Source organism: Sceloporus occidentalis, unplaced genomic scaffold, assembly GCF_023333645.1.
Source record: "Sceloporus occidentalis isolate IW3139 unplaced genomic scaffold, rSceOcc1.0.p SCAF_1, whole genome shotgun sequence".
Classification (NCBI taxonomy): Eukaryota; Metazoa; Chordata; class Lepidosauria; order Squamata; family Phrynosomatidae; genus Sceloporus; species Sceloporus occidentalis.
Window position 1 is genome coordinate 65902715 of NW_028316981.1, and position 576716 is coordinate 66479430.

Consider the following 576716-nt stretch of genomic DNA (forward strand, 5'->3'; position numbering starts at 1 on the left):
CACAGGGTTTTCCTAGGGCAGTCGTACGGTTGGTAAATTTCTTCAGAGAGGGTTTGCCATTGCCATCCACTGAGGCCAAGAGAGTGACTTGCCCATGATTACCCAGTGGATTTTCATGGCTGAGTTGAGATTTGAACCAATGTCCTAGTCCAACACTCCAACTACTACACTACAGTGGCTCATAAAATGGATCTAGATGGTGTTTGAATTAAAGGCACTAGATCTTGGAAGCAAAGCATGGTCAGATTTGGCTAGTACTTGGATGGGAGACCATCAACAAATACCAGGTGCTACAGGTAATGCAGTTAGTTCTCCGTATCCATGGGTTCTGCATCCATAAATTCAACCATCCGTGGCTTGAAAATATTTTTGAAAGGAATGTTCCAAAAAGCAAACCTTGATTTTGCCATTTTGTATATGCGGCACAATCTTACGTGTCCACTGTATGCAAAGAGATTTAAGCATCCATGGATTCTGGTATGCATGGGAAGTCCTGAAACCAAACTGCAGCAGATACCAAGGGTCCACTGTATTTCAGAGGAAGGAACTGCCAAAACCACGTCTGAGTATTCCTTGCTGAAGGAAATTTAAGGTTACCATAAGTTGGCAGGCGCTTTGAAAGCAAACAGACATCATCTACAGATTTAGACCCCCTTAACCTAAACAAATCCATATGAAGAGACTTTTCTTACTTCTATGGCTGAAGTTTATGTTGGTGGATTTTACACATCTTGGTATTTTAACATTTTGATACTAGAATGTGTTGTCTTATTGCTTTGGTTGTGGGTTGTTATTACTATTATTTTTGCTTTTTTAATTACTGTTTTGAATTTGGTTTGATTGCATCTCAGCCTCAGAGGATGGCAATGGCAAACCTAAAGAAACTTGCCAAGGGTTGCCTTAGGGTTGCCAGAAACAACTTGAAGGCACACAACAACAGCAACAACACTGCAAAAGCAACTGGGCAGTATATAAATATAGGAAATAAATAAATAATACTGCTTTTCACCATGCTCCTTTAAGAATGTTTACAGTACGGTAACTTAACACGCTTAGACATTGCATTATGTTATTTAATTTAATATAGATTGTCTTGGGAATCCTTTTAGATCAAAACATGTTGTGGAGAGCAAGCACAGAAATAAATACAATTACTTCAGGCAACTCAGTAAAATTCAGTTTGTCTGCTAAGGTTTCAGTGTGATTAAGTTTATTTCTTTTGCCTCAGCTATTGAGCCCTTAAGGCAGCCTTAAATTTGGGACTGGGAAGAGCAGAAAAGCATGCTAGCCAGGAAATAATGCAGTTTGACATGGCTTTAATGGCCCTGGCTCAGTGCTAGGGAATTTGGGGATCTGTAGTTTTGTGAGATATTTAGCCTTCTCTATCAGAGAGCTGTGGGGCAGCATCAAACTACAGATCCCAGGTTCCCAAAAGGATGGAGTCGTGGCAGTTAAAGTGGGGTCAAATGGCATTATTTCTGCAGTGCAGATCCTTTCTCCGGCAACACTTCCACAGTGCAGAAATAATGCAGTTTACTGTTTGACTCCACTTTAACTGCCAGGACGCCATCCTTTTGGGAACCCGGGATTTGTAGTTTGGCGAGGTATTCAGCCTTGTGTATCAGAGAATCCTGGTGCCTCAACAGATGACAGATCCCAGGATTCTGCAAGATGGAGGCTGTATTTGCCTCCTGGGCCTCGTCCTGCTTTCCTTTCGCAAGCAAAAAATGTTTCTATTTAAAATATAGCCAGGCTTTTGCTATCTAAGGTCATGACCGGATGGCGTTTATATGGAGTGTGTGTTTTAAGGTTTATTTTGTATGCATGTAATTTTATACCACTTTTCCTTAGATGCTTTTACTTGTTTTAAAACTTATTGTAACCGATATTTAAAACATGTTTTTGCTTTTCCTGAGCTGCCTTGGGTCCCTTCCTGGGAGAAAGGTGGCACAGAAATGAAGTAAACAAATAAAACAATCCATGTTGACATCGTTTTTAACTGCCTTGGCTCAGCGCCAGAGAATCCTGGGAACTGTAGTTTATTGTGGCCCCAGGGCTCTCTGACAGAGAAGAACAAATGTCTCACAAAGCGACACTTCCCAGAATTCCATAGCCCCGAGTCGTTAAAATGTCATCGTTATTACGTGGATGGTGTAATAGTGCTGCTATTCCACTTTGACTGCCTCCTGTTGCATTCTGGGGCTTGTAGTTCAGTGAGGCCTAGGAGCTCCCTGGCTGAGAATTCTAAAGGCCCCTCCCTTAAACTGCAAATCCCAGAATGCAACAGGAGGAGGCAGCCAGAGCAGTTAATAGAACAGCAACGCTTTAAGACGCTCAGGTGACAAACAGCTTTAATTCCTCAATGTGGCTGCAAGGCCTCAGGAGGTCCTCCACCAGAGAGGGCGCCGTGACGCGGAGGGCGCCCTTCGTTGTTGGTGGTGGTTCCTTCTTGGTTCTCTTCCGGCGCTTCCTCCACTCCTGGCGCGGAAGGCGAGGTGGGCGTGGCTTCCGCCCGGGCGTCTCCCTTTGAGCCTCATGCCTCCTCCTGTGCCCAGCTCGGCTGTGTCCTTCCGCAGGATCCTCGCCCACTTCCCCCAGGAGCTCAGCCTCGCCTTTGCTTATGGCTCCGGAGTCTTCCAGCAGGCGGGGGCCTCCTCCGCGGAAAAAGGGGTCAGTGGAAGGGGAGGGGAGGGAGAAGGAAGGAAGGAGGACAGGCTAGCTACGAGATTCCCGCACTACTCTCTTATAGTGCTGCAATTCCACCTTACTGCTCTGGCTGCCTCCTGTTGCATTCTGGGAGTTGCAGTTCAAGGAGGGGCCTTTACAATTCTCAGCCAGAGAGCACTGAACTACAAGCCCCAGAATGCAACAGGAGGCAGCCAGCGCAGTTAAGGTGGAATAGCAGCACTAGAAGAGGGCAGTGTGGTAATGTATCAGGAAGCCACCCGGGGCCAGTGGTCCCAAACTGTGCCCTTTAGAGAGACTTCAGCTCCCAGAAGCTCAGCCATGTCTTGAGCCGTCTCTCCCAAAGAGTGCTGCTGGTGCCTCGCAAAACAACTAGGCAGCCAAAGTAGATGTAAGATGTTCCATCCCCACAGACAATCCTGCCACATTCTTTATCGATTTAAGGTCCAAAACACACGGCAGAAATAATCCAGTTTGAGACCGCTTTAACTGTCCTGGCTCAGTGCTAGGGAATCCTGGTTACTGTAGTTTAATATGGCATCAGAGCTCTCTGTCAGAGAAGGCTAAATGTCTCCCAAAACTACATTTCCCAGAATTCCCTCTCATTGAGCCGGTGCAGTTAAAGTGGTCTCAAACTGGATTATTTCTGCAGTGTGTTTTGGACCTAAGTTTCTGGACCATCTTCAAGGACAGAGAACATTGCAGGAATCCATATTGCAAGTGCACCAATTACAGGATTCTATAAGACAGAGCCATGGCAGCTAAAGTGGTATCAAACTGCGTTACATATGCAGTGCAGATGCACTCTTGATCTTCTTGACTATGACATTCATTCATTCTTTCCATGTATTATGCATATTGTTAATGTTAGCATTACTCAGGCGTGATGTTTTATGGTTAACTGAAGGCAGATGTTGTAGTATTGTGTGCTGACCCATTGCAATTGCAGCAGTGGGAATGGATATCAATTAGGCATGTCATTCTCAGTGCCCCATGGAATTGGGGGTTTAAATCCAGTTGTTACTTTTAATGAAACCAGATCCATTGAAGCAGTAAGATATGTACAAGTGCTAACCTATTAAATTTCCCCTAATTCAGTCTTCTCCTCATCTTCTGGAACTCACAATTGGATCTGCTGATGGGGAGCAAAATGTGAGCCAACTTAAAAACTATGAGCTTTATAGGGAGTAGGAGTCATATTTTGGCCATATGTTAGTCATAATGAATGTATGTATTTTGCATTGGTTCCACTTGTAACCTAAGGATGCATCTACACTCTAGAAATAATGCAGTTTTATACCACTTTAAGTACCGTAGCTCCATCCTACAGAATCCTGAGATTAGTAGTTTTACTAGGTCTTTAGCTTCTGCCAAAGACTTGTGGTGCCTCACAAAACTACAAATCCCAGGATTCTGTTGGATGGAGACATGGCAGTTAAAGTGGTGTCAAACCATTATTTCTGTGGTTTGGATGCACCCATATTGTGACTACCTAATGTTGGATCCAGCGCCCTGTAAATGAAATGGTTAAACCTCCTTTATAAATTTTTGTTTACACAGATACATGGGTTGTATACATATGCACGCGCATATACTGTACATTAAAGTTATTTGCTTTCAGGTTTATTTGTGTTTTTGTTTTTTGTCTTGTAACATCTGGTGTTTCACATTACATATTTGCAGATAAAGTTATAAAGCTATAACTGCATCCACTCTCTTTTGTATTGTAGAACAACATGCTGGATTTTGTGTTTGCAGCTGATGATTCTGTAACATGGCATATGATGAACCTGTCGAAGAATCGGAAGCATTATTCCTTTCTAAAATATTTTGGGCCAAAGCCAATCACTAACATCCAGAATTATGGGGCAGGGATTTACTACAATACACTAGTGCCTTGTAATGGCAGGGTAAGTAATATAAACCATGTAGGTGAACATGATTGTGTCGAAAGGAGACAATGCCAAATATCAACTGAAAGCTATTTTTATTCTTTTGAGCTTTTGAGTTTTACATCTCTGGTGCTAAAATAGCTTTAGGTGGCAATAAATCCTATGGGAAAAGCCATTTATCTAAATATCAGCCATTTATATTGATGTTAGGTATTTTGAATACAAAATGTGCATTTATTACTTTTCTTTGTCAAAAAGCAGGTCACAAATTCGACATGAATAAAATATTTTGCATTGTGCTATGGCTTTCAAAACCCAGGCACTGACTCCTTTTTCTTTATTAAACATTTGTCATTGGCAGCTAGATTTTTTTTTAGTGTTTTTAAGTATTTCTGGTCTGCTGTGAATGGAAAGAGAAGTGGAAACAAGATTTGTAGTAGGAGAGCTTTCTCTCACATCTTGTAATGTCCACGGAAGGAAGTTAAGAGAAATCGCAAATGACTTTGGCTTCTACTTGTTGTTGGTGTGTGCCTTCAAGTTGTTTCTAGCTTATGGCAACCCTATCACAGTATTTTCTCTGCAAAGTTTGTTCAGAGGAGGTTTGGCATTACCATCCTCTGAGGCTGAGAGAGTGTGATTTGCCCAAGGTCACCCAGTGGGTTTCATGGCCAAGCAAGGAATCAAACCCTGGTTTCCAGAGTCATAGTCCAACCCTCAAACCACTGCTCCACACTGGCTGTCTTGTCTTCTGCTACAAAGCTAAATAAAGGGGAAGCCAAGGTTTAGCTTGCTGTGTAGTTCTGCGTTCCTTGGAGGATTGTCTAGCAGAAGCAATATAAGTGGGACCAAACAAGCACATTGGCTGAACTGCCCCTGTTTTCTTCAGGTTGCACATGCATGTATTGTCTTGGAGTAATTTGTGTTGAGGGCCAGCATAGTGTAGCAGCTTGACTGTTGGGCTACGACTTTGGAAACCAGGGTTCAAATCCCCACTCAAGCATAAAAACCCACTGGGTGACCTTGGGGAAGCCACAATCTCTTTGTCTCAGAAAAATGAAATGACAACCCCTCTCTGAAGAAACTTGCCAAAAAAAACCCCAAACCCTATGATAGGTTTACCTTAGGGTCACCATAAGTAAAAAATGACCTGGAAGCACACAACAACAGCAGTTTATGCTACCTTTGGAATTTTTAACCAAGATGCATGAAGACTGGTAATTAAAATACATGGCTCCTTGCCTAGCAGCCTTCTCCCTGCCTACAAAGAGTAATGCTGAATGATAAGTGGGTATAAGTTAGAAAAGTGTGTTATTTTTAATTTTATAATGTTACCTTGTTCTGTTTCTTCTGGAACAATTCTGGGTGGATGAAGGCCCTATTTAAACAGGCGCTATGAGGCGCCTGCGTCAGTGCAAGGGGCGGCGCTTTCAAACGCCCCTCGCCCGTGACGAGGGCATCAAAGTGGCGGTGCCCTTTACATATGGGCACCACCATTTTGACGTCACGGACGCCTAGCGTCAGCATGTCTCGATGCCTTTATGACACCGCAAGTGCGCCATTGGCGCCTTGCGATGTCACAATGGCACCGGAAAAGGAAGCCGCTTTTTGCAGCTTCTTTTTGCTGCGCGAGGGAGCTGCCCGGTTTGTCCGCTGCAGCTCCCTCGCACAGCAAACTAGGGCGGTGGCAGACCATCCTTTTGGGCGGTCTGTATCCTGCCAAAGAGAGTGATCCTTGCTGAGATTTTCCAGTCTCAGGTTGAAGAACTGTCAGAGTTGCAGCCCCTTAATCTCTGTGGGATCTGCTATCCCAGGAGAACATTGTCTGAAACCCCTGAAGTTTTTGTTTGGTCCAAGAATTCTTTGCAAGAGTTAGTATTTTAAGGGTCGAAATACTTTTTGAAGAACTGCTGAGCGACTTACTAGGAGCCCACAAGAAAGATACTAGTTCCTAATGAAAAGGGGCTTCACATTCTGCCTTCTTGGGATCAAGACCCAAAAAAACATTTCAGACATTTCCTTTTCTCATGTTTAGAAAACTGTTATTCCAAAAGAATGGTCAGCTAGGTTGGCACTGAAGCCTCTTTTTCTTTCCATCTTTGATTTTGCCAAATGAAAGTTTGTTTTTAACTGGCAGTTCAGCTCTTGTTTTTCCATGTTTCAGGTTATCAAATATGGTGTCATTAGCACGGATGTCCTAATTGAAGATTTGCTTCACTGGAAGACTCTCTATGTAGCTGGGCGCCTACAAAAGCCGGTATTTGTTCAGCTTCTTTGTTTAAAATGACAAAAATAAACAGTAACAGCATCAATAATAAAAAAAACCTTTAAAAACACAGGTTGGGGGAGAATAAAATGGAGTTGGGTAGTACTCTTGCTGTGTATGACCTTAGTGAAATTGATCATTTGCATTCTGTAGAATTTTGAAATATTAGGAATGCATTCCACCTGAGACAACCAAACAACAGATTGTAGTGAGTGTGTATACGTGTTTAAAGCTCAATTAGATTGCACTGGAGCAGAGGGCTGCAAATTCTCCTATCCTGGTGACTAATTCCCCCTGAAGGTGCTGCTTGCTGTAAATAGCACCTTTGGGAACAAAGGGCAGTGTGAGGTGGAGAAGTGATTTCCCGAATTCCCATGCTAGATCAGGAATGTAGCCTGGGCTGAGTTTGCATTAACCTTTACCTCCCTATGTCCAAGCATGTTTCTTGAAAATAGCATCAATGCCAGATTGGGAAAGGCTGCAATGGACCCTAGAGTACAGATCCTATTGCATGCTGCTTTTGTGAAATAAATTGTAGATCTGTCATATAAATGCCCTGTCTTAATTTTCTATATTGATATTCATGATTTTAACATTATTACTGTATGTTTTAACTATGCTTTTGGATTTAATTCGTTTTAATGTGTATTTTTAATATGTGAATTGTGGCACTGTTTTTACTGACTGTCTTTACTGACACTTGTACACCGCTTTGATCTTGGGAAAAGCGGTTAATAAATAAACAGTTTATTATTTATTATTATTATATTGGTGGCCTTCCCTTCCTTCAAGGAGCTTGTTGTATTTTATGTGGGATTAGGCTGTAAGAAAATAATTTCCAAAAAGTATTCAGTGGGTTGTATGACTGCAGTTGATTCCTATTCTAAGCCTCTTTTCCACTTCCAATTCTGGGAATTCTTGGCTGCTTTTAACAAAACAAAATTGCCATCCATGTTTGTAGAGAAGTTTGCACAGTGGCATGTGAAGCATTCTGATTAACCACTAGAGGGAAGCAGAGCTGAGCCAAATGGAGAAGGGAGAAAATAGGTATTTATTGTACAGTAAAAAGGAACCATATGATGATAGCATTAGTATGATGTGGAGGGAGAAGTTTTGATAGTCCTAAAGTAGTAAATTTCAGGCAACTTGGCCTTATGCTTGTCTTTAAATTTATTTTGCATAACATTCTATTGAAACCATTAGTAGGAGCTGGTTACTTGCAACAGAAAGCAGGTGATAACATTTCAAATATGTCTCTAGAACAGAAGTAACTGCCATGATTTAAGGGGGCTCCATTAGTAACCCATGGGAACTTAGGGGGCTGCCAGCTTGCTACTGTCCACCTTCATAAATGAAAACAAACAAATAAAAAAGCTTCATTTATATACCGCTTCATACCATGTAAGCACTGTCTAAGTGGTTTATAACTGTAAGCTAATTTACCCCCAACGATCTGGGTACTCATTTTAGCGACCTCGGAAGGATGCAAGCCTGAGTCAAGCTTGAGCCCTTTTGCTGGGATTGAACTCGCAATGGTTTTGAGTGAGTGGCTGCAGTACAGGCATTTAACCACTGTGCCACCAGTTTCCTCCTCTTAGCCCCAAGGGGATTTGGTGTTGAACCCCTGGCCTGTTTGGGTCCAAGAGAGGCCTATGACCAAAGCACATTGTACCCCACATCTGCAAGTGGTGGTAGTGGGGCATTTTTAATTAAGTAACAACAAAAAAAGCAAACATTTTTTTAAATGCTTGAGGCATGCTCCTGGGACCCTTACAGCCTTTTGAAATGCCCACAGCATCCATGTTTAGCCTTCAGGCTGCACTTCACCTTCATTTACAACAGTCAAAAGAGAGATTATACAGTGTCTTACCAGTAAAATGTATAGAAGAATTTTTTTTCTTTCCTTCAGTCTTGGAAAAAACAGGAGCTTATTCTTTAGTTAGCTTTTGGGACATTTACAAAGAGCAGATGAGCATTCATGTTGCCTGTTATCTGGGAGTTAGATATAACCAAAGTCTAAATATTGTTTCAAATCCATAGTCATCCACTCGGTTCAATTCTCACAGGACTCTACCACCTCAGATTGATGGTGAGGGTGTTACTGGCTTAATTCCCTTGTCAAAAATTTCAGACTTCGACATGCAGGGAGATTTTGATGCAACCTCTGGTTTGGGGTTTTTTTTAAATCAAGCTTTAAGTATATATTATTGCTAATTTTAACTGTGTACATTTTTTTAAACTTTATTAGAGTTTAAGACTCCCTTATGCAAAATCCTTAGGACCAGAAGTATTTTGGATTTCAGATTTTCCTAGATTTTGGAATATTTGCATATAATTATTGAAATATCTTGGAGATGGGACTTAAGTCTAAACACAAAATTTGTTTATGTTTCATATATACCTTATACACATAGCAATTGAAAGCAATTTTATATAATTTATAAATAATTTTGAACACAATACAAAATTTATGTACATTGAACCGTCAAGAAACAAAGGTGTTACTATCTCATCCACCCATCGAAAATGTTTTGGATTTTTGAATAGTTCAGATTTGGAATACCTGATAAAGGGGACTCAACCTGTAGTATATTTTTAGCTAACCTGTTACTTTGAATTTTATAACTTGCATAAGATTCCTTGCTAGGAGGAAGACAAGATATTGATTGATTGATTGATTGATTGAAATTTTATTTATATACCGCCGTTCCTATGATCACGGCGGTTTACAAAACAAAATGAAAATACGATACATTACAGATTACAGATATAATACCATACAGATCACAGATTAAAAATCAAAATTAACAGCAAAAATCCCTCATATAAAACCATACACTACTATACATCATTAAAATCCGTCATTAAGACCAGTCGAGATAATAAATCAGTCTAAAAAATACAATACATAGTATACAGGAGCAAAACAGTCAGGACATGTGGGGGAAGGCTTGACGAAATAAATGAGTCTTAAGGTTTTTCTTAAATGACTCCAGGGAGGGGGCTAAGCAGAGCTCCTCAGGGAGAGCGTTCCAAAACTGCGGGGCCACAACAGAAAAAGCCCTTTGCGCAGTCATTGCGTATCTTGTCTTGAGAACACTCAGAAATTTTTTCCCACCTGACCTGAGAGTGCGGGGCGGATTGTATGGGGAGAGGCGGTCCTCCAAGTACTCTGGGCCCAAGCCATTTAGGGCTTTATAGGTAACAACCAACACCTTGTATTGTGCCCGGAAGCGAATTGGCAGCCAGTGCAGATCTTCCAATATAGGTGTTATGTGGCTGGCCCTGGAGCTACCAGTGACCAGCCTGGCGGCCATATTTTGAACCAACTGCAGCTTCCGAGTTTGGTACAAGGGTTGCCCCATGTAGAGCGCATTACAGAAATCGAGTCGAGAGGTTACCAGTGCGTGTACCACTGTTTCAAGGTCCCCCCGGTCCAGGTAGGGACGCAATTGGCGTATCAGCCAAAGCTGATAACAGGTGCTTCTAACTGTCACATCCACCTGAGGAGTCAGGTGAAGCAAGGAGTCAAGAAGCATCCCCAAACTGCGAACTGAGTCCTTCACGGGGAGCGTGACCCCGTTCAGGACAGGTGAACAAACCTCCTTCCCAGGACCAGGAGAACCTATCACAAGTACTTCCGTTTTCTCTGGATTCAGGCTGAGTCTATTTTCCCTCATCCAGCCCATTACTGACTCCAGACAGGCATTGAGCGGAGAGATGCCATCCCTAGTCACTGCATCAGTCGGAGACACAGAGAAAACGATTTGGGTGTCATCAGCGTACTGATAACACCGTGCCCCGTGTCTCTGGATGATCTCTCCCAGCGGCTTCATGTAAATGTTAAATAGCATAGGGGACAGAATCGCTCCCTGAGGGACCCCAGATGTAAGGGCCCTCTTATCGGAGCGACAGTCCCCCAGCTCCACCATCTGGAATCTACCCGAGAGGTAGGACCGGAACCACTGCAAAGCAGTGCCCCCAATACCCAACTCTCCCAGGCGATCCAGAAGGATACCATGGTCGATGGTATCGAAGGCCGCAGAGATGTCCAAGAGCTCTAACAGGGACACGCTACCCCTGTCCATGCCCAGACGGAGATCATCGTCTAAGGCGACCATGGCAGTCTCAACCCCATAGCCCGCTCGGAAGCCGGTTTGAAATGGGTCCAGATAATCCGTATCTTCCAAGACCCTCTGTAGCTGGGAGGCAACCGCTCTCTCGATCACCTTCCCTAAAAATGGCAGCAGTGATACAGGCCGATAATTGTTTCAAATTAGGGGGTCAAGGGAGGGCTTCTTTAGTAAAGGTTTTACGATGGCCGTTTTGAGATCAGATGGAAAAAGGCCCTCCCTGAAGGATGAATTGACAATATGACGCAACATTTCTGTTGTCGCCTTTCCCCCTTGAACTGCCAGCCATGAAGGACAGGGATCGAGAGAGCAGGTCGTCTTCCTAACGCTACTGAGGATCCTATCCACATCCTCGGTACTAACAGACTCAAACTAATCCAGTACAACTGCGTCCACGGAAGCTCTGGACGCCTCTACTCTCGATTCTGAACCAATAACAGCGTCAAGATCAGCTCTTAGCCGAGAGATTTTATCTGCGAAGAAGTTGTTAAACTCGTCACAGCAGGCTTTAGATGGTTCCAGTAGTGGGTTCAGGGGAGGAGCCAGTTGAGTAAGTTCTCTCACAACCCTGAACAGCTCTGCCGGACACGACTCTGCGGACGCAATTCGTGCAGCATAGAACAAATTCTTAGCTGCACCAATTGCCACTCCGTAAGCCTTCAAAAGAGACTCTAGGAGTGTCTTGTCGGATAAGTGTTGGTGTTTCCGCCATTTGCGCTCTAGTCGTTGCGCAGCCCACTTCCTTGCCCTGAGATCTTCCGTATACCAGGGCTTTTTATTGGAAGCAGGCCGGAAAGGACACTTGGGAGCGATACTGTGTATAGCCCTGGAGAGATCAATATCCCAGGTGTTAGTCAGGGCATCAACAGAATCGCCGTCAGCTCCAACCAGATAGCCCTCTAAGGCTTCCTGGAACCTATTGGGTTCTATCAACCTTCGAGGGTAGACCATTCTAATAGGTCTGCCACCCCCGGGGGGGATCTGGACAGTAGCCTTGATACTAGCCTCAACCAGGAAATGATCCGTCCATGACAGGGGAGAGATATTGGTTACCTCTGCCCATGGAGACTCCGTGTCCATACAGAAGACAACATCGAGTGTATTACCAGTGGAATGCGTGGGCCCTGTGACCAATTGGGACAGGCCCATGGCAGTCATGGTAGCCATGAACTCCCGAGCTGCACCAGTTGGAACGATACTGGAGGGGATGTTGAGGTCCCCCAGGACAAGAAGCCTAGGGGACTCCAACACCAGCTCCGAGACCAGCTGTGTCAGCTCGGCCAGGGAGTCTGTTAGCACACGGGGTGGCCTGTAGACCAACAGCATCCCTAAACTGTCCCTGGCCTTTAGGGTCAGGTATAAACACTCGATATGGTCTGTCTGGCGGACATGGTTCCTGGTCAAGGAAAGGGTGTTCTTATAGATCAAGGCAACTCCCCCCCCCCCCCGCCCACTTGCCCTGATCTGGTCCTTCACTGAGTACCTGGCAGAGAGGCCCTGTGCCCACACCGCTTCACTCTCAGGCCCAAGCCAGCTCTCAGTAATGCAAGCCAGGTCGCAGTTCTTATCCTCCACAAGATCATATATTATGTGGGACTTGTTCTTAACTGACCTGGCATTGCACAGGAGCAGAGACATATAATATAATATGATATAATGTGAATGAATGAATAGCTAAATAAACCTACCCACCTGCGTACCTGATGAGCTAGATTATGGTTCCTACCACCCTAGGCTTGTATAACTCCCTCCCACCCCAGCTGGCATGGCCATTGGAATGATGCGAATGGCAGTCCAACACATCAGAAAAACTCCATGAGTGGTGCTTCCATATGGTTTTGTCCTACTGTGCATTTTGAAGTGTTGTGATCACCAAGATGGTTGTACCACATTAGACATTTTTGTTGTTGTTGTTTTTAATTGCCTTCCAGTCGGTCTCAAACTATGGTGACTCTATGACTGAGAGACTTCCAAGTCACCCTATCCTCAACCACCTTGCATAGCTCTTGTAGATTCATGACTGTGGTTTCTCTGATAGTCTATCCATTTGGAATGTGGTCTTCCTCTTTTCCTATTGGCCTTCATTTTACCAAGCATTATAGTCTTTTCTATGAATCCTTTCTTCTCATGATATGACCAAAATACGACATCAGTTTAGTCATCTTTGCTTCCAGGAAGAGTTTGGGCCTGATCTGCTCTGGAACCTGTCCATTTGTGTTTTTAACAACCCATGGTATTCTCAGAACTCTTCTCCAGCACCACTTCTCAAATGAGTTGAATTTTTTCCTATCAGCTTTCTTCACTGTCCAGCTTTCACAACCATACATAAAAATGGGAAATATGATGGCATGCACAATCCTAACTTTGGTATTTACACTTCAGGATCTTTTCTAGTTCCTTCATAGGTGCCCTTCTAAGTCCTAATCTTCTTCTGATTTCTTGACTACAGTCTCTGCTCTGATTGATGATTGAACCCATGTATGGAAAATCTGGAACTATTTTGATGTCTTCCCTGCTCAGCCTTGCTTAGCCATGGAAACCCACTGGAAGACCTTAGGCATACACTCTCAGCCTCAAAGGGGGAGACAAAGGCAAGCCCCCCCTTGAAAAAGAATCTTTCCAAGAAAGCCATTTCATAGGTTTGCCTTAGGGTCACCATATGTCAGAAACAACTTGAAGGTACACAACAACAAAATTGTAACTTATCTTCAGCACAAGAAGCTACTTGTCAGGACATAAATTTGCACAGCTAAAACTGGTGTGCCAGCTGTTTTCATTCCTTGCGAAGTCAGATCTAGCTACAATAACATATGTCTTGAATACATGTCATGTTTGCATTGCACTGCGCCCACGCCTTACGCTGAAATACACATTGGTAAATGGGGCGGCGCACCCCATACAGGGTAATGGCACGTGCGCCGCCGCACCACCGCATGCACAAGCCCCATTGCTTTAAATGGGGCTTGAGCATACGCAGAATTTTCCTTAAGCGGCCGGGTCCGGAATGGATCCCCCGTGTAAGGGAAGGGCCGACTATACTGTAATGGACTCTATGTGAGGCTGCCTTTGGAAACTGTTCAGAAACTTTAACAAGTTTAAACTGCTGTAGCCAGGCTACTGCCTGGTGCTGATTATACTGAGCATATAAACCCCTTGCTTGCATCGATTCACTGGCTGCCAATCAATTTCTGTGCAAACTTCAAAGTGCTGGCTAAGACCTTTAATAATAACAATAATAATAATAATAATAATAATAATAATAATAATAATAATAATAAAGATTTATTTCTATTCCTCCTTTTATCGATAGGGAATCAAGGCAGATTACAACAGGTATTAACACATCAAACCGTTAAAATTACAATTATGATTAAAAAGAAATGGCATATCCTGACCCAACCCCCAATCATAAAACCCCAAAATAAAAACCAATTAAAAAGAGAATAAACAATACAAGTGTTAAAAAGGAAAAAAAATCCTGCTAAAGGTTGGGTAAAATAGAAAATGAGATCCAGATTCTGTTTCGGTTTGGGGAGAGAAAGTGTGTTTTTCACTGGGGAAGGAAGCGGAGACTGCAAATAGCAAGTACCTCCGTTTTACCTGGATTCAGCTTGAGTCCCATATGCCTAATATGGCTTGGGTTCATACTATCTGAAAGACCTGATCTCCTTCTGTGAGCCTGCTTGACTATGGAGGGAGGCTTTCTCTCAGACCCACCACCATAGTGAGGACATAGGAGAGAGCCTTCTTAGTGGCAACTCCTTGTGGAACTCTCTTTCACCAGGCATTTGGTTGCTCCCCTCCCTGTTGTCTTTCTTCAGCAGACAGGGACGTTTATTTAGGTTTCAAACTTGTTACACTGAATTGAGTTTTTGATGGGGGGAGGTGTTGTGTTTGTTTTTTATTATGTTTTAAATGTATTTTTAAAAAATTAACTTGTGTTTTATTATTATTATTATTATTATTATTATTATTATGCTTTACAGTGTGCCCACGTTATACGCAGCTTTGAGCAGGGTGCAAGGAGTGGTGCACGCGCACCACTGTGCCACCACATGCACGAGCCCCATTCACTTGAATGGGGCTTGAGCATGTACAGTATTTGGCTTATGCGGGGGGAGGAAGGTTCCGGAACGGATCCCCCATGTAAGCCAAGGGCGCACTGTATTTATATAGCACTGTAGACTTGCACAGTGCTATACATACAAACAATAAAACAGATAAGAGTAAACTGCCCATGGCGTACAACAGAAGAGTGGTTTAATTGTTTTTAACGTATGAATTAATACTGGCATAGTGGTTTGAGGGTTGGACTGTGACTGGAGACCAGGGTTCGATTCCCAGCTTGGCCATGAAACCCACTGGGTGACCTTGGGCAAGTCACATGTTCTCAGCCTCAGGGCAGGCAATGGCAAACCTCCTCTGAGCATATCTTGCCAAGAAAACCCCATGATAGGGTCACCATAAGTTGTAAATGACTTGAAGGCACACAACAACAAATTAATATTTTTATTTGTACAGTGAGCCTTTAGTATCCACTGGGCTTTGGTTCCAGGACCCCTGTGGGTACAACAATATATGAATGTTCAAGTCCCATTGTGTACAGTGGCATAGTAAAAAGGCATTCCTTATATAAAATGGCAAAATCAATCTTTGCTTTTTGGATTTTTAAAAAATATTTTCAAGCTGTGAATGTTTTAATCCATGGATACAGAATCTGTAGATATGGACCATTGCACTATATTTTAAATGGTTGTGAGTTGCCTTCAACCCTGTTTCCAGAGAAAAAGGCAAGATATTAAAAAAAATATAAAGTAAAATAAAATAGAAATAAGCCTTACAGCTTCTAGATATTTACACTGAATTATCGCTACTGTGTTGTTATTTTGGTTTTAACAGATTTGTTTCATTTGCTTGCCTTTCTTTTTATGAAACTTCTTTTATCACTGTGTTGTATTTTTAACAACTTCAGTTTGTGGACTGCCAGAAGAGCTGTAGCTATGGGAGATTTTTAAAAATCTAATAAACAGATCTCTATAAGACTAGTTCACAACCCTGCACATTTGGGAGTCTGTGGACTAGACATGTAAATAAAAAGGCAATATAAGTTTAAACATACTGAATGTCAGCTGCATGTGTATTCCCTTGTTTAGGGTTTTTTATGATGCCATTTCAGTGTTCTGTGCATTTTGGTTGCAGAATCAAACTCTTTAAATACGATATATACTTAAAAGGAAAAGAAAATGTGAATGTTTGTACACAGTGTATATTATTTTCATGTCTTTTCTATTCTATTTTTTAAAAATGGTGACTGAGATCCTGCATTGTTGAAGCATATCATAATTATATGTGACAAGGCTAGCTCCCACAAGCCTACCTTTTCAGACTGGCAGTGCACCAACCGAAGGGTTTCTAAGGCACTGCAGATCAATGCACTGGGAAATGACATCTCCAGTGTTCTCCCAAGCTGTATCTGCATTGCAGATGTAATGCAGTTTGGCACTGCTCTAACTGCCATGGCTCAATACTATGGAATTCTGGGATTTTTAGTTTTGTGAGATACTTAGTTTTCTCTGTGAGAGTGCTCTGGTGCTACCACAAGGTTCAAATCTCAGGATTCTATAGTTAAACGGCATTACTTTTGCTGTGCAGATGCAGCCCCAGTTGAGGGTGTGCCAACTGTAGCAAATTATGAGAAAGTGAATTATGCTACAAAGTTACATCTTGATTTTCAGCTGCATCCCTGGACGCAATTTTTCTTGGTATTCCTAGGCAAATTACTGTCTCTCTACCTTAGTTTCCCCTTTTTAATATGGGGCTAATAGGGCGGTTTTGTTGTAAAGCAGGTACTGAGAATGGCACTGTTTGTATAAATTCTTTCCTCCACACCAACCAGTGTTTGAGGAATGCAGCCTGATGGAATTTATGCCATCTATGTAACTGAAGGGGTGAGAGAGTCGGCATATAAAATAAATATGGATGTTACAGGAGTGAGATGAGAAACCATTGTACTCTTAAAAGCCTGTGCTTTAGGAAACTAAGGTGGGCTTATACTGGTCAGAATATTCCAGGCTGCTCCCAGAATATTCTGATCCCAAAGCTGCCCCAAATTCCCTCCGTTACCTGTGCACTCTGGAGTGATACTAGGCAGCTGTCTACATAATGCTGCCTGGAGCCACTGGTTCAAGTCACTCCCTCTGAGGCTGAAAACAAGGTGCTCAGCACCAGTTGCATGACTGGATGCCTTGTTGTGACATGACATATGCCAGCGACCATGGTGCCAGGCAATACAGCAAGATGCCATGTAAACAGTGGCACTCTGGAGTGCTCTAGATCTTGATAGGGTTTTAAAGTTCACTTTACGGCAAGAATAGCCCAGATTCTGTGCAGAACTGGCCTTTCCATGTGAAGACAGTCTGCCCTTGAATTGGAGCTTTGGCCCTGCATCATCTGGACAGGTTGTAGTGCAGGCCATGAGAAGCCAGTTTTAATGGCCTGTGTAGACGTGCCCTAAGAGTGTAGACCTATGTATGGGTAGTTGGGAGTAAGTGCCATGGAACTCAGTGGAAAGTACTTCATAGCAAACAACTGAGGATAGATATGCATGGGCTGTTTTCATAGTCTCATGTAATGGGACTTTATTTAATTTATTCTCTCAGTCTGTCCCCAGGATAATGGAATTTATAGGCCTATGTACATGGAGCCCATATAATGAGCACATTATAATTGAAGAAAGTCTGCTTGTTTTGACTTTCCCATATAAAATGGTAGCATAAATTGAGTCAGATTGTTGAATCACAGAGCTGCAGTTCTATCCACTTACCCACAGAAGAAATTGGAGACATAGCTCAGAGTGCTCAAACGATGGATGTGTGTATTCACAAGGCCTTCTTCAGAGCTATACAATCTTAAAATGAAGCACATGAATGCATAATATTGCTGTACATAACATTATGTAAAATCATACTGCCAGTTGAGTGAGTACTTTGCGATGGGTCTCCATTTTCTTCTGTGGGTTTTATTGAAAGATCCTCAGTTTTTGCTTCTCTTCCCTTCACTTAACTGTAGTAGATACACTACTGTGGATAGAGCTTTCAGAGCATGTAAACACAGTTGTTCTCAGTAGAGGTGAACTAGCTGTCACTCAGTTATTCAACTGGCTGTGTAATTTGGCCGTTAGAAACAGACGGTCTAAGCAGCTGTCTTCCCCTGTGTTCCTCTATTGTCTTCTCAGCTGCCATTTTCAGTTCCAGAAGATCATATTGATTCCCCTCCCACTGCCCACTTCCTTGCAGGGCAATGGGGAGGGGGTGCTTGTTTGCAAAATTAGGCTTTTAAAAACATGTAGGAGAGCAAATTGAAAACATATGTTCAAATAGCCTCTCCCAGGACCAGTTTACCTTTAACTATTCAGATGGTTCAGATTTTGTGACGCTAACGAAAACCATACTTCAAATGCAAGGGGGGAGATAATGGAAGAATAATGATATTGTATGCCCCACAGATTCGTTTTGGGTCTCCAGGGCTGTTTTCAGAAATACATGTATATCTTAAATTGTAAAGTTCTGGATACAATCATCCCTTTGTCATGGACTTGCTTGCACCCAAGTACCTTCCACATGTTTGTAAAATGGAAAGCTTACTAATAGTACTACTTTTTTCATTTACATCTAGCTCCAGCTGTCTCCTTTGCTCTAAATTCATCTTGAGGATTTTTTTAAAGACAGAAAATGACAATTAGGTTAGAGGCTGTGCTTATTCTTGCAGTATTCTGGGCCAAATCTGGAAAGTGGGGAAAGAGTGTAGTTGCACAAAACCCTCTGTGCTATTGCTTATTCTGTAGATGAACCTACCAGTGGCTCAGATCAAATTACACTGAGAACACTTGTATTCTTATATGCACTTGTATTAATTTTATCCAAGCAAAATGAGATGTTTTCAACTAGACACCCCTCCTTATATGCACACACATTCCCATTCGTATCTACAGTGAAGATTAAGGATGGAAATCAAGTGACCCTTCCTGATGCTACCAGGTTGCAATTCCCAGTATTCTTCACTATTGACTTTGCTGACTAGAGCTGCTGGGAGTTGCAATCCAACAATATCTGGAGTGGCACAGAATTCCCATTCCTAATAAAAGTAGAAGCTTTTCCCTCTGCATGGGCATTTGTTTCACTTCCATTAAGTAGGATCAGGCAGCCAAAAAGATGTATGCCATTTGTCTGAGACCTTGGAAGATCCACTGCTAGTCTATAATAGGATAGATAAACAAATAGTTTGCTCATTTAATAAATGCTAAATTCAGAACATAAAACTTTCACAAGATTATATATATATATATATATATATATATATATATATATATATATCTCCCCACTAATCCAATGTCTCTTAAAAACACCCCAACTGATCTGAACAGATGGATGCAGGGGTTTCTTTAGATCAGGGTTAGTTAGGCAACTTTGGGTAGTTTTCTGCCTCACAGTAAAATGAACTACAAAATATTGGGGGATGGGACTGAAGTAGCCAGAGTCTGGCTTTTGGTTTTTAAAATGGATAGGGTTTTTGGTGTTTTTTTTTTGAAGTTTTGAGGTTCATCAGGTCCCATCAGTGTGGGGTGCGCCTTCACCTCTTTTAAAAGGGAATTGCTGCTCCTAGAGACTTTGGAGGTGCATCCGCACTGTAGTTTGCCAGATTTAAAAACACCATTTTAAGTGCTGTAGCTCAAGCCTGTGGAATTCTGAGATTTGTAGTTTTACAATATTTTAGCCCTCTCTCTTAAAGAGTGCTGGTGCCTCACAAAACTATAAATTCCAGGATTCTTTAGGATGGAGCCATGGCAGTTAAAGTGGTGTCAAACTGCATTAGTTCTACACTGTAGGTGCACCTTAGGAGAAGAAGTTCCCCCTTTTGGGTGCCAGAAAAACAATATTCTAGGGAATCTGGATGAACTGAGGCCAAACAGGTTTCAGGGCTACATTCTGCCCACCCCTCCTTTAGATAGTCCACACTAAACCCATTTAGAACTTTAAAGAATAAGATCAACATTTTAAATTGGACCTGAACACAAATAGGCAGCCAGTTTCAGTGGTGCAAAATAGATGTAAGATATTCCATTCTCACAAACAATACTGCTACATTTTTTACCAGCTTAAGTTTCTGGACTGTCTTCAAGAACAGAGAACATTGTAATAATCCATCTTGCAAGTACATCCTCCTAGGTCCCACTGTAAAGCCAGTGTTTTCCTTGTCTTATAAAAGGGGTCTGTGCATATGTGGCAGCTGGGTAATGTTTATTTCTCAACCATTCAATAATCAAATTCTGTCATTTTATATGAAACAGATGTGTTGATTACAGATTTTGTTTTACTGTCACTTCTGCTTCTTTGTAGGATCCCAAAAGAGGCTGCCTATAAACAAGTAAACTATCAATATCACTCAACAGTATCTAAACAAATACACTAGGTCAATGTATATTTTCAATAGTCAGTTGATTTCAGGTGTCTTTCCCCTCATTAATCTATTTTATTTCTTTTTTATAAAGATGGAACTTTGCTTTGTTTAAAATGGATCATGAGGAAGTTAAAGTGTTCCTAGATAATTCTGCCACTTGGTAATTCTTGATGACATTGTTCTGTAATATGTATTTAATTGTTTTTATTCTTATACTTGATTGCTGGCTGCCTCTGACTATTTCCAGGTCAAAATCCTTACACAGAATGAGAATGTGAAGTTGCAGTTTGCCCTGGCTAACAATTTGAAGAGTGCCATCACAGCTGCTTTTCTTATGCTGCCTGAAAGTTTTTCTGAAGAGGATCTTTATATGCAGATTGCTGGACTCTCATATAGTGGTTAGTATGACTTTTTGTCATAACCTTATTAAGAAACTAGAAAAGGACAGTCAGTTCAGATGAAAGATGTGTTAGTAACCTCAGCTATAGCTTGTTTAAGCATCTTGCTTTGGGCATGTGGAATTTCTTGTCAAATGTTTCCTTAATCATATCTGACAATAGTTGTTAGATTGTTTCTCTGCAAATGGAAAAACGAACAGAATAAACTAATTTAGTTCTATACCAGGCTTTCCCTCACTACCTACACTTTCTTCTACATGAAGCTACTTGTACTTTCTCAGTCACTGCCCCATGTTCTTCTTTTTTTCTGAAGCTTGATGGCCTGGGTTGGCAGACTTGCTGTGGTTGGGAAATTCATTTCACTCTCTCACAAGTTTTTAGATAGTTGTTGAGGTAGGTCTGTTTTCAGTGGACCTGTCCACATTTCTGGTTATTCTTTTGACCTGCACTGCCTATCTTTCATTTGCTAACAAACTACATCACTGCAAATCAGAATTGTGCCATCACAGAAAAAACAACAAAAACAAAATTATTTTCAGAAAGAAGGCGTTCTCCAGTGTGGAGCTCTATTATCTTCTACCATTGACAGCTGCACTAGCTGCAAATGAATTGGGGGTGCACATGTTCAGTGTAACTGTCCCCCAACCCATTAAAGTCCTACACCAGCTCTGGAAAGTTACTAACTTTGGTCACTGCTGCTTGTTTGTAATATTTTGGTTTGTATTTTTCATTACATCAAATTATATTTGAGGCTACCTTGCTCAATCACTTAGCTAAAAGACAGAGCACCATGTTTTTATAAATGAATATATTATTAAAATGCAGTGAAGAACATCCCAATACTACAATGGTTAGACAAAAAGCAGACCCCAGCACTGGGGTGTCTGAAACAAATGGGAGTCTGAAACAAATTAATGTCAATATTTAGTCCAAAACTCAGTAGAGGGGGAAAAGACAAAGGAGGGCAAATGTATACAATGTAGAGATATACATTGCAACTTATGCTATATTTCTTGGATTTCCAATGTCAGTTGAACTAATAGATTTTTGTTTATTGTATTAACATTTTATCTCTGGAGGGAAAACTGTAGACTTTAATAGTTCATTATGGTGGAGGTTTGTTAACTCAGCAGTCTCAGAATTGCAGAGAAACCATGTTGGCACAGCATGGTTTGGAGCTAAGTGAGTATATTATGCTGCTTTGTGGTAAGGGAAATCCTTTGACAAACTACCTCTGACCTTCCCTAGGGTAGGTTTCTGCCAGACAAGACTGAATAATAGCCCAGGTGTTTTTGTTTCAGGAAAAAGCAAGAAACAACTCAAATGTTTTGCCTTTGTATCATTGTACCTGACTGAGAAACAACACAGCATAGATTTTTATTACAACCCTAGATCTTAGGAAAATAGCATGTCTTTGTTATAGGTTGCCTCAGAATTTTTATTTCATGTTAGCAAAGACTCTCCTGCTGTGGAGAGCTTCATGTGGTCATTATTCTGAGTGGTGCTTCTTAAGTTGTGTTCTTTCCCTAAAACAAGTTCCAACTGTGTTTATTGGACTTGGCCCCAGTTTCGTCATAAAATCACCCAATAATCAGTGTTACATGTGTGAGTAGACTCAGTTCCACTTTCCTTACACACACACACACACACGATATATTTGTGTATTTTCTTCTTTTGCTAGACACAGGAGATAACTGACAAAAAGAAGAAAGCTTTGTTTTCTTGAAAATAAAGTACACACAACATTATATCACTTTTTGTAAAATAAGCCCAGAGTTAAAACTTCATTAAGAAAATCAAAGAAAGTGTAAATGATAACCTCCTTTGTTTTCCTTTTCTTTGCCCATGGATTAATAATCTGGCATTTTGGCAATTAATAAACTCATTTTATCTTTTAAAAAACAGCAGAGAAACGGTTCTAAATATTACAAGTGCTGCCCCTTAATTCTTTCTAATACAGGTACACCTCAGTTAACAAATTAGATGTGTTCCTGAGAATTAATTCTTTAACAGAAAATTTGGTTCCAGAGGCAGCTATAACATGGGGAAAATAGGGTTAGGTTCTTGCAGTACAAAAACGAAAAGCAGTTTAACAGCTAGCATTTCAGCTAGTATTTTATTCTAAACTACTAATATGTACATGTGAAATGAAACAACCAGGTCAGGTAAACCTTGCATAAGTAAAGAAAAACACATTGAACCTTCTGGAGGTCACTTGAATGCTTCTTCCAAAGTACAGTCAGTGGTGATGTCTGCTGTCACCAGCTTGCACATTTCTTATGATTTCCATGTTGTTGGCCAAACATAGAGATCTATTCTTTTTTAACATTTTAGGGGGAACTGGTGAGGCAGGCTTATCACTTCCCATTTTTGCTTGTTCATACATGCTCAGCAAAGGATTCTGGATACCCTGCCTATTATATTATATTATATTATATTATATTATATTATATTATATTATAGACAAGCTGCTGTATACCTTGCATGTTATAGGCAAGCTCCTATAGCTGCAGTGGGATTGACTATAGTAGAATTTCATTGTTTCCTAGCTGAAACTTTATTGTTTAATGCAGATGCACCCTGGCACCAAAACCCTGTTTTTCTCCAGCCTTCCTTCATCCTCCTAATGCAGATGCTGCTAAAACTTCCAGGTAAACAGAGGATGAGGAGGACAAGTGGGCTGGGTGAATTTAAAAAGACTTTATAAAAAGGAGCTTCTTTGTCTGATGCATTGTTAACTGAAGTATGTCTGCAATTAGACCTTCTGAAATATTCAAACCTCACCTTACATTTTCCCCCCCATCTCTAACTAGGACACAATAGTGGTGTTACTAACACTTCCATTTCAACTGTTTGATGGCTAGAGATGAGCTTTATAGATAATAGAAGTGAAATGCATTCGCTTTGGGTGTACTGGTCTCATTTCTTGCTTTGCTTGTGAGCCAACTTACAAAAAAACAGCTCTTAGAGGGGCCGGTTCATATGACTAGTGCTCCTTATCCTGGAACAGAGCAGTGCGTGTGTAACATTTGTACCTCCACCTTACACAGACCCTGTGATATGATACTCCACAAAGAGACACTGGGAGTCCCAATTTATGAGTATGGAGGGCAGGTTGTACAAATGGGGTTTCTGGTTGCACACCCCTTCCTCTTGTGCAAATGGAGTGTCTGGTTGCACACCCCTATCCTTTCTAAATACATATTTTGGATTGCTGTTACCATCAGCTCCACCCAGCATGGCCATTGTTAGACAATGTTTTTCAAAAAATGTGGTGGGCACCAGCTTGGGGAAGGTTGCTTGTAGTTCTGGGGTGGTGTCTGCTTGCCTCTTCTCCACAAGCCAGTACCTATCACTTTAGTAAGTGTGGGTACAAGCCAAGAGTCAAAGCACATGTATATTGAGCCTGGGATTAGGGATGCCTATTAGGGGTAAAGTCACTTGTTAAGTGGTAATTTGTACCACCAGTGACAATCACTATTGAAAAATCAGAAAAAAGATGCTTTTAAGCGATCCTAGTCCTCTTGAAAATGGAGGAGATGTGAGCATGCATACTTCTCAGGACTGTCTCCACTATTACGTCTTGCACATGATCACATTTTTATCCTAGAGAGAAATCTGAGGCTCTACAGATATTGGACTGGAGGTCTCATAAGCCCCATTCAGGTTTGCAAGTTGCTGGGGGCGATGGATGTTGTACAGCATCATCCAACATCGTCAATTTGAGAAGTTCACCACTTGAAAGGATGGCATATATATGGGTGTTCCCTAAACCTCTTTTCTTTTCAATCACAACAATCCTATAGAATATGTTATCCTAATGTGAGTATCAAGGTGACACTGTAAGTTTTGTGGCTTAGGTTTCCCCAGTCCCTGTTTGCCATTCTGTGTATTGTGTCACACAGAGTTAGCCCCATCCTCTCTTCTCCATGGTCCATCAGTTTGATTTCTGCTTAAAATTAATGAAATGGGTCTGGTGCAGATACAGCATTGGCAGGGCTAGGAACATGGGAGAGTCATGTGGACTTTTCTGCTGCTTCACATTTGCTTTTCCTTTTGAAGGCATACATTCCTTCCAGTTGCATGGATCCACTATTGCTAGTTAGTTCCAACCCTCAATTTCCAACCATAGTTAGGTATCAACTAAGTCCTCATGCAAATTGTGGGCCTTCCTGTTGATTGTATGTGTCTTAATAATTTGCTTTTGTTTAGGTGACTTCAGAATGATAATTGGAGAAGATAAAGCAAAGGTTATGAACATAGTAAAGCCAAACATGTTACATTTTCAGAAGCTGTATGGTAACATATTGGAAGATTGTCCTCAAGTGGTGTACAAGCATCAGATGGGCAGGCTAGAGGTAAGTAGCTAATTTCTGTAAGCTGTAATGATTCTGTCTGTGTTCTTAAGTAGTAAATATGACATGAGTATACTTGCATTATCCAGTGATGTTACTTACTTGTTTATTTGAATTATATCTCAGTTTTCTGCCAGAACTAGAATGGACTTTCAAAGACATAGGCGTGTTAGTCTGGATCATTATGCAAAGAGATCTTGTAGGACCTTTCATACTGAGAGAACTCAGAAAGTCTCAAAGGTGCTACAAGATCCGTTTATATATAGAATTGAAGTTGGCTCACAACAAGATTAAAAATTGGTTCTGATCTAAATACACAATAGTTTATAGTGTTAAAACAAGGGGAGTTAATGGGCTAAAAGATGATAAATAAATTAAACAACCTGTAATATTAAGCAATGTTGAATTAACCAAACTGCAGTGCTATTCTGTTAAAAATCTCTTCAAGAGGAGTTGTTGAAAGCCTGTTTGAACTATCAGGTCTTTGATTGCCAGTGGAAGGAGCACAGGAAGTGGGCCAGTCTAGCCTCCCTTGGAAGAGTCTTACGATCTTTGAAGGAGATCCCACCAGCTTCCCAGGCTTGCCTGGGAAGGACACAGAAGAAAGCCTACTTGGTGGTTGCTTCTGTCTAGTCTATGGAACTCGCTCCTGAAGGAGGCTCAGTTGGGGCCCCCCCTCTGCTCTCTTTTATAGCATGCAAAGACTTTCTTTAATAGGCCTTAAGCTTTCATCTGGTTAGAGTAGAAGGATGTGTTATGGGTGTGTTGTTTTTTAATATGTAATACAGGTGGCCCTCCATATCCACAGATTCTTTATCCACAGATTCAGCCATTCACAGCTTGAAATTATATTTTTTATACACACACACACACAAAGTCGCCCCTCCATTTTTGGGGGGGATCCGTTCTGGACCCTTCCCCCCAATGAAAATAGAAATGTGCCTATGCTCAAGCCCCATTGGCTTGAATGGTGGTGTGTGCTCCATTTTGTTCCCCTCCATTTGCCGCCCCCAAACGGGTAAGGGATGCAGACTTTAAGTCCACAAAATTGGAGGGGCGACTGTATATTTAAAAAGCCAAATCAAACCTTGATTTTGTAATTTTATGCTGTTTTACTACACCGTTGTATAATGTTTTTAGAACTTTTGTAGCACATATTGTATTGGCTGTTTTGTTTTAGCTATATATTATAAGCCATTTTGAGTTCCATTTTTGGAGTAAGGTGGGATATAAATCAAATAAATGCAGGAAAGCAGTTATTGTTTGAACTTTCACAGATAATTTTTTAAACATATCTGGAAACAAACACAACCTGGTTAATTTCTAAGAACTGCAATTTATTGCTTATTTCTCCTCGACTATAGAACTTAACAGGTTCTTCATATATATCAGTCATGTATTACCTATAAACTGGATAACTGAAGTGGTAACATGCACCTCTACTACTAATATATCTGGCCACTGTAGCCATGATGTCACCTCCTTTTCATCTATACTTGGAGTGTTTTGCTAAAATGTTGCAAACATCTGGAGAGCCACACTTTGCCCATATGGAAGCCAAATGGAAACAGATTGTTAGATAATCCACTGTAATCTAATGCTGGCCATTTGCAACAGGAATGGGGATCTTACTATCTGTTATAGAAAGACAAATCTATGTATTAAAATAGCGCCTTATCCAAAATTGGAGCTAATTGTGGTGAAGCCTCTCAGCTTCAAGTCCAGCCCTCAACAGCAAAGAAAACTTTTTTAAAAAACAGTTTATTTTCCCCGAACCTCTTCAAGACTCCTATAAAACCAGTTTTGGGAACCTTACTTTTTGTCCAATATAGTGGGCCCTTAGTATCCATGGGGGACTGGTTTCAGGACCCATGTAGATACCAAAATCTGTGGATATTCTAGTCCCTTTAAATACAATGGCATAATGAAATGATGTCCCTTATATAAAGTGGCAAAAACAAGGTTGGTTGAGTATTTTCAAGTATTATCCATGGATAAAAAAGTGGATTCAGAGGGCCAACTGTACTTGCACACCACAAATGACGAGGTAGATTTGAAAGCCATAAACTGTCCTGAGTTCTCAACTGCCTAGTTAGATCATTCTAGCTATGAATTTAACTCTTTTCACTCAGGATTCCACTTCTTTCCAGTAATCCTCTGCCACCAAAACTCAAAATGTTTACTCCTTTACTGTTCTGACAATGCCTGGAGAGTTTGGCCAAATAATCAGGAATAGTTGAACAAACAATATTCATTTATGAAATAACTTATGAAGAGTAGACAAGTTCACTTAAAGCATAGGTTAATTATCCTTTCCTGTTCCTTTCACCTTAAATTTCAGTAAATCTCACATAAATAATATGGAGGGCGTCATTGTGCTACATGTTGCACACGTGTTGTGTTTGTGCAGAGTGGTAGTAGTGGGGAGATGCTTTCTGATCATGTCACGGAGCTGTTGTATTCCTTTCAGAAATGCAATGAAATGTATTCAGTACAGCAAGCCAAGTTACATGTGGATAATATATTTTACCATAGAGAGTTTGGCAGTCTGATTTTGTAATATCTTGGGTTAGTGCAGATTTCTCTGTTTCATGCATGCTCATTCACACACTCTATATGCAAACCCTGGAGTGCTAACTTGACTATGAAGTCGAAGGCTTTCATGACCAGCATCCATAGTTTTTTGTGGGTTTTTTGGGCTATGTGGCCAAGAAACTCTGCTAGAACATGGCCACATAGCATAGTTTTTTGTGGGTTTTTCAGGCTAACTTGAGTGTTATTAATGTCAGCCTTCTCTCTTTTATCAAATATGAAACCAGAAGGACCTGATGAATATATATTCCAGTTTCAGAGACATCCTCCCTTTGCACACTGGTTCTGCTGTGTGTAAATAGAAGGGTGCTAGTCCACTTACATTTTGTTTGAGGGCAATCCAGGGGAAGTAGTTGGCCATTCTCAGAACAGAAGGCTGAATTAGATAAAAACTTTATATAGGCCTATCCAGCATAGCTCTCCTTTGTGTTCCCTACCACACCTCTAGCTGCTTTTCTTTGCAAATATACAGTCAGCCCTCTGTATCCTTGGAATTTTTATCCATGGATTCAACCATCCACAGCTTGAAAATATTCAAACATTCTATACATTCCAAAAACAAATTTTGATTTTGCTATTTTATATAAGGGATACCATTTTACTATGCCATTGTATTTAATGGGACTTGAGTATCCACAGATGTTGGTATCCACGGGGGGTCCAGGAACCAAACCCAGTGGATACCATGGGCCCACTGTCTTTCCTTCACTGGGAATAACAGTCAGGGAGCCATTTTCACAAGTACCGTAAGTGCTTGATTTGGAAAAAGTTAAATGTTCCTCTGTCCTCCTAATTTACATCTGAAACTGATGGTAGCTTCCTGATTATATACATTTGCACAAGATATCTAGACTCTTAATTGTCTTGATGGGGTCTCTTTAATGCCTACAATTGAGTTCATTGCTGAAGTAGAATTTGAACTGGTGTCTTCAGTTATTCTTTTGCCCTGTGTTATGCAACAGGTCTGCTGATGGTTGGAGGGACACACCAGCAGGGTTGATAGAAGTGAAATGACGTTTCTGGTGGGTGGAGTTTGCTTTTAGTTGATATTTTGGTTATGTCGGGCACAGTGGGGCCAAATCAGCATTTGGAGATTGAAATCACACTCCCAGAGGCTATTATTGGCCAAAAACAGTGCATGGGGGCAGCAGTGGTGGCCCAGGATGGACAAGGCACCTCTTAAGGCATGCCAATTTTAAAGTTTGAGTTATGCATAATACTTGTGATATTTGAATGAATATAAAATACTGGATGAATCTGAAATATTTTCATGTATGCTCAGAAAAAGCGTAGCAAGTAGTAGGGAGAATCATAGCCAAGTGGCAGAGTATTTGCACCCAGGTGAAACTCCTGGCATCAGGAATCAAAAGGCTCAATCAACAGGTGATGTGAAAAACTCCTCTGTGATACCCCGGAGAGCTGCTGCAACCAGTGTAGTACTGAAAAATAAACATTCAAATAGTCTGGCAATAAATCTTCCCTTTTCTGCTACATATGTAGGTATGTTTTGGTGTTGGCCTCTTTTATGCAGGGGGGTGCCTAGGAAAAAAAGTTCAGCAGTTCAATTACGAAGTTTGACTATTGATATTTAAAATCTTATATTGTTTCCAAAAGATGAGAGACCTTATCTGTTCATTCTTCTGTGTCTTTAGATAGATAAGAGTCCAGAAGGTCAATTTGCACAGCTAATGGCTCTCCCAAGGACACTGCAGCAGCAAATAACTTCTCTCATGGATCCTCCAGGGAAGAACAGAGATGTTGAAGAAATTTTATTGCAAGTCGCCCATGACCCTGATTGTGGATTAGTGGTACATCAGGGTAAGCTTACTGGGGAATAATAATACCAGAGTGGGTGTTGAAGAATCAATCTTGGGATGACTTCAGCATTTAAAAATGCCCATTTTCTTGTTGCTTTAAATGTAAAGATGGAAAAGACTCAGCATTCTTACATGAGCCATTCCCTCAAACAGCTGGCAATGCAGTCTTGACATTTTTAATGGAGCCTTGATATCTGTGGAGACTAATTCTCTTTTTAAAGAACAAATTTGGAGTAGGTGTGTCTCTGGGTTGGGCATGCCTGATGGGATTTTTCACTCCCACCCTCTCTAGCTGAGTTGCTCCCTATTCCTTATCTCAAGCTACTTGCTTTTGCAGGCAAATTGCCCTGGGTGTGCAGAACTAGTTGTACAGTTCTTTGACTCATAGTCAGTAATTGGTGCCTGCTAAACAAAATGCTGGTCCTCAGGGCAGAACCTGAGAGCTAATTATTCCTCATGGATGATGTACTATATTTGCAATCTTAGATCTATATATTTGAATATCTAATTGACTCACAAACATGCTGAATGACTTTGAAAAATTCTACTGCTTCAGTTTCCATTTCCCATGTGTGGAACATAGAAACCACCTTGATAGGGTTGATAGGTGAAGAGGTTTTTATTCCAGAAGGCTTTGGGAAATGGATTGTTTTAAAGGAAGAGACCTTTCCCTATGGTGCTGTACTACTTGTACTGTTTGCTTTTAAATCAATGTTTTCAGTGACATCTTTTTATTGGTATATCTTTTCAACTTTCAAGCTGCCTTGAGTACCAGTTTTGGAGAAAAGGCAGGATATAAATAAAACTAGATAGGCTGAGATGTCACCCTCTCAGCTTCAGAGGAAGGCAAAGTAGTAGGCAAAATCAAAAACCCTTTGAACAAATCTTGCCAAAAAAAAAAAAAAAAACCACCTGTGATAAGTTTGCCTTAGGGTCACAGAAGGACAGACACGACTTGAAGGTATACAACAACAACAATAACAGCGTTTAAGATGCAGAAGCTATGGTAAAGAGTGTCAAATACTCCAGGAACACGCTGTTAAAAAATATGGTTACTTGAAAACATGGCCCCAGTCCAATTGCAGTTTAGTCTTTTTATGTCCTTTTGATTTAACATGAGGAAAGTGAATACATTTATGTATTCATTTATTTATTGAATTTATATCCTGCCTTTCTTCCAAAAATGGGATTCAAGGCAGTTTACAGTAATCTAGCAAAGATGATGCTAAAACATCAATTTGCAAGAGTTAAAAAAGAATTAAGCATCAGTATGATTACAAACATTTTAATTTGAAATCCTTGAATCCCCAAGCTAAAGTTCTTAATTTTGGCTGGGGTGCATCCAGAGACGGGAAATGTTAGTCCTAAAGCCAAGATGTTAGTGTTCATCTTTATTTGAAAATTTAAATTTTTGATTGTACATATTTTAGTAAATCTTTTTAAATTAATTTATTACATTAATTGATAGTAGCATGTTCACATTGGTTTTCTTTTTAATTTTAAAACTTGATTCAACTTATTAAAAATGGACTCCACTACCCCAAATTACTATTCATAAGTAAGAAATCAAAGTAAGATAAAATAGTAATCAGTTTTCAGAGTTTTTGTGGGGTTTTTGGGCTATGTGGCCATGTTCTAGAAGAGTTTTCTTCCTGACGTTTCACCAGCATCTGTGGCTGGCATCTTCAGAGAATGAAAGCCTTCAACTCCACAGTATTCAGAGTGTTAACATAACTGAACTTTAAATAAAATAATTACTTCCAAAATTATTGTTAAAAAATATAATGAATTATGGAAAAACAAATTATTTTAACAATGAGCTTCCAGCTTTGTCTTCATATAGTGTTGTGTATGTGAACTTCATAAAAATCAGTTTTTGAAATGTAAAAAGCTAGCAAAATTGATAAATGTTAATGAAGTGAGAAATTATCCAAAAGCCACTGGGTGAAGTCATGTGAAGGTTTACAGCAACAGTGAGTACAGTGGACCCTTGTTATATGCTGGGCTTTGGTTCCAAGATCCCCCATTTACTGTATAACATAATCCGTGGATGCTCAAGTCACATTAAATATAATGAGATAGCAAAATGGTGTCCCTTATAAAAAATGGAAAATCAAGGTTTGATATTTGAAATTTAAACATTTTTGAACATTTTCAAACCGTGGATGCTTGAATCTGTGTATAAAAAATCAGTGTATAAGAAGGTCCGATTGTATTATGTGACTTTCAAGATACAGTGGGCTGGGGTTTGGTTCCAGGATTCCCTGTGGATAGCAAAATCCATGGATGCTCAAATCGCATTAAATGCAGTGGCATAGTAAAATGGTGTCCCTTATATAAAATGGCAAAATCAATATCCAAGCTGTGGATAGTTCAGTGGTTAAGGAATCCATGGATAAAGAGAGCCAACTGCACTATTGGACTGTACATTCCTGCAGGCTTAGCCAGCAGAGCCAATTGTAAGGAACGCTGTGAACTGCAATCCAGCAAGATCAGGAGGGCCTCATGGTTTCCATCTCTGATTTAGAATAAAGTATCTTCAGTTGATGACATCCAGATTTCTTTCTCTTTCACTGAACATGTACTGCAGAAATAATGCAGCTTGACACTACTTTAACCACCATTGCTCCATGTTATGGAATCCTGGCAATTCTAGCTTGTTTTGGCAGCAGCGAAGGCTAAATATGTCACAAAACTATCAGCCCCAGAATTCTATAGCATTGAGCACGGCAGTTAAAGTGGTGTCAAAGTGCATTAATTTTGCAGTATGGGTTCAGCCATAGTCAGTGGAGTTCTGTGGGACTGTGCAGGTGCTGATTTAGAAGTGATAATGGGTTGGATGAAATCCAGGAACCTGAATCCTGATGAATCAGGGACTTCGCGACTAGTTAGTCTTGGGGGCCAACCTATTCTGGGCAGAATTGCTCTCCCTATGAAAGAACAAGTATTCAGTCAAGAGGTGCTTATTGCTCCACAGTTCTCTCTGGAGGTCCAAGTGACCTTAGTGTTATAGAAAACCTTGTATCAGCCTTGGGTAGTCATCCTGCCCTAGACAGAATCAGCTTGCAGGGTGACCAAACATCATCCTTTTCCAGGATATGTCCTACATTTCAGCCATCTGTCCAGGAGGAATCCAAAATATCCTCCATTTTGAACATGACTACGAAGCACGGATTTATATTTATATTAGTGTTTTAAGGTTTTATTTTGTAATGTCTGACATTTTTCTTAAATGTCCTATAATTTGTGGTGCCTCATCTTCCTTTGCGCTTAAGCCATCTGGTCACCCTGCCTACAGTGAACTATTCTCTGGTAGCTTCCTGGCTGGACTTCTGCAGTGCTTGTATTCATGGGGCTGCCCTTGAAGATGATTATGAGCTTCAGTTTGTAGAGAATTTGGTTGCTGGAGCACTGACCACTTACCTAGATGAGGCCATATTGCACCAAATCTTTTTTTTAAAATCTATTTGCCTCTAAGGCAGTTGGAGGTGCCTTGAAAACACTATAAATAGCTCATAAACCAAATACTGTACTGTGAAAGAGCACCACAACTTGTATAGCGTTACCAGTCTAGTAAGATCATTGGATGAGGTTCTTCAACTGCAGTCAATAATGTTACGTTATGTTTACATGGGAGGGGGTGGTTTTTATTTGCTGGTGCTCCAGCACTGACATCCACTTCTTTAGAGAAGTTCAACTTAGTACTAGTTTTGCAGTTTCCCCTTTGGCTCCATGTCAAGGCATTTTTATTTGCCTTAGGCATTTTAAATTGGTTTTATGATTGCCTCTGTCTGAGTTGTAGCAATATGTTACGTCTCAGTTTTGATGTTTATCTGAAGCATGATGTAGAAAGTTGTGAATTTTTTTATTGTATGTTTTTATTATTACATCCCACCCTAGTACCCATCAAGCTGAAGGGCGGTGTAGAAATTCTTAAATAAATAATTATAAAATAGGACTAAGAACTGCATTAGAATGAGTAGAGAGCAGTTTTGACTGCAGCTTCTTCTTGAGGGTCCACTCAGTATCATCATCATCATCTCTTACCTGCTTCTCCTCGTGGATCAAGGTGGGAATAACAACAATGTTCAACATCAATTAAAACACAGTAATAAAAAAAAACCCTCATGTTTGTCTCTGTATATTGAGATGGCCTTCAGAACTATTTTTAATGTTATCTCCGTGTTGCATATATTAAAAGTGGTTGGAATGAGGCTTTCAGTCTAGTTGACGAAAGCAAACTAGTGTTTATTTTAGAATAACTGCCAAGGTATGCTGCCATGCTGAGTTTATTGTGTTACTGGAGGGGGGGAAAGTTTAACTTTTAACCCTTTGAAAAAAAAGTACCATGCATAACATCTGTTTTTGTTTGTCCTTTCTCTCTTTTTCTTTCTCGTCAGGCATTTCAGGAATTGTGAGAGCGTCCAGTCTAATTCAGACTGCTAAAACCGCCTTAACAGCTGGTAAGAGCATGTGGTGCTGTGTTTTCCTGGTTAGGCTTACAATCAAGGAAGGCAAATTAATCAAAATTAATAATAATGATCTTATATAACCAAGGGCTGCAGACAGCATGAAAATCAACAAGGGGGCCTGTTGATTCAAGCACTTTAATAACTGGCACCCTTGTTAGGTTTGGAAAGTATGGAAAGCAGTCTGACAGCTGGTGCCTGCAAAGCCCTCTGCAAGGGATTCTTGTCTGCCATTGAGAGAATCCATTCTAATCACACTGAAAAACTTTTTATCTTTCGCCCCTGGTAACAAAGCTGTGCTGTCCTCTTCAACTGCTCAGATTTTTCTGCCGTTGAGCTGGTGGCTGCCTGGGTTTGCAACTCACTCATCTGGGCACTGCTGAGTTAAACTGTATTTCCAACAAGTATTTAAACAAGCATTCAGGGATACTATTAACAGCTCATGGCCATAGTTTTAATTAGTTTAGAAGCTTGTTTTGCCCTATTAAAAAGTTGCTCTTTCACACATTCCTCCAGAAGGAAAAGTATTACAAGTGCAAAATTGCCATTTACACTTTATGGTGGCAGGTGTGTTTTCCACATCGACAGTGGTGCAATTTAGCTCTCCAGTCAGTTGGAGCAAGATGATGGGTATGAATGCAGGTGTCAGTGTAGCACACAGTCTTGCCATCATAAACTGTGAGTCAGCCATTATTTAACTAATTGGCCAGAACTACATTTGAATATCTTTGTCAAACTTCTATGTAAAGTACGATGTTCTGAATTCAACCATTGGTCCTTGCTGTAATATTGTCTCCTCTGAACATCAGTGGCTCTGTGGAATCACAGGAAGATTTTCCAGCTCTACCTGGGGATGATGAAGATTGAACAGGGACTCGCAGTGTGCAGATCATATATATGGCCACTAAGCTATAGTCCTTCCTCAGCTATGAGCCTTCGCACATAATGTGAAGGCAATAAATACAGTGGGCCCTTGTTATCAGCAGAGGTTTGGTTCTAGGATCACCACCCCACGGATACCAAAAATCTGTGGTTGCTGAAGACCCATTATATACAATGGTGTAGTAAAATGGTGTCTTTTAACAGAAAATGGCAAAATCTAGGTCTGCTTTTTGGAATTTTTAAAAATATATATTTTCAAGCCGTGAACGGTTGAATTTGTGGATGCAGAATTCATGGAGACGGAAAGCCGATTGTATTATCAAAAGAAATGGGGGCTGTTTGAAGAAGAATCCTTTATTTTCCTGAGCTTATATATATTCTCATCTGTAGATTTTGATATAGTGTACTGCTTTCTTTTCCCTCTTGTGCACATGAGCCAGTGCTACATATTCATAAATGACTTAGGAACCTCATCTGAAGAAGTTAATTTAGCTGCTATACCTGACTTTTATGTAAAATAATCATAGAATCATAGAAGCGGAAGAGACCACGGGGCCATCCAGTCTAACCCCCTGCCATGCAGGAACTCACAAAGCATACCTGACAGATGGCCATCCAGTTTCTGTTTAAAGACTTCCAAAGACGGAGTCTCCATCACTCTCCGAGGAAGTGTGCTCCACTGTCGAACAGCCCTTACTGTCAGGAATTTCCTCCTAATGTTTAGGTGGAATCTCTTTTCCTGGAGCTTGCATCCATTGTTTTGTATCCTGTTCTCTGGAGCAGCAAAAAGCCAATAACAACGAACAAAAATAAGATGAAAGCTTTCTTTATTCCCTTGTTTCCCTTGGTTTTATGGTTTATGAAACTTTGGTTGGAAATTGCTGAAAATTTTCATCTTAGTATCATAAAGTTGGAAGGGTCTGCAAGGATCATCTAACCCATTCCTATACCATGCAGGAATATACAACTGAAGCCTTCCTGAAAGGTGCACATCCTTTTAAAGACCTGCAAAGAAACAGGGCCCACCATCTTCCAAGGCAACATATATGGTACAACAACAACAGTAGTAATAATTTTTAAATAATCTTAATATTTAGGTAGAATCACTTTTCTAATAATTTGAATCCATTGGTTCTATGCTCTGGAGCAGCAGAAAATGAGCTTTTTCCATCTTCTACATGGCATTTCTTCAGATATTTAAACATAGCTATCATGTTACCTCTCAGTCTTCTCCTCCAAAAGAAACATATTCAGTTCCCTGAGCCATTACTCACAAAGCTTGATTTCCAGACCCCTGATCATTTTGGTTGTCCTCTTTGCCAGCATCCTTTTTGAACTGTGATGTCTAGAATTGGACATAATATTTCAGGTGAGCAGAATAGAATGGCACTATTACTTCCAATGAGCTGGACACTGTACTCCTGATGATGCAACCCAGAGTTGCACTGGCTTTTGTGGCTGTTGCATCACACATCATCTGTGAGAGATTCAAGTTGAATTGGCACCTAATGTATGTGGTGCTAGAGACTAGAGTTGAAAATCTTACTTTCTTGACCTGGCTGAGGGATTCTGGGAATTGTAATCTTTAAGAAGTAACATTTTTAACTTCTTCTAGAGGCTAGTTCCTAACTCCTACAGTGTGATGCATTAGCCACCTGTTGTAAAATTATTTAATTGGTAGGAATCCCTGCATGTCTTGGGCTGTTAACACTAATTTATTACTTAGATAAGTTTGTGGGCTCCCTGCACGAAGAGCATTGATAGCAGCAGTGCGGGAGATGTCTTAGAAATATAAACACAATTAGGTTTGCTTGCTGCGTGGGTGTTTCTCATATATTCAGCTGCATACTACGATACTGGTTTAACTACTCAACCATCCTTCTCTTATTACAACTGTAATTCTCGTAATGAATCTTTGAACTAGCACAGGCTTGCATGAGTATTATTTATCGTGCTGTGTTATCCACCCATCTCCTACGCCCTTTTTCCTCTTTCCCATGCACACTTTATTCAAATTTTAATGGCAGGCTTGAGGCAGTATCTTAAAGCCAGACATTGCATTAACAACTTGCCTTTCATCTTTCCCTCCCCCACCCAGTAGTCATTCTGAATAGATTCAACTTCTAGAACCTGTATATATTGTGAACATTAAAGGTTGCTCAACTAGCAATGTTAACAGTTACTTGTTTCAATATAATGCCTGTATTTTATAAACATTTCAGTTACCACATGTTGAATCACAGGAAAAATAGCCCTTGTTAAGTTCAAGAATGCTGTTGACCATTTGCTAGACAGTTAGATTCTGGATGGTAATCACTGTGTACTGATCGCAAACAGTATTTGACAAAAAAAAAAAAAAATACAACAAAGATCTTCAGCCTTCTGACAGGAATTCCCTTCATCTTTCTCTGCCAATGTGGTTTTAAACTAGTGTGAATCCTGTACTTTTGTTTACTGTCAGATGCCCTATTTAGCTTTTCAAGAAAAAAGGCCTGTATGTTTTCTCAAACTTATGGCAAAACTTCTGGTCTGGTTTCTATTAGAAATGGCACCATCCGTTGATTTATTTTTCCTCTTGGCCTTACGGTCTTTTGGAACTTAAGGCTTTGAAAAGTTTTATATTTAGCTGCTTGTAAGAACTGTCCTCCCCTTCTCTCTCTCTCTCTCTTTTTCATTTGGCAATGTTATGCAAAATGAAACCATTCTTTATTATATTTGCAGTAATGACCTAGTCAGGTGTAGCTTTCTGCCAAAATAGGGATTCCTATTCAGTTCTAAATGTTAACTCTTCTAGCTATCTCTGGATATGTTTTTAAAGCTGGGTGGGGGGGGGGGGGGGAGTCCAGATATTCTGAAATTTTATTTGCAGAAATAGGGTGTCTCCCAAGTACAGGGGTCATGTTAGTCATTTATGGGAACAGGGTTTAGTAGCTCTCTTCTCTTGAATATAATTCTTCTTCTTTGCTCTCTGGTAGCTTTGATCTCTTTGTAGCTGTTCTCTTTTGTCACTTACTAGAAGTCCATGCAGGTTCAAAAGAGAGGGAAAGACTTCAGAATTGCCCATGTAGAGATATTAAGATTAATAGGAACCAGCGGCTGCTTAGAGTTCTAACATCTCCATTTTTATTTTTAAAACTGAATCTGCCTTATCAGCACCATGAGATGTTGATTAGCACTGGTAGCTCTTTGCTTTGGGATGTTCTCATTGCCTCAGACTAAGAAATCATACAAACCAAGAGAAAGAAGGGAACCTGAGAGAGACAATTCAGTGCAACATGTTATTGAGATAATTACTTAAATATTTGTGAATTAAATCTGCATGTTTCATTGTTGCTTGTTTCCATGCTCAGTAAAATTTCTGAAAGTGTTCATATAAATGGTCTTCATGGACAGAGAAGCAGGGTGATGTCCTATTGTCATCAGCAACACCACCACAATAGTTTTGATCCATTCTTAGTAATAAAGACCTTACTAGTAAAAACATTAAGAACACAGGAATACAATGTTCTCTGTTATTATAAACTATTGGTTGTTGTGTGCATTACAGTCTTAATTTGATTATTGATACTTTGAAGAAATCATCAACAGAATTATGGCATCTGTGGATATGATACACACACTGTGCCATTGTATTTAATGGGATTTGATCATGCATGGATTATGGTACTGACGGATGGTCCTGGAACCAAAACCCAGTGGATACCAAGGGCCCACTGTATTACTGTAGTTATTTTTTTAGCCTTTTAATTATAAAATTTGTAGTTGATGGAGAGCAGTGATCAGGAATGTTCAGTGGGAGAAAATCATTTAATCCTGCTTTTCCATTATAGTAGCTTTTTAAAAAGCATAGACTAAAATGAGTCGTGGGAGGGACTTTAAAAGCAAGATAATAATAACATTAGTAAAGTATGGCTTTAAATAGCAGATAAATTTGAAGGTCGAAAAACAAAGCTGCAAGCTAAAAATATTAAAAATGTGCAAAGAAATAAATTTGTAGGCCTCTGGCTACTTAAAGTAAAAGGCTCTGGTAATTTTTGTATAGTAGGGTATTCCATGCCAGTGCCACCAGAATAAATGGTGGCCACATAAACACACACATGTGCTTCTGCTCCAACTTATCATCTCTGACAACTGTTGCAGACTGACATGGCTCAGTAGAAGCAGTAAAGGACTAAGTTGTGGCCTGTTAAAATCCTCCATCCTTATTGTTCTGATCTCTCTATTACTTTTTTAAAAATCTTCTAGGGATGAAAAAGTCGGTGACTTACAGCATGAAAAAACTTTACAAAATGACAAAAGGATGGCTGAGGAAGACATGATGACTGTAGGTTTAAGCAACTGATATTCTTGTGGATAAATGCTATCCCAGTTCTACATGTTGCATCATCATGCCTTGGAAAATTTAAGACTATGCAGAAACATGTTTGTGCTATTTATATACAGATAGTCTTGAAGAGAAGATAAACAGAGATCTTCATTTTCTGTTTCCTTGAAGAATATCTGGAGGATTTTCCCCCAAAGCCTGTTAGAACAGTTTGTTTTCTACCTTTACAGAATCAACTGGTTTTAAGTGTGAGCTGTGTAACTGTTGTCATTTTTCACTCCTTCAGAATGTCCTCCCTTGCATGTTGTGACATTTTTTAGTTCTCTCTGGTATTATTGCTCTGTCAGCTTTTCTGCAGGGGTAATTCTTTGTTCTTTCATCTTTGACTACACCAAACGCTCTCAATGGTCTACTCACACAGCTTTAAGAAACACAGAAATTGCTGGATTGAATTCCTGTCCTTGTAGCCCTCTGCTGTGCAGAGTGGTGTGTCAAGTACCGTTGGAAAAAGGTCAGCCTTTTTTTAAAAGGCATAGTTGACAGCAACATGATTCACAGCCAAATATTGATGAGTGGGTCATATTTCAAAACAAGGTCAGGTTATAGTTGAGCTTCTGTGTCTGATAATGTGTGTATAGGGGTGTGTGGATACATAATTTAAGCCTTCTTGTGTACTGCCACTTCAGAGGGCTTTTAATGTCAGCCTCTGGTTAAAATAAGGGGACAATTTTCTTGTTAGAAGTTGCTTTCATTCCTCACCAACCTAAATTTATGAATGTCAGTTATTGACACTCGAAGACATCAAAGCTGATGTGGCTAATTCTCTGATTAATGACACATAGCCATCAGTATTACACTATATTATTAGAGGGGGATTCAAATAATGGCATTAGTCCTAATATCTGTTGACTTCAATGAGGAATCTTGTATTTGTTTCCCTTGGGTTGTTTATTTTTTTTGTTTTTCCCACTACATGTTCTTCTCCATGAGAAAAGTGTTTTGTTAAGATTTTTTTTTAATTTGCAAGATGTTTACCACAGAGAAATGGGCAAAGGCATTAAGATGTATGTGGGGGTTTCTGCTGGTGACAGCTGAATGCAAAGAGAACATGGCAAGACTGAACCCGAAAAATAAGAAGGTGGTTCTCTTACAAGTTAAACCATGATAAATAGTTGTAGATTCTTTTTTAATTAAAAAGCTTAGAAGAGCTTTGCTTCACAAGTCATTTTAATTTGGTTACAGTACAGTAAAACCTCTAACTTATGGGCTTAAGGGAAATCACTACCCAGCATATATGTGGATTGGAGGTCCAATTGGTACATGTACTTGACAACTGGTAATAGCATTACTTCTAGGAATAATATAAATTTAAATGGATTTAGTAATGTTAAAAATGTAATCATTAAGAGAACAACATTTCATAAAGATAATAAAATTGTTTTGTTCATGCTGTGGAAGTTGCCATGTCGAAATGAAGGGAAACTTGAATTATTTCTGTATTCTTTCCGTGATCAGCACTAGAAGAAACTACCGTGTGTTTTTAGCTGAGAATGATGGGAAGTGTAGTTAAATACTTCTGGAAAGGAAAATGAGGAAAAGCAGGACTAACCAAACCTGCAGGCAGAGGTTCGTAACAGAGGAAGTGAGCTTCTTGAAATCTACTGTTTACACTTTGAACATGAACATTTCTAAGAAGCAATTTGCTGGCCATCTCACAGTGTGAATAGATACTGTAGGCTAAAAACTGCTGTGCTCTTTTCTGAATGGTAGATGTGGACTCCAGAATGTTGTTACCTCTTGCAAAATCCTAAATATTAGAGCTTTCTGGCTCACTTTACCAAACAATCACAGTCTGACTTAGATATGTGCCAACTGATCTTAATAAAATAGAATTTACTATGTTATGGCACCAGTCCGCAAACCTTAGCACATACCCAAGTTTAGAGTGGGGTGGCAGGAGTAATTTTCTCATATGCAGTTTCTGATAAGATATTTGCATTTATCATTGCTCTGCTTGAAGAAGGGGGTATAGCTCAGTAGCAAAGCCCATGTAGACAGGTTCAACCTCCAGTATCTCCCAGAAAGGCTTTGAAAAGCCTATCTTTGAAAACTTGCACAAATACTGGTAGAGAAGAGCAGAACAGAGGATGGTGCCTACAGGAGTTGTAGAAAGCACTTTAGGAAGAAAGCACTTTAGGGAGGTTGAATTACAATTTCAGAAGATACTGGAATATTTAGAACTGATGAGTTTGTCTGTCCCCATCATAGGTTATCTACTGGGGATACCTAAACTATTTTACTGTTGGACCTGAATCAGGAGTCAAGCAGAAGTGTGTGGGTCAGGGGGATAGTCTCATCCAAACCTTTCTGAAAGTGAGCTGCCACCACCCATTCAAGTACCTTGCTAGTTATCACATGCTGACAGATCTTGTGACCAAATGCATCTGAGGAAGTAGACTTAAGTCTATGAAAGCTTATGCTGCCAACGTCTTTAGTTAGTCTCAAAGGTGCTACAAGATCTCTCTACATACAGATCATGTGACTGTTGTGAGTCCAAGAGACATCTCAAGATGTGGCAGTGCTTAACTGTAGAAAGTATATGGAAACCAGTCAAGAGGCAACCCTACAGAATAAAGCTTTTTGAGCCTTATTGCTTCAGGCAAAGGATGCATATGGACTGTAGAAATAATGCATTTTGATGCCACTTAGTGCTGTAGCTCCATCCTATGGAATCTTAGGATTTGTAGTTTTACAAGGTCTTTAGCATTCTCTGCCAAAGGGTGTTGGCACCTCACAAAACAACAACTCCCAGGATTCTGTATCCATGACAGTTAAAGTGGTGTCAAACTGAATTATTTCTACAGTGTAGATTCACCCTAAGAGAAATGTGGTTGGTAAGGTATGTGAACTGAAATCCAAATGAAGAAGAAATATTGATTTTTTTAATATATATTGGTGAATGACATTCTTGTTTTGGAAGTTTCTTTTGAGAGCCTATATTTCCACCTCTCCAGATGGGTACCTGCCCTCCTTTCTTTGTTGGTGAATACTTCTTGTCTATGAACATATATCTCTGCATTTTATAACTGTATTTTGAATAATAAAATTGCTGTATTTTTTAAAGGGACAATTGTCTCCAAAGGAACTCTTCTTAAAACATCAGTATTTGTTAATAAAGTGGTGTGGTTCCTGCGTGGTAAACCAGTGTGCTTTCTTTCCCAATTCTTCCCGAATGTATTTATGGGAATATTCACACAACTATGAATATATGCAATTCAGAAGGGTGAATGCTCCACACAGGAACCTGGATTTTTTTTAACAGGTTTGGTCTTTCACACTGTGCCCCTACAAGCCACCCCCCTGCAATTTCATGGATTCCTGCATAGATTTAATATAAGATGTTTCAAAAGGTGGGTTGGGGAGAATGACGTGTTCTGTTAGCACTGACCTATCTTATGCTGCCGGTTGCAAAGAGTGTTATCTTCAGGGTTTTTTAAAAGCCCTTAAAATTCCTGTCTTCTCACTAAACTGAAATGTAGTCTTATGTGAATGTTGCCAATCTATTCTGTTACTGTACCAAACGCTTCTGAATACCATCCTGTTTTGCCATGCAACTTTGGGGAATAGGACAGAGGAGAATAAGCCAAGCTGATGAAGCATGGACTAAAGATACTATAAATTTGCTGGAGCTTCAAACAATACATATTCTCCCCATTGTGACCAGGAGGTAACATAAGTTGCTGTGCTGAAGGTGGTTCCCAATAATTTATAAATAGGTTTTTATTTTGGGAAATGCAAACACACACACACATGAAATCTTGTTTGTATATTTTTATACCCAAGCATACTCAGATTTCACATATCCTCTTTCATAAGCCAGGCAATGTGGGACCATGGGTGAGCATGTACACTTGAGGGTGACCAATCTCAATAAAGCTTACTCTGAAAAGTTTACTTTAGTTGCCACTTGGGAAGAGATCACGCTCATAAAAAATATGGGTCAAAGCATTGGAGGAAACATGATCAGGTCAGAGAAGGCTGGAGCTTGACCCCTACATCTTGATAAAGACTTTGGCTGCCTTCATGTTGAACCTGGTTGAGGAGCAAGGGTAAATGTAATATTCTGGAGGCCCCCCAAAAAGTTACACTGTTCCACAACTAATTAAACACTTTTATGTGCAGCAGATGTTATTTGTAGAAACAAAGAAATGGCACAGACTTTTTCGCATTGCAGGTGTTGCTTTTATGATCAGACTCTACCATAATTGTATTTCTCTAGTGTGGTTGATGTACCTGGTGCATCTGTGTGTTTGTGGTAAATGTGTTTGTGTAGACAAACAAAAAGCCCCAATCATTCCTTTACACTTAAGGAGGAAAAACATACCCTGATTAATGGGTTGGGGGCCAGTCTAACTTATTCCAACTGTTTATGGCTTGCACTGTAAATATTTCAAGGGTCAGGACTTCAGAAAGTTTCCCCTTTAGTCAGGACAATCTTGAAAGCCTTTTCTTTCAGTCCCCTGTAAATCATTCATGTCTTTGTGGTTTTTAAAAAGCAGGCCACCTTTCCTCTGGAGTCGAGCGTATTCAGGTTTTGGCGCTGAGCCATGGATTGAATCATGAGCTAAAGTTGTTCGTGTTGGAAGCTGCTTCTATTTTTCTTAATGGAAAATACACTTGTTAAAGTTGTGCCATCAAGACAAAAGGAAAACATCATGAGGAGGCAAATTTCCTTATAGACAAATGTATGACGACAAGAGAATATACTTAAGGATTTTGAGAGTATTTGTTTGGTTTGTTGAATGAAAGTTTATCAGACATGAAAACAAAGCATTTATACCAGAAACTCTTAAAGTAGATAAGTGAAGATTTAATCTAATGTCATGCGGTTATGGAATCTCACACCAAAACATCCCCTTCTGTATAGTCCTCTTTTTGTATTTGCTCCTTTGTTTGACCTCACTGCTGGGTTTATTCTCCTAGATTTAATTCTCAGATTCTTCCTTTCTCAGAGAGCACCCCTGGTTCTTCCTTATTGTGTGGCTGTAGTTGCCTGAACCTGCTGCTTAGGCTTTTGTTCTTTTCTCCCCTTCAGTTCTCAGTACTGCCAACGTGCCGGATACAGCTGAGTGGTGGTAGCAGCAGCAACAACTCAGAGAGTTACCTCCCATGATGACATTGCGGTATAAACTGGAGCATCTCAAACCTTTTCTCAGACTTTGTGTGAAGACCTCAAACCTAAATCTAAATTTTAGTCCCAACCTGAGAAAGTGTGACTTGCCCAAGGTTACCACTACACCATGCTGGCTCAAGACCAGGGTTCAAATCCATGCTCTGCCATGGACACCGACTGGGTGACCTTGGGTAGGTCACACGCTCTCAGCCTCAGAAAAGCCTTTTATAGCTTTGCCTTAGAGAGACCATAAATTGTAAATTACTTAAAGGAACACAGCAACAAACTTTAATTGAGACTAACTTCTGGATGTGAAGGCCACGGTGGTGTGGTTTATGTGTTGGATTAGGACACTAGAAGAGCAAGGTTTGAATACCTCACTCAGCCATGGAAACCCAGTTAAGTCACACTCTCTCAGTCTCAAAGCAAGGCAATGGCAGAGGAGAACATTTTCTGAAGAAATCTTAGCAAGAAAATCCTAGGATAGGCTTCCCATTACAAAGTCAGAATTGACTTGAACCACATAACAACACACACCAACATCTGAGTTTAGGCCTCTGCTTTCCAATGGGATATTATGCTAGCAAGCAGTATGGCACAGCTATACTAGGATGAATTCTATTTAATATTAGGAACACTGGTACAGAGTTGGTCAATTGCTTTGGAGAAGATGGAAACTTGAAAGATTTATTGATCTCCACCTGCTCAATTTCCCATCTTAATTTTCCTGCCTTGAAGCAATGTATGAGGCCTAATTGCATGGCATGTTGATCCAGGATGTTAGATACCTGACTCCTCAAGTATTGCGATGCTATATTTAGATTATCAGAAACTAAAACAGCCACAAGCTCCTATTTAAAACGTGTTGTCTATGTCAATATAGAGCTTCACTGCTTCATGACTCAGTCAGTTACTTTTGCAAGGCATGTCAGTTGGTACTGCAGTATAAAAGAAACTGTTTCAAAAGAGCATTGGTTAGTGGGCTCAGTTTTACTAGGAGTGGATGCTGACTTGTGTCTATTGTAATACAGCATTTCCATCACTTGTTCCTGAGGTCATGATGTCAATGAACCATCACTTAATGTTACTTCAAGTTTAAAACTACATCCGACAGGGACTTAAATGGATATTCAAGAATACAGTAATTTTTGCTGGGGTTATGGATGAAGGAGTCCTGTGAATGTGGGAAAACTGCAAATAAAAAAACTACTCTTTTTACCTAAGAGAAGACCTCTCTAGTAATCTCCAGGTCTTCCAGTGAAATTTTGTGGTCAACGTCTGCCAAAGGTTGACCACAGAAGCATTCTAGAGGACCTACAAATGCCTAGAGAAGTGCTTTCTCTAGGAGCTTCTAGGTTCTGCAGCACAATTCTATGATCAACATCCAGCAGAGTTGTGCTGAGGACCTAGAGATACCTAGAGAGAACATATTAATCAAAACCACAAATAATCAAACCTGCAAAAGTCAAAGCCACAAATTTGGAGGACCAGCTATACTAAGATTTACCATTCCTCCTAATGTCCCATCATACAGCCTATGCAAATACTCATGTGTCCTAATAAGGGGGGGGGGGGGCACACAAACTCTTACTGTGGAACAAGGGTAACTCACCAAATGTTTTTCTTCACATGTAGCTGCTGTCATATACCAAATAACCAGTTGATGACCACTCTTAAGGCTGTATGACTTAACTTTTTATTTTTAATTCTTCAGATTATATATATTATATAATTATATATAATTATAACATTTTATTAATTTTAATTCTTCAGATTATATATACTATACTGACTATAGGAATAAGATTCCATCTGATCTTGGAAGCTAAGCAAGGTCAGCCCTGGTTAGTATGTGGATGGGGGACTGCCAACAAACACCAGGAGTTGTTGACTATAATTCAGAGGAAGGAAGTGACAAAACCACCTCTTGACCATTCCTTGCCTAAGAAAACCCTATGAAATGTATAGGTTCACCATAAGTGGACAGGTGACTTGAAGGCACATACATAGATGCACACACTGGAAAACAAAATGGTGAATTTGACTGCATGTATAGCCTCCCTAAATACAGTACCCTAAAGGCACCAGATCCTATCTGATCTTGGAAGCTAAACAGGGTCAGTCCTGGTTAATTCTTGGATGAGAGACCACTGATAAATACCAAGTGTTGTGGGATATATTTCAGAGGAAAGAGCTGGCAAAACCTCTGAGTAGTTCTAACTTCAGAAAACCAGTGAAATTGATGGGTTGACATAAGTCGGTAGGAGACTGGAAGGCACACACACACAGGATTTGAATAATTATAATTTCACACACATTTTTCTAATGTGGCTGTGACTACTTAAGAAAAAAGATCTTTGTGGTATAGCAGAAAGCTAGTTGAAAATCAGCTGAATTTGCTGCAGCTGTGGAAGAAGTAAACTCCATGTGATCCTTCCACTTCTTATAGGTCTGATCCTCTTTCCCAAAAATAGGACATCTAGGTGGGTATGGAGATGTAAAGTTTTCTGTATAGTAGTGCTTGTACTTCCATGAGAACCACAGCTCGCCATTTCATTACTTGGTGTTGTTGGGCACCAAGTAGATGTTTACATCTTAGCAGAAGGTTTCTCTCAATAAGCCTTTAAGAATCTTGAAAAATTATTTGAGGAACTTCTTTTTATACTTATATACCTTTAATGTTGCTGTGTTGTATGGTTTTCTGTAAAGAAAATACAAACATATTGCAAATAACCATTGATGAAACATGCAGAAATATATTTTAGGGAAAGAATTTTTTTAAATTAAATGGTAGATGTGGCTGCCATTAGAGAAATCTATGTAGTGCTCACACTTAGGTCATGTTCCAAAACATTTGAGCATAATTTAGTCTAGTGTTGGATTGTGGCCAAAAAATATGACGCACAGTACTGGTTGCCTAATCTTGGGAAAGATCTGTATAGAATGAAAAGGTATATCAAAATAAAATGAAAAATAAAAAATTAACTTAGTAATCACAGGGAATGAGAGTTAGAGCTAAATAGGGTAAGGCTTTTTAGTTCAGGGGAAAAAAATACACCAGTCAGGAAGGGAGAAATGGTAGAGATTGATAACATTTTTAAAAGTGTAGATTCCCCCCCATCTACTGAAACAAGTCATGTTAGGATTCAAGATCATCCACTTTGCCAACGCACACAATTTAATGTTTCTACCACAAGATACGGTGACGGTCCCTTCAGTGGGTTTTGGAAAAGGATCTAGATGTTGACTCCACACAATTCCCATAGTTCACAATGATTAGGTGTTGCTATTGGGAGCTGGAATCTAGCAACTAGAGGACTAGAGAAATAAGACCTATCAGTAGCTTTGGGGGTGTTAGCAAACTATAGAATTCCCTTCCAAGAGAGACTAGGCTAGGGCCTTCCTTTATTAAAACTCCAGTGGCATTTTGCCACTTAGAATCATAGAATAATAGAGTTGGAAGAGACCGCAAGGGCCATCTTGTCCAACCCCTGCCATGCAGGAAATCCAAATCAAAGCATCCCCAACAAGTTATGCAGTAGAGAAGGTTTTTTTTAAATAGGTGGGTGATGTACTTTTTAATCACATTTTTAAAATTACAGTTGAATCATGACTCAGTAATTTGTTTATGTTTTAACACCATGGTATTTTGTGTTCATATCTGTACCTCTTTTTAATTTGTCTGGAGAGAAAAGCAAGGTTTAAGTCAAATAAACAAATATTAGCATTGGCACCTACCTGGATTTGTTTATTTGGAGGCCTTGGGCATCAAATATTGAGGACGTCAGGTTGCCTCCAGCATGCCCTTAACTTCTCAGTGCCTTCTGTTCAGACTGAGTTGCAGGGAAAATGCTGGATTCCCCTGATGGGTCTTTATGTTAACCTCCCATTATACTCACTGTTTTAATGTAGCTTTTGCCTAATCATTCCTGACACTGCATGCCCTGTTCAACTGCCTCAGTCATGTCGAGCTGACATTTTTAGCAACAAGGGATTCAGAAGCCATCAGTATATCAGTGTCCTCAGGGTTGTTACTCCCAATGTCCCTTAGGTATCCAGTCCCATCTGTTGACTGTCTGGCTTCTCTTTGTACAGAAAATGGAAAGAAAAGCCATTAACACCCAGATTCAGCTACCATTTGGAATACCTTTTAAACAAAGGGAGGTGGTGATGGTAGGTTAAGCCATTTCTGACAGAGGCTCTTAGATATGTCTGTCTAGACACTTAGGATATACTCATCATAGTACAATGAGAGCATCAGTTCAAGCTAGGTCAGATCTTTTGAAAACAGCACTTTCTTCATTAGCATAGTCTGAGTAATATGGTATGTTGAAAAGGGGAAAAAAGTTGACTATAGGAGCCCTGGATTTAAAACCTGCCCAACTATGAAGCTAGCTAGGCTCCACTCTTTCTATATAAGCAGAGACATTACATTTATATTCAACCTGAGCAAAAAAGAGGTCAGAGAACCTTACAGTTTTGGATTCCCTCCCTAATGCATTGCTTATGTCGAGTCGTTTGCTAGTTCGAATTGACAGTCTGTGCAAGATCAAAATGAATCTGACATAAGAAATCCTCAGCACATGTAACAGGGAGTGCACCTGCCCTTTTGCCAATTGCTTCAGAGTCAAGGCTTCTGCTGTTTAATGGGCCCTGTGACCTTCCTTTGCAAATGAGAGGGCTGGCACTCTTTGTGCTCCATGACTTCTATTGTATGCTAAATAAGCTGTTCAGAGGGACCATGTGGATAGAAGCAACTGCCACACCGATCTCACCTAACATAATGAAACAGCTGTTTCAGTAACCTGGTCTGATGCAATCTTGTCTGCACCTGCTTGCTGTGGAGATAAACATGATGAAGATTTAGAGTAAGGACAACCAAAAGGGGGAGAGAGAGCATGGCACAATGGTTTGAGCATTGGACTATGACTCTGGAGACCAGGGTAGAAAGCCCTATTTGGTCATGAAGCCCACTGGGGGTGACCTTGAGCAAGTCAACTCTCTCAGTTTCAGAGGAAGGCAAAGACAAACCTCTTCTAAACAAATCTTGCCAAGAAAACTGCATGCTAGATTCACCTTAAGAGTCAACCTAAGTTGGAAATGACTTGAAGGGACACAAAACAACAACCACAGCCAAAAGGGGCCTTCCAGATGGTGCTGGCCTGCAATTCACATGATCTCTCACCATTGGCTGCCTAGGGCTCCTGGGCTAAAATATTTGTGGGGCCACAACTGGCCCTTTGTCTTTTAGAATCTGAGAGGTCTATTTTGCCACACTTCTGCTGATTAGATACTTTCAGCAAGGCACTGATTCCCTATTGATTCCTTTTAATGCTAAGGAAACCCAGCTGAATTTTATCTAATTTGTATAGATCAGTCAAAAGGGGGGCAACAAGTTACAATTAACACTTAGATCTCCATGCATTTTTTGAATGTAAACTGTCTCAATGTTCATGGGTGGTATAATTTTGGCTATGTTTGTGCAAGGGTAGGAAACCAGAAATAGAAGGAATGATTCCCACAGCACTGTATTTGGGATGGAAAATGAGATAAATTCTTTATTTGGGTTTTAAGGATCAATGCGAAATATTTTACTTATTCCTGCTATTAAACAACGCAAGTAAGCAAATGAATAATGGAGAGCAAGAGTGAACTTTGCATGTAACAATCATTGTGCTGCATTTGGGAAATGCACATACTAAACGCAGCCTTTGTAGTCTGACTGATCTCCACGTCTTGCTACATCAAAGGCCCACTTTGTTATGGGATCTTGAGTTATAATAATTATGGCATGTCTGAACCATCCCTTCCCTTTCACAATGTTTCTCTTACACTGAAGTTTGAATGTCACATATTGCATTCTTAGTCAGCTTTTGAAGAGCGGATAAGTTAGGAGGGGTACTAAATATTTAAAAAAAACCAACATCTTGATGTTGTAAAAAAAAAAATAATAATAAATTGTGGGGTCTTTTTTCTTTAAATAATATGTTTATAATGTCCAGGAACCAAATAGTTACATTGGGCTAGGTCAATGGCATGTGCTCACCCAATAGGTTTTTTGAGTTTGACTTCTTTGAACAAAAATTCCCTATTGAATATCACCATCAGTATGTACAACCCCCCTTGGTTTCAAAAGTCTCTTTCATGTACCATATAGAGATAAGTTGTTTAATAAACACAAGTCTATATCATACTAAAAAGTATGTAAATAGCAGTGGATCTTGGTTTGTCTCTGCATTTCTACAGTTCTAAAGAAGTTGAGGTGGAACTCCAACTGGGACAAATTTTGAGAGATGTTGAATATTCTGAAACCAATAAAGCTAGAGAACATTGTCATTGGGCTAGATGAATAGCTGACCACTCTACTTGAAAATGCAAGTGTCTGTTTTGTCCCTAAATTCCCCACTTCTCAAATAAGAAAGCAATCATTTTGTGGTGTAACCAGAAGGCGGGGAAATAATAATTGTGACCAGTTAACTACAGTATATAGTAAACGTTTTGTGGCAATACCTAATATATTTATCTATTATGACAAAGTTTGGAGCATCATAGTGTCTGGAGTAAATTCAGTTTAACACAACTTGACATTGGCATTAATTAAGTCCCTATTTCCCCGAGAATTTTTGAAGAGTACTGTTAAACCTGCCCATATGGATAACACTGGCATGAATGTGGAGTGTTTCTGATGTAGTTTGACTTTTTGTTGTCATTTGAGTATGTCTAGATGACAGACTCTACGAAGTGGGAGCTTTACAGTTGAGCAAAGCTAAAATGTTTTCTCAAATTATTTGCATATGGAGTCAAGTGACTTGTTTTAGATTAAAGTTTCCTTGAAGTACATTTTAAAAGGCTGATGTCAATTGTAAACTGTGACCAATAACTTGATTAAGGCAAGATGTGGTTAAGTCACGCTGAATCAACTGTATTGTCACAAAGTGTAGAAATTCCAGGTGTACTAATGGTGAGGTGACCTTTACTGACATTAAGCTTACTAAGCTTTTGAGATAACTGTTGAAAGCTTTCAATGAGTGGTATACATTTTTCTTGATGCTGATGGTTATATCTGTCTGTCCAGGATTTTTTTTGGGGGGGGGGCAGGGGGAGATCTCTTTTTCAGAAATATTGTCCAGCATCAAAATATTACCAAGAAATCAGCTTGCATCATTAGTATACATGTAATAATATCAGAGGAAGACAGAAGCTTCTTAAAATGTGTTCAGTAGCTTGACACACAACTCAATCCAGCAGATTTCTTTTAATATTCAGCTCCTTCTATAGTGTTTTATTTTTGAAATTATTTACAAAGGATAAGATTCTATTCCCATTAAAAATAGTCCAGAATAGCTGATTGATTAGATCATGTATAGTTTTGTCACTGGGAGAAGATATGCTTCCTCCTGAACTCTAAAGAATATGTTGAATAGTGGAGCCCCATCCTTGCTAGTCTATTTACTACCATAAACAGTACTAGACAAATGCCTCACGGGTGGAAAATGAGCATTGTTTTCCCAATTTTCAAGAAAGGAGGCAGGCATGATCCACAAAATTATCAGCCAATCAGCTTGCTTGACATCACTTCAAAGCTATATGCTCAACATTTGCTTCACAAGTATAGCTTTGTTATTTATTTCAAACTATTTTACACACACACACACACACACACACACACACTCACACTCACACTCATGGCAGATAACAGTACTAAAATGCAAAATAAAATAAAACATCAGGAAAAAAACTATTCTAGAACATGGCCACATAGCCAAAAAACTCACAAAAAACTATAAAATAAATCAATTTAATCATGACACAAAAGGCAGTCAATGAAAAATACAAGATAGAGTCAGTACCCAAGCAGTTCAATTTCATTCAGCAACAGATGACCTTATGTCCCAAACCTGACTAAATAAAAATATATTTGCCTGCCAGCAAAGGACAACAGAGAAAGAATGAACCTAGCCTCCCTTTAAAATGGCATTCCAGAGTATCCAACTTCAGCCAAGTCTTTAGAATTGGTTAAAATCATAGGAAAACCATGGCTAGACCAAACCAAAGGCCCCAAATGACAAACCAGATACCTATCGGAAATCCACAGAGGATATAAATGCTGTCCTCCTACTTTGGTTTCTCAGAGGTAGGCATGCTGATGCATACTGCCTCTGATCCTGGAGCCAGTCAGTTCATGTAGCCATCCTGACTAGTATTCATTGTTGTTGTTGTTGTTGTTGTTGTTATTTGCTAATCTCCTGTTTAAAACTGTTTAGTTTGGTAGCCCTGGCTACATCTCATAGTTGTGGAATTTCACAGCTTCACTATATGCTGTTTTGTCTTGAATTTCCTACTATTCAGCTTTGTCAGATACCTATGGATTGTAGTGTTAACTTGCATTCTAGTGTTGTAAGCGGGGGGGGGGGGGGTTGTTGGTGTTCCTAGTACAGTTAATTCACACCATGTATACTTTTATACACCTCTAATCCCATTCCACATGCCTCACTAAAAGCCCCAAACCTCGTAACATTTCCTCACAGGGGAATTCTTTCATTTGCTTTGGCATTTTGATTGCTGCCTTCTCTACATTTTCTGCTTTACAATATATATTTTGAGGTGTGGTGACCAGAAAGGGACACAGTATTTTGTCCACATGTTTAAGACATTTAGCATGTATTGCTCAGGAATTCTGAGATGTGTAGTTTTGTGAGACATTTAGCCTTCTCTGTCAAAGAGCCCTGGTGCCACAACAAACAATTCCCAGGATTCCCTAGCACTGACCCAGGAAAGTTAAAGCAGTCACACACAGGGTTATTTCTGCAGTGTGTTTTGGATATCCAGGGCATAACTCTAACAAAGGGGATTTAGGGTCCAATCCACACTTCAGAATTAATCCAGTTTGAAACTACTTTAAATGTTTTGGCTCAGTGCTAGGGACTCCTGGGAATTTGTACTTTATTGTGACACCAGAGCTCTCTAACAGAGAAGGCTAAGTGTCTCAGAAAACTTTAGTTCACAGAATTTCCTAGCACTGAGCCAGGGCAGTTATTAAACTGGATTATTTCTGCAGTGTGGATTGGACCAAAGACTCTTTTTTTTAAAGGTTGTAATGACTAATGTTTCATAGGCCTGTTCCGCACGGGTGGAAAGTATGTGCACGGCACGTACTAAGATTGGAAAGGGGCGTCCTTTCCGGATGCCCCAACCCTAGTACACGCTGAGCGCGTACAGAAAGGTGGCGCCCGTTCTACATGGGCACTGCCATTTTGATGTAGTGGATGCTTAGCGTCTGCACATCCCAGCACCTTTATGATGCCGCAAGTGCGCCATTGGCATCTTGTGGCATCATAAGGGCGCCGCAAGAAGAAGCTGAATTTTGCAGCTCCTTTTTTGTTGCGTGGAGGAGTCATGCGGTTGGGCCGCTGGGGCTCCGCCGCGCAGCAAATGACGGCACCGGCAGACCGCCCTATTTGGGCGGTCTGTAAAGCACCCCAGTTTCTAATTACGGGGTACTTCTAAAGAGTATTAAAGGCATTTTTGGGGATATTCTAAGAGCAATTTTGGGAGCACACGCCACAAAGATTACTACAGACTGAATCTCCCTTACCTGAAATGCTTGGGACCAGAAGAGTTTTAGATTTTGGGTCTTTACTTTTGTGGATTTCAGAATACCTGTATTTTTTTTAACGTACATAATGAGACATCTTGGAGATGGGACTCGAGTCTAAAGACAAAATTCATATATGTTTCATATACACCTTATACACATAGACTTGATATTAACATCTTATACAATATTGTTTAATCATTTTGTGCATGAAACAAAGTTTGTGTACACTGAACAATCAGAACGCACAGGTTTAACTATCTCAGTAACCCATTTAAATTTTTTTGATTTTTGGATTATTTTGGAATTCAGAATTCCAGATTTAGGGAGACTCAACCTCTAGTTGCCAGTCTGCAAAATGACATGGAAAATAACCTTGACAACCAAAGGTGTTTATCTACCTTTTCTAGCTATATCGGTGTTTGTGTTTATTGAATCTATATCCATATTCATTATTTGTACTGAATTAGTATCACATTATTATTGTATCATATTATATAATAATAAAACTTATCAAAGGTGGTTATCTATAAATGACGAGTGGGGAGCCAGTATGGTGTAGTGGTTTGGGGTGTTAGATTAGGAGTCCTGAAGCCCAGTGTATGAATCCCAGCTCAGCTATGGAATCCCACTTTGGACAAGTCACACTCTCTCAGCCTGAGAGGAAGGCAGTGGCCAACCTCTGAATAAAGATTGCCAAGCAAACCCTATGAGGGGTTTGTTCTAAGCTGAATTTTACTTGAAGGCCTGGAGCCACAATAATAAATTTAGTCCTTTCAAAGCAGCATCTGTCAAAGTGATTAGGAAGGCAGCAATCCCTTGAGATGTCTTTGGTCTTTTAGGATGTGGGTGAGGAGTTGACTACAATCAGCAATAACTTTCCAAGCCAGTTAGAAAGTTAAGGAGAAAAGAAAGGCATACAAAGAGACTTGTCACTTGTTAATACCCTCAGGCTTTACTATTAATACTGATCAACACAGCAGGGATCACCGGCTGATAACATCTCTTTAATTTTATAAGCGTTGTTTACATTCCTTTCTTTATCCATGTCACTGAAAGTAGAATGACAGTACTTCCTGAATCTGTCCCTTGGGTCTTGAATTGCTGCTGCTGCTGTCTACCTTCAAGTCATTTCAGACTTATGGTGCCCCTATCCTGGGGCTTTCTTGGCAAGATTTGTTCAGAGGGCTTTTGTTTTTATTTTGCTTTTGCCTGCCTGAGGCTGAGAGAGTGTGACTAGCCCAAGGCCACCCAGTGGGTTTCCATGGCTGACCCTGATTCAAACCCTTATTCCCAGAGTCAACGCTCAAACCACTACACCATGCTGGCTCTGAATATATACACCAAGCTCAGACTTATTCCTGGTAGCATGAACAATAGATCCCTATGTGGCACTTTGAGTGTTGGACTACGGCTCTGGAGACCAGGGTTTGATTCCCCATTCAGCCATAAAACCCACTGGGTGACCTTGGGCAAGTCACACTCTCTCAGTCTCTTCAGGGGAAGGCAATGGCAAACGCCCTCTGAACAAATCTTGCCAAGAAAATCCCATGACATGGCCGCCATAAGTTGGAAAGGACTTGAAGCCATGCAACAACAACAACAACACTTCCTCCCCATCTCTTTCCTCCTCTTCCTTCTTCTCTTTTTCTTCCTTCCCTCCTCCTCCTCCTTAGTATTCCTCCTCCTCCCTTCTTTTTCTTCTTTCTATTCCACCTCCTCTTCCTCCCCCTCCTCCCTTCTTCTACTTCCTTCTCTTCCCCCCACTGCTCTTCCTTCCTTCTTCTTCCTTTACGTCCTCCTTCTCCCTTTTTCTTCTTCTCCCTCCTTCTTCTCTTCTTCTTCCTCCCACTTTCCTCTGCCACCTCTTCCTTCTATTTACTCCTCCTCCTCCACCTCTTCCCTTCTTCTCCTCCTCCTACTCTTCCTTTTTTCTTCCTCTGCCTCCTTCTTTATTTCTCTTCTTCATCTTCCTCCTTTTTCTTCTTCCTCCTTCTCCTCTTCCCTCCTCCTTCTTCCTCCTCCTCCTCCTCCTCTCTTCTTCTCCTTCCTCCTCTTCTTCTTCTACTCCTGTTCTTCTCTTCCTCCTCCCTTCTTCTTCTTCCTCCTTCTTCCTCCTCTTCCCTCCTTATTCTTCTCTTCTTCCTCTTCCCTCCTTCTTCCTCTTCCTCCTCCCTCTTTCTTTCTCTTCCTCTCCTTCCTCCTCGTCCTCTTCTTCTTCCCTACTTCTTCCTTCTCCTCTTCCCTCCTTCTTCCTCTTCCTTCTCCTTCCTCCTCCTCCTCTCCTTCTTCCTCTTCCTCCCTTCTCCTCCTCCTTCTTCCTCTTCTCCTTCCTCCTCTTCTTCTCCTTCCTCTTCTCCTTCCCTCCTCCTTCCTCTTCCCTCCTTTTTCCTCTTCCTCCCTTCTCCTCCTCCTTCTTCCTCCTCTTCTTCTTCCCTCCTCCTTTCTCCTCCTCTTCCCTCCTTCTTCCTCTTCCTCCCTTCTCCTCCTCCTCCTTCCTCTTCCTTTTTCTTCCTCCTCTTCCCTCCTTCTTCCTCTTCCTCCCTTCTCCTTCTCCTCCTCATTCCTCCACTTCTTCTTCACTCCTCCTTCCTCCTCCTCCCTCTTCCTTCTCCTTCCTCCTCCTCCTCTTCCCTCCTTCTTCCTCTTCCTCCCTTCTCCTTCTCCTCCTCCTTCCTCTACTTCTTCTTCACTCCTCCTTCCTCCTCCTACCTCTTCCTTCTCCTTCCTCCTCCTCCTCTTCCCTCCTTCTTCTCCTCCTCTTCTTCTTCCCTCCTCCTTTCTCCTCCTCTTCCCTCCTTCTTCCTCCCTTCTCCTCCTCCTTCTTCCTCTTCCTTCTTCTTCCTCCTCTTCCCTCCTTCTTCCTCTTCCTCCCTTCTCCTCCTCCTTCCTCCACTTCTTCACTCCTCCTCCCTCTTCCTTCCTCTTCCTCCTCCCTCCTCCTCCCTCTTTCTTCCTCTTCCTTCTCCTTCCTCCTCCTCCTCTTCCCTCCTTCTTCTCCTCCTCTTCTTCTTCCCTCCTCCTTTCTCCTCCTCTTCCCTCCTTCTTCCTCCCTTCTCCTCCTCCTTCTTCCTCTTCCTTCTTCTTCCTCCTCTTCCCTCCTTCTTCCTCTTCCTCCCTTCTCCTTCTCCTCCTCCTTCCTCCACTTCTTCTTCACTCCTCCTCCCTCTTCCTTCCTCTTCCTCCTCCCTCCTCCTCCCTCTTTCTTCCTCTTCCTTCTCCTTCCTCCTCCTCCTCCTCTTCCCTCCTTCTTCTCCTCCTCTTCCCTCCCTCCCTGCTGCCTACCTGCTGAGGGGCGTGACGTCAGGGCCTCATTATCTTAATCTAGGCTGACCTCATGGGCCAGGCAGCCAATGGGGCCGCGGGGCTCTCCCCACCTGCTAGGCAGAGAGGGAGCGAGGATTCCGTCGTCGTGCTTGGGATTCTTCCCTGGGCAGCCAGGCAGGCAAGGAGGGAGGGATCTCTCTCTGTGTGTGTGTGCTGCTGACTCTGCGAAGCCCTCTGCCTGCCTTTGCAGCCTGCCTGGCGGGCATTGTCCGGGGCTGGGGCCGGGGGACCAATCAGAGGGCAGGGGGCTCGGGGGGGGGCATCGCGAGCCCAGGAGCAGCAGCAGGAGGAAGGAGTTCGTAGGTGCAGCTGGTGCAGCTGCTGCCGGCCGGAGCACGCTGGTCTCCGCCTCCTTCCTTCCTTCCTTCCCTCCTGGCCACCAGGCTCTGCAGGCAGCAGGAGGAGGAGGAGGAGGAGGAAGGAAAGGGAGCCCCGACGCCTCCAGCACCCCGGAGTCCCTGCAACCTGGTGAGTGAGTCTTTGCAACGCTGCGGCTGGAGCACGTCCTCTTTTTCCAGGACGCGTCCTCCATTTTTAGCCTGAGGAGTTCCAGAACGCCCTCCATTTGGAGCATTCATAGCCCCTCTGTGTGAATGCTTTGAGCTATTAATTCGGCCCCACGCCCTCCATTTGGCGGCCAGGAGGAGGAGGACACCTGGGCGAAGGCTTCCGAGCGAGGGTTCCCGGGTTGCTCTTGCAGAAGTAATCTGCTCTGCAGAAATAATCCGGGTTGAGACCGCTTTAACCGCCCAGGCTCAGGGCTAGGGGATCCTGGGAATTGTAGTTCATTGTGGCCCCAGAGCTCTCTCTGACAGAGAAGGCTAAATGCCTCACAAAACTATAGTTCCCAGAATTCCCTAGCACTGAGCCAGGGCAGCTAAAGCGGTCTCAACCCGGATTATTTCTGCAGTGTGTTTAAGACACTAAAAGAACTCTTAACATGAATGAAGGGGCTGAAGGAAGGCGGGTCTCCTGAGGGAGGTTTGGTCGTTTGCTTTCCTGTTGCCATAACTGAGCTCTGCTTTAAAAGAGCAGCATGCCCATAGCCCTCCCTCAGTAGAAGAGGGCTTAGTAGTCACCAGTGGTCTCAGCATTGACATTATGGCTCTGGAGACCAGGGTTCGAATCCTGACTCAGCCATGGGACCCTACCTTGGCCGAGTCACACTCTCTCAGCCTCAGAGGACGGCCATGGCAAAAAAAACCTCTGCACAAATCTTGCCAAGAAAAGACGATTAGTTAGTTGTCGTGTTGTTGTTGTTGTTGTGTGCCTTCTTGGCCAGTTTCTTCAGAGGGAGGTTGCCATGGCCTTCCCCTGAGGCTGAGAGAGTGTGACTTGCCCATGGTCATCCCTATACTGGCACTCTTATGGTCGCCATAAGTTGGAAATTACTGAAAGGCACGCAACAACAACCACAACAGGTGCCAAACCCTATCAAAAGACCCCTACTCTACCCACCTCATTTTTGCCTCTGGCTGAAGAATATTCTCTTCACTCTTTATTGGTTTCATCTGTGTGCCACCTTTCTCCCAGGAGGGCTCCAAGGTGGCTCTAGCCTGGTATCCTTGGGCTCCAAGTATCTCCTCAGCCCTAAGCAACAGCATGCCTCCTTCCTCAGTGTACATGGAGTTTCATCACACAGGATGAATCCCGTGCAGAAACTAAATTTAAACTGAGAACAACCTGCATTTGCGGGTTGTTTTTCAGACAACGTTTGGGGTCAACCCAGACAGAAAGTGGGGAAAAACCCGCATTTGCAGAATGTTTATCAAACAGCGTTTCCATGAAAGAGAAAAAATGCAAATGGGATGAGATTGTAGGAACTGAGGAGGCAGTTCCTTGGCTGGATTTCTACATTATTCCTTCTTTCTCTTCCCTTGTGTGTAAAGTTCCCACTAACTTTTAGGCCTAGAGTTTGGAAGCAGAGGCACCCGATGGGCCACAGGAGAGAGGAGGACAAATTGGATTTGTTAAAAACTTTTCCCGACTGCTGGGTGTTTTACTATTCTATTTTCATTCCTCCAGTTGTTGCAGACCTTGGCGGTTATCTTTCGCATGTGCTTCTCCCTGTCTTCAGTGACTGGATTTGTACCTCCCTAGTGGCCCTTTTTGGATTCTTCCGGGCCTCTGCTGTGTTGGGAGCTGCTTGATTTTTGTAGCATTTAGCTGTTGTTGTTGGTTGCATGCACACTGCAGAAATACAGAACTGTATTTCTGGGGGACTGCCATTCCCAGAGTTTCATAGGATTGAGCCACGGCAATTAACGCAGTGTCATGCTGGATTATTTCTGCAGTCTGGATGCAACCAACGACAGCAGCTAAATGCTACAAATCAAGCAGCTCTGCTTAAAACTGTCATGGCTCAATGCTAGTGGATTCTGATATTTTGTAGTTTTGTGAGACATTTGGCCTTTCTGTCAGAGAGCTCTGCTGCCAAAGCAAACTACAGATAGCTGAATCCCATAACATGGATCCATGACAGTTAAAGTGGTGTCAAACTGGATTATTCCTGCAGTGTACATGCAGCCGTTGCCTCATTTTTAGGGGCATAAGGCTTCATGGTAACCAGAAGCATCCAATATTTTCAGTGTTTTTAAAATCTTCTTTTGAGTCCTCATGAAATATGTGGCAGCTCCTGGATTTATTTACTGTTTGTGGTTCTATGACAAATGGACTCTCAGTCCCACTGCGGTGGATGTTGACTGCATTGTTGAGGGACATACCTTTTGTGGACATTTCTAATGCAACTTGATTGCAGTTCTCAGTCTGATCAGTTTATGGTGAGATGCTGGGAGTTGCTCAAATGGAAAAAAGGACACCTGAATTTATAGTCAGACAGGGACAGCATCTGAAGAAGCAGTCACTGTGTTTTGCCATAATGGAATGTAAGGATGTAAAATTTGACAGAGTCGTGGCTTGGTTGATTGACTGAAAAAGGTGAAAAATAAAATGTCTCATGGCCTCTGTTCCAGAATTCCTACAATTCTTTCTCTTCCAGAGGTTTTCCAGTCTGACTGTTGGAGAACATGTTGCTTTTTGTGCTGTGTCTCATACTTCCGCCTTGTGTTTTCCCACATAAAGTGATCTCGGCAGTCTCCTCCAACAGGGTGAATTGGCAACACGATGGAATGCTGTGTCCTGAGGAAAGAAAACTAAACTAACCGGCCAGGTTTCGAAACTGAATCTGTGCAAGATTTGTTCAACACAGTTAACAGTTGCAGTTAGTTTATATGCACAACTAATGTTTGTAAGAGTGGAAGAACGCGAGAGCAATTTAATTCTACTGTTTGGATTAGGGATGCATACTGTTTGAATTAACATTTCTAAAAAATTAACCTGCTTTGGCTGAAGCATGAGACAAGACAAGGGGTTTCCACTATGAAGACTTTAAACTTTTTTAATGTGATATATTCATTTTTACTTGATGTGTGTATTTTGGTCCTCACACATCAATTTCATACTACTTATTTGTTGTTGCTGAAAGGCCCTGGAGCAAGCCATTTTTCACACTCAAACCTAGAATCATAGAGTTGGAAGAGACTTTAAGGGCTATCCAGTCCAATCCCCTGCTATGCATGAACTCACAATCAAAGCACTCCCAACAGGTGGCCATCCAGCCTCTGTTTAAAAACCTCCAAAGAAGGAGACCCCACTACTCTCCAAAGGAATGTGTTTCACTGTCAAACAACTCTTACTGTCAGGAAGTTCCTCCTCATGTTGAGGTGGAATCTCTCTTCCTGTAAATTTGCCTCCACTGCTCCATGTTCAGTCTCTGAAGCTTGCTTCAGTCTTGATATCCCTTCAAATATTGAAACATGGCTATCATGTCACCCCTTATCTTTCTCTTCTCCAGGCCAAATATATTCGAGTCCGTAGGTTGCTCCTTATAGGACATGGTTTCTACACCTTTCACCATTTTGGTTGCCCTCCTTTGGATATGCTCCAACTTGTCAACATCCTTTTTGAATTGTGGTGCCCACACAGTATTCCAGGTGAGACCTGACCAAAGCAGAATAGAGTGACACTATTACTTCCCTTGATATATTGATATGGCCCGTGAATAAATCGTGGTATATATATACTATATAATGATAGAACCTTTCTAACATATTCATTTATATTCAGATCATTTAAACAAAGCATGAATGAGTTAACCACATGGTTTGCTCCTGAGTACATGACTTTTCTCTCAGAAATAGTCACAGCAGACCTCTAATCTGGAGGGGGGATGTCTAGCAGATATAGTGGTGTCATGCTTGAATTGTTTGCCCTATACTCCTAGCCTATACCATTTGCGCAGGGGGGGGACTGCAGTTGAAATGAATGTGAATCCCTGCTACACACTCTGTGCAGACTGCAGGTGCAGCCCTACAGTCCAGAACAGGACTGTAACAGAATAGCTAAAGATGGGTATTCACCTGGATTTGGCTACCTGGTACTGGTTATTTGTCCTGCACTCAAGCGACAACATGTTGGATATTTTTGTGAGACGAAGTTTACTTATGTTTTTGAGATCCGCTTTCCATATTGTCCATTACCTAAACATTTCTTTTTGATTTGCTGAAGATATTGGAGACTTCTACAGTGATGTTGGCTCAGCTCACAGTATTTGAGGAAGTATTTGGAAGCTATCCTCCTCCCTCTTCTGTTGGTGTTATAGTTATTGTACATACTAGACTATAAGTCGACCTCATGTGTAAGTCGAGGGCAGGTTTTGAGGTCAAAATTCTGAATTTTGATATGGCTCATGAATAAATCGTGGGCAAAACTTAGGGACATATAACAAATTTTGACAGGCATAACTGTCTGTGATCACCCTAAAGGCTGTATGAATGAGGAGGGAAATACTGCAGATGGTGGCTGAATGATGTGTGGGGAAGGCGACTAGATATGAGCAGGCCTAATAAAATGTGCATATGCCAAAAAGGATGAAAAGGCAAAGCAAATGGTGACTGTGTTAGTAGTGATTATAGCCTTTAACATGATAACTTTGCCTGATTTTAACCCAGAAAAGCTGAAAAACATACACAGATGTCTTATTCATATCCTTCAAAGCCTGATTTCTCTCAGTGCTTCTTTGAGGGGAAGCATCAAAGAGCTACCTTCACCACCATTTTCCCACCCAGGCGTTCAGAAAGGTGAGAAGCGGCACCACGGTGCTGCTTTATGGTTCTCCCAGGATGGTCTAAGCTTTCACCTTTTGCTGCTCTACTCAGAGATGGGGATGGTTCCTTTGTGGATAAGAGTTTAAGTACAGTACTTACATTGACCCATAGATAAGTCGACCCAGGGTTTTGGGGTGAAAATTTTGACTAAAATTTTTAGACTTATACATGAGTATATACAGTATGTGCCTTCCAGTCAATTCCAACTGATAACCAGTCTATCGTGTTTTCTCTGCCAGATTTATTCAGAGGAAGTTTGACATTGCTGTCTTTTAAGGCCAGTGGGTTCCATTGTCTGAGCTGGGAGTTGAACCTTGGTCTTCTGTTATTTGCTAATTAATATCATTACATTTATATCCTGCCTTTCATCAATGGAATTCATGTTTCTCTTGGTAATTAATTCTTCATGGCAGACCTCTGAGGAATACTAGGAGTCTAAATGGATTTAGGATTATCTACTGAACTTCATGTCTGAGTGGGTGGTTGTGAAATTAAATTTCCTTAGTTCTGAGCTGCTGCTACACTGAAGATGTAGTTTGAAACCACTTTAACTGTCATGCTCTATCCAGTTATATCCTGGAATTTGTAGATTGCCATGACACCAGACCTCTCTGATAGTGAAGGCTAAATATCTCACAAACTACAAATCCCAGAATCTCATAGCACTGAGCCATGGCAATTAAAGTGGTGTCAAAATGGTAATTCTGTAGTGTAGATGCAGCTCTAGTCTGATACCTGAAATTGGATGTCCTTCAGATGTTGTTGGACTACAGCCCCCAGCATTCCTCATCAATTGATTTATGTTGCCCAACACTAATGGGATTTATAATCTAGTAACATCTGGCAGGTCAAGTGATTCCTGCTGTGTGCTATAAACATTACACTATGTGGCTCTCATAGAAAAGATATGCTTGCCATATCCTCTATGAGTAATCAGGCTTATTTGGGGAGCCAACTTAACCAGAGTAGTGGCAGTTTCATTGACTTTTGTTACACCTGTTTAAGTTAGGCGGGATACAGAAGGGCAAAAAGGGGTGTATTCATGACGTCATGAAGGTAGAGCCTTCAGACGGGCCTTACCTGAATGCCGCCATGAACACGCCCCCCGCACGCCCCAAGCGGGAAGAAGCGGCATTAAAAAGGTGCTGCTTTTCTCCGCTTCTTTTCCGTTTGATGCGCAGCTGCGCAGCTCCGTCTGTAAGCTGCTGCACGCCAGAATTGCTACGCCGCTAATTTAAGTTGCCCATTTAAAAGCTCCGTGTCTGCTGCGTCGCATAATGAGTCGAGGTCCTGGAACATGCGCAGTTTGCAGTCAGGCTTTAATTGCAGCGTCAGCTGCCATGCAGGTGTCGAAGCTGCAGCACAGCTGCAGCGCATTTTAAGACTCGTAACCCTAACCCTAACCCTAGAGCAACATGTACGCATGCGCTGCTTGGAAAGTTTGGACTTTAAAGTGAGCCCCTACACACATTCCTGTGCCATTTTCACCTAACAATAAAAACCACTAAAACTGTAAATATTTACATATATACAAGGGAGGTGATGGGGGATCGCAGGGGGACAGCGGTGGCAGCGGCGACAGCTGTGGCTGTGCATTGCAGATTCAGCAGGAGCGCGGGGACCAAAGGAGAGGAGGCATCCATGATGCTGGTGACACTGGCAAAGTGCAAGAGGACAAGGATGCCAACACCAGCTGATCACCAGCTGGCAGGAGACCACCATTGTTCTTGGGCAGAGCGGGGGGAAAAGTTTTAAAGGGGCTTGGACACTTTAAATGTGCACATAGGCTTTCTGCCGCCGCTGCTTAGCGCTGCAGCTGCACAGCTGCGCATCCGCCAGCCGGCAAAGGAAAAAAAAAAGGCCCGTTTTTGGCTGCCCGTGAGGAAGCTGCCTCTCTCTTTGCAGCGTCCTCCGAGGCGGCGGTTTGGAAACTGCGGGTCAGAAACGGCCCCAGGTGAGGCGTCTTCACTGCCCCCCATGTAGAAGCCCCATCTCCTGAGCCACGCCCCCGGGGTGGGCGGTCTGGAGGCTCCGTATTCAACAGAATACACCTCCAAGATGTCTTCCCCTGCCTGTTTGTATCCCGCCTTAGTAACATTTCATGTTTTGATCAAGGAATGCAGTTTCTTTGGGGCAAATATTTCAAATCAGATTATTCCCTTTCCACTTTATTTGGAATTTTAGGGTATTTTTCAAGCTGGTACAGCAAACAAATGGAGAGAGGATTTCATTTGAAATATCCCCCCCTCCCCAATTCATGTATATTGGAGGCACTTTTCTCAGATATTCCAAAAATGTGGAGGTAGAGTCAGGATAACAGAGAGCCCTCATCCTTGATCTCCAACTGTTGATTGGTTCTGCTCCACAGAGCAAGGATGCATGTGCAAGCTTTGGGTTCCAGTTCATGTGTACAGACCCTATGAACTTGCAGCTTGCACACAACTGTGTTTGACCCATGTAGCTAAACCAACATATGGAGGATGGAGGTGGGGTCATGCACAGACAAGCAGAAGTAGCCAAAGCAGTCTTTGTGATTTGTGTTGGAGCTGCTGTAGTCATGAATGAATCAGGCAGTCATTCACCTCTGGAGGCTCACAGGCTGCCAGAACTGAGCTCAGAATGTAAGCAGCAGAATTTGTAAAACCATGAATGTGAGGGAGCAGTGGATCTGCATAGATTATTCCAGGCAAGTAAAGCCAATGTAGCATAGTGATTAGAGTGCTGCTGGAGATCAAGCGTCCCCCCCTCCCCAAACTATAAAACTCGCAGCATGACCTTGGGCTAGCCACAGTCTTTTAGCAGACTTACTTTACAGGGTTATTGTAAGAGCAAAATGGGGAGGAGGGAAACCATGTGTGTTGCCTTGAGCTCCTTAGGTGAAAGGTAGGATGTAAATATAATAAATTAAAAAATAAGTGAAAATAGAACAGGAGAAAATGTTTGGCACTGGTATGCTTTGTTCCATGTTACATGCTTCTCTTGCTGTAGTTGTGTTATTAGTCTTTGTCTTTGTCAAAATATTTAGAGAGGGATTTTTCTGTTCCTGGCAGCCCTGGGAATGGATTTCAAATTCTTGGGCACCAGGATCAAAATTTTAGGCATTTGAAGCTTTAACATGGAACATGGCACTGAGTAACTTTACTAAGCACTGACTGTAATTTAAATATTCTTATTTGTGCACTCTGTAACAATAACAATTTGGCTTACTTTGCATGTAGTGCTCCTGGGATTTAGTTGCTTACAAAAAAGCAAATGTAAGGTTTCTTTGGTTTTTTAATCTGTTCACTGCAATGAAAACAATGATTAGATGGGCAGAGTAGGAACAATCATCTGAAGATTGAAGCCTCTCCTCTCCTTGGCTGTTTTAGACAAGGATTTTAAAAAGCAGTAGTGCTTCAGTTTGGGTACAAAGATATAGCAACTAATTTTCCTGCAAAACTATTCAGAAAGTTAGTGATAGCTAATGGGCCAGTGATTCATCTTCCACCCAGAAGGGATGTCAGAGAGTTCTCTTATCATAGTCATCCTTTTCTTCTTTCCTCTTCTTCTTTCTGGGCCAAATTGAGTTGACCATGCAGTCCAGTAGTCACTATCCTATTCTGGAACAGGTCTTTTTCTTAGGTGTTAAAAAATAGTGCTTCCCATTCTTACTAACAGAATGAGATTCGATTTCAGCTGTGTTTACTAAGTGCCCAGGGTTTATGCTACGCAGATAAAACACACAGCAAAAATACCCTTTCATGTAGATAATGACATTGCCAGTCGTGAGAAAGGAATTTAGCTTCACCTTTGGATTAGTTTCTCAGTACCTAAAATGTGAAAGGCAGAATCATAATATATTTGAAACATGTTTCTGCATTTGGTTTTCATGGTTTCATTTGTCCAAATGTTATGTACAGGTTTAAGCCTGACAAATGATGGCTGCATGGCTGAAATGTTACATTTCTCTTGTTATATTGTTAAAGTTGTTTCAGAAAGTAATAACATATTGCTCTTTTATTCAGGATCCTGCTAGGAATGGAGACTCCATTGGATGTTTTGTCAAGAGCAGCATCCTTAATACACGCTGATGATGAAAAACGTAAGTCTGACAATGAACATACATCTTAGTCCGGTGTCCTTGGTGCAGTATACATTGTTCATACTTCATGTTGACATTGGTTTTTACAGTTTCATGTGTATAAAATACATAAGTGAAAGTATGTGATAAAAAAGAATTTTATGTGGTTGAATAAAAATAATTGGTTTCTAAATTCACATTTTGTGTTTCCTTCTCAGTATGATACCTTTCAGCCTCTTGGTGCAGAAAGGATGTGAGATGAACAGTTGTGGAAATTCTGACAATGAAAGGGAAAAAATACTTAGTTATTAGAAGGAAAATTAGAAGGATGTACAATGGTAATAAAACTATGCAGAAGATTAGGTAGTCTTGTTTAAGACACTGCATCAGTCTTTGTTGTATATAAGGACTTGCTCTTCTTCTCTGTAATTGGTTAAGGTTAGTCTTATGTTAGACCCTTTTCTTTGCTGTTTATGCAAATTTTTATAGTTGTATGTCTTAAAGCAAGCATGTTTTTTGGTTCAGTTCACATTGGTAGGCAGTTAATTGATTAGAAAGATCTACAGTTGTATAATGTATTCTGTCTTGGAGTCTGTAGCCTATCTCACTACATATTTCCTGACATTTTGATGAGAAACAAAATGGGTGTAGGAAAGTATGGAGGTCACATTTAAACTAGAGCAAATCCCATTGAAATTGGCCTGAGTTGTTTGCTTTTAGCATGATGTGAGCACCATAGAGTTATCAGACAATAAAGATGGCAGTTTGCCAGTGGCATCTACTTTAATCAGCACTGAATAAATTTATGAATGTATATGGGGCAGATACTGATTTTTCCAGATCCTTTGGAATTGTTTTGTGGTTGGCGTTGTTTTACATTCTGCTATGCCTGTCTTTTGATTTTACATGAAGAATTTGTATATGTAATTAATTTCAGAAACATTGTGTAGCTACAGTGCTGGAGCTTCTTGTTGCTTTTCATTCATCTTTTTTTCTACCTAGGTAGGCTGAATTAAAGCATGCAGTATGTGTACAGAAAAGTATCGGTTTTTCTTTGGTTTGTGGAAAGATCCTAACTTATTAGTTTATCTGTAGATTTATGAGTCCATATGCATATTGTTCCCCATTCAGAGAAACAAAGATCTTTGTGTGTGTGTGCGTGTGTGTGTGTATTGGTATCTGTGTGTCTATTTACTTTCTAAAAAGCAATTAAGATTGCTCTGGAAATAGGGGAGGGATTTAATTATGAGTGTACTTGTGTGTGTATGTGTTTGTGTGCGTGCACTGATGCCCCATTTAAACCCTTACTGGCTCACTAGTGTTTATTCTGTTAATTAAATTTAGTGTTTCTTCAATTCCCTATTCTAATCCTTTGTACTGCCATAGCTGTATCTATAGTCTCAAGGGGAAGAAGCTGAAAGAAAAGGAGAGGCCCTCTTTGCCTGCTTTAGTGAAAAAATCACATCCAGACTTTCTATGCCATATGAAAGAAATGTAGAATTACTGTATAAAAGAAACACAGTCCCATCAGGGGAAAAAATAAAATAAAAATATAGAACTGTAACATCTGGCTGATAGTTTCTGAACAATTGCTGCAGCCTGCTGGGAGGGAGAACATAAACTATCTTAATATAGTGACTGCTTAGTTTTCTCAAGACCTTATACAGATGTATTAAGAAAGAAAAAAAGTAACTTATTTTTGTTGAGAGGGAAGAGTAATGTAGGAGAAAAAAATGACCTAACTTTCTGGATTCTACTTGCGCTTTTTGTTCCAAATCTAGACCACTTTTTAAAAATCTCTATACTAAAGTTCATACAAATTTAATATCTGGGTTGCTTTTCCCCCCCTCTACATAACAAAGTTCATACAAAATGAAAATTCATTTATTTGCCCAGTTGTCCATACTATATTCCCAAAACATTTAAATGGCTAATCGTCTAGAGCAAAATTATATCACACCAAATCAGATTTGGTTTTTAGGCATAATCATCCAATTTGAGGCATAAACAATAAGATGATGTTTGTATGCACAAAGTCTAAAACGTGTTTTCCCATTTGATGTGAATTATCCAAGAGAAATCATATGCCATTTCATTTTACACCCGTAACAGAAACATTAACAACCAGTCAAACAGCATAAATCAGGGAAGACTGAAAGGCATGCATTCTTATTCATGAATTGCAGTGTGAAAATGCCAGATCGTTGAATTGGGAAGAAACACTTGATATCTGAAAATGTAACTTTACAGTCAGTTGAACCTTTTATTAATATCTTTCAAAACAGATGTGAAAAATGTTTAGCCATCTCCCTTCCTTTATGGAGAATTGTACCCAGTGATTATGTTAATGAGCACCAAGCCACATTATGATTCCTTTTTTTAAAAAAAGGCTAGGCACCAAAACAGACAATTACTCCATTTTCCACTCTATTTAACAACTTGAAAATGTAACTGTCTCTGTAATATGTCTCACAGCCAAATAAGGCCATACTCTCAACATGCCAACTTACTCTTGGTTTCTGGTAAAAGGCTAACAGTTGAATAAGAGTCTGGGCTGTTCAGGAATTTCACTCAGTCTTCTGGGCAGTAGTTTTAACTTTCAGGCTTATTGTTAGCAATGAAAATTGTTGCAGTACATTAAACTTTCTTTTCTAGTGTAGTAATAAGCACCATAGCGGTATTCCATACAGGGTTAAGAGTACGTCATTTCATTGTACCATGTAGAATTATACTTTCAAAGACATAATCTCATACTGTCCATATCTTTGGGTGTGGGAGCAAGCCTTGGAGCATGTGGAGCGTGTACCCTTCTCCATTCTTCATAGAAGTTTTCATGTAAACCAGTATGGAGAACTGGTAAACTTCTGTGTGCATGAGCTCTAGATAAGTTATCCAGCTGCACGGTATCTGGTAGATTTTACTGCTGGAAGAAAAGGTAAATGGTTATTAACAGAAGGATACTGCAGACTTATTTGGCACTGAGAGCAGGACTGGTTTTATAACTGTAGAGGGTGTTCCTAGTTTGACTCTTCCTATTCTGGGTTCCTTTAAGGTTCTGTCTCAGCCCTACATGCTTTCTCTCTCCCCCCCCCCCCCTCTCTCTCCCTGTTGTTGTTGTTAGCCACTTTTGGGTCGATCCCATCTCATGACGACCCTGTGGATGAGACACCTTCAAGAATCACAATCCTCCATTGCCCTAGTCTTGTAAATTCATACCTGTGACCTCCTTAATAAGAGTCCATCCATCTAGCATGTGGTCTTTCTCTCTTTCTACTTTCCTCCACCATTTATTGTCTTTTCCAAAGAGTCATGCCTTCTCATGATGTGGCCAAAATATGACAGCCTCCACTTAATCAACTTGGCTTCCAGGGAAATTTTAGGTTTGATTTGTACTAGGACTAATTGCTTTGTCTTTTGAGCTGTCCACTCTATTATTAGCCCTCTTCTCCAGCACCACATCTCAAAATAATTGATTTTCTTCTTATCCCCTTTCTCCATTGTCCAGCTCTCACATTCATACATGGTAATAGGGAATACAGTGGCTTGTACATTTCTGACTTTCATGCTCAGTTGTATATCTTTACTCTTTAGGATCTCTTCTAGTTCTTTCATAGTTTCCCTCCCTGCTCCCAGTCAGGTGGAAACTTATTATGCCAGTTGTGAAGAAGGAGTGCTGGCTTCTTGTTTGTTTGTTTGATTCAATCTGAGCCCAGCTGAAAGTACTAAATAGGCACTAAACAGCTTGGTGCCTAAATACATAAACAACTGTCTTTCACTACACCATCTTGCCTTAACAAAGGAAACTTTTTGTGAACCTCTGAAGGAAGTTGTGCTCTATAATGATAGAGAAAACTTTCTCTGTATTGGTGCTCAGATGATGGACTACCCTCCTCAAGACACATTAATTTCTGCTGATAGTGCAGTCTTTTCAAATACAGGACCAGTTATTTTAATTTAAACATGCCTGTTAACCTGTTCTACTTTTTTAGATTGTCAGTGGTTATGCTGTGTTGATGTTTAATGTGTTGTTTTTTTAATTGGGAATAATTTGGTTTGTTGCTTTTAATTTTATGACTAATTGCTTATGCATTTTTACACCATCCTATTATCAGTAAGGATAACTTGCAGATGATAAATAAATGGCATTCCAACAGCAATAAAATAAAACCATGTGGTGCTCCATACACCTTCAGCTAAGCTTTTGATCTAGCCATTCTGGCTAATAGCCATTGATGGGTCTATCCTCCATGTATTATTTTAAAGCCACTGAGGCTGGCAGCCATATCTACAACTTGTGAATTCTAAAGTTTAACAGTGTTCTGTGAGAAGACGTACTTCCTTTTACCCACTTTCAATCTCATACCATCTAGCTTCAGAGAATGACCATGGTTTATAGCAGTGATGGCAAACCTTTTTGAGACCGAGTGCCCAAACTCAGTGGTAGTCCCGCACCAAGTGTTGTCCGGTGGTGGGGGGCGGGATGGGTGGGTGAACCACTGGGGGACAGGACATCTGCCCTCTGAGGGCAGGATGTCTGGGAGTGGGACCTCTGAGGAAGACCCAAGGCGCACTCTCTCAGTCTCGGGCTGGCAATAGCAAAGCTCGCTCTGATGAAACTTGCCAAGAAAACCTCATGATGGTTTCACTTTAGAGTCGCCAGGAACAACTTGAAGGCATGCACACACACACCGAAGGCACACTCGCTCAGTCTCAGGCTAGCAATATCAATTCCCCTCCCCCGACTGAACTTGCCAAGAAAACTCCATGATAATTTCACCTTAGGGTCTCCATAAGTTGGAAATGAATTGAAGGTACGACACACGCAAATCACACTATCTCAGCCTCAAGAGATGGCAAAGGCAACCCCCCCTCTTCTCCTTCCCACACTTTCCTATACCTTTACCTATCTCTGGGAGCCAGTTAAAAGCATGCCTGCTCCCCTCCTTTACCTGCTCTCTCATGCCTTTAAGTGGTTTCACGTGCCTGCTCTGTCTTTCCAAAGCCAGTTAAAGGCACGGGAGGGTGGGGGTAAGAGGAGGAACAGTTGCATGCCAGCTCTTCCGCTTCTTCCAACCTCCTGTTCATTTAACTGCTTCCCCAGAGACAATTGAAGGGGTGGGGGAAGAGGAAGAAGAGGCTGCATGCCCACAGGGAGAGCACTGTGTGCCGTACATTCACTACCATTGGTTTAAAGTATGATAAGACAGGGAGGAAAAGCTGCTACCTGTCCACATCATTCATAGTTTTCCTAAGCTGAACAGATCCAGATATTGTAATCTTCCTTTGTTGCTCCAATCCTTTCATCATTTTGTCTTAACCTTTCTATGCATTTTTCAGCTATATAGTATCACACCATTCCCCTCCCCCAGTTCCTTTTCTAATTATTTCTAACATGGAATTACCTTTTTTACAGCAGATGTACACTATGTTGACATTTTAATTGGGTTGACAGCTCATGGTCCCATCGATTTATATGTGACATTGAAAAAAATTGCCCTGATAATATCATTTTATAGTTGCTCACAACATTTGCCATTATACTGCCTGTTTTCCTAGTTGAGAGATTCTTGTGGAATTCTTTTCAATCATTTTTCTTCTTGATGAATCTGTCTACCTCACTATTCACCCCCAACTCCAGATCATTTATGACCAAGTTAAAAAGCACTGGTACCAGTATAGATCCCTTAGGGATCTCATTGTTTACATTTGTCTGTTGCCAGAACGGATATAGATTATGATTCTTTTTTTAAGGGGATTGCCCCACCTCTCAGATGTTCAGCGATCCAAATCAGTGTTAAGACACTAGTATATTTTTGTAGTGGAGTGTCTGAAGAGCCCTACATATATTATTTCAGTATTACCTTTACATTGGGCTGTTTGTATCCTGTGGGATTTGGCTCCAGGATACACAATGGATACCAAAATCCATGGATGCCCAAGTCCCATTATATATACAATGGTGTGGTAAAATGGTGTCCTTTATGTAAAATGGCAAAATCAAGGTTTCCTTTTTGGATGGATGGATATATATATATATATATATATATATATATATATATATATATATTCAAGCCATGAATGATTGAATTGGTATATGCAGAACCTATGGATATGGAGAGCTGGCTGTAGTTAGCTGGTAAATTATATAGGTAGAGATGCTATCCTTCTTGTTGTGAATGGGGCTGAAGATGTGCTTGACATTTGAAGTGGTAACTTATTATTGGTTTATAATCCATACTCCTTGCTGTGGAAGTTATACTCACCAAATTGAAAATGCTGTATCTGCTAGACTGTAGCTTAATTCACACTCTTCCTTCCCACTGACTCTGGTATTAACTGCTGTTCTATATCCAAAATTGGAGCATGTGTCTTCTTTCCACCACCTACAAATGTCTTTAAACTTGTGGAATTCTTTTCTTTAGCCTCCCACATTCAGTTTCCCAGTTAACTTCTTCCTCCTCCTCACTGTCATGATATCCATTCCCTGCATGCTCATGTGAACTTCTAAGTACCTGTGTAAATCCTGTTTTAGATTGTGTGCAATCAAGCTAGGAATTTGGCATTTCCCCTCCTCCCCTTTTAAAATACTTCTATGATGCAGCTATATATGTAGTATGGATAGAGCAGATTAAAGGTACAACTATTAAACTCAGTCTTTTAAATATTAAAATTAAAAATGATAAATCAGTCATACAGTAACACCTGGTAGTTGATGAAATAACACCATTTGTCTAGTTTATAGTGATGGGCTTTCTATTGCAACACTATGAAAACTGCAACACTAGTTATGATACCATCAATAAAAGAATTAAATTTGGCTTCCAGTGAATAACCACTCCTGCCATAAATTCATTTGAAATATATCCAGTAGCAGTAATTGTGCTGCAATGTGTGGATTAAATTTGATGTCTAATTTGATGTTTCTTAATTCTCTCTTTCTCGGAGAGACAGAGATCAGAAATTGGTGCAGCCCAAAGACAAGCATAACAAGTCCTAGTAGGGCTGCAGGATGATTAGATTATAACAGGGGTAGTCAACCTACGGCTCGCGGGCTGTATGCGGCCCGGCGAGGCCTTGGGACTGGCCCCAGCCTTTGGGGGGCAATTGTCTATAGAAGCCTCAGAAACATGCATTTATATTAACATTTTTATAAAAATCAGCAAATTTGTTCGCGTGTCCTCCCTTTTTTTTTTTTTAAAAAAGTGCCCTCCATTTGAAAATTTTGTCCTACATTTGTCCCGGTTTATTTATATATTTAATTATTTTTTTAAAAAAAAATATATTTAATTATTTATTTTTTGGCTTCGGCCCCCCAGTTGTCTGAGGGACAGCAACCCGGCCCCTGGCTCAAAAAGGTTGCCTACCCCTGGATTATAATGATATAACTTATTGTTGTCTCTCAGGTGAAATAAAACATGAGGTACAACATACACTTCAGCAGGAGATGAGTTTCTATACCCCAGAATAGAAATAGATTTTTGTAGGTTATACCTTTCTTTGTAATAGAAGAATAATTTGATTTAGCTATCAGTATTTTTCTTTATATCTTAGCAGCTCCATTTCTCTCTTAAAAGTTATACTAAATGGTTAACACTTCCTTAGGTCACACTGTCATCGTTAACAAATAAGGCTTCCTATTCATTTATTTACTCTTAGTTCATCATTGTTGGAACTTGGTTATTAAGCAAATTTACTTGGTACACATGCTTTGATAACAAGTAGTGTTTTCCTTACTGTGTTTTAAACTAGATGTTGTTAAATTAACTGCCATCATATCTGATGTAATCAGAATGAGTGTCACTTGTAAGAGGAGCTCAGACAAAGCACAATACAAACATGTTACTGCAGAGTTCAATATCGGTGACTGACCTGAAATAAAATTTACTTGTTTCTGTAAAAAACACCAAGATGATGTACATGATTAGGGAAAAATATAACTAGCAGCATCAGCATCACCAACAATGGCATTCTAGTGAGAATATTTGATTGTAGTACAGAGAACAGTCTTCTATGTCATGATACCCATGTATGGAATGATTTCCCCATTGAGATTAGATGGGTTCCTGTTGCTGGATATTCAGAGTAATAACCATCCACCTTCAACTAGAGACCTGTTTGTTTGCATTTTCCTGATTATTACACTGTTTACATTGTCAGTTATTTCTGCTTTAAAAAAATCCTCACCATATTAGCCAGAGCCCAGGTTAGTGATTGTGTTTGGATAGAAGGTTAAGTCATAGTTTAACTTCATGGGAGTGAGTCCAAGATTGTCCCTTGGATTGATCCTATTTTCAACTGTTTCTTCGGGTGTATCCAAAGGGAAAGAAACTAGAAGAATTTGCTTCTGTTTTCATATAACTGAGGTTACTCATTATGTTTGAATAGAGATGAATTTGGCTTATTCAGATGTTACTGTAGGTTGGGCAGGGTGCAAAGTGTGGCATATAGGCTGCATGCAGCTCAACAAGGTGGTTTTTGTGGCTCCCAATAAAAAATATTACTCCAAAATATAATCTCTAGGTGGTATGGCGAGAATGTCTACCACCACCACCACCACTGGACCCCACTGGGGTCAAAGTAAGATTTTACAGAAGTTTCCCTCCTGTAATTTCCCCTCACAATGCCCAAAAAGGCCCTCTAGGAGTCCAGGAAGGCCTACCATATCCCTAGAGGGCTTTGGGGGCATCTGGGGCAAAAAATATTTGTGGATGTGGGAGTGTTGTGGCCCTCCAAGGTCTCCTAGAGGGCTAATGTGGGATCTTCTCTCTCACTTTTCCAGCCTGGAAATACCTCAGTTAATGAATTTTCTGGTAGTGAAACATCTTTTTACAAAGACTTTTAAGCACATATGGCTCTAAGCGCATTCTTCCCAGTTGCACAGGCATGATCACTCTGAATTGAAAGTGAAAAGTCTCACAGTGGTGCTAGCGGAATAGTTCCTGCCCACCATAATTGAAGGTTCCTGCATAGCCACTCACCCACCAGTCCTCTTTTGGGTTCATTCACTGTGCTGCTAGACTATTCTAAAAGTAGCATTGTCATTGAGAGGATGCTAAAACTAGTAAAGGAGCATGTGCTGAAGAAACATAAACTTTCAATTGTGTAGTGGTCTGAGTGAAGGACTGGGATGCTGGAGATCGGGGTTTGATTCCCTCCTTGGCCATGGAAACCTCACTGGGTGACTTTGGGCAAGTTATACCCCCTCAGCCCCAGAAACCCCCATGATGTGGCCCCTTAGGGTTGCCATAAGTTGGAAATAACTTGGAGGCACACAACTACAACAAGCCAGGCTGCAGAGGTGTTACTGTAAGTAAACAATGCCCCTGAAGCATTGCTTACTCAGCATGCATTTATGTGAGCTCAGAGAAAACACAACTCTACTCTATCCTGGTGTGTCATAACTAGCTATAGCCGACAAGACAAACAGCAGCTACAGCAGGCAAGCTGCCTCCAGAATCCCTTACTGAAGGTGCAAGGAGAAGAGGGAAGAAGCAGTAAGCATGTCTTCAGCATGCCAAGAACATGTAGATCTGTAAATTTGACCACCAAAATGAAAATCATAGGAAGTGTGTAGAGTGGTGAAAGAAAAAATCATCTTTGCATACATCTTAGAAGAAAACTGCAGTTGGTCTATAGAAGGTTCAATATGTTTTTTGTTATTTATGCAAGACTTACTGGTTCTTTCATTTCACATGTGCATATTGTTAGTTTTCAATAAAAAAGCATATTTTTTTTGCTGATGTAGAAAACTGTCCCTGTTCTTTCCATGTTATTTCACATCTGGTACTAAATTTTCTGTTGGAGAAGTAATCCTAAGAATGTACCCATTTTCACAACTCAGCTTTTGAAGGTTCTCTGCATGTCTAAATATATTTTGTTAATTGAGGTGCACCTATAGTGGAAATATGAGATAATACTAAAAGGTGAAATGTTTTGTCTTTTGGATGAATTACATAGTATTTAAAGACAGGGCAGAAGTAACTACAGTACTCTTATGTTTGAAAAATGCACCAAATTAAGAAATAAGTCTGTGGTAGAGCAGAGAGCTTGTTTCACTCCATGCAAATTTCAAGTCTTCTGAAGATAAAAATGATGGAAGTTTCAGCAGAAGTTGTTAGTATGCTTTTAGAAATAATTTTAATTTTGATCAGATACTTAAGATGATAGAATGTTAACAGATATGCTTATAGTTTAAGTAAATCTTCTCTACAATAAATACCCTGTAATGGGTACATGTTGATGGTAAGGGTATATTTAGTTTTTAGTGTTGTTATAACTTGAACATAATACCCCATATCCATCCATCATCTGTCTGTTTGTCCATCCATCCATCCATCACTTTATTTGCATCCTGCCTTTCTCCCAGGTTGGGACTCAAGACAGCTGACAAAAGGACAGAGAACACAACAAAACACATTTAGTTCAAAAACATACAGTATGTGACAGGATATCAGTACTGTGTCTCTATGAAATGGTTCTATTTTAAGTGATAGATTTTCTGTTGTTGAGCACAAACTATGTCATCTTATTTATTTTTTCTCTATTCACATAGCAAAACCTAAGTTATACTTTGTGAGGTCTCTCTGTCAACATTGGAGATAATTGAAAATTATTTTAATACTGAATTAAAGCATTTTTGTACTTATTATTATTATTATTATTATACTTTATTTATATAGCGCTGTAGATTTACACAGCGCTGTATATACAAACAATAAAATCGGTAAAAATGAAACCTCCCAATGCCATACATTCTACAAAATACATATAAAACAATAGATAGAATTAGATAAAAATAAGCAGACAACAAATTAAAAATATCAAATCAAATATCAGATAATAATCGGATAAACAATCACACAATGTCTGGGAATGCTTCCCTGAACAATATAGTCTTCAACTCAGTTTTGAAACTGGTTAAAGAAGTGATGATCCATGTTCATGGGGGAAGGAGGTTTCAGGAGTGAGGGGCAGCAAGTGAAAAGGGACGAAACTGGGATGGGGCAGAAAAAATCCTGGGCTGGGACAGCAGACCTTGACTACCAGAATGGAGGGCCCGAATGGGAAAGTGAGGAGAAAGAAGGTCTGATAAATAAGGAGGGGCCAGCCCATGCAGGGCTTTAAAAGTCAACAACAGAAGCATATACTGAATACAGAAGGGGAAGGGAAGCCAGTGATAATGGAGGATGATAATGGAGGAGAAACATGGTCAAAGAGGCGAGCGGATGTAATAATGAATGCTGGACAGAAATCAATGGACGGAAGTGAGAGAGAGGAAGCCCTGCCAGAAGGAGGTTACAATAATTAATCACGAGACCACCAGGGCGTGGACCAGGGATGTTATCCTACCTAAATCGTCATATATCTATGGGATGTGGCCCTCCCTCCATCCACCATCTTGAGGAAGAGAAAGGCAAGCCAGCTCCAACAGGCCTCCAAGGTAGAGCAGATCTGCTGGACTTTTCCCCTTCCCTACTGCCATTCCCTTCTCCTTTTGTGTCTTGTCTTTTTAGATTGTAAGTCTGAGGGCAGGGAAATGTCTAATTAACAAATTGTAAGCCGCTCTGATAGCCTTGGCTGAAGAGTAAGGTAATAATAATAATAATAGTTGTTATTATTATTATTATTATTATTATTATTATTATTATTATTATCATCCCGGGTCAAAGCCTCCCTTAGCCAGCCAATTTTTGAAGTCGGAAGCTCCCTGACTTCCAAAAAGTGCTGGCTGATTGACGCTTCAACCCGGGATGCATCTGGGCAGCAGCATTCCTGCTAGATGGATGGCGATTTAGGCATGATAAAATCCAGGGGCAAGCCGGAAGAGGTAAGCCGGCTTATTTGTTAATGGGATAAGCTTCTTAGTGTGTTTTGGTGGGGCAGTCAGATAGCCCTATTTTGTTTTTAAAATCAGAGTTGGGGAACTCAAGCATTAAAAATAGCCCTTTTGTTTAAAATTTGAGGCATCCCATCTCAAATTTTGAGCCATGTAAATGATGCACAATGCTACAGTCTTAGGAGAAAATACAGGAAGTTTATAAATGGAAAAGGTTGTCATCTGGACCCTCTGTAAAATTCCATGCTTTGGCTGGGCTTGAACTTGCAGAACTATTGCAAATTGAAGGAGCCCTGAAATACAGGATGCTGTGGTGCAAAGGACTACTTAACATACACTGCTTCTCTGATTTTTCTGTGTGCCTTTTTTTTTTTTTTTTTTGGCTTTGTAGGAATGGTATATGTTTGATGTGCTATAGGGGTCGGGGTAAAGAGAGCCATAAGATCAGGTGCGGATGGACTTGCAGGGTATCTGTATCATCATAGAGAAAGGGATTAAGTATTTCCTTTTATAACTGAAAATAACCATAGATGATTCTCATGTTGATACACCTATTTGGATTTACAGTTAGATTTGTTTCAGCTGTGGAGTGGTGACAAATATATTAGAATAAAACGGGAAGAGAATCTTAGGATAAAATGGGAAGGGAAATAGAATCAGGTACAATCATAAATAAGAAACCTAAAAAACTATATATATTATATATGTCTAAGTCCTAAATCCAATTGCTTGTCTTATCTCACCATGTAGATCCATTGAATTTGTGAGGTCTACACAAGTGTTGCCATACCATTTAGCACTTAATTTAGTGACTCTACTGTAGTTGTAACCAGAAGTTACATTTACACCTAAATACTTGGCCAAGAGTTACTTTTAGTGACTCCAGATCTATTTCATTTAATGGGGCCTTTGCTTTTTTAAAAAAACTAATATTTTCTGTGGCAGAAGATAGGGAGTTTGTCTAGTAGTATGTGCTCTTTTGATAAGATCTGCCCTGGAGTCTTCAACAGCAAGTGTCATTTTCCACAGGCTTGAAAAACATCCTTCCTTTGAAACACAAATGAAACAAATTATAGTAAGCTGCCACAACAGGAGCAGCAGCAATAAATAAATAAATAAATAAATAAATAAATAAATAAATAAATAAATGCAATTAATCTTACATTACAAAAAATCAGCTCCAGAGTAGTGAAAACTTCTTTCTCTAGTTTTCTTTGGGTATATTTTTAAAATGTTTATATTGTTGATATTAAAAATATAACACAAGAAATGAATGGCATATGGAAGGAAGGAAGTATGGCTTATGGAAGATTTGAAGTATTATGTATGCTATGCTGGAAAATCTTGGAAAGGCAGAAATAAATACCTTAGATAGACAAATAGGACATGACTTGCAATCTGTTAGCTACAGTTATGGATTGCTTATACCTTAAATCTTTCCCCACTTTCCCCCCAAACATAATATTCTGCTTTTTAAATTGTGATAATTTAATTGTAGTTTTAGTATTGGGATGGGGGGTTGGGAAAGGACTAATTCTTGATTTTTACTGTATTTCCTATGCATTTTTATTGTTGTAACCCACCAGGATTCTTTGTGATTGAATGGGCTATACATTATTATTATTATTATTATTATTATTATTATTATTATTATTAATTTATACAGTCATGAAACAAGTATAGTTGAATATGGTAAGGGGTCATTTGTGTAATTCTGGTTTGGGTATAGTTGTTGCTGTTGTGTGTGTCCTTGTGGGCCATGTATGGCCTGCTGTTGTTGCTGTTGTTCTATACCTTCAATTCATTTCTGACTCATGGCAACCCTAAGGCATTGTGTTTTCTTGGCAAGATTTGTTCAGAGGAGGTTTACCATTGTCTTCCCCTGGGGCTGAGAGAGTGTGACTTGGCCAGTTGGTTTCATGGCCAAGTGGTGAATTAAGCCCTGATCCCCAGAGTTGCAGTCCAACACTAAAACCACTATGCCACACAGGCTCCCTTGTGTATAGTACTATGTTTCTCTGCATAGGAAATAATGGCTAGACTTCTAAGAAGCCTTTTATAAAACCTCTGCCCCCCCTCCCATTGCTGATTTGAACATAATCGTACAGTTGCAAGACTTGTTGAACCATTAATAGGTAGAAGGTACTTTAGTCAGAGCTTTACTTTAAGGTTAGTAATGGTAGGTATATATGTTCAGGTTCTTATGACTTTGCAAGGGAATTTCTTTCTATTAGTTGTGGGCTTGCATGCTGCACTGAGCAAAATATTCAGAGTGCCCGTGATGTTAACAACTGCTTTGCCTTTTTTGTGATGGGGGTCATAGGTGCATCTCCAGTCTTCAGCTATATATTTCATGGCTGCTTTTGGAATGTGCTTTTGATTTGTGAGGAGCTGCCTTGCTCTGTGAGGCGTGTTGCCACTTTTTTGAGCACACATGCTTTATTGGAGTTCACATGTCATAAGAGCAACAATAAAGTTAAATGTCAAATAAGTCTCCATAATTCCCCCTATTTGTTTGCACATTAGTCTGCATCTTACTCAAGTTGCAAGTAGAATGGAATTTCTCTGCAGTGTTCACCATTCTTCTTTGTTTTTCAGTGGGTTTATTTTAAAGGCTATACTAACCATTTTGCTTTTGAAGCGCAGAAAGGCAGGATCACACTGGAGTAAAATCCATTCTCTGAATTTGCTTATTTTGAAAGTAGGTAGCAGGGCCATGGGATATTGATCTCTGTGTTTTACAAATTGCATCTCGGCACTGTGCAGGGAGGTTTGAGAAGGGAATAAAGGGGGAAAGGTCATTTTATTTCTTCTCACCTTTTCTCTCACACACTACACTGCCTTTCTCAACCTTTTTATACTGGAGCAAACAATGTGAAATAATTTTTAGGTCTCAAGGAACCCCTACATAAAAATTCATCACTTAAGGAATCCCAACATTTCCTCCCTTTTTCATAGAATCATAGAATCATGCAATCGTAGAGTTGTAAGAGACCACAAGGGTCATCCAGTCCAACCCCCTGCCATGCAGGGAATCTCAATCAAAGCATCACCGACAGATGGCCATCTGGCCTCTGTTTAAAAACCTCCAGGGAAGGAGACTCCACCACACTCCGAGAGAGTGTGTTCCACTGTCGAACAGCCCTTACTGTCAGGAAGTTCCTCCTAATGTTGAGGTGGAATCTCTTTTCCTGTAGCTTGCATCCATTGTTCCGGGTCCTGTTCTCTGGAGCAGCAGGAAACAAGCTTGCTCCCTCCTCAATATGACATCCCTTCAAATATTTAAACAGGGCTATCATATCACCTCTTAACCTTCTCTTTTCCAGGCTAAACGTCCCCGGCTCCCTAAGTCGTTCCTCATGACATGGTTTCCAGACCCTTAACCATTTTAATAATAATAATAATAATAATAATAGAGTTTATTTATATCTTCCCGCCTCTCCCAATTGGATCGAGGCGGGATCACAGCAGAGTTTAAAAAATACAATTAAAACATTACAATATTATCACCACACGTTAAAACCACAGTTAAAAACATAAAATCAACAATCATGGGATCAGATGCTCCCATTCCATACAGAAACAGTCTGTAATTCATAGAAGGTCAGGTGGGTATGCACGTCGAAAAAGCTCTTTCTTAACCTCCTTCCTGAAAGTTTCTAGGGATGTAGCAAGGCAGATCTCCTCTGGGAGTCCATTCCATAGTGTGGGGGCAGCTATACTAAATTCTTTTTGGGAAGTAGAAAATACAGTATTTAGATGCTGGTATCTCCTTCCCATTTGTTCTAAGAGTGCGGTGCGGATTGTATAGGGAGATGCGTTCCTGTAAGTAACTCGGGCCCAAGCCATGTAGGGCTTTAAAGGTAATAACCAACACCTTGTATTGTGCCCGGAAGCTAATTGGAAGCCAGTGTAGATCTTTCAGAATAGGTGTTATGTGGTCAAATCTCGAGGATCCGGTGACCAACCTGGCTGCCGCATTTTGCACTAATTGGAGCTTCCGAACTTGATACAAGGGTAGCCCCATGTAGAGCGCATTGCAGAAATCAAGACGAGAGATTACCAGAGCATGTACTACAGTGTCAAGGTCCTTTTGGTCAAGGTAGGGTCGTAGTTGGCATATCAACTGAAGTTGATACCAAGCACTTCTGGCTGTCGCATCTACTTGAGATGACAAACATAGAGACGGATCCAGAAGTACTCCCAAACTGTTGCCTTCCTTTGGATACGCTCCAGTTTCTCAATGTCCTTTTTGAATTGTGGTGCCCAAAACTGGACACAGTATTCCAGGTGGGGCCTGACCAATGCAAAATACAGTGGCAATATTACTTCTCTTGATCTAGACACTATACTCAAAGATTATTGCCAATGGCTCTGATATTACATTTGCCAGTTCTTTTAATACCCTTGGATGTAGTTTCATCTGGTTCTGGAGACTTTAATTCATTTAGATTAACAAGGTATTCCTGTACTATCTCTTTACTTATCCTCTGCTGAATTTTCCCTGTTCTGTCCTCTGCTCTATTATCCTCAGGTTGAGCACCCTTTGCCTTTTCTGAGAACACTGAGGCAAAGAAAGTTTTGAGTAATTCTGCCTTTTCTCTGTCCTCTGTTAGCATTTTGCTAGCTTCTCCACATAGTGGCCCATTATCTTGGAACTCTTAGTGACCTCATGCAGAACCTTAGGGATCCAGGGAACCCAAGTTGGAAAAAACCCTTTAAACAAATAGCTTTTGCTAAGCACTAAAGAAGGGGGCTGGAACCAAAAAGACTTAGGATTTCTTCTGAACACCCCCACACTTCTCTGAACCCCAAATGGGGCTCCTTTTCCAGGATGGGCCCGCTGAACTGGAGTGTTCCTGTCATAGGCTTGAGAGGGTCTCCAGCTTTTGGTTGCAGGTTCCCAGCTGCGCCTTTTATAAACCCACATATGGTTTAAAGGTTCAGAAATGCACAGTTGCATTTTAAAGTGTTTCAACATTGTTTGAAATGTTACAGTTGTAAACCCACTTAGACACTGTTAGTTCAGTATGAAGCGGTACATAAATGAAGCTGTTTGTTTAAACAAACTTGACATGGGCTCAGCATTGCTGAAAGTCATTAAAAAGTGGTGCTTATATAACGACCACCACCCCTGGTGTAAAACAGCCAGCGTGGTGCAGTGGTTTGAACATTGGACTATGACTATAGATACCAAGGTTCAAATCCCTGCTTGGCCATGGAAACTCACTGGGTGATCTTAGGCAAGTCACATTCTCTCAGCCTCGGAGGGAGGCAAAGGTAACCCACCTTCTGAACAAATCTCACCAAGGTTTGCCTTATGATAACCATAAATTGGAAATCACTTGAAGGCCTACAGTGACTATAACAACCATTAGATGCATGCTCATGGGCCTGATTATTTATTTATTTTTATTTATTTTGTTAAATGTATGTTTTTTAGTCTGCTTTAAAATACATACGTGAAACTCTGGTTTTGTAGGATGGTATTGATCAAATGATATTTAGATATACCAGCAGAAGATTGAACTAAATATGTTAATCTGCCAGGATTACTTAACAATAGACCTTTCTTTGTCCTCTGCATATTATCATATTAACATGAGCTGCTCCTGTGACCTAAATGCAAATAGGCTGACATGTGTTGTGAACTATTTTACATGAAAGTATCACATCTGGCACTGAGGACATACCATCCCACTATTACACCCGCCAGATTTCAACCTTAAAGATTCACTTTGCTATTAGAGTTGGTTATTAATTACTGTGAATTCAGCAGCTACCATGCTGAGTAGAGATAAAGCTGCCTTCACCGTGTGTTTTGAAAGGATGGTGCTTGTACAGTGGAGCAGTGAAACCATTCGCTATCTTAGAAGAAATGGAAAGATTGTCAAACCATGCCTTATATCCAAAGGCAGAGCCATACACATATTGATCCCCTTAAAGAATAATCCAGAATGTATTCAGAACTGATAGACTTAATTGTACATCAAAGATCTGATCTTGTTCTACGGTAGTTTGGTTGTACTTAGCTACTGTTTTAGTTGATAGATTTTCAACATTAAGCCATTACAAGTGATTTCAGTAAGTTCAGTTCTTTTATCCTGGATCTCTGGTGCCTTTCATAGTAGTGTTTAAGATACCAGTTGGGGAGAACTTCAAAACTGTAAAGGTGGATTCCTAATGAAGTACAGTCAGCCCTCCTTATCCACAGAGTTTTTATCCACGGATTCAAGCATCCACAGCTTGAAAATATTTAAACAAGTATAAATTCCAAATAATAAACCTTGATTTTCCATTTTATATAAGGGACAACATTTTGCTATGCCATTATATTTACTGGGACTTGAGCATCCACAGATGCAGTGGATAACAAGGACTCACTGTAAGTGAAATTGCAGAACAAGTTGCCCACCAAGCCAGGAAAAAATTCACCAAGGATTTGATATGCCTCCTATTTTTATGCAAACCTGGGTGTGCAGAAACAGGATGGGAGCATAGCTGGACTGGATGAGGGCAAACAAGTTGAAACTTAATCCAAAAACGACAGAGATGCTCCTTGTCAGTCAGAAGGCAGATCAGGGACTAGGGATCCAGACTGTGTTAGATGGGGGTCACACTCCCCCTGAAGACACAGGTTTGCAGTTTGGGGGTACTCCTGGACTCAGCTTTGAACCTGGAGGCTCAGGTTTCTGCAGTCACCAGGAGGGCTTTTGCACATTTAAAACTTTTGTGCTAGCTGTGACCATCCCTTGAGACACCGGATCTGGCCTTGGTGATACATGCCTTGGTTACATTTGGACTACTGTAATGGACTCGACATGGGGTTGCCTTTGAAGAGTGTTCAGAAACCAGGCTGCTAACAGGGGCAGGTTATAGAGAGCACACAACACCCCTGTTGAAACAGCTCCACTGGCGGCCAGTTTGTTTCTGACCACAATTCAGAGTGCTGGTGATGACCTATAAAGCCCTATATGGCTCAGGTCCAGGCTATTTGGCAGACCATATCTGCCCGCCTGGCTCTGAGATCCTCAGGGGAGGCCTTCTCTCTGTCCCAGCACCATCACAAGCAGAGTTGATGGGGACATGAGAGGGCCTTTTCCATGGCTGCCCCTAGACTTTGGAACTCCCTGCCCAGGGAGATCAGAATGGCCCCTTCCTTGATAGCCTTCTGCCTACAGGTGAAGACCTTTCTCTTCAGACAGGTTTTCAAAACAGAAAGCTTTTAAAGACTGGGCTGGGATGCTATATTGTTTTATTATATTTTAAACATTTTTATCTTTTTGAAGTATTAAATATTTTAATATGTAATTTGTTTTAATTATGGTAGTAATTTGGTTCTATTTTAATGTACTATTTTTGTATATTTTTAATTGTATTGTTTTTTAATGTTATAAGCTGTCCTGGATCCCAGTCTTGGGAGGAGGGTGGGATAATTAATAATAATAATAATAATAATAATAATAATAATAATACCTGCTATCTTCTCAGTGTATGGCAGGTATCTGGCATTCAGGTGCAACTTTAAAAATCTATACAGATGTAACTAAGGTGTGCTAAATACTGTGCTGGTTTGAAAGTTACCCTTTATATCTAAAATCAACACCCAGAATCCATATATAAATTCTATTTTGCCCTCAGGGTTTTTGCACTCATGTTTTGCAGAGCTTCACCCTTCTACCAACCATGGTGCATGGCACATTGCTTATTAAAAGCAAGGGGATTTGTAATATGGCATTCAAATGCCCCTGGGCATACTGAATTCCATTGCCACATCTAACAAACCTCTTTGGCTTCTTGCCATACAATTTAAGAGATCTTATGTGGTGTTTAGGCAACGTACTGCCATTGCTAGGTGTTTGCTTCTAGATATCTTTGACTGTCATTTGTTCTCTTTCAAAAGAGAAAAAAAATGGGTATAAATGAGCAGAATAAGCAAGTTTAACTGTTTGATCTCAGAACATAAAGGATAGATGTACTATAGTTTTAAAAAGATTTAAACAAATTATGTTTTATTTGTATAGAAGCACTACTTGTGATTTTATATTTGCTAAGCAGACCAAAACTTGTTTGATTATAGTCCTGTTTGTTTTCTCAGTCTGATATAGTGTCCTTTGAAGTGTTCACAGTTTTCCCTCTGGATTCGCGGATTTAGCATTCATGGTTTTGTTCACAAATGTTAAGCCCACTGGTGTGCAGTCCCCCCCCCCTTGAGCTTTTTTCCATAGAGAAAAAATAGCTCATGAGGGAGGGAACAGCCAGAAAGAGTGCGCACCTCTCCTCCTCCTCATCCCACCCCTCCTGTCCCTTTAGCCAGCTCTGGGAAAGGATCGAGGGATGGGGGGATGAGGAGAAGCAGGTGTGTGCCTGCTTCTCCTTATCCCCTCGCCCTCCAGTCCCTTTAACTGACTCCCAGAGCTGATTAAAGGTAGGGGTGGGCAGGGGAAGAGCTGGCCAAGCTCCCTCTGGCCCCTCCCATGCCTTGGATAACTGTCCCAGGCATCGGAGGGGCATACTTTATTCACAAATTTTTCATATTTGCGGGGGCCCTGTTCCCCTAACTCCGCAAGTCCGTAGGGACAACTGTATTCATCAATGAAGGGAGTTTGTTTCAGAACTAAATCATAATGAATATTAGATTTTATAATGAATTCAAGCATGTGTTTTAATTCTAATGGATTTTTGCTACATTAATGATTTGTTCTAACAGGAAACATGTTTCAGTACTGAGAAAGTAAGTCCCACCTTCTTCCTAAAGATTACTTGTAGTTGTTTGACTGGTTCCTTTGTCCACTTGTTTGTGGCCACCTGTTGCCTCTTGTCATGCACTGAGGCTATGACATTTTTGGATTTTTAGAGCTGCAATGGATTTATTTTTTTAAAAAAATCAATTGCAGTTACATGTACATTATCTCAAGCAAAATGGGATACCTATATATTATCACAGTTTTACATTTTTGATACCATTCCCTAAACACAAACATGTCTTTTTGTGTGAGCAAGAGATCCTGTCTATTCTTCTTTGATAGTATATTAGTTATTTCAGATTTGTTGCACACCTTCAGTTGGTACTTTAGAAATAATGACAATAAAGAAAGTCTAACATCAATATCATAGTGATAGAATTCAAAGATAGAACTGTGTTAGTCTGGAAAATCAGTATGCAAAGGCATCTTGTAACTCCTTTGAAACTAACTGAAACAAAGAAGGTGGTATCATGAGCCTTTGTAGACTTGAGCCTGCTTCTTCAGATGCATCAGAGGAAGTAGGCTCGAGTCTACAAAAGCTCATGGTACCACCTTCTTTCTTTCAGTTAGTCTCAAAGGGGCTATAAGATTAATATGACTTTTAGTGTACACAGCTCCATCTACATTATAATGGAAATATACTTGTCCCTCCACACTTATGGCTTTGACTTTTGTGGATTTGATTGTTCATGGATTTTATTAATATGTTCTCTCTAGGAATATCTAAGTCCTCCAGCGCAACTCTGTGGTCAACTTTAACCAAAAGTTGCACTGAAGGACCTAGAGATTTCTAGAGAGAAAACTGTACTAGGCATTTGTAGCTCCTCCAGCACAATTCAGTAGTCAGTGTCTGGCAGATGTTGACCACAGAGTTGCACTGGAGGTTGTAGACATTCCTAGAGTGGTGTTCTCTCAGTTAAAAACATAGGATTTGGTATGTGTTTCATTTTTGTTATGTTCAGTTTTTCCACATTTACGGGGGGCCTGTGCCCCTAACCCCAGTGAATGTGGAGGGATGAGTGTATACAGCTTTGCTCCCCTAGTGTGTAGTCTTACTTAAAAATTGGTAAGTTGAAGAGACTTTATAACCTGGGAAGGCTAAGAAAATCCTAGTCACTTTGTTGCCCAAGTACCTTGAAATTGGTACTTGATCTTGGGAATTAGAAACCCTTTCCCAGACCTCCCAAGAAATGAATAGATGCCGGTCTCATTTTCCAGTTCATTGAACATTAATCTATTAAACTACAGTCAGTCTTGGAACATGTAGGCAGTAAAGCTTTGATTCTATCCAAAATAATTGTATTGAGCAACTGACCGCAAGGGAAGAATTTTATAAAAATCTGTGGAATCGCAAATATCTGCATGCTAGGAGCTTGACTTTGCTTTTAAGTTATAGTCTTGCAGAGCAAGGATATGGAAACAGGTGTTGCCATTCGGTTAACAAATCCTCTTGTCAATGAAATTCTTTGTTGCAAAGTATTTATACATATAGAACAGAATTTGAATCCCGCTTAACCATGGAAACTCCACTGCATGACCTTGGGCAAGTCACACTACCTCAGCCTCAGGAAACAAAAGGCAAAATTCCCTCCAAAAAAAGTCTTGTAAAGAAAACCTTGCAATAGGTTCACCTTAGGATTGCCATAGACTGGAAACAAAACACATACCAAATTTTCTGTTAAAGAATCCATACCGAGGAACTCATCTGAGATCAGGGCCAGGCCTTTGCCGTGTCATGGGGGCAAATTCTTGTGATGTCATAGGACAGTAGCCTCTTGTGTAAGATTTATTTATTTATTTATTTATTTATTTATTTATTTATTTATATATATAGACTTACAAATCTCTGTGTGTAATCGAGTGCAGTGGCATCATTAGGGGGTGTGGAGTGCACCAGGTGACACTTTAAGGGGGGTGACACTACTGATCCTCAAACACCTGTATTTTGGCAGAATCAGGCTGTGGCATTTATCTGTTTCCCTTTAAAAAGCTTTAAGAGATGGTGGGACTTGGGTGAAGCTCAGATTGTATTTAGGTTATGATATTGTAATTTGAAGGTATATTTTAAATTTTGCTAGTTGGTTATGTCACAACTATTATTATTACAGTTAGTCGTACACAGAAATTATGATTTATGAGTAACATTAGTGCAAAAAGCATTACTAAGGATTCTGTATGGTGTGAAATGGGGGGAGGTCAATGGGTGTGTGTGACATCATGAATTACTTCACCAGGTGACACCAACCCTACGGATGCCACTGGCTGAACCCTCTCACATTCCAGTGACACCATTGATGTAGAATATAGTGGGACTATATTACTTAACTATCTTACATCTTTGAGACTAAAGTATTTTTTGTCTTCTTGAAGTTGCAGCTGTATTGCAACTTTGTTGCACTGTAGTGTCATGAATTCAGAGACATAGCAATATTAGTATGGAATATCAGTATGCAAAGGGATTTTGTAACACTTTTGAGACTAAATGTGCAAAAGATATTGTAGCATAAGCTTTTGTAGACTAGGAGGTGAAACAGATGGGCCAAATAAAGCAGCGGGACATTTATAGCAGGTAGCAAGTACATTTCTATCCGTCTTACCAATGTACTAAGCGGTTTACAAATTATAAGCTAATTGCCCCCAACAAGCTGGGTACTCATTTTAGTGACTTACGGAAGAATGCCAGTCTGAGTTGACCCAGATCCCCAGGCTGGTATTGAACTCACAACTTGCAGTACAGGCATTTAACCATTGCACCACCAGGGCTCTCGTTTATATGACGCATGTTTCCAAAGCATGTGGAAGCTGAAATGAAGCCACGTTCTGGCGCTAAAAACCATAGCAAAAAGAATCTGGAGATACTCTGGCTTAGTCCGGAAAATGTGCATCTTTGCACCTGCATATAAATAGCAAAGCAAATAAGTGAAAGTGTGGCAACTCTAATGTATGCAATTACACCATACACAAACCAGACAATCCAGTAGGGGGGCATGGTGTGAAGGGGGGGTGAAAGAGGGAGGTATGGGAGGGCTCCATGATTGTGCTTTGCCAATGTATCACTCGCAAACCGATGCACTGATGCCCTGCATGGGCAGAGCATTGCACCTGCAACTGTGTGGCTGATCAAAGGGGTGGCCATGCAGTGGGATGACATCTGGGTGGATGTGGGAGGTACTTGGAGGTTGCAGGCAGTGTGTTTGTGCGACAATGGCAGATGGAATGGAGGGAGGGCCCTTCTTCTGCTTTGGCACTATTCATGGTGGAGCTGTGGCTGCCCCTTCCAATATCTTAGCCATTACTCCCATTTTTCTATGATTTGCAAACTTTGTATGGATTGCTTCTAATCCTAATCTAAATTACTGCTAAAAATGGTGAAGAATGTCAGATCTAGAACAATCATATTCTCTTACATGAGGCATGAGAGATGTGTGACCTTCTGGGTGTGGCTGGACTTTGTTGGGTTGGCTGGGGCAGATGAGAATTGGGATCCACTAACATCCAGAATGCTGCATATTTCTGGGTGCTACTTTACACAAACCTTCCACAGCCTTATGTTTGACATCAGAGGTCTTCCACTGTGCTCCCTTCATTGAGTGGGGCCTTTTATGTAGTTGTCTCCTCAGGGAGGTCGTCCCAGTTGTTCAACTTTGCAAGAACAGTTCAGAGTCAACCAAACTTTTGGTCTCTTGACTCATCTACTGATGTGGCTTTTTTTTTCTTTTGCACATTCCTAATATGTTAAGACCTGAATCCTATTGCTAGTACCAATTGCCGAAGACCTATTGGATTAGGGGATTTGTGTAAGTGTTGAGTCACTGCTCCACAAATTGATTCAGTGGGTTTACTTTGCTAACAAGATTCATGCCTTTATGTTTTATATGGAGTTTTATTAGTCATTTGATTATTTTATATAGAATAGTAGAATAGTATATTGTTGTGTATAGTCTTTATGTACAATGTTAATCAAATATACAGAATAATCTTTATGGATGGAAAAGGTTAATTTTTGAAAGGCTTTGGTAAAAACAGTCTACTTACAGTATATTACTGGTTGAACTTAATTAAAATACATCAAATAGGTTTAGAACCATCCTTGATTTATGTAAATATGACCTTCATATTTGTCATTTTGGTTTATTCCTTTATACTGTGAATCATTGTTTAAAAATCAACATGTCTAAATGAAAGTAGCCCCACACCTATATTTATTTAAGAAGAAATGCCCATATAATAAACGAGAAGCTACCAGCTAATGACCTAGTTAATAGCAGCCTTCTGACCGTTCATGTTTGCCTAACACTGAAACAAAGTTCTGCAAATAAGTTCACACATCAATGCCCTGTCCATCTTGGCATGGAAAGAAGATGTTCATTTCTGTCTTGTGTCCAAAAAGACAAGGCTTTTCAGGCATGCTAAAGTGTAGTTATCTTCACATTTAAGAAGGAGATCCCCATCTTTTCCAGAACTTGGAAAAGCTACTTTTTCGAATATCATTCTCAGAATTCCCTAGCCAGCAAAGTTAGTGACAATCCTGGCAGGGAGATTCTGATAGTAGTAGTCCAAAAGAGCAACTTTGGAAATGTCTGTCCTCTACTTTCCTCTTCAGTCTCAAAAACATATTGTTCTTGTTGAAGATCCATTACTAAAATCCTTGACTTTTAAAAGGGAAATTGCTTCAGTCTCAAGTAATGTTTTGTGCTCAGCACGGTGTGGTGGAAGGTTGGTTTGAACCTCCTCTTATATGAGGCCAAGAGAGATATGATTGGAAGCATACACATTTTCCTAATGTATCCCATTCACCATATTATTTTACTTTTAACACAGAAGGGAGCATGGATGTGAGGGATGCTGAATCTCTCCTGCCTATACCTAACTTCTGGTTCTGTTGCTCCAGGGACTTTTGACCTTCTCCTACTTACTTTTGGAGAGAGCAAAGAAGAAAAATGACTCGTCTGTTACTGCCTTCTGCAAAATACTTTCTAAATGCTGCACAAAATGTGAAATTCAGTATATAAAATCATAAACATTCATGACAATGTGCCTATACCAAAAGCTGAAACTGAATTTGATTGCTTGTTCTTTACCTGAAGATCCCAGTTCAGTTTAAACTGAGAACTGGGTTTGGATATCTTTAATTCTTAAATAGATCTTAGGTATCATACATCCAAGCTTGGGAGCCCTAAAATGGTTATTTTGCTAATCTGGCCCTGCAAATAAATGGGGTTATATGCTGCTTCAGTATATACAAATTTCTGGCCATGAGATTATGGGAGCTGTAATCCAATATACCTGAAAGTCACTAGATTGTAGGGGGTTGCCTTATAAAGTGCTGAAGCAGCATGTAGTTTTGTTATAGTACTAACAGAAGATCCCCAAGAATGATAACACATGCCTACAAAAATTGTGAATCATAAAAACTTTTAAAATACGTGTGCTGTCTTTATAGGAATTTGGCATACTAAATCCAAAAATGACCTCAGATTTGTTCCATCACGTAGTTTTTATAACTTGCTTTGGCATTTCTATGTTGCAATATGTGATTGAATGAAATGATCCTGCAAAGAATTGTCCTGCTATGGATAAGAAGGGGTTAAAGTCTTCTAATGGGTTTTCACAACACTTTAGTTTGCTGATATAATACATTAAAAACAGTATTGAAAAAAGCTTTTTCATTGTAGGCTGGTGTAATTGCTTATAAACTAGAAATGTGAATAAGGGATTGGGCTATCTTAGGTCATAGCATCTCTTTCAGATCGATATACCATATGGGTGGCTTGAAGTTTATTTTGGGATATAACGATATTCAAGGGCACTTTCATGTTTGGACTGCACCAGCAGGGATTTAGAGTGAAAAAACTGCAACCAGAAAAAGCTTTTGCTTTCTCTTGTTGCATCCTTTCTCTGTTCGTAACTACAGCCCCAAATCTAGTTGTTTTAACAAAAAAAGTGCTCTCTCCTCATGTTTATTTGTAATATGCAGTTTTCCTTTTAGATTGCTGGGCTTCATAACACTCTGGCTTGAATATTTTTGTTAGTCCCAGATTATGATAGACCCACTGAAGCAGACTATGGCAGACCCACTGGGTCTACTCTAGTTTGAGTTAATCTGTAGCAGGGCTTCCCAACCTTTTTGACTCGCAGACCCCTTATTTCTATGGCGGAGCCCCTAAGAGACCTGCCTTATGACTTACAACTTAATGGTTTTTAGGAGTATTCTTATTATTTATTTTCATTCAATTTTTATTTCTTTCATTTTCCTGGAGCAGCTACGGAGCATCTGTGAAGTGTGCGTGGAGCCCTAAGGGCTCCTCAGAGCACAGGTTGGGAATCCCTAATCTGTAATATTCTGGCCACTGTCTCCCTTCCACCTGGTGGTTCACTGAAAAGAAAAGGAGTGTTGGTGTTTGTGTGTATACATGTACCTTCAAGTTGCCTGTTGACTTATGGTGATCCCATGAATTTCATAGGGTTTTCTTAGACAAGGAATACTCAGAAGTGGTTTGTCAGTTCCTTCCTTTGATATGTATCTTACAGCTATTGGCATTTGTTGGTGGTCTCTCAACCAGGTACTAACCAAGGCTGACCCTGATTCGTTTCCAAGACTGGAAGGGATCTGGTGCCTTTGGGCTGCATACACACTACAGAAACAATCCAGTTTCACTTTGCTTTAACTGCCTTGGCTCAATGCTGTGGAATTCTGAGGAATGTTAGTATGTTGTGCCCCAGAGCGGAGCTCCACTCTGGGGCCACAACAGACTATAGTTCTCAGAATACAATAGCATTGAGTCAGGGCAGTTAAAGTAGTGTCAGACTGGATTATTTCTGCAGTGTGGAGGTAAAGGTAAAAATTTTCCCTTGATGTGAATGTCTAGTTGTAACCAACTGTAGGGTGCAGTGCTCATCTCCGTTACTAAGCCTAAGAGCCAGTATTATCCAAAGATGACAGTGCTCATGTTGCAGCATGACTGCGCTGAACGCTGTTACCTTCCCACCAAAGTGGTACCTATTTATCTACTTGCACTTTTACATGCTTTTGAACTCCTAGGTTGGCAGAAGCTGGGACTAAGTGATAGGAGCTCACCATCACATTGTGCTTGGGCCTCAAACTGCCAACCTTCTGACCTTATGATCATCAGGATTGGAGTGTGGATGTAACCTTAGAGTATTTAAAAGATATAATGACCATGAAATGTGATGTATACTATATGTTTGTACCTGTAGATACATATCAGCAGAATCTTATGTGCAATAATTACAGGGCAGCAACAGCAAAACAACTAGGTGATTTTTAAAAACTGCTTCACTGGTCTCGGTTCATGCTACAAAGGTTACAAGTATGAATCTTTGCAGTCTACCTACATTAGTGAAAGTAAACGTTTTAATTCCATCTTTATTCCAATGCAGTGGTATCACTGGGGCCATCCTTTTAAAAATAGTATATATTTAAAATACGTAAGGTGTCAAAGTGCCCGTAGAGGTGTTAGAAAAGTTTTTATTTGCCATATTTGTATTGAAATAGGAAAGGAAATATTTTTAAAAAGTAAGGTGTAGTATAATTTAAATATACCATATGCTCGTTATGTGGTGAATGAAATTTAGCATTTTCTTTTATAAACATGCTGCATTTTAAATAAAAAGGTGAGAAGTAAGATGTGTGAACACAATGGAGATTATCACACTACACTCTTAAAGCATTGCTATTCCACTTTAACTGTTCTGGCTGCCTCTTATTGCATTCAGGGATTTTCAGTTTAGGAAGGGGCATTTAGAATATTCAGCCAGAAAGCTCTTAGGCCTCACTGAACTACAAACCCAGAATGCAACAGGAAGCAGTCAGAGCAGTTAAAGTGAAATAATAATGCTTTAAAGAGTGTAGTGCCAGGGACGTAGCCAGGATTTTGGGAAGGGGTAGTGGTCCAGACTAAGTGCCACCATTATAATGGGTCTTGGGTGTAGCACACACCATTCATTGTATCTAATGGATGGGGAGGTGGGCCCCATGCCCCCCCCCCGCTACATCCCTGGTAGTGTGATCATCTCCAATCTCTCATTATAGAGAAGGTCTGTCTTCTTCAGAACAGAGAAAATGTCAATTCTACTCCATTACTCAAAAGTTCCTACTATGAGTTTATAATAGTCAGAGTCATGTGTTACACAAATGGCTTTTCTAACCATTTTTTCTTGTATTATAAAGTTTTCTTCACATGTCTTGTGCATGCTAATGAGATTTTGAAAATTTTGCAAATGGTGGACAGATATTTTGTTCATAATAGTTATAGTAGAACATAACAGACATTCAGAGGCTTTCAAAGCTATGAGTAGCAATTACACTTCCCATTTTCAGTTGCTTTAGTTGACATATGGACAGCAAAGAGGGAAGTATGATGTAAGAGCCTGTAATCTGAACTTTATCAATGAGCAAGTTGGCCTTATGGTAACTATTAGCATGGATGATACTGCATTACAAGTGCTGTAAAAGCATCAGGATCCATTAGAAACATCAGGAAAAAGACTGCAGCAGCTGAAGGGGGTGTCAGCATAGCCATTCAGGCAGCAAGAAAATTTGCTTTCCCCATAGTTTCTGTAATGCTTATTAATATATGAAAAACACAACTACTGACTCAGTTGTTTAAGAGTGCTGTTCTGGATGTCTGTTTAGAAGCAAATCTTTCACATGGGGATTTACTTTCAGGCATGGGACTGAGGTCATCTCTCAAACTGCATTTTTAACTGTATCTTGATTTAATTAGGATTCCTTTCCCCTAACCCTATCCTTCCTTCGTAAGACAAAAATACTTAATTGCTTGCAGGTAAAGACAGACAACTGAGAGAAGATATGAAAGGTATCTTCACCTTGGGTTCACAAGCTGGTGAAAGATGACATAATTATGGAGGGGGAAAAACAAATAAAACTGATCCCCAGAAACTGTTCTGACAGTTCTTATTGTAATTCTTTATCTGAAACTAAGCAGAGCCAGGGCACTTTTGTGTGTGAGGCTGGAGTGTATTGCAACATTATCATAAATACAGTATAAACTAATACTGGAGCACAAACAAAAAGAGAGAGTAAAATAATTAGAAATGCAGTGAAGAATGTGTTTGCTTAGTTCTGGAGAGAGCCCTTCCATGTAATGCATACTACAAACTGGTCAGATTGGTTTTCTTTCCAGCTCTACTTCTAGTTAGCCTCAGGAAGAATTCTGACTCAGCTTCCTTATGGGTGCTGTTGCTGCACTATAACCTCTGCCTGTCTTCACTGGAGTGCCTTAGGCTGCATAATCAAGAAATGCTGAAGTTTCATTGCCACATCGAGTGATATTTTTACCCCTCTGACTCCAGCAAGCTGCGCTTGAAATGTTTACTGTATATACTCATGTATAAGTATAGAGGTTTTAGTCAAAGGATTGACACCAAAATCTGAGTCAACTCAATGTAAGTACCGTACAGTACTTTAATGTTTATGAAAGCAGGAACCATCCCCTGGCGAAAGGCAAGAATGTAATCTGTCCTGGAAGCGCTGACTTACCTCCTCCAGCCAGCCTTTAGTATGAGCACAATCCTTCCCGCACTCTCAGGTCCTCTGGGAAGAATCTCTTGCAGTCTAAGAAAACCAGACTGGTAACAACTTCCCAGAGGACATTTTCTGTTGCTGCTCCAAAAGTCTAGAATGACCTGCCGGAGGAGATCCGCCTTATAACATCTTTGGAGGCCTTTAAGAAGGCAATTAAAACGGATCTCTTCCGGCAGGCATTCCCAAATTGACCTCCTCGGAATGTTCACTCTCCAGCTGGGAATTGTCGTTTTTAATGGTATTTTAAGGTGGGAGGTAGATAGGGAATTGGGTATTATATGTTTTGCTATGTTTTTATTTGTGGTTTGTTGTGTTTTATTTTTATTGTTCTTATGTTTGTTGTTACCCACCTCGATCCAATACAGGGAGAGGTGGGATACATATTATTATTATTATTATTATTATTATTATTATTAAGTTATGCCTCCTAGAATTCTGCAGGTTCTTTGCCATTTTTTCCTTTGCTTCATCCTTTACATCCTTTGTTACATACTCCTAAGTTTTACCCTCAACTTATCTATGGATTGTATCAAAATCCATAATTCTGGCCGCAGAAACTACCCTTGAGGTCAACTGATAGTTTAATATATATGGGTATGATATCTGTTTTCAGATTATTTTAAATCCTCCATGTTGCCAATGCTAATCTAACTTTGTCTTCAGTTGCCCGTAACTGAATATTGTAAATACCAGTGGTACTAGGGCACAACTATAGGGCAAAGGCAGGGTAATGTATGTTCTGAATAGGAGCAAGTTCCTATATGTAAAATATTAGAGAAGTGATACTTTTCAGGAACAGGGCAAGGGAGAATGACTTTGGAGGGAAAGAACATTCACCCACCCTTGTTTCCCTGTAGCATCACCTGTGATTGAATAGACAGGTATGTACTAGCATCTCTGTAATGCTAGTTCAGTTTCTTTTGGCTTTTCAGTGCACTGTAGTTCAACAGGTCAGACAGGTTCGTCATGAAGGGACTTGTGATTTAATAAACTGTTCTATACAGAGAAGGTGTGGTAAGGAGTGAGCCAGGAAATGGCTTCCTCAGGCAATTCTCATCAGTTATATATTTTTTTCTTAATTATATTTCTTCATTTTGCCCTCTGCAAAATAGGTGGTATTGCAGATGATATCAGTGTACTAGATTAATTGTAGCACCTTTTTTTCTCAAGTAGAGTCACAATCTTGGATAACAGGAGAGGACAACAGGTAATGTGCTTCCATGTGCTGGTTTTCTTATATGAAGCTCCAGAAGGCTGTGCTCTATGGGGTTTAGATGGTATATACAGAAGACACCACATTCTCGGTGGAAAATATCAGCAATGCTTCTTATACTTGCTCTTTTATAGTGTGTATAATTTCCATTAATAGGAAAATAGTATTCTGGAGACACTACTGAAGACAGCAGGGAATGTATTGCAGATAGTAACACTGTTGTCTGTAATGTTTCAGATACTTAAAATTATTGCCTTGCTGGACCAGAGCATTCTCTGTGGATTATCTCCTTCATCTGGCAATCAGAAGTGTACTGTCTCTGAAACAGAGGGTGCATCTGCACTGTAGAAATAGTGCAGTTTGACACCACTTTAGCTGCTGTGGGTCCATCCTGCGGAATCCTGGGCTTTGTAGTTTTGTGAGACATTACACTCTTTGGCAGAGAAGGCTAAAGACCTTGTAAAACTTCAAATCCCAGGATTCCATAGAGTGGAGCTACAGCGCTTAGTGATGCATTATTTCTACAATGGAGATGTACCCAGAGTCTCTACATAACTGTAACAGCTCACAGGTTTGTTTATACACCTTTAGTTTTTCACAAACATATAAAATTTCTGAGGTGATTCAGCAAATATTGAATAGGTTGCATTAGGGTACGTTTTTCTTTGTAGGCTCTGTGGAATCCCACACTTGGGTATGTATCTATGTGTGTATGATATCCAAGATGATGTACCATCTAATGCAACGTATTAAAAACAAATGCTTCCTTAAATAAAAATTTAAGTAATATATTTTCTCTGGATTAAGTTTTCAGTTTGTCTGCAAACACTGGTTTAGAATAGAGACAATTTTCTTGGAACTGGACAGAAAGGAGAGAGGGAGAGAGTTGGGTGCCATCAGCATACTGGTGACATCCAAACTCAAAGCTCCAGCTAACCTCTCCCTGTGGTTTCATGTCAATGTTAAATATCATGGAGGACAAAAGTGAGCATTGGAGGACCTTGCAGGCCATGGGAATCCCCTAACACCACCTTCTAAGTTAACTCCTCCAAGAGGGACCAGAACAGCTACACAACAGTGATCCTCAAGTCCCATTCCAGAAAGGTGGCTCAGAAGGATATTATGGTCAGTAGTATCAAAAGCCATTGAAAGGCCCGGCAGAACCAATAGGGACACATTTCCTCTATCCAGTTTCCTGCATAGGCCATCCACCAAGGCCTGAAGCCAGAGTGAAATGGGTTTAGACTAGAGAATGTTTCATCCAGGGATCCCTGGAGCTGGGAGGCTGGTGCACACTCCAAAACCTTGCCCCCAAAAGGATTATTGGAGACTGGGTGATAGTTTTTTGAATGCTTCTCGTACATAAGCTACAGCGATGTCTGGTCCTTTGCACCACTCTTTCACACTTCTTCTCTAGCATTAGCTTTAGGATCCTGGCAAACTGAGTACAAACATTAGGCAGATCTGTTTCTCTTGCAGAGCTGAACCTTTGCCATGATGTGACTTGGTTCAGGTGGTACTGTCAGGAAATAGATGAAAATAGCAATGAGTGCTTCTTATTGTAAGACCTTTTACATTTTTATTCAGATTTGGGGAGGCATTTGAGTTCAACTTTAGGCAGCAAAAACTTTTTGGGCAAGCACTGTTCCTTTGGCTTCAATTTCCAAACGGACACAGGAAAAACACATGATTTGCAGAGGAATTATTAACAATTGGCATTTGAGTTGTAAATGATCACTTGCAACTAGGATATATGTAATAAACCTCTCTGTATTTAGAACATGTTAGTGTCACTGTGTGACTTTATATTTTGATTTTGAAAACTGTAGAATAAGGGGATTATTGAATGAATTATGCCTGTACTTGCCAAAACAGGAATTACTTTTCTGTAGGGATGACTTTAATTTTTTTAGTATTATCCTAATCTTCTTAATCTAAACATTTATGAGCAAGTGTTTTTTTAAAGCTTGGAATGTGTTTAACAAAACCTGCAAGTATGAGTCACAAAGAATATATTAAAATTGCAAATAGAGTGGGCCCTTGGGATCAAATGTGGTTTGGTTCCAGCTCCCCCATGGATACCAAAATCTGTGGATACTCAAGTCCCATTAAACACAGTGGCATAGTAAAATCCCTTACCAGTATATAAAATGACAAATCAAGGTTTGTTTTTTGGAATTTGTATATTTTTCAAATATTTTCATGTTGTGGATACTTGAATCTGTCGATAAAGAATCTGTCGATACAGAGAGCTGACTGTAATGAGTGCAGTAGTCCTTTCTTTTCTACTTTTTAAAAACAAAAATTAACTTTAACAGTATATTTACATTTATCAAAAACTAGTGCAATTACTAGGAGTTAGCATGTCTCTATTATAAATGTTGTTGTGTCTGCTTGCTGCCCTTATGTTGATCCTGACTTATGGTGACCCCATGAATGAGACATCTCCAGGACACCCTAAACTTAATAGCTCTGCTCAGGTCTTAATAGCTCTGCTCAGGTCTTACATACTCAGTGCAGTGGCTTCCTTGAGTGCACTGAAGTTTATCTGCACTGTAGAAAGAATTCAGTTTGACACTACTTTAACTGCATGGCTCCATCCTACATAGTCCTGGGATTTGTAGTTTTGTGAGGCACCAGCACCCATTGGTAGAGATGGCTAAAGAGCCTCTAAAACTATAAACTCCAGGATTCCATAGGAATCCTTAAAGTACAGCTAAAGTGGTGTCAAATGGAATTATTTCCACAGCATATACACCCTGAGTCTATCTCCATCTGTAATATGATCATCCTCTTTTCCTACTGCTTTCTACTGTATTGTTGTTGTGTACCTTAAAGTTATTTCCTTCTTAAGGTGACCCTATCATGGGGCTTTGTTGGCAGGTTTTGTTCAGAGAAAGGTTGCTATTGCCTTCCTCTGAGGCTGAGAGCATGTGACTTGGATCAGTTTGAGTCTGTTAGTACCGAGGATGTGGACAGGATCCTCGGCAGCGTTAGGAAGACGACCTGCTCTCTCGATCCCTGTCCTTCATGGCTGGCAGTTCAAGGGGGAACGGCGTCAACAGAAATGTTGTGTCGCATTGTCAATTCATCATTCAGGGAGGGCCTTTTTCCATCTAATTTAAAGACGGCCATTGTAAAACCTTTATTAAAGAAGCCCTCCCTTGACCCCCTAATTCGAAACAATTATCGGCCTGTGTCACTGCTGCCATTTTTAGGGAAGGTGATTGAGAGGGCGGTTGCCTCCCAGCTACAGAGGGTCTTGGAGGATACGGATTATCTGGACCCATTTCAAACTGGCTTCCGGGGGGGCTATGGGGTTGAGACTGCCATGGTCACCTTAGTCGATTATCTCCGTCTGGGCATGGACAGGGGTAGCGTGTCCCTGTTAGTGCTCTTGGACATCTCTGCGGCCTTCGATACCATCGACCATGGTATCCTTCTGGAGCGCCTGGGGGAGTTGGGTATCGGGGGCACTGCTCTGCAGTGGTTCCATTCCTACCTCTCGGGTAGATTCCAGATGGTGGAGCTGGGGGACTGTCGCCCCGACAAGAGGGCCCTCACATCTGGGGTCCCTCAGGGAGCGATTCTGTCCCCTATGCTATTTAACATTTACATGAAGCCGCTGGGAGAGATCATCCGGAGACACGGGGCGCGGTGTTATCAGTATGCTGATGACACCCAAATAGTCTTCTCTGTGTCCCCGACTGATGCAGTGACTAGGGATGGCATCTCTCGGCTCAACGCCTGCTTGGAGTCAGTAATGGGCTGGATGAGGGAAAATAGACTCAGCCTGAATCCAGAGAAAACGGAAGTACTTGTGATAGGTTCCCCTAGTCCAGGGATGGAAATTTTTCCACCTGTCCTGAACGGGGTCACACTCCCTGTAAAGGACACTGTTTGCAGTCTGGAGGTGCTTCTGGACTCGTCGCTCCACCTAACTTCTCAGGTGGATGCGACAGTCAGAGTCGCCTGTTATCAGCTTCAGCTGATATGCCAGCTGCGACCCTACCTGGGCCGGAGGGACCTTGAAACAGTGGTACACGCACTGGTAACCTCTCGACTCGATTTCTGTAATGCGCTCTACATGGGGCAACCCTTGTACCAAACTCGGAAGCTTCAATTGGTTCAGAACATGGCGGCTAGATTGGTTACGGGTACCTCCAGAGCCAGTCATATAATACCGGTACTGGAGGACCTACACTGGCTGCCAATTCGCTTCCGGGCGCAATACAAGGTGTTGGTTTTGACCTATAAAGCCCTAAATGGCCTGGGCCCAGGGTACTTGGAGGACCGCCTCTCCCCATACAATCCGCCCCGCACTCTCCGGTCGGGTGGGAAACAGCTTTTGAGAGTCCCTGACACGAGATATGTGATGTCTGCACATAGGGCTTTTTCTGCTTCGGCCCCGCAGGCTTGGAACTCTCTCCCTGTCGAGCTCCGCTCAGCCCCCTCCCTGGAGTCTTTTAGGAAAAACCTAAAGACTCACTTTTTTCGCCTTGCTTTCCCCCATGTCCCTTAATTCCACTCTTCTCCTTTTATGCTGTTGTAATGTAATGTAATGGATGTCCTTGGTGTTATTGGTGTTATTGGTTTTAATGGTTTTAAAAGGTGATTGAATGATGGATATTTTTATTGTTTGTATTTTATTGCTTAATGTGGGGGGATTTCTTTTATTGGATTTGTTGTTGTCATATTTTAACTGATTGTAAACCGCTGTGATCAATGGAATAGTGGTATACAAATAAAGATTCATTCATTCATTCATTCATTGCCCAAGGTCATCCAGTGGGTTTCATGGCTGAACAGGGAATCAAACCCTGGTCTCCAGAGTCCTAGTCCAACACTGAAACCACTACACTACGTTGGCTCTCTCTTTCTAGTTTACAAAGCATTATTGCCTTTTCGTGTGAGTTATGTGTTCTCATGATATGGTCAAATATGATAGCCTCAATTTAGTCGTTTTGGCTTCTGGAAAAGTTCAGGCTTGATTTGTTCTAGTACCCATTTGTTTGATTTTTAAGCAGTTTACAGTACCCTCAGAACTGCTCTCCAGCACCAAATCTCAAATGAGCTGATTTTCTTTCCTTCACCGTCCAGGTAGAAATATGATGACATGGACAATCCTAACTTTAGTATTCAGTGAGGAATCTTTGCCCTATATGATCCTGTCTACTTCTTTCATAGCTGCCCTTCAAAGTCCTAGGTCTAAAACACACTGCAGAAATTATCCAGTTTGAGACCGCTTTAACTGCCTGAGCTCAATGCTACAAAATTCTGAGAACTGTAGTTTTGTGAGGTATTTAGGCATCTTTGTCAGAGAGCTCTGGTGCCACAATAGATTACAGTTCCCAAAATTTCCTATCACTGAGCCAGGGCAGTTAAAGCCGTCTCAAGCTGGATTATTTCTGCAGCATGTTTTGGCCCTTAGTCTTCTTTTGATTTCTTGACTGCAATGTTACATGAGCCATAAGTTCAGTAACAGTTCTTTATAGAAACTGATTTTTTTTAGATACAGGTCATAAATATAAGTGTAGACCAGAGACTCTGGCATCTTAGCTAGCAGCCTCCAACTCCCAATGTGATCCAAATTTCCTTTTTCCAGTTTCACAGATTGTGACATACTTTAGCATTGTTTTTATTTCAACATTTTTGATATTTTAAAAAGATAACAACAAAAATTCAGCATGTTGCGACACAGAGAAGGGGGAAAAGCATAGGTCACATCACAGAAGCAAAATTACCAAATTACAGGGTAGCCACATATGTAGACATAATGTGTGGCAGCACTTCCCATACTATCACAACATAAAATGCAGAGACTGTGATGATGACAATGTCACACTTTCCCCTTGCATGCTTTTACCATTTATTGTTACCTGATGTAGAAGCTAGTGAAATTTTGAAACCTGGCATGAAGTATATTTCACTGTTGGGTTGGTCCAGTAAATGTATTGCTACAGTATGGAGTTTGGGTTTTATATATCCCAGAAATATAATTATACCATAATCTTACTCCCATAATATCCTAAATGTGGGCTAGGGTGGGCTGGAATGAAGTAACAGTTGCTATTTTTTTAAAAAAAATATTAGAAACATAAAAAGCATATAGTCACCAAACCCTGATGAATGTGGCAGGAAAAATGAAAATAAACAAAAATCACTTTTGAGAGTTGTCAGTTTTTAATAATGAATGTGATTCACTAAGAAGGTTGAAAAAACATATGCAATGTTCACAGTTGCCTATAGGAGACAGTGTTGTACTAATAATGTATCTGAGGACATAAGTATTTAAAATTGGTGCAAAGGAAAACAAAAGGTTTTATGGTACAAGATTTCTCACAAACTAAATCCCACTTTACCAGTTACATGAGGTCTAATCCTCAGGTGACAGTCAGATGGTCATATATGAGTACAGTAAGGGGGGAGGTGATGGAAATAGTGAGTCCACAAGGGTATGGCATTCAAGAGGGAGTGCTAAATTTGGGACAAATCTAAAAAAACATAAAGACATAAATCCATCTACAAAAGCTTTTTTTACTATGCAGTGCTTACTTAATACTTATCATTGCAAAGAGCACTCTATTCTCAATCGAGTGTATTTCAATGCAACCCAAGTGTAAAGTATATCTAGAACTATCCAAATTGTGCTCTTCTCTCCATCCATAATCGGCCAATTTAAAATTGCATGTCAAACATCTGATAAAGAATTGTAGTTTTTAAGATGTCAGGAGGCTTTTTTGTGCTTTAGTCTTTTGTGTTTCATGCTTTGGTATATAGCATATTTATAGTCTTATAACTGACACAGTTGCACAAAGCAAAAACCAACATCTCAAAATGAAAAGTGCAGTAGTGGATGGCTAAAAAGTCTTATTAATAAGTGTAAAATATTATGGTATTGTCTTTTTTATATATAGAACAAATTCTACAGTACAACATACTTAACACTCATTGCAGTTCAGTGTGGTCTTTTTGCATACTGGTTATATTTTTTCATGGAAATATTTTATAAGAACAGTGGGAATTATTGTTTCAGGAATAACAGTTAAAGGAATTTTGTAAAAGACACCTTTTGTTGGAAATTGTAGCATATGCCCAATAAAATGTGTACAAGGAATTGTTATTTAAGAATTAGCAGATTAGGGAAATTCAAACCAAGGATGGGATGTTCTATGATCAGAAGAACCTATTACATCAGGGGTAGGCAACCTTTTTGAGCCGGGGGCCAGGTTGCGGTCCCTCAGACAACTGGGGGACCGAAGCCGGGGGTGGAGCTTCCACCCTCTGGGGGCGGAGCCGCATGCTGGGGGTGGGGCATCCACCTTCCAGGGGCGGAGCCACATAACAGGGGTGGAGCGTCCATCCCTGGGGCGGAGCCGCATCCTGGGGGTGGGGCTTCCACCCTCCAGGGCAGAGCCACATAACAGGGGTGGAGCTTCCATCCTCCAGGGGCGGAGCTTCCACAGAAGCCTCATCATCACCACCTCCACTGCTATAACTGTTACAGCAGACCTTTCAGCGATAAATGCACCAAAAATACACAGAAATGCACTTTGGAAAGTCACACTCCTCCTCCTCTTTCTCATTGAGAGGGGATTTTGCACATAGAACACCAAGGGCAAGTGAAAATAATAATAATAATAATAATAATAATAATAATAATAATAATCAGTTACAAGCATGGAAACTACTAAAATGCAATTCAAAATAAAAGGCAGGAAACATGCACTCTTTCAACCCAGAAAAGCCACAAGGTACTACTGAGAGGGTATTTTGCAAAGAACACCAGGGCAATTAAATAATAATATTAATATTAAAGTTACAGGCATGGAGATTACTAAAATGCAATTCAAAATAAAAGGCAGCAAGCAAAGAAAAGCCACAAAGTACTACTGGGAGGGCATTTTGCAAAGAACACCCACCTAACCCCCTCCCCCAATGAACCAAGCTGTGGCTGCAGCTGCTGCTCTGGCTCCGTTTCTCCCTGGCTTTGCCCTCCTTCTGCTGCCTCCTCCTCCTCCTTTCCCTGCTCTTGGGAGGAGGAGGGCGGAGGGCGAGGTGGAGCCTGCTGCAGGCCCACTGCAGCCCCTGGAACCCTGTTGGAGTGCTCTAGGGGCTGCAACGGGCCTGCTACATGGGCGCCGCCATTTTGTTTTTCAAAATGGCGGCGAAATCTCGTGTGACCTTTGCCATCCTGAGGTCTCGCGAGATTTCGGCCGCCATTTTGAAAAACAAAGTGGCGCCCTGAGCGGCAAAAAAACGGGGGAAATCGGCGGCAGGAGTGCTCGGGGGCCGCTGGGAAGGCCTTGGCGGGCCGGATGCAGCCCGCGGGCCGCAGGTTGCCTACCTCTGTATTACATGATCAAAATGAAAGAAAAAGACAATGGAAGCAATACACAGAAGAGCTATATAAAAGAGATGAAAAAATGAATGATACGTGGAATGAAGAACCATGCAAAGATGGATCCCAAATTTTTGAAAGCGAGATGGTAGTGGCACTAAGAGAAATTGGAAAGAATACAAGATCAGAAACAGACGATATCCCAACTGAACTGCTTCAACCCATGCAAACAGAATGTATTCCAGTGACAACTAAAACTAAAACATGCCAACAAATACGGAAAACAAAACAGTGGCCAACAGATGGCAATTGATCAATATGCATCCCCATTCACAAAAAAGGAGACACAAAAGATGGCAACAACTATAGGACAATGCAATATTCCATATTCCATGCAAGCAAAATTATGCTAAAAGTTCTGCACCATAGACTCCAATCATATACAAAGCGAGAAATCCCAAGGGTGCAAGTGGGTTTCAGGAAAGAAGATGCACTAGGGACCACATTGCAAACATATGATGGATAATGGTGTGCACCAAGGAATTATAGAAGAAAGTAAGCATATGCTTTATAGATTATAGCAAATCCTTTGACTGCATATAGACCATGAAAAGCTCTCAAATCTTAGACCATGAAAATCCTCTCAAAGAAATGGAACTGCCACTACATCTGACAGTTCTGTTGAGGAATCTTTACTTAGGACAAGAGGCTACCATAAGCACAAAACATGGAGAAACAAAATGGTTCCCACCTGGCAATGGGGTCAGGCAAGGCTGCATATTCTGCTCTGGTCAGGCCCCACCTGGAATACTGTGTCCAGTTCTGTGCACCACAATTTAAAAACGATGTTGAAAAACTGGAGCGTGTCTAAAGGAGGGCGACTAAAATTGTGAAGGGTCTGGAAACCATGCCCATGAGGAATGATTTAGGGAGATGGGGATGTTTAGCTTGAAGAAGAGAAAGTTAAAAGGTGATATGATAGCCCTGTTTAAATATTTGAAGTGATGTCATGTTGAGGAGGGAGCAAGCTTGTTTTCTGCTGCTCCAGAGACTAGGACCTGGAACAATGGATGGAAGCTACAGGAAAAGAGATTCCACCTCAACATTAGGAAGAACTTCCTCACAGTAAGGGCTGTTCGACAATGGAACACTCTTCCTCAATGGAGAGTGGTGAAGTCTCCTTCCTTGGAGGTCTTTAAGCAGAGGCTGGATGGCCATCTATCCTGAACATTAAAGTCAGAATTGTCCAAGCCATTATATTCCCCATCACCATGGAGGGATGTCAGACCTGGACAGTCAAGACAGTGGATAGGAGAAAATTCATTTGGGATGTGGTGTTGGAGAAGAGTGTTGAGGATACTATGGATAGCCAAAAAGACAAACAATTGTGTTCTAGAACAAATCAAGACTAAACTCTCTCTGGAAACCAAGGCCTCATATAGACAGGCCAAAATAAAGCTGCTTCGGGTCACATTGGAGGTATGCTGTTTAAATGATGCATATGTCCTAAGAGTCTGGAAGCCATGTCAAAGCCAACCAAATTGTGCGGCGCTGCTGCGTAGCAAGAAAGGAGTGCACGGAAGTGGCTCCTTTTTTGCGGCACAGTTGCGCCGTGCCAAAGCACCAACGACAGTGCAATGATGTGCCAGCGGCGCAGCCCCATTTGGATGCTGTGCCGCTGGCACGTCATCAGTGCGCATACCATCTGGATGGTGCTGCGCAGCTGCGGTGTGCCCATGACATGCTAGGGTTGCAGGGCATGTGCACGCCCTGTCCCCGAGCAACCCTAGCACGTCATGGGCGCACTGCAAAGGGCCTGCCTGTACCGGGCCCAAGATAACTAAATTAAGACAGTCTTTCTTTGGCCAACTTTTTTTTAGATTTGTCCCAAACTTAGCACTCCCTCTTGAATGCCATGCCCTTGTGGACTCACTATTTCCATCCCCCCCACCCTTACTGTACTCATATTTATATTTGACCATCTGATGGTCACCTGAGGATTAGATTCTTTAGAAAAGACAATAATGCTGGGGAAAGTAGAGGGCAATAGAGAGGAAGACTGCACACCAAATGGGTAGACCCAATCAGGGAGGTCTCATGTCATGGAATTGCAGAGTTGGAAGAGACCACAAGGGCCATCCAGTCCAACCCCCTGCCATGCAGGAACTCTCAATCAAAGCATCCCCGACAGATGGTCATCCAGCTTCTGTTTAAAGACCTCCAAGGAAGGAGACTCTACTACACTCCAAGGGAGTGTGTCCCACTGTTGAACAGCCCTTACTTGAGGTATTTATTTCAAAGTGGAAGAAAAACAAAGGATGTAAATGAGAAAAATGTGGGGACTGGGAATTAGATGGAAACTGTATACCTGGAAGTCCTGCTAGTTTTACTTTCTTAGGGAGATATAACTGTACACTTTCAGATGCCAAAAGATGTTGATGAAAAAGTAGGGCTAGAATAATTAGAATCACGGAGTTGGAAAGGCTATCTAATCCAATCTTCTGCCATGCAGGAATATACATTTAAAAAATCCTTTAAGAACTGGCCATGCAATTTGTATTTTAAAACCTCCATACATAGATTATCCACCACATTCTGAGATGGTCTATTCCACTGTCAAATGGCTCTTGCAATCAAAATGCTATTCCTTATATTTAGGTGGGAACATTCTAATTTGAATCCATTGGTTCTTGTCATGGTCTCTGGAGCAGCAGAAAACAATCTAGCTTCATTTTCTACATGACATCCATTCAGGTATTTAAATATAACTATTATGTTCTCTTCTCCAAAAACTAACATTGAAGATTTTAAGACTACATTTTGTTCTGGAGTTATGCATCTTTAGCAGGAATAAGATCACCATTCATTTTGCAATGGTGGAACAAGAAGATATGTAATGCAGTGAATATGATCTAATGCAAGTATAATTTAGTGAATTTACATTAGAGATGAGCTACTGATGCACATTACTTATGTAATTCTACACCTGTGATCCCACATCATTGTCATAATGATAAAAACAGAGCTGGTGGAGCAGAAGGAGTAGATTTTAATTCAGAGTCCATCCTACTCAGACTCTGCTCAGACAATGCTGTAATGTTGTGCTTGCAGAAAAGATGATGTAAGAACAACTTTGTGGTCAGTGGATAACTCCAAAGGACTATCCCCTATCTTCTCCCTCCCACTGTCTGTTACCACAGCCTCCTCTGAGCTTTGGATTTGATTAACTAAGAGGCTAACCATATAGGCCCAACAATGTTACACATACTACATACCAAAAGGGGGTTATGTATAGCCCCTTGATATCATGTAGCATGGAATATACAAATGTCTAAGTGGGAGCTTTGGTCAGAGTGCCTATTATGCAGAGGGAACACTTGGGGCTGTTTGAGCAAACAACAAAGGGAAGAAATGGTGATGAATAGAAGTTGTTTTCTCTCAGAAAGATCACAGAGGCTTTGCAGGACTCCTGGCACAAACCTGCAAAGGAAACTGTAGTTGCATGTCTGTAGATTGGGATGCAAGAAAAAGAGACCCCATACAGGTAATCATAGGGAGATGCCTCCTTCTGGATATTGACTCTTGAACAATCTTGTCCTTTTTTTCCAAAAATAGAGTTTCTCCTTTTCTGTATGAAAAAACTCCACTTGTTTAATACACCTCCATTGCCTGACAGGTTATTCTGCTGTCTCCAACACTAGGGAAATAAGCAGTGTGCGGTCTGGAGTCCCTGTTTTCCAAAGTGCCACCCATGGACTGGCCAAGGCTATGGGGGACCCCACTCCAGAAACCATTTTTTTTATTCCTTTTGATATGCTGCTACTGGACAAACAGAAGTTCGTCTTGTAGGAATAGAGCCCGGATATATGGAATAGAACAAAAAATCAACTCAGGTAAACTTCCAGTGCAAGCTTCTGCCTTGGATGAGTGAGTATAGTCTCTGCAATTACAGTAGTCTTCCCTGTGCACCTGGAGCCAAGCACATAGCACTGGTGGCAATAAACAGTGGGATGCCATTTTTTTCTCCCTCTTTCTTCCCTAAGATCTTGTGTTACTCAGTAATGCAAGACAGGAATTCAGCAACATCTAGCATGAAAATATACTATTTTAAATATTTTAATATTTTTGAGCATAAAAAACATTACCCTGGCAAGACAGGATTTTGACTGATAAGGGCATCTGCTAAATGTAGCTGGACATTATGATGGTAGGGTCTTCTTTACAATATCTGGCTGGGGCATATTATAATTTTTTGCTGTTGTTTGGATCTGCCAGTAGTTTTAAAGTTAGAACTTAGAGTGACTTATTAATTGATTATTTAATTTTACATTTATTACTGTGAGATGTTTAATTATTGCCATACATCTCCTGAGTCTACCTGATCTGGAATTCCAAAATCGAAAATATTCCAAAATTGTCCATATGGGTGGCTGAGACAGTGATACCTTTGCTTTCTGGTGGTTCAGTGCACACAAACTTTGTTTCATGCTCAGAATTATTTTAAAAAATTGTACAGTCAAACCCTCTGTTTATGTGGGCTTCGAATCCACGTCACTCGATTACACACTAGGGTCAGTCAGAGGGACATAAAATGGGGTGCCTGTGCCTGTGGCGTATTTCCATTTTTGCCAGGGGGTCTGGAACGGACCCCCCATGAAAACGGAAGGGCAACTGTATATACAATTACCTCCAGGCTATGTGTATACGGTGTATATGAAACCTAAATGAATTTTGTGTTTAGACTTGGGTCTTATCTCCAAAATATCTCATTATGTGTATGCACCAATTCCAAAATCAAAAAAATCCAAAATCCCAAACACTTCTGGTACCAAGCATTTTGGATAAGGGGGGCTCAACCTGTACAGTGGACCCTTGTTATATGCTGGGGTTTGGCCCCAAGATCCCCCGTGGATAACAAAACCCATGGATGCTCAAGTTCCATTAAATATAATGACATAGCAAAATGGTGTCCCTTATAAAAAATGGAAAATCAAGGTTTGATATTTGAAATTTATGCTTTTTCTGAACATTATCAAACCATGGATGCTTGAATCCGTGTATAAGAAATCCATGTATAAGAAGGGCCGACTGTATTTATTTTGCCTGTCATTTTTAAGCAGAAAGATCAGATATAAATATGTGAATAACCATGCTCATGTGTGAAGTTGGAAGCCATGGGTGTATTCCCACTCCCCCCCCCCCCCGGTTTACACTACAACTTTTAAAAGGTGAGAATGGCCATGTGGAAGCTATACTTAATTTTTTCAAGGGTACTCTTGCTCACTCTGCCTACACAGAGCACTCTGTTAGCCCACAGTGCTGTTTTCTAGAGAGTCCATTCTTCCTTGACATGGATTGCCTTCTTTCTCCATGCTTTCTCTTCTCATACAAACACCAAAACAGTGGATTGTCCATATGGTACTGGTGTGATCTACAAGGAGGCTTCAGTGTTTCTTTGGGGGAGGGGGGGGGGCTTTAGACCTATGTGTATTTTGTTCAGGCCTCTTATATAACAGAATATGAGTGAGTTGGTTGGTATGACTGAAATAGTACTCTTTCCTTCCTTCCAAGACTAGAACAAGGCATTTGGGTCCCTGGAGCATGTCCAAAAACAGCCACCACCCCCTTTGGTCATATGTGTATGATACATTTCCTTAGAGCACGATGGACAACTTTCCCCCAGGCCCCCCATGAGTTACATCCCCCAATACCTCTGTTTTCCTGTGCAGACCTTCTCAAAATGGTGACAGGAAGTGAAGGAACATCTCTTCTTGTACTTGTGTATGTGTGTGTCCGTGCCAGCATACAGTTCCAGCAGAACCATGGTGTCCCTAAATGTTGAGGGTTCAAAAGCATTTGCTTCAGTTGCAGTATTGATAAACTAAGCCTTGCTTTCTCATTCCAAAATGGCAAAATGCTGATCATTTCCTCTGATCTGTCAGGAATTTATCTGAGGACAGTCCTTGAGCTTGTGGATATGAATACCAGTTTATGCCCTTCAACCCGTGGGAAATAGAGCCATCTAAAAAAAAGAGGATGCTGTGGTTGCGTCTTGGTAGTGTGCTTGTAACTGGTATATAAGAGGGTGTGTGAGGTTGGTTTCCTGATACCACTGTGGGGTGTCTGCCGCTATTGTGCTTTGGTGACTTATCTCATGGGCTGTATGAGGGCATCTGGAGTGCTTGGTGCTGTGATTGGTGGCTCAGAGGTAGGAATGGCAGAAGGCTATAGGGATGGATAATGCTTTATTCGGTCTTGAATGACATTAGTACTGTATGATTTTTCTTTCTTCTTTGCTGGTGACTGGGGGTTTAGTGGGACTATATGATCAGTTGATCCTGGAAGTAAATAGGGGGTGGGGAGAGATGGAAATAGTAGGCGGCCATTGCCAAAGCCTGTCAAGGAAGAGCATGGGCATGTTCCGAAAGCTGAATTAAAATGTAGAAAGATGCTAAATACAGACAGTTTTTCATTTCAGAACTAAACATGAAATTAAGGAGAGTAAGCCATTCACTTTATAGAGATGTTAGCTTTAAACAGAAAAAATATAAAACCAGCCAACATATTAAAACTTGCATTTCAAAAGTGAGCTGTCACCAGATAATTAGCAAAAATAGTTTCTTTTTTAAAAAACAAAACATAGTTGTATGTATCAAAATGTAGGCAAGCCTGTTTGCATACATTTTTCTAGGGACTCATGAAGTGCACAATGTCAAATACTGTCAGAATTATTAAGTCAGTAAATAAGATAGACAAATGTAATTTCAAATGTTCATAATTTGGCTGGATCCATAGAAGGGATTAGATGGAGAAAGGATTCAATGAAGCATTTTGATACTATGATATAGTTGTAAACAAAAAGATGTATAGGAAATTGGATATAGGACCATACACTTTATTTGAAAAACATATTATGGTAAGTCATAATTTGGTGGTTTGGTGTTAATCTGGGAAGAAATAACAATAGTCTACAATGGTCTGTTTCAGTTTCATTGCTGTTTGGTATCTTAATGGTCTTGTATGCAAGGAATGCAGAATAGAGTGCATTACTAAGTGGCATTTCCACTTTAAAAAATCCAGTACTAAATCTCTATGTTGCCTTTTTGTTTTAAATGTGGAAAATATGAAGAGTAGTTTGGTAAGATTCTTGGTGTACCTTCTGGGAAGGAAGGAAAAAATCAAGGTGTATGTTCACTCTTCTAAATTTCTGCACAAATCCTTTGAAAGATTATAAATATTGGGACATTCTGTATTAAGACTTTGAAAACCTAGGATCAAAGAATCATAGTGGATCTTGGTTTGAACCTTTAAACACAACACTGCTTTCTATGAGTTCTTATGCAATAGCCTCTAAAAAGCTTCAAGGAGTGGAAGATGCCTGTTATTTTTTTAAAAAAGATTACTGAATTGTTTCTTAAAATTGATAGCCAAACAAAGCTTTAAACGTTAAAGGTTCTTGAAATGGGGATGTTCTCATTCTTCTTTTCAGCAATTTTAAAAAGAAAAATGCTGCTATCCTAACCTTTTTTAATCTCTTTCCCAAGCCTCCCTGGTGCTCAAACACTGCCATTGCTTATGCTATTCTCTTAACTCATTTTCTGAAAACCTCAGCTGAATAGCACATCCAGGACTATATGGTAGTGTACTGTAACTGAAACAAGGATGCCAGGTCCTCCCACTCAGTTAATGTCAAGCACCACAAATTGATATTCTTAGAGACCATATTTTGCAACTGGATAGGAAAAGAAACTGACCAAGAAAGTACACTGAACTATTCTATTTCCTAAACCACTTGGAAGGGGCCCACAAAATGTGAGACAGAGAGGCACTCCTCAGACAATTTCCCAGAATAGACCTCTGGTGATCTTTTTGGGTGGAGTCATGCAACGGCGATTATTTCTCCCCCATACTTTATGGAGAGTTTTTTTTAAAAAAAAACATTTTTGGGCCAAATTTAGTTAATTATGTAGTGGATTTGTTTAGAATAATGTGAGATCATAGTACTATTTCAGATAATTTGACAGTGGGACTAACAGAACGCATCTTAATAAAAGTTTGTTTCCCCTGTTTTGGCCCATTTCTTTTTTCAGCCTGTGAAGCCGCCTAGTTAAATAGATCTTTACTGCTTTTTCCAACTGAATGTCATATTAACATTTGTTTCCAGGCAGGCATGGAGGATATGTCGTCTTCCTGATGTGCAGTTCTTATCAGGCCTAGCCAGCATAGTCTATGGTATAGGCTAATGGAAGCTGAGGTCTAACAACAGATGTAGAGCCATATATTCCCCATCCCCATTTTAAGGGAATATGGTGTTTAATGATGTTCAGACTTGAAAGAAGAAGTCTACTTAAACTTCTTTTGGGTAGATGACATCATATTTGAACGTGTGTCAAGTGAAGGAATTAGAGAAATATGGCTAAATCTGATATTAATCTCACTTAGAGGCCCATTGAAATCAATGTGAGTAACAGTTCAGTTTAATGTGTCTCTTCTAGGCAGGACTAACACCATGTTTAGCCCAGAGAAAGGAGACAGAAACATGTTTTTGCTTTTATTCTCATTCTTTTTACATGGAAGAAAGGACTATTTAGTCAAGTAGACTTTTAGTATTTGTGCTTGAGAGTGTAGCATTTTGTAAAAACATACAAAGAATGGTTTTGGTTAAATGCAGTCAAGGTCACAAAACAGACTAATTGAAATAAATGGGATTTAAAATAGTCAGATTGGCTTCAGTGAGCCCACTCTAAAAAAATATGCAGGTATGAAAGAAGTATATAAAATTAGAGGAAAACATTTTCAAAACATTAAATCCCTAATTGCCAAGCTTCCCCTGTTAAGGCATTAATTTTGGTAAGGGAAGTTGGTTTTCAGGCATTGATCTACCAGACTGATTTTTATTGACTAAAGGTTCATATGATGACACTGATTATGGCTATTCCACCTCCAAGGATGATTCACATCCATCTGTATAAACAAGTAGGAAACATTAGGATCAAGGTTTGAAGTGTATCAAAACAAACCACATCCTGAAATAAGAGCAGAAGACACACACGCACACACACACACACACACACACACACACAGAGAGAGAGAGAGAGAATCTTTTACTTTCAAGACAGGGAAGGCTCAAATAGTCAGATCCCTAGATACTAAAATGCCCCCTCATAAGTTTTTTTTAAAAGCTTTCAAAAGTTCTGTATTTCAAATATACTAATTTATGGATTAAATCATAACACCTTAATAATTAATTCTCTTTAACTCAGGTGCAGTTGGTTGATAATGCTAGTTAATAGTTCAGCATAGTTTTGAGATAGAGTGTGAATAATTTGTTGGTATGTCAGGTAACACATTGTATTAATAAACTCGTGTGTGTGTGTGTGTGTGTGAGAGAGAGAGAGAGAGAGAGAGTTGTGTGCCCTTGAGTCATTTCCAGCTTACGGTGATTTTAAGATTTTCTTGCCAAGATTCAGAAGGGGGGGGGGGGTGCCATTGCCATCCTCTGAAGCTGAGAGAGTGTGACTTGCCCAAAGTCATCCAGTGCCTTTCAATGGCTGAGCTGGGAGTCAAACCCTGGTCTCCCAGAGTCCTAGTCCAACACTCAAACCACTACACCATGCTGGCTCTCAATATCTATCTGCCTGCCTATGTGTCTGTCTGTCTGTCTGTCTATCTAGCTATCTAGCTATCTCTCCCTCCCTTCCTTCCCGGATACACACACACACACGCGCGTGTGTGTGTGTGTGTGTGTGTGTGTGTGTATCTGAGGGGGAAAGGAACAAAAATCTAGTGATAATGCTTTCTTGCTTTAAAAAAAACACAAATGGCCTCAAATATTAATCCTTTAATATTAATTGTTAATGCTACTTTTGATTAACAATGTGTAATCATGATGAAGGCAGATTAATCTGCCCTTTCAAACAGTAAAAAAAACCCTAAAGTAAAATAGAGCAATGGGGGCGGGGTGGACTAAAAGAAAAAACCCCTTCCAGGAAAAAAAGGGAAGAAAGAAAAGTTATCTGACTCTGTGGCTAATGTTTTACCAAGGGCTGCTCCTTCCTACTCCCTTCTTTTTTCTGCCCCTTTCCCAGCTCTGCCTTGGGAGCTCTGCTTCCTGCAAGGGCAGAATCTGACATGGCCCCTTGGCTGCTTTCTTCAGCAACTCCTCCTCCTCCTGGGCCTTGCTTTCAAACACTCTGTGCATTTGGAGAGCCTGATCTTGTGCAGAAAATATCCCTGACATTTGAAGAGCTCCAGGGATTCAGGGAGCATGCTCAGTCCTCTCTCTCTGTCTGCTAGGAAGAGGAAGCTAGTTTACATAGGAGTCATACCAAGCATAGCCTGCATGTCAGTGCAGTTAACTTGCAGCAGGCTGTGAGCAGAAGAAGGAGCATGTCTTTGTCCTAGGAAGTTTTCAGTGCTCTTCCCCCTCCTCCTCACCAATCTGGAGGGAGACCTAGGAGCAGTTTCAACAGGATCTGGGGACACAATATACTTCAGACTCTCTGTCTCTAGTTCAAGAGGAAGGGGATTTCTTCCTCCCTCCCCCACTTTCCCCTCCAGATTCTCCCCTTTTTAAAAAATATACTTTGTTTTGCTTAGTCGGAGGCTGGGCCTTGAGCTTGTGGAAGTCGGAAAAGAGCCAGGAGCTACTCAAGCAGCCGCCTTTGCCTGCGTGCTTGTTTTGGTTTTGGAGGGGCGAAAAGCAAGCAAGCTGGTCTTCTTTGCTAGCCCACTAAATGCTATTTATGAAGATGGACCTGTTGAACTATCAGTACTTGGACAAGATGAACAACAACATTGGCATTCTTCGCCAATACGAAGGTAACTCAAATTCATAGTGCACTGTAATGTTACGCCTTTGTAAGTTCAAGTGGGCTGTCTCTCCTGTGTTCGACTTTTGACAGTATTTGGCTTATTTTGTTTCCTTTGTGTTACAGTTGGGATTTTGCAACAGTATTTGATCTTTTAGCTTGGAAAGGTTCCCCTCCCTCCTTGAAACATTGTGACATTCTGAGACAGGAGAAAGGGTGTATTTTGGTGTGGGAAGAGCTTACAAAGGTAACCTGGTTGTGTGAGAGGGAGTTTTGTTTAACACTTTTCTGCTGGGAGGTGTTATGTGGAAAATGCCCATTAGCTCCAACATGCTTCACTTTCTATGTTGTCGTGGAGGGCAGACAAATGGTGACAATGGCTGAATCATGGGGTGACGTGTGGTTGTTTTGTCTGAGGCTGGTGGCAGTTTTTAGGGCATCCATAAAGAGTTTTTACTACTTTGCTCCAGGGATTGAAGGGTGTCTGTGCTGCAGAATACAGAGTGGCCCTTTGTTTGACTTCTCATTTCCTGTACAGCTCTGAGAAAGCTCTGACACAGAGGGCTGCCTCCCCTTCTCTTCCCCTCCTCACTCCCACATCTCCTCCCTCCAGACTCTCTCTTTCTCCCCCTAGCAGAAAGGACTACACAGCTGCAAGAAAACACAACTTTATGGTCATCTTCTGGGTGGCTTCTCTCGCCTCTTCCTTCCCACCCCCATGTTTGTGCTTTGCTGACATAGAGCTGTTTGTTCCAACTATTCACATTTTGCAGGAGCATTTCCCCCACCCACCCCCTTCATTTATTTATCTATTTATTTATTTTACTAATCCTGGCAGTGAGATATGGTAGAACTTTTGCTGCTTTTTTAGCTGTTGGAGCTTTATGTACGTGCAGTTCAAAGAAGCTGTAATGGCTTGGCTTAAGAAAGAAAGGCACCCCTGAGCTAATTCTGCTTGGCAGTGCGGCTGTTTTTCTGTTGCCACACACACAAACATTGCACAAATCTCTCTCCTTACCCTCAATTTTTGGCTGGCATTTTTCCCCCATGATTGTCGAGACTCTGTTTTTCTGTGATGGTCAAGCAAACCTAAATGTAAATCTGCTGTGGTTAGAGAAAAGAACAAATAAATGAGGTGTTTCCATTTAGAAACATGTTAGGAGACTCGCAAGGCCTGTATTTTCAATGTAACCCGGAGGCTGTTGATTCTGTATTCCCAGCTAGTTAGTCTGAGGGGTGTCAGCCCCTTGTTTCTAAGGAGCAGATATTAGAAGGAATTGTTTATAAATCTGAAAGTGTGACAGAGAAGTAGAAAATGATATAAATCAATGTGACTGTGGCAGATATTACTCTGAATGTCTTCAGAGATTTTTCAACAGGTTTCCCTCCTTTTATCCCCCTTCAAATTTTGCTGCTTTTAGGTTTGCTAGTAGTAGACCGGTCCTTTTTAAAAAGTGTTTTTGTTGTACTGAACCTATAATATGCTGCCTTTTAGTATTTATTAGTTTTTAATGCTGCAGTTAAGCATGTATGAATTGAAAGACAGAATAGGAATCAGAAAGGCTTGCCCAAGGAGATTTGAAGCCTGGTCTTCAGGGTCCTAGTCCAACACACAAAGCACTTAGTATATAATCACTTACAATGCTCTTCAGTGCCTGTAATGGTGTTCTTATTGAAAGAGATTTATAAACTGTGTACAAGAATACAGAAACTTTTACAGAGGAATATAAACATTTACTCCTGACTTACTGTTAATATTTTTTCCAGAATTGGATCTGCTCTGATTCTTCCCAGGATGCTTCTTTTACCAGGTAGAATAATTGTAATTAGAAATCAGAGCAATGGAGAAATCTAGAAGAGCCAAACATAATTTTACATCAGATAATCTTTCTTGCAAGGAATATATTTATGCATTTATAAAGCATGAGAGCTTTCAAGAAGTGAACCTCCTCACATATCTGACTACTCTGTTCATTTGGGCATGACCTTAAATTTTAGGGTTGAGCTCTTAAGCAACTTTCCAAACAACCTTCATTTCTAAGCATTATTTCAGGCGTTGTTCATTTGAAGTAGGAATCCAGATCTCTTTTCCTTTACTGCAGTTAACATTTCCCAGCACTTTAATGTTGATATGAGAAAATGTGATTTCTCCCCATCCCATCACTTCTGATTGTATAATTGATTGCCATACAGGAATTATGTAGAGAGATCTTGTACCACCTTTGAGACTAACCGAAAGAAAGAAGTTGGTAGCATGAGCTTTCGTAAACTTCAGTCTACGTAGAGGAAATCGTTTTGTAGTTACAGGATAGTGGTTAATTGATGAATGATGACCAGTGAGAATACTCTTACTTCTTCCTATCCACATTATTTTATGCTTCCCTCTTCAAAATGGCATGTTGGATGAGTATTCCCCTATTTTACATTTCAGGTGCTGGATTGCTCAACCATTTATCTGGCTTGGTCTTCCCTTCAATTTTCATCCATCTGTGTGGGTGTGCCTATCCCTCATCTCCCCAGTACAGCTATGTAGATAGAGATGCGTTTTTAAGGCATTGCAGACAATTTGACCATCTTCTTACTGGACTAGTTCATGAACAGAATACCATAATATTCTTTGCATGGTACAACTGTTTTCCCATAGACTTCTGGTTGGCCACTGTGTGAATATTATGCTTGACTAAACAAGCCTTTGGTCCAAACCAGCATGACTCTTCTTATGTTATCAAAATGCAATTGAAGGGCATACACTTATCTTTCGGTAGTTCAGTATACATCAGTTTTCAATCCTGCCCCTTCTCGCATGTCACCTTTTGGCTTCCATGTGAGTTTAATGGAGTAGGGAGGAAAGTTGTAGCATGCAGTGATGGGGAGACTGACACTTCAAAGAGAAGTGTTAAGCAAGGCAGCTGTATCTGCCAATATCCTGATTTCCCCAGGATGCTTTTGGGCCTATGTTGGAACCCAGAAGCATTCTGGGGAAATCAAGGTGGCATTGGCTGAAGACACTTCTTTTTGGAATAAGTTTTAAAAGAATAATATTTCTACATAGAGGTCAATGTTGGTGGTAGTGTAAGCCTCAGTGTTTACTATGTCATACATGGTGTGTGTGGGGGGAGGTTGGGATGTATTATTGGGATTAATTCCCTATGTTGCTTGTTGTTGTGTGCCTTCAAGCCATTTTCAAGTTCTGGTGACCCTAAGGTGAACCAATCATGGGGTTTTCTGGGGCTGAGAGTGTGTGACTCACCAAGGTCACCCAGTGGGCAGGAATAAAACCCTGATCTTCACAGTCATATTCAAACACTCAAACCACTAAACCGCACTGGCACTCCAAGGTTGCTTATGAATATTAAATGTACACAGTTTAAAATTGCATAAATGCCTAAAACTGGACCACATCTCACTAAAGATGTTGGTTCAAGCAAAGATCCAGGAAAGAAACTTGCTACATGGCTTTGGGTAAATTTCTGTGCTTCTGCTTCAGTTCCTACCTGTAAAGTGAGATTAATATTCATAGAGTTTGTTGTGGGAACACAAGTCTAGTAAAGTTCTTCGGGTTCATCACAAGATTTCAGTAGGATTTCTGGCCTTAGTTGTGTGACTAATTCCCATTGATTTTTATCTGGATTGCACACAGACTGTAGAGTGTTGTTAATTATGCATGCAATCTATTTGAATGTCTCCTCATCAGCCATTTTCAAGTCAGTGAGAGCTATGCAAGAGGAGGTAGTGCTGAGGACATATTCATGCTGCATTGCACCTTAAAAAGTGCTACGGAAGTGAGTAATTTGATGGCTGCCTCACTTCACCTCTTTGCTCTCTGTTACAATGCTAGAACTCAGGATCAGCTGCTGAAGCAAAGAGGTGGGAAGTTCAGGACAGGACACATAAGAGGAAGCGCTTTTCACTGTGCATAGTTAAACTCTGGTATTTGCTGCTGCAAGATGTATTGATGGCTGCCAAATTAGAAAGCTCTAAAAGCCAATTGGACAAATAGATGGAGAGTTATGACTGTCAGTGAGTACCAGTCACAATGGATATTGTATACAAGAGGGAATATACATGTGCTAGGGTGCTGTTGCACTCACATCCTGCTTGTGTATTTCCTATGGTTATCCACTTGGCCAGAGTGTGAACAGTATGATGGACTAGTGGGCCTGGGGTCTGATCCAGCATAGTGTTTGTTATAGTCTTCCCCCAAGTGGTGAGAGGTTCCAGGGGCAGTTGCTACGTAGGCTTGGATTACCTTAAAAATGAGCACTGGAGATGCTCCAAGCCATTTTTGACTTATGACGACCCTAAGGTGACCCATTGTGGGGTTTCCTTGGCAAGATTTGTTCAGAGGGGGTTTGCCTTTGCCTTCCTCTGAGGCTGTGTGACTTGCCCAAGGTCACTCAGTGGGTTTCATTAGCTGAGCAGGGATTCAACCCCTGGTCTCCAGAGTCGTAGTTAAATTTCCACACCACCCTGCCTCTCTCGGTTTGGATGCTGATAGATAGGTAGGGTATAATTAATCTGTATTCTTCTACTAGAGTAGATCTCCTACTTCACAGGCAGAAGATCTCCCAGAGGAAGGATGTGGGAGGAGAGATATATACATCCAGAAGCACTTTCCCATTTACATCCAACTACAACTCAGTTAACAGAGTAGATGTGTTTCTGGGTATTACTTCTTTAACAAAAAATTTGATGCCAGAGGTAGAAATAACATGGAAAGAATAGGGATAGGTTCCTTCGCTACAAAATAGAACTGTTCAACAGATCGTTTTTCATCCCAGACTAACAATATGTACATGTGAAACGAAACAGGCAGGTCAGGTAAGCCTTGCAGAGGTAAGCAAAAGTGTTTAAAACTTTCTAGAAACCACTTCAAAGTTTCTTCCAAAATGCATCCAGGGGATTTTTTTTTTTTTTTGGGTCTTTCAACAGCCTCCATTTTTCTTATGAGTTCCACATAGATGACCAAATTTATAGATCATTTATTTATTTAGAGTATTTAAATTTTACTCTTCAGCCAAAAAGGCTCTCAGAGTGGTTTACAAATTGTTAATTTGACAGTTCCCTGTCCTCAGGCTTGCAATCTAAAAAAGACAGGACATAAAGAAGAGGGCATGACAGTGGGGGAGGAGATTAAGTTCAGCAGATACTGTCTCCTCTTTTGTTTCTCTGAGGCCAAGATGCCCCCCCTCCACCTCTGGGCCGACACACATATATTTGCTTTTTTTTAATATGCTGGCAATAGTTGGTGAGACAGACCTAACTGCTTTCTACACTTCTCTCTGTTTTCCTGTTCATGCATGCTCAGTAAGGGATAATGTTTACTTTGCTGGTTGTAGGCAGGCACATGCTGCTACAATAAGACCAACTAGAGCAGAATCACATACTTTCTTAGCTCAAATTTTACTTGACTGTATTGTTTATTATAGGAACACTGCTGCAATTTGACACCAGAAACTTGTGTGTCTCTAACCTTCCTCCACCATCTTCCCAGTACTGATGTTGCTATTAAAAAAAAAAAAATACTCAAGCTATACAGAGGACAGGGAGGAAAAGAAGCCCCAGGAAGGCATAAAATGACTTTGTAAAAAGAAGCATCTTTGTCAGAGACTTTGTTAAATAATAAATGCCTGTATATGAGTTCTTTGCTTTTGCTTCTTTGTCTTTGTTCTAAATTCTCCTTTCTCACACACCCTTTATCATTTTGCTGCCCTTACAAGTTGGAGGAGAATGGGGCCTGTCACCTTCTCTAAGAGTTGATGGGTTTTTCTTTTCAGATGTCTTCCAAGCATTCCTTCCCATTAAGAATAATCTGCCAGTTATTCTGGGTTATTAACATGCAATTGGCCTGACAAGAAGAAAGTTATTCAAGTACAGTAATAACACAATAAATCTGAAATTCCCTATATAAATATGAAGTTGTAATTCAATCTCCAATTAATCAGAAATAATAATTTTGATGGTATATTACTACCTTTGTGTTTTCACTTCCATCTCACCTGTTTGACTTGTTCTATTTGCTTCTAAAATAATTAGGGGGAAAATGGAATATGATGCATCATTTTGTATATGACTAAAAATGCAGATAATATTTTCCTTAAGGAGCTTTTAAAAAACAACTCATTTTCTTCCTTACGTATGGCTGTGATTTTTTTGTCTCCCCTTCTGAGGCATTTCACTCCAAATATTGTCTGCTTAGTCTTAAACTTGGTTCTTAACTCTGGAACTGAGGTGTGCATCACATTTCCGCAACACCACTGAAAAAATAATACTGATAACCTTGTGGTCTTGTTGATAGAAATAATGGAAGTTTCCTGTGGAGGAGAAATGTATTTTGCTTAACAGGAAGCACTGCCTCTGTGTCCTTAACAGGAAGCATTGTGATTTGAGCATGTTGTCATGTTTGTGTGAAAACAGAATTTGGAAATGGATCAGAAGGTTTATTCAAGCAAAGTGAAGTTATAAACAACAAAAAGGGAACAGAAAAATACTCTTTTTCTTCTACAAAAAATACAAAAGAAAAAGGAGAGAAACAAACGAACGGTAGTGTACGTAACATATAGCCACACCTTAGACATATACATTAACACAGAACTGTGTGTCCACCAAAAAGAAGAGATCAGATTTGTTGTCTGTAAAATGCATGTACATGCACATATAGAGATTCTCCAGCCACTGATTGACAGATGGTGAACATTTATTGCTCCAATCTTGGGTTCTTTCTGCTACACTAAAAGAATGACTTGCCTAAATACCCTAAAGGCCCCAGATCTTGTCAGATCTTGGAAGCTAAGCAGGATCAGCATTGGTTTGTACTTGGATGGGAGACCACCAACAAATACCAGGTGATTGGCTACATTTCAGGGAAGGAACCAGCAAAACCACCTCCTAAGTATTCCTTTTTTAAGAAAACCTTGTGAAATTAATGGGCTCCCCATAAGCCAGCCAATGACCTGATGGCACATACGCATGCAAAAAGAGATGCAAGGGTGCAAAAATATCCTGTAGGTACTGTGTCGTAACTGATCTTGGAAGCTAAGGGGTACTGGCAAAATAAAGTAGCTTCAAACCAACTTAAAGCCAAGCTATTTAGAAGATGTATGATGCAAAACTGAGTGGAAACTGACCCACACACCAGGGCTTAAAACTGGAGCAAAAAGAAGCTCTGCTATTCTGCCTCAATGCAGAAAATGCACATCATCACATGTGCATATAAATAACGCAAGTGTGGGAATGCAGGAAAGCAATAACATGAAAGTATGACAAACATGGCAAGTTGCCAATAATGCAGTGGATGTAATTACCACATACACAAACCGGACAGTCCAGGGGGCAAGAGGGGAAGGGGGGCACCCATGAATGGGCTTTGCTAGTGTGTCACTGGGTGCACCAATGCACCGAACAGGCAGTGTATTGCACATGAGACTGTGTGGTCAGTCACACAGTGTTTCCAATGGGATGCAGCTATGCAGGAGGAGGAGGTAATTGGGGGTTACAGGTGGTGTGTTTGTGCAGTGGTGCACATGCATGGTGGGGACGCAGAAAAAAATAACTGTGATGCAGCTTGATGTCATGGGTGTTTAGCTGCACCTCGGAACTGGCTGTGTGGACGGCAGGGCTTTCACCTGCTTTTGTAAAAATCAGTATCAGCTCAATTTTCCTGCTGCTCTGCTCACCCTCAAAGAAGGGTCTGGCCTGGTTAGCACTTGGAAGAGTGACTACAAAGCCATTACAAGGTGCTGTAAGCTATATTTTAGAGGAAAGCAGTGACAAACCATCTCTGCGTATTCTTTATTTTAAAAAAATTATGAAATTCATGGGGTTGTCATAAATCAGCAAGTGTACACACACACACTGGGATGTAGGATCTAACCACACTGAACATCAGGTAAATTCCAAGTCATTGATTTCAAAGCCAGAGGTAGCCTTGCTATCTTCATCCATTGTATCATGAACTTGAGGCCCAGTAAGGGGAAGGATGAAACAGGAAAAATTAGAATTGTCAATTTAGGATTAGATTTCTGCCAGAATTAGACTTTCCTTTCAAGAAAAGCTAGAGAAGAGGAAACTCTAGGCTGCAGATTCAAGTCAAGGAAATCTGCAAGACACAGTTTTGTTTTACTGCCTCAGTGTTATATTGACTGAAAGCCTTGGCTGAGATCTTACCCTGATAAAGTTGAGGAAGGGAATATTAGACAATCTGAGCTGCAATCTGAACGGACAGGATGGACTAAGAAAGAAAGGAAGATAAAGGAGGCTGGGAGAATTTTTTCCAAAGCACCAGGGGAGAAGGTGAGAGTTGAATAGATGGGATCACTTATTATTTAAAGTGTGTGTGTGTGTGTGTGTGTGTGTGTGTGTGTGTGTGTGTGTGTGTGTAAGGTGTGAAAAGATAGCTACTCATCTAAATACACTTGACATAAAATGGCGATTTAGTGCTGCACATAATGGTAAAAAACAAATACATCCATCTAATTCATTGGATTGACTGTACCTGCCAACTCTCCCAGGGCATTGTGGGGCTGCCTTACAGAAAGTGAAATTGATTCAACCACTTTTGGTTCAGAGAGCAGACATTTCTGACTTGGAACTGACTTAGATACTAGTTCATAGATATTTAATAGTCTACATTTTATAAGACAGCACAGTACTGTAGAAAGACAGTAGTAAACACTGTATGGAATTAACAAAAAGAAATCTGAGACATGTGAAGCCGAAGGCTTTCACAGCTGGCATCCACAGTTTTTGTGGGGTTTTCAGGCTATGTGGCTGTGTTCTGGAAGAGTTTATTCCTGATGTTTTCCCAACATCTGTGATTGGCATCTTCAGAGAATGCTGCATGGAAGTTAATGGGATATATATATATATATATATTGTGTGACGCTTGGTTGAGAGGAAGTGATTTACATGTTAATCTCTGTGTTGATCTGTTGTTGAATGACAAGGCCTCAGGCAACTGCTGATGAAATGTCAGAAATAAACTCTTCCAGAACATGGCCACATAGCCCAAAAAACCCACAAAAATCTGAGACATATTTGTATGTGTGTGTTGGGAGGGGGGGCGGGAACTGTAGTAATTACTTTCCAAATAATGTAGCATATTTTTTGCTCTTAATTTGATGTGGATGCCTCAAAATTGAAGGGAAAAAACCCCTCTGTTATTGTCATATTGGCTATTGTTTCTTAAATACTTGTTTGCTTAAACATTGGATGCTATTTTGGCATCAGAAAGCACACATAGAATAAGGGTATTCCATATAATAAGAAGGCTCCAAAGCAGCTTTTGGTGTGCCATTTCCTAGGTCTCATGATGAATGAGAAGTCCTGGGAGAAATGCTTCTTAGAATTGAACTCAAGATAGGTATAGTACCAGGAATTCCCTTTTAGTTTGACGAGGCTGCTACTTCTACATTACTGTCCCAATATGAAAGCACAAGGACTGTTTTTGTACAGTTATATTTTGTACTAGTATCTGTCAAGAATGACAAGTGTTAATACATGGACTCTGGTTTAGCTGGTGCATGCAAGGAGCTAATGTGTATTCTAGTGAGCAGGACTTCCATATTGAAGTAATTCTCTAAAGGCCCAAGCTCTGTTTGGGTATCTTCAGAACCTCTAAGAAAGGTTGAACTCTTTTATTTGGAGTACAGTTGGCAGCTTTTACCTACTGAGTACTTAAATGTTTTTCCAGATGTGCAGAGAGTTCTTGAGAAATTCAGTTTTCTCTGAAAGGGCCAGTTCTCACAGGACAAGGGCAATTTGAATCTCAAGGGAAGTTAATGTTCTGTTGCTAATAGAATTTTATTACCTGTCTATTATTGCCCTTTGACATCTGAGTGATGTCATAACCGCAAAGAAGGGCAAGGCACCTCAAAATGTACAACATTCAAGAAAAATGTAGAACATTACAAAATAAAAGCTAAAAACACTAATGTAAATTTATGCTTCTTAGTCATGGTCCAAATGGAGAACATTTTGAAATTCCTCCTGGACAGAAGGATATATAGGATATGTCCTGGAAAAGGAGGACACCTGGTCACCCTGCCAGGAAAGGAGGTGGCCTCTGCCTGCATTGACATCCCTCCAGACCATCGTAACTGACAATAAAAGTAACTTCTCAGACAAAATATAGGCCTGTGACTAACAGTTTACCTTTTCTTCTCTCAAGGGCAGCTATGAAAGAACTAGAAAAGATCCTAAAATGTAAAAATATACAACAGGGTGCAAAAGTTAGAATAAAAGTTAGGCCATTGTGTTCCCTATTACCATGTATGTGAGAGCTGGACAGTGAAGAAAGCGGATAGGTAGAAAATCAATGCATTTGAGATGTGGTGCTGGGGAAGAGTGCTGAGGGTCCATGGACAGCCAAAAAAGACAAATAAATGGCTTCTAGAGCAGATCAAGTCAGAAATCTCCCTGGAAGCCAGGAAGACTAAACTGAGGCTTTCATACTTTGAGCACATTGTGAGAAAGGATGACTTATTGGAGAAAACAATAATGACTAGGAAAGGTGGAGGGGAGTAGAAAGAGAAGGTCACATGCAACATGGACATGTTAAAGAGGTATGAATTTACAGGAACTAAGCAGAGCAATGGAGGACAGGGTGTCTTGGAGATATGTACAGGGTCACCATGGATCAACATCAACTTGAGAGCAGTTAACAATAGCAACAACAACAACAAATGGTTTTCAATATATTTGCCCAATGAAGAAACCAGTGAATTTTTGAAAGCTTGCATGATGCATTTTGTGCACTTTCATTGGCTAATAAAGATAATTCTTTTGTGGTTTTTAGATTTAGTTGTATTTCAGCACATAAGCTGTTGCTGGAAAGTGTGGCCCAGCAATGCTCAATTAAAGTTTTGCATGCAAACCAAATCTTCTGTATTAAGGCTGAAGACAATGTTGTTTAAATTACTGTAGTGTGATCTTGGTGGCTTCAACAAGGATTGATTAAGTCTATGTGTAATGTTCTGTTTTTTCTAGTTGGTATGTTTGCCTAGTGCTGATCCCTACATCTTTCTGAGCTCTTTTTGTAAACTGTACTTTAAACTAGGCTATGGTCTGACACAATACTACTAGCAGAAACAAAGACCTGGAACAATTACTGAATAAAGTCAAGGAGAGAAGTGCCATCGTTGGATCAATGCTGAACATTAAAAAGCAAAAAAATAATGATCATGGACGATCTACAAGAATTCATGCTAGAAAACTAGACAATTGAAATAAAGGTAAAGATAGTCCCTTGACACGAATGTCTAGTCGTTACTGACTGTAGGGGGCAGTGCTCATTTCAGTTTCTAAGTTGAACAGCCAGCATTGACCAAGGACTGCTCTGGTGGTCAAGTGGCCAGCATGACTGCACCGAATGTTGTTACCTTCCCACTGAGAAGTGGTACCTATCTATCTACTTGCATTTGCATATTTTTGAACTGCTAGGTTGGCAGAAGCTGGGACTAGTGACCCCATCATGCAACATTTGGGCCTCGAACTGCCAACCTTCTGATCTTCTGATCATCAGAATTGGCATCTTAATCACTAAGCCACCACATTCCCATATCTTGATTCAGATGTTGATCAGCAGTCAAGAAATCAGAAGAACACTAGAATCATAGAATCGTAGAGTTGGAAGAGACCACAAGGGCCATCCAGTCCAATCCCATGGCATGCAGGAAATCTCAATCAGAGCATACCCAACAGATGGCCATCCAGGCTCTGTTTAAAGACCTACAGGGAAGGAGACTCCACTACACTCCGAGGGAGTGTGTTCTACTGTCGAACAGCCCTTACTGTCAGGAAGTTCCTCCTAACGTTGAGGTGGAATCTCTTTTCCTGTAGCTTGCATCCATTGTTCCGGGTCCTATTCTCTGGAGCAGCTGAAAACAAGCTAGCTCCCTCCTTAATATGACATCCCTTCAAATATTTAAACAGAGCTATCATATCACCCCTTAAATTGTGGTGCCTGGACACAGTATTATTCCAGGTGGGGCCTGACTAAAGCAGAATAGAATGGCACTATTACTTCCCTTGATCTAGACACTATATTTTTATTGATGCAACCTAAAATTGCATTGGCCTTTTTCGTTGATGCATCACACTGTTGACTCATGTTCAATTTGTGGTCTACTTGGAGTCCTAGATCCCTTTCACATGTAGTTTCATTCAACCAGGTGTCCCCCATCCTATATCTGTGCATTTCATTTTTCCGCCCTAAGTGCAGTACCTTACATTTCTCCATGTTGAAATTCATTTTGTTAGCTTTGGCCCAGCTTTCTAATCTATTAAGGTCATTTTGAATTTTGATCCTATCCTCTGGGATATTTACTACTACTCCTAATTTGGTGTCATCTGCAAATTTGATAAGTATGCCCCCAATTTATGCCCCCAACTAGGACTAGGATTGTGAAGGGCAGCTATGAAAGAAGCAGACAGGGTCATAAAATGTAAAGACGGAACACTAAAATGGGGATAATCCAAGCCATTGCCTTCCCCATCACAATGTATGAATGTGAGCTGGACAGTGAAAAAAGCCAATAGAAAAAAAATCAATTTATTTGAGACGTGGCGCTGGAGAAGAGTGTTGAGGATACCGTGGGTGGCCAAGAAGACAAACAAATGGTTCCTATAACAGATCACACCTGAACTATTCTTGGAAGCCAGGAAGACTAAATTGAGGCTGTCATACGTTGGGCACATCATAAGGAAAAATTAATCATTAGAAAAAGCAGTGATGCTAGGAAAGGTGGAAAGCAGTGGAAAGAGAAGAAGACCACATGTCAGATGGTTAGACTTGATCAGGGATAACACAGGCATAGGCCTGCATAACCTGAGGAGAAAATTGAGGTCAGGGGGTCTGAATAGGTCTCATTCAAAGGATTGACATGAATTAAAGACAACTCAAGGGCAGTTAACAACAACAATAGTGTGAGAGTTATGTTCTTTGTATCTATGAAAAATAAAGGCTCAGAGGCCCTTTCACACTACACAGTTATAACACTATGATTTTATTTTAACTGTCATGGCCACATTCTGTGAAATCCTTGAGTTTATAATGTGGTGAGACACTGGAATTCTCTGGCTTAGAATTGTAAATAGCCCTCCCCTAAACTGCCGGTCCCAGGATTCCATAGGATAGATCATGGAAGTTGAAGTAGAATCAAAGTGCTGTAATTTTGTAGTGTGGAGGGGTTCATGGTAAATGTGACATATTCTGGGTAAATTGGATTGATGGCGTTTTCATCTGACTAGAAACTGCATTCTGTATATGTTCAATTTGAGTGTATGTATGTGTGTTTATATAAAGTCAGGCTATATCCCAGAAGTGTGCAGATACCTCTGTGGCGAAGGTGGATTTTATTTTCTTGTTCCTTCATCCAAATTTTTGTATTGCAGCATTCTTGTGAGTATAACTTGAGCAAGAAAGAAGAAATTTAATAAGTTGCAGAGAATTCCCTTTAGGCATGTATGAGACTCAGAATAGTCTTATTTCTACTACATCTTATATGGACAGTCTAGAAGACTGGATTTTATAACAAAGGAAATTGGATCCATATGTGAAGTCCAAGACCACTATTTTTTCTCCCATTTATGCATGACAGCTTACATTACTTAGATGCATATTACATAACTACTTCACTTACTTCCTGTAACAATGAAGCATGAGTTGGCTGCAACTAATGTTTGGCAGTGTGGTGGAAGGCAAACGGTTTTTGTCTCTGTCTTCGAAAGAAGGCTGGTGTACAGCGAGGCTGTATCAGAAGCAGAGCCATGGAACTGCTTTGCAAAGTTCAGTTGGGCATTAATAAGCAATTTGCTTAAAGGGTTGTGACTGGTTAACTTTCAAGTCTAATTTGTTAACAGTGCTTAGCATCTTTGTATGCAAATTAAAGAAGTTTGTGTGACATCTGATAAAGCTTCCTTACACCCCCACTAAGTGCAAACAATGTGTTTTATTATGCCTTGTGCAAAGCAACAGTGAGCTTAAATAAGTCTCCATTATGTGGCAACTGAAGGATGAATTCAAAAGCCATATTGCTTTATGTATATTGGCAAATGATCTGCTTTGCATGCCAGTGGCTGCTCTTTAATATTTTGTTAATGATCAATATAGATGGAACGTTTACTTCTGGCTTGCAAAAAACTGGGCTAAATGGCCAAGCAAATGATTTCCCAAGATTCAGAGAAGGTTACAAGTCTTCACAGATAATGCCAAGAAAGCACTTATGACAAGTTTTTGTGAAGAAAGGCATGTTTTGCTTTACATTTTGCTGAAACCTCCACCCTTGTTTTTTCTTGTTCTTAACATATTGTTGTGGAATTAAGGGATGTTCTGCTCATTTAATTTTACAACACCTGCCACCCTTTGCCTGTACATGCAGCCTGTATTGCTGAATATTAGCATAGAATGATTACATGACACAGAGACCCTTTGTTTTCTTTCCCCATTCACTGCAAGCCAATACATTTGAGAGATAATTGATAAGTTATTACATGGACCTTGTTGGATGTTTTGTTTAGAGAGAATCAAGATCGTGGTTACAGTCACGTACACACCAAGATCATGGTTGCAATCATGTTATACACCCAAGTTCAGTTGCCTGAATCCAGTTGTTACTCTCTAATGAAGTAGACCTACTGAATCAATTACAAACTAGTAAAGTCAACATTTGTGTAGGTTCCAATTATTCAGTGGCTCTGTCAGTTGACTCAGTAGGTCTGTCATTTGCCACAAAATACAACTTTATATTGACACTTCATTGATAGTTACATATCTAAGAAATAATAGAAATTGATCTTGAATTTAGTTGAAAGATAGCATTATTATTATTTATATGACAAGATTAATTGTACCTAGGCTATAAAGAATTTAATTACAAATTTATTAACAGCGGCAAGATAAATGATAGCAAAAAAGTGGAAAGATCAGGGAAATCTACAAATACAAGATTGGTATAAAGAGATATGGCAAATAGCAATTAATGATAAGTTAACTTGTGGAATTAATGTGAAGTCGAAGGCTTTCATGGCCGGCATTCATAGTTTTTTGTGGAATTAATGTGAACCACAGATGCTGGCGAAAGGTCAGGAAGAAACTCTTCTAGAACATGGCCACATAGCCCAAAAAAACCACAAAAATGTGGAATTAAAGTAAAAAAACGGAATAAAGAAGAGAAATGATTTTGAAGCAATATGGAAAATATTTGTACAAAAAGCTTTAGCAAAAGAAGGAGGTGTTTTACCCCCAGAAGAAGAGTTACAATTTTGGAGGGTAGAGTACTAAGAAGATACTAGGCTCTGGTGATGGGGAGCACTTGTGAGAAGAGGGGGAAATGAAAAAAAAGAGAGAGAAAAGAATTGAAAAATGAATTAGTGATATAATTAATGGTATTATACCTTTGTGTAATTATGAAAAGTATATGGTGAAAAGAAATATGAATTAAATTTAGATAAAGTACTAAAGAATGGGATATAATGTGATATATCATATATATGTGGAATATTATGTAAAAGTTTTCATATATTATTGTAAGTAGTTATACTACTAATAAAGATTAATTTAAAAATGAAAGTTACATGTCTGATTTAATTCAACTTCATTGGATTAATGTTGTTGTTAGCTGTTCCCAAGTCAATCTCAACTCATGACTATCCTGTGGATGAGACATCTCCAAGCCCCTCTATCCTCCAATGCTCTGCTTAAGTCCTTCAAATTCATGCCCACGACCTCCCTGAGTGAATCCAGCCATCTTCCACACCTTCCTAACATTATTATTTTTTCTAGTGATCCTTGCCTTCTCATTATGGGGTCAAAGTATGACATTCTCAATTTGGTCATCTTGGCTTCTAGGAGTATTTCAGACTTGATCTGTTCCAGGAACCATTTGTTTTGTCTTTTTGGCTGTCCATGGAATCCTCAGTACTCTTCTCCAGCACCACATCTCAAACGAGTTAATTTTCTTTCTGTCTGTGTTCTTTACTGTCCAGCTCTTGCATCTGCACATGCTGATGGGGAATTCAACAGCTTGGATGATAGTAACTTTAGTGCACAGTTGTATTGAACAGTGAACATGAGTCAACAATGTGATGCAGAGAATAAGATGGATTGGCTGATGTTTTCTTCAACTCTAGCAGGGGGACAGCACACAGCTCTCTGCGTCTACTTCAGGGATGGGCACAGTGTGGCTTGGGGGTTGCATGTAACACCCCCCCCCCCGCCGATCATTCTTGTGGCACTCAAAGCCCCACAGGAATAATAAAAAAAGCATTTTGTTGCCCAAAATTCCCTCTATAGGACATTGGGGGCATGTTTACCACATTTTGCTCTCCTGGGCCATTTTAGGCACACAAGAGGCCTTTTGAAAAATGAAATAAACCACATGTGGTGTAGTGGTTTGAGTCTGGAAACCAGGGTTTGACTCCCATCTTGGTCATGAAACCCCCAGGTGATCTTGGGGAAGTCAGATGGCCTGAAACTCAGGGGAGGGCAGTGGCAAACCTCCTCTGAACAAATAATGAGAAAAGCCCATAATAGGTTCACCTTAGAGTTGCTATAAGTCAGAAACAACTTGAAGATACACAACAACAAACAACAACTTCCTGTTTTGAAAAAAAATGTTTTTTTCAGGGCAAAAATGATGTGGTGAGGGAATCTAACATGCCCCCCCACTGCCCCTAGAGGGTGTTTGCAAATATTTGAGGTAAAAATGATGTTTTAATGGTGGAGTGCCCCTCCAAGATCTCTTGAAGGGGGTAATTTAACCCCCAAGCCCCCCATAGTTGCCCACCCTTGTCTTATACCTTGCTGCTGCTTGAGCATCTGCTGAGATGACTGCCTTGTGAATGGTAGAGTGATCCTGCCTGCTGGAAAACTACTTCATCCTTGTTTTAGTTGTTCTGGTAGTATGGTATAAATTGCACTTTTGTATGTTACACAATTGGTGATGCTAGATAGGAACAAGAGCAATGCCAAGCTGCCTCTTCTAACTCGTTGTAGTGCAGAATAGGACCGGGAACAATGGAACAAGCTACAGGGAAGGAGATCCCACTTCAACATTAGGAGGAACTTCCTGACAGTAAGAGCTGTTTGATAATGGAAGATGCTGCCTCAGAGAGTGGTGGAGTCTCCTTCTTTTGGAAGTTTTTAAACAAAGTCTAGATTACCATTTGTCAGGAGTACCTTGACTGAGTATTCCTGCATGGCAGGGGGTTGGACTGGATGGCCCTTGTGGTCTTTTCCAATTCTACAATACTGTGAGAAACATCCCTTCTAACTGATCCATAATTGTTGACTTGGTTCAAGGCTGTCCAAATGGCAGCCACAGATTTTTCATCATTCAGTGTTAAAATGACAATAAAAAAAGGGGGGAAATCACCTTATTTTTATTTTAATACCTGCTAGTGATGTTATTAGAAGATGAGTTTGTAGAATTACCTGCAGAATAAGTTGTGGGGTTTTTTTTAAAAAAGAAAAGAAATAATACTGTGTTTTAATTAGAACCTACCGTAAGTTTTCTTGGCAATAAAGAAGAGGCCAGCATGCCAAGAGGTTGTTTGATAATCCAACCTTTCATTCCATTCCTTACTTTGGAATTTAATTGTCTTTCCCCTATCCCCCTTCCCTTGAGGAATGAAGTCCATATGTGCTATCACTCTCTTTTAATGGATTGAGAAAACTGCTTAATGTTTTTTATGCTTTTGAAGAAGTATCTTGAGGAAGTTTGATTAAATTCCACTTCATTTTATTTTATTGGATTATAGCCATGCAGTGTGCTGAAAAAGAGTAAAATAGTTTATTGTATGTTACAAAACAAGTATCCCAGGGCAATTTTTGTCTCCATTTTTCTTTTCTTTTTTAAATAGATGCATGGAGGGTGTTTGTGTTTATGTTTGTATTTCTTTGTGTGTGTTAATAATTTGGACAGTCATGTGTTAGGGATTATGCAGTTTTTAAATTTATAGAAGTCTTCAACAATTAGAGGGAAAAGTAAAATTCTATATTCCTGTAATATATATAGCTTCAGATACTTATTATAGTTTTTAACAGAAAAATCACAGCAAACCCCATTCTATTCAAATACTCATGGTATTTGGCAACCCCTTTCCTAACTCTCACACAATAGTGCCTTGCCAGACTGAGCTTTTTATATTCTAAATGTAGTTCTTCTTTATGAATTCAGACATGTAGTAAACACAATATTGTTTTTTTGAGATGAAAAGGATGGAATGTAATAATCTCTTGCCCTTTCATAAAACATACCTAAAGCTAGAAATTTGTCAGGGATATATTTGAAAAATGGTAATTTCACCTCTGCTGGACTTGTAAGAATGCTAGTGTTGTATCTGCCCTGTAACACTTTATCAAATTCATATTGTAGTTAAGTATCATATGAGTCTCAGTCATTTAACTGCTTCAGAGGTAGACGATGAGTTGGGTTATTATTGGTAAGGTAGAAGCAGGAAACATGTAATGGGAAACACATCTAAAATTAGGACTTGTTATGTGTTTGTAAGTCAACTGCGACTTACGGCAATTCTGTTATAGTGTTTTCTTGGCAAGATACATTCAGAGGTTTGCCATTAGCTTCCTCTGAATATAGCCTACAGGATGAAGTAAATCCTGTTTGGTTGGGGTTTTGTTTTCATTTTGTTGAATTGTTTCAGAATGTTAGAACTGTTTTATGTTGGAGTGAGGGAGGAACTGGCAAAACCACCTCTGAGTATTCCATGTCTAAGAAACCCCTATGAGATTCATGGGGTTGTCATAAGTCGACAGCAGACTTGAAGGCACACACATATATACACATTGATACTACTGAGTTCTGAGATCTTCCAGTAAAAAGCACAATCGAAATATTTCAGTAAACAAATGGAATAAATCATCCTTCTAAGACTGCAATACATTTATCATGAAGACTACAGAAGCTGCTCTTCACAATTTAAATCTACAATGATTTTTCATGATAAATTAGTAGATAATGTGCAGGTTTGTAAGCAAAGCAGATTGGGAACAAGTGGGTTTCCAGCTCATGATTACGTCTTACTCCCGTGTTTCCTTTGTAGGGATGGAGAATTGGTCAGATGTTCTCCATATCTGTAATTTCAGTATATGTTTTATGGAGTAGCAGTCCACCTGCTATGGCAAGAAGAAAACATTGGCACATGGAGAAGAAATTAGGTTACTGTGACTTTACAGGCCTTCAAAAATTATTTCTCTTCTCTTGGCTTAGAAATTGAATTGTGTGTGTTTAATATCATGTAGGTGGAAGCAAATAATTTTCAGAAAAATTGTCCCCTTGAAAAGCAGACACTCTTCTGTAGAGAAAAGAATGATATAAACTGAATTTAAGTATCCTGGCTTCTTGGATTGGATACAGATATTTATAGCATGGAAGGAAGACTCTTCCTTGCATGCTAGATCTGGATAAATGATTTTAGATGTTCTGTGCTAACATCTGGTGTGCATTGCTTCTGTTCAGTCCCCCTCCCCCACCCCACCTCGCTTGCATGCTGTGGCATCTTAGAAAGCTATCACAGTCATTCTGTGGTTGGCTTAAGTTAAATCACATGGAGCCAGCTAGAAGAATGCTGACATACACAGTTTTCATGCTGAACACACTGAAACCACAGGCTGGAGTTAAAGAGAACTTCTCACTGTTTGAGTCTAGACACCAGGCTGCAACATGGGGGAGGGGGAACCATAATACAAATCTTTTACCACTGCAGAAATGATAATGCTTTGATTTGTATCATCTTTTTTTCTCCTTTTTGTCTAAAACTCCACATCGTTTAGAACTCGTGAAAGTGACTGCTAACTAGAGGCATTTTTCTCTGTTACATGAGCTTGGACCTAGTACAATCAAAGAGTTGGAAAAGACCTCAGAAATCCTCTAATTGTCCACTCCGTGCAATTTCTACAATACAGATTTCAGCTAAAGCAGCACTGCCCATCAAACCTCTGCTTAAATATCTACTGGCATGTTAAAATGATTTTAAATGATAACTTCCATAAAACCATTTCAATGCAAGTTGGTGGGTGCTGACTCAAGATGCATCAATACTACAGGATTAATGCGGTTTGACATTGATTTAACTGCCATGGCTCAATGCTGTGGAATAGTGGGTTTTGTAGTTTTGTGAGATATTTAGTCTTAAATTTTATATTTAATTATTATCCTATGTATTGTAATATAAATACTGTATTCTGCAGAGATGGAGCTTAATATGTGCGTTTTAAGTAATGATTGTGTTTAGGTAATGATTGTGTCGGGCCATGAGGAGAGGTGGGTAAGAAATATTATTATTATTGGCGGGATACAGACCGCCAATTTGGGGCAGGCTGCAGCTGCCCCTTTGCGCCACGTATTGGGGCCAGGACAGCCACAGCAGCAGCCCAAAGGCCCCAATACAGCGCTTTTCAGGACTAGGGAGGAGCGGCAAAATGCCGCTCCTTCCTGGTCCTGAAAAGGGATGTCCTTGGGGCTTCATGCCCCAGGACACCCCGGGAGCTGCAGCCAGGGGAGAAAGGGGCCACTCAGCCCCTTCCCCCTGGCACCATTCCTGTGGCAATCTAGTTGCTGCGGAAACAAGGTGCCCTCTGGGAAGGAGCTCCGTTTCGGCACTGCTAAAAGGGTGCCACAAGCGCCCTGTGGCGGCACCAGGACATGACAGCTGCGCTGCGCCATTTGGACGCGGTGCAGCCGTTACATCAAAATGACAGTCCCCATTGTGATGTCCTGGTGATGTACTAGGGTTAGGGAGCATCTAAAAAGGACGCTCCCGGGCAACCCTAGTACATCACCAGGACGTACTAAAAGGCCCATCTGTACAGGGCCATTATTATTATTATTCTCTGTCAGAGAGCTCTGGTTCCACAACAATCTAGAAATCCAAGGATTCCATGGGATGGAGCCATGGCGGTTAAAGCAGTATCACATTGCAATAGAATCATAGAGTTGGAAGAGACCACAAAGGCCATCCAGTCCAACCCCCTGCCATGCAAGAAATCTCAATCAAAGCATCCCCAACAGATGGCCATCCAGCCTCTGTTTAAAGATCTCTAAGGAAGGAGTCTCCACTATTCTCCGAGGGAGTTTGTTCCACTGTCGAACAGCCCTTACTATCAGGAAGTTCCTCCTAATGTTGAGGTGGAATCTCTTTTCCTGTACCTTGCATCCATTGCTCTGGGTCCTAGTCTCTGGAGCAGCAGAAAACAAACTAGCTCCCTCCTTAATATGACATCCCTTCAAGTATTTAAACAGGGCTATCATATCACCTCTTAACCTTCCCTTCTCCAGGTTAATCAGCCCCAGCTCCCTAAGTCGTTCCTCATAGGACATGCTTTCCAGACCCCTCACCATTTTAGTAGCCCTTCTTTGGACCTGCTTCCGTTTCTCAACATCCTTTTTAAATTGTGGTGCCCAGAATTGGACACAATATTCCAGGTGGGGCCTGACCAGAGCAGAATAGAGTGGCACTATTACTTCCCTTGATCTAGACACTGTACTTCTATTGATGCAGCTTAAAATTGCATTGGCCTTTTTAGCTACTGCATCGCACTGTTGACTCATGTTCAACTTGTGGTCTACTTTGATTCCTAGATCCCTTTCACATGTAGTCTTGTTCAGCCAGGTGTAACCCATCCTATATCTGTTCATTTCATTTTTCCACCCTAAGTGCAGTACCTTACATTTCTCCGTGTTTAAATTCATTTTGTTAGCTTTGGCCCAGCTTTCTAATCTATTATGGTAATTCTGAAGTGTGATCCTGTCCTCTGGGGTATTAGCTACTCGTCCTAATTTGGCTTCATCTGCAAATTTGATAAGTATACCCCCAATTCTGTCATCTAAGTCATTGATAAAGATATTGAACAGTACTGGCCCCAGGAGAGAGCCCTGTGGGACCCCACTGGTCACTTCTCTCCAGGATCAAAAAGGTGCCATTATTAATCACTCTTTGGGTTCAGCTGGTCAACCAGTTACAAATCCATGTAACAGTTACCTTATCTAGCCCACATTTTGCAAGCTTGTTTGCAAGAATGTCATGGGGAACCCTGTCAAAAGCCTTACTGAAGTCAAGATTTACTATATCCACAGCATTCCCTTCATCTAACAAGCTGATAATTTTATCAAAAAAAGAGATTAGATTTGTCTGGCATGACTTGTTTTTCTGAAACCCGTGTTGACTTTTTATGATTATGGCATTGCTTTCTAGATGTTCACAGACTCTCTGTTTAATGATCTGCTCTAGAATCTTTCCTGGTATAGATGTCAGAAAATGGATGATAATTGTTGAGATCCTCTTTTCCCCCTTTTTGAAGATGGGGACAACGTTTGCCCTCCTCCAGTCTGCTGGGACTTCTCCTGTTCTCCAGAGGTTTTCAAAGATTATTGCCAATGGCTACAATATTACATTTGCCAGTTCTTTTAATAGCCTTGGATGTAGTTCATCTGGTCCTGGAGATTTATATTCATTTAGATTAACCAGGTATCCCTGTACTATCTCTTTACTTATTCTGTGCTGAAGTTACCCTATTCTGTCCTCTGCTCCATTATCCTCAGATTGAGCACCCTTTTCCTTTTCTGAGAAGACTGAGGCAAAGAAGATGTTGAGTAATTCTGCCTTTTCTCTGTCCCTGTTAGCATTTTGCCATCTTCTCCACGCAGTGACCCTACCATTTCCTTCTTCTTCCTTTTGCTGCGGACATAATCCAAAAAAGCTCTTTTTATTCTTTTTAACCTCTCTAGCAAGCCTGAGTTTATTCTGCGCTTTAACTTTTCTGACTTTACCCCTGCACATGCATGCTATTTCTTTGAATTCCTTTTTTGTGATTTCCCCCCCTTTTCCATTTCTTATACATGTTCCGTTTAAAACGTAGCTCAGTTGAAAGTTCCTTAGTCATCCACCCTGGTTTCTTGAGACATCTCCCGTTTTTCTTTCTCACTGGAACTGTTTGAAATTGTGCCTTCAGTATCTCCCCCTTGAGAAACTCCCATCCGTCCTGAACTCCCTTCTCTTTTAGTATTCCTGACCATGGGATCGCCCCCAGTATTTCTCTATGTTTACTGAAGTCAGTTCTAAAGTCTAGGATGCGTGTCTGACTATGCCTGGCTTCTCCTGTCCATTGTATAACAAACTCCAGGAGTAAATGATCACTCCCACTTAAGTATCCCACCACTTGCACTCCATTAACTAGATCATCCCTGTTGGTTAGGATCAGATCTAAAATAGCTAATCCCCTTTTTAATTATGCAATGTGGCAACAGCCATAAAAACAGCTGAATGAGTACAACAAGCATTTTTTAAAAACACTTTTGAATGCTTCATGATATCTGGTTCAGTTCATGTTTTTTGTTTTTTCCTCACAATACTAGAAATTTCTGGGAGTTTTGTTTTGTTTTTTGCTTTTTATAATAGTCTGACAATTTTTCTAGTGCTTCATGAAAGGATCATAGCCTGGCACTCCTAATTTTACTTACATATTTTTCAGTATGAATGCGGCCACATTATAAGAATTTTTTTTTTAATTCAGCTGCACAAGCAAATAAGAGCAGAGGACAGATAGCTGTGCATTTATGAACCCTTTGCAGCTATTTTCCTATACATAAGTAGTGTAGAAAGATGGAGAGCATGTAGGTAAGCAACATCCCCTTGTGCCTGAGTACTTCTTAGGGCTTTGTATTCAACAGAAAGATCTGAAAAGCAGTCTGTGGTTGTATTTGGCTGAATGTGCTTACATAATTGCTTGTAAGTGTTGTAGAAGGGGGCAGGACTAACAGGTGTTTCCGTGTCTCCTACTGTTTACTCTACTCATGTGGTGTAGTGGTTTGAGCATTTACCTATTGAGAAGACTTTCTATTCTTTGTTAATGTCAAAATTTAACTAACACATTATAAATGCGACTGCCAGTGAAAATTGTTGGAAAATGTCAGTGGGTTTCGAATACAGTACCAATGCTATTAATTGGGACCAGAAGATACGTTGATATATCATTGTTGCTTTAAAAACGCACTGGCTCTCAGGTTGTACATTGGACTTTTTCATTAAATTATGTTAGTAGCTTAGAATTTTCTGTGGCGGGTTACAGACCGCCATCTTTCCAGCCATGTCAGCCATCTTGTGCTGTGTCAAGCTGTGTATGAACTAGTAACCTGTAAAAGATGTGGCCAGTTATTAAGATCCTTTCAACTGCATGCATTCCCCACACCATTTCTCCAGTTCTGGTTGGCAGAATTAGAGCAATTTCCCCTCCAGTTTTGCTCTGTACTTTACAATACTCTCTTTTTGATGCAATTGCATTCTATTCCTTAATAATTTAAATAGTATTCCCAGGAACTGCCTGGTGAATGAAGGATGTGAAAGTTATCATAATTCAGTGAGCAAGACATTCAGTAGAATTATAAGAATTTCACTTTAAAAATTACTGGATTCCAGGAACATTTGAAGACAAGACAGGTCACACTATAAGGAGCTCTCCCCAGGTATGACATCTCTGTAGTACTGCCAGCAGGGTTAAGTAACTGGCTGTCTCTCAGCCACTAAATTCCATGCATGAAAGTCCCTAAAATTCCAGGGTGATTTCTTAGCCATTCTTCTGAAGTGAATCACATTGGACACAGATTCAACAGCCTCTTGTCATTTTTGTAAAATGCCATGTTCTAATCCACTTTCTGTGCAGCATCACATATTAATTGCTATTTGCATGAACCATAAAATTTTGCCTTCTTTTTGCATGATTCTGTGAATAATTTTTTACTAGTTTTGCTTACTGTAGTACCTCCTTTTTCTCTCAGATCTGAAACTGATTTTTTCCAATCCTTTCATATTATTTATACTTTTACCCTAGTTTGTCAATGTAATGGTTACTAGAGTGTATAATCCTATTTTCCATGTGAGCAAGACATTTGAGAGGATCTGAGCAGACTGAGAGGATTTAAGAGGATCCCAGAAGATTGGAGAAGGGCAAATATTGTCCCCATCTTCAAAAAAAGGGGAGGGGGACCCAAACAATTACCACCCAGTCAGCCTGACATCAATACCAGGAAAGATTATAGAGCAAATAATTAAACAAAGTCTGTAAGCACTTAGAAAGGTATGTCATGATAATCCAAACAAACTGCTAGCTAGACTAATTGTATCTCTTTTTTATATTGTTATAAGCTTGGTAGATGAAGGGAATGTCATGGATGTAGCAAATCTTGATTTCAGTAAGGCCTTTGACAAGGTCGCCCATGATATTCTTGCAAAAAAACTAGTAAAATGTGGGCTAGACAGTGCAGCTGTTAGGTGGATTTATAATTGGTTGACCTCCTGAACCCAAAGGGTGCCCAGCAATGGTTTCTCTTCATTCTGGAGAGAGGTGATTAGTGGGGTGCCACAGGGTTCTGTCCTGATCCAAGTGCTATTCAACATCTTTATCAGTGACTTGGATGATGGAATTGGCAGATGACACCAAATTAAGAGGGGTTGCTTATACTCCAGAAGATAGGATCAGAATTCATAATAACTACAACAGATTAAAAAAAAATAACTGGGCCAAAACAAATAAAATGAATTTAAACAGGGAGAAATGTAAGGCAGGGGGAAAATGCAAGGCACAGATATGGGATGTGTGACACCTGGCTTGATGACAGTATATGCGAAAGGGATCTAGGAATCTTAGTCTCGAAAAGGGATCTAGAAATCTATTCTGTGTTGGTCAGACCTCACCTGGAATATTGTGCCCAATTCTGAGCACAACAATTCAAAAAGGGTGTTGACAAGTTGGAGTGTGTCCAGTGGAGGGCAACCAAAATGTTGAAAGCCACCCTATGAGACGTGATTTAGGGAGATGGGTATGTTAAGTCTGCAGAAGAGAAGATTAAGTGGTGAAATGAAAGACATTTTTAATTATTTGAAGGGATGTGATATGGAGGATGGAGCAAGCTTGTTTTCTTTTCCTTCAGAGACTAGGACATGATTCCTCTTAAACATTAGGAAGAACTTCCTGATACTAAGAGCTGTCTGACAGGGGAACAGACTCCTTTGAAGTGTGGCGGAGTCTCCTTTTTTGAAGGTTTTTAAGCAGAGGCTGGATGGTTATCTGTTGGAAGTGCTGTGATTGTGAGTTCCTGCATGGCAGGGCTTGGACTGGATGACCATTGTGATCTCTTCCATCTCTGTGATTCTGTGATTTCTGTCATCATCTCCTCTCAGATTCAGAAAAAGAACACAGAAAGGACAAACTACAACTTGGTATAAATTCAATCTCTGACTAAACAATCATAGTTGTTTGGGCTGCAACATGTTGTTCTCTCTCTCTCTCTCTCTCTCTCTCTCTCTCTCTCTCTCTCTCTCTCTGCTTTCAAGTCACCTGTTGACGTATTGTAACCCCATGCATTTTATAGGGTTTTCTTAGGCAAGGATACTCAGATGTGGTTTTTCCAGTTCCTTCCTCTGAAATGCAGCCTATAGATCATTGGGATCTCTTATCGAGTTATTAATGAAGGCTGATTCTGCTTAGTTTCTAAGTTCAAATAGGATCTGGTGCCTTTAGGGTATTTAGGCCCTCCTTAACAGTGCTCCCCCCCTACTTAACATGTTGCTCTCAGTATTGTTATGTTCCTTGAAGACATTGCCAACTTATACCAATGCTTAGAGGATTTTCCTGACAAGTTCTGTTCAGAGAGAAATTGAGGCTGAGAGTGCATGACTTGCTTAAGGTCATCTTGTGCATTTCATAACTGACTGCAGGTTGCAATGCCAGTCTCCCAGAGCCTGAGTTCAGCACGTAAATCACAACATCATACCAGCCTTACAGACCCAAAATCTAATTTGTTGTTATGTGCCTTCAAATTGAATCCAACTTTTGGTGACTCTATCATAGGGTTTTCTTGGCAAGATTTATTCAGAGGAGGTTTGCCTTTGCCTCCCTGTAAGGCTGGAAGAATTCACTGTCTGATTGTTGGATTCACTGCCTGAGCAGGATTCTAACCCTGGTCTCCCAGTGTCATAGTCTAGCATTTAAACCATTGCACCACACTAGCTCTGACAATTGATATTCCTTTTTTTTATTGCCGTATGTGCATGCATCCAATAATGCAAATATATGCTTTTTAAAAATAGGTTGCTCACTCTCATATCAATTTGCTATTCTTGTCCAGATTACTTGAGATGTACCATAGATGGCCCCTTTCTCTGGATTACAAAGTGAATGACCTGCTTTTGAACTCCCTTCCCTTCTATTTTTAAACATTAAATATTAAGAGAAGTTATTGATTATGAAATCCGGTTTGTAGTATTTCCATAACTTGGTTGTTCTTGGAAAGATGTGGGTTCGTATTTTCTTACTCTCAGGGAAATTACCATAATGGCACAGAAGAAATGTGAACTAGTTCTGGCTCTTCCTCAGAATGGAGTAGTCTGTTCTGATTAGTGTGCAGTCAGTTCATGGGTTTTTCAGAAATGTTAAGTGTCTGGATGGTGGTTGTGTTCTGTTTGGGCTATCTGTTTTGCTTTTTTCCTACTATGGATGTTGGTTGTAGGATCTTGGTTACTATTTTCTGTTCAAATTCTGTATATTATAGTATACAGATATAATCTGAAGATGCTAGTATATTATGTTTATGAGGGAATGTTGTGTGCCTTCAAGTCATTTCTGATTTATGGTGACCCTAAGGCAAGCCTCTCATGGGGTTTTCTTGGCAAGATTTATTCAGAGAAGGCTTCCCATTGAGACTGAGAGCATGTAACTTACTCAAGGTCACCAAGTGGATTGCATGGCCAAGCTGGGTATTGAACCCTGGTCTCTAGAGTTGTAGTCCAACACTCAAACCACTATGCCACGGTGGCTCTCAGTTCGTCCTCAAATTAAGTCTCATAGCCCCTGAATTCCTGCCTCTTCCTTTGTTCTCTCCTGCCTTGGTCATAAAACACCATGGGATATTTGATGTTGACTTTTTAACCTTTATGTTTTTGAAAGTTTAAGATAGAGAAGAAATCCCTCAGAAGACAATGAAGTTTCGTTTTTTGGTGTGTATGTGTGTGTTTGGTTACATGTAGATGGCAGACATAGGTAATAGCCTCTGCAGACTACACATGATGAGCTAGTTTGTAACAGATACAAAATATTTAAAGACCTACTAGTAAGACGATACTTTTCAGTTGTCCCAATGATCTCTGTTTCTCAACTGACATTAGTCTGCATGATATTTTAATTCAATCTTTTGGGGAAAAGAATGTTTAGACTCTTGTCAGAAACAAAATGTTGATAGTTAGATGGAAATAAATGCACAAACCTTCCAGTCTCTGGTAAACAAACAAACAAAAACCCCAATTAAAAAAACTCCATGAAGCCTTTGGGCTTTAGAGATAAACTAATGTATTACAATGTAGGTTTGTGTGAAGGAGATGCCAAATTTAAAGGAATGCATTTCTAAATTGTTTGCTAAGGGAATGTCTCATGGACATGGTGAAAATGTGTGCTTGCACAGGGTATGTTTTCAGAATGGGGAAGATGTGGAAGCCAACTGTGGTAGTTATGCTCTTGCTGTAGCATAAATAAGCATATATATTGTTGCTATAAGTAAAACTAAAGTTAATTTAATCAAAGTTTTATGCTTGTTGTAAAACTAGAATTCATAGTATCACAAAATGTGTCAAGACACCACACAAGCCTACTAAAATGCTGCTACATAAACACACATTCTAACTCCTTTTAATGTTGTAACCTTACTCTTGCACAAATTAACTTTTGAAGTGGAAGGACCATCATCAAGCTTTGATCATTTTCACTTAGTGACAGATACTCCTTTGATCAGCTTAGCTTTCCCTCTGTCTTCTGTTTCAAACAAGTCTTATTGCTGAATAACAGAGCAAAAGAAGACAAGGGTATATAATGATGCCAAGATTTGGAAAACAGTGATAATTTGATCTCCCTATCTAATGTATTGCTTCTTTAGGTGAATAACTTTGTGTGTTCACTTAATAATTGGGGGGGGGGGGGTTAAAAAGAAAAAATCCCAGGCGTTTTAGTTGTGATGTTGTTGGGATCAGTTTTGATAATAAAACGTAGAAGTGTTATATCATCTTGAGATTTCTAAATGAACCCATCTATGGCATCCTTCCCCATCACTGAGATTGCCAAATATTTTGGATGTGAGTTCACAGCATTCCTGACTGTTGGCCATGTTGGCTTAAATTGATGGTAGTTGAAGTGCATCCAATACAGCTGTTAGGCAGCAGGTAGAACAAAGCTGGTTTATGGGATGAACTAAAATGGTTTTTTTAATATATCCAGGTGATCTACATAGAACAAGTTTTCTTAGATTGGTTGAGATTTAGTCATTTTTTACTCTCTCCATTGAAGCATATGCACCCGAAATCAGCAAGGGAAATCCATGGACAGGTATAGACCTCATAGTCATAACTACTTAGAGGATATACAACTGGATTTTGATTCTCATTAGTGATACTCAGCTGGACCCCCCTGAACTGGCTGAACAAATACGTTGATGTGCCTCTCCATCCAGGTACTCTGTTGTCTGCTGTTAGTTCTCTATGACCTGGGGGGGGGGCAGTGTACCAATTTTCTTCATCCTTTGGAAATCCACACTTCTGTTTTTCTGTAGCACTTTGCATTTGTATGTGGATTCAACAGAAACATGCTTTTAAGGTAAAGTTACTCTGAACACCTTTTCATGAATTTTAGGTTTGAAATCTTCTTGAATATTTTATTCAAGAATTCCTGTAAATGTTACAGAGCTTTTTCCAGCCATTGTGATTATGGATATTGCTGCTAGTTATCTATGAAGTAGGCTGATGCATGTGGGGACACATGGGTAACAAAATAAAATAACATAAAAATATTAGAATGAAACCAGCCTTATAAAATAGAAATAAAATCCATTGTATTTGAACTTAATTTAAAATGCCCAGAGGAACTAAAATAAAAGGAGACCCAGTTTAAGCCAACACTTAGACAGACATCACTGTTGATCTCCTTTTCACGATTTTCTTAGCATAGAACCTTTCGCCACTGAAAATACTAGAGATTAGAATGCACACAAAGTCACAGCTGAAGTGATTAGATTTCTGGTTGGGCATGAAAGCGCAGAATAGAAATGACAGCGCAGTCTGTGTCTCGCCAAAGTGCCCAGCTAAAGTTAAGAATAGCACAGTTCACTAAAATTACACATACACTTTAATTTAGGTGCTATATTTATGTACCGTGACAGAAAATGAGACCTAGAATAGCATGGGAGTAGAAGCCTTGATTTGAAGTATGAAAAACATTTTGTTGTTACTGGAGATTAGCATATAGTGCGAAGAGGCTTTGTTGACTTCTTGTTTTTGACAGCAGTCTATTTGCCTTGCAAATTTTCCAGCATACTGTGTCCACACCATAATCCTGTTGACCACCTGTGGAGCATCCCATGGAATTTGTTTTGCATATTTTGTTGTTGCTAATTGCCATCAAGTCAGCTTCGACTTATGGCAACCCTATGAATAAGAGACTTCCAAGTCACTCTGTTATCAACAGAACTATTCATGTCTTCCAAACTCAGGGCCATGACTTCTTAGTAATGACTGCTATCTGATAGAACTCTCTACTTCAGGTTAACCTACTTCTTGAGTTGCTAGCATTTGAAACATCGTTATCCTAGCCACTCACAGCGGATTGGTTTTATTAGCAAGTGATGATAATGGCAGGGTACAGACCGCCCAAAAAGGGCGGTCTGCCACAAGGAAGCTGCAGTGGACAAACCGCCTGCAAAAAGCAGGTTCTTTTTGAGGTGCCCTTGTGATGCTGCAGTGTGACAATGGCGCACTTGTGATGTCACAAGGGGGGCACGATGTGCAGACGCTAAGCATCCGTTGCGTCAAAATGGTGGCGCCCATGTGTACAGGGCGCCACCATTTTGACGCCCTCGTCACGTGCTAGGGTTGAGGCGTGTATGCGTGGTGCGTCTTTGGCCAAGCCCTAGCACATGACGAGGGCAGCCTATAGACCCATCTGTCCAGGGCCAATGTTTAGTTTCCAGTTGCTAATTTCTGGAATTAACCCCTGATAAAAGGGCACAAATAGGCTAGTTTAGGGAGCCAGAGTGGTGTAGTGGTTTGAGCATTGGACTATAAATCTGGAGGCCAGGGTTCGAATCCTGGCTCAGCCATGTAAACCCACTGGGTGACCTTGGGCAAATCATACTCTCTCAGACTCAGAGGATGACAATGGCAAACTGTCTCCGAACAAGTCCTGTCATGAAAACCCTATAATAGGGCCTTAGAGTCTCCATAAATCAGAAATGATTTGAAGGCACACAACAGCAAACCTTTATGTTCAAGGACAGTCTTTGCACAATAACATGCGTACCTCATTCAAATATGGAGGTAGTGTTCTTGTTAAATGGTACTGACAGGTGCCCCCTGCAAAAAAAAAGAGAGAAATACAGCAATGATGTTCCTTCTTTGTGTTTTCCTCTACAATTAATATTCCATTTCCACCCTCTTGTCTGTTGTCCTTTCATTTTGATGCTTAGTAAGCATCTATAAACGACCCATTGTTTTTTCTTTCTGCAGTTCTCCATATGTTCTTTAAAACATTTCTCACAAAGCACCTGTTTGGATTATGCTGTTTCACAGTTCATTGGAATGTTTCATGACTTAATGCTTTTCCATCAAAAAAGATTTTACATATAGAAAATGGTCACAGCAGGGAACAGTGGAGGGAATTATTGTATAGAGGAGCATTAGATCATGTGTAAGGTCCACAGGTTTATCAGATCCATCTTTTTAACTAGGGAAACATTTATTTCATCTGAGTAAACTTAAAAATGTTTGAGACAGCCCTGTTTATTTTTCCTACTTCTGTTCCATTCATCTCTAAAATGATAGGAGTGTCTTGCTTTTCCAGTGAATTGTACTTGTGGGTGTAGAGAATGGTATTACCTTTTCCTGTCTTGTGGTAGTCTGTTGCTTGATGCATAATTTCTCCCACCCCCACCCCCTTTAGGCCAGTTCACTTCTAGTATCAAAGCCAGGTTGAAAGGAGAAGTCAGTCTTCGAACGATGACACAGAAGTAAGGCCTGATGGTTTAGTTCTTTGTACATGTGTACATTTAGTGGTAAAATGTAGACTCTCCATTCCCAGTTTTAAACATACAGTGTAGATACAGGCTATCTCAGCCACATGCTTTTTTAATATATATAATGTTTATTAAGTTTTTGAACAGAATATAAAAGTTTCCATATGTACATATACAGATTGGTTCATCGTTTACAAAAGATATATATATATATAATAGAGGAAAGAAAGAGAAAAAAAAGAAAAAGAAAAAGAGCCACATATCTCAGCCACATGTTGTCTACTTTCACCTTTCATTATGGCTGCAGTAAAAAATATCAAACTATTATTATTATTATTATTATTATTATTAAGCTTTATTTATAGAACGCTGTAAATTTACACATTTAAATGTAAATTTAAGCTATTGCTTTTGTTCTTGTTGTTGTTATTATCATAATCATCAATGTATTGTTGTATACTTCTGCAACAAATTCATAACCTAGAGTTACAGAGCTGTAATTTCTCTATATCCAGTAAGACTGTGTGGTCTTATTTTAGGTCTAAGTAACCCCCCCCCCCCCCCCCCCGCAGTGCAGCTTAACAGCTAGCAATCGCATCTGGAGACAGAGATCTGTTCAGCTCTGATTGGAGCACAAGTAAGATACTGTTTCAGCTGTGACAATTTTATTGCAGGACTCTTGCTGCAATTCCTTGTTGCAGTCTCACTCACTGGTGGGAGGGGGCTAGAAATGTCATCCTCTTTGAGCCCTGATCAGCAGCTGAAGAGACCTCCTGATGCCGCTGCTGGCTTTTAAAGTGGACTTGAGGATTAGGGCCTGGAGATAATACTTAGCTACACATATGTAATAGATGACTAAACTGAGGCTGTTGTACTTTGGTTACATCATGAGAAGACACAACGAACTGGAAAAGACAGTAATTCTAGGAATTGAGGGAGTTAGAAGGAGAGGAAAACCACATGCTAGATGGATGGACTCTGTTAAGGAGGTCATGGGTATGAACCTGCAGAAACTGGGAAGAGTAGTGGAGGATAGGCTGTCTTGGAAGTGCCTCATCCACAGGGTCGCCATGAGTTGAGACCAACTCGAGGGTGGTTAACAACAACAACAAATCAAGTAATAATAATAATAACAAATTATTATTTATTATTTAAAATTATTCACTCTTTGAATGCACTTAGAGAGAGGGCTCCGGATGATACGTACCAAAACACATTGTGCAACTGTTTCACTTTCCCCTCCTTATCCAATTTCCTGTGCCAAGAAAAAAAATGAGGAAAGTGGTGGGAAAGCATGGGAATGCTACAAGTAGAAGGATGACAGCTGGACCCCTGTAAAATTATGTGGGTGAGGCAGTGTGATTGCACAATGAAAGCCGTTTCTGGAAGCACCACTTAATTAAGAGATTAATTAAGGGATTAATTATGACAACACATAAAGGCATTTCAGCTATCTTTTTAGGCCAGGTGAAAATGTGACTATGAAATATATGCAATAGAAAGGAGGGGCAATGATGACTAGATTAATTGAGAAGAAAAATATCCACAGATAACTGGAGGTATTTTTTAGTGTGTGAAGCAGGGGGAAAGCCTTAAAATATTGTAGCTGTTAGCAGAATCGGTGTATTCATATTTGTAATATTTCAATGGGCCAGTCTGGCCAAATGGTGGGGTAGGCAGGTTCGTGAATGTAATGTTTGGACATTGGTTCTACCTGGGCTACAAGTAGTGGTTTTGTTCCATGAGCGTGTAGCTATATTGCTGTGCTGATGTTGTACTATAACAGCCTGCAGACAATACGTCACATTGTTATCTCTGGTTATCTTGTTTGTACTTCATCATGTTGCCTAACATTCCAGATCCTGGGCGGGGGAGGGAAGGTTTATGAATAGAGCTATAGCAGAGCTATTTGAGAGAGGGAGATATGCTGAGCTCCAGCCCAGCTGCTTGTTGAAACAAAGAGAAGTATTCTGAATAGTGCAATGAATATGCATCACTGGCCTATGTGTGTGATTTCTGTTGTAGGCCAGAGGCAGGCCTGTAGGCTAATCAAACTGCAAGATTGAGAAGATTTTTTTAAAAAAGAGCATTTTGTTTTATCTCTATGTTAATGTTGCCAATGGGATGATGTCAGTGTGAATATCATAGAAAGTGGTTAGGCAGGAGAAGACAAATGCAGAGGGAGGCAGTATTATATTTTGATAGACTGAGAGATGATTTTTTTCTTTGCTTTCTCTCCCTGTATTTTAGCAGAGAATAGATTAGTGTGTGTGTGTGTGTGTGTGTGTGTGTGTGTGTGTGAGAGAGAGAGAGAGAGAGAGCGAGAGAATGGATAAATATACTTGGCTACCAGGCTATTTTTTATATGCTGTATTCAAACAGTGCAGAGTAAACTTTGATTATAGGCATGGTGGTGGACAGGCTTGAACTGAGTGATAATTCAACATAAGCACATGCTGAAAGTTTGGGGAACAGTTCCATTCCTTTGCCGCTCAATTTAAACTATCCTTATTGGCTGTTGTTGTGCCGTTAAGTTCTTTCAACTTATGATCATCGTAAGGCAACCCTGTCATGGGTTCTTGGCAAGATTTATTCAGATGGGGGTTGCTATTGCTTCCCCCTGAGGCTGAGAGCATGTGACTTGCCCAAGGTCACCCAGTAGGTTTCATGATTGAGCAAGGAATCGAACCCTGGCTTCCAGAGTTGTAATCCAACACTCAAACCACTACACCAGCCATGCTGGCTCTCATCCTTGTAGACACCACAGAATCATTTAAATAGTCTTGCATGTAGCCTTAGTGTTTATTGCCTCTTATTTTGCCTGCCTGTGTTTTTCTTTCTGCTCTTTGGGGCTGGCTAACACATAAGTGTATTATGCAAATTGTTGTGGATTTTCACAGATTCACATCAATGCTTAACTGTCTTCACTTTCCTACACAAATTCATTTCTGTGTGCCCTCTCTCTGCTGAAAATGTGCAGCCATGTAATGTGGACTGACAGCCGTACGTTTGATAATGTGCATGAGTTTAAGGAGTCCCCCACTCACAATGCATACAAAAAGCCCAAATCTCTCTCATTTGTGTGTGGAAGGATAACATTCTAGTCAAATAGAATGAAGAGTATTTTAGACAAACCCTTAGTTGCTTCTCCCCTTTGCATCAATGATAAGTGATCATATACCTTTTTCATCTCTCTTAGCCCAGGTTTGGAGTCTTGGCACCTAGTGTAAAAAAGAGCTGCCTGCCTTGGGATCTTCTGTTTTTGTGTCTCAGGGTTATGATGAATGTAGGAAACTAACTTCAGCCTCTTTGCGTCACCTTCTGGGAGTGGCTTCTGATGTTATTGGAACAGGGTTGCTAGCTAAATAGGCAGTGCCTTCTTCCGTCAGCTCAAAGGGAAATTGACACAGATAGCAGCCACACTAGCTCAGAATCTCACTGGAATTCCTACTGCAGCCATGCAAATTTGATATCATTTAAAAAGTGCTGCGGTTTGAATGCACAGGTGATTGTGGAAATCTGATAAATATCCTCAGATGGTCTGGAATGCATGGCATCATGGCTCTGTAAATACAACACTGGATTTGCATTTTAGAATATATGTAGTAGTATTTGGCAAAACTAATTATTATAATGGAGATGATCACATGAGCACCTCTGCTCCTTATTACAATTGCATTAATGAAAACAAATACATATATACTGATTTGGGAGAAGTTCCTATCATATACTGCAGGAGCTATTTCTGGTGTGGACTTTGTTTCTCAGCATGCTCCTTAACACTGCTTCCCTCCACTATTGATTTACTAGCATGCCCTTTTGCTTTATTATTTTTATTTTTCTCCCTCTTTTAAAAACTATTTAGGCATCATGGCAACGTGACTTAGGTGGAGGTGGGAAAAGAAAACAAAAGAAAGTTTTTTTAAAAAAGAAAACGGGCTGGTTGAGAATAATGGGGGGCGGGGGGAGGGAAATTATCATACATATTATCATTTGTTGCTGTTGTTAACTGCTATGGGTGAGACATCTCCAAGCCCTTCTGTCTTCTACTGTTGAATTCAGCTCCTGCAAACTCATATTAGTGGTCTCTTTAATAAAACCCATCCATCTAGCATGTGGCCTTCCTCTCTTTCTACTTCCCTCCACCTTTCCTAAAATTATTGTCTTTTCCAGCGATTCATGCCTTGTCATGATGTGTCCAAAGTATGACAGTCTAAGTCTTGTCATCTTGGCTTCTATGGATATTTCTGGCTTGATCTGCTCTAGGACTTGTTTGTCCTTTTGTCCCATGGAATCCTCAGCATTCTTCTCCAGCACCACATCTCAAATGAGTTGGTTTTCCTCCTATCTTCTTTCTTGACTGTCCAGCTCTCACATCCATACATGGTAATAGGGAATACACAAGTTTAATGCTACAGCAGTGATATTCACATCAATTAATGAGGAAAGCCTGTGAATTGAAAATTGTATGATAGTCACAGACCAGGTAAAGCTCAATCACAGCATCGTGTGATAAAGTATGACCGTACATGCCTCTATTCCAGCTTTCTTCCACTTTTTAGGCTCATGTGGTAATTTGCACAGTGTCTGTAAGAATTTGACATTCTTTGTAATAGACCTAATAGTAATTTAGTTTACTGACATATAATATGAGGTGGCTTATGAAGTTCCATTCGGTGAGCATCCCCCCCCCCCCCCGGAGGGTAGTTTATTAAATACCAGCTAAGTTATATGATCATTGCTCTTACTGGATTTTCTTTTTGTAAATAACAAAAGATGACTTTGAGTAGAGAAGCAAAGTAGCAATAACATAGAATGGTATCAGTCAGTTACAAATGATTGATAAAAAGAATGTATAAAGTGAAGTTGCCACTCAAAGAATCTAAAATTGAAAGCATGGTCTCTTTTGCTGTTTCAGACTAAATGACTTGATGAAATTTGTAATGGTGAAATGAAAAGATTCATGTAGTGTAAATATTTGAATATTTATATGGTATCACTTCACATATAAAGGACATACAATGTCTAATTGGAAAGTGACATCTTTTTACTTCTGCCTCTAACTTTTAGATATCAAGTTATCTGAGTTTTTAAGCTGAGTTTCTTTTGGCATTATGCTCAGCTGCTAGGCCAATGTACTTGTGTATGAGTGTAATCCAAAATGGCTATTTTGTCTAACATGGTTCCAAATGGGAAATGTTAAAAAGGGTAAAAAATATAGTCACATATCCAGAAGAGAAGGCTTCAGGTCTAGACCTATGTCTCACTCATTCACCCACCACCAGACAAAGGAAGGAAGGTGGGAGAACAGCATCAAAATTAACCACAATCTTGTGTATTATGCCAGCAGGATGTCTAGATGGTTGACCAGAGTGACTGGCCTACTGTGGAGCAGACACTTTCTGCTTTTACTGTTCAGGTGGAAAGTTACAGTTTAGTTTTGGTGCCAGCACCTTGGAAAGAGGTCATTACTTGTGGTGTGTTTATAAGCCACAGCATGTTTGCTAGTTTATATATTGCCTACTAAATTGGCAAAATGTTTATTTTTACTAGTAAACATAGTGGAGATTAGTCTCTAGTGGTTCATTTTACAACAAAATGCTATTTGTTGCATATATTAAACAAGGGCTCTGTTTCATGACAGCTGAACATTAAATAGGATATGAAAATGTATGATCATATAAATATACTTCTTTTCTTGGGTACTTGGTGATGCTGCTGAATTTGTAATACAATTATATTCCTAAGAGACATCTTTTAGGCATCAGAGTTAGGGAGACTTCATGTTAAGTTCTCCCTTTGGCCCCTAAATCTCCTTTCTGTCATTCACCAAGTTCAGTCTTTGCATAACTTGCCTGCTGAGGCAGGTGTGAGGCCATGCCGGATTGGTGATCCTTTGGCCTTCCATATGTTTTGTCCTGCAGTTTCCATCATCCCCACCCAACATAGCTATTGGTAGCAGAGTGTGGGCATTACAGTCTGGAACATCTGGAGGGCTCACTACTAGGCTAAACACTTTGTCCTTCTTAGAAGATGTCAGAGACAAATGTCATAAATTATTTATTTATTTAGGCACCATCTCTCCTAGAGCAGTGTACAGTATGGGAATTAAAGCACTTATAAATCAAGTAACATAAAGCATAAAATAAAGCAATAAATAAATGGGCACAAGTCTAATTAACTCATGCTAGCAATTGTGGAGACCTAAAGCAGATAAAAATAAAAATAAAAACTTGTTAAACTGGAGAGGCAGCCATTTTTACACCTTGGAGAGGGATTTCTACAGATTGGCATGTTGCCACCAAAAAGCTATGCCCTGTGTTCCTGCCACCCCTTAAGCACTGAGACACAGAACAAAGCCACACAGATGACGATGTTGAGATTCTGATACCCTTATTTCAGACTATCTTCAGTTGAACCTGGTAATGAACTGGAAGGCAGTGCAGGTATCATACACCTGCAAGAATATGTGCCAGAAGGCAGTCTGGTAACAGCAATCTGTATGAGCTACATTTTTCAGATAGTCAAAAAGGGCAGCCCGTTGTGTGACATTTTGCTGTAGTCTAATCAGGAGGAGGCTAAGATTGTCTGTGTAGACCTTCTCTCTACAAAGTGGCAACAGTTTCTCCTGCATACAGCTGCCACGTGGATAAAGGGGGTAACGTTGGAACCAGCCACCAGCACCATCTTCTTGATTGATCAGCCAAATAGGATTGGATGGACTGTAATGCCATTCTGGCATGTCTGTGCCCAGCCAAATTTCCCCAAAGGATACCATGTTTGATAGTGTCAAAGGCAAGGCCCAGCAGAACCAATTAGGACACACTGTTCCCTACCTATTTTCAGTACGGTTGAAACTGTGTACAGGGGTTTATACATGCAGAGTGAATTGATGGGAAAGACCATATCATCACCACGACCATAGAATTGTTTATGTAAATGTTTTCATATAACTTCTTCCCTGGTTTTATTACAATTTCACTATTACTCTCTTACTTGTTTGTAATTAGTTCACAAGAAAAGATACCTACTGCTGATGTGAGCTCAAGCCTTCCCTTTTGTCTTGTTTGATTCACAGTCCATGACATTTTATGTTTGATGCATCTGTGCTGTAGTTTTCACTACAAGCTGCTTATCAGTTAAGGTGTAGAATATGCCCTTGTGATAACCAGCCTCCACTGATCTAGCAGCTATTTCCCTCTGACTAAGCCACAGGCCACAACAACCACCAGGGGGGAAAAAAAACACCAGAGTGGCTGGTAGCCCATTTTTGGTTTCCTGAAAGCTCCCCTTTTTGACAGAATGTAAAACTATACTTAAAGGCTCTCCTTTTAAAAATAATTAGCTGTAAAATCCTCTCCCCATTGCCCTACAGATCTCTCTTTAAATGCACTTACTACTGGGACCAGGTTTTCTCTGATCCCCCCAGGCATTTAGTAAACTGTTGTTTGGAGATAGTGCTGAACTTAGCCTGAACAATCAAGATATTCTAACCTCCCTAAGACATTTATTGTCAAACTGTGGCCTCTCCTCCATGGTATGCTCAGCATTTCACTTAAGAGTTTAAATTTATCTGCCAGTGAAATGCAATTCTAGCCAATTTGCATATGCAAGCACTCACAAACTACAAGGCTAGCACAAAGAAGGTTTATCACTGCTTTACATGACTGCTTCAGAGATAACAACAAACTTTGGCCTCATTGGAGAATGACCCTGCATGAGGCCTGTGTTCCCATGCTTTCTCCCCTACATGAAAGGAGACAGCTTCTGCTTTTGATCTGATCACAGTTCTCCATAGATCATAGTTACAAACTTGGAACTACAGTTTATTCTAACTTTATTTAGTTCAAAGAAACCGAAGGTTGGAATATGTGCAGGCTCATTTTTGCAACAGCAGCAACACTGAGATTTGTTATCACATCTGAGACAGTGTTTCCTGTCATCATCTTTCTTCACATGAAAAGCACAGAATACTGTTATTGGTTCTGCTTAAAAGGTTAATTGAAAAATATATTTCTGATGTTTAAATTTTCAATGGAAAATTTGGGAATTACAAGGTGGAATCCAGTTGGCATATTACATGACCATTATGTGAGTGTAGAGTAGTTTTACCTAGATTACACTGTGACCATGAAGCAAGGAAGGCAGATCCACTGTGGTGATCATTAAGAGAGAAAGATTGCTATTTCCAAGCAGCCTCTTCCCCCAGTACTGGCCTTCTGTGGAGGAAACCTCAGAGTTAAAAATGCTCTAGGAAGGCTAGTTAGCCAAGTTATCTGTACCATGCACAGGACTGGTGATTTTGCAACTCAGAGTCCTCAGAATACTGGTAGTTGCAGAGGATGTTCCTCACTGAGGTCTGCACTGAAGAAATAGACTGCTTAGAGCTGGCAGCTTTCTTGTCCCAACAATGACTATGGTGAATAAGATTGCCTGCTTGCCTACCTTTATAGCTGCTCTGCTATTTGGCCTTTTCACTCCTGCTTTTAGCTTTCTGTTGATGCCTGACATGGTCTCAGCCACTGTGTTTAAGCTGACGTTTAAAAAAGAATCTTGTCCTCCCCAAACAGATGTAATATCCATATTGGAACAATATTTGACTTTGCACACACACACACAGAGAGAGAGCAAAACAAAATTCTATGGAATTGGTCACTAAGGTGGGATGCCAAGTGCATGAAGTGTAACATTGGCTTGTTCCCTTTTTATTTAAAAAAATGGAATGCCTGCCAATGAAAGTGCTTGAAAGATGTGTTAGTTTGGTTTTTAAAGTGCACCTGAGGTGAGTCAGCTATACTTCTTCATCCCTTCTCTGTGTTTTTCCACAATGTTTTAGAAACTGAACAAGTATTTGATTTGTAAAAGCTATGCTTTAAGAACATAAATGTTTGATTTCTAACCAGATTTTTAAAAGTCTTACACAAGTCTGATAAGGCATTCATCCTACTGATTGATCAAATCACTGATTTAAAGAGGTACAGTACAAGGTTCAAAGGACACCCTGCGTAATGTTTTTATGTCTTTTCCCTTAAAAAAAACAACAATAACAAGCTAAGCCCACTATATCTCTGTTTTTTTCTTAGGTGAAGCGGCTCTAAGAGGAGAGCCCAGGATGCAATCCCTTCCAGTATCAGCTGCTGTGACCAACCATAGGACAGGGCCACCCCCTATGAGTCCTTGCAAGAGGAAGTTCAGCATGGACCAAGGAGATGATGACCTAGACTGTGAAAATGAACATGTCTCTAAAATGAGTCGTATGTTCAGTCCTCATCTGTAAGTGTTTTTCTTTTCATATTTGGTTGCTTTCAAATAATGTAATAAATGCCCTTGCCATTTATGAAACACAGTTTTTATTTAAATGCTATTGTTTTGTAAAATGGCAGCCTGGAATGTATCACAAGCACATAGTATCTGAGTGGTGAAATATGTTACAGAAGACATGGGTAGAGTTGCCACCAAAAATGGTGTCTCCATATTGAATTATGCCCTTTCCTCTCTCTAATGTTACACCATGGTACAGTGAGCCCTTGGTATCCAGTGTCAGGGACGTAGCCAAGAGGGGCTATCCATGGATAAAGAATCTGTGGATACGGAGGATCGACTGTGTGTGTTTCCTCATTGCTTAGGAATATGGGTCCCAGCAAATAGTTTTATGATGTTGCCGCATAGGGTGATGCAACAAATTATGGAGGTGGAGAAGAACAACCCAAGTGGGCAGTGCTGATTGAAGTGACAGCCCCATTACTTTCTTTAGCATGTATTCCATCTTTTGCTACATTTGAATTGAAATATTACACTGAATAGTGAAGTACTTTTCTAATGTACTGTTATGACCACGTTTAATTCTGTGTCTTCTAAGTTTATAAGCAAACAGCTTTAAACAGCTTGGTTTTACTCCTGACAAATTAAGGACCCTTGTTGCAGTACACAATTATTCCACTTTAATTGCTCTGGCTGTGTTCTGCGAAATCCTGGGGTTTGTAGTTTGGAGCAGAACTAGAGCTACCTGGCAGAGAACTCTAAATGCTCCTCTCTAAGCTGCAAATCCCAGGATTCCATAGAATTCAGTCATGGCAGTTAAAGTGGAAAAATAGAGTTATAATTCGGTAGTGTGAAAGAGCTTTGACAACTGTATGTACCTTTAGTTATGAATATCATATTTTTTTCTTCCCTTCAAGTGCTAGTTCTCCTTGTTCCTCCTGACAGGAAATGCTTATATGTGTTTAAAAATACCATTTCTATTTGCTTTAACTTGCCCCTCAGTCACCTCCTATGCTTTAGAACTCTCCTACTTTTGAGAGGAAAAAAGAGGCTTTGTATATATGTGTATGGAATGGTTGTTTTTTTAAAGGACCAGGCAATTTTAGAACAGCTGCTCAGTACAGGACACACCAACAGCTGGTCAAGCTACAGTTGCTAAACATGAGAAATGTGCTTCCATTTTTACATGCCAACAGGGTGTTTTACTGTGCAGGTACAATATGTGTTGCTGGAATACAGTTTCCATCCATTCTACTTCCTAGAAATGTTACTCTTGTTGGCATGAAGTAGAAGCTGAGAGAATTCCTTTCATTCCTGACTAGAGGAAGGGATTGGAGTATTTCAGTCAGAGCCAGCTTGATAAGTGTGTGCTTTCCCTTGCTGCCTCAGCTCAAGAAGCACTACACATTCCACACATTCCACCCAGCTTTGGATTGTTGTATTCAGTCATGAGATGTGGACTGAGGTATTTTATCCTCAAATAAATCACAGAAGTCTTAGTCAGAGGCTTGCAGACTACAGGCTTAGAATTCGTTGCTAATAAGAGCTGCAGTACCAGGGCAAGGCACACTCAGAAGCAGTGAAAGATAGTTTTGTTTTTGGGTTTGAGGAATTTTTTTTTTTTTTTTTTTTTTTTACACACAGTGACCCACCTAATGTATTTAAAACCATTGCTCAAAATGAGATTTGCAGTACTTGAGAGAGAGAAAAAGAAAATGTAAAGTTTTGCCTGCTTATATAGGAAAAGCTGTGGCATGTTTGCATTATTACATCATTTTGGAAGCAGGAGGGAATTCAAGATTTGCAATATATTGGAACTAAAATAGATGTGAGAATTCTGTAGTGTATTTCATTTAATGCAGGTAGTTGGAACTGGAAATGTTACAGCCATGAGGCATGTTCAGATTCAGTTCTCTGGAACTATAAAATAAGAGTATGTTTTCCAAAACTGACACTTTCATTTTAATGTAAATTTATAGATGGCTCTAAATATGTACAATCATCATGATGCCTCTCTGTGTATGTAATATGGGAAGTTGCAGATGTGGAGAGTTTTAAATGTTCCATTATTATCTGAAATTGTTTGTTGCCTTTCTGACATCTGATACAGAGCTCATATAAACCATAGGAAAGGTTTTCATTAGTGGATAAAAATTAAGAAAACACTAAGAATGTGAGAAACACAGTATCATACAAAATATAAATGCCACAGTGTTATGTTTGGCAGGGCCCAGATACAGTTTGGCCTACATTTAATGTTTAGATGCTCTTTGAACTACATACTTAAAGAATATGGAAAAGACGGCTAACTTGTTGGCAACACTGAATGGAATTACAAATAAGATGGAGAATTCAAATGTTGTTGAAGTCTACTAAAATAAGTCAGATGTAAAATGCCCTTGGCTACAAAGTGAAAAATAAATTAATAGTGCAAGTGTCTTTAATTGTTATTAGTTTATTATTTTACTAAATTTATATATCACTATTCTTTTTTAAAAAAATCACAGATCAGTGTACAACAAAAAGTAAAAGCAAATGCTGTGTTAATAATAAAGGCTAACCAAAACTCTATATATTCATTGTATCCAGCTGAGACTGCTAAAACAAAGTAAAGATTCTAAAATCTCAGCCAGCATCAAAAGAACCCAGGGGCCTTGGAAAAGAGATGTATCTCACGTAATTAATAAAACTGAGTGAAGTTTCTTAAGTAATCAGTGAAACTGAAGACATTTGATTCACCTCCAAAAGGACGAAAGTCTATACTCAAGATGTCACAGTCATGAAGATGCTTAGATCACCACTCCCAGGGCATCACTGACTCGTGGGATAACAAGTAGGGCCTCTTCAAATTATCTCAAAGCTTGGGTGGTACATATTTGAACAAGGGCTACAGCAAGTACATGGGGCCCAAACTATGTAAGGTCTTGCAGGTTCACACCACTATTTTGCAGTTACCTTAGAAGTGAGTTGCAGCCAGTTCAGATCACTAAGGATGGACAATATGGCATTGGCTTTGCACGCCACTTAGTAACTAAATGATTCTGCAGTGTGTTCAAGGACAGCACTTTACAGAGTACATGGCAGTAATCTTTGCAGCATAGACCATTGTGATCAAGCTCTCTTGGTGCAGGGAGAGCTCTAGCTGGCAAACAAGTTGTGATTGAAAGGCAGCACTCATAATCACTATGGCTACCTTGGCTTCCAAAGATGTGTTTGCATCCAGGATTATTATCTCAAATTGTTCATCTGCTCTTTCAATAGGAGTGCATCTTTTTTAAAAACAAGTCACCCTTTCACTTCCTGGATTGAGAGCTACCCACCAGATGCACCTCCTGTTTGTCAGGATTCAGAAGAAAGAGACTTTGCATTGTTTGCTACTCTTAAGAAGAAAGAACAAATATCTGCAATGGATAAAGAGTTTAGGTAGCAAAATGTTCACTTTAAGTCCAAAAATAATTGGGACTTTAAAAAAATGTGTTTTGATCCAGTTTAGTGGGGGGGGGGGGGGGACTATTTTATACATTTTCCCTGAATACACTTATCTCAATATGGAACAGAGGTAGTATGAAGGTGATATAAACTGTTTTGGCAATGAGAATGCCTAATAGAATATTTCTCTAAATGCATTTGTACATGAGCCATGTGTATAGAATTTGATCTCAATCTAGTTGGCCCAACCCAAAGTAGACTCATTGAATCAATCAAACTTAAGTGTTATTTTACCAATTTCCCATAATTTCATCTGTTCTAATCAGGAATGACCATGTGAGTTAGGTGGATGGAGAACAGGCTGACAATAGTCTGAAAATCATAGAACATGAAAATGGATGAATTTTCCAAAGCATTAATGATACTAAGCTAAAGAGAAATTGCATATTTAGTCATGAATGCCAGACTTTAGCATCTTTCTTTGCTTTCTATTAACAAATCATCAGATTTTTGAGATCCTGTTAACTTCATCCACTGTATGAAATCTCTCCACTCTCTGGAGGGGTTTACATACTTCTTGTTTCAGTAAAGGATGCTCATACAGACCTTGAGGAACAGAGGAGAGCCCATACCAGCTGTCATTTTGTTTCATATACTTGCAGACTTGCATCAGATTTATTTTGGAATGACTTCTGTTCTACCTTAAAAATGTCTGGGTGTTGCAGTGTAAGTGTAACACTAATGATGTGTTGTCCATTTAAACAGAGGTCTTACAAGTGACCTATGTTGTGTGGGTTTCTTGTTTGTCAGGCTGGAGGTATTTTCTCATTTTCACAGTTCAACTGAAAACAAAGGCCCCCTTATCCTTGCAGGGAGCTCTTAAGAGCTGACATCAGCCTTTTCCCAGCAGGCATCATTTCTGCCTTAAGAGTCCTTGCACAGAGCCCAGAAAGCTTGATAATTTCTCTTAGGTCATTTTCTTTGCCAAGAAACAAATAAAATGAGCAAATTCTACAAGTATCAAAGAGTTAAGGAAGTGGGTGGATGGGGGTAACTGCTCTGTTTACCTTTTAGCTTATCCTTAGAGCCTGTAAATAGAAAGCTTTATCCTGCCTTTACAAGATGAGCGAGATACATCCAACTTTTATGTGCCATTGTAAATTTATTTGGGGTATTGTGTGAATTTTGTGTGTGTATATGTTAAGGAACTTTTATTTAGTCAACCCCCCCCCCCCCCGCCCCAGCAAAATCACATATTCCTGTAATTCCATGCTAAGAGTCTTTTGGTCTATTTATTTATTAGAAACATTCTATTTCAAGTTTAAGACATTAAAATAAGCAAGTGCTAATGTATGCAGAACTATGAGGGAGAGGATTCAGGAGTTGGTCCAGCTTTCAGTGAATTCCCATGCTTACTCTCTTGTTGCATGACTCATAGGAGTTTTGTCATGATTTCTAGTTCTGTTCTGTTCTACACAAAATAATGCAGCTTTGCGGAGACACACTATCAAGTTACTGTTTAGAAAGGCACCATTGATAAAGATGTTAAATAGCACTGGGCCCAGGACAGAGCCCTGTGACACTACACTGGTCATTTCTCTCCAAGATGAAGAGGAGCCATTGCTGAGCACCATTGGAGTTCGGCTGGTCAACCTGTTGCACTGTCTAGCCCATATTTTACTAGCTTGTTTGCAAGAATAACTAGCTCATTTGAAATTGTTAACTATTGACACACTGTCATTAGGTATATTGTTGGGTTAGGAGATGGGCATCTTTAAATTTAATTCCTTGCAAAAATTAATGCATTCAAAATTAATATTATATTTTCAATAGTGTCTGTTTTATGATGGATTCCTCTTCACAAATTTTGAACTTTTTTTTGGGGGGGGGATCTATGTGGATTCCTCATAGTCAGCTGTTTTCTTAAAGAAGCTTCCTCCAAATGGAATAGTCTGCTTCATTGGGCCTGTTTGTTAATATGTACTAGTTTAGATGATTTCTCATTCATATGCCATAGTTATGTGCAGTGGTTGTTTTTCTTTGGGAAAAGATAAATTAATTTTGCTTTGGAGCAAAAATGAATTTCACAAGTGCTTTTAAAATGATTTGGCTACATTTTGAAAATTAACTTTTGGGCCACAAAGTGGATTCTACATGTCTTTTCAGAGGCTAAATTACATATAATGCAGCACTGGAAAGAAAATGGCTAGCATCCCATATTTTTCCTCTCAACCCTTTCAATTTTTGGATGTACACTATAGACATCAACTCCATAAGGACATATGCTTGGATTTTTCATAATATTTTCTAGATTTTTGGATATACCAGTAGATGGTTTCTCATTTATGTATTTTTAGTGATTGCATATTGGTTATTCACTTTAATCAACGTTTTAATGAGTTTTGCACAAAAACATGCTTTTTAAAATATATATATATTGAACTGTGTACAGCTGTTCAGCATTTGATTTCATTAGAATTTCAGATGTATTGTTTGTTGCTTTTAAAGTATGTTTCTGACACTGATAGTAAAGAAAAGCACTTGAAAATTCCTTTGGTGAACTTTTTTCATACCTAGAGTTCATCTTCTTGTAGGAGCAATTCAGATTCTGCAACCATGGATTAAAACTATCTATGGCTCAAAAATAGTCCTCCCCCTCACAAAAAATCCAAAAAGCAAACATTGATTTTGCTGTTTTATATAAGGGGCACCATTTTACTATGGGACTTAAGCATTCACGGATTTTGAAATCTATGGTAGGGGGGAAGGTCCTGGAAACAAATCCCAGCAGATACCAAGGACTCACTGTATTTCTAGTACATGGAATAGGCAACATACACCTTTTACTTTGTGGCTTTCCCAGTTTTTTCCATAAAATGATTTTGGGGAAAATGGGGTTGAAAAAGGATGCCTGCAACAGCTAGTATGTGTAAGTAGCCAAACATATAGCTCTATGCTTTTGGTTTTTTAACATGCTGGAGGTAGCTGGTGATGCAGGCTAATTCACTTGCCCCCTTTCTTTTTCTTCAATCCTGCTCAGTAAAGAGGCACCAACTGTGACTTTGCCTGTTGTAGGCAAGCAAAGACGACTAGCATAGGATCTTTTCCTTAGCCCCTTGTAATCAGTCCTTTGTGCGTCATCGGCTTGGGAACTATATAAATATATATTTAAAATAAATTGATAAAAGATTTGTTTCATTGGTTTTGCAACTACTTGCATCACTGATTGCAAGAGGAGTGTTTACCATCCCTCCTCAGTTTTGGGTAGATCCACCCCCCCCCCCCCAGCGCTGCCTTTGTGCTTGTAGTTTGATCTACTGGCACATGGTTTTATTTTTTTAGATGGTGGATCTACTCAAAATTGAGGAGGGATGGTAAACACCCTTCTGCCATTAGTCCCTCCCCTCTAGAATGATGCGATTCAGATCCATCGTTCCCACTTGTTGAACATGCTCCAGAATCAGTCCAAAAGAATCGCTAGAAAACTAGTGTCTGCAAAAACTGGGTTCTTTGTGTTTGCCTCGTTTTATCATTACAGAAATCAATGAAATTAGGATCAGAATCAGTTTCAAATGGGAATGACGGTCATATAAACCGATCAGCAATTCACTTTCAATTATAGTGGGAACGAGCCCTTTGGCTATATGGGGACTATAGTCCACTGATACAGTAAAGAACAGATGTTCCTCTTTTATAAATGTACCACTTTTATTAGATAGGAATATAATGAGGCTGCCAAAAACAATCTCGGGATAAAATGAAAGGTGAATAAAGACTACCGGCTTACCAGATGAAGATGTTTCATGGTATACTCAAATGTGAGCTAAAATTCTATAGTCCAGATGCCTGTGGTTGGGTTGGTTTTTCATTGTTTATTGGTGATGGTTCTTCCATTTCTAGATATTGACTGTCTGCATAATATAAACTGATGAAATTAATTCTTTCTGTGCATTTCCTGGTGTTTTTTTCTTCATAAATGTTGGTGATTATTCTGTCCTTTGTATTATCTTTTGCTGCATACCAATGCTGGTTTGCATTGGTTTGGAAATAAGTTATTTTCCAGATACGGCTTTGGGGAGAAAAGCAGACAGTTCTTTAACAGTATGTGAAATGGATGCCTGTAGAAAGGGGAAACAACTTAAAACATTTTCCTATTGTATACATTTTGGATTTTCCATGCTCTCTCTATGCAAAAAGTTTATTGTGTCATAATTTTAGTTCCTTTGTTATTGTTGCATATGTTGTGTGAATGTGTGCACAAGTCACTTTCCTGCTAGGTATAGGTAAGAGCTGAAAGATAGGATCATTTAAGGCAGCATGAGACCATCTTCAGGTACTGGAGTGTAGTATGGCTATGCCAACATTGGAAGTCCTATATTGGGGAGAGAGAAGAGTTCTGTGTGGCCTTAGAGAGCTTTGAGAGGAAGCATGTAAAGTCTGTGTGGGGTCAGGGAACTGACAGAAAGCCTGCTGTAAAGATTAAAGGAGTCTGGAATCCCTTTCCTATTCATCATCATTGGATTACTAATACATATGCCTGTGCAGCTTGGTGGAAAATACAGAGAGACCTTACCACTTGGTATGGTCCTTAAAATTAATTATTATTATTTTTTAAATGCATTGCAGAAAAAAATATGTATGTAGTAGCACAAGTGACCAAGCAACTCTGTGGAACAAAAGATCCTGTTAAATTGGATATTGGTAATCCATATTCAGTTTAAACTTGAAAAGACTTCTTCTCAAAAGACTTCTTCTCATCTACCCTCACTCCAATATTTTATTTCATGAACATGGTGTTATTTTAATGATGGCGGAACTTTCTTTATATACCTATTCTGATTCAGTCCTGCAGTATTGCAACTGCAAATTCACATGGTAGCTGAATTTGCTACTTGTTCATTATTCTTAATGATGCCTAATATCATGAGGAGACATATGAGCCAAGGCACCTCTACCTTTAGTAGTTGTGAAGAAGAGGGAATTTCAGCAGATGTTACTTGTATGACAGCTCTGTAGGTTACATGTTGTTTTAAAATGCCATAAAATCCAAACCCCACAGAAGAGTGAAACTTTATTGGCAAACCAAAATGCACAAAATATTTCATGCAAGCTTTCTAAGTGCCACTGGCTTCTTCATAAGGCCAAAGATATTTTAAAAAATCATACAGGGAAAGAAAAGTGTTGATGGTAGACTCGCAGGCCTGTATTTTGTATCAGATGATGTTTTTGTTGTTTTAAGATACATACATCTCTAAACAGACAGAAAGTGAGGTTGGATGCACAGAAAGGAATCATGATAAGTTATTGCCTGTCAGGGCATATTTGTTTCACATTTGTAAATGTCTTCAAAGGTCTGGAAGCAGTGGATTCAAATTCCAGGAAAGGAGAGTCCACCTAAACATTAGGATGGTAAGAGCTGTTTGACAGTGGCGCATACTGCCTAGGAGTGGGGTGGAGTCTTGAGAGTGCTTTGATTATGTCTTCCTGCATGACAGGGAGTTGGACTGGATGGCCCTTGTGGTCTCTTCCAGATCTTGCATTGAGAATAGCTCAAGGAAAATGTTGACTAGGGAGTGCAGCCCTGATGAATGTAACTAATTTCTTTTTGGGAATAAAATTCTAGGCTTTCAAAAAATGCTGTAGATCTTGAAATGGAGCAGGAAAACGTAAGAGAAATTATCAAGGGGTTAGAACAATTTCCCTGTGAGGTATGAGTTACGATGTTTAGTATTTACATTCAGAAAAAGGTTGAGTGAAGTGGCAAGGAGGCATGATATAGTTATGCATGATGTGTTAAAAGTAGATAGGAGTCTGTTTTCTAACTTCTCTTAATACTAGAACCTAGAAATGTCCACTGAAGTTGCAGGATGCAAGAGACAGGACAGATAAAAGGAACCACTTCTACAATAATGCATTGTCAAGCTGTGGATTGGAGAATAATCAGTGGTTGCTATCAGTGGTTATTAGCCTTATGAAGGTGGCTATGTACCAACTTCAGGGTCGAGGCAGTATGTCTTTCAGTACTAATTGCTAGAAAGTATGAAGGGGAGAACACATTTGGACTCATGTTCTCTTTATGGGCATCCCACCAGCATCTGCATTTCCACTGTGGGAACTGAAGTCTAGACTAGATTGATCTTTAGGCTGATCCAGCATGGTTTTTCTAGGTTATTATACAAAACATTCTTTCAAAGGCAAATGCTGTGTATCATGTGATATTATTATTAATGTGGGGACCTGTATTTTCAACCAAGAACCTTCTCTTGGGCGGTTAATGAGGTAATGTAAGGTCAAGAGAAGCAAGACAGAAAAAACATGTATTGCAACTTGGATGATACCAAATGCTACTTGGGAGACCCATGGTTGTCATGGAGGACATGTAGTCCTGAGTCACTCCTGAAAGAGCAGTCTCAGCATGGATGTTGAAGTCTCCCAGTATGGCAAATAGGAGGGATTCCAACACCACTTCCAAGACCAACTCATCCAGCTCAGGAAATTGCTTGAAGGCACACGACACCAAGCCACAGGGACCAGCCTTTGCCTTCATTCTGCATCTGAAGTGGCTCCCCACAAAGGGGCAATCCCCCCCATGCAGCGATCCCCATTTGGTGGCGGACCCACCACTGCAAGTATCTCTGAAGTGTGGTGGTGGCAACAGCAGTAGCTTGTTACAGATTTAAGCAAACTGAACTGCTTCTAGGTTAGTGAATGCATAAGATATGAATACGCTAATTCTGTTTATTTTACTAGAGTCTCTGCATGTTAACTGCACAGAGAAAGCCAAGCAATCCCTAAAATCAAATTCTACATTTTTCACTAGTGCAGCAAAAACTCTATGAAACAAAAGTTTTGAACTTGCTACTTTTTGTTCAATGATTTTCCCAGATGTTTCCTGCAGTTTGACAGATGTACCATTTACTAGAAAGTAGCACTCTTGAGAGTTGGAATGTTATGGACACAGTTGCTATAGACAATGACTGTAAAATCAGGATTTGGAATAAAATCTTATGTTTACTTTTAGTTGAATACAATTTTTCCCCAGCTAAAAATGATGTATTTGCAAATATCTTTCATTTTCTCTTACATTGCAATCCGCTACAATTCTCCTTCCTCTCAAACTGGCATTAATTCTGTCTAAAGCTGCCAAGTTTTATCACTCACTCAGGAGCAGATTTTTGTAGTGCTAAAAGGTTGCACAAGTTGTTTTGGCTCTTTCCTTGAACCTTTAAGCCAATTAAGGTACTTGGGTCCAATATTGACAATGATTAAACTTTTGATTATGGCTACCTCTTTATCATCCCATCCAAAATAAGAAGATTAAAAGCCACCAGATGTACTAAAACGTTAAAGGGCAGGGAAGGTGAAATAGTTATGATAATCAGGTGATGGGGAGGATCAATACATTGAAAACATATTTTTATCAGTTGAAGTATATGATTTAATACCACATTATTAAAAAATTAGTTAAATTTATATATTTAAGGAGTTTTTTTATTTTTCTTTGTGACTTGTTATGTGCTTTCAAGTCAGCTAACTTCACCTTATGGCAACCCTATCCTAGGGTCTTTCTGGGGAGATTTATTCAGAGGATGCTTACTATTAGGTAATTCTGAGGCGGAGAGAGTGACTTTTTCAGGGGTTACCATGGCTGGGCAGGGTCTCCTGGAGTTGTATCCCAGCACTCTAGCCACTACATCACGCTGGCTTTCACTTTGTGGTGATGTGGTTATGTGCCTTCAAGTCATTTCTGACCTATGGCAACTCTGAGGGGACCCTATCATGGGGTTTTCTTAGCAAGATTTGTTCAAATGAGGTTTGCCATTGCTTTCCCCTGAGGATGAGAGCATGTGACTTGCCCAAGGCCACCCAGTGAATTTCATGGCCAAGTGGAGAATTGAACCCTGGTCTCCAGAGTCATCATCCAACACTCAAACTACTACACCACACTGGCATAGTGAATAGACCCCACTATTTATTTGTCTGTTCCCATTGCAACCCCATTCCTTATTTTCAATCCCAATATTGGGATTTTCCAATATTTTTCTGGATACAGCCCCTTGTAGATCTTGAAAAACTGCCCTGGACACTGGAAGTGTGTGGGGGAACGATTTGCTTAATGTCATCTATCATTTTGAGTGTGGATTTTCTAGGAGTTACACAATATGGAGTGGAAGCAAAAGGCACTCTGCATGCACCCCAGAATGTATCTAGACCCTTTGTATCTCAGTCAAAATTACTAATGTAGTAGGATTTTTTAACTGATTGAATAAAGAAAGAATTTATACCCTAAAGGCCCCAGATTCCATCTGATCTTGGAAGCTAAGCAGGGGCAACCCTGGGTAGTACTTGAATGGGAGACTGCCAACAAATACCAGGTGCTGTGGGCTACATTTTAGAGGAAGGAACTGGCAAATCCACCTCTGGGTATTCCTTGCCTAAGAAAACCCTACAAAAGTTTGTGGGGTTGCCAACAGGCAATTTGGAGGTACATATACCCACATATCTTTTTTTACATAGTATATTTTAAAAAACAATTAAGATGAATATGCCTCAGTGGGAGCCAGCATAGTATAGTACCTTGAGCATTGGACAAAGACTCTGGAGACCAGGGTTTGGATCCCCACTTGGCCATGGAAACCCATTGGGTGACCTTAGGCAAGCCACAATCTCTCAGCCTGAGAGGACGGCAATGGAAAACTCTTTCTGAATAAATCTTGCCAAGAAAACCCTGTGATAGGTTCCCCTTAGAGTTGCCTTAAGTGTGAAATGACTTGAAAGCACATAACAACAGAGCATCAACAGAAAGGGGGTAGATGTTTCCACAAATGCCACTAACACTGAGTCACCCGTCAGTCAGATTAAAAAGCCCTTGTATATGCTATTGGTCTGGATGACAACACTTAAACACTTTAAATATATGTGTGTGTGTCAGATATAATAAATTAAGTAATGTATATTGTTTCCATACCACCAACAGGTGCCCTATATCTTTCTGTTTTATTTACTTAATGTTTTAAACCTAATATGTAAAGTAGAGTGGTGTATTGGTGTGAAACATGTTGCCTGTGTCTAAGCAAGGGGTGAGAATTGTGTGGTCCTTCATGCACAGTTGGAGCACACTCCAGCATTCCTCACCATTGGCTATGCTGGCTGGGTATGCTGGAACATGCGGTCCAACATTTGGAGGGCAGCACTCTGTATGCATACATACATATTCCATTGATGCTACTGACAACACTGATACCAGCAGCATTGTTAACTTGTTTGCAAAAGGAATATATACAGAAAACCTGCAAGTTCAGCTGTCATAACTGCCCTGTTTTGGAGATGGGAACTGACTGAGACAAAATGATTCGTACCTTAACCAAGATTTGAACCAAAGCCTGAACAGAGGTTTGAATGCTTATGTCAAAGGTCTGTACACTCTGGAGCTGGATTAGGGGGAGGGTGCACCAGTCAATTTTGTTCCTCCAGAGCTGTAGAGAGCTGCAACCATGCCATTATGGCAACGATTGAGGTAACATTACATCGTTTCTAATAGCATTTTGAGGTTTTATGTTTTTTCCATGTTTTGAGGGGACTACTTCTTGAAACAGCATATTGTACTGATTTAAAATCTATTCAAGGATTGTTTGGGGCCAAAAAAGAGGGGACTGGCCAAATTTGGACGGTGGTACTGCATGTTTGGGAGGGGTCAGCGGGATCACTTGTGGATCATATGGAACATGCAAACTGCATAATGGGCTCTCCTTACTCTCTTAGCTACTGTGCTCCACTAACCTTGGGCCACATGGTTTAACACCCAAAGGCTGGAATCCTTTTGGTTAGTCCCAGCTAGAGTCAACCCATTGACTGAGTTGTTGAATAGTGAGCCAGCACATAAACCAGTCCCACTGATTCAGTGGCTTCACTCTAGCTGGAAATAACAGTAGGATTTCTGCCAAGGTGTGTTTGACGATACAGGTTTTTTAAGTAATGGTTCTGCTGGAGGAGGAGTGAATGGTTGTTGTGTAGGGACTTATATTCAGCCCAGTCTTCTCCATAAATTTGTATTGACAATATTTGGGAGGTCTATTCATTTTGTGAAAAGGAAGAAACTATTAATTGCTCTGCAAGACAGGAGTCCATTAGGGTTTTAAGATCATCTGGAGAGGCCCTCCTCTCTGTCCCCCCACCATCTCAGGCTCATTGGTGGGAACAAAGGAGAGGGCCTTTACAGGAGCTACCCCAGACTTTGGAACTCCCTCCCCAGAAAGGCCAGGATGGTCCCTTCTGGTAGCAAGGTAAAACATTTTTGTACCTCCAGGCCTTTACAGATGGTTGGTGTTGGGCTCTTAATGCTGCGTGGTGCTGGTTTTGAAGTTTTAAAGGGTCTGTATATAGTTTTATTTATTTTTTTAAAAGTGTTTTAGTATTTTAATTGTTTTAATATATATTGTTTTAAGACATTTTTAACTTTTATTTTTTCTGTGAATTACAGTATGTGTTTTAATACTGTACTTGTTTAATTCTATTTTAATGCTCACTTTTTAATGTTTTATTTTGTGTCCCAATTTTGGAAAAAAAGGTGGATGATGATGATAATGATAATGATAATGGCAACAGTAACAGCAGCAGCAGCAACAAGGACAACAGATAGCCCTTGGGATGTCTTCTAACTTTATGGTTCTGTGCTTCTATTCTGTGCCAATACATGTAAAGCGGTAAAATGCATGGTTTAAAAATTCTTATTTGCGTCTGGATTTCTTAAAAATGGACATGGAGGTTGAGATGGATTTCTTACTTGAAATATTACTTTTCCCCCTCAACTCATGCATGCTGTTTCATTCCATTATTTCTCTTCCAGGGAGCTAACTGCATTTTTCAGTTTCCTCTCCCTTGTGAAGACAGATGTGGCAGTCAAGCTAGTACTTGCACTTAGAAATCCTAATACAAGAAATGTAAAATTAGACCCTTGATCTGCACACCCAATTTAATCTAGTATCTCTGTGTTAGAGTTCTTGCCATATAGATTTACATATTGAATGCTGAATGGGCCTGTCTTTAAACCAAAGGGATGACGTGGTTGCTTGGGCTGTTAAAACTGACTGGCAATGAAGGTGAGCACTTTACAAAGCAAAATCAAATGCTTGGCAGGGCAAGCTAAAAAACCAGCCACGTGGGCATCCTGGGCAGAGTGCCAGCTTACTGCTTGCTTTTGTCTCTGTGCAGAATGATGATTATATACACACTTACACACACACCCAGTTATGTGGATTACTGATGCAACGGCTAAGTAGGACACATACCCTTACCTCTAGCTTTTGGAAGGTACCTCTGAGCATCCTTTGGGTCCCCCTGGTTTTATTGTCTCTTTCTCTCTTTGATCTCTTAGCCACAAAGCTAATCCATGGGGAGATGCAAAGCTCATTTTCCCCCTCTCCTTTAAAGAATTTTAAAAAGCACCAAAATTTAAGAGAGACCCACTCTAGGAAAAAAACCCATGAAAACCTCTGGAAGGATGAGAAAGCGATTTCCACAAAAATGATGTTTCAGCGAGTACAGAAGAAATATGCATCCTGTTCTTCTTGTATAGCCCAGCTTTGGGGCTAGAGGGACTCTTATTTTGATGCCGCCTCTGCCTGCTGATCTTTTTGTGCAGGAGAGTGCTTGCCAAGTTTGTGAGGCCCAAGGCTTCCTTGTGGGAGGACGCAGGGTTGTCTTCATGCTCTTTGGCAATGATTAAAGTGAGGTTAGTACAAAAAAAATATATATGGTGTTGGGGAGGGGAGAGCGAGCGCTTTCATTTGATTCCCTGATCATTGCTTTTTCAAACCAGAGCCTTGCTTTCTGAATCCAGATGGCAGTGCCATATTTTCAGCTGTGATTCATTTAAACTTTTTCAAAATGCTGCTGAACAGAGAAGTGCAAGAGTGGATCAGTAGCTCTGCTGGAAAAGCAACAGGGGTTTTTCTTCACAAGTATGCATCAGTTGTATGTCGCAGACACCTTTTGGTGACACCAGCTGTAACTGTGGCTAAGCAGTGAACCTCATACTTTCAGGTTTAAGGAGCACAGAGGTGGCTATCCTGCTAAATGGAAAAAGACAAGACTCGGGCAGCAAAAAATGTTGCTCCTGCTGTGGACACATGACAGCCTCCAGTGTGTAAATTGTGTGTATTTAAAGCTAGAACAAAGTGCCAATTTTATTTCTTGCTATTTGTTAAATTTGTGTGCCCTGCCTTTCTACCCTCCCTGACCATGGATAATAACTGTGGACTGCAAATAAATAACAGATGCAATTAAAACATTGTAACAGATTATGATTAAAATTATCCCTTAAAAAAAAAAAAGAAAAGAAATAGGGAGGCCCCTTCAACAAATGGTGTAAGTCTCTTACCATTTGCAGATTGCCTCACCTGTTGTTGTTGTTGTTGTTCTGTGCCTTCAAGTCATTTCTGAGTTATGGCAACCCTAAGGCTATCATGGGGTTTTCTTGGCAAGATTTGGCAACTGGAGGTTGAGATCATGTGACTTGCCCAAGGTCACTCAGTGGGTTTCATGGCCAAGGAGGGAATCGAACCCTGGTCTCCAGAGTCATAATCCAACACTCAAACCATTATGCCACACTGGCTTTCTTTGCCTCACCTGCAGAGGAGATAATGTCTGTGATGCTTTAAGTGTGGTTGGAAATGTTTCCCATAGTTGTGAATACAGTTAGTGGGCATCCAGTGAACGAAGCTGCCCTGTGTAATGTCCCCTCCCTTCTCAAGCTACACTTCAAACATTGATGCTTGGTTTCTTGTTCAGGGGTGTGTGTGTTTAACTCGGTAAGAAACACTTCGTAGGATGTGGTGTTCAACGAAATAGCCATGTTAGTCTCTTGTACCATAAAAAGGAGGAAAGGAGGGGGAGTAGAAAAGGAATGTGGCAGTACTTTTAAGACTAAGTGGGTTTAATTTTAGCATGAGTTTTTGTGCATGAATTTAGGTTATTTGAAGGACTGTATCTCTATTTACGAGCCCATTAGAGTACTAAGATAATCAAGAGAGGTCCTTCTTGGTGGCTGCTCCCAGGCTCTGGAATTCCATCTCTTAAGCCCCATCCCTGCTCTCCATTCAGCAGCAGATAAAAACATTTTTGTGCCATCAGACTTTATCAGAATGACAAGGGTTAGGCTATTAATTGCTGACCAGTTCAGATATCAAATTTTGTACAGTGGAACCTCAGTATGGGGGGGGGGGGGGTGGATACCAAAATCCACGGATACTCAACTCCCATTGTCCACAGTGACAGTGCATGCATTCACCAGTGCATAGCGAAGTTCCATTGCCCCTAATGGCAGCATGGCTGTATGCGCACGCTGTCACTGGGGATGACAGGGGCTTGCCATCTGCGGTTGCTGAAATCTGTAGATGGCAAGTCTGGAGGTATCGAGGTTTCACTGTATATAATTTTTTGATATGTACTTGTTTTAACTTTTAAAAAATATTTAATTGTTTTCTAAACTATATATCTACATTTTTAATGCTTTTGTATTGTTCCAGATTTGTTGTTAGCTACCTTGAGTCTCTATATTGGGAGAAAGATTGGATATAAGTAATTACATAAATAACAACATATAAACCCACTTTGTCAGATGCAATACGATCAGAAACAACTTCAAGGTACGATTCCACAACTGGATTAAATGGTGGCTACTTTAGAAAACCGACTTGTAGTGTGCAGGTTAGGTTTGTTTGCATTCACAAAAGCACATACTAAAATAAAAACCGCTTAGTCTTAAGGACGTGCTACCACATTCTTTCCCTCCTCCTCTCCGCTCCCTTCTCCTTTTATGATGTGATCAGCTTGGCAGGATTTCCTTCAATTATGGTGGTGGCTTGAGAAGTACATGTAAAATTCTTCTGGTATTTTTTTTTAAATTGTGCTCCTGCTTAAAGAATTGTATGCTGCTTCTGAGGTTCATGGCCTTGGAGAGTATGGAGTTATTCACATGATGAAAATAATCCAGGATGAATTCAAGATGAATCTTTGTTGTTCACATGCATCCTGAATGCACTACATTAAGGGGTTGTTTTTTTTTGGGGGGGGGGGGGTGCTGCCAAAACCCTCACTTATCCTGGAATAATTGATATCTGTATTTTCCCCAAGTTTTTACAAGGATTCCCATTGTTGGCTGTGTGAACAATGATGTAAATAGACCCAAAGAAACTTGAGATACAACTCTCCATGCCTTTAAAGGGTTTTGAATGCATTCATATGATCAGCAGCCCACATGGTCAAGAAAACACCACCCCACCCCTTCCCCAGTGTAACAGCTGCCACTGGGAAGGAAAGAGGAAAGGGGGGAGGGATGCTGAGCCCCCCTTCTGTCCGGCTGAGGGGTGCAGGGACAAGGGAAAGGTGCTAGCACATGTGAGCAAGCAAACTCATAGAGATGTGGAGCAATGCAGTTCCTGAAAAGATGTGGTTCCATGGTGTGAATAACAAACCCAGAATGCGTGAATGAGGTTATTCACATTGTTCCAGTAAAAAAATGACATGTGAATGAGACCTAAGATACATCACAAAGATGCAATATACCAGTATGTAGGTAGTCTCAAAAATTCAAAAGCTTGCATAACTTTTGTGGAATTTTAGTCCGGCCTATTAATGGTGTTATTAGCCTGTGAACTCTAGTTTTGTTTTGATATATTTGACTTTCTTGAGTATATGAGCTCTTTGCAGGTTCTTAAAAGCTGGTCTAAAAGAAAACACAAGTGGACTGCTATTGGAAAGAAAAGCACTAGCTGAGGAGCCACCACAGAGGAGGCCTTTCATGTGATTGTTAATTTGTTTGCAAGAAATCTTTTTTAAGGACTTGCTGGGAATAAAGCTTCTGATTTTGATTTGATGACCACTTTAATGGGAATTTTTCAGAAGTGTCATTTGTAATTGTCTCAGTGCAGAAACTGCACTGCAGAGATGTGGCAGAAACGGAACTTCTTTTTCAATGCAGCATCTCTGTTCTTTTTTTAAAAGTGCACAAAAAATTAATATTTGCTTACAAAATCACTTAGCTGTGTGTGCTCAAACTTTGCATGTCTATAGTCACTTTGCCTGTCTGGCAATATGCCAAATTTTATACAGAACTGAATTCATTTTCCCTTTTTTTCATCAGTTCGGCAAGCAGCTGACTTCTGTAGATACAGGGAATTATGTGTGATTAATTATAACCCCAGGAGGTAGGCAACATGTGACCTCTGTTCTCAGCTGGACTTTTGTGTAGCTTAAGCGTTCTTGCTCAAACTCCTGAGAACTATAAACTTAACATGACAAGGCCAAGAAAATAAAATATCCAAACTGGTTTTACTCTTAAGTCAGTGATGGGAATCATCTTTGCTCTCCAGATGTAGTAGCATTACAGCTCCCAGCATTTCTTACCATTAGTTATGGTGGCTTGGGCCACTGGTTCTCTTCTCATTGCCAAGTGCTTTCATCTCTATTTATTTGGAGTCAGAATAGGAGCAACTTTACATTTACCGTCGACACATTTGACTGCAAATGTTCATGAGAGGTCTGAGGAGAGAAGCCATGCTTCCATTCCAAGGTTACAAAAAGTCCTAGAATTGGGACATGGCAATGCAAGTAGCCAAGTTTAGACATTACCTAACCAGTTTGAATCAACTCACGAAGAGGGAGTGTATATCCTTGCTTTTTTCACATGGAAAGTATTGTGTGAAGAAGTACTGGGCAGTGATTATGCACAGGAAATAGAACTTCTTCTCAGACTTGTCTCTTTCTTTGAAGGAACACTGGAATGGAATGGAATGGAATGGATGTTCCTGTTTACATGTTGAGCCATACTTGTTAAGTTATGCCTGAATGAGGCTAGTGATCCATTCACATGTGTTCACCAAGCATGTCTAGCTCCACATTGACCCTGGATTATCAAATTAGCCATCTACTCCACTCTTAAAGTTTGTGGATTGATTTATTCTAGTCTAGGATTCCACCTCTGCCCCCAGCTCTTAAGACACCAAGAACAGGAGAAGGGTTCTTGCCCTTCCATCCTTGGTTATAGGTAATGCCTAAGCTTGGCTACTTGCATTGCCATGTCCATAGTACCATCATGGAGGCCTCTTTTCTCAATCTGTCTCTCTGGCCTGCTTTCCTGCTGATTATAGCCAGCAGGGAGTGACAGTGTAAAGGGCACCCACTGGCCAGGAGGTGCCATCCTTGGTATGGGTTTTCAGGAGGTATGAGAAGGAAATAGTGTGGAGAGAGAGATGGCAGCACAGTGATGTACTGCCTCTTTTACAAAAAATAGAGAAGTTTTTAAAGGTAGCAGGATACCTTAGGATGACTGAGAATGTTTCTCATTTGGAAGAATCAATGTCACAAGCCAAAGATTTATTGAAAAGGGAAGCCAGAGAGATCTGTGAGGTGGCGGTAGGAATAATAAAGCCTGTGGATTGTTTCTATATTAATTAATCTTACAGTATGACTTCTTGGTTGATGAAGTAGCTGTGTTGCACTGGCTCTTTAACAGAATTTTGGCTATCTATAATCCAAAATTTATGTTGTAATGATACTGTTATTAGGCCAAACAAAAAGTCACAAAATTCAATTGCCTTAGTTTTTGCCAGGAAAAGATGGTAATAAGACGTTAATAAGGAGGGGGGGGGGAGGAGGACTGATTCATTGACAGATTGATTGATTGATTTTTTTTTTGCAAGAAACACTAGAGGGAATGCATAGCTATCTCTTCTGTGGTGTTAGGTATACTTGGTGGTATATATGTATTTCTTTGCATGCACAACCCAAAATACTGTTTTTATCTTAAATTTAGTATATGTACACATAAGAACTTTTCTGTTCTGACATGAAATAGCTCACATTGTACTCTGCCAGTCACTTTGTTCTAGTGGGTGTGTTGTTGACTCTTCCATGCTGATTTGCCAGTGCTTTCTGTTCTTTTTCTGTGACATCGATGCATTGTTGTTATGTAATGCTGCAGCAACAGACAGAGGAAGACATCAGTAGCCAGCTCCATGTTCACTTTGCAAAAACATTGAATGTGTGAGGAGTGTAACTTCCAAGCTGCTTGTACAGCCTCTTAACACTAAGGAAAACATTATTCTCTGTTCTTTTGATTGCATGTTCAACCCATTATTGTTCCATCTCCTAGTATTAGGCCAAAAAAATATTTTATCCATATCTTAATCATTTGTGACTGTCATTATGTGCCACCATATCACTATACTATCAGATATTTATGAAAGTTTAGACATAATCCACTGGTAGTAGGATGAAATGGAAAATACATTTTGAAAAGCATTGTAAGACACAGGTAGACACATTTACATGAAGCCTGTTTTATTTTCCAGAAGCCTTTAAAAATAATGTGTGTAAGTTTACATTTTTTGAAACAAAGTTCATATGAAAGTAAAGAGGAATTTCAAGTCTGAAATTTCAAGTTAACCAAGGATGTAAAAGATATGTGCCTTAATTGAAATTTTCTGGAAATGTGTCCAGTTTGTAGTGCGTGACACTGTCAGTGAAAGCATATGCATTTCTTTCATCTTTGTGCTTTGAGGAGGAAACCATGAACAGCAGATTTTCCATGCAGGGATTTTTAAAGTCCTGTAACACAGTATAGAACTTGGATGAAAAAAGGAATGCTGCTGGGATTCTGTGAAAAGCAATTGAAAAGAAACAGATTTGCATTGCTGCTTATTTGTTTCCATGCCTGCATCTTTCACTTACATGGTGTATATGAAAGGGTTCCATGTTGTATTTGATATAATCTAATTCAATAGAAAATGTCATGGTGCATCACAATGACACCTTAAGTTGGAGGAAAACTACATGTAGTATTTGACATCATGTTCAAAGTTGTTCAGGATGCTCCATGAACTTCCTTAAGCCTGGCAAAAGGCCCAGAGATGGCTCTCTTGCCTCACCCTGTAGAACCTCTGTTAGACATTTGAGGCACATAACTGGTCTGAAAGGAAAAATAACCCAGCCAGGTAGACATGTCATCATGTTCAAAAGTTTATTTTTCTCATTTCATGGCAACAGCATAGTCTACCACAAGAGTGCCTATTTACAAGCTTCAGGAATAGTCTGAACGCAGGTGTGTTACATGAACTAGTGCAGTTTTTCTCATTAACCTACACTTCTCTGAGTGTATTCCTACTTATTCGCACATATGCATGTTCTGCTGGCTACTTGCAGCAGTCAATCAAAGGAGAGGACATACAAACTTCTGCTTGCATGGTCACCTATTCCCACTGGTGTCATATGATCTTGGCTTTAAATAAATGTTTGATAAAAAAATGTAGTGTCATTTCTCTCAGAACAAAAAGACATGTAAAGCCTTCACTGGTGTTCTCTGTCTCTTTTCTCCCCCTACTTTAGATTCTGACGAACCAAGGCAGGATTTTAATATAATTAACCCCCCCCCGCCCTTTCTCCCAGTTGGTGGGCAAGAGGAAAAGAAGCAATGGTCACGTGGAAGGCTCCTCTAGGGTTTGAGGAGGGACCGTTGTTGCTTCCCGTTCACCCAGTCATAACTTGGGGTGTTTATGTGTGCGTGTTGAAAAAAAATGAATACATTTGCCCCTCCATATTCACTAGGGTTAGGGGTACAAGACCCCTGTGAATATGGAAAAACTGCAAATAAGAAAAACACCACATTATCTCTAGATTCTCCAGTGCAACTCTATGATCAACGTCCAACAGACACTGACCATAGAACTGCCCTGGAGGAGCTACAAATGCCTAGCAGAGTATTCTCTCTAGGAATCTTTAGGTCTTTCAGTGCAATGTTTAGTTAAAGCTGACACAGAGTTGCACTGGATGACCTAGATATTCCTAGAGAGAATATATTAATCAAATTCATGAATAATCAAATCCGCAAATATCAAATCTGCAAATATGGAGGGATGAGTGTATTTATTTCTCCATGTTGGCTAGACAAAGCAGTATATCAGGAGGCTTAATGAGGGCAGAAAGAGTTAATAACCGAGGGGGACCATGTACATCTTTCTGTATACTACGGTTAAAAGTGTGATAGTGCTTTCTTAGATTCCCCCCCCCCCCCCCCAACAAAGGACAAATGCATTCGAATCACATTCTACATCCATTCTTACTGGATAATTTTCATCATGTTGACTGGCCCTCACTTGAATCTTACTGGACATCTTGCTTGTCAAAAGGATTTAACTTGAGTATAAATTGGCAGTACATCTGCTGCCAGGAAATAAAATCACAGAAACTTTTAAAAGCAACTAAACATAATCAAATCAATGTTTTTAATGTACATACCTTTAAGTCTGTTTAATGAATTAAAAGATTCCTTTTTCAAGTTTTATTTGCCATCTGTCAAGCAGTGTTTTTTGGCTTCAGTTACGTGCTAAGTGAAGAAAGTACTTCAACAACAATAAATTGCTCACTGTATGTAAAATGAGGCCCTCATGCAGTCCTTTTCTGTCACACCTTTTGTTCTAAGGCCTTTCAAGATAGGTTTTTGGAATGTAGCCATCGAAATGAAGGAATGCTTGGCATGGATTTCAATTGTTGCAATTCTTCTAAAGTTATATTTCAGACTACCACTGGATCATTACTACTGGGTGGCCTTTTTGGGGATAATTATGTTTGTGTATAAACAAATCAAGTACATCAGTTTATTTCCTATTTGTTGGCTGGAACCATTAAGAATACATAGAAAATATTCATTTTTGAGTTTACATTTAGCAACTAAAATGTCAATTGCAATTGGAGCAGGGGCATCCATAAAATAGCTGTTTTTTCCATGTGTGAGATATTGCTTATGATGTTAGATCTAGCAGATATATTATGGATTATAGGAAAGTGGCAGTGAAATGACAGATTTCTACAGAACGTATTTGCCTATCAAGATAATACACATTATTGTGATACAAATAAGTATTCATCAGTTTCTTTGTGATAGTGTTTATGCATGTGTCTTTATTTTATTTTATTTTATTTTTATTATGCACCTATGATACAGCGGCTTAGTGGTTAAGATGCCAGTTCTGATGATCAGAAGATCAGAAGGTTGGCAGTTCGAGGCCAGAGTATTGCATGATGGGGTGAGCTCCCGTCACTAGTCCCAGCTTCTGCCAACCTAACAGTTCGAAAGCATGAAAATGCATGTAGATACATAGGTACCACTTCTCAGTGGGAAGGTAACAGCGTTTCTCATGGTGGCCACATAACCACCAGAGCAGTCCTCAGACAACGCTGACTCTTTAGCTTAGAAATGGAGACGAGCACTACCCTCCCTACAGTTGTTTACGACTAGACATTCATGTCAAGGGACTATCTTTACCTTTTATGACAATTATAGCAATGGGAACCCCCAAAAAAGATTTTTTTAAAGGTAAAAACAAAGTCACCATTGTATTCAGACTTACAGTCTAGTTAGAGCAGTGCAGTCCTAATTACACTATACTACATTGGCTGTCATTATAAAGTAGTGTTGTAATACGTAATTATATTATGTAGTGCTAAATTACTTTTGAGAATGCATTAACAGATGGCAGAGTTACTTATTTCTGTCCTCACTGTGTTGACTGAAATTCTAAAGATAATTTTTGGATATGCTGTATACTTGGCCCTCTACATCCATGAATTCAGCACCCACAGACTCAGCAAGGAAATCTTCCATATGACTTTGAGAAGGCATTGCACACATGCATATGCAATCCCCAACACCAAACTCCACATACTGATTCTGGTTGGTTTCACTCTTGGTTTTGTAGGAATTTTGACCATTACACTCAAGTGAGACAAAAATTCAAGCTTGGAAAACTCATTTTGGGTAGCAAACTGGGATGTTCAACACTTGACTCCAGGAAAGTATCATTCCTCTGCTGCTATTCCTCTTTAACTGTTCTGGCTGCCTCCTGTTGCATTCTGGGATTTGCAGTTTAAGCAGAAGCATTTAGAATTCTCAGCCAGAGAGCTCTTAGGCCTCACTGAACTACAAGCCCCAAAATGCAAGAGGAGGCAGCCAAAGCAGTCAAAGTGGAATAGCAGCACTGTAAGAGTGTAGTGCAGTAATATGGCTTGAGTAGGGAACCTTAGGTAGGGAAGGAATTCCAACATGCCTCCATCCAACCAACCAGTCAACATTTTTCCAACTATGTGTGTTTCCTTTCCCCTTTGATTTCACAAGTGGAATTTGGTACTGTCTGGCACTGTACTGGGCATGTTTCCTCAGAAGTAAGTTCTGCTGGTCCAGTAGGGCTTCTTTCTTATGAAGTGATTGCAGCTGCTTAGGTCATATACACACTTTCAAATAATAGTGTTCCTTTTATTTGGTTCTCTTTGAACACTGACTAACTTAGTGGTAAATTACTGCAAATTAACTTATTGCAAATTATAAAATCACATCAATTACCATGGATGAGGTGCATGTCTTCAAATTAGTGTCCACTTGAATAGAGGCTTTATAAACAGGCACTGTAGGATGTTAGCTTCTTGTCAGTAATGCTTTTGGCTGCTCTTCTGTAAAAAGAGTGGTGCACTGGAAATAAGCACAAGTGTAAGGGAACAGTCCCCTTCTCTGGGCCTCTCTCTAGCTCTCCCTTTTCCCCCTTTTCCTTAAACAGTTGGCAAACTTAGTAATATATCCAGGATGGGTGTGAATTACCCACTGCTCTGTTCCAGTAAACAGAGAGGCAGCATTAACAGTTCTGCAATACAAGAATCGTTTGAGGACAGTGTGTCATAACCACCACTTGAACCTTTTCAATGCACAGGCTCAAAACATTGCTTCCAATTAACAAAGACGAAAATCTGCTGCAGTTTGGTTCTAACAGTCAGGATGTGTGTGGTTTTAGTATGTCATCCATCTAAGCACATGATGCTTGGGTAAGCACTGGAGCCTGAGTTATGATTCACTGGGGAGAAGGATGGAAAACAATGTCTGTCTTAAAGGCAGGGAAAATAAAATGCGTTAAGCTATGCATGTGAGAGTGACTGGGAATGGTGGTAGTGGGGTGGGCCTCTTCTGTTTTGTACTAAAGACTTGTACAGTAACCAAGCCCTTGAGTGTAATCTGTTCATACATGAACACATTTGTAATGCTACAATTAACCTTAGTTATATTGATATAATATATTATGATTCAGGATTGGAATAATAGATTTTCAACTTGGGACTTTCATGTTATGTCCCAGCTGAGCCATGAAACTCACTGGCTGATCTTGGAGCAGTCTCTGAGCCTACTTCAAATGATCCTTGTGAAGGTAAAACAAAGAAGAGGAGAGCCCATTGGAAGAAAGGCAAAAATAAGAAATGTAACCAGTAAAATTAACTAAATAAACATATGCTTTAGAATGACTAAAATCAGGTAGTTTCTCCAATGCATTACTGTATTATAAACTCACAGGGTCAGCAAGATAGTGTCTTTTATTAGTAGGTGAACCCCAAAAGTAACATCAAGATAGAAAAGTCTCATTAGGTTAATATTAGCTTAATTAGGACCATATAGGTTATACCAGGGGTAGGCAACCTGCGGCCCGCGGGCCGGATGCGGCCCGGCAAGGCCTTGGGACCCCCAGCCTGGTCCTGCCGCCGATTGCCGCCGGGGCCTTTGGGGGCAATTGTCTATAGAAGCCTCAAAAACATGCATTTATATTAACATTTTTTAAAAAATCAGCAAATTTTTTCGCGTGTCCTCCATTTTTTTTAAAAAAAGTGTCTTACATTTGAAAATTTTGTCCTACATTTGTCCTGGTTTATTTATATATTTAATTTTTAAAAATTATTTCATTATTTATTTTTTTGGCTTTGGCCCCCCAGTTGTCTGAGGGACAGCAACCTGGCCCCCGGCTCAAAAAGGTTGCCTACCCCTGGGTTATACATATCTCTTCTATGGCTAAATGTATACATGCACAGTAATGTATGTGTTTTAAACTGTGCAGTTTATTAAATAAGATGATGATACAGGAGGTCATGGTGCACTTTAGTGTAGCTCAGGTTACACAGAAGAATGCTAAGGCAAATAAATAATATATGGGGCCCCTTTGGAAATATGAAGATAGTGGGTAGTTAAACTGGATTTAAGCTTGATTTGAAAAGTCTACTTTAAGAGAGAGATCTACAGTAAAGCAAAATAATCTACCACAGAGAGCTTTATCTCAAGCTAAAACCCTCTCTGATCTGTTTCTCCAGAGCACAGCTCTTGCCTGCCAGCTAGCAACACATGGTGGGGAAGTGTTTCTGCATGGGCAGACACTGAGCTCTTGGACTTTTTCCAATGGGGTGAATTTGGCTGAATATAAAATCACATGAACTTGTGTATAAGGGAATGGCATGGGAACTCTTTCTTTCCCTAAACTGTTCAAGTAGCAGAGTTGCCACTGCCTCTATAACTGCCCTCTCACTGCTAGAAATAATGCATTATTAGTATGCCACTCACACAGATAGGATTTACACACGCAAACACTCACATAGTGATAGGAGCTTTAGAGTCAGTAGGCAAGTATGCTACTAGTGCTGGCCTGTACAATTGCTGATCCTCCAAGCCAGATGCACCCTTCAACTATGTATGGAAGTCCTTCACAGGCATAAGAAGTCTCTTTGCCAGCAAAAAACTTGAAATTTGGGGAAATGGCAGTATACCAGATGTAGAGATGTGAAGACATGGCAGAAAAACATAGGCAAATTCAGGAGAGGGATTTTTTTTTTCCTGTCAGTGGCCATTTTTCTACTGTTCCAATGTAAAACTGAAAAATGTGATGGATGTAGAAATATTTTCTTTTTTGAAATGAAGGCACCCATTCCTGTCTGATCTTGGATACTAAGCAGGGCCAGATTTGGTTAGTACTTGAAAGGAGGACCAGAAATGAACACCACGTGCTGTAGGCTATGTTTCAGAGGAAGACTATATCTGAGCTTTCACTGCACAAGAAAACACTATGCAATTATGGGGCCATCATATGTTGACAGGCAACTTAAAGACACATAAACAAATATTTTCTTTCAGAATGAATGAAGTGCTTTTGTAGACAAGGTTTTACTTAAAATGTGAGTATGAAGATTTGTATTTCTAACAATTGACACCATTAGGAGCAAAGGATTATTTTTGTGCGTGCTTTAGGCATATACATACTTGAATCCAAGATACATTTGCATTCATAACGTTAAGGTACACATGTTTATGTAACATAGTCTTTAAGATTTGCAATGCTTGCTTTAGTATGGCGTATATTCACAATTTTGTTTAAATAAAACAGTTTCGTATTTTTGAATTTGATAAATATGCTCATTAGCACAATTTTACATGCTAGGTTTTGCAGGAATCATTTCATGTTGCTAATGCAGTAAAAGAAGCAGGTTGTATATGAAAATCTGTACTGCATGTTTTAACTCCTCCTCCCCCATTTTCCATTTACACACACACACACACACACACACACACGATCAAACAATAATGAATAATAACAAATATTAAAAACTTTATTTTTACCCCGCCTCTCTGTCAGAAGACAGACAACACACTTTCTGAAAATTTTTAGAAGGCCACAATGAATTGTAAATGATTTGATAAGTCAGGTCACTCAGATATATTTGAGGATTCCTTCAGGGTGTATTAGATGAAGTAGCTTTAGTTGTTAAATGTAACATTTTTCTCAGTGAGTTAGTCCAAAATGGCCTCACAATAGACAGAGCTGCTCTGGGCATAATTTCCTCTGTGTATGGAAGTTCTCCATTGGGGAAGACTGTTCCAAGCCCTCCATATTACGCAGATGTTTCTGTTTTATGTGTTTTCCTCTCATCTCCAACAGCCGTGAAATTTAATGGACTTAATAGACTAGCTACCCCACTGTGTTCTAGGGTTTCCTGCAAAGTGACCACCATTCTTGCTTACCTAAACATGGCACAAAATTAAGTGAAAAATAAAGATGATAGTTCCACCCCACCATTAGAAGTTTAGAAAGAGGGAAGTCACTTTTACAATGTTTAGTCTATAGTTGGTTATATAACTTTTAAAAGCAAACTTTTTGAGGATGGGAGCCCTGCTTTCAGCATACAGTGTTTTGGACTAGTAGTCTGAAGTGGTTCCTTGAAAAAATTTAGGGTCCCTGATAGAACAGTGTTCAAACACACATGTTGCTAAAAAGATACCTTGTGCCCTCTCTGTGTGGATTTTTCTCTGCAACACAAAACCTCATAGGAAATGCTGTGTTTTACTTCTAGGGGATACTTTCTGCTTATGGGTGACTATGCCCCATGCGAATGGAGTCAGTTATGCTAGTTATGCTGGTTGGTACACAGAGCCAAACAACACATTTCTGTGCATTTACACTCTGAAGTAAGTCCCAGTAAATTAATTAAAACTAATCCCAGGTAAAGTGGAATTGGAGGACAGTTAATTGTTTGTAATCATTAATTGAGTCTCTTCACAATACATCCAAATTTAATTCACTGAATAATGATATGCACAAGTGACAAACTTTTCAATAGATTCACTTTTTTGTATATGTCTGAGAGCAAGTACAGGGAATAAGAGCATGATTAAGATGACAATATAGTGTGAGACACTTCAAATCGCCCACCCACCCACTGAAAGAGAACGAGTGAAAATAATTTTTAATTTACAAAATTACAGTTGCTTCTGTGTAATTTTAGTCTATTGGACATCAGCTAATCAGAAAGGCTATTTTAATATAGCTAGTGTTTATATGAAGAAATTGTGTTTACAACGATCATGTGCCAAATGCACTAATATTTTATAAACAAGATGTTTTTTTCATTGAAGTGCATTTACAACACATAATTAGTATCTCACTTAAATAACTTTGTTTTTGTTGAAGTTAAGCAGACTTCTGAAATAAATTAACTCCCAAATGACTCCATAACTTTAAATAAGTAAACATAGTGTGTTCTCCTGTGAATGTAGCTGTGTTCTATCAGGTTTGGCAGCATCATTACTTCATAACTCTTTTACTACTCAGTAGTTAAATCCACTGGTCCCTGGCATAGTTTCTTTCTGTTGCTAACCCTCTTCATATGTTACATTTTATGGGTGACAATGTTCATAGCATGGGGACATAAAATGTGTGTTATGGTAGAAACATTCCATAAACATAACATAGATCACTGACAATTACTCTTTACATCATGTTCAAACAGGTAATTGTGGCTGACAAGTATATCTGTTAGCTTTTTAAGACTGCATATATAGATTTGTGCACATGTCTGATTAAAGACAATGGGTAAACCAAAACAATGCTGAAACATTTTCTTGCCTTCAGGCCAGTGCCCCCTGAATTCAGTGTGTGTGGCTGAAATAATGGTCTGTTTGGTTTTCTTGTAGAATGAAGACTGCCAATGGGGATTACCGAAAAGAACATCGAGAAAGAAGCCGCAGTCCAATAGACCGGGCTGCTGCACCAACAATGAGTCTTCATGCTAATCACATATATGCCTCAATCCCAAGCTTAACCATGGATCAACCTCTAGCACTGACCAAAAACAGCATGGATGCTACCCGGTCTGTAAGCCTCACTCCTACAATGACGTCGGTGGAACGGCAGCAGGTACTTGGCTTATAGAAGAATAGATGGGTGGGTGGGTGGATAGACGGATAATGAGACAAACAGGTGAATGTATGTCCTTCTGATAATTGTCAGTTATCTCTGAGATAGTAAAGAGGCTCTTTTCAGCTAACATGCAGGTATCTTCTCAAGGAAAAAAGGTGTTCTGTAGCTCTCAGAGGGGACAAAAAGAGGAAGACATTTTGTTGTCACCGCTGCCTTAGGTTAACTCATTGTCTTCCACTATCTTTTGAATGCATCACATACTTGTTTGCAGGTAATCTGTGTCTTTCAAAATAGAGGCTTGATCTGTTCAAACAAAAGATGAGATAAAATGGATTCTGGATTGCTTAATTTCAGATTGCAGGTGCGGGAACTGAATGGTTGAAGGATTTTACAAACCAAAATGAATGCCACCATTTTCCTTCAGTTGACCCATAAACCATCTTTTCTAACCCCTACTTGGAGGCCACTAACACTTCCTCCTCTGTGTCTTAAACAGCATGAGAGTATGCCATGCAGTTGCTGCAAAACACTACCAATTTTCCCTACAGGTCTGGATGACTCTTCATACTTTCCCTTTTGAAGGCGTGTTTTCCCTTGAGGAAAATTCCTATAGATATAGATAAAAACACCTTTCTTGTTTGTGCTATCTTTTCCTCAAGTTAGGGATAGTCAGTAATATAGCACATTGCTTCTTCTCCAGTGTTCAACTAGCTGTTTAGAGCAAGTGGAATATTATAAACTACAGCCTAAATGATCAGGGATATAGCTGAGACATGGCTGCAAACATATCTGTGCACAATGGAGCATCCTCACACAATCATTATCTCAGTCAAAAGTGCTTATCTTTGAAATTAAGATCAATTTTCCAGAATTTGATGAGTTCCTCCACAGCATTTCTAATGTTTCTTGTGCTCTTCCATTTTGATTTAGCAACTGATAGGCATTTCATACTTTGCCTAGTATTCCTTATACTTTGTAAATATATCTGGGATGGGATCTGATCCCTTTTTGTTTTGAAAGTGTTTGTATTATCAAGTGATGTATTAGTTTGTATGATCCATTGTGCAAACCCAACTGCTGATTTTCTGCACACACCTCCTCTTTTCCAGAGTTAGTTCAGTGATGACAGATGAGGAAGGGAGAGGCTTCCACTGACGACATTAGGGCTCTTGATAAGTCTTGCTATTGTTTCTCAGCTTGGCAGCCAGTCCTGCCACTCTAAGGGTACATCAGGAGCTGTTTTTACTGGAATGGACTCTAGTGATTATGGGCAGATCTTTTGAACATTTTGTTGAATTTGGAACATGGTTGCCTGTCTCCCACACTGGATGCTACAGTGAGCTTTGCTAGTGTCATAGGATTGTAATCATCTCTGTGTTGGCAGTTTTTCTGTTTCAACTTATTGGGAGCAGTCTTTGTTTTTTAGTTGTGATTTTATTGTACAGTGGTCTCTTGGAATCCGCTAGGCTTTGGTTCCAGGAACCCCCCCCCCCCCCCCCCGATAATAAAATCTGTGGATGCTGAAGTCCCATTAAATACGATGGCATAGGAAAATGGTGACCCTTATATAAAATGGCAAAATCAAGGTTTGCTTTTTGGGATTTATAATTTAAAAAAAAAAATACTTTCAAGCTGTGGATGCTTGAATCTGTGGATAAAGAATCAAAGTTACATAAGGCTGCTGTATTATAAATTATGATTTTTAAAATCTTACGTATTTTATTTTCAATTGTTTGAACATCACCTTGAAAAATCAGTTATGAGGCAACTACTAAATTCTAATAACGTTCTTTGAAAAAAGTACACTGTAAACAGAGTGCAGCAAACAGCAGAGTTGCAAAGCCTCTGTTTGTTACAGTGGTGCTTTATGTGGCTTCTGTACAAGGTGAAAGGTGGGTGCCCACAATTGTAATTACACAAAGGATTAATTCCCATATAATACTGAAGCAATGTGGGAACAGCCACCATAATGATGTAGTCCTATCTGCATAGAACAGCCATATGAGTTAGGAGGAGGAGGAAGATGTGTGGGGTACTTTCCGCACCAGCATTTTCTGCAGCCCTACAATGGAAGCAGTGAAATCATCCCAACCCTTATAGTTATTTTCTCAAGCCTGACTTGGGCCGTGCTGAAACAGCTTTCATCATTTTCTGTTAACGTATAAACTGGCCCATATGTAAATTGAGTGCTTTACCTGCCTTGAAGGATTCAAAGGAATAAATCAGCAGACCTGATATTCTTTCCTGTCCTTTGTTAGAGAATGTTCAGTGTGTTTGATTTTGCTGTCAGTTCAGAAAGATGCAAATGGCATTATGCTCCTCAGAAACAGAACAAACAGCAGCAACCTGTTGGTTTTGAGTTTAATTTGTTGAAATTTGACTCATGTATCCTTGATCTTGCAGTAAAATATAATCTCTTCTCAGGATGTTTTGTGTGAACTTGGTATGAAACAATGGAGCTGTTCTGCTGTTTTGTATGTTAGTGTGTTTTTGTTTTATTTTTGTTTTGTTTTTTGAATGGGTAAAACACAGGAAGGAAGATCAAAGGCCTGGGCTCTGCTCCTGCCTTATAATTTGGCCTTTATACTACTCATAAGAATCAGGTCATTACATTTAGTAGCTCTCAATTGGACCTGGGTTCATGTGTCACGTCATCAACAGATGACAATTTTAGGAAATTTTGTAAGACAAGTAAAATGCAAAAAAGCAAAGATCCCATGCTTGTTAGCCTGTATAGAAGCTGGTTTTAGCAATGATCAACAAAAGTCCATCTGCACTGAAAAGAAAGCTTTGCCAGAGAGCTACACATTTGGGAGAGATCTGCTATCCCCAGTTCTATGACTTAGAGTAACAAGTAACAAGTGAGGGATATGAAGTCGACTAAAAATACTGGTCTATAAGGAAAAAGGCAATATAATAGACTTCATAAAGAAGCACACAGGGGAACCCTAACTATCTTTTTCTGCTTCTCTTGTCCTCTATAGGTAGATAGTTACTTGTGCTAGTATGGTTGTACATTCCTTCACTTTCAGCACTTCTGCTTACTGATGTGGCTATAAATCCACAAGATTAATCTTCTCTTTTAGGACTAGATGACAGGGGAGCAGATGGGGTTTCCTTAACCATATTCTCTGTTAGCCACCCCATTTTCTCAACAAGCTATCTCTAAGGAGGTGAAGTGTCCCATAAATAAAGCAATATAGCAATAACAATAGCAGGTACATTTCTATAACACATCCCAGATCTGGGAGTACATCTCTTTCTGCAAGAATCTGATATATTCCTGATTCTCTTCAAACAGTTGTATGGCTCTGGTCATCTGTTCCAAAATTTAACAGTATCTGATCCTACTACTTTAAGTCTTGACATGTTCTCTGTTGGAGGAATGCCCAACTGTTGCTTATTTCCAGCTGGTTCAGCTGTTTGCTCCACCTCTGAAGCAAACTGATAATCACTAGTAGATTTAGAGTCTGTATTGTCTTCAGCCAAATCTACATTCAGTTTGGGATTGGGGCTTGCTTGCTAGTGGATGTTACATACTTCACCATTAAAAACAACAACAACAACAACAACAACAACAACAACAACAACAAAAAGCTGCATATCAGTCATTCTTGCTTGGTGATCTGGTCTTCAGCATCAGCTTCCCAAAGTTTTCAATACATCAGGCCTTGCCTTAGTGTTTAATGTAGAATCACTTCCCTGTACTGCTTGTTGCTTGGTAGAGGTTCACTGTTGACATCTTTTGAAGGGAAATATATCTCCATGGGTGGGTAAATTCCTTTTGCATTTGAAGTCCCATTCTCTAAACATTAGGAGAAACACACTCATTTGGAGCATGGTAGAATCTCCTTTGGAGGTTTTTAAACAGAAGCTGCATGCCCATCTCTCAGAGGTGCTTTGATTGTGGGTTCCTTGCATGGCAGGGGGTTGGACTGGATGGCCCTTGGGGTCTTTTCCAACTCTATGATTCTGTGAGTCTTCTCGTTTGGACTGAGATGTGTTTCCCATGGAGGGGGGGGCCTTGAGAACCCTCACTAACTTTGATAGTGTATCTTTAAAAATATTGGGGAATGTTATTTTAGCTCAAAGGTTTGTGAGAGATGGGTAATTGGGACTTTTTAAACCAAGGTATACTGAGAAAAATTACAAAGAACTCCAATATAACTAACAGGTTTTTATTTGGAAGGGTGCCAGGATGCACAGTTACACAGACACGGATACAGACACACACAGACACACAGGTGCAGCTCCCCCCCTCCCCAAGATTCATGCAAGACTATAGAAAGAGAACTTGGATAGTGAAAAAATTGGATAGAGACAAATAAGGGGTAAGAATGACCAGTTCAGTCATGAGATGTCCATAGGAAAACATTGCCTGCTGATTCTATCAAGGGAGAGTCAATAAAGAACCATAGTGGAGAAAAAGGTTGAAAAAGGAAGAACGTCTTCAGCTGGCAGCCAAAGACATACTATAAGAAATGAATCTTCGAAATAGCAGCTATTCCAGGAAAAAGTTAACTTGGAAAAAAAACCCATAGAGACTCAGAGTAGTCACAGATCTCTCTGAAAGGAAAAAGAGGACAAAGAGAAAAGATGGGAAATGCAGTTCTCTTAGTTCACAGTTGAGAGAGAGCACCCAGAAAGTGAATGAAGGGGGGGAAAACAGCAGAAGTCTCAGCTTCTGAGGAAACACTCAAAAGAGAAGTGAACAAATGTATTTCAAGTTGGACATGCATATACACCCAAAAAGCTTGCTTCAAAGCATATTTTCCTGGTAAGAGATGAACTTAAGAGTGTTTTAGCACACAGCAATTAAGGAATTGATAAAATCTGAAACAACCTCCTTTGATTTGGGGATAGTCAGGGGGAAGTGGAAGAGAGTTTAAAAGGGGTAAAGTTGGTTCTGTCTTCTGCTGCTTTTGACAAATATTTCCATGTTTCCTATCCCATAGTAAATGCAAAATAAGCTGCTAGCGAGGGGGAAATGTGCCATCTTATCTATGGCTCTTGTCCTTTTCTTTTTCCTTAGCTGGCATGCCCTAGGTCCATGGTGGCAAACCTTTTGCACACATGCCCTCTCTGGCACGTGAAGCCATTTCTGAGGGCATACAGAAAGATGGGAGGGTGGGGGGAAAGTAGGAAAAGGTGTGCACCTGTTCCTCCTCTTTCCCCACTGTCCCGTGCCGTGAACTGCCTCCCTGGAGACAGCGAAAGGCACGGGAGGGTAGGAGGAAGAACAAGCACATACCCGTTCCTCTTCTTCCACCCACCTTTCTATGCCTTTAGTTGTCTCCGGGGAAGCCCCGCCCCCAGAAGATGGAAGTCGTGTCCCTGGAAGTCCCACGCCCCTGGCACTGGGTAACACCCGGTGCTGGAATGCCTTTGAGTTTGGGCACTCAGTCTCTAAAAAGTTTGCCATCACTGCCCTAGGCCAAATGACCGCAAGACTTGTGTCTTTTAACTTCCTTGGGTCTTGTGAACTCCAAAAACACTTGCCAGGTCATCCTGATTTCCAGTCGTGTCCTGTGCTAGATATCAGTTATGATATTTAGCACACATAATGTATAGCATACATCCTCTTCCCTTTTCTGTTTGTACTCCAAGATAATAGATGATTCCTTCACCTCTTTCTCCTTGCTCAGATGACTTATGATCTGATTGCTGTTGTCTTTGCTTTCACAGCACAGAATTAAATCACCAATAGATGTCAGTGTGTAAGTCCACTTTTCCTTACTCCTTGACTACAGACAGGAGTTACACTCTCCTTGAGTGAATCTCCTGTTGTGTTGTTTTTCATTCCATGCTCTTTTAAGGTTGCTTCACTTCCTAAAATTATTTTGAAGCTAGCGTACAAGCCATTTGTCCTGAATCTTCAGCTTGTGAGACTATTGTCTTCCTTTATTTTCCATTGGAAAACAGTCTATAAATCCAAGTGTGCCACATGCATGTTCCTACAGTGCTTAAAGTGTCCCTTTTGAAATGTGTCTCACTAGGGCAAACATTCTATCATTGTCTTCTTTGTACATCTGGGAGTTTACTTTGGCAGCTAGCCTGACCTGGAATGTTTGAATTTCTCCAGCTGCACCATGAATGACCTTGAAGATATCTCATAGTCTTCCTTCCCGTTGTCAATTCCATGATTATCCAAATCTTGTTCTTGCATAGATATAAAGGAGCAGTACAGGCTGGTACTTTGTGCCAGCCTGTACGCGGACTAGGGCTGAACTAGGGTGGAACATGCACACACTACAAGCCCTAGTTCCACTGAACTTGCGCCATTATGGTGTGCACATGTCCTCATGGGGTGCACCATTATGATGCATGGGCAGCGCAGCGCCCAAATGGCACTGGCTGGAAGGGGCGTCATCATGGCAGGTGAGTACGCCAATGACTCCCCTTCTAGGAAGCTGCTCAGAGTAGCTTCTTTTTACTCCTGAGAGGGAGTGGATCATTGCCATGGTGTGTGGTTGCTGTGGCTACGATGCAGGGCTAAAAGGGGCAACATTTAGCCACCCATTTGTATAGCCCTCTTCTGCTGCTGCATTTCTTCATAGACGGAAGCATGTTGTCTTGTTCTTCCTCTCTGCCTGAGTTGTGTCCACTAAGTATGGAGTACCCTTTGGATGCAAAAGCAAACTTCCATCCAAAACGTCTGCTCAGACCCAAAGCTATGGGAGACTCACAGCGCAGTTTTAAAAGAATCTCAAGTTCTGTTTCATGTTAACTGTGTTTTCCCTATGCTCTTGGCTGAACGGAAGATTCTATGTCAACATGTCCAACAACTAGACAAGACTTTAGTACTCCCTATCCCTGGGTTGAGGTGTGAACTGCACTTGGGATTAATTCAAGCATTCTAGTAGGCATATTCTAGTTACTTCTTAGCAGAGCCTACAACCCATGGGCTTATCTGGGCCTAAATTATCTACCTTTCTGACCACCACTGTCTTGTCTTAACTCCTGTCACTTATTTGTAAGGTGTCTGGCTGCATTTTTAGATTTTTTTTTCCCATTGGCACAAGACTTTTGAGTGCCTCCTCCTGGACTTCTTGCTAGGAGACTCCATCAGAAGGCTGACCCCAGTACTTCTTGCTCCACTCTTACCCGAACTGATCAGTCCTTGTGGAAGACTTCTGTCATTTCCCTACCATTCCTTTCTCAATTCTGTTCTTGGCTGCTTTCTCTAATCCCTAAAAAGAAAGGGGATGGGGTGCATACCTAGCATTGTTAAAAGGGAAATGCTGCTTAAAAGGTCAACATCAGGGCTCAAAGGTAATGATTTGGGAAAGGTGGGGAAATTATTTGTGGTGATCCTTGTGTAGGTGTCTATGCAGCTTTGTGCATTTAGTGAAGTTACAGGATGTAGAAGGGTTAATGATGTGGGGGAGATGAGAAGAAAAAAATGAGTAAACAGGAGCATGTCTGAATGATGTTTCTGAATGGTTGGTATGTGTGAGATGGGAGGAGTGGACCACTCTGGGCTGTGATCACACCCACTCCTTTTCTCCTTCCTAATACTTCTTTGAACTAATGTAGCCTGAAAAGTATTCTCTATCTCTGGTGTGCACTGCAAATTTCAAATGTAATCCCTCCCCCAGATCTTATGCAGAAGTGCAGTATTACTTCAACATAGTGCCTGTTGATTGTCCACAGTGCCAGACCCCAGGACATTTAGCCACCTACAGTGAAGATCAGATGGTGCCAACCCTCCACCCTACCCCCCACAATCCTGAACAAATACTTCTTTGTTCCACCATTCAGGCATCAGTTCCTGCCTTCCTCTCTTCCACCTCACTGTCCAGCTGCCAGCTGGTGTATGGCAAGGCTGTCCTTTCCCAGCAGCCCTCTTGTGAGTTCCACTTTCTACTTACCCACATCCAGGCATCATGTTGGGCCAAATGATGTGCCACAGTGATGAGAAAACATAGCACAACATTGCCCAGGCATGGATAACTATTGATGTTCCAGAAAGGAAGTAGACCTAAGATTGCTTTGTCTCTCGTGGCTGGTTGGCCCTTAGGAATGGGCTTAGGTTGTGGCTTCTCGATGGATGCATTCCCTTATCCTGCTGTGACTTTCTCCTGGTTTGGGCACTTGGAATTCTCCTGGTTTAAGCATTCATTCCTTACTAGTGCTGCAGTGTGGCAGGCCCTGTCATTTGAAGGTAGGGTGTGAACTGGATTGGACAAAAGTATGTTCATTGGCACCCTTACCCCATCTCTGTATGAACATTTTCCAACCCTTTTAGGGCCACATAGTTCTGTGGAGAAAACCTGCTCTGTGAACTGGATTATCACAGATTTGGCCAAGGTCGTTTTGGGGTGACTTGTTAGAAAGGTGAAGATCCCAATTGCTTAGTTAATGACTTCTTGAAAATAGAGTTAGAACAATACTGGCTTAACTTTGGCACTTTAATTCAGTCATCCTATTCTGTGTCTTTGTACTAATTGCTCTGACTCACTGCCTGCATGTTACTGTTTCTGGTGTTTTGTTTTATCTAATAAAAGAAAAAAAATCTAAAACATTTTTTTAAATATGGCAAGTACCCATTCTGCCTCCCGCTCCCCACTTTGCTGCAGTCAGAGCAACTGGTGCCAGCCATAGTTGTAGCTGCAAAATTCACATCTCATTTATCCATGCGAATATACATTTGAGAACACTGACTGACTGCTCACATTGTGTAAAATGTGGACCATGTGAACCAGCCTTTGGAAGCAAGTTAAACTTCAGGCTACATATGTCATTAATGAAATTGAAATGCTGTCCTAATCCCTTCATTATGTTTTGTCCAGTGTTTTTAATAGCCCCACTCTGAAATGATTGTTCCACTCTTCCTCTCCTAGGAATAGAAGGTTGCTTCAGAGAGCCTTCCTTTCTGAATGCTCTTCTTGAGTGCTCTTTGAGCTTAGTGTGCCTGAACAACAACATGATCACCTTGAATAAAATGTTGCTTGTCTCTGTATATAGTTTGGCTTGTGTATTTTGCTGCTAGGTCTCACTTGCAGCTACCAGACTATTAGCAGGGTTGTGTGTGTGTGTGTGTGTGTGTGTTTTCTGCTAGTGAGATGAACAACTGTTGACTTTCTTTGTGGGAGCAGCTGGGCTTAATGCATGTTCTTTTCCTCTTGCCCTCAGAACCGTCCATCTGTAATCACTTGTGCCTCTGCAAGCAATCGTAACTGTAACCTTTCTCATTGTCCAATTGCACACAGTGGATGTGGTACTGCCATGCCAGCCAGTTACCGGAGACCATCTAGCAGTAAGTAATGCTTCGTTGCCACAGATTTCCTTCCAAGAACTTGAAAACTACATACGTAATGAATTAAAATATGTAATGAAATAAAAGTAAAGTGGGATGCATTTATTTATTTCTTTTAGGGAGAGGGAAGGCTTGGGTCAACGTAAATGTGTGTACTGGAATAGAATGTTTATTGGGATCTTCCTCCTTGTATTTGGCAGCAGAAAGCCCGAGTCATGCCAGAATTTTCCAGCAAATGAACTGAAGGAGAAAAATATAGGTTTCCCATTTTTTAAAAGAGAACTCTTTGTTCTCAGAGACCATAAACCAGGTGTTGCTTCAACCTTGTTTTTGGCATATTTTCAGAAGACTGATCTTCCAGTTACATTCTCTGTCTTGTGTGCACATATATGTAAATATGTACCATGGACATGGAACTTCATATAGACCTGTGACAACATTAGCTCCAAGCCATTACATGGGTGGTTCTTGTATAAAACATGAGGTCCTAGGCAGGGAAGGGAAGATTGTTAACTCTTTTCATTCAGATCCAGAACCAATAAGACCTGTGTTTTTCACAGCTAATTTTTCATATCAATTTTAATAGGATTTAAGTGCAATGAAATTGCTTTTAATTTAACTCCCTCAATTCTAAGGATGCTTGACCTTCAATTAGGTCCCTAGTCATACACAGAGTAAGCCTACTGAAATCAGTGTGATAGTAACAGGGACATTGATGGGTCCAATCTAACCTTCACTAAGAGGATGCAGTATTAACAAAGGTTGGATACAAATGTTTTGTGGGAAAGAGACTTTCCTACAGGAAAGTGGACAAGAAGGAACAAAAACATAAAGGCGAGGAATGGATTTAATACATTTGCTGTATAATATTTTACATCTCATGAAAAAAAATACTTTCTCATATTTTTCATGTGAAACCACACCTGTCCTTTCTAGAGCTAGTCTTCAAAACCTATGTGGTTTTTTGGTTTCTAGTTTTTCTAATTTGCTGTGCCACTAGCATTGTGTGCCTCCAGTCATTCTACAGCTTGTGTGTGGGGGGTGGGGTGGGGGGGGGGTGTAGGTGGGTGGGAGGGTGCTTATTTGTTTTTTAAACCTCCATGACCCTCCTTATCCTCCCCAATTCTCCTTGTTTACTGAACCACTACACTCTCCAGGGGACATGGGTGCCATTTGGCTGTGGTTTTTTTTGGCTATAATATTTTTCTTCTAGCAAAGTCACCCTCTCAGATTAATTTACTGTTGTAAAGAACAGATACATTAAATAGAATAAACAATATCATAAATTTATTAAACAGAAATTAGAGAAATAGAAATATAAATGCATTAAAAAGAATGATGAATGAAGGCTGTGGCCACAGTAATCTCAGGTGGCTTACCTACGCAGGCAGGGGCAGAGAAGGAATACTGTAAGTGGCAGAGGAGATGGTGGCAAAAGCCCTTGCCATGCTGATTCACAAGCAGGTAGCAGCTTCCTCTCCAGGCAGAGACATTTTCTTCTGCCCTCTTCTTGCCACCACTGGACAGTTATTCTAGCATAAGTCATTAAATTACACTTTTTGGATGATTGTTTCTAGCATTTTCAGCCACAACTGCAAGGAAATATATCATTGTTCTTGGTCCTACAGGTAAGCATCATTAGTTGAGGGTTTCTTACACTGGTTATTTCTCTCCACCACCTCCCCCTTCTCCACCCCCATGTAGCTACCACTGCCTGTGATCCAGTGGTGGAAGAGCACTTCCGCAGAAGCCTTGGCAAGAATTACAAGGAGCCGGAGCCAGTGACAAACTCTGTATCCATCACGGGATCTGTTGACGACCACTTTGCCAAAGCACTTGGAGACACGTGGCTTCAGATCAAAGCTGCAAAGGATGGGGTGTCCAGCAGCCCAGAGTCTGCCTCCCGGAGGGGCCAGTCATCTTCTCCCCCTTCCTCCCACATGGTCAATCATAATCATTCACCTTCTGTCGTCTCATGAAGAGAGGACCACATACTTTTTTTAAGGAAAAAAAAAATCCAAACATGAATTTGCATGGTTTGACTGAGCTTCGAACAGTGCTCAAAAAAAAAAAAATTTTTTTTTTTAAATTAAAATGTAAAAGTGTTTGGGAGGGAGAATAGGAGAGATTAGTTTTCAGCACACATTTTATGTGTTTTGCTTGGGGTTTTTATTTTATTTTATTTTATACATATTCCCTTAAAAGATGATAGCAGGAACTATTCAGTTAAAAATAAATATTATGATGTAGCACTCTTTTTTTTCCTGCTTCAGTTACCAAAGAAACCTCTGATGCAAATCTGCTGCCCCCTTTTCTTAAAAAAAAAAGGAAAGAAAGAAAAGACACAGACACAAGTTAATGGGCAAAAAAAGAGAGAGATAAAAAGCCATTCTGTACAGTTGGTTGACCCAAATGCTGCGTGCTTTGATTAGCTTCTTGAGAGTAGAATTTTGTCTGGTTTTTATTTTTTATTTTGCTTCCGTTGCTTTCTTCTCCCTTTGTGAAGTAATGTTGTATGTATATACTTGAAAAGAAACTGTCGTGTATGATTTGCACTATTGGAGGAGGTCTAGAGTTGCATAGCAACTTCACGCACGATGCTTATATTCTGAGGGCAAACTGCTTAGAGGTGAAAAAAAGTCTAAAGATGATGTGTCTGTCTCTTTTTAAAACAATTTCTTATTTTTTAAAAAAGCAAAATTTACCTAGGAAGGGGAAGTCTCATACAGGTTATAGGTCTTTCTCTCTTTAGATTTCAGGTGCTTATTGCTTGCAACTGGACTGCATAATTGACTGATCCATGGGCATTTAAATTTTGTTAACACTGCAGTTTGTTAGAGTAGAGCTGAGGTCAGAGGGTTCAATAGTGCTAAAAATGCATGTTTTATGGAAAAAATAGCTGGTATCTATTAATGTATAGACAGTAAGAAATATAATACTTATTAGCCTTTGTTGAGAACTAGTTTATATTTTTTTCAGTAACAGTCATAGATAGACTTACTGCTGGTACAGTTGTACTCTGATATTTGTATCTGATGATATTCACTTTAGTAGCAGCCAGCAAACAAGGACAATTGCCTCAGGTCAGGCCTCAAATGATGCAGTTTAAGTGACTATACAGTACTGTGAGGTACAGTATGCCTTAATGGCATTCATTTCTGAATAAACAACTTACATTTGCAGCACCAACTGATTAATACAAATTTACTTAGTTTTTTTTTTTTAAATGTGTGTAAGCTAATTTGTTGCAAACACTGCTATCATTAAATATTTTGTCTGGACAAGAGATTGTGAAATGCAATCTTTAATTGTTGGGGCTACTTATAAATCTAGGCCAAGGCACCATACATTCCACCATTTTAAAAAAAATCTTTTATAAAGGTGTTACTTGCATTTATTTCATTTGCTATATTAATAGCCACTAACTAGGTAATAGAGGCAGGCATAAAGAACTGATTTGTGTCCGTAGTCATGAGCTTCTCAGCTTTTTGTTAAATGCAGCAACTCATCCCCCCTCCTTATCTCTACCCCACACATTCCATCACCCCCAGGATGGTTACAGCAAGGCATTTTAATACTGGGTTACCTGAAAAGACTGGCTTTATTGAGAAAGAGTTTATGAGTAGGGGAAAAACAGAACTCCATGTGATGTATTCAGGACTGTGTTGCAGTATTTGGGTCCACAATAGTCTTTATATTTTGAAACAAAAAATGTTAACACTATTAAATATGAAAAAGGGGCAGAGTAGGAAATACCATAAAACTGCCTTTTTTCTTTTCATTTTCTTTTTTTGGAGTGAGTGTGGCTGCCGAATTTTAAAAACATGAAAAGAACAACAGAAGCTCCCCTGCACCTTGTCACCCCTTCACACATTTCATGGTCATCCTCCTGGGTAGTTAATGTTCTGTCTCCATTGACATTCACTGCCCTACTCCCTCTAAGATACTTGCAGAAAAACACAAACACACACACACATTTTAAATAGATAACTTTAAGACCATCATTACGCTGTGCGTAAAGAATGTACAGAGAAATTTGTAGGTATTTTTTGAGGAACAATTAATTTGTTAATGATATGTAGCTATTTAATTTTTCCCTTTCCTTTATTGTAATCGTTCTCTCCATCTCTCTCTCTATCTCTCTGTCATTCTTTTGTTTTTTGGTCTGGAGAAAAAAGTTGATCTTTTTTGTTTGTTTGTTTTGTAGATGTCTGTAATACAGTAAAAGTGCAGGAACACAGTTATTCTATAAGAACACTGCATTAGCAATTAATAGCCACTAGTGTGTTGTTGCTACAGGCTACTGAGCAGTCTAACAGGAAAGTACTAATGACTGTAGAGGGACTCTGTGGGTTTTGTAACTCTTTTGACATTTCTTTTAAGCACAATATAGTACAAAGTCACGTTTACTTATCTGGGATGGGTAAATGGATCGGTGGTGAGGCAGAAATTGGCACCTCAGCCCTAACCGCACAAGACTTGGAAGCAAATTTGTCAATTTGGGGGGAATATACTTCCTGAGCACAGAAGCATGCTTAGGGTAATGGGCTTGGCGTGGCATCTCCCATGTATAATCACATGAGGATGGAGTTAAAAATACTGATGGGAAATATAATTATTTGGTGACAGCCAAAGGGGTTAGGGTGGGAAGAGGTAGAGGGATATTAACCTCATTGTTACATAAAGTGTTTTTTCTCCCACAGAGCCACAATATCTACAGCTTGAACAATATTCTCCATGTTTGTAAATCTGTAATATATCATTCTTTTGTGGCCTTGTTTCACCTGGCGATTTTTTAAAAAAAGGTTTGGCAGGCCATCTTTTTTTTTTTGTACTTAAAGGTAGCCTTAATGAACAATAAAGTGCTCTTAAATCTCATAAATGTGAGCATGTGGTGTTTGGTTTTCTTTATTGTTATATTTAATTAAATATTCTTTTAAAAAAAGTTTAATTTCACTCAGCTGTCCTCAGTCCAGCTATAAATGCCATACCTCTCTCTGTCTTGTCCCTCTCTAACTGCTGTAATCTGTGTTACACCAGTTTACTGAAAATTGGTCACTATGTATAGGTGGAAACCTAATAAATACCCTCATTTTTCAGGCCTCAAGATGAACATTGTTTTTTTCTAGCACGGCAAATGTTTCACAGTGAAGCATTTAGATGTCCCCTATGATAAGAACACTGCCGTATTCAGCTGTTGGATTTGCAGTTGCCATTTTTGTATTAACAGAGAACAGTTCTATCATACATTTGTTCAGTATAATTTTTAATGCTTTGTGGCTTTTAATGCTTTTTCATGCAACAGAGCAGCTGCCTTTGCACTCCACTCAAAGAGCACAATTGCTGGTGACAGCTACATATCACTCTCATCTGTCCTTGGGCATCTTTTCAAACGCCTCTCTTCTACAAATCCATTGTGATATGGCATTCATACATTTTCCTGCACCTGTAACTGAAAAACTGATAATTATTTGCCTTAATTCATTCCAAATGTTCAGAAAATAACAGGATTCATTTAGGTTTCAAGGATACTTGCTAAGAAAAGTGCCATTAGTAATTAATTTGAAGAGATCTGATGACATTTTAACGATTTGGCTTTCCTGTGCATCCTGACATGGTAGTGGTTGGCCTGGTCCAGAATTTCATCTGCGAGCCCCACTTCTTGGAAGATGAACTGAAGCACCTGGACCGGGCTCTACAGGCTAATGGTTATTCCAGCTCAGACATCAAAAGGGCTGCCAGGCCCAGAAAAACCCAGAGGAGTGAAGAAAAGCAGCCACCCAAAGGGGAGGTATTTTTACCATACATCAAAAGAGTCATAGGCAGAATAGGCAAAGTGGTGAGGAAGCACAACCTTCAAATGGTTTACAAACCGACGAAGAAAATCCAGCAAATGCTTCGCTCAGCCAAGGACCAGAGAGACCCTCACAGCCGCAGAACTTTACCGCATAGCATGCAGCTGCGGACAAGTCTACATAGGGACCACCAAACGCAGTGTGCAAACAAGAATCAAGGAACACAAGAGACACTGCAGACTGGGCCAGCCAGAAAAATCAGCAGTAGCAGAACATGCCACAAACCATCCTGGGCATAAAATACTGTTTGAAAACACCGAAGTTCTGGACCATGCCAGCCACTACCATGTCAGGATCCACAGGGAAGCCATTGAGATCCACAAACATCTGGATAATTTCAACCGGAAAGAAGAAACCCTTAAAGTGAACAAGGTTTGGCTACCAGTCCTGAAAAATAGCAAGATGAAGACTCAACAAAAGAGAAATCTCCCAGGGTCAGGGGTTTCCCAGCAGACAATGAGCACTAATCAAGCAGACACTAATCCTCTTTTGCAGACCCTCCACCCTGAGGACTGCCATTAGCAACAGAACAATACACATGCAAATCACTCCTGCCTTCCCAGGTCACACAGTATATACATACTCAACTCCTTTTCAGGCAAGCATTCTCTGAAGATGCCAGCCACAGATGCTGGTGAAACATCAGGAAGAAACTCTCCTAGAACATGGCCACATACCCTGAAAAACCCACAAAAATATTTTATGTTGTATAATGTGAAGAAGCATGCAAAAGGAACTCGTAGCACTTTTGAGACCAACAGAAAAAATTGTAGCGTAAGCTTTCATTCTAGTTCTCCTAAAATACCAGAGTCTACTCTGTCTGGAAGGTTCACAATCAAATTAATATAACTTTAATCTTATCAAACTCATTCCTTCTGCATACACACAAAGATTTTTGCTGTGTCACTTATACAAATAGGAAGCTGCTTCTCCCTGACTAGCCATCAAATTCAAGGAGACTCCCCTATTCAGGTGTCAAATGGTGCGTGTAATTTAAACACACAAATAGAAGGCTGTAGATGCTCGCTCTGCCTCCATCCCAGTCATCAGTGCTTAGGGGTAGGTCTGAAGTGGAATGGCTCTGTTATCCACTGAAGTTGTGTAGACAGCATGGAACAGACAGTGGAGGCTTTCTGCTTCACACCAGTTATCTTCTACACATAGAAAGCAGGGTGACAGAAGAGATGGAGGAGCTTCCAAGGAGCTCCACCTCCTTCTCTGTTTAAGGGAAACATATAATGAACCAGTTTTATCTTTTAACTATATTTTATTCTTTTAACAAGCAATCTATTTTAATATTGTAATAAATTAATTCTATTTTAATGTACAACTTTTCTATGTTTTAACGGTACGGTTCTTTTAATATTGTGAGCTACTCTGGGTCCCAGTTCTGGGAGAAGAGTGGTATACAAATAAATGTAATAATAATAATAACTTCTGCACAGAGTTTAAGGCATCCAATTGTCACCATTTACTGCTGTGCCATGCCATCTTACCCTTGCTAGAAGCTTTAGAACAATCCTCAAGAACCAAAACAAAAGACACAACAGTTTTTTGTGAAGAAGCTGTGGCAAGAATGCCTAGCTGGCCAATTTCTTGGAAACAAGTTTGTTGTATAACACTTGGATGCTCTTTAAAAATAGTTTGGAAATTCAGTGCTAGATCTGGAGGTTGCTGTGATAGATGGTCACTGGCACTCAGTTCTCTTTTCTTATCACAATAATGGTAAAAGGCATAGTAAGACTAACCTGGGAACTGATCTGGGCTTTCACACACATTGGAAAGATTGCTCACGAGAGGATCGGAACAAAGTGTGTGAGCCATACCAGCTGAGATGTAGTTTTCTATTTGCAGTGAACTTTTGTATTCCACTCCATAGTTTGAGTCTCCCCACTCCCTGCCCTGCACTCTGGAGTGATACAGTCCATCTGGACATTTTCTGTATCGCCTGCTTTAGGGGAACTAGAAATGGAGGAAGAAAATGCAGCTTGTCAAAGAACAAAATACCTCTTCTGACTCTCCTGTTAATCCTAAAGGAGGGAGAGAAGGGAATGTAAAGTCTTAAATCCAAATGTTAATTCCAGTTAGAACACAATTGGTAACACAATATTTATGTAACTTTCATTCAATGGATATATTCTAGCTGAGACTAACAAATGAATTTAGACCAAAGGATATCAGCCACAAAGATCAATTCCTACGCTCATCTAGTGCTTTCTTCTCAGAATAGCAAAGGTGTCAGAAAAGATTTCTTTTTACCTCTGGCGATCTTCTCTTTCCTTTTATATTAGCTGGAAAACATGTCTCTCCTCCCTCATGCCATTCATATTGGCCCACTAGTATGCTCAATTGCCACCCAGAGGTATTGGGCCTCCCCCCCCCCCCACTAGGTTATATTTGTGCCCTGGGCATTCCTGTTTTCCTCATGAATGGCCTGATCTGAAGAGAGACATAGGATAACTGAGGTAGAAATGCAGATCCATTACCAGATGTTTCACTACATAATGCAAACGCACTAGGCAACTGATAGATATAAAACATAGAAACACAAATGCAAATAGATATGTATGGTGGATACTTTGGTTTAAGAAAGATTATGCATGTTTAAAGAAAACCTCCAAGCTAGCCAAACTATTGAAAGCTTATAAGGATCCATTTATTGTGGAGTTTGTTCATGCAGCTTTTAAACATATAGTCAGAAGTCTGCTTCCTAACACCACATACTAGCAGAACTTCTTAATTCACAAATTATTGTTATCACTTTGAATACGTCTGTCAAGCCAGCCAACCTCTTTTTCAGCAGTAATAAAACGTGGGAGGAATTCTAAATAGTCATTTTCTGTGCACACATTGTACGGAGGTGGGATGTGTGTGTGATACAATTTCTTCTACAATAGGCTACTTTTGATTTATGACAAAGCTGTTACTCAGTTCCAGCAAGAGTCCACTTCATTTCATTGACACCAGACAATTTCAGCCTCTCTCATGTGATGCATGACTGGCCACAGTGTGCATTGTTGGCCCTGTCCTTCTGATGTCACAGTGATGCTATTGTAAAACACCCATTGTAAAGGCCAAGTAGGACATCTGTCGCATTGGCTATTTTTTAAACCCTGAAATTATGTCCATGTCCTGCTCTGTTGGCATTCCTCTGCTCTTCATCTACATGCTGCCCCATGGGATAAAGCTGGAGATTGTTCCTGCTGAACTTTCCTCTTGTGCAATCATATATTTAATGCAAAAGAAATCATCAAATGAGCGCTAGAGATCTCCAAGGACTCTTTTAAGCTGGCTGGTATCACTCAAGGAGGAGGGATGTGGCAGGAACAACCTGCCTGGCCAAGGGCTCTACTTTCCTCAGCCCCAGGAGTGGGGCAGCATACAGGCCTTGGGCTAGTATTTAAGGCAAGTGCACCCATGCACCCCAAGGACTGAGGGACTGTTATCAGTAAGAAAGATTCTGTAAAAAATAAGTATCCATGTTTCAGTGGGCCTTATCAAGCCAATCAAATCAGCACATCGGCAACACCCTAAAGTAATCAAGATTGTTCCTGTTACCAACAACTCGTCTTCTTTTCAGGAGACATACAGAGACCACGCAGGGGTAAGTGGATACCCCATGTCAGTCAGCTTCTTCCCGAGTGACTGCAGAATGGACCGCATCAGTTGCAGCTACTGAGGGATTGGGAGACTTTCATGGTCCCTATATAACCCCTAAACTAGAGGCTACACAGGGATTGTGAATGCCACATCGTTACTACATAATTCATAACTCCCTAACAAGATTCTGGCCAACCATAGTAACAGTGGAGGATGAAAGAGGAAGAGGAGGCATTTTATTGTGATAATGTGTGTGAATAGACCAGCCATCAGAAGCCAGACAGATAAGAGACCAGACATTTTATATCACTTGGCAACATTTCACCATACTACTTTAATAAAAGCCACTCTCTTACTCAGCTGTGAGTCACTGGAAAGTATCGACATGCAAATTTAAATCAATCCCCAACATCTCTGCCTCAATTACTGAACATTACTAAGGCCATTGTACTAGTTCAGCTTCCACAAGGAGTGGACTACTACTGAGACTGCACTGCAGGCTACACCATGCCAAGAAATGCATGATGATGATGAAAATAAAAGCAACCCACAACCCATAACAACAGCAACAAGGAGTACACTCCAACACCCCCACACACACTTTTCTGAGGGTGTTGCAGAGCCCTACATCCCATTTAAACACAAAATCACTGCTGCTACAGGCTTCCTGGAATAAAACAGTTAATTTTTAAAAGGTAAAATTTGGGTGCAGGGGGAGAGGGAGGCTGCAAAAACATCCTGGAGAGAGGCACTTCATCAACCCATCTGCAAAATGCACATCATATTGCCCAGGAACTGTACTGGCTTATATAAATCAGGGCAACAGATGGCCCCCAAAGCCCTGATCCTGCCAGTCTTCCTCTCTTTCTCTGCCCCTTTTGTGGAATTTCTGGTGTTACATGGGTTACAGGGGTAGAAAACTGACCCCCAGACTAACCTAATTGCCAAGCCTGTCAATTCAGGAGGAGGAGGTGGAAGGATGGGATAGGACTATAATAATGGGAATAAAATAAGAAGGGTATGGAAGAGAGTGAGGGACTGAGATGGTTTGAGTAGAAGCTTTCTTAACTGACTAAACACAATGTAGCTAAGAACAGGGAGGTTCATTGGCTAAAACTGCCAGATATTTATCTTTCCACATACTAGAGCCTGAACTCAACTAGTTCCACTGAACAGAAAAGAAAGAAAGAAAGAAAGAAAGAAAGAAAGAAAGAAAGAACCAAACTTATGTAAGTTTTGACTTACCAAGTTCCCATCGATTCAGTGGCTAGCTTGGATAAACAATATGATCTAGGTCAAAAACTGAGAGATTAATACCCAGGATTTTGTTAGAAACACACATTATTGATGGCTTTGGTGAATTCCAGTTCCAGTTTCATTATTAATGCATCTAGTTATCTGAGGTTATTTCTTATCATTGACTTTAATCACAAAAGCCAAGTGCAGTCATTCCATGAGACAGCTAAATTAAGAAACAGCTATATACTCTTGGCATCAGTTTTAGAGCTTCAGCCGCAAGAGAGACAATCTGCCTTTGTACACAATGTTTTACTGCATGATGGCGTTTCTTCCACTTTTCCCTCACCCCCTCAAGAAGCCAGTTGTTAAATCTCTTGAGCCCAATCACATTTGGAATGTATTGTTGCAACCATATAAGCGGTCAAGGGGAAAAACCCAGTAAAGTCTGAAGTTGTGAATTGCCTTTCTCTCCAAAATTAAACATTGGTGCTTTACAGACTGCCTGTTTGGGGCGGCCTGTAGGCGCTGCTTTTCCTGCCAGATCGGGGCCTCAGCTTCCAGAGCAGCAGCCTCCGAGGTCCCGATCCACCTCTTTCCAGGCCGCGGGGAAGCAGCAAAAGGCCGCTTCCCCACGGCCTGGAAAGGGGTGTCCTTGGGGCTTCATGCCCCAAGGACACCCGATGGCGGCGGGGAGAAGGAGAAAGGGGCCGCTCGGTCCCTTTTTCCCTTGCGTCGCTGGCGCAGCTGTCTAAAGGCTGCGCCTGCGACACAAATCGCGGAAGAAACTCCGTTTTGGAGCTCCTTCTCGCGCCGTGGAAAGGGCGCGCTATGCGCCCTCGTGCGGCGTGACGTCACATCTGCGCCACCCTGTTTGGAGGCGGCGCGTTTGTGACGTAATGGCGGCCCCCGTGTGGAATGGGCGCCACCATTTTGTACGTCCTGGCGATATACTAGGGTTAGGTGCATGCGTAAGGCACACACTTTGCCTAAGCCTAGTACGTCCCCAGAACATACTTTACGCCCTTCTATAACGGGCCTATGTTATCTTTTCCTCTACTTTGAAACAAAACAGTGAACCCATCAGTCTCTTCTAGTACAAAACATAGTATCAAATTGTATCTTCCTTACCTAAAATTCGGATAAGATTTTTGTTATCTTCAGCTTAGCTGAATGCTCTTGAGGATATTTGTCTGAAATCCTGTTGATGACTTCTGGTGTGTGTATTGTGTGCCTTCAAACAGTTTCTGACTTTTGGTGACCTTATCGTGGGGTTTTCTTGGCAGGTTTCTTCAGAGGGGATTTGCCACTGCTGAGGCTGTGAGTGTGACTTGCCCAAAGTCACCCATTTGGTTTTTATGTTTGAGTGGGAAATCGAACCCTGATCTCCAGGGCCATAGGTCAATGCTCAAACCACTACACCACCCTGGTTTTTACTTATGGTCGTATAACATTAGTACAATGTTTGGAACAGGGTGTAGCTGTGATGGGGAGACATCACAGAAAGTCATCTCTCTTGTCAGAGAAATATGACCTCCTAAGCAGCCAGGGAACCAGCAGGGCAACTGTGACTCTTTTCAGCATCAGCTGTTATAACTGCCGCACCTTTCCATCACCACAGCTTTGGTGGCTAGTCTATTCCTATTGCTGCCTAGACTGCCACCACATATGCCAGCATATTTATGCTAAGCCAACAGATGAAATCCTATATCTCACTGGTGAAACATAAAGCTCCACTAGTCATGTCCTCTCTGTAACTTCCTCTATTCAGTGGCCAGTGACAACAGAAGGCACCCAGCCACAGAAAAGTGGTGGCCTCCTCCTGGGTTACTGTCAAGGAGGATGCATGTGTTGTCCTGCAGCCAGCTGCTGAAGCACAGCTAGACACTACGTAGAAGATCATGGTCATCCCCTGGCTGCTAAATTGTGGTGTGTATGTGTGTGAACTGGAGACTTAAGGTGCAAGGGGTGAGCACAGATGTCAGCATACATGCACAGATATAAATTGGGCTTATCAACACGATGCTGGCCATAATAATGTTTTACAGTAATGAAGGGCCAGTACTTGTTCCCTCTCCAAATCTGGATCAAGAATGACTCAAGTACCTGAAAGACAAGAGGACACTTGACGAGTCCAAGTGTAATGGTGAAGAAGACCAGACAATGCTAAATCCATCCAATAGAGAAAGCTCTAGGTCTCTTTCTCATTCTTCAGAGTCTGTTAACATTGATTGATAGGTTGATTTAATTTATACTCCAGTTTTTCACAGGATGCGATCCAGGACAGCTTCCAGATGTTTAAAAGAATATTAAATTATAGACACATTTAAAACATAATTACTAATATGTAACATAGAAACCCGCCCCCCACGCCAAAAACAGAGCAGCACACCACTTCACATGTCATACTGCCATATACACTGGTGCCTCGGGATACGAAATGATCGGGTTACGAAATTTCCGGGATACGAAAAAGTTGGATTGGCAAAAACTGTTTCGGGTTACGAAATATTTTTCGGGTTACGAAATTCATTTCGGCGTGAAATTCAAATGCTGCAAAGTGCAGCTATAGGCTTTCCAGTGCTAACGGATTATTTTTCGGGTTACGAAATTTTCGGGTTACGAAAGGAATGGCGGAACGAATTAATTTCGTAACCCGAGGCACCAGTGTAATTTAAACTCAAAGGCAAAAGTGCCCAGAATTCATTTCCAGAAGAAAAGTAGAGGAAGCTCAGAGACAAGTAACATGAAGTAGAAACTGAGAACAAGAGGTTCTGAGCCCCTAACACCAAGTCACATATTTGTTTCCATAGAAAACAACAAAATACCCATTTAATGGGAAGTAAACTGGTGCTACTTAGGAAAACATACAAGTGAAAAAAACACATATACCCTCACAAAAAAGCCCAGGTAAGACCCAATTTACTATTTCTTTTTGCTTATTTCCCTTCTGGAGTAAATTGATGCACTTCTAAATGCAGTTCTCTACCATTTTTAAAAAAATTTAAATATTACTCTGGGACTCATATGAGGCTTTCTTACCAAAATTGCACTACCTGGGTGCAATTATTTTATGGGTATTTATGAATGCAAATACAGTGCTGCAGCGTGCTGTTTCACTTTGAAGTCTCCTAAAGTTTTTTAATTTTTTTTTTTAAATTGGAAACTTCAAAAAAACGTTTCTTTGTTCTTGAGGAGCTCCATTTATAGGAGAGCATTAAGATATACAATAACTTTAAGAACTTTTAGAGTCCACATTGTGGACTTCGTCTCTATAGCACTGAGAAGAAAAGCAGAAACTGTTTGATAGGAGAACAGCAGACTCTCAATCCTTTGAAAAACAAAATTTTCTCCTTTACTTTTCAGGACTCTAAAGACACACATTTCCAGGATCTTTTCAGGAATTCCTTTTCTCCACAGCTCCCTTGTCTGTCCACATAGTGTGGTTGTGATACTCAGTAACTTGCATTTGGGGGCCATCCAGCTTTCTACTTCTGTGTCCTATCTTCTCATATAAGAAGAGGATATTATTTTGCACCTCCTTCTTCTCCATTGTTTAAAGTAAAAACAAGCCCGATAGCTTCCTTTACTCCTGTATTCAGTCTGATGGCAGAGACTGTTGTTCTTCCTATATCCTCATGAATTTCTGATCATCAGATAATGATGGTGAGAGAGTGAAGCAGCCCAAGTCAACAAATTTTGCCTGGCTATACCAGCCACAGAAACTCTTCTTCCAAAGCTCTTCCTCACTGGCTCCAATAGTAAATGGCTGAAGTCTATGACTACCTTTTAAAAATTATTTATTTAATCTATAGTCCATCTCTTTGGGTCCCACCAAGGCAGCTACTTTGCTCATCTGCAGGCATTTTCATCTAGCTCTGTGTATCCAGAGGTCTCTCTCAATCTCTCTCTCTCATCTTGCAATTTTTCTTCACATTGACATTAACCTGGCAAGAAAAGGGCATCTGAAAAATGCATTCCTGTCAAAAACTTGGTCTCTGTCTCACTTCACATTTTACTATAATCCACACACAAAACACACAAATTACTAGTCAAAAATGTATTTCAAGAATCACTGAAATGATCACTGTTGAAATATAGCTGTTGTAAGTTGGGCACAAAAGTGCAAGCTGTCAAAGAATGAGCCAAAGGTTAATTTCCACAGAGGGTGATCTGGCTTTGGAACCACTTTGGGCATGTTTCCACTAGCAGTTCTTAATTTGCTGTTCCACACCCACAGCTAGGCCATCTCGGCTTGACTGGAAAACTAGAGGGATTCTAGTAGTGAGAGGCCTCAAATTGCACAGCCAGCATCTTATGGCCCTGTCTGCTGGTGCCAGGAAAAGGCAAATTGGCACATATGTATCAACAATATTTTAATGGAGCAAGAGAAGAAGGTGAAAGGGGGCATTTTAAGACCAACACAAGATGGTTTTGAGTTGATTTAACCATGGCTCACAGCCATAGTGTTCTGGAAATCATAGTTCTTTGACAGGAATATGGCTCATTTACAATGAATTCTCCCCATCTTTAGAAAATTCTACTCTCCTTTGAGGAAAACTCATTGCATTGAACAAACCCCAAATTCATAATGTAGACATTCTCTAGAATTATGTTTTCTATCTCTATTTTTATAAACATTTATGCACTCCTATGAGCTGTAATAATTACTATACTAATGGCACTTTGCCTTTTAATAAATACATCTGCTTTTAATATTTGTTAAACATGCTTCTTCCCTGGAATATGTTGTTCTGTGCCTTCAAGTTGTGTCCAACCTATGATGACCCTAAGGTATCCCTATCACGGGGTTTTCTTGGCAAATTTCTTCAGAGAGGGTTTTCCACTGCCATCCTCTGTGGCTAAGAGAGTGTGACTTGCCCAAGGTTACCCAGTGGGTTTACATGGCTGAGCTGGGATTTGAACCCTGGTCTGCAGAGTCATAGTCCAATGCTCAAAGTACTATACCATGCAATATTAAAAATACAGGGAAGCTCACAGTGAAATTATTGTCTAATAACACTTTGACATATTAAAGTAATATAGTTTAAATACAGTTCTGCCATGTTTGCACTGTATTAGATGCAGATGAAGAAACATGCAATAGAAACTCAAAATGAACAGGTAAAATACTATGTTCATAGTAATTAATGGAAGGGATTGAGTGTATTTCCTCTCTCTGCTATATTTCTTGTAAAAAGTGTTGCAAGTTTGCACTATGATTCCCACACCAGTTTAAATCCAGTTCCTAGTGTCAATTAGCATGGATGTACTCAATTAATTTCTGAATGTTAAGTAAATATTTATGTAAATATGGAAAGAAATATGGAATGTGAAAAGCATGAATCAGGGAAGGCTTAACATTGTAAAACAATGGTATGTATAAACATTATAATACTTAGGTTGAGCAAGCTAACATGGACAAGAACAGGAGATTTTCAATCTGACAACTGTATAGTATTTTACTCTGGGAATGAAAATCTAAAAAGAAACGAAGTTGCATAAACATGGGTGTAGCAAAAACAGTCAGGGGATAGAATGCAAAGCCTGATTGAATAATACCGATAAGTGCAAGTTTATGCTCCCCCAGAAAGCCAGATGAGGAAAGAAAGAGAAAGATTCTGTGCTGGCATCCAAGAGGAAATTGATCAAACACCCAAACAGGGCATGTCGTGGCACAGGCCATGAACTGCTAACATCAAACACTAGAGTAAAGCTCAAGTAGTACACTACATCTATAATAGTACCAAAATGGAATCTAAAGAACATTCTGGTTGAATTTAAAGCCCATGATTTGCACTACTAAGCCTAATTGACACAGATCCAGAAGAAATATGGACTGAATCCAGGGATATCAAGGGAAAATGCAAAAGATTCTGTTAGATGTCACCAACAAGGGAGCATAATATATGATCATGACAAAGCAGATGAAGGAAGCAATACACTGAAGAACCTTTAAAAGAAATGAAATGGCGACAGATTTCTGCAAGGAAGAAACTTTTGTTAAACCTGTGATCTCTGAAATAGAAGGGGAGACTGCTCTCCAAGCACTGGGGAAAAGTGGAGTGTATCAGAGTATTTCAGAAGAAAATTAATCTGTGTTCTACAGATTATGGCAAAACTTTTGATTGTGTACTTCATGAAAACCATGGATTTTTTTCCCTAAAAGAAATGGGAGTGCCACAACATTGGATTGTCCTGGTGCCTAACCTATACTCTGGACAAAAAGCCACTATTAGGGCAGGCTATGGAGAAATAAAATGGTTTCCAACTGGCAAAGGAAGACAAGGTTATATTTTATCACTCTGTTTGTTTAACATACATGCAGAACCTATCTTACGTAAACGCAGAGGAATTAGGTGTGAAAACTGGCAGAAGAAACATTAGTAATGTACAATCTGCAGATAACACCATATTATTTGAAGAAAATAGCAAAGATTTGGAACGTCTACTGTTAAAAGAAAGGAAAAACAATTCCAGGTTGAAGGTGATGCAAAGTTGCAGGCATAACTAACAAGGGCTGTTTGTCAACGGTACTTATATTTTGCTGGGCTGTATTTACTTACAAGGAAATCAATGTAGCTTATATATATTTCTGACTTTAATAGCTGGAAAATCAGAACTGTATAGTCTTTGGAAGAGAACTGCAGGATGTGCTCCATGCCCTGGAACATACAGGGCTGACCCTGAACTGAGCTTGAACTGATCCTGTGTTCCACTTCTACTCTTAAGGTGAATTCAAGCCTAACATCAAATGTATGTTTATGGTGCAGGTCTGTTATGTTTGCTAATAGTGGCTCATTGCAGGGCTCTGTTTCCACTGCAACCAACTTGGAGCTGCTACCTAACAGCCAGTGCTGGAGAGGGAAGTTGAGATCAGCTACTAAGGTCCAAGTGGTGGACCTTTCTAGGAAGTTGAACAAGGTTTGTTTGTTTATGTGCTGTGTTGTTTCTATTTCCATCTCTTTTTCATTGCTAGGTTTTTCATTTTATTAATAAGTGAATTGTATATTTTAAAATTTATATTGGATGGCATCTTCCGTAATATTTGTGAGACTTATGATCTCATAACTTTTGGGATTCATGATTATGGTCATTAATGGCCATATCTCTTGAGCCATCCCTAATAATAATAATAATAATAATAATAATAATAATAATTTTATATTTGTATTTTCCTGCCTTTCCCTGCAGATCGAGGCAGAATTACATCAATAAAATAACACAGTACAGATATAAAATACCAATAAAACACTGACATTATTATTAGTTCAATAAAATAGCTAAAACATCTAGAACAGGGGTAGGCAAGCTTTTTGAGCCAGGGGCCGGGTTGCTGTCCCTCAGACAACTGGGGGGGCTGAAGCCAAAAATTAAATAATAATATTTTTTTTAAATTAATTAAATAAATAAACTGGGACAAATGTAGGACAAAATTTTCAAATGGAGGACTTTTTTTAAAAATGGAGGGCATGCAAAAAAAATTGCTGATTTTTAAAAAAATGTTAATATAAATGCATGTTTCGGAGGCTTCTATAGACAATTGCCCCCCCTTGCCCACCGCTTGCCCCCCTTGCCTGCCTCCTCCTGATAGGCCAAAGGCCCCATGCCCTCACGCGAGAGGTCAAAGGCTCCAGCAGCAATCGGCAACAGGACTGGGCGGGGGCCGGTCCCAAGGTCTTGCCGGGCTGCAGGTTGCCTACCCCTGATCTAGAACATCTAAAACATCTAGAAAACATACATCATAACCAGAAGTGAAGCATTTTATCTTAAAGATCTCCTATAAGAGGTCGGATGGATAAGCCTGCCAAAAGAGATCCGTCTTAAGTGCCTTCTTAAAGGCAACTAAGATGGTTATTATTTATTTATTTATGGTATTTATACCCTGCCCTTCAGCCCTAAAGGCTCTTAGAGCAGCTAAGACGGATCTCTTCCGGTAGGCTGCTCCATAGTTTGGGGGCTGCGCCCATAAACGATCTTTGGGAAGTTGACGTTAACCTGGGCTTATGGTATTGTAATAAATTCTTCCCGGTTGTTCTGAGAGTGTGGGGCGGATTGTATAGGGAGAGGCGTTCCCTCAAATAACTTGGGACCAAGCCATGAAGAGTTTAAAGGTAATAACCAACACTTTGTACTGTGCCCAGAAGCTAATCGGTTGGCAGGATCCCAGTTAAAGAGTATCCAAGCGGCTGCAGATTTGAGCACTGGGAAATGACAACTGCAAGTGCTCCCCCAGTTGTGGGGTATGTTGAAACAATCCATTGAGACAGGATCCTGACATGTTTCTCCAACTGCACATCTGAACACTCCCCACAGTTGTCATTTCCCACTGTTCCAATCCAAAGCACCTCAGAAATCCATGAGTTGGAGCACTGCTTAGCTCAAGCAGCTGGTTTTTAAGAATAACAGCAGAAGTATCTATGATGAGGGAGCTCCATTATCATAGCTATGTCTGATGACACAGGATCTCAACCTAAATATTATTTATTGTTATTTTGCTTTTGTGTTATGTATTTTTTAAAACCTATTTTAAATGTAGGGCATTCTAAGGAAAAAGTGGATATTAGTAGAGTAGTAGTAGTCGTAGTAATACCACTACTATCCTATTTGGGACTCTGAAAGCCTAGTTAAGCTAGTGTAAACCACTGTGCAAGGAATTGTGTATCTAGAAGGTTCTGAAAGTGCTTCAGTGGCAGATGTCGTTCTGCCTCAACTGTTGCGCTATGGGAAAATGTACCAATCATTAAGTTGCCAGTATACAACAGTATGATCCAGCAACTTTGCCATAGCTGCGCTGACAAGGTTTTACACTATACTATGTCTTGGCTAACAAAATTATATATGTGTACTGCTGAAATGGGAACAACATGTAGAGTGTCACAAAAGACAATTGTCCACCAGGTTGGTTTGTGGTGAGTGAGGAATAGTGCTTTTACGTCAAGGAGTGGGCAACAGGCAGGTTTGAGGGCACAATGGCTCTCTCTAAAATTTCAAAAGGGCACCATACACTCCCAGCTCCTTCCCCATTAATATTTATAAAAATGAAAATGCTCCCACAGACACCCAGGACTATCTTTTTGCCCCCAGTCTCTTTTAAGCTCGGGGATACCTTGATTTTACTAAAAAGTAAACCAATTTTCTTCTTAAATAAAGTTCTCTCCTGGGATTCAAACTGCTCAGGGAACCCAAAGATCTGATGAAATTCTCTCCCTCAACAATGGGGTTGTTTTAATTTTTTTAAATGGGAAGACTAGGGGTACTGAGAACCCTGAAACAGTATTGTGGGTCCCACATGTTGCCTATGGGCTGTACTCCCCCCACTCCTTGAAGTATGTGCATTTTGCTCTTGTAGTATTAAAGTTCAACTGCTTATCGGTGGTGGGGGGGGGGGGTTGTCTAGTCAAAAATACTCACACTATAATCTAGCATATTCTCTGTTTTCATCCAACAGATGGAAGTAAGCATCAGGAGAGCAATAGTAGTAAGAAATACAGTGTGTATTGAATGGATGCCAGGAAATTTCAACTTGTCTTTAGAACTCCCTTACTCCTTTGAAAAGCCAAGATAACCTTGATGAGGAAGAACTACACACACATCTCAGGTAATTCTTCTCCCTCCAACCAGTTTACACACCAATCAAATGGGCAAGGGGTATGTGGTAATCATCATCTCCATTGAAGTGTCCTGGAAGCAATAAATAAGCAGCAGATGCTGTGTAAGAGTTTACTAAGATATGCCAACCAACCACTTTCCCTGCTTTTTAGATGCCCAACATTCTCTTCATTAATTATGAACGTCTAATTCATATGCTAATTGTGGAGTACAAATTAACATTCTATGAGAGGCATTGTGTTGGGCTGGAAGTGTACCGTGAAAGCTCACCTGAGTCACCCACTTGGTCGTCTTCACAGTTCATCTTCACTCCACCTCCTGCAGTAAGAGGACAATAAAGTAAAGCACATCTGAGTATTAACTGCATGGGCCAGTTCAGTTTTAAGCTATGGTACCACAAGATAGCTTATCAAAATACATACTGCCTTTGGGGTTGCCACAGAACGTGTGTGCACAGATGTAGCAATAATGTCCACCAAACATTTATGGATGTTTCAATAGACATTTCTCACATGCATTACATGCAATTAAAGTAAGTGTTGAAGATGTCAGAATTGATTCATGCTGTAGTATGAATTCACTCCTATGTACATAGAAGTCTAGATATATAAAGGGAAAAAACAACAGTGCCTTGCAAAAGATTTTGTAACTTGACTCCTTACCAAGGGAATTTAGGCTGGTGCTTTCTCTTCTGAGCTTCTGGTGGGTAGCTGAAACAGCTTTGTTCCATACAAACATTTTGGTCACTGGAACAGTTCTGGCTTTAAATTATATATAAGGAGTATTGTTAATGCTTTTTTAAATCTCTGTGTTGTTTTAATGTTTTTCTCCATTGTGCATAGCCTGAGGGGTCCTTGTAGGCTGAAAGGCCTACAAGGAATGACACACACAAATAATAAATACAAAAATGTAAGCAGTAGCTTACATTTGCTTTTCTCTGTAAGAGGATCTTTGGATTAGTGTAAACTCTTCCGTACAATGTTGGTAGTTTCTCAAAGGCAAGACCATTTCTTTGTATAGAAAATAGTTTCTACATATGAATCATTTTTACGAGATAGAGCAAGACCTAGCCAGTTATGGGTACATTCACTCGTTGCAACATTCAATCTAGCTGTAGAATTTATGACAGAAACGCAGGGCTGGATCTTGAAAGGAAGGCATCTCAGCTTATTCTTAAGAGTCACGTGTGAAATCAACCCCAGTATCATAATGTAAAGATGAATCTCAATGGGCCCAGGACCCTCAAGAGGACCTTAGATCAATACTATGTGTAATAGTATATAATATTGGGCTAGAATATGGGTGGGAACCATGTGGCTCTCCAGGTGTTGTGCATACATAAGCCACACAAGCCAGCATAGCCAATTGTGAGGAATGCTGGGAGTTGCAATCCAACAAAATCTGCAAGGCTGATGGACCAGTGGTTTGACTGAATTGGACTGCAGTGCTTGATCCAGTAATGGCAGAATCTATGCCTGACCATGTCTCCACTGATGGTAATCAAGACACACTAGTTATATTTGTTCCCAACATAAACGTTAACTACTTTAAACAAATCCAGTGCTATTAAAAAAAGCCAGATATATCTGTTTTGATTACTCTATGGGGGAATGCCCATGGGATTGTAACACTGTCCAATTTTCAGGCTGGGTTCTGTACCTGGAAAACAAAAAAATAAACAAAAAAACAAACCCAAACCGCACCCATACCCATCCATTACCCCAAACTGAAATGTCAATATCCTTCATTATGGAACTACAACTGCAGATGTGAAGATTCCAAAATTTGCCACCCACATATACAAGAAAGACATAAAAATGCTGGAAAAGTTCTTTTTAATATATATCACATTTATTTGAATAAAAACTTTCATAATGTCCCCTTTAATTAAAGTGCTTAAAACATTTTACAAAAGGAACATTTTAGAAGCGAGTAAGCCATTCCAGTTTGTCAGGGGAGAAGGGGGGGGACCCAATGAAGTTAAACAACAGAAGGTTTTCCAAGACACATTGGTGCATTTCTGTGCAGCACAGACATCTGGGAAGCATATGCACAGGAAGCAAAATCAGTCTTATACAACTCTAGGTTACTGGAATTACAAGCAAGGAAACATCATATTATCCTGTGTTTAAAATGTCACATGTAGCTAAAGCTCTATGGGAGAGGGGGGAGTTGACAAATTCCGTCTTGATAATCCAAGTGTCAAGGCAAACACTCATTGGAGAATATTTTTGGAGACACCAAGTTGTTTTGGACTCTCTGTTAATCAAGGCTGTAGAATTTCAAAACAGAGTTTCCTGTTTCACTATCTACAAATGACGTCTATGGTGGTGACTCAGTGCAAGCTGCAGAGTACTAATTTTTCCCAGTGCGGGTTCCAGTCCGTCATCAGAGGAACTGAATTTCCTCAGCAAGAGGAGCCTGAAGGGGCCATTATGCAATCAATTTCATTAGTTTAAATTAAAGATGCTCTTGCCTGTGAATGAGAATGTTGTCCTGTTGCAAATACTTGGCTTTTAAGTGTGGGTGCCTTCTTAAAGGCATAGCACTTCCCCAAATCTAAGTTAGTTTTAATGGCAAAAAGTATTTGGCCAGTTATAGTACTGAAATAAAGGAAGGTTCACTGTGTAGTTTTCTTGCACAGAAAATGCAGAATTAAACAAACAGGCTTTTCACAGTAGTAGAAATAAAATGGGTATGATTCAATGATTAATTAATAGTGCATGTATTAATACATTAGCATTATATCCTCTGCTCTCCCTACTTTGAGCCTCTCTTTAGTTTAATGACTCCAACTTACGTACAACTTCAGAAAGCCATCCTGAACCTATGAGCCTTATCACAGCAATTCTGTTCTCCCTCCAGAGACAGCGATAAAAGCATCCCTTTTGTCCAACAGATTTTTTCAACACAACAAAAGGCATGCTTTTACACCCACCTCCTTCAGGAATAGAATGGAAATGCTAAAACAGCATGAAGGAAGGTAAGCTGAAAGCTGCTTCTATCTCACTGCATCTCAGATTACTTTTGTAATGTGATAAGGCTCAAAAGTTTTTGATGGCTCTCTGAAGTTGTATTTAAGTTGGAGTCATTAAGCTAAAGGCACTCAGAATAGGAAGATCAGAGGATATCGGGTTAATGGATTAATAACTGCACTATTAATTAATCACTGAATCATACCCATTTTATCTACTACTACAAAAAGCCTGATTATTTGATCCTACATTTTCTATGTAGGAGAGGTAAGCAGAGAGATAAGCAGAAAGACACTTCTCTGTCACTGCATCTTGGCTCACTTTTGCAATGCAATGAGGATCTTAATGTGTAATATTGACAAAATGGAGAATGCAAAGTGTTTTGCTTGTTGGCTTCAACATTTTCTGAGCTTTTTCATTGCTTACATGTTCAAGAGGATGAAAGAAGATATAATGCTAATATTAAAAACATTTCCATAGTAATTAAGTATATTATTAAGCTTAAAAGGTCTCTAGCAACCTTTTGCTGCTCAATAAATGATTGGAAAACTCATGCTTTACAAAATGGATTTATTGGAATTTCGGCATTCTTGGAAAATGGCGTCTGAGACTCAAAAATAGGTTAGACACATCCAAGAGCTTCGGTGAAACCCATTGAACTTTATACCTCCCCTCCTTTGGAACCTCTTCCCCCCATAGAGGCATACTCTTGTTTAAGAATGTATACAGAATGGGCTGGGCTGTTTTTGATCCAGGACTAAGATGTCATTGGTTGTCATTGGCTTGTTTACATGTATTTCTCAGTTTCTTTAAAATCCACAATGCAAGCCATTCTCTTCTACGATGTGGCTATAATGGAAGAAATTTCTACTGCCTACCAATCTCTGTTGGAAAGTCAGTGTCTTCAAATGCAAACCAGCTTGCAGAAAGGAGTGTGATGGCTAACTGCCATCCTATTAAAGGATATGCAACATCTGTTTAATTCACTATACAATACTGTTGCAATACAGGCAAGAGAGTGATGGTCTGATAACAAGACATTAATCATATTTCAACCCTGGCTTTCAAAGAAGATAGAATTCTACCTGTTTTTTTTTTAAATTAGCTTATATATAAAAGAAAAGGTGGGTTGCCATCCAAAGGAAGAACTACGTAGGTCAAAAAATAGTTTCACCCCCTGTTATAAGAAGTAGGTTCCAGATCACTGTCTACAGAAGTGGTGGATGAAAACAGACAGAGGTATTTCACCAGGATCTTCTACAATCTTGTCCTCCCCTCTGATCCACAGCAGCCCTCTCCAGCTCACTTTATCCAGAGACACCCCAACCAGCAAGGAAGCATTTTTTTAGAAGGAGACTCTACACATTGATAGGAAGAGGAGCAGGCAGGAAAGACATTTTTCCTTGCTCTTTTGCACTGCCATCCAACAAAGTCTCTTTTTGTATACCAAACATATGGGTGCTTTCATTTAATAACAAATTTTGGTGTCTCTAAACTCTTATTATGAAACATGAATACAATTATAAATTCATCATGAATCCATGAATATGTTTCAAAAGTCATAATTTGTTCAGAACGTTTAAAGCAAAATTTCAAATGGAACAATAAAAAACAAATTAATTTATTTATATTTTAAATAAAAGATATATGTAGAGGCTTAGTATTTTTCATTGTGTGCGTCCATATAGGTACATATGTGTGTGTGTGTGTGTGTTTGTGTGTGTGTGTGTGTGTGTGAGAGAGAGAGAGAGAGAGAGAGAGAGTTTTGAATTACTCTGAGATTGCCATACTGTCCCTTCCTGATGTGTGAATATTATGTGTTTATGGTTGCAACAGAGTTAGGTAAATGATCATTAACTTGTCTAATGACTGAGAAAGCTAAAATAGGTCATGATCCACTTCATTCATCAAATTTTCACAGTGTTTCATCATCACTCATGTCCCAGATCTGTAACGAAAAAAAGGAGAAAGCCATTCAGTATCATCAATATTGGATTTTTTATATATAATTGTTTATTTAATATAATAGAAAGAGTGTGTCCTGGTGATGTTACATTATCATTGAAGAAGCCAAATTATGTTTTAGATTTTAGAAAATGTAATTCAGACAAAGACATTTACTGCCAGAAAACTTCCCAAAATTTCAAACAAAATAAGTGCTGACTCTATCAACTTGTAAATTAAGGAGAAATAATTAAGAGACATGGCCTTATCGGTTCCAAGAAAACTTTCTGCAAAAGAACATTTCCCAAACCACTACAAGTTAATATTGAATATGCTTCCTGAAGTGAAACAACCATTGCCTTTTTATCAATAAAGTTACAGAGTGGTGCCGGCTTCTTTTCATGGCATCTTCATAGTATGCCACCATCTATAAACTGTTTGTAACATAACATTAAATGAAACACAGTGAACACAGGGATCTCCCTTGTCCCAGTCATTCTTTTCTTGCGTTTCTTTCAGGTGTATTGACCCAAATGCAACTATGGTTACTGATAAGAAAGGTCAGATAGAAGAGATGCTAAAATAAGGCTAGTTCAAAGAACTAAACGTGCATAGGTTACATGACTGCTGCCCCAGTTGCTTTTTGAAAATAATTTAGTATGCATTTTTCATTTGCATACTAAACTCACAAAACAATGCAGGGATGCACAATTTTGTGGTGTTCCTTAGACCTATTATTTGTGAAAGTATGTGCATTATTTTCTTACAGAAGGAAGAAGGGGAAGTTATTTTTGTCCATTCCTACTCCATCAATGCTACAAAACAATTCTAGGTGAGCTGGATGTTTTTATGATGGAACAATGAAGGCCTTTCATTTCCTTCCTGCAACAAAAGTGCTTGAAAACAATAACTAAAAGGGAAGTGGGAATACAGACAAGAATCTGAGAGGTCAAATGTAAGAAAATGTGTGCAAATCGGCACAAAGAATACAGCATGATAAGACTCGTGTGCCCAGTATTGCTCCTTCTATGCTTACTTCAGGAAACATACATATCTATAATAAGCATTTATTTTCTTGTAACTGCATCTTATTATAAATGTGTATAAGTGCACTACCATTTGTATATGCTTCAAAAATAATATAATGAGAAGTGCCTTCAAGAGGCAGATGAAGGTCCACATAATCCTGCATTCTGTTTTCAATTACAGCTAGCCAGAGGCTTCTTCTTGCCCATGCAATGTAGCTAAAAATGTTAGCTAAAATTGCCATTGTGATCTCCAGCTCTATCCTTTGTTATAGGCACAATACAAAGGGGAAATACATTTAATATTGCATTTATATCCCGACTGCTTAAAACTGCAACCAAATGTGCAGTTATGGCAGGATATACTACAACAACCTTCCTCGATATGGTGTCCTTCTGACATTTTGAACTATAATTCTCACCAGCCCCATATTGTATAGCCAAAGGCAAGATAGAATAGGAGTTCTAGCCTAAGAAGGTGGAGATATAGTCTATATGTTTTGAAGAGGTAAGCAGCAAGCCAGATTGCCCCTTTATTAATTTTTTTAAGCTGCTGCACATCCTTCATTAGATCAGTTGGGAGGTTTTTTATTGAGTCTTTTCTAATGCTCATCTTCTCTCACAGCATTTATTTTGTTAGCCGATAAATGATGCCCAGGCTTTTGTCTCTTACCGGTCACTTCAATCTACATTTTCTAGCCAATTTCTCCATTCAGGATACTGCTATCTCCTGTCAGAGAAGGCGACTGTAAAGGGTTCTGTAACTATTAGCACTACCAATTTGTGTTTGTTTGTCATTTGGCCTCTTCTTATGTTGAGCACTCATACTTTCCACCTTTGCTTTATCACTTCCCAACTACAACATCTTTTCTCTTTTTTTGGTTTCTGATTATCATTCCTTTTCTCTTTTAAATCCATTTGCTCTCATCAAGTGTTTCTTTTTCCATTTACTCCATGTTCTCTTTGAACTTAGCTTACTTGCTAATTAGCTTACTTGCTGTTCACCGCTATGATCTTTGGAATAGCGGTATATAAATAAAACAAATTATTATTATTATTATTAACTTATGCATTCTCCCCTCATTAAAATCATTATTTGTTCACTTTATCTTTTATCTCACTTCTTTCTCATGTCCTTAAATCGTCTCTCATATGGTATACTCCCAACTGACCATATTAATCTTTTTGACATGTTCAAAATACCCTCTCTTTGTCTTTCTATTTTTCCTAATATCCTATTTCCATTCTTTTATTTTTCTAAATCACTAGAGTATGTTGTTTACCTATGCTGCCTGGAACCTCTTTCTTTTAACCCTAATTTATCTTCATGATATTCTTGCAAACAAGCTTGTAAAATGTGGGCTAGACAAGGCAACTGTTACATGGATTTGTAACTGGTTGACCGACCAAACGCAAAGGGTGCTCAACAATGGCTCCTTTTCATCCTGGAGAGAAGTGACCAGTGGGGTCCCAAAGGGCTCTGTCCTGAGGCCAGTGTTATTCAACATCTTTATCAATGACTTGGAGGACAAAATTGGGGGAATACTTATCAAATTTGCAGATGACACCAAATTAGGAGGAGTAGCTAATACGCCAGAGGACAGGATCAAGATTCAAAATGACCTGAACAGACTAGAAAACTAGACCAAAGCTAACAAAATGAAATTCAACATGGAGAAATGTAAAGTACTGCATTTAGGGCGGAAAAATGAAAAGCACAGATATAGGATGGGGGACACCTGGCTGAATGAAACTACGTGTGAAAGGGATCTAGGAGTCCAAGTACACCACAAGTTGAACATGAGTCAACAGTGTGATGTGGCAGCTAACAAGGCCAATGCGATTTTAGGCTGCATCAATAGAAGTATAGTGTCTAGATCCAGGGAAGTAATAGTGCCACTCTATTCTGCTCTGGTCAGGCCCCACCTGGAATACTGTGTCCAGTTCTGGGCACCACAATTTAAAAAGGACATTGAGAAACTGGAGCTTGTCCAAAGGAGAGCGACTAAAATGGTGAAAGGTCTGGAAACCATGCCCTATGTGGAACGACTTAGAGAGCTGGGGATGTTTAGCCTGGAGAAGAGAAGGTTAAGAGGTGATATGATAGCCCTGTTTAAATATTTGAAGGGATGTCATATGGAGGAGGGAGCAAGCTTGTTTTCTGCTGCTCCAGAGACTAGGACCCGGAGCAATGGATGCAAGCTGCAGGAAAAGAGATTCCACCTCAACATTAGGAGGAACTTCCTGACAGTAAGGGCTGTTCGACAGTGGAACAAACTCCCTCGAAGTGTAGTGGAGTCTCCTTCCTTAGAGGTCTTCAAACAGAGGCTGGATGGCCATCTGTCGGGGATGCTTTGATTGTGATTTCCTGCATGACAGGGGGTTGGATTGGATGGCCCTTGGGGTATCTTCCAACTCTACGATTCTATGATCTGTGAAATCTGACCTTTACTCTATATATATCCCACTGATTTCTCCAACTAAAGCTTCCAGTGACTTAATTCTTCCTGCAAGTAAGAGCCTGTACACAGGTAGCATCTTTTTGAATCTTTCCAGTATGTTTAATAAGATGTCTACACATATCTCCTTTCTAATCTTGGTTTTCAACATTCTTTAAGAAAACTATAGTAATGGAGTTGAAAGGATCTAGCCCAGACTGCTGTCAGTGCAAGAATCATTTGTTAAAACACCCCTGAAATATGGCAATCCACTCACCATTTAAAGAGACCACCACCCTCCCATAATGTTTCACAAACAATATTTCTGATGACACTAACTTTGCATTTCCTCTCCCACTCTTTATGTACTTTGGTGCCTTTGGTCTAAATTCAATTGCTACTTTCCATTAGAGTAGACTCTTGAAAAAGAACCATCATGGCATAGTGGTTTGAGTGTTGGACTATGACTCTTGAGACCAGGGTTCAATTCCCAGCTTGGCCATGAAACCCACTGGGTGACCTTGGGCAAGTCATATGTTGTCAGCCTCAGGGGAGGCAATGGCAAACCTCCTCTGAACAAAACTTGCCAAGAAAACTCCATGATAGGTTTATCTTAGAGCTTAGTCACCATAAGTAAGAAATGACTTGAAGGTGCATAACAACAACACTCTTGAATCAACAAAATGTATGTAAGTGTTATTTAACAACTGCCCATTTGTTCAATAGGTCTACTCTGCTGCTCAGGACTAGCAACTGGCTTTAAGCGTTTATCTGCCTATAGCTATTATCAACATGCTGATGACATCGAATTACATTTTTTCTCTTCCACCCCACATTTCTTTTGTCCACAGTACTTTTACGCTGCATCTGCACTGCAGAATTAATCACTTTGCCATGGCTCAATGCTATGGGATTCTGGGATTTGTAGTTTGTTGTGGCACCAGAGCACTCTCACAGAGAAGCCTAAATTTCTCACAAAACTACAAATCCCAGAATTTCATAGCATGGAGCCATGGCAGTTAAAGCAGTGTCAAAACTGCATTATTTCTGCAGTGTGGATGCAGCCTTAGCATAACAAAACTCCAAACAGACCCAAGATAAACATTCTGAATCTACTTTTACCCTTGTAGCCCACTGTCTTAGTCTCACTGCACATCCCCATACCTTCCTTTTATATGGAAGGAAGTCTTCTTTTACTTTGTTCACTATGCTTTGCCCAACTTTTAGCATCTCCTGCACATAACATTTATATTGTACTCCTTGCTTAAAGAGATACATATCTATAACTGCTGTTTTCCTTTTCAATCTATTTGATTTAAACTGTTTAAATTCTATGGATAATTTAAATACATTACAATGAAAAATGTTTTGTATGCTTTCAATTTTGCCCTCTTTGTGCTTTTATCTGCATTTATTTTAGTTTTTCTATGCCACCTTGAATCAAAGTTTTGAGATAAACATTAACAACAACAACGTGTCCCAACTCATGACTGTATGCAAAGGGATCTAGTTAGTCTCAAAGATGCTACAAGATCCCTTTGCATACTGATATTCCTGCCTAACACAACTATGTCTCTGACATAGTCCAATGCATGACTACTACTACTACTACTACTACTAATAAAAATAAAATTTATTTCTATACCGCTTTTCTGCAGTGATCAAAGCGGTGTACATAGTAAAATTATTAAAACAACATAAAATTAAAACCACATTACATTAATTACAATATACAATTAAAATCCAATTCATAGGTGTATGTAAGTGAGAGGGAGAAGGGGATCGAACATAACTTCAGTGTACATGGGGGAATGCTTGGTTAAAGAGAAAGGTTTTAAGTCTCTTTTTAAACAGTTCAAGGGATGCAATGAGACGGAGCTCCTCGGGAAGACTATTCCAATGCTTGGGGGCCATTACTGAAAAGGCCCTCTGAGAAGTAGTAACATATCTCGAAGTAGGGACTTCGAGCAAGTTCTTCACGGTTATTCTGAGAGTGCAGGGCGGATTATATGGGGAGATGCGGTCCTTCAAGTAACTTGGGCCCAAGCCATGTAGTATAAATACTAATATTTAATAAAAGCTTGTTTACAGTTCTTTTTTCTGACCCTTGGTTATCGTTGTCTGTGAAATGTCTTTACATATTCAAGACACATTTTCTTGGAAGACCCATCAGATGTAAGCACAGATTTGACACTTAGTCATGCAGAAAGCATTCACTCTACATGTAAGCAGACTGCTGAATTTTATAGTTTCTCTTTCTTTAAAAAAAGGAGGGGGGAGAGAAAGAATGACATGTAAATATCATTCCTGCTTTTTACTGGGAAAGGCAGCTATGCCGTTAATAATGAACTGTGCAGTGGCATGGTACTGCATGCAAACCAAGATTTATTACAGTGTTTAAAAGAAGCAAAGCTGGACCAATAATGTAGGGTGAGGGAAGACATGTAACAATAAATGGCTTATCATGATAGCCAAATGCAGCCAGTCTTGGTCTGGGATCAACAAACTGCCTTTCACAGCACCTCAAGGCTGACATCCCAAACAGTGAGCTAACATGAGTTCCTGAAATACTTTTATTCAGGGCTTAGCCAAATGATCTGTCAAAGCAAGCCACTTATTACTACAGTCTTTCATGTCCCAGTTCAAAGGCAATAGTGTGAGAAATCACCACTGATTTATATGGATATCAAATAAAGTTAGCAGGCTCTGTAGAAGACGAGAAAGCAATGGAATGGAGAAGTGGTTGTGTCTCTGGAGGAAGCACTAGTGAGACCTGTACTTGAACACCAAGATGAACTAAAGATTCATGAAATAATGACACCCTGCCACTGTGATGAGGTGGCATTCTTCACTATGCTCATCATCATTATGACTGTTTTATTTTTTGGAAGGGCTATGTAAGTAATTCAAGGCTTCAGTTATATAGAGGGAGATTAAAACAAAACACAAGACCCAGAGATATTATTGGTAGTGTACCAAACAGCCCTCCAAGAGAGGTAAGTAGCCACCATCCCATAATTCTTTGCAAAAGCCCAATTTCAGTCAGAAGCACTGACTCCTAAGTGTTCAAATGGGAGAAGGAATTTAGTTGGCACCCTTTAGCATGAACCTTCTTGGATTTCAACCATTTCTTCAGGTGCATCAGTTAGACCAAAGGTGCCACTAGATTCCACCACCAGCCCTTTTCTTTTATACCCGACATGAGTCAACAATGACTAAGGTCAGGCTACAGGACTATCAAAAAGAGACTGTTGTATTTCAGGGTAAAACAAAGCAGGTGACAAAAGCTGATCACCAGAATGAAAACAATTCAATTTAGTTCAAAAGCAATAAAGGAACTGGTATCTAAGGAATTTGACATTCCCTCCCTCCAGCTTGGCAAAGTGCAAATAATTTCATCAGAAACACACACTATACTGTAACAGATGCTATGGAGGAGTCAGCATTGTCGAGTAAGCTGCAGATGTGAGTCAGACCCTTCAAGGCTTCCAATTGCTTGCTTACAAGCCAAACAGCTTGCTTTGGCTCTCAACACTGTCTTCCCATATGGGACCTACTTTGATCTTTTAAAGCTATTATACAAACGCAATTACATTCATTTTATGGGATCAACAGGGACTAGAGAAAGAGCACACTAATCCCAGTGTGAGTGATAGTGTGAGCAGCTACTTTCTGTAATTTGAACAGAGGGCTGCAAATATCTTCAGTGTGCTCCCAAAATGGGACTATGCTGCAAAGCTGCAAAATGAATTCTCAATATAAAGCCGCTTAATACAGCTAACAGATATGTAATGCAAGTAAGATTCCTGTCTTTGCCTTTCAGAAATCCCTCAATTCTTATTTCAAGTTTATGCTAAGGTCTGATGAAAAAGAGTTGTGTTTTATTATTTATGACTGCTAAATATACTAATGTAAGTTGGCTAAATATACTATGCATATTAACTTAAGATTAGATTTGTTGTTGTATGCCTCCTAAGGCAAACCTATCACAGGGTTTTCTTAACAATGTTTATTCACAGGAGGTTTACCACTGCCTTCCTCTGAGGCTGAGAAAGTGTCACTTGCTCAAGGTCACCCAGTAGGTTTCCATGACTAAGTGGTGATTCAAACTCTAGTCTCCCAGAGTTCAAGTCCAACTCTAACCATTATACCACACTGGCTCTTTTAAATTATTCTTCTGAACACAAGCCTACAAAAGCAAAGAAAAGGAAGCTAGTCCAACCAGAGCCATTTATACAATGGACAACAGGAGATATACCTGAAGTTTAGGGAATGGTGCTACTGCTTAGAAAGCTAACAGCACAATTTTACAAACCAGATATTGTTGCAAAATTGTCTTTTTTAAATGACACGCTACAGCTTTTAAAGTAGTACCACCAACATTTAATGTTTCAGGACACAGCTCCATGCCACATGGCTTTGAGGCTCCTACAGTTAGCACACATTCTGCCTGGTCTTAGTAGTTTGGTGTTCACCTTGGCTCTGTTCTAAGAGGAGCAGGAATTAAGTATTCGATGCTGTGCTTAATTTTAGATGTACTTCTAAAGCCTCATGTAAAATCATGGAGGATCCTCATTGTGCTCTCTAGCTCCCAGGAGGAGAGAAGAAAGGGATCACTTCTATCATACTGCACTTGGTCAGCACTCTCCAAAGAACCATACTGTTTAGAAGATCATTGCTTCTGCTTCCTCCTAACACCATCTATCTGTTTTTTGTTTTTGTTTTTATGAAGCTGGGGCTTTCTTATCCTTTCCTAGCACCAGCTGCTAATGGTCTTGTGAGGTGACTTTGCTGTTTCTTTCCTTCCCAATACAAGCAGGAGCTGCTGTCATTTCTCATAATGTGGTGTTTCCCTGGTGCTCTTTGCAGCAGTGGAAAGTGTCAGTGAATCCAAGAAAGGCAGCTCCTGTGGTGAACATCAGCAAGTACTGGGAGAGACTGGGCAGGGAGACAGAGCCTTGGCTCAGCAACAGATGGAGTCAGAAAAGGAAGGGGTAGAAATAGTTGGAGGTCATCAGACTTGTCCTGACAAAATATTGAACAGGGCAAGAGAACGTGTGGATTCTTCACATATTTAGGAAAGCCTGTTTTGGGGAGACACGTGTTGACAGCTTCTGTAGACTTTTCATTAGACGTACTGAGCTGGTATAATGGATTTCTTTTCTTTTTCACTGCCATTATTGGGATGATCTGAAAGCCACCATGGTGCAGTGATTTCACTGCTGGACTAGGATGCCTTGAGACCAGGGTTCAAATCCCTGCTCAGCCACAGAAAGGCAAACCATACTCTCTTGGTCTTTGAAGACAGCAATAGCCAACCCCCTCTAAACTGGTTAAGAAAACCTTAGAAAAGGGTTGCCATAAGTCATTTTAGATTGCTTCATATGTTGTGTCTGGTCCAATTGCTGTTCTACATCTGTGTGGGAAGGACACAGTTTAAAAAGTATATATGCAGCAGATACCTCTTTTCCAGATTGGTATTATGTGTACAAGACTCACAGGAATAAATCGTGACTGTGCAAGAGAGTTACTCCAAAGGGCCTCTCCCCCACCCCCAGTAAATCTATGTGAAAAAGGGAATAGCTACAGGGAAATAACCAGTCCATAACCACAGAGTGAAATAGGTATTTACATGGTCTGAAAAATTCATGGAGGTGTTGATGATCTGTGATGGAATGAAGGAGGGAATAATCTAATTTTTTCGTAGTCCAGTGTAGGACTGTCAGACAGTCTCACAGTTATTGGTGGACTGCCAGCTCCCAGAGGCCCTCACTAAGTCAGCCTGTCACAAAAAATGCTGGGAGCTTGTAGTTCAGCACTATCAGGACAGCCACATGATTCCCACCCTTGTTCCAAATTTGTCTGCCAGGAGGGGGTTATCGTAGAGATTATCGTTGGTGGTTTTTTGCTTGATGTCCTCTCTTATGAATAGTTTCACAAAGCAAAATTCAGTGTGTTGGATTTAAAATGCAAGAAGAGACAAGATTGTACTGTAAAGCTATAATCCAAGGCTCTGGGCTGGCAAAGTCTACAATCCAAAGTAAATACCGTAGACTACAAGAAGAGCTCTGATCATCTCTCTCTTTACTTTGGCAACACATTTAACTCTGCTCCCTAAATTTAGATCTTGTTTTGTATAAACTGGGCAGTTCTGGATACAGTGTCCATTAAAAAGATATTTTCTACCATTCAAGTCCATCTATACTCATCTGATTTTTACATCTTTGATCATTTTTAATTTCTTGTGAGACCACAATATGTTGCAGGCACTAAACTGCAGCATTAATTTTCCCAAATCTTCTCCTTTTTAAATTTACAAACAAATGGAAGCTTGCAAAGAGCGAATGTGAGTGTGCAGACATATTCAGGTGATGTTATTATTTGAAAAAAAATACATTTCAAAAGAAAGACTTTTAGAAATAAGGCAGAATACACCCTTCTTAATGGAACAGAGTTGTAGAATCATAGAGTTGGTGGAGACCACAAGGGCCATCCAGTCCCTGCCATACAGGAACACACAATCAAAGCACTCCTGACAGGTGGCCATCCAGCCTCTGTTTAAAAACCTTCAAAGATGCAGAGGTTTTAATTTTTAATTAAGGCTTTAAAAAACACACACAACCCTCAACAATTAAAAAAATACAGAAGAAAAATATAGATGTGTGCATTTAGCTTACAAAAGCTCTCAGAGTGGCTAATGAAGACAAGGGGTTGAACTAAGAGCACGTTCGTTGAAATATACGTGATTTAAGTTACTTATGACAGCATCTGCAATCTAAGGGTGATGTAGTCTGGATCTAACCCAATACCGAATACAACAAAACTGAAAAGTAAAAATTAGGAAAAACAAGCTACAATAGAAACCAGCAAAATCAATAAATTAATTTAAACCATCAGTTAAAACCAACTTTGATGACATGTTCAAATCAAGGTGGGACTCTGAGTACCTTCTTCCTCTTTCTTCTGCTTTCCTGTTCTACAATACCATGCCTGCCTCAGACATAAGACCAAGCTGGTTCCAGTTGCGGGATCAAAAAGTCATGAATCTAGAAGAGCAAGGTTGGGAGTCATGGGACCCTTCAGATGATGCTGGACTACAATTCTTGACAGCCCTGGCAAAAATAGGGAGGAATCTAAAAACATGCAGCTCAACAACATGTGGAGGTCAGCTTTGTTCCCATCCTTGATCCAGAGCAGAGGATGGGTAAAGTGTGGCCCATAGGCCATATCTGGATCCAAATTCTGCAGAATTCCCCAAAGCCCCTTGTCCATTCTTGAAAAGAGCCCTGTATGCAAAACGTGGTATATGTTTTGTTTTGAGGATTTTTCATCCAAAAACAACTCCCAAACCTATGTGCTAAATATCCTCCACATTCCCCTACAGTTTCCAGAGCCCTCAACACTGCCGTTTTTGACTTATGGCAACCCCTTGAATTTCATAGGGTTTTATGAGGCAAGAAATACTCAAGAGGAATTTTTGTCCATTCCTTCCTCTGAAATAAAGTAAATAGTATCTGGCATCCATCTACACAGGATAAAATAGTACCCAAAGGGATGTGACAACACTTCACTTCTGCCTGCTAATTTATCTGGCATATAACTGAAAATTGAGGTATTTTGCCATGCTCCTTCACAGTTGCAGTCATTGGGGGAGGGTCAGGGAGGGAAACTGACCCCTGGCCTCCAAAACAGTTGTCCAGCCCTGAGTTAGTGCCATCTTAGAGTCTTTAACATGGCTTGAACAGCAGACTTATAGGAAAGGTAACTAAAGCATACACTTGACCTATCCTTTTAGACATGGAATTGCAATACAGCCAGATGTTGTTTGACTGCAACTCCCATCAGCTCTGATTGAAACAGCCATTCTAGTTGTCATAGCCAATGACTAGGGATGACTTATTTAAACTATTTATTTTTTACTTCTCTGTATGGCTGGCTCCCAAGATTATACAGAACAAATGAAAACATTCCATAAAGTAGATTAAAATAATGTCACAGCACTCCTCTGGCACTGTGTCCAGTGCCAAAGGAGCGCCTTAAAGCCACGACACTATGGCTATCGCACCTGGGAAAGTCCAAATTGGGGCTGCGGCATGTGGTTGCCACAGCCCTGATCCAGAGAAGATGGAGGTGGCAGCCCTAAGTCACCAGATCATCCCCAAGGACAGACTCTTTTACAAGCCATCAGGTCTTATGTCCCATGGAGTAAGTTTCAGAACCCAACCCTTTACCACAATAGCATGCCAAGGTGTACACCAATCTGATATCTTTTCTCCCTCCCAAATGTCATGGACAAGGGACCATTACATGGGTTAGGAGTTCTACACACTCCCAGCCATTGCCAGGGGTATCCTGCAGTTGCAAACCTTGCCCTCTCCATACCTGGTGGGGGGAAAAAACCCAACAACAAACCCACGCTCAGGACCAGACACTCACAAATCTACGTAATGCACACATGCGGCAACCAATTACACAGAATGGGGATTCAAGTGTAAAATACACACTGCACCCAGTTAACAGCACTAGATTAATCAACAGAAAAACAATGGGAACACTCAGGACATGACTGACACACACCACAACTGGGGCGGGGGGGGGGGGCACAGCAGATGCCACCTGGAAAGACTGAGGGATACCCTGAAGAACAGGTTGGAGGGGGATAGCTCCTCTGCCCAGACAACCAATTAAGGGAAAGCTATTAAGGGGAAAGCATATGCAACCAATGAAGAGAACAACAAGAGGCTAACTTACAGACTACACTGTACCAAACCCCCAACCATCATGAAATAAACAATCAAAGGGGCTTAACAGGTTAAGCAAAGGATTTAGCAGGTGAGGAAATGAATTGATGTGATCTATCGGAGAGATCAGAAGAAAAGGAGCATGTGAAGAGGTGATGGGCCTTTAAATAGCCTCCTCTCATTCCCCCTTCATGGGACTTCACTGGGCCCTATGGGCCAGGCACAAAGGCCCCGAGCCTACTCTCATGGGGACCAACAAGAAGCATTCTACTCTGCAACAATTATTACTGTGCAGGTAGGGAACCCATTTTGCAGCTTTAAAGATTATTGTAATAGAGTGGACCTCTATTACAGGGATGCACCCATCCATTTCTTTGATCTGTGCACCAAGTAGTACTGGTAAAAGTAGATAGGAAATACCATAGAAGATATGGAACACACACACATAAAAAGCACACAACAGCTTTTGCTACTGGAACAAATGATCCCATACTGCTTAGATTTCTGAAGGATGCTAACACTCAGTATTAGTCCAGGACTGCCAATCCCTCTGTGTTTGTCTTCCTTTTATTTATATTTACATTTACTTCATCTCTGGTACAGGAAAGAGATGTAGGTTTCACACTGTTTGGACATATGAATATTGGGGCAGATTCCTTATTCTCTAAAAAGGGACCAGCACTGGTGGACCTTGATAAAAGGCACTTCTGGTCATAGCTTCCACCTCCATCTCAGATGCCATGAAGATGCCAGAAGTTTCATTGAACCACCTACAATTCTTGGATTTTTTTTCTCCAGGCTTAACTGAAGATACCAGAGACAGAACCTCTTACACAGAAAACATATCATCTATTACTGATCTACTGATTTCAAATGTGGATCAGCCCTAGATTAACAGTCAAAGCTGCACTAGCATTGCCACCACCTTCCAGGATGCATCTTTATTTCTCCATAGGAAAGCTGGCTTCTGTTGGTAGGGTTGGCTGGTTTTTTGAAATTCATGCTTCAAGCATGAAATGGCTTGCCCACAGTCATACGCACAAAGTGAGACTGGTTTCACAATCATCTTAACAGTTCAGGGCAGACAAAACGTGTTGAATCATGTCTGTTAAAGAGAGAAGGAAGTTGCTATACATCAGTACTATGTCTTTCCACACAGATCAACTGCTTTTCAAGGTTGGGATTTTCAATAGTTAGCTTGCAGCCAAAAACATCTCCCTATACAGGTATCTTTATTCACACAGCTCTCACTCTTAGTTAAGAATTTCAAATGGGCAGGTGCTTGTTTGTTTTTCAAGTTACACAGATCATGTCAACAATTCATATCACATAAACACAACTTATACTATGTAACAAATTTGTGATGGACACAACTTCTTTTCAATTACCTCACATATGTCGATTTCAGTTAATTCCACTTTCATATTCTTTTGTTTCATGTGAGCCTTGTCTATAAAGCCATCCTGCTTTGTTCCTATACTATTTTGCAGTCTATATATACGATTACCAGTTCAGTAACAAATGAGGCAAGATCCACAGTTGCATCCTATTTGTCCCTTTGGACAAAAGAAAGATTCCATCTGCAGAATGGCAGAGCACAGAAATTGGTCTCCTGAGATTATATAGTGGCAACATTTTATTTGCAGCCAGAGATTTAAACAGGCATTTTATTAGGTTATTAGCTTCATCAGTAGTTGAAAGATATTCAGCAATATCAACTGCTGAAGCTGCATTATCAACCCTTCAACCCTGGAATTTGCCATCATCCTAGAAAAATGAGGAGGGTACAAATAAACTGGTCTTAGTGTATAACAGGTAGCTTCTTATAATAAGCTACCTGAATAAGACAAGCACAAGAATGTTTTCATACAAATCTGAACATTCTTGCAAGACCTACTATCTAATATGATACTCACTCATCTAGTTTCAGAGGGGCTGGGATTTCTTCCCTTCTCCCTCCTACAGGAGCCCTCTGTGGCACCTAAAATACGCTCCAACATTTTCCATCCCTTCAGTGCAGATGTTTAGGGTGATAGAAGATGTGGTAGAATAGAGGACAACTGCTGGCTATGGCAACAGTGGGATCTAATGGAAATGCACTATTGGCTCCTACTCCTTTCAAGCAGGAACAACTGGAAACATACATCTGACAGGTTCAGATATTGCTGTACATTGTGAAATGGGACCCCTTTGTTTCACTTATTTATTTATTTATTTATTTATTTATTTATTTATTTATTTATTTATTTTGAGCAGGAGAAAACATTTCAGGTACATGGTTTTAAAACTTGAGTAATTAAAGTCAATGTTTTATTTATTCCAGTGCCTTCCCATCACAGTGTGTGCATTTAGTTATAAAGGTGGGAGTTCAGATTTTAGAATGGCTTCAAGAACATCATGAGATATTAAGGGCTGTTTTGGAGGTTAACAAATGAATTTTGTAAAAAAAATAAAATACTGGAGGGATGGATAGCCAGATGGCTAATTAGGTGACAAACAGTGGGAGCTCAGCTGAACAATTACAGGAAGATCAACAGTTGTCATTATGATAAAGAACTGCTTCGGAGTTCGTTATTGAAGTCATATTCCCAAAGGCTGTGTAATGGGAATTTACTTCTGAACATACTCCTTTAATATTGCTGTGTCTGTTTTGGCCTCAGGCTACATATCAGAAATGATAAAAGAAGTTCTTTCATAGTGTTTTAAAATCAGAGCTGTTGCCTTGCCAGTATCAACATGACAAAACGCTTTTGGCTAAAAAGCAAGCAATCTCTGTAGTAAGTACCAGACAAGTGTGAACAGAAACTTTCCTAGCCAATCAAAGCACAGCCTTATCTCACTGCACACTGTTTTTTACCTTTCTATATTTTAGCCAGATTTAGTAACCCTTGCTTTGGCAGCAGTTACAGAACAAGTTCAGTACAATTATTCTATCAACAGAAGGTGAAGTACTGTTTGCCGAGTCCTTTCCCCCTCCAGTTGATTTTGAGCCAATGTAACCAGGGCACTTCCTGTGTAGCGTGTGAAAGGAAGTTACGCAGCAAGGAAATTGGGCACATAATGCCTCCACAAGCTCTTGTTAAGTTCTGACTTTCCACTTTTCAAGCTACTTTTACTTGAGCAGAGAGAGTGGGAGGAAAAGTGCAGCTAGCCAAAGTGGCAGTCTAAGCATTTAAACTCTACCTTTCTTCCAAACCTCTTTTCCATGGAAGCGATTACCTTTAAAACTGAGTGAAATGCCATTGCTTAATTCATCTTACAGTTATAGATTGCATTCAGGGATATCAGTCTCCTTGCACAAAGCTTCCATCACTTGCAGAAGCCCCTTTACACTGTTATGCATGGATCAAATAGAAAAGAATCCTAGCACTCTTGGAGGAGAAAGTACAACAGCTGGAGTCCAGAGTAGTTGCACTTCAGCATATTAGGGAGCAAAAGGATTTCCTGGACGCAACGGAACTAACGATCTTGGATGAGTGCCATGCAGAGGAAGTTGCTGGGGCAGAGGAGGGCACTTCACATACACAGAAGGCAGACGGCTGGAGGAATGTCACACAGAGAAGTAGACCAAGAAGGGATTGTTCTGGGAGCTTGCAGCTAGAGAATTGATTCGAAGCTCTTTCCCTTATCAAGGAGGACGAGGAAGAGCAGCATAGACAGACTTCAGGGACAGAGCAGGGAAGCCTGAGAGTTCCACCAGAGGGAACAGTTGCTGCTAAGCCTCAGAGCAGGCATGTGGTCGTAGTGGGGGACTCTTTGCTGAGGAGTACAGAAGCAGTGATTTGTAGGTCTGACAAGATGTCTCGCGAGGTGTGTTGTCTCCCCGGGACAAAGATCAGTGATGTGACAGAGAGGCTGACAAGACTGGTCAAGCCTACTGACCAATACCCCTTCCTTTTGGTCCACGTGGGAACTAATGATACTGCAAGACACAGCATTCAGAACATCAAAAGGGATTACGAGGCGCTTGGTAGGAAGCTGAAAGGAATGGATGTACAGGTTGTCATCTCGTCTCTTCTGCCAGTTGAAGGGCATGGTAGAGGAAGGGAGAAGAAAATAGCAGATGTGAACAACTGGCTCTGCAGATGGTGCTGTGAGAAAGATTTGGATTCTTTGATCATGGGCTGTAGTTCCATGAGGAGGGACTTCTTGCAACGGATGGGTTGCATCTCACAGCAGTTGAAAGAAGTGTTTTTGCCAACAGTCTCAAGAATTTGATCAGGAGAGTTTTAAACTGAGTTTTGTGGGGGAAGGAGACAATATTAAGGAAGGCGAAAGGGCTGGAGAAAACAGTCAAACTGACACAGAGGAAACAAGACAAATAGTGCACGGACCCAAGAGTGGGAGGCAAAAAAACTTGCAGAGGCAGCAAATAAAGGGGACCCTTGATCTGCGATCTCTCTACACTAATGCACAGAGCATGGGAAATAAGCAAGATGAACTCGAACTCCTAGTACAACAAAGCAAATATGATATAATAGGCATCACTGAAACCTGGTGGGATGAGTCTCATAATTGGAATGTGGAAATAGAGGGGTATAACCTTTTAAAGAGAAATAGGCCAAACAGGAAAGGAGGAGGAATAGCACTATATGTCAGAGATATTTATACCAGTGAAGAGATCCAGGACATCAATCATGGAAGCCAGGTGGAGAGCATCTGGATAAAAATTAAAGGCGAGGGAAACAACAAGGATGTTATGGTGGGAGTCTACTACAGACCCCCCAGTCAGATGGACGAATTGGACGATGCCTTTCTACAACAGATGACTACACACTCAGAAAGGAGAGATGTAGTAGTGATGGGCGACTTCAACTATCCTGATATTTGCTGGAATTCAAACTTAGCAAAATCCTCAAGGTCTAGCAAATTCCTCACTTGCCTGGAAGACAATTTCATTGTCCAAAAGGTGGAAGAGGCAACAACGGAGTCAGCTATTTTAGATCTGATCCTAACCAACAAGGATGACTTGGTTAATGGGATGCAAGTGGTGGGATCATTAGGTGGAAGTGACCATGTTCTCCTGGAGTTTATTATACAGTGGAAAGGAGAAGCCAGGCATAGTCAGAAATGCATTCTAGATTTTAGGAGAGCAGATTTCAATAAACTTAGAGAAGTATTGAGGGCTATCCCGTGGGCAGAAATACTAAAAGATAAAGGAGTTCTAGACAGATGGGAGTTTCTCAAAAGGGAGATATTGAAGGCACAATTTCAAACAGTTCCAGTGAGAAAGAAAAATGGGAGATGTCTCAAGAAACCAGGATGGATGACTAAGGAACTTTCAACTGAGCTAAGTTTTAAACGGAACATGTATAAGAAATGGAAAAAGGAGGAAATCATGAAAAAGGAATTCAAAGAAATAGCAGGCATGTGTAGGGGTAAAGTCAGAAAAGTTAAAGCGCAGAAAGAACTCAGGCTTGCTAGAGAGGTTAAAAAGAATAAAAAGGGCTTTTTTGAATATGTCCGCAGCAAAAAGAAGAAGAAGGAAATGGTAGGGTCACTGCATGGAGAAGATGGCAAAATGCTAACAGGGGACAGAGAAAAGGCAGAATTACTCAACACCTTCTTTGCATCAGTCTTCTAAGAAAAGGAAAAGGGTGCTCAACCTGAGGATAATGGAGCAGAGGACAGAATAGGGTAATTTCAGCACAGAATAAGTAAAGAGATAGTACAGGAATATCTTGTTAATCTAAAGGAATTTAAGTCTCCAAGACCAGATGAACTACATCCAAGGGTATTAAAGGAACTGGCAAATGTAATATCGGAGCCATTGGCAATAATCTTTGAAAACTCCTGGAGAATAGGAGAAGTCCCAGCAGACTGGAGGAGGGCAAACGTTGTCCCCATCTTCAAAAGGGGGAGGGAAAGCCCAACCCAGGAAGAGAGAGCCCTCTCTTCTGAGGATCCCAACAATTATCATCCAGTTAGTCTGACATCTATAGCAGGAAAGATTCTGGAGGAGATCATTAAACAGAGAGTCTGTGAACATCTAGAAAGCAATGCCATAATCACAAAAAGTCAACATGGGTTTCAGAGGAAGAGGTCATGCCAGACAAATCTGATATCTTTCTTTGATAAAATTACCAGCTTGGTAGATGAAGGGAATGCTGTGGATATAATACATCTTGATTTCAGTATGGCCTTTGACAAGGTTTCCCATGACATTCTTGCAAACAAGCTTGCAAAATGTGGGCTAGACAAGGTAACTGTTACATGGATTTGTAATTGGTTGACTGGCTGAAGCCAAAGGGTGCTCAGCAATGGCTCCTTTTCATCCTGGAGAGAAGTGAACAGTGGGGTCCAAAGGACTCTGTCCTGAGGCCAGTGTTATTCAACATCTTTATCAGTGACTTGGATGACAGAACTGAGGCATACTCATCAAATTTGCAGATGACACCAAATTAGGAGGAGTAGATAATACCCCAGAGGACAGGATCAAGATTCAAAATGACCTGAACAGACTAGAAAACTGGACCAAAGCTAACAAAATGAAATTCAACACGGAGAAATGTAAAGTACTGCACTTAGGGCGGAAAAATGAAAAGCACAGATATAGGATGGAGGACACCTGGCTGAATGAAACTATGTGTGAAAGGGATCTAGGAGTCCAAGTACACCACAAGCTGAACATGAGTCAACAGTGTGATGTGACAGCTAACAAGGCCAATGCGATTTTAGGCTGCATCAATAGAAGTATAGTGTCTAGATCCAGGGAAGTAATAGTGCCACTCTATTCTGCTTTGGTCAGGCCTCCCCTGGAATATTGTGTCCAGTTCTGGGCACCACAATTCAAAAAGGACACTGAGAAACAGGAGCGTGTCCAAAGGAGGACAACTAAAATGGTGAAGGGTCTGGAAACCATGTCCTAAGAGGAACGACTTAGGGAGCTGAGGATGTTTAGCCTGGAGAAAAGAAGGTTAAGAGGTGATATGATAGCCCTGTTTAAATATTTGAAGGGATGTCATATTGAGGAGGGAACAAGCTTGTTTTCTGCTGCTCCAGAGAACAGGACCCAGCACAATGGATGCAAGCTACAGGAAAAGAGATTCCACCACAACATTAGGAGGAACTTCCTGACAATAAGGGCTGTTCGACAGTGGAACACATTCCCTCGGAGAGTGGTGGAGTCTCCTTCTTTGGAGGTTTTTAAGCAGAGGCTGGATGGCCATCTGTCAGGGATGCTTTGATTGAGAGAGCTTGCATGGCAGGGGGTTGGACTGGATGGCCCTTGTGGCCTCTTCCAACTCTATGATTCTGTGATTGTATGATTGTATGATTCTATGATCTGTAGAGATGAAACAGACCCAAGGGCTGTACAGGGGCACTGTCACTTTACACAGTTATAGCACTTTGATGTCACCTTTAACTGTCATGGCTCTTTCCTATACAATCTTGACATTTGTAGCTTTGGGAGGTATTTAAAATTCTCTTTCAGAGAGCTCTATTGCCACACCAAGGTACAAACCTTCACAGTCCCATACGATACAGCTGTCACAGTTAAACCAGAACCACAGTGCTATAATTGTATAGTGTGAAAAGGCCCCAGAATTTTGATACTGTAAGCTGCTTTGACTCCCATTTGGGAGAAAAATGAGGTATAAATCAAATCAAAATTAGGTAAGCAAAATCAGGTAATGACTGTGCTTTCAGAATTTCTTGACCAAACTGGATTTAAAAAGGGTATGGCAAAGCCATTCAAGAAACATGCAAAAAAGCAGATGATTGAGATCCTGCATAACTAGGAGGTTTTTGAGCAAAAGGTCAGCTGGCCATCAATCAAGGATGCTCTAATTGTGGATCCCTGCAATGACTGGGGGTTGGACTTAAGATGATTCATTCACTTAGAGGCCACTCGCACAAAGCACTGTGCAACTCCTTACCATTTCATTTTGCTAGACACTGTTTTACTAGTTATCCTTCCAATGCTTGAAGAAATGGTGGTGGAACATCACCACTTTGTGTACTGTTTCCACTAGCCTTACATTTGATACAGTGCTCTCTCTCCCCCCCTCCCCCCCCCCCTCTCTCTCTCTCTCTCTCTCTCTCTCTCTCTATATATATATATATATATATATAGAGAGAGAGAGAGAGAGAGAGAGAGAGAGAGAGAGAGTTTAATTTCAAGTAAACCAGCCCAAGAACTGAACTCTTTAAAATTTGACGTTTCAAGTAGTCTCTCAAGAAAGAGGCTTTGTTTCTTCTCTTTCTCCCTTCTGACAAAAAGAAGAGAAACTAGATTTTGCTGTTTAGAGCCAACATTAACAAAGAAGATACAATTACCATCATCTCCCTTCATTAAAAATAATAATTCAACTGATAAAAGTTTTAACTTTAGTGACTTTTGTAAAAATATTATAATTTATATTACCTATATAACCACTATAAGGCTATGCAAACAGCACAAAACAAATTCGTGAGTGACAAGATCATGTCATATATTCTAGTTTTCATGTATTTGTCGGCCCTGGCAGATGTTTCAGTGGGTGTGGGTCAGCTTTCAGTTGTTCTTCGAAGTCTTGTTTGAACATGTTTATGGAGAATTAAAGTTGTTCTTTTCTTATAATCTCTCTTTCCCTCAGATCTCAGTGAGTGAATGATGTATGATATAATTTGCCAAGCTTTTGATTTTCATCATCTCAGATGAGATCATAGCATTCTCAACACAACACTTATTAGGTCTCCCTGTTTAAAAGATGAAAAAATATGCCAGCCTTTATTGTAAGCCATCTCCCTGATAAAATAATTAATCAACTCTTCTTCGTTCAATAAGTGTTTCACTTCACATTACATGTTTTATAAACTATGTATTCTATGATTCTGGCTATACAGTTTATTACCCCTTATTTGTCTGACCTTGAGACACCATTCAAATATGAAATATACACCCAGGTGTCTCCAAATTCCATTCCAAATTCCAAATATTTTAACAATCCTTACATATTTTCTTATTCTGCAGTATTCCTGCTTTACAGCACAATTTTCCAATTAAATTTGCTTAAGTGCATAAAAGCTTAGAAACAATAATGGGTGGTGTTTCCCGGAAAAGGGTGTTGTTTGACACACTTGGAAGCACCAGACCCTGTATACTCTCCACCTCATGGCAAAGTTAAATCACACAGTTCAGCCTTTAAAAAAGAGCTAGAAGCGAAAACACTTATGCTCATGCTAGAACTGGTAACAAACTGGCTACCACAAATTGTTCAACAGGTTATTTGATGAAGACTTATCAATAATTTACAGAATGTAACATAATACAGAGCAATGTTTTAGTGGACCAAAACCACACGCCGTTGCCACCACCTCTGCTTTTGCTACTTTTTCTAACATTGTCATAACTACCACTGGCTTGGAACCCACATTGCCCTTCTAAGAAGCAGAACAGCTTCTCCATGAAAGGATGTTTGATACAGTGACAAGTGGTTGTCTCCAATTCCCTATTCCCCTTGCAGTTTTTTGGGGGGGAGGGGGAGGGTATGGAACAGATTTTCAGAGTGCTCAGGAAGTAATTAGCAAATATTGCTCCCACTTTTTGGACAGCCAATGCCTGGGATCCTATTGGTTAATGCCAACCTGAATAGAAATGTGAAAATTATTTTACAGCTAGTCAACCCATGGGCAAATGCAACTCATTTGATGGTTCCATTCTAGTCAGGATTAAGAATGGGACTGGGGCGAATATTATCAAGGACTTGGACGAAGGAATAGAGCACGCTGATTAAATCTGCAGATGATATTAAACTGGGAGGGGTTGCTAATTCCATAGAGGACAGGATTAAAATTCAAAATGATCTTGACAGATTAGAGGGCTACGCTAAAGCTAACAGGGAGAAATGTAAGGTCTTACAATTAGGTAAAAAAAAAATGAAATGCATAGATATAGGATGGGAGACACCTGGCTAGACAACAGTTCACATGAGAGGTAACTAGAAGTAGACCACAAGCTGAACATGAGTATGCAGTGTGATACAGCAGCTAAGAAAGCCATTGCAATTCTTGGTTGCATCAACAGAAGTATAGTGTCTAGATCAACAGAAGCGATAGTACCACTGTATTCTGCTTTGGTCAGGCATCACCTGGAATACTATGTCCACTTCTGGTCACCTCCATTCAAGAAGAATGTTGACAAGCTGGAGTGTATCCTAAGAAGGGCAACTAAAATGGTGAAGGGTCTGGAAGCCATGCCCTATGAGGAGCAATTTAAGGTGCTGAGAATGTTTAGACTGATGAAAAGAAGGTTAAGAGGGGACATGATTGTCATATTTAAATATCTGACGGGATGTCATACTGAAGAGGGAACAGGCTTGTTTTCCATGGCTCCAGAGACTAGGACAAGGATCAATGGATTCAAAATACAGGAAAAAAGATTCCGCCTAAATCTTGGAAGGAACTTCTTGACAGTTAGAGCTGTTTGACAGTGGAACACATTGCCTCAGAATGTGGTGGGATCTCCTTCTTTGAAGGCTTTTAAATAGAGGCTGGATGGCCACCTGTCAGGGATGCTTTAATTGTGAGTTCCTGAATAGCAGAATGGGGTTGGACTGGATGGCCCTTGTTGTCTCTTCCAACTCTAAGATTGTATGATTCTATGATTCTGTGTGTCTCTGCTCACAGGATCTCAGTCATAGTGAGGCACAACAGTTCATGCTGACCACGCATGGGCTAAATTTTGTCTTCACATAGACTAAAGAGAGCTAGTGTAGTGTAGTGGTTTGAGCATTGGACTACAACTCTGAAGCTCAGGATTCAATTCCCCACTGAGCTATGGAAACTGACGGTCACCTAGGATGAGTCACACAGTCTCAGCCTCAGAAAACTCCATGATAGGTTTGACTTAGGGTTGGCTAAGTGAGAAACAACTTGAAGACCCACAAGAACAACAACAAGAACAAATAGTGGCTATGTATACAAATGGAGTTTCACAACAAATAAGGTTTGCAATTTAATCCTCACACACAGCAGTTGTACTAATTTATTTTAAAAAATAACATTACTCATTTGCTAAATACTGGCATGTTTTCTGCCTAGAGTCTACAAGTGAATTATGTCCAGCTCCCACAAAATCATTACTGTAACAGATATTTTAATACTGCACATTGCTAACACATTCTTTGAGACAATTAAAATTAGTTGGGCTGATAAAACTATAAAAATGGACAAAAATGTACCTTATGATATGATTTTAATGTTCCTATGTTTACATGTTTTAATCTATGTGTTTAAATTGTTTTATGTGTTATAATCTATGTTGTACCCCAGCTCAAGCCTTGGGAAAAGGTGGGTAAGGAACAACAACAACCACCACCACCACATTGGTAGCATAAGTTATAATGGAAGTGCCTACCAGTGTAACCTCTTCCATGTTTTTAGTGTTATTTATGTTTGAATAATCTATGTTATTTGTATATTTATATTGCCTCTTGGATAGCTATGCTATATGCCATCCAGAATGAAACAACAGAAGAGTACAGTATAAAAAATGAAGATGAGGATGTGATGATATGCCACTCATTGATCATGCTAAGCAAGCACAATACTATTTTTTCTGCCAAATGCTCTTTGAAGTTTTGAATACTCTCCCTCCACCCTACTAGCACATATTCTTTAATTAGAAGTGAGAACTGGGATTACTCCCCTCTGTACTTTCTAACTACAAAACATGTATACACAAACTCATGAAAGATACCTAATGAAACCTGCCTGCTTCAGTTTCAAAAAGACACTTAGAGTGTGCAGTGATTTCTTAAATTACAGGTTGGGGGGAGTGTCTTATGGTGACTCCTTTCTTTTCCTGAAGGGTCTTTACATTTTTATTTATTGGATTTATATTCCACCTTTCTCCCAAGAAGGGAGTCAGATGGAAATGTATCTATGTATTGCTTAAAATGTGTTTTGGCTGCTTTGCTTTCTTATAATAGTCCCAAAGCATCTTACACACACAGTAAACCATAAATCCACTGTTCAATATGAGATAATTTAAAGCAGAATATAAAAATTGGAATAACTAAACCACATAAAACTTTTAAAAAGTAGATCAGAGCCATCATTAAAAAAAACCCCAACCCTTCTAAAAGCAATACTACACAACCAAGTAATTTAAAAGTCAATAATCTCAAAGTCAATAGCTTGGAAAATCTGTAATATACCCCCCCCCCCAAAAAAAAAAAAACCATACACAGCAAACCAAACTATATTAAAGGCCAAAGAGAACAGATGAGTTTCAAAGTCTTTCTGAAGTCAAGGACAGATGGGGTCAACAATGATTTTCAATACAAGCCAAAATTCTGAATAAATTCCTCCAAGTGGTTTGTGTAGCTTTTAAAAATACAAGAGGAATAATAACATCCTGTGTGACACCAAACCTAATGCCCTAGTGGACACAATCTCCTAACACTGCAGGTACTTGAGCTTGTTACTGAGACAGGGTTGCCACAACTCTCTTTCACAAAACCGGGGCAAAAGTATGCGGGACTGGATTGGGCATATTATCAACAACCCCCCTAAGACACCTCCCCCCCCCCCAAAAAAAAAAACCACACACCACATTTTCACAATGATTGCATATTTCAACTGTTGTTTGTTTATATATTGCCATCAATTTACATAGCTTAATGCTATGGAATCCTGGGATCTGTAGTTTGTTGTCACACCAGAGCTCCCAGATCTCTATAGCATTGAGGCATGGCAGCTGAAGCAGTGTCAAATTGCATAATTTCTGTAATGTAAATTCAATCTATGTCTCTGAATTCTAGCCGCTTGGAAGAGAACTTCGCAAAGGTTGGTTTTGGGTTTTTACCCCCACTCCTATGGAGGAGGAGTGGGAAGCTCCCAAATAGCTATGGAAGTAAGAGGAACTCCATTCTACTCGAGAAAGCATATCCAGGGGTAGCCATGTTGGCCATAAAGCAAAGTACAACATCCAAAATCCAAGAAATAGTGATACCTATTTTGCCAAGCAACAAGGAAAAAAGAGACGACGCAAGCTTTCGAAATTCAACTGGCGTCTTCATCAGGCAAAGGTGTTAAAAAACAAAAAAGAGAAAGTCATCAGTATTTTCTGGATTTTGGATGTTATTGTACTTTGCTGTGGGGACAACACAGCCACTCCTAGATATGCTTTCTAGATTTGAGCATACTGCATTTTGGTCATAAGTGGGGAATCCTAAACAAGAGGTAACAAAAGCTTGGTACTTAACTCTTTGAGGTCTTTACCACCAACAAAGGTAAAAAAATTTTTTTAAAAAAATGGGGACTGCATTTGATGATGATGATGATAATTATAATAATGTTTTATATTTCTCGCCTCTCCCAAGGATCTAAGTGGGATTACATCATTAAAATAATATAAGTACAGAGAGACAATCTATAAAATACTAATACTGAATTACAACATTCCTATTAGTTCTTTAAAATATCCAGTCATCAAATGATCATACAGTCATAATCAGGGGTGGAGCATTTGCCACAATCTCTTATATGGAATCAGGTGGATAAGCCCGCCAGAAGAGATCCATCTTAAGTGCCTTTTTAAAGGCATCTAAGGTGGTAATAAGACAGATCTTTTTCGGTAGACTATTCCACAATTTAGGGGCCGCGGCAGTGCATGTTCTTTGGAAAGTTGTGGTTAATCTAGTGTTATTCCAATAAATTCTTCCCAGATGTTGTGAGTGTGCGGTGTGAATTATGTAGGGAGAGGTGTTCCCACAAGTAACTTGGGCCCGAGTCATGTAGGGCTTTAAAGGTGATAACCAATAATAATAATAATAATAATAAATTTTATTTATACCCCGCCTTTCCAAAAAAATGATCAAGGCGGCTTACAAATGTTAAAAACAGTTACAATAACATTTACAATACAAATTAAATTACAATATAAAAGTTAAAACATTACTACAAAGAATAGGAACAGGAGTCAAAAAATACACATATCAGGGTACAAACAATCAATCACAAATATTTCGGAGTCAAAGGAAGAAAACAAGGGCAGAGAAAAATCAATTAAACTAGAGAGGGAAGGCCAATCTAAATAAGTATGTTTTTAAGTTCTTCTTAAAAGAATCTAATGAGGCGGCAGAGCGAAGCTCTAAGGGGAGCTTATTCCAGGAAGATGGGGCAACGATGGTAAAAGCCCTCTGTGAGGTCCTTACAAGATGTGCTCTAGGAACCTCTAACAGGTTTGTCCCGGATGATCTAAGTGTGCGGGGCGGATTATGTGGGGAGAGGCGGTCCTCCAAGTACCCTGGGCCCAAGCCATTTAGGGCTTTATAGGTTAAAACCAACACCTTGTATTGAGCTCGGAAGCGAATAGGCAGCCAGTGAAGATCTTTTAAAATAGGTGTTATATGGTCCGACCTGGAAATACCAGCGACCAGTCTAGCTGCCATATTCTGTACAATTTGCAGCTTCCGGGTTTGGTACAAGGGTTGCCCCATGTAGAGCGCATTGCAGAAATCCAATCGAGAGGTTACTAAAGCATGTACAACAGTTTCAACCAACACCTTGCCCTGCACCTGGAAGCTGACTGACAGCCAGTGAAGGGATTTCAACCCTGGTGTTAGATGGTTGAACCTAGGTGTACCAGTGACCAATCTGGCTGCAGCATTTTGAACCAATTGAAGCTTTCCAACTTGGTACAAGGGTAGCCCCAAGTAGAGCGCATTACAGAAATCAAAACGAGAGATTACCACTGCATGTAACCCTGCTTCAAGGTCCTTTTGGTCCAGGTAGAGGCACAGTTGCCGTATCAACTGAAGTTGGTACCAAGCACTCCAGGCCATCGCGTCTACCTGAGATGACAACTGTAGAGATGGATCCAGGAGTACTCCCAAACTGTGAACTTCATCCTTTAGGGGAAGTGTAACCCCGCCCAGACAAATCTTTGTTCCCGGGCTTGGGGTACCTATCGCAAGTACCTCCATTTTCTCTGGATTCAACTTGAGTTTGTTTTCCCTCATCCAGCCCATTACCAACCCAAGGCAGGCATCCAGAGGAGAAATGCCATCCTTAAACACTGCAGTAGTCGGAGACATCAAGAAATAGATTTGAGTGTCATCAGCATACTGATAACATCACGCCCCATGTCTCCGGATGATCTCACCCAGCGGCTTCATGTAAATGTTAAACATCATGGGGAACAGAATGGCACCCTGAGGGACGCCAGGTGTCAGTTCTCTTTTAGAAGAGCAGCTGTCCCCCAGCCTCACCATCTGGAATCTACCTGAGAGGTAGGAATAGAGCCACTGGAGCGCAGTGCCTCTAATTCCCAACTCCCTCAAGCGTCCTAGAAGGATATCATTGTCAATGGTATCAAAGGCCGCTCAGATGTCCAAGAGCACCAACAGGGTCACACTTTCCCTGTCAATACCGAGACTGAGATCATCGACTAAGAAGACCATGGCAGTTTCAACTTTGTATCCTGCCCTGAAGCCGGTTTGAAATGGGTCCAGACAATCATCTTCATCCAAGACAGCCTGGAGCTGGAAGGCAACTGCCCTCTCAATCACTTTGCCCAAGAATGATAAAAGGGAGACTGGTCTGTAATTATTCCTTACCAGGGGGTCTAGGGAAGGTTTTTTTAAGGAGTGATTTAACCACTGCTTGATTTATCTCTGATGGAAATTTTTCCTAAATGATGCATTGACCACAGATTGTAGTAGTGTTTTTACTGCATCCCCACCCTGGGTGGTCAACCATGATGGGCAAGGATCAAGAGGGCATGTTGTCCTCCTTACACTTCCAAGAAGCTTGTCCACTTTATCAGAATTTATTAACTCAAAATGATCCAGTTTAACATAGTCCACGAAGGCTGCATCCGCACTGGAGAGATAACCCGGTTTGGCACCGCTTTAAATTGTTGTCTGGCCCAAGGCTATGGGATTCTGGGAGTTGGAGTCTGCTCCGCACTGGGCCCACAACTAACTCCAACTCCCAGACTCCCAAACCCTTGAGCCAGAAAAGAGTTAAAGCGATGCCAAACCGGGTTATTTCTCCAGTGTGGATGCAGCCGAAGTCACTGGGCATCTCTTACAGTTTCTGTTATAATGCCCATGTCCAGATCAGCTCTTATGTGAGAGATTTTATCTGCAAAAAAGTCATTAAATGCATCACAGCAGGCTTTAGTTGGTTCCAATATAGGGTACAAGGTGGAAGGTAGTTGAGTTAATTCTTTAACCATCCTGAACAGCATCTACTGCCACTCCATAGGAATCCAAAAAGTTTCTATGGCGTGTCTTATCAGATAAGAGTCAATGTTTCCACCAGCGGCGATCTAGTCGTTGCACAGTCCGCTTCATTACACAAAGATTTTCTGTGAAACATGGTTTTTTATTTGAAGCAGGCTGGAAACACACGGGAGCGATAGTGTTTATAGCCCTGGTAAGGTCATTATTCCAAGTATCAACCGTATCAAGTCGTTCCCAATCATAAGACTATCTTGGGCTTCCTGGAACCTTTTGGGTTCCATCAGCTTTCGAGGGTGGACCATTTTAATAGGTCCTCCATGGGTAGCAGCCTTCAGTCCCACCTTGACCAGAAATGATCCGTCCATGACAGGATGGAAGTACTGATTATCTCTGCCCATGGATGTTCCTGACTACATTGAGTGTATTACCTGCACAGTGTGTTGGACCCAAGACTAATTGGGATAGGCCCATGGTAGCCATGGAATCCATGAACAACCAAGCTGCACCTGTGAGATCTATTGAGCTGGCCTCGAATGGGGATGTTGAGGTCCCCCAGGACAAGAAGCCTGGGAGACTCCAACACCAGCTCCAAGACCAGCTGTGTCTGCTTGGCCAGAGAGTCTGTTAGGCAACAGGGTGGACGGTATAGGATTCCTGGTCAAGGTAAAGGTGCTCTTGTGGACTAAGGCAACTCCCCCTCCCTTGCCCACATTCCCATACCTGTTCCTTGACGGCATACCCGGTTGGGAGGGCCTTAGCCCAGGTCAGACTGCTATCCTCCCCCAGCCAGGTTTCCATAAAGCAAGCCAGGTCAGCATTTTCTTCCTCCAACAGATCGCAAATTATATGGGATTTGCTCCTGACTGACCTGACATTGCACAAGGGCAAGGTGAGGGTCCATGGTATGGTTGGGACGGCCCTCGGTTCTTTTGGGCTAACAAGGTGAATGGAAGGCAGAACATATTTCAGCCATCGATCCAGTCTTCCCTTATACTTCGTCTCCACCCTGTTAATGCTATATCTCCCCTTGCCCCACACTACTCCAATTGCTGCACCATCTCCAATATTAATTCTCTGTTCATTCCCATCTTCTTCCATTAAGTAGCTGGGATCGTACTATGATTCTATGATTCTATAATATGTGGAATGTTAGGACTTATTAGTTGGTAACCAATTTGACCTTTAATTCCTAATCAGATGTTACAACACGGAGACTTCTTGAGAAGTGCAAAATTCTCTGCCAAAGGAGGGGCCGATAGCTTCAGAGAGACAGAGAGAGAGAGACAGAGAGAGAGAGAGAGAGGAGGTTCACCATTGTGTTGCTAATGGATTGGTTTGTAAATTTTATGTCCTGTCTTTCAGAGCCCATGTGCCCCCCTTTTCACACACACACACACACACACACACACACACACACACACACAATTCTATGGGGGGGAAGAGTAGCTCCAGTCCCAAGGAAGCAACTAAGAGGACAGAGGGACTCTGGAGCTTAAGAAAGGATTCACCCCTTTTCAAACACGCGCGCGCGCACGCGCACACACATCTATGGTGGAGGGAAGGGCAGCTCCAGCTCTCAAGCAAGTAAAACGTTCCACCATTTATGCAGCACCACTACACACTTCTCAGGACACAACAAAGCCTCCTGGCTGCTCCAAGCCTCAGTTTGGGCTGATGGGTTTTCTCCTGGATAAGAGAGTAGAGGAGGGTCAGGGCTTCCAAGACAGATTACACTCTTGCCTTTCATCAGAGGATGGTTCCTTTTTTAAATAAGAGATAAAATACAGTACTTACATTGACCTGTGGATAAGCTGATTCAGTTTTTTTAGGTCAATTTCTAGATTTCTACATGAGTATACAGTAATCATCCTCTGGCATCTTAAAGATTAATATATTTGCTATGGCATACGTTTTCAGAGTACAGCTATGCCATGTCACAACCAAGCCAGTTAAACTCTTGTGTGATGTTTTGTTTGCTTCTGCTTCCTTTTTTGTTTGTTTGTTTGTTTGTTTGTTTAATCATTTTACTGCTTGAGTTCATCATTTTTGGTTATTGTTCTTAGGCTTGGTTCAAGGAGGGCAGGACAGAGGTATACATAACTCAGTTGATGAAGCCACAGAGAACGAAGCTTCTTTTTGCAAAGGCTTTAAGGTACATATAGTTAGAAGGGGTGAATCAGCTGCAGAGCCATAGAGACAGGAGACTAACTCTAGGTTGCTAACAAAGGTTTACTGGAATTAAAAGGAGGAGAGAAAAAGACACAGAGAAACACACAAAGGCAGGAAGTGGCTGTAGGGGAATTCCCAAAGCCCCCTCCCAATTCAGTAAGGTTAACCCTTTGTGTTCATGTTTCAGTGACTGCCTAACTCCTTCAACAAGAGCTTTGGAGAACTGCATTCAAAGCTTTAGATTGCTAAAATAAACTGCTGTATAGTAATCAAAACAAAACAAAAGGCAAAACAGACATCTTTGTATTTTGTAAGAAGTATCTAGACACCAGCTGCTACTCTACACTACAGAACTAAAGCAGTCTGACACCACTTTAACTACCATGACTCAATGTTATACAAATCTGAGATTTGTAGTTCTGTAAGATATATTCAGCCTTCCCTATCAGAAAGCTCTGGTGCCCTGTCAAATTACAAATCCTAGAATCCCCTAGCATTGAGCCAAGGAAGTTAAAATAGTGACAAACTCCTTTTTTTCTGCAGGTTGGAAGCAGACTGGGAAGGGGAAGAAGAGGAGCTAAAAGGGGTGTTTCTTTGATGGGAAGAGAAGACTTTCAAATTGGACTGGGAACCTCTTACACACACACACACACACACACACTCCTGCCTCTAGGCACAAAGTGTGGGGCATCAGGTGGTGCTTATTTCAGGACCTTTCTAAGCAGTAAGTGTACTGACCTGTATATAAGTCAAATCCAGGATTTTAGGGTCAGTTTTGGAGCATAAATTTCTCAAATTATAGTTGAGTATATATGTTATGTTCTGAACAAAAAACTAAGTCACATAATAAAGGAGAAGGGCAAAGACTGAGTAATCCCCAATTATATATTATTCTGGGAAATGCAAATCATTATGGAATTATTAAAATGTGAAACAAAATGAAATTCTTGAGTGACCATAGCTGTAGCTATTATGTTAGAGGAGAGAGGTGTACTTAAGATTGTAAATGTGCATGTTAATTGATCTCCCATGGATGTAAACTGGTCTGCCTTAGAAGTCCAAATCCATCTGAAATCATTGAAATATATGAAATCACAAATTATATTGTTAGGATTATAGCTTGTACACATTTGATTGTCAATACTATTCACTGATTTTCTTTTAAGGGGGCACAGAGCTACTGTTACTTTTCTCAGGGTAGGTGTTCAACTTCTTATGCTTGTGAGAGCTATGTTTTTTGGTAACAGCCCATGACTGAAAACCAATACTGGAAAATTAATTTAGGTCACAACCTTAATCAAAGTTGCTCAGTGGTTCAAGGACTAACAGCAGCGAAACAAGACTATCGTTAATGCTGTCCAGGCTTACTATGTATACTGTCAATATTTACAATCAACTCCAACCTTTTTCAATTAGGAAACTGCCCATAAAATTAGTAGTTAATATATAAACACTGTAGTAGGCTTCCTTATCCACAGTTTCACTGCACTTAAGTTTGTTAATATCATTATTGATAACTCATGAGTAAAACGATTCAATATGTTGCCCATAAGGGAACACATTAACCTTTTTAAAGTGACATTTCCATTTTAATATAAAGTTGAACAATAGTTATAAAATAGTAACAAACACATGAACAGTACAGAAAACTACAGAAGGAACTAATCCATATCACAGTGTCATCAAGGATATTCTATTCCATTTACCTCCTCTCCCACTCTTCTGTATTCCTGTCCATATATTTGGTATACACTGAGCATATTTAGCCATCACTGGGTTCTTGGGCGTATACCCACCATTACAATTCCCTGTTTCTCAATATTTCATGTTCTTCAGCAAACCTTGGGACTTCTCCAAGCCTAATGACACTTCCCTCTTGCTGTGCCCTTTTGGCTATACAATGATTCCACCTGGAGAACTAGTTCACTGTTAGTATATAAAATAATCTCTAGAGGAATATTTGTGAAAATATATTACATGTACAGCAGTTATTTCCATTTAATATCTCTCTAGTGATTTTTTTAAAAGCAGAAATAACCTTTTCCCTTATTTGCAAGTTAAAGAAGCCTAGGGAAGTATTTGCACCCACTGTTTTGCACAGTTCAGGAAACAGGCACCTCTTGTCAAATCACACATTGGCATAGTTAAGTCAATATTTATAGCTGAATGAATACTCTGATGCATAAATTAAGATGGGAAAAGATAATTCAGATGTATTTCTCTATTCAACCATTGTCTTCACTTCTCCAGCGAAGCCTAATGTTACTGGCTCAGTTCAGAAATAATGTTCCTAATATGGTTTTGAGGACCATGATCTGAAAGATCGTAAATTAGTTTGAAGCTCACATCTTCAATTCACACTTCCCCTCCCATGTTTCTTAGGAGTTTATTCCACTAGCAAGATCCCGTGGGGAAATGGGAGTTAAACGAGATTTAAAGCAAAGAAAACTCGGAAATGCCCAAAGTTTATCACACAATGTTGCATTTAACATGAAATAACGCAAAATTAATTCAAACGCAAAGCAGAGAAAACTGGAAGCTTTTTACTTTTGGCACAACCAGAAAGTAGGAAAGCTGCCGATTTTCTCTGCTTTGCATTTGGATTAACTTCACATTATTTCACTTGGGCAGTCCCCTACTGTGATAAACTCTGAATTTGAAAGTTTTGTTTAAATTTGAATGTACTTTAAATCTCATTTAACTCCCGTTTCTCCATGAGATCTCACTAGTGTGATAAACTCCATAGTTAACAATAGCTTCTCTTGTATCCAAAACAGTCAATACAAGCTACATGGAAACCAATGTTTTTTGCCTGATCCAACATTGAAACTATGGTAAATTCCGGGTCCTGTCACTCAGACCAACTATGGGTTGCAAGAACTTCTGAAAAATGTTTTTAAAATTACTAGGATATGGGGCAAAACTCTGCATGTGTCTAGAAATAACCAGACAAGGTATCCAAAGAAAGAAAGTTGTCAAAGATCATTGATGTTTATATAGGCAAGACACATGTCAGTGAGCCCTTTGGTTCTGTATATGTAAGCAGTAGGCAGAACTAAATTTGCAAGAAGGTTAATGAGTGACCAAGATGTAGTGGTTTGGGTGTTGCACTATGACTTTGGCAATCCAGATTCAATTCCCCACTCCAGCACAAAAGCCCTATGGGTTACCTTGAGCAAGTCACACTCTCTCAGGCTCAGAGGATGGCAATGGCAAATTGCCTTTAAAGAAACTTGCCAAGAAAATACTATGACAGGTTCGCCTTAGGGTTGCCATAAGTAAAAAATGACTTGGAGGCACACAACAACAATAGTAATAACAACAACTGTGATGAGAACCAATGATGTTTGAAATCTTTTTCATATGTAGAAAATCATCTTTAGTGAGGTGTATCTGAAAGATGTCCCTTCTGCCTCTCATGCCACTCCTTGAACAAGATTACTTCCCAATAATAATATCCTGGTACTTGGTTTAAAAGTTGTCACCACAGTACAGGCATACCTCATTTAACAAAGCCTCTAAGAAGTTTCGTTTTATAAAGTCTTTTTATGTCTGGCCAGCTCACCTTCCTCCTTGTCCTCTGTCTAACTGAATGTTTTTTTTAATGAGCATGGCACTGGGATGGTGGTAAAAGAAGGCTGGAGAAACACAGACGTTTTGCATCAGCATGTTTGCAGTAAACAATGCAATAAATCTTCAGCTGGGAAAGAATGAAATTCTACTCTAGCTGATCCTACTGTAGCCACGTGTGCCTGCCTATAACAGGCAAAGTAAACAGCAGTTGCCTCCATGATCCCTTACTCAGCAAGTGTAAACAGCAAAAGAGAGGGGGCGGGGAGGAGAGAATAGATAGATCTATAAGTCTGGACACCAAATGGAAATCACAAGAAAAGTGGAGATTGGTGAAAGAAAAAGAATCATCCCTGGATGCATTTTGAAAGAAGGTTCATACTGTTTTTGTTTACTCATGAAAGGCTTACCTGACATGGTTGTTTCATTTCACATGTGCATATCTTTAGTTCTGAATAAAAAGTTTGCTGAAGAATGTTTAAGTTGCTCTTCTTTTTTGTGATATATGAACCTATCTTACTCTTTCCATGTTATTTCTGCCTCTGATACCATTTTTTTTATCAAAGGAGGAATATCCAGGAACAAATCTACTTCATTAACTGAGACATGCCTGTACTCTTTTTTTTTTTGGGGGGGGGGGGTAGGCTAACATTTCTATCCAACACTGGATATCTTCTGTGAGAAGGAAAAATAGTGTACCCTTCACAATTAGAGCCTTGTCTCAATTACTCTTCTCAGTTAGAGTCCCCAGTGGACTGAAATGTGGCACACATTTCTGGCTACAGGAGAGGGTTGCAGAGAGAAGAGAACAAAAAAAAATCTTGATGCTAACATGAACATCATGTTGCATTTGGTCCTTGGATTGCTGGGCAGACTCAGTGTCACTACATATAACAAGTGTACAATTACTTCAATGATATCTTAAAGTATATTGGGTTGGATCCAGATTTGGATAAGTACAATGGGGGTGACACAACGCTACAGAGTGTCAAAGTGCCCTGCTAAGGAAGGCAGGGATGTGGTAGGTAAACTGATGCTGTCAAGATGTTTTGAATTGAAACTGAATCTTTCACCGTTAGCCATGGTGTCAGAGGTTGAAGGGTTGAGGTTACAATGGGCAGGCTTCAATATAGAAGGGTGAATGGGAGGAGGCTCTGAAAATTGGGAAGCAGTACATAATTTCTAGGAACAGCTTCCTCCTCCCCTGTATCACAACCAGAAAATATTCAACAGGATTTCCTCATTATTTCTGTAGCAGTGTGTGTCTATGTGCCCGTAGTGGACAAGGCTGCATGTATACAAATCTGGATCTAGCTTATAAATTTTCCAATTCATCTGTGCATTGATTCCGAACATATTAAACCTTTCTCATGCATGGCCATTTCAAGAGAGTTTGTCTTCAAATAATGACTCTTTTTAGTCCTTGATTCTAGGTAGTAATGCTGCTCCAAGATTTGTTGTTGTTGTGCACCTACAAGTTGTTTCTGACTTATGCCGACCCTATTACAGGGTTTTCTGAGATGGAGAATCTCTGACGTGCCTAAGGTCACCCAGTAGGTTTTCTTGTCCAAGTGGGGATTTGAACCCTGGTTTCCAGAATCAGAGATTTGACTAATGTACAAATAGAAGAAGTACTAAAATACTGATAGAGGAATAATGAACAGAAATAAATTGTTTCGATTTGCAATGTAAAATCACTGTCTGAGAGGTAATTAATTAAACTGAAATGAAGGCCAAGTATTCTGACTCATAAAATGCAAATATAAAAGGTTTTCTTTAAGAAGGGAAAAAGAAAATGGTTCCAAAGGAAATAGGATTTTCTGATCCAAATATCAGTGACATCCAATGCAATTAGGAAATTCTGTACAAAGAAAGTCTGCAGGAAAAACAGCTTTTAACTTCGTAGCTTTCTTTCTATTTAAGACTACTGAATAAAGACACAGTAATAAAATGTCCAAGAAATACAGCTAGCATGTGCTTTGCTCCGAGCCTGAAAATAAGATTAGTTTAGTAGTTTTGTCTTTATAGTTTGCGTGTCATAAAACATCATTATTGCACTTTCTACTACCAAAGGGCTGAAATATGTGAAAATTCTACCATCTATTCCAGTTTGGACATGGGTTCTTTCTCAGGATGGGGGTAGAATGGGCATTTGGGTGCTGTAAATTTCCTATTAACTGGTCATTGTGTTTACTAGGATTAAGTTCTTCTTTACATTGCTTTACATTACATTTACATTGCTCAGTTTTGGCACTATGCAGTTAGCTGTAAATAGTTATTTCTATTTATTCCCTTTTCCAAATAAAGGGAGTATCAGTACACAGGCTGAGTATTCCTTATTTAGAATTTTGAAATCCAAAACACTCCAAAATCCAAAATTGTCTACATGAGTGACTGACCTCTTTGCTTCCTGATGGTCCAATATACAGAAATTTTGTTTCATGCACAAAATTATTTAAAACATTGTCGCTAAAATTACTTCAGGCTAGGTGTATAAGCTGTATATGAAACTTAAATGAATTTCATGTTTAGACTTGGGTTCCATCTTCAAGATATCCCATTATGTATATGCAAACATTCCAAAATTTGGAAAATAAAACCCAAAATCCCAAACACTTCTGTTCCTAAGCATTTTTGCTAAGGGAGACTCTACTTGTATCCTGATTGTGACTATTGCAAAGAGAATTTCACTTTGCTGTAACTACAATTTTTAAAGAAAACATGCAGGGGTAGTTGTGTTGGCCATTTAACAAATCCCAAACAAAAATCCATCAGTGATATCTTTATTGACCAACTGAAATACACAATATACTTGTTGCAAGCTTTTGAAGCTCCATGTGCTTCTTCATCAGGCAATATGTTACAAACCAAAGAGAAAAAAACAAACAAACAATTGAAGATATTAGTCAAATGCTTACTTGTTGTTTCATTCCTTAGTTATGATGGGGAGGATATCTTTTGCAGGCAGGCTACTCCTCCTTCTGGCCATGCAGCAATAGGGAGATTTTCAAAGTTCAGGAAATTTAAAGTCCATTTGCATCTCAACAGGGACCCTTCTTTTGCAATCCAACATGTCTCCATTCCGGTGAGGTCACAGGCCTCTTTGTGGGCAGAGAACAATGGATTACTCAAGAAATCTCCATGTTGTGCATCAGGAACATTTGGGTGGTGTACAGGTAAAACATGAAAATTTAGTCAAATTTAAGAAGAAGAGAGAGTGTGATCATGGTAAAATGTTTGTTGTAGGCCAACTAAGGACATAAGCTTTATTGATTTCAGAGATTTTGGGAGAAAGAATCAAGACTGGAAAGAAGCTTTTCAGTTATATGGAAGAAGAAAAAATATGAGCATGTGTTGCAGTAGTCCATTATTATTGTAACTGTGTAAAAAGTATTTCATCTTTCTGCAAATGGTACAATAACTTGTTAATTATGGGTTCTTTTAATTCAAATGGTCCCCAGTAGCAGCAAATTTCTATTTCTGTTACTACCCACTGATTTGGGAACTGATGATAAATGTGGTATAGCTAATAGGAACTAAGGGATACACAGAAATACAGAAATGAATTACAGAAATTAAATTGAAATTTGAGTTTTAAAATGTGTAATAAAAGACTAAATAGTAATCTGGAAAATATGAATAGATGTAGGCAGTTTCCCAGTAATGTTTGAAGGTGTATCAGTTACTCAGGCATCAGTGTATGGAAAACATCCACCTATATATTTCCATTTCCTCTAACCTGAGAGTACAGCTGAAAAGCTCATTGACAATACCCAACAACAAAACGACTAGAGGGAAAGAAAGGTATGTGTGCCTTAAAGAAGAAGTAACCCCCACCTCAAAATCCACTTAGGTTAAAAATAGAAATGTGAAGGCAGTAAGTGATTAGCCAAGATATCTCTTACTGTATTCATATTGGCTAGACTTAATGGAGCATATCTTGGCTAGATGTAGCGGAGAAAAGGTATGAACAACTTGTTATACAGAAAATTTTGTAATCTATTGGTCTTCTTAACATACACACAGACTAGAAGCTACAAATCTTGTTTTTCCACTCTCACTGATTACTATGATAAAATTCTCTAGTAAAATATTTTACTTACTAGTTTATACTTATTATGTCTGGGATTCTACTGAAGTAGTATGCTTATGCACCTTCTGGTTGCACAAGTGATAGTACTTTTTTTCACTTTTGCATATGGAGATGCTCCATCTCTCTTTATGAAAGCAGCTTCCACCATTCACCCAGTAGTGCAATGGTCCAACCTGTATACTGGCCTAATGCATGGGCAGAGCTCCTAGATAGACAGTTATTGGCTCATGAGGGGGGGGGGGGTTTACAGGATGCTATTTTTGCAGTGAAAAGCACTACGCAAAAATACTATGTGTGCTATTCTGGTGTCAGTCATGTGTATCAATAGATTCTATGTGAACATACTGTTCTACATAAGAGACACACCAGAGATTACAGCATGAGCAAATGGATTCAAATTACAAGAAATGAGATTCCACCTAAATATTAGGAAGAACTTCTTTACCGTAAGACCTTTTTGACAGTGTAATGGACAACTTTTGATGTTGGTGGATTCTTCTTTGGAGGTCTTTATACTGAGGTTGCATTACCACCTTTCAGGACTACCTTTTTTGTGTATTCCTGCATGGCAGAAGGTTGGACTAGGTGGCCCTTGCAGCCCCTTCTGTGGAGACAATAGGCAGAATAGAACTCGGCACTAGCCAAAGGGAGCATAGCCAGGAAAGGTGAGGTCTGCTCCCAGAACAGAATATATAAGAGGGAGGAGCAGGTTTGAAAGATTTGTGGATGTTTAATGTGCCCTGAGGGGTGAAGAACAATGGAGGCTAGATTAGGCTGCTGTTAGGGCAGTTACAAAGGGTTTTAGGTACCCAAAAACAGGACGAAGAGCATCCTTAATTACATTGTTGTAGTGTACTGCAGAAGACATAGGGGTTGGGGACTAATGGAGTCATAGGTAACCAGAAGGGTTATACGATACAAAAGTTCAATAAAGGTTCTGTGAGAACGTAGTCTGTAAGGGAACATATATAAAGCTATAAAGAAACAATTACAAAGACAAGCTATAGAAACTGTTAAACTGTGTAACTAAAAGTATTTATGCACCCTATCCATTGTGAACACCATCCATTAAAAGAGATACTGTATTCAGCCTGACTTGCAATTACATTTCTAACTTTGTTTCAACAAGCAGTTGTCTGAAGTGATTTTAGAAACACATTAAAAACGCTATCAACATTGAGAAGTCTCTTAGGTTTGGGAAACATTAGAGAGTGGGTGTGTGGCTGTCAAAGAATAGTTGGTGCCAAGCTAGGGGAAAATTTGAAAACCAGGGGGCTGGCATCAAAAGAGAGTTACAGTGCAGGAGGCACTTAAGAGAGTCCTGAGTTCGAGTATCGCAGTGAAGAAGTGGTGGGATAGTGGCCATTACTATCACATAATTAGTGGCAGTGACGGAATCTAAAAAGACCCATTGGGCTGCCAACCGAGTAAAGAAGGCAGGTGGGTGACTCTCACCTTGACACCTTCCAACTCTCAAGAATCTATCTAGCTATCTAGCTATCTGCAGATTCCAAAGAGATGCACAGATTTTATTACCTCAATATGTTTGAAAGGTTTTTATCTATGGCTGTAGTTATTTACATATATTCCACCTTTCTCCCAGTATAGGGACTCAAAGCAGCTATTATTCAGTGGAAGCAGCTTAATTCCTTGTTATCAGTTAATTAGAATTATAATCTATGCAATATACTTTTATTCTGCTCCATGCTAGGATTTAAGATATGGCATATTGGAGGAGCGTGCACTTCTTCTTCCACATGTTAAGCCAATGGTTGCATATCAATGAGGATAGGATTTCTTACTTTTTTTTTCCTGTGAAATAATTTTCCACTTTTCCTTTTCTCTTGGTAGTGAATTAACAATGGTTTGCTTAAAGGATCATCCCATTTACAATATACACAAAAATAAAAATGATATGATCTGAGTTAAGACTGAAACTGATGTGCCTTCAAAAGGTTTCACAAATTGTCCAAGTGCAATTGTAATACATTATATTACAACAAATCTTTTTGAAGCCAATTAAATAAGCATTGGAGAAAAGAAATTATATAATCTCATCTAAAGAAGCTAGGCCTCTAATGGCGGTGTTTAAGGGTTATGACTTCCTTTCTGATATTGCATTTCAGCCTTTAAAAGAACTAAAAATAGTCTCTGGAATATGTTATTCATGATGCAAGTGAAGAGAGCTAAGGCACGGGGAAAGGCATTTACTGGGTGCCTCATGTTCAGTAAATCTCTTTTCTTTTTCCTTTACCAAAGCTGAAGTATTTTTCAGAATAGTTTTAAGGTCCTTCTTTGTGGCCAAGGCCCATCCTTGCCTGAGGACCCTCCTTTTCTGCCTCCTCTTTTAATTTCTTTCAAATAAACAACTAAATAGAATTTTAATGGTTGCCTTTAAATCTTAAACCCTAGCCTGGAACAGAATACAAATATCTTGCATAGATTATAATTCTAATTAACTGATAATAAGGAATGAAGATGCTTCTGCTGAATAATAGCCACCATGAGTCTCTATACTGGGAGAAAGGTGGGATATATGTAAACAACAACAACAGACCCTGAAACTTGCAAATATATTAAGATAATAAAATTTGTGCATCTCTTTGGAATCTGCAAATGAACACTTGGATGAACACTGAAAAGCATTCAAGAGAGCCTTCAATGTAGCACTATGGTTGTGTTTTCTTTTCTATTAAAGCAGTGGTTTCCAACCCTTTTCTATGCCTTGCATTCCTAGGAAATGCTTGATTAATGTTCACACCCCCTAAAAAGGTACGGTTATCCTTCCATATCCATCAATTTTTTTATCCACAAATACAACCACCCACAGCTTATATTCCAAAAAGCAAACCTTGATTTTGCTATTTTATATAAAGGACAATATTTTATTATGCCACTGTATTTAATAAGACTTCAGCATCCACAGATTTTGGTATCCACAGGAGCTCCTGGAACCAAACACCAGTGGATATCAAGGGCCCACTGTAATATCACATTTGAAGATCAAGACGTCTACGGTAGTTTCTAATTTCTGAACCACAAATCGAGCCACATAGAATACTACGGGTAAATAAATTGCGCTTTAAAAAATAAGCTCTTAATCCAGTTCTTAATATGAAAATCTAAATTGAGCAATTAGATTCTAATTTATTCAGAAAAAATGAGTGAAGACTCATGACTCTTTGTACCCTCCCCTGAATTTCCATCTCGCACCCCCAAGAGGTGCAGGCACCCCGTGTTGGGAACCCTTGCATTAAGGGCATAATTTGGACAGATGAAATTTAACCTGAACACTTAACAGTCTTACTATGCGTGTCAGAAAATTTTAGTATAGTTTTCTTTCTTCTCTGCACTGTTGTGCAGCATGTCTCAAAGAGGTTGCACAAGTATTAGAAAATTATATACAGTCAACTGCCTCTTAAACTGTAACATGCCCCATTGCTAGGAGGTGCTATAGGACTTTTAGAAGGTGAGTTGTAAATAAGACCTTTCCTGTTCTTTTCCATGAGAGAGAACTGAGAAACACTCAGGCTGCGGAAATGATTTTGTGGTGCTGGGATTTTTTTTCTTTTTTAAAACTCATAAGAATTGCACAGTCGAAGACTATGATCCATTATCACACGATGCTCTACTTTTCCAAGAAAAACTTAATAAAATAAAAATACTTCATAACCATGAACTCCTGTATCTTAGAGGTCAGTTACTTGGCAGTCTCTAGTAATATTTAAGTCTTAATTGTTTACTGAAGGAGAAAGATTATTTATTAAACTATTTTTCTTTAAACAGAAGCATTTTAAAGAAAACATCTCTCTCTCTCTCTCTCTCTCTCTCTGTATGCAGAAATGCATGTGCATATGTGTGTAAGTGCAAACATATATATTCACCATGAGCCAAATGCATTTCACATATGTGAGAAGAAAATTGGCACCAGTCACATTTGAAATAAACTCTTGGCAGGAAAAGTACAATTGTGTGCCATTTAAAAGATTAGATTCAGGAAAAATGCTTTTGACTTTTCCCAAAGTCAAGAAACTTAGCAAGAAAAAAGGGAGAGAGTTTTCAGGTAATATTTTGTAGCAGAATTATGGATATCACCCTGAACATTTTATTCACTTAACTGTAATCATCAAATTACTGAAAATTCAGTGCCAACATAACTAGAAAGATAGGAAATCATGAAACATCACTTCCACTGAGACAACATTTGGAAAAGGAGGCCTGCCTTTTGCATTTGTCAGTATAAACACTGATTCGGTTCTCATTAGCAGATTATATTGTTACACTTTTCCCACTTCCCAGAACAGTGTGAAGGATGCCTCTTACCTGTGTTTGGCTACCTCTGGATAAGGAGATCGCTGCACACATACAGCATTTATTTACAAGTTGAATATAGCTGATACTAAAAAAAATTTAAGGAGCAAATCCACTGTCTTGCATCAAACCCCTTAGGAAAAGTAACCAAATTACAGTCGCCCCTCCATATTCACTAGGTTTAGGAGAACAAGACCCCCGTGAATATGGAAAAACCGCAAATAACAAAAACACCATGTTTTTACCTCTCTAGGACTCCCTAGGTCCTCCAGTGGAACTCTGTGGTCAATGTCCAACATACACTGACCAAAGAATGGCACTGGAATAGCTACAAATGGTCTTTCAGTGCAACCTTTAGTTAAAGTTGACCACAGAGTTGCACTGGAGGACCAAGACAGTCCTAGAGAGAACATATTAATGAAATCCATGAATAATCAAATCCGCAAATATCAAAGCCGCAAATATGGAGGGATGACTATATATCTTTCAGGTTATAAGTCTAATATCCTGATATGAAGATTCCAAGTTCCACACATGGTCTCGCTGTCTTTCCCCCTCCCTCCCTTCTTGCTGCCAATTTCTTATTCTTAAACCCACAGTTATTGTGCAGCCTTCCATAGTTATGTTAGTACAGCTTCTATGACACCTTCCATAGTTCTGTTAGTATAGCTTCTATGATACAGTACTCCCATCCACCCTTGGCTGTTAAAAGGAAGAATGATTGAGGCGAGGTACAGACCTCCCAAAAAGGGAGGCCTGCAAGCGCCTTTTTTTCCTCCGCAGGGAATCCGCAGCCGCTAAACCATGCAACTTCCCTGTGGAGGAAAAAGAACCCATGAAAAGCGGGTTCTTTGTACCCTGCGGCAGCAGCATAACAAGTGCGCCAGTGGTGCACTCGGTACGTAAGTGCCACACAGCGCTTACGTAACAATGGCAGCACCCAGCCGCCATTGTTACACCCTCATCACGTGCGAGGGTTGCGGGGCGTGTGGGCGCTCCGCCCCCAGGCAACCCTAGCACGTGACAAGGGCGTCACAAAGGCCTGTATGTACTGGGCCTGAGTTACCTTCTTCAACATGGTTTTCACACTCCAGGTGTTCTCTGTTCTTCTCAATAATTAGTTGCCACTGGGAAGAAAATTTCAGCCGATCTGAGAATTCAGCTATTCTAGACTAAGGGGCTGTGCACACTGGCCATAAAGGCCGGCCTGGGGGCGAAGTCGGGTTATGGCATCCACATGACACACGCCCCGACTCTGCCTCCAGGACGGCGTTAGGCCGTGTGCCACTCCACACAGAGCGTGGCATCACAGTGCTCCTTTGGTGCTGCGTTCACACAATGCAGCCCCAAAGGAATGCCTTAAAGCTGTGGCAGCATGGATATCACACCCTTTCCAGGGAGCAAAAAGGAGACACCTTTTGAGGCTCCAGCTTGCACCCTGGAAAGGCCAGATTGGGGCCATGGCATGCGTTTGCTGCAGCCCTGATTCGGGGGAAATGGAGGCTACTGCTTCAGGGGTGGTCTGCACAGCCCCTAAGAGAAGGAATCATACAGTCTTCCAGATGTTGTCCCCTTATAAGACCCAGAAGCCCAAGCCAGTATAGTGAATAATGAGCACTTCAGTCCAACCATATCTAAAGTGCTATGTGATTAACATGTTATCCCATAACACTTGTATTAAAAAAAACCCACACAAACTGTAAATCGGTACCGCTTGAAGATAAACCCAGAGATAAAGCAGTCAGATACCCATCACGTAACAACCTGCCCTAAGATTTTTTTGCAACAAGTATGCCCAAGTTTGGACCAGGTCAGAAGTGAACTTGAGATCCTTAAATGGAGCTAGTGTATGTAGTGTAATGTAGCAATTGGAACATCTAAAATTGCTTTTTAATTTGCAGTTCTGCCTCTAAGCCACCCCTTAAGGACAGAAGAAGCTAGTGAAAATTAAATAGTCAGGGAATGATTTCATTTTAAAGAAACTGGCTCTTGAAGAAAATCTTACCCATTTCTGGACTTGTAAGGAGTGCAAGGAGACCAGCCCTCCTTTTTGTATTATCTTGACATAAAGAGTAACTCTTGAAATCACATTCAAGACAGAATACATGCACTCTTTTTCACAGGGACACTGAAAATCCACAATGGCAATAGACCCTTGGAACCCTCTTCAAATGGCAGAGATGCACAACGTGTTTTAGCACAGACAGTTTTGTTCCTGAAAATGTAATATCAGCAGATAGGAAAATGGAAATGCATGTTCTCTGTTTTTCCACTTTTCCAGGCTTCTTTGTTATACCTCTCGATTTCTGTAATGCACTCTACATGCGACTATCCTTGTACTTAGTTCGGAAACTTCAATTAGTACAGAAAACGACAGCCAGGCTGGTCTCTGGTAAAACTAGGAAAGACCATATTACACTGATCTTAAGATTGTTCCAATGGCTGCCCATTAGTTTCCGGGCGCAATACAAGGTGTTGGTTATTACCTTTAAAGCCCTAAACGGCTTGGGTCCAACCTATCTTTGGGACTGTCTCCTTCCGTATAATCCACACCATGCACTCAGGTCCTCTGGGAGGAATCTGTTGCAATCCATAAAAACTAGATTGTCTACAACCTCCCAGAGGACCTTTTCGGCAACCAGTCTCAGATTATGGAATTGCCTGCCGGATGAGATCCGTCACATTACCACCTTAAACAGCTTCAAAAAAGCTGTTAAGATGGATCTCTTCTGGCAGGCGATTCCCGAATAGATAACTGGCCAACAAATAAGTTGAACCTGTTATTCCTTGATTTCTGCTATAGCCATTGTTGATTTGTTTATTATTTTAAGGTATGTTTTAATCTGTAAACTGTTTAATTGTATTTTACAGGGGGTTATTAGGATACTGGGATTTTAACGTGTAAGCTGCCCGGTTGTGTTGCACAGAGGCAGGATATTATTGTTGTTGTTGTCATTTATTATCCCTCATTTAATTTCTGGAATGGAGCTAGTTAAACAGCAAATGTTATGAGAAAAGGAAAGTACCTTTTTTAAAAATAAAATAAACTATTACTCAATACACAACACTGATGGAGATTCTTTCTAACAAATATGGATGATCAGCCAGTTGTCATTACGGTATAAGTTAGCAGTAACACAGTGAATGCAACCTAGGAAGATGAGATAACAGTTCAAATGGTTTAGCAACCAGTGGTTTACCAGTTATCTTTTTTCCCCATGGTAACCAAGCCCTCAAATGTCTGCATACACCTATGCATCTAACTTTTTCTTCTTTTCTATGCTGTTTTCATTAGCATTTAAAAGTCATGGCACCAGGGCAGGCAGATGTTTTCACTTTGCATTGCTATTTTAACACCAACCATGCAATTCAGAAAAGTTTGACTGCATTTTTTAAAATAAACATTTTGTGGATTATTTGCTATACCTTCACAGGCAAAGCAAGTAAATGTGGGAAGAGCAAGGAGATGCTGATGACAAATTTTCTACAAGAAATTTTCTACTTGACTTTCACTGCGGTTGACCATTTGATTTACTTTTGTTACAGCTTGCTTTTCAGCTGTAATGTTCATCATTAAAAACTAGGACAGTTTAATTATAACTTAAGAGAGAAGTCTACAGGTTCATCTAGTTCCACATTCTTTTCCTGTATTGATCACTAGAGATATAAAGGAAAGCCCAGGAGTAGAACACAGCCTTCTGATATCTGCTAATGAGTAACATATAGCCCTCCTGAGAAGTAACCATTGATAGCATGACAATTTCTCTAGTCTCTTTTTAAAGCTATTCAAGGTTGGTTGCAATCACTGTATCTTTTATCAGACTCATCTTTTGTGAAATACTTCCTTTTGTTTGTCCTGATTTTCTCACTGTTTAGCTTGGTGGTTCTAGAATCCTATGGGTAGAGGTAAAGACAAGGCAACACTTCTATTTTCTTTCTCCATATGCTTCTTAATTTTGAAATCCTCTATCATGACCCTGTGAAGACATCTTTTTGCTGAACTAAAACACTGTCAATTTTATTAGCAGAGGAGTTGCTCCAGCCTTCTTATAATTTTGTTTGTCTTATTGTGTACCTTTGACGGCTGAAAAACTTTAATAGCCCTTCAGTACAGGAAGTGTTATAAATTTGTTTGCTCCAACAATCCAAAGGTTCAGCAGCATTAACAGGCAAAATAGTGTCATTGGTGTTTTTATATTCTTTTACAGTATATACATTTGCACAAATCACAGTTATTTGCTCTACTGCAGTAATAATCACTCCTCTCTTTTCCTCATTTGCTGAGATGAAAGTTGTAAAAAGTCATTACTACTGAGTGGATGAATTTAACAGTACAGACACCATGCAACAAATGAAAAGAAATTAAGTCTGTATGTCTGTCTTTCTCAAAAGTATAAAAACACACCAATTCTACAAGTTTAAAAAGCAGACAGAAGATTCAGATAAAACCTTTTAACAATTGTGTTGGTGATATGTACAAAGTACTTTCTTAGCTTTAAAAATACCAGATGTACAGATTTTACAATATCCATCTTCAAAATAATTCAGCTATTCTTACTTTATAATGCTATTAAGTAATACTGTTTGATGTTATCCGTCTGAAATTAGCAACTATAATCATTGCAGAAATTACATGTCTAGATAGAAATTTGTTTTGGTCATTCGTAAGTTCTTTTTGACACTTAAACAGAAGGTTGAATCTATTATCAGCATATGAAATGACAACTATATCAGCTCACTGAAATGTATTCAAGTAAAGATGTATTCATTAGAATTTTGTGATGACTCTCTTCCAAAATTAGGGCTCAAGTTACTGGATCTGATCCAGCATTACACATTTTACATTCTAAGTGGAATTAGACTGAACCTGAGAGCTTATCCACGAGGAAGATAATTTTCTGGTGAATGATTTCCACCTGCCATTATTTACTTTCCTGGATATGCACTTGTAGATTGCAGGCCATATGTTTGCAGACCATTGCAAGTTTGAATGGCATAGAATTATAGAATCCGAGTTGGAAGAGACCACAAGGGCCATCCAGTCCAACCCCCCTGTCCTGCAGGAACTCTTAATCAAGGCATACCCGACAGATGCCATCCAGCCTCTGTTTAAAGACCTCCAAGGAGGGAAACTCCACCACTCTCTGAGGGAGTGTGTTCCACTGTCGAACAGCCCTTACTGTCAGGAAGTTCTTCCTAATGTTGTGGTGGAATCTCTTTTCCTGAAGCTTGCATCCATTGTTCCGGGTCCTGTTCTCTAGAGCAGCAGAAAACAAGCTTGCTCCCTCCTCAATATGACATCCCTTCAAATATTTAAACAGGGCTATCATACCACCTCTTAACATTCTCTTCTCCAGGCTAAACATCCCCAGCTCCCTGAGCTGTTCCTCATAGGGCATGATTTCAAGACCGTTCACCATTTTAGTCGCCCTCCTTTGAACATGCTCCAGTTTCTCAACATCCTTTTTGAATTGTGGTGCCTAGAACTGGACACAGTATTCCAGGTGAGGCCTGACCAAAGTAGAATAGAGTGGCATTATTACTTCCCTTGATCTAGACACTATACTTCTGTTGATGCAGCCTAAAATCGCATTGGCCTTTTTAGCTGCTGCATCACACCGTTGACTCATGTTCAATTTGTGGTCCACTTGGACTCCTAGATCCCTTTCACATGTTGTCTTATTCAGCCAGGTGTCCCCCATCCTACATCTGTGCAGTTCATTTTTCCGTCCTAAGTGCAGTACCTTACATTTCTCCGTGTTGAATTTATTTTTGTTAGCTTTGGCCCAGCTTTCTAGTCTATTCAGGTTATTTTGAATTTTGATCTTGTCCACTGGGGATTAGCTACTCTTCCTAATTTGGTGTCATGTGCAAATTTGTTAACTATGCCCCCAATTCTGTCATCCAAGTCATTGATAAAGATGTTGAATAGCACTGAGTTTACTAAAATGAGTACCCAGATTGTTGGGAGCAATTAGCTTACACTTTGTAAACCGCTTAGGGAGTGCTTAAGTGCACTGATAAGCAGTACAGACATGTACTTGCTATTGCTATTGCAATTGCTAGTAAAATGACCTAAAAGGTCATTAAGATGACTGCTCATTCTCCCATATTAAAATATTCTGAAATTCTCACACTTAAGAGTGCTTAAGTGAAGTCTGGATGTTAAATCTGCCTTTCTGGATCTGCCTTGATCATAAATTGGGAGCCAACGTAACCAGAAGATGGCCAGAGCGACCGCAAACAGATACAGGGTTAGCTGACAAACGGCAAAGACTCCTCAGTCTCTCATTCTAAACAGACATGTGTAGAGGACTATGCTTATTTTAATCCCTTCTAGGGATTAAGATAGGGTAAGCACCACATTTTAGAAGTTGGTGGCATCAACTGAAGATCCACTTATTCAACCAGCTGAAAATGTGTTACTGCACTTTATTAATATTTAGCTGTGTATTTTCCCTTTCCTGCTGCATTGTCTGCTACAGATTGATTACATGATTTGTTTTTTACTGGAGGTAGGTGTGTGTGTGTGTGTGTGTGTGTGTGTACTTTTTTTATTTTCTGTATACACAAAAAAAGAAAACATTTTCCAGTAACCTTACAGCATCATCTACTTCTTCTTCTGATAAAATATTCGATACCAACTTTAAATCTGCTATCTTCATTAAACTTCCTAAGGCAAAATCCAATTTCCTCCAACGGTTAAATAATTATTCATACTAACTCTTATCTACTATCTATATGATCTTTCCATAGAATCTTCTACAACTACAATAAAAATTCTTATCTCTTCTATATCACCCAGATTTATCATATAACTACCCGGGCCTACTTATAACAACCCCTCTTTATCTTCCTATTCAGTTTTCAAGCGCAATATGTATAACATCCTTTTTTTCTTTTTGCATATAATCCTTTCATGATTCCCATTCTTTATAAAACTTATCCAATGTACCCTTCCTGAGAATTGTGGTCAATTTATCCATTTCATAATACTCCATAACTTTTATTCTCCATTCTCCCATGGGTGGTAATTCTTTGGATTTCCAGTATCTGGCGAACACTGTTCTTGCCGCGACAATCAGATAAAAAAGCAATTTCTCCTTTCCCCTATCTAAATCTAAAGTGTCTGTTATATTCAAAAGATACATTTTAGGTTTGGCTTTCTCTCTAAGTTTAACTATTTTTCCAGTTTCTTTGTGAATGCCCCCCCCCCATTATACTTTAGCTTTTGAACAGTACCACCAGCAGTGTAGATACATTCCTACCTTCTTTTTGCATTTCCAGCATTTATTTGTGCTTTTCTTGAACATTTTTGATATTTTGTAAGGTGTTAGATACCACCTGTACATAGATTTGTACACATTTTCCTTTATAGCTACACTCGGTGTATATTTAATTTTTGTTTGCCATAGTTTTTCCCAATGTTCTAATTGTATCTTTTCATTCAGGTCTCTTGCCCATTTGATCATAAATTCTTTGATTGTTTCTTGTTCTAATTCAAATTTTCTAATTAGATTATATATTTTGGAAATTTGTTGTGGGGTTTTTTGGACCTTTTATAATTCTTTCCAATTCTACTTCTACTGGACCAATCCCACTTGTTTTGTTATCCATTAGAAATCTTTCCTTAAACTGTCTGTAAGTAAACCAATTACACGAATAGCCTTCCTTATTCAACTCCTCCTGTGTTTTCATTTTTCTTACTCCCTCTTGGAGTTTTGATATATCATTATATGTTACCCAATAATTACTTTTTAACTCTTCTTTTTGAAATATTGCTTCATTAGGGGAAGTCCATAATGGTATTTTGGTACACCGCCTGTTTTTATATCTATTCCAAATTCTCAAAAGTGTTTTCCTTATTAAATGATTATTAAAATTAGCATCAAGTTTAATTTTGTCATAGAATAAATATCCGTGAATGCCAAATTTTAATTCGAATTTTTCTAAATTTATTGTTCTCTTTTTTTGAAGTCTAACCCAATCTAATACCAGTCGAGGGCACAAGTGTGGTAGTACCATTTTAAATTTGGAAGAGCTACCCCCCCCCCCCTCTTTTCTATAGAATCTTGTAACACCTTTGTTTTAATTCTAGGTTTTTTATTACTCCATACAAACGTGGAAATTTCTTTTTCCCATTTTTGAAGGGTGTATCATTGCTAATTATGGGAAGGTTTTGGAAAAGATATAAGAATTTTGGTAAAACCGCCATCTTAATTATTGCTATCTTCCCCATCCATGAATTATTTAATTTTGCCCATTTTTCCAGATCTGATTTAATACTTTTCCATAGTTTCTCATAATTATTTCTGAATAATTCTGTATTATTTATTGTCAAGGTAACCCCCAGATATTTTACGGATCTAGCCAAATTGAAGCCTGTTTTTTCCTGCAAAATTTTTCTTTCCTCATTGTTCAAATTCATTGTCAGTATACTTGTTTTTTCTATATTAACCCGATAGCCTGCAACTTTCCCAATTTTTTTAAACACTTTTAGAATTTGTTCACTACTTTCAATCGGATTTGCTATCGTCAACTGCATAGGCTCTTAATTTGTACTCTTCCCCCTTCGGTTTGAATCCTTCAATTAACTGATTGTCCCTTATTTTGTTCAAAAGTAATTCCAAGGTTAATATAAATAACAATGGAGATAAGGGGCACCCTTGTCTTACCCCCTTATATATTCTACACAGCATTATTTTTTCCCCATTTACCAAGATATATGGTTTTTTACTGGAGTTGTAAACTTTGCAATTTTCGAACTAGTTTGCAATGAAAGGTAGCACCTTTTATTAATAAATAAATAACACAATTTCCCAAGGCTGAGCATTTGCCTGTTCTTGTGTCACTCCTCCCTGGTTCTGCCGACAGTGTCCATTGTGAGAGTAGAGGAAGATGTGAGATACACATGGACATTGATAACATGGAATGAGCAAACTATGCAATGACCATTTATACATGTCACAAGCCAGGAGAGGATAACTCATTGCAAGAAAGCCATTTCATACCCTTACTCTGTCCTTATTTCATTTCTTCTCTTCAGGTCTCTATTTAAAACACAGGCCACATTCATAAACACCCCACAGAATGATACTCATTTCTTTTCTCATGTGTTGTGTGTTCCTGCCTGGCTACACTCCATTTGGCTTCCAGCTAGACACTGTCTGCCATGGTTCTGGGCTAGCTTTTTCTTTATGTTTTTAGTTCCCAACAGTGGTTTCTACAGTCTCATTTTATTTCAGTTCAATAGTCTTCCAAAACAATTGCTCAACTTAGTTTTGCTGACCATAAACTACATGGGTTGTCCCCAAAGGCTCAGCACAGACTGAATAGTCTAATTTCTCCCAATGCAATAATCTGAGGAACAAGCATAAAAGTGTTGTCGCCTGTTTGAAATACCACCAACGATTGAAAACTTCTTGGCTCTCAGGACAGGATTTTTGTTCCTTGTGAAACTGAAATGTGGATATTTATATAGTCTACTTTTGATGGTCATCCTTCAACTGAGCTTTATGCCTAAATTACAGATTATGAGTAAAAGTGGTTTATACCAGTTGCTTGCTTCTGCCTACTTCACTGTCTATTGCTTGCAAGGGGCAAGGAAACTCTAAGCCCAAACATATCTGATGATATCATCATCTACCATTAAAAGAAGCCACATTTTCCTTGTGTTACATGTAGTTTATCACTCAGTCTTTCTTTGTACTGACCAAAAGAGATTCTTCCAACAGCAGCTAAAAAACAAGATTTATTACCATCTTCTTTTCTGTGTAAGCATTTTCTACCCACTGTTATTTGGTATGTTAGACTGTGAAGATTCTCATAATTATGTCAGGCATTACAAAAATCTTGCCACAGTTACTTCCCAAAATATCTCAGATCACAGCCATAGAGATAAAATCTGGTTTCAATTTTTTCTGATTCAGTCTGGTTTCAGGCCTGGCTATGGAACAGAGATAGTCTTGATTGCCTTGGTGGATGACCTACGCAGGGAACTGGACAGGGGGAGTGTGTACCTGTTGGTTCTCCTGGACCTCTCAGCAGCTTTTGATACCATCAACCATGGTATCCTTCTGGACTGCTTCTCTGGGATGGGACTTGGGGGCACTGTTTTAAAGTGGCTCTATTCCATCCTGGAGGGGTGAACCCAGCAAGTAGTGCTAGGGGACTCCTGCTTGACCCCCTGGCTACTGGCCTATGGGGTCCCCTGTGCTGTTTAACATATACATGAAGACAGTGGGAGAGGTCATCCAGAATTTTGTGGTGTGGTGTCATCAATATGCCGATGACACTCAACTCTACTACTTGTTTCTACCTCAAGCCAAGGAGACTGTCCTGGTCCTAAACCAGTGTCTGTCATCAGGAATGGCCTGGATGAAGGCAAACAAGTTGAAACTTAATCCAGCTAAGACAGAGGTGCTCCTGGAAGGCAGATTAGGAAACAGGGATCCAGCCTGTGTCAGATGGGATCACACTCCCCCTGAAGACACGGGTTCGCAGTTTGGGAGTATTCCTGGACTCAGCTTTGAACCTGGAAGCCAGGTCTGTGCAGTGTCCAGGAGTGCTTTTGCACATTTAAAAGTTGTGCGCCAGCAGCGCCCGTTCCTTGAGACACCAGATCTGGCCTCAATGGTACATGCCTTGGTTACATCATGTTTGGACTAATGTAATGCACTCTACATGGAGCTGCCTTTGAAGAGTGTTCAGAAACTTCAGCTGGTCCAAAGAGCTGCAGCCAGGCTGCTAACAGGGGCAGGTTATAGAGATCACACAACACCCCTGTTGAAACAGCTCCACTGGCTGCCAGTATGTTTCTGGGCACAATTCAAAGTGCTGGTGATGACCTATAAAGCCCTCCGACTGCTGCAGTGACTAAGGATGGCATCTCTCCTCTGAATGCCTGCCTTGAGTCTGTAATGGGCTGGATGAGGGAAAACAAACTCAAGCTGAATCCAAAGAAAACGGTGGTGCTTGTGATAGGTGTCCCTGGTCCGGGGGGGTAGGGTTGCCATAATTGTACACTAATACCCAGGATAAAATCTAGACCAAACTGTAGAACAACTGCAGGACAAAACTCAGCCCAAAATGTAGGACATTCAAGGTCCTCCGTTTTTCTTAAATGTCCTACGTTTTGGACTGAGTTATGTCCTGCAGTTGTGCTACAGTTTGGTCTAGATTTTGTCCCACATTTTGTCCCGAGTTTTAGTGAACAATTATGGCAACCCTAAGCGGGGGGGGGGGGGGGAGATCTGCCAACCCATCCTTGACGGAGTCACACTCCCCCTGAAGAATGAAGTCCACAGTTTGGGAGTACTCCTGGACTCGTCTCTACAGTTGACATCCCAAGTGGAGGCGATAGCCAGGAGTGCATGGTATCAGGTACGGCTGATACGCCAACTGCGTCCCTACCTGGCTCAGGGGGACCTTGAAACAGTAGTACATGCACTGATAACCTCTCGTTTAGATTTCTGTAATGCGCTCTACATGGGGCTACCTTTGTACCAAGTTCGGAAGCTCCAACTGATTCAGAATGCTACAGCCAGACTGATCACCAAGACACCGAGATCAGAGTATATTACACCGGTGTTGAAATTTCTACATTGGCTGCCGATTAGCTTCTGGGTGCAATACAAAGTGTCAGTTATTACCTATAAAGCCCTACATGGCCTGGGCCCGAGTTACTTAAGGGAATGCCTCTCCCTACATAATCCGCCCCACACTCTTAGAACATCTGGCACAAAAATATTGGAACACCCCAAAACCAGGTTAAAAACTACCTCTTGTAGAACATTTTATGCGATGGCCCCTAGACTTTGGAACAATTTACCAGAAGAGGTCCATCTTATCACTTCCTTGGAAGCCTTCAAAAAGGCACTGAAGACAGCTCTCTTCCAGCGGGCCTATCCAACCGATCTCCTCTAATCTGATTTGTACATCTGAATATATGACTCGATCCTTATGACTGAGCAACACTGTAACAACTTTCTCCTTTTCCCTTTTATTTTTATTTCTTTGATTGATGTTTTTGAATTATGTATGTACTTTAAGTTGTTTTTACTGCTGTAATCCCACTTCGATCTGAAGGGAGAAGCGGGAAATAATAATAATAATAATAATAATAATAATAAGGCTGAGGTCCAGGCTATTTGGCAAACTGTATCTCCCTATATGAGCCACTTTGGGCTTTGAGATCCTCAGGGGATGCCCTTCTGTCCATCCCGCCACTATCACAAGCATGGTTGGTGGGGACACGAGAGAGGGCCTTTTCCATGGCTGCCTCCAGACTTTGGAACTCCCTGCCCAGGGAGGCCAGGATGGTCCCTTCTTTGTTATCCTTCTGCTGGCAGACTAAGACCTACTGTACTTGTTTAGACAAGTTTTTAAAACAGAAAGTTTTTAAGGAAGGTGATGGGGTTCTGTTACATTGTTTTAATGTATTTTAAGCATTTTAATCTTTTAAATTGGATTTTAGTATTGAATTTGTTTAAATTATTGTAGTAATTTAATTCTATTTTAATATACTATTTTTGTATGTTTTTAACTGTATGATGTTTTTTAATGTTGTATGCCGCCCTGAGTTGTAAGCCGCCTTGGGAGAAGGGTGGGTTACAAATAATAATAATAATAATAATAATAATAATAATAATAATCAAAGTATAGAACAATACAGGACTGTATTGTTTGCATCTATCATATCAATCTATCCTATTTACCATACTGTACAATTACGAGCAAACTTTTTATTCACTTCCAAAAGCTAATTGTTGATTGCGGTTTAAAACTGTTCTACAGGATAGTTTTTTATATCTTATAACAGAGATATGCTGCTGAAGACTGTGCTGTTGCATCACTATGTTATTTTTTCCAGTGCTTCTGATCACTTACTGCAAGGTAGGATAGTACCATGTTGTGCATTTCCTGACTCACATCATAAATTAATCCTGATGGGAATATGATGCACATTACTGTGGAGAACTTGACATAGTGATGCTGTTTTCAACAGAAGACTCAAATCATGAATAAAGTGCAGTGGTGGCTTAAACTGATGCAGTCCAAACTAAATCACTGATATGACCCATATGACCAACTCAAATCTAATTTAACAACCAATACAAAGAACTGTTACCTAGAAATGTCAAGCATTCAGTGGGAAATTGAGTTTATGCCCGCTGCACCTTTCATACAAACACATTCACAGCTAAAAAGAAAAATCCATGTTCTTACCAAATGTATAAACTGTTCTGTGGACAATTTTGAAGCCTAAGCTTGGGGGTCTTAGCAGCATCTTCAAGGGAACTGCCCTTACATACTTTAGCATGGGGCTACATCTAATGTTGTGAGACCAGAATTTGCATGATGCATCCTTTTTTAATCTGTTTTTCCACTGCAGCTACTATGTGCCTCCAAATCTACTTTGGAGATTCTTCACAGGAGATTTGGGAAGGTATAGAGGTTGCTGAGTTGAAGAGAATTCATGGCACAGTCAGAAGTGGCTCTGTCAGCAGCTGGGTACAAGTGATGTCCTCCGTGAATGCCCATACTGCAATACATGTTAATGTAGGGTCACAGGTATACAAACATTGATGTTAAGAATGAACACATTATTTAAGACCTCTTTAAAGGATTTACAAGTAGAAGAGAGTCTTAAAAGCTTTAAGTATATTAAATGCAAAGGGGTAGTACAGATACAGAATACAATAACTTCATTAGCATTGAAAATTTTAATAGTTTACTAGATGCAGACTTGCCTCAAGAAATTCACAGCACCTTTGGGTAAAGAAACAACATTATGTGTTTATTGAAATCTACATCTGGAAGTAATTTGTATAACTCCAACTAAGTTTTTCTCTTCCAATTCCAAAGACCTATAGGGGCCAATATACCAGGAAAGTGTTCATTTCTATGTGGACATACTATGTTATAATTTATGTTCTTAATTACAGCAAAAAGTTTATCTGCATGTTGTAATATCCTATTCTTCACATGTGAATAACAGAAAGTGCTTCAAATAGCCTATTAATTATTTACTGCAATGGGGAATTCTGTAAAGTAAAAAGTGAAACAACAATTTGCATAGAATACCTCAGACCCTTCATTTGAAAAAGAAGTGTTTTAAGTGAACAGTATTTTTCAGGCAAGTAAAAAAATGGGATTTGGGGGCAGAGGGAAACACAACTTTGTCAATCTGCATCCAAAACTTTATTATAATTTTAAAACAGCCAAATTAAAATTACATTATTGTCTGAGCAATAGTTGTCAGTTTTTCCCAAAACTAAAGCAATTAATTAGATATTTAGTGAAATTAAACCATTCAAAACCTGGCTTCATTTTGCCTGCATAAACTGCTTACAAACATAACTCTGCAAATTGGTGATCCCATAGCACTTCAGACAGTTTTTAAGTTATGAGTTACAGTATTGCTGAAATACAAAAGAAATATTACGTCCAGGAAAAAGCACAAAGAAAGTGAGGTTGATACAATTAGAGCTGGGACCTTTTGGAGTACAGAGTTACAGTGTTCTGATTCCACTTTAACTGTCATGACTGCATCCTATGGAATTCTGGGATTTGCAGTTTGGTAAGGCACTAGAACCCTCTGGCTGGGATTTTAAATGACTCTCCCTAAATTGCAATCTCAAGATTCCACAGGATGGAACCATGGCAGTTAAAGTGGAATCAGAGTGCTGTAATTGTTTCTTGTGAAATTGTTTGTTCCAATAGTTCATAAAAGAATCATGTTTTCCTATGCAATATATTTCCATGTAGCCACTGAGAAGTGATGCTTCTCAAAGGGTTTCTGGTTCTCTACTCTTCTTGAAACTCACTTATACTAAAAATGTTTCCTGCCTCGTTTCTCTAGCACACTTACATTAGGTGGCCTGTGTTACCACCTAAGATTACCTAGCTAGTAAGCATACAGGTGTACTTATATCCACAACCCCAACAAAAGCAGCCAGACTTTAGAGCCAAAGAGCAAAAATATGTCCTATTTCATGCAACTGCCGCACTCACTATTTCGGTTCAACATCATGCAGACTGTGTGAATCTTTTTGGTTAATACCACTTTTCCAATCACTGCCATAACTTCTCAACTTTCTTCATTTGAGGGATTTGACTGACGGGGAAATGAGGCAAAAAACCCAAAACAAAACAAAAAACCAACAACCTAGAGATCAGAAAACAGAGATTCTCCAAGCCATGTCATATTATGTGAACAATAGCTTACAGTGGCTCATAATCCAAATATGGTGTAACAGGAGCAGCTAGAGTTTTGGGATATAAATTCCAGAATCCCTCAGGCAACATGGCCACTGCCCCATGCTGTGTGAGGCATTCTATGAGGCTATAGTCCAGAAAAGTAACTTTTCCGGTCTCCACATTCAGCAGAGTTAGAAAATATGGAAGGCAGGTTGTGCCCTGTTTGTTCTTCTACAGACAAGCTGCTACTGACTACATGCCACTGACTGTGACCATGTGCAGGCAGCCGTAGGGCCATTTTTGGTATCTGCTGATTGCACCACAGATGCCAGTTTCAGAGACAGGTGACTTTGAGGGGCACTGTTTTGCTGTTTCAGGGACAACCCTACTGAAATAGTATTTTCAATAAAAACAGAATGTTTTCCAGCAAAGATTTAAGTTATTTTTGCCAGTAGAATTTAATGGGGTTGGTAGGGATGAAGGGAAACCAAAGGCTGCACAGACACACCCCATGCCATATGTAGCCCACATAATTCCCACCCCAGTGTATATTAATGCTTCTGTAAGGTGCCCTGAATACAGAAATTATTCAGCCAAAATAGTTGTTTATAAAAGCTACAAATTATTATTATGAATCCATGAAAACATACTGCAAGTGGGTTTTTTTTAAAAGTATTACTATTTACTCTGTATATGAAATCTTACTTGGAATTGCTCAGTCATAATGGAAGAAGCTGGTACTGTTTACTTTCAGCAACATAACTAATCTTGATAGAACTATATTCTAAGAAAATGTTTTTAATTTGACTATTGTTATAGAAAACTGAATAGATAATGACTTGTGGAAGAACAACACAATTTTGTAGTTCAAGTCTACCATCAGAAACCATGAATAAATTAATTCAATTACGACTTTGTTGTTGCATCTTATATTTCAATGTCCTTGCAAAATAGTTGTGAACAATTATTCTCTTGTGATTATTTTGCTGTTTTATATCTTGCAAGACGTGTGGTTATATGTCTAGGATACAAGTGACTTGGGAGGAAGGGAGGAAACACAATTAACAGTATTGCATGGTGGTTTGAGACTGTACAAAGGGTTTTAGGTTTTCCATATCCATTGTTTGTTTATACCAAAAGGGCCAGTTTCCTGGGAATGAGCCCACAACATCCATGATGCCTGCAGCATTTTTTAAAAATAAATAACTTTTGAATGTAATGTATTACAACTCAGCTACAGGATATAAAAAGTTAGTATTCTTTTGATTTCATATTCGATATTTCTGTATGCACCAAAATTTATGCAGTCCGTTCACTACCGATCACTGGGACTAAGACAAGTGGAAAATTTAACCTTAACAAATAGGAAACTGTTTGGTACTTTTTCTAAGTCAGTTGCAGAGACAGTAATAAAGCATAAGATGAGGAAATTCTATAAAGGAAATCAGAGCCCTGAGTTTCCAAAACCTGACAGGGGCAGCTGATTAACTAGGGAGGGCTCTTTCTCATTTATAGTGTTGTCCTAAAGTAAAATTGACTTGAAAGCAAGTAAGATCAACACAAGCAATTTATTAGTAATAATAAAAGCAGGGCTCTGTTCTGGGTCCCCTTCTGTTTTCTCTCTACACACTGTCCTTAGGAAAACTCATTAGCTCTTTTGGCTTTTCATACCATCTGTATGCCGATGACACCCAGTTGTATCTTTCCGCCCCTGACCTTTCTCCAAGGCTTGAACAGCTAGTTTCGTCTTGCCTCACAGCTATCTCGCAGTGGATGCGCCATCGGCGTTTGAAGCTCAACATGTCCAAGACGGAGCTTCTTGTCTTTCCTCCTAAGCCCACCCTTCAACACTCCTTTTCTGTCTCTGTGGACAACATTTCTATTCAACCAGTCCAGCAAGCCCGCAGTCTTGGTTTTATCTTTGACTCTTCTCTGTCGTGTATCCCTCAGATCCAGACCACAGCCAAGGCTTGTCGATTCTTCTTGTACAATATCGCTAAAATCTGACCTTATCTCTCCGCCTCTACTGCCAAGATCCTGGTCCATGCCCTAGTGGTCTCACGACTTGATTACTGCAACGTCTTCCTGGCTGGGCTTCCTCTTTCTCACCTCCATCCTTTAATCTCTCTCCAGCATTCAGCTGCACGCATTATCACTTCCACCCACTGCTCTGACCACATCTCTCCTGTGTTGGCATCCCTTCACTGGCTCCCCCTCCCTTTCTGCATTCAGTATAAGCTCCTGCTGTCCACGTTTAAAGCCCTCCATGGACTGGCCCCTCCCTAATCAGACCTTCTTTCTCCTCACCTTTCCACAAGGGCCCTCCGTTCTGGTAGTCAAGGTCTGCTGTCTCAGCCCAGGATTTCCTCTGCCCCATCCCGGATTCGCCCCTTTTCACTTGCTGCCCCTCACTCCTGGAACCTTCTTCCCCCACAAGCAAGAGCCATCACTTCTTTAACCAGCTTCAAAACGGAGTTGAAGACCATCCTGTTCAGGGCAGCGTTCCCAGGCATTGCATAATTGTCACTTGCTATTTGATGTTCTCTTGTTGCCTGTTTTATTGAATCATTTCCTGTTTTGCTATGTATTTTATATGTATTATCCTACTAGAGAGGCCCCTTCCCCACCACCACTCCCTTTGTGTCGTGTCTTTTTAGATTGTAAGCCTGAGGGCAGGGAACCGTCCAATCAAAAAGATTGTATGTACAGCGCTGTGTAAATTTACAGCGCTTTATAAATAAAGGTTAATAATAATAATAAGAAGCAACAGTAATTAGTAAGATGGTTCAAACTTACAAACTGATACATAAGGCATCCTGAAACAGCAGCACTGGCTGCATGGGGAGAATGATAAAATTATGGTTCATGATTTATGCCATGATTATTAAATGGATGAGGTGGGTCAAAAATACAAACAACTGTGGTGCTAAATAAAGCCAGTGAAGACCCAAGAGGAAGGGATATATTTTGCACAATAAACATCCCAAATTCAATCCCTGATATACATAGGGCTGGGAAAGTTCTATCTAATAACACTGGAGAGTGGCTGATAGGCAGTGGGCACAATTTCAGTGACTCACTGATCAGACTCAGTATCGTCTGCCTTACTATTGGGAAAAGGCCATACAGGCATAAAGATAATAGCAGCAGCAGCAATAATATAATAGCACTTCAGTAGAAGAGGAGATTAGCAGGTAGCCTGAAAGACTATCACTTCTCCTCACTGGGCTCAGACAGGATCTAGTTGTTTCCCATAGGGTTGCCAAGGGAAAAGACACTGAACTTAGAGAGGAATAAAAGGTGATCCACTGTTGGAAAGGCAAGTGTGGCATTAGGAATAATGCCTGGGCCTCAGCATGTCGTGGAGTCTCTTTCCTTTGAAGGTTTTTAAGCAGAGGTTGGATGGGAATCTGTTGGGATTGCTTTGATTGTGTATTCCTGCATGGCAGGGGGTTGGATTGGATCACCCCTGGGGTCTCTTCCAACTTCAGGGTACTATTATTCTAAATATTACATCTTTTGTGTAGTTCACATCCTGTAAATGAGAGGCTCCCAACCTGTGCTCCAAGGAGCCCTTATGGTTCCGCCTGCACTTCTCAGATGCTCTGTGGCTGCTCCAGGAAATTGAAATAAATAAAAATTGAATGAAATTAAAATCATAGAATCATAGAATAGAGTTGGAAGAGACCGCAAGGGCCATCCAGTCCAACCCCTGCCATGCAGGAAATCCAAATCAAAGCATCCCCGACAGATGGCCATCCAGCCTCTGTTTAAAGACCTCCAAGGAGGGAGTTCCACTACACTCCGAGGGAGTGTGTTCCACTGTTGGACAGCCCATAGACTAAGAATATATTCTTATATATATTCCTAAACACCATTAACTTGTAAAGACATAGGGTAGGCCTCTTAGGGGCTCCGCCATAGAAATAAGGCAAGTCCAAAAGGTTGGAAACCCCTGTTATAAATAAAGGTGCACATATATGTGTTATTTGTTAATAGAGAGAGAGAAAAGCTGTAATAATAGAAACTACAAATGTGTGGCTCTCAGATGAGAAGTTTAGCATGTGATTCTCTGGCTTAAATTTCAGCAGGTTCTAGTCTATAAATGAGACTCTTTTTGGTAACTGCAACTCAGTTCTATAGAAACAGGGGATTAAGACTTTAAAAACTATTTATCTATTATCTATATACAACAAAACAGCTTTATTTTTTAAGGAACCTCACAGCTCTTTTAGGTTGGAAACAACAAAGTGCTCTTTATATTCCTTCGCTTTTTTACATACAAGTCTGGAAAATGTATGTCACAACTGGGAAGCAATCTCAATATACAACACATATATGTGCAGCAGACAAGCATGTAAAGTTCCATGGAAAGTTAAAAAAAACAAACCCAAAACACATAACTACCATATATACTTGACTATAAGTCGAAACATTTATGCCCTAAAATTGCCCCTAAAATCTTGGGTAGACTTATGTAAGGGTCAATAAACCAGTAGTGCTTAGAAGGGTCCTAAAGCAAGCAAGCCTGATGCCCCAATCTCCAACATCAACTCCTTCTTTCAAGCCTTTGCTTCCTATCGGAAAAACTCCACATTTAAATCCACTTGCTTCTCTCTATGCTCCGTTTTGCAAGCCCTGGCTTCCTATGGAAACAACTCCCCATTTAAATGCACTTGCTTCTTTCTCTGCTCTGCAAGACCTGGCTTCCCATGGAAAAATCTCCCCATTTAAATCCATCTGCTTATCTCTCTTTTGCAAGACCTATCAAAAAAACTCTCTGTTTAAAACCATCTCTCCAGTCCATTTTGCAAGACCTTGCTTCCTATGGAAACAACTCCCCATTTAAATCCACTTGCTTCCTTTCTCAATTCAATGTTAAAACCTCTCCTCCAGCACCTGGGAATTGTTTAGGAGAGGTCCAGAAAAGGAGAAGGAGGGACGGAAGTGGTATTTCCCCCTTTCTATCCTTCCTTATAGCCTCCCCCCTAAATTTTACCCTCAACTTATCAACGGGTCATATCAAAACCCAGGATTTTGAGCCTGAAACCTTCCCTCGACTTGTACACGAGTATATATGGTAATATGAACAGCCTTGATTCTTTTGGTACATTATGTTTAATACAAGGTTCTGTAATTCCCCCCCCCCCCCCCTTTGTGGCTATGTTTTGTTTTTTACCATGGTAGAAATTTTTAAATGCAATTTTGAATAGCAATAACAGTAACACAAATAGCTATTGTATCTTTTTTATTTATCTAACCCTTTTCAATGTTTAAAGTATGTTCATACATTTCTTATTATCTGTATCACTAAAAATAAAAATGTAATTTGCTCTGTAGAAGAATTTGGTTGACCATGAATACAAGCAGGGTTCTGGAAGACAAGAAGAACCCCCTGTCTGGTCAGCGTTGATTTTCTTATCTTCAGGTTTTACTTATAAAAGCAAGTACAATTGTGTATTAAAGAAATTGCTAATTACATGAGTATAAACATGATAAAAGCCAATGCGGTACAGTTATTTGAGCAATGGATTACAACTCTAAAGATCAGGATTCAAATACTCATTTGGCCACAGAAACCCACTGGGAGATCTTGGAGAAATCACATTCTCTCAGCCTCAGAAGAATCATGGAATCATAGAGTTGGAAGAGACCACAAGGGTCATCCAGTCCAACCCCCTAGAAGGCAAAAGCAAACCCCCTCTGAGTAAATCTTGCCAAGAAAACCTTGTGACAGGGTTGCCTTAGGGTAGTTATAGTTCAGAAATGACTTAAAGGCACAGAACAACAATAAATAAGCTATTTATCTCATTGAATTATTATATAATCATAGATGAAACATCTGATATTGTTTGTTTTAAATAAGGCAACCATTATAAAATTGCTTCATGTTTGCACCTGATTATCATGGTGCTGTGTGAGGGGAACATTACTATAGATCATATTACCTAGCGTCCTGAGCTTCATGTTTACACTTGATTACCATGGTCCTATGAGGAAAGGAACACTACTATAGTTGTATTACCTAGGGGACATGTCGTGTCTTTTTGCCGTATCCAATAACGTGATTTCCTTGGAGCCATCTTGTAATGGACACATTCACGCCTGCTTTCTACTCATGGCAACTTGAACAAAACAACTCTGCCAGTAAATGGCTGTTATAAGATAGATAGCTATAACTTGATGATCTGTGTTTGTTCCACTTAATAACTGTCATTACATTTTTTGCCATTGTTCAACTTGTATTCACTGCTCCTGTCTCAATATGCAGCCCTAGGTATCTGGTATAAATGTTCCACTTTCCACCAGGCTGGCAGACTATTCCTATAGCATAGTGGCTGTTTTAATTACTATAGGAATTTGTGATAAATTTAAACTTACAAAATTGTTTTGAAGTTTCTTTTTAAGATCATGCAAGAATGGAACATTTATTGTATAGTTATAATTTGGGAGAGGGAGTTCCGAAGATCCCCAAACCAGTCTGATTGCTAGTAAATATTTGTCTTGCTAGACAACACAACAACCATGGTTAACAGACAGGGTAAAAAAAGATTAAATATTATCCTGATAGTAGTTGAGGAAGAGACCTGACGAAGAAGCAGGAAAGCTCATGGCTTGTTTATGCACATTGCACTAAACTATGGTTCAGCATAGTTAGTCAATGTGGCCCATGTGAACATGCAATACCATCTCTCAAGGTCTGGACATGGGAATACATTGTCTATTATTTAAAAGTGATGAAAATGCAATGCACAGGAGAGCACAAATACATAAAATATCTTTGTAAAATTATTATTATTATTATTATTATTATTATTATTACATTTATTTATATCCCCCCTTTCCCCCAAAATAACAAACTCAAGGCAGCTAATCTTTGGTTCCAGATATAGACATATGCTGTGGCAAACTGATATATTGGTTGAAAAGCCACAGACGATTCTGATTTGTCTGAACATACTAGAGCTGAAATGCTTAACTACTTCAGTTTCCATACCACACCATCATTATCTTTTTCAGTAAAAAAAATGATCAAAAAGGTTTGGGTCCAGTAATTCCCCAGTGGGAGAAGAAAGACATGGAAGATATTGAAAATCTTAAATGCTTAACCGTGTTTAGAAATATTACAGAAAAAGGCTGGAATCACTGCCAAGTTAAAGCTTAGAAATTCATTTGTTCTGTCCAAGATAATGGAAACAAATAGTTTTATATTCTGTCACTTCAGTATAGTGTCTGAAATGCTTTACTGCAAACTATGGATGAAATCCAAAAACCTTCATATATGAATAGTAGACATCATGGAAGAGGAGAAGGGTTAACATAAGCAGTACTCATTGTATGCCACTCTTGCTTTAAAATACACAAGAAAATTGGGAGAATCTTCAGAGCAGCAAGAGTTGTTGTGTGCCTTCAAATCATTTCCAACTTAGGTGACCCTAAAACGGCACAGTGGTTAAATCCCGGTACCGCAGCCACAACACTGCAAGTTTAATCCCGCAGGGCTTCAGGCTGACTCAGCCTTCCATCCTTTCATAGGTCGGTAAAATGAGTACCCAGTTTATTGGGGGCCATTAACTAACACATTGTAAACCTCTTAGAGAGTGTTTAGTTCACTATGAAGCGGTATAGAAATGTAAAGTGCTATTGCTAAGATGAAACTATCAGGGGTGTTCTTGGCAAGTTTTTTCAGAGGAGATTTGCCATTGCCATTGCCATCCTGTAAGGCTGGGAGAGTGTGACTTAACCAAGGCCACCAGTGGGTTTCCATGGCCAAGCCACATTCTAATCCAACGCTCAAACCACTACACCACTCATGCTAAGGAGTTAGGTAATATCATATTGCAAGCTGCAGACAAAATCCATGTGTTGAACTGGCTTCTTCTCATATCTGGGGGACTCTGGGTTCAAATCAGTTTGCAACAGAACATTTCATTCATTGTATGAGGAGTCAATACTGAAGCAGAGACCATAGCCATTTCATATATTGTGGAGAGAATAAATTGTTTTGAAATTTATAACTTGGCAGAAAGCACATGGCACATATATCACAGTGTTTCTGAACCCAGAAAATCAATTAAATCAGCACCTTTAACCACTGAAAATTGTTCTGAATGAAAAAACAAAGGGTAAAGCAAGAAAAGAATGTAAAAAGTAAGGTTTTCTAAGTAACTTCATGTTCAAAAATTCATAGCAAGGGGGTAATCTTCAGAGGGTGTACCTCTTGTAAAAACATTAAATAAACTCTTTCACTGAAGTTCAAAGTGTATTGGGTCAGATGGTTAGGCAGTTAATTTTCATCTGGCTTTCTCCATTCAATAGGACTATACCTTTTCCCAAAAAGACAAGTAACATGCTCAAGGGAGAAGTAGTATATGCACCTCAAAACATGAGGCCACTCACTAAACAGTGAGTACCAAGTTTAAATCCTAAAAGAATCCATGAGCACTGCTGGAAGGTTCTGAAAAGACTGTTCTATAGGGAAGAGAAATGAAGATTATCTACGAAGTAAATTAAGACAAGGCATCCAAAAACGCCTCTTTTGAGTTGCATGGACACGAAAAGACAATCTCGTATGCTGCAGAAGAGATGTATAATTATGATGAATACAGTGGGCCCTTGGTATCTACAAATGTTTGCTTCCAGGTAAGTCCCCCCCCCCCCCCCATGGATACCAAAATGTGTGTATGCTCACAGACTATAAAATGCAATGACATAGTAAATAGGTGCCCCTTATATAAAATAGTAAAATCAAGTTTGCTTTCTGAAATGTATATATTTTTGGAATATTTTCAAGCTGTGAAAATTTGAATCTGTGGATAAGGAATCTATGGATATGGAGGACTAACCATATATTTGTTAATCAGTCATCCACAACTCTTTTTCAAATAGCTTGCTAACAATTAATATTCACAACATTTACATGTAATTGATTTTGGAGGGCTTATAAATTTTGAGATTATTATTAAAACATGCATTTTGACTGGACTGTAGATAAGATGGCTGGAAGAAAGGCCAAGAGGGTGGAAATTATAATAACCTATAAAACAGTAGTAAAATGCATAACAGTTTGAGCTACAGATGCCAAGTGAAAGTGCAACATCATGGATAAATTGAGGAAGAAGAAATAAAAGTGCCTGGAATGACTGTAGGAAGCAGAAATAGTAGAATCCTGAATGACCCTTCATTCACATACCAATGCTTGGTTAATTTATTTGCACAGTACTTTTAATATGCAAAGAATTGTAAAGTTTGCTTAAAAAGTCAGATTGTGTGTTTCATAGTCTCTGGACATTTTTATTTTATGTAGTGGCTTCATTCTATTTTAACACACTAAACAGAGACTGTTAGAATGCTTCCCCTCTAGGGTTAACTGTAAAACTTAGACATATACTAAACATAACTTAACCACCAGATCAGTTCAGGACAAAATCTGGTGGGAATGGAAATAGAAATTGGGAGTAAGCAGAAACTGATTTCAATGAGAATAGTCCTCCACAGGAGGGGGAAAAACACTTCTAGAGATAATGAATTTATATAGCATTATAAATCTGAGATTCTTATGAATCTGTAATAGAAATAACTAGGGTTTATTAAAAGAGATGCTCCACAGGAATTAAAATTAAAGTAAAACCAGATGTGAGCAAGACATTATGAAGAGTTTCATGATAGCAGAAGCTGTCTGACAGTGGAATACATTCCCTTGGAGTGTGATGGAGTCTCCTTTAGAGGTTTTTAAACAGAAACTGAATGGCCATTGTTGGGAGTGCTTTGATGGTGTCTTCCTGCAGGAGTTGGCCCTGGTGGTCTCTACATAAAAGTTAAAAAAAAAAAAAATCATGGAGGTGAGAGAATTCTTATTTTGAGGGGCAATGCTCTCATTAAGCCTCCTAACTGCAAGCATAAGTCCTACTGATTTCAGTCTGAACTGAAGTGTGTTTTAATTTTACCAAAAGTGTATTCTTATTTATTGGCCTTTTTATCAAAGAAACTGATTGTAGAAATGCATACAGTTGTCTCTCCCGCATCTAGGGCAATCAATTGGTTGATGCTTAAAACCAGACCCATCTTTTCCCTCAGGGAAGGTAATATTTCTTACACAACAAACTTTGTAGCTAAACATTCACTTCTTGAGTCACAAGACAGAGGAAAACAACTGTGGTTACCCATATTTTGAGAAGAAAAATTGTACTCTAATAACTGCTCTCTGGTCATAGTTCCAAATCAATTCCCTGTAACAAAAATGTCAGACTTCAACATGAATATTCAAACATGAATGCTCAAACATAAAAAGACGTTTTCAAAATCAGGCCAAAATACTTAAGTTTCCATGGACCAATGAATAAGAAGACACTTTTGATAAAATTAAACACACTTAAGTCCAGACTAAATTCAATAAGACTTATGCTTGCAGTTAGAGAGGCTTAATAAGGGCAATGCCCCTCCAAATGAGAATTATCAAGCCTGCATACATTTAGTAATAAAACAATAAAATGGTAAAGTACAAAGATATAAAACTGAAAACTAAAATAGGGACAGTCCAAGGAACTGTTTTTCCCATCACCATATACAGATGCAAGTTGGACAGTGAAGAATGCATATAGGAAGACAATCAACTCATATAAGATGTGATGCTGGAGAAGAGTGCAGAGAATACCATGGAAAGCAAGAAATTCAAACAAATGGATCCTTGAACAGATGAAGCCTGAACACTCCCTAAAAGCCAAGATAACTAAACTGAGGCTGTTGCACTTTGACCATATCGTGAGAAGACATAGGGTCACCATCAGCTGAAGTTGCCTCAAGGACAGTTAACAACAAGAAAATTCAGTGCAGGAACTTAGGGGCATGTAACAAAGGAGGTAAAATAAAATTTTAATACTGAATAAAAATGCTGCCCAACCAACAGCCAAACTCCCAAGGAATGGAAGGAAGAGATTAAGAAAAAGGAGGCAGAGGAAAACAGAAGAGAGGCCCTCACTGCTACTGCTAGTGCTGCAGGTCTGGACGATCCAGGAGAAGGGTGGTAGTGGCAGTGAATCTATAGCAGACAAAATGCCAAAGCAGGCTGCATCTCTTCTTTCTGGTCTTCTCCTCCATGTTGAAAAACACAGCTGAGGAGTTTTGGATTTGAGGAAGCAGAGAGAACTGCCTATGATATTAGGGAGCCTAGGGATTAGAATATTAGAATTTATTATATTTTTATACTGTAATATGTTTATTAAATTTGTGCTTATTGTTATTTTAAATCTGTCTCTGGCTGTCTCTTAAGTCTGATTTGGAGTCAGACCACATATACCATGCTGTGAGCTGCCCTGAGTCCCAATTTTGCGGAAAGGGTGGGATGATGATGGCATAACACAGCTACACAGCCACATTTCAGGGGATCATCCTGAGGCCCAATAACCCAATCCAGGAAGGCATGCATTGGGGGAACAAGGGCAGGGTGAGTGGCAAGATTCCTAGGGATTGGAGTTTTGGTGCCAGCCTACATAAAGGGATCAGTCACAGAAAGGCACTCAATTAACACTCCAGTCACTTTCACGGTGCTATTCTGCACCTTTCCCAAAGCTATCATAATTTGTTTGTGTTTTAACATGAATTGACTAGATCTGTACACAATATCCTGACTATGCCAAGCCACAGCTTTATATAAAAGGTCTTATGATAATACTAGCTTTATTTCCAAAACAGAAATTGCTGTGGTAGGCAAAATAAACAGAACAATGAGGGAATCTGCCCACCCAAGAATGTTTTCCCATTTCATATTCCATGAGAATATATTTGAAGTGCAGTTTTTGTTCATTTGTCACTTGGTTGTTCCTTCAATAATTTCTGGATCTTTCTGGAGTACAAGATGTTATCCCATCTGAGTCTCAAACCTCTGCAAGACTGATTACATTCAACTGTGTCTGCATAGCATGGCAAGCCAGGCATCTTATTGGTAACCACTGTTCACTTGCTCCTGCTTGCAAAGAGAACAGTTAAACTGTACAGCTTTGCTTCACTGGATTGTTTACTGGGTTATCTAGTAGCTGGCAGCTTCCTTTCTCTGGTTTATACCCCTTCAACAAGCCAGAATGAAAATTCAAAGTTTGTTGTTGGCTTGCCTCTTTGTTTTGTTGGGAAGGAAGAAATAAAAAAAGAGGAAGCTGCCTGCTGCTGGACAACACAACAAATAAATCATAGTGGTCTGCTTCGCCGCTGAATGAATTAATAACTACAGTAAGTGACATATTTACCATTTGCTCATATCATGTAAACCCACCCTGTCACTTGTTAAAAGACTGTGCACTGAACTGTGTAGGGGTCTGAACTCAAGTCTTTCTGTGTACATTTAGCAGTCTATTTCCTCCAGCAAACTTGCTCCAATGAAGTGCTCTGAGAGCAGTGAGAGTACTGATTTGTTGAATAAATCCACTCTCAACAAATCCACTCAATAACAGGCCAAAGGCCTGATCTTGGCGAGATGAGGTTGCGAGGTTGCATTAGGTTAGGGACAGGAATCATGCCCCTCTGAAGATGTTGTTGGATTAAAACGTGCAGCATTCCTCTCCAGTGGCTATGCTTGCTAGGACTGCTGGGAGTTGCTATCCAACAACATATGTGGGAATTTATTATCCCCATCCCTCTATTAAACTTTCAGAAAAACCTAGAACAGAATTTTAAGAGAGAGAGAAAGTTTCAGTTTTCTAACTGTGAATGAATGAGTTCAGCAAGAGACACACACACCCCCTCTTTTTTCATTCCTGGAATTCTCTTTAATTCAGTAGAGGAGTGCAACCTGCCATTTGCTGCTGGAAAGGGAAAGACATTTTGCATGTGTTCAGATATATTTACACTATATTATTGCTGGCAGGTTGAAAAAAGGTTTGGTTTGGTATAATCTGGGGCCCCTGTTTATCAGATTTTCAGTATATTTTGATTCATTTTTTACAAATTCTAGAGATCTAGTCTGGAATAGTGGTTTGAGTGTTGGCCTAGGACACCACAAGACCAGGGCTCAAATTCCTGCTCAACCATGGAAACCCACTGGGTGACCTCAGGCAAGTAGTCACAGACTCTCACACTCAGAGGAAAACAATTACACGCACACACACACACTTTTGAACAAATTACCTTAAATTTGCAATCACTTGAAGGCACACAGCATTACAGGTTCTAGATGCAACAGGTTCTAGATGGAACAGATTATGTAGAGGCTAGTTCTGATGAAACCATGACTTCTTAAATGCTGAATCCAACAACACAATGCCTGTCAAAGCCTTACATTGTTACATTATTCTTTCCACCATATTCCAATTTGTATGCTTTCTCATATCATCTTTTAAAATCCAATCAAAATCTATCTGAAAAGTTAATTAGCTATAAATAATCTAAAGAAGAAGAAGCAAGGGATTAGGGGAGGGATTAGCAGTAAATTTACAAAATACTAGTGCTGAGAGTGTTCATTTCCCCCAAATCTGATGACCTTGACAGGTCAGGGATACGCCTGAGAGTCCCTATGGCTAGCCTTGCAGGAAGTCACATCTCCACTGGCCTGAGGGGAGTAAACATTTCTTCAAGATATGCAGTCTACCAACCCTCAAATACATTTTGGTACTTGCCTGAAAGGTAGTACAAGAATAAACACTTATCCAAAGAGCAAGAACAGAAATGACAATGCAAAATGTCTCAATACCCTAATGACACAGTGAATTTGTCATCAGCTGCTGAAGCAAAATAAAAATTTACAATACAGTATACAAATAGTATTCTAGAAACCTTTGAATACTTCCTAGGATTTTTCCATACTGTATTTTTCTTAAATATATTGATAGAACAATTAAGTTCCCGTATGGTATCACAACTGCTTCATGTCCAATATATCTCTGTTAAGATTTCTGTTAAGAATCCATAGAGCAGGGGTTCCCAACATTTTTGACTCGCACAGCCCTTATTTCTATGGCAGAGCTCCTAAGAGACCTAGCCTATGTCTTACAAGTTAATGGTGTTTAGAAGTATATATAATAATATATTCTTATTCTTTAATTTCATTCAGTTTTAATTCTTTCATTTTTCTGGAGTGGCCCCAGTGCACCTAGGAAGTGCACATGAAGCCCTAAGATCTCCTCAGAGCACAGATTGGGAAACCTTGCCATAGAGTATTTTAAAGATTCTGTTTGATCCCAAAAAACCCTTTTCTCATAAAGAAAACTGCTAATCTCTTTCAATTGAGACAAAAGCCACATAATTTGTAGAAGTTAGAATAAAATCAGTCCTCTCAGTGGTATTCTACAGAACAGCTACACATCTATATTATGATATAAGGTAAGATGTATAGATGTTAATTAGAAAAGAAAAATGATTTTCATTCAAAAGAAACCCTTCTGCCTCTGTTGAATACATTCTACTTACTAAAAATTTGTTTTAGAAAAGCCCAATGCATTAAATGAAAAAGAAGTGAAAATAAGTCTCTTTGCTTTCAATCTCTTGTACAAATGAAATAATGAGAAGTATTACAAAGGTTACTAAAGTAGCACAAGGCATTTTGAGACCATGCAGTATGAGTATCCCACAAGATATTTAAGAAGAAAGGATATCTTGAGTGAGAAGAGTGGACTGAACAGTCCACAACAGTAGAGTAAAGAGAAAAGATGGTGGAGAATGTGCCCGGGGTGAGTGGAGGGAATAGGAACAGGAAAATTGGTTCAACAGAAACATCAATACACTACATGTATGAGGTGTATGTGCACATTCTCTGTGGATTCATAGCCTTTGAGGACAAAAAATGTAGTACTAGAATTTTAATGCGGAAATTGCTGGTGCGTTCACCTATCTGGTGGCCCTAAGGTGCAAAACTGGTAGTCTGCAGCAACTGCAGAGTAGTAGGATTCTATACAACAATTCTTAGTAGCACTGCCCTACAAAAACCATATTTGATCCACAAATAATTTATGTCAGTCATCAAGATCATATCATTAAATACTGTCAAATTCCTCACTCATGCATTCAGAAAGTTGTATTAGGGTAATGAACCTGGGAGAAAATGTTGGTTGTGTAAAGAAGCTCCTTTGGTGTATTAGAAGCTACCTTTGCCACATATCTCACACACTAGATATGCATGTACGTATGTGTCTGTCCATGTTCGTACACAGGGAGATCAGCTTGGAGCTTTCAAGTTATAGGCAAAGAAAAATATAAGGATGTATATGAATTTGAGTCAGTTGTTCTCTGAAATTTGCATAATCATGTGCTGCATACGTTGAAAGTACAAGTTATAAAGTTGTCCCATTTTGGAAGAAAGGTAGGATACATACAATAAATACATAAATAAATACATACATAACAGTAACACTGTATAAAGCAATCCAATTCATGTTTTATGCCCATCAGTAACATTAGGGTTACTGGGATTGTGTCTGTTAAGCAGTTTCAGTGAGATAAAGAGATCCTGTCAATTATTAAATAAAATGTAAAATATTAATCTAAGCTGTCCATTTGAGACAGGAGAAGAGAGGGGAGTAATCTTTCCCAAATGTCTTTAAAACACACAAAGTGACTTGCAATTCAATTTGATGAACATAGCAGTCAGATTGAAGCATTGTCTAACAATTATAATGAAATGTGGTTGCCTACAATAATAATGGGGAAAGGAAAATAAGTAGCAACCTGATTGTTCATGGGACACCTATATTATTTGCATAAACAGAACCTGGTCTGCCATATAATTTCGAAAATAGCAATTATTGCAAGCCATCTAATTGGACATGCGTTTGGTCACAAATTTTTGTGCAGTTTATGATCTAGGAGTAATTTATTGTAAATGTGAGTTAGTATTAGTCTTTATAATATATTATTTCTGTGTTAATGGAACTTGAATGAATATACAAACATGTTTGACTTCATCTGTTTTGCCTTCTGTGTTTAAAGCACATACCTCAGCAGCTTGGGTCTCCTGATGCAACAGAGTCAGACCTGTGAGATCTTCCAAGAAGGAATGTGAAGAATTAAAAACCTTTGCTAGAAAGTTGAAGCCTTCCCTTTCATATTGTTCAAGGACCTGAAAAAACAAAAAGAGGATGAAAATATACCCCAGAATCCGAGCCATCAAATTGCCTGTTTGCAATTTGCAAGAGAACAGCATAGCAAAATAATTTATTTAACCTTGTGTGTAATACAGAAATAGTTTTACTTATGCTAAAGGAGAATAATAAAAGTAATTTTATATTCTCTAAATACATATTGCAATACTCCACTTTTCAGGGACAGACATATATGAAATGAAATCCTAAGGCTGACTGAATCATTTGCACTTGTGAAATTCAGCAGTGCCTCTTGCATGCAGTGTCCTCTCTTGTCCCAGACTGCATCTGTACATAACAAGCATTATCTTGGTTAAGATGAATGAAGCAATTCCAGTGAGTGACGCATTAGAATACGTTATATTTTACTTCAGTTTAAACAAAACAGAGTTCTGCTCTTGACCCATGCACAGTTAAGCTTGATCCAGTTCTCTTTTTGTGGTTATTCATGTAACAATATTCATTTTGAAAACATTCTTTGAATAGTCATTCCCCTCATCCACTGATACCTTCAAGAATGTTTAACAGCACAGCTAGGCTTTCTACTATGGCAGCTATGAGGAATCTCATCTACAGCTACTGGTAAAATCTTCAGTAAAACAGGTTTGTGTATATTCTTATGAACTTCAGACACACGGAAGAACTGTGAATTGTTTCTAGCTAATTGGACTATATGTCAAAGAGTCCAGGAACCTATTCAGTAGCATTAACTAGCTAGTTAAAATAAAGCTTCCAAGTAACGTGAATGGTAAGGGCAATAACAGCAAACATAGTAAAATTCCAGAAAATGTGTTTCATGTTTTGAGCTGCATTATAGGAAACCTTAATTTTGCAAGCAAGATAGAGACTAGGGTGACACTGGCAGAAGACTCAGAGCAAATCTAACAGAACATGGGACAGAGCTGAAAGCTTACGTCATGGCAATTATTCTTTTCTGCCACCACTGTATCTTCAAGGAGCCACCCAGTGGAGCGGTTTCGAGTGGTGAGAGGTCTGTTACATTCTGGCCCCTGAGACGATAATATAAACCACTCAACAGGCTGCTGTGAAGAATATGGGTGGCACTTGACAGATAAAAGTGCTCAGGTCCATTCCTGCTCAGACATAGTGGATGTAACTTTGGTCCAGGAATAATGGGTTGTTTTTAATCTGCACAGCTGAAGGACGTGAACAGGATCCTTAGAGAAGTGAGAGCCATTACATGTCAGCTAGAACCTTTCCCTTCTTGGTTCATTAAAAGGGCCAGAAGGGGACTGGCCAAGTGTGAATAGAGCAGTCAAAGCCTCATTAGAACAAGGCACGGTTTCAACATGCGTAAAGGAGTGTAAGGCCTCTGTTGAAACACCATTTCTTGGATACCTCTATAAAGGAAAAATATCGGCTAGTGTCCAACATTCTGTTTTTTAGTAAGGTATTAGAGCATGTGGTGGCCTCCTAACTTCCGTGATACCTGTATGAGGCAGATTATCTTGATCTATTTCAGCCTGGTTTCAGACCAGACTATGATACAGGGATGGATTTAGTCACCTTTGTGGTTTATCTATGCTGGAAACTGGACAGAGGAGTGTGTCCCTGTTGGTTCTGCTGCACCTCTCAGCAGCTTTTGATATCACTGAACAAAGTGATATCTGGGCCTTTGAACTTCAACCTCAGATCTTCAAAATGACTTATAGATAATGCCTTTTTCCTGGTTGCCATCCACCTCACCTCAGAACCTATATCACCACACAAAACAGGAGTACCTAAAATACAATGTTCTGTTCCAAATAGAGAAAGATCACTTTTCTTGCTTGGAAAAGTATGATAGAAGGGTTGAAAACAGAATTTAGGCAAGGTACCAAGAAGGTGTTAAGACTAAGGCACTGCAAAAATTAGGTGATTCTAAACAGGAATTGGGGTTTTGTGTGGTGTTGCATAGGATGCTCAGACTTCATGTATGGCAGCTCCCTCAAAACCTTCTGATAGTGCCTAGAGAAACATTATACTTTATAAACAAGTGTATATACACATTTTTAAATGTTTGAGAGGGTTTTTTATATGCTTTCTTAACATTATGTTGTTATATACTGCCCCAAAATTATTTCTATTCTGTGCAACAAAATATTTTTATTCTATTTTATGCAACAACTTCTCGCAGCTGCCTTTTTCATAACATAGCACTTGGAATAATCCACATGGCATGGCGCCACATTCCCTAATAATGTTACTGTAACTCTTTCCCAGTGATTATTTTTATTAAAGATGCTATTCATCTATTTTGAAGGCAGCACAACAAAAATGCATAATGGAGGCCAGAGTTTGCTTGCAGATAGAATCACAGACATTTCTCTCTCTCTCTCTCTCTCTCTCACACACACACACGAGACACTTGTAATTAAGATTTAAGTGATTCAGTGTGGATAGGGGGCAAAGGAGTCAACCGTCTTCCAAACTGTAGCCCTCTATCACCTTTGAACATAGGGTAGACAGTCCTCTGGAAGGATGGGCAACACAACATAGTGGGCTATGTATAATACACCCATGCCATTCCATAAGTAAAAGTGCCATCTTGCACAGAGGGTGTTTAGTGTAAGGAACATCACCTTGGATTCTAAAAAATGTTTCAGATATTCACATATAAAAAGAAAAAATAACCCAAGGGTATAGAATAATAACAAATTTCCTGGATTTCAACATTCTATTCCACTCCAACAATTCTATAAATAAGCTTTATATTGGAGGCCTCAATACTACTTTGTACTGCATCTGAAGAACTAGATTTACAGCCATGAAAATTCATGCTAAAATAAAAAGCAGTTAGTCTCAAAGGTGTTGCCTCGTGCCTTTCCCCCACTCCTTCTCCTTTATTCCTTTGTATGCATCAAATCTAAAGGTAGTGATGTCCTTATGTTGGTCCCTTAAAATCTTAGGTTATGCTCAGGAGATCTTAGGTGTAACTGTTGCTCAAATTTAATCCTGGAGAAGTGAATTCCCATTCCTTGGGTTATGTTCTCCCAGAGACAAAGAACATTGGCAGGTAGCCAGACATAAATTCCCCTGGTTTTAAACAAATGAAATTTTAAACATTATTTGAACATACCCAGCTCTTTCTTCCTTCTTTGTGTTTAGTATTCTACCATCACTGGTTGAAATGCACATGTTACTCATCCTGTTTTATTTCGTATATGCATATCTGTCTTCTTTCTCTGACATCTGAGCTGCCTGACTTTATACGTGCTGAAATAACACATTTGTTCAGAGACATTTGTACACCTGGGCTGCTGTTCACAACCCAGAATGTTTATGCTGGACATTTACTTGGAAGTCAATGAATTTATGAATATAATTCCTCTTGGGATGTTTTTTTTTAACTTTTTCCACAACATTAAATGCAGCTCCTCTTGGGAGCATAATCTCAATATTCAACAGTTGCTTTTTTCAGATTCTACAAAAAGATTCTAACACTTCTTTATAAACTTCTCACTATTTGCTCTGAATAGTTCCTGAACAGGATTGCACCAAAAATGTGATCATGATAATCTCTGTCTGTATTGTTTATCACCCCCATTTATTTGCAATACCCTCTCACACACACAAACACTCCTTTTGCAGCTGAGTTTCACTCTGTATAGCAGGAAGAGAAAGACAGCTGTCAGGAAGAGAAAGACAGCTGAATGTTGTCCCAAAAGAGTGTACTCAGAGAACTTCAAAATATATTTACACTAGTTTCATAAAAGCTATACTGTATAAACAATGCTCACCTAACCAATTTATGCACTTAAAAGACAAGCTGTGATCGCCATTAGAGTTCAGAATATCTGCCCTAGAATCTTAGGCACAATTTCTAATAGTTTGGGTTATGGAGAACTACCAAGCTGTAATAATGATTTAGCATGGAGGTAGATTTCTTGTCCATACAAATGAACTTCTATTTTCATAGTTCTCAAATGAATAGGTACACTCTACAATAGGTACACTCCAATATGCACCCCTCCCTACCTATGTGAATTAAATCCTAGCTGTGCATAAATTCACAATATGGTCTCAGGCAAGTCATATTCCTCATTTTCCTGTATATAATTATTTCCTAGGATGGCCAAAAAGTCAAAAAAGGATTTTAGAAAACAGTTTACATACAGTGCTTTTTGTTTGGAGTGCTTTGAAAAGAAGTGTAATAATGAAGCAATGTATAACAGGCAATAGCAGCATTCCACTTCTTACCTCTCTGCATGTGAACTCAAGTTATGTCTTCTTATCACTCTGGATTTGAGAAGACATAACTTGGTTTCAAGCTTGATTTGCTCTTCACCTCATTCATTTGTCTTTTGGTCAGTCCATGATATGTATCTGTAGAACTCTCCTCCAGCACATTTCAAATAAGTTGAATTTCTTCCTGTCAGCTTTCTTCACTGTGCATCTTTCAAAGCCATACAAACAAATCAGAAATACTCTGCATAGATGATTCTGACTTTGGTATTTAAGGATTTAATGTCTAGATCAAGGGAAGTAATAGTGCCACTCTATTCTGCTTTGGTCAGGCCCCACCTGGAATACTGTGTCCAGTTCTGGGCACCACAATTAAAAAAGGACACTGAGAAACTGGAGCGTGTTCAAAGGAGGGCGACTAAAATGGTGAAAGGTCTGGAAACCATGCCCTATGAGGAACGACTTAGGGAGCTGGGGATGTTTAGCCTGGAGAAGAGAAGGCTAAGAGGTGATACGATAGCCTTATTTAAATATTTGAAGGGATGCTATGTTGAGGAGGGAACAAGCTTGATTTCTGCTGTTCCAGAGACTAGAACATAGAACAATGGATGCAAGCTCCAGGAAAAGAGATTCCACCTCAACATTAGGAGGAACGTCCTGAGAGTAAGGGCTGTTGGACATTGGAACACACTCCCTCAGAGTGTTGTGGAGTCTCCTTCCTTAGAGGTCTTCAAACAGAGGCTGGATGGCCATCTGTCAGGGATGCTTTGATTGTGATTTCCTGCATGGCAGGGGGTTAGACTGGATGGCCCTTGTGGTCTCTTCCAACACTATGATTCTATGATTCTAGAAACAGCAAAATTACAAGAATCAACTTATTTAGATACAGGCATAGAGACCATGAAGGGATTAAATGTACAGAAAACCAGATTTTTTTCTTTACAAAGGATGGTTTTGAGGCACTAGGAAGTTCATCACAACTAAATAAGCTACATATAAATGAAATATGTAAACATATATTTTTATATATTTGTTTTTTGTTTTATTTTTTTCATTTTAGTTACTCTTTGTTCACTGTTTTGTATGTATATATGTATTTTGTATGTGTGTATATTTTTATGTTTAAATTAATAAAAAAGTTAAAAAAAAAAAGAAGGCTCCTTTTTCAGCCAACAAAAAGTCAGATTTTTCACCAGTGTCATGGCTTTGCAGCACTTCTGCAGCATACAGTGTATAAACACCGCTCTGCCTGAGTGCTGCAGAGCTGCCCACTGTGTGGTCAGGTGGGCAGCTTCACGGCAGCTTCCTGTGTCATCTAAACGACACGCCCCCCCAAGCCACTGGGAAGATGCTGTAAATGGGCTGGCTGTTTCGCCCCTAAGTTACAAAAGTATGTGCAAAGTAATCTGTGTGAAGAAACAGACAAAAACAACAAAAAAGATAGAGCAAGGTATGTCTTTCAGAGATGTGAGAAATCAAAGGAAAATGTAAACCAAGAATAGATATGCTATATGACCAACAAGGATAATAGCAGGAAAAAACAGAGATGATGAAAGCAATACAATTAAAAACTAAATAAAGGTAATGAAAGAACAAGAGGTTCCTTCAAGGAAGAACCTTCAGCAAGGAACTCAGAATTTTAGAAAGTGAAGTGGGAACTACTCTCAAACTGCTTTATCACACTAGGGGGCAAACAGGATTTAAATGAGAGTTAAACTAGAGAAAACCAGGAAATGTCGTGTGATAAACATCAAGCATTTCCTGGTTTTCTCTAGTTTAACTCTCGTTTAAATCCTGTTTGCCCCCTAGTGTGATAAAGCAGAAAGCTTGGGGAGAAATAAATCACTGCTCAATTCATTCAAATTCTAACAAAACTATCCCAATAAACATGGAAAACAATGGTCTGCAGACTACATATACTTATTCTTCAGTCCTCACAAATGGGAACACTGTGGATTGTGCTAACTTTTGGAGCAGCTTGTTAAAATATTTGTTAGATTTTTTTCATTAATATGCCTGAAATTCTAGATTTCCTGATCAACCCTGAATTTGTTCCAATACTTTAATCAGTTGATAAGGTTGTTAGCATTTGTTTGGGATAAGGTCTCTCTCTCTCTCTCTCTCTGCCAGATTCAATAAGACATGAAAATTATGATGGGAAGAAAAGCATCACACATTCAGCAGATGTTGTCTTGTTTTAATCTGCCTACAAGAAAATGTTGTACCTTTGTCAGGCATGGAATGTGTATGTATGGGCATTTATTTGCTCAGCCGAAAGCCCTCATACAGTCATGGTACGTTTAGAATGTCAGCCCCTTTAGGACTGGAAACTAGTGGTCTCCCCCTCAACTTGTGTGTTTTGGATTTCAAGGGGAGTAAGTCATAGCAAGTCTTTCTCCTTCATTAATTTTTACATATTCTGTTTTCTGACAATATTATTTGAAATTAGCGACAATAAACATTTTTATATCCCTTTAGGATGTTTTCTGCTGAACAGCCAGAGTAAATGTGCCAAACAGCCACAGAGCAGCAGCAGTAGTGGTAGCTGACACTAGCAGAAGATCTCTAGGAGACAATAGCAGTGGCACCATAACTAATGCTTGTTAGTACTGCATAGAGGTAGCCATGGTAAAGTCCTTCTGAATGACTTTTACCATAAAAACTCTTATGATGGGACAATTCAAAATGGAAAAAAAGAGCCAGAACATGAAACACTCAAGTAAGATGGCACTCAATGAGTTACTAGGACAACTATGAGATACTAGGGATACTGTCGGGGATGCTTTGATTGTGATTTCCTGCATGGCAGGGGGTTGGACTGGATGGCCCCTGTGGTCTCTTCCAACTCTATGATTCTAACTATGAGTGGTATTGTGGCTAATGAATGCAACTGTTCAGTAACTTGTGCACACAGACAATGAAAACTACTATAATCATCCATGCAAAAAAAGGAGATGACAATAAAAAGAAGAAGAACAAGAAAACTCTTCCACAAAATCTGAGAAAGCCAAGGCAAACTGAGGCCAAGAATGGGGATAATCGGTAGGGGAACACATGGCCAAGTAGAAATTAAAAGGAGCCAGGCAAGACTGCATTTTATCACCCTACCTGCTTAATTTGTACACTGAACATATAATGCATAAAACTAAATTAGACTTTGAGGAAGGAAGCATGAAAATTGGAAGAAGGAACAGCAACACAGCAACAATTTAAGATATGCACAGGACAACATACTAGTAGCAAAGAAACAGCAAAGACTTGGAACAATTACTGAAGAAAGTCAAGGAAAAAAGTGGATAGGCAGGTCTAAAGTTGAACACTAAAAAAACAAAAGTAGTGACCATAGATGAAAGTAGATAATGAAGATACTGAGAAACTGAGACCTCTTTCATAATTTGACTCCGTCATTAATCAGAATTGAGACTGCAGTCAAGAAATTTGAAGAGGACGACGATTTGGAAGGACAGCTATGAAGGAACTAGGCAAGATTCTGGAGTGTAAATATATATACAACAATTGAATACTAAAGTTAGGGTTGCCCATGCCATGGTGTTAGGAAAAAAATAAACGTGTTTGTGATATGGCACTGGAGAATGTCTACAGGTAGTATGGACTACTAAAAAGACAAATAAATGGGTCAAAAGAAAATCAACCCTGAACTAGGAGCTAAGATGACAAAACTGAGACAGTTGTATCTTGGACACATCATGATAACACATGAAACAACAGAGTAGACAATAATGTTTGGTAAGGTGGAAGGCAGTAGGAAAAGAAGAAGATTGCATTCCAGATGGATAGACTCAGTGGTGTCCCTGGTTAGTGTGTTACCTGTTGCGGACAGCTGCTGACAGATTCTCTTGCCTCCTCTCCCTCCCCAGCCACTGTATCACCCTGGCCAGGCAAGTAAGTCAGTGGGAGGGAGGGGACAGAAGGAATGTCTTCACCCCTCCTGATGCTCTGTCACAGGACTTCCTCCCCAGGGAGAAAGCCCAGAAATGGAGCAGCTAGGAAGAGTTTGTGTTTGCCTCTCCTGCTCCAAAGGGGGAAGAAGGCCCAACCAGGTGTCACACTTTCCCTGAAGTGTCACATGATACAGTCCACACCTCCTGCAAGCTCCCAGTGATGCCACTGGATAGACTCAATCAAAGAAGCCATGGCCTTCCAAGACCTGAGGAGGACTTTTGATGACAGGGTAACTTGGAGGTCTCTCATTCATAGGGAGACACAGTGCTGGATGCTTGGACTGCAGCTTTTAATAAGCCCAATTTTCCACATGGTTCAAGTGAGAAATCCTCATATCTCTAAGATGCATTCCTGCCTTTTCACACAACCTAGTTTTAGATCTAGTTGCTCAACAGACAACATACAGCAAGATTAGCCATGGACTGAACTTGGGATCCCTAGCTTCTGATTAGACTTTTCTCAACGTATCAGTACCAGAGTTTTGTCCATACTCATTGCCACTTTCCACATCTGAAGATAAAATGCCCCTATTTGCATGAAGGTTTTCTACATCAACAAGAACTCAGGTTTTCCCAAGGTTTTGCTCCTTGTGAATAGGAACCTCTTAGACACTTCATTTTCCACTTGAGGAAGTAGGAGATACGGGGGGAGGGGGGGGTACTGTCTTATAATTAAAGAAGACAAGGTAACACCTAAATATCCTGCTGTCGCAGCCAGGAACAGATGTCTCTCATGAAGGCTAGGCCAATCTCAGTCTACCATGTTCATAACCCAAGAAATAATTCATAACATGAATTTTACGAGTCATATAACACAACTCACTTATGGATTCCTTGTTTATTAGTGTGAGAATACATGACTGCATAAGCAAAATTACATCTGTATTTATTATTTTATACAAAAGGATACACAGCCATTATATAAGTTTATTACTGTAATAATAAAAGATAAAACTTATGAAACTGACTGCAGGCCAGGTGCAAACAGGAAAAGGGGGAGAGAAAAGAAAAGGTCTATGTTAAAATATTTTTGATTGTTACTGACAACAAGCCAGCAAAGGCATCATTTTTGGCTGCAGTCCCCAAGTGCTGGGATACAGTACTTTCTCCTCACTTTCCTGTAATTACTATTTTAAATAAAAACAATCAGTACTTGGAATAAAATATCCTCAGATGATGCAACTATAAAAGCTTCCTGTTATAATCCATCTATAAGGACTGCTGTTTTGATATAAGTAGGATGATCTGCAGTATTATGAAAAGTGTTTGGTTTATTCTCCGTTTGCTGTAAAAGAGCTCATAAATGTCAGTACTGAAATGTAATGCAGATTATTTCTGTGGTGTGATTGATGGCAAGCAGAAATATCTGCCTACTGTATGGCATGTTCGAAAGGTATCTTGCCAAGCAAACGATGCTTCTCCACTCCATCTCATTTTATTTCAGTTTCCACTTTTGGACTGCAAGACTCTTTATAAGTTTCAAATATCACTCATTTGTGTCATTCTGGCTTGTAACAGTCTCAAGAGAGTCATATGCTGGCTGCACTTCCTGGCACAGCTATTCTGTTCATTATTCCTATGGAAAAAGAGTTTCATACCATCCATACTGGGTGGGTTAAAATATGCAGTACAGATCTAACTTTGAATTAACTTTACTGGATAGAAAACTACATGAAACAGAAATTAAGTAATACAGTTAACAAAAACAAACTACATACTACAAACTACAAATTACCAACCCCCCCCCCAAAAAAAACCTCTGCAACTAACAGAACAAAAAGAGAAAAGATTGCTCCAATTATCTTTTCTGCAGGTACATTTAATCTTTAAATTCAACCCTTCTTTATCTTACCTATTAATTGCATTTTGTCTAGCTTTAGCAGCTTTGTCTTTACTAACTTTCCAAGAAAGCTTTCCAAAGGCTGTTCTTTCCAGATTCAGGACACTGCAAGAGTGGGATGTCTTAACTTCTGGTATTTTTTTGCTAATTGCTTTCATTATTTTTATGTAGCTAGATCTCTTCTTTATCTTTCCCTCTACCCCAAAAGATGATAATGGCAACACTATCAGTTTATGGTCTGTAGCTGTAACATTGAAATATGTTACAGGTTGAGCTTCCCTTTACCAAAATGGGACCAGAAGTGTTTAGCATTTCAGATTTTATTTATTTATTTATTTATTTATTTATTTATTTATTTGGATTTTGGAATACCTGAATTTGTATATTAAAATACTTAGTGAATGAGGAAAAAAGGGTTTGTCACACATCCAATGCTCCTTTTCTCAAGGTGCCAGAAATTTGAGAGGGAACAGAGAAGAGGGAAGGCTGGGAGGACTCAGGTTCCTGCAGCTCACACAAAGCCCCTGTAAAAAAGCAGATGGCCCAGATGCTTCCCCAGCTATCAGTACACTTTCAGCACTTTTAGGAAAGTATGTAGCCCTTATCGCTGGGAAGGGAGAGACCCAATAATACCAGAAAAGTGTGGCCACACTCAACATTACCAGACCTATTAAGAGGGGGGGGGGGGGCCAAGGGAATTAAGACCCCAACCATGATCTAATTGCTGAGGGGGGCATATAATCAAATACTGTACCTGTAAATAAAATAATCTAGACCAGTGTGATTTGAAGTGGTGGTCTGTGAACCAGTGACAGTCCATGAGCTATACATTGTTGGGTCATGGTAAGTTTCCAAGACAGAAACAACTGTAGTTAACAAGCACAAAATAGTGAGATCCCTGGCACACTGGGGGAAAACTCTGCCAGGTCCCTACATCAGATAACTTGAAAAGCTCTGCTCTAGAATATGCCACTGGTCAATCAAAAAAATAAAAGAAAATGAAGCACAACAGACTAACTGCTCATTCCAAAGGGCTTCTGCAGCTATGGAGCAAGCAGAGGTATGTACATGTAGAATCACAGAATCCTAGAGCTGGAAAAGACCACAAGGGCCATCAAGACCAAGCCCATTCTGTCATGCAGGAATACACAATCAAAGCACTACCACCAAATGGTCATCCAACATGTGTTTAAAAACCTCCAGAGGTGGAGACTCCACCATCCTCTGAGGCAGCATATTACACTGTTGAACAACCTCCTAAAGGAGAGGGGATGAGATTATGGGGATCCATGGAATACTTTTAGGATGAAATGCAAAGTTGATGGTAGAGTAGCTATAAATTGTTACAGATTAGCTACTAGACACATCAGAAGGTACAATCCAACTATCGAATCAGCATGAGAAGCAGGGGCCAAGTCAGCTTGAGACCACTTTAACTGCCCAGGCTCAATGCTAAGGAATTATGGGGACAGTAGTTTTTTGAGATATTTAGCCTTCTGTCAGAGAGGTCTGGTGCCACAATAAACTACAATTCCCAGGATTCCCTAGTACTGAGCAAGGGCAGTTAAAGCGGTCTCAAATTGGATTATTTCTGCAGTATGTTTTGGACCTCTGTGCAACCTCTAGCAGTTGTACCTCAGTCAGTGCCTTATATTATTTTCTTATTTGCTAGTCCTAATTCCTTAAGTTGTCATGCTATATAGTTTTTTTTACTGCTGCCTCATATTTAATGCTACTCCCTATTTATAATTAGATATTGCTTTTTACCTTCTTGTCTATCATTTCAGCAAATTTTAAATGTTCTTTCCTTTTGAGTATGCTGCTGGTTCAAAAATCATTATCCTAGGCCACTGTCACTATATATCCAGTGGGGATCAGAAAAAGATGCAATTTTCACCATTTAGGTATTGGTAAATACCGTGGATTCTTATAGTCTTCGTTTTGTCTGTGATGAAATCTTTCATCAGACAGGAAAACCATGGTTCTAGTGTTACAAAGAAGGAGGAAAACCTTTGTATTCCTTTTTTCAGACTGTGCACACTTTTATAAATTTCCATTGTGGTCCTTCTTGACTGTCTTAAACTAAAAATAGTTAAAGCATGTAACTCTTTTCTCATAGGGGAGTTGCTTCACCATCACCATCTCACTTCCCAATCACTTCTGCTGTCCTTTGCTTCTCATTTGCCAGATTTGCAATATGTCTTCTGAGATACTATTGTGAAACCCTGACTTTATGGGTTCTGGCAATTAAACAACTCTTTAAGCCTTGCAAGCACACACATTATACTTCAAACCTGGCAACAATAAGGGAGATTAGTGTCATCACAGAATACATATGCATTAATGAAATGAAGGTTCAAGATGTTTTTTTAAATTATTTGGGAAAACATCCATGGAGGAATAGCAAAACAGAAAACAAAAAATATGAACAGTCTTTAGAATGTAATATATTTGCTTAGAGACCAAAACTAAAACAATCAGGCTGTTTACACAAGTCAGATTAAGAACATGTTAAAAAACCCCAACACAAATTGCAAATATATATTTTGGCTATTAAAAATGTATCTTCCAAGCAACACATCACCTTTTAAAAAGGACTTCATTCTGAAGTTTGTTTACAAAAATACAGCAAAGTACACACTAGATTCACAAACATTCTTTCAAACAGGCACTGATCAGATCTAGACCTTAATTTAGCTGCTACATCATGTGCCCTGACAATGTATCCTAAAACCCATGTAGATATACACTCTATCCTACACTGCAACAGCTGACCTCTGGATTAAATTCAGGGTTCAAACAGTGCTGAAAGATTAATAGATAGACACACAACTTTCTACACCTAACTCATAATCCATCAATTAAAACATGGGTCTATTAATTGAAATATTGTAATATTGCTGGAAGATTTTAAATAAAATATGTTTAAACAATTTAAAATTTAAAAGAATAAAATAATGTAAGCAACTGAAAAGCATATTAAACAGTCAGAACAATGTAAAAATATGAAATGTTAAAAAGTGAAAAAAATCTAGAACCATTTATATAGGTTTGGATGAAATCATTAGCATCTAAAGGTTTTAACAAAGGATCGTTTAATAAGGATTTAATGAGAATGCAACATTTTAACTAGTGTCAAAATGAAACCGACATCAGTATCAATCAGGCCTTTAAGTGAAGAGCATTCCACAACTAAGGTGCCACAACTGATAAAGTCCCTCTACAAATCGCAAATAGTGCATTGTTTTCAGTGCGGAGTCAGAGAAAAGATCTTTTCCAGCAGATCTCAACCCTTGGAAGCTATATATAGGGTGAGGTGCTTCTTCAAATATCAAGAGCCCATGCAGTTTAGGGCTTTAAATGTCATTATCAGTTCCTTTTATTCATACTGGATACCGTTTAAAAGACTTGATTATTTGGTATACATCTCAAATTAATTTAGTTTTAATTTAGTTAGCTGAGTGATTACTAATTTTATTTACTTATTTGTATTTGCATATTGCACCACAACAAAAAGTTCTTTAGGTGGGTTACAGCAAATTAAAACTGAATACGAAAATGTCACAAGAATGTATTTTCACTGAACATTTGACAGCCAAAATATATAAAATGTTGTTGAGATTTGAAATTAAAGGGAAACAGATTAAGGACTGTATGGTGAAATAGGCTTAAAAATTGGTTCCCCAATTGAAATGGAACAATGGGAAAGAAAAAGTGAGGAAAATGGGGGAAAGTGGTGTGTGTATCTGGTCACAATAGTTCAAATGCAGGTTGCTTCCATTCAGTAGCATCCCTGGGGGGCTGTGGGCCACAGTGGGTGACACCCCAGAAGGGAGGCGACACCCCTGAAGAGGGGGTGACACCTAGTCGGGCCCCCACCCCCTGCAGGAACTCCTTAGGCCCTCACGGGTGCTGTTCTGGGCCTCAGGGGGGTCTCCAGGATGTGCAGGAGGGGCTTCCCCAGTTGCACAGCTGCTTCTCCTAGTCACACAGCAGTTTCCACGAGCCTCGGGGGGGGGGGGGCTACAGCCCAGGTGGGTGGCCGTTTCCACAGCCTGGGTAGCCGTTTTCATATGATCCCGAGCCCTGGAATCCCCGTCTCCAGAAGCCCCACCTCCCCACACCGCATGACACCCTCGGCTAGTACACCACTGCTTCCATTAATGCCATCCAACACTGCTGCCTAGTTTTTTTGTTCAGTATTTGTAATTGTTTGAGTCTATATTTATTGCCAAGCCATCTCTCTCGCTCTTTCTCTCTCTCACACACACACACTCTCCAAATTTTTTTTAAAAAGAAACTATACAAAACAGAACTCCCAGCAATTCTGATTTTAAATAAATAAAAACAAAAACCTGTGTCAATCTATTTATGAATCTATTAATCATTACAATATTTGAAGTGATCAAATTGCTCACTGAGATAAGATCCATAAATCTCACTACAATGTATGATTGTTAAATAGATCTGTAGTACAGTGCGCCCATGTTTTATGCGGGCGGACCATACTCTGAAAGCCACACTGGAAAAGCCCCTCATGCGCCCCGGGAGAACTAATGGGGTGTGTACACATGGCTGCACGTGCCGCCGCACCACACCACAGGCGCGAGCCCCATTAGTTCTAATGGAGCTCCAGCACATGCGGATTTCCCCTTATGCGGAAGGATCCGGAACGGATTCCTGCGTAGGGGAGGTACCACTGTATTTTAAGTGCACGCCACATATACAGTACATCGCTGAAACCTAAGAGCTCCCATTGTGTCAGAAGTTCCAGTCATATGAATCAAACTGTTTAAAAATGCATAATTCATTCATATGAAAGCTAAATTTGTTACATTTGGAATGACACTATGGTTATTAATTCAAAGTTAAAATTAAAACTTAAAATGTCTGTGATGAAACACCATTATACATGCAGCAATAGAGTTTGAACCTAATCAAATATGTAAATGTGATTACAATGGCTACCTTCAAATTGGCATACTGCTTGTAGTATTATACCAGATTTAGTACATCAGTACATTAGCAGTACATCAACTCTACTGCACAACTGGCTCAAGTGAATATTATATAAACAAGAGAGTATGCAACAAAAGGAACATGAGCTTTATAGTTGCAATAGAACATGCAACTATATATAGACTGGCACCAAGAGTCCCACAAAGAAGTATCCTTTATACTAGTGCAAACCATTCTTGATATCCCTTTATACCAGTGCAAACCATTCTTGATATCATCAAAGATATATGCTTGATGTGCCCTATGTGTCACTTTCTACAATAGCATGAACCTCTAGCCACAGTTCTCCCACTTTAACGCAAGACTGGTGAATCTCTATAACTTATTTTCTTGTTATTGTAGCACAACAATATATAATGCTGTAGATGTTATACTGGCTTTAACTGTACTGTTTTAAAACAGCTTATCGTTTTTCACTGTATGTTTAAAATTATTTCTAAATGTTGTTTGTTTGACTCCACTTCAATGTTGACTGTTTGTATCTTTAACTGTACTGTATTTTAAATTGTAAGCCTCCTTCAGTGAGGAAAGGATGTGCTATAAATAAAATTAACAACAACAACAACGTGATGATAAAGAAAACAACTGTGGTTCCAGTAGTGCTAGGTGGTCTGGCAGCAATTTCAAACAAACTGATAAAAGAAATTAATGAAAATAGCACAGATTATAACAGCATAACAGAGTAAGGGGCCACATTATCTGATGACATTTCATTATTTGCAGTGTGTCACGTGATCTGATAATATCTCGCTAATTCCTAGATTTTTGGATAGTAATCAAATCATTAACAGTCCAGAACTTCAGTCAGATATACCTAGTAGACTGTTGTGATGATCCCTGGGGGCAATGAGCCCTGTGTGTGGCTCTTACTCCCAGGTCTCCATTCCCGCTCCCTGCTGAGCTGAATGAGACCCCTTGAGATCTTGTATTCTTCGCTGCCACCACCCAGTGAATCTCAATGAACTACGTTTCCCTAAGCACACACTGGGACTTGCTAGGGAGAGATCTAGTTTCCGTTCCCTTGTTAACTTAGCAACCAGTAGCCGAGCTAAGACGCGTGTACAGGAGCAGAGAGAGACAGCAGATACTTTTAAATAAAGATATTTATTTTAAAGAAATAGAATAGGATACGAAGATATCATTCATGCAAAGCCTCCTTGCCTTGCAGGTACAGAAAAGCATAGTTACAAAGAGTTTATTTCAGGCAAGCTATTAGATAAACATAACAAAACCTAAACGCACTAGCTAACACATTTCCTAGCTACTCACACAGTGATGGGATTTGCAGTTCATGTTGTGTTTCTGCATGCAGGGAGGGCTTCTTGCCAACTCCACCTGCATTCCTGAGCCTGTTCCTCACAGAGAACAAAGAAAACATCTGGTTTCCCCCAAGAGGAGGGAGGGAGAGACAAAAGACCACATGGTCGCAAAGGGTTTTTAAAGGCTACTCAAGGAATGTTCTTGAATCTCCCGGTCCTACTCTCTGATTGGTCAGTTAGACCTTACATCAGCTATGATGTCACAGCTCATTAGCATGTGATGTCAGCCCTCATTAGCATGTACCTCCCCCCAGATTAACCCTTTGTGGTCCAGGAGAAGTCCCCAAATGACTGTAGGGCCCAGTCATTACAATTGTGAACTGAGATAAAATGGGGATTGTGTGCACATGTGTACATACATACTTACAGATTATAACAGTGACTTTACTGAACAACAATTAAAGTTAATTAGCAAATGGTATAAAACCCCACATCAGATAGCAATGATAAATAAAAAACTTTCTACAAATTGCTGGCATGGATGTGGTCAAAAAGGAACATATGTTCATATGTGATGGGAGTGACCGTATGTATAAAATTTTTGGTTAGATGTTATAGAAGAGATAAACAGGATGATAGAGAGAAATATTCAATTTGATAAAGAGAATTGTTTAACTCTGAATATGAGAAAATTCAGATTGAATAAAACAGAAGATTACAAAAAATAAGTTAAAGGTGCACATGCTGTAACACCATTGGGAAGGAAAAATAAACAATGGGGGGTAACTGGTCACATTAAATTGCAGAAATTCTATTATTTGAATATTTAAGGAAAAGGAAAGGAAAATATAATGGTGAAATAAACAAACTGGTCTGGTGGGAAAATGGGGTTGTTGGATTGAGAAAGTTAAAGCTGAAAAGTGGTTCGATGAACTTAGAGAAATTATTAATAAAATATTCCACATTATGGGTACTGGGTAGTAATTTACTTGGTCATACCCAATGGAGGGAGGGGAGAGTGGGGGCAAAAAGTGTGTGATCTAATAATGATAATATTTTGTAAAGTTTTATTATATATGTTGTATTACAGGCCATAAAACTTATTAAAAAATAACAGTGACTTTACTCAATGAAGACATCTAAGGCAACACTAGTCATTCTTCTCCTCAACTATTTTAACACTACATTCCATGGCCTGAGAATGAAAACTTTTCTATCTTTAATTAAAGAGAATTAAATTACATGTTCCTAACAACATGAAGATGTAAATGTAACACTATGCCACAGAAAGATGCATCAAAGGAATTGTTCTTACTTTAAAAGGTGGAAGGGGGGGAATCTCCCACTTCAAAGCTTTTGTAAGAAAGCTCTCAGTAACAAATAGCTTCCTAATTAGAAATGTAGAAATATATATAGAAGGGGAAGCCAAACAGGTCAAATTTTCAATCTGAGGTTTTAACTTTTGTAATCTCTGCCTCTGTACGCTTGCCAACAACATAAATGACTATCTAACTTATGCATCTGAAAGCTTTTAAAACCCTCAGAAGATAAAAGAATAATCTATATTTTAAAAAAAAAAATAAGTTCCATAGGGCAGAAATATGTTATTTATCTACTAAAATGGGATTCTTCTCTGTTTAGCTGTCCACTTCATTCAATGTCACACTTAACTGTCCTTTCCTAAAAGGAACTGATTTCACAGACTGAGGCTTGCTCACCTCCCCCAATCCTCTGTAGCTTTCAAAAATCTGGTCCTGCTGGGGAATGGCATGGGAAATGGTGTTGAGGGCTGCAGCTGGAGGGAGGAGTTGATGGGAATCACCTCCCTTTTAAATGACTGGAACATAGAGACAAGCCAAGGTAATTTTCAGGAGGAGAGAATCACATCCTTGGAAGTGATCTGTTTTATTTCTTTCAGCTTACCACCCCTGTGATCTGCAACACCCCAATGATTTTGGAAGGTTACCCAGCACTAAAGCAATATAGGAAATAGTTTGGCCCAATCCAGGGGCATGGGATACAGATGATGCACACCCCCGGATTGTGCTGAAGCCGTGCTACAGCTGTCTAAGGTGGCCCAGGGCCACTGGCAAAAGGAGTGCAAAAAAAGCATTCCTTGCCAGTGTCCTGTTCAGGACCACAGTGTCTGGCCTCTCCAAGAGCTGCCACTACAAGCTGCTGGCCTGCTTGACCCCCTAGTCAAGGGTAGTGGAAGTACTGCAGGAATAGAGAAAAAATAATCAAAATATGTAGTTCAGCCAAAGCGATACATCAGTTTCAAGTAAATGACCAAGAGGATTGTTTTATCCTGGGATGAGCAATTCCCAGTGGGGAACAGGCCACAGATACTTCTGGTGGACCTCTGAGGCCACCACACTCCATACAACCTGTTTTCTTAAAGGAAAAAAGTCCTTGAGTGGGGGGGGGGGGTGTCACTAAGTTTAACAAGGAGAGAATAGTGCTTTGATGTGTTTCAGGTCCAGAACAAGCCTTTTTCAAAACCAAAAGGGATTGAAAGTCTAGAAGCCCAGGAGTTTCAGTGGGGCCCCAGTGAGTTTCCTAGGAACCACATTTTGCCCATCTCTGCTTTACCCACAAGCCAAAGGAATGAGGTTTATGTAAAGAAGGGGGGAAAGAACTAAAAAGGCAGAACAGATCTTGAAACCAGAAGAAACACATCAACTATAAATCTAGCCATACCATTTCTGGTGCAAAGGTCATTTAAAAGGAACAACTATATCACAAGGATCTGCTTGTATCTGGATCAAAAGAAATTCTCTCTGAGGTTCAGTCACCTTAGAGCCAACTGAAAAATAAACTGATTATCAGCCAGGCTTCATTTGCTCACATCTACTCTTTCGGTTTTTAGAAAAAGGAATTTCCTCCTGGCAATCAGTTCCTCACACCAATTTGTCAAGTGGTGCTATGAAGCTCCTAGTAGAAGAATTCTCAGAAACTTGGTGTTTAAAGCAGACCTGGACAAACCTGTGGTCCTCTTGAAGGGACTGGGCTCCAACTCCTTTCCGATCCAGAGAGGATGGCAGGCGTTCAGGAATGGTGGGAATTCTAGTTCAACAACATATGGAAAGCCAAGATCTTACACACTGACTAGAGGGGAATCCCCATTTAAAGGGAATAAGTCAATGGTATCATGCATCAGCATGAAAAGAGTGAAGTGCTTTGTTCATTGCTTTCATTCAGATTCCAGAGACAGGCAAAAACTGAACATCTGTTTCCAACTAAAGACATTTCTGAGGTACTACCAGATATTTATTGCCCTTAAATGTTGCCTTCTATCTAATACGTCCCATTCCCCACCAGTCCCTTCTGAATGCCATTTCCCCCAAGTGCTGGGTGTCTGGAACCTCAATTTTCCAGTTGCCATTTTACATTTCCTAAGATCCAGGCAGTCTGATTTCCATATTATGATTTGTTGCTGTTATGGAAATCAATTGAGCAGTTGGGGGGGAGGGGGAATTAGAAACCTCTCATCTTGCTTTTCTGTTTTAAGGAGGCTATGGAGGTAGTAATGAATCATTGTGAGGGTGCAGTAGAGGATTGGATGTGGATGAACAGACTGAGGCTTAATCCAGAGAAGATAGACATGCTCCTGGTCAGTAGAAAAATCAGCCTACTCTGGATGGGACTGGTCTCCCTCGGAAAGATCAGGTTTGTAGCTTGGGGGTGCTCTTGGACCTAGCGCTGCTCCTGGAAAGCCAAACTGCTGTGGTGGACAGAAGTACCTTTGCCCAGCTTTGGCTGATGCACCAGCTACACCATTTCTTGTGGAAGGCAGATCTGGTCACAGTGGTTCATACCTTAGTTACCATATATGCTTGACTATAAGTCAACCTGATGTATAAGTTGAGGTCAGGTTTGGGGGCCAAAATTATGGATTTTGCCATGACCCGTGGATAGGTTGAGGATAAAACCTGGAGGCTCCTTTAGTGTGTGTATGTGGGTGCCCAGCAAGAGAGACTATCACTGAGACTTTTTGCTTCAGCGTTCATCTTTTGTTTCAGCAATGTGAGGTGCGCAGGTGCGACATACTGTTAAACAAACAGCAATATCAATCAATCACCCAGGACTCTTTCTGCTTGGCTCAAGAGATAAAGAAACTCTCTCTCCATGGGCAAATCTGAAAGAGCTGCTATCACATTACGATAATGACTCGTTGATAAATCAATCTGGGATTTCGGGGTCAATTTCTAGGCATAAATTTTTAGACTTATAGACGAGTATATACAGTACCTTCTGATTAGACTACTGTAACACACTCTAAGTGGGGCTGCCCCTGAAAAGTGTTTGGAAGCTTCAGCTAGTGAAAAATGCAGCAGACAGACCAGTATCAGGTGTGTGTTTTAGAAACCATATAACACTTGTCTTGCAAGAACTACACTAGTTTCTAATTTTCTTCTGAGCTAGTGTTAACCTACAAAGCCCTAAATGACTTGGGGCCAAGGTATCTGAAAGACTGCCTCCTCCCATATAAGCTTACCAGAAATTTGAGACCATCAGAGGAGGCCCTGTTGTATGTTTCTAGAACAGGAGGAAAGGAAAGTTGCAAGGCATTGCACTCTAACTAGGGTGAACAGGTCAGGATTGTCCCAGGCCCTGAGATTTCAGAGCCAAAATGATCAACCTTAAAGATGACTCTTACCGATATCACAGGGGTGGGCCCTGGTGAGGTCAACACAGATACAATAAACAAAAAAGTCCAATCTAACAAAGGAGGAAAATAGATACACTTTTAAAGGCAGGGTTCTCTCTCTGAGATCCCCCCCCTTCCATGAGGTTTCTAATAAGCCATAATAGAAGGTAAACATATTGTGACACATACTAGATTGCTTTGTAAGCAGCCATCTTTGTTTCCAAATATATCAACAACCAAGTCCCTGCATTTCCCAAGGCCTTAAAAGGGGTTGACTATTGTTTTTTTGTTGTTTTTTATTTTAATATGAACTAATTTTTAAAAACGTCTCTACTTGATAACAAAGGTAGGCCTATATGATTAGGAATCAAGATACTTACTGTAGGTTGGGAACTGATCTGTTTGTTAAATGGTTCAGCTGTGCAAAATGACACATGGGGAAGAGCTGTCAAGTATTATTTTACTAAGAACTCTTTCTACATTAGGGCTCTTAAAATACATCTGTGCTTCTTTCCAGGAAAGCATATGCTGATTCTTTTAGTAGATGTGACCAAAATGAACAAAGAGGGTTCCCCCCTTACAACTAAATATCCTTTGTTCTCTTAAGTGCATTTATATGAATAATTCAATTCTTATGTTAACATTTGGGTATTAGTGTTTGATAGCAAGATATGAATTTGCTAGATCTTTATTTTGGTTAGAAGATTTATTAGAGGCATTAGCACAGAGCCTCAAAAAGTTTCTTCTTTGGACAAAAATGTTCACCATTTTTAAAAATTAACCTTTTCAAGCTCTTTATCAGAATTGCTAAGTGGAAGATGACAATCTAACTTTTCTGCAAATAAATCTTAGTGTAATTCTGAGGTCATTGTCCAGGGAATGATATGGAAAAGTAGCATTCATGGTTGCTACTTTCTTCCATCCCTCTCCCCAACTATATACCCAATTACCCTTGCTGGAATTTTTCTCTCTCTGGTGGAGGACATCAGCACTTGTGTAGGAAGGAGGAGCAGTATCATCTGTGAGGCACTGCCTTGTGGTGCATGATGTGCATGTAAAGGGATGGGCTTCTTTTGAAGAAAATGGCAAGGGAGATAAAATGCAAGACAGAAAAGAAGAAGAAAAGAAATACTGGGAAGAAGAATAGAGAGAATCACAGGAAAGTAGTTATTTACAAAAAGTGAAGAACAGCATGCATAACTGCCATGTTAGTCTGGAAAATCAGCATGCAAAGGGATCTTGTAGCACCTTTGAAACTAACAAAGATAGAAGATGGTAGCATGAGCTTTTGTAGACGAGCAAACTTTATTGGATGTATTTGGTAAAGTGGAAAGCCCAGGGATAGACCTATATAGCAGCCTGTATGTGAGAATGTCCTTAGGAATGCAAACCTTTGTGGCTGTGAAGGTGAGGTGATCAGTTCAGTTTTAATGATGGTCATTGGGTGGACAAGAGAAGGACGTTGCCTAAAGCCAAGGTTAGTAGGTAACTGCATGAACGAGTATTGGGATGTAGCATGGGAGCAAAAAAGAAGATCTGATGAACTGGCCAAGAGAGTACCCATGAGCCTGGGGGTTAGGTAGTGTTATTATATATGCAGTGTGCTAGGAAACCACTGTCTCTATTCAACCCACTGCTGATGGATTGCAGTAGAGATGAAGAATTCAACAAAGATTATCACTATTTGTCTGTTTTTGTGGAGTACTGTTGATAGAGATGCAGTGGGTGTTTTTGACTGGGGACAGGGTAAAGGGTCTGATGATGGGAGGAGTGTATCTACGTACAGATTATATTTAAAAAATGGGAGAGGGGAGTGATGCCCGCATATACATTTTAAAAAAATCCCTTTCACTCCATTCAGTTTGAGGAATGTTTCGTCAATGGTATGCAATGCAACAGAATTTGTTACCAATATTACATTATCAATGCTGCTCTGTCACATATGAACAGAATCAGCCCCCATTTGAAGCTCTGGTAAATTTTCATAGCCCCATGTGCTAACACACATTTTTGAATAAATGGCTAATTTACAGTGGTAGACCGCTTGCCTTCCATTACTAATCTACTCATCAAGACCCGATAAGTCTGAGAAAAACATATTGCCTTGAATTTGTAGCACCATGTGACCTATTTTTCAAAGTGGGTGATGTCAGTGTTGGTTTTCTTTCTTTTATGCTTAAGGTTAAGCAGCTGAAGACTACATATGTTCTTGATAAACGCAGCCATTAAACTGTTCAGTATTAGCTGTTTTTAAATCCTCACCAAAATGGCTGCACAGGTTGACTAATGTTGGAGACAGCTGCTTGTCATTCCAGTTATAACATGTTTACAGCTAATATAGGTGACAAATATGGAAAGCCCATCTCGATTCATCAGTGGCTGTCTCACAAAACTGAAAATCTATTTATCTAATGGGTAGTTTGAAGCTCCAATGTCTAGTTTTCATTCTGACTACCTGACACAGAGAGAGAGAGAAAAAAAAAGAAGTTCCTTTCCTTAGCTGGAAGAACATGTTTTTAAATACTTCAGATGGTTATGGAGGTTCTTTTATACCTCCTAGATCAGAGGCAATGAACACACCAGTGGGCAAAAGGCATGAGAGGTTTATTAGGTACCAGGCAAAATTTATAGATTTTAAATAAAGTCTCTGGCCAGAGCCAAGCTCCACAGAATAACTCACATCTCCAACAATCTGTTGGGAGTGTCATGGTGTAGGAAAGAACTTGTATCAACCATTTGTTAAGATGCACCAGTAGGTGAAAGGAATGACAGAATTATTAGATAACAGGCAAAATTCACAGATATGAAAGACCCTACCTAAAACAACAATTCACCTCTCCTGTCAGCTGTTGGGAGCCCAGAGAAGCAACAGTGGAGATATTCCATGTAAACTATGTACAGCATGTTGCCAGCCCTTTTGGTCTGTATTGAGATCAGTCAGAGGGGTTTATAGACAGTCCTCTATAGGCTAAGTATACTCTTGCACTCCCTATCTATAATGTCTGTTTTCTTCTTGACACATGATCAATGGCATCTGTATCGAATGTACAGTGCGCCCTTGGCTTACGCGGGGGATCTGTTCTGGACCCCCCCCCCGCATAAGCCAAAAACCGCACATGCTCAAGTCCCATTCCAGTGAATGGGGCTTGTGCATATGGTGGCGCAGCGGTACACATGCGCCCCATTCATCTGAATGGGACATGCCGCCCCGCGCACTCCCATGGAGCTTTGCACATAAGCTCAAAGCCACATATAACACGGGTGCACTGTATATCTAAACAAACTAGTAATGCTTGTTCTGGTAACTGATTCTCCAGATGTATGCCTAGAGGGATGGGGATGCATCTTAACAGGTGGATGGTACATATATCTCCCTGCATCCTAAGGCTGTGCTGAGGATGTGGTGATCAGAAGCACAGTCAGATGCCAAGCTATTTAAATTTAACATCAGGGAAGCCCAAAACAGATAATCAGCAGAGGCTTCGGAGAGAAATAAAATAAGTTAATTAAGTTAGCAAAACAGACAAAGAAGGTCGGCATAATGCAGCAATTTGCACATGTTTTCCCAATTCTTCTCATACACTGCTGTGCTTGGTTCCACTACATTAGGTTGCTTATTTATCTTTAAAATTTGAGATTGGAAAGGGTGTATCTAAAATTGTAAGCACACTGCACAGGATAGCAGTTTGATGCCACTTTAATTGAGAGGGCTCCACCCTGCACCCTGTGGAATTCTCATTTTTTGTAATTTGATGAATAACTGAGACTTCTCTGTTAGAGAATTCTAGATGTGTGGAGAGAACTAGACATCTCTATCAGAGAAATCTTTTTCTCCACAAAACTACATATACCAGGATTTCACAGGACAGAGCCAGGACAGTCAAAATGGGTTCAGAGTGCCATTATTGCACAGTGTGGGTACACCCTACACTGTTTTTTTTTTAAAGTTTAAGTAGTTTAAAGAATCACAGAATCATAGAGTTGGAAGAGACCGCAAGGGCCACCCAGTCCAACCCCCTGCCATGCAGGAAATCTAAATCAAAGCATCCCCAACAGATGGCCATCCAGACTCTGTTTAAAAACCTCTAAGGAAGGAGATTCCACTACACTCTGACGGAGTGTGTTCCCCTGTCGAACAGCCCTTACTGTCAGGAAGTTCCTCCTAATGTTGAGGTGGAATCTCTTTTCCTGTGGCTTGCATCAATTGTTCCGGGTCCTAGGACCTAGTCTCTAGAGCAGCAGAAAACAAGCTTGCTCCCTCCTCAATATGACACCCCTTCAAATACAAATCCATGTAAGAGTTACATTGTCTAGCCCACATTTCACTTGCTTGTTTGGAAGAATGTCATGGGGAACCCTTTCAAAAGGCTTACTGAAATCAAGATATACTATATCCACAGCATTCCCTTCATCTAACAAGCTGGTAATTTTATCAAAAAGAGATTAGACTTGTCTGGCATGAATTCTTTCTCTGAAACCTGTGTTTGTTAATGTATTGAAGGTGAAAATGTTGAAATGTGGCAATGGTTGCAGAAGCCTAAATTGGCTACAGCTGGAGTCCAGAGCAGCAGCCAGATGCTCAAGGTCAACTGAGCTGGACTAAATGTAAATATGCTATGTCTTCAGTCTGAAGAGGGATTGGTATCTATGGTACAACTTGTATAGAAAGAGGCTGGACTTAGTGGTCGCCTCATGGTAATTCTGTATATAAGCAAAAACGCTGTGCTGTGGGATTATGGGAGTTTGAGATAGTGTGGTGTGTTGGTTGGTAAGAGATTTTGTACAGTGGTGATTAGCTCGTGTTATTTGAAACAAAGTAATAAAGCCCTCTTACGAGTGAACTGCTGGAGAATGATTCTTTGATCTAGCAGCTGTTTCTCCAGGCGTTCTTCCAAGCAAGCCGAAAGTTTGTGTTTGGAGCTTCACTCGGTTCCTGTGTTGGAGAGATAGCCGACGTCTTCATCCATTTGCCACCGGACCGGAATCACAGGTAAGGTTCATCACCCAAATATCAACAGTGTTGACTTTTTGTGATTATGGCATTGCTTTCTAGATGTTCACAGATTCTCTGTTTAAAGATCTGCTCTAGAATCTTTCCTGGTATAGATGTCAGACTAACTGGACCCATTTCAAACTGGCTTCCGGGCGGGCTATGGAGTTGAGACTGCCATGGTCGCCTTAGTCGATGATCTCCGTCTGGGCATGGACAGGGGTAGCGTGTCCCTGTTAGTGCTCTTGGACATCTCTGTGGCCTTCGATACCATCGACCATGGTATCCTTCTGGGCCGCCTGGGGGAGTTGGGAATTGGGGGCACTGCTCTGCAGTGGTTCCGTTCCTACCTCTCGGGTAGGTTCCAGATGGTGGAGCTGGGGGACTGTCGCTCCGATAAGAGGGCCCTTACATCTGGTGTCCCTCAGGGAGCGATTTTGTCCCCCATGCTATTCAACATTTACATGAAGCCACTGGGAGAGATCATCCGGAGACACGGGGCGCGGTGTTATCAGTACGCTGATGACACCCAAATAGTCTTCTCTATGTCTCCGACTGATGCAGTGACTAAGGACGGCATCTCTCCTCTAAATGCCTGCTTGGAGTCAGTAATGGGCTGGATGAGGGAAAACAGACTCAGTTTGAATCCAGAGAAAACGGAAGTACTGGTGATAGGTTCTCCTGGCCCAGGGAAGGAAATTGTTCCACCTGTCCTGAATGGGGTCACGCTCCCTGTGAAGGACTCTGTTCGCAGTCTGGGAGTGCTTCTGGACTCGTCGTCGCTCCACCTTACTTCTCAGGTGGATGCAACGGTCAGGAGCACTTGTTATCAGCTTCGGCTGATACGCCAGCTGCGACTCTACCTGGGCCGGGCGGACCTTGAAACCGTGGTACACGCTCTGGTAACTTCTCGTTTGGATTTCTGTAACGCGCTCTACATGGGGCAACCCTTGTACCAAACTCGGAAGCTACAACTGGTGCAAAATATGGCTGCCAGATTGGTCACTGGATGTTCCAGGGCCACTCACATAACACCTGTTTTGAAAGACCTCCATTGGCTGCCCATTTGCTTCCGAGTGCAATACAAGGTGTTGGTTATTACCTATAAAGCCCTAAATGGCTTGGGCCCAGGGTACTTGGAGGACCGCCTCTCCCCATACAATCTGCCCCACACTCTCAGGTCGGGCGGGAAACATCTCTTAACCATTCCAGACGCACGTTACAGTGCAACTCAGAGGGCATTTTCCACCTCAGCCCCTCGTCTCTGGAACACCCTGCCCGACGAGCTCCGCACAGCCACCTCCCTTGATGTATTTAAAAGGACTCTTAAAACTTTCCTTTTCCCCCAGGCTTTCCCCCCATGAGTTGAGTCTGTTATGGTTTATTGTACTGTCATTTTGGCTATCGGGGTTTGTATATTGAGAGGGGGTTGGAGGGTTGTTGCAGTTTTTATATAGTTCTTGCTGTTTATGTATTGTTTTTAACGTGTATGTACACCGCTATGATCTAAAAAAGGAATAGCGGTATATAAATATTATTATTATTATTATTATTATTATAAATGTTGGAATCCTCTTTTTTCCCCTTTTTGAAGATGGGGACGTTTGCCCTCCTCCAGTCTTCTGGCACTTCTCCTGTTCTCCAGGAGTTCTCAAAGATTATTGCCAATGGCTGCGATATTACATTTGCCAGTTCTTTTAATACCCTTGGATGTAGTTCGTCAGGTCCTGGAGATTTATATTCGTTTAGATTAGCCAGATATTCCTGTACTATCTCTTTACTTATTCTGTGCTGAAATTCCTCTATGCTGTCCTCTGCTCCATTATCCTCAGGATGAGCACCCTTTGCCTTTTCTGAGAAGACTGAGGCAAAGAAGGTGTTGAGTAATTCTGCCTTTTCTCTGTCCCCGTTAACATTTTGCCATCTTCTCCATGCAGTGGCCCTACCGTTTCCTTCTTCTTCCTTTTTCTGCAGATATATCCAAAAAAAGCCCTTTTTGTTGTCCTTAACCTCTCTAGCAAGCCTGAGTTCATTCTGCGTTTTAGCTTTTCTGACTTTACCCCTACACATGCCTGCTATTTCTTTGAATTCCTTTTTTGTGATTTCCTCCGTTTTCCATTTCTTAAACATGTTCCGTTTAAAACTTAGCTCAGTTGAAAGTTCCTTAGTCATCCATCCTGGTTTCTTGAGACATCTCCCATTTTTCTTCCTCATTGGAACTGTTTGAAATTGTGCCTTCAGTATCTCCCCTTTGAGAAACTCCCATCCATCTTGAACACCCTTCTCTTTTAGTATTCCTGATCACGGGATCACCTCCAGCATTTCTCTAAGTTTACTAAAATCAGCTTTCTTAAAGTCTAGAATGTGTGTCTGACTATGCCTGGCTTCTCCTTTCCATTGTATAACAAACTCCAGGAGAACATGGTCACTTCCACCTAAGGATCCCACCACTTGCACTCCATTAACTAGGTCATCCCTGTTGGTGAGGATCAGATCCAAAATAGCTGATCCCCTTGTTGCCTCTTCCAACTTTTGGACAATGAAATTGTCTCCAAGACCTGTGAGGAATCTGCTGCACCTTGAGGATTTGGCTGAGTTTGACTTCCAGCAAATATCAGGATAGCTGAAGTCACCCATCACTACTACATCTCTCCTTTCTGAGTGTGGTCATCTGTTCTAGACAGGCATCATCCAATTCCAACATCTGACTTGGGGGTCTGTAGAAGACTCCCACAATAGCATCCCTGTTGTTTCCCACCCCTTTAATTTTTATCCAGATGCTCTCCACCTGGCTGCCAGGATTGATGTCCTGGATCTCTTCACTAGTGTAAATGTCCCTGACATATAAGGCTATTCCTCCTCCTTTCCTGTTTGGCCTGTTTCTCTTGAAAAGGTTATACCCCTCTATTTCCACATTCCACTTATGAGACTCATCCCACCAGATTTCAGTGAGGCCTATTATAGCATATTTGCTTTGTTGTGCTAGGAGTTCAAATTCATCTTGCTTATTTCCCATGCTCTGTGCATTAGTGTAGAGACATCGCAGACCACGGGTTCCCTTTACTTGTTGCCTGTGCGAGTTTTTTTGCCTCCCACATTTGGGTCTGTTATGACTGGGCCTCCAGTCATTTGAGGACTCCTCTTAAACCACAAAGGGTTAAGCGGAGGGGAGGTACATGCTAATGAGAAGTTATATCATAGCTCACCCAAGGCCCAAGTGGCCAATCAGTAGAGCAGGACCGGGTTTTTTCAAGAACCTTCCACCAGAGGTCTTTAAAAGGCCTCTGAGGCCAAGTGGTCTTTTGTCTTCTTGTTTGGGAGCCCAGCTGTGCCAAAAGGGCAGGCTTAAGGGATGCAGGTTGAGCTAGGCAATGAGAGCCAGCTCCTTGAATCCAAAAACACATCAAGGATTGCAAATCCCATCTCTGTATGAGTAGTTTAGGAAATGTGTTAGCTAGTGCGTCTAGGCTTTTGTTATGTTTATCTTTTGGCTTGCCTGAAATGAACATCTTGTAATTATGCATTCTGTACCTGCAGGGCAAGGAGGCCTTGTATGAATGATATTTTATTGCTCTATTCTGTCTATTTGGAATAAATACCTTTCTTTAAAACTATCTGCTGTCTCTCTACTCCTATACACGTGCCTTAGCTTGGTTGTGCTTGCTCTGGTTAGCAAGGGAAGGAACTTAAGTCCTTAGCATGTCCCAGTATGTGCTAAGGGGAGTTCATTGGAGATTCACTGGGTGGTGGCAGCTTGACTAGAGGATCTCAAGGGGTCTCATTCAGCTCAGCAGGGAGCACAAATAGAGACCCAGGAGACTCTAGGGGAAATTAAAGGGATTCACATTGGGTCTAAGGGCCAAGAACAGGGTGGCTGTTTGGCTGCTTGGACCCCAGGGATCATCACAGGGTCCTTGCACTGTTTGTCTTGTTCCCTCTATGACAGTTTGACTATTATCTCCCGCCCTTATGCCTTCCAGAATACTGTCTCCCTCCCCCACATAACTCAGTTTAAAGCCCTGCTGATCAAATTTTTGAGACTATTGGCAAAAACGTTTTTGCTAACTGGCGTGAGATGCAACCCATCCCTTGCCAAAAGTCCCTCCTCATGGAACCTCAGACCATGATCCAAAAATCCAAATCGTTTTTGGCAGCACCATCTGCGGAGCCAGTTATTCACCTCTGCTATTTTGCTCTCCCTTCCTGGACCGTACCCTTCGACTGGGAGAAGAGATGAGATGACAACCTGTGCATCCATCTCTTTCTTTTTTTAAAATATGTTTTATTTGGTATTTACATTCTAGCACAAATAAACAGTGTTTCCAGCAATCATTAATTATACAAAATTTCCGTATTTCCCTTGTGTTAATCTTAACTTAAAATGTTAGTATTACCAAACTTGTTGTTATTTTTCTCTTTTACTTAAATGCTATCCCACCATTCTTTTAGGTTGTTTATTCGTTTGGCACATAGTTAAGCAATATTTGTCTGTATTCTTTTTCTCTCTGTTCTAGGAATAATGTACATAGTTTGCATATCAAATCTGTGTTCAACAGTGTATATAATAACTATATACAACCATGTCTCATATTATTACATTTAGATGTGCATCCTGTGACATCTGTTGATCTATTCTATCTTTACCATTCTTTTCTAAATACTTGGTGAATAAAAGTATATGCAAGATCTTAATATAGACTATTTGTCCTTATTGTTTCTAAAGTTTGAACAGAGGTTATATATAGTATTTTATCTAGTATATTTCTTTAAAATACTCGGTTTTAGGATTGATGTTAATATTTAAAGTTAGCTGATGTATGACACATAGTGTTGTTGCAAACCGTTTTTTTATTAGCTCTTCGATGTTACTCTGATTCCAGGAGAAAATTTGAAAAAGAGGGGGATAAGTGACAAATTTGTTATTCCAAATTGTGTGTGTGTATCTGTATTTTTATATATATCTATGTCCAGTAATCTTTACAGAAATTTTTAAGTAAGTCCCATTCTTTATCAGAGTCCTCCATCCATTTTCCGTTCATGTAGTTTGTTAATCTATCAAGCTCTATCATGTCTAGACTTTTCCATAGCCATTCATCTATTGAGGGCAGATCTTTCTCTTTCCATTTTTTTTGTGTAAACCAACCTGGCAGCTGTAATTAAATACAGTATTATTCTTATATATTTCCTCTCTTCTTTACCCTCAATCATATTTAATAAAAAACTTTCAGGTCTGAATTTCATCTTGATGTGGAATATTCTTTAAATCAAGTTGTATATTTTTTTTTTCAGTAGAAATTTGTTTTTGGACAGGGCCACCATATATGATAAAAGTTTCCTTCATTTTTGAGACATTTCAAACAGTTTTCTTTTTCATTTTTTTCATCTTAGCTAGTTTATTTGGGGAGATACCATCGGTGAATCATTTTATATAAATTCTCTTTCATGTCCATTGATAGAGTCAGTTTCATATCTTGGCCCCATACTCTTTCCCAATTTTCTAATTTGATGGTGTGGCCAATGTTTCTAGCCCATTTGATGGTGCATTCTTTGACTGATTCATCTTCCAATTCTCTTTTCAGTAATACATGATAAAGCTTAGAGATGATAGACTTTTCAGATTTGAAAATAATTTCATCTAATTCATTTTTGTTATTTATAATGCCTTCTAGACTTAGATCTATTTTAAATCTTTCTTTAATTTGTCTATTTTTTTTTTATTTATATGAAAACCAGGAACATTTATATCCATTGTCTCCTAACATTTTATTTGTTTTTAGAATAGGTGTTTTGTTTTTCCATTCGATTAAATCTGAGTATCATAGTGGAGTTCCAGAATCTGTTGAAATTTCAATTTTCCATGATTCTTGTAGGGAGACCCAGGACGGTATTTGTCTATAAAATTTAGATTTAATTTTATTCTAAACTAGTAAGAGTGATTTCCTAATAATATGATCTTTAAATTGTCAGTTAACTTCTGATCTACTATACCAGGGGTCGGCAACCTCCAGCCCACAGAGGCCTTTCGGCCGGCCCCTGGCTGCCACTGCCGCTGATTGCGGCTTTTCGCCGCTCCGGGCACCGCCATTTCCCCTCCAAAATGGCGGCGAGGTCGCGCGAGACTTCGCCACCATTTTGGGGGGGAATGCCGGCGGCCTAGAGGAGAAGTCTCGCACGACCACAGAAAAGGTCGCGAGAGACTTTGCCGCCATTGGCAGAGGCCTCTAGGAGGCCCGATGCAGCTGCTGGAGCCCTTGAACAGGGCTCCAACGGCGGCAGCAGGCCTCTAGGAGGCCCGATGCCGTCACCGGGGGCCTCCAGGAGGGCTCCGGTGGCGGCAGCGGGCCTCTGGGAGGCCATTTTGCCGTTGACGGGGCCCTCTTGGAGGGCCCCAGCGAAGGCAAAAGGGCCGGCAAAGAGGAGGAGGCCTCCAGTGTTGGCGGCCCCCACCGGCTTTTTTGCCGGGCTCTGACGGGGCCTGGGGCCCTGTCAGGGGCCAGCAAAGAGGGGGAGGCCTCCAGTGCTGGCGGCCCCCGCTGGCTTTTTTGCCGGCCCCTGATGGGGCCTGGGGCCCCGTCAGGGGCCGGCAAAGAGGAGAAGGCCTGGCCCCCGGAGGGTGGAAGATCCGCCCCTGGCATGCGGTTCCGCCCCCAGAGGGTGGAAGCTCTACCCCCGGCACGCAGCGCCGTCCCCAGAGGGTGGAAGCTCCACCCCCCCCGGCTTCGGCCCCCCCAGTCACCTGAGGGACAGCAACCCGGCCCCTGGCTCAAAAAGGTTGCCTACCCCTGTTCTATACCAAAGATATCCGTGCCATCCATATATTTTGTTGAAGCCTTCCAAATTTAAAGTTTGCTTGTCTGTGAGTCTCTTTCAACTTCCTACCCAAAGCTTCAAAATCCCTTATGATATTCTGAAGGCTTTGCCTTGCAGTATCATTGGTTCCCACATGAACCAATAGAAAGGGTAATGGTCAGTAGGCTTGACAAGTCTTGTAAGCCTCTCTGTCACATCACGGATCTTTGCCCCAGGGAGACAGCACACCTCCTGAGACATCTTGTCAGGCCCACAAACCACTGGTTCAGTGCCTCTCAGTAAGGAGCCCCCCACGGCCATCACACACCTCCTCCGAGGCTTAGCAGCAGTTGTGTGTGAAGTGATCTCCTCCTCCCCAGCAACTTCCTCTGTGTGTTTCCCGTCCAGGACCGTCTTGTCCATTCTGGTCAGGAAAACCTCTTGCTCCCTATGATGCTGAAGTGTGGCTACCTGGGCCTCCAGCTGCTGTACTTTCTCTTCTAAGAGGGCTTCCAACTTGCACTTAGTGCAGGTGAAGTTTCCCACATCTGTGGGCAAGAAGACAAACATCCCACAAGTGTTGCAGGTGACTGCAGCAGGTTCCTCAGTGTCCATACTGAAAAGTCTTAAGGAGGCACTGAACAAGACTTTGGGCTTTCCCTGTTAAACACCAGTGTAAAGAACCCCTGTGGGCCTGGCCTTTGTCCCCAAACTCTGTTAGTGAGCTCAATCAACTGGGGCTCTAGTTATGTACAGAGCTCCTGGCTACTAGTTCCTTCCAGAGGCATGTTTTTGACTTACTTCCTCTGAGTAAGTCCCCTCAAGCCCCTTAAAGGAGTAGTGAAAAGTAAAGTGTAAAATTGAAGGAGATGTCCTCCAACACTGTGCCCAGGTGACCTTCTCCTCTATACTCAAAACCCTCCTTAAATATAAAAATAAAAATGAATGTGAAAAGAAAAGAAAGAAAGATTCAGTGCGCCTCTGCCAGCACTTCTATAGAATGAGTCTTCTAGCTCCTCCTCCTCCCAGTGACCAAAGAAATGGCTCACACTTTTAAAATGTTAAGCTCTTACCCAAGCAAAGTGGACACAGAAAACCAGGGTCCTCTTTTGCAAAGAATGTCACAGAATTCCCAAAGAACCAAGAAACTTTTGAGAATCCTGATTATTATATCACTAATACACTGGGGGAGAGTCAAAACAGAACCAAGATAAGCAGGTAATTGTATTTATCATTTACATTAAAAATCCCAATGCTATGAAATGTAGCATATTTTTATACTAAAAGCTTGAGGTGAGCATGTAAACAAATGTCATGCTTCTTTTGTAAGAAAATACAAGTACCCTTGAAGCAACCTTTTCAGCACAAAGGTAATTTAATATTCTCACCACATGAAAAGTGATCAGTATGGGAATAGCACAGCTGTTAAAATCCAAGTCAGATTTTATTAAACCATCAAACCTGTTTATTTTAAACAGGACTCTTACAATGACCACAATGAGGAAATTGTTTCCTAACACATCTCTTCCCGCACCCACTCCCCCCTCCCCCAGATATTTTACACTAATGGAAAAGGCTCCATCAGTGTTTTATTTCCACACTTTGAGGAGAGACACAAACATGAAAACAGAACATGCCAATGTTTCAGCAGCAAGGTTTGAGCATGCAGTGTATGTCAAAGAGTAATATGACACCAGCATGGTATAGTGGTTTGAATGCACACTCAGCCAAGGAAACCCATGGGTGACCCTGGGCAAGTCACAATCTTTCAGCTTCAGAGAGAAGTATCTAAATAAATCCTGGTAAGGAAACCCTCTGATAGCATCACCATACGTTGCAGTGATATTCAAGGCCTATAACAGCAATAATCAATATTCATCATTATTAATATTCAGATTCTGTAAGTTGGATCATAATCATTGTTTACATTATCCAACTGAGTTAAGAGGAGAAATATATCATGTTTCTTCTGACTGAACAGTGGCTTAAGGAGATAAGAGCCATGCTAAATCAGACCAAAGGCTTATCTTGTCTGTTACCGACATTGAGATATTCTAAAATTTTGGCATGTGTAATTTTCCACATGACCCCAGATGGATGCTGCAATGCAATCCACCATAATCCCTACAGCAAGGGGACATGTCCACACTACACCCAGATGAGGTCAGACTAATGGGACCATTGGGGAACAATGCCCCGCGTACTTGTAGGCTAAGCAGATAGTTTGGGAGTTGCAAATGGAACATTAACAATCATAATCTGAAGGATGCCTTACCCAATGAGACTGATCGGCTTAATCAAACACCCATTCCCACCTTGAATGCTTCCAGCCCATGATTTCACCCATAGATGTGGAATCACTTTTGCACGGAGGTTAGATTTGGCCTATATAAGATCCCCCAAACCCTTGCTTAGAGTGTAAGTTTGGAGTCCATGGGAACACTCTGTCTTTGTGAACCCCGATTAGTTCCAGCGCCCTAGAATTATAGAATCATAGAGTTGGAAGAGACCACAAGGGCCATCCAAGTCCAACCCCCTGCCATGCAAGAACTCTCAATCAAATCATCCCCAACAGATGGCCATCCAGCCTCTGCTTAAAGACCTCTAAGGAAGGAGACTCCACTACACTCCAAGGGAGTTTGTTCCACTGTCGAACAGCCCTTACTGTCAGGAAGTTCCTCCTAATGTTGAGGTGGAATCTCTTTTCCTGTAGCTTGCATCCATTGTTCTGGGTTCTATTCTCTGGAGCAGCAGAAAACAAACTTGCTCCCTCCTCAATATGACATCCCTTCAAGTATTTAAACAGGGCTATCATATCACCTCTTAACCTTCTTTTCTCCAGGCTAAACATCCCCAGCTCCCTAAGTCATTCCTCATAGGGCATGGTTTCCAGACCCTTCATCATTTTAGTTGCCCTCCTCTGGACACTCTCCAGTTTCTCAACATCCTTTTTGAATTTTGGTGCCCAGAACTAGACACAGTATTCCAGGTGGGGCCTGACCAAAGTAGAATAGAGTGGCACTATTACTTACCTTGATCTAGACACTATACTTCTGTTGATGAAGCCTAAAATTGCATTGGCCTTTTTAGTTGCCTCATCACACTGTTGACTCATGTTCAACTTGTGGTCTACTTGGACTCCTAGATCCCTTTCACATGTAGAGTCTTTAAGCCAGGTGTCCCCCATCCTATATCTATGTATTTCATTTTTCTGCCCTAAGTACAGTACCTTACATTTTTTTGTGATAAATATCATTTTGTTAGCTTTGGCCTAGCTTTCCAGTTTATTCAGGTCATTTTGAATTTTGATCCTGTCCTCTGGGCTATTAGCTACTCCTCTTAATTTGATGTCATAGCTACTCCTCCTAATTTGGCTAGTTCATCTCCGCTTAGGGTTGCCATAATTCTCTACTATAAACCGGGACAAAATGTAGGACAAAATTTAGACCAAAATATAGGACAATTGTAGGATAAAATTTAGCCCAACATGTAGGATATTTAAGAAAAATGGAGGACCTTAAATGTCCTACATTTTGGTCTAAATTTTGTCCTACATTTTGTCCCGGTTTATAGTAGAGAATTATGGCAACCCTTTCTCTTGATATACAAAAAGGAGACGATCTTGAGGGTTATTTGTGGCCTAAACCACTCTGAGTTAAAGTAAAATTACTCTACATAGACTTTTGGCTACATGTCAAACAGCCTGTTAGCCTTGTTGGTGAAGCAGAAACCTATGAGAAGCCCAACAACAGGACATAGCCTTCTTATCCAAGAATTGATAATACAGAGGCATGTTGCTTATGATCTTGGGGGCAATATATAGCACCATGACTAACTGACAGCTTTAGATTTATTTATTTTTTTGTAATTTGCCTTTAAATCTAACTACACTGATAACCTACATCTTGCGATAGTTTAGCTAGATACTGTGTAATGAACGAATTCCACGCCACTGCTACCTGAGATCATAGACAGTATACAATAAGGGTGTACACCCAACTACAAGTTTCATTTTTTATGTTGATTCAGTAGACATCCCACTTTGGCTTTTACTAATTCAGAGGATATTCAATTCAACTCTGGTCTGCTACTGAATCTCAATTTGGAAATCCAAATATTGGTTCTTCTCACTATTAGTGAAAGACAACAAAAGCAACTTTTTGCTGTTTCTCAGAATTCAATGAAATTTTCAGACATAATAGCCTCTTATCAACTTACAGACAAATAAGTGTAGGGATGTTTGTGCTACCAATCTTTACATTTTGCTTTTTCTCCTTTTAAAGTCATGGACTGCTAGTATCCTTTTTATTTTTATCGAACCTGAAGACAAGACATTTGAAAAAATAAGAAATTCAAGAAAGTTGAAAAATTTAAAAAGTATTTAATGGTATGTTTTAAATTATTTGAATATCATAAATAGTTTGATTCTATATTAATGTTGGTGTTTTTTAAGCTTTAGCTATATTGTACTTGTTTAAATCTGTAAAGTATTTATTTAATACCACTTTTCCCCCATATAGGACTCAAGTCCCAATTATGGAGGAAAAGGTAAGGTATAAATAAATAAATAAATAAAGAAGAAGAAGAAGAAGACAAGGAGGAGGAGGAAGAGGAAGAAGATAGGGTGAATTGGGTGTAAGGGGATCAGGCCTGCCAAATTTCAGGTGCAAGCTGCTTTGTACAAGAGCAGAATTTACTGCTTGGGGATTTCCAAAAATAAATAAATAAATAAATAAATAAATAAATAAATAAATAAATCATTCCCTTATGGTTTTTGTTAACAATCCTTATGATAACAACATACAACACAGAAGTGGCTCTAGTTAAGAACCTAAAAAATGACAGGACTAGGTACATTAGGTGCTGAGGGAAGAGATATTCAGATTGGGAGGGGGATCATTCACTTCCCCCTTAACTCCTTCAGTGAGTTTTTGGCAACTTCTATGGAAATAGCACACAGCATAGAGCTGCCCCAGACAAAAAAGCTGAAACATTTCAGAAAGGACAGTTGCTAAATAATGATGAGGAATGGACTACAACTTAAGGCTTGTTGTTCGTTGATTTGATTTCTACACCTTCCCAGGTCCTGAAGAGTTCACATACAAACTCTTTTAGCATTCCCACAAGCAAAAGATAACATCGATTGCTGGAATATACCTGCAACATATTGCTGCAACACCCCTACCCCAAAGCATCCAGATGTGAGAACAATGATTAAGGCAATCTACTCTAACTAGAAATTAGAGCTTAGAGTCACAAATTATACACCCTCTCTTTCCATCATCCTCTTTATGCCCTGATGTTTTCCTTATAGCATGAGCTTCAAGAGAAATGCTGCAGTTTTTGCAGATATGTTATCTGGGACTCTGCATCCCTCCAAATCCAAATCACTAACAAAACATTTGAGGAATTCTATGGCAATTTGAATGTCTGTGAAACCAGCCTGCTCCAAGTCAGTATTCAAGCCAAATCCAAAGTAAACCTCAGGCATAAAACTATTATAACTTGCAGCCACCGAAGGTCTTATCCTCCATTAATATTACTAATCTCTTTTTGAAGCATCTGGCTTGGGGACCAACACCACATCTTGCAAGTGGTGGTTTGCTAACACCATGCAATTTCAGTTGAAGGCAGAAATTTGAAGCAGCAGCTTTGTGGCTCACAGTTCACTCTCTAATCTAGATACTACTCAACAAGGTATGATAACAGTTCATTCACACACACACACACACACACACACACACACACACACACTACATCTAAAAAAAATAACCCTTAAGGGTTAAGGAACTGAAGGATGCAAAAGTGGGAGATAAACATCTCTGTGACGCATTCCCTTTAAAAAACTAAAATGAAGATAAGCTAACTTCCAGGAATGACCAACTTTGTTACAAATTTTCTTAAGTGTTAGAATGTACTACAGAATTCTGTAGTGGTCACCTGCTCCATTAAGAAGACTGATTGGCGCTCCAGGAAAACTATACATTTTCACAAGCCTTATCTTATCTCTCCTAACACCCTAAGGTCCTGTTAGATATAAAAGATGGTTTGGTAGTATATGAAAGGATATAGTGGTTTTTAATGTATAAAAATTGAAAAGAAATGCCTACAATGGCTCTGTTGACATAACTTAATTAATAGCATTTAAAACATGAGCCAAATCATGAGTCAGATCTAGTCAACATTTGTACTGAGATATCCCAGTTAACATGACTGATTCAATATGGATTGAGTTACCTAAGAAAAAATGCTGTGGAAATGCAAATGTCTCAATTGCCAACTGTGAATTTGTATACATATCTATAAATTTGCTCAGCATCACCAAAAGTTGTTTCATAAACAGTGTCATAAGCAAAACAAGATCAAGAAGAGCAGACCTTTAACTGCATTATTCACACAAGACTTTGACAGGACATACAGCAGTTATAAAGCTAGCTATCCATGCCAAATGTAAAACTACTGAGTAGCAGGTCAAGTACTGCAATAACAATGATTTAATTTTGTTTATTAAATTAATTAAACATTCTTATTTGTATAATGTATACTGGCTGGAATGTGTGCAGGGTTTTCTTTTTCAGAAACGCAATTATTCTGCACAAGTAAAGAAGAGAAGGAATGGGCCTGTGAGTACCTCAAGTTGACAGCTCACACTCTTATCAAAGATGCCACACGTTAGTTAGGGAAGAGGTAGCAAGACAGGAGAGCAAAAAAAGCAGACCCCTGAACAAGAACCAAAAAACAGTATATTTCATTGCTACTAAAACAAACATTAATTTCCTCTGAATAAATGTGCAGGTAACCCAGCTCCAAGTATGAGGGAACAGTAAATAATCTGCTAGATTCGCTGGCACTACAAGGGTCAAAAGCAAGGGAACTGTCTCAGGACCAAAGCGAAGTTCAATTTTGAAGCATAACAGGCTTCAGATGGTGGTGTTGGGGCTATTGGAGTGCATGGCTTCTTCCATGCTACTCCATGAACAACAGAAATTCAGGGGGAAGAAGTCAATTCCAATCTCCCTGCCATTTTTTTCTCCTAGGAAATTGAACAAATTAGCACTGAAAAAATGTTTGTGAAAGATAATTGGCACCAAGTGAGAAAAGGCTCAATTACGGCACCCTCCAAAAAAAAAAAAAAAAAAAAAAAAAAAGTTTGAGATATGTTGTAGCAGTGGTAATGCACAAGCTCACTTCTCTGAGCAACCAGGAAGGAGGAACCCTCTTTGGGGGAACTCTGAAATTTATAACTAATATTTTAAAACACGGCTCCACAGACTGCCCCTAAGAGGCAACCTGTAGCTGCCCCTTTTCGCGCCAGATCAGGGCCGTGGCAACTACATGCCATGGCCCCAATCTCTCTTTTCCATGGCGCAAAAAGTGGCTCCTCCAGGGTCCTTTGGCGTTGCATCATGTAGACATAGTGCCAGAGGAGCGGTGTAACACCACATGCCGTGTGGAGCTGTGCACAGTTGGGGCATACATCATGTGGATGCCACACCCTGACTCCGCCCCCAGGCTGGCCTTTCCCTCTGGTCTATACAGCCCTCGAAACTACCTATCTGTAAACACAATGACAGGATTAGAAGTTACTTTTTTAATTCAAGCCAAAACTTTAAAATGGAAGTTCTAACCTTATTGACTTATATCTTACTTGCGCTCTTTCAGTCTCCAAGATTAATTTATTTGGTAATTCAACACCTGAACATGAAAACTATCTAAGAGCACATCTGCAAAACAAGGCTTATTCAGGAACACAATACTAAGTACTGAGAGGAAGTTCTCGTCTCAAAATAAATATAAGAAAGCTTCTTTCCTTGAACAAAGGGTGTATCTACTTTGTAGAAATAATGCAGTTTGACATCACTTTAACTGCCATGGATCCATCCTATAGAATCTTCGGATATGTTTGCTTCCAGGCACAGTACAAGGTGTTGGTTATTACTTATAAAGCCCTACACAGCTAGGGTCCGAGTTACTTACGGGACTGCATCTCCCTATATAATCCGCCCCGCACTCTTAGAACATCATAAGAACCTATTGGAGATAGCAACCTCTAAGTATGTTGCTACTTCGCAAAGAGCATTTTCAACAACAGCTTCGAGAATCTGGAACAGTCTCCCTGATGAGATCTGCTCGGCGACCTTGTTAGAAACATTTAGAAAAGCAGTTAAAACCGAGCTTTTTAGCAGAGCATACCCCACCTGATATGAATACCCCCCAGATATGAATGACATACCCTGTCTGTGTATAATCCCTACCTGCTTGTTGATGCTATTGTTATTGTCTGATGTTGGATATTTTATTGTTTTTAGCTGCTTTTAATTGAATTTTATATGTAAACACTTGTGCTTTTATTTAGTCTGTAACCCCGCTTCGATCCGCCAGGAGAGGCAGGGAAACCTCCTAGTTTTGTGAGACACCAGTATCCTTTATCTGAGAAGACTAAAAGCCTTGTAAAATCACAAATCCCAGGATTCTATGGGATGGAGTTACAGCACTCAAAGTGGTGTCAAACTGCATTATTGCTACAGTGTAGCTGCACCCTAAATTAGCATACCATTTGACCCACCTCAAAACAACTGACATGAAAAGAAAGAATAAATAGACTTCTGTGTGGCAATTTATTTTACTGGCACTTTATAAAAAAAAAATCAAACTTACTTTGGGAGAACAGGCAGTGCACTTATCAAAAGCCAGGCTGACTGGAAGGACATTATCAAATCTTGATAAAAAACCTCGAATCTATAAAGAGATATTAAGCAAGATTACTTAACAAATAATATCACATTCTCTAAGTTTGGCCAGCATCACCTTTTAAAGAAAGAGCAGTCAATTTATCTCCTCTTAGGGCTTCACGAGACCCTCCTGCAGAAACTGACTTGGCAATGTGTGCATCTTCGAGTACAGGTATGATGATTAACATGCAGTATTAGTTCACTACAGATGGGAACACAGTGCCATCTGGAGTTCAAACTTACTGACTGCAACAAGCAACAAATGAGCAAAGGAGAGAAAAATTAACAAGTGACAGCAAAGAAGAATAATGGAAGAAAGTGCTGTTAAATGCACTATTCATGTTCTTGTTGTACAGCAAATAATTTTCAGGTGAAAAGGACACACACTTTCCTGCTGCTTGATGCTAACCAATTATGTGTATGAAAGATATGAAATTTCCAGACTGTCCACTTTGATAAATCTCCTTGGAGAAAAAAATGAAGGTAATGTGGTATGATGTGCTAATAAAATAGAATCATAGAGTTGGAAGAGACCACAAGGGCCATCCAGCCCAACCACCTGCCATGCAAGAACTCTCAATCAAATCATCCCCAACAGATGGCCATCCAGCCTCTGCTTAAAGACCTCTAAGGAAGGAGACTTCACCACACTCCGAGGGAGTGTGTTCCTGTCGAACAGCCCTTACTGTCAGGAAGTTCTTCCTAATGTTGAGGTGGAATCTTTTTTCCTGTGGCTTGCATCCATTGTTAACAGAACAGCAATATCACAAAAATGACAACTCTAACACATACAAACATCAAACAATTGTAGTAACACTACTATAGATCCAAAACTCCCAAAATTTCTGTTGTTGCTATATGAATTTTTTTCCTAATAATAAATAATAATAAAATATTTATTTCTAGCCCGCCTTTCCAATGATCAAGGCGGATTACATACACATGCCAGTACAGCATACCAATACAATATAAGACACGCTAAAAACAGCAAAAACTTTACATTAAAAATTGCAGTAGCAATTACAAATTACAAAATCTAGCTAGCTCAAAATACTACAACAAAAACAGTAAGAGAGGGGAGGGCTACATTGGGGAGAGCTAGGGAAAAGCCTGTTGAAACAGGTAAGTTTTTAACTCCTTCTTGAACTGGTCAAGAGAGGTGGCTGAGCGGAGCTCACCGGGAAGCAAGTTCCAGAGCTTTGGGGCCGAGATAGAGAAGGCCCTGTGTTGTCATGACATATTTTGAGTCTGGAACTATCAAGAGTTGCTTCCCGGCCAATCTGAGAGCGCGGGGCGGATTATATGGAGAGAGATGGTCCTCCAAGTACCCTGGGCCCAAGCCATTTAGGGCTTTATAGGTAATAACCAACACCTTGTATTGCGCCCGGAAGCGAATAGGCAGCCAGTGTAGATCTCGCAGAACAGGTGTTATATGGCTGGACCTGGAACATCCAGTGACCAGTCTGGCTGCCATGTTCTGGACCAGTTGCAGCTTCCGAGTTTGGTACAAGGGTTGCCCCATGTAGAGTGCATTACAGAAATCCAAACGAGAGGTTACTAGAGCATGTACCACTGTTTCAAGGTCCCCCCGGCCTAGGAAGGGTCGCAGCTGGCGTATCAACCGAAGTTGATAACAGGTGCTCCTGACCGTCGCGTCCACCTGAGATGTAAGGTGCAGTGATGAGTCCAGAAGCACCCCCAAACTGCGAACGGTGTCCTTCAAGGGGAGCGTGACCCCGTTCAGGACAGGTGGACAAACATCTAATCCCGGGCCGGGGGAGCCTATCACAAGCACTTCCGTTTTCTCTGGATTCAAACTGAGTCTGTTTTCCCTCATCCAGCCCATTACCGAGTTCAGACAGGCATCTAGAGGAGAGATGCCATCCCTGGTCACTGCATCAGTCGGAGACACAGAGAAACATATTTGAGTGTCATCAGCGTACTGATAACATCGCGCCCCGTGTCTCCGGATGATCTCTCCCAGCGGTTTCATGTAAATGTTGAATAGCATGGGAGACAGAATGGCTCCTTGAGGGACACCCCATGTAAGGGCCCTCTTATCGGAGCACACGTCTCCCAGCTGCACCATCTGGACTCTACCTGAGAGGTAGGAATGGAACCACTGGAGTGCAGTGCCCCCGGTTCCTAACTCCCTCAGGCGTTCCAGAAGGATACCATGGTCAATGGTATCGAAAGCCGCTGAGATGTCCAAGAGCACCAACAGGGACACGCTACCCCTGTCGATGCCCAGACGAAGATCATCGACCAAGGCGACCATGGCAGTCTCAACTCCATAGCCCGCCCGAAACCCGGTTTGAAATGGGTCCAGATAATCAGTATCATCCAAGATCGATTGAAGCTGGATTGCAACTGCCCTCTCGATCACCTTCCCCAGAAAAGGCAATAGCGAGACAGGCCGGTAATTATTATGCATCAGGGGGTCAAGGGAGGACTTTTTGATCAGCGGTTTTACAATGGCCAATTTTAAGGTGGATGGAAATTGCCCATCCCTGAGTGATGTATTAATTATTCAGTGTAACATGGTTGTTACAGCCGCTCCCCCCTGAGCCGCTAGCCACGAGGGACAGGGATCGAGAGAGCAAGTTGTCTTCCTAACACTTCTAAGGATCTTGTCCACATCCTTGGTATTTACAGGCTCAAAATGATCCAGTACAATTGAGTCCACGGAAGCTCTGGAGACCTCTACTCTGGTTTCTGACCCAATAATGGCGTCGAGATCAGCTCTTATCTGAGAGGTTTTATCCGCGAAGAAGTTGTTAAATTGGTCACAGCAGGCCTTGGATGGTTCCAAAATAGGGTTCAGGGAGGAGGGAAGCTGAGTAAGTTCCCTCACCACCCTGCACAGCTCTGCTGGACGCGACTCTGCAGACGCAATACGCGCAGCATAGAACGAGTTATTTGCTGCGTCTATCGCCACTCCATAGTCCTCCAAAAGAGAGACCAGGAGTGCCTTGTCGGCTAAGTTCTGGTGTCTCCGCCATTTACGCTCTAGTCGTCGCAGGACCTGCTTCCTTGCCCGGAGATCTTCCGTGTACCAGGGCTGTTTTTTGGAAGCAGGCCTGAGAGGACGCTTGGGAGCGATACTGTATATAGCCCTGGAGAGATCAGTATCCCAGATGGTAGTCAGGGCATCAAAAGAATCGCCGTCACATCCAACCATATATCCCTCTAGGGCTTCTTGGAACCTTTTGGGTTCCATCAGCCTTCGAGGGTGGACCATTCTAATAGGTCCGCCACCCCCAGGAAGGATCTGGGGAGAAGCTTTGATTTTAGCCTCCACCAGGAAATGGTCCGTCCATGACAAGGCGGAAATATTTGTCACTTCCGCCCACGGACTTTCCATGTCCGTACAAAAGACCATATCAAGCGTATTACCAGCAGAATGTGTCGGACCCATGACCAGTTGAGACAGGCCCATGGCAGTCATGGTATCCATGAACTCCCGAGCCGCACCGGATGGACTATGGCTGGCCATGAAGGGGATGTTGAGGTCCCTCAGAACAAGAAGTCTAGGGGACTCCAACAACAGCTCCGAGACCAGCTGTGTCAGCTCGGCCAGGGAGTCTGTTAGCGCATGGGGTGGCCGGTAGACCAACAGAATCCCCAAACTGTCTCTGGCCTTTAGGGTCAGGTAAATACACTCGATATAGGAGGTTTGCCGAACATGGTTCCTGGTTAAAGGTAAGGTGTTCTTATGAATCAAGGCAACTCGCCCCCCCCCCCCCCCCGCCCACCTAACCTGGTCTGGTCCTTAACTGAGAACCCGGCAGGGAGGGCCTGTGCCCACACAGCTTCTCCTTCAGGCCCAAGCCAGGTCTCAGTAATGCAAGCCAGGAATGCAAGCTTCTTGCATACTTCTTGGCCATCTAACAATTCCACCGCATGTCAAAATATGAACCATCTTTTTCTTTGCATTTCCAACATTTAGTGTTTGAATTTTTATAACAGAAATAGCAAGTACATTTCTATACCGCTTATCAGTGCACTTAAACACTCCCTAAGCGATTTACAAATTGTAAGTTAATTCCCCCCGACAAGCTGGGTACTCATTTTAGCGACCTCAGAAGGATGCAAGCCTGAGTCGAGCTTGAGCCCTTTCGCTGGTATTGAACTTGCAACCTTATGGTTTGTGAGTGAGTGGCTGCAGTACAGTCATTTAACCACTGCGCCACCAGGACTCATACTGTGCCACCAAAGCTCATCAGGCACAAAAAAGCCAGTAAAATGTAGGCTAGACAATGCAACTGTTAGGTGGATTTGTAATTGGCTGACTGACCGAACCAAAAGGGTGCTTAGCAATGGCTCCTCTTCATCTTCAAGAAAAGTGACTAATGGAGTACCATAGCATTCTGTCCTGGGACCAGTGCTAGTCAACATTTTTATCAATGACTTGGATGAAGGAATAGAGAGCATGTTCATCAAATTTGCAGATGACACCAAATTAGGAGGGATAGCTAATACCTTCGAGGATAGATTCAACATTCAAAATCACCTTAATAGATTAGAAAGCAGGGCGAAAACTGACAACATGAATTTCAACAGGGAGAAAAATAGTAGCCTACACTTGGGCAACAAAAATGAAATGCATCTGGCTTGACAACAGTATATCTCATGAGTGTAATGCAGCAGCTAAAAAAGCCAATTCAATATTAGGCTGCATCAATAGAAGTAGGGAGTCTACACTGAGGGAAGTAATAGTGCCACTCTATTCTGCTTTGGCCAGGCATCATCTAGAATAATGTGTCTAGTTCTGGACACCACAGTTCAAAAAGGATATTGATAAGCTAGGGCATGTCCAGAGGAGGGCAACCATAATGGTGAAAGGTCCTATGTGGAACAACTTAGGGAGTTGGGTATGTTTAGCCTGGTGAAGAGACAATTGAGAGGTGATATGATAGCCCTGTTTAAACATTGGAAAGGATGTCATACTGAGGATGGAACAAGCTTGTTTTCTGCTGCTCCAGAAACCAGGACACAGAGCAATGGATGCAAGCTATAGGAAAAAAGATTCCACTTCGACTTTAAGAAGAACTTCCTGACAGTGAGAGCGGTTTAACTGTTCGATCCTGGAACATGCTGCCTGTGGTGAAATCTCCTTCTTTGGAAGTTATTAAACAAAGACTGGATGGCCATCTCTCAGGGGTGCTTTGATTGTGTGCCCCTGCATGTCAGGAGGTTGCACTGGATGCCCCCTGTGGTCTCTTCCAGCTCTATGGTTCTATGATTTTAAGATGGCTAATTTGTTCAACCTGACTTCAAGATATTGGAGAAAATAAAGCCCCTTGCACACTGGACAATTATCACACTTTGAAACCACTTTAACTGTCATGATTGCATCCCATGGAAGTTTGGGATTTAAAGTTTGGTGAGGCACTATACCTCTCCAGTAGATAAATTTAAATAACTCACAAAACTACAAATCCCAGCATTCCATAGAATATAGCTAAGGCAGTTAAAGTGTTATCAAAGTGCTATAATTGACACCAGTTAAGGTGTTATCAAAGTGCTATAAAAGTGTCCAAGAAACCTAACCATTATATGAAAATGTTTAAGTGACAAATCTAATCCCACTAAGCACTATGACCACTATTGAAACTGCTACAGAAAAGCCAGAATGTGTTTATCCAAAAGAAAGTCCCACTTAGATCAATGGGAATTTCTCCTTACTATCTGTGCATAGGATTGCAGCTTTATAACAGAAACACCCTGCAAGCCATTAATATATCTGCAGTCTTCATGTGCTCCTGTAACTCCCACTGTTCTTTTTCTGTTCCCTTCAGTGCACTGAAACAGCAGGCATTCTGTGGTACAGGGTCTTGCTGTAACATATACAGAGAATTTAACAGAAGCACAAATAAGGAGAGACACAAAAATTGAAACAATGGGCAATTCTATAACAAAGGAAAACAAAGAATTGCTATTTTATACCATATACATCTATGCATTTGTTTCTAATCTGACCTAGAAACCTGCTGAGCATTGAGATACTGAGAAGATTGATGCACTGCAAGAGGTCCTTAAAGGATGAGAAGAAAATAAAGCTGTGGATTTGGAGAATGTGGGGCAGAGAGAGCACAGCTGTACAAGAGAGATGGAGTTGATTAGCTATGGAGTACCATTTATATTTCCCTTAATTGAGAAAAGCAAGAAAAACAAAACATTCTGGACCAAAGACATCACTCTCTCTTCGTTCTGAATGGCTATGCTATCCACAAATAGAACTGGGATAGTATTACATCTTCTTAGCCAACAGGAAACCACTTGTTGATACAAAGGTGGAAAAAGAATATCCTGACCATACAGGATAACATTTTGTAATGTGACTGAACATTATTGTGCAAGTGCTTCTTGCAACAAAACTGACATGATTTTTCATCCCTATGTGCAAAGTATATTTTATGAAAGAAAATCACTTCGATTAATCTCAATCTGTTTCACTGTTTAAAGAATAAAAGGATAAACCCTTTACTGTGAGTTCTTCTTTCAATGAATGTGAATGGTTCAGTCATTCAATGGGGACAGGATTCATACAGTTAGGAGGATACAACCCCCAGTATCTAATACTGTCTTGTAAGAAAGCACTAATAAGAAAAATATTCTTACATTTTGGATAAACAGTGCATTACTAATACAATGGGTTATCAGTAGTCCCCAAACCTTTTCAGGCTATTGCCCCATTCCCTTTTGAGCGGCAACCCTAGCACCACCACCACCCTGAGCATATTTTCTGATATTAGGTCTACTGTTCTACATGTAGTCACGCTGGTGACATGATCACAGAATCATCTCTGACAATAATGGCTCTCTTGGTTAGTAACAGAGATGAGCACCGCCCCCTATGGTTAGACACGACTAGACAATCTTGTCAAGGGAAAACCTTTACCTTTTCTACTGCAAATTCAAAACAACCAATCTTGGTTGCTGCTCCCTTTGCACCCAGTCACCTTGGGAGAAGCAACCAAGCAGCTGTCTGAGCAGCTACCCAAGAAGCTTCTTCCTTGTGCCAGTCTTGCAGCTAAGGCCGGTGCAGATGAGAGGCTTCTTGGTTGCTGTTTGACTGGCTGCTCAGTCGCTGCTCCCTTTGCACCCTGTCATCATGGGAGCAACAACTGAGCAAATGGCTGAGCAGTGGCTGAGAAGACTCTCACCCATGCCAGCCTTGCAGCAAAGGCCAGTATGGACAAGAGGCCTCTTGGTTGCTGCTCAGGCAGCTGCTCCCAAGGTGACCAGGTGCAAGGGAGAAGTTTCTTTCCACAGAGGAGGGACTTTCAATCCTTCATCAGGGCAGAGAAAGGTGCAGCCAGAGTGTGTGTGGTGGGTTTACAGAGGCCACATGCCCTGGACTGGAGACCAGTGTGGGCCAGAAAGGGAGATTTTAACTACGGGAACTGCTCCAAACCAAATGTCTCTTTCCAAGAATTGAACAGAGATACTCCTACCTCAAAGATATGATTTCCCCACACAGCTTCAAGAGTCCACTCTCCACCAAAAATCTGTTTCTTCTGCTACCTCTTATCTCAGCCTATCTGATGAAAGAAAGCAGGAGCAAAAGTGCAACTCCAACCTGCCAGCGAAATCCCAGCAAAGCTCACAAAGCTTAAGCTGGGTCCCAAATTTGAAAGCTCCTTACTTCTCTCCCACCACCAAGTGCTCTAACTCTTTGCTCCAGTCTGTCCCAAAATGGTGCTGCTTTGAGCCACAGAAGTGATGCCCTGTGCCCAAGCCTCACGAGAGTTTCTCAATTGCCACTACTAGCGAAAGACACTGGTAAGGGAGTGAACTCACATGGGCAGGCAAAGAGCAGGAGACACCACCACACATAATGATCAGTGGGGCTGTGTGGCGGTTTTTTGAAGACCCTGAAAAGAAGTTTCATGCAATCCTCATCCCCACAAAGGTCTTAAAGACAGCTTGTTTGCTTGTTCCCCTTGTCCTTCCTGCACATCAGTACTATGACGCTTCCCCCTTTCCCCCCCTCACCCCCCCCTACTGCCCCCTTTCTATCTCATCACCATCCCTAGATCCTTCCACCACCCCCAGGGGAGCATACCACCCACTTTGGGTTAGATCCAAAGAAAAGAGAAAGAGAAGAATGGCACTAGAGTCCTCCTTCCATATTTGCAGGGGTTAGGGGAATGAGACCGCCGCGAATATGGAAAAATTGCGAATAACTCCACCCCCACTTAGAAGCCAGATAAAGGGAAGGGTGAGTGGGGAAGAGGAGCAGCGCTATGTGCTCCTTTTTCCTACCCTCCTATCTCTTTAATTGTCTATCTGCCCCTTCTCCTTCCTGATCCTTTCCCTGGGCAGGCCAAGGAGAGGATCGGGGAGGAGAAGGTAAGAGGTGTCTTGACCCCTCCGAGACCTTGCCTCCCCGATCCTTTCCCTGGGAAATCCAATGAGAGGATGGGGAGGAGAAGGCAGGAGGCAGGAGGCGCCTTGAGCTGCCCAGGGAGAGGTTCGGGGAGGAGAAGGGTATGGGGGTTGGGCAAGGCACCTCCTGCCTTCACTTCCCCGATCTTTCCCTAGGCTGCCCTAGGAGAGATTGGGCAGGGAAAGGGAGGAGGAATGCTCACATTAACACCTTCACCTCATGAATAATTGAAACCATGTGTCTCAAGGCCATGAATATAGAGGGCGGACTGGACTCTGTAAACAGTTGTGTGAAAAGTTTGTGCTAACATGAATCTGGACATATTGTACATGCTCATGTTAGAACACATCTGGTCACCTTACACAAGAGTTTCTTCAAGAGAATGTGCAACACACTGTATAAATAAAAATACATAATAGGATTTTCTTGTCTTGCCCAAGGAATGTGTGTCAAGTCAAAAAAAAGAATGCAGAAAAGGCTTTCTGCTAACAGAAGGGCAACTCTGGATTGCAAAATGTTTTACAGTCTGGGCTGAATCTAAACTATAAGTAGTAAACCTAGTAAACTCAAGTAAACCTTAATTTCTAGTTTGCTAGGGTGACCTTGAGCAAGTGATATGCTCTCAACTTCAGGGGAAGGCAAACCTTCCCTGAACAAGTCTTGCCAGAAAACCCCATTATAGAATCACCTTAGGGTTGCCGTAAGTTAGAAATAACTTGGGTATACAACAATAAGCTGCTAAACATTTGTTGAGTTTTTGAGTTGGCTATTCACATCCAAAAGTAAGTCAAGGCATAGCAACCATTTTTGCAACACTTTCTATATTCAACATTGGGAGAGATTCATTTTAAGTGTCGATATCACAGAAAGGTTACTAGGGTCACATTTGCACACAAAGCATCAAAAACTCAGAATATGCACAGACTGTATGAAGGTGCATGAAGCCCATTCACTCCAAACTGATTCTTCTTTTCATATCTGTGCTAAAACATGCTAGGAATAACTGCATATACTACAAAGCTAACTGGGAACTGTGGTTAGGTTCTGCTAAAGAACCTGGATTGTTTTCAAACCTGTCTGAAAGCAATTAACCACACTTCCCAGTTGGCATGGATTAACAAACTAGGCTTAAGCTATGAATCCTGGTGTTTTTTCACCCTTGCAAAGGGAAGAATGAAGTGGGAGAAAACGGGCTTCTGATAAAGTCTTGCATGACACAAGAGTCATGTCAATATGGCACCTCTCTATATTCAAGCAGTTGTACAGTTTCTACAACTGGTACTAGAATTTCAATTTGTCTCAGCCTGGATTCACAAAACCAATAGTAAATAACAAAGTGCATAATCCTTAACTGAAATTGGATCTGTTTCTGAGGAAATGACATTCCAGTATTAAAATATATACATCCTATATTACTTCTTATTTGGCTATTTGTCATGTATCAATGTAAGGACATAGCAATACAAACATATTTATATCTTTAAAATTGTTTAATTGTTTTTTAAATTGTATATTTATGTATTTTAATATTTTGTATTGTTTTTAAATTGTATTGTTTTATTCTTGTTCGCTGCCTTGAGTCCCTATATTGGGAGAAAGGCGGGATATAAGAAAATAATAATAATAATAATAATAATAATAATAATAGTAGTAGTATCTGGTTTACTAACCTGGTGAGGCACAAGCCCAAGAGAGGTGGGAGGTTCATTCATTCTGTCATCACTACTGCTAGCAACAGCATAGCCACTAACCAAAGAAAAAAAGAAAAAGTTAAACAGATAATTGTCTACTATGAAGAGTGTAAAATTTAATCCAAAAATTAAAAGCGTCCAATTATAACTTTTGCATAAATGAATTCCAGAATTTTAGAATGAGGTTATCTATATCAGTGACGCTCAACATGGTGATCCCTGGACTGAGCCCAAACCATCCCTAGTGAATTTCCAGGCCAGAAAAAATAGTAGTCACCAAAGAAAATGGCTATGATGCCAGTTCTTGGCACACTGGAAAAAATGTAAGTATGGGGGAGGGAACAATTGTTAGTCCCTCACATGAGGTATCCCGAGGAGCATTGCTCTACATCTCTTTCCAGATCTATACGAGAGAAGTGAAACATAATATTAACTTTTTGTCATATAAAGAGAAACAAGACTTGAAGCACAGTTAGAAAGTCAAGATTAACATCTCCTTAAATGGACAAATGCAGACTTAGTAATTAGAACATACTCATTAAATTAATATACATTAGTCATAATTAACTGAAGTTCTATTAATGAATTTACTTGAAGCATGACAAAGTGCTGATCCAACCCTAGACTTTTACAGAAAATGATGCATTCAAGAATTTAATCTTTGCTGCTAATTCAATAACTCTAAATACGGGATCAATCCCATTTGATTCCTTTAACATTTAAGAAAATTGAGGATTTTTCAAACCAGTAAGTAGTATACAGATATCTAAAATACTGCTTTGGATTTGACATGCCAGAAGCCACTCTACACACACAAAATTATGTCGTTTTTAACTGAGTTCTAAGTGTTTTTGTTGCAGTTAATGGGTTAGATCCAGATTTAGGCAACTGCAACTAAGATGCTGGAAGCAGAGTTCCATTTCCCTTCTTCTCCAAGCAGCCTCCAACTTCCCCAAAATACTATACAAGAGTCAGAGATCTACTGCACAGAGTAGGCTGTGGTACAGAAAAAAAAAGAGAGATCTCCCAAAATTCAGTGGAGCCTCATTGCACAAATGGAAATCTGTTTATGGAAGATCCCTCCACTCCATTTCAATGCAGGAATCTCCCTTATTAATTCAAGTTTAAGTGGCACAAAGAATAATGGCCACATCTATCTAATTCTGATGGGGTGGCAGATCATTTGTCTTCAACAGTGCTATATGTCACCTTAAGGAATTCTACTAGCACTTTTCCAAATCTAGAGCACAGAAGGAGTACTTTGTTACCATTTTGCCCCACCAAACATTTCTTCTGCTGGTTGAGAATTATTCTTTTTTATCTGTGCCTCTTTTAAAAAATTCCCTTCTAGCATTCAACTCACTATAGATTTTTAAAAACTATATTTCCTGTTTTCTAAAGAATCTGTTGATTGCCATAAGGGCACTCCTTTTCAGATTTTTAAGCAGAGGTTGGATGGTCATCTTTCAGAAGAGCTTTGGTTCTACTTTCCTGCATGCCAAGAAGTTGAATTAGTTGTTTGTTGTAATTAGATGTTTGTTGTAATCCCTTCAAATGTTATTATTCTAGGATTCTAAAATTATATTCAACATAGGAAAGGGGCAAATCTCTATTTTAAAGTGCAAAAACATTATCCCTTTCCTACAATTATGATGACTTACTGTGTTGATGATGATGATGATGATTATTATTATTATTATCATTATTATCCTTTCTCCCAATATAGGGACTCATGGCAGTGAACAAGTATAAAACAATTCAATTTAAAAACAATACAAAATATTAAAATACATAAATATACAATTTCAAAAAAATTAAATAATTTTAAAGATTAAAACAAATTATAAATTAAAATATAATATATTAAAATACAAACCATTAAAATTTGGGTAGCCCAGCATTAAAAACCCAGCCCTTCTCCGCTTAATAGGTCTGCCTAAACAGGAACGTCTTTACCTGGCATCGAAAGCATAACAAGGATGATGCCATCCCGGTCTCTCTAGGGTGGGAGTTCCAAAGCTTGGGAGCAGCCACTGAAAAGGCCCTCTCTCTTGTTCCTACCTGAGAGGCTGATGGGACAAAGACAAGAGCCTCACCAGATCATCTCAGTACTCTGGGGGGCTCATACAGGGAGCAAATAGCTTGGGCCCAAGCTGTATAGGACTTTATAGGTCAAAACCAGCACTTTGAATTGTGCCTGGAAATGGACTGGCAGTCAATGGAACTTTCGGCCGGTGAGGGAGAGAACAGGCTGGCTCAGTGTCATCAGGAGCCCTCCCTCCGGTCCATTTGCCTTGGTCCAGGCTTCAGAGGGAGAGAAGAATGCTGGACCTGATCCCCTCCCCCCCTCACCATTCCCTTCTCCTTTTGTGTCATGTCTTTTAGATTGTAAGCCTGAGGGCAGGGAACTGTCTATTATCCCCTCTGTTGTAAACCGCTTGGATTCCCAGTGATTGGGCGGTATATAAATAAAACCTATTATTATTATTATTATTATTATTATTGTTATTATCATCTGTTACAACAAGGGAGTTGTAGGCTCCCTGTAGGCAGCTTACCCTTACCCTTCTTAACTTACCCTTCTGGATGCTGTAAAATGGACACCATTAGCTCCACAGCAAGTGCTCCAGCGATCATGGCTAATCCTGGTCTACTAACTGTGCACTGCTGATCTAATGTCCGGTCTCTGGTGGACTACAAAAGAACACAGTGGTCACAATATTACACTTCAAACTTTTTAATTTTTTACTGTAACAATTGTACAAAGCATTTAGGATACTCATTCAAAACAAATGTTAAAATAATTCTTATCTAAGCATTTCATTCTAAGATTTATTTAAAATGAATCCAGCTAGTTTCTTTCCACCAAGAGAGGATTCACCCAGCTCTTTGAAGCAGAGGGGGAAAAGTACATGGGGCTGCAGGGAGGACAGGAAAGCATTACTGATTGTCCCCTTCCCTGTTTAGTTGATGGCAGCCTATCATTCATGGATGGGACCTGGTTGGATTCTGTCCCCAAAGTATTGGCAGATTTCAGGGAAGGGATTATACTAAAAAAAATCAAGAGCCATAAACACAACTCAATGAGTGACAGTTGACACGAGGTGTACTTACGTCTCCTGGTGCAACAACATCATTGCAGAAGTAACAACCAAGTTTGTAACCAGGAATATTTGAGAAGAGAGATGATCCCAAAAGATCAGTTGAGCCAGAGGGATTGTTACAAGGAGAATCGCCCACCTCTTGATGTTTTGGTTTCTTTAATCCATGTCTCATCACAACAAATGTGTCAAATCCCAAAGCAGCATTGATGACCAGCTGGACAAAAGATTATAAAGCACAGAGATGGATACTCAAGTGAAAAGCAAAAAGAAAGGAGCAAGAATTCATTTACTACTCTATGCCAGTATTTTGTAAATGTTATTTACAAAAGAAATATTAAATTGGAAGGCATGCCAAAACAATGATGTGGTACTATGAAATGAGCTTGGAGCCTTTATGCATTGTGATTCCTTGCTAGTTTGTAGCAAGCCACAGTTTGATGCTAAAGCAGAAATGGAAACAAGTCTGGCCTTGAGAAAATCAGGAGTGGAAAATGTAGTTTGATTCTTGTTTTGCATTTTGATTTGCATGGTAAGCAGAAAGCATAATTTATCAATTCTGTTATAATGGCAAACTTAGAAGGGAGAGGAAAAATTGCTGTCTGCAAGAAAAGGAGAACAGTATCTTCCAGATGATTCTTAAAGAGTAATTAACATAGGGCCTGAACAGGCCAAAATAAAGCTGCTTTGGGTCACTTTGGAGGTATGCTGTTTAAAATGATGCATGCATCCTAAGAGGCCAGAGGACTGGATGATGATGATTATTATTATTATTATTATTATTATTAACCTTTATTTATGAAGCGTTGTAAATTTACACAGCACTGTACATACAATCTTTTTAGTTAGACGATTCCCTGCCCTCGGGCTTACAATCTAAAAAGACATGACACAGAAGGAGAAGGGAGTGGTGGAGGGAAAGGGTAAGAGGTCCAGCAGTTCCTCTCTACCTCCAAGGCCTGGACCAAGGTAGATGGACTGGAGGGAGGGCTTGGCTTCATAATGGATGGTTAATCTTCTTCCAGGGAAAATACATACTCTCAAGTAGGATAATACATATACAGTACATAGCAATACAGGAAATGGTTTGATAAACAGGCACCAAAAGAACATCAAATAGTAAGCGACAAAGCAACTGGAGCGCAGCTTTCTGCAGCTTCTGGCCTCTTAAGATGTGTGTGCCATTTAAACAGCATACCTCCAAAGTGACCCAAAGCAGCTTTATTTTGGCTTGTTTGTTCGGACCCATAGTGACCAAGCATGGTTTGATGTTATGCCTCAACACTGGAAATCTTAATCTTTCACATATCTTGTTACACTGACAAACGTATCACATGTTAACTGAAAGGGAAACTCAGTTGCACATCTTATCCACTGCTCTGGTCAGGTAGTGCAGGCTCAGGCATTTGGCCTCTCATAGACTCATAGAATCATAGAGTTGGAAGAGACCACAAGGGCCACCCAGTCCAACCCCCCTGCCATGCAGGAAATCCAGATCAAAGCATCCCCGACAGATGACCATCCAGCCTCCGTTTGAAGACCTCCAAGGAAGTGTTATCCACTGTCGAACAGCCCTTACTGTCAGGAAATTCCTCCTAATGTTGAGGTGGAATCTCTTTTCCTGCAGCTTGTATCCATTGCTCCGGGTCCTAGTCTCTGGAGCAGCAGAAAACAAGCTTGCTCCCTCCTCAATATGACATCCTTTCAAATATTTAAACAGGGCTATCATATCACCTCTTAACCTTCTTTTCTCCAGGCTAAACATACCCAGCTCCCTAAGGTGTTCCTCATAGGGCATAGTTTCCAGACCTTTCACCATTTTAGTCGCCCTCCTTTGGACATGCTCCAGTTTCTCAATGTCCTTTTTGAATTGTGGCGCCCAGAACTGGACACAATATTCCAGGTGGGGCCTGACCAGAGCAGAATATAGTGGTACTATTACTTCCCTTGATCTAGACACTATATTTCTATTGATGCAGCCTAAAATCGCATTGGCCTTGTTAGCTGCCGCATCGCACTGTTGACTCATGTTCAACTTGTGGTCTACTTGGACTCCTAGATCCCTTTCACATGTTGTTTCCTTAAGCCAGGTGTCCCTCATCCTATATCTGTGCATTTCATTTTTTCGCCCTAAGTGCAGTACCTTAAATTTCTCCGTGTTGAAGTTCATTTTGTTAGCTGTGGCCCAGCTTTCTAGTCTATTCAGGTCATTTTGAATTTTGATCCTGTCCTCTGGAGTATTAGCTATTCCTCCTAATTTGGTGTCATCTGCAAATTTGATAAGTATTCTCCCATTTTTTTCCTCCAAGTCATTGATAAAGATGTTGAACAGTACTGGGCCCAGGACAGAGCCCTGTGGGACTCCACTGGTCACTTCTCTCCAGGGTGAAAAGGTGCCATTGTTGAGCACCCTTTGGGTTCGTCCGGTCAACCAATTATAAACCATGTAACAGTTGCCTTGTCTAGCCCACATTTTACAAGCTTCATTGCAAGAATGTCATGGGGAACTTTATCAAAGGCCTTACTGAAATCAACATATACTATATCCACAGCATTCCCTTCATCTACCAAGCTGGTAATTTTATCAAAGAAAGAGATTAGATTTGTCTGGCATGACTTGTTTCTCTGAAACCCATGTTGACTTTTTGTGATTATGGCATTGCCTTCTAGATGTTCACAGATTCTCTGTTTAATGATCTGCTCTAGAATCTTTCCTGGTATTGATGTCAGACTAACTGGACGATAATTGTTGGGATCCTCTTTCTTCCCCTTTTTGAAGATGGGGACAACGTTTGCCCTCCTCCAGTCTGCTGGGACTTCTCCTGTTCTCCAGGAGTTTTCAAAGATTATTGCCAATGGCTCCGATATTACATTTGCCAGTTCTTTTAATACCCTTGGATGTAGCTCATCTGGTCCTGGAGACTTAAATTCATTTAGGTTAAACAGGTATTCCTGTACTATCTCTTTTTACTTATTTTGTGCTGAAATTCCCCTATTCTGTCCTCTGCTCCATTATCCTCAGGTTGAGCACCCTTTGCCTTTTCTGAGAAGACTGAGGCAAAGAAAGTGTTGAGTAATTCTGCCTTTTCTCTGTCTTCTGTTAGCCCTTTTTGTTGTTCTTAACCTCTCTAGCAAGCCTGAGTTCATTCTGCACTTTAGCTTTTCTGACCTTATCTCTACACATGCTAGCTATTTCTTTGAATTCCTCTTTGGTGATTTCCCCATTTTTCCATTTCTTATACATGTTCCTTTTAAAATGTAGCTGAGCTGAAAGTTCCTTTGTCATCCATCCTGGGTTCTTGCGACACCTCCCATTTTTCTTTCTCACTGGAACTGTTTTAATTTGTGCCTTCAGTATGGCATGCAATCTTCCTCTCTTCCTCCTGCCCTCTACTTTTCCTAGTATCATTGTCTTTTCCAATTATTCATATCTTCTCATGATGTGGCCAAAGTACAACTGTCTCAGTTAAGTCATCCTGGCTTCCAGGGAAAGTTCAGGCTTGATCTGTTCTGGAATCGGTTTGTCTTCTTAGCAATCCCCAGTATCCTCTGCACACTTCTCCAGCACCACATCTCAAATGAGTTTATTTCCTTGCTATTGGCTTTCTTCACTGTTCAGCTTTCACATCTGTACATGGTGATGGAGGATTCAATGGCTTGAACGATCCTCACTTGGGTGTTCAGAGTTATGCCTTTACACTTTAGGATCTTGTCCAGTTCTTTCATTCCCTTTCCAATCCTAGTCTTCTTCTAATTTCTTGACTATAGTCACCTTTCTGATCAATGTTTGATCCCAGGTAAGGGAACTCTTTATTTCTATTTTATTGTTATCTAGGATGAATTCTTGCAGATCTTCTTTAGTAATTATTTTTGTTTTCTTGATATTCATCATTAAGCCTACCTTGTGATACTCTTCCTTGACTTTCTTCAGTAATTGCTCAAGGTCTTTATTGGTTTCTGCTAGTAGTATTGTGAGTGTGTGTTGTTTACCTTCAAGTTGTTTCTGGCAACCCTAAAGTGGACCTATCACAGGATTTTCTTGGCAAGTTTCTTCAGAGGGGGTTTCCCATTGTCATTTTCTGAGGCTGACAGACTCTAGGTCTTTGCTGGTTTCTACTAGTGGTATTTTGTCATCTGTGCATCTTAGGTTCCTTCCTCATGTGTTCACTCCTCCTGCTCCAAGTCTATGCCTGCTCTGCATAAGATATTTTCAAGATACAGGTTGAATAAATAGGGTGACAGAATGAAGGCTTGCCTGACCCATTTGCTGATTAGGAACCATTCTGTTTCTTCATATTCTGTTTTAACAGTAGCCTCTTGCCCTAAGTACAGATTTCTCATCAAGACTAGCAGATATAGTGGCGCTCCCTTGGCTATGAGCCATTCATAGCTTTCCATGATCTATACAGTCAAATGCTTTGTTATAGTCTATAAAGCACATGGTGATTTTATTTTGGAATTCCTTGGCATACTCCATTATCCATTATATGTTTGCAATGCTTGAGTGAGGCTTTTACTTTGCTTTCCAAAATTTACAAAAATCCAAATAAAAACACAAAACACAAAAAAGACGACAAGAAAAAGGGCCCAGATCAAAATTCTATTATGACAGAATTCACACTATCCATGGACAGAGCAGGGACACAGAAATGTGTCCCTGGATGTTTTGCCACAAATGCCAGCCAGAAAGACCATTTTTAAAAAGCAGTGCTGAATTTAAAATTTGAATTTTAAAGTGGTACTAAACAGATGGCATTCTCTTTCTGACAGCTATACTGTTGTTCCTTCTATACATGACAATTTACACCCTGAGAGGGATTTCAGGCTAGCTGTATTTAAGGACACAGATACTTGTAAATTTTCTGTAGTTTAAAAATTTAATTCATGTTTAATCAGCAACTGCAATCACCCAGCAAATACTTTCAAACTTCCCTCAGAAAACCCATAGGAAGGCATCTGAGAGACATGCACAGTACCTTTCTTTTGCTGGCTGCAATAACTGCAGGAAGCCATCGACTTTCCCTGGTGTCCATTAACAGAAAGATGACATCATGAGCATCAATGAGCTCTTCCAATTGTGCTACATCTTTGTGAGCCTGTTGCAATGTAACTTCAGAAAAATTCACTGGATGACCTGGCATTGGGATACTCATATTAAAACCTTCAGCATTCTAAAAGGGAAGTAAGCACAAGAGAGATACACAGTCTTTCACTGAGAATATAACTTAAAACATCAGGGCCAAGGCAGGACATTTCCATTTTTTAGTTATAAGATTGTAAAGCTGTTTGGCATCGCGTTTATTTGAAGTAATTACACCGTACATTATAAGCTCTAAATTTTAATTTTTTTATCCCCAATAATTTTTATTACACCATGTATAATACATATTGTACAATCGTGTTTCATATTATAATTTTCTCCCCTCCCTAACCCCCTCCCAAATAAGAAAACAGTATAGAGAAATTTACAATCCAACCAAATTAACAACCATTTTCGGAGATATGGAAAATATTACTGATTATATTATTAACTTCTTCATACCCCATTTTACCTTTCATCTTCTTAATTACTATTTCTCATTTGTCTTCCCATGGTTCTTTAATGCTTTCCCCAATATATTTTAATCTTCTTTCCCTAAGGAAGTCGAATAGTATATATTCTTTTATATATTTAAATAAGTAAGCCTTGTTCCAATTTAATTTGTTTCTCCATCTATAAGCAATAACTGCATGAGCAGCTTTTAGAAATTGTTTTGTTACATATTTTTGATTATTGTGCAATCCTAATTCCCCTAAATTGAGAGTTAGGCAATTTTCTTTACTTAATTGTATTTCTATCCCTATTATTGTATTTATCTGATGCTTAACCTCTGTCCAGAATTTTTGTACAAATAGGCATTCCCACCATTATTATTATTATTCTTTATTTATATAGCGCTGTAGATTTGCACAGCTCTGTACATAAAACAACAAATATAAAAGAGTAAACCTGCCTATGGCGTACAATCTAAGAAATGATAGGATAATACAAATAAAACACATAGCAGTACAGGAAATGGTTCAATAAAACAGGCAACAAAAAGAACATCAGATAGAAAGTGACAATCACGCAATGTCTGGGAACGCTTCTCTGAACAGGATGGTCTTCAACTCCGTTTTGAAGCTGGTTAAAGAAGTGATGGCCCTTGCTCGCGAGGGAAGAAGGTTCCAGAAGTGAGGGGCAGCAAGTGAAAAGGGGCGAATCCTAGATGGGGCAGAGGAAATCCTGGGCTGGGATAGCCAACTTTGACTACCAGAACGGAGGGCCCAAGTGGGAAGGTGAAGAGAAAGAAGGTCTGATAAATAAGGAGGGGCCAACCGATGGAGGGCTTTAAACATCGACAGCAGGAGCTTATACTGAATATGGAAAGGGAGGGGGAGCCAGTGATGGGATGCCAACAAAGGAGAGATGTGGCCAGAGCGGTGGGCAGATGTGATAATGCGTGCAGCTGAATGCTGGACAGAAATTAAAGGATGGAGGTGAGAAAGAGGAAGCCCAGCCAGGAGGATGTTACAGAAATCAAGTCGTGAGATCACTAGGGCATGGACCAGGATCTCGGCAGTAGAGACAGAGATATATGGTTGGATTTTGGCAATATTGTACAAAAAGAATCTACAAGTCTTGGCTGTGGTCTGGATCTGAGGGATACACAACAGAGAAGAGTCAAAGATAAAATCAAGACTGCGGGCTTGCTGGACTGGTTGAATAGAAATGTTGTCCACAGAGACAGAAAAGGTGTGTTGAAGGGTGGACTTAGGAGGAAAGACAAGAAGCTCCGTCTTGGACATGTTGAGCTTCAAATGCCGATGGCGCATCCACTGTGAGACAAGACGAAACTTGCTGTTCAAGCCTTGGAGAAAGGTCAGGGGTGGAAAGATACAACTGGGTGTCATCGGCATACAGATGGTAGGAAAAACCAAAAGAGCTAATGAGTTTACCTAAGGACAGTGTGTAGAGAGAAAACAGAAGGGGACCCAGAACACATATGTATATATATTACTTTAACTCCACATCCATGCCAACATTTAGATTGAAGTTTGTCATTTGTAAATGCTAATTGGTGTGGTGTCCTATACCATTTTCTGATCATTTTCATTTGTTGTTCTTTTACATTTGTGTTTTTAATTTTAACAATTTCTTGTAGCCAAATTTTAATTTTATCTATATCAATCAATAAATATTTTTCCCAGTTCATTGTCAATTCCTCTATCATTCTAAATTGGGTTGTTAACATATTCTTATAAATTTTTCGTATTAGTCCTTTACCCCCTTCTAATTTTTTTCTAATTATTTCTTCTAATAATTCATTTTGGACACCAATATTTAATTGTATTTCATCTAGCAATTTTATTATCCCTTTTATTTGAATCAAATATTGCTTTCCTATTAAAGTAGTTAATTTTTCTTTGGCATTGTAAGCTCTAGTTGAACCACAATAATACAATATTCATTTTAACTAGTATAAAATAATAATAATAATCAGGCAATATCTCTGATGCATTTAGAATCACTGCCAGGTATTTGTGGAGATTGCTTTAACCTCATGCTTCAGCTGTAGCACAGAACAGAGGCAAAAGAATGGCACATCAATGGATTAGTTAAGCTAACACAGTATCAGAAAGAATAGGCGTCGCTACAACAGAAAATAAAACATTACAAGAACACGTAAAGCCTGATAAAAATGAAAAACATTATAAGAAAGTTATTATCATTTTTATGGACCCATTATAATGGACAGCAGCTTTAGAAATAGTTAATGCAAGCTGACTGTGCCCTGACAAAAAGAGATTTAACAATGTAAGAACAAATAGCTTATCCAGCAGTCCAATTTCTCTTGACAGATTGTGCAACTGTCACTGATCCACTCAGACTTCCCAAGAAAAGCAAATCAGTTTTCTAGCAGAGTGAAACGTCAAGCAATTAGAATTCTTACACCAGCAAATGTAATCGCTACATTACAAAGATGCCATTACATTAATGTCACCATGACACAACAGTCAAGCAAGCAAGCAAGACACACCATTTGTCTTCCTTCTTCACAATTTGGAATGCCCTGTCAAGCTCCCACTTTTGTGGCCTGTTTTCACCCATCCCTATCCATGCATTTTGTGTACTTAACCCATCCAAACACAAACCCACACAACCCCGCCACAAAACTCCAGCCAGCATTTTGAAACAAGAGTAATCCTGCCTTGCTATATTATCTAGATGCAGAGAGTACATCATTTTCTGAGGCCAAAGTTAATAAAGCACTTAGAGAAGCTCCATTGCTCCTGCATAAACACACACAGAGAGAGAGAGAGAGAGAGATTAGGATAAAAGGTACAAAGTAAATGTTTGCTGAAGAAAATTGGATGGAAATTTTACTTTATGATTTTTCCCAACTCTGAAATATGAAGCTTTCTTCCACTATAGCTAAAAAATACTATTATTTGTAAGCAAGATGGTTAGAACAAAAAGTTTTTGAAAAACATAGGACTGAGTGTAACAAGGATTTTCTCTTAATTTTTTCCCTTGTGAATTACATATGCAGGTGTTGAATTACAGAATATTTCAGAACAGTCTAACTTGTCAATTTTAAGAAAATTTAGTATTTCAAGAACTATGTTTTCCAGGGTGTTCACGCATTTTGTTATTTGGGGCCATACACAAGCAGAAAACAAGACAGCACTAAAAAAAAAAAATAAATAAAAAGCACAAGGTCACCAAAAGATACAGTACTACAAACGAAAACGTTTCACTCTTGCTGCAACTGAGTTTATTGACCAGCAGATGGCACAAGAAAAACAGCCCAGTATGAAAGGATAGTATCTAAAGCAGTATTTGTGAAAGAAAGAAAGAAAGAAAGAAAGAAAGAAAGAAAGAAAGCACTTCACTCCACAATTTACACTTTTTACACATTACACTTAGGCAAGCTAAATATATTTTGATTCAAAATTGTTTATTTTGATTTTTTCAGTTTTGGGGAATGGCTTATGTCTGATAAAGAAGACCTTGTAGTTTGTTAACTCTTTAAAAGTTAATGTATTTTTGTAACCTAGTTACATTATTTTCAAAATCAATCACCTATAATAGCCTAAACCAGTGGTCTCCAAACTATGCCCTTTAAGAGATTTTGGACTTCAGCTTCCAGAAACCTCAGCCATGTTGGCCAACAGTCCAAATCCCTTAAAGAGTACAGTTTGGGGACCACTGCCCTAAACAGACACAACATCCCAGATACAAAGTGCATTCTATCCACTGTACTTATATACCGAATATTTGCTCAATCATGTGATCAACCCACTTCATGGCCAATCAATTTGCAGCAGCCAGAAGCAGAAAAAAGAGAGAAAAAAAAGCTGACATTACACTATTTTTATGAGCACCTATTGTTTTAAGTGATATTTCATATCAGCAAAGCAGATTTACTCAGGAATTGTTGTCTATACAGCTATTAGGTAAAACACAGATGTATTATTATTATTATTATTATTATTATTATTATTTCTTACCGACCTCTCCCCATGGATCGAGGTGGAGGACAATAAGCATGGGGAAGAACCGAATATAAGGACTTGATAACTTGAATCTGTCCAACTTATAAAGAATTATACTTAACAATAGGAAAAATATACCTTTCTATTAATAGGATTTTAAATAGAGAAGTGCAGCAGTCATAGCAGGAATGCATTTGCACAGCTAAAACTAGTGTGCCAGCTGCGCTCATTCCTTGAGATATCAGATCTGGCAATGGTGACACACGACTTGATTACATCCCGTTTGGACTACTGTGACATACTCTACATGGGGCTGCCTTTGGAAACTTCAGGGCGTCTAGAATGCTGCAGCCAGAATGCTAATCAGGGCTAGTTATAGGGAGCATATAACTCCTTTGTTGAAACAGCTTCACTGGCTACTGGTTCATTTCCAGGAACAATGCTAAATACTGGTCATGATCTATACTGCTCTGCATTGCTTAGGTCCAGATTTTCTGAAAGACTATGGCGGGGTACAGACCGCCCAAAAGGGGTGGTCTGCCAGTGCCTTGTTTTGCTGTGCGAGGCAGCTGCAGCGGACAAAAAGTGGGGTCTTTTTGCAGCGCCATTGTGACACCGCAGTGCACCAATGGCACACTTGTGATGTCACAATGGTGTCGTGATGTCACGTCAAAATGGCGGCGCCCATCTGTACAGGGCGCCGCCATTTTGACGTACGGAATACGTGCTAGTGACGCCCTGAGGCGACCCTAGCACATATTCCTTACGTGCTAAAAGGCCCATCTGTACTGGGCCTATATCTCTCCATACCAAACAGCAAGGGTCCTAAGATCTAGAGGGGAAGGGTTTCTCTGGTCCCACCACCATCACAGGCTTGCATGGTGAGGACACAAGAGAGATCCTTCTTAGTGGCAGCCTCTCAAGCTATGCTTGCCCCCTCCCTGTTTTCTTTTCGTTGCTAAGCAGAAACATTTTTTATTTAAGCAAGCTTTTAATGCTTAAGCAGGTAGGTTTTTAATATAGTTGTATATTTTATTTGTTCTTAACTTTGCATGATTTTTAATCAGTCTTTTAGTGTTTTAATGTGGTGTTTTAAGAATTGGTTTTAAGGCTTCTTTTAAACATTTTTAATTTGCCATGGAAGCAAAATAAGTAAGTAAATAGAGTAAGTGAAGAAGCAAGACACCAGCAGAGATTGCCAGACAAACCAAACCACAGAACTGAGTAATTCCTGAGAAGAAGAAAATCAGCAGGAGATAAGACAGATGCAGCTTAGCTTGATGTAGAGTAGTCAAGTTCAGATTTGTTTCTTGTCAAGACCAAATAAGTCTATCACAAACCATCAGCAAGGAGTTTATGAAGGAACACAGAACCCTCACTTGTCATAATTATTGCAGCAATCCACCATACATTTTAATCTGTGACCTTCTGGTGCAACTTAGAGACTGTCTTTTCAAAAGAGGCATCCTTCATCATTAACTTGATACTGCAACAGCAAATCCAAGCAGAGCATAACATTAAGAAGAACAATGTCTGTTTAGGGTATTAAATAGGTGATTGATTCTGAAATGGCTTTTTTTCAGCCTCTCTTCCTCAGTTGTACTATCAGTACATAAGGAAGAGCACTTAATAAAAATATCCCCCACCTAGTCACAACCCTGTTGGCCTGCTTCTCTCTTACATGTTTTAGAGATAACGGAGCTACTTTTGAAGGCCACTCAAAGGTTAGACAATATAACTCTTCAAGATGTCAGTGCAACCCGGGATGGGGCAAAAAAGATGTACGAGTCATTTAACTGCTGCTTCTCACATGACCCAGGACTAAACGTATTCTAGCGTAATTAACCTCTTGCCAAACAATCAGCCCTACTTCCATACATTGGTACAATGAGCATGTTTTGTGGCTGGCTATTCTTGTTGAAGGTAATTATTTTAATATACAGCATAATAATATTTCTACTACAGTCCCATAAGAACACAACCCTTGGTCTTTTCCTGACAACAGGCCTAGTATCTCCATTTTTATCTACAGGTCACCTTCTTATAACAAGCTGTATTATGAGGTTTATTTTAACAACCAGAATATTAATAGCTTGAAAACACTCCATATTAAAATTACCAGCATCCCTGGAGTTCCACGTTTCAGAAGAGGAATGATTAAGAGTCACTAAGTGGCTAATGAGTAACCACTACCTATTCAAGAATTACCACCCAGGCAGTTTTATTTTATCAAACGATCATTAAGAGAAATATTGGGCCACAACCAGGAGTGCAAAATACAACTGCCACTGTTGACTTTAGATCTGGAGACTATACATCTTGTTTGAATGAGAAGTCTCAACTACAAAAGGTGTGAAGCAGCAAGAACACCTGTTGACATAGGCAGAGTGCCTTTTCTCTCACTGTAGAATGGCCAGAACCTGTATTGATACCTTGGAGAAAAGGCCCCCAGGTTTAAGTCCAAGACATTTAAGTAACTTTTAGCCTTGGCACCTATCAATTTTGCAAGGGTGGGGAAGAAGAGGAAATGGCCAGAACCTGTATTGATACCTTGGAGAAAAGGCCCCCAGGTTTAAGTCCAAGACATTTAAGTAACTTTTAGCCTTGGCACCTATCAATTTTGCAAGGGTGGGGAAGAAGAGGAAAGAGGGGGATCATGATTCATCAGTGAGGGGGAAAGACCTCCACTCATTACACATTTAGTCTCCCATCTCTTTTGCCAGCCTTCTAACTTCTTTTTATATCTATCACATGTTTCATACTCCATGGAAATATATTTTATATATTCCATGATTTATACTCCAAATGCACTACTTCACACAGCACTCTGATATGCCTCTTTCACATGCTTTGAGGGGTAAAAGGAAAAATTGTGCAGAATGTCAGACCTGCAACATATTATGAGATCCAAGACATACAAGCATGCAACATATGCAATTATGCTTTCTCATACATTTGGAAAGTTGCAGCTGAACAGATCCATAATTCTCCTCTTTCACCGGAGTTTTAAAAATATGATATGGGCTTGCAGACAAACAATAATGTACATAATCTGTTTCCACTCATTTGAATGGAAACTACAATTTCAAGAGATTTGAATTGAAAGCAAACAATGTTATGTGAAAACTCCAGTTAAGCAGGTGCAAGAGCAAGCTAATGATCTGCTTATATGGAAGAGAGAAAGTGCAAGAGAAATCAGACCCTGAAAAGAGAATATCAAGCCACCTCCTAATGATTCCTAATTAATCTTAATCCAAAAGTTGTAGATTTGGGGATGCTAATCTAAACAGATACCAAACACAATACTCCCCAAAATGAATCAGACCAGAAAAGCAGGGCATATACAAACAAACCAATGAACACACATCATATTTTATGAAGAGAAATTCTTGATCAAAAAGGCTGTTTTGATCAATAAATTGCACCTATTTTACTCACCACTCCTGGGAATATTTTCTGGAGCCTTTCCGCAGCTGCAAGTGCTTTGGATTTCCCACCGCCAAGACAGTCTTCAAATTCATAGAGTGGCTGCCGCACGGGGTTGGAATAAGAGATCTTTGCATTGTCCACAAAAGTGATTTTCCTGACTCCCCATCCCTGAGAGAAAACACAAGAACTGAGTTAATTATTTGAATGATGTATAAATGCCACTTGGTAATTAAAAAACAAACACTCTGTATCAGTTTTTCCCAATGTCCAAACAAACAAGACTGCCTGTTTGACACTGACTGTGTAGGTGCTGCCTCTCATCTTCAAAGAGACTCAATTCAAGTTATGTCCATATAGTGCAGGTGCTATATTGTCATAGCTGGATGCTCTCTCGGCTCATAGTGTTTGAAGAATCAAATCATGTAGGACAAATGGATCACATGTGTTCTGTCCATGTCAGCACCTATTTAGACTGTTGACACTAAAATAACTGATTAGTACCCATGCTGGTCTGGCAATTCTGCACCTTTAAATGACAGCAGAACATTCAGTTATGATAGCAGAGTCAACATGCCACTCTGCCACTCCAACAGGACATTCTTTCAAGCCAAAGGTTACTTTTACTTCTTATCCACAGAAGGCCCCTAGTCACTGACATCTGTCCTGCTTTTACCCTTTTAACACCATCTTTAAGTGTGTAAGGGCCAGGTTCCCATGTATCTTCGCAAACCAATTCTGATATTTTAAGTAGCATTTAAGTTCTTGTTTATAGCTCACAGAAATCACTTCAGAGACAGACATCTAACATAAAATAAATTATAACTTTTACTGAATAACATTAAGAAATAGTCTCTTGGATGATTTATTTTAAGCTTAATAAGGTTACTTCATCATCAAACACATAATAAGCTTTTAAATAATCTTCAATTTACTATCTCTCTTTCAGCAGGATTACCACCTGGCTAGCCTCTTAGTAGACTAAACTTAATCAGTCAACTGCCTATGGCTTTCTGACTTCCTGTCTGCATCTCACTAACTGACTGAACCACAGTCCCAACTTAACTGAACTGAACTAACTCTCCTGTCAGAATCCTTTATCTGATGTGAACTGAAAACCCCTTGTCTGAATCTCCTCAGACACACACTCTGGCTTTTACTCACTGCCTTTCTGAACTGTGACTGGCTGCTGGCAAGCCAAGTCTGTCTAGCCACTCTGTCACAGCCACTGTGTGAATCAGACCAAAAGACACATCTCACTAAGGTCATTAATTAGTTTACACCACCTAAGACAACTACCTGAGACTTCTCAAGAAAGGCCATCTCATCTGATTAGAACTACAGTGGACCCTTGTTATACGCTGGGGTTTGGTTCCAAGATCCCCCATGGATAACAAAATCTATGGAAGCTCAAGTCCCACTAAAGATAATGACATAGCAAAATGGTGTCCCATATAAAAAATGGAAAATCAAGGTTTGATATTTGAAATTTATACTTTTTTGGAACATTTTCAAACCGTGGATGCTTGAATCCGTGCATTAAAAAATCTGTGTATAAAAAATCAGTGTATAAAAAATCCTTGTATAAGAAGGGCCAACTGTATTATGCTACGGTATAGCCTTCCAAACATTGTTGGACTACAACTTCCATGAGTCCGAACCAAAATAGCCAATAGTGAGAGATGCTGGGAGTTGCACTCATTCTGTTGTGTTATTCATTTTATTTTTCTTGTTGCCGGGTTGTTACTGTTCTGTGCTTGCAAGTCAGCTTAGGGTGTCTCCATCATTTCTTGGCAAGATTTTTCAGAGGAAGGTGGCCATTGCTCTTCTTTGAAGCTGAGAATGTGACTTGACCAAGGCCACCCAGTGGGTTTCCTTCAGCTCAGTGAAAGGGGATTTGAACCTTCCTAGCCCAACACTGAAACTACTACACCGTATTCTCTCTTATTTTTCTTTTTGCAGTATCTTAATCAAGACATCAGATTAGTATTTTACTTCTGCAATAAATCCTCAACCATTTACAAATTAAAAACGCTATATGAACCAATCTTTCTTTCTTTTTTCTTTCTTTATGAAATAAAGGTAACATTTATTCATTATAATGCAATGATAGTGAACCTTTTACAGACCAAGTGACCAAATTGCAACCCAAAGACCACTTATTTATCATGAAGTGCGACGTTCCTCTGGCTTTCTAGTGACAAACTGGTGAACTCTGTGCTGGGATGACAGAGCGTGTGCCCACAGAGAGGGCTCTGAGTGCCATCTCAGGCATGTGTGCCATAGGTTCGCCACCACTGTTTTAATGCATAACATTTAGGATATAATTATACAAATGTTTTAATCTCATTAAGGAGACTATTCTGTACCAATTTGTTTCCTGTATGCTCACGGTGCTCATGAGAACCATATACCTTTAGAAATGGGGAAGGAGAAGGGGGATCCCAAAGACTCAGCAACAGACAAAGGAGGTGGACAAAAGAAAGCAGCAAGAAACTTGATTTCCCTTCTGTGTGAATATTTACATATTGATTGATTTACCCATTTTGCTTCATGGGTTTTTATGGAAAATTACAAACAATAGAACATCAGAATTTATTGAGTTTGAACAAAATGAGAATTTGTGAATTAGCTTCAGTACTTGCCATCAAGGTTCTGGCTACACTACAACCCAGCGTACCAGCTCCTAGGAGAAGACACTTCACAGACACAACTTTCTCCAAGTCAAGGGTAGGCACCAACCGCCAGCACATCAATTTAAGGTTAAGGTCTACAGATGATTCTGCTAACCTAAAAATCAAATAGAACATAAAGATATAGTGGATCATCCTTATCCTCTTTTGCAAAAAAACATGAGGTGAATTATGACCCCTCCACTGTCACTCTTCTCTGAAAATATCCCTTCTATTGTTCCATTTTAACTTTTTAGAAATAATCCATAGTGCTCACATTTACCAAAGAAAGGTGGTTGCAAAATCCAAATATCATAGGACACATCTAGGACAATGCACAAAAGGAAATCATACGTTTGGGAATCTAGGGTTACAACAACCATTTCTTCCTAAGAAAGTACAGGACAAAATTTAAAAGTTATCATCTAAGGTCAAAAATGAATTTAGTCACTCAGTCAGTATGAGTGTCTGTACATATAAAAGAAGAGGAAGTAGGCTCCAGCTGTATAAGAGTGGGCAAATTTCAGCTCCTAGGCCCCATGCAGCCCCCAATGCCATTTTCATGGTTCCAATGGAACAAAGTGCCCCCTAATGATATCTATGGGTTTGGAGGGCATTTTTAGTATGTTTCTAGCCCCACCGGACCCCCAAGGATCAAAACATTTTTTTCACTTTTTTCCAAATAATAATTTATTTTTTTGCCTCAGAATGCCTGAAAATGCCCTTTAAGGTGCTAGGAAGGCCCCAAACATGCCCCAATGTCCCCTACAGGGCTCTGGTGGAAAATACATTCATTTTTGCAGGAGCAGATATGGTGGGGATGTGGACCTTTAGCCTCCCACAGCTGCCTAACTTGATCTATAGCATCTAAATCCCAAGAGCCCATAACTGTCTCTTACATAGTTTCATCATTTAGAGAAAGCTGCAGGTATTATCCACCTAAAGCAGATGGAAGATGCAGGCACTGTTAGTTCCACCTAAAGCAGGTCTACTGAATCATTTGCTCAAACAAGGTGTCAATCCCCAGCAAATGGGGGGGGGGGGGGTCTCAGAGTTCCCACATCAGACAATTTGAGAACCATTGCTCTAGGGTACAATTTAGAGGTGGCAATAAATCTCAAAAGGCCTAGTCAGCATGTAATGTGAGATGAATGGGCACCAAGACTATTCCTTCATTTTCAAAATCCTCTGCAACAAACATGCATTTAAAAACTATGTTGAACCATTTCCTTGGAAGCAGGAAATTTGAAAGAAGATATCATAGCAATTAACTGTACACAGTTTTCCAACATCATACCACCCTTTTCCAACATCGTACCAATTCAGAAGTTCAGTGGTGCCTTAAAAAACTTGACTGTATGCACTGCCCTTTATAAAACAGGCAGTAAGCCTAGATGGTATACAGTAAGTGAGAATCCTTACACTGTCAGAAAAGTATTACATGTATTATCCTATTATTTCTTAGATTGTACTCCATAGGCAGGTTTACTTTTATATATTTATTGTTTTATGTACAGCGCTGTGCAAATCTACAACGCTATATAAATAATAATAATAATAATAATAATAATAATAATAATAATAATAATAATAATGCAAAACCACAAAATGATATGGAACCATAGAACCACAGAGCTGGATGGGACCACAAGGGCCATCTAACCCAACCACTTGCCATGAAGGAATATACAACTAAGGCACTTTTGAGAGATGGTTATCCAACCAGAGGCAAGGGTTGACTTCTATTTAAAGATGTCGAAAGAGAGTCTACATGATAGTCAACAGATTCTTTAGAAAAAAAGGGAATACATTTTTTAAAAAAAACAATATAGACTGAATAAATGCTATAAACAGTCAGTAAACAAGAAACAACCAGAACAACTGTCACTCCAGACTCCTGACTGTTCTAAACACTGCAAAATTTGGCCAAGACAACAAGTCCCAATCAATCACTCCCCTTCACAAAACACCAACATCAACAGTAGATATGTTTCCTTTGAACACACACATATTTCCACTGATGATTGTTCCAAGAAGGATCTGATTGTAAAGACTCAAAATGATAAATACCTTTTAGGGTCCATACATTCGCTTAGATTGACCATTCTTGGTCCCATGCCTCCCTTTTGATTTTTCTCCCATCCAACAGCTTTTGGGCAATCCACTTCAGCAGGGAAGAATATATTTGTTGAAGAATATTTGATGTGAAAAAAGAAAAAGAAAAGAAAAGTCTACTTCTCAAAACTTCAAGTTTTTAACAGACTGAACATTTGAGAGTTATTACAGCTATCCAATTTCACTGCAGCAATTTCCAAGATATTTTACAGAAATCTAGATTGCACTGGAACATTCTTGCAAGTTTTATAACTAGAAGATGCATTGAAAACAAGGACATTCAACTCTAAATGAAGGCTCTGAAAATAAGGCAGATTCACTAAAATTTGCCACTATAATGCAACTTTGGGCAATAAAGACCAGAGAATTTCTCTGTACAGTTGGGCAATTGTATAGATTTCTAGTCCACACAAAGCCTCTTAAGATGCTTTTCCTTCTGAAGTCCACAAATGAGTGCAGATTATACCCTGTAATCATCTTTAATCATGAAGCAATCATATATCAGGTGTCTGCCTTGTACCATTTATGTGAGAAACAGTATTCATCCAATGTGATTTAGGAGAGAATCAATGTGGTAATAAGTCAAAGGATGATGGATCTGACCTATATTCAAACTTACATTTAGCCACTAAGCTCCCTGAGGAGGTCAAAATCACACTATTTCCTAGCCACTGATGATTAACGTGACCAAAACCTTAACATACTAGGTAGGTATGCTAAAAATAGTTTATGAACTAGTTCTTGTTTAGAGGATCATGATTAAAGAATAGTAAGAAAATAAATATAAGGACCTATATAACCCCCAATCAAGCAATGGCACAGCAACACTGATAGGGCTGGGAGTGGGGGAATTAGGATGCAAAGCAAAGAAAAGGTTACTACAGTAAAATAATGTCTTTCAATGTCAGCAGAACAAAAAAGAGGTAACCTAACCATGTCTAAGGTGCCAGTGAGTTCGATATACTGAATGTTTTGCCACTGTGTTACCAACAACCACAATCCAATCCAATAAATGTAAGTGGACAGGTTTATATGGAACCAGTTAACTCAGTTCCAAGCCTTTTAGGGCTTTGGAAGCTAATAATCAACAACATGAATATGAAATAGACCAGTAGATAATGCAGCTAATATGAATGTTTCCGAAATTAGAAATAAGGTCCCTAGCGTATTTGTAGGTTCAAAAGGTTGCAAACAAAGGGTCTGCAACAAACCAAGAGTTCTAGAGTCTAGTCCCATCTAGGATGTATCAGTTAATGCAACAGAAACCAGGCTACTTTCTCTTGAGTAGCCTACAAAAATGCATTACTGACACATGATAATGGAAATTAGAAAAGCATATTACAGTTCACTAGTAAAGGAGAAATGCTGAAACTGCTATATTTTGAAACTTAATTGGGGTGGGAAACATGTGGCTCAGACCTAGCCAGTATAGCCAATACATTAGGCCTTAGGATCTATGTTCTGGACCCCCTATGCAGATACCAAAATCCACGGATGTTCAAGCTTGCATTGTCCCCAATGGTGGCATGTGCATGTGGGACATTAGGGAGAGCCCCCACTGTCCCGTGGAGGCATGTGCACATGGCCATACTGCCATTGGGGATAACTGAACATAATGGTGGAACAGCCACATGCATGTGCTACCACGGGGGCTGTCCCTAATGGCGGTGCGACCATGTGCATGTGCCACCATTGGGGACAATGCGGTCTTGCCGTCCGTGGATGTTGGAGTGGTGAGGGCTGACTGTAGTTTGAAATGCTGGTGATTGCAGTCCAAAGATGTCTGGAGGGCCAAAGGATTCCCACCCATGAATTAAGTATTTTCCAAAGATTTTTTAAAGAATAGGTCTTTTTACTGCTAACCTATATAACTAGAATATACAACCAAAAGCAGCACTGCTCTCCTTTCCATGCTACCAAGAAAATATAAGAGAAAATAAAAATCCTGCTGATCCCTAAAATTAACCTCAATACTTTAAACATTGAGCCTCACCTTTGAAAATGGATTACCTGAACTCAGGATCACCTGTGGAAGCTTTATTTCAAAAATGGTGCTGTGTGAGATGTCTCTGGCACCCTGCATAGTTCTGTCTCTGAAGCAGACCACTTCAACTAAATGGAGGCATTTGCCCCTGTCAGAAATAAAAAGTCTGTAACAGCAGGAGAACTGGAAAATGAGGATTAAAAGGAGGCGATATTTTTCACTCAAGATCAAATCAATTTTCCAAAGGGTTTTGATTTATAGCAATTCAGCCCCAACATTCCAGGCCCATATAATGCCCATGAAGTTGCTAAGTGCAATAAAGGCCATCAAAATACACATGTGTACCAGATAAAATTCCTAACATCAACCTAGTCCACTAAACAAAGTACAAGAAAGTCAGCAGATTCACCTCTGATTCAATAGACAGTACACAGGGCAGGATCTCTAAAAACCATTCAATCAATTATTAGGTTTTTCAAATACATTGCAAAATAGGCCTAGCCACAGTTCAATTCATGTTCACAACACCCAAAATAGAATTTAAAGAGGCAGCTCTTTGCCCAGATAATGAACTAGTAACTCATTCATTTAATGCCAGGAGAAAACATCAAAAATTTTCAGAAGCAAAATAAAGTCCACTCCTATGCATACTGTATATACTCAGAAGTAGCAAGAAGAATGCAGAAAGACCCTATCAATGCCCAAAAAGAAAGAGAAGAAATAATGGGTAACAGATGAAACGTCTCAAGCTGTTAAGGAAAGAAGAGAAGAAAAAAAAAAAGGAGACAGAAACAAAACCAGATACATGAATTCAACTGTTCAACAACTAGTGCACAAGGATAAAGAGGACTACTATAATAATCAATGCAGAGAAATAGAAGGCAACATCAAAAAAGGAAAAATGAGAAAGACTGCTCCCACATGATCCAAGAACACAAAAGGTAGTTCAGACCAAGGGCCAGGATGCTCTATGATAAGAAGAACATACTACAAGATCAAGAAGAAATAAAAAGATGCAATATACAGGACAGCTATATAAAAAGATGAAAAAATGAATGACACATAGAAGGATGAACCATATGAAGACAAACTTCAAATTCTAGAAAGCGAGGTGGAAGCTGCAATAACAGAAATTAGGAAGAATAAATCATGAGGAACAGATGATATTCCAATTTAACTGCTGCAATCTACATAGCATCAACTCTAGTGCTAACTAAAATATGTCAACAAAATGGTGGCCAACAGAATGGAAAAAATAAAAAAGGAGACACAAAAGATTGTAGCAATTATAGGACTATAGCATTGTTTTCTGAAACAAGCAAAATTATGCTCAAAATTCTGCAATATAGACTCCAATCATATATGGGGAAAGAAATCTCAGAGGTGCAAGCAGAGTTCAGGAGTGGCAGTGGCACTAGGGACCACACTGCAAACGTACAATTTGTAATGGAGTGAACCAAGGAATTCCAGAACAAATAGCCATGTGCTTTATAGACTGTAGCAAAGCCTTTGATTGCACAGATCATGAAAAGCTACGAACTGTTCTCAAAGACATGGGAGTGCCACTACATATGATAGTCCTGATGAGAAATCTGTACTTCGGAGAAGAGGATAATACTGTTAGAAGAGAATATGGAGAAACAGAATGATTTCCAATTGGTAAAGGGCTTCAGGCAAGACTGCATTTTCACCCTACTTGCTCAACTTGTACACAGAAAATATCACATGAAGAGCAGGTTTAAACTCAGAAGAAGGAGGAGTGGAAACAGGAGAAAGGAACGTCAACTATCTAAGATATGCAGAGGATACCATACTACTAGTCGAAAATATCATAAACTTGGAACAAATACTAAGGAAGGTCAAGGAAGAAGGTGCAAAGATTAAAATACTCAATGTCACAACATGTAAAAGAGAATTATTACAAAATTTTGTATAGGTGGCACCTCACACCAGACAAGTTAGACAAAATTTATAAAACAGGTAACAGGACCTGTTGGAAATGTCACAGAGAGATAGGTTCTTATTTTCATTTATGGTGGTCCTGCGACAGAGCAAAAGTATTTTGGAGACAACTGCAAGACGAAGTGTATAAAATTTTAGGGATTAAGTTAAAGTTGAGACCTGAAATTTGGCTACTCTGTATATTAGATGACGAGATAGAAATAAAATTCGGTAAAATTATTTTTTACATGTTGACAGCGGCTAGATTAACCTTTGCTAGATTCTGGAAATGTGATAAAGAAATAGATGTGAATGAATGGCGCATAAAAATATACGAAATGATGGAAATAGATTTACTATCAGATAAATTGAAGAATGAAGAATACTCTAAATGGAGGTTATGTTGGGAAAAAACCATGAATTATATGCAGAAATTGTGGGGTGATGTTGCAAACGTGTTTTCAAACTGGGACATACCTATCTGAATTGCTTAAATGTTACTTACTGTAGAGTATGTACGGATCTATTATTAGCTTACTTTAAGTAAGGTAAAGAATTTGTATTTCAGCCACAATAGGATGGTATGTAAATAAAACAAGCCTGTAAGATGGTAGGATAAATTTAAGTGGGACTTGGATTGTAACTACAAATAAGAATGATTTGATTATTAGGGTGAAATCCTATTATATAATGTTTATTATTCCAATTAGTTGATTTGTCAGAGGGAGACACACAAGAGCACTGTTGATAGAAGAAGAACTCCCTCAAATATAGAATACTTGAATGTAATTTAAGCAATTTATAGCGTGGGAGGAAACTATTTAGAGCTTTACTTTCGTAGGTTATCAGAGACACAGGAAATTATTAAGAAGAGGGAAAAGGTAATAGAAGAAGACGGAATTCCAGTCATCAATGGGAAAGGAAGTGTGGTTAAGAACTCATCAGGAATTCAATCATACTTGCCAGTGAAAAGAAGGGACTATGGGGTGGAGGGGGGGGGGAATGTAATGGGATGAGTAAATCGTGTACGATGTTTGATGTTTTATGTTTGTGAAGACAATGTACAACATATAATAAAAAGGATATTAAAAAAAAAAAAAAAAAAAAAAAAAAAAGGAATGGGAATAGCAGTTATGAAAGAACTAGATAAGATCCTAAAGTGTAAAGGTGTATGACTGAACACTCAAGTCAGAATAATCCAAGCCATTGTATTCCCCATTACCATGTATGGATGTGAAGGCAGAACAGGGAAGAAAGCGGATAGGAAGGAAAATAAACTCATTTGTGATGTGGTAATGGAGAAGAGTGCTGAGAATATCATGGACAGCCAAAAAAGCAAACAAATGGATCCTAGCATAGATCAAGCCTGAACTGTCATTGGAAGCCAAGATGATCAAACAGTGGCTGTCGTACTTTGGCCAGATCATGAGAAGGCGTGACTTACTGGAAAAGACAACAATGCTAGGAAAAGTGGAAGGCAGTAGAAAGAGAGTAAGACTGGACACCAGATGGCTAGACCCAATCAGGGAGGTCACAAGTCTGAATCTGCAGGACGTAAGAAAAATAGTGGGGATGTCTTGTCATGAGTCAGGATTGACTCAAGGGCAATTAATAACAAAAAGTATCATCAAGTTCAATAGGGCTAAATTCTAATAGATGTATCTAGGGCAGAGGTTCCCAAACTTTTTAACTCACAGAGCCCTTTTTAGAATCAATTTCTATGGCAGAGCCCCTAAGAGGCCTACTCTATGTCTTACAATTTGTTTTCCTTTTTGCTTCTTGTTCTTTAATTTCATTCAATTTTTATGTCTTTCATTTTTCTGGAGTGGCCACAGAGCACTTGGGAAGTGCACATGGAGCCCTAAGGGCTCCCTGGAGCACAGGTTGGGAATCACTGATCTAGGATATCACCCAAGGTGAAAGCCACATTTTAAAAAAACATCTAATAATAAATACCATCTGTATGCTGCCAGGACCAACAGATTTCGTAGAGGCCATCCTGGATATTGGGCAAAATTACAGGGGTCATAAACGCCAAATGTAACCTGCAACGGAAAAACAAAGACAATATTAACAGTCAGCATATTTAGGGGAAAGGTGTATGATTGAACACTAAAGTCAGAATAATCCAAGCTGACTTCTTACATTTCAATTTGTGCCACTATCTTATTCACCAAATATGAAATACAAAACCTAACGTTATGCACTTGCTGCCTCACAACACCACACTGATGCCCCCACACCACTAGACCAGCACATCTGCGCATTGTGGTGTTGTGAGGCTGCAAGCACATACAGTTAAGTTTTGTATCTCTCTTGTATTTAGCAAACCCTCTTTCATATTTAGTTTATTCATCAAATTAAGGCTAATGAAAAATGGGGAGGCCAGAGAATCACCCAATAAGTTCACTATGTGTTAGCTTGGATTAAAGAAAGCACATACAGTATTTTGATTGCTCTGAGAGTGCCTTTCTTCACTAGTGACCATCTTCTTCAAAAAGCAAGGTTTTGCCTAATGAACAGCTTCAAAAAGTTACTTTTTTAACTACAAAAAAGAAAAAAAAGCTGACTAGAACTGTTCAAGCTCTGCTAATGACTATCAACTAAATTAGTTATGTGTACGTTTAACACACATGTCTAGGATCTGTAAAGCAGAGATGTACCAAGCAAAGGTCTTCTTTTATACTGCACAGTTATAGCACTCTGAATCCACCTTTTGTTGTAGCTTCATCTTATAGAACCCTAGGTTTTATTGTTTAGGAAGAGGAATTCAAAATGTTCTGCCAAACACTTCTATTTTTTGACCAAACTACAAATCCCAGCATGCTTTAAGATGCGGCCATGGAAGTTAATGTGGTATCAAAGTGCTATAATTGTGTAATGTGAAAGACATCATAATGTCAAATGGTCAGTGCAAGGGAAAGGAGTAAAGCCAAGCTCTTTCCACTGCCTTATTTTGCCATACTTGGCTATTTTGTGTATACACGTTGCACCCTAGCAGGCTAACCCTCTTTTAGTATCAGAGTTGGAGGAAAGATGTTTGAAACACATGAACATAATGATGTAAGACAGGATAGGTTTTGCTTTCCTCTCTCCAGACATTCAATCTGATATAAAAGATACCCCTGTACATCCCACGACTTTAACTGTGAAGAAAAAAACATGTGCTCAATAAACACCTACAGATCTCTTTTTGCTATTAGTCCAAAGTGTCCCTAAATAAGGAACTTGATCTCTCAAAGATTCCCAAATGCCCCTTAATAGATCACCTGCAAAGTCCTTCCCCACCACAAAAAATATTTTCAGATATCCAATTAGCCAAAAAGCTTTTGCTCTCTTCTTGAAACTGAAAATATTGAATGTTCTTGGAATTATTTGCAAAGCCCCATGTTACAGTAGGAAATAATTTGTTACAATATGTTACAGTAGGAAATAATTTGGACTAAAAACATATTAAACTGTTATGCCTCCAATGCAGCCTGAAACCACTCCAACACCGCACATCATTTTTTGGGCCAGAGCAAAAAGGAGCACCTGGCAGTGGGTTGGGGCCAGTGGCCATGGTTCACTTTCAGAAAGGGTTGTGCAGTCATCATGATCCCAACCTGGTTCTGGCCGCAACAGGCTCAGGTCACTCCTTCCTGCTCATCTGCTCTGGCCCACTGTTTCACGCACAAAATTATTTAAAATATTGTATATAATTACCATTAGGCTATGTGTATAAGTTGTATATGAAACATAAATAAATGTGTTTAAATGTGGGACCCATCTCCAAAATATCTCATAATGCACAAATATGCAAATATAGGTATTCCCAAATCCCAAACACCTCTGGTTCTAAGCATTTTGGATATGGGAGAATCAACCTTTAAATCAGACTTCAAAGGCTTTAATATAAAACTATGTTTTGACTTGACACATTATTGTTGCCAACTGGGCTTCTAAGGAAAAGTATACAATTGTGCCACAGCAGAGAAGGCTCTCTCCCACATTCTCCCACATTATATTGCCTCCATAGCAGGATAGTTCCTTCAAAAAACTTTAAACCTTGGGCATTACCAAAAAGTGTTTTACATTTTTTTACCTTCTCCCTTTGATCAGGGAAAAAGTCTTCCCAGTTTTTAAGCAAGGATACAAAAACAAAATCATCATGATACTTGATTAAAAAATAAGGCAGGGCTGTAAGACCTTCTTTCTGACAAAGCTCATCATATGCATTCTGAAGTGCTTGAATCTAGAAGAAAGCAGAGTACAAATCTACTCAGTTCATGGTTATTTAAAGGCTGTAACATGTTTTCCCCATTATACAATGGAATATACCCAGCAAATTAATTGTAAACATTTATATCTTACTTTTTCTTTCAGAAGAATCCAAAGCATCTCATATTTTTAATGACAATAAACATAAGCTATCAGAAAACAGAAAGCTTTAAAAGATGGTGCACAGACCTTACCAGAACAAATGAGGATCAGGCAATTGGCGGGGGGGGGGGGGGGAGAAAGTCCTACCACAGCAGCAGGAGAAACACCAAAGAGAAATGGCCAGTCCAATGAAACTACATTTCTAAAAGCCAAGTTTTCACTAAACATCTAAACCACTCAGTGTGAAGTTGAAGGCTATCACGGCTGGCATCCATAGTTTTTTGTGGGTTTTTCGGGATATGAGGCCTTGTTCTAGAAGAGTTATTCCTGACATTTCACCAGCAGCTGTGGCTGACATCCTCAGAGATGGCAAAACATCAGGAATAAACTCTTCTAGAACACGGCCTAATATCCCAAAGAACCCACAAAAAACAATAAACCACTCAGTGTTGGAGTGGTGCAGGCCTTACATCAAGTAAGTGTCACATCTAACTAGGCGTAGAAGACTGACACTACATTTAATCAGCAGATGAATATGGAACACAACTTAAGATAGACCTGTTCCAGTTGGCATGCACAAGGTGATAAATATGGGAAAAGATTATTTTTAAGAAACCCAGATCCAAAACTACATAGTCATTTAAAAATAATTTACAGGCTGCTGAGAAAATAAAATGCCTTATTGAGAATAATATACAGAATCCTAAGTTCTGTGAACAGAGGGCAAGATAAATATCTAATATGAAATTCTCTAAGCTCCCCAGAGTGCAGTTATTGATGGGTGGTCTTACACATTTAACAAACTATATAAACAACACACAGCAATAAATCTGACCCACCATGGCAAATATCTCACCCTACTCTATGTCCCATTTAGTTATGATATCTTCTAAGAGTTACTAGGTCTTGTTTACTACTTACATTATCCAAGAGCATGAGCTGTCATATGAAATCATTAATTAACATTAACAGTCAGAGACTGTGCCCTGCAGAACCATTGCTTTTCAAAACACATCACATAATGGCTTGAAGACAACACTGACCTGCCAAGGTTAACTGCATCCTTATTTGGATATACTAGCCTTGGAAGGGAAGCAGACTTGTTTTCACATGAAAATCTTAATTGGCGTTTAGGTACTTAGGAGCTTGACAGATGGCCCTGAAGGGGCGGCCTGCAGCTATTCCTTTCCTAGCTGAATTGGGGCCGTGACAACCTCATGCCACAGCCCCAATCTGGCCTTTCCAGGACACCATAGCAGTGTGGCTATATGGCGCTCCTTTGGCGCTGCATCATATGGACACAGTGCCGGAGGCACACTATGACACTGCACACCATCTGGAGCAGGGGTCAGGCATACATCATGAAGACACTGCACTCTGACTTTGCCCCTAGGCCAGACTTTCAGGCCAGTCTGTAAAGGCCCTTAGCCTATAAAAGGCCCTTGACAGATGGGCCCTTTAGCACGTCCTGGCGATGTGCTAGGGTTGCCTCGGGGCGCTGTTTCCAGACACCCCACAACCCTAGGACGTCACCAGGACGTCATCGCTGTGCGGTGCCATATACACAGCATGCACAGCGATGACGTCACTGCTGCACGCCATCCAGATGGGCGCGCACGGCAGTGACGTGCTCGCGCCGCTGCAGGCAGTTTGCAGCGGCGCTAAAAGGAGCCACTTTTCAGCACTCCTTTTGTTTCCGCGTAGCTGTGCTGCACAATTTAGTTGCTGCGGCGCGGCTATGTGGAAAAGAGAGGTGGCTCCCAGCCGCCTCTTTCTGGCAGTCTGTATCCCACCAAAGTCTCCTCAGAAGAAGTCTCACCAAAGTCAATGAAGGCTCTCTCTTCAGTAAGTAAATAGAAAAGCACAGCCTTAATGCCTAATTAAAATTAAGAAGCCAACCAGAGGTACCATCTCACATCTTATGTTTACTTTATGTCACTGCTTTCTGAGACACTCACAATGAGTGAGAGTAAAAGTAGAAGATACTAGAAGAATATAAATACATAACGTGGATTAAAGAACTACCTCAAATATGGTAGCTCCCCATTTCATTACATACCAGGAGTCAGACCACACAAAAGAAAAAACTGAATGGAAAGATGCCTGCTAGACCGGATAGGGATGGGAAGAAGTCATACAGAGAAACATAAGCTGGAAAGTTCACCTAGGTGAACCATCAGCAGTGAACAACACCCACATCTCTATATCCACATAGGTGCATTCCATTTGCACATGGGCTTGCTGGACTAGAGTATCAGTGATATTTTTGAACAGTTAGAGTAAATCTGGTTTCTGCTGTCTGCCTCTTAGAGCAGGAGCCTGGTTTTCTTTTCTTACACTTACATTCCATCTTCCTGTGATAAGCCAGACTTAAGACAGCTAAGAATAATAATAAGAAACTGCCACATTAAAAAAGATACAGTAAATAATGGTCATAAAATTGGTAAGATATTTCAAAAACACCCTGAAAATCAACAGAATAATGCATGTTAAATGAACTAATTTAATGACTCCATTTGAAAGCAGTTTTATAGGAGTCCTGAAGAACCTATTTTGGTAAATGATTCCATCTTATCCACATTAGCTACACTTTTGCTGGCAAAGAAACTATGAGGAAGGCTTCCAAAGCTGAATAAAGAATTCAAAAGAGTTGAATATGAGTCATAAATCTCTGTAAAATACCATATACATCAGGTGTGGACAAACTGTGACTGAACATGGGCTCCATGCAACCCCTCAGGGCCTCCATTAAAATATACTTGTTCTCACAAATTTCTTGGACCAAGTAACTTCTGGTTTTGTAAGGATGAAATAGGTTGGTGAGAAGGAATACCTGGGCAGAAGTACGAGGTGCTTTTTAGCATTTTTTAAAAGTCATTTAAAAAACCAATACAGTGTGGCTCTCTGAAAGCTGACAGTTGGTAGGTGTGAAATCTCTGGAAGTTGCCTGACCCTGATATACAATGAGGATAAATGAAATTAAAAATACCTGAGCTGGAGAGAACTTTGCACTTAGGCACACAGGTGGTTGAATCAAAGGGATACCTTCTGGGAGACACAGTGCAGGGTAACAAAACCAATAATAGAAACGATACCTCTTCAGATCCTAAGAGGAAAAATGTATAAATGTATTAGAACATATTCTAGAACATAAGGATTTCTCTGCAAAAAATAATAGGTTACTATTCCAATCAGTTGTTTACAAAATGTGTAATGTAGAACTACCAACAGCCCTATTTTGGAATTTTTATCAGTACCCTTCTTCAGGTAGAAAGAAGGAGAAATTGTGCAGAGTTTCCTCTCCTTCATCGCAGGTTTATCCATTTACTTTAGCAAAATCTGAAAGGAATTAGCTTTAAGCCACATACTTTCCAGCCCTTACATACAGTTTTGCATCTTACCTTTAGTCCCTACCATCCTGCAGTCCCAAGGGACATCCATCCCACAAGATGACATGAAAATGTGCCTATCAGCATAGCAATGGGGTTATTCATCAAAAAACCGTGGCCCTGCCATGTGCAGCACTGAGGGAGGAAGACAAGGAGGGGCTTTCTCTGAGGTGGCACCCTGACTGTGGATACAGAGCCTGAATGGTTGTGGGAGAAAGGATGGCTCTTTCTATCGTTTTGGCACAAAATACTAACAAAGTTTTAGTAAATAACTTGGGGTCTAATTGATGTGTTCCAAATTTGCATATGCCTAATGATTTTAAATTGTTCTAAGCTAATTTAGATTATTTAAACCACTTTCTTGTAATGACTGTTTAATATACCTTTAGTCAGTTTAATTTATTTTTATTGCTGCATATTGCTCAAATTGGTTGTACTGATTTTATGGTGTGTTCTCCTGAGAAATCTATAACTAAGGAAGGATATAATTATTTCCACATGGCTCACTGACTGATATGAGGCCCTCCTCTATTCCAGCTGCAATTGACTGGCATCTCAGAGAGAGAAATGACAGCAGAGGTCCACTGTAACTTTGCTACAGCAAGCTGAAAGGAGTTTCTTCTCCACATTCCAACTGCCATTGTTCTGGCTCTGAGGGAGAGAAAAACAGAAAGGCCTTTGTGCTACAGGTCTAGTCGAAATTCCTCCCTCCATGTTTCAACTGCCATTGCTCTGGCTCTAAGAGAGAGAAAAGTAGACAGGCATGGTTTCACAGTGCTTTGGGCCTTAGTTCCTCTAAGGGAACTCCACGTCCTCTCCACGTTCCAGCTGCCATTGCTCTGGCACTGAGGGAGGGAAAAGCAGACAGGCATCATTTCACAGTGCCTTGGACAGTGTTTAGTCAGAATTTCTCCCTCTATGTTCCAACTGCCAATATTCTGGCTCTGAGGGAGAGAAAAGAAAACAGGTATGGTCTTGCAGGGCCTTGGGCCAAAGTCTAGTCCGAATTCCTCCCTCCATGTCCCTATTGCCATTTCTCTGGCCGAGGGAGAGAATTGCTGCCAGGTAAAGCCCCACTGGCTGGTGAGAGTGTCTGCCCCACCACCACCCCCAATTCCAAATGTCATTGCTCTGGCCTCTGAGGGAGATAAAAGCAGCCAGCAACTGCTGGACATAATCCCTTATCTCACTGGTATCCCCTTTTCCTTGTGTGTCATGTCTCATTTAGAAAGCTGCTCTGTGAGCCGTTCTGGCTGAAGGAAGGGTATAAATACTTTAAATAATTATATAAATATACATGCTAGAATTTGGGTAGCTGAGGATGCTTTCTCTGAAATTCAGCTGAAAGCACCTGGGATGAAAGAAAAGGACTAAATATCACATATATCTAAAGTGAAAAATTGCCTCTCTGAAATGTCTTTTTCCATATCTTTTCACAGATATACACATCAAGTACACGACTAAGATGGGTATGCTCACATTTGGTGGGGGTAGGGATTTTTCTTGATAGGAAAAAATTGTTCTTTAAAAAAGCTTCTGTGCTAAATCCCAAGCAGTTTAAAGAACACTAGCTATTTAACAAGTGATTTCAAAGACATCAGTAGAAACTGGCATTCTTAGGGGGAAATGTGTACCCTCATACCCTTCTTAATTTCAGACTATATTTTTATCAAATAGATATTGTTGATGTATTTGGGGTTCTATTCTTCTACAATCACAGATCAAAATCAAATTAAAAATTGCATAAACAATTTTAAACCTTTTTTTCGCATGCAAAATTACATGGCATTAATACAATGCCCACTGAAGACTGCACCAGGGAAAGTAACTTTTGAAACTTAAGCTTTTACAGCAAAACTAAGATTTGAATTGATTTAAATCTAAAGGAGGTCAGATCCATGGTCCATCTGCCAGTTTACACAAGTGTTATGACATAAACTTTATTTAGAAAAGTGGAATATGTAGGATTTTACATTTGTAAAGAAATGACATTTACTCACCGCAAATGTCAACAGGAGAAATTTGTTCAGTAAAACAGGATTTTCAACAGCATCCCCTGATATTATTGCATCCCATATCTAAGAGTGGAGAAGGAAAAGATCAAGTAGTATACTGGTAAGTCCTTGCTTGGATGCACCAAAATTATAATATTCTACTCTTTACATATTTTATGGACATACAATAGTATGGCTTTCTAATTTGTTTTTATCTTTATTATAAACTGCCCTAAGAAGGTGGTTATAGAACAGCATATACCAGGGGTGGCAAACCTATGGCACGCGTGCCCGAGGGGGCACTCAGAGCCTTCTTTGTGGGCACATGTGCCATTGCCCAAGCCAGAGTTCACCAGAGTTTGTTACTAGAAAGCCAAGGGGATGCAACATTTTGTGATAAATAAATGGGTTTTGGGTTGCAGTTTGGGCACTCTGTCTCTAAAAGGTTTGCCATCACTGGCATATACTGTAACAGTTAAATTAATAAATGAAGAGAAAGATTCCTGTAGGCCTGTCATTACTGTGCAGTTCACCTGATTCATACAGTGTACCGTATACACTCGTCTATAAGTCTAAAAAATTATGCCCAAAAATTGACCCCAAAATCCCAGGTCGGCTTATTTACAGTCAGTATGGTAATGTGATAGCAGCTCTTCCAGATTTCCCCATGTGTTAGGGACAGAGTTTCTTTTTCTCTTGAACCAAGCAGAAAGAGTCCTGGGAGATTAATTGCTGTTAAACAAACAAAGTCCGTTTCCTGTCCGCACTGGCCGCCGCTATCTGAAGAATGAAGGCTAAAACCAAAGTTGAAATGCTGAAGCAAAAAGCCTCAATTAGAGTCTCTCTTGCTGGGCACATACATAGACACACTGAAGAAGCCTCCAAGTTTTACCTTCAACTTACCCACGGGTCATGGCAAAATCCCTAGTTTTGACCCCAAAACCTGCCCTCGACTACATATTTATCATCGAGTATATATGGTAATTTCTACAACAGAAGTTGTAATATGTGTAACCATAATTCAATAACCAAGAACAAGTCTTGCATACAGATGGCTACTAGTAGCAGTTACAATGTCAGGCTAGGACTGCAAAAACACAGGTTCAAATCCCCATGCATCCATGGAGTTCAGTACCTAAACTTGTGACAGTTAGTCTCTCTTAATTGTGGCGGGTTATAAACCACCGCTTTGAGGCGGTCTGCCGCCGCCGCTGTTTGCTCCGTGCGGGAGCCGCAGCAGCCACACCACGCGGCTCCCGCACGGACCGAAAAAGAAGCTCCAAAATGGAGCTTCTTCTTGCGGCGCCTCTGTGACGTCGCGAGACGCCAGGGGCGCATTCGCGATGTCACAGACGCCGCGACACGTTCGGACGCACAGCATCCGATACGTAAAGATGGCGCCGGCCGTGTGGAACGGCCGCCGCCATATTGTAGAGACAGAGTCCGTACTAGAGCCAGGGGCATCTAGAAGAGACGCCCCTTTTTTAAAATGGGACGTCCTGCGGACGTCCCAAGTGGCGGTTTGTAACCCGCCTTTATCAACTGATGGGGCTGTGGTGAGGACAAATTGGCAAGAGTAGAGCTATGCTCATCTGTCTGGTTTCCCCAAAAGAAAAACAGTGTGCAAACAAATAGATAAAACAAATACTCATCATTGAAAAACCCTGAAGGAGAACTCTACAGATACTGTGGACTACCAGAAAGACAAATAAATGGATCCTTGAGTAAATCAAGTCTGGATTCTCTCTAGATGCCAAAATGACTAAATTGAGGCTGTTGTGCATTGGACATATTGTAAGAAAACATGACTCACTACAAAAGACAATAATGCTCAGCATAGTGGGAGGCAGCAGGAAAATGGGAAGACCACATTATAAGTGGATTGACTCAATCAAGGAAGACACTTATTATTATTATTATTATTATTATTATGCTTTATTTATACAGTGCTGTAGATTTACAAACAATAAAATAGATAAAAGTAAACCTGCCCATGCCATACAATCTAAGAAATAATAGTATAATACACATAAATAATACATAACAATACAGGAAAGGGTTCAATAAAGTAAGGCAGGCAATAAATTAAAAACGTCAAATAACAATGATAGCCACACAATGCCTGGGAACATTTCTCTGAACAGGATGGTCTTCAACTCAGTTTTGAAACTGGTTAAAGAAGTGATGACTCGTGCTCATGGGGGAAGGAGATTCCAGGAGTGAGGGGCAGCAAATGAAAGGGGATGAAACATCTGAAGGACCTGTACAGGTCTTTTAATATCAGGGTCCTGGCAATCTCTCATTCATACAATTGCCTGAATTTGAAACCAATTTGATTAATAATTAACACCAAAAATCTTGAATACTGTTGCAAGTCATAGTAAACAACTGATTGGGATGGACAAGAGCAGGAGCTTAGAAGGGCAGTTTCAAACTAAAACCCAAACAAAAAAGGAATTGATCAGAAGTCTACTACTTGTTTCAGAAAAAAAGTTGTTTATTTAACTTTACAGTGGGGAAATCACCTAATTTAGAAGGTGAATTGCTTCTCTTAAGGATTTCCAGAAGAAGCAATTTGTGCTTTTTGGCAGAACAAGGGTAGGTCAGGGGATCTGGAGGGACCAGGGGCCACAAAAATCACCCTGAAGGTTTTCATGACCACACTTTGCCCACCCTTACTTGTACCTTAACAAATCAGGCATCTCAAATTTGACCACTTCACATCCTCCACATCACACATGTGTCTTGAATGCCACACAGATTGTCTACTGCCTCCCAATGTTCAAAGTACTTTACATTTATTACCCAGTCATAATCCTTACAGTAAGGTAAGTCAGCTCTTAGATCGTCCATATTGCAAATGGGGAACCAAAAGTAAGCCAAATCAAGTCTTTTCCTCTGGATCAGTCATGTGTCATTGCAAGCAATACATCATACAGAAATAAAGAATGGCAGCTTGCCTCAAGTCACCATGTGAGTTTCTTGCAGAAGCAAGATACTGAACCAGGACTTCCTGATTCATAGATCAAATATAAAGCCCTAAATGGTTGGGCCCAGAGTACTTAGAGGACCGCCTCTCCTCATACAATCCGCCCGCATTCTCAGGTCAGGTGGGAAAAAACTTTTGAGAGTTCCAAAGATGAGATACGTAGGGACTGCGCAAAGGGCTTTCTCTGCGGTGGCCCCGCAGTCTTGGAACTCTCTTCCTGATGAGCTCCGCTCGGCCCCCTCCCTGGAGTCATTTAAGAAAAATCTCAAGACTCACTTATTCTGCCAAGCCTTTCCCCACATGTCCTGACTGGCATCTTCTCCTGTGTATTGCGTGTTGTTTAGATTGTTTACTGATTTTAACTGGTTTTAATCATTAGGCATGAATGATGGATTCTTAATTATGTACTTTATTATACGGTTTAATATGGGGGAGTTTTGTGGTTTAATTTTTATCTGTAATTTTGTTATATGCTGTATTGTATTTTATTATTATCTTGTAAACCGCCGTGATCGAAGGGGCGGTATATAAATAAATCTCATTCATTCATTCATTCAAATTCCTAGCTCTCAGTTTCGACACACAACTGGAACCATAAAGAGAAGTGGATCACATGGTTTCTTACAATAAGATTTGGAAAGCATCTGTTTTTATTTTAAGCAGTCAACTACATATAGTACCAAGCATAGAGAGCAGAATGTACATATGCCAGAAATTAAGACAACGACTATTCCATGTCCTAAACCTTGCTTTCTTTGTACATTTGAACTGAGCCTTTCATTTTTGAACAATTTATTCATTAAAATGCAGAGACTACACTTGAACATTACCTGAGATGAAGGCAAGCTCTTTCATCTCTCTGTACTGAAAGCAAAGAAGAATGCTTTACATTTGCTATTATACCAGCCACAAACAAGTTCCAAGGCCAGAGCTATTGTGGACATAATTACAGGAAAAATGTAATAGTCATTCTTCAACGAGTATAAGAATTCTCAGCACTCCCTTCCTAGAAAGTTACAAATGTCAAGAACACTTAAGAAAAATCGTATTTAAACCACGTTACAGCAGAGAGGTTAGCATCCACTAAATGCTTAATATATACACAAGGTCTTTTTAGAAATAATGGATAGAATACATAATGAAGTACTTGGTGTTTTTTTAAAGTACATGGCAGCATTATGTCTGCCACAAAAGAGGGCATAATTAAACCATCATAGTTATTTATATATTTACTTAGGATGGCACATACTACTTTATTCTTCAGGCAACAGATTTAAAAAATACAGCAAACAAACAAGATTCAAACATAAGCTATTTGCCTTGAGGTTTCTCACATGAGCCTCCTCATTTCATCTATTTGCTTTTTCCCTGGATAGTAAAGAAACTGGCCACTCAAAACAATGACAAAATGTTGTTGTTTTTTAAAATGGAAATATGATACCAAAGTTACTAAAACTGGATCTCCTAAAATAAGCTTAGTGAATCAAATGCCAAAGCCAGCAGACCCTTAAAAAGTTTCACTGAATTCAGTAGGACCTACTTTAAAATAAGCATGTAAATGGTGGCATTGTAAATGGCTTCTGAAAGCAGGAAAACTTCTGAATTTCTGTGAATGGATTCCCATTGTCATCTCACCTCAATTGCTGCTTGATCAAGAAGAAATTTCTTATCACAGGATTTGAATGATTCCAAAGTATTTGTGTTATAGAGCATTCCAAGAGCAGGACAGCAGTGTGCTGGTGTTGGGGCATTCCTGAGGAACAAAAAGAATATTGCCATCTAAAACCTGTTATGGTGTTAAATTAGAATTCTTGCTACTCTGCACAATCCCTCTCCTGCAAACCCTCCGCACATTTCCTCTCCCTACCCCCAAAATTGAAAAAAAGCTGTCGAAAGCATCCATGCTTCCAGAAATTAGCTGCATAAATGCTACCTTTGAGGGACAAAAGAATGCTGGATAAAATGGCTAATCTGTAACAGTAAAAGGGAGTGTGTGTTTGTGGCAACCATAATACAGGATTGGGCAGATACATCAATTTTTGACAGCAATGGTTTTAATTGTCATCCAAGTTGCACTGTCAAGCTTCAAACTGAAAGTCCAAATAGGAGACTTCCTAAAAGCAAATAAATAAATAAATAAATGGGGGGGGGGCTGCCATTACTCAGAGGAAAATAATTCTCAAATGGTTACAAAACAGAAGAGGGCTTTTTGAGCACTGCTGCTAAGATTTTCAAGGTGGGAGAAAAGGCAGGAAAACAAGAAAAGGTAAGACAGTGTTGCTTCCATTCCTGAGGAGAGAGCATAAAGAAAAAAGAGAGGTATTGCTGACAAGATTTCTGACATTAAATAAGGATAGGGATAGTGTGGCTTCTTTTTGCAGTATAGCTACAGGTCTGGGCAGCACCAGGTACACCTCTGGTAGTAAGGAAATAGGTGGATAGAAAGGACAGAAGCCTAAAGAAGGCACATCCCGAGAGGCAGAATCTAATCCTCAACCACGTGCACTATCAATTTACTTGATATCACAGACTGAAAATAACTCTCTTTTCCCTTAATAAAAAGGTATTTTTGCTAAGGTAACTCAATGGGAATATCCTCATTAATATGTGATATAACTGTTTAAAGTTATAGATCTGTCAGGGGTGCTTTGATTATGAGTTCCTGCATGGCAGGGGGTTGGACTGGATGGCCCTTATGGTCTTTTCCAGCTCTAGGATTCTATGACAGATAATCATGATCATGATTTATTTTCATATTTTATACAAAGTAGATTCTTGCTGGAACATGGAAATATGTGTGTGGTACTTCCTCCTCCCATTTTGCACTCATGAACTCCTCCTTCACTTTCCATCAACATGCTGCAAAGGAGTGTTTTTGTGGATTGTCATTTCTGCTACTACTGCAATGAACAGGTTAGTCTCTGAATTTGCTGCCCAAACATATTTTGGACTAATCCCAACCCTTTTAACTCTGAGTAGATAATCCCAAATAGATATTTTCTTAACTACAGTCACCATTCAAAGAGGTTGTTTTGGGAATACTTTGCTGATAGTTCTTTAGTGTGGAATGACTTTCTTTTGATTCTGCAAAAGAAACAAAAGCCACATATCCTCCTAGGGAACTTTAAGTAATGTTTTTAAAGCTTGTTCTTCTGTGTATTATTTATGAATATCATACATGAGTAGGTGGGATAGTATTACAAGCTCTTTTATTTAATCCTATGGATTTTTTTAATATTCTGTTCTCTGTGTACTTATTTTTAATATTGTTTTACATGAGTTCTGTATAACTGGACAGCAGCATCTAATAGTCAAAAGAGTCCCAAATGCAAAATGGTGTACTGATCCCTATCGACATACCAGTTCCAATCCTCCTCCTCTGCACCAAGAGCAGGTATTCTGTAAAGCCAGTTAGTTGCTCATTGAGACCAATCAACCACTAAATATACTGCATTAAAATAGGACTATTTAACATAAAATCCTGCCGAGAAAGCATATACCCTCAGAGATTAAATTTTTATCTCAGTTGGAAGACATAAATGGAGAGTCATGGCAAAGGGTTTTTTTAAAAAATCAAACAAAACAACAACAACAACAACAACAGACAGACAGATTAAAATGAGTAAGCACTCCTTCAGTATGTGGGTCCCACCATGGACAGGCCCGGCTACAAACTGGGTGAGGAGGATGGCAGCTCATTCTGCAACATTGGGACGAGGCATCCAACCCACTGCGAGCATAGTATTGCAATGTCACAGCCACTGACGGGTCCCATTCACCCATTATACAGCTTTGCTTGTTCAAATACACACTGTGACATTTACAGTTTTAAAGACCTGTGCACCTTTTACACCTAAAAATACTTTATTTTCTGATATGAAAGCTACATGAATTGAAACCACAATGGTTATATCCATGCCCAACTTACTAAGATACATACTCGACAACTTCTCATAAATTACTTACATATCAAAAGCACTGAATTCTAGAGTTAAGCGAGCTGGCATACCAGCAGGATCTCCTGGAAAGAGAGGGGGGAAAACAGTTTTGAAAACAGGTAATACCTAATGATATTCCTCTAGATATTGTAAGCAACCATGTTAATAAGCTATTACACAGTTCTGACATATCCTATTATATATTATTTATGACTAAGCAATCCAGATGTCCTTTCCCCATGTGGTGCTTTCACAACTGGTTACCAATTTCATAGCACTAATAACATATTTCCTCATTCTGTATAACACAAAAAACTCCTCTGATGGTGTGTCTCTCTGTCTGTCTGTCTTTCTGAGGGGCCAGTAGTTGGGCTTGGACACCTTCCCATGTACAGCCAGGATGAAGGGAAATATTAGTTGCAGAAGAACTAAGCTTTCTGCCCACACCCAGTGGCTCTTTTGACCTAAAATGTGCCAGGCTCCATAACTACAGATATGGTGGAATAATTTGTATTCATTATTTGGGCTATTAATATACCAGTCTTTAGTCTACTGAACCATTTCCAAAGATTCAGTTTAAGAACAGGACTTTGGTAGTGAGACATTTGTGCCATCTGTGCAGTTTATGATGCCTTGTTTTGTTTTGTTTTAAAAATAAATACTTCTGCCTTTGTTTAGTTATTGCTGCTATTGTGAGCCAGAACGGTGTAGTGGTTTGTATGTTGGACCCTGAGAATCCCCATTCGGCATGTCAACCGACTGGGTGACCGTAGGCAAGTCACATTGTTACCTCAGCCACAGAGGAAAGCCAAGGCAACCTCTTTCCAGGTAAACCCTGTGATAGCCAAGGCAAACCTAAGTTGGAAACTACTTGAAAAAAGCACAGCAGCAACAGTGCAAAAAAAGTTGCAGCATAAGCTTCATTTTGTTATTAACCGCCCTTGGGTCAATCTCAACCCACGGTAATCCTATGGAAGAGACCTCTCCAAGACTCCTTATCCTCAACTACGTTGCTTAGTTCCTGCAAAGCCATATCCATGGCCTCCTTAATAGTCCATCCATCTAGCATGAGGCCTTCTTCCTCTCTTTCTGTTTCCCTCCACCTTTCCTAGCATTATTGTCCTTTCCAATGAGTCCTCCCTTCTCACAATGAGCCTGAAGTACACAGCCTCAGTTTTGTCACTGGCTTCCAGGGAGGTTTGTGGCTTCATCTGTCCTGGGGCCCATTTGTTTGTCTGTCCATGAAAGTACTGAAGAAGCAGACCAGTTCTATGGAAGCTTATGTTAGAACTTCTTCCAGGCAGTTAGTCTGAAAGGTGCACACTTGTTCAGTGTAGGAGGTACTGCTGTTAATCAGTGGAGTCTCCCTCCTTGGAGGTCTTTAAGCAGAGGCTGGATGGCCATCTGTCACTCACAGGGGATGCTTTGACTGGGAGTTCCTGCATGGCAGGAGGGGGTTGGACTGGATCAGGGCCCTTTTAGGGGTCTCTTCCAACTCTGTGATTCCATGACTTCCTAGCATTGAGCCAAGGGAAGTTATAGCGGTCTCAAAGTGGATCATTCTTTCTGCCGTGTGGATGCAGCCTTGGTCCTCATTTAAGAGAGAATGGGGAGGAAGGAGGGAGGGAGTCTCACCGTTGGAGTAGTACCCTCGGATGGCTTTGGGGCTCTCGTCGAGCTTGTACTCGTTGAGCTTCTTCTGGGTCAGTTCGTGCCAGAAGCCGGCGTCCAAGGCGCTGCTGAAGGGCACGAACTGCAGCTTGGGGGTTGCCCCTTCGGCCGGGCTCCCCTGGCTGCTGGCCATCCTCCTTCACGCTCTCTCTCTCTCAAGCCACGAAGGGCGCTTCCGCGTCGTCGCAGGAACTCAGCGCCATGGGCTCAAACAGCTGCTGCTGCTGCTGCTGTGCCACTGCCAGAGAGCGGGAAGGGCTTCCGTGACGCGTAATCAAAGCGACGGTGAAGCCATTCCCTGCTACTGGCAAGGGCGCAAGGCATGATGGGAAACCCTCCTCCGCTCCTTCTTAGTAGTTCCCTCCCTCAGCAGCAGCATATCAGTTTTGTATGGCTGGGATCAAGAGTGGATGGCTGCTGGAAGTGAGGGCTCGGTTTGCAAAAAGGGGCCTTGCAGAGAGAGAGCACTGGTCGCCCAAAGGGTGCTCTTTAAAATGCATTCATTTATTTAATTAGAAATTTACTTATTTAGAAATAAAAGTAGTATTATATATATATATATATATATATATATATATGATTAATATATTAATATTATATTAATTAATATAATAACATTTATATATATATATATATATATTCTAATAGTTATTCTAAGTATTTATTTTGAAATAAAATTATTATATTATATATATAATATTAATATAATATTAATTAATATAATATTTAATATATATATATTCTAAATACTTATTTTAAAATAAAAATATTAAATTATATATAATATTATAATAAAATTATATTATATATATATATATATATATTCTCATATTCTAAATATTTATTTTGAAATAAAATTATATTTTTATATATATAATATTATTATATTAACATTATAATTAATATAATAATATTAATATATATAATATATTTATCTATATCTATCTATCTATCTCTATATATATATCATTAATTATATATAGTAATATAATAAAATTATATATTATTATTATTATTATTATTATTATTGGACTTCAGCTCCCAGAATTCCAGACTGTTGGCCCACATGGCTGAGGCTTCTGGGAGCTGAAGTCCAAAATTCTCTTAAAGGGCACAGTTTGAGGACCGCTGTTGTAGAGCACCTTTGAGACCAGCTGAAAGAGAGGAGTTGGCAGCATGAGCTTTTTTGTACGCTTGAGCCTGCTTCCTCAGCTCAGTTTTTCCAGCACATGTCCTCCATCGCCGCCTTGAGTCCCTGTTTTGGGAGAAAGGTGGGATATAAGAAAATAAAATAATAATAATACATTTCAGCCTTCCATAATGTTCTCCATTTTGAGCAGAACTAAGAAGCAGGAGTTTACATTTCTACAGTATTAGTGTTCAGAGCTTTTATTTGATCATTTCCTCCATGAACATCCTCCATTTTGTGCATGACTAAGAAGCATGGCTTTACATTTCTATGAGTGTTTTCAGCTCTTATTTGGTCATGTCCTACATTTTTTTCTGGAATGTCCTCCATTTTGAGCCTTGGGGGTGCAGTAGTTAAATGTCGGTCCTGCAGCCACAAGGTTGTGAGTTCAATCCCAGCCAGGTGCTCCAGGGTCCACTCAGCCTTCCATCCTTTTGTAGGTTGGTAAAAGGAGTTTACAGATTGTAAACCGCTTGCAGTGGTTCTCAAACTTTGGTCCTCCAGACATTTTGGACTTCAGCTCCCATAATTCCTGATTTTTGGCCAAACTGGCTAGGGCTTCTGGGGGTTAAAGTCCAAAACACCTGGAGGACCAAGGTCTTGGAAACACGGGCTTAGGTCCAAAACACACTGCAGAAATAATCCAGTTTGAGACTGCTTTAACTGCCCTGGCTCATTGTTAGGGAATCCTGGGAACTGTAGTTTCTTGTGGCCCCAAAGGTCTCTGACAGACAAGGCTCAATGTTTCACTAAGGGCCCAAACTGACAGGCCAAAATAAAGCTGCTTTGGGTCACTTTGGAGGTATGCTGTTTAAATGCTACATGCGTCCTTAAGAGGCTGGAAGCTGTGCCAAAGCCACACTCCAGTCCCAAGAACTGGAGCACAGGTTTGACGCAGCTTCTGGCCTTTAAAATTTATGTGTCATTTAAATAACATACGTCCAAAGTGACTCGAAGCAGCTTTATTTTGGCCTGCCTGTTCAGGCCCAAAACTACAGTTCCCAGATTTCCCTAGCATTGAGTCAGGGCAGATAAAGCGGTCTCAAAATGGAACAAGACATGTTTCATATTAAACATTTACCATCTCTAGGTAAAATTTCTCCACTGGTAATATCTTTTCTGCCAGCACCAATTCTGGTATCATCTGATCTATCATTATGTGTTAAATTAATCTGATGTATTCTTTGGAGATAGTTTCTAAATATGTGCAAGTCTCTTAAGAAGTACAGTACAGTAATCTGGTTCATTTATTCTATCATCCTCAGACTGTGGTGTTTGATTTACACTTGATTGAACTTGCTGTTTCAATATTTATATATTCCTCAGAATTATGTCAAAAGATGTTTGTGTCACTTGAGATAATCAAGCACAGTTTATTCCTCTGAATGGCTCTCTAGAAGCGGAGATACAACCTGTGATGTATCACAGTGAAAAAATGAAGCAAGATTAAATGGTAAGAATATCTAGTAGCTACACTGAAAGTAACCGTGACCCTGTAACTTAGAATTTTGTTTCCAGTTTCATGCCCAATTATTGCAGTTTGATGCCATTTTAACTGCCATGGTCATCCATCCATTTGTAGTTTGCTGAGACACTCTGAATTGTTTTTGCCTGATCTCATGAACTACAGTAATTTCTTTTGCTCTAAGAAAATAATATCACCTTTGTTTAAATGGAGTGCAAGCCATTTTTGAAAGGTAATAATTTTTCCAACCCAGTCCATCTGGATAGTGAGCAGGTTTGCTTTTTGTATTATCTGTGCCTGCTTGCCCTCTTTCCTCTTCTACTGGCATCACAAACACTTGTTAATTCAGTCTTCCAAATTCAAACTTTGATGAAGGGTATGTTGTTGTTGTTGTTGTTGTTGTTATCATCCTGCCCAATTAAAAGCATACAAAAATAGTATACTAAAACAGAGTTCAGGCTGTGCAGACCAGCCATTAAGACCGGCCTGGGGACGGAGTCAGGGTGTGGTGTCCATACAACACATGGCCCAAATCCACCCTCATGGAAGTGTGACATAGCACGCCACACCACATGGTGCATGGCGTCACGGCAGTCCTCTGGCATTGCATTTAGATAACACAGCGCCACAGAGCACCATAAAGCTGCAGCGCCGGCAGCTATGGCACCCTTTCAATGTCACAAAAAGGAGTAGCTTTTTGCAGCTCCTTTTTGTGCCACAGAAAGGCCAGATCGGGGTTGCAGCATGCGGTTGCTGCGGCCCTGATCTGGTGAAGCCAGAGGCAGCTGCAAGACGGGCACAGCCCCATTAAACACATTAAAACAGTGCAACATCCCAGCCCATTCTTTAAAAGCTTTCTGTTTTGAATGCCTTTCTGAAGAGGCATTTTCAGCCTATTGGCAGAATGAGAACAAGGAAGGGGCCATTCTGGCCTCCCTGGGAAGGGAGTTCCACAGTCCAGGGGCAGCCATAGAAAAGGCCCTCTCTTGTGTCCCCACTAACCATACTTGTGATGGTGGTGAGACTGAGAGATGGGCCTCTCCAAATGATCTCTGAGCCCAGGCCGGCTCATATACAGAGATATGGTCTGCCAAATAACCTAGACCTAGGTCATATAGGGCTTTTATGGGTCATAATCAGCACTTTGAATTGTGCCCAGAAACAAACTGGCACCTAGTGGAGCTGTTTCAATAGGGGTGCTTTGTGATCTCTATAATCTGCCCCCATTAACAGCCTGGCTGCAGCTCTTCAGAAATTTCTGAAAGGCAGCCCCACGTAGAGTGTGTTAGTCCAAATGGGATGTAACCAAGGCATGTACCACTGTGGCCAGATCCAGCATCTCAAGGAACGGGCTCAGCTGGCACTCCTGGTCACTGCAGAGGCCTGGGCCTCCAGGTTCAGAGCAGAGTCCAGGGGTTTCCCCTCACTGCAATCCTGTGAATTCAGGGGAGTGTAATGCCAACAGGCTGGATCCCTGTCCCCTGCTCTGCCTTCCAAATGACCAGGAGCACCTCTATCTTGTCTGGATTAAGTTTCAACTTGTTTGTCCCCATCCAGTCCATTACTAATGAGAGACACTGGTTTAGGACCAGAGCAGCCTCTTTGGATTGAGGTGGAAAAGAGTAGTAGAGTTGAGAGTCAACAGCATGTTGATGACACCTGACCCCAAAACTCCGGATGACTTCTCCCAGTGGCTTCATGTATATGTTAAATTGCATAGGGGACAACACAGGCCAATGGCCAGGGGGCTGAGCAGGAGCCCCCTAGTTAAGGTTGTCATAACCCGGCAGGAGGCGTGACTGCACCGCTTTCTAGGGGGCGGTCCCAGTCCCGTCCCGCCCTCTTCAGGTCCTGGGTGGCTGCCCGGCTCCTGGCCCTGCTGCATCCCTATACTGTGATGAGCTGAAGGAACGTAGCAGGGCTGGAGCTGGCAGAGGGCGGGCTCTGCTGCTCTGCCTTGCCCCCTATTGGCCAGCCCTCCCAAGGAGCAGGCTTAGTCAGGCAGGGCTCCTCCTCAGCATCTCCTCCTCCTCCTCTTGCAAGGAAGGGGCTCTGAAGCGCCGGGAGAGCTGCCTCACCAAAGGGGAGGGGCGCTTCAGGGACCCAGCCGTCGGAGAAGAAGGGGAGGAAGACGCCTCGGCAAGGCTCAGAAGAGGAGGAAGGGGCTGGGCCCCGGGAGAGGCAAGAGGGCACCTTCCAAGCCCCTCCTGGGCCCCAGGTTCCCCCCAGGATCGCCCCCGTCGGACATTGGAAGCCCCTTCCCCAAGGCCCCTCAAACACACACCCCTCTCTTCTCTAACCCTCTCTCTGACTCCCTCTCCCTCTGTTACCCCACTTTAGCTAAGCCCTCTCTGACCCCCTTCTATCTACCTCCTTCTCTCCATCTAAACCCCTCTCCAACCCCTCTCTATCTACTCCCCCCTCTCTCTAACCCCCTTATTTAATAATAATAATAATAATAGGATTTATTTATATACCGCCCAATCACTGGGAATCCGAGCGGTTTGTGAAATTCACAGATAGCCAAACTACACAGGCAGATCAGCACCTGGCACTGAACAAGCAGAGCTCTGCTCTGGAGCCACAACAAACTACATTTCCCAGAATTTCATAGCATTGAGCCAGGGCAGTTAAAGTAGTGTCCAACTGGGTTATTTCTGCATTGTGTATGTAGTATGAGAGCCCTGCAGAGAGAACGACTCTGGTGCTTTAGAATTTAAGCCCATCTAACCCCCCTCTATCTAACTCCCTTATTTAAGTCTCTTCTAAGCCCCCCTCTAACCCCTCTCTATCTGACTCCTCCTTCTAATCCCCCTTTATCTAACCCTAACCCCCTCTAGGTACCCCCAGCTCTCCTTCTCTAGCCCCCCTTTCTCAAACCCCCTTATTTAACCCCCCTTCTATCTAACCCTTTATCTATTTACCCCCTCTCTCTAAGCCCCCTCCCTCATCTCAGCCCCTTGCAAGATTTTGCAAGAGATCAGACCCGCAAATCCCCCCTTACAGTAAATTGAGACATACCTGGGGGAAATGAGGGGGTGAGGGTTTTTTGGGGGGTTGCAGGGGGGTGTTTGGAATGGAGGGGGTGGTTTGGCCAGAAAGGGAAGTACATTTCTGCCATCTGTGTAGGAATAATGCCCAAATGGCCTCCATTTTGATCATGCCTAAGAAACATGCATTTATATTAACATTTTTAAAAAATCATCCAATTTTTCTGCGTGTCCTCCATTTAAAAAAGTGTCCTACATTGGTCCCGGTTTGGAGGTCCTGACTTATGGCAACCCTACCCCTAGTGCCACCCCTCCAAGAAGGAACGGAACAAAACAGTACTTCCACTGTAAAACAGTACCTCCATCCCAGAGGCATCCCAGAAGGATACCAGGGTTGATGGTATCAAAAGCCACTGGGAGGTCCAGCAGAACTAACAGGGACATACTCCCCTGTTCAGTTCCCTGCATAGGTCATCAACCAAGGTGACCAAAACTGTCTCTGTTCCATGGCCAAGCCTGAAACCAGATTGAAATGGATCTAGATAATCAGTTTCATCCAGAAACCCCTGGAGTTGGGAAGCCACCACACGTTCCAAAAGTAGTCTTTCAGAGTAGCTTAAAGTGGCTTGATTTCTTCTGATTTCACATTTTCAGGGAATATATTTAATCTCAGCATTGCTTTATGATGGTTAATATGTCCCTGGAATGTACACAGGATCTTCACCCATCTTTCTTAATCTTTTGCATTGAACAGATGTCTTGAATGTGTGGCTTTTATTGACTCATCCTTATAGATAATTTGTTTGCAAGCTTTATATAACTTCCAAAATTCCCACCAAGATCCACCGGTAGGGACTTTTCCTTTTAAGTTACCACTACCACCACATAGAGGAAGTGGGGTGCAGTTGTTTTGAGTGTTGGACTGTGCATACAGGAGACCATGGTTTGAACCCCTGATCAGCCATGGAAACTTGGGCCCATTATAAACTGGCGTAAAGTACGTACCCAGTACGTACTAGGGTTAGGAAAGGGCGTGCTTTACGCACGCCCCTAACTCTACTACGTACTGGGTACGTACAAAATGGCGGCGCCCATGCCACACGGGCGCCGCCATCTTGACATCACGGACGCGCAGTGTCTGGATGTCACACGGCAGAAATGATGCCGCGAGTGCGCGACTAGCGCCTTGCGGCGCCACTTCCAGGGCGCAAAAAGAAGCGTCATTTTCAGGCTTTTTTGCTGCATCCGGGAACTGCGTGGTTTGGCCGCTGCGCTTCCCGGACGCAGCAACCGGCGGCACCAGCAGACCACCACTTTCAGGCGGTCTGTACCGCGCCTAACTGGATGATCTTGGGCAACTCACACACTCTCAGCCTTAGGGGAAGGCAATAACAAACCTCTTTGGTGATTCCCCCTCTTTTCCATTTCTTGGCTTGGGCCCAGGGTACTTGGAGGACCGCCTCTCCCCACACAATCCACCCCGCACACTCAGAACATCTGGGACCAAATTGTTGCAGGTCCCTAGGTCTAATTTGACTCGGACCTCACAGAGGGCTTTTACCACTGCTGCCCCGGTACTTTGGAATAAGCTCCCTGCAGAGCTTCGCTCCGCCGCCTCGTTAGATGTTTTTAAAAAACAGCTGAAAACATATCTATTCCGGCTGGCCTTCCCACCTTAAATTGTCTGTCTGTTTTTCCTGCCCCTTTCTGTTTCCTTGACCCTGGATTGATGATTGTTTCTGCATTTTTCTACTGCCCCTGTTAGATGTATTTTTTACTTATCGTTTTCCTGCTCCTGTTTTGTAATAATGGTTTTAATTGCTGATTGAATTTTATCTGTATTGTAATGTTTTTATAATTCTGTAAGCCGCCCTGATCATTTCTTGGAAGGGCGGGGTATAAATAAAATTTATTATTATTATTATTATTATTATTATTATTGTACATTAACCTTTTAAATCATAGCTCAGTTTAAAGTTCTTTAGAATCCATCCTGGTTTCCTTAGACACATCCCATTTTTCCTCCTCATTGGAGCTGTCTGAATTTGTGTCTTCGATATTTCATTTTTAAGAAACTTCCATCCAGTATGAACTCCCTTTTCTTTTAGTAGACATAGGATTCCTAGCCATATGATCACCCCCAGTTATTTGCACAAGTTTACTGAAATCAGCTTTTTTAAAGTCTAGAATACATGTCCGACTATGCTTGACTTCCCATTCCCACTGGATAACAAACTCCACAAGAACATGGTCACTCCCATCACTTCCACCCCATTAACTAGATCATCACTGTTGGTTAGGGTCAGATCTAAAGTGATTGATCCCCTTGTTGCCATTTCTATCTTCTGGACAATGAAATTTGTCTTCAAGGCAACTTAGGAAATTGTTGGAAAGGAGTTTGACTTCCAACAAATATCAGGATAGTTGAAACCCCCCAGTACTACTACATCTCTGCTTTCTGAATGTGTGGTCATCTGTTTCAGGAAGGCACCATCCAAGTCCTCAGTCTGGCTCGAAGGGTCTGTAGTAGACCTCCACAATTACATACCTTTTGTTTCTCTCCCACTTATATATTTTTATCCCTTAGTTTGCTACATCTTGTTTGCCCTTGCTTGGATCCCAAGCGGTTTTTAGATATATGATCTTGGCTATGCCCAGAGGTCTCAGTTTTAAGAGTCTATGTAGCTAAGAACTTCCAGCTAGACAGAGGAAAAGGAGGAAAGGGGGCTAGGGTGTAAAAAGTCTTTTAAAAAACTTATCAGAGGTTTTGATAACTGAGGTATGCCTTACCATCATAACTCAGTATGCCACTCAATTAACAAAGCTTCTGCTAAGGTTTTGATAAAGTCCCAAAGTTTTTTGTTAAATCCCAATACAATGTGGCATATTTAGATAACCAGTTACTGACATCATATGCTGTAATATTCTGTAATGGTGGTTGTTTGTGAATTGATAACTAAAATGTTTGATTTCTTTACAAAGCTTTTATATTTTAGTCTTGATTGTGGATGGTTTGTGCTTAAATCACTTCATCTTACCAGTTTCTGTTGTTTCCTAGCGGTATCAGTAAAATAATGACAGCCTGATTTTGTCATTTTTTTTTTCTTATCTTGTTCTAAAGTCTGTATCAAAATTGTATACTGGGGGGAAAACCCCTGGTAGTTTATCTTCTGACAATGTGATGAATTTTATCTTTACCTGTGTTATCCTATTCCACCACATCTTTTGAACTAATACTCAGATCAATAGGCTGCAAGTCATTCTGTACACGTTCTATATTTCCACAACCCATTAACTCAGTAGAAATTCAGGGTTTGTGCTCTTCTGTCCCCTATGTGCTGAGTGCTGTTTTTGTCCCCATCTCATGCTTCATCCTTTCAATCTCAATCAAACAGATTTGTTCCTTTAACAAACAACTTATTTGTGTGTCTTCATGGCGTTTGACAATCGGAAAAATTCCTTCTATGTTATGTTCCTAAATAAATGGCAAGCGACTCCTGAATGGCAAAGATGATGATGAGGCAAATGTTGTTTCTTTTCTATTCTAAGATTATCAACGCTTTCTCTTGATCGTTTTCACTAGGTTTTGATATTTATTTTCTAATTGTCATTTAAGTCTTTTCTTTTCCTTTGCCATTTGCACAATTATTACCTGTTTTCTCATACTATTCATAATTTCTTTTTGCGCAACATTATGGTTTCTTGAAATTAAAGCAGCTTTAATTATTTATAATTACTTTTAATACCAACAGATTAAATTAAATATTTTTGAGTTCCACAAAAGGATGGCAAAACCACTTCTTCCTGTTCCTTTACAAATAATGTTTGAAATTTGTGCTCAGATTTAGAGTGAGCCAGCTCCTTGAACTTATTTTAGTCATCAATCTTGGTACATCTGTTCAAGGGGGGCATGGATGAAATAATTAAACACTGGGCCCTCCGCATTTGCTGGGGTTAGGGACTCAGGACCCCCATGAAAGTGGGAAACTGCAAATAACCCTCCTCTCTTTTTCTTTTTACTTGAGAGAATACCTCTCTAGGAATCTCTAGGTCATTCAGTGCAACTCTATGGCTTGATTCCACATTGCAGAAATAATCTAGTCTGACACCACTTTACCTGTCACAGCTCAGTGCTACAGGATCCTGGAAAATGTAGAGTACACTGGAGTTCTCTGACAGAGAAGGCTAAATGTCTCACAAAACTACAATTCCCAGAATTCATAGCACTGTGCCATAGCTGTTAAATGGTGTCAAAGTACATTATTTCTGTACTGCACAACCACCAGAAGTGTGGCCATGGAATTGTGCTGGAAGACCTAGAGAAATGTTCTCTCTAAGAATTTCTCTGTCCTCCAGAGCAACATCTGGCAAAAGTTGGCCACAGAGTCACTCTAGAGAGAAAAATATTATTTCCTAGAGGGAACATATTAATCAGATCCACAAATAATCAAATCCAAAATCAAAGTTGAAAATGTGGAATGGTTTTATTGGATGAGTATTAATTTCCAAGATGTGAATACAGACAAGGTGCTTTGCCAAATCTGGTTGACCACTTGTATGTCTGATTCTCGCCATGTTCACTTTGTTACAACTGATAGGGAGCAGATGCCCAATTGACTAGGGTAGGTTGCAGACCTGTCTTTCAGAGGGAGAAGTACCAGGTTTTTAATCTGGGCCTGGAAAATAGAAACATCCTTATGTTGGTTGCTAACATCTTCTTTCAAGAGTTAGGGGCGGAACACACACATACTCTATTGCTCTCCCAGTGATGATACTTCTTTTTTAAAAAAGCTTTGTGCAGAATCGGAGTGGAAAAGTGTCATGATGACATAGCTCTTCCTCTAGTTCTTCAGTTCGCTCTGTGTGGTTGTGGTGTGCTGACAGCAGTGGTTGTGGTGCGGGGGGTGATCATGCTCCAAGGAAATATAAGCATAGAATTGGCACAATTTACCACTTTCCTACTATACCTCTAAGGATTTTTTTTTAAAAAGTATCACCTTATTGCATAAGGAGTAAATTCCTACTCAGAAAAATCAGCTTCTATAAACACATTGATCCACCTGGGAAAAATGGAAGAAAGTTTCCAACAACAGTCCTTCCCTTCCCTAATCCTTCACTTTTAACTCAAGTTGAAAGTGATATCTGTGTGTTTGTGCGTATGTGTATGTTTGTGGGTGCATGTCATCTTTCCATCCACAGGAGCCTACTGCTTCATTGCTAAGGCTCTAGGGTTTTTCTAACATAAATGTAAAAACATTTATTTATTTACTTATTGAATTAATGAATGAATAGGATTGCTGAAGAGTGGATGAAAATAAAGAAATGGGCAAACATCCTCAAAATAGAGTGGAATTGAGGAAGTCAACACACCTACTTCAATTATCAGAATTCATATGATATTCAAATGTACTTGGGGGAAAAACCCACTTGTGTTCCAGTTAAGAATAAAATATGTCAGAATACTGCAAAAGGGGGCATAGATAGACCCAAATAATGTGTGGCTGACAAAATATCTTTTAGATTGGTGCTACTAAAAACTGCTGGTTCCTGAGTTGTTGGCTGTAGAGTTTGTGAAGTATTTCGGGGAGGGCAGGGGGGGCAGCAAATCTAACCAATGGACACTTATGGTGCTGGTCCTTGGCTCAACAGAAACAAATAATTGCTGGTATCCCACACCAGAATGGCCTAAATAGTTTAAAGGCACCAGATCCTGTTAGTCCTGGTTAATATTTGGATGGGAGACCACCAACGAATACCAGATGCTGTACGTTATATTTCAAAAGAAGGATCTGGCAGAACCACTTCAGAGTATTCCTTGCCCTGGGGAACTCATGATTGCCATATGTTAATGGGTGACTCAAAAGCACATGCACGCACACACACACACACCAATCCAAGAAGCACTGATTCATATCTTAAAAAGAGAGAGAGAATGAAGATTTTCATACTGTGGGGTAAGCACTGGTAAAACATTTAGGAAGCGCGTGTGTCTGGAAGCCTGACACACTTCCTAAACGTCAGGAAATCGTCCCCTCGCCTCCAGCATCCTTGAATTGTTTGGGGAGCAGCCATTTCCCATTAAAGGAAACTTTGTGTGACTGACAAAACATCAATTAAGGGACGCTGGAGGTGAGGGGATGATTCCGATGTTTAGAAAGTGCGTCAGGCTTTCTGACACACACACTTCCTAAACATTTTACCGGCATTTTACCAGAGCTTATCCTATGGTAAGCACTGGTATGAAAATCTTCTAATACTGCCATCTGCTGGCTCATTTGTCCCGTCTCTTGTGTGTATTTGCCTTCAAGTCACCTGTCAATTTATGGTGACCCCATGAATTTTATTATGTTTTCTTAGGCAAGGAATATTCAGAGGTGTTTTTGCCACTTCTTTCCTCTGAAACATAGCCCTTAGTCACCGCAAAAGATGGGCAAAGCAACGAGGTAAGTGAAGAACAATATACAGTAATAATCGTTTGAAATAAGAGACCCCTCTATTTCTTTGGCCCCAATATTTCCAGGAATGATGTATTTAAGCAACCTGCACATGTGGGGTGAGGGAGGAGACACACTGCTGACACTGTAGTCCAAAACCATACTGAAACTATTTTTAAAATTTCTCTTTATTAAGTGTAACATTAAAACGGTCTTCATATCCAATCTCACAATAATATATCAACTATACCGAAGACAAACCACGTATACCTATTGTCAATAAAACATATTTACAATATTCCATTTTTTCTCCCTCATATTAATTCCAGCTAAATACTATTTTTCCATTATTAAAAAATAAAATAAAAATGGTTTAGCCAGTCATAGTCATTAGACAGCTGCATGATATCGTAATGAACAGATGATTACATATACATTCTTATACAATTTTTTGAAATATGGTTTCTAGATATTTCCCCAATTCTTCAAATAATTTTATTTAACCTATGAACAAAGGTTAAATCTCTCTCTCTCTCTCTCTCTTTACAGTTTTGCCGATCATTTAAAACAAAATGAGCCATGTTGGTTCATGAGGGAAAAAATTGAAAATCCATATCCTGTATTGGGGCTAACCATAAAAGCTGAAAATTCTGGACAGTCTTTTCTGAAATCTCTGGATCTCTTCATCAGGTAAGATGTTACAAAACGCAGAGGAGGGGGAAGGGGGGAAGCTGACTTGACATTAAAGTCATGGTTCTCAGTAGGTAAAGTCTTAACATGAAGCACAGAGAGAGGACAGACTTCAACAAGATCGGCTATATTAGTGTGTACTGTGTGAAAAGGCCAACAGACGTGATTTATCTAGTGGTTGGAGGTAAAGTATTAGGTGATAGTTGTAATGTAAACAAATACAGCTTTCATAATTGCTTTAATAACTTAAGATATTTCCAATATTTTAAAAGGCAATTATCATCACCTTTGCATCTCCATCAGCTGGTTTACTGATGGGTCTACCTATTTAAAAGATGATTGCAGTAATACTTCTGTAGGAAAAGTCAGTGAAATCTTTCCCTTATTACTACATATAATTACAGAACTTAAATATATTTCAGTTGTGCATCAGGTATGCAAATCAATTTAATATCATGGGCTTCTAGAAGTGTTCAGCACTTCTGAAATACTATTCAAATACTGTTTAAATTCCTTGTCACCTCTAAGTTCCATGATAATTTTACCACTAAAAGTAGGATACAAAAGGCAAGACCAGCTCTCCCCTCTCACTCAATGGTAACTTGAGTACAGGTATTTCTCAGTTAATGAAGTAAATGTGTTTCTGGACATTGCTTCTTTAACAGAAAATTTGGTACCAGAGCTAGAAACAGGTTTTTAAAAAAGGGGGGATAGGTTCACAAGAAAGACGTGGAGTTCAACATTTTCCAGCCAACATTTTGTCCGCAACTAGCAGTGGTTTACTGGTTAAGACACCAGTTCTGATGATCAGAAGATCAGAAGGTTGGCAGTTCGAGGCCCGAGTGCTGCTTGATGGGGTGAGCTCCTGTCACTAGAACAGCTTCTGCCAACCTAGCAGTTCAAAAGCATGCAAATGCAAGTAGATAGATAAGTACCACTTCTCAGTGGGAAGGTAACAGTGTTCAGCGCAGTCATACTGGCCACATGACCACCGTAGCAGTCCAAAAACAAATTGAACCTTTCAAAGAATGCTTGAAAGCTTCTTTCAAAATACATCCCAAGATTATTTTTTTCCAACCAGCCCCCATTTTTCTTATAATTTCCCTTTTGATAGCCAAACTATCCTATGCTGCTTTCAAATGCTGGGGATAGCTGGTGAGGTGTGCTTCCTGCTCCTATTTTCTTCTTTGTTTTATTTTTCACACATGCTCAGTAAGGGGTTCTGGAGGAAGTTGCTGCTTACCTTGCAAGTAGTAGGTAGGAGCACATGGTTAAAGTAGCATTGGCTAGAGCAGAACCCACCTCAGGCTTGATTGCATTGGTTACTACAGACAATACTGCTGTAATCAGACATCAAAAGTCTGTTTTTCTCAAGCTCTCCTTCATTCCCAGTGCTGATTCGGCACAAAAAAACTTCCAGATAAACACTACACCAGTGTAGTGCAGTGGTTTGAGTGTTGGACTAGGACACTGGGAAACAAGCCATGGAAATCTACTGCCTCAGGGGAAGGCAATGGCAAACCTGCTCAAAAAACCTTGCCAAGAAAATCCCACGGTCACCTTAGGATCATCATAAGTTAGAAATGACTTGAAGGCACACAACAACAGAAGACAAGGAAGAATGTGGGGACTGGGCAAAAGTAAAAACCTTTGTGAAAAGAAGTTTCTTTGTCAGAGGCTTTGGCCCGTTCCACATGGGCAGAAAGTACGTGCTCGGCACGTACTAGGGTTAGAAAGGAGCGTCCTTTCCGGACAGCCCTAACCCTAGTACACACCGAGCGCATACAAAATGGCAGCTGCAGAAATGACGCAGCAAGTGTGCCATTGGCACCTTGCAACATCATTTCCGTGGCGCAAAAAGAAGCCCCTTTTTGGGGCTTCTTTTTTGGCTGCTGGGAAGCCTCACTGTCTGGAGGCTGAGGCTTCCCGACGGTGGAAACGGAGGCGCCAGCAGACCGCCCCTTTTGGGCAGTCAGTAAAGTGCCTTTGTTAAGCGAAGGGCTTGACAGACGGGTGGCCTGCAGCCGCTCCTTTTGGTCCTTGATTGTTGCTACGGTGACCAGACGCTGCGGTGACCAGACACTGCGGCAATGATCCGCTCCCTCTTAGGAGCAAAAAGAAGCTGACGAAAGCAGCTTCCTGAAAGGGACGCAATTATGGCACTTGTGCGTCATGATGATGCCCCTTTTGGCCAGAGCCATTTGGGTGCTCTGACGCCCGTGCGTCATCATGTAAATGGGGGCACACCATGATGGCGCACAGGTGGCAAAAGTAGGGCTGGGCGCATGTGGATGCCCAGCCCTATCTAGCCCCGGTCTGTTTAGGGCCTGAGATATGCCTCTGTTTTGCAAAATAGTCAAACCACCACACTTGAGTGAGAGAGGAGAACTGGCCTTACCTTCCCCCCTATTTCATCATATCTCATCAAACATATCACCACATCTAGAAAACCTGCTATGCAGTCCCCTGCATGTTTATTCAAATTTCTGGGATATGTCCTTTCATATTTTCATATTAGTTTTATGTATGTCTATCTGAGTCAGGGTCTGGGTGTTCTTATAAAATTTTTCTTTAAAAAAGAACCCCAGATTCCATTCAAACCAAGCATATTGCTGTGAATGCTGGCCATACCAAGTACCCTTGGTCATGCATTTCATCAGGCAAATTTCTTAACTAATAATGCAGAAGTGCTGAATGATTTCAATATAGAGCTCTGGCTTGTAAAGTTAAAGCAACTGAAGTGTGTATGTTCTTTGGTTTTGGGGTCCACGGGACAATGTTTTCTGGTTTCAGGATCATATGCCATCTGTTTTACCTGTACTCAACTTGTATATTTATAAATAAATCTCATGTTAGTAAGCCTCATTAAGTCTTTTGTGTTTCCAGGGAAAGACAAATGCTACATAAACACTGACCTTATAAGTCCCAGGGGACTGAGGGAACGTGTAAAAACAGGAACACACAACTGGGCAATGGCTTGTAGCAAACTGAGCATCAGACTGAACAAAAACAACTCATTAGAGACCAGATAAAGTATCACCATTCTTCATTTTGTCTCAGTCATGTTCCAAACTATAGAACATGGCCATCCTATCATCAAAAAAGCCATATGTATAAAATATGTACATAAGAACAGATATTTACAAAAAGAACAGGACTCCTGACTCTAAAACCTGAGGTTATAGGACTCCTGGGGCTACCAATGCAGGACTCTTGTGCAAGATTTGAACGTAGCATGTGTGTCTGTGGGGTTGCAATCATCGTTCACAGCTGCAGCCTTCCAACTCACCGCAAACCTACTTCAAAGGGCTGTAAAACCTCCCAGCATGTGTTCTCATGCAATTCCAGGGGGTGCAAGGACAAACATTTCAATGCCACCATCAATATAGCATTGGATTTGGGCATTGGTACCAATTCTTGTATTCATTCTTTTTCTAAAAAAAAATAATCCCACAGCTTACACCCACAGCTGAGGAAAGACTGTGCTTCCTCTTTTTTTTTCATTTTGCACTTAGTTTCTCAAGGATTTCCTGAAATCATCTGCTCCTTTTGCAGTTGTTCTCTAGAATCCTTGAAGGTTTAGTTTTCCTTTCTCACATAAATGCTGCTTATTCCCCCTCCCTCAGTATAATATTCTCCAAGACAAATTAGGCTTTAATATGAAAGATCTTTTTGAAAGCCTTTTTGAAGTTCTCATTACAGAGTGGGTATATAATTGGATTTAATGTAGAATTCACGTAGCCAAGCCAAATAGTAAACATGTGAACAGTGCGATTGTAACAGTTTCCACAATAGGCCATGACCATAAATAACACAAAATATGGAAACCAGCACAGCATAAAGGCTGCCATTATTACACCTAACTGTTTGGCTGCTTTCCTCTCTCTGTTCCCACGCAACCCTTGGCTGCCAATAGAATGAGTACGCAGCCTCCCCCATGTCTTTTTCAGGTACCTGAGACTTGTACTGTCTTTTCTGCTGGTATGCTGAGGAAAGCAATTCCCTGCGGAACAATCTTGTTCCTGAGTGGAATCAGAGTTCTTTCTAGAGGAAGATCTATCTGCAAAAGTGTGTTCCTCTGATACTCTGCTAAACTCATAATCTTGGGGGCAAAGACATTCTGTGTTTTGAATGCGTTCATTGACACAAGCATACTTGCTGTCTGTATTGACTGTTCCCATGTCGTCCTGTTCTAGAGGAAAACAGCTGAGTTTCACTACGCCTACTTCATGGTCACCTCCTCTATGAAAAACATTTGGAATTTTAAGGAATCTGCTCAGTGAATTTGAGGCCTCCATCCTTTTATTTGGATGATTTTCCTTAATGATACAGTCTATATCTTTACTTACACTTTGGGGACAAATCTGTTGCATTTCTTGCGGTTTTCCATTGTGTACAACTGTTCTAACCGAGGCGGACTTAAACGACCCATTTATGAGCTCTCGATGCTGACAATGCTTCCGAACAGCAGTGTATATTTTGGCATAGAACCACAGCATCAGTACTGATGGGACATAAAAATTGATCATGGCTGTCAGGACTTTAAACCATGTGGTTTTGCAAAAATCTGTTTCACATATCTTTTCATCATCAGCCCCACTGGTTGTGGTGTTGTCATGTGTAAATTTACGCCAGCCAAGAATTGGGATAACCCACAGAAAAGAGAGCAACCAAGCTACTGAGATCATGATAGAGGCTCTCGTTTTGGTCCTGTACTTGAGATATTTTAGTGGCTGTTGGACAGAACGGTAACGATCTATGCAGAGGATGAAGAGACTAAATATGGAGGCTGTACTGGCCACATAATCCATTGAAAGCCAAAACAGGCAAGCTTTCCTAGCCAGTACCCACTTGTCCTTCAACAGATATACAATATTTAGTGGCATGACAGCTGCACCAACTATAACATCTGCACATGCAAGGCTCACAATATAAAGATTGCCAACGGTCTGCAATTTCTTTTCTGTTTTCACTGCATACAGGACCAAAATATTCATGACAACTGTAATCAATGAGATACTTCCCAAGACCAGTCCGAGAACAGGTTGAACCTGTGTGGAATTCTTGTTTGTGTCTCTGTCCATCACACACATCTTTTGTCTAAAGCTAGAAGAAGAACATTGAAATGGCTGGCATTTCAGTCTTGTTTACTGAGTGGTCCACTGATTTCTTTCCTTTTACCTTAGCGAACCTGTAAATGAAAAGAGATATTTTTCAGTTATACAGTAAAAAGTCCTAACAGTGTTTACAGGTAGGCAAATAAAAGTTGGGAGAACTGAGGAAGAAAAGATGACAAAGGAACCATTTATCAGACATCTGCAACCTTATACAGGTTTCCTGTTCACGTAACTAACATATCAGGACAACTGATCCCATATGTATGTATGTGTGTAAGAATCAGTTGTCCTGGTACATTAGCTATCTTCTCCAAGAAAAGGGAACACTTGCTTTATGTGAAAAGGATCAATTGTGCAAAATTTGGTTTGGGCATCTTACTTGGGCATGTATAATAGAGGATATTACAGGTGCAGTTAAATATATTAATCAATCTAGCATGTTTTGTATATACATTGGAGCTTATCACATGGCCTCCCGTGCCTGACTTACTTCTTCTGAAATAGGCTCAAAGTTGGAAGTTAGGCTGATTTTATCACATAGATTTTTCTCTCAAAAATACTTCCTGTTGCCTCCAGTGATGAATTCCAGCCCTGTGAGTTTCGGCGGCAGGCATTTTTTCCAAATCAGAAGCTTCCAGAGAAAAATTCATGTGATAAAATCAGCATAACTTCTGAATTTGAGCCAAATTTGGAAGAGGTAAGTCGGGCACCGGAGGCAGTGTGATAAACTCCTCTGAAGTCTCTATACATGTAGACTCTACAAAATCAGAATCTACATTTAAAGATGGACATTTCAATTGCCTCACTTTCCTTTTTCACTCAAAACTAAGTGAAAGGTTCTCAATCCAGACTGGAATTCTAGTACAGAATGTTAGCACACCCTGCACTGTATTTTTGAGTCCTCATATTTTTCATATATCTGAAGATAACATTTTTGTTGAGAGATTGATGTCCTTTCAGGAACACTAGGTCAGGTTCCCAGAAGAAAAGTAGCATGTCCCAAGGCATGTGAACATCCAGGTAAATAAAACAATCAAATCCAGGTGGGTGCATCAATTGCCCCTTCCTTCTCCCAAGTCATCTTGTAACTTGAAACAACTTGAAACAAAAAATCTCCTTTCATCCAAAGTGGATAAGCCAATCTCTCTCTGCCTAACGCCTATTGTGTTCCCAACCAAACTTCTCTGTCTGTCCAACCTGGGAATATACTGGTCCAATTGCCATTTTGTCACACTAAAGTTAAAGCCATGAACCAGTCTGGAATCCCACTGAGCTCTCCCTGGAGGCCAAGAGGATGAAACTGAGGCTGATATACTTTGGCCACATCATGAGAAGGCATGACTCACTAGTAAAAACAATGATGCTAGGGAAAGTAGAAGCCAGAAGAAGGAGAGGAATACTGCACGCCAGATGGACAGACTCAATCAGGAAAGTCACAGATCTTAATTTACAGGATCTAAGCAGAGCAGTGGACAGGGGGGCTTGGAGATGCCTTATCTACAAGGTCTCCACGAGTTGTGGTCGACTTGAGGACAGTTAACAACAACTACACCTAGGGAGAAAAAAATGAACTGCACAGATATAGGATGGGTGAAACCTTGTTTGACAGCAGGACATGTGAAAGTGATCCAGGCGTCTTAGTAAACCATAAACTGAATATGAGCCAATAGTGTGATATATCAGCATTAAAAGCCATTGCAATTCTAGGCTGAATCAACGGGAGTACAGTGTCAAAATCGAGGGAAGTAATAGTACCACTCTATTCTGCTTTGGTCAGACCTCAGCTGGAATACTGTTTTTAGTTCTGGGCACCACAGTTGAAGAAGGATGTTGACAAGCTGGAGTGTGTCCAGAGGAGGGCAACCAACTTTAGGATTCTGTGAATCTAGAGTCTCCTTATTTGGACATTTTCAAAAAGAGATTGTACTGGTACCTGCTGAGGATGCTTCAGGTGGAGATCCTGCTTTGAGCAGGGGATTGGACTAGGGCTGCAGAAAAATCCAGTTTGACACTGCTTTAAATATCATGGCTCAATGCTATGGAATTCTGGGTAATGTAGTCTTGTGAGACATTTAACCTTCTTTGTCAGAGCTCTGGTGCCACAACAGACTATAATCCTCAGAATTCCACAGCATTGAGCAATGCCAGTTAAAGTGTTGTCAAACTGGATTATTTTTGCAGAGCAGATGCAGCCCACATGGGCCACGAGACCCCTTCCAACTCTATGATCCTATGCCTCTATCCTGTCACTAACTAAATTCACAGATCATGCACTTTCATTCCATGTCCAATGATTAATTTCTTAATCATCACAGAAAGTGGTGATATACAAACTTCTTCCACAATTTCTGAATAGAATATAATTATTAGACTTTTATTCCCTCCCCTGAATATAGCATGCACAAACAAATATACACAGAGACATAGACATGTAACCCATGTTGGTGGTCCATCCCACTGTGTAGAGTATTAGGTGTGTTCTCCACTGTATCCAATACCAAAATTATGCCCTGCCCTGCTCCATCCTACCCCCAGATGTCCATTTTATTTGTTTATGTATTTATTTATATCCTCCCTCCTTTCCAATATAGAACCCATACTGGATGATAAAAGAGACATACTCACCAACAAGTATCCATCCTCAAGTATAACACACACACACACACACAATATCTGTATGCATGGAGAATACATTCTTGTAAATAGATGATGGATGTTCATTCACTGAGTGCAGGTAGCATGTGGCTCTAATGATGTGATAAGCCAGCCTGTATGCCCCCCAAGAACCTCTCTGAACACTCAGTGAATGTATGGAAGAGTTCATGTGAACCCTACAGTGTTTGGCAGTAGTTGAAAGCCTTCAAGACTGATCTTCCCCAGCTCTACTACTCAGGGTGAAATCTTTTGTCTAGAGAAGCGGTTCCCAACAATGCTCCATGGATCCCTTAAGGCTCTGTGAGTCAAAAAGGTTGGGAACCCTTGGTCTAATCTAGACAGTTGTCACAAATCCAGGACTGTAGGCACACCAACAGTTAGTTAACAGCAGGTTTTCAATAGTATGAAGGCCAAGACAATTTCCCTGACCAACATCAAGAGAACTCCAAGGATATGCAAAGGCGAGTTAAAAAAAAAAAAGCGGGGGGGAGGAGCAGAGGGAATGAAGAAAGCACTAGTGTTTTTTGTTTTTATTTTGGTAGGAGAGTCCTAAGGGGGCTGTAGGAAGAGAAAGACCAGCAAAAAGAAGAGAGTACATAGTACGGAGAAAAAAGAATTAATGTTGGCATAGAGATGGGATAATGAGGGTGGGATGGGATACTGAGCAAAGCTGGGAACTTTCACAAGTGTTTCTGTGTATTTATATATACACAAAATATTATATATTGTATAAAACTCTATAAATATGTGTTAACAGATTATGAATATTCTACAAATGCAGATTCATTACCAGCTTTTAAAGAACTTTATATTTTTAATATATACACATGTCCCTCCACATTTGCAGTTTTGACTTTTGCGGATATGATTATTCACAGATTTATTTAACATGTTCTCTCTAAGAATATCTAGGTCCTCCAGCACAACTCTATGGTCAACTTTAACCAAAAGTCGCACTGAAAGACCTAGAGATTCCTAGAGAGAACACTCCACTAGGCATTTGTAGGTCCTCCAGCGCAATTCTATGGTCATTGTCTGGCAAATGTTGACCAAGAGTTGAACTGGAGGACCTAGGGATTCCTAGAGAGGTGTTATCTCAGGTGAAAACAGCATTTTTGTTATTTACAATTTTTCCACATTCACGGGGGTCCTGTTCCTCTAACCCCAGCAAATGTGGAAGGGCAGGTGTGTGTATAAGCAGTATATAGAACAAGAGATGTGGGTATGTTTTACTTTCATCTGGCAAAAGAGACATTTTAGTCCCCCAAAAAGATGTTTTGTAACTGAATTCATATAGAACTAGACATTAAAAAGAAGGCATTTTATTGCATTGTCATCCAAAGCATTGTAAACAGCACCCTCAAGTTTAATTAATTTTTAAAAGACAAAAATAGAATTTGTAAGACACTGAAATTTTGTTGGTTTCAACTTTCTTTTTTCAAAAAGATAGCTACACAAAACAAGTGTTTTCTGGCTGTGGGTGTTAGAGTGTTTTGGAATACCCTTGATTCTGCAGCACAAATACTAAAATGAAAATGGGGTCAGAAATTAAGCCACTCCATGCAAGTTTTTTTAATTGTCTGAATTAGGTTTAATAACACAGACTTTCTGGGGAACAGCCACCAGCACCATCAATCATCCCTACTGCCCTGGCTAATGAGGTCTGGGTTGTTGTTTTTATTAAACTAGTGGCAAGTTATTGCAAAGTGGTTGATGTAAATCAGCGAGGCTCCATAGATCATTTGTTCCAATTAACATGTGCTGCGAATATGCTCCAACACTAATTGGAACTTTTCCTACCATAATGAATATACATATCTCCATCTGAGTTCTTAGGCAGTTTTCCTGAAGAAATTTAGTATTAGCATTCAGGTTTTATTTGCAATAGTGCAGTCTGACTCAGAAGAAGACTTGATTTATAGTAAATATACCCTTGCCAAATGTATAAGTAAAATAAACCAGATGTGATTACAGGGAAAAGACACATTAAAATTCAGAATTCATATAATAAATGAAGGCACCATATAAACTTCAAGCCAAAGTTGCTCTTTTTTGTGCAGCAGAAATATATACCCTGGAGAGCCAGTGTGATGTAATGGTTTGAGTGTTGGACTAGGCCTCTGGAGATCAGGTTTTGAATCTCTACTTGGCCATGAAAACCCACTGGGTGCCGTAAGCATGTCTCACCAGTGGCATCACTAGGGTAGGTGGCACCCAGTGCACATGGCGTCACCTTTCCCATGGACCAGATTCAGTACCAGATCCTTAGTAATTTGACAAAATAAGGACAATAAATGCACAAGCAGCAATGAAAATAGCAGTGCATACTTGTAGTGCATGCAAATGAAACCACGATTCAAAGTGTCATACTAATTGGGTAATAAAGACAGCTTTGACTGGAGCACATGTACATTAGAAGGTTCAAAAAGTAAATTATCATATTAGATGACACACTTACCTTTACTATGATAAAGCAAAGGTGAATACAGATTTCAAAAATCATTATACAAGAAAACCGTTACTAAGGGTTTGGGAGAAATATATAAAAATACATCAATAATAAAATACCTAAATGGGTACCAATAAATGAAGTGTTCCTTAAGAGAAGGAATATTAGTAGGCAACTGGCTGGCATATTGTGAAATTCTAGTAACAAATAAAGGAAAACAGAGATTGAAAACAGTGGAAGAAATGGAAAAAGAAAACGTTAATTGCAACTGGTTCTTATACAGAAAGATAAAGGAAAGTTAGAAAATAGATCAAAATTTACATGGAATAGCAAAAGAAGAAACAGATATTGAAAAGATAATAATAAAGGAAAAAAGAACATTTAATAATAAAGCTTTACAAATCCTACTGAAGTGAGATACCGCAAAGGAACAAGTCAAAGATTGTGAAGTCAAAGGCTTTCATGGCCGGCATTCCCTGAAGATGCCAGCCACAGATGCTGGCAAAATGTCAGGAAGAAAATCTTCTAGAACATGGCCACATAGCCCAAAAAACCCCACAAAAAACTAAGTCAAAGACTGTATGATCAAGTGGGCTCAGAATATATGGGAGACAATACAGATGGAAGAATGGGAAAGAACGTTGAAGATGAGAAATTTAACTATGACATGAGAGAAAACTACTACAAAATGCAGTTTAAGTGGTATTTTACACCAGAAAAAATAGCAAAAGTATACAAAAATACAAATAAATACTGCTAGGAATGCAAAGAAGAGAAAGGTACCTTCCTGCCTATGTGGTAGTTATGAAAAAGGGCAAGAAATTTTGGTCCCAAATTTACAAAATCATAACAAAAATTATAGGAGTTAATTTCAAAAAAGATCCCAAAATATATGTTAGGAATAATAGATGAAGAAATAGAAAAGAAATATGGGAGGGCTCTCTTCTACATGATAATAGTGGCAAGGACAGTATATGCCAGAAGATGGAAAGAATAAGAAAGCCCAAATGGATATTGAAGATGCTTGATTATATAAAGATCGATAAGATAACTAATCAGATCAGAAATAAACCAAAGGATATATTTAAGAAAGAGTAGTTGGATATTGCAGAGTTTCTGAAAGTAATCTTGGAAAAAACAATAGGATAAGAAAATCATTATATAAGTTTAGATGAGAAATGAGGAAAATTTCTCAAGAAGATTAGAGTAAGAAACTGAAATATAAATAGTGACAGAAGTAAGGTAGATAAAGAATAATGTGATAGATGGAGAATAGAGACTAGGAAGGCTTTTTAATATTAATTGTTGAAATATACTGTATTGTATTGATGTATAGGGCATAGTTGAATGTTTGATATGTGATGTCTTTTGTATGCTTTGTTTGTCTGATTATATGTTTGTTAGAGTATTGTTAGTTCAAATAAAAATAATACAAAAAATGTAAATCATCGTGGACTTTTAGCCTTGTAGCTATATTGATATAGTACATGCTGGGCTTGCAAAAACATGTTTTTATGGTTATAACTAACTATAGGGATATTTTTATTAAAAAAATTAAGCAATATCTGCTAAAACACTCCACAAAATTTTATAGGCAGTTGTTTTGTACTGAACCCAGAAGATATATTAGTACAGAACACATATTTCTGCTTTTTAGAAACATCAGATGTGTCTACTGAGTTTCTGTACATTTCAAAGACAAAACAGTTCTGACAGTAACATGATGATATATTTTTTATGTTTTAAAAACTCCAATGCAGCAGACAGACCAGAATCTTCTACACCATTCACCTTGTGCTACATTTATAGGCTGACAGGTTTTGACACACATAGATAATAAGACTCTGAAATTTAATTAATGGACAGTATCTAACATTCCGCTTATTTTCTGCAATTACAATGTGTCAAAATACATGTGTCACTGCTTGAAGAATTTCTGTTCTCATAACACCCACTCCTTCCCATCTGCAAGATGGTCTTCTTATTTAAGCTTTTAGGAAGTACAGTCAGCCCGCCCCATACGCAAGCTTCCCTTCTGCAGCTTTCAGCATATGCTGAAGCCGCGGTACAGTTTGAATGAATGGTGCATGCGGTGCATGCACATGCCCAATTGTTTTCAATGGGGTGCGAGCATACACAGTTTTCTCCTTACGTGGGGGGATCCAGAACAGATCCTCTGCATAAGGGAAGGGCAGACTGTATAGCTCTCAAATGGGAGCTGGTAAAGGCAGATCAGTTCCTACTACTGGATATCTGGCTAGATATAAAAAAGTTGGCAAGGCGTTCTGGGACTCAAATGTCCAAGAGCAACAATAATAAACTGAATTTTTACTATTCAAATTGATTCTGAACTAGGGAAAAAAGCTTGGAGTAACCAGGAGTAACTTATAAAAGTACTGCATTACATTTGAAATCTGTTCTTGTGGGTCTTTAAGTCATTTCTGACTTATGGCAACCCTAAGGCAAACCTATCACAAGGTCGTCTTGACCAAATTAGTTCAAAAGGAGTTTGCCCTTGCTTTCCTCTGTGGCTGAGAGTGTGATTTTCTCAAGGTCACCCAGTAGGTTTCCATGGTCGAGCAGGGATTCAAATCCTGGTCTCTCTGTGTCCTGGTTCAACATTCAAACTACTACACAACACTGGCTCTCAACCCATTTGAAATTAGTACTAAGAAAAATATTCTTAAATTCGAAATATGTTCAAAAGCAGCCTGCTCTATAATTCTGTGTATATTGCTTTTACACATGGTTGCAATTACTGGACTTTATAATTATGAGAACATACATGCAAACATTCTGTCATGCATACGCAAACAAGAACTACACAAAGTGGGATAAAATAGAGATTTGTAGGCTTTGCTAATGGAAATACTGTACTGATCTTGAAGCATAGCTCCAATCATGAGGGAAACTGTAATGAGGATGATTCAATAGCCATGGCAGTAAGTGGGGGTGGCTGGCATATTGTGGAATCTAGCAGAAGTCAGACAGAGGTTCTGCTCCAAACTAGACCAAATTGTCAGTGTGCAAGCAGTAATACTGAAAATCATGTTCCAGGGCAGCAATCTCAGGATGAATGGATTACCTCATTGCTAAATGGTTTTCCCAGGAGAGAAAAATGGTTGGGAGATTGAAGAAATGTTCAGAGAGTTGCTGTGAATATTTCAAACAAATGAAAACTCTTTCCACTGAAGAAATACCTTTTGTCTGTGTATGCACAATCATCTCAGGACAGAATCCCATCACCACCTTCAGTTGAGAAGGGATTATGCTGATGTGAATCTTGGGTGACTTCATCATGGTGGGTGCTCTTGCTTCCCCTTTGCTAAAGCCAACCAAATTTCCAAATGTGGTCTGGCTAAGTTTCCGCAGTGGAGGTACCCCTTAGGCTACCCACCTCAGTGTACCTTTTTATATTAAATTGTTATCAAATATGAGAGAGGTGATTGGAGGGGGCTGACCTGGGGGTAACAGGATACAACCACCAATCACATCCATGGCCTGCCCCCACCCCCATGCTAGAACACAGAGAAAACATCAATTTTGAGGGAACGAACCCTCAAAATGAGTAGTTCAGCATGGTGTACTAGGACATTCTGCTCCTGGAAATTGGGTTGATGATGGTGACACCCCCTATGATGTGTCACCCTGTGCAGTGCACACTCCTTAGTGATGCCACTAAATCACACTCTCTCACTTGCAGAAGAAGGTAAAGGCAAACCCCCTCTGAACACATCTTGCTAAACAAAATCAAAAACCTGTGATAAAAAGCCTTAGGGTCACCATAATTAGAAAATGACTTGGAGGCATAAAATGACAACAAATTCGAATGAAACATTCCTGGACATTGAAAATGATCGGTAAACCTTTTCCCCCAAGGAACTGTTTATCCACAGTTGAGGCTCTGAATATTTCTTCTCACCATCCTAAGATGGGCACCTCTACTGTGACTTGAAAGCAACAGTTGTGATTCCTTCCAAAGGAACAACTCTCTTCATTTTCTCAAGCCAAATTAATATGTTATCTTTAATTTTTTCTGATTTAGATAACCCAATTATTATTTCTTTTTATCTTTCCCATCATGGTCTGCCCCTACTCTGCTTTCCTATGTCAATTTGCATTCACCTCATTATCAGTGAGACTCACATCAAATATCAGCTTTGCTAATACCTTATATTAACCACAGCACCACAGAAATCATTTTCTGATTGCCAATTTATTATTACTCCTACATCTGTGATAAACTCTATTCTCTGTTCTCACTGCCTGTCAAGGACTGTTTTTGTTTCAAATCATTAATTTTCTTCATTTTTAACCTTTCACTGAACAGTAATAGAATGGGATGCAGTATTTTCCCAACTAGGTTATTCATAATTGCTCCACTGTCCATTTCTCCAACCCAAAATTAGTGTTGTTTTTTAAAAAAAAAAATTATGCAGAAAACTAGAGAAACATTTGCAAAGAATACCAATTTGGGATAACATAATATGAATCCCAAGACTCTGAAAAGCATATAATTTGTATGTAGACATGAAAGAGTATACAATTACACTGTAAGACAGGGCACAGAAAAGTGATTTCCCCCCTTTACCCTTCTTTTGCTGCTCACTCCTTGACATCTGTAGCAGAATAAAAAAATGAAATTGCCCTCTCCTATTAATATATTTTATCTACTGAGGATTCTCCCTTCCATTCAGTAAAGAAAGGAAGGCCACTGCAGCCTCCTATATGTCTCACTGCTTCCCAGTGCATCCTCTCCATCTTCTCTACTTCACCACCCCAAGTGCAGCACACCATGCGTAGAAGCAGCTGGTGTGTTTCACAAAACACTCTATCCAGGACGGTACACAGGGCAAACAAGGAAACATGAGGGCAGGTAGCAGTAGGGTGTGTAGGAAGTTAAAGGAGTGAGCAAGGCAAGGTCACAAAGAGCGCAGTTTAGTTTTAGGATGCAGGCAGATGTAACGTTACTAGGCAGTTTGCAAAGTTTTTGGCAAATTGCTCCCAGTTTTTGGCAAGTTGCTCCAAAGACTTCTTTATATTTAAATTGCAAAGTGTAAATCTCAGTGTTTTTTTTCCTTTTTTGGGTGGGGAACAAATGGTGGGGGAATTCGGGAGGTTGGAAAAGGTAATGCAGCTCACAGGTCACACTTCTTTTGTAGTAACAGTGTGTGGCTTCAGTACCTAGGTGTGTTTTATAGCAAAAGCTGAGATAAGAACTTTGGTGGGAAAGTGCCACTATGTTTATGCCAAAAAGCTAGAAAACTTATTTGGGGCCCGAAAAAGATGGGTCAAAAAAAAAAAAGGGGGGGAGGTGGTGTGCAGATGATGCTTGCCCCGGAGTGGCTGGAAGCCACTCTGAAGCTACCTAAGGCATCCTGAAGCTGCAAAAGGATTGGTGAAAATCCACACTTGCTGGTGGTCTGTTTGGGACTGCATTGGTGGTCCACTTTGAGAGCAGACCATGTGGTCGCTGTGATCCCCAGCCGATCATGGGATGATCATGAGCAGAGCATCCAGAGGTGCTCCTTCATGACTTCCTGCTTCATCCCTAGATTACATTTATCTTGGAAAGGTAGCATTTACTACACTTACACTAAATCTCATTTGAATTACATTCCTGCCCTAAAAACCTTCCCACAACAAAAGTGAAAAATCCCATCCATGATTCCTTTACCACTTTGTGTCACTTCTGCCTGTCTCCCTGCATTTTCTTCCAAGTTACTTCATCCTTTTCTTGTTCCTCTATGCCTGAGCTAGATGAGCTCCACTAGTTCTGCGCGCTGGCAATCTCCATATCCCAGCCTGAATTTACTGAAAAGGTGCAGCATCTTCCTGTGTAGGTGGCATGGGAGACATTTTGGCTGGAGCTTTCATCTGGGACCCTGGTTGTTCCATTTTTTCCATGAGCTTCCACAAAGTTAGAGAGAAGTCTCAAAGGACAGCCCTATCAGTGCTGTGCCTCCCTTGGACAACAGACACTACAGTTCTGTTTGTCTGGGCAGTGGCTTGGCACAGATGCACACACCTCTAGCATAACCCGAGTAGTCTCAGCTGTTCCTGCTTCACAATCAGCCTCAGCATAAAAGGCAGGCTGATACACAGGGTGACTGCTGGAAGTAAATGTTGTTGATAGCTGTTCTCAGTATTGATCTAGCTGACTCTTGGTAACAGCTTCTTCTGACTACTTATTTGTGTGTCCCTCTACCTGGTTTGTTCTGTTTGGCTTTGGAAAAATTAGATTGAATTTGTCACCCTTGGACTGTTTGACTTACATCTATGGCACTTCATTGGATGGACAGAGCCACCTTCTTTGTTTTTTTTAAAATTAATATTCTTTATTAAATTTTACAAAGAATGAAAATAAAATCCATACATCCTCCAGTCCATGAGTCTTCATATTGGAATTATATAAACAAATAAAAAAGTTTCCATCTCAACTGGATTCAGGGACCCAGGTCTATCTTCCAAGTCTGTCGTCTTGGTCTGAGCCTAATTGATGATTGTCTAATTTGTTACCTCGCATTTCGTCTTGTTGTCTCATTTTGGTTTATCAAGTCGTAACATAAACTTCAATTTTCTCACCCTCACATCAAAATTTTCAGATATATTTCTCCTTAATTTTATAAAATCATAGAATTTGAGAAAATTTTATAATACAATACAATTTAACTGATAACAATACTTTTATGTATGTGGGATCCTCTCTCTTACTAAAAAATTAACAAAAATTGGCATTCCAGTGAGTCAAACACATGTCCAACAGTTCCCTATGATTAGAATCGAAAAAGGAGAGGAAAATTAGAAAGCTTATAAACATGATTCTATCCTGTAGATACCAATAAAAACTGTCCAAATGGGAGAGATGTCATATTTCTCAAATATCAATTAGCATTAAATTAACTTCCCATTCTCTTTCTAGTTTCCTCAAAACCTTAATAATAATAATAATAATATGTTTTATTTATAGACCGCTATTCCGCAATGATCATAGCGGTGTACAGTAAAAATCTTAATGCAATACAAATACAAGGTGACAAAGGAGGGAGAAGTCTCGTCCTTCAGGCAGTCCCTGATGTTGCTGGGTCTGCCTGATGACTCCCTCTGAGGCCGAGATGACAGTTGAGGAGGGAGGGGCCTCTTCCTTCAGACAGTCCCTGATGTTACTGGGTCTGCCTGATCGCTCCCTCTGAGGCCGAGATGACAGTTGAGGAGGGAGGGGCCTCTTCCTTCAGACAGTCCCTGATGTTGCTGGGTCTGCCTGATGACTCCCTCTGAGGCCGAGATGACAGTTGAGGAGGGAGGGGCCTCTTCCTTCAGGCAGTCCCTGATGTTGCTGGTCTGCCTGATGGCTCCCTCTGAGGCCGAGATGACAGTTGAGGAGGGAGGGGCCTCTTCCTTCAGACAGTCCCTGATGTTGCTGGTCTGCCTGATGACTCCCTCTGAGGCCAAGATGACAGTTGAGGAGGGAGGGGCCTCTTCCTTCAGACAGTCCCTGATGTTGCTGGGTCTGCCTGATGACTCCCTCTGAGGCCGAGATGACAGTTGAGGAGGGAGGGGCCTCTTCCTTCAGACAGTCCCTGATGTTGCTGGTCTGCCTGATGGCTCCCTCTGAGGCCGAGATGACAGTTGAGGAGGGAGGGGCCTCTTCCTTCAGGCAGTCCCTGATGTTGCTGGTCTGCCTGATGACTCCCTCTGAGGCCAAGATGACAGTTGAGGAGGGAGGGGCCTCTTCCTTCAGGCAGTCCCTGATGTTGCTGGTCTGCCTGATGGCTCCCTCTGAGGCCGAGATGACAGTTGAGGAGGGAGGGGCCTCTTCCTTCAGGCAGTCCCTGATGTTGCTGGGTCTGCCTGATGGCTCCCTCTGAGGCCGAGATGACAGTTGAGGAGGGAGGGGCCTCTTCCTTCAGGCAGTCCCTTATGTTGCTGGGTCTGCCTGATGACTCCCTCTGAGGCCGAGATGACAGTTGAGGAGGGAGGGGCCTCTTCCTTCAGACAGTCCCTGGTGTTGCTGGGTCTGCCTGATGGCTCCCTCTGAGGCCAAGATGACAGTTGAGGAGGGAGGGGCCTCTTCCTTCAGGCAGTCCCTTATGTTGCTGGGTCTGCCTGATGACTCCCTCTGAGGCCGAGATGACAGTTGAGGAGGGAGGGGCCTCTTCCTTCAGACAGTCCCTGGTGTTGCTGGGTCTGCCTGATGGCTCCCTCTCATTACCCCATGTCTCCTTCCTTTTTCTTCGATCCTGATTTTGAGCTAAACACGAGAGTCTGCCCAGTTCTCTGTACTCGTTTACTTTAAACATCCAGTTCTCCCATGATGGAATTTTACTAGATTTCCATAATTTAGCTATTTCTGTCCTAGCCGCTGTAACTAAATATAGTAGTATTCTCCAATATTTTCCCTCTTCTAAATTTAGAGCCGATGTTATGTTAAGGAGATATAATTTTGGATCCATTGGGAATTTTATCTCTAGAATATTCTGTATAGATTCATGAATCATCTTCCAAAACTTCTGCATCTCCACACATCCCCACCACATATGGTATATTGTACCCTTTTGAGCATTACATCTCCAACACTTCCCATCACTTGTCTTGAACATCTTTTTTAATTTCCAAGGGGTAATATACCACCTGTTCATTACCTTCAGATGGTTTTCCTTTAAGTTTTGTCCAACTGTGAATTTGTCTGTCCTTAACCACACTTTCTGCCAATCTTCCAAATTTATCACACTGCCAATATCCCTAGACCATTTGATCATATAATCTTTAACACTACTCTGCTCTACCACCCTACTCAACAATAATTTATAAAATTTCGTGATCTTATTTTTGTCAGGTTGCCATAGTAGTTTATCCAATTCATTATAAGCGGGTTCAATACCTGTTGTTTTGTCATCACTCTTGTACCTTTGACTAATTTGGGTATAGTTATAAGTTATAAGTAAAATAGCTTTTGAATTTTTTTCCATGTAATTAACAAGGACTTTCTTATTGGATGATTATTAAAGTCGTGATTTGATCCTAACTTTCCATAACATAAAAAGGCATGCCAGCTGAATCTCATTTGAGTACTTTCCAAATTTAAGGTAAATTTATCATCTAGTTTGATCCACTTTTGAAGCCACATAAGGGAGCAGGCCCAATAGTAAATTTTCAAGTCTGGTAAACCATACCCTCCTCTCCGCTTAGAGTCTTTTAACACTGACCATTTTATTCTGGGCTTCTGCCCTCTCCACACAAATTTCTTTAATTCATTTTCCCAGTCTTTTAGTCCAATAGGCGGGTTTTGAAATAAAAACATAATCTTTGGCAATACTGCCATTTTGATAGTGGCTATCCTGCCTAATAGAGATAGGTTTAGCGAATTCCACCTTCTTATTTTCCCTTGGATGTCCTTCCAGGTCTCAAGATAGTTATTTTCAAAAAGCTTCAGGTTGTCTTTCGCGATCCACAACCCCAAATATTTTATTTTTTTTCCTCTCTAAAACCTGATATCTCTTTTATCTCCTCGGTTTCAGAAAGGGGAATATTTTTGGTGATCATTACTGTTTTTACTCTATTTATATTCAGACCTGAAAAAAGTCCAAACTGTTTTAATTCCTTCATAATCTCCTCAATACAATTAATTGGGTCTTCCACTATCAGAGCTACATCATCCGCAAAAACTCTAGCCTTAATTTCACTTTCCCTTTCTTACAGCCCCTAATCCTATTGTTTTTGTTTATTGCGGAGATTAGCACTTCCATCGCGATTAAGAAGAGCAGTGGTGAAATAGGGCATCCTTGTCTTACTCCCCTATACAGTTTAAATTCCTGGGATCTTTTACCATTAACGATGAGCTGGGCATTCTGATTAGTGTAAATCTGTTTCATTTGATTAATAAATTTATTACCAAACACCATTACTTGCCAAGTGTCTAATAAAAAATCCCAACTCAGACAATCAAAGGCCTTTTCCATGTCTAGCGCAATCAGCGCACACTTTCTATCATTATTCGCATGGTAAAATTCTAAACAATTAATGATAGGCCTGATGTTATCTTTGATCTGTCTTCCCGGTAGGAAACCGTTTTGTTCCTGCCCCAAAGATGTATTCAAAATATACTATCTTAATTTTTATATCTGGTGTTTCATTGATTCTATAGTAAGCTTTTATTTCTTCCTTCATTTTCTCTACGAAAGAGGCATCCTCCAGCAGGTCATTTTGTAAGCGCCATGTGTAGTCCCTATTTCTTTTGTCTTTTAAGGTCATCTCAATTAAATTGTGATCAGATAATGTTTAAATATCCACTTCCATAGATTTAATTTTTGTTGCTAAATTCCTTGATATCAAAAAAAGGTCAATCCGAGACCAAGATTTGTGAACCTCTGAGTAGAAAGTAAAGCCTGCTTTCCCTTCATTTTTATAGATCCATACATCTTCCAAGTCATGTTCTTGAATTAAATCCTTACAGCTTCTTGGAAGACGGCCCTGATCTTTCTTAATCTTTTTTTGTGCCTTCCTATCTCTCTTGGGTTTTATGACCCCATTAAAGTCACCAGCTAAAATAATGTTACTCTGGTCATATAACATTAACTCCTCATTCAATTTCTGAAAGAAAAATCCCTTTTTTTCCAGAGGGCCGTAAATATTTACTGCAATTAAAGTTGTTTCTCCTGTATTAATTTCCAAGATCTGAAATCTGCCTTCTGGGTCATTATTGACTTCTTTTGTTTGAAACTTTTTATTAATATAAGTTACTAAGCCTCTTTTTCTTTTGTTGACTGTGACCGTAAAACAATTCCCTAATTTTGGGTTCCTCAAATATTTTGATCCCCGTCCTAATCTTTGTTTCTTGTAAAAAAATTATGTCATAATTCCTTTTTTCTAATAAAAGAAAAATCTGCTTTCTTTTTCTCTCCTTATTTATGCACCCCACATTCCAAGAAGCAATTTTGACCATCTTATTCCTTCTAAACCCTCCTAATATGGAGGTAGATCAAAGTTAACTTAAAGTTTTAGATAAGAAAAAGTAACAGATACCTTAGTATTTCGCTTAGACCGTTAGGTTAGGTGTTAGCAATTGCAGATCTACACATGAAAAGTCACTCTGACTCTGAATAGAAGTAGTCTCTAGTAAATTGTCCTTATCCAACTGCAAATTAGTCTGGAGGTTGCTAACTGTCTTAACCGCTTTGTCTCTTTTTCCGGGGTTTAAATCTTCTTCCTCAATAGGGTCCTGCTGCATAAGAGTTCTGTAGAATTCTTTAGCTTTCTCAATAGAATTAATCTTAATTCTCTTGTTATTGTACATGAAGATTATTCTCTCCGGATTTCCCCACCTAGAATTAATGCCCTTTCTTTGTAGAATAGCTGTCAGGAATTTGTATTGTTGTCTCTGCTTTATAACTTGAAGTGGCAAGTCTCTAAAAATATTGACTTGAAAGTCGTCAATCACAAGGTATTCTTTGTAGTTTCTTTGGATACATTTCTCTTTAATTCTTGTAGTGGTAAAGCAAATGACAATATCTCTGGGAAGACCTTTTTCCTTCGCAATCTTAGAACTCACTCTAAAAATTTTGTCCATCTGTGTTTCAACAAGATCCAAGGGAATGTCAAGAAATTGAGCAAGCGCAGGTAGTAGTCTTTCTTCCAGATCTTCACCATCAGCTTCTGGTAGTCCTCTAACCTTAATTGCCTTATCTCTGTATCTTTTCTCCTGTATCTGAAGAACAAAATCCTCTTAAGTTTGATGTTTTTCCAGTCGTACAATTTTCCTTTCCAAATCAGATGTCTTCTTAGTAGTTGAGTAAACTTCCTTTTTAATGTCGGAAATGTCCTTGTTTATCATATCAGTTTTCCTAGACAAACCAGCAATCTGAATTTGCATGTCAGATCTTATCTCTTCTCTTAAAGATTTTTGCTCTTCCCTTATTTCTGATTTAAAATTTCTTTTAAATTCCCGTAATTCTTCTAATATAATGGCTGTAATGTCTGACTGCTTACTAACCCATTCTGAAGAATTTCTTCTTGTATTTTGTTGCGTCCAACTCATAGTCTCCTTCTTATTTTTGGCACCTCTTGTTTCCATTTACCCTTGTAGTAAACAGATCAAACAGCTTTAAATTTCCTCCAAATCTTTACTAGTAGAGCAGAGAGAGAAAAATAACAATGTCCGTCTATGAGAGTTGGAGGCGAACAGAAAGACCAAACCGAATCACTTTCAATGCCTTACAGCTGTTTAATGCCGACTGCAGCTGTTGATGTGAGGTTCTCCTTTAGCACAGCTTGACCTAATCCTTCCACTACAATCAGTAGGCAATCTTAATTGCTGTTATTTCAAGAAAGTATCCCTTTATATACAAAGGAAAATCGGCTACTTATTATTAAAGGCCTTCTTTGAAATGAAATTTAGTGTCAGGAACCTTAATGGTCCAGGCAAAATGAAACACTTTCCCTTCGGTCTTGAGCAGAGCAATATTAATCTGTCCTCTGATATATAAAAGCAACATTCAGTTCTTTATCCAGAATTCTCACTGCCGCCTCTCCTACCAACTATTGAAGTGAGCTCCCAACCAAAGGTTCTTAAACTGACTCAACCATGGACAAAACAAAAGAGTCTCTTTTCAAATAAGAAGATGTAATTAGGTTTATCCCGACTAGGTTCTGCTCAGGATATATTTCCTCTAAAAAGTTGCGCCTAAGACTGGCATCTGAAGACTAACACACCACAGCGCCGGCTGTCTTGCGGCTTTCGCTGAATCCCTTTCTCCTGTCTCCTCCGGAACAAGAGAAACTCGGGATTCTCGAGCCCCCAACAGACCCTTGACCAAGCCTCCCTCGGCTCGGGCACCCTAGTGGTCAGCACCCATTTGGCCCTGGGAGGACTGTAAACAGGTCTCGTTGTGGTGGAAAGGAGAGCAGAGCAGACGCTACTTGCTTCCATACGTCTTGGCGTTGCAACCGGAAGTCCCCAGAGCCACCTTCTTTGGATGCCAGACTCTGGGCTTGCTGCTTTGTTTTTGGTTTCTTGGGTCAGAGTGAGTTCTGTCCATGACTTTTGAATGACGTGTCGAAGTCTGTTCCAGAAATGCCCACTGAATTTTCTTAGCCCTTGAGTGCTTTACTTCTTTAATACCTATGATGTCATTCAGTTGAGTATTTCAGGGAACTGCCTAGTTCAAACTGGGGCCTGCTTCAAAGTGAAAAACTGCTCTTCCCAGTTATACTCATTCTAGTCATGTCAGGGTTAGTAGTTTTTCAGAAGAAAGTGATTTCAGGTGTTTTTTAAACTCAAGTTAGCTACGTAAGCTATAACTAGCTTACAAGTGATGGTTATTCTTCTACCATGTGGTAGTTAAGCTTCTTCCCAGCAATTATCAGTAAAATGAGCCCCAATGCAAAACTCAAGTCTCTTACAAAGGAAATGAAATTTATGCCCTGTACAGTCTTTACAAGAGTTCCCTGTCTGTGTTGGGGATGAGAGATGCTAAAGAACTCGCCTTCTGCCCTGGGCCTTGCTCTTCCTTTCCAAACTAAACAGGAGAAGATGGCCTCACATGGCAGCCCGAAATAAGTTATAATAATAAGAATATCTGGTTAATCTAAATGAATATAAATCTCCAGAACCAGATGAACTACATCCAAGGGTATTAAAAAAACCTGGCAAATGTATATCAGAGCCATTAGCAATAATCTTTGAGAACTGGAGAAAAGGAGAAGTCCCAGTAGACTGGAGAAGGGCAAACATTGTCCCCATCTTCAAAAAGGGGAAGAAAGAGGATCCCAACAATTATCGTCCAGTTAGTCTGACATCAATACCAGGAAAGATTCTAGAGCAGATCATTAAATAGAGAGTCAGTGAACATCTAGAAAGCAATGCCATAATCACAAAAAGTCAACATGGGTTTCAGAGAAAGAAGTCATGCCAGACAAATCTAATATCTTTTTTTTTTTGGGGGGGGGATAAAATTAGCAGCTTGGTAGATGAAGGGGATTCTGTAGATATAGTATATCTTGATTTCAGTAAGGCTTTTGACAGGGTTCCCCATGACATTCTTGCAAACAAGCTTGTAAAATGTGCGACAGACAAGGTAACTGTTACATGGATATGTAATTGGTTGACTGGCCGAACCCAAAGGGTGCTCAACAATGGCTTCTTTTCATCCTGGAGAGAAGTGACCAGTGGGGTCCCACAGGGTTCAGTGCTGTTCAACATCTTTATCAATGACCTAGATGACAGAATTGGGGGTATACTTATCAAATTTGCAGATGACACCAAATTAGGAGGAGTAGCTAATACTCCAGAGGACAGGATCAAAATTCAAAATGACCTTAATAGATTAGAAAGCTGGGCCAAAGCTAACAAAATGAATTTCAACACTGAGAAATGTAATGTACTGCACATAGGGCAGAAAAATGAAATGAACAGATATAGGATGTGTGACACCTAGCTGAACGAGACTAGATGTGAAAGGGATCTGGGAGTCCAAGTAGACCACAAGTTGAACATGAGTCAACAGTGTGATGTGGCAGCTAAAAAGGCCAATGCGATTTTAGGCTGCATCAATAGAAGTATAGTGTCTAGATCAAGGCAGGTAATAGTGCCACTCTATTCTGCATTGGTCAGGTCCCACATGGAATACTGTGTCCAGTTCTGGGTGCCACAATTCCAAAAGGTTGTTGAGAAACTAGAGCGTGTCCAAAGGAGGGTGACTAAAATGGCAAGGGGTCTGGAAACCATGTCCTAAGAAGAACGACTTAGGGAGCTGGGAATGTTGAGCGTGAAGAAGAGATGGTTAAGGGGTGATATGATAGCCCTGTTTAAATACCTGAAGGGATGTCATATTGAGGAGAGAGCTAACTTGTTTTCTGCTGCTCCAGAGACTAGGACCCGGAGCAATGAATGCAAGCTACAGGAAAAGAGATTCCACCTCAACATTAGGAGGAACTTCCTGATAGTAAGGGCTGTTCGACAGTGGATCACACTTCCTTGGAGTGTAGTGGAGTCTTCTTCCCTAGAAGTCTTTAAACAGAGGCTGGAAGGCCATCTGTTGGGGATGCTTTGATTTAGATTTCCTGCATGGCAGGGGGTTGAACTGGATGGCCCTTGCGGTCTCTTCCAACTCTATGATTCCTCCCAAGATGCTATTGCTGTCCAGAAAGCTGGAGATGGTGGCAGTGGTGCTAAGACTGTTGGTGATAGCTAGAATTAGGCAGCTTATGTAAATGGCAGCCTGAGAGCACATAGCTCTGAGTGGGTCCATATGTTTCGTCTATATTTCCTGTACATTGCTATTTCTGCAGCAACTTTTTTTAAACTGTTGTGTTTCTTTGCAGTGTATGTATTTGAAAACTGGGGATAATAATATCTTGGCTCTTTTCTCAACAATATAATTAATGTTTCCAAGTTTACTGGAGAGTTTGTTTCACACAATCAGCTAGTAATTATCTCCCACAGTGGCACAGTTTTTATTTTTATTATTCTTATTTTTATCACATTGCTGCATTCAAGCAGTTCATTAAGAAAGCTGGCATTTACTGATGAAGATACATTAAAACAGGATATCCTCTACAAATCCTGTCTGTCCACTGCAAACATCTGAACAATAATCCCATATTCACTGCCCATGTTTCATTCTTGTTTAATCTTTTATTAATATTTATGTTTTGTTACAGTTCTACATGTTGCTCATTTTCTATCCAGTTAATGACTGTTTCACCCATTTTATTCACATTTATGTTAATATTCCCATTCTATGTTTATCCAATAGCTATTTCACTGACAGTTTTCCTCCCTATTTATTTATTTATTTATTAAATAATTATATCCTGCTCTATAAAAAATGTACAGATGCCAGCACCAAGATATGACAGATTCTAGATCACTTAGCTGCAATCTCCCCCACAGTTCCTTAGACAGAAATGGAACTGTTCCAATAAAAGTGACTTCAGAAAAGAAGCCTGTATATACACCTGTAACCTTCTACCATTGTTGGTGGAAGTGCAGTGCTGCCATTAAATATTGGAGAATGATTAATAGTTTAATTAATGAAATATTAGAAAGAAACATGGAAATGAATCCAGAAATATACTTGTTAGGAATATTAGAGGAAGAAAAAGGAAAAAAAAAGATTGGGGAAATATTATTTTATCTGATTATGGTGGCCAGAATTGTCTTTGCCCAAAATTGGGGGGGGGGGGGTAATACCTACAAAGAAGATTGGTTATGGAAGTTATATGACAGTATGGAAATGGATAAGTTGACACAATTGTTGAAAGATAATCCTTTGGAGAAATCTGATAAGGATTCGCATTTGGTAATTAAATTTTTGAGAGAACAGTGAGGAGAACTAGCAGCTATATTCATTTAAAACATTAAAGAAATTAAAAAGTTGGAAGGAGAAAGAAGGAGAAAATGTTACTGTATAATTATAAAGAAATAGCAAGAACATTAATAAGGATTTGAGAGATAGAATAGAAATGATAAAACAAACTATAGGGAGGAAGGATTGTAGCAAAGAGGTTAGACAGAAGACAATAGGGAGGACAAAGAATAGTATAAAGACTAGAAGAAATCGGAAGTGGGGAAGTCAGAATGACTGTTTCCTGGATGATTCAATTGTTTAAATGTTTTGTTTTGCTTATGTTGTGGGTTTTTTTCCTATTTAGCGTATTTATTTTGTTTTCTTTTTAAGTATGTAAGAAGAGTATGTTAAGTTGGACTGGAAGAGAACAAGGAAGATGCATGAAAGATGTAAGTAGGTAAAGAAGTAGAGGGATAAGATGTAGGAAGATGGAGGGTACAAGTAAGTAGGATGAAGGTTTGAGTAGGTAGATAAGATGAGGGGGAGGGGGGAGGGGAGGAAAGGATGAGGATGGAAAAGAAGAAAGTAACAGTTTTAAAGAAGTTGGAAGGAGTGAAGAGAAAATGAAGTTTGGAGAAAGAAGAGAGAGGAAGAAGGAAAATGAAGAAAGGAGGAAGAAGAAGAGAGGAGGAGATCGGGAAAGAAGAGATTTTTTTATGTATGGAAATGTATGATATGAATATTGGATGGTTTTATGTTATATGTGAAATAATGTATGTTTTGTATATGGATGACTAAATAAACATAAATTTAAAAAAGAAAGAAAGAAAAGAAAAGAAGCCTGTATATTGACTAATCTATTTATTGTCAAAGAGTATGCATATGATGTATACCACATTATGAACTATTAAAAAAAACAAGGTATATCACAATCCAACGATCTTAACTGCACTTTCACCTTCAATCATATTGTCACCAGTTTACAGGGTTCCATTAAAAAAAAACACACTGGCACATAATTGAGCACATACCGGATTATCAATAAAAGCCCTAGATTTCATTTTAAAGAACCAAAAATATCAGAGGTATTTTGGTGAATAGCAATTCCAGGGCATAAAAACCAATTATCCATGAACGTTCTGATGAGTGCAGCCAGACCCACAGGACAACACCTCTGTGGCCACTGTGTCTATTGCTGGTTTACCTAGAGTCTTATCACATTAACTCTTCAAACAGTGCTGTTTTCAAAGGTACAATACAAGCAGGAATGTTCTCTTCCTTTATCACACATTTGGAATCTTCCCAGCATTTCAGCTTTCATTTATGCTAAAACCCATCGCACAAAGGCTTTTGGCACTACCCACCAAGTACTGCTCCTCTTCTAGTCTGACACACACAGATCCTGCCCTCACCCACAGAAATATAAATCGCAAGCTGCCTATAATGCTATAACATTATTGTGCTCTGAGGCAGCTACTATTTACAAACAGTACTAACAGAGGTGCACTTTGGCCCACTTTATCACTTGCAATAGCAGTTTTATCATATATGCAACTGTCTAAAGACGTATGGGAAAGTGACAACACTTCTCAAAAAATGTATAGGTGAACATTTTTCAAATATAAGAAAGAAAGAAAAATAGGTGCTCTCTTAGTAAATCATTTCTTTAAATGCCATCATCCTGCAACAAACCTCAAGTGTTGGACTATAGGAAAAGTGAATAATAATGAGAAGATTCTATTAAAAAATGGAAGCAGAGTGAGTTTGAAAATTAAAACCTTTGGTTCCCAGATGACTAAATAAAAAACTCGATTTCCTCCCATTTTTGTAAATTCCCTCAGAACTTTTTGTAGCCAGATTGCATGATATATCCTTTTATAGTCTGTTTCTTGTGACTGAAGGTTGTAAAATCTTCTCCTGGAGTTATTTCTGTCTCCCTAAAAAGACAAAGATTGCTGTGGTACTGTGTTGAAATCCTTAGTGTGAGCTATGGAGAAGTCTGCTCAAGCAACATATAGAGCATCCTTCAAATATCAGAAACAAAATAAAAATAAAAATAGATATTTCCCTAGGTTCCATGAGGAGGGACTTCTTGCAACAGACGGGTTGCATCTCATGCCAGTTGGAAGAAATGTTTTTGCCAACAGTCTCAAGAACTTGATCAGGAGAGCTTTAAACTGAGTTCCGAGGGGAAGGGAGACAATATTAAGGAAGGCGAAAGGGATGGCGAAAATAGTCAAACTGACATAGAGGAAACAAGGCAAACAGTGCAAGGATCCAACAGTGGGAGGCAAAAAAACTTGCACGGGCAGCAAGTAAAAGGGAACCATGGTCTGGGATGTCTCTACACTAATGCACAGAGCATGGGAAATAAGCAGGATGAACTCGAACTCCTAGTACAACAAAACAAATATGATATAATAGGCATCACTGAAACCTGGTGGGATGAGTCTCATGATTGGAATGTGGAAATAGAGGGGTATAACCTTTTTAAGAGAAATAGGCCAAACAGGAAAGGAGGAGGAATAGCACTATATGTCAGAGATATTTACACCAGTGAAGAGATCCTGGACACCAATCATGGAAGCCAGGTGGAGAGCATCTGGATAAGAATCAAAGGGGAGGGAAACAACAAGGGTGTTACGGTGGGAGTCTACTACAGACCCCCAAGTCAGACTGAGGAATTGGATGGTATCTTTCTAGAACAGATGACCACACAGTCAGAAAAGAGAGATGTAGTAGTGATGGGCGACTTCAACTATCCTGATATTTGCTGGAAGTCAAACTCAGCAAAATCCTCAAGGTCTAGCAAATTCCTCACTTGCCTGGAAGACAATTTCATGGTCCAAAAGGTGGAAGAGGCAACAAGGGGGTCAGCTATTTTAGATCTGATCCTAACCAACAAGGATGACTTGGTTAATGGGGTGCAAGTGGTGGGATCATTAGGTGGAAGTGACCATGTTCTCCTGGAGTTTGTAATACAGTGGAAAGGAGAAGCCAGGCAGAGTCAGACACGCATCCTAGACTTTAGGAGAGCGGATTTCAGTAAACTTAGAGAAGTAATGAGGGCAATTCCATGGTCAGAAATACTAAAAGATAAAGGAGTTCAGGACGGATGGGACTTTCTCAAAAGGGAGATACTGAAGGCACAATTTCAAACAGTTCCAGTGAGAAAGAAAAACGGGAGGTGTCTCAAGAAACCAGGATGGATGACTAAGGAACTTTCAGCCGAGCTAAGTTTGAAACGGAACATGTATAAGAAATGGAAAAAGGGGGAAATCACGAAAAAGGAATTCAAAGAAATAGCAGGCATGTGTAGGGGTAAAGTCAGAAAAGCTAAAGCGCAGAATGAACTCAGGCTTGCTAGAGAGGTTAAGAACAATAAAAAGGGCTTTTTTGGATATGTCCGCAGCAAGAGGAAGAAGAAGGAAACGGTAGGGCCACTGCGTGGAGAAGATGGCAAAATGCTAACAGGAGATAGAGAAAAGGCAGAATTACTCAACACCTTCTTTGCCTCAGTCTTCTCAGAAAAGGCAAAGGGTGCTCAACCTGAGGATAATGGAGCAGAGGACAGAATAGGGGAATTTCAGCACAGAATAAGTAAAGAGATAGTAGAGGAACACCTTGTTAATCTAAATGAATTTAAGTCTCCGGGACCAGATGAACTCTATCCAAGGGTATTAAAAGAACTGGCAAAAGTAATATCGGAGCCATTGGCAATCATATTTGAAAACTCCTGGAGAACAGGAGAGATCCCAGCAGACTGGAGGAGGGCAAACGTTGTCCCCATCTTCAAAAAGGGGAAAAAAGAGGATCCCAACAATTATCGTCCAGTTAGTCTGACATCAGTTCTAGGAAAGATTCTGGAGCAGATCATTAAACAGAGAGTTTGTGAACATCTAGAAGGCAATGCCATAATCACAAAAAGTCAACATGGGTTTCAGAGAAACAAGTCATGCCAGACAAATCTAATCTCTTTCTTTGATAAAATTACTAGCTTGGTAGATGAAGGGAATGCTGTGGATATAGTATACAGTGGTACCCCGGGATACGAATTGATCGCGTTACGAAATTTCCGGGGTACGAAAAAGTTAGATTGGAAAAAACTGTTCCGGGTAACGAAAGATTTTTCGGGTTACGAAATTCGTTTCGGCGCGTTTCGGCGCAAAATTCAAATGCGAAGCGCGGCTAGCGGCTTTCCAGCGCTAACGGAAAGCCTTTTCGGGTTGCGAAATGTATCGGGTTACGAACGGCGCCGCGGAACGAATTAATTTCGTAACCCGAGGTAGCACTGTATCTTGATTTCAGTAAGGCCTTTGACAAGGTTTCCCATGACATACTTTCAAACAAGCTTGTAAAATGTGGGCTTGACAAAGGAACTGTTAAATGGATCTGTAATTGGTTGACCGGCCGAACCCAAAGGGTGCTCAACAATGGCTCCTTTTCATCCTGGAGAGAAGTGACCAGTGGGGTCCCACAGGGCTCTGTCCTGGGCCCAGTGCTATTCAACATCTTTATCAATGACCTGGATGACAGAATTGGGAGCATACTTATCAAATTTGCAGATGACACCAAATTAGGGGGAATAGCTAATACCCCAGAGGACAGGATCAAGATTCAAAATGACCTGAATAGACTAGAAAGCTAGGCCAAAGCTAACAAAATGAAATTCAACACAGAGAAATGTAAGGTATTGCACTTAGGGCGGAAAAATAAAATGCACAGATATAGGATGGGTGACACCTGGCTGAATGAAACTACGTGTGAAAGGGATCTAGGAGTCCAAGTAGACCACAAGTTGAACATGAGTGAACAGTGTGATGCGGCAGCTAAAAAGGCCAATGCTATTTAAGGCTGCATCAATAGAAGTATAGTGTCTAGATCAAGAGAAGTAATAGTGCCACTGTATTCTGCTTTGGTCAGGCCCCACCTAGAATATTGTGTCCAGTTCTGGGCACCACAATTCAGAAAGGACATTGAGAAACTGGAGCGTGTCCAAAGGAGGGCGACAAAAATGGTGAAGGGTCTGGAAACCATGCCCTATGAGGAACGACTTAGAGAGCTGGGGATGTTTAGCCTGGAGAAAAGAAGGCTAAGAGGTGATATGATAGCCCTATTTAAATATTTGAAAGGATGTCATATTGAGGAGGGAGCAAGCTTGTTCTCTGCTGCTCCAGAGAACAGGACCCGGAACAATGGATGCAAGCTACAGGAAAAGAGATTCCACCTGAACATTAGGAGGAACTTCCTGACAGTAAGGGCTGTTCGACAGTGGAATGCACTTCCTCGGAAGGTGAAAGAGTCTCCTTCCTTGGAGGTCTTTAAACAGAGGCTGGATGGCCAACTGTCAGGGATGCTTTGATTTGGATTTCCTGCATGGCAGGGGGTTGGACTGGATGGCCCTAGTGGTCTCTTCCAACTCTACGATTCTATGATTCTATGATTCTATGATTCTAGTAAGTCATTTCTTGGAATGTCATCATCTTATAACAGACCTCAATGATTTGGAGGCACACAACAACAACAAAATGGAACATTTTCTTTAAAAAGGCAGCATAGTGGATTTTAAAATTAAAATTTTTGTTGACTAAATCTTGTTGCCTAAAAGAAGAACTTGGCATCCTCCTACTTTTGTAAATTCATTCAATGGCTTGCTAGGGAAATGACTCTGGGTGATTTCTCATTTGCATTTTCTGAGTCCTGATTTTGCAATCTTGTTAACTGACCTTGGTAGTATCCAGGCCAGTGCAAAGCGAGGGCCTGGATACATGCTAGGGTTGCCTCGGGGCGTCCTTTACAGACACCCCCTAACCCTAGCACGTAACCACAGCGTTGTAATGGCAGCGCCCTGCCTACATGGGCGCCGCCATTACCACGTCACAGCCACGCTGCAGCCAAATGGCGCAGCATGGATGTGAAGTCCTGGCGCCGCTGCAGGGCACTTGTGGTGCCCTTTCAGCGGTGCCAGAAGGAGCTCCGTTTTGGAGCTCCTTCCGCCGTGCGTATCGCTGGTGCGGCTTTTAAATGGCTGCGGCAGTGATACAGAGAGAAAGGGGCTGAGTGGCTCCCGTCTCCCTTTCCCGGCTGCTGTTGGGGTATCCTTGGGGCATGACGCCCAAAGGACACCCCTTTCCAGGCCACGGGGAAGCGGCTTTTTGCTGCTTCCCCGAGGCCAGGAAAAGCAGTGGATCGGGGCCTCCGGGGCTGCTGCTCTGGCAGATGAATCTCCAATCCGTTGGGGAAAAGGGCAGGTGCAGGCCGCCCCAAAGGGGCGGTCTGTATCCAGCCCATATTCATTTTTCCTCTTCAGAAAAATATAACAAAGGAGAGTGCTGTTGTTAGTGTTTTGTAACTGTAGGATATACACATGCGTACTAGAAAGTAAATTTATTAAAAGGCTGGAAATAGTCAGCAGAGTCCTTCTTTAAATAAACAGATCTTTAAATATGTTTCTGGATGTTCATGATCTACAAAGAATATCTATTTTTATTGGCTGTCTTCAGTTTCAGCCATAACCAAGTCTTCCTTCACAATTTCATGATCTTGCCATCACATTTCTTTTATAAAAGTACTGAAAATGTGTGTCTGTGTGTATGAAGAAAGAGAGACAGAAAATCTCTCTATATATTACATTTTTAAAAGCTGAAAGTAGAAACAGAATGAATAATTCCTTGGTTCTCTGCAAGAAGAACAGTGGGTGTAAAGTGAGTTTGTGAATTAACACCTAAAAACAATTGCTGTGACTCATGATCAGAGGAGAATATTGATTTGCTTTGATGTTTTCAATCAGAGATTTTCATTTGGATGACTACAGATATTTGAAGGTGGGAGACAGAAAGTGAGTATTATACCAACAGGCTTGGTCAGATTAAGCAATGGGTGTGCTTGATTCACACATTAAAGAAGGATCAGGAAGAGCAGTGAGCATGTGCAGTCCTGTAGAACTACCAATTGCTTAGACAGTGCAGAAGAAAAAATGACACTCAGGCAAGTAAGTATATTTTCTTCACTGGAAGACAGTACAGCAAGACCAATGATTAATATTAAAACTATAAAAGATTTTCAATGAAGCATAGGGAATTATGATCCCAAATATTACTGAAATTGACTGGGAGTGAAACAGTGTAATCCTAGATGTCTTTATTGAGAAGTAAACTCCACTGACTTCATGAAAATTATTCCCAGGTAAGCATGAAGTATGAGCCAATGCTATCTTAGTCATACACTAGTGTTACCATTCTCACTTTACCTTCAAGAGTATAAGCCTTGATCACTTACGAGTTTTTCACACAGCTTAAAATCCCAGCTTACCCGTCCTCGTTTGAATCCTCTTCTGGGATGCAGCCGGGTATTATAGTTCGCATTTTGCTGCAGATGCCACCTCACACCTAAAATCTGGCTCCCAGCTGCGCTTAACTGGATGATTTGCAAAGCTAGGAAGCTACTGACTTTGCAAATCAGCCAGCTGAATGCAGCTGGGAGCCAGGATTTAGGCAGGTTTTAGACGGGAGGTGGCATCGGCGGCAAAATGAGAGCGATAATACCTGGCTGTGTCCTGGAAGCGGATTCAAACTGGGACAGGTAAGCCAGGGTTTTTAGCAGTGCGAACAACTCCTTAAAAGGAGCCTGATGCAGTAAAGTAGAAATACTGTATGCCAACAGCCTCTGTATGATCTGTAACAAGCAGTTTTTCTAATGAGAAATAAGTGTAAAGTCTTGTAGTCTAGTAAAAATCCAGTTTTTTAAAAAGTCAGGTAACAAATTCTAACACTGTTAGAAATGCAACAACATTCAATTATGAATGTTGTTAAAGAGTTAAATGTTGCTAAGAGTTAAAGCTGTGTTAGGGAGAGCAATAGTGACAGCATTAAGTAGTTTGTCAGTGACCCCAAGGCTTGAGCAAATCACATTCTCTGTTTCACAGGATGACAATAGCAAAACCCCTCTGAAGACATTTGTCAAGAAAACCCTATGGAGTTTATCACATGGAGGAGAGTGGGAGTTTATCCTGTGAATATCCTGGAAAAATCGTGTAATTTTGCATAATGATTTCACACTATGTTGCACAAAACCCACCATTAAAGTAGTCACAAAGAAGCATTAATGTGTATCTTTTTACTTTTGGGATTTCAGTGACAATGCTTTTCCGATATCACTTTATTTGCACAATTGCATGTGATAATCATTTGCACAATTATTCGCCATTTCCACTTCATTTGTGGGATGCTTTAAATGTGTTTTAATCTCTCTTTAATGTGTGATAAACTGCTATGATGAAAAATGACTTGAAGGCACACAACAACAATGGCAATAATGTTTCTTATCCTTCTATTGTAACCAGGTATCAGCTGATACTTTTAGGGATACTTTTACTTTCCACTCTCTCTCTCTCTCTCTCTCTCTCTCTTTTGGTCCACTCATTTTCTCATTGCTACTAAGAGTAAAACTATCTTAGTCTAGTGTTAGTTTAGCACCCTGTCTTTAACGGAATTCTTACAATAAAGATATGTTTACTTCTTAAAGTAAATCAAGAAGCACTGCTAGCTGTTGCACACATATGCATACACTATCCATCAAACATGCAATTGTGGCCCTCCAGCTGTAGTTGGACTAAAGCTATCTTCCTTGTTTTCATACCACTGACTATGCCAAAGAAGGCAGACAGAAATTGCAGCTGGAGAGCAAAAGCTGTCTAGTCCTGCTTTACACTCAGAAGCTTTAGAGTGAGAATCCAGATTAGGACAGGAAGCACTCTTCAGTAAAGTTTTGTTCCCTATTATACAGAGATATAGCCGTACTGTGGTAGAAAAGCAGGATATAAATTCAATCAATCAATCAATCAATCAATCAATAGTTACTTCCATTTTAGAGAAATGAACCACAAAGATTCCAGCTGATGTACAATGCAGTTTTGGTTTTGATGTAAAGACACTGTATGCTTTTTATATAGACTTGTTACTGTGTTCTTTATCATTGTTTAATTCTAGGTAAGTGTGATTTATTTAACAACCAAGATAAAGCATGGCAATACAAAAACGGTGCTTAGAAATCTCAGATATAGAATATATAAACAGAAATAACTTAGTTAGAAATATAATAGCAATAATAAATATGATAGAAGTAAATACAACATATGAAAACTAGACAATATGCATTGCTATGTTTAGGGCATACATGATTACTACTAGCAAAAGTTATGGAAGTCTTCTTATTGTTAGTGTACTTATATGGGCAAGAAGAGTGATTGCTGATTCACTGTTGATATTTTTAGAGACCAAATATACTTTAAAAATATTCTAAGTATAAAACACAAAGAGAGAGAGAGAGAGAGAGAGATGCAATTGAGCAATGTCTGATGTATTTGATGCTTTTGGATTGCACTGGATTTTCACTGCCAGTACATTTAATAATTCAATCAGGTTATCAAGCTTTGATAGAGTGAGCTGGGCATCCATCAAACAATGTTGAAAAACTGATCAAGAGAAAAAAGAAAAAGGAGGTAAAAGTACTTCCCCAAAAGCCAGGTCACAACTAGTTCAGCAATATCCCATGCAAAAAATCCTACTTTTGAACTACAAAAATGAGCTCAACAATTATAATTGGTAATTTAGATGTTAACATGCAGAATAAAATTTAACTATAATCCAGCTGAGTTTGAAATTTAGATGTAATTTGTCCATTTTGAGTATTTTTGAATGCTACATAGCATTCATCACAGTTTATTACATTTTATTCGTTATTTTAAAATTCGCTTTAGATAAAAAAAGTAAATATTCTTCTCTTAAAAACATGCCATGCCACGCCATGCCATGAAGACTCTCCAATAGGGAAAGCAATCTCTACTGGTTAGCACATTATTTCTGAGCTCAGTTTAAAGTATTGGTTCTTACTTTTATCTCCTCAGTGTTTGTGGCCTGGGTACCTTAGGGATTAAGAGCCTGAACAGACAGGTCAAAATAAAGCTGCTTCGGATCACTTTGGAGGTATGCTGTTCAAATGACACACGCATCTTAAGAGGTCAGAAGCTGCGCCAAAGCTGCGCTCCAGTCCTTAGGACTGGAGCGTGGCTTTGGTGTGACTTCTGGCCTCTTAGGATGCATGCAGCATTTAAACAGCATACCTGTTAATAACTAATTATTAATTATTAATACTATTAATATTATTAACCACTGAGCCCTGGTGGCGCAGTGGTTAAATGCCTGTACTGCAGCCATTTACTCGAAACCACAAGGTTGCGAGTTCAAGACCAGCAAAAGGGCCCAAGCTCGACTCAGGCTTGCATCCTTCCGAGGTCGCTAAAATGAGTACCCAGACTGTTGGAGGCAAATTAGCTTACTTGCTAATTAGCTTACTTGCTGTTCACCGCTATGATCTTTGGAATAGCGGTATATAAATAAAACAAATTATTAAAATTATTATTAATTATTATACTAATAATTTATATTAATACTATTAATTCTATCCTCCGCTGCCACCGTGCTCTTTCTTGGGAGAAGGCCAAGCAGTGGAGGAGCCTTGAGTAGAGAAACCAGATGTCATAACCAGAATGGAGGGAAAGAAACCACAAAATGTTGGACATTCAAGAAAAATGTAGGTGACATTACACAATAAAAGCTAAAAACAATAATATGAATTCACAAAATTTATAAATATAAATGCACAAACCTGATGCCCCCCTATGCCACTGCGCTCCCACCCCCTCACCCCCCTGCAGTCCCCTCCTTAGAGGTGAGAGTCAGCTGGAAAAGCACATCTCACTCCAGAAGAGATATATACCTGAGCAATTTGCACACTATGTCTTTCCAATCTATAATAACAGCTACAAAACTGAATAATGGTAATAGCATACGGGCCACTTAGGTCTAAAACACACTGCAGAAATAATCCAGCTTGAGGCCACTTTAACTGCCCTGGTTCAGTGCTAAGGAATCCTGCGAACTGTAATTTGTGAGAGATTTAGCCTTCCCTTTCAGAGAGTTCTGGTGCCACAAGAAACTACAGCCCCCATGTTCCCTACCACTGAGCCAGGGCAGTTAAAGCAGTCTTAAAACGGAATATTTCTGCTGTATGTTTTAGGCCTTACTTTTTAAAAAATGGTCCAGATTTAAATGTTGCTCTAAAAATTATTTCCATCTCCCAGCTATGAGATGGTTGGGGGGAAATGAGAAAGTATTTGGGGGGGGGGGGGGAGTGCCGATATATTGGGTGATCTACACTGTCAGATTTCTCCTGGTGTTCAATTTAAGTTCTTTTCTTTCCTTTTTTTTAAAAAAAGTATTTTCAAGGAAATCTCTAGCAAGATCATGAGCCACTGTCAGTATTCTTAACAGTCGGCAAAACCATTTAACTTGATTTATACGCAAGGTAATGTGTTGGGCAATTCCTCAAAATCACACATACACATAGTCTCTAGAAAAAAATAGCAAGTACGTTTCTATATCACTCTAGATGTTTCCAACATGGCTATGATATTTCTTTATATCAACTCAAAAATAAACTGCAAGATTCAAAAACATAGTATCAGTTGCTTCAAGTCTAACATTTAGCTATACACAATTACATTTCCAAAGTCAGACTATTATTTTTTCTTGTGTGCCTTCAAGTCATTTCTGACTTATGGCTATCCCAAGGCAACTCTGTCATGGGATTTTCTTGCCAAGATTTGATCAGGGATGTATGTTGCCTTTGCCATCTTCTGAGGCTGAGAGATTATGACTTGCTCAGGGTCACCCAGGTTTCCATGGCTGAGTGGGGATTCAGACTTTGGTCTCCAGAGTTGTAAACCAGTGCTCAAATCACAACACCATACTGGTTCATATTCTGGGCATTTTCTGAGAACACATGACTCAGTGGAATGAAATGGTGGAAAAATTAAAGACAGAAGGAAACAAGAAAATCCACATTGCTGAAAGATTAACTCAGTAAGGGGTGCTGAGCTGAAGGGTCAAGGGTGCTGTAAAGGGTGCTGAAGCATCACTGTGGCCCTATCCAGGCTGGCGCTTTGCACCGGCCTGGATGCGTGCTAGGGTTGCCTCGGGGTGTCCTTTACAGACGCCCTGCAACCCTAATACATAGCTGTGGTGGCATAATGGTGGTGCCCTGTATACACGGGTGCCGGCATTATGACATCATAGCTGCGCTGCGTCCAAACAGTGTGGCGCGGGCATGATGTGTTCACACCGCATCAGGCTGCTTGTGGCAACCTAACAGCAGCCTAACAATGGTGGCCTAACAGCGGCGCTGGAAGGAGCTCCAAAACGGAGCTCCAAAACGGAGCTCCTTCCCGGAGGGCGCCTCGTTCCTGCGGCAACTAGAGTGGCCCCTTTCTCCCCTGGCTGCAGCTCCCGGGATGTCCTGGGGCATGAAGCCCCAAGGACACCCCTTTTCATTGTCATTGGAAATCTGTTATCATTTGCTGATAATTTCTTATTCTGTGCTCTGAATTTTACGTAGGAATCAAAAGTTTAAGAGATATTTGTCCATGCAAACAATATGAAATATTAGAAGTGCTGGTTTGAATTCTGCTTCCTAGTGTATCTAGGCAAAACAAAGCAAAAGATAAGACAAGGAGACAACCCAACCAATCCCCACAATTGAGCAAATGAAGTCAATATTGATTTCTCAGAGTTTTGCCACAAGATGGCAAAAATGATATATGGGTGGCAGGAAGCCAGTTTTGATATTTTGAACCCCTCAAACCCTTCTCTTTCCAGAGATAAAAATTTCTGAGATAAATTTGGATGAGGACAAGATAAACATCTGTAATATATACTGTGTGCGTGTGTGTTTGTGTATACATGCACACACCAGGTGTTAGAATGCAGCAGTTAAAGGCTGGCTAGCCCTCTTGGGAGACTGAGCCAGAAGAAGCTGCTGTGCTATGCTAACCTAAATAATATAAGATAAAACTTTTATTACTCTGACTAACATGGCATCATCCTGAGAGTTTCCCCCCTATAGATTGTGATGTCCAAGTATGAGAACCAAGTATGAGAAAGGCAGGATATAACTATTTAAATAAATAACAGGCCAGTGTAATAAAGGCCCATGAATTATCACACTGGGTGACACCAATTCTAGCACTGCACAGATATAACATTTAAAATAAATAAACTGACTATCCCTTTGTTTTAATTATTGGATTCATTGGCCTATTTTGTCCCATGCCTAAACCCAGCTACTTGACGAGATTATTGCTTAAACAAAAGACTTCATATTTTATGGTGGCAGCAGACCTGAAATAAGGGATAATTAGTAGGAATGTATTTCCAACTAGAGATTGTTAGTAGTCCTCAGTGAAGAGGTGTTTGCCACATATCAGATTCTGGTAATAGGATTAGTAATACTGTGTCTTCCTTTCCACAACTGATGTCCAAAACTGGCAACAGCACTAGGATCCATTTCCACAGGCATTCACTATGTCTTCTTCATTGTGAGACTTAACTGCTCCCATTACATGTATTTTGAGAAAAGAGCAGCAGGACCCTTGAAGTGATCAGACTTACAAGTCATATGGTAGTTCATTTCCATTGGCATCGTTGGAACCTGAACAGGATCTATCAGTAATATCAGATGTCCATCTGAATGTGCAGTGATTTTAAAAGCCATGAATGGAGAATCTAAAAGGATGTGGACCAAACTAATACAACTTTAGTGGGCACACAACGCTAATTACCCTCTGTGGTTAATTCTACTCACTTGCAAGTTTATACTGCTTGCAGGGAGATTTGTGCAAATATTCAGCAGTGAAGCCATGGCAGAAAACCAAGAAGGCATCTCATCCATGCCATGGGTGTTTACAAATATACAATTATCTTTTCACTTGTCAATGAAAATTCAGATTTGCTTTGTATCCCTAAGATGAATCAAATATCTATTTGTTACAATTATGCTTCCCAAAAGCTAATTAAAAGCAAACAAACCATTTAGCTTGGCACAGAGAAATCTAATTCCTGCTCAGGATAATTCCTCTCTAAAAGAGAAAGAATTATAAAAATTGCTAAGTAGCACTCATGCTCATTGTTATACAGTACTTTACAGAAATATATTAGAACTGAGGGCAGATTTTCTGGGTTTTGTTTTGCATAGTACTTACTTAGTCTGCTTATTCAAGAATACCTGATATAAAAACAATAGGAATAACAGGAACAGTGGAAATAAATTGAAGCATATGCTACAACTAAAGTACTCCATCAAAGCAAATTTACTCAGCTCCAGCTTTGCCACATTAATACAGCAGAATAAAATATAGCAGTTTCATAAACAGAACAGGATTTAGAAAATTTTGCAACAATAATTATGGTGAGAAAATAAATCATCCCATATATAGCTGCATCAAAAGACAGAGAAAACAAGAATATAACTTATTTAGATTTATGAAAAAAGCAACTCTATCTCATCTCTAAACCTTTTCCAACATTTTTGGCCAAACACTAATATTTCCTTACTCATTCAGATGTTCCACTTCTGCAACAAAGGAAGCGCCTGCTCCATTTTCAAATCACTTAATTATCAATTCCCAGTTGACAGAGATGCTCAACAGGGCAGTACTGAATTTGAAGAATGTAGCACTATTCTCTAAACACTTAATACTTGTGTCAAAGCATAAAGACCTTACTTGCCCTCATAAAAATTGAAAAGCAGCAATACAGTTTTTAGTAAAAGCTTTTCATGCTTTTAATATATAAACAAACAGTTTCTTCAAGGGCAACTTGACATTATTTTTGTCTCTCTTTGCATTAATCCCATTAAATTCTGCTATGGATTTTACAATATTTAAAGTTTGGGTCTGCTCTTCACAAACAGAGCCATCTTCACAGACATTACATACAGTAGTAAGATTCTTGGGAAGATTTTATAGGGATTGTATAAATAATGAATTTCCATTAATGAAATGGAAGCAGAGTTGGCATTTTCACATCACCCTGAGGGTGCTCCACCAATGTAGTTTTTACATTTGCACTGTAAAATTAAGCCGGTCTACCATGCATCTTTCAGGCTGGAGGCTGCTCACACATCTCTTACACAGTTTTTTTTTTTAAAAATGAAAACTAGATGTAATATTTTGGTGTGCGTGAGTGCATGCGTATATATATATATATGATGCAAACAATGAAAATAGTTTTTTGTGGGTTTTTCGGGCTATGTGTTCTATAAGAATTTATTCCTGACATTTCACCAGCATCTGTGGCTGGCATCTTGAAACCCACAAAAAACTATGGATGCTGGCCATGAAAGCCTTTGACATCACAAACAATGAAATTTTTTTGAAGTGGGTGACAAACAATAGCTTGGGTTCAAACTATTCCTTCTTCAAAGATTTATGTATCTTTTAAAAGGGGGTTCCTTGTTTGCATAAACCTCCTGATCCAGTGGAGCTTTCTGCAGGCAGAATGCAGTGGCCTCCTAATAAGGAAGTGGGGGAAGCACCCTGCCCCAGGTGCAAAATAAATAAATAAATAATAAAGGGGGGGGGTGCAATGCTGGCTCTTCACTCCTTCCTCCCAACAGAGGCCCCAGAATAGGGGGAAAGGGGGTTAGCTCTGAGGAAGGTGAGCTGGCCAGGAGACACTCACAATCTGACACAAACCACTCTTCTCCCTTCCCTTAGAATTTCCTTGAGTAAGGCAGCAGCAAAGAAAGGAGGTAGCTGGTGGTTGGTTGACACTTCCTTTGGAAAATACTTCCTCAAATAAGTAGCCCTGCTGGTCTGTTGCAACAGAAAGGGAAAAAGGAGAGAAAAGGTGGTGGTGGAGGAGGAAACTAGCAGCCCTTTTCAGACTAACTGGTTTATATTTCAGGATGAGCTTTTATGGATATCAATCCATTTCCTCAGATGCAGTGACTGAGCAAGTGGATTTATAGCCAAAAAAGCACAACAGAACTAGCAAATAAATAAATAAATAAATAGCCAGCTAGGCCAGCACAAGAGGCTTCTGCCTATTCCTATCCCCTTGTAGCCAGAATATCTTTGAGTTGGCATTGTACTGTTCCATTCCCGACTTCTATAGCAAGAAAATAGCAGTTATGAGATGGTTAGGAGGGTAGGACTGGAATAATTTATTTTTAAAGGTGGACATAAAATATGGGAGGATGTCACCGCAAGAGGCCTTTATAGGCTAACGGGAAATTGACCAGGAGTGGCTTACCCATAAAGATATATTGACCATCGATACTGAGGGTAAGGTTAACTTAAAATCAAAGGAAGAGATAGACAAGAGGACAGGAAAAAATACAATGGTTGAGATATTTACAAATTAAAGAGAGATTTAAAGAAGAAAGCAAAACATTGGGCTTTGAAAAAGAAGAAAACGAGCTAGATTCAATTTTAAGGAAAGTTGAAGTGGAAAAAGCACTAAGTAAAATTTATAATATATTATTAAAAAGGCATTTAGAAGAAGTAGAGATAAAGGAATGCATGGTAAAATGGGAGCAGGACCTGGAACACATATTGATATTGAAAAATGGATAAAGGCGAGAATTAAAACAAAGAAATTTACAGTAGCCCAATCCCTCAAATAAAACTATTTCAAAGTAGTTAACAGATGGTATTATATTCCATACTCACTAAATAGATTATCTAAACAAAATAACAAAAACTGCTGGAGATGCCAAATAGAATGTGGTACATATATGCATATGTGGTGCAACTGTCCTATCATAAACATTTTCTGGTCAAAGCTACATTTGGAAATGAAATAAATGTTAAATATAGAATTTGACATGGATCCTGAATTTTATCTTTTAAATATAACCTCAATACTGGGTGTGGAAAAAGAAAGGAAGTACTGGAGGGTCAATTTATACCGAATAACTGCAGCCAGAACAATAGTGGCAAAAAAATGGAAATCTCCATATACACCACAAATAGAAGATTGGAAAAACAAATTATTTGAAATAAAAGAACTAGAAAGACTTTGAAATAAAAGAACTAGAAAGCAATATTTTTAAAAAGGGCATATTCAAATGGGAAGAACAATGGTCAGCTGTGACCCAAATATTAAAAAATGAGTAGAGAAACAATTTTTGTGGGGGGAAAACCACTTATGATTTCTATAAGAGTTTTACTGTCTAGGTGTATGTGTGTATAAGGGACAAAAAAGAATAGACTATGTTCATTTGTAAATATATTTCGTGGCTATATCTGTAACTACAGCTGTATTGTTCAAAATATATGTATGAATAAATAAAATAAAAAATAAAATATGGGAGGATGGTGCTAAAGAGGAAACAAGTCTGCTACACTGGATTGTTACTTGCTCTATATATGTATGTGTGTATGTATGTACTGTATCCTTACACAAAGGAAAACAGACTTTTCAGAGACTGAGAGCCAGAACAGACCTGCAAGTTAAGCTGCCTTTCAGGAGGCTTGGGAGTATGGCATTTACAAGCTGCATGCTACCAAGCCGCCTGGAAGGCACCAGGCTGTTTACACGGTGGCAGCTTCATAACGCCTTGGCTGTGCGGCGTTTAAATGTTGCACGCTGCTGAAGCGTCATGAAGCCAGCTTCTGGCAGCAGAGCCAGCTTTTTGCCGCCTGAAAAAGGAGTGACTCATTACTGCTCCTTTTTCAGGTGGCTTCAAGGTGGATTGGGGCTGTGGCATGCAGTTGCCATGACCCCATGTCATCTTTGGAAGGGGAGGCTTCAAGCCGCCCCTTCCGCCAGTCTATTTTGGCCCTCAGTCATTTTAGTCTTTTGCAGGAAACAAGACAAAAGAATCTTATGATAGCTTAAAGATTAGTAAGTTTTATTTGACATTATCTTTCACTGATGGCACTGCTCCTAGCTGTTATACTGCTTGGTGTAGAAGTAGAGGTGCCATCTCCAGCAGATGCACCAGCCATAAAAGACTAGCTGACAGATACCATATGCCACAAAAATTCTACAGAAATTACCTTTTTGTACCTATTTCCAGGAAACACATACAGAAAATAACCAGGGATATCAATTTTCCAGGAAGCCAAAGACACCAATTTCAGCAAGTGCACAGGACAAGATGGGAATGATGACACAAGTCACAGACATTCCTCAGGAATCATTTTATATTTTCCATTCCAGGCAAAACATCTGTGTTCTGGAAAATAGCTCACACCAAAATTTCATTCAGCCATGTTTATCCAACTAACCAGCTAAGGGAGAATAAATGGGAGAGATACAACAAGTCAGAAAAATAATAATAACAGGAATCAGAGCCAACATCTGTATTCTAGAACATGGTGAAAAATGCCAGTTTTCCAGGAAACCAAGTAGTTTCTGTGAATATTTTTGTGGCTTTTTTCATCATGTCTATCTAAAGTTTACGTGTGGTGAATCAGTAGGTGTGACTTGTTATTTCTCTCCCATCTTTTACAGAATACATATGTTGCATATAAAGTAAACTTGATAAGGTAATAAAATACAGACAGACTACATAACTGGAAGCAGATGTAGAATCTCCATTCGCTCTGCAAAAACAAAACCAGAAGGAAATTGTGGCACCAACTATGAATTGCTAATTACTCCAAAGAAGAATACTAAATCCACCACCATGCCAAAATGCAATCTGAAGAACATCTCTGTAGAATTTAACGACCCTGTACAAATAGTTAAGCACAACCACGAAGAAAAAAAGTGACTGAAATATGGTCAGAATCCTGAAAGCCCATATACAGGACACCAAGGGTTGCAATCACCACTGAACCATTGGATTATTCTCCCAGGCAAGCAAAATGATGCTCAGAATTTTACAACAATGATTTTTACCATACACGGACAGAGAAATGCCAGTTATCCAAACTCGTTCATAAAAGGAAGAGGCACTAGGGATCATAGTGCAAACATGTTCAATTTTGTTGTATTAATTAAGTATTTTTACTGACATTATCATATATATACAAAGTTCAATAAAAGAATTTTCACTGTCTGTGTTTCTTTTCGGGCCATTATTATTATTCATTTCATATTATAATTGTTACTAAACATAATTTTGTTGGGAGAAAGGTGTTAAAAATGATCTGCTCCAGGTGTCAAATATGCTAGATAAGCCAGTGGCAGAATGGAGGAGGAGAATTTGGCCTTTTCCATCTTCACAAACATCTTCACCTTATACAGTAATATGCTCCAGAGGATTAAGGTGTGAACACTGTGAAAGGTAGCACAAGAGCCTTCAAAAGTGGTAGGGAATAGGTGACAATGGCTCTTTCCATTGACCATAACAACTTGCATGGAAATTCAATGGGGCAAAATCTGGATCTAACTCCAGTGTTTTATTTATTCATTCATTTTGCCACTTATACTTAGACCTTCTATAATCAGGATAAAATGAGCTTTCATTGTTTCTGTGTGAGGGTCCCTTTACAAGCTAATCTCAAAAAAGTAATTAAAATTATTAAAAATTATTATTATTATTAAAACTGTGGTTCTGCACAATATTATATAACACTGTGTAAAACCCAAGATATTTCTATTGTTTTCTTAAAAGTCCTGTTCAGTGAAAATCTACTGAAAGTGGCTTGTTCCTCTAATTACTTCCTGTTCAGCTTTGCAGCAGCATTAGTAATGTTCTATCTGCCATGCCTGTGTGTATGTGCCTGCTTGCACCTCCATCACAGATGTGGGAGGAAATATTGGTTGTGTATATTTCTTTTATTTTTCAAACTGAAAACTAGGATTGCTTTCCAATTTAAAAATAAAAATAAAAATAATAATGAGACGAAACTGTGGGGAGCAGGAAGCAATTACGGAGACAGGAGAAGAGCCCTACTAGATCAGATCAAAGTCCTATCAATCTCAGCATTCTTTTCCTGCAGTGGTCAATTATGGAATGTCTACCAACAAGCATGAGGCCAATAGCGCTTTCTCATGTGTGTTCCCCAGCAAATTATATGGAAGGGGCATGCTGATAGGCCTCTTCATACTTAGAAACCATAAATGGGAGCTTTCTTCTTCCTGCATCTTTCATTCTTTATTCTGTCCTTCTCATATCATGGAACAATGCAGATAGCTTGCTCAACTTTCAACTCCCCCTTCAAGATAAGATGACCAATTTCCTTACAAGCCAGCCCTCTGCCATGGTTACAAATCATAGTCATTGAGTTGGAAGCAATTGCCATGCAGGAATACAAAACCAAAGCTCCTCTGATAGATGGCCATCCAGCCTTGGTTTAAAAGCCTCTGAAGAAGAAGAGTCCACCACATTCCAAGCGAGCATGTTCCACTGTTAAACTGTCAGCACTCTGACATTTTATAACCAGTACTTACAATACATATGTAATTTTCCATATTCCAGTCTCATTCTGAACTTACTGCCACAACCATGTAACTGTGCATGTATAATTGAGGATTGGTTCCTCTGAGCCATGCATCTGAGGAAGTGGATTATAGTCAATGAAAGTGCTTGCTAAAATAAATCTGTTAAAAATACCACAAGATTTGGGGGGGAGTATATAAATTATGTTAAATGTTATTTGTTTCCTTATGACTAACTATTAATTGGTTTGAAAAACAGCAATGATAAATAAATAAATACATACATACATACATACTGAAAAACTAGAGTAGTGGTGGTGGTTGGGGAGAAGCAGGACACAGGATTGTGCAGCCATGCTCTCCCCACCACCCCTTGTAAGCATTAAAAACGGTATCTGAAAACTTCCTGTGCAAAAGTATAAATCTTGAACACAGTTACAAGACGTGAAAAACAGAAAAGGAAAGAATTAAAAAAACACTTTAGGATCAGGAATGAAAGAAAGTGGTTTCCACATTTTTGTGGTGCTATGGACAACATTCCAATTGTCTTTGGGATTAATCAGATATAAGAAAAAAGCAATACTTGGAGTATTTGCCCTTCGTGACAAACAGGGTGGGGTTTATCTTAATTTATTTAGATATGCACTTTAGAAAAGGCAAGGTACCTGAGGAGAAAGGGACAGTGTGCAAGCCTCCATCCCTCTTTCTTTCCAAAGTACTCTCCATGGGTAAAGGTAGGGATATTACTAAACCTGGTTCCTCGGTCTCTAATGTATCTCCTTGTGCCCCAAATATCCATGAGTCCCCCACTCTATTCAACCCATGGGCTTAGGGTTGTTTTCTTTTTCGCGTGAAGTGCAGCCCTCCCCTTCTGTTTCCTGTTTTGAGTGGATTGAAGGGGTGTGTATCTGGGAGCTGATTACACAATTGGGTTGCAGATTGTTTTCTAGACAAACACAATTAGAGTTTGTGTGATTTAGAAATGCACTGACTAATTATCTGTTCATGGAGTCATTATCATGATTTCCTCTGTGCTAAATTACCATCCTCAAGACACATTTGGCATGGGATACACACATCAACACATTTAGAATAATTTTCTCTACTTCCTGTGATTTTGAAGGTTAGAGTGGGAATTAAATTGGTCCTGTGGGCCAGATTTCTCTCCCTAGGTCCTGTCATTGAGCTCTCTCTTTCTTGCAACTCCAACTGCACCTTTCTCTGTGGAGAGACAAACACAGAGCTCCAAATGCTGGCAAAGCTGGTGCAGCCTACTGTTTATCTCTCGGATTAGGACAGTGAACTAGGAGGGTCATTCACACATCAGTTTTTTTAGTGTGACAATAAAAATCATCTCACTCACACATTCTTGGTTTGTTATTCACACTATGGAACTGCATCAATGTGCATCTCTGCAAGTTCGGTTGTTCGCACATGCACACATTCAAATAAAGATGGAGTCAGTGATATGAATGCATTCGGAACCCCTTTGTTGATATGCCGCATTTTATCCCAGGTCTATTCGGGTCTATTTGCATCAGTTATTCATACTGCTGATGATGCAGATCTTTTTAATACACTTGGGGGGAAACTCAATATTGATTATCCCAGGTTAAGTGGGGGGTTTTAGCAGCCCCCCCTCAAAAAAAAAAGCTTTAATCAGGTGCATTCGGGATGCCTGTGAACAACAGAGATTTAACTTGGATTCATCCTGGATTATTTTCACAGAGGGCCCATTCATATTCAGAAACAACCCAGTCTGGAAACTGGGTTATTTCATTCATTTGCCCCAATCAAATCTGTCCATGGCATTGATTTGCCACGATCAAATCTCTCCATGGCATTTTATCGCAGATTCACGTTCACACTTGGAATATGGTAAAATGCCATGGAGAATTCGATCCTCGCGGTTGACAGATGAGGAGGAGGAAGAGGAGACTGAGGGGAGGAAGGCTCCAGGGCAGAGGTAGATAAGGAGGAGGAAGAGAAGATTGAGGGGGAGGAAGGCTCTAAGGCAGAGACAGATGAGGAGGAGGAAGAGGAGCTCGAGGGGGAGGAAGGCTCCAAGGCAGGTGCGGGGGAGGGAACAGATGAGGAGGAGGAAGAGGAGGATGCTGTCGAGGAAGGCTGATCCAGGACAGGTGTGGGAGACAGAGGAGGGACAAGAGACGCTGCAGCGAAGGAAGAGGAAAAGCAGCAAGAGCAGATGGGGGAGAGGAGGAGGGGAAAAGAGGCGAGAGTAAGTTCCCATTGGTGGCTCTCACAAAAACCCTGGTTCTTTTAAAAAGGACCTCTTTTTTCCCCTTCTTAAAAACCCCCAGGAATTCAAGTCAGGCAAACCTGGTGCAAATGTGAACTACCCCTAGGAAAAACCAGCACAAGTGTGAACTTCCCCAATTTAAACCAGTTTGGAAACCAGTTTATTTTTCAGCGTGAATGGGCCCAGAGTGAATAAGCCATAGGACAGAAGACATTAGGATGCCATTGGGAGGATCTGCTCCTGTAGACACCATCGGGCTTCCAAGCTACCTTTACTTCTGTTGCACATTCCCTGATCAGGGCAGGGCAGGGCAGGGCGGGAGAAAAGTAGCCTTGGTCACAGCCTCAAGGAATCCTTCCCAAACGCACATCTGATTCCTAGATTAGCTTGGTCACAGGAAAGAAGAGGATAGGAAAATATCACTGTCTTGACATACATGTGCTCTCTTGCCCTTCTCCCTTCTCAGGGGTAGGCAACCTGCGGCCCGCGGGCTGGATCCGGCCCGGCGAAGCCTTGGGACCGGCCCCAGCCCGGTCCTGCCGCTGATTGCTGCCGGGGCCTTTGGGGGGCAATTGTCTATAGAGGCCTCAGAAACATGCATTTATATTAACATTTTTTAAAAAAATTAGCAAATTTTTTCACGTGTCCCCCATTTTTTAAAAAAAGTGTCCTCCATTTGAAAATTTTATCCTACATTTGTCCCGGTTTATTTATATATTTAATTTTTTTAAAAAAATTATTTAATTATTTATTTTTTGGCTTCAGCCCCCCAGTTGTCTGAGGGACAGCAACCCGGCCCCCGGCTCAAAAAGGTTGCCTACCTCTGTTTCTGAAGGGGTTTGGGGGGAGAGGGCTTGACTTGGGGTCCTGTGGATGAGATGGCACAAATTGGTGGGCCAATTTTGGCCCTTAGATCAGCGATTCTCCACGTCTGTCTTAAGACTGTGATCAAAGTTACAGATGGACTTCCTCTCTTCCAATGCTTTAGAATGGCAACAAATTGGAGTTGGAAGAGAGCACAAGGGCCATCCAGTCCAACCCAATACCATAAAGAAAGACACAATCAAAGCTCTCCTGACAGATGGCCATCTAGCCTCTGTTTCAAAACCTCCAAAGAAGGGGGTTCCATCACACTCTGAGGCCACACATTCCATTGTCAATCAGGTCTTATTGTCAGGAAGTTCTTCTTAATGTTTAGGTGGAATCCCTTTTCCTGTAGTTTGAATCTCTTGCTCCGTGTCCTAGTTTCTGGAGCAGCAGAAAACAAGCTTGCTTCATCTTCAATATGTCATCCTTTAAAATAGCTAAAAATGGCTATCATGTCCCCTCTTAACCTACTCTTCCCCAGGCTAAACATACTCAAGCTCCCTAGGTAATGAATTAGTATAGAATATACATCTGACTTTTGCATGATCATAAATTAACTATGAAAAGTTGGAGATATGCATTCATACATATTCACAAAACACTTGGGCATGTGTCCAGTTATTCCAAGCTGAGGCTGTAAATACAAGAGCCTAGAGTCTAGGATACCTACAGCATACAAGTTATTTGAATAGTCCATGGATATTCAAACCCATCATTTTGTTAGAAAACAAAATGGACTCACTTGTGGTATACTAAAAAAAAAAAAAGGCTCGTGCCCACAATTAAAAATTTGTAGGAGAACCTTCCTGTGATGATGCATGAGTCAAGACAAGTGGTGGGAATTCAAGGTTTTCAATTTGTGTGTAGCAGGAGGTGTTTGATAAAATTCTGGAACACTGCAGAGTCAATAAAAGGAAGAAATGGATGGTACCAGATTTCCTGACATCTAATAAACCAACCTGTTGCCTATTATTCATAACTTCCCAAAGTTTAATGACTTTTATTTGGACACACTGAAAGTATAGCAAGCCAGTATGGTGTCATGGTTTGAGTGCTGGATTAGAACTCTGGGATACCAGGGTGATAATTCTCACCTAACTATGGAAACTCACTGGGGGACCTTGGGCAAATCACACTTTCTCAGCCTTGGAAAAAGGCAAAGACAAATCCTTTCTGAACAAATTTTGCCAAGAAAACCCCCATGACCTGGTTACCATACTTTGGAAATGACTTAAAGGCACACAACAGCAAATTAAAGTATGACAACTTTCATAGATTTGTGTGAATTAAAGGGGCATTTAAATAGAGTGGGCACCAGTGGATATCAACTTGAGGGACATGAGAAAAAGGAAGCATTTTTCATTAGGATTATAGGGGAAGAGATTCAGCCCCCCTTTTCAGGGGTGTAGCTGGGGGGTGGGTAAAATGATGGTAAATAAGAATTCTGTCCCTAAATGAAATTTTCTTTCATTCCCAAAATCTCTAGCAGCACATTAACTTAAAACTTCATTTGAGCATTTAGAGTTACAGTTTAGGGATCCAAGGAAGTCGGGCAGGCAAAGTTACCAAAGCAGGCAAAGTTACCAAAGCAGGCAAAGTTACCAAAGCAATGGGAACACAGCAAATATAACACTTCTAGCTGTTAACCATTTTCAATGTCTTTTTAGGGACTGAACAAAAAGTTTCAACTGGGGGATCAGAATTCCCATCCAGAGGAGCAATGGCTTCATTTTGTTCTCCTCCTAGGAGTTTCACCCTTGCTTCCATTCTGCAAGGTGAGGACCTGATCCTACCGGATGCCTGACACATGGGATGCAATCATGCAGTTTCCATATTATCAAGTTTGGCCCGACAAGGCAAGACTGAGGTGGTTTGAAGTATCATCCACATACAAAAGTCCCACACAGAAGACAAATTGCAGAGACAGGAGTAGCAGAGAGGAGGCTGTATGTTTTTAGGGCTGCAATAAGGATTAGTCCTGTCTCTCCCAGTTATCCCGAGTACATCCACTTGGAAATGGACTCTACCCTGTGTGTCTGAAGAAGCAGGCTCAGGTCTACGAACACTTATGGTACCAACTTCAATGGTACTACAAGAGCCCTTTGCAGAATGATTTTCCAGACTAACACGGGTGGGTCTTTGGAGTGTACCACCTTGGAAATGAACCGTCATCTTGCCCTAGTATTGCCAGGTTTTCAAAACAAACTAGAAGAGACTGTCAAAACTCATGACTGGCTGGGCTGGCAGTCAGAGAGTAACTAGTAGTTTGGATTCTGGCTACATGCCAAATGCAAGTGTTGATTTCCACTAACTTACCCATAAGAGCCAGCATGGTAAAGTGCTTTGAGTGCTGGACTATGAGTGTGGCACAGTAGTTTGGAGTCTGGAGGCCAAGCAAACTTCGACTCCCTCCCGGCTTGGCCATGAAACCCACTGGGTGAGCTTGGGCAAGTCACACTCTCTCACAGATTTAGAGGGAGAGTTAATGGCAAGCATCCTCTGAACGAAGGTTGCCAAGAAAACCCCATGATGGGTCTGCCTTAGGGTTGCCATAAGCCAGAAACTAAAGGGAACACAACAGCCTACCCATGTACTTCTCTGTAAAAGCAGCACATTGTCCACATCCCAGAATGGCACAATGCACACATTTCTGCCTATCGTGATGTGCCCACATCCCAAATACAGGATCTGGGGCATTGTGTTTGCTTTATAAAAGGAACCTCAACTTGAAATAGGGATTCCCTTGACAGCGTGGGGCAACTGGCTAGGCCTAGGAAGAGGAACAAGTTTGTTACTAAAAGGATAGAATAAAGGGGGTGTGTGCTGCATCCACACTGGAGACATAACCTGGCTTGGCACCGCTTTAACTTGTTTGGCTCAAGGCTATGGAATTCTGGGAGATGGAGTTTGTTGTGGGACCCAGAGCGCCCACAACAAACTCCAACTCCCAGAATTCCATAGCCTCGAGCCAGACAACAAGTTAAAGCGGTGCCAAGCCTGGTTATGTCTCCAGTGTGGATGCAGCCAGTGTCCTCTGGGCCAGGCACCTCAAAATGGAGGACACGGCTGAATGAAAAGTTCCAGACCCTCCGCAGAAATGGCGACCCCATGCTTCTTAGGCATGCTCCACGTGGAGGACACTCAGGGAAATGGAGGACGTGGCCTCAGCAAAGCTAAAAAAACCCACCCTCATATATCAATGTACATTCATGCTTCTTAGTGATGCTCAAAATGGAGGACATTCCAGGAAAAAAAGGGAGGACCTAACCAAATGAAAAGCTCAATTGACTCATCTCTAAATATGAACCCATGCCTCATGAGCTTGCTCAAAATGGAGGACATTCCGGGAAAAAGGGAGGACCTGACCAAGCTCAAAACACTCATCTATAAATACAGACCCCTGCTTCGGAGTCCTGCTCAAAATGGAGGACATTCCACCAAAAATGGAGGACCTGCCCAAATGAAAAGCTCCAAAGACTCCTCTCTTAAAGGAGAGAGCTCTTGTAGCAACTCTCCAGCTGCTGCTGCTTCTCCAGCCTCGCAGGGCTGGATCTCTTGGAGCCCTCTCTCTGTTGCATGAACCCTGCAGGCAGAAAAGGAGGACGCGTCCGGGGAAAGGAGGACCCACCTGCTTCGACCGGAGCGGAGGGAGTTCTGTTTCCCGACCGAGAGGAAGCGAGGAAGGTGCCGGGGGCGGCCGAGGGTTGCAGAGGAGGCTCCCTTGTCCTTCCTTGGCTGCGGCTTCCCCAGAGCCTGGCTCTTCTTGGACTGGCTTCCCTGCAGCGGCGCCTGTTTGCGGGGGTGCCTCTCTGCCTCCTCGGCTTTTGTGCTTCTTCCAGAGGAGGAGGAGGAGGAGGAGGGCTGGGCAGCCGAAGGAGAGGCTGCTGCTGCTGCTGCTGCTTCTTCCCAGCCCTGGTCCTGGCTCTTCCTTTCAGGCCAAACTTTTGGGGAGCCCAGATGGAGCCTCAGGTGGAAGGAGCAGGAGGAGAGGCTCAGGCGGTGGCTGGCCTCCTTCCGAGGAGACGATGGAGACGGATGATGCACTGATGTCCAGCCTCCCTCCAGAGTGCTGGGAAGTTGGCAGTCCTTGGTCTGACACGTTTCCTGGACAGAGTTGTTTGGGGGGTTTTGGGTTACGTGGCCATGCTCTAGAAGAGCTTCTTCCTGATGTTTCACCAGCATCTGTGGCAGACATCTTCAGAGAATGCTGGCATGGAAGAGAGTGGGTTTATATATACTGTCTGACCCTGGGAAGGCAGGAGTGAGTCCCATGTTAATCTGTGCAACATGGAAATCACTCCTTCCAGCCCAGGGCCACACAGTATGTGTGTGTGTGTGTGTGTGTGTGTGTGTGTCCCTCTCTTCCATGCCAGCATTCTCTGAAGACGCCAGCCACAGATGCTGGCGAAACATCAGGAAGAAACTCTTCTAGAACATGGACACAAAGCCCCCCAAAACCCACACAAAACTATGGATGCTGGCCATGAAAGCCTTCAACTTCACATTTCCTGGACATCTCTTGCCAAACAAAAGCAGCCCAAGAATGCTTAGCACAAAAATAACACAAAATTAAGTGTATGCAAATCAAAGAATGCCTTTTGGGAAAATAGTCAGAGCAAGTTTTTCAGATAAGAATAAGAAGATAACCTTCCCTCTGGAGAGAAGGATCCCTTTTGAAAAGCTGTCAGAAGGCATGCTATGTCAGAAGGACTGTCCTGTTCCAGTCTCCTTTACACATACAAAGTAGCAGAAGCATGGAAGGTGCTCATCAACAGCAGCTGGGCAGCAGCAGACTGGCTCCCAATCCTATTGCTTAGTCCCAAACAGAGGAAGCTCACTCAAGGTGCATCTACTGCACTGGAGAAATAATATCGTTTGATACCATTTAAACTGCCATGGCTCCAGAATCCTGGGATTTGTAATTTCGTGAGGCACCAGCACACTTTGGCAGAAAAGATAAATGACCTTGTAAATCTACAAATCCCAGGATTCCATAGGATGGAGCTACAGCACTTAAAGTGGTGTCAAGCCTCATTATTTCTACAGTCTAGATGCACCTTGAGTCAGTTGCTGAGAGGGGAATGAACACACAGGGAAGTGTCACAGACTCAGTGGGTTTGGAGTAAAAACAGGATCCAGGCCGGACCAGTTCTCACACTTAGTCCCAGTCAGCCTTGCCGTGGGGAGATGTATTTCTATTTAATGTACTATTTAAATAACAGTAATTGTTTATAAACTTGCATCTGTCCATATATATTACTTTATACATGATTATTCCATTCTCTACCCTCTTTTGTCACTTCCTTTGGTGACACATATGTATTCGCCCTGTCCATTACAAAACTAAATGGAAAGTTTGCATCCTCATCCTGGTGGAGAATTTGTACTTTTAAACACTCATATAAAATTGTTTATGTCTCACCAAGTATACTTAGAAATCAGAAAATGAATGTCTTCAGTTCCATTTTCCAGGTTACATACCGTTTGAGCTGGCAGATCAAACATTTCCTGGAGCAATGTAATTTGAACATTTTATTGTATTAACAATGGTTTGTTCATATTACATTACTGCTTTCACTACTAAGTCTGGAAATCAACAAAAATAAGGAGGCACATTCACTAAAATGACTACAAAATATGGAAGCAAAAAAGCAACATTGAGAAGTTTTAATTTTTCTTTTGCTATCCATCTTCGAGTTGATATCAATCCCTGTAGATGAGACATTCTAAGATATTACATTTTTAAAAAGTGTTTCCATTTCCCCCTGTTCTTTAAATACCAAATAAAAAGTTATTAGCAAGGAATTTTATGTTCGTCCCTTTATACTATGCTCTTCTTAGGTTCTTGCAGCACTTCACACATATTCTTATGTCACAGGCTTTTTTTCTTCTTCTTCAAATTGTTAGTCTTATTTTATTTTAGGCTTATTTATCCTCATGTATTCCTGCGGGGTTCCCTTCTTTGTGCAATTTGTTGCCCTTCAGGGATTGTTGAGTGACAGTTCCTTGCATCCCAAGCCCTCCTTCACAGGTAACAGTGAATCATCAGAAAGGCTGCATCTGCACTGGAGAAGTAATCCTGTTTGGCACCTCTTTAACTGCCATGGCTCAATGCTATGGAATTCTGGGATTTGTAATTTGATGTGGCACCAGAGCTCTCTGACAGAGAAGGCTAAATATCTCACAAAAATACAAATCCCAGAATTCCATAGCACCAAAACATATATTTTTTGGTTGTCCTAATTCCAATTGGTGGTTTTATTAAGCTTAAAGCCACCAGTCATTCTGGAATCCCATTGTTGATTCTGTGGGAAGACCATCAGGTCTCTGTTACATTGCAAGACATCATGTAGCACCCCTTGAGGCTAGGATCGCAGGTATAAATATCAGTCCAAAACTGATCTTCCATGTGCACACAGTGTGTCTTCCACTCACTGCATCACCCTCAGAAACTGTCTGATCCACACCCCACTTTATGTGGTCTCCTCTTCAGGACAGATAAATATCACCCCTCTACAACCCTAAACCTCTGCTATCCAATGTCCATACCTCTGTTTTGGTTAGCTCTAAATGGTGTATCGATTGCAATTACTATGTTTGGTTGTACTTTTGTATATTTCTAAATAAAAATGTTCTTTATTCACCAAACGTGGAATCCTCCAGCCATTAATACTGGTATAAATAGGTGGAAATGATCTTTAAAGTTACCCAGTCTCTTGGAAGCCTCCTTGAGCTAAGCATTTCCCCCAACATTTAAAAGAGATAGTGACACAGTTGGTGAGGAGCCCCAGTCCCCCACCTTTTGGGGTAACAGCACAGTTCAAGTGCAAGTGCAGCAATCAGTGGCTGGCTACAAAGAACAGTTAGTGATACAAAGGTGGTTGTTGTGGGCCTACAATGATCCCATGGTGAATCTATCATGGGGGATGGGGTTCTTGGTAAGATTTGTTCAGAGGGGTTTTGTCTGAGGTTTTGTCTGCCTTCCTCTGAGGTTGAGAGAGAGTGTAATTTATCTAAGGTCATCCAGTGGTTTTCCATGGCGGAGCAGAGATTTGAACCTTGACTTCCAGAGTTGTAGTCCAGCACTCAGATCACTATACCATGTTGACTCAAGGGTGGAGAATTTTAAATCAGAAATGTTCTGAGTGTCTCTGAAAATATGCACATTTTTCCTGCACAGTTGTACACAGCATGCTTTCTGTCTCCCCATTCCCTATCAAGAAAGATGATCTACAGAGATGAGAGGAAGAGCATTTTGCTCATTTAACTCAAGGGGTCTTGCATCATAGTATTTATTTAATGAAAGACATAAGACAGGCATGAATTTAACTATCTGTATCTTTTGCCTCCAAGATCCAACTTCATCAAACTCCTTGATTTGTGTGATCCACTGAAGAAGAGCATGGGTAAAAAGCGGAATAAGGAATGGGGAAAAAGAGACTAAAACCAAGAGAAAAGTGTGCCTGTGAGTTTGTATATGTAAAACCTTTTCACTTATCCAGATGAAAACAATAATAAAAACAGTAAAGGATTATCAAAGGATTAAATTGGATTAACCATGGGGAGTGCATGGTTGAGCTACATGAACCTTTTGGTTCCAAATTAATAGCTCCAATGTCATCAAGCCAACCAAAGTGTGTGACCCACTAAATCCGGGAGTGGGGAAAACAGAATAGGAGGGAAGAGAGGAAGGAAATGCCAAGATAGAATAAAATGGGGGATAGGCTGCAGGAAAGCCTTTTATCTTTCGATTGCCATATTGCTGTTGTTATTATCTAACATTTAAGATTTACTTCCATTGCAGCTCATCCTTAACAATATTGTATATATCGTATGACAATATATAGTATAACAAATAAAAAAGTTGACAGAAGAGAACTGAAGAGAGTCACTATGCACATCCAGAAAAACACACAACCCAACGACACACTCGTTTTTCAGACCTAAAGGGCCAGATTCTATAAGTATCACAGGTATTAGGAGATTAAGCAAACAAACCAATCCTCCACCCCACTCCACCGTGTTCCATTGTTCACTTTTTTCTTAACTGTGCCCCAAACCCAGCTCTTTCATTGTTTCCCAATTATATTTCTACGTCCTTGATACAAAGACATGTAATGCACTTCTTCCATTCCTAACCCTTTTGAACAGTTTCTGTTTTGTTAAATCTGTCAGAGGAATTGCTGCACATATTAATGAATTCTATCATTCTGAAAACAATGCTAGAGCATAGTATTAACTTCTGAGTTAATCAGGCAATCTAGTGAGTTAGTGACTATTTTCAGGCTGTGGATAAAGGATCCATGGATACAGAGGGCCTACTGTATTTTGCTCTTTCCTGCCAGGAATGGCTTTACATGAGATGTCAGAAATCACTTGGAAGTCAAAGCAACCTATCATCTTAACTCTTCTTTTTTAAACAAAATGGTTGATTGTACTACCTTCCCTGTCAGAACATTTGAACTTTAATCAGTAGGCAATTCATTATACAGAAGATTATTTAAAGTTACTAAGATTTATTTATGGTTATTAAGAGTTACCAAGAACTTAATTTTTTCCACATTGTCTCCTGATGGGCACTTAAATTTAGTGACTCATCCACTGATCCATGATATCAGGACTATATTACATGAATCATAAATTATCTTAACATTTCTTCTTTTTTTACTTTTAGAAAAGCCTTTCTCAAGCTTCATCTTAAGAAATCTCTAAACTGTGGTGATTGGCAAAATCTCTGCTGTGAAATAGGTTTAAATACTTTTTGAAACTACTGGAGAAGTTGAAGCTGTAGGTTGTTTTTCCCTCCACTGATATGAGGAAACTGGTTACTGCAGGGTTTTCATTATTATATGGGAGAAGGAAATAAGTTATTTCCAAGGATCATATAATGGTTTGTGGTTTGTGCCAGTTTTGGTGATTTCACCCCTTTCTGGTACTGTTCACTGGACTGCATTTTCTGGCATTCTTTGGCTCTTTATGGTTATTTCCTTGCTTTTGCAAACTGACCACCCAACCATGTCTTTTTAAGTTTCATGATTTCATTGGCCAAGAAAGATAATTCTTATCTTGTTGAACCTTCCAACATTTTACAGATGAAAATGGGGATGTGTGGCCAAACACCCTCAGAGTCTGATCAGGATGGCAACAATTATTAATGAGAAAAAAAACACACAGGCTAGGAGAGACTGTCGCAGGTTGCTTTTGCCTTTAGCCTACTGGAAAGGACAAAATTGTGTCTCTTCCTCTTCTTCCTCCCCCCCCCCCCTCACTGAATTAATGGGGTGCAAACTACTTTTGGACCTTGAACTCAATTTGTGGCAGCTGAAGTAAGACAAAGACAAAGAAAGGTGGGATGACGACAATTTAAAAGTAGAGAAAAACTGCAACAACAGAGAATTAATCAGGACTGTCCCTCCTGATTAGAGAGTATGTATTTTGTGGGGCTGCCTAGCCTTGCAAAGTTCTGACTGAACCAAGTAAAAGATTGTGTCTCATGTTTTCCAGCAGTCTGATCCAAACACCAATTTGTGAATAATATTTTTACCACGTATTTTTTTCTGTTGAGCATTCAAATCACATTCCAGGTCTTCTGGAGTCAGGAGATTTGTTTAAAATGTTTTAACATTTCAATGAAATACATTTAACCTTTCTAGGTTCTGAGCCTGCAATGCTGCTCATCATGGAAAAATTTAAACTGAACAGGAGCTTGCTGGAAGCTTTCTAATTAATTAATCAATCAGGCGCCTGTGAAACAATTGGCTTGCAGGAGAGCCAAAGTGATTGGGACAATTGTGAAATGCTGAGGTGAGAGATATAAAGAGACACTGTGGGAAATCTTAAAGTATAATAGAATGCAGTTGAAGGAACATGATTCATTGTGCTGGAAGATTTGTGACAGGGGCAAAAGTGCCAATAGGCAAAAAGTAAACCTTGATATACAATAAATTTGCTTGATGAGGAAGTTAAATAAAAAGTAGTTGCACCATCATTCAGAGATTAATAAAATATAGAAGCAGACAACTGAGAAAGTGCGGCCCAAAGCTACTCTGGCCAGAAGTGGATTGGGTCTGTGACAGGGACGTAGCCAAGGGGGGGGGGTCCGGACCCCCCCTTCCATTAGAAAAATGAATGGTGTGTGCTGCTGCGCCGCCGCACCCAAGCCCCATTGTAATGGTGGCACTTAGTCTGGACCCCCCCCTTCCTAAAATCCTAGCTATGTCCCTGTCTGTGATGACTGCACAATCCACTCTGAATGTGGGCCATAGTTGCTGGCCCCAAGCCATGCCACCTACAATTTAAAGAATCAAAGTGTGACCTGGTTCTTGGAGGCTCCTTCAGTGTGTGTATGTGTGCGTATGGCAAGATTCACTCTCACTGAGCCTTTTCTTCATTGTTTCAGCCAGACATACAGGCTCTTAAACAAACAGCAATATCAGTCTATCACCCAGGACTCTTTCTGCTTAGCTCTTTCTTGCTAAACTCCTCTCACACCACATGGGGAAATCTGAAAGAGCTGCTATCATGTTTCCATAGTGACCTGTAAATAAGTCGATTTGGGACTTTGGCATCAATTTTGGGGCATACATTTTTAGACTTATAGATGAGTATATACGGTATATATGCTGCTTATATTGTACATATTATAACTGAAGATAAAACCTCCAGGACTTTGGATGAATCAACTCTCTGTGATTGTTTCTTTTAAGTATGAAATGTGGTCAGTGCTGGGGTGTTTTGTTTTTATATTCTGCTGTGTACATTGTGGTGGCTGCAGCTGGGTGATTTTTACCCAGACTGCACTGGGAGTTGGCCTTCATCCCAATTTAATATACACGGCTGACAATTTTACAAGCTTTTTTGCAAGGATATCATGGGGGACCTTATCAAAGACCTTACTGAAATCAAGAAATGCTGCATCCATAGCATTCCCATCATCTACCAAGCTTGTGACTCTATGAGGGGGAAAAAAGATAAAATTAGTTTGGCAAGACTTGTTTTTGAGAAACCCATGTTTTGTAATGACAGTATTCCTTTTGAACTGCTTACAGACTGTCTGTTTAATGATCTGCTCTACACTCTTTCATGGTAATGATGTCAGCCTGATTGGGTGGTAATTGTAAAAAAAGTAACTCTCCAAAGCTTTGAATCCATGGCCCCGAACAGGCAGGCCAAAATAAAGCAGCTTTGGGTCACTTTGGAGGTGCGCTGTTTAAATGATGCATGTGTCCTAAGAGGCCAGAAGCCACACCAAAGTTGCGCTCCAGTCCTAAGGACTGGAGCACAGCTTTGGTGCAGCTTCTGGACATTTAAGATGCGTGTGTCATTTAAACAGTATACCTCCAAAGTGACCTGAAGCAGCTTTATTTTGGCCTGTCTGTTCAGGCCCAAAGTCATAAAGTATGTTAGCCTGGCCTTTTAAATTAAAGCTTGGCAGAAAATGAACTGAAGTCACTTTAGACAAGTTTTTGTCTACAAGTCTTTTGACAGGTGATTTCCAAGTGTAGCTTTAGCCCTCTTTCGGGAACAATTTTTTAAAAAGAAATTTAAATAAATAATAATAATAATAAAGTCTTTATTTATATTTCCCGCCTCTCCCCATGGATCGAGGCGGGAGTACAACACATAAAATCAGCATTACAAAAAGCATAAATGTAGGTTAGGAAATGTTGAAGCTTATCCTAACAGGCCACTTGTCAGTCACTTGCCTCAGTACCCCACCTACCTGGGAATACTAACTCAAAAGGACTTAGTTCTGAGTAGACATTCATAGGATTGCTTTGCAAATGTCAGTGAAGCACAGTGAAGTCTCATTGGAGGAACTGTTAAATGGATCTGTAATTGGTTGACCGGCCGAACCCAAAGGGTGCTCAACAATGGCTCCTTTTCATCCTGGAGAGAAGTGACCAGTGGGGTCCCACAGGGCTCTGTCCTGGGCCCAGTGCTATTCAACATCTTTATCAATGACCTGGATGACAGAATTGGGAGCATACTTATCAAATTTGCAGATGACACCAAATTAGGGGGAATAGCTAATACTCCAGAGGACAGGATCAAGATTCAAAATGACCTGAATAGACTAGAAAGCTGGGCCAAAGCTAACAAAATGAAATTCAACACAGAGAAATGCAAGGTATTGCACTTAGGGCGGAAAAATAAAATGCACAGATATAGGATGGGTGACACCTGGCTGAATGAAACTACGTGTGAAAGGGATCTAGGAGTCCAAGTAGACCACAAGTTGAACATGAGTGAACAGTGTGATGCGGCAGCTAAAAAGGCCAATGCTATTTTAGGCTGCATCAATAGAGGTATAGTGTCTAGATCAAGAGAAGTAATAGTGCCACTGTATTCTGCTTTGGTCAGGCCCCACCTAGAATATTGTGTCCAGTTCTGGGCGCCACAATTCAAAAAGGACATTGAGAAACTGGAGCGTGTCCAAAGGAGGGCGACAAAAATGGTGAAGGGTCTGGAAACCATGCCCTATGAGGAACGACTTAGGGAGCTGGGGATGTTTAGCCTGGAGAAAAGAAGGTTAAGAGGTGATATGATAGCCCTGTTTAAATATTTGAAAGGATGTCATGTTGAAGAGGGAGCAAGCTTGTTTTCTGCTGCTCCAGAGAACAGGACCCGGAACAATGGATGCAAGCTACAGGAAAAGAGATTCCACCTCAACATTAGGAGGAACTTCCTGACAGTAAGGGCTGTTCGACAGTGGAATGCACTTCCTCGGAAGGTGATAGAGTCTCCTTCCTTAGAGGTCTTTAAACAGAGGCTGGATGGCCATCTGTCAGGGATGCTTTGATTTGGATTTCCTGCATGGCAGGGGGTTGGACTGGATGGCCCTAGTGGTCTCTTCCAACTCTACGATTCTATGATTCTATGATTCTATGATTGTTAGGTGCTATTAAATAACATGTAACTAGTTTTTCCTGTCACTTGAAAGAGCAGATCAAACTGTGATGTGACTGCTTCCCTCTCTCTTAAGAATACTGTTCAGTGAAGAAAAATAAATATAATTTGAAACATTTTTGTAGGAGTGGGTGAATTTCTTGATATTTTTTTTGAGTTGTGACTCTTAACATCCTTGCTGTGAAAGGATGGTGTGAAGATTTTATTAGTCACTAGATACACAGACTTAAACAAGTCCTCACTCATTATCAGAGTCAGTTCTGAGAACTCAGCAAAAATAACATGACCTCTCCATCTCTCAGGTTCAAGACAGTGAAATGCAGTTTAAATTAATACTCGATTGTATATAAGGTCCTGTTTAAAAAAATCATGGTCAAAGACATGAAAGGTAGTAGAAAAGAATCATTGTGTTTAGTTAAACATTAATAAGCTAAAAAAATCTAACATAATGTTAGATGTGGGAAAGCGTTACCTCTTAACACTCATGTTTATTTGCCAGTTAAGGTTACATTACAAGCCTGAACTAACACCAGAATGATGCTGAAATATGCCATCAATGATTTTACTCACCCTCCTCAACTTTGTTCCTATCTTGAGCTTGGAAGAAAAGGAAACACCTATATGAATTTCTGAAAATCCAGTTTCTCATCCACAGCACTAAAAGCTGTTATTTTTCAGTTATTAGTAAAATTATTAATTAGTTACACAAGACACTGTTAAAGAGCAAACAAATTTGACATTTCCTGGATTGTTCTTTCCCTTTCAGGGGTACAAAACTACAATATTTAAGTCACAAAATTTGCACCACTGCTAATGCAAATAGCTATACAAATTTTCTTTTAAACAATAGATTATTTAATGTACACATTTTCTGCTACAATCTGCTTTTATGCTGAGTGTTTCTCCAAAGGTAAAATACAACAAAATACAAAATACAAATCTTGCAGATAACTTTAGTTGTTGTTTTGTATGGCTTCATGTCATTTCTGAGTTATGGAAACCATAAAATGAATCTGTCATTTTTTTGGGGGGTGGGGGCTAGCAAGATTTGTTTAGAGAGAGTTGTCATTGTCTTCCTCTGAGGCTGAGAGATTGTGACTTGCTCAGTGGGTTTCCATGGCTGAAAGGGAATTCAAACCCTGGTCTGGACCAACACTCAAATCACTATACCATGCTGGCTCCTTAGAAACCTTTATTAGGACAATCAAAATATACTATGCTAGCTTTCAAAGCTCACTGGGCCCTTCATTTGGCAAAGACACTAAGAGAGACTCATGGAGGAGAAGGAAAGTGATAGGCTTGGAGTCACAAAGGGCCTGCAACTTGTTAGAAATGTTTGCATAGCCTTATGTAAGAGGGGACCAAGGGAAGGTTGATGCTTTTGGCCATGAGGAGACTGAGGAGAAAGGCAGTAAAAGTAAGGCAATATAATTTCCTTTCCCATTAACAGTGACAAAGTAACTTCCTTTGATACCTAGGCCACCTATGTCCTAAGTGAGGTTACAAGCCACTTTATAGACAAAAAATGGTGAAGCTGTGAAGAAGCCTTTGCACTGTCATATCAAAACATAGGTTTAGATGTTATAACAGGGAAAACATGCCAATGTGTGCCCCCTCCCCTCTCTGCCACAGGGCTTGGCATGGCCGCTGGGCTGATTCCATGCCCCACAGAAACATGGGCAATGAGGTTTGCTGCTTATCAACTGAAGTTTAACTGAAGTCAAACAACCCCTCACCCAGTGACTGTAACAGAAAAATCTCTTCCCAGTTCCTAAATGTACAGCCAGTAGCCAGGGGAACTTAGGTTTCCTCTTCGAAAGGGTGATCTGCGGTCCCTACGTCTGGTTTCCTGGGCCTGTTCTCTGTGTCTTTGCAGTTGGCTTTCTCTAAGACTGGGAGGTTGGGACCCACACTCCAACAATGACCCCTGGCATCCCACCACTCTTCTCATAGTCCAGGAATTCAGCTGACATCACTGAGCCTGGGGTCTTCCAGCCTTCTCCCTTCTTCTGTCCTCTGCTGTGTGAGGCAGGGGTTTCTTTTAGCCCACTCATAGCTCACGTCAGTCCTCTCCCCACTCCATGGCCAGGTTGTCACAGAACAATAGCCAAATTCGGATTGTTTTAGTTTTCTTGGAGGTAAAAGCCACTGAACATATATATTTTGGATTTGAAGATATAGAACTTACTTGTAACAGGGTCATCCTAAACTAGGGGGAGCAAATGGACTGGGACTTACTCTCAGAAATATGTATATAAATGTCCTCTGTTAATACCGATCACTTGTCCCTCTTAAACAAAAAGGAATGAGATTTCGGGGGAGTGTGTGCAAATGCTTTCCTTCCTAATCATTAATGTAATTGGGTCTTCCATTGTGTGTGTGTGTGTGTGCATGCACCTTCAAGTTGCCAGTTGACTTATAAGGACCCCAATAATTCCATAGTAATTTCTTTGGCAAGGAAAATTCAAAAGTGTTGTTGCCAATTCCTACCTCTCAAATGCAGTGTGCCCGCGCCATAGGTGGGTGCCCCATATGCAGCTTCCTGCTTATGCTGAAGCTGCACGATGGGAGAATGAATGGCAATTTTTGAGAACGCTTTTGAACAGTTCTCAAAAATCGCCCCCTCTGGAACGGATGTAGAATGCAATGGAAACATCCAGTGGCAGCGGTAAGATGTGCGGTAAGATGCATTCTTCATCCCATCCCATTCTTGTCACACACCCTTTTTGGACTCCCCCTTTTTGGGCCCATTTTAGGGCCCGTGCAATAAAGTTCATAGTCTAGTTAGACATCCTAAGGGCATGAGTACAGTGGGCCCTTCGTATCAGCTGAGTTTTGGTTCTAGGACCCTCCGTGGATACCCTCCCTCCATCATCATCCAGAGGGAGAGAAGGGCAGGTCAGCTCCATCAGTACGTGCCTGAAAGAAGACCCCCCTCCATCCACCATCCAGAGGGAGAGAAAGGCAGGCCAGCTCCGGCTGTGCCTGAAAGAAGAAGGCCCTCCCTCCCTCCATCATCCAGAGGGAGAGAAAGGCAGGCCAGCCTTGCCTGATAGAAGAAGGCCCTCCCCCCACCATCATCCAGAGGGAGAGAAAGGCAGGCCAGCCTTGCCTGATAGAAGAAGGCGCTCCCCCCACCATCATCCAGAGGGAGAGAAGGGCAGGCCAGCTCCATCGGGCCTAATCAGAGTAAGAAGAAGGACCCTCCCTCCAGTCCATCTGCTCTGGTCCAGGCCTCCAAGGGAGAGAAGATCTGCTGGACTTTCCCCCTTCTTCCCCACTGCCATTCCTTTCTCCTTTTGTGTCTTGTCTCTTTAGATTGTAAGGGCAGTGAAATGTCTAATTAACAAATTATAAGCCACTCAGATAGCCTTTTGGCTGAAGAGTGGGGTATAAATAAATATTATTATTGGTATTATTATTGTTAAAATCAGTGAATGCTCAAATCCATTATTTACAGTGATGCAGTAAAATGATGTCCCTTCTATAATATGGTAAAATATAGGTTTGCCTTTTGGAAGATTTTGCAAGATACCTTGGAGTAGATAGTGGGCAAACCCAGAAATGGAGAGTCCTAAGACTCTGAGCATGTTTTTCAGTTCAATAATTGTACAAATATTACCATTGATTGACTTCATGTTTAGACCACCCAATAACCAGAATACTCTGAGTAGTATACAATATATATATATATATTTTAAAAATAAATGCAAACAATGAAAGAATGAAACAGTGATGAAATCCAGATGTCTTCTTGGCTGCTGAATGTAACATCTTCCTAGCACTCAAACAACAATAACTGCACTCTGGAGAGATATAACCACGCCTGACAGTACATCTGTTGTAATCATTTGAAGTGTAGAAACATAACTAGTATGGGCACCTACCATGAACTTTGCCTTTTTCTTCCTGGTTGTAGGCCAGAATTTTATTATCAGTTTAGCTTCCTTTCATCCCCATGGATACTAGAACAGTTCAAAAAGGACAAAATCAAAACTCAGCATGCTAAAATAGAATAGAATAGCACGACAACAATGAAACACATTTTTTAAAAAACAAAAACAAAACCACTATTTTATCCATTGTATACTTAACATATGAACATGCAAAATGCCTGGGCAAATGAACAAACTAGGAGCTGAAAATACTATACCCCCCCCCCCATAACCACTCATATCCTTTGCTGCACAAACGGCTGAATCCAATGTTATTCCCAACAAGAGTAGATGCATTGAGACATGTAGGACTTCTTATTGTGTTAAGTAACTCCTGCTGGCTGACTCTGGTTGGGACTGACATTAGATTTAGCCCTTTGTGTTAAAGCTTCCCAGAAGTTCCAAGCACAGCTATTTTACTAAGAAGTAGGGATGGAACTCTGGTTCTGAAGTCTATATGGAATTTGATAGAAAATAAAAGGAGGAAAAAGTTAATCTATTGCTTCTCAATAACAGCCCATACTTGCTGACCCATCACCATAATTATAATCCCTGCTCTGATTTTACAGAATAAAGAATCAAAATGTCAAGTAGCTTTGTTCCCAAAACATTTCCCCCAAAAAATAAGATAAAAGGTTCTCATCTCCTGCACTTGAAAAAATATCAGCTGAAGAGAATCCAGTATGAAAAGATACATCTCAGGGGATTTGTCTGTACTGAGTAAAATGGAAAATCTGTTTCCTTCCAATGTAAAGCTGCTTTCCCGATGAGCACCTCCATGCTTTTTGCAGCCTTGAATCTATTTCTGAAGGCAGCAGGGCATCTGGAACAAATAGCACTAGGATAGGAGAATTATGTGCACAGCAACAAATTAAAGCAGAAATGGATGTCCAAAATTGCCTAGATGCTGGAAAGATGAGAATAAAACTATTGTGTGTGTATGACTAAACAAACATTGATTCTGAGCTGCTGGAATATCTCACAGCAGAACCAATATGGGAAGTTGGTATTTGGATACAAAGCAATCGAAGAATACATAGATTAAATTCTTCTGAAATCATTTATCTAAATAACACTAGCAGGTCAGTGAGCCAGACCATAGATAATGTTGCTACCAAACTCTCTTCCTGAGAAAACTTTCATAATCCAGATGTAGTGTTTAGAACTAGTTGTGCAGATTTTTCAATTGACAAAGAATTTTAGGAGGATTCATGACAGTTCTAAATTTATTCAGGAATAAGCCACTCTGGAGAACACTAGACCAACCATCATGCTGAAATGCAACCTGAAGAACATCCTCATAGAGTTCAAAGATAATATGAAGAATAGATTTGCAATATTAAGCCAAGTTGACCTGGAGCAGGGGTAGGCAACCCTTTTGAGCCGGGGGCCGGGTTGCTGTCCCTCAGACAACTGGGGGGCCGAAGCCAAAAAATAAATAATTAAATAATTTAAAAATAAATAAATAAATAAACTGGGACAAATGTAGGACAAAATTTTCAAATGGAGGGCACTTTTTAAATAAAAAATGGAGGTCATGCGAAAAAATTTGCTGATTTTTTAAAAAAATGTTAAGATAAATGCATGTTTCTGAGGCTTCTATAGGCAATTGCCCCACCATGCCCCTCGCACGAGATGCCAAAGTCCCCGGCGGCAATCGGCGGCAGGACCGGGCTGGGGCCGGTCCCAAGGCCTCGCCGGGCCGCATCCAGCCCGCCGGCCGCAGGTTGCCTGCCCCTGCTGTAGAGGACCTAAGACAGGGGTAGGCAACCTTTTTGAGCCGGGGGCCAGGTTGGTGTCCCTCAGACAACCGGGGGGGCCGAAGCCGGGGCGTGGAGCTTCCACCCCCGGGGGCGGGGCTGCATGCTGGGGGCAGAGCTTCCACCCCCAGGGGCGGAGCTTCCACCCCCGGGGGCCATGCCACCTCCTCTTTGCCGGCCCCTGACGGGGCCCCAGGCCCTGTCAGAGGCCAGGAAAGAGCCGGCGGGGACCGCCAGCGCTGGAGGCCTCCCCGTCTTTGCTGGCCCCCGACGCCAGGGCCCCGCTGCCGCCGTCGGAGCCCTCCTGGAGGGCCCCTGCGACGGCAACTGGCCTCCCAGCGGGCCCCTGGGAGGCCAGTTGCTGTCCCTTGGGCCCTCCAGGAGGGCTCCTGCGATGGCAGCGGGCCTCCCAGAGGCCCGTTGCCTTTGTTGGGGTCCTCCAGGAGGGCCCAAGGGACAGCAACTGGCCTCCCAGGGGCCCGCTGCTGCCGCTGGAACCCTCCTGGAGGGACCCTGTGACGGCAACGGGCCTCCCAGGGGCCCGCTGCCACCGTTGGAGCCCTCCTGGAGGACCCCGGTGAAGGCAACTGGCCTCCCAGGGGCCCGCTGCCGCCGCCGGAGCCCTCCTGGAGGGCCCCAGCGACGGCAACTGGCCTCCCAGGGGCCCGCTGCCGCCGTTGGAGCCCTCCTGCAGGGAACTTGCGACGGCAACGGGCCTCCCAGGGGCCCGCTGTCGCCATTGGAGCCCTCCTGGAGGACCCTGGTGCAGGCAACGGGCCTCTGGGAGGCCCTCTGCCATCGCAGGAGCCCTCCTGGAGGGCCCAAGGGACAGCAACTGGCCTCCCAGGGGCCCGCTGCCGTCGCAGGAGCCCTCCTGGAGGGCCCCAGCGACGGCAACTGGCCTCCCAGGGGCCCGCTGCAGTCGCAGGAGCCCTCCTGGAGGGCCCCAGCGACGGCAACTTGCCTCCCAGGGGCCCGCTGCCGTCGCAGGAGCCCTCCTGGAGGGCCCCAGCGGCGGCAGCTGGCCTCCCAGGGGCCCGCTGCCGTCGCAGGAGCCCTCCTGGAGGGCCCCAGCGGCGGCAACGGGCCTCCCAGGGGCCCGTTGCGGCTGCCGGAGCCCCGTTTCGAGGCTCTGGAGGACGCAGCGGGCCTCCAAGAGGCCCGTTGCGGCTGCTGGAGCCCCGTTTCGGGGCTCCGGAGGCCGCAGCGGGCCTCGTAATGGGCGCCGCCATTTTGCCCTTCAAAATGGTGGCGAAATCTCACGCGACCTTTTTGGTCGCGCGAGACTTCACCGCCATTTTGAAGGGCAAAATGGCGGCTGAAGCCGCCGAAATCGGCGGCGATTTCGGCGGCGGGAGGGACTGGGGGCCGGCGGAAAGGCGCCCGCGGGCCGGATCCGGCCCGCGGGCCAGAGGTTGCTGACCCCTGACCTGGAGCTAGAAGAATTCTGGACTGAAGCAAGGGATATTTGTCAGAGAGGAATGCAAAAAGACACTATCTACAGCCAAAAAGAAAGGGATGCTGTAATGGATAACAGTTTAAACTCTTCAAGCAGGTAATGATAGACGAAAAGCAAAAGTAAAAGGTGACAGAAATAGAGTCAGAACCTTGACTGCAACTGTTCAATGGCTTGTTCACAGGGACAGCGAGATCTACTATAATAACCTATGTAGAGTAATAGAAGGTGACAACAAAAAAGAAAGAAGAAGAGACCTCTTCCACAAGATCCAAGAAATCAAAGGAAAATTTAAACCAAGAATGGGGATGCTGTACAACCAGCAAGGGAACACACTACATCACCAAGTAGAAATATGAAGATGATAGAAAAATACATGGAAAAACTATATAAAAGAGATGAAAGATTCATTCAAGTAAGAACCAAGTAAGAAAGTGAAGTGAAAGAGCACTTGAGAGAAATAAATTCCCAGGAACAGACTGCATACCAATAGAGCTGCTTTGACCTACAGAGACAGAATCTACTCCATTTCTAACTAAAATTTGTCAACAAATGTGGCAAACTAAAGAATGGTCCACAGATTGGAAACATTCAATATACATTCCAATATCCAAGAAAGGGAACACAAGGGGTTGCAGTAACCACTGGACCACTGCATTAATTGCCCCTGCAAGCAAAGCGATGCTCAAAATTCTACAACAAAAACTTTTACCACATATGTAAAGAGAAATGCCACATGTCCAAGGTGGGTTCAAGAAAGGAAGAGACACTAGGGATCATATTGTAAACATATATTGGATTGCACCAAAGAATTTCAAAAGAAAATCAGCCTGTGCTTTATAGATCATAGCAAAGTCTTTGATTGTATAGATCATGCAAAACTATGGATCACTCTTAAAGAAATGGATGTGCCACAAGATTTGATTATCTTGATGTATAGCCTGTACTCAGAAAAACAGGCTACCATCAAGAGAGAATATAGAGAAATGTAATGATTTTCAATTTTGCAAGAGGTCAGGCAAGGGTGCATTTTAGCATCCTATCTGCCCAATTTGTATGTTGAACATGTCATACATAAAGCAGGATTAGACTCAGAGGAAAGAGACTGAGAACTGGAGTAAGGAACATGAACAATTTACGATAGGCAGAGGGTACTGTACTACTAGCAGAAAATAGCAAAGACATGGAATGATTACTAAAGAAAGTCAAGGAAGAACGTGCAAAGGCATGTTTACAGTTGAACATTAAGAAAACAAATATGATTTACATAACTTTAAAGCAGACGATGAAGACGTCAAAATAATTCAAGATTTCCCATACCTTGCCTCAGTCATTAATCAAAACAGAGGCAACAGTCAAGAAATCAGAAGATTAGTACTTGGAAGGGCAGCTGTGAAGGAACTAGAGAAGATCCTGAAGTATAAAGATATATAATTAAATACTAAAGTTAGGGTGATCCATGCCATTGTATTTCCTATCAGTCTGTGGGGTTGTGAAAGCTGGATAATGAAGAAAGGTGACAGGAAGAGAATCAACTCATTTGAAAAGTGATGCTGGGGAAGAGCTATGTGGATATTATGAACTGCTTTTACAAATAAATGGGTCCTAGAGCAAATCAAGATTAAGCTCTCCCTAAAAGCCAGCATGATTGAACTGAGATGGTTGTACTTTAGATATATTATGAGAAGAGGTGACGCATAAGAAAAGACAATAATGCTTGGGAAGGTAGAAGACAGTAGGAAAAGAGGAGGACCACATTCCAAATGGATAGACTAAGGGCCTATACAGACAGGCAAGAAAGACTGGCATCAGGGTGGAGTGGGGGTGTGGTGACTACATACTACATGCCACATGCCCTGATTTTGCCCTGATGCCGGGATCATGCTGCATGCCCAACCAGATGGTGGGCAGCGTCATGCTGTTTCTTTGCACATTTAGACATGCTGTGCTGAAGAAACGTCGGAAAACTGCCGCCACTGCAGCAAGGGTGGCTTTTTGCCATTCTGCAAAGGAGTGGCATTTTGCTGCTTCTTTTTAAAGTGGCAAACTGCTGGATCAGGGCCGCAGCATGTAGTTGCTGCAGCCCCGATCTGGAGCTGAAAGGGTCGGCAGGACACCACTCTATCGGGGTGGTCTGTTCAGCCCCTAAAACAAGGAAGCCACAGTCCTGAGTCTGCAAAGCCTGAGCAGGGCTGCTGATGGTAGGGGGATTTAGAGTCATTTATAGAGTCATCATAAATCAAAATTGACTTGATGACAGTCAACAACAGGGGTAGGAAACCTCTTTGAGCCAGGGGGCGGGTTGCTGTCCCTCAGACAACTGGGGGGGCCGAAGCCAATAAATAAATAAATAAATAAATAAATAAATAATAGGACAACATTTTCAAATGTAGGACACATTTTTTAAAAATGGAGGACATGCGAAAAAATTTGATGATTTATAAAAAATGTTTATATAAATGCATGTTTCTTAGGCACGATCAAAATGGAGGACATTTGGGCCTCAGAAGCTGGCTGATATCAATATCACCATCACCATCACCACCATCACCATCACCATCATCATCATCATCACTATCATTGTTAAAGCAGACCTTTTAGCATTAAAAGCACCAAAAATACACAGAAATGCACTTTGGAAAGTCACACTGTCTCACCTTCAGAAAGAATGAGTGCATGTCTCAGAGACTGACTGATATCATCATCATCATGATCATCATCATCATCATCATCATCACCATTATCATTGTTAAAACAGAGCAGATGAAAGGGAAATCCTCCTCCTCCTCCTGCTCCTTCCTTCCTCCCTCCTCCTCCTTCCTCCTTCTTCCTTCCTCCCTCCTCCTCCTGCTCCTTCCTTTCTTCCTCCCTCCTCCTCCTTCCTTCCTCCCTCCTTCTCCTCTTCCCCTGCCCCCTTCCTTCCCTCCTCGCGGCTGTCTGGCAGCCGCGGGTAGGGAAGGATGGGAAGGAGGAGGATGACCCCCGCCCTCCTTTCCTTCCCTGCCCATGGCTACGGGTAGGGAAGGATGGGAAGGAGGAGGACGACCCCTGCCCTCCCTTCCTTCCCTGCCCGTGGCTGTGGGTAGGGAAGGGAGGGAAGGAGGAGGAGGACCCCCACCCCTTTTCTGCCCTACCCGGAGGGGAACAGGCAGGGCCAAGGAGCCTTGCTGAAGCGGGGCTCCTTGGTCCTGCCTGTCCGCCAGCGGAGGGGAACAGGCAGGGCCAAGGAGCCTCTCTGAAGCGGGGCTCCTTGGCCCTGCCTGTCCGCTGGCGGAGGGCTGCTCGCACGAGAGGCCAAAGGCCCCCTCTCGTGCAAGAGGCCCAGTCCTGCCGCCGATTGCTGCTGGTGCGGGGTCTTTGGCCTCTTGTGCGAGTGGCCTTTGGCCCTGCGCCGGTGGCAATCGGCGGCAGGACTGGGCTCGGGCTGGTCCCAAGGCCTCACGGGGTAGGATCCGGCCCGCGGGCTGGGGGTTGCTGACCCCTGGTCAACAACAAGAAGAAGCCTCTTTGTGTTCAGGAGTGCTTCCTGTTAGGTAAGTGTGCATAGGAATGCCATCAAATAATACTAAAGCAGGTTCCACTTGGGTCCAGACTGCATCTTAATCACCTGTTTGTAATTTATATTGAGGGTGCAGCTGCACTGTAGAAATAATGCTGTTTAGCACCACTTTGGCTGCCATGGCTCCATCTTACAGAATCTTGGGATTTGTAGTTTTATGAAACAACAGTACGCTTTGGCAGAGAAGCCTAAAGACCTTGTAAAACTACAAATCTCATGATTTCATAGAATGGAGCTACAGCTGTTATAATGATGTGAAACTGCCTTATTTCTACGTGTAAAAGCACCCTGTGTTTCCTTCAGTTTCTGCAGAGAATCTGTCATGCCAAGTAACACTGGATTCATCATGTGTGTGTGTGTTGAAGTACCAAGATGTTTTGAGTTAATGTAGCTGTATGACCCTCCACAAATGATTCAGTAATGTCAACATGGAAGGCTTCTAAGCTGTTACAGGCAGAGATGTCTTTAGGTTCTGACACACACTGATGATATAGAAGATGTTTGCAAGATAAGATGAACAAATGTTCTGATTTGGTAGTTCCTTATCTTCTGTATCATACCCATGCTCTACATGTGCTGACTTTTATGCAGTCAGAAGGACATCATCCATATTAAGAGGGAAATACTACAAGACTCTGGGGAGCCCCACAATTTGTCGAATGATACATACACACAAAAATACTTTCTGCTCCAAGTCAGTCCAAGGGGCCATTCACACTGGTGGCATTGCTCTGGAAGGAACTGGGCAGATTCAGGGGCCCCGTCCCAAATCTCTCTGTTAGCAAGTGCCCAACACGATTTGAGGGGCATTTAAACCCGAATGCCTTATTGGCTTTAACTTGAAGGCACCTGCTGTCAATCAACCGATTGTCATAGGTGACGTTTGCAGCACTCATTGGGGCATGTTTCCCCCCTCCTTTTTTTAAAGAGCCAGGCACAAAATGCACCAACATGCGCACATTTTGTCAAATAAACCTCTTTTGTGTGTATGTGTGTGTGTTGTGGGCATCTGGGTCAATGCAGGTTATGATCTGCCCTTGGCCCCATTTTCAACCCCAAAATGCAAGCTAATGCATCCTGTATGGCACTCCTTGCCACCTCAGAATGCCTCTTACACATGTAATAATAATAATAATAATAATAATAATAATAATAATAATAAATTCCTCACCTCAGATATGCCAGAAAAGGATGTGATTGTCATGCATTCTTTGTTGCTTTTAAAAGGCTACCCCTAAATTCCGTAGAGACAGTAGCAAAAGCATGTATCATTTTGCCAATTTGAAGAGCAACAAATGTAACATTTGAATTGTTACATTCATTTGCAATTCTAGCCTTTGCAACATTTCCCCTTTGCTGGAAGCCAGCAAATGAAAGGGAAAGTTAACAAGCTGCTAGCCACGTTCTATCCATCTATATATCTGCCTGAAGAAAAAAAAAACATGCACATATTTTGTCAAAAATAATTTTAAAAAATAAAAAAGGGGGGAAGGTGCCTGATGAGAGCTCCGTTCGTGCCCTGCCTTTGACCTGACCTGACCTGATCCTTTCCCTCCTGCTACATTCTCTTCAGAGGAGCTTTGCTATTGCCTTCCACTGAGGCTGAGAGAGAGTGACCTATCAGTCACCCCAAAAATCATGTGCATAAATTGTCAAAAATAAAAGAGGCTGCTTCTGTTGCAGCCTGATTTCCCTACATCCCCCAGCTTAGCCCCGCAGCCCAATTTTCCTAGGCAATCCTCCTCCTCCTCCTTCCTTCCGACCCTCCCCTCTCTCTGAGGTGCCCTGAATTGACCCTTCCCCCCTCCTCCATCCTCCTCCTACTGCTCTGTTAGAGAATGCCCTCCATGGCTCCCTTCTTCCAACGGTTTCCCCCCCCTCCTCCTCCTCCTCCATCACTTTCTCCACTCCCCCCACCAGCCCTTTGCTGCCCAGTCACCCTTATTTCCCCTTTTGCCTCCTGTCACCCTTTGCATCCAGATTCCCCCTTTTCTTTTGGCTCTTTCCTCCTCCCCCTCCCCTCAGATGAGGGGAGGGAATGCTCTGACCTCTGCCCGCCCTCTGACCTTAATCCCTCCCTGAATTTGCCCCGATCATCATCAAGGGCAAGTTAATATTTCACGGAACCCGGGTCTTTTCAGAAAAGATGAATTTTAGCCCAATTCCCGATACCCTGCGCTAAGGGGCATTTCCTTGTGCAAGCCTCGACATGGATTGTGACAGAATCGGGCCCAATATGAACTTCACGTGGAAGAATCGATTTCAAAACTGGGTTAAAAGGTAATGTGAATATGCCCCCAGTGAGTCTGGGATCTTGTTGGTGCTTACACTGGTATAAGTGTCTATTATGAAGGTGTCACTGCTTTGAACAAGATGTAAGAATGCAGGAAGAAGGTTGCAAAAACAATCTTCATCAGAACATAACACTACAGTGTATCCCATTAGAGTAAATGATGACTAACAAATTCTATGCATTTCAGTTAGTCTACTCTAGTTGGGACTAACTTTGGATCTACTGTAATATATTTGTGGAAAACATGGACTGTAAGTGAGCACTGTCTGAACTAGATCCAGACTCATACTGTAGCTACACTGCAGAAATAATGCAGTTTAACACCACTTCCACTGTCATGGCTCAATGCTATGGAATTTTGTGATTTGTAGTTTTGTTAGAATTTTAGTCTTCTCAGAGAGCTCTGGTGCCACAACAAACTACAGATCCCAGGATTTCATAGCATTGAGCCATGGCAGTTAAAGCAAAATCAGTGGGCCAGTTTTGTCATGGCTACTCATCACATTGATTCTGGTGGATCTAGTCTAAGCCAAAGACAGTGTACATCCAATTCATTGATTATTAGTGTACCTTTAAAAAAAGGCTAGTCATTTCCCCCCATGGAAACAATGATCACAAATCTTAAATGATTAATCAACATTATTTCTATAATTAAAGAATTTCTGCATTCACAGGTTTGAATATAAAAAGAATGACTGCTACTTTTTTGGGTTTATAAATCTCAGGTAATTGTTCCTATATCTTCTGTCTCTTATATAGCTTTGAGATAACCAGATACATCTTTCAGATAGACAAATGGGTCTAATGAAATATTTTATTTTCTGTTGGCCTCCAAGTAAAAAATGGTACAGTGCTCTTGCTTCTCCTTGTGGTATTGAAATTTAAATAAACATGCTGAAGCTACATGTTGTTGTTATTGTTGTTGTTGTGTGCCTACAAGTCATTTCTGATTTATGGCGATCCTATTATGGGGTTTTCTTGGCAAATTTCTTCACAAGGGGTTTGCCATTGCCATCCATTTTAATCATGGTAATACATTCTAGTGATATTAAAATGGCGATTCTACAAATGGAACAGGAGAAGGAAACACACAGCCTTCCTGATATTGTCAGCCTGAGACTCCCAGCATTCCTCAGCAATGGATATGCTAGTTATACTCCTGGGTGTTGCAGTCCAATGCTATCTGGAGATTATGTAACTCTTATCTCTGGTATAGACAAATCAGAAAATGTTGCTTTAGCTATAAGCACATTTGCAGACAAACAGCTTCATTTATATACCGTTTCATACTGAACTAATAGTGTTTAAGCAGTTTACAACTGTAAGCTAATTGCCCCCAACAAGCTGGGTACTCATTTTAGTGACCTTGGAAGGATGCTAGCCTGAGTCAAGCTTGAGCCCTGGCTAGTATTGAACTCGCAACCTTATGGTTTTGAATGAGTGGCTGCAGTACAAGCATTTAACCACTGCACCAGTTGTCCACATACACTGAACTTAATAATACTTTGCTAGCTGGATCTCAAACTTTAAATGCTATAGAAATGGAATATGATAAACTATTGTAAAGTAAATGCTTATTATTACTGGATGTTAGTATAAATAATTCTTTGGGATATGCAGCCCTTTGGAAATGATGGATTATATCTAATTGCTATCCCTAAATAGACTAGGCCCATGGAATCCATGAAATGTATGCAGTTGTTGATATACTGATTCAATGTCTCTGCTCCTGTTAGGAGTAGCAAATTGTGTTAGGCTTGAGTGTGCTCCCAAGATGGCAGGAAATGCATGGTGGGATCTCCCATGTCTTTTTTAAAAGTTAAAAACAGCTACAGGTTGAGTATCCCTTATCTGAAATACGTGGAACCAGAAGTCTTTTGGATTTTGGAGTTAATTTGGTTTTTGGAATTTTTCCATATACATAATGAGATATCTTGGAGATGGAACACAAGTCTAAGCATAGAATTCATTTATGTTTTGTATACACCTTATACACATAGCCTAAAGGTAATTATATACACAATATTTTAAATAATGTTGTGCTTGGAACAAGGTCTATGTACATGGAACCATCAGAAAATAAGTATGTCACTCTCTCAGCCACTGATTTGGACAATTCCAGATTTTGGAATATTTCAGATTTTTTAATTCTGGGCAAGGGAAACTCAACCTATATTGGGGAGCCGAACTGAATCAGGGCAGTGATTGAAGCAGAAGGGCTGTAAGGCTCCCTTCTGCTGTCTTTATGATCTAAAGCAGGGCTTTCCAACCTTTTCAACTTGCAGAACCCTTTTCAGAATCAATTTCTATGGCAGAGCCCCTAAGAGACCTACCCCATGTCTTACAAGTTAATGGTGTTTAGGAGTAGTGTTACTTTTTGTTTCTTATTCTTTAATTTCATTCAATATTTTTATTTCTCTCATTTTCCTGGAGTGGCTGCAGAGCATCTGGGAAAGGGTTTCTCGAAGCACAGGTTGGGAACTGCTGATCTGAAGTATCCCAGTTAATTTGCAATTTACCATACAGAAGAAAACATAAAATGATTCCTGTGTGCACGACATATATGTGAACAATAGAAATACCAACAGCACAATAAAAAGTTGTAGTTTAGGTCCAGACTATCTTAGAGACCCTATCTTATTATATGAGTCTATCTGAGTTTTCAAATCCTGGGCAGGGAAGGTCTTTTTCCTCATCTCACCAGTGTCACAGGGACAGTTGATGAGAACACATGAGACAGCCTTCTTGGTGGCTGCAGAGGAGGTTAGGCTGTCCCCCTTCTCTGCACTTCTTCCATAGACAAGCACATACCTTTATATTTAGTAGGATTTGGGTGTTTAACTAGTTGCTGCAGAAGGATCTTTTAACTGCGTGTGTGCATGTGTGTGCATATATGCGGTACTTTTATTGTCATTGTTGTATAAATGTATTTGAAATGTATCTCAAAAATTAGTGCTATTTTTAACAGAGTAACTAATTACATTTTTTGAACTTTTCATTATCTATTTTTTTTAAAACAACAACCAGTGTTTTCTTTTAATCTAAGTTGTGAGCCACCTTAGTCCCCATATTGGGAGAAAGGTGGGATATCAAATCAATCAACTCACTCAATAAGTCTTCAGTATTAAACACGGGTTGTTTCTCATACTTGACTAAGGATTAGGGGGATTGCTTTAGCAGCCTCTCACTCTTATCCTAAATATGTTTGCTTTTCTGGTCCTAAGTGACCAGCTTGTGTTTTTCCCAAGCACTTTAGCACACTGTGTCAGCACTCTTGGTGCATCTGTCTATGCACATCTGGCACATCTTTTTTTTTATTATTTTAATCAAACTGTCCACCTGTTCTGTTAGCATTACCTGCCCAGCCACAGTGTTTACTAACTTTTATTCACTATGAGTGTTGAACTAGTTTGTACTAGGAGATGTCTATAGTACTAAGAACTAATTTAAGGTTTAGGTTGTAATTGTTATCATATGATGAGGAGCAGGTAGTATTATCATGATATAACACAATGGATAGTATTATATAGGCATAAACATGTGTATTTTAAAAATCAGTGGTGTAGCCAAAGATGGAAGACTGGGGATGGGTAAAATGAAAGGCCATTAATGGACTAGATTCAAGGAGCAAAATGGATGTTACTAAGGTGACTTTGGCGGGTTACACACCGCCAAAAAGTACGTGCTCGGCACGTACTAGGGTTAGGAAGGGGTGTCCTTTCTGGACGTCCCTAACCCTAGTATGTGCCGAGCAAATACAAAATGGCGGCGCCCATTCTACATGGGCGCCGCCATTTTGATGTAGCAGACGCTTAGCGTCTGCACATCGTGGTGCAGAAATGACACCGCAAATGTGCCATTGGCACCTTGTGGCATCATAACCACGCCACAAAAACCCCACTTTTTGTGGGTTCTTTTCGCTGTGCCGGGGAACCGCACAGTTTGTCTGCTGCAGTTCCCTGGCGCAGCAAACACAGGCGCTGGCAGAGCGCCCTTTTTGGGTGCTCTGTAAAGTGCCTATGGGTCCATTTACACTGTAGAAATAATGCAGTTTGACACCACTTTAAATGCAGTAGCTCCATCCTATGGAATCCTGGGATTTTTAATTTTATGCACAACAAATCCTAGGATGGCATGGTTACTCCCACTCAAGAATCCCACTACTTTCACCTCATTGACAAATTCATATTTCTTGTTACTATCAAATTCAAAATAGCCAATTCTGTTTTTGCTTCTTCCACCTTCCATACAATGAAATTGCTGCAAGGTTAGTGTGGAATTTGTTGGATTTTATGTTTTTGGTGGAGTTTGAGTTCCATCCAATATCAGCATGGTTTAAGTCCCCCATTATCATGATATTTCTCCTTTTTGAACGTTTGTTCCTTTGCTTTGGGAAGGCATTATCCAACACTTCAGTCTGGCTTATGGGCTTATAGTAGACCTCCACAATGATGTCACTATTATTTCTCTCCTTCAGTTTTACCTAAATGTGCTCAACCTTATCGATTATAACTTCCAAGTCAGAGAAGGTCAAAACAATTTTCTCAGCAAAGTGCTGGCCGAGTTGTTCACAGCAGGATATTGAGTGGTCTGGATTTTCTTCTTTGGGCCTGTGTATAAAAGACATCTGACCACTGAAAACAGCTCTGCTATCCAGCTTTTTGCAGATGCAGTAGAGGCAGATAATAAATTGACTTGTGCTGCCTATATTGTTGCAGAGTAGGTCCTCAGGTAAACTCTAGCCTGTATCATACCCACTTCAAGTTTTCTGCCAATATTATTTCTAGTTGCCTTCTGACTTGTTTCACTGCCACCAGCTCTCAGCAAAACCAAGGGGCTGGTCTGGTTCCACTTTGTGAGAGAGGTCACTTGGTAGCAATCTTGTCCTGGCCATGTCCCCAGTCCAGTGGTTGGCCAAGTCTGACAGAATCATCTGCCAAGTCTGTAGAAAACTCACCAAAACCCATCAGGAATCCATCTGGATCCATAAGCCTTGATGGGTGGTCCACTCCTGCAAAGGCTTTGAGTCCCAGCAAATCTATACCTGACCAAGAAGTTATCTAACCATGATTACAGAACTATAGGCAGTTCCTCCACTCCCAAATCACATTGAACCCATAGAAAACAACATCCAGAGTGTGCCCAGCAATGTGAGCAGGGCCAGATACTTTTGGGGGATAGAACCTTGGTTGTCATAGTATACATGAAATCCTGAGCTACTCTAAGTATGGAAGGTGAAGTCCCCCAGCACTACTAGCTGTGGGGACTCCAGTGCCAATCCTGAGATCACTCTGGCTAGCTCAATAAAGGAGACTGTAGGACTTTGAAGTAGGTGGTACAGGAACAGAATCCCAGATCTGTCACAGCCACTGAGCACACACACCTGAATCCAAGCACACACAACTGAGGCCAGAGAAATGTGGGACATCAATAAACCACTGCAATTTTACCTCCCTCCCCTGTGTCTCACCAGCTGCTGTACAAAGAACCTTGATGGACAAAGTTGACATTAAGCCAGGGCAGTTAAAATGGTCTCAAACTGGATTATTTCTGCAGTGTGTTTTGGATCTTAGTCACTGGAGCTGTGGAAAACAAACCCTCTTTGATATGACATCCCTTCAAATATTTAAACATGATTATCATGTCCCCTCTTAACCTTCTTTTCACCAGGCTAAACATTCCCAGATCTCTAAGCCACTCCTCACAGGGCATGGCTTCCAAACCTTTCACCATTTTTGTCAACATCCTTCTTGAACTGAGGTGTGCAGAACTGGACACAATATTCCAGATGAGGCTTGACCAAAGTAGAATACAGTACACCCTTCCCTTAAATGGGGGATCCATTCCAGACCATGGGGTCTGCAGATTTAATCATCATGCTCTCTATTCCTTCATCCAAATCATTGTTAAAGATGTTGAATAGCACAGGCCCAGTACAGATCCCTGTGGCACTCCACTAGTCACCTCTCTCCAGGATGAAGAGAAGCCATTGAAACCCCTTTGGGTTTGGTTAGTCAGCCAGTGACAAATCCACCTAACAGTAGCACTGTCTAGGCCACATTTGACTAGCCTTTTTGCAAGAAAATCCTGGGGAACTGTTAAAAGTCTTACTGAAATTAAGATATGCTACATCCACAGGATTATCTTAATCTATCAAGCCTGTGACCCTATTAAAAAAACAGATTGGATTAGTCTGGCCTGACTTGTTTTTGAAAAACTCATGTTGACTTTTAGTGATGACAGCATTGTTTTCTAAGTAATTACAAACTGTCTGTTTAATGATCTATTCTAGATTCTTTCCAAGTATTGATGTCAGGCTAACTGGGTGATAATCATTTGGGTCCTCTTTTTTCCCCTTTTTGAAGACGGGGAAAACATTTGTCCTCTTCCAATCTGTGGGGATTTCTTCTTTTCTCCAAGAATTCTCAGTGGTTCTGAAAAAAAATCTGTCATTTGTTTAATATCATTAAAAGCTCATATGGTCTTAAAGACTTCAATTCATTTAGGTATTTCTGTACTACTTCTCTACCTGTTCTCTGCTGCATTTTCCCCACTACACCACTTGCTCCTCTGGTTATGAACTATTTTCCTTATTATAGAAAACTGAGGCAAAGAAAGTGTTGAGCAGATCTGCCTTGTCTCTATCCCTGGTTAGTACCTGGCCACCTTCTTCATGTAGCTACTCTATCATTTCCTTGTTCTTCCTTTTGTTGCAGTCATAACTTTAAAAGCCCTTATTGTTTTTAATCTGTCTGACAAGCCTAAATTCATTCTGTGTTTTAGCTTTTCTTATCTTTCTCCTACATATACTGGCTATATGCTTGAATTCCTTTGGTGCTTTCTCCAGTTCCCCCATATATATTAACACTTAGGCCAGTTGAAAGTTTTTTAGTTAACCAGTCCAGTTTCTTTAGCTACCTTCCATTTTTCCTTCTCATTGGAACAGATTTTAGTTTGTGCCTTTAGTATCTCACTTTTAAGAAACTCCCATCCATCTTGAACTTTCTTCTCTTTAAGTATCCTTGTCTACAGAATTATAGCCAGTAACTCCCTATGTTTACAGGAACTGGCTTTCTTAAAGTCTAAGATGTGGGTCCCTCTATGCCTGGTTTCTCCTTTCCACTGTATAACAAATTCCAAGAGAGCATGGTCACTTTCACCTAAGGATCCCATCACTTCCACCCCATTAACCAGGTCATCCCTGTTGGTTAGGATCAGATTTAAAACAGCCCATCTCTTTGTTGCCTATTCCACCTTCTGGACAATGAAGCTGTCTACAAGACAGTTAAGAAATCTGTTGTACCTGATGTTCTTGGCAGACAGTGACTACGAATATATATCAGGATAGTTGAAATTGCCCATTATGACTGACTCTCCACTTTTTGAATGGGTGCTCATCTCCTCCAGGAAGACATCATCCATATCCTCTGTCTGTCTTGACATCCCTTATGTTTCACTGTCCCTTAGTTCTTACCCAGATGCTCTCAACCTGGCTTCCTGGATTTAAGTCATGGATCTCCTCACAAGTATAAACATCATTAACATATAAAGCTCCTCCTCCTCCTCCTTTTTTGCTAGGTCTATTTCTTTGAAATATGTTATACCCCCCAGCTACTATATTCCAGTCATGAGACTCATCCCAGCAGGTTTCAGTGATACTTACTATATCATTTTATTATACTATATTAAGAGTTCCAGCTCATCTTCTTTATTTACCATTAGGTAGATTTAAAATGGTGATAACAGACTCTTATTTAAAATGGTGAGAACAAACCATGAGGTCACAGAAGCATGTTTCCCTCTTTGGTTCTCCTTCTTTCCTCCTCTCTCTCCATTATTTATGTTTTGGCAATCCAAATTGGATCATCAAAGTCAGGAGTAGGCAACCTTTTTGAGCCAGGGGCCGGGTTGCTGTCCCTCAGACAACTGGGAGGCCGAAGCCAAAAAATAAATAATTAAATAATTTTAAAAAATTAAATAAATAAATAAACCGGGACAAATGTAGGACAAAATTTTCAAATGGAGGATACTTTTTTAAAAAAATGGAGGACACGCAAAAAAATTTGCTGATTTTTTAAAAAATGTTAATATAAATGCATGTTTCTGAGGCTTCTATAGACAATTGCCCCCCTTGCCCGCCGCTTGCCCCCCCTTGCCTGCCTCGTCCTGATAGGCTAAAGGCCCCACGTCCTCACGCAAGAGGCCAAAGGCTCCGGCGGCAATCGCCAGCAGGACCGGGCTGGGGCTGGTCCCAAGGCCTTGCTGGGCCACATCCGGCCCACGGGCTGTAGGGTGCCTACCCCTGATCAAAGTTATAAACCAGGCAACTAAATTTCCTTCAAGAACTATTACCAGAAGGATATCAACTTGCCTTTGAAGCATATATACTGGACTTCTAAACCAGTACTAGGAGACATAGATTTGAAATTGCCTGGAAACTCAGGACAAGACATCATGAATATCACAGTTCCCTTTTGTTCTTTGCAAGGCATCCAGTAACTTTATCTGAGTAGCCATCCAGAGTGGAGTGTACAGACACTAGGAAATTATGTTCTTAACATCTATAGCTAATACCCTTTGACAAACTATTATTTCATTTAATCCTTTTTAGTACAATCTACATCAGCAGCCACCAGAATATACTGTTGTAGCAATGAATATGAAATTACCTTCATATCCTTATTGTGGATTTGTATTGTATCTTCAGCTTTCAAAATAATTATGGACAATTTTCTGTATTTTCTCAGGCATCTATTTAAGATATAGTTATTGGCATACATTACTCAGCTCTTGCTCATAATAATGTGTCAGAGATCTAATTTGCAAGAAGTATATATGCTTATCCGTTTTAGTGGAACACAGTGATCTTACAGTCATTGTTGCCTATTAAGTTTTCAGAAAAAGATAGTTGTGGATCCCCCATGCCCACCAACAAGAAATGTTGTAAAACTGGGCACAAAACTGGATTTTATTAACATTGTTTTCAACTCTGTAAAGGTGAGAGGGTTGTGAGAACACAACAGCACTGCACAAATCAATACAAAGGACCTGAGGTAGTTTTGGGACATAGCTCATTAAAATGCAAAAGTACTCTGCAAAGAGCCTATTTGTTATTATGACTCATTACTTGCAATAGTTAATGTATGGCTGCAGAAGAAGCAGAATGAAAACCTGCAACATTACATTTTTCCCCCTTGGCATCTGTGAAATAACATATTTTCCCCAAAATGAAATCTTACATTATACAAAAATTATGCTTACCTCCCCTTTGGGTTTCTTGCAAGAGACAAAAACAGTATACACTGTCTTCATGCAGTTCATGGTGATGGATCCCTGCTCTAACTCCATGGAATTGCTTTGGAAATTTAATATATTTCATGAATCCATTGACTTGGACTATAGTCCATGAAAGTACTGGTCACAATAAACATGGTGATTTTTAATGCTGGGTTTTCAAGTGTGGATCATCCAAGTATTTTGGACTTCAATTCTCAGAAGCCCCAGCCAGTTTGGCTGATGGTCAGGATTATGGGAGCTGGAGTCCAAAACATCTGGAGGGCCAAAGAAGAAAAATAATATTCCTTCATGTATATTGAGAGCTCTTCTTTTGTTGCAGGAAGTGAACATGGCTACATTCCCCTCCTTGCACGTCACCTTTGCAGCTGTCAAATAGTCTTTTTATAAGCCTTCATTCCTATCCAGGGGGGATTTCTGAGAGAAGGTGGTGGTGGTGGTGGGAATGTAGGTTTGCAAAATCCCCGCTCCCATTGGCTACAATGCTGTGACCAGATCCATATTTCAATTTGGCCTTGATTGGTCCTGGTGTCTCTCCCCCTGTCCCCTTTCCCCAAAAGTTCCCTATCTCTACTTTAAGCATGGAGAAAAGCCGTATTTAACTTTACTTCACTCTGAAGAGCTGATTCCTTTGCCTAATCACACTGTTCATATTCAAAAGTGGCTTCCCACTTCGATGAAGCTGTTCTTTTTTAAGTGGAGGAATTAGCACCGCAGGATATCTTGTAAGTCATCTAAAGTCAGACATGAACTCTCTGGCCCCTTTAATGCTCCAAAGACCATCTTGTCCTGATGCAAACTGGAATAACAACTTTAAAAGAAAGTTGAAGTCAATTTAGCTGTCCTTAGCTCTTTCCCCCTTTGCTTAGGACTTAACAACTTTCTTTTGAGAGCTAAAGAAATCAGAAAAGCATAAATAATGTGAGAGTAAGAGCATCTGGGACAGTCCAGGCATTGCTAATTAATTCTGAGATTCTGACCACTACATGGCTTTCTGTGAACAATTAACATAGCACTTTGCACATTAGCTACTCACATCCATTCTGAAGTGGATGCTATAGCTGATATATACCCAGTAAATGTGTGTTTGGCCTCTGCTTCCCCAATGATAATGGATACCTTCAATTTGTACAGCTTGAGGATATAGACATGTCCACACTGTGATCACTGGGTCCTTGCTGTTCTTTACCTAAAAATCTAGCTGGGATGGGGATGGGACTGACAGGGAAGCCGGTACCTCTCAGCATCCTGGCGCATGGCAGAGAGGTGGGGTGTGTGTGTGCTCACCAGGTGTCACTCCCTTTTGGAGGTGTCATCAGGTGCAGCCCGCACCCCCTGCACTCCCTAGGGATGCTACTGCAAGATAGTTATATACATTGCCCTACCACCAACTTTATTCAACACAGGAATCTGCAGTGCAGCAGCAAATGGGATGAGCAAGCATGGCTAGCTTGTGAGAGCCCATATAAGCTGGGCCTCCCAAACCAGGTGACTTGCATGTTTGGAATGCAGGACGTAAAATGCTCAAGTTCATCCTTAGGGAAATGGGAAAATTGATTCACCTTGCCATGCCACCAGAATTCTTTCAAGAGAACCAACTGAAACTGAGTGCCTACTCCTTGCAAGTTGTGACAAATAAGCAAACTCTAATAGAAGCTAATCAGCAGATAAAGATACAATCTACAGAAGAAGAATAACAACACATTATATAGAAAGTATGAAACAGATAAAAAACAAACACTGTGTTGTGTGCACGCGCACACACACAACCACACACACACCCTACTTAATCTCAAAAGGTGACTGGAAAATTCCATGTTATAAATTGTCAGAGTGAATGGGAGCAGAAATCAGCAAAGAAGCCCCACTCTGGGCAATGCTGGCTCAGTTAGCCCAGTGTAGTTTTACTCTTGATGCAAGCATCAGGGCACAACCTGGCATTACCTTCAATGAGGGCAAAAGAATCTTGTCATATGGCCAGAGAGGTATACTTACTATAAGCTGACCATAAGTCCCAGGTCTATAATTTGACACCTGTAGTTGATGCATAGCTAAAGGGTGAATGTTTATCTTTCACACGTTGGATCATTTTATCAATATTCAAAGCATGCTGGATCCAGCTAGGTTGATCATTAAATTCCAAATTGTAGGAATATAATTCAGAAGTACATAACCTCTACAAACCTCCTGACAGTAAGGACTGCTCGACAGTGGAACAAACTCCCTTGGAGTGAAGGAGAGTCTCCTTCCTTGGAGGTCTTTAAGCAGACGCTGGATGGCCATCTGTCGGGGATGCTTTGATTTGGATTTCCTGCATGGCAGGGGGCTGGACTGGATGACCCTTGTGGTCTCTTACAACTCTATGATTCTGTGCTTCTGTGAAATACCTTTAAAAAAAAAAAAAGCAAGATGAAAGCACTCTAATCCTTGCAGCTAGAAAGACATAACCACTAGGCATGCTCACATCATATTCCACATGGAAGGATTATCTGTATTACATTGCTAGCATTTGGTTGAAGTAGATGATTTATTTCTGAAAAGGTGGCCAATATACCTGAAAGATTGACACCAAATGCACAGAAAAAAACTAGGAATCAGAAAGGAACTCATGAAAGAACTAAATAAAATTCTAAAGTGTAAAGATATACAACTGGGCACAAAAGTTAGACTCATCCAAGTCATTACATTCTCTGTCACCATGTATGGATGTGAGAGCTGGATGATAAAGAAATCCAACAGGAAAAAAAATCAACTCATTTGAGATGTGGTGCTGAAGAAAAGTGCTGAGGATGCTAGGGACAGCAAAAAGACAAATAAATGGGCCCTTCAACAAATTAAACTCCTTAACTCCTCTTGGAAGCCAAGAAGATGAAACTAAAGCTGTCATACTTTAGCCACATCTTGAAAAGACACACCTCACTAGAAAAGGTGATAATGGTGAAAGGCAGCAGAAAGAGAGGAAGACTGCATGCTGTATGCATTCAGGGAAATCACTGTCTGGGACAAGCAGGCAAGACTGGCTTGTGGGAGCCCAGCTAAGCTGGCTCAAGGTGAGTTAACAGCAGCAACAAACTTTTATGTTTAAAGAGATTATAGACATAGAAGCTAAGGTAGTCATTCATTTGTTGACTTGCATAGGTCAGTGTAACACTGGAGTTTATCGCACAGGGCCCTGGGCCAGGCCTGGCGAGTTAGAAAAGGGGGTGTGATGGGAATGGGAGGCAGCATAGAATGCTGTTTACTGCACAGGAGAACGCCGCTGCTGCCACCAGCATATTCCGGATGTGTCCCCCAGGAGGCGATTTCCAAGAACGCTTCTAAAAAAGTAAATCCAATTTGTAATTATTGTCTGAATAAAGTATTATTTTAATATAACAAAAGTGATAATCTGGATGCCAAACAAAATTATACACAATGACTTTCAATCTGAAAAAGGAGTTAATATCATCCCCTAGCCACATTTTTCTAAGAAATCAATTTCTCCCTCTCAATTCCCTCATTATTGATCCAACATTTCTGAAAAAATTAAATCTCTAGATATGGCCATATCCGTATCATCTAGACTGCATGGACAGCTCCTCTCCCCACCATCTTGGGATGTGATGCACTCTGCTACTAGGAGATGCAGTTCAACAACATCTGCAAGAACGCATGATTCCAACACTTCTTACACAAGCAGCAAATCCATTGGATTCCCAGCTATCCTTTTACTCTTTATCTACTCTATCTGGGTATGACTGACCTAGTCTGGCTCAAATGCAGTTCTAGCAGGATAAGGTCCCTGTGCAATAAGTCTCTAAATCACACAGGAATCATCATAAGCCAGTCCCTTCAGGCTTGGGTAAATGCTGCCACATTTATCAAAAACAATGGCTCACATTCCAATGATATTTCTGCACCAAGAATCTGGAATGGTGCCTGAAAATATATAGCAACACTTAATTCTTTCCGATTTATAAATGCCTAACCATATGCTCAGCTTCCAAAAAGATTGGTTCATAATGATGCCTTTGATAATAATTGTAAAACATGGGCTCTAGTCAATGAAAGCTTAGGCCACAAAAAAAATCTGTTAGTGGGATGAAGTGGGAAATGGAATGGAATGTTATTCTTGTTTAGGGAGGCATTCCAAATTACTCTGCTGCTCACTTTGTCTTTATTGTATACTAGTTAGTATTATTTTAGAGATATTTTAATAATGTAATGTTGTTGTTTTGGACTGTACACTGCTTGGCAGGTTTTTATTCCCCCCCCCTTATTTTATTTGACCCTTACTATGTAAAATACTGTGCAAACTTTACAGCACTCTTTAAATAAATGTTAACAATACTAATGGCTGGAGAGCTTTGCTCCATTTACTTGGTATAGAATCTTGGCCCCAGGGACGTAGCCAAGGGGTGGGGGTTTTTGGGGTCTGGACCCCCCTTCCATTAGAAAAATGAATGATGTGTGCTGCTGCGCCGCCACACCCAAGCCCCATTATAATGGTGGCACTTAGTCTGGACCCCCCCCCCTTCCTAAAATCCAAGCTACGTCCCTGTTGGCCCGCATATTTTTGAAAGGCTGCACAGGAAATGTCACTGTACATGTGTACAGTGTATGGTCTGAGGAATTAAATTAAAATTACTTGCAAATAAATTATATATGCTAATTAAGGACTCAATGGTCCAAAACACACTGCAGAAATAAGACCACTTTAACTGCCCTGGCTCAGTGCTAGGGAATCCTGGGAATTGTAGTTTACTGTGGCACCAGAGCTCTTTGATAGAGAAGGCTAAATGCCTCACAGAACTACAGTTCCTAGAATTCCCCAGTATTGATCCAGGGCAGTTAAAGTGGTGTCAAACTGGATTATTTCTGCAGTGTGTTTTTGGACCAATGTCATTGTCAAGTCCTATGCAGTCACAAAGCACGATCAATGCAGAAGAGGGAGGAAGTAGCATGCTTAAGGGAACCCTAATGTTTTCAGAAACTGCAAAATAAAACAACACAAAAATATAAGAAAAATATTAATTGGGGACCTCCCTCCATGAAAACTAGCCCAATGAAGACTAAGGATATTCAGTAGGCATGGAATGCCAGTTGACTATTGGCAGCAATGAAGGATAATAGAGGAATGAAATGGGTTTTCCTTGAGAAAGGCAGTTGATACCTAGGACCAATCTGTTCTGTACATTTTATTTCATATCCAATTTGCATTATATTAACATTTAAACTGAGAGAGAGAGGGATCTTTAGGTAATCAAATGCTTAAGATGTCTTGATGGGTATCACAATTCCTACACACATGACACAAAATAAACCACAAAGCACACAGGCCAGGCAGTCCTACGTCACCTGTCTTTCTCTGTTGCTTGGCACAATCTAGACCAGTGAGTAAGAAATTTATAAAAGGCTGTATCTCAATGCAGCTAAAGAATGTGGCCATGTAAGATCTCAAGGGCTAGGTTAGAAGCAATGTAGATCTCCTTTTGCATTCATCTTTTTCATTCATCTCCCCCTTGTCCCTCTCCTTTTTCGTCATCTTTTGATATTGCAATCTAAAGAAACCTGCAATCAGATGACACCAGTCTATCTCACATAGCAATAGGGGAAGTCTTGTTTTATTTTGCCCCCTTTTGTAAATTATAGAGAATGGGCACTTCAGTTTTCTGTCCTTGAACTGCTAAGCTTGTCTAGGAAATGGAGTCTCAGTGGGAATACTCACTGTGATTTCCCATTTCTGAGCTACTTCATCAGGCTAAGAATGAATAGCAGGATGTCTTACCCCGCCTCTGCCAACATTCACCTCTCTCTAGTAAATTGTCTCTCAAGTGTAAAGTGTGCAATTTAGGGCCAAGCTGAATCTGATATTAAAATATATTTGCTTTTAATATGCTGGGTTTTTAAAGGGGTTGGCTAAATGGATAATTAATGAGATGAGAGCAGACAGAAAAAGGAAATAACTGATGTAATGGATGTGGGCGAAGGGGGGATCCTTCTCTTAAAACTAGTGTTTGCATTTGAAAAAAAATCCTCCTGGTCACAGCTGAAGGCCAATGGCAACCATGAAGAAGGCACAATCATTTAGCAGGATGCTGAGAGACAGCTCACATCCTCCCCTAAGGATTCTAAAAAATTGGATTTTAGACTATAAATCCCAGAGTCCTCCAGCCATCATGTCAGAACTTGGAAGTACCATGTTACTTATATCATCTCTGTCAAGATACATTTCCACAAAAAATATTTCTCTTTCGTCCCAGCAAGCTCCTTCCAAAAGCTACAAGCTCTCTGAGAAGCCTCCCAGAAACACTGATGTTTTAACTTCCACTAGAGTGTTCTACAGAGTTATGCCTGTCAGGGATGATGGGAGTTGTTGCTCTACACCTCAGGCTGTAACTCACCACCTTGTTAATGAAGCTGAGCTGACCAGCTTTGGTCAGTGGTTATTGCTTTCTCCCAAAGCAGCAGAGTTTTCTGAGAATAGGCTGAAGACCCTGACAATCTCCTCCAAGCCTTCTCACTCTTCTTCTTCAGATGTCTCCAAACACCATCAGGATTCTGCTGGTTCTTGTATCTTCACTCAAGACACCAACACAACTTAGTAGTCTTAGATAAAAGATCTACTTTATTCTACTATATACAGTTACTATCTCTATATGCCCAACAATCCACAATATCTCTACACTCTACCAATACTCCACAACTACCCACAAGTTACATTAGCAAAACTGGCAATTATTATAGCAAATGTTTGTTACCACCCACGAGACAATTACCACCCAGTGGGTGTGTACATTCACAATAATTGGTTGACTTTTGTTCATCCCATACTCAAGTCCAACTCATGAACATCATCTGATCACCTTGTACATGTAACAAGTCTCAGGTGTTACCAATGTACATTCCATAATTTTGTCCTTGGCTCCCAAGACTTCTAAATTATATCATCCTTTACACCTGTGTGATTTCTTAATTGTTCATGCTTAGTCATTCTGACTCTCACATACATATTTTATTTCTATAACTGCATGTCCCATGTTGCATTTCCTTGACATAGAATGCCCCAGAGCTCGAACCAAGCACAGGTACAGTAGTATTTAAGAGCTGGATTTTGTTACCAATAGCAAGTAAAGTAATAGAATCTAAGAGCCTCCAAAGAAAGTGAACATCATCCTCCAGTGCTGTTCTTTCCCACTGTCAAACAGCTGTTACAATAAAGAAGTCATTCCTAAATTTAGGTAGAATAATTTTTCTGGTAATTTGAATCTATTGGTTCACATTTTGGTCTGTAGAACAGCAGAAAACAAGATTGTTTCATCTTCTATATGACATCCCTTCAGATATTTAAAGATAGCTATCCCCTTACCTCAGTCTCCTCTTCTCCAAGCTAAATATATCCAGCTACCTAAGCCTCTTAAGGCATGATTTCCAGACCTTTAATCATTTTGGCTGCCATTCTCTGGACATGTTCTAACTTGTTAACATGGCTGCCATTCTCTGGACATGTTCTAACTTGTTAACTGTTCTAGAATAGTGGTGCTGAGAAATGGCTCTAGTTTTCCAAGTGAGATCTGATCAAAGCAGTATAGAGTGGCACTACTACTTCCCTTGATCTGCTCACTATGCTTCTGTTGATGCAACTTAGAATTATATTGGCTTTTTTGGTTTCCCCATCACACTACTGAATCATGGGGAGCTCAAGGTCTACTAAGGCCCCTAGATCCTTTTCACACCTACTGCTTTCAAGCAGATGTCATCCATTCTATATTTCTGATTTTCAGTTTGTCTACCTAGATGTCATAGCTTACATTTATCCATGTTGAAAGGGAGGTAAAGGGAGTGGTGAATGCTTCACTGCAGCAAGGCAAATTTCCATCCTGCCTAAAGGAAGCTGTGGTGAAGTCATTACTGAAAAAGACCTCCCTGGGTCCTGCCATTCTTGACAACTATTGGCCAGTCTCTAATATTCCATTCCTGGGCAAGGTTCTGGAATGAATGATGGCCTCCCAGCTCCAGGGATTTCTAGATGAAACAGATTATCTAGATCCATTTCAATCTGGCTTCAGGCCTGGCTATGGCACAGAGATGGCTATAGTCGCCTTGGTGGATGACCTTCGCAGGGAACTGGACAGGGGGAGTGTGTCCCTGTTGGTCCTGTTAGATCTCTCAGCGGCTTTTGATACCATTGACCATGGTATCCTTCCGAGCTGCCTCTCTGGGATGGGGCTTGAGGGCCCTGTTATGCAGTGGTTCCATTCTTTCTTGGAGGGGTGGACTCAGAAGGTGGTGTTGGGGGACTCCTGTTTGACTCCTTGGCTGCTAGCCTGTGGAGTCCCACAGGATTTTGTTTTGTCCCCCATGTAATTTAACATCTACATGAATCTGCTGGGAGAGTTCATCTGAAGTTTTGGGGTGTGGTGTCATCCGTATGCAGATGACACCCAACTCTATCTCTCCTTTCCATCTGATTCCAAGGAAGCTGTCTCTGTGCTGAACCAGTGTCTGCTGTCAGTACTGAATGAGGGCAAACAAACTGAAACTTAATCCAGACAAGAAGAGGTGCTCCTGGTCAGTTGTAAGGCAGATCAGGGAATTAGGGTTATGCCTGAGCTGGATGGGGTTACACTCCCCCTGAAATCTCAAGCTCACAGCTTGAGTGTGTTCCTGGATTTCACTCTGAGCCTAGATGCCTAGATTTCAGCAGTGGCCAGGAGTGCATTTGCATAATTAAAACTTGTGCGCCAGCTGCGCCCATTCCTTGAGACATCAGATCTGGCTACAGTGACACATGCTTTGGTTACATCCCATTTGAACTGCTGTAACATGCTGTACGTGGGGCTGCCTTTGGAAACTGTTTGGAAACTTCAGTGAGTCCAAAATGCTGTGGCTAGAATGCTGACCGGAGCCAGTTACAGAGAGCATACTCCTGTATTGAAACAGCTTCACTGGCTACCTGTTCATTTCTGAGCACAATTCAAAGCTTATAAAGCCCTACTCAGCCTAGGTCCAGACTGAGAGTCCGTATGACCCCATATGAACCACCTAGAGCCCTAAGATCCTCAGGAGAAGGCTTTCTCTCGGTCCCACCACCATCCCAGGTTTGCCTGGTGAGGACACGAGAGACAGCCTTCTCAGTGGCTACTCCCACCCTGTGGAACTTTCTTCCACAGGAGACAAGGTTCCCTCACTGCTAGCCTTTCACAGGCAGGCAAAGACATTTTTGTTTAAACAGGACTTTTGAGATCTGGCAGGCTTGGTTTTATTGGGAGATGAGAGGGTTGGCCTTGGATTGTTAATTTTAACTTTGTATGTTTTAAATTTTATATTTTTATGATTTTAATTGTACAATTGTAATTGTTGTGTTTTATGTATGTTAGCCACCTTGGGTCCCACTTGGGGAGAAAGTTGGGATAAAAATAAATAAATAAATAAATAAATAAATAAATAAATAAATAAATAAATAAATTCATTTTGATACTTTTAGCACAGCTCTTCAATCTGTCAAGGTCATTTCCGCGCTTGTTTCCAGGCACAGTACAAGGTGTTGGAAATCACCTTTAAAGCTCTACATGGCTTAGGTCCAGCTTACTTAAAGGAACATCTCCTTCCATACAATCCAGCCCACACACTCAGGTCCTCTGGGACAAATTTACTACAGATTAAGAAGACCAGACTTGCCATGGTTACCCAGAGGACCTTCTCACTGGCCGCTCCTAAACTTTGGGATGACCTACTGAAGGAGATCCATCACATTACTCACATAACATCTCTTTAAAAAAGCTATCAAGATAGATCTCTTCTGGCGGGCATTCCCAGACTAATACATGGGCCCTCGCCACTGTCCCACAACTGTGACTTCTTGAGTCTCCCTTAAATCGCCTCATTGTAATGGAGATTAAATTTTATTGTAATTTTTAATGCGATTTTAATAACTGATTTTTATGCTGTTGTATTTTAAATTGTGGGTTAGGGATCGTGTTATTATTTTACTATGTTTTTTTTTAATTGTAACCCACCCTGATCCGCCGGGGACAGGCGGGCTTTAAGTAATAATAATAATAATAATAATAATAATAATTATTATTATTTTGAATTCTGATCCTATCCTCTGTGGCATTAGCTATCCCCTAATTTTGCGTCACCTGCAAATTTGATGAGCATGGCTTCTGCTCCATCATTTAAGGCCTGAAACAGATGGGCAGATGGGGACAGTTTGCAACTGGTCTGGGGGTGTGGTGTTTACATGGCACATGCCCACAGAGTGCCTAGAAGCTGCCCCAGGGGCCATTAAGGTGGCCCAAAACCAACCCTCAAAGGAACATATCTTTTCCACTCCTTTTGGGACCATGACAGCATATGTTTGTCCCAAGGCAAGCAGGCTGGGAGCAGTTTCTGGCTGCTCCTTCCTGCCCATCTGCTTCATCCCACAGCTATTTTAAAAGACATTGAACAACACTGGGAAAGAACATCACTATTCTCCAGAATGAAGGACAACCATTGCTGAGCATTCTTTGGCTTGTTGTTGTTGTTGTTGCTGTTTATTTATATCTATCCTTGTTTCTCCCAGATCACTACTCAAAGCGGCTTACAACATTTAAAAAAGACAACAGTTAAAACAAGATTAAACAATAAAAATTAAAAGCAGATTAACATATCTATAATGAAATACGGATACACATCAGCACATTGGGGGATCCAAGGGTACCAAACCTGTATTCATCCTATTACCTTGCTTCAAACCAGATTGAAATGCAACTAGGATTTCAGAGATTAACTAATTATGAATTCACCTAGGAGTATCACTGCCTAGCTCACAGTTCCTCAGTCTGCCTGCAAGAATATCATGCGGGACCTTGCCTTACTGAAATCAAGATATACTACATCCGCAGCACTCCCCTAATCTATCAAGCATGTAACAATAGAAAAAGAGAGAGATAAGATTAGTTTGGTATGACTTCGTTTTGAAGGCTATGTTGGCTCTTAGCCAGCACAACATCCCTTTCTAAGTGTGCACAGAATGACAGTTAAGTTAACTTTTCCTTGTATTGATGATGTTAAATTAAGAGGTAGTTGGTTCCTTGGGTTCTCCCCCCCCCCCTTTTTTTTAAAAGATATGAAACTCACACATTGTGTCACTGAGCTAAGCCTCATCTTCCCAATTTGACGTCTTTCTTAAATTCATCGCACGGCACTTGCAGGAACAGGAATGGAACAGAACGCCACAGAATGGGGGGGAGAACAGGTGTTACTGCATGGGAGAGTGCTGCTAATGCCGCTGGGAATTCCCAAGATGTCCCCAGCTGTTCCTGGCAGCCAATTTTGAAAAACAGTTCAAATTTGTCCTTCAAAATCAGCTGCCATGGAACGGATGGGGAATGGATGGGGAACGGCTTGGGGACTCTCAGCAGCATTGGCGGCATTCTCCCATGCAGTAACACCTGTTTTTCCCCCATTCCATTCCGTTCTGTTCTGTTCCCATTCCAGCAAGTGCCATTCTCTCTCATTTTACTTGTGACAGCTATTATGTTTATCACAATCATGTTTTCCTTAGTGGGCCGCACCCTGGTGGTGAAAGTCATATAAATCTGTCCAGCACTGACATGCCTCCATCAATAATAACAGATGTGTAGCTGGCTACATGTGGCTTTTTTTCCAGATGAGGTAAAAGTCTCAGCAAATTGCATTAGGTAAACACAGCCCTTGGCCTTTTCTCTACATTACTCAAGTAAGTGCCTTGTTTTTACTCTTCATTATGCACCATGAGAGTAAAACTTGACATCTCTTAAGCAGGTTTCTTTGCTGAGAAATTTGTTTCTCATCTTGTTAATTAAACATGTCCCAACTAATATAAGTCCTCTCTGCATATTATATCCTTGTAATCCAGCAGATCTAAAACTGGAGCCAGAGAATAGTTCCCCCCACTCTTCTCCTGAGAGCTGAAAGTGAAAGGATAGCGATGTTGCTTTCCATCATGCAATGATGATGATGGCGATCTTATTTCACAAGTTTCTCTGGCGGGTTACAAACCGCCATTAAAGTACGGACTCAGTCCATACTAGGGTTAGGAAGGTGCGGTGCTTCCGCATCCCCCTAACCCTAGTATGGACTGAGTCCGTACAAAATGGCGGCTCCCCTTCCACATGGGGGCCGCCATGACGACGTCACGACCGCGCCGCCTCTACATGGGGCGGTGCGGATGTGACTTCGTCGGTCCGCGCCAGGGCGCCTAGGGCGCCCTTTCCGCGGACCAGGAAGGAGCTCCGTTTCGGAGCTCCTTCCTGGTTTGCGGCGGCGCTTTGCTTCGCTGGGCACAGCCTTCAGACGGCTGCGCCCAGCGAAGCAATGGAGAAAGGGGCCAAGTGGCCCCTTTCTCCTTCTCCATGCTGCCGCGGGGTGTCCTTGGGGCTTGAAGCCCCAAGGACACCCCTTTTCAGGCTGCGGGGAAGCGGCGTTTTGCTTCTTCCCCGCAGCCTGAAAAGCAGCGGATCGGGGCCTCAGCGGCTGCCGTTCTGACAGCTGAGGCCCCGATACACCAGGGAAAGGGGCGGGTACAGCCCGCCCCAAATGGGCGGTCTATAACCCGCCTGTGATTTTTATTTGTTCACATATTATAGTGGAATAATAGAAATGAGAAGGTATGATATTCTACAATCTCTTATTCTACCGTCCATGTACCTTTCAGTAGTTGTCTGTTTAAAGATGCTGTAAGGATCCCTTAAGGGCAAGCTCTTCCTTGCCAATACACTTAACACTCTTAAAGATCAATTTACATGCCTGCTTTTTTGTTCAATTGTTGTATGACAAGGTCACCATGAGATGCATTAGGGTTGGGTGGGCAAAAGCTGGTTTGGTGTTGTCTTGGGAGATTATCACATTAGGGACGGGGCATCATTGTCCTGTCTCTGTCCTGTCCTTCCCGCCCGATCAATTGAAGGACTTTCACAAATGATCCACACCTGACCCAGCAAGAAAGTGTGAGTAAAAGTGATCGCATGAATCACTTTCACTAGCAAGCATGCTGAACCCATCATTCAGCTGCTCGGGAAGTGCGAGTGAAAGTGATAGCGCAAATCACTTTTACATGAAAATGCAATGAAAGGTGCTTTCAGCCATCAGGTGACAGCACTTTCAGCCATCATTTCCAATCTTTTGTAATAACAGAAGAACCTATTATTACAGACCTGCACAATTTGACAGTAGGAAGGGGCCAAAATTAAAATAGGTTAACTTCTTCAGGCCACAGATAGGTTTTAATTAAATATTGATTAATTAATAATATCAATTATTAATTATTGATATTAATTATTGATATTATTAATATTAATTCTGCCCTTACCCCAAGAGAAAGCCAAGCAGAGGAGGAGCATTGCAAGTGTTCATGCATCCTCATCCTCCACCCAACCTTCTCCTCAAGAGAAAGCCTAGCAGCAGAGGAGTCTTGCAGGGCAAATATTTGACCGTCCTCATCCTCCTCCACTGCCTGACCTCCTCCTCAGGAGAAAGCCAGATCGTGGAGGAGCCTTGCTTGACAAGCATTTGCCCATCCTCCTCCTCTGCTGCCTGGCCTTCTCCTGAGGAGAAGGTTGAGCAGTGGAGGAGCTTTGAAGTCATTCCACATCCTTGTGGGCCACCCAAAATCCTTTGACGGGATGCATGCGGCCCCAGGGCCGTATGTTGTGCAGGCCTGTGTTATTACAATGATGGCAGAAAAGCGCTTTTCATCCCACTTCCATGTGAAAGTGATTTGTGCAATTACTTTCACTCTAGTCATGGATGGGATAAGGACGGGGGAGCAATCCTGTACCTATCTTGTGTGAAAATCTCCCTGGCTGATGGCTTCCATGTCAGTGAGACAGGAAATCCATGCCAAGTTTTAGTTAAACTTTAAAAGAGCTATCCAATGTTTTAAATCATATTTACTAAATAGGTTTGTTCAAGAAATGTAGATTTCAATCCTGTGTTGCTGAGAGTACACTGCTACAGGGTTCCCAGTGGAATTGCCTCTTTCAAAACAGCACATCCTTCAGATTTCTGACTGACAAACCCCTGGGTTGAAAGGGAAAAACTACAATATTTCCAAAATTGCTGAGTCTGATTTCACCAAATGGTTTCTTGTAATTATAAAAAGGATTCTTCATTAGCATGTGGCACATTCTTTTATAATGATTTTAGTTACTCTGGGTAATTTAAAAATAAAATCAAAACACTCAAGACAAGAACACCAAGTAGAATGTGATTTTTTGATTATTGCTTTGGTACTCTGTTTCTGAAAAGTGTGCATTGAAATCTTTGCTCCTATTGCAAGCTTTTATCTACTAAGATGATCAAGACGTCATTCTGTCATTAGATACGTTCAGAGCCTTATTTGGCTTTGATGCATTGGGAGATACCAGTCACTGAAATGGATACCAGTCATTTACAATATCCACCCACAAATAACAGAAATAGTTGCAGGACACTGCATTAAATATGTATTTATCAGTGGCTGAAATCTAAGGGCAAAGGCAGAATCTAAAGAAATACTAGTAATCCTAATACTAGTTTATAGTAATGAAATTGGTTTGGTAATATTTCCCTTTTACTTATGGACACATAGTTTTTTCTTGGTAGCTCAAAGTCCATTATTTTTGTAAAGAAAGAAATGTGTGAAACAAGTACTGAGAAGACATTTTCTTTGATACTTTTCTTTAATCCAAACATTTATATTCTTGTTTGTGATGGATTGGAAACATTTCAGATCACTATGCACAGTTTAGGAACGGGTTTGTAAGAAGATAAAAATAAAAGAGCATCTGAATGGCTCCGAGTCTATATTTGGGAAAAAAGGAATTTCTTCATGTATCATATTCACACATTTTGGATTGCTTCCTATCCTTTTCCAATCCTCTGGGAACACATTTTTAAAAATCAGCCACACGGAAGATCTGAGATGATGTGGAGAGAGCTTCAAAGGAGGTGCTGATCTTCTTGAAAAATGGGATACTGAAAAGACACTGCAAATCATGCTCAGTACTGTGTTAAAAAGAAACTGAGTAGGTGACATCTTTTTTTAAAAATGAAACGTTAACACCTTGTCCCCAATCTGTGTGGCATTTCTGCAGAAGTTGTTAAGTTTTCTTTTTACAGTAGGCCATTTTTCAGATATCAATGCTGATCTGATGTCAGAAAACAAGGAAGAAGGATACAGAGTGTTGGGCGGCAACATGTAAATGTTTAGAATGACTCAGTGCAAAGAATATGGCTCACAGTCCCAAGGGAGCTTCCAATGCTTGTTGAAATGTGTAGGCTGATGCATGCTCAACAGCTTGGTCTTATGGAGAGGTCAATGTTCTCAAGAACTTTGGTTTCTCTGAGTCAGCCTCACCCCAGACACTTGGCATTCTGTGGCCAGTGGCCATGTTCAACATTCAGTTATTCCCCCTTCCAAAAACAACAAAAAACAACAACCAAACAATAACAACAACAAAATACACACCACAGAGTTTCATAAAGGGGTGGGTTTTTTGCACTAATACAAATAATGAGTTCAGTGTTGATTTATGATTCTAAAAGAGTCAATTTCAGCTGAGCCCCCCTTTTTAGCCCATGTGTTATGTATGAGATATTATTAATTAAAGAGCTGTTCGACTGTGTTTAAACTGGGATGGTTAATGGCTGCTTCCCCATTCATATTTGTAACTTACGATCACTATGAAAAAGCACGGGAAAAAGTGGTACTTTACATCTAAGAGTTATTTAGTTTTACAGTGCAGCACACTTTCCTTATTCACTTATTTTGATGCTCCCAGACACATTGAGGTGGTAGTCATCAGCTAGCAGAGAAGGCAGAGAGGAAGCTCGTGTTGTTGTTGTTGTTGTGGTTGTTGTTATTGTTGTTGTGTGTCTCCAAGTCATTTTTGACTTATGGTGACCCTAAGTCTTGACAAGTTTCTTCAGAGGGGGTTTGCCATTGCCATTCTCAACCCACCCAGTGAGTTTCTGTGGCTGACTGAAAAACTGAACACTGATCTCCAGAGTCATAGTCCCAAACTCAAACCACTACACCATGCTGGCTCGAAGAGAGTACATATCCTGTTTTGAAGAGGAAGTGGTCCTCTTTCAGGGAAAAAAACCTGTAAAGGTTTTTCAGTACTTCCCTCCCCCACAGGAATGAGGGTAGAGGTGTCTGTGGCAGATAATGCTGGCAGTGGGGTGGGGATCAGCACAGCAATATGGCCACTATCTCCCAGAAGTTGCCTGCTCTTAATCCAAAGGAAAGGATTGATCTTTCCTGCAGTTCATATTATGTAGATGTATCATCCTACTTGTTCAACTTGTATGCATAAAATATTATATGAAGACCAGGTTTAGATTCAGGAGGATGAGTGTGAGATATGTGGACGACATCATACTACTAGCTGAAAACTTGTAAACAAAGACAGTCTAGAAAGAAAGCCCAAAGGCAGGATTGTTGCTGAACATAAAGAAAACAAAAAATAATGATCACGCAGGTGCTACATAAATTTGGCTTAGACAATGAGGGAATTGAAATAGTTAAAGATTTCCCATACCTTGCATCAAATGTTGATCAGAATGGAGACTGCAGTCAAGAAAATAATTAAATAAATAGATAATAACAATAATTTATATCACATTTCCCCCCACAATTGGGACACAAAGTGGCTTACAAATTTAAAAAAAGATAAGAAGAAATAAGAAGACTAGGGCCTGTTACAGACTGCCAAAATAAAGCTGCTTTGGGTCTCTTTGGAGGTATGCTATTTAAATGATGCATGCATCCTAAGAATCCGGAAGCTGCACCAAAGCTGCACTCCAGTGCTTAGGAATGGAGTGTGGCTTTGGCGCGACCTCCGGACTTGTAGGACCCATGCATCATTTAAATAGCATACCTCCAAAGAGACCCGAAGCAGCTTTATTTGGGCAGTCTGTAACAGGCCTAGGAATGAGAAGGGCAGTGATGGAAGAAATAGACAAAATCCTAAAGAGTAAAGATCTACATCAAAGCACCAAAGGTAGAATTGTCGAATCTACTGTACTATATTCCCCATCACCATATATGGATGTGAGAGCTGGACAATGAAGAAAGTGGATAAAAAAATCAACTCATTTGAGATGTAGTGTTGGAGAGGAGAGCCAAAAAAGACAACAAATGGGTCCTTGAACAGATCAAGCCTCTCCCTAGAAGCTAAAATGATTAAACTGAATCTGTTGTACGTTGGCCACATTTAAGAAGGCATGATTCATTTAAAAACACAATAATGTTAGGAAAGGTAGTGGGAAGTAGAAAGAGAGGAAGATGGACTGCCAGATGGCTAGACTCAATCAGGGAGGCCATGGGCCTGAATCTACAACACCTAAACAGAGCAGTGGAGGACAGTGGGGCTTGGAGATGTCTCATTCACAGGGTTGCAATGCGTTGAGGTTAGCTTGAGAGCACTAACAACAACAAACATGTGGAAATGGAATTGGTGTGTCTTTGTTCTAGTCCCATATGGTGGGTGTCCAATCCATCTGCTAATATCAAAGCACACACACTGGAAAGCTATAGAAGTAATTTTCTGTACATGAGTACAATTTCACCTGCCTAATAATCTCTTAGATAACATTCTCTCAATTCAATCTAACCCCTGTTACCTCATTTCCCTTACATCTACGGTTAAACCTGTACTTTTTAAGCAACCAGGAGCTATTCTAGGCCCATTCTAGGTAAAGAAGCAATGACTGAGAAAAGGTCCAGATAATAAAAATATACAAAGAATATATATGAATAAAAAATAAGGACTAAGGAAAGGCTGTGTTGGCAAGTTCCAGAAGTTCTTTTGTTACAAGTTGAGCATATCTGTTCTCTATAAGTCATACGCTGCCTGGGGAGTTACAGTATTATGAGGAGACAATAACTTCATTTACCTTGGAAACTGGAGCACAGAGCCATGAACATCTTCACTCCACACTAATTATGCAACTTCACAAGATGTTCCTCTCCTTTCTTATATGTATCTCCTGCATAATTCTTTGCCCAAAGTATTAACATTAAAACCAATAATGCTCACGGCTGCAATTTAACTTGCTGTTCTTTCTTACTAAGATCAGCTGTTACTTTAACTGCTGAGTGTCCCTGACTTCTCATCACCCTGGGGAACATATGTGTGTGATTGAACTACAGCATGAGAGGCAAGAAAAAAATACAAGAGGAGAAAGTGTGCAGAACAAGTGGCAACTGCTTCCAAGTAGAGCTTTGCTATTAAGTGAGGAGGTCAACAGTACAATGAAACAGACAAAATTCACAGATGCACTTGTTAACCAAGCACAGATCATAGAAAAGGACACATTACCTCTTTTCTCACAATTTTTGTCATTTGGATGAGGTAGTCAATTTATCCATTTTTAGTTTCAACAGAATGGCTTGGAAGTATTTGTATAGATATTTTACACTTCATGTGTCCCACGAACACTTCTTGGTTGTTCTATCCCTCAGACTCTGTTATTTTACCAATGGTCCTTTAAAAAGAAGAGGGAAGATAAACACTCAGAAGATCTCCTTGTGGAAATACAAAATATCTGGAACTGGATTCAGTGATTTTTGAATAATGATGGCAGTTACTATTAACAACCCCCACTAGGATCTGGAGGATGTGAACAGACTCCTTGGAAACGTGAGAGTGACTTCATCTGTGCTCAAATCCTTGCTTGTTACAGCTAAAGCTCCCAATACAGGCTGCCAAGCAAAGCCTTAGAAGAAGTCAACATCTTGAGAAAGAAAATTATTCCCATCATTCTTGAAGAAGCTGGGTGAGACACTTCTTGAAGAAATCCATCTTAAACCTGGCTAATCTTGACAGCAATCATCCTGTGTTAAACATTCCGTATTTGGATAAGATACCTGAGTGTGTAGTCACACTGGTACTCTGGGATTTGCTGGATTAAATCAATTGTTTAATTTCATTCCAGTTCAGGTTCTGGTCTGGTTTTGGAAAAGAAACAATTTTAGTGATGGGGGAGTGAATTCTGTTGATTACCCCAGGTTTATGTCCTTCACCACGGTTGACCACAGCATTAATCTTTACCACACAAATGGAATGAAATCATAGGGTGTGTTTCAGTGTTTTCAGTAGGTATTGATGCATTTGCTCTAGAATGCAGGTGGGAAAAATCTGGCCTATGGCTCATATGTGACTCCCAAAGGGATTTTTGTAGCCCTTGGACACTGCTGCAAGCTCCACATTTTTAGCCTCCTTTTGATCCAGAATTGGTTTAAAATGGTCAAACCCACTTCAAAACTTAGTAGTTTTACTCCACCATCCTTCCTGACACCACACCCATTGAAAAAGTGGCCAAAAATAGCTGAAGAATGGTCAAAAATGGCTCGCTGCTGAAGAATATGATGCTAGGAGAGTGCTGCTTCACCTCACAGCTTTTGGGTACACAACTCTGCCTATTATTTACAAAATCTGATCCTAGGAAGGTAGTGATTAGCTAGCATCCATCATGAAGAAGACGGCAAATAAGAAGCTGAACCTAAAGACCTAGCTAGATAGGGCATTAAATGTGTCACTGACAGTATCCTGGATGCAAGGTTTTAAAGATTTAATAGTAGTCATTTGGTGTGTGTGTGTGTGTGTGCATTTTGAATGAGGACTACAGCATATAGGGAGGGAATATTTCACTCCTTTTTCTCATAGTGTGATTTCCCAGCACTGCAGTTAACTAGAGCAGGAGAGCTTTGATACCACTGAGAGCTTCTCCTGCTCACTATTTGCAAGATCCCTATGTGGGAGGAGTGGTTGTTGGAATCATGGAGGGTGAAGGTTCAAATTTTCTCTGCTCCTTTGCTTACAAGTGCATATTTAAAAATTGTGTGGGTCTGTATGTGACATGTTTAATGTCATACATATGTTAAAGGTACTCAGTCAGAAATTTTGACAAGATGGATGAAAATGTTTCCCTGTTCTGGAGACTGAAAAAGAACATGTTCTGCTTTGGTCAGGTCCCACGTGGAATACAGTGTCCAGTTCTGGGTGCCACAATTCCAAAAGGTTGTTGAGATACTGGAGCGTGTTCAAAGGAGGACAATTAAAATGGTGAAGGGTCTGGAAACCATGCCCTATGAGGAATGACTTAGGGAGCTGGGGATGTTTAGCCTGGAGAAGAGAAGGTTAAGAGGTGATATGATAGCCCTGTTTAAATATTTGAAGGGATGTCATATTGAAGAGGGAGCAAGCTTGTTTTCTGATGCTCCAGAGAACAGGACCCGGAACAGTGGATGCAAGCTACAGGAAAAGAGATTCCACCTCAATATTAAGAGGGCTGTCCAACAGTGGAACACACTCCCTCAGAGTGTAGTGGAGTCTCCTTCCTGGGAGGTCTTTAAACAGAGGCTGGATGGCCATCTGTCAGGTATGCTTTGATTGAGATTTCCTGCATGGCAAGGGTTGGACTGGATGGCACTTATGGTCTCTTCCAACTCTACGTTTGTATGATTCCATAATTCTATGTGCAATGCTGGGTGTATCCAACACGTTTCTGGGATGCTGCCGGAGTGTTGGTTGCCTGGAGTGCCTTTGGCCAGCTTTGGCTTCTTTGGTAGCATGACTGTTTCTTGATCCAATGTAAAATACTCGTCTTAGCTTTTAATGCCCTAACTGGCCTAGATACTGTGTTCACCAGTGTTCAAAGATTGGTTCAGAAAGTGGACTGTACTGTATCAGTTTACCTATATTTTAAGACATGCTTCAGGGACTCTGTTTTCTGCACTGTCATAAGTTTATTAAAGGAATGAGCATATAAGACATGAGACAAGGTCTTTTGTGTGGTTGTGCTGAAGCTTTGGAATATTTTCCTTGTGGACATTTGCCTCATGTCTCCAATTACAATTGACATCTTGTCAAGTTACCTGACATCACCTCAAAGATACCTAGATTCTTATTGATGGTCCCAAACGCTGGTATACTGTGAGAGTTAATGTTGATCTCCTCCTATTACTCTTTGTTGCTTTTCTATGGCTCCCAGATTGAGCTCTAAATTGGACAGAGCAAAACGTCTTTCAGTTTTCTTCAGAATTTAACATTTGCTGTTCAGATGTACAAAAAGTGAATGGAGGAACTAAAAACAAAAGCCTTTAATATTAGTCAAAAAATCTAGAAGCATTATTGATTGATAGGGCTGACAAAGTACAGTATACAAAACAACAGTAACTTCCTACTTGGGGTAGTCAGCACTAAGGTAAAAGTATAGGTATCCCTGTTGACAAGGTTGTCAAGTTGTGTCCGACCATAGGGGGCGGTACTGATCTCTGTGTCAGGAAAAAGCAACATGGGATATATAGTCACAAGAAATATAATATGTATATGGATGTATTTGAAAGTAACATGACAAAGCAAAAGCAATTGAAATGTCACATAGGTGTTGCATATAATGTAATTAGAAGGTCCTAAAAGCCAAGGACATATGTGGCAAGGACAAAGTGAAAAGGTGCAAATTGATATCACCTGAAAGTCATTGAGTGAACAGTAATGTATGATGCAATGTGAGGTAAAGATTGAGCCAAGTATTGTATGTCAATCATAATGTATGTACACGCCCAGGAGGTGGCAACTGTATAATGAATAGAGACAAATGTCTATATAAGCAACAATGTATGGCAATACTTTTTGTGGGTATTGAGGAGTATAGTAGTGTGGGTTTTGTGAGTAGTGAATTGTTTTGTGCATAGTGTATATATTAGAATAAAAGTAGATCTTTAAAGAAGACTACTGTGTTGACTGGTGTCCTGAGAGCAGAACAAGAACCAGCAGATTCCAGAGAAGATTAGAAGACATCTTCAGCCAATTCTCAGAGCTACTGGTCAAGCTGATTGTTCTTCCGCTAACCAGGGGGTGAGAGTGAAAGCCAGGAGAAGAGCTGCAACTCCCATCATCCCTAACACTCCGTTACTAAGCCAAAGAGTCAATGTTGTCAGATAATACTTTGTGATCATGTGGCCAGCATGATTGCACAGAACGCTATTTACCTTCCCACCGGAGTGGTACCTGTTTATCTGCTTGCATTTGCATGCTTTTGAACTGCTAGGATGGCAGAAGCTGGGACTAGTGATGGGAGCTCACCCCATCATGTGGCACCCAGGCTTCGAACTGCCAACCTGCCTATCTTGCAATCAACAGAGTCAGCATCTTAACCCCTTGAACCACTGTCAGGATTAGTCCATCACATTTGTTAAAATATCTAGAAACTGGATTAATTGATAGGACTGAATTTATACACTATACATCGTAGTAGTAGTAGTAGTGGTGGCAGTGGCAGTAATATTCTACCTAGGGTAGCTAACGGTCTACATAAAAATGACTTACAATAACTAATTATATGTTCACAATGCAAGTCAACAGCACTATTTTAATGATGCTCCAAACAGCAACACATATTGATACCATACCACACACCTACATTTTTCTGTTAAATCATATGTTTCAGAAACATGAAAGAGTTAACATTAACAGTGCAATCTTATAAAGTCTATCCAGGAGTTGTATAGTTGTGTTGTTTCCTATGTATGGCTACCCTAAAGTGAATCTATTATGGGGTTTTCTGGGGCTGAGAGTATATGATGCACCCAAGGTCACCCAGTGGGTTTCCACAGCTGAGTGAGGAATCAAACCCTGATCTGCAGGGTCATAGTCCAATGCTCAAAGCACTACACCACGCTGCCTGTCCTAGGCAATTGTATGTATAATCCTGTGAAAACCTTTTGTGAGTAGATGTCATTGAACCAAATGAAATTTCCTGCCAAGTAAATATTTATGTTCTATGAGTCTTTGTTTTCACATGGCTTTTAGCATGAGTTTTTCCTGTTTTGAGGGATATATGAGACCAATATAATCAAAAAACATTTTCAGGCATCTGTGCTCCAAATTCCCTTTCCATGTTATTTTCCTAACATTCAAAAATTATTTGGATTTGGAACTACAGTAAATTTCTGAAAGGACTCCCTTGTTTATGCCAAGAGTTGAAAGTGTTTCAAATGAAATGTTATCTCTAGATGTGTCCTTTCCTCTAGTTAGTTCCTGAATTTACTGGTTAGTTCTCGCTCTGTAAGTACTGGGAAACTGGATGATAATAAGGCTGCATTTCTTTGGGTCAGCTGGGCATATGAAACAATCACTTCATGATTGATGAAGTACTTAAATTTAGTCAAATGGCCCTTTCATCATATAAATAATTAAATATCAAAATAAGAATCATCCATGTCATAGTACTCTTAATTTCTATATATGGTTATGAAAGCTGGACAGTGAAGAAAGTTGACAGGAAGAAAATCAACTCATTTGAAATGTGGAGGGTTCTATGGATAGCACAGACTGCCAAAAGGACAAATAAATGATTTTGAAAGCAAATTAATCCTGAACTTTCACTAGAAGGCAACATGACTAAACTGAGGCAGCAATACTTCAGATATATCACGAAACAACATGACTCATTGGAAGAGAGGATATGTTCAGTAAAGTGGAAGGCAGTCGGAAAAGAAGAAAACCACATTACAGATGGATTAATTCAGTCACAGAAACCATGGCTCTAGGTTTGCAAGACCGGAGCAGGGCTGTTAACGACCAGCACCCTTGGAGGTCTCTCATTCATAGGGCTATCATAAATCAAAGCTGACTTGACAGCAAATAATGACAAGAGTGAAGACGATTTATAATAGGTGGAATATACTTGGAGAAAGAAAGAAGCTAGGAAAATTTGCTGATATTGAATGAAATAGAAACCTTTAAGGAAGACAAAAGAGAAACTAACACTAACAGTTGCTCATTTAGCAGCTAAATCTTTTTTATACTCTGAACAAGGGTTTTCTGAGTACCTAAGCAGGAAATTTCTTTTGTTCTTGTTGTTGTTGTTGTTGTTGTTGTTGTTGTTGGAAGAAATGAATTAACAGTGTTCAGAAATGAAATGATACATCAGTAGAAACCCAGAAATATATGTTGGACTGAGGAAAGAGGAGATCAACATATGCTGTTTTAACCTGTCTTGTTTATCTTATCCCTTCTAATTTAATATACTGTATGTATTCATCTCCATTGTTCTTCGTAGAGTGTATGCCACTGGCAGGTCTTTATTTTATTTTAATTGATTGTATGTACAGTGCTATGTAAACCTACAGCGCTTTATGAATAAATCTTAATAATAATAATAATAATAATAATAATAAAAATATAATAATAATAGCTTTTTAGATGGTATATCTTTAGACAATGAGAACACTGAAATAGTCAAGGAGTTCCCATACCTTGGTTCAAATAATGATCACAGTGGAGACTACAGTCAAGAAATTAGATGACGGCTAGGACTGGGAAGGGCAGTTATGAAAGAAATGGACAGGATCACAAAGTGTAAAGACATAAAACTGTACACTAAAGTGGGGATACTCCAGGCCATTGTATTCCCCTTCACAATGTACACATGTGAGAGCTGGACAGTGGGGAAAAAAAACATAGAAAGAAAATCAACTCATTTATTCAAACTCAACTAGATTTACTCAATTTGTCCATACAGTCTCAGCTTCTAAAATCCTGAAATTCCCAAGAGTAACATTAATGGCCACATACCCCTGCAATACAATGTGAATTTTGTTAGGATTATCTTCTCTCATTATATGTACAGAAACCATTGCACAACATATTAAGCAAGATAGAAACATACAAGCAGTAAGTGCGAGCACATGTGAAATGAAGATTATGCTGTATTTGTATTTGTATTTAGAAAACCTGTAATGATTAGTCTGAAAAACACTTTAGGGGTGTTTGTGAAAGTCTTAGGAGATTAACTTAGCCCACACAATCCCATGTGTCTCCTTACTCTTATATTTAGCACAGTTGTCTTCCTACAGTTGTGGAAGGAGACTTTTTCTTCACAATGGGAAAGACAGGGAAGATACTAAGTGTGCCTTCAAACAAGCTTGTTATGCTGCAAATATAGAGTTTTACATGCATCAGTCATCCTTTCTCTTCCTCTTCCATCATTTTTTTTATTATCACATGAAGAAAAATTCATGAAGGAGGAAAGCCAAACAGAACTGGTGCACAATGTCTTTTGACTGGTAGTATAAGGAGCCTTCTCCCTGGAAGCACTTTGACATCTATGCAGGAATGCCCTTTTCTGCTCTATGTGTGGAATGGTGGAGAAGTTCATGGGATGTTATAACACAAGACCAGTAAACTGGCATGATAATAGGATAACAACACATTCGATTCTCCCCTCCCGAATGATGTTAGTAATGTTCCATCAATATAGTATAAGAGGCCATTGCAAAAAAGGTTCTTTTTACTTACAAAAATAATTTAATAAGGACCTCCTTTAACACTTTTGTTGCATATGATTTCCAGTGTGAAAATTCAATAGTACATTTCTGCTGATTTTGGCTGGTCAGTGAACATGCTTTGGGTGAGGAAAAGATAGTGATTGGGGAAATCCATACAGTTTATAGAGTCTCTTTCTGTAGCCGTGTTGCAGCAATAGTACCATGGAGCTCTCTCTTTCTCTCTTTTTCTCTCTTTCTCACTCTTACACACACATACACACACACCTTCCTTCCCCAGCAGTGCCAGAACCCCATTCCCATTGATTTTGGTGAAGCCTGAGCAAGCCTCTTTTCCCTCCCTGCTCTACCTTCTTCCCAAAACATCACTTCTCTTGCCCTCCCATCACAAGCGTTGTTCTTGACTACATGGCTTTCATGGGAAATGAAGGGGAGCGGAAGGGAGGTGGAGCAGAAGTCGCAAGGGAAATATTCATTCTCTCTGTATGTGATAGGGTTTTAGTGTTAAAAGTGCTTTAATCCTGGAGGTGGGGAATGTGTATGACCACAGTCTCAATTGTGTACCATTATTAGAGGAAGTGCAATTATAGTAGCAGAGGCCCTCGTGTGATAAGTCCCCTGGTTCAGCTATTACCATTCAGCAACATCATGGCACAAAGTACTGGCCTGGTTCCTGGAAAAGGGTAGAACTTGAGAATAAGCCTGTGTGAAACCTTTTCACTCTAGTCTTCAGTGCTTGGGCTATAAATTGCCAGCTCAACCCAAACATATACAATTGGCCCTCCACGTTTGCGGCTTTGATTCTTGCAGATCTAATTATTCAAGGATTTGATTCATATTGTAATGCTTATTGTACTGTAATGTATTTTTACTGTTGTAACCTGCCCAGATTCCTAGTGATTGGGCGGGCTATATGTAAATAAATAAATAAATAAATAAATAAATAAATAAATAAATAAAATATATTATTATTATATGTTTTCTCTAGGAATCTCTAGGTCCTCCAGTACAGCTCTATGGGCAGCTTCTTCCAGAGGTTTACTATAGATTCTTTCTGGAGGACCTGGAGATTCCTAGAGAGATGTTCTCTTAAGTTAAAAAATTAGTGGTTTTTTAAATCTGTGTTTCTTTTTTCATATTCATGGGTGCCCTGCACCCCTAACACCAGCGAATGTGGAGGGCCCACTGTTCTAGTGTTTTCTTGTTTAAGCTACACTTGATTTGATGGAAACTGTAGCTAACACAGTTGCAGCCTGATGTAATTTAGTCTCTTTCTCACTTAAGGTTTCTCTCTCTCTTCCTCCTGTTCTACTCAGTGCTGCAGCACAAGGAATAAATGTGAAAATATAGTTTATAGTCATCTGAATCAAATCTAAATCTAATGTCATCTAAATCAAATCTAAAGAAAGGCACTGTTTCTGTGTTGCATAGATGTTATTTGTTTCTTTTATTCATTCATAATGAATCTGTTTTCTCAGGACCTCACAGAAACAGAAGTATTACATGGCTGGGGTGTGAGCATGTATGCATGAATGCATGGCTGGGGTAATATTTACATCCTTTCAATCTCCAGTGCGAAAATGTATTACCTTTTCTATAAAAAATAAAGCTTTTGTGACAGAAAGAGAAAACAGGATGTGTCCTCTATCATAGCTGGCGTTCGTTGTGTCCACTAAGCCTAAAGGATCTGATCTTGTAAACTAAGTAGGATTAGCTTTGGTTAGTACTTGGATAGGAGATCCCCAAGGAATACCAGTTATTATAATTATTGTAGGCAATGATGGTGGCAATGGCAAACTACCTCAGAGTCTGTTGTTGTGGGCCTTCAAGTTGTTTCCTGCTTATAGTAACCCGAAGGCAAACCTATCACATGTTTTTCTGGGCTGAGAGTGTATGACTTGCCCAAGGTTACCCAGTGGGTTTCCATGGCCAAGTGAAAATCGAATTCTGGTCTTCAGAGTCATAGTCCAATGCTCACATCACCATACCATGCTGGCACCACCTCATAGTACACCACACTTCAGAGTATTCCTTACCTAAGAAAACCCTATGAAATTCATCAAGTCACTTTAAGTCAACAGGTGACTTGAAGATGCATTGATGCATACATGCTCAGACACAGAGGTTAGCCCCAAGGCAATGTGGCCCTTGACAGCCATTCCTGCCTTACTTAAACAGTGCTGTGTTTGGACAGGACAAGATGGAGCTGAGACAAAGACAAGATAACTTTGAACAGTGAAGATCAGGCAGAACTGAAAAATGGGTGTATGTTTGTCTGAGCCCCAATGGTTGTTTACTGAATCTACAGAGACCGCCAGTGATGTTACTGAAGGATCAGTAAACAACTCATTTTTCTTCCTTTTAAATAAAAATTCTTTCACTTTCAATCTTCCTTAGCATACACAAACTTACAGAGGAGGGAAATGGCTCAACAGAATAAGCCATGAACAAAAAGACAAAACAACAACAACAAAAACATTTCAAAGCTGAAAGCCTGCCTATTTCTTCCTCTTGTGGATGCTTAAAAGACAGATAATTAAATTATGTCCAGGCTATACTGTATATAAAATTTAAAGATTTTCCAGTGTTTAGAAAACAACCTAATAGCCATTAGGTATTGATCGGTGTAGTCCTGAAGGAAATATCTTCTTAGCTTATTACCTAAAAACTTTTTTCTTTGTAAAAGGATAATGAGGCATGTGGCATCTGCTAATTGGTGAACAATGTCATGGTTGGTATATTGTTTCCTACTGTTTCTCAATCCTGTATTGCTGAAAAGACTAGACAGAATGGAACAAAAATTCAGGTGCTTTCTGACAGTCTTAAGTTTGGTTTATTATTACTATTACTATTATACCACTGAAATTCCCATCTTCTGGTTGTTGTTAATTGCTCTTGAGTCAACTTTGACTCATGGTGACCCCATGAATGAGACCTCTTCAAGACACCCTGTCCTCAATCTCTCTGCTCAGGTCGTACAAGCCCAAGGCTACATCCTCTCTGAGTCTAACCATCTGGTATGTGGTCTTCCTCTCTTTCTATTGATTTTGAAAGCTTCCTGGAGAGTTTTCAGCGGGCTTGTAACCTCCACAAGATTTCAGAGGACCAGTATATGAATGAACTTCGCCCACAGATCTCAGGAGTCCTCCGAGAGGTTGAAACCAGTATGACACCGGAAGAGGGGCAGAACTTCATACAGAGGGTGCGACAACGCCTGGGTATTAGCCCTGAAGCAGCCAGAAGGCGATACAGAGAGACATGCAAAAAACCTAACTCTTCCTGTGTAGAGCTGGCTTACACTGTGTGGCGCAATAGAGAAATTTGGCTCCAAGTAGCCAAGGCAAGATAGCTTTAGTACCAAAGTCTAAATCTCCAGCCTTACATGGCTTTCATGTTGTTTGGGAAAGATTAGCTTGTGTTTTTGCCCAAGGTACCATCTTGTCCTCCTTTCCTCAACCTTTAAAGAAATGAGAGGAAAAGAGAAAAAGGAAACAGAATGATTAAAAGCACAATCTTTTTCTGATTTCTGGCTGGGGGCTACAGGATTTGGTTATGCTGCCAAAGGAACATCTGCTGGAGAAACAATTTTCCTTTTTTCCTTTCAAAGACTAAGCAAAAATGTTTTGTCAGTTTTATAGTACAGAAATAGCTAATAGAGAAATTTAAAAGCAATCGAAAGTTATGTTAGCAAGGCGACTGGCACAACAGTGCCAACTATGCCAGCTTCCACAATTTCAGACTTCACTAATGGGAAACATAATCAAGCAGAAGAAATCATTCTGTGCAGCATCAACTCTGTGGAGGATAGAGCTATCATTCTCTCCTCATCAGGATTGTGGATATGTATTGCCTCCGGTGTCAGATGCAGTGTGCTTTGATAACAGGAGTTAGCAACTTTTGCAGGGATGTAGAAGTTTTTTTTTTTACATACACCCATCACCAGCTATAGCTGATATCAGACTTTGAGATACTGATTTTAAAAAGAATATAAAGTTAACATCAGAAAATTTAGGACGTCCATTTCTGGTTTTGATTTGAGGAGTTTGTGCTGGGGACAGGAAGGCTGTGACCCCCACCCCTGCCCCTGTGGGGCAAAACCATCACATTGAGAGGTTAGTGAGCAGAAATATCTTTCATTATTTTTTCCCCCTGCTTTGGAGTGTGCCAGCTTTCTATGAGGGTTTGGGGTTCACAAAGAAAACTGTGGGGGCCACATACAGTTTATGGATTGCTTTTTGCTTACTCCATGTCTTGTTGTGCTCTGAGCACAAGACCAAACCTCCAGAAAGGGAATGCAGAAATATACAGAGCCTGAGAGAAACACAAGAAGAGCATGGCTCACCAGCAAGGAGACTGAAGCAACAAAGTCAGTTCAGTCCAAGTCATACACACTCCAGCAATAAATACAGGCAACAGTCCAAATAGAGATCTAAGAGCATAGTCAATAAACAGATCAAGGCTATCAATCAGCATGAACAGGAAAATGAAGCATGAATATTGCTTCTATAAAGAAAGTCAGCTGTCAGCAACAACTTCATGAGGGAAGTGCCAGACTACTATATTTATGGTCAGGCAGCCTCTTGCAGCTGATGTTTGATTGGTGAGCATTTTAGATATAAACATCACCACCCCTTCTTTTCTTGACCATGTTCCACTGGGGCCAGTACTGCCAGGTCTGAGTCTCTGCTTGTGTCAGGGTCCACAGTAGAAAGCTGTGCCTGCTGGGAAGTATCACTCTCTATCTCAGGCATGTCTGAATACTCACTCTCTGTGTCAGAGTCTGCACTGGTGTCTTGGAGGCAATGCATGACACTCAAGTTCTGTATACCACTTGCTGGGAAAGATGGGTAAGGGGATACTTTATTTCTTGTGAGTTTTTGAGAGGCAGTTCTTGAGGCACTGTGGAAACAAACAAACAAAAAAACAACAACAAAAAACCATAAGCTGAATAAGCTTTAGATTTGATCCAGCATGGCTCTTACATTGCTCTGATCAGGTTGGGAGGAAAATAGGGTTAATCCCTTTAAAGCCAGTAATTTTATGGGCAGCTGTCCAAACTGGAGAAGAAATGCTGAGATCCTCCATCATCTGCTGGAACATAATGTTCTGTCAAGAAGAACTCTGCCCCATTCCTCTCCCCCTGCATGGAGAACTCACCTGTTTCTTTTCCTCTCACCTTTTACTTCCTGAGGGCATCAGGAAAGATCCAGACAGCATCCAGCTGTGTTCTTATAGTTGGACATGCTCTGATGATATCATTTTCAAGACCTCCCAGAAGTTTCTGGGACGTCCCAAAAGATGCTGTACTTGTCCAACTGCAGGAACATAGCCAGATGCTATGGGGATGTCTTCCACTCTCCCAGTGGCGGTAGCACAGGAAGGGTGAAAAGGCCAAAGTGGGCCAAGGTGGAGGGTGCAGGAGACAGGTGAATGCAGTGGTTAGGGAGACTGTGTGAGAGAGGTAGTGAATATTCCCCCCTCCCCAGTAACCATAATATGTGTATTAATTGTATGTGATCAATAGGATGCCAACCTTTATTAAAGAGCTGATGAAATAAGCCCACTATAAACATCAAGAAATATGCAAATGGCATGATTTCTACGGAATGAGACATACAGTCAAACAAGTAGGAAGAAAAATGTTTTCATCAAGGATTGAAAATCCAGGCCAGTGTGGGGTGGATAGTGGAGGGAATCTGCCATAGCAACTGGTGAAATTAGCATAGCCTATGGTACTCAGATACGTTTTATTATGAATATGTTAAATTAGTCCATAGCAATCCACACATTTATTTTCCATTAGGCTGACATTTGTATGAATGGCTGAATCAATGGATGAAGCAGCTGGAAATATCAGCAGGAGAACCCTTGCTGAGAGAATTCATTGTAAGACGGAGAAGCGTGTCCTGATGAGTAATATGTGCAATTTGTTGTTTATATCTCATGATGAATGTTCGAGCAGTTATTCTAAAAACAAAACCAGCATATTACTAAGGTCACAGGAAAAATGGTGAATCTGCTCTGAGTTTCAGTCGACATTTTTAAAGGAGCTATCCAGGTTGCTGCATAACCCAGTTTGACACCACTTTAACTGCCATGGCTCCATGCTATGGAATTCTGAGAACTGTAGATTTGTGGGACATTTAGCATTCTCTGTCAGAAAGCGATGGTATCACAACAATCTACAAATCCCAGGATTCCACAGCCTTGACCCATGGCAGTTAAAGTGGTATCAAACTGGATTACCTCTGCAGTGCAGATGCAGCCCAAGTTGACATGGAAGCTACCAGCTGTCACAGCCAGTAATCTCCATAGAAGTATTAAAAAGGAAGTAAAAAGAAAGATCTTGTGCTCTTAAATCCAACTCCATTTTTCCAGGACACTGGGCATGTTTGAGGAAGCAGTGGCAGTTACTGCCTCATCTGGTGGTTCACTAGAGTGGAGAACATGTTTCTTGCAATGCATTTATGTACAATTCGGGGGGGGGGGGGGCTGTATGTATGTGGAGACCCATACATCAAGGGGATCGATACAAAAGATGGGAAAGATTATCAAAAGTCTATGTCAGAAAAACAGCAAAAAATAAATCAGTGCTAGATTCAGGACTTTGGCATGGGAAGGCAGAAGCATAAAATCCTCAGTGGATAGCCAATCTAACAGAAGCAGGACACTGAGCATCTTCTGAATTTCTTGGATGCACTGTGCAAAATAGAAATGATAGGTTGGTAAACCATGTGCTAATTTGCTGGGGCTCTGATATATGTCCAACTAGGTCATCCTCTGTAATTGGTCTAGATCAAGATAGCCAATTCCTATTCCATTTCTTTTGGACAAGTGAAACGTAATTATTGCTTACTGAATTGTATTTGTGGTGTACATTAGGGAAGAACAGTCTGTGGCCCTTAAAATATTGTTGGAATACACTTTAAATTGCACCTTACTACTGGCTGCATTGACTAGGGCTGATAGGAGTTGCAGTGTAACAATATCAGGAAGGCACATGTTCTCCACTCTAGTATCTAGGCATGTGTAAAAGTGATTTTCTTTAAAAAAAATGCTTTAAAATTCTCTTTCCTCAAAAAATAAGCTTAATTTCTCTCTGAAGCTGTCTTTTCTTTCCCAAGTAAATAAGACACACAGTATTATGTACTCACACAACAATTGATTCTGAAGATGCCATCATCTCAATCACCAAAGTAATCATTCTTATAAAACTCTTGTGCCAAATAATGAACAGATATTATTTAATTTCAGAGTGAGGCAGTTTCTGTTATTCTCATATTCAGTTTCTCTTATTAGAATATGATAATGTTTTCTAAAAATGCAGGAGCAGCAGTCAGAGGTCTAGCTTCATACTAAGTTAATATTGTGAGAGAAATTAGCCAAGTATAACTATATGTGCATTTCTTCGTATTTAACTGTGGATTGCCACCACACACCTTCACTGTTTCTTTTTAATTTAATAAGGTGGAAAAAGAGACCATGCTTAGAGTAAACAAATGAATGCAGGAATACTGATGTTCTTTCAACTTGTCTCCTGACAGGAATAGCAATTACTAGTGTATCAGTGTGGCAAAAATAAATTAATTGAATATCTATTTCGGTTTTAAAGCTTAGAATTGATAAAACTCCCCCCTCCCATTTCTTGCTTGAAATAACATGAAAGACAATAAGACTTCAGTGAGGCGGCAATTTAAAATAAATACGATTAAAATTAAACTGTGAGAGAATTATGCAGTCCACTGATTCTACTAAGCGTGTCTCAAACCACACATTTAACTGGTCAGTGACATTCTGTGTGGGTTGGAGGCCTCTGCCAATGTGTGTGGGCTGATGCAGGAGTAGAAGCCCATAATATAAGCTTTTTCCTGAAAAACCTTGTAAGAAACATAGACAAATATAGGTCATTTTAGACGCTGGGCTAAATGATGTATGTGTGTGTGTGTGTGTTTATGCTTTTTAGAATCACTGAGTTGGAAGGGATCTCATGCATCCAACTGGCCACTCAGTTGCAGCCAAAGCATCCTCAGCAGGGAGCTGTCCATCTTCTTTTTGAAGACTTCTAGAGAAGAGAATCCCACCACCTCTCTAGGCAGTTGATTCCCTTAGTGAATTGGTCTTATTGCTAAGATGTTCCTTCTAATATTCAGTTGAAACTTACCCTCCTGGAACTTCAAACCATTAGACATGGTCCTTCCTTCTGGGACAGCAGAAAAGAGACCTGACCGCTCTTCTCTGTGACAACCCTTAAGGTATTTAGAGGCATATGGCCTTTAGAAAGCCACATGTTTTATTTAGGGTTTCCAAGTCTCAGGGCCTGGTCCCCTTCTTCTCTTAAGGCAAGCAGCAGGAATATTGTGGTGGGAGCACTGTCTTAAAAAGTGCACATGAGAGCATGTTTATACATAGAAACACAAACACATAGATTTGTTATAATTGGCATTTTATTTGAATGGCATATATCTTAGAACTGTGATTGATGTTTCATGTATCATCAACAGAAGCTACCCCTTGTAAAATCATCTGTATAACATCAGCAGAGAGAGTCAGTGTGGTGTAGTAGTGATCTGAATGTTACACTGATATTCCAGAGTTCAAATTTCTGCATGGCCATGGAAATCCACTGGGTGACCTTGTGCAAAGTCAGAGGAAGAAAATGGCAAAGGTAACCCCCTCTGAACAAATCATGCCAAGAGGACCTGGTGGTAGGTTTAGCTTAGGGTCACCATAAGTTGCAGTTTACTTGAAGGCATATAAGAAGAATGTTGCTTGCATCCATTGTTCTGTGTTCTAGTCCCTAGAGCAGCAGAAAACATCCTCAGTGCTCCATTCTCAGTGTGACATCCCTTCAAATACTTAAACAGGGCTATCATATCATCTCTTAATTGTCTCTTCTTCAGGCTAAACTTATCCAGCTCCCTAAGTCTCTCCTTATAAGGCATGGTTTCCAGACCATTCACCATTTTGGTCGCCCTCCTCTGGACATGCTCCAGCTTCTTTGGGCGGAAAAATGAAATGCTTGTTATATTAGAATAAACAAAGAACAAACAAAAACAGTTTTTCAATTATAATATTTAAAAAGAGGGGAAAAATGCAAAGCTGCCTTACACTGAGAGTGTTGCTCCATCTAGTTCAGTATTGCCATCTCTGACTGGCAGCCATGATTTTACAGGGTTTAGGCATCATTCTTTCCTGGAAATCCCTTGTGCGTCTTGTGGTTTCCTGTCCAAGTAATAATCAGAGATGACACTGCTTAGCCTTTGAAATCAAACAAGTGCAGTTCAGGATAGTACGATGGTGCACTTCAGTGCTTTAAATTTACTCCAGGCAAGTGCACTTTCACATGTTAACGTGTTAACTTAAATCACAGGAATGTATGTATACTGGAAGGGCTTTCACCAAGGCTTACAGAGCAACCAAAACAACACAAATTTGTCCACGTCTTCAGGCTTTGTTGTTGGCATGTGCCTTCCAGTCAGCTCTGAATTATACCATGCCTATAATGGGTTTTCAGAGCAGGTTTGCCATTGCCTTCCTCTGAGGCTGTGAGAGTGTGACTTGCCCAGAGTCACCCAATGACTGACTGACCAGAAATTCAAATCCTGCTCTCCTAAAGTCCTATTTCAATGCTGAAACCACCACACCAGTCTGGTTCTCAGGCTTAAAATCTTAAAAAAATAAGATTGTGATGATATTATTTGTTTATTTATTTTATATGCCACCTTTCTCCCAAATTGGACCTAAGGCAAGTCACAAAAGAGGCATGAAAACAACAAAGATGAAACAGTATAATTTAAAACACAAGTAGAACATCACATTAATATAACAGAAATACAAACTCCTTAAAAATACTAAAAATATAAAAACATTAAAAACATACCAAAACAAACACCCCCAATAAGAAGCCTCCCTGGGTGCAATTACATATGAAAAACCTGCTTGAAAAGAAACGTTTTTGCCTGCAGGCGAAAGGCAAGCATGGAGGGGGGCAGCCTAGCCTCCCATGGAAGGGTGTTCCAGAAGTTGGGAGCAGCCACTGAGAAGGTCCTCACCAAGCAAGCCTGTGATGGTGGTGGGACTGAGAAAGAAAAAGCCTTCCCCTGAAGACCTTAGAGTTCTGGCAGGTTCATATGGGGACATATGGTCTTTCACCATATTTATTTGGAATATTGCCATAAAAAACAATTTGCTCCCATTATAGTGCAAGACTCCAAATAAATAGTTAGCTATTGACATAGTTAGAACTTCTATAGTAACTATTTACTCTCTCTTCCCTATGAATTAATTATATTAATTACATGTTAGTTGCTTTTTAAAAACCTGATGTTCCAAGCTGCTGGCCTGTGGTGCAAAGCATAGTATTCTCCCATTTACCTTTTCCCATCAATACAAGAGAGCACAAAGCAGTAGCACAGTATAACCCAGCACTTGAATCATGTGATATTCCTCCTCCTCTATTGGCTGAGGCCACATCTGCTAAATAAAAAAGTAATGAAAAGATACAATAACATTGCAAAAATGAAGTTATCCCTCATTAAGCTACAGTTAGAATTGTTCCTTTGTTACTGGGAAAGGAATCGATTACTAATAATTAATTATTTGAAACTAGTTATTTTCGCTCTCTGGAGCTGATCTCAGAAAAAAAATGCTCATCGTAGCTCCAAATGTATTTTATTTATACCCACAGCTTTATACAGCACATATCAAAGCATGGGTCTCTTTCAAAGCAGAAGTCTCATGGGTTTCATTTCTGTTTAAACAGATGACACTATTCTCTCCTTTGGAGAAGAGTAGCTTACAGGAAACCATCAAAACCAAAAGATCTAAAGGTATTTTTCCTGGATATCCTTTTGATGAATCATTTGGGACCCCAACCTTCAGTTATGTCATCCTGGTACTGCAATGATATGGTAAAGTGATATCCTGTTCCACATACTACATCTTCTATCACTCAGATAATGGGATGCTGGCATTTTGTGAAGAAGTCTGTTCTGTACTGAATTCCATATATTTGGATCTTCCCCTCTTTTGAGAAGGAAAGAACACAGACCGCAAGAACTGGAGGAAGAGTTAGGGTTGTACACTTTCACCACATTAAGACTGTTCCCAGACAGTTATCTGAACTGAGCCACAGGGTTATTTTTCACACCTCACAGAATTTACTGTGTATTTGAGTATGTTTTTGAAATATCTCTATTGGGCAAGCAAAACACAGAAAAATCATTGTGCAAGCTTTCAAAGCTAAAATTTCTTCATCAGATATTCAATAATTATGGAGGAGGAAGAAGGTAATGGGGAAGTAATGATGCTGCAGTGGGACATGCAGACCACCAAGTGAAATTGTCAAGGGCCTTCACCTCCCCCATGGCATTGTTAGGGCTGGAGATGCAGTTAAGGGTTGGACGGCATGAAGCAAATCCATCTTGCCATACCCTCCAACTGTACTTTGTCATCTCACATTTTGGCTGCTTTTAAAACTGTCCCTGTTTCTCTCTGCTCTGCCCACTTTGCAACAAAAGGAGCTACAAATGCAAAAGTACTTTTCATTCAATTATCTCAGAAGTAGGGAGAGGAGAGATGAGGATAAGACAGAGTCTTGCCATTCCCAGTAGGACTAGGCAAAAGGAAACTGCTTATTAATGAGACAGCATAAATGAGTTCCTCCTTAGTCATGTATGCTTTCTCATTAATAATGTTTGCCACCTTCACCACACTTCTCCCAGTTTAAATCTGTGAAATGTTGCAGACTATTCCTTAAACAATGGTTTTTGTGCTTTTGGACTGGCCTAATAAATGCTTTATATATTTTAAAAAAACCCACATAGAAGCCTAAGAGTTGGAAGACACCTCAAGGGCCATCCAATCCAACCCCATTCTGCCATACAGGAACACAGAATCAAAGCACCCCCAACAGATGGCCATCCAACCTCTGTTTAAAGCCAGTATGATCAGATGTTGCAGACTCTTAGCAGTGGGAGTTTGTCTAATGGTCAACACAGTTAACCTTGCATTATTGTGTTTGTTCAAAAGTTTAGAACTAGGAAAAACAAGGTGTGCCCAAACAACAAGATGCGTAAAATATATCATTCTACCAATTGTGGGTTTCAATGTACTGTTCAATTATCATTCATAGACCCAGTATCTTAAAAATAGGATGATTAAAGCTATCTTTAAGGACCATTTTTATCACAGTGTTCAAACACTAATGGATCTAATAGAAATTAAGGTCTGCACTGATGGTCTCTAGCAGTGCAACTCAACTTTATTTCCCTCAGTGCTGCAGCTTTCAGTTCTATCTGAAAACTAGCTCTTCAGGTTTCTGGGATACATTAGGGCAGGTTTTTGGAGTGCAATGGGGGCTTCAATGAGAAGGAGATATTGTTCTCTTCCTGATTATACTGATAGAAACAGTATCATCACTGGATATCTCCCACTGGATTCAGCCCTGTATGTACATGATGTCTCACTCTCATGTGGCTGCATTTATATGCAAGGAATAGATAAGTATTGACACTCTCAATTAAGAGATGGTGTAGTTTTGGAGAAAAAGTAGAAACTATCATTTAGAAATGATGCAGTTTTGAGGAAACAATAAACAAAATTAAACATGTTATGTTAGATACCACTAGCCTCAGTTGTCATATTATTAGAGTATGTGAAAGAAATACACTCGTTGCTCCACATTTGCTGGGATTAGGGTCACAGGACCCCCGTGAATGTGGAAAAACTGCAAATAACAAAAACACTATGTTTTTACCTGAGAGAACACCCTTCTAAGAATCTCTAGCTCCTCCAGTGCAACTCTATGGTCAACATCTGCCAGACTTAGGCGGGATACAGACCGCCGCTTTGCTGAGGTCTCCCGCCGGCGCCATTTGCTCCGCGTGGGAGCTGCAGCAGCCAAACCATTTCGGAGCTTCTTTTTGCGGCGCCTTTATGACGTCGCGAGGCGCCACTGGCACATTCGCGACGTCATAGGCGCCGTAACACGTCTGGATGCTATGCGTCCAGTACGTAAACATGGCGGCCCCCATGTGGAAGGGGCGCTGCCATGTTGTACGTATTCTATACGTACTAGGGTTAGGGGGGTGCAGAAGCACCCCCCCTTCCTAACCCTAGTACGTATAGAATACGTACTATATGGCGGTTTGTATCCCGCCATTGACTTTAGAATTGTGATGGAGGAGCTACAAATGCCTAGTGGAGTGTTCTCTCTAGGAATCTCTAGATCCTTCAGTGTGACCTTTGGTTAAAACTGACCATAGAGTTGTGCTGGAACACCTAGATATTCCTAGAGAGAACATATTAATAAAATCTGTGAATAATAAAAGTCGCAAAAGTCAAAGCCGCAAATATGCAGGGATGAGTGTAGGATTTATAAATGTTCGGAGTTGGGAATTGATGTACAGCTGTCAAAATATTACTAGCTACCAAATGGTGAAATGATGAAGTACCCACTAATGAAAGCTGTTACCAAATGATTTATAGATTAATTATATGGTAAAAATAGAAGTAAAAGTATGAACTGATAGTAATTACATAGGCCTAAATCCAAACAGTGTTCACCAGGGGGATCTCATCCCGTGTATGAAAAATGAATCATGCTAATAGTATTATTAATATTTTTCTTCTGTGACAATCTGTTGCTCACAAATACAATCTTCTTGCTTGTAGCTGCTCATAAGTAATGACATGGCTCACAATCTGTCTCATCACATTGTGCCAAGAAGATACACATGTACTGTCAGCTGGAGATAAAATAGGTAACATTCAATTAATTGGTAGGGAGTTGGACTAGTATGCATAAACTGAATTGATCCATCTGTTCCTTCCGAAGAAGAATTCTTTGAAACATGGTCAGCTGCTCTTGTTACTGGAGCATTTCCTAGCGGCCTTGTGCTTTAGGTCTGCAGGATATACTTCATGCATTCACATTAATCAAAGCAAGCACTGAAGAAGAATAATTGGATCCTTTTATGATGTTCCGCTAGAGCGCTGTCATTTTGTCAGTGGCTATTTTAATGTAAAGGGCATTTTTAATTACTTTCCTTGAACTACCAGGTCTGTAAACAACAGGCTCCCCCCTTTGTCATAATTTAAGGTGACATTTGATGAGAAATAATGAATTGATAATACAGCACATTTGTAACCATCAGGTATATAAATGTCAGATTGCTCACACTACTGTACTTTGGAAATCTTACTTCCTGAAAAAAAATGTTGCTAGACACCCCTGGATCAAGCTGCAAATACATTTCCTCTTCTGCCTAGTGTGCTGACAAGTAATATTGTGGGACTGACTCCATGTTGCAATAAAAATGTGGCATCTAGTTCCACCATTACTAACAAGTTGATGTGGGGATTCTGAGACAGAATAGGGCTACTGCAAGGGTGAATTGAATGTTACCCTCATCTGCTCTTCTCCTGGTATTTTCATACCCTCTTTCTAAAGCTGGCACCCACGGCATATGGTAGGGCTCAGGAGCGTGTGGACACTCCGCTCTCCCGAGCCCTACTTTTGGCCCCAGGCTGGCACAAAGTGCTGGTCTGTACTGAACATATGATACCTTCTAACCTCTGGCATTTATTCACTCCTTTATAACATGATGAGCAAGGAACAATGATATTCCAGTATCATCTTTACTGTTGTCTTATTCTTGAGCTTCAAAGGTCTCTTTAGCAGTTACTCCACTATGGGCATGTCCACAAGGGCCAATTAGGCGGTTCCCCTCCCTACCTCACCATGACCTGTCTACAGAACAGGATGCTGTGTAGCAAAGGATCTCTCTAGGGGGATTTTTAATTCGCTCAATGAATTATTAGGTTGTGCTACAAACAACCTTTTGTCGAACCATTCCTCTCTAAACCCAGCAGGGCTGTAGCTAGGGGAGGGCAAGAGGGGCACTGCCCCAGGGCCCCCAGCTAAAGGGGGCCCCAAGGTAGGGTTGCCTAAAAAGACATGCAGCAGCAGGGCCGTTGGCCACCAGGAGGAAGCCGGAGGGAGCTGCTGCTAGCTGCTGCTCGTGGCTGGCCGGGGCTGGGGGAGAAAGATGGCTGAGGCGCTGGTGCTGCCACCCTTCTGGCCTCGCTGCAGCCCAAGAAGGATGTGCCCTTGAAGGAGGAAGAAAGGAAGAGGAAAGGAAGAGGAAAGGAAGAGGAGGAGAGCCCCTTGGGCTCTTGAAGCCAAGCTCCAGCAACTCCTTCCGTTGTTGTTGTTGTTGTTGTTGTTGTGTGCCTTCAAGTCGTTTTGGACCAAGGCAACCCTATCCTGGGGTTTTCTTGGCCCTCCTTCTCTCCTTTTTCTCCTCCTTTCTTCTTCTTTTCCTCCTCCTGATGCTCTCCTTCTCCTTTCTCCTCCTTTCCCCTTTCTCCTTCTTTCCCCTTCTTCTCTTCTTCTTCTCCTCCCTCTCCTCCCAGGGGTGTGTGTGTGTGCTGGAGCGTGGAGGGCTTTCTGGGGCTTGCCTTGGGTGGATGCCATCGGGCCCTGGCTAGAGGAGGCCCAGCGCCCTCCCGTCTGTTGGGGCCCTGCTCTCCCCCCCCCCCACTTTAACCCAAGGTGGCTCCCTCCAACAAGACCCCTGGGGAGGCTCTTCCCAAGGGTCGGGCACCTCCTGTGTTGTCGTTTCATCATCAGGTGGTGTTAGTGGCAAGCTTTGCCATTGCCTTCCTCTGAGGCTGAGACAGTGTGACTTAGGTGTCTGCAAGAGTGTGCATGTGTGTGCGCGTGCGCCTTCAAGGGGTTTTATTGGGAGGTTTGTTCAGAGAGAGTTTACCTTTGCCTTCTTCTGAGGCTGAGAGTGTGTGACTGTCTCAAAGGTTTTCTTGGAATATTTATTTGTTCAGAGGGGGTTTGCCTTCACCTTCCCTTAAGGCTGTGAGAATGTGACTAGCCCAGTGGGGGTTTTTAATGCCCAAGAAAGGGATTGAATCCTGGGCCTCCCCCACCTGCTTCCTGAGATGCATTTAACCTCAGAGGTGATCCAAAATCTCCATGTCTTTGAATTCAGTTCTATTATTATTTGAAAGAAAGAAGTTGGCAGCATGAGCTTTCCCAAAGCCTCTTTCCTCAGATGCATTTAGTCTCGTGGTGATCCAAAATCTCCATGTTTTTGAATTCAGTTTTATTATTATTTGAAAGAAAGAAGTTGGCAGTATGAGCTTTCCTAAAGCCTACTTCCTCAGATGCATTTAGTCTCACAGGTGATCCAAAATCTCTGTCTTTGAATTGTATTATTATTATTATTATTATCTGAAAGAAAGAAGTTGGCAGCATGAGCTTTCCAAAAGCCTACTTCCTCAGATGCATTTAGTCTCAGAGGTGCAACAAGATCTCTATAACACAAGGATTTATATTAATGTTTTTTTTAAAAAAATGTTAATGTTTTTAGCTTTTAGTTGGTTATATCCTCCATTTTTATCGAATGCCCCACTTTTTGGTGTAAATTTTGTCCAACATTTGACCTACATTTCGGTCTAAATTTTGTCCTACAAATTTTGGGTTGGGCATTGTGATTTTATGATTTTCGTTTGATGTAACTGTTATGGATTATTTTATGGAGCCCGCCTCAATCCATAAGAGAGAGGTGGGATAATAATAATAATAATAATAATAATAATAATAATAATAATAATTTGTGATGAGGGAATAATTTCCTACATTTTCCCTGGTTTGGTGGTAGAGAATTATGGCAACCCTACCCCAAAGGAGCTGCACAAGCCACATCATTGACACACACCCCATGTAAACAGTGGTGTGCCAAGATGGCGCCCACGGTGTGCAGTAGGACTTGGGACATTAAAAAACATAGGGGCCCCAAATGTACTTTCTGCCCCAGGGCCCCTAAAGGCCTAGCTACGGGCCTGAAATCCAGCATGATACTAGCACTCTAAGTGTAGAGGTTTTGAACCACTGTCTGACAATCTGATCCTGACAGTTTCCTCCCCCTCTAGAGCAGATTTCCAGGTCAGGGGTGGTGCTGTATGAAAGAGATGGGGTTGTGTCCCATCCTCATGAACTCCTTGGGCTGTGCCCTCACTCTTTTTTCCAGCTACTATTTGTGAATATTAAACTCAGGTGTGAATGTTTTGTCTGAAACTATTCACTTAAAGTCAGTGCCTATTCCTTCTGTAATTTAGAGGCTGACCTTCATTAAAAATTTATCCCACCATTATTCTTAATAATACAACTATTAAAGTACTGTCTCAATGAAAGCATTAAAAAAAGAGATAAAAGAAGTAGGCAAAAGGCCATAGATACCTTCACACTTAAAATCCCTGGGATAATAACATTGGCGTCAGGCAAACCTCACGTTGGGAATCCATCTTAAAATGAAGGCAGGTTAATATGGGTGCAAGTGCTCACTAAATTGCCTGGAACCCAAGCCATTTAGTACTTTGAAGGTAAGTGCCTGCCAGCTCTTTGAATTTTACTCAGAAATGAAAGTGGAGCCAGTGCAGTTATTTTAAAATGGGAAAGATGTGATCTAAATGCGTTTAGGATTGCTGTTTTCCAATTTCTCAAATCTGGGCATTAATCTTCATATTATGCTAATTTACATTTTTTTCTAACTTGAACATTAGAATATGAACTTGAACATTAGACTATGCCACATGCATATAAGCACCATAGATTATGCAAATTAAACATATTTCATGCTTCCTTTCCCCCCACCACCACTATTTTTCAGCTTTGGTACCACTGATCTAACAGATCAAGTATAGTGTAACATTTAAAATGCTGGACTGGAAGTTTAGTCCTGGAACTTACCAGGTGACTACCATTGGGCTGTCATTACTTTTCATGCAAACCTGTCTTAGGTTGAAGGTATTTTTTTAAAAAAACATTCCTCTCCACAGGGGAGAACTAATAATTAAATCCACCCCCCCCCCCACCCTGCCTGGAATGTCTTTGGAATTCAAAATTCTGTGCAGAATTCAAAGATTTCCTCATAGGGTGGAAAACATTTTCCCCCATGGCAGAGAATCTGGCAAGCATGTATTCTAATAGCCTGCAATGGTGTGAGCATCCTTTTGGGCCTCCCAGGGTCTTCCAGCAGTCTTGGAGGAGGATGACACTATCAGGCACCAGGTATCAGAACAGCAAGTGATGGTTTTTCCTGCTCAGCTCCTTCTGTCCTTCCACTATATGACCAAGTTGGGAGGTAGAAAAAAAGGTGAGTCTGGGCTTAGAAGGCGGAAGAGTCATCCTTATATCATATGTCTTCTTATTGGCTCTCCTTGATGAAGCCATCTAAAAAATAATAATCCATAAATATGTACCCATTGGTAGACCTATTTCCTTCTAATACTCAGAAGGTCCACTTCTATCGAGAGTCCAAACTGCAACTCCAGAAATTTCTGAGAACTGGCACGTATATATTTATATGTATAATACAAACCATTTAGTTTTTAAGAAGCAAATGTTTATAGATGTTGTATGTGTTTTCTCCATATCACATATATAGTAAACGTGTTTTTGTCTGTTTTATAATAGCCCCTGAAGAATGCCAATTGGTAATAAGGTCGAAACTTGATGGGCTTTTTTTTAAAAATAAAAGTTTTTGATCATCACACAGCACACAGAACTTTGTCTCCTTTCATTCTTCCATAGTTACCTGAAACACAAGAATGACCGTTCTCCTTCCCCGCCCCATCCATTTTTCAAATATTCTTTCCATTTCTAACCTACCTCACTGGGTTACTGAATGAATTAATGGGATGAAGAGAATGTGTTTTTTTTTTTGTGGGTTTTTCAGGCTATGTGGCCATGTTCTAGAAACGAAGAGAACTGTGTCAAATGGCCATGTACTTTCTTGTTGTGGTACAAATAAAACAGCAGTAGCAGCAACAACCATGACATTTCATTATATACCAGCATTTCCAGTGGGATTTTTGATCAGAGCACATTTTTGTTATCATTTTTTAAAATGGATGACAAAAAACTAATTGATGAGAATACCACAAGAGTCCCTTAGAATAGTATTGCCCTCTGATGCACATGGTTAAATGCAAGTTAGTCAAGGTCAAGAAGCGCAAACAACAATACATGCAGACAAAGTCCCAGCGGTAATTGTAGACTTTCTTCAGAGGGACAAATTAAATATTTTATTCTTACTATAAAATAGCATATTTTAACTTTAATTGTTCTACTATTGTTTGTTAATGGTTACAGTTAGAGGAATGATACATGTTTATATATTTGAAATTTCCATTCACTATCATCCCACTAAATACATACTCCCACCCAACCTTGTGTAATAATATACCCAATGGGGCAATCAGAGATGTGAGACTTCATTCACTGGCTAAACATACTAAAAGAAAGTACAGTCTTTTTTCTCAAAAAAAAAAAAAAAACAATTGGGCAGCATAGTGATGGCACATTTGGCTCCATAACTCCACTCTTACATGGACTAGAAACTTAATTTTCTAAAAATAAAAAATAACCAATGAAAGCTTGGAATCCAGGCCAGGGTGTGATGCCTAGATTCTGGGTAAAATCCATCTAACTGAGTTACATGGTAATCCTAAATGAACAGCCAAAATGTGTCCAGATGAACTCTGAAAATTCTCAGCCATACAAAGGAATACATTTATTTAATAGAGGTCACCAGGAAATGGATAACAGGGGCCAGACTGTTCTTCACAGTATCTAGTAAGTGTGTGCGTGTGCGTGTATGTGTGTGTGAACCTAAGCTCTTGTAGATAATTAGGTTCAGAAATGTTTCCACATGCAGGTGTTACTTGAAACTTTTAAAAATATAAGCATGTCTCTCTGTCTGGCTTTTCTTTGCGAATGAAGATTCAGGAAGGACTCATCCCACACTTTCTACAAGCGCGTTGATGACTAAAAAGGCCAATCTGAGATAAACAAGTCTGGTTGCAGAAAGCACAGCAGAATGTCTCCTTGGGTGATGTTTCCAAGTTGTGGCTCTTTCTGTGTTGTTGTTTCTCTTTGAGACTCGTTTGGCGAGAGTTTTCGAAAAAGGCTGCAGCATTGTAGATAGTGCGTCTCCATGCCCCCCGGTGTGAGGCCAGGGCGGACCATTGTTGGTGATCAATTTGGCCGAGCCTGAGGTGTTGTTTCAGGGAGTCCTTGTATCTCTTCTTTGGGGCACCCCTCTTATGCTGACCCGTGGCCAGTTCACCGTAGAGTATTATTATCCTAGAAACGTGTCCTGCATGTACACTGATCTCAAATGACACTTGTTTTACAAAATCCCCTGTGCATTTTATATCAACATCCTCTGGTTATGAGAAATAATAAAGCTGTGATTCAATTATATCCTTGAGTGAGCTATTCTGCAGCTGAGTTAATCTTTTAAAAACTTAATCAGTGCATGCAAAACAATTCTGTGTTTTTTAAATTCAGAATTAAGGGTATGTAAGTGTTGGGACATGCTTTAAATTGGTTTAGCATCCAATCTTATGAACACTTGCCTAGAATAAAATCTCACTGAACCCAGTGTAATGTACATTTAAGTAAATACAGTATGTGGTTGAAGGTTAATCTTCTAGTCTGATATACAATCTTTTGTTTGGAAATTCATAATTTTGATCAACTCTTTCCCTTGGTAAGATTCTTTACAGTCTTTAACAGATACCAATCAAGGTTCTTCTTGAAAAGTTCTAGGGAGAAGTCTGGAATTTTTCTGACTTCCTTACTTGTACTTTGTTGTTCTTATATGCCTTCACATTGATTCTGATTTATCATATCATAGGAGTTTCCTGGCATGATTTATTCAGAGGTTTGCTAATTAACAAGACATGTATGCACATGTGTATGTAAGTATGTACTGAAGAATTGCAGAAAAAAATCAACATGACCTTTATAGACTACAGCAAAACATTTGACTACATAGACCATGAAAATCTATGGATGGTCCTTAAATACATGGGAGTGCCACCACATCTGATAGTTCTGATGAGAAATCTGTGCTTAGGACAAGAGGCAACTTTTAGAACAGAATATGGGGAAATGGAATGGCTCCCAATTGGCAAAGGGGTGAGGCAAGGATGAATTCTGTCATCCTATTTGTAGAGCAGGTTTAGACTCAAAAGATGGAGGAGTGAAGGAAGGAACACCAACAATCTAAGATATGTGGAAGACACTATAATACTAGCAGAAAACATCACAAACATGAAACAATTACAGTGGGCTCTGGGAATCTGCGAATTCAATATCCACAGATTTGAGCAACTGTGGATTGAAATGAAGAAACATTTAATTTTTTTTAACCTGCAATGGCCAGGCTGGCAAGTTGTCCCAGGGCAACAGGGTAGCAAAAATAGGAAGATTGAATGGTAGAAGGATAGTCTCAATCATGGACGTCATGGACTTAAGTAGAGTAGTGGAGGACAGGGGGTCTTGGAGATTTCTCATTCACAGGGGCACCATGAGTTGGTGTTGACTTGAGGGTGTTTAACAACAACATATATGTCTGTATGTATATACTGTATGTATTTATTTAATAACCTGCCTTTCTCCTTATACAGATCCAAGGCAACTTGCATGCAACTTACAGGTACTCCTGTTGGGGTACACCTAATGTAAAATTATTTTTATTATTATGAAATGTGGCCTCATTGACTAGTGAAGGATGTATTGTTCAGTCACGCAGTAGATGAATATACAATGTGATTTGTATCAAAGGTCATGTGCTTCTAACACTCAGATTTATTTTACAACAATCAAAAGTAATTTTCACTTAATTTTAAGGAATGAAAAAGTAAAGCACAGGCCACATGCTTTCAGCATTTAGGTTTTTTTAAAACAAAAATCAAAAGTAATGTTAATTTCAATAAATTAAAGAGTGTTGTGTTAAGGTCTCAGTAATGAACTAACTGGGGCTGAGGGCCTGGAATTACAAGCAGTTCTTCCAGGATTAACATTCCAGGTAAAGCAAATGAAAGAGAATTTAGTATTGCTTCCATCATCACTGTTTAGCTGTTGTAATGTGACTTCAAGTCATTTCTGGCTTATGGCAACCCTAAGGCGAACCTGAGTCAGTGTAGTGTAGTGGTTTGAGAGGTGGACTAGGACCCTGGGAGAATAGGGTTTGAAACCCTACTCAGCCATGGAAACCCACTTAGGAGTTTTGCAGACTGGCGAGAAAGGCCAGCATGGAGGCAGGGTCAGGGCATAGCATCCTCATGACGCACGGCCAACTCCACCCCCCCCCCCCCGGGTGCCATGATGCCGTGCACCCCTCCACATGGTGTGCGGCGTCATAGTGTGCTTCCAGCGCTGTGTCCAACATTAAAAGCACTATAATAGAGGGAAGAATAAAGGGAATGTTATATAGCACCACCATGATATGGTGGTTTGAGGATTTGAGAACTATGCATTCCAAGAATTGATATTCTGCAAAATAAAATTCACCTGTTGTGTAATGTCAAGCTAACACATTACTTATTCTAATAAACACAGAAAACATCAACTTCACTTTCAGAAACAGGAGAGAACACATAGCTGACTTTTTGAGCTCGTTCAGCAAACTTTGGTTAATGAAATCAAATATTTGACTCAGGAGGTTTGTGTCACTGAGAGGCTTGGTGTTTGATGTGCTCTCCCATGGAACAGAACCTCACTGCTACACATACTTTTGAGATGAAGAATATAAGGTGCTGAAACAAAGTAGGTTCAAATGTGGCAAATTATCTCTTTGACATAAAAAAAGTGTGTGAAGAACAAGTTTCTTGAGTTTTTTTATCTCGTTACTTTTCAGCTGCCCTGCAGTATTTTCAATTTAATAAGGTTACTGAAGAGAAAATTAACTCAGCTCAGAGGTTTTATGTTCCTCAGAGCTAGGATCTGAAGATATTTTCTCTCTCAGATGGCCACCACTAAGGCCCAGTTCCCACTTACCTCTTGATTCGATTCCTGAACCGATTCCTGAAACTGGTTCAGCAAACACAGTGATTCCCACTATGTTTGCACTGGTTTCAAGAACTGGTGCAAAAAGTGACAGCCACAGCTCCCCACCATGCCTCCATCCATCCTCCTGGCTGTATCGGTAGGTCGGGGGCGGAGGAGAGGTTGGGGCGGAAGGAGAGAGGCAGGCTGGGAGGACAGAGGACTCAGGACAGAGCATTCATGGAGGTATGGCCAGGGGGCCCGGGAAGTTGCTGCCAGTGGGAACCAGGGGGATTTGAATTCAATTCAAATCTGCCCTGGTTCCCACTGGGCTTAATCTATTTATTTCCAAATAAATCGATTCAGCCCCAAAATACCCCATTTTACCAGCGTCTTTTTGACGTGGGTTACATGGGTAAAAATCATGGCCCTTCCTTTCCGAATCACTTCAGTGATTCAAATTAAGTGGGAACCATGGTGGTTTAAACCAGATCTTTTCAAATTGCGATCCGGTTTAAACCATAGTGGGAATGAGGCCTAGGAATCACCACCTGAGGGTGTGTGCTGCATTTTGCATCCCTAAAAGACCATTCCACAATCTCTAGGTGTGTACGGAGAACTGTGACCATGACTGTGGAACTGTGGGGAAAAAGAATTTACCATAAATTTGTGCTGTTGATTTTAAAATCATGTCCTATTTAAATTTGTCAGTAAAAGTCACAGTTAATTAATGAATACTATCGTAGGAAACTGGAAGAATAGAATATAATGGAATCTTTGTACTGTCCAGTACGCTTCTGTTACAGAGTTAGTCTGAATGACCTCTGGCAATTTTGGGATTCAAACAAATAGAATTGCTGAAATGGATCAAATTGGTTGGGTATGTTAAGCTTGGCACACACTCTTTTGAAAAGCAGACTGTTGTTGAAAGAGAGACAGGGAGAAAGTTGCTGTTCTCCCTGGCTCAGCTATTCTTTCAGGTACTGTTCCTTCCAACACCCAAACTACTATACCATTCTGGCTCTATATTGCTTGAATGTAGCTAAAAAATCATAGAATCATAGAATCATAGAGTTGGAAGAGACCACAAGGGCCATCCAGTCCAACCCCCTGCCATGCAGGAAATCACAATCAAAGCATCCCCGACAGATGGCTATCCAGCCTCTGCTTGAAGACCTCCAAGGAAGGAGACTCCTCTACACTCCGAGGGAGTTTGTTCCACTGTTGAACAGCCCTTACTGTCAGGAAGTTCTTCCTAATGTTGAGGTGGAATCTCTTTTCCTGCAGTTTGCATCCATTGCTTTGGGTCCTAGTCTCTGGAGCAGCAGAAAACAAGCTTGCTCCCTCCTCAATATGACATCCCTTCAAATATTTGAACAGGGCTATCATATCACCTCTTAATCTTCTCTTCTCCAGGCTAAACATCCCCAGCTCCCTAAGTCATTCCTCGTAGGGCATGGTTTCCAGACCCTTCACCATTTTAGTCACCCTCCTTTGGACACGCTCCAGTTTCTCAGTGTCCTTTTTGAATTGTGGTGCCCAGAACTGGACACAATATTCCAGGTGGGGCCTGACCAGAGCAGAATATAGTGGCACTATGACTTCCCTTGATCTAGACACTATACTTCTATTGATGCAGCCTAAAATCGCATTGGCCTTGTTAGCTGCCGCATTGCACTGTTGACTCATGTTCAACTTGTGCTCCACTAATGAAACACACCTGCTTTCTACTTCTCTCATATCTACTATATATACTCGACAATAAGTTGACCCCTTGTATAAGCTGAGGGCAAGTTTTAGGACCAAAATTAGTGATTTTGATATGACCTGTAGATGCTGAGGATAAAACTTAGGGTCATGCAACAAAGGATATAAAGGACAAAGGAAAGGAAAACAATGCTAACGAGCTTTAAAAAAATCTGGCAGGCATAACTGTTTGTGCTTACTGAAAGGGTGGATAGATGTGGAGGAAACTATGATAAATGGTGACTGGGTGATGTGTGTGGGAGACAACCAGGCACAGGTTGGGCTAAGAAAATGGACCCATGTCAAAAAGGATGAAAAGGCAGCGCAATGGCGACAATATTAGCAGTGATTATAGCCTTTAACTTTAATGTGAAAACTGCCTGATTTTAATCCAGAAAATCTGTCAAGCATACACAAATATCTTATTCATCTCCTTCAAATCCCAGTTCCTCTCACTTCTTCTTTGAGGGAAAGTGCCAAAGAGTTGCCACAACTATTTTTACCACCCAGGCATTCAAAAAGGTTAGAAGCTGTAGCACGATGAAGAGAATAGAGGGGGACAGTGCTTCTTTTAGGTGCTCCTGGGACAGGTCAAGCTCTTGCCTTTTGCCACCCTATTCAGAGAAGGAGATGGTTCCTTTGTGATAACAGTTAAAGTACAGTACTTCAATTGGACCATGGATAAGTTGATTTATGTTTTTGGAATCGATACTAAAATTTCTTGACATATACATTATGGTAAGTGTAATATCATGGCTGTTGCTGTTGTTTGCCTTGAAGTTGTTTCTGACCTATGATTACCCTAAGGTGACCCCATCATGGGGTTTTCTTGGCAAGTTTCTTCAAAGGAGGCTTGCCTAGTGGGTTTCCATGGCTGAGCTGGGATTTGAACCCTGGTCTTCCAGTGTCCTAGTTCACTGCTCAAACCACTGCACCACACTAAACTACAAGAAACTTCAGGCCTGTTTACATGCCTCCAAATCATGCCTTTAAAACTACCAAACAGCTCTGTAAAGTAAGATAAAAGAGAACTGTGTTGCAACTTATTTTATCTTTCATTTAATTATTTATTTTTAAAGCTGTCAGAAGATTCCCTACACACTACACAAGTATAGTGGTATGATTCCACTTAAGTGCCACTGCTGCATCATATGGAATCCTGGAGTGTGTAGTTTGAGGAGATAGTAGAGCTCTTTGGCTGGGAATTCTAAATATCACTAAACTGCAATATTCAGGATTCCAAAAGATGGAACCAAGTAATTAAAATGGAATCACAGCACTATAATTGTATAGTATGAAAAGTCCCAGTTAATCAGTTGATGAGTTTCTGCAAAACACACTGTAGAAACATGTAATATATAAGGAGTTGTGATTGTGAGAGTTATATTACTATAATCTTAGTGCTGGTGTAGTGTGCAAATCAGGGAGGGATTCTGTGTCAGTCTATGTCAGTTCAAATAAACAGCTTGCTAAGGATTAACAGGATCTTGCACTTCTCAAACTTCATAAAGTGACACCACTTTATCCTGGTTTGGTCCCACTCTTATCTGGTGTTACACTGGTGATAAACCATTGAAGCAGCAGCAGTCATGTCAATTTATGTAGACCTGAAGGAGAGTACAGGGAGGTTCTAGTATGGGCTGCAAATTAATTGCCATAAGGAAAATATTGAGGCTAAATTATAAATCATGACTGATTATGTCCATTGAAACCTATTTTGCTTTAGCTGTATGGTGAATTGTTATCATGTAAGGATTTGTGGGATTGGTTGGAACATATACAAAGTAAGCAGGTAGAAATGCAAGGAGCATGAACACAGAGAATTAAAAAGTAAGTTAAAACACATCAATCAGTTCTCCAGAATTGGCCAATACTACAAGTACTAGAATCCTCCCATCAAAAAAACATGCCTGAAGAAAGTGGGAAATCAACTATTTCTAGATTGTCATTGTGACTATATCTGAATATGACAGGCTGATAGATCTTCCCTTCTTGAGGACTTGTTCTGGGCAGTGCCAGTTTTCAGGACAGGCGCTGGAATCCGCACTAAGATCTGGAATGGGCAGATTTTCTCTTATATCAACAGGGTACAGCTGGAACCAATAATACCAGCATGACAACTTCCTATGCACCCCAGGCAGTCACATGTTCTATTGCTTGAATATTAAGAGAAGAAATATGGGTTTAACAGAAGATTCACTCGATGAGCTGCATCAGTAAAGTGGGTTAGCTGGAAAGAGAATTATATATTTAGGTTGTAAAGGTTCAACATGGATTCTATACCATTTGAGGCACCTGTCTACTCTTCTTAAGACATTCAATCTCCATTTCTGAGAAATATGGATTTCAAGAATTGCTATTCTGAAAAATACAGTCTATCTCACAAATACTGCAGCCTAATACATTACTTATTCTAGTAAACACAGAAAACATTAGATTCTCTTTTAGAAACAGGAGAGAACACATGGCTGAGTTTTTGGGCTTCTTCAGCAAACTTTGGTTAAGAAAATCAAATATTGACTCAGGAGGTTGATGTCTTGAGAGGCTTATTATTTGATGCACTCTTCTGAGGAACAGAACACCTCTCCCACACATACTTCTGGGATGAAGAATATAAGGTGCAGAAACACAGCATGTTCAAATGTGGCACATTATCCCCTTGACACAAAGAAGTGTGTCAAGAACAAGTTCCCTGAGTTTGTTATCTTTTTTGACTTTTCAGATGCTCTGGATTGTTTTCTGTTTAGGAAGGTTACTGAAGAGAAAATTAATTCATCTGAGAGGTGTGATGTTTCTTAGAGCTAGGATTTGAAGATATTTTCTATCTCAGATTAGAACCACTGGGAATCACCATCTGAGGCTAGGAGTTGCATTTTGCATGCCTACAAGACTATTCTGCAATCTCCAATTACTGTATAAATGGTGAACTGTAACCCTGGATTATGGAACTGTAAGGAAAAGAATTTACTGCTATGATTTGTGGGGTAAATTTTAAATCACATCCTCCTTAAAGTAGTCAATGGAACCCATGGTTCATTAATGAATACAATAGTAGGAAATTGGATGAATAGAATATAATGGAGTCTTCCTCCTGTACATCACATTTCTGTTAGATGACTGACAGGGGGTTGGCCTGGATGACCTTTAAAGTCCTTCCAAATCTCATGATTTTGTGATTTCAACAAATACAATTGCTGAAATGGGTCACACTGGTGCAGTATGTTTAGGTTGGCAGCACCCTTTTAAAAAGCAGATTGCTTTTGAAAGAGGGACAGTCAGAAAGGTGCTTTTGGTTATTTCAGGTACTATTCCTTCCAAGAGCATGACCTTTCATGGGATTGTCAAAGTAGGCTTTTGTGGAGTGCCCAGACTGGTCTTTTAAAAATACTGACTGCCAATTCAATTAGCATCACTTAGGGCCGAAACAGATGGCCCTAAAAGAGTGGCTTGATGCTATCCCTTTGATCGTTGGCTGAGGGCCATGGCAACACTGCAGACCCAATCTGTTTTTTGTCCTGTGCAAAAAGAAGCGGCAAAATGCCACTCCTTTTTGTGCTGGAAAAATGATTCTTTTTTGCTGCCGTTGCAGCTTTTTGGCTCTCCTGAGGCATGCAGCATCTAAAAGCACCACCACCAGAGTACCAAGAAGCTGCCACTGTGTGGGCAGCCGAGTGGTATAATGTCAGCTTTGGGGAGGCATTGTGGCATGTCGTGCATATGCCATGCTGTCATGCCACCAGGAAGCCACTGTATTGTGTCAGTCTGTACCGACCCTCAGTTACTTTTAGTTATGAGAAAACTTTCAATGAAAAAATGTTGCTTGTTTTAGCCTTACAATTATTTCTGCCATGCCTTGAGATCTCCTGATCATACTGGTCTGCTTCACTGTCCTCCCTGACCTTCCCTCTCTGTTTGCCAAGCCTCGTACTCTCTTATTTCTGATTACTGCTGTAATCTTCCACAATCTCCTGTCTATATTAGTTACTTCGCAGTTGAGAAGGATGTCAGATCAGAATGACTTCCAGAAATGGCAATGATAACCCCAGCACTGCCATGGAAAAATGACAGGCATGGATATGATAGAGCCTGGTACAAATACAACACTCACAAAAAAGGAAAGAAAATAGGTGCATGTGGCATACATATGGGTAACCTCCCTGAAATCCCCATTTATCCTGTTTACTGGTTTGATATCCACAAGTAAAGCAGTTAATTACATATTGAAAAATATTGAGGTAGGCTGACATTGTCTAAATCTGGGAGAAAATACAAATTCCCTTGTAACAAACCAACACTAGAGTGTGAAAAAAGGCCATCTGGGTGCACACAATGTAGTTAAACTATCCAGTAATGTAAAGTAAAATAACATCCCAAATCAACAAAATAGCAGTAACTTGATAAGGCTAACAAAAATGCAGAAAATACACGATGCAAGCGTTTGAAGGTCCACTGGCTTTTTCATCAGGCAAAGGTCTTAAAATTAAAACAAGAAAAAAAATGACAATGTTGGAGTCATAGGCGTACATTTTGTCAAGATGTAGTTATTCTCAGTTAAGATGGTATGGAGAGATATCCATGTAGGCAGAGGCCATTCCTCTTTGACCATTCAGGCTGTGAGAGAATAGGGAGATTATTGCATAAAGCTTCTCTCCCAATATAGTTGCGTATTTTAAAACTACTGAAACAGCAACACTTCTTTTCACTTAACTGTGTAATTATGAATTGATAACAGGTCAGTAATGAATTTTATTGCACACTGTTCCTTTCCACCATTGTATTCAGGATTCACTCATCAGCTATCTGAGATTAAACTCACTCCTTGATGGGAAATCCAGCAAACTCTCCCCCCCCCCCCCCCCAGTACTCCATTTTCTCCATGGAAAAAAGTTTCCCTAGGTAAATTAATTTTTTCATTTTTTTTTTACTTCCTTAGATGGTTTGAATATTTTTTATGTCATGGAAAAGCATTTTGGTAGATCATTAACGTCATCTGATAATGACTTTTAATGGAAAAAAAAAAAAAAAAAAAAGGAGGCTCCCGCCTTTGAGAAATGAGCTAAATATTTCTCTTCTCAGCACTGCAAGTACAATGGCTATGGATGGTCAGCAACGGGGCGGGGGGGGGGGGGGAGGAAGAAGGGAGTAATGCCAGCCATTACAGTGAACATTGCACTTCTGTCCCACTATTACAGAACAGTGTGATAATCTCCAAAGAGTTGTATAGTCCAAGAACTCCAACACTGTCATTTTTTCTTTCTTTCTCCTGTTTGATTTTTAAGACCTCTGCCTGGTGAAGCAGCTAGTGGAACTTCGAAAGCTTGCAAAATGTATTTTGTGCCTTTTGGTTGGCATAATTCTCTGCCTTACCCTGTTGAATGATTGTGTTCAGATTTTGTATAATTTGTATCAGTGGATTTTATCTATTTTTATGAGATGTTTTTAATGGTTTGTATATAGTCCGTAAACCGCTTTGATCTATGGAAAAGCGGTATACTAATAAAATTTATTATTATTATTATTATTATTATTATTATTATGAAGATATCACTGTTTTGTGGATTTTGAATGATATTGTACTTTGTTGTATGGCCAACATGGCTACCCTGGATATGTTACATAGCGCTGTGTATGAGAAGTTTGATTCATGTTACAAGTATGTAAAGGAAATCACTGAGTATTGTAAACAGTAATAGAAAAAGACTGGGCTAAACAAATATGCATTAACTGCTGCAGTTTAACAGATTGGTGCCTATGTTTCTATCCACAGCTCCTCACATATTGTTAAAATGTTTCCTAGTTCCCTGGTTTTAGTCACTATGCTGTGACTTTGGATGGATCTGTTCTTCATGAATTAATGCATAATGGAATGCACTCCCTCGGAGGGTGATAGAGTCTCCTTCCTTGGAGGTCTTTAAACAGAGGCTGGATGGCCATCTGTCAGGGATGCTTTGAATTGGATTTCCTGCATGGCAGGGGATTGGACTGGATGGCCCTAGTGGTCTCTTCCAACTCTACGATTCTATGATTCTATGATTCTATGATTCTATGACCTCTCTCTATTTACTGCTTGTAAAGATCATTGTATTTATATTCCCTAAACTTGTGCATGCCTTAGCTGAATCACTGCAAGGCAGCACTGACATCATGTGGTAGCAGAGTTATATTTTTAAAGGCACTACAATATAGCATGGTCTGAATTTACCAGCTTGTTAGTACAAGGATTGAATAGAACTGAAATGAGAAATTTTCTCTTAACATCCAAACATGGGCCACAAGATGATGTAAAACATCTTATCTAGTTTTGTCACTTTTTTGTCACTCTTTGTCACTCTTTGGCTCCACCAAATTTTAACAGTGTGACAGTGGCAAAAATGATTATTTTAAAGAAAATTAAGAACAAGGCATATAGGTAGCATATGCCTTGTTTTAAAGCTCCTGCAGTTATGGTCCTGAAAGCGTATGCAAACTTCCTAGAAATGTTCTTCCGTTACTGGTAGGGGGATTCAAATGTGCTCAGCCCATGTTTTCCTTGCCTGTCTGATCAAGGCCATTGTCTTTTCTACTCACTCATCTCTTCTCATCATATAGTCAGAGTACAACAGCTTCAGTTTAGTCATCCTGGCTTCTAGGGAGAATTCAGACTTGATTTGCTTTTGGACCCATTCAAGTTACAGAGGTACTGAAGTTACTCAGAATGAAGATTGATAGGGAATCACTAGGGTGGTGCAGGAGGTGCAACTGGTACCAGATGACACCCTAAGGGATGTGTGACTCCACTGCTCCACAAACATTTGCCTTTGACAGATAAAGCCTGTGGCATTTGTCTGCATCCTGTTAAAATGCTGGCGCTCAGTGGAAAAGATGGTGTGAGTGGGGCTCAGTGGGAGGAGAGAGAAGAGGCCTCAGGGTTTAATTTTAAAAACTACTTTAGATGTTATTATTATTTTTTAAATAAAATTAATTCTTTTAAAATTTTCTTTAAAAACTTCACATTTTACCAAATTTTCACTTGAATGACATGAAATTGTGTTCATATAAATACATTTAAGTGGTGCATACGATATTTAATTTAAAGATATAATTTTAATATTGCTAGTTTTTTATGTCACAACAATTATCATTACAGTCAGTGATATACGGGAATTACAATTTATGAGTAACAATAGTACAAAAACCATTACTAAGGATTGTATATGGTGTGGTATGGGAAGAACTCAATAGGAGGGTTACATCATGAGTTACCGCACTGGTAACATTAACCCTAGTGACATCACTGGAGATTGCAGCCAAAAAAATCAGAAGAAGACTGGGAGTTGGAATGGCAGCTATGAATGAACTAGAAGATTGTACATCACCCAGAAAATTTTGATGTGTAGTTACCTGAAAAATACCAGATAAAAAGGCTATGGGCGGGATACAAACTGCCATATAGTATGTATTGTATACATACTAGGGTTAGGAAGGGGCGGTGCTTCCGCACCCCCCTAACCCTAGTACATATACAATACGTACAAGATGGCGGCGCCCCTTCCACATGGGCGCCGCCATCTTTACGTACTGGACGCATAGCGTCCAGACGTGTCGCAGCGCTAATGACGTCATGAATGCGCCCTTGGCGCTTCGCGACGTCATCAGTGCGCCACGGAAAGAAGCTCTGAAATGGAGCTTCTTTTTTGCTCCGCGCGGGAGCCGCGCGGTTTGGCTGCTGCAGCTCCCGCGTGGAGCAAATGGCACCGGCGGGGGAACGCCGCAAAGCGGCGGTTTGTATCCCGCCATTGAAAAACAAGGTGTTTTTTTTAAAAAAGCAAAACAAAAACAGGTTGCCACTTTCATGAAAATTTTAAGTGACCTCTTAATCCAGATGTATGCCCAAGTGTTCATTTTCTCAGACATAAAATTTCAATCCATGCAGGATCTTTTGAAATACGGGTGGAGAACTTTTGGGCCTCAAAATATTTTGGGCTTCAATTCCCAGAAGTTCTAGCTGTTGGGAAATGTGTGAGATAAGTGAGAGTAAGAAGCAGAAGGTGAGCAACAATGAGTCCCTCCCGACCCCCACAGAATGTAGCAGAAAAATAAATCAGGCTTATGCTTCTATGTGAAAAAATATGAAAAAAAATTACTTACATATCCTAAAGATACACCTCATGGCGAAAATCTCTCTAATATATGCTCCTCTAAAATTCATTCACACAGAGACAGAAGGGAGAGAGAGAGAACTGCAGAATATAAAATGGTGGACACACTCAGACTAAATGATGCAAAGGGTGTGACTAAGACAATCAGACAAGAAATTGTATGAATACATGCTGTGCTTAATCTCTTAAAGAGACAAACAAACTAGCAAGTGCCGAGTTTAGGCAAGATGTGGTTGCTACTTCTAACATTAGCATGCATGGACAGTCATAAGGGACTGTGGGAGAAATAGCTTGGAACACATAGAAGGCCAAAAATTCCACATCCCTACTTCAAAACATTGAACACTGGGTGTCCCAAAACTTGATGTCTTATGGGTTAAAGGGACTTGGAGGTTAGAAATACGGGGCTCATCCAGATAGAACAAATGTGTTACTCTAGTGGTGGGTTTTTGTGCTGTATGCACTGTTCCCCCTCCCCCCCCCCCCCCCGAGAACGAAACAACTTTTTGCTAAACCCTACACCCATTTTCTGGTTATTCCAACTGTTTGCTGACTCTTTTGTCTTTTGAACTGCATCACAACTTCAAGTATGAGAACCAAAGTCCTTAGCTGAGGTGTGATGTCAGGTATGGGCAGCCTTGAGATAGCTTTGCTGGCACAGCTGCTGACTGGTGGGATGTGACAGGGTTCAAGACATGCTTTGGTTATGGGCTTTATCACACGTGGGGAAAAAATGGGGGTTTAAACAGGCATTATCCAGCTATATTTGCGTGATCGTGGTGAAGATTTTCACACACATCACATTTAAATATGACTTATCACAGGAATAACCAGTAACAAATCATTCATGGGGAAATCCCGTGAATGATTTGTTGCTGATTATTCCCTGGTTATTCCCAGGATAAGCCATCTTTAATTGTGATGATTGTGACAATCTTTACTGTGAACATGTGAATAACGCTAGATAATGCCCTTTTAACCTCCTGATTTCCCCCATGTGATACTCCTATGCCTGTTGTTTTCAGCGCAGCATTTGTATTTTCTGGGTGCGTATCACCCATTTCCTCCTAGACTGAGCATGCTCTTATGTGGCAGCTATCTCCTGACATGGCAGTTTTGAATGTCCAGTCCTGGCATAATAGGAGTAGAGATTCATCTGCTCAAGTAGCAGAAAGGAAGCTGTCAGTACTGTCACATAGGCAAGACTTCCATTGTGCTCAGATAAAATTAAAAGGGAAAAGTGGCAGCTTAGTTTGAAAAAGAATCTATTTTTATAGTTGTTAAAGGAGTTAATAAGGCTACCTGAAATAAAAAGCAATTGAATACAGGCCAGTGACAGTTGGAGTTCATTTGCATGTCAGTGTCTGTTCCTAGTTTCTGCCTTTTCCATAATGAATAGGGTTGTACCGGAGAGCTCTGTAGAAGGATGAAAGGCAGCCTTTATAGCTGTGAAAGAAGGAAGATAAATCTGGAGAAAAATCAGAGATTGCATTAAGTCCATTAAGCTTCTTGATATTTCAAAATTTCTCTAGCCTAACTAAAGATATTGGCTGTGACATTTGTCTAGTAATTATTTCATCAGAGTATGCTGGGTATAGCTGCTGCTACAAGGGCATGCCAGGTTCTGGTGCTGTGTGACAGTAATTGCATGACACATTGCCTCTTATTTTTCTGGAGTGTGTATGTGTGGTTTGGGGAAGGATCTTAGTTGCCTCCACTGCTGATCTCCACTTCTTTCTCTATTTCCTTTTTTCCTCTTTGCATCTTCTCAGCCCCAAATTGTTTAGCCCAAATCTTCTGCCTATTGGCAATCTGAATCTAGCCTTCCCTATCTCCACCACAGGTATTGCAATCTCAGTCTGGACCTTGAAATCTTCCGTCTTGTGAGCTTTTATTTGATGCTTAGTGCTTATATGTTCATTATGTAGCTGCAGAGTGGCCCCCATAAAGTGAACTTGTTCTGTGGATCATTCCATGCTGAGATTGATGATAGAATAGATGTTGCCGAAGTTCTTGTGGAACATTTTGAGTGAGTCCTTTCCAAGAGTCCAAAACAAGGAGTACATTGTTAATGTACCTCAAATAGAGGAGAGACTTTTGGGTGGAGGAGTTAAGGAAATGTTGTTCCATGTCACCCATGAGATGTTGGCATATTGTGATACCGTGCATGTGCCCATGGCAGTACCATTAATCAGAAGGAATATGTTCTTATCAAAACTGAAGTAGCTGTTTGTGACAACAAAGTGACAGACCTTGGTGGCTAGGTGTGCTATGGTCCCATATGGAATGATGTTCCTCCTGACTGCTTATGGTGTGTTGGTATATAGTAATTCTACATCCATAGTGGTTAAGATGGTGTTCCCTGGGAGGTTGTGAATGAACTGTAATTTCTTCTGGAAGTTGGTAGTGTCTTTCACATAGATAAGAGTGTTAGTGGTATATGTTCTAAGGATATTATCCATATATCCAGTGGCACCAACTGTGCATGTTCCAATTCTTGAAAAATGGGATGTGCAAGGCTATTATGTATTTTGGGTAATAGAATGTGCCTAGTTGAGGCTCCTGGGACATATCAATTTGGATTTGGTTCTGCATCTTTGTGGGAAAGTGTTGCAATAAAGCAGGCATGAGAATCTTGCTTAAAAGCTGGAATGTAAAGTCTCTGTCCTTCCCTCCCCCCGATGCAATAGCAAATTTTCTTCACATTCCTTTCCTATAATTCATTCATTTCATGTGGTAAATCCTAATGCATCTACTTAGCTGGTTCTTACATCTTCTTAACATCCTTTCTGTGTATGAAATCAAGAAAACCAAAATGAAGGTCTGCATCCATTTTGCTTCACATTTTATAGATATACACATCCATTGCTTCACCACATGATGGCACTGTTTACTCAAAAAACGTTTATTTAAAAGATGATGATTATACATTATGCTCTTTGAAGAGGTATGACCTTTCCTCTGAGCATTTGATGTTTCAGTGATGATAATAAAAATAGCATTATTATCTTTATTTCACTGATTTCGCTCTGATTTGCAAACATCCATTTCTAGATTGTCTTGAGTTTTAATATTCATAATGGTCTTCAGTGCTCATAGGTGAATCATACACACACACATCTAAACTCCCCCCTCTGTGCCTTATTGAGTGTACAAGTGCTAACAGTTGTCGCAACCAGTTCTGACAAGTGCTTTCTTCTCTGTTTAGCTGCACATGACCCCACTGTTGTGTTCTGAAATCCACTGCTGGAAAATGTGGACTATATTTAGATTTTTTAAAAAATGATGCAATGTAATAAAGAGGCAGGGACTGTCATATCAGGCTCTGTTCCCTTATATTCCTGAAGTGACTCTATTATATAATCAGTTAACTTCCATCACACGAGTGATACACTCCCTCAGTATAAATTGTGATCAAACGTCTTATTCCCTCCCTTTCCTCCATGTTTGAGCTGATTTGGTTTGAAGGCTGACTGGTTTGTAGCCCCTGAATCTCTAGGTGGCAATTCAGCCACTGTAAGAGAATTAAGAGAGGGGACATTTTATGTACAATCTGTTCTTATTCCAAGGAAAGAAACCTAAGAGAATGCATTAGCATTTCCCAGCCTTTATGTAATGTTCCTGCTTATGTGGGGACAATGTGTTCATTATTCATCAAATTGTAGTGTGCATGTGTGTGTGCACGCATTTAACACTCTACAGTATATTGTTGTTGTGTATACTGTTTCTGGCAGTATATTCCAATTGAAAATATTCAATGTCTGCTCTGTTGGTTTAGCAGTCTGTATAAACAACATCCCTCTGTCCCATTTTACCAGAAACAGATATCTCTACCGTAAACAAGCTATTCAGTCTGCGTACACAGCATAACCCTCCATCAAATATTTGCACCACAGACTGCTCTAAAAGAATTTATTAATAATAATTACCACAGAACCATGACCTTCATGCAACAACAGAGGAAAATACTGAATAAATGGCAAAGCCACCTATTTGAGAAGAACACACATGCATTGGAGCCAAAATATATTTCCCCATGATGTTTAATAGGTTGAGCCAAGCAGCAGCCAACCAAGTGCAGAAACATAGGGCTAAACATGGGTCGTAAGAGGATACATGTAGGCAGATATTAGTTATCCATGGTCCAGTTGGAGCAACTGCTCCAGAGCCTTCACTGGGCTGGGGCCCAGGCCTGAAGTGAGAAAGGGCATCACTTTCTTCCACTTCTTTCCCACTCACCTCCTGAATCTCCCAATGTGTTTGTTATTATCACTACTGCATATGTTACTTGTGAAATTAAGCAAAAATGCATGGGAACACACTGTTTGCCTCATTAGAGTTGCTGGGCTAAAAATGGGCTCAGACAAGAAGATGTTTTTGCTGCTAATGATTGTACCATTTCAGCTCCAAGAATAGATCACACACAGGCATAAAGGGGCACTATTTTGTGAATTGCTCTAGGGTCTTAGCCACCATAGCCCAGTCTTGCATGTCAGAATCTCAGAGCCTGGCCTGAAGTGGGGAAGGGGATCAAGTCCAGCAGATACTGCTGGCTCTTTTCTCTCTCTCTGCCAGGGTGGTAGCAGTTAAGATGGAGGGTGAGGGTGCTTCTGGGTCTAGGAATGGTGGAGCTGTGCCTGCCTCCTCTTCTCTCCCTCTGAGGCTAGGGTGGTAGCAGTTAAGATTTTTTTTTTAAATTAAATCTTTATTGAAAGTTTCCTTAAAAACACAAACAACGACAAATCAAACAACAACATTGAAAGAAAAACACATACAACCATTTCCATCAATATTATATAAAGCAATAAAATTTTGATTTCCTAGAGAAGAAGGGACATGCTTATGTCAAATTAATTTTCCTAATACATTTACCCGCCATAAGTATAAATGATTCTTACAAGCTTATTATAACAATATGTAAAATAAAACATATGTTGTTCCAAATCTATTGTCTCTGAGCTTTAATTACATGTATATATAGAAAAATATCCTACATGAAATAAGTTTTCCTTGTTACCAAACAAAGTTAGAAAGTAAATTCTCCTTTTTCATATAAGCCATAAGAGGGTTCCATACTTTTTTTGTTTTATTCCAGTCCAGGTTTCTCAAAAGACAGGTAAGTTTATCCATTTCCATATATTCCAAAAGTTTCATACACCAATCTTCCCGTGGTATATGTTGCGTATCTTTCCAGTGAGAAGCAAAGAGTATCCTGGCTGCTGAAATCATATAAAACAGCAATTTCCCATACTTCTTCTCCAAATTCACATTCAATACCATATTTAACAAATACATTTTGGGATCTAACAAAAAATTTTCATCCAAAATTACTTGAATTAACTGGTGAATCCCATTCCAGTATTTTTTGGCATAGCTACAAAACCACCACATATGAATGTAAGAGCCTGGGGTGATATTACATTTCCAACATAGCGGGTTCTTATTTTTATATATTTTGGCTAATTTCAGAGGTGTTAAATGCCATCTATATTGCATCTTATAATAGTTCTCCCTGATAGCCACGGACGATGTATACTTCAATCTGGTGTTCCAATTTTTTTCCCACTGTTCAAGCGGAATATTCTCTCCTAAATCCTGTGCCCATTTTATCATCGTAGGCTTAATCAAGTCCACGTGCATATCTAGCTTTAATAAAAATTTATATATTTTGGAGATTCTTCCCACCGTCTTGCCGAAAATAATTTTATCAAAATCCGAATTATCAAAATTAATCCCCACCTTTTTTTTATCCAGAACAAATCTTTCTTTCAACGGCCTGAATAAAAACCAGTTAATATGAAAGCCCTCTTTCAGCAGGTCCTCTAAGGGTTTCATTTCAAGTTGCTTAGTAATGGTGTCTTTAACTAAAATGTCTTTATATGTTACCCATCTGTTAACAAGAATTGCATCATTTCTGTGGAAGGCTTCATTAGTCGACACCCAAAAGGGAATACTTGGGTAAATTATATTTTTAAATTTAGTCCAGACCCTATAAAGGGTTTTTCTTACATAGTGGGCAGCAAAAGCACGATTAGCCGAGATCTTATCATAAAATAAATATGCGTGAATCCCATATACATTATCTACCATTTCTAAATTTAACAATCTTATTTCATCCAATTTGAACCAAGGCATCATCCAATCGATACAACAAGCATAGGTCTGGGTCTAGGAATGGTGGAGCTGTGCCTGCCTCCTCTTCTCTCCCTCTGAGGCTAGGGTGGTAGCAGTTAAGATTTTATTAACACATTGTAATGAATCATTCCTGGGGTTCATGTTTTGTCCTGAGATCTCAGGGACTGGGATCATTGTGACCTGACAAGTCTATGTATAACTAGATTGGGCACTGTGGAGGCCTCTAAATCAGTGATTTTCAATCTCTGGTCTTCTTTGGCCTCATTCCCACTTATAAATAAATCAGTTTGTGATCTGAACTGATGGATCAATTTGACAGAGGAGTTTGGTTCACACTACATTTGCCTTGACTGCATTTTCTTGTAATATAACCCACTTCTCGTTGACATTGACCATTGATTCATTTCCAAAGGGACCCTCTTCAGCAGATTATCATCTGATCACATCATTAAAAAAATCGGCTCCAATCCACATCCCATTCCCACTTGTGCTGAATCGATTTATTGCAAAAGATGCAGAAAAAATAGTATTAAAAAGAAGTGCGTTAAATGGGTCTAGTGCATAGCTTCCAAACTGCTTCACTGTTTCAGCTCAAGTGCAAACAAGGGTCATTTAAACCACTTCAAACTGGTTTGCAAACCAGTTTAAAATGTAGTGGGAATGAGGCCTTAATGTGTTGGACTTCATCTCCCCGAAGTCCCAGACAGTGTGGCAAATGCTCAGAAAATCTGGGAACTGAAGTCCAGAATTTCTGGAGGACCAAAGATTGAGAACCACTGCTCTAGATGTTCGTTTGTACTACACTTCCCATCTTGCCTAGCCAGTAAGCCTACGCTGGAGAAAGCTGGTAGTTGCCGTCAAAAAAAAAGAAAAGAAAAAAAAAGATCTGGTAGCATACAGGATTCCCACCACTGAATCAGAAGGATATGCATATTCACAACAAGGGATTTTATAGAAGAAGAAGATCCTGCGTCTTTGGGTGTTTTGATAATCCCATGGACCTTTTCATTACTGCAATCTTTAACTTTGGCTTGTGACACCTGATAGCACCCTGCAACTTCTACTAATCAACAACTGCATATAAAAGACCTTTTGAAAAGTTGAACTAGATATGTGTGAATATGAACTTCAGGAAGCAGAACATATTTTTCCATATGCCCTATGTTCTGAACTTTAGAGCACAAGATACATAATATTCAGTATCTGACTGTTCATTTTTTTTTGTACTCACCAAGAAATTTCAGGTACAAGAAAAGAAAAAGAAAAGAAAAGAAAGAAAATGAGCAAGTCAGAACTAGGGCCTCCATCCACCCAAGAAAATTTCATATTGTTGGAGGTGGAAAAAATGACAATCCAAATAATTAGAGAAGATTTATTATGTTAACTGTATTCATTCATTCATTCATTCATTCCCCAATTTTCTCTCAGTATAGGATCCAAAGAGCAGAGGAAATAGTACTAGAAACTGGGTTCATCTAACATGCATTATTGACAGTAAACTGCAGATAAAGAAAATTCTTTTTCAAGCCATTTGTAAAGAACTTTGCTGACACGAGATGTGACGATTTTATTTCAATTTATAGAAATACGATTTTATTAAATATTAAATAGAATATGATTTTAAATTAAAATCATAATCCTTTGTGAAAAGTTAAAAAATTCATGAATACATTATATATCATGGAGCTGATGGGTCAAACTAGAAAACAACATCACTCCATAAGTTCAAATGTTGACGGTGGCAGAGGAGAGTGTTCTAAAGAATGAAAAGTCAAAAAGAATAACCATAGCAAAAAGGAATCAACTTATGTATTTAGATTTTAGGTTCTTATTGTTACCATTAAATATGGACAAAAGTAATAATCCAGGGCAAAGAGCAAGGATTTGGGTTGTCATACTTGAGATAGTTGAAAGTATAGAAAGCCCAAAAGTGATAGATCTTACCACAATATAACCACACATGTGCAAATGTGCCTATACAATCACAATCCCTCCAGCACTTAGAAGATCTGTTGCCTGTAATTGTTACTAACTTTGGGCTCAAGCAGATGGGTGGCTTGGAGCGGCCTCTGGCCATTCCAGCAGTGAGCGAGCCCTGAGCAGTGTAGCACTGTGGCAACCAGATGCCGTGGTCCTGAGGCCAGCCATTGCTCCTGTCCAGAATGGATCATCAGCAAGGAGTGGTTTTCCCACTCCTTTTGTGGCTGAGTTTGGGCTGCATTAGATGGTCTTGGCATGGCTTCTGGCTGATCCAGGGATGTGTGTCATCTGCACGCCATGCCCCCAGATCAGACCAAAGGCAGCACTTTTTGCCTGTCTGTTTCAGACCTTAGTTGGAATAAGGTGCCATTTATGAATCAGTTTCAAGGAGTATTCTTTAAGGGAAGCTGATTTTGGATTTAAAGGGAGGAAAACTCCAAAATTTTGACCATTCAACATCAGAAATGGTTCAGTCCAATTCCCATCCCCTTTTTGTGAGTTAGCCATTCCCATTTATATTATCCATGATTAAATAATAAAACTTACTAGAAAGTCCTTTTAAAGTTATTGTGTTCTTAACACAGTGCCGTTCAAATAGAGTTAGGGTCCTGGAGGAACCTTCAGTCCTAACCAGGGCTTTCTGGAATGCCATGATTTAGTTTAGTTGCAGCCAATTGGGATGAAAAGGAGCAAGAAATATTAATAATTCCCTTTAAAAATAGGTCTTGGACCCTATGCATTCCCATTTCTGTCCAGGGAATTCAATTTCTATATTGAATCATTTTATCTGAACCCATAAAAAGGAAATGTATAAAGAAAGGGCAGATCAAGGAGGTGTGGGGAGTGAATAGATGCTTCCATTTTAACCAAACATTTACTGATATGCAAAGAAAAGGGTTTGTTATAGATGGACCTAATTTGTTACTGTTATACAAAAAGGCATATTCAGCTCTAAATCCAGTTTATTTTTTAGCTCAGCTCAAGCCCAACTATTATTGTTGTCATAATGAATTAACTGGATGAGTTGGACCATTTGAAAGGCTTCAAAATATGATTTTAAATGGGGAATGGCTAAACCACCATTGCAAGATGGGGTGATTAAGGGGATTAGAGAAATGTATGGAGGATATACTTACATGGGAGAGCCAGTGTGGTGGTTTGAGTGTTGGACTAAGATTCTGGAGACCAGGATCTGATTCCCTGTTTGGTCATGGAAACCCATTGGGTGACCTTGGCAGGTCAGTCACACTCAGCCCTAGAAATCTGTGTGATAGGTTCACTTTAGGGTTGCCATAAGTCAGAAACAACTTGAAGGCACCCAACAATAACAACAACTAGCTGGTGTCCCAATTGATATCACTCCCAATGGGCCCGAACAGACAGGCCAAAATAAAGCTGCTTTGGGTCACTTTGGAGGTATGCTGTTTAAATGATACTCGCTTGTTAAGATGCCAGAAGCTGCACCAAAGCTGATCTGCAGTCCTTAGGACTGGAGCATGGCTTTGGAGCGGCTTTCAGACTCTTAGGATGTATGCATCATTTAAACAGCATACCTCCACAGTGACCTGAAGCAGCTTTGTTTTCACCTGTCTGTTTGGGCCCAATGTGCATCATTCATATTATACACATTGGGTCCTGTTCTGCATCAATCCTGTTGTGCATTGGTCCTGACATGGAACAGTCACTTGGCTTGCTCCCCTAGTAATGTAACAGCAGCCTCCTACTGAATACACACATTGGGAAACGGCTTCTAATTCTATTTCCTGCAGGCATAAGTTCACTTACAAAGATGTGTGTTCCTAAGTGAATTGCTGCTATCATCATCATTATTATTCCACCTTTTCCCCTCTATACAAATCTTGCTAAGAAAACCCCATGATAGCTTTGTATTATGGTCACCATGAACCAGAAATGACATGAAGGTACACAACAACAACAACCAGACTAAAATCTTGAAATGGAGACTGTAGGCTTGAAGGGTCAGGTCGAGGTGTGGTGCTATCAAATTTCACTTTAGCTACCTTTCACCATCACCATCCCTTCAGCATTTTGCCAATGAAAACTGGAACATACATGGCCAACCAACAGCAGAGTGCAATCAAAATACAAAAAGTTATTCATGAAAAAGAACATTCAAGCTAGGAGAGGATTCAGCAGTTTGCATTTGCTGGAGCCCACTGGGAAGAGTAAGATTCCACCCTCTCCTGTCCTTTCCCCCTTGTTGACTGAATTGAGTGCAAACTATTTTTGACTTTGAACTCAGTTTGAAGCAGTTGAAATAAGCTGAAGAAAAAGGGGGAAAGTGGGAGTCAGAGAAAGAAACTGGGCCATTTTAGAAGCAATTCGAAAGGTGGGATGACAGATGTTTAATCAGGACTGACCTTACCAAATCATGACAGTGGGAGGATATGAGTTTGTATAGCCTGTGGAGATGGAGATAGATAAAGGTCTTGAATACCTGCTCCTTAAAAATATTACTTTAGATATTTATTTAAGCTATTTGGGTTTTTTGTAACATAGAGACCATTTCCTTCTAATACTATAAGAAAAAGATGGTCTGTTTCTGAAGGGTCAGATTATTTCAATTTGAATCACAACAAACTTTTGTTTCATTCCCTTTTCAGTTGCTGCCCTTGGGTGATATTCTTTAAAATGGCAAAGGGCCCAAGCTATAATCCTCCCTTTATTTTTCAGCTTGTGCTCAGCTTGAAATGTGTTTATCCACAGGATTGTGTGAGATTTCATTTAGAATCCTGTCTCTCTTGCTTCATACATAAAAAGCCCAGGAACTGCAAGAGATTGAGAGGTGATAAATAAAAGGATCACCTCTATGGCACCTGGACACACATTGACAGAGAACCAACCTTATACTTACTGTATTCCTATATTCCTCCATTTCCTTTCCCCCTTTTAATTTTGATAAATCCGGTATGTGACCCAGTATCTCAATAATCTTTGAATCTTTTATATCATTATGTATGTATTTTATTGGATTTATTTCCCACCATTCTCCCAAAATTGGATTCAAAGGGGCTGTTTTAACTTGTGAATCACATCTCATATATTTTAGTCTATTTAAATATTTAATTGTTTTAAATAGTTTTAACTTGTTTGCATTTATTTACTTGTGCACCACTCCTGAGATCTTCTGACAGAGGATAGAAATATTGGCCAAGATCCTACCTTGTATTTACAACTATTTAAATGTAGCTACAAGTGACCTAAGGAATCCACCCCTGAATCCCACTTTAAACTCAAGTGAGAACCATTCTGAGTGATGGAGGCCTATAGAGCAGGTGAATGGGGAGCTTCAGGATGATGTAGGCAACCTCTTTCCACTCCCAAATCCATAACTGCAATGCAGGAGGCCAGCCATTTCAAAGAAATAAACAATTTCAGATTTAATTTCTCAGAAAAGACAATAATGTTTGATAAGGTAGAAGGCAGCAGGAAAAGAGGAAGACTGCTCTACAAATAAATAGTGTCAGTCAAGGAAGCTATGGCCCTGCATCTGCAAATTATGAGCAAGGTAGTTGATGATAAAGGGACTTGGGTGTGTGTGTGTGTGTGTATCTCATCCATAAATTGAATTCTATTTGACAGTAGTTAACAACAACAAATCTTCAAAAACTCAGACACTTTTTGTGGTAAAATAGTGTATAGGCCAAATAAAGTGACTGTGTTGAGTCCCAGAGGCATCTACTTTCTTTGCTTTGGATGTCATAGGGAGTGTGTATAAATGAAAAGTGGGTATAAGCTGAGTGGGAACAAAGGTAACAAAACAGAGAGCCTGGGTTCTCAATCTGAAGTTACAAAACACCTCCCTCTGAGAACTGTATTTGCATCTCTCCCATTGGAAACAAACCCCAAATTTTATTTTCATGTTACTTTCATGTTATGTTAAATACACTATTAGAGAAGGCACATTGCCAGAGGCATTGGCACCTTCCTCTACTATCTTTTTAGCCTCCTTTATAAAAAGAAAATCTGACTGGGTGATAGCAAATGGAGTGAGGCTGGTGACATTAACAACACTCTCCTCCTCCTCTTCCTCTTTGGTGGTTGAACTGCTGCCTCCCAGGATGCATTATAAAGCAAGGTAAAAAGTGCATCATTTTAAATGGAAATAGTTAAATTCAAAACCAAGCAGGAAACTGAGCCCACCAGACACTGTTTGGGATAGAGACACACTACTAATGAAGTAGTGATGGCTGGTGGCTTCCATGTCAGTGGGGTGATAAACCCATTCCAGATTTTAATCCAAACTGCTCAATGCTATTCTAAATGGGTCTAGTACATTGCATAGGTCCTTTAAAGCTAGCAAAAACATGGCATGGATTCATTGAGAGAGGACTCACCAGCCATCACTGTATTTGGGACACAGGAGCACTGGTGGGGGGAGCCTTCTTATTGTGCTCTCATTGACCATGTGTCTCTGAGGAATCAAAATGGTACCTGGGTCCCCTGAGCCAAGTAAAATCACTTGACCATTGGCTGAATAGTCTCCCTCGCCACCAGTATTTTACTGAAAACTTACATGACTGTAGAGGCGCTACATCTTATCTCAGCAAGGGTATTTTGGGCGAAGCACTTTCTCAGTGCCCCTGTCCTACCTTTCTATGTCACTGCTCATCTAGGAAATGAAGGCTACAGTGCTGGCACTTGCTTCATACATTTGCTTCTCTTCTCAATGCCACTGTCTGAGGGAGACCTCTTTCCATGGTTTCCCCCTGCTGTCTGACTGGATAAGCTTGCCAGGTGGGGTGATGGACAGCAATGGCACAAACCCTCCAAACTGCTCCAGTTTGGCAGGGACAATCCCAATGAACCCTCTGCCATTCCACTTGCTTTTAAAATGTCTTGGGCGGGATACAGACCACCATATAGTACGTCTTCTATACGTACTAGGGTTAGGAAGGGGCGGTGCTTCCGCACCCCCCCTAACCCTAGTACGTATAGAATACGTACAACATGGCGGCGCCCCTTCCACATGGGGGCCACCATGTTTACATATCGGATGCTGAGCGTCCGTACGTGTCGCGGCGCCTATGATGTCGCGAGTCCTCGCCAGGTGCCTCGCGACGTCATAAAGGCGCCGCAAAAAGAAGCTCCGAAATGGAGCTTCTTTTTTGCTCCGCGCGGGAGCCGCGCGGTTTGGCTGCTGTGGCTCCCTCGTGGAGCAAATGGCGCCGGCGGGAGACCGCCGCAAAGCGGCGGTCTGTATCCCGCCCTAGTTTCTCTCATCCTGATCCAGTTTCCCTTGCTTGAAGAATATCATTTTTGTGACAGTATTCCAAATAAAATGAGAAGTCGTTCAACTGCTGTGTTAGTCCTCAGCTCACTTCAGTTGTTGCAAACAGTAAAAGTGCAAAAGATGTTTTCAATCAGGTAACTAGTGAGTGGGGAGGGGTCACAATCTTACCCTTCCTAGTAGTTTCTGGCAAAAACAAATTGCCACAGCCTCTCGTTTGCATATTCTTCCTCATTAATAACTTTTGCCATCTTGACTTCATTCTGATGTTGCTTTGCCACATGTCCTGGTTTTCACCTGTGAAATATTGGAGGGTATGGTGGTTGTATCCACAGTGGAATTCTGAGGAAATGACAATGGAGGCAGATGCAACCTTACCTAGCTATTCTCTTTACAGCTCTAATCTGAGTGCTACCACCCTTAATTGAAGGAAGAGACAGACAGACAGACAGACAGAAAATAGCATTTGCACAACCAGTCATGCCTGGTGCTGATGCTTGCCTGAGACCTGGGCTTCAATGACAGTGCTGCTTGTAGTGCTTCCTTCCCCTTTTCTTTACTTATAGAAGGACATCATCTCTGCTTGATGCATCTGATGAAGTAGACATTGTCTATGAAAGTTTGTGATATCAACTTATTTCTCTGTTAGTCTCAAAGATGCTACAAGATTCATTGGCTTAAAGACCCAGGTTTGGGAGCTAAACAGACCAGCTTGAAGCGCAGGCATGGGGGTGGAGTGGGGCCTGGTGTTTGGACGATGCACACCCCCATGCTACCCCCACACTGCCCCCACACTGTTGTCATGCCACCTGCCCGCATGATGGGTGGTATCATGGCACTCCTTTGGTGTGGCGTTCAGATGACACACACCAAAAGGAGCACTGGAAAGTGCCACTGCAGTGGCCAAGGCACCTTTTTGCTGGCTCTAAAAGGAGTGGCATTTTGATGTTTCTTTAAGAGCTGGCAAAGCACCAGATTGGGGCTGCAATGTGCAGTTGCCACAGCCCCAATTCAGCGCTAAAACAGTGATGCAGAGCTGCTCCTTTGAAGTGGTCTGTTTTGCCCCTAAGAGAGCCTAGGGGTAGGGATGCCATATCCCTCCTGCAGGCAGGACAATCCCACTTTTGGCGGTCTTGGCCCGGTCCGTTTTCCCGCCAAAAGCAGGACTGCCCCACCCGCGGCCACCCTCCTCCTCCTCCGCCCTCGCGCGCACCCTTCTAATGGCCGCGTGAAGCCGCATGGGGGCAGCAGGCCCTCCTCCTCTTCCGCCCTCGAGCGCTCCATTTCTATGGCCGCGCACGGCCGCTCTTGGGGCCGGCTGGCCACTCACCTCCTCCTCTGCCTCCTTCTCCTCCTCCACGACCGCGCCGAGCCCAGGAAGCAGCTGCCCAGGCACGCACTGGCCTAAAAAGGGAGCTGGTCCCCTTAAGGAAGCGGAGGAGCGGAGGAGGACTCTGGGTCAGAGGGAGGGGAATTGGTGCCAAATACAAACAGGGAGAGGAGCAGGATTAAGAGGAGGTGAGTGGCCATTTCAGGTCGCCCTTTTTTTTATTTATTTTTTCAGGGCAGGCCTGTTTAAGAGAGTCAGTGTGGTGGAGTGGTTTGTGTGCATTTTTTAAAATTATTTTTGTTAATTTTTATTTTTATTAATATCCAAGTTTCCCTTCTTTTTATTTTATTTTTTGTTATTTTTATTATTATTAATATCCAAGTTTCCCTTCTTTTTATTTTTTTGTTAATTTTTATTATTATTAATATCCAAGTTTCCCTTCTTTTTATTTTTTGTTATTTTTTATTATTATTAACATCCAAGTTTCCCTTCTTTTTATTTTTTTGTTGATTAACAATGTACGTTCGAAAATGTTGTCCTACATTTGTCCTACATTTGTCCCAGTTTGGAGGTCCTGACTTATGGCAACCCTACCTAGGGGAGAACAAAAATGGGTATTGCTTTAAAAAATTAAAATTGTTTGGACATGAGGAGAGGTACAGTCCACAGAAGTAAATACCCATGGTACATGGGGGGAGGGCATTTCAGCCTTAATGCCTGGCAATTGTCCATGCATCTGTTAAGATATCAAAACCAATCCACAGAATGGCTTTCATTTGAGTTAAATATTTTTCATGATCCAGCTTTTACACTGCTATGACCTATTGCTTGTGGCAAACTACCTTTATGTAGTATTCCAGGTGTCTTGTTGAGTTTCTCCTAAGGTTGTGTAAAACTGAGTACAATATCAGCAAAATAGCCATATGAACATATAGCAGATGCCTAACAATTGTCATTAGCTACCAAGACCTATTGTATCTTTTGTTATTTCATTTTTCTGTCTTGTGTTCATTTTCTGTCTCTTTTGTTCCTTGTTTATTCCAGATACAGCAAATAACTGCACAGTGTTATTGTCTTGATATTTCCAGCCATCAAATGTTATAGCCTCAGATGATTTCCATGTACAGTTGTTCACCCAAAGCAGCAACACAGCAAACACTGTCTGTGTGAACTATAGATGACTATAAATTAGGTCACACATAAACGAGGGTTTATAATTTCAGGACCAACAAGAAAGATCTGCCTATACCCTTTCTTAATTCTTGGCACATTCTTCAAATAAATCTTAGCAACAAATCCCCTGAGAGCAGATTTGATCTGAACTGACAGTTTTGCCTTTCCAGACATGTTTTAGTTAGCCTTGCTTGAACAATATAGTTTTTGAGACAGTATTTCAAATAAAACGAGGAAACAATCAGCTTCTATGTTTGGAGTGTTGTGAAGAACGATGGGATGAAAATGAGGAAGCAGGCACCAAGACCAGCATTGTTTTCAGATGTGAAGAAAAAAACCCCACTACACACACTGTGTGGTATTGAATTAAGAGAAAGAAAGAGAACACAGCTTGGTTGTGAGGTCAAATAGCTGGACACCTACAACAAATACAAGAAGAGAAGGATATAGAAAAGACTGAGCTGAGATCACATGGTTGCTGTTATTTCATTATTTCAAAACAACTGCCAGCAAAACAGTTTTTCCTTGCAGTTACCATACATTCATCTCCAATGAATCAATCAATAATTAATTAAATTAAGGAACCAGTGACTCCAGTTTGTAAGATCAACAAATGCTAAATAAAACAGAGAAGGAACTAGACTTGCAATCATTTCCTCCATCTACTAATCAGATCATAAAAACAATAAAATCAAAATCCATCCCATGTTGATACCTTTGTTTGTCCAATTAGTGAAAGGTGTCTGTATTCTCAACATGGTGATTACTTTAGTTCAGTGATTTCCAAACTCTGCCCTTCCAGATGTTTTGGACTTCACCTCCCAAAATCCCAAACCATTGGCCATAATGGCTGAAGTTTCTGGGAGCTGACTTCCAAAACATCTGAAAGGCCAGAGTTTGGGAATCACTGCAAGCAGGCAAACACTATCAATTGATGCTGCATTATTTTACTTTATCTGGTGATGGAGAAGTTAAAACACGAAAAAACTGTTTACAAGATAGGATGACATAGATTCTACTTCCTCAAGTATAGGATCCCCTTGTTCACAACTGAATCCAATATTATCAGATTAGAAAACATTTCAAGTGGAATGGTTTTATCCAAAAGACAAAAACTGCTCAATAAAACTCAGAATCCACCCTGCTGTGGCAATACTTTCCCAAGAGACTAAATGCATTGTTCCATCATAGGGGTCTGAGACTTCACACTGGATAGGTGCAAAGATAGATTTCAGGGAGGGTGCTTTGTATCTCAGCTAGAGAAGCCCAACTGCCTCTGTTTTATTGCTTTTGTTTCCACACAGTTTGTGGCTATGGGATGTGGGGAGGACTTTTTGTCTTGGAACACTTTGGGGTCATTCTTACTGTAGTTTGCTCTGAAGCAGGATTTGGGGCAAACGACCCTTGTTCCCATTTGAAAGTGCTTCCAATCCTCATTGGATTGATTCCAGGAGGAAAGAGGCAAGGCAAACATAAATAACCTGAGGTTTCCTGACAGGTTTTGTTTTTTGAGAAGAATCAGTTCTGAAGCATACCCAATAAGTGGGAACGCTATCACATTTATTATTATTTTTTGCAATAGAAATAATAAAAAAAAAATCAATATATTGCTAAAGCAACTACTTGCTTTAGCAATAGATCGATTTTTCAATTCTTTTTTTCATTTTTTTAAAAATTGTCTCTCACCCTCCTTCTCCCCCTTCTGGGTCCCCTGGATTTGCCTTGCTCCCTCTACTGCAGTGCCTGTGCAGCCAGAGCCAAGCTCTCATTGAAGGGGAAAGCTGCTGCTGTTTGCCTGGTGCTCTGGCTGGGCTTACAGCACTGCTGCCATGCCACCAACGCTTGCCTGGCACTGGCTGGACTTGTGGCACTGGTGCCGCGCCAGCCACCACAGCCACCACTGGGCAAGCAGCGGCAGCTCAGAAGTAGTGCCGGAAGCCCCACCAACACTGGGCAAGAGGTGGCGGTGGGAAGGAAAGACAGAAGGTAAGCAGGAAGGAAGGAAAAGAAGGACAAGAAGGAGAAGGAAGGGAGGAGAGGGGAGGAAAGGAAGAGAGGGGAGGAAAGGAAGAGAGAAATAGAGTTGCCTTCCCCCGGCTTCCTCAGTAATCTCTTACAAAGCTGAGCCGAGCCAGATCAGGATGCAGATTATACCCTAAGTGGGAATGACCCCTCTATGTACTATCCAAAAACATTTACACTGTGACCACAACATTTTTACTCTCTTTCCTTTAATGTTATTTTACAATCTTTGCCTGATGATGAAACCTGTGGAGTTTGGGAAGCTAGTCTGATGTATTTTCATTGCCACAATAAAGGTATCACAACAAGACAGATTTTGGATTTGGTTGGGTTTTTTTTTAATCTAATGGTCAGCATGGGTATCCCTGAAATATCCTCAGGATATGTTGCTGTGGCAGTGTCCACACTGACAGGAAAACCTGGCTTACCATCAGGATGAGCTCCATTAGAGACCTTCTTTTCTCCTGACCTGTGGAGGCAATGGCCATCCTACTGAACATTGGTGCACTGTACTGATGGTATAGTTGGGCTAATGTGTGCTTGGGTGATCAATTTGCATATCTGCAAAAGGAATGGCACCAGAGGAACAGTGTGAATTTGAAAGTGTAAGTGCTGTGGTGGGGAGTTGGAAGTTCTGGGTGGGAAGAGGTCAGTGGCTCACCCACCCCTGTCTCTTCCCCTTCCTCCACAATGGCATCAAGTCTGCATGTTCAGAGGTTTCCTGGAATTTCTGCCCTGATCCAGCACAAAAGGGTACTTTTTTTTAACTCCAGAGAACAGCCTGGAGCATGGATTGGGCCCATGTTTTTCCTGTTTTGGATCCATGCATCATCTGAACAGATCTGTGTGGGAACAGGGTGGGAATGTTTCTTTTCCCCTGTGAAGACACCACCTGTATTGAGTCTTTCTCTCCATTATCAAGTTGTCTTCTTCTCCTATGGTCTTTCTTATACCTTCAGAATTATACCTGTGTGCGCCTATTACTCCAGTAATCTGGTTTTTGTGTCAGTAGAAGAAATGTGAGACAACAATGTCAGAAACTCCTGAGGGGCAACTATCTGAGTTCCTCACAGCATGTCTTAAAGCCAAAGAGGAAGGTTAGGATGGAAGCATCCCACAGGGGATTATATTTTACATGTTTTAAACCAAATAGTTTTCTTATTGCCAAAAGCTTATCCAGCCTTTTTTGCACTGGGTGGGTGAGTGAGGGTGTTGTTGCTTGGCTAAGATGTTATCAATAGGGATCAACCTTTGATTGGGCTCTTCTTCCAATATCTGTTGTCATCCTTGCCTATTTGCTTTCTTCTTTTAGACCTAATCCGCACATCTGAGTGAGAAATCAAAGATGAGAGAAACATCTCATGAAATGCTAGATTTTGTTTTTATACAAACCAATTTTATTTTAGAGATCCATATGACATTTTCTTCATCCCGAAGTATTTCCTGGGAGCTCCCAACATTACTGTAAACTTTTCTCTCTGCTCCTGTGGTCAATTGATATTAACCCAGTATTTTCTGAAATGAAAGGTACAGGTTATTTTCCTTGTGTGTTCCTACTGTCTTGGACCCAGTAAACACAGCTATTGTTTCCAAGACACAGATTCAAGAGAGATCAAGTGAAGAAAAGAGGAATGTTAGCATTAAACAGCATGATTGTAATGGTTAAGTAGCTAAAGCACTTTAGCACTTTGTCTATAACTCCTGAATCCTTATTATCATCTCAGTGGAAACTGGTGAAAAATCAATTTCTAAAATGTTGCATGAGATTGGATTTGACACATGATCAACAGGAGAGAGAAAGGGAAGGGTATAAATGAGGTAGGAAAATTAGGCATATTTCAGGAGAGGACTAGGTGCAAACCTGTGAGTATGCAATCAAAACAAAATGTGGAAGGTCTTAATACTTTGAGGCACTCTGGCTGATACCAAGTCAGTGAAATCTGCTGTTCCTTCTTTTTGCTCCTGACACTATGTATTAGGGATGGACCCAAGCAGCACAATTACAGAGCTTTGAAACTATAACTCCATCCCAGGCTGCATCTAAACTGCAGAATTAATGCAGTTTGACACAGCTTTAACTACAATGATGCAATTCTATGGAATTCTGGAATTTGTAGTTTTATGAGATTTTGGGACAGCCTTCTCTGTCAGAGTGCTCTGGTGCCCCAATAAACTACAAATCCCAGGATCCCATAGGATGGAGCATGACAGTGTCAAATTGCATCAGTTCTGCTCTGTGGCAGCAGCCCTTGAGAATGCTAAATTTTGCAGTTTTTATATACTTACATTCTCTGCTAGACATTTGTAGTGCAGTTGGGGCGGGGGAGAGCTGTCTAGGAGAGACGTCTAAGGTTTTTTTAAATTTTAAACTAAACTGCAGATCCCAGCATTCTGTAGCATAGGGTGCAACATTTAAAGTGAAATCAGATTGCTATAACTGTGTAGTCTAGATGCCCAAGAGATGAAAAGGGAACAAGGGCAAGAAGGAAGACCAGATCTAGGGGCCTCCAGCGATTACAACTTGGGCTTTTATTTGAATATAGGATTGTAATATTAACCTCTGTTGCTACCCCTGATGAACTCCCTCTTCTTCTGGAATCTCTTTCATTAAAAATGTTAGTTTGCCAGACATATATCTAAATGTGGTCTGCGACAACATTAAAATAGTTTGGATCTAACCATTTCCAGTTCAAAACAAGTAAAGACAACTGACAGAAAAATGTGTTTGTTTGCAGCTGTCCTGTATATTATGTGTCACAAAGCATTAGTCTGTGCTCCACACAATGCAGCAAATAAAACAATGTGGCATGATGGTGTAACTTGACAGAGCTTGTCAAAAGCAAGAACATGGCTAGATAAATATGCATGGGAGCTGGCACGCCAAGGATAACAACGTCATCTAAGCCAAACATGGTATCGTAAGTACACTGAGACACACAGAAAGAAGGGGGGCGGGAAGAGAAGCTTTGCTGAGCTAACATTTAAAATGCATTAGCCTTTATATGTTCAAATGATATCAAATTATATGTTCTATGGACTGCAGTATATAGGTAATTAAATGAGCAAATAAAAATAATTGTCTTTTAAAATTCAGCTCAGACTTTAAAACCCTACAAAAAGCACATGTATTTCAGTAAAAGGGAGCTGAAAGCAATCTGCTTCCAAGGGCAAAGAAATATAGATGTAAACTTAAGCTCTGTTCAGGTTTTCAACCTGAATGGAATAGACAAATGTCTGGGTCATGTTTAACCACATCACTGTTTTCTTCATGTCTGCTGGGCCCAACCTCTCAGCCCCTTTGACCTTGCTGCGCTGAATAATGAGGTCTCAATTGGGTCTCCAGTCATGTTCACTTGAATGGAAAGGAGAACTTTCCATGAAGTTGGGGAATCCTAAAATTATAAAATGAATCATACACTTTTTACCCAAAAAAGAGAGAGGGGATTTGGAGTCCTGACCAACTGTGTCAGTGTCTCCTTAAATGTTGGGGGAATTGCTTAGCTCAAGGAGGCTTGTGAGAGGCTGTGTAACCTAAGGGTCATTTTCACCTATGTATAATTGTACTAACCATGGGAGGACTCCAGGTTTAATAAATAAAGAAGGTGTTTATTTAGAAATCTGCAAGAGTGCAACCAAGCACATGATAATAAGTCAAACAGAAACACCATTTAGAGCTATTTGAAACAGAGGTATGGAAATTGGGTAGTGGGGGGTTAGGGTTGTAGAGGGGGTACATTTACCTGTCCAGAAATGGAAACCACAGAAAGTGGAGTATGAGTCAGATGGCATCTGAGGTTGACACAGTGAGTGGAAGAGGTTATCTGTGCACACACAAGGCTAGAACTGGGGCTGATATTTAATATCCTAGCCTCATTCCCACATGAAGTACAAAGAATATGAGTGCTTTCTTATGGAATGGACAAAAAAGAGTAATTTTGGTAGATGGTCCTAACTTCAGATTAACAAAACAGTACCTGGTTGTAGAACAACCCCAAGACAGATGTGTAGGGAAGATGGCTGGAGACATGGGAGGGGGTAGGTAGGAAGTATGGTTTTATTCACCTTTGCCTTTGTTTCTAGGGCAAGAGGTGAAGTAAGTGGTATCTCCTCACATTGGTCAGGAAGCTTCCAGAGCACATATGAGGCTGAAATGAATGTCAGATTAAGTGAGAACATTTCATTTGACCAGACTCATGTGATTTCTGGCATTTTAGAGGGTACTGCAAGGCTGTAGTACATTGGCCATGTCATGAGAAAGTATTAACTCACTAGAAAAGATAATAATGTTTGGAAAGTTAGAGGGTAGTAGAAAGAGAGGAACTCTCCATGCCAGACTCAATCAGGAAGGCCGCAGGCCTGAATCTGCAGGACCTAAGCAGAGCAGTTGAAGATAGGGAGTCTTGGAGATTTCTCATCCAATGGTTTCCAAGAGTCAGGGTAAACAACAATGATAAACGAGGCTTAGGAAAATAACAAAACAACCCTGGTTGAGCACCTCATTCAGTCTCTAAAGAGACAGTGGCTTGCTTAGGTGCAGAACATTTCAAAGGAAAATGAAAAGAAAGCATTGTGAAAGGTAGAAAGTTTTGGCCATGAAATGAAACTAATTTTTTATGCACCAGCATGACAATAACCTTTCAGGAAATCATTAGCTTTTTTTGCATGCAAAGATGACCTGAAGCCCAGATGTTTCAAATTGGTAGCAATGATTCTTTTCTCATTTTGTACATCCTGTTTCGATTTTCTTCAACTTTGCAGCATTCCTTATTTAAGATTAATAACAATACAATAGCAAAGTGTGTGTGTGTATGAGGGAATGCTGGTGTGGAGATAGGAGGTGTTGGGTTAAGATTATTCTTAATCTATTCCCCTTCCAAGCCTACCTGCCCAGTTTACAGAATGGCTCTCTCAGGCCCTCCAATGAAAGATGAAATGTGCCACTTATTTCCCCGAGTCACCTACATATTATGAACAACCTTTCAGCAGTAAGAGCCCTGAGATCTCAAACTAGCATGAATTGTGACTTGGGGAAATCAATCATTTTAAAGCAATGCAATTAATTCACTGTTATCCCAAACACAGGCATCTGCAGCACAGTAACTTTCTGAAGTAGGGGTGCAGTGTCCAAATAATATTCTCTTAACCTCACAGGACCGAATATATTCTGCAGTTATAACAGTTTTGTACCACTTTAACTGTTGTAGCTCCATCCTGCAGAATCATGGGATTTGCAGTTTGGGGAAGGACTTAGAATACTGTGAGAGAGAACAAGAGCTCTAATCCTCTAATGTTCAGGGGAGCTCTCTAAACCTCACAAGCAGAAAATTCTTACTACATCCTCAAACTAAAAATCTCAGGATTCCATAGGGTGCAGCCATGGCAGTTAAAGTGGAATCAAACTTGTACAATTTCACAGCCTAAATTAAGAGTCAACAGGAAGCCAGTTACACAGGAGCCATTGCATTTGTATCTCTGCTCAGTCATTTTGGTCAGAATTCAAAATGACCTTAACAGATTAGAAGGCTGAGCCAAAACTAACAAAATGAATTTCAACATGGAGAAAGGTAGGATGCTACACCTGGTCAGTAAAAATGCACAAATATGGGATGGTTGACACCTGGTTTGATGGCAGTAGATGCGAAAGAGATGTAAGAGTCAGACCACAAACTGAACAGGAGTCAGTAAGGTGATGCAGCAACTGAAAAAAATGTAATTCTAGGCTGCATCATTAGGGGTATAGTGTCTAGACTGGGGGAAGTAATAGGGCCATTCTATTCTGCTTTCTTCAGAGTTCACTTGAACTATTGTGTTCAGTTTTGAGTACCACAATTCAAAAAGGATGTGGAGAAACTGGAGCATGTCCAGAGGGGAACAACCAAAATATTGAAAGGTCTGAAAATCATGCCCTATGAGGAGCGACTTAGGGAGTTGGGTATATTTAGCCTGCAGAAGAGATAGCCATGTTTAAATATTTGAAGGGATCTCATGTTGAAGATGGAACAAGCTTGTTTTCTGCTGCTCCAGAGGTTAGGACACAGAGCAATGGATTCAAGCTAGATGAAAAGAGGTTCCGCCTAAACATTAGGAAGAACTACCTGACAGTAAGAGCTTTTCAGCAGTGGACCATGCTCCCTCAGAATGTGGTGGAGTCTCCTGCATTGAAGGTTTTTAAACAGAGGTTGGGTGACCATTTATCAGGAATCCTTTGATTGTGTATTACTGCATGGTAGGGGGTTTGACTGGATGGCTATTGGGGTCTCTTCCAATTCTATGATTCTATGAGCAGCATTCTCCTCCTGGATCCCTGGGAGTTCCCAGCAGATATTATTCCTTTCTGCTGCCAGATGTGGCCACACAGCTGGCTTATCTGTGGCTGCCCCCATCTTTCTCTAGCCATTGTGTATGTGTGTGTGGGAGCTAGCTATTTGACAGAGAAATGGCATGAGCAGAGTGTCATTACAAAAGGAGGTGCAATACCTGACTACAATAGCTAAACAAGTATATATGGAGGTGTAATTTGCAACAGAATTCCAGGCACCTATGTATTTGGTTATGCTAAACTTTGCTACTTACTTATTTATGTTAAATGCTGTTATAGGGCTTACCCTAACCATCACAACATACAGCATATCAAAGAAAATCCATCTCCAAAGACACAAATCATAAAAGGTGGTTGAAAGTAAGCTTGAAATTGAAACCATTAGCTATAGGTGTCATTATTTCCCTCTTCTATATAAATTATTTACTCACAAAGCTGTGGCATGGATTAGTAGTGACTCATTTTGGACTGTATTTTGAAGCGGCTGTTGTAAGCATTATCATTACAACCCCAGGCACACAGAGAATGAGAAGATTATCTGTGGAAACCGTAGACTCTCCAGGATAAATTCTTTCTAGCTTGTACCTCTGTTAATTCTCTCAGCAACTTGGTCAAAATTAGTCAACTTACTTCAGCATGCACAAGAGCAGAATTTGCCTCCTTACATAATAAATAAGAAGGATTAAGCATGGTTATTTGCTGTATTAACAAGAACGTAAGACTATGATATGGAATGACTGCATGCCCAAGGGGCATTTTATATACTTCCATAACAAAAGTCTTCTTAAAAGTTGAACATCTTTGGTACTTATAACAGTTAATCATTAACATCCCAATTTTTCTCCAATATTCTATTCTTTTTCTTTTGATTGAAATTTTTCCTTTTGTGTCTACATACTTATTTCACATGTGTGCAGATGAAAATGTACATGTAAAAGTACACTCTCACAGTCACACTTGTCAATTTTTTCAACATAATTCTAGAGAGAAAGAGATGGAAATTCATTTTGGATGCAGATAAATGGAAGATATTCCCTTGAGCAACCAATACATTGTGTAATAATGTGCTTGACACAAAAAATATAGTGGCAGTGTAATTTGGCTATCAATCACTGTCATGGCTGGGGTGTATGTCGCTTATGGCAGCTGCAGGAACAGCTGTAACCTAGGTCTATTGTTTTTGCCTCCAATCCTGCATATTTCTGGAACCTATTAGTGGCATTTTTAGGATTTGAAAACTGGGTGGTGGTAACAGAACACTGAATATTCCAAATGATGTTCACTCATTGAACATCAGTTTCTACAATAATCTCTAATTTCTGAGAGTTCACTTGGCAAAATGGAAAATGGAATGAGAGCTGCAGCTTAACAAATGGCAAGTGGAGTTTTCCTATTTGAATGTTCACAAAAAAGAGGAAAGCTCTCAAGAGATGGATCTAATTGTTGTATCCTGTATGATTTTGTAACTTCCAAATACTTTTACATAAAAGTTTGTTAATTTGGGCAAGAGGTGTGCAGAATGTGACAAAATGAAGATAGATGTGGATTGGTTGAGGATACTTAGGCTGCATCTGTATTGTAGAAGTAATAAAGTTTGACACCATGTTAAGTGCTGTAGCTCCATCCTATGGAATACTGGGATTTCCACACACTGGGAAAAAAGTCCCAAGTTCCAAACATTTTCACAGGGAAACTTATGCATATATGAAACACCAACAGGATTGAAGCCATAGCTTTAGTTGAATAAAAAGTGTTTTAAAAGGGTTTTAGAAACTCATAAAAGTTTGCATTGACCTTGTCGTCTACTTCTGGTTTAGTTGATTTGGGTCCCAGAGAGCCTTGAGATCAGAAAATAGGCCCCAACATTTTCTCATCCCTCTCTTATAGCTTCCAGGCCCAATCATTGAAGCATTGGAAGCATTTTGAGTGACCTTACCGAACCAGTAACTTCAACTGGCATCAAATAGGTGGCTGCAATCAGGGATGTAGTTGGAGGCAAAATTAAGGAATGCCACCCTGATCAACATTCTGTCCCCAATTACATTCCTTGCACAGAAGGAACTTAAAATTTCATTTGAACATTTAAGCAATACAGTTTAGGCAGCCAAAGAAAAGAGGTATGCAAAATTACCAAGGGAATATGAACATAGCAAATACAGTCAGACCTCCATATCCATGGGTCATTTCCAGACCCTAATTTTCATGTCACTGGGGTGTTGATGGTGGTGTGTGTGTGGGTGCAATCCACATGGGGTGCCATCCAGAAGGGGGATGACACCAGGTTGGGACCTCCTCTTCCTTTGGGGCAGGAGGGGTGCACACCCACCCTTCCAGGCTATTCTGTCCATCCAGGGCTTACTTTCCAGGGAGAAAGCTCAAGATAGAGGAGGAGGGTGAAAGCCCAGGACAGTGTCACCATCCCCCCCCCAGCTGCCTTCCAAGGCAGCCTCCCCCCCATGCCTTCTGAGCCCAGCATGGGCAGCTGGGCAGGGGAGCAATGGTGGCACTGTCCTGGGTTTTCTCCCACCGTCCTAGACTTTCTCCCTGGAGAGGAAGCCCTGGACAGATGGAGCAGCCTGGAAGGGCGCATGTGCACAGCCTCCTGCTCCAGCAACATGCTTGGCAGGTAGGGAGGCTGCCTTCCAAGTCCAGCATGGACTGGAAGGTGTGGGGGGATGCTGCTCTTTTGCCCCCACTGTGGAAGCCCCATTCCCCCAGAAGCCCTTCCAGGCTATAAGGGACACCGTTTTACTAAGTATATAATAGGACTTGAGGGACTTGAACCAGAGATTTGGTATCCGGGGGGTCCTGGAACCAAACTCCAGTGGATACCAAGGGCCCACTGTATAGGTGTGGATGATTTTCAGTGTCTCTGGAATGCTAGAAATTTGGGGTCTGAAGAAAAATTTCATTTGGAAGTTAGAATTCTTATTGGAGGGGCAACACTCTAATTCCACCATCACCCCTGGCCACAGTATTTAATTTCTAAAACATGAGGTGCTCAGGCTCCAATCATATCCTTAGTTCTGGAATCTGTTTGTCTTAATTTCACCTGCACCAATCTTTGGTCATCAAGAATGAGAGGCATTTTGCATATATCCAGGAGACAGTTTGTGTGTTAGAATTTGTTTATGGTCAGAGGTTGTTTTTTAAAAAATTATATGATGCAGTCCTTATAAATGTGAGCTTGGTAAAGCCCTGAATAAGCAAGACTCAGCTAAGAAAGATATAACAAGACTATTTTCATTATGTTGTTAATAGAGTATGTAGGGAGGGGAAATACCGCAGGAAAAAAAATCCTCTGTGGGACTTTCCCATTACAGTACTGCAATGGTGGGGTTAATATTCTGAACAAAATGATCTGTTCTTGTAACTCCAAGGGTCAGAAGGCTTCCCAGTTTCTAAATCTGTCTACTTCAGTTACTAGTACTAGTACTATCCATACTAAATTGTAAACGATGATGATGATGTTAATAATACCAAACTCTGAGTTGCATAAATTAGGTCATCAAAATTATTTTCATTTAGATTTTATTTTATGAAGTGCTTCTGCAATATTATTATGATAAATTGCATTGGCAAATTTTGCCATTATAGATTGTTGGAAATTGAATGAACCAGCAGGAAATGACATTATTCCAATGACAGATTCCCTGCAGCCAAATAATGTGGCTTAATGATCTGATTCTCTTGCCAACCCTTCATTATTTTATTAATTAGGCTATACAACATTATTCTATTAGTGATTAAAAAGTTTGCACTCAGAAAGTTCTGACTTGGTGAATCCGTTTCTGATTGGACCAAATTGTAGTTGAATGTTTGCATGACAGAGCTCTTCCTTCAAATTTCCCCCATAGGGTTAATAATAGTAGAGCCTTTCTGCCTAACCTCTAGTTATCTAGGAAGAGGTTTAGAATTGCTTAGATTAGGGAAACATTCAGTTTTACTAACTCTGATCTATTGACCCTGTTTGTGTGGACCAAAATATTCTGGGGATAGCCTGGAGTATCCTGGGCCCAAGGCTCTCCCCCTCACCTAGGACCCTCTGTTGTAACACCAGGTGGCTGTTAGCATGCACATCCAGCTATACTGTCCAGTGTCTAGCAAAATGAGAGTACTATCATTTTGACTAGCTTATAATAATATGTAATATTGATGGCTAAATCCATCATTAGTACTAACTAAAGTAGATAAATTGAAATCAATAGGATATATGTTGGTTGTGGCTAACAAGCTCCATCCATTTCAGCGGGTCTCCTTTAGTTAAGCCTATGGAGCTTACCCCATGGCTTAATAAAGTGATTTACTGCTACCCAGCTGAAATCTAAATTCGGGCACCATCCTGATATTATCTCAAGGTTTTTGCTGCTTAATTTGCCACCTGAATACAGCCTGGGTCCACCCCTGATTCCAGGAGCACTCTGGTGGCCATTTTCTTAACTCAGAAAACTCCTGGATCCAAAAAGAGCTGGGAGGAGTGCTCCTGGAAGTAGGGATGCATAGTGGCTATATCCTACTCTAGCTAGTGAATAGTTCAGGTTAAGAAGAAATATTTATCTCACCATCTTTCCAAAGAAAGGTGATGGAAAAGGGAGATGGAGGATCCAACACGACAGGAGCAAATGGTTAAGAAAGTGTGCTTCCCAAAAAGATGAGTGACCTAAGATGAGTGACAGAGAGTCTGTGAACATCTAGAAAGCAATGCCATAATCACAAAAAGTCAACATGGGTTTCAGAGAAAGAAGTCATGCCAGACAAACCTGATCTCTTTTTTTTGATAAAATTACCAGCTTGGTAGATGAAGGGAATGCTATGGATATAGTATATCTTGATTTCAGTAAGGCCTTTGACAAAGTTCCCCATGATATTCTTGCAAACAAGCTTGTAAAATGTGGGCTAGACAAGGCAACTGTTACATGGATTTGTAACTGGTTGACCGACCGAACGCAAAGGGTGCTCAACAATGGCTCCTTTTCATCCTGGAGAGAAGTGACCAGTGGGATCCCACAAGGCTCTGTCCTCAGGCCAGTTCTATTCAACATCTTTATCAATGACTTGGAGGACAAAATTGGGGGAATACTTATCAAATTTGCAGATGACACCAAATTAGGAGGAGTAGCTAATACTCCAGAGGACAGGATCAAGATTCAAAATGTCCTGAACAGACTAGAAAACTGGGCCAAAGCTAACAAAATGAAATTCAACACGGAGAAATGTAAGGTACTGCACTTAGGGCGGAAAAATGAAAAGCACAGATATAGGATGGGGGACACCTGGCTGAATGAAACTACGTGTGAAAGGGATCTAGGAGTCCAAGTAGACCACAAGTTGAACATGAGTCAACAGTGTGATGTGGCAGCTAACAA

At 40.4% G+C, this 576716-nt stretch overlaps 4 protein-coding genes across 8 annotated transcripts; 2 read left to right on the forward strand and 2 right to left on the reverse strand.

The window, feature by feature from the left end:
- The first annotated feature begins 2363 nt into the window (after positions 1-2363).
- TAMM41 (TAM41 mitochondrial translocator assembly and maintenance homolog) lies at positions 2364-42392 on the forward strand. Its single transcript, XM_089523435.1, has 8 exons — positions 2364-2670; positions 4416-4595; positions 6739-6831; positions 20677-20827; positions 25040-25185; positions 29427-29592; positions 33992-34054; positions 39188-42392. Exons 1-8 carry the CDS (start codon positions 2536-2538, stop codon positions 39259-39261), a joined length of 1008 nt encoding a protein of 335 aa, XP_089379561.1. The 5' UTR covers positions 2364-2535; the 3' UTR covers positions 39262-42392.
- Positions 42393-57768: 15376 nt separating this feature from the next.
- On the forward strand, positions 57769-202522 carry LOC149321513 (transcription cofactor vestigial-like protein 4). Of its 3 annotated transcripts, XM_089523448.1 has the most exons (6): positions 57769-57829; positions 66531-66607; positions 158243-158432; positions 188170-188392; positions 197531-197654; positions 199359-202522. In XM_089523448.1, the coding sequence occupies exons 2-6, from the start codon at positions 66544-66546 to the stop codon at positions 199631-199633; spliced, it is 876 nt and encodes a 291-aa protein (XP_089379574.1). In that variant the 5' UTR covers positions 57769-57829; positions 66531-66543; the 3' UTR covers positions 199634-202522. The 3 variants fall into 3 exon arrangements, with proteins under 3 accessions (XP_089379574.1, XP_089379571.1, XP_089379581.1); XM_089523445.1 differs by lacking the exons at positions 57769-57829; positions 66531-66607 and adding an exon at positions 116551-117112; XM_089523455.1 differs by lacking the exons at positions 57769-57829; positions 66531-66607; positions 158243-158432 and adding an exon at positions 182992-183065.
- A 17263-nt stretch (positions 202523-219785) lies between these two features.
- Positions 219786-391534, reverse strand: LOC149321514 (ubiquitin-like modifier-activating enzyme ATG7). 3 transcript variants are annotated; one of them, XM_089523475.1, is made up of 18 exons: positions 391242-391534; positions 389635-389689; positions 387304-387421; positions 382686-382763; positions 380286-380402; positions 377019-377168; positions 374891-374979; positions 371020-371141; positions 368965-369058; positions 366868-367012; positions 364235-364393; positions 356254-356448; positions 351291-351494; positions 350755-350870; positions 348156-348231; positions 338017-338097; positions 296519-296641; positions 219786-222880 (listed from the first exon to the last, which is right to left on the reverse strand). In XM_089523475.1, the coding sequence occupies exons 1-18, from the start codon at positions 391408-391410 to the stop codon at positions 222848-222850; spliced, it is 2124 nt and encodes a 707-aa protein (XP_089379601.1). In that variant the 5' UTR covers positions 391411-391534; the 3' UTR covers positions 219786-222847. The 3 variants fall into 3 exon arrangements, with proteins under 3 accessions (XP_089379601.1, XP_089379594.1, XP_089379609.1); XM_089523468.1 differs by lacking the exon at positions 219786-222880 and adding an exon at positions 293719-293776; XM_089523483.1 differs by lacking the exons at positions 219786-222880; positions 296519-296641; positions 338017-338097 and adding an exon at positions 345593-345637.
- A 14459-nt stretch (positions 391535-405993) lies between these two features.
- HRH1 (histamine receptor H1) lies at positions 405994-409225 on the reverse strand. Its single transcript, XM_089499095.1, has one exon. It carries the CDS (start codon positions 409136-409138, stop codon positions 407693-407695), a length of 1446 nt encoding a protein of 481 aa, XP_089355221.1. The 5' UTR covers positions 409139-409225; the 3' UTR covers positions 405994-407692.
- Positions 409226-576716: the final 167491 nt, after the last annotated feature.

Bases quoted from the DNA above. Each gene is read 5' to 3' on its own strand.
- TAMM41 (XM_089523435.1), top strand. From the start codon at position 2,536: ATGCCTCCTCCTGTGCCCAGCTCGGCTGTGTCCTTCCGCAGGATCCTC. The intron at 2,671-4,415 runs GTCAGTGGAAGG...TTTGTATTGTAG, and splicing joins CCTCCTCCGCGGAAAAAGGG to AACAACATGCTGGATTTTGT. The intron at 4,596-6,738 runs GTAAGTAATATA...TCCATGTTTCAG, and splicing joins TAGTGCCTTGTAATGGCAGG to GTTATCAAATATGGTGTCAT.
- LOC149321514 (XM_089523468.1), bottom strand. From the start codon at position 391,410: ATGGCCAGCAGCCAGGGGAGCCCGGCCGAAGGGGCAACCCCCAAGCTG. The intron at 380,403-382,685 runs GTGAGTAAATGT...TTTTCCTCTTAG, and splicing joins TTCTCCTGTTGACATTTGCG to GATCTGAAGAGGTATCGTTT. The intron at 348,232-350,754 runs GTAAGTTAAGAA...TTCTTTGGTTAG, and splicing joins ATTTTACAGCATCCAGAAGG to TGGCTATGCTGTTGCTAGCA.
- LOC149321513 (XM_089523445.1), top strand. From the start codon at position 117,028: ATGCTATTTATGAAGATGGACCTGTTGAACTATCAGTACTTGGACAAG. The intron at 188,393-197,530 runs GTACTTGGCTTA...TCTTGCCCTCAG, and splicing joins CGTCGGTGGAACGGCAGCAG to AACCGTCCATCTGTAATCAC. The intron at 197,655-199,358 runs GTAAGTAATGCT...ACCCCCATGTAG, and splicing joins TTACCGGAGACCATCTAGCA to CTACCACTGCCTGTGATCCA.
- HRH1 (XM_089499095.1), bottom strand. From the start codon at position 409,138: ATGTGTGTGATGGACAGAGACACAAACAAGAATTCCACACAGGTTCAA.